The sequence below is a fragment of the Manis pentadactyla genome, chromosome 1 (genome assembly GCF_030020395.1).
Source record: "Manis pentadactyla isolate mManPen7 chromosome 1, mManPen7.hap1, whole genome shotgun sequence".
Lineage (NCBI taxonomy): Eukaryota > Metazoa > Chordata > Mammalia > Pholidota > Manidae > Manis > Manis pentadactyla.
Window position 1 is genome coordinate 236,448,530 of NC_080019.1, and position 517,012 is coordinate 236,965,541.

At 45.7% G+C, this 517,012-nt stretch overlaps 11 protein-coding genes and 3 long non-coding RNA genes across 47 annotated transcripts; 9 read left to right on the forward strand and 5 right to left on the reverse strand.

Annotated features, from left to right (window-relative positions):
* Positions 1 to 1,796: 1,796 nt before the first annotated feature.
* NME6 (NME/NM23 nucleoside diphosphate kinase 6) lies at positions 1,797 to 6,503 on the forward strand. Of its 2 annotated transcripts, none has more exons than XM_036877786.2 (6): positions 1,797 to 1,933; positions 2,937 to 3,033; positions 4,277 to 4,379; positions 4,893 to 4,932; positions 5,310 to 5,470; positions 5,696 to 6,503. In XM_036877786.2, the coding sequence occupies exons 2-6, from the start codon at positions 2,944 to 2,946 to the stop codon at positions 5,896 to 5,898; spliced, it is 597 nt and encodes a 198-aa protein (XP_036733681.1). In that variant the 5' UTR covers positions 1,797 to 1,933; positions 2,937 to 2,943; the 3' UTR covers positions 5,899 to 6,503. The 2 variants fall into 2 exon arrangements, with proteins under 2 accessions (XP_036733681.1, XP_057344045.1); XM_057488062.1 differs by having other exon boundaries at positions 1,911 to 2,015.
* Positions 6,504 to 13,314: 6,811 nt separating this feature from the next.
* CAMP (cathelicidin antimicrobial peptide) lies at positions 13,315 to 15,002 on the reverse strand. Of its 2 annotated transcripts, XM_036878389.2 has the most exons (4): positions 14,671 to 14,975; positions 14,126 to 14,233; positions 13,953 to 14,024; positions 13,315 to 13,517 (listed from the first exon to the last, which is right to left on the reverse strand). In XM_036878389.2, exons 1-4 carry the CDS (start codon positions 14,866 to 14,868, stop codon positions 13,377 to 13,379), a joined length of 519 nt encoding a protein of 172 aa, XP_036734284.2. In that variant the 5' UTR covers positions 14,869 to 14,975; the 3' UTR covers positions 13,315 to 13,376. The 2 variants fall into 2 exon arrangements, with proteins under 2 accessions (XP_036734284.2, XP_036734285.2); XM_036878390.2 differs by lacking the exon at positions 13,953 to 14,024 and having other exon boundaries at positions 14,671 to 15,002.
* Positions 15,003 to 25,310: 10,308 nt separating this feature from the next.
* Positions 25,311 to 26,458, forward strand: LOC130679442 (uncharacterized). Its single transcript, XR_008992381.1, has 3 exons — positions 25,311 to 25,959; positions 26,138 to 26,173; positions 26,304 to 26,458. It is a non-coding gene; the product is annotated as an uncharacterized LOC130679442 (long non-coding RNA).
* Positions 26,459 to 28,257: 1,799 nt separating this feature from the next.
* Positions 28,258 to 51,765, forward strand: CDC25A (cell division cycle 25A). 5 transcript variants are annotated; one of them, XM_036878160.2, is made up of 15 exons: positions 28,258 to 29,640; positions 29,727 to 29,800; positions 30,229 to 30,271; positions 30,714 to 30,750; positions 31,215 to 31,316; positions 33,010 to 33,129; positions 35,490 to 35,561; positions 35,848 to 35,922; positions 38,559 to 38,732; positions 46,421 to 46,519; positions 47,755 to 47,817; positions 47,910 to 48,008; positions 48,589 to 48,719; positions 49,917 to 49,996; positions 50,186 to 51,765. In XM_036878160.2, the coding sequence occupies exons 1-15, from the start codon at positions 29,471 to 29,473 to the stop codon at positions 50,449 to 50,451; spliced, it is 1,605 nt and encodes a 534-aa protein (XP_036734055.2). In that variant the 5' UTR covers positions 28,258 to 29,470; the 3' UTR covers positions 50,452 to 51,765. The 5 variants fall into 5 exon arrangements, with proteins under 5 accessions (XP_036734055.2, XP_036734057.2, XP_036734053.2 ...); XM_036878158.2 differs by having other exon boundaries at positions 28,261 to 29,640; positions 35,442 to 35,561; XM_036878161.2 differs by having other exon boundaries at positions 28,264 to 29,640; positions 35,442 to 35,561; positions 49,917 to 50,028.
* A 13,679-nt stretch (positions 51,766 to 65,444) lies between these two features.
* Positions 65,445 to 67,726, forward strand: LOC130679467 (uncharacterized). Its single transcript, XR_008992412.1, has 3 exons — positions 65,445 to 66,047; positions 66,403 to 66,492; positions 67,595 to 67,726. It is a non-coding gene; the product is annotated as an uncharacterized LOC130679467 (long non-coding RNA).
* Positions 67,050 to 71,081, reverse strand: LOC130679466 (uncharacterized). Of its 2 annotated transcripts, none has more exons than XR_008992411.1 (2): positions 71,006 to 71,081; positions 67,050 to 68,183 (listed from the first exon to the last, which is right to left on the reverse strand). It is a non-coding gene; the product is annotated as an uncharacterized LOC130679466 (long non-coding RNA). The 2 variants fall into 2 exon arrangements; XR_008992410.1 differs by lacking the exon at positions 71,006 to 71,081 and adding an exon at positions 69,782 to 70,028.
* Positions 71,082 to 71,083: 2 nt separating this feature from the next.
* On the forward strand, positions 71,084 to 128,866 carry LOC118908390 (collagen alpha-1(I) chain-like). 3 transcript variants are annotated; one of them, XM_057488178.1, is made up of 3 exons: positions 71,084 to 71,592; positions 128,473 to 128,494; positions 128,599 to 128,866. In XM_057488178.1, exon 1 carries the CDS (start codon positions 71,084 to 71,086, stop codon positions 71,585 to 71,587), a length of 504 nt encoding a protein of 167 aa, XP_057344161.1. In that variant the 3' UTR covers positions 71,588 to 71,592; positions 128,473 to 128,494; positions 128,599 to 128,866. The 3 variants fall into 3 exon arrangements, 2 of the variants coding, with proteins under 2 accessions (XP_057344161.1, XP_057344159.1); XM_057488176.1 differs by having other exon boundaries at positions 128,473 to 128,866; XR_005023175.2 differs by lacking the exon at positions 71,084 to 71,592 and adding an exon at positions 123,136 to 126,627 and having other exon boundaries at positions 128,473 to 128,866.
* MAP4 (microtubule associated protein 4) lies at positions 71,456 to 253,544 on the forward strand. Of its 15 annotated transcripts, none has more exons than XM_057488124.1 (20): positions 71,456 to 71,596; positions 157,224 to 157,458; positions 165,480 to 165,548; positions 199,787 to 199,909; positions 204,768 to 204,881; positions 207,002 to 207,127; positions 207,727 to 208,758; positions 209,434 to 209,556; positions 211,550 to 214,852; positions 238,112 to 238,218; positions 239,005 to 239,220; positions 242,005 to 242,179; positions 242,704 to 242,751; positions 242,851 to 243,131; positions 244,063 to 244,176; positions 245,529 to 245,621; positions 249,222 to 249,303; positions 250,269 to 250,378; positions 251,482 to 251,671; positions 251,784 to 253,544. In XM_057488124.1, exons 2-20 carry the CDS (start codon positions 157,236 to 157,238, stop codon positions 251,789 to 251,791), a joined length of 6,537 nt encoding a protein of 2,178 aa, XP_057344107.1. In that variant the 5' UTR covers positions 71,456 to 71,596; positions 157,224 to 157,235; the 3' UTR covers positions 251,792 to 253,544. The 15 variants fall into 15 exon arrangements, with proteins under 15 accessions (XP_057344107.1, XP_036733585.2, XP_036733580.2 ...); XM_036877690.2 differs by having other exon boundaries at positions 71,468 to 71,596; positions 157,220 to 157,458; XM_036877685.2 differs by lacking the exon at positions 71,456 to 71,596 and adding an exon at positions 71,653 to 71,793 and having other exon boundaries at positions 157,220 to 157,458.
* On the reverse strand, positions 252,405 to 253,755 carry LOC130679589 (uncharacterized). The gene is made up of 3 exons (XM_057488831.1): positions 253,723 to 253,755; positions 253,181 to 253,681; positions 252,405 to 252,627 (listed from the first exon to the last, which is right to left on the reverse strand). Exons 1-3 carry the CDS (start codon positions 253,753 to 253,755, stop codon positions 252,466 to 252,468), a joined length of 696 nt encoding a protein of 231 aa, XP_057344814.1. The 3' UTR covers positions 252,405 to 252,465.
* On the reverse strand, positions 253,719 to 279,089 carry DHX30 (DExH-box helicase 30). Of its 4 annotated transcripts, XM_036877711.2 has the most exons (23): positions 278,960 to 279,089; positions 277,121 to 277,215; positions 276,333 to 276,439; positions 275,381 to 275,435; positions 271,039 to 271,134; positions 265,190 to 265,320; positions 264,462 to 264,572; positions 260,388 to 260,689; positions 259,870 to 259,990; positions 259,205 to 259,354; positions 257,613 to 257,765; positions 256,647 to 257,483; positions 256,337 to 256,412; positions 256,157 to 256,261; positions 255,814 to 255,989; positions 255,424 to 255,630; positions 255,259 to 255,340; positions 254,998 to 255,191; positions 254,761 to 254,920; positions 254,524 to 254,681; positions 254,334 to 254,437; positions 254,117 to 254,256; positions 253,719 to 254,033 (listed from the first exon to the last, which is right to left on the reverse strand). In XM_036877711.2, the coding sequence occupies exons 4-23, from the start codon at positions 275,406 to 275,408 to the stop codon at positions 253,780 to 253,782; spliced, it is 3,585 nt and encodes a 1,194-aa protein (XP_036733606.2). In that variant the 5' UTR covers positions 275,409 to 275,435; positions 276,333 to 276,439; positions 277,121 to 277,215; positions 278,960 to 279,089; the 3' UTR covers positions 253,719 to 253,779. The 4 variants fall into 4 exon arrangements, with proteins under 4 accessions (XP_036733606.2, XP_036733608.2, XP_036733605.2 ...); XM_036877713.2 differs by lacking the exon at positions 276,333 to 276,439; XM_036877710.2 differs by lacking the exons at positions 271,039 to 271,134; positions 275,381 to 275,435; positions 276,333 to 276,439; positions 277,121 to 277,215; positions 278,960 to 279,089 and adding an exon at positions 266,535 to 266,744.
* Positions 279,090 to 279,270: 181 nt separating this feature from the next.
* SMARCC1 (SWI/SNF related, matrix associated, actin dependent regulator of chromatin subfamily c member 1) lies at positions 279,271 to 444,441 on the forward strand. Of its 7 annotated transcripts, none has more exons than XM_036877707.2 (29): positions 279,271 to 279,423; positions 306,952 to 307,071; positions 331,354 to 331,439; positions 338,791 to 338,872; positions 339,339 to 339,431; positions 341,739 to 341,808; positions 348,683 to 348,752; positions 352,955 to 353,030; positions 364,919 to 365,044; positions 368,098 to 368,219; positions 370,573 to 370,697; positions 373,177 to 373,236; positions 376,656 to 376,693; positions 379,184 to 379,305; positions 381,847 to 381,918; positions 383,311 to 383,424; positions 384,012 to 384,165; positions 384,840 to 384,953; positions 386,109 to 386,168; positions 392,822 to 393,080; positions 393,737 to 393,898; positions 417,004 to 417,059; positions 418,421 to 418,535; positions 418,892 to 418,957; positions 419,112 to 419,266; positions 425,448 to 425,582; positions 433,940 to 434,153; positions 440,098 to 440,274; positions 442,221 to 444,441. In XM_036877707.2, exons 3-29 carry the CDS (start codon positions 331,366 to 331,368, stop codon positions 442,310 to 442,312), a joined length of 3,003 nt encoding a protein of 1,000 aa, XP_036733602.2. In that variant the 5' UTR covers positions 279,271 to 279,423; positions 306,952 to 307,071; positions 331,354 to 331,365; the 3' UTR covers positions 442,313 to 444,441. The 7 variants fall into 7 exon arrangements, with proteins under 7 accessions (XP_036733602.2, XP_036733597.2, XP_036733600.2 ...); XM_036877702.2 differs by lacking the exon at positions 279,271 to 279,423 and adding an exon at positions 302,083 to 302,371 and having other exon boundaries at positions 419,115 to 419,266; XM_036877701.2 differs by lacking the exon at positions 279,271 to 279,423 and adding an exon at positions 302,084 to 302,371.
* On the reverse strand, positions 293,823 to 295,953 carry LOC130678904 (nucleosome assembly protein 1-like 1). Its single transcript, XM_057488170.1, has 2 exons — positions 294,621 to 295,953; positions 293,823 to 293,938 (listed from the first exon to the last, which is right to left on the reverse strand). The coding sequence occupies exon 1, from the start codon at positions 295,828 to 295,830 to the stop codon at positions 294,655 to 294,657; it is 1,176 nt and encodes a 391-aa protein (XP_057344153.1). The 5' UTR covers positions 295,831 to 295,953; the 3' UTR covers positions 293,823 to 293,938; positions 294,621 to 294,654.
* Positions 444,442 to 449,047: 4,606 nt separating the features above from the next.
* On the forward strand, positions 449,048 to 461,185 carry CSPG5 (chondroitin sulfate proteoglycan 5). Its single transcript, XM_036878304.2, has 5 exons — positions 449,048 to 449,285; positions 450,319 to 451,072; positions 453,648 to 453,836; positions 455,607 to 455,682; positions 460,680 to 461,185. The coding sequence occupies exons 1-5, from the start codon at positions 449,189 to 449,191 to the stop codon at positions 460,839 to 460,841; spliced, it is 1,278 nt and encodes a 425-aa protein (XP_036734199.2). The 5' UTR covers positions 449,048 to 449,188; the 3' UTR covers positions 460,842 to 461,185.
* A 31,321-nt stretch (positions 461,186 to 492,506) lies between these two features.
* Positions 492,507 to 502,126, forward strand: ELP6 (elongator acetyltransferase complex subunit 6). Of its 2 annotated transcripts, XM_036877977.2 has the most exons (7): positions 492,507 to 492,652; positions 493,625 to 493,703; positions 494,669 to 494,739; positions 495,746 to 495,864; positions 497,156 to 497,357; positions 500,437 to 500,583; positions 501,607 to 502,126. In XM_036877977.2, exons 1-7 carry the CDS (start codon positions 492,599 to 492,601, stop codon positions 501,733 to 501,735), a joined length of 801 nt encoding a protein of 266 aa, XP_036733872.1. In that variant the 5' UTR covers positions 492,507 to 492,598; the 3' UTR covers positions 501,736 to 502,126. The 2 variants fall into 2 exon arrangements, with proteins under 2 accessions (XP_036733872.1, XP_057344188.1); XM_057488205.1 differs by lacking the exon at positions 494,669 to 494,739 and having other exon boundaries at positions 492,607 to 492,652.
* The last annotated feature ends 14,886 nt before the right edge of the window (positions 502,127 to 517,012 follow it).

The window sequence follows — 517,012 nt, forward strand, 5'->3', positions numbered from 1 at the left end:
GAAGACAACTGGCTGCTGCTTTTGTAACTTTGCCTTGAGATGTTTTGTTTCACTTATCAATTTGTCTCGTAAGAAATGAACCCCATCTCCTCAAGGAGGCCTGCGACCCCCAGCATTAGGCAGGGACCACTGAACACTGCACACAGGGGAAGCTGTGCTCTAAGAGCCCACCCTCAATGCAGCCCTGGAGTGCCAGAAACACAGGACCCAAAGGTGAAATGGGGCTAAGAAATAGGAACATGTTAGATGAAAAAGAAATACATCTCTAAGAAGCCCTGGTTGGGGGGCTGCCACGTCTGTAAAATAACACTGCGAGAATGCAGAACCATGTGAAGTACCATCTACAGACCAGACCAGGCAGCTGCCCCTCAGGATACAACCAGCCTGGGCCGCAATTAATCTCCTAACAGACCATCCTCCCAACTGAGCTGACTCACAAGTTGCAGATGCTGAGTAACTGGTACAGAACCACTTGAGTCCCAGAAACACCGAATCAACTTTGTTAGCCTGTTCACCTTGGCTCCAGTAACACCGCGTTTCAGGGTCTTTAGACAGTTTTCTAAGGACAAAATTTTGCCTATCTATTAGGAACTGGGGATTGGCCTGCTTTCTGAATTTTGTGGATGAAGGCCCATGCTGTGCCAGTTACATGTGTCCTGGTAACTGTTTGCTTTAAGTGAGGCTTTTAGGAGACTTGGCACTGAACTGGGCACCACGTTGGAGGGTGGGTGCGTTTTGTGCCTAAGTCGTGTGCTCCCACGGTGCCATTAGCCGTGATCACTACTCTGGCATTCAGTGTCCCCTGCCTGCCGGTCCTGTTGCTATTGGTTCTGAGCCTCGGTTCAGAAAAAGGGTGTATTTACTGGTCTCCCCCTAAATCACATCTGCCCTTATTACACAGGATTGCTGAGGCCGGTCAAAGCTCTGAAACATGGAACTAGAGTCCTCCACAGTGTGTGTGTGTGTGTGTGTGTGTGTGACAGAAAAAAAAGTGAATGACCATGGTCTAAAAATCCGCAAAACCCGACAGTCCAAAGGTGTGTTCCGAAGTTAAAGGCAGGAAACAAAATTGCACCTGGTGCATTTGGACAGTAGGACTAAACCGAATGTCTGGTCAGCGGCCGACGGCAGCCCACAGGACCCGTGAAGGCAGAAGCCGACAGGGGCCTTCGCCGGCCGCCCAGGTGGGCCGCCGGCTCTCCGGAGGTGCCCGCGGGAGCGCTGCCGGCACACAGACCTCCCCGCACACTCCAGGCTGCGGCGCCGGATGCGCATGCGGGTATAAAGCCGTCAACGGTTATGGCTACCCTTTATTTTAACTCGCCTCAAACTCAGAGTTGCCGCCCAAAACAAGGCTTCAGCACCCGCCTTCCAACTGCCACCCCGTCCCCACGGTGCACGCGGCCATAGCCCCTCCGCACTTTACACAGCGCGCTGGGAGCGCCCCACCACCTCCTCGCCCTCCCGTCCCACGCGATCCCTCAACGCCCGCGCACGTCCGCTCCCCACGAGCTGCGCGAGCCCCCAGCTTCTCGCCACCAGCGGCAGGCCACCGAGTTCAGCCGCGCAACCGCCTGCCTCTCCCTGCACGGGCGCAGACCGTGAATGCAGGCCACGCCCCTTCCGGGCCCGTCCCTCCCTCTCCGCGATTCCCCCTTCCGGCGCCTCCTTCTGCTCGCCCCGCTTCCGGCCCCGCCCCCGGCCAGCCGCCTTCCTCGACGAGGACCCCATGGCGGCCTGCCCCGCCGAGCGCCTGAAGGACCCCGCGGGCGCCGCAGCTAGCTACTGCAGTGCCGGGCGGACAGGCCGAAGCGGGGCAGAGCTGAAGGTGTGCCCGCGCCTGGCGCGCCCCCCGGACAGAACCGCCCCGCCGGCTGCTTCCGTTCACGCGGCGCTGCAGCGGGCCGCGGTCGAGCCCGGGTCCTCGGAGCAGGTGCGCGGCGCTGTGAGGGCCGGGGGTGCGGCCTCGCCGCTCTGGCGCCTGAGCACCGGCTGGAGGAGGGCACCCTCCCGAGGTGGGCGGCGGAGGGCTCTGCCTCCAACGGCGCTCAGGCCGCCCTGCGGGTGGGAGGAGAGAGTGCGGCCCTGCCCTGTGTGCGCTGGGGGCCACCTGGTCACCGGCCCGCCCGGGTGACCAGATTCTCTCCGAGTCGGGTCTCAGCCGGACGAGGCCGCAGCGTTTATAAGTAGTCACGCCCCCCGTACCGCCCCCAGCTCTTCGCTGAGCTCTTGGGCCGCTCCGGACACGAGAAACAAACGAGCAGGACCGCACTGTGTCGGGTCATTCGGTCTATAAAAATGGCCTTAACGCCAGGCGCTGTTTCAGCCGCTTCAGAGACCAGAGGGCCGCATGCCCCTGGCGGTACCCGTTTGCCGGCCCTCCGCCGAGGGCCGCCGAGTGGGTCGAAGGGTTTCTCTGGGCAGGGGAGCTCCTGGCCCTCCGAGGTTACGGATGGTTTGTATCCGGCCGACTTCTGGTGTCCCGGCAACTTCCCGGTTCTTCTGCACACTCTTCGGATTCTAGAACTGACGGACAGCGCCGTGGGGTGGAAGGCCTCGGGAGTGGGCGAGCCCTGTTACCTTGTGGCCAGGCCGTTTAGGAATGTCAGTGTAAATCCTCTAAAATGGAAAGCAAGTTGGGAAGGGAAAATAGGCAGACAGTTGGTGTTTAAACTTGAATTTCTCTAACTCCTTTGTCGGGTTGCAGTTGCACAAACCAGAATAGGTCCTCCAAGGGCAACCTGACTGCCCCTCTACCACTCTTCTCCCTCAATCCCATGAGCCCAAAAGGACAACTGCAAATAATGTCCCCAGCCGCACTAGTAACCGCTGTGCTTTGCCAGCATGGGGCCTGAGGACCGGTTGGCTGCAAAGCCGGAGAAGAGGTGGGTGGGGTTTCGCGCTGATGGGCCCTTGACCCGCCTCTCTCACGGCAGGAGTGAGATGGCCGCCCTCGTGCGAAGCACTCAGGCTCTCCAGCTCACGCTGGCCCTGATCAAGCCTGACGCGGTTGCTCACCCACTGATTCTGGAGGTAAGAACAAATCCAAAGCCTCTCCTGTACGCCTTGGGCATTGCTTCCACGTCAGGTGCTCCAGGGCCACTTGGGAAGCATTGCTATTCCTGAATGCACCCATTTTTGCTGGTAAGATAACCGTTTGAACTTTAGGGTTAACAGATTGCTGGCAGCATTCAGCTCCTGCGGTACAGGACTGAGGTTCCCATGTCCTTGCTGGCCCTCAGGCAGGGACTGCTCTCACCTTTTAGAGACCACTCAGGTTCCTCGCCGCACGGCCCATTCCGCCTTCAAACGGCAGCAGTCCATCAAATGCTTCTCTTGACTAAGTCTGACCCCTTTAGCCCCCAGCCAGACAAAACTCTGCTTTTAAAGAGCTCATGTGATTAATTAGGACTGTCTGGAAAATTTCCCTTTTAACTAAAGCAAAGTCAACTGATAGCAACCTTAATAACACACACAAAGTCCCTCTGCCATGAATGAAATAAGATCCTATTGCATCATATTCACTGTCCTGGAGATGGGGGTGCAGGGTCTTGGTGGGGCTGGGTGAGGACAGTTGTAGGGTTCTGCCCGCATCTGTTTGGTAGTGCTGGCTGAGCACCTCCGCTCAGGAAGCCCACTGTGGTGCAGAGGGAGACCAGGGCATCTGGGAGTAGTGGCCTGCGAGCATTGTAACTCCCAGGCTCCAAAGGAAGGGTGGACTTCGGTCAGTGCACAGAACCGAACCAGGGCAGGTGCCCTGCAGGACGGAATTGCTGAGCAGGAATGTGTGCCGTGGGTCTGAGGGCTGCAAGTGGGCTGGGCTAATGGGACCACAGAATGGGAAGTGGAATGGAGGCAGTGCAGCCTCCAGCACTGGACTATGGTGGCGGCGCCTCAGTCCGAGAATAATCATGACACTCAAAGGCCTCTGACCAGAGCATGACACACATCCTAGTGTTCTTGATCCGTCAAGTGTGCTGGCTTGGAGGCAAGACCACTGTGCGGAGACTCTTAACAGTGGTCTGCGAGGCGGGGCCTGGGGTCTCAAGTTCAGGGGCCGTGGAGAGGGAGGCGCAGAGCAGCAGTCGTGGCCTCCATCCAGGCTCACACTCTGGCTGTGGGACAGGCGTCTACTTCACTCCTTTTCCGATGCACCAGCGGGTCGGACCTTGAGGTCCTGGTGCTCCTGGGCCCTCATGTTTTTTGGCCAGCCTGGTCTCCTTTTATTCAAAGGGGCCCTGTGACTGATTATTGTCTTGGGGTGGTGTTTATTCAGGCTGTTCACCAGCAGATTCTGAGCAACAAGTTCCTTATTGTACGAATGAGAGAACTTCTGTGGAGGAGAGAAGATTGCCAGAAGTTTTACCAAGAGCATGAAGGTAGGATAAGTCCTCTGGATGGGAGGCTTCTCTGTCCCAAGAGGTGTGCAAGACAGGTGTCACCCGGACACGTGACGGCAGGCTCTCTCCAGCCTGCCCACTGTAAAACAGTAGCCAGTCTCCTAAAGTCTGGATTTATACACAAACTTCCCCTGACGTTCACTCTTTTCTTAGTGTCTCCTAGGGAAGCTTTATGTCTACCAGAAACTTGGTTTTATGTCTGGTAATATCAGCAGTACAGTCAGCAAAGGTCTGCTCTGTCAGACATTGCCCAGATGCTCAAGGTTCCTATAAATCTCCCAGCAAGCCCTGGGAGGTAGCATAGTTATGATTAGGAAACTGAGTTAGAGAAGCAAATGCCTTACCTGAAGCAGCCCAGTTTGTGAGTGGCAGAGCCTGGGTCCAGGCCCACGTCTGTGACCCTGCAGGGTCCCTACCTTTTTCTCTGAAACAGATTTTATCCAAGTAAGGAAGCAGTGCAGCAGCATTTTGATGAAGGCTCTCTCTTTGCAGGGCGTTTTTTCTATCAGCGGCTGGTGGAGTTCATGGCCAGGTACCTTTCATTTTGGCTCCGGCGTCTGACCACTAGCATGCCTCCCCTGCCCCAACAAGATTTGTTAGTTCCATTTGCCACTTTTAACGTTATAACCAGTGTCTGAACGTCAAGTGTCTGAAGAACCATAGACTTGGGGCTCTGTCTAGGCCAACACTGGCCTGGCGGCCGCCTGTCCTATAGTGTTATCAGAGAGCATTGTTGAGCGCTGCCCCCCTCTACCGATCTGTGGCCTTGCGTGTGCATCAGCAGTAGGCCTCCGTCACCTTCTAGTGGAAGCAGTGCTGGCACTCATTTCCAAAGGCAGGAAGCCCTCGGTATGCACAGGGTGCCCTCCTAGACCAGACAGCCAGATTCCTGATTGCCCTTGTTCACAGTGGGCCAATCCGAGCCTACATCCTCGCCCACATGGACGCCATCCAGCTCTGGCGGACACTGATGGGACCCACCAGAGTGTTCCGAGCTCGCCATGTGGCACCAGATTCGATTCGTGGGAGCCTGGGCCTCACCGACACCCGCAACACAACCCACGGCTCCGGTGAGTCTGCCTCCTGTGTCTGCAGCTGCAGGCAAGGGCAGGGGCTTGGGGCAGAGCGCCAGGACCCCCAGGTCTCTGTCTTCCCCGTTGTGTCCCTGGCCCTTGTGGCCATCCCGGCAGATGCGGCCCCAGGACTGATGGGCAGGTAGGGGAAGGAGCTGTTCCAGTTTCTGGGCCTGCCCGTGACACCCTGTGGGAACCCCTCTCTTTGTTACCTCCCTGCAGACTCTGTGGCCTCAGCCAGGAGGGAAATCGTCGCCTTCTTCCCTGACTTCAGCGAGCGGCGCTGGTATGAGGAAGAGGAGCCCCAGTGGCGCTGTGGCCCTGTGCACTACAGCCCCGGGGCGGGCACCCACCGTGCAGCGGGCCGGGTGGCCCAGGGCCAGCCGGGCGCACACCTGCCAGGCTCTGAGGACTGGAGCCATTGAGGCCTCCCCTATAGGCCCCTGGCATAGGACCAGGAGGCCCGCAGCTTGGGGCACCGCCGGCCCCAGGACCTCACTCCGTAGTGCCGCCTCCTTTGGAATCTAGCTGTCTACCTCCTCTCTGGCACGTTCACGGGTGGTTCAGAGAAGCAATGGTCCACCCTTCCTGGAGCAGCCTGCCTAGCTGATGCCTGGAAGAGCGGTGTCTGCTTCTCCATCAGTGAGTCGGCTGCACCCAGTGCTCCCTATCCATCCTCCCGGGTCCTGAGCCCAGGCCTCCGGTCTGAGTGAAGAGAGAACTGAGTCGAGACCCCCCAGAAGGTCCACACACAGCGGTGCTCGTGCAGGGCCAGCGACAGGCCTGAGTGTGGGCTCCAGCCGTGCTGGGAGCCAGGCCAGGGCTCGCCCAGGGGAAAGGGTGCCTTTCATTTGAACAAAGGTGTGTCTGCCTGGTAAAGGCATATTTTTATGCCTCACTGTTATTCTGATCTGCAGAGGTCCACCAGAGGTGGCCAAGTCTCTCTTGTTGCTGAGGATGACTGGTGCCTATTACCTCGTTACACATTACCTCACGATTTAGTGGCTTAAACAATAACTTACCTCACGTGTCTGGCCGGGTGATTTTGCTGGTCTCACGTGGACTCGCCCAGGGCTGTTTCAGCAGATGCGTCCGGTGCAGTCTTTCATCCTGAGCTGCTTGCTGGCTCTTCCCAGGCTCCGAGAGGGCAGCCTCTGCCCAGGCTTATCAAGCTTCTGCCCCTCATCCCATTGGTCTTAGCAAGTCACACGGCCAGCCCAGTGTCCGTGTAGGAAGGGACTGCTCACGGCGTGGATCCCAGAAGTCAATCCTGAGGCCATCATGACAGCCTACTGCACGGGGACTGGTGGGGTCCCTTGAATTTACATAGAACTTACAGAAATACATCCTTAAGCCAACTAGGGAGGTGAATATAGAATGTGCGTTTATTCAGGCAGCTGGAGATTGTAGTGGGATCCATGGATAAATGAAGAATCATACTTGCTTCTGGACAGGGTCAATTACACTGCAAGCTGATCCGTTCCTTCCAAATTAAGTAAACTCAGTGCAAGACCAGTCAAAACCACAGCAAAGTTTTGTGGACCTACATAATCCTAAAATTCTTCTCTTAAAGAAATTACGTATAGCTAATAAATTTATGAAAATAAAGAATAAAAAGAAAGACTTGTCTTCTAAAATATAGCAACTCACTATTAAGCCACAGCAAATAAAACATGGAGCATTTGCTGAGCAGTAGACAGACGTGGAACAGCACGGCTGATCCAGAGGAAATGCAGACGTTAGTGCCTTTCACCAAGATGTTTTGGAGAGGGAGTCGAGGGGAAGCTCAGCTTGGGACCATGCCGGCCTGCTCTCGCCAGGTCATACAGAAGCTGGGACAAGTGAAGGCCCATTTCCTTGCCCCACTACCCTCTTTGTGCAGGTGTTGACTTGATGCTGCCTACCAGCGCAGTTGGTGTGTAACCCCGGTGAGGAGCGCACAGTAGGCCCCTGCAGTGGGCTGTGTTCCGGGTACCAGCTCTCCCTCTTCAAGAGTTGAACTTCCCCACCGACACGAGGCGCAGCACTGACTTCTCTCACCTGGTGATGTGGGTGGAAATGGCATCTCTCTGCTAACTCCAGGAGCCATAGTGTGATTACTTCTCTGTCTTTGCCCTCTTGTCTAAGTGCTACTTGCCCCACACAGGGTCCACTCCCTAGCCCTTGGTCGTGAACTGAGAGGCAACGAAGTAGAGGCAAAGCCCACCCGGTGCGGGTTACCCGGGGAGAGGGTTAGGCGGCCGCCGTTAGATCGCTGTCCAGACTTCAGGCCATTTGCTGCTTCACGTACCAGCCCACGCTGAACCCAGCTCCTTCCAGAACTGCCGGTAGCAGAGGCCGGTATTGACGGAGGAGGGCCGGTGCTTCGGTGCTGCTCTGCTGGATGCATCACGACTGAGCCGGGACACGAATGCTGCTGCAGGCTCCCTCTTGAGGGATGAGGTCCCGTCACACTTACCGGATCACAGCATCCCCGATGGCAGAGTTGTGCCCAGAGCCAGTCTACAGCGCCACGGCAGCTTTGCTTACCCGCTGCCTCAGGAGACACCTCCAGAGTCAACGACTGGGTGAAAAAGCACAGTGAGCACACGTGCGGGGCTCACGCTGGAGAAGCTGGGCCCTTCAGTGCCAGGGAGAGGGTCGCCGCCAGCCGAGGCAAACTGGGTCGGACTCTTGTAACGCCTCCACACATCTAAGTGGCTGAGAGCAATTAAGGTGTTTCCCCTTGCCCGTGCTACAGGTCGGTGACTGTGACCATGTGTGCAGCCAGATTGCAGAGGAAGAGGGATAGAGGATGGGTAGTGGACTGGTGGGTGGTCAGGCAAATGTGGCACCTCACATCAATGAGGAAACCATGCCTCCTCAGTGTCTGGCGGGAGCAAACTGCCATCTACACAGTACCTGTTGTGATTGCAAACAAGCTGGCTTCTAAAACAGACTCTTTGCCTTGGTAGAAAATGCGTCTCTGCAGAGGGTGGGCAAGGTGTGCACCCCTGCATACCACCCCAGTCACCATCATGTCCTTGACCTTCTCTACAGGCAAGCCGCCCAAGGAAGGCGCCTGGTGGCGAAGGGAAGGGCGCCGAAAAGGTATTCCACAGGAAACCTGCAGAAACATGCAACAGGCTAGAATTACAGAACCTTGGTACAGATGCCAGCTCCTCCAGGAAGCCCTCCCGGGAGCCTGGAGGAGGCTTGGGGCATTTGCAGGGCCATGCGAGCACCACAGCACCATCCACACATGTAAGTTTAAAGTGCCTAGCAGCTACCCTGAAAAGTTCTTAAAAAACGAAGTTAATTTTAACACCATTTAATCCAATGTATGTAAAATAATGCCATTTCAACACATAACCAATATCAAAAAAGTTACCAGTAGTTTATATGCTTTTTTTCCCAACCAGCTCTTCAAAATCAGGTGTGTACATGACACAGCATGTCTCCATGTCTCAATAACCTTGAATTTTCAAAGGTTAAAGGGAAATATCATCTCACCAGAACAACCTGCATCTGAAGGGAAGATATTGTAGACTTCAGGACCTAATTACAAATTAGTTTAAAGGAAGTGAGATCAGGACTTAGGTCCTCAGACGCACTTGCCCCAAGGCACTCCCAGGGGCCTATGGAGGGGAGAACTGGGTGGAGGGTGGGCAGTGAGGGGCGTTGCTGGGGCGTCCTGGCGGCCATGTGCTGGGCGTGTCACTAGGCCTTGCTTCAGGGCCCACTCCTGATTGCAGGAGGCCCCCCACGCCCTGTGGTGGTATGTCACGGCTGTGGTCCTTACGTGGCCTTATTAACTCGTGGATTCCGTTGACATTTATGCTAGAACAGCCCTTTTCCTGGGGCATCCACGTGAGGCTGGTTGGGCTGTGGGTCCTGTGCAGTCCAGACAAAGACTGACTGCGTCACTGAGTCGTCCTGCGGCCAGCCACCAGACCATGTGGCAGTTTGTCATCTCCTGCCCGCGATCCTGTGAAAAATGTAATGAGCTGCTGGCCTTTCCCCAGTGGGAGCATGCCTTCCAGTCAGAAGTCCTCCTTGTACCTGAAACGCATCTCCACATGCCCTCAGCAGGGTCAGCGCCCGGTGTGTGGGTGTCCTTCCGATGAAGCAGTGAGCTCCGGGGGCCATGGCACCTGGGGACCAGGAAAGCCACCAGCACCACCGCCAGCCTGGCATGGATCCGGGCCGAGCCCCACGGGGGCTTCCTGCTGCACATCAGGCCAGGGCAGTGTTTAAGGAGCCAGCCGTATGGCACAGGAAGACGCACTTTCTGAAGAGCAGCGATATTTCTCTGGTTGCCAGAGGGATCCAGTTTTGTGAATCCACCCACATCGTTTCAAGAAACTTTATTTGACAAGCAAGCCTCTGAGTTTTGTTGGGATTTTCAGTCACTCCTGATAATGAGGTAGAGGCATTAAGATGGCAACCACAGCTTGCCAGTCAACAACGTCACAGCACAGGAAACTGCGCCGGGCTTAGCACGGTCGGAAGGCTCCTGCACCACGTGTGGAAGAGATCTGTCATCCGAATACAGATGCAATTACAGGTGCATGTTGTACACCCCAGGACAACTGGTTAAAAACAGTTTAAAGGATGAATAAGTAGCCAAAAGTGAACATGAAGCATAATCCTAAAATCTGCCCAAAGGCAGGCTGCAAAGGAGAGAGGGAAAAATAAAGCACAAACTGAATGACTAAGAAACAGCCACGAGCTGTCAGGTTCCAATCCAGACGTGTCTCTGATCCAGTAACAGGCAGGGGTCCAGTTTGTGTCTGATGTTTGCACATCGGGGCCTGGCTTCTGGGGTTGGGGGTGCCAAGCCCCCCCCAAGCACAGCTTTCATATGCAGATAGCCTGGCCTTGTGCTCCAGAGCCGGCAGCACCAGCTTGGGACCCTGCACCCCAAGCAGACCAGAAATGTCATCCCCCGCCGACCCTGCCTTTATTCCTCCTGGGAAAACCCTTAGACAGCTTTCCTGTGGTCTGTCTCTGTGCCCCAGTGTCGTGAGGCACGGCCCCTCCCCTCAGGAACTGCACGAATAAACGGTCTCTAATGGCGGCAGTCTCCTGATCTGCCACCTTACCATACCGAACAAAATCAAGATCCTGGGTGTGTTTTAAGATGGAAGGTTGAGGGTGACCCAGGACCCTGGAGGACCCCTCCCCACCATGCAGGCTGCTGGTTGATGTCCTCTGCTGGCATGCCAGGCATCCTGGTCCTGCTGGGACTGCCCCACGCTGTGCCCTGAGAGGGACCCAGACTGGCTCTCTGTCTTGAGATTCTGTGATTCGGATTCAGCCCCTTGTGAGCCCCTTCATCTTCCTTATTAGCTAAGTTACACCAATCCCTTAAAGTGGGCTGTTGTTGGGAAACAGGCCTGGAAAGATCAGCTCACCTGCCCAGGGCTGCATAGGCGGAAGAGCAACCACCCTACACCTCTTCTGCCCCTTGAGGCTGACCTGGAGTGCCCTGGCGCCTTCTGGGGAGCTCCCAGCCTAAGTCTTGAGACCTCAGTGGCAGGCATCCAGGGTGGGGTCTCCAAGGGGCCCACCCTCAGTGCCGCCCCTCCTCGTGACCTCCCACTCTCTCCTCCACCCTCTGTGCTTGGCATCTGTGCCCCAACCCTGCCAGCAGCCTTCACATCTGCGTAAACAATGGGAGCCACTCAGGGCCATCTCCGGGAGCCTCGGCCTCTCAGGCACTCCTCACCCTCTGCAGCCCCCAGTGCCCTTGGCTTACAGGACCCTGTGCCCACTGTGGCCCTGCACCAGCATCTGTGGGCCTCTCTAGTTTTGCTCTGCTGGCCTCCACATCAGGCCTGGCACCTGCCACCCACCGGGAGTTGCTGGCTGGGTGCTGCAGAGCTCCTGCGCTGTGGACCGCAATTCTCTAGAAGCAGGGCCTGAGGTTGGGATGTGGAGGCACATGATTTAGGGTGGCAGTCTCAGGAGGGGCAGAAGAGGGAGCCGGCAAGGGTGTGGTCCGCCCTGAGAACGGCTCCAGCCAGAGGCTCCAAAAGCCCTGGAACCGAATGGCATCCCTCCTCTGGTCCTGGCTTGAGGCAAGGCGCTGGGCCTTTGCATCTCTCCAGCCCTGCACCACCCCGTCCCCTGCTAGCCTGCACAGCACTCAGCCAGTGTCACTCCTCATGCCTGCCTGCCCGTTGCAGTGCCTGTGTGGAGGCAGTTTCCTCCCCACGCTGGGCCTCGGTCCCTCCTTTGCATTCCTATATGTGGGCATCACCTACCTGCAGAGCTCACCACCCAGAGCTTTACTGTCAATGGGAACTGACAGGCCTGGGGAGTGTGGCCTGAGCTCCAGGACCATTTCAAGGTCTAAGGTTTGTTCTCATGGATGAGAAGGCCTGGAGGCCAAACAGAAGACCTGCCAGTCTTTGTGTTAGGCACGGACAAGGCTCACAGACTTCCCTGGGGGGCAGCTGCAGTTCCCTGATCAAGGGCTGGGACATAAAAATACAAGCATCCATTGCCTTTCTGTTCATGTGTGTGCATGCTGGCAGCCTGTCCCGGGCGAGGGGCCGCCGGCCAGCCCCACATAGAATATCTAAGGATAAGGCAGGACTGCAGAATAAGGGCGTTGCTGTGGCAGCACGACAGGCCGTCTTGGGAGGAAATAGGAAGTGGAAGTGACCAGCACAAACCCGTATCATCCTGACAAATGACCCTCTTCCCTTCTGGGCAGCAACGTGCCTGCTCATTTGTAGTGTTTGCTGATTTCCATGGTGTAAATACTTCTGCTACGGCCAATTCCAAGCTACGAAGAGTTCTGACAAGCAGCTGAAAATGTCCTGCAATAGCCATTTCTGTAAGGCTGGTGTTCCCTGGTACCAACACAGCACAGCCACCTGGGTCTCCTCTACAGCCCTTCCCCCCTTCTGATGATTCCGCGTGAGAAGCGTCTTAAGTTTCCTGACCTGCCTGCAGTAAGCCTCACCTGCTCACCAGGAAGAAACAACAGGTCGCCAAGGTCGCCAAGTGAAGCTGCCTAGGATCCCGCCTCTGTTTGAGCTGGCCCAGGGCAAGGAACAAGTAGACTGACTCCCTGGAGGCCATCACAGAAGCCCCAGCAGGAGCCTAGAGATTCCAGGCCAGGCGGGGACTGGAGGCGGTGGAGGGGTGTTTGTGGACGGGTTACTGCAACGGGTGCCATGTGGCCTGGCAGGCCTCTGGGACGGAGTGACCTGGTGTGAGGACGAGGTGTCCCCCCCGACTTGCAGGCTGCCCACAACGAGCAGCTGCGGTGCATCCAGGTGACTCCAGCAGGCGTGGCAGATGTGGGCATGACCAGACCACCCAGCACAGCAGCCGTGCGGGCTGAGCGCCCCTGGGCAGGACTCACCACAGAGCAGCCCTCTTGCTTTGAATGGCGGACAGTTGGACCATCTGATCCCTAAACAGGGCCCAGTGCTTGGAGCTGCTGCCCCATGGAGAGGGGTGTGCTGAGTGCCCAGGGGAAGCCCAAGGGGCCTCCCGTCCTCTGAGGGCATCGTCCCAGCGGGCTGCCCTTCAAGCATGTCTGCATGTGTTTGCAGGACGCCTGGCCCTCCGCCTGGGCAGGAGCAGCCCCATGGCACAGAACTCACCTCTGGACCACCGTCCCCACCAGCATTCAGCTGGGGGCAGGGGTGCCCCGGGCACTGGACTGACCCTGAGAGGGGGAGCGCTGCCCTGCTGCCTCACCCCCACCCTCCTGAGGGGAGAGTGCCACCCACTTTGGGTCCGGTGCACACGCAGGCCTGCAGGAGCTTGTGCGTGGGGCCTCCTGGAGTAAAGACAGGTTGTGGTGAATGGGAGGGAGCTAGTGAGACTGAACCGGGGGGAGCTGCTTCCACAAGAGTTTATTTTTTGGAGTCCAGAATCCTGAGCCAGGCCAAAGCAGACCCTAGGCCCCATCTTGTCTGGGCACAAGATTTGAAAAGAAATCCTTGATCTTCTGGCCAATTCTCTCAATTTTCTGGCCAATCTTCTCCCCACCTTTCTGGAGGAGATTACCCAGCTTGCGAAATCTCTTGGTACGCAGGGGCTGTGCAGAAGGAAACATCTCCTTGTAGGGCTGGACTGGGGTCATGCTAGGACCCCCGACTCCCCTCTTCCTGGGCCACCCAGGGGACTTGGGTCCCCAGGCCTCCCTCTGGCTGTGATCCCTGGAGCCTGTGCTTGGACCCCTACAGCGACAAGGAGGGCCTTGAGGCCCAGAGATGGCCGGGGCTCCCAGGCACACAGCCAGCTTGAAGCCAGGCAGGGACTCACTACTGTGCCAGAGTCAGAGTGCCCGGACCTGTTAAAGTGCAGTGCGGGCCCCACCCAGGGTCTGACTGAGCAGGCCGAGGGGGGCCTGAGAACTTGCAGCCTGACGGGTTCCCCGGTGAGCACCGCTGTTGGGCTCATCCTGGAGGCCTGGGTCACAGGGTGAGGGTGGCCCCGGAGCTGGGGCTCTGCCCAGGGTGGGGCCCCTCACCTCATCACAGCTGATGTCGAAGTAGCCCTCGTCGGGGTCTAGGATGATTGTACCCAGGCACTGTTTCACCAGCTGGGAGGGGGACTCGAGGTCAGGCCGCAACCAGCAGCCCATAACCTCCCACCCGCCCGGAGCCCCACCCCGACCTCCTCTTGCCCAGCCCAGCCACTCACCCCGTTCTCCTTAAAGTCACACTGCTCCGGCGGCTGCTGTGATGTGCGGGGACACACAGTCTCCTTCAGCGTGAAGCTCACAGGCTTCACAGCACCCTGGTCCTCATCCTGGTCAGGGGAGGATGTGGGGGTGCTGGTCTCAGGCTCACGTCCCATCCCCACCGAGGCCTGGCCCAGGGCTGGGAGCTGGCGGGGTGGGGGAGCCGCAGGTGGGGACAGATGGTGTGTGCCCTCCCTGCACACGGAGCAGGAGCCCTAAGGAGGGCACCAGGGCCTGGGGGGTTGGGAAGGGCTGAGCAGAGCCCTTTAGTGGGGTTGGGGGAGGACACGGTGCGGAGGAGACTCGAAGCAGGGAATCGCATCGGGAGCCAAGCTCCCCACTCCGTGCCTGGAGCTCCCAGAAGCCCCTGGAGCCGGGATGGTGGGTGGGGGCCCCTTCGCCTTAGTGGGTCTAAGGCAGGAAACTCTTGTGCTGGGACTCCCCCAGAAGAGGAGGTGGGGCCACCCTTGGAGGAAGAAGGGCCTCCCTCCCCACCCCGACTCACGTCCTCGGGCAGTGGATCCAGCTGGAGGAGGCGGTAGAGGTTGGGCTCTGAGGACCGCTGGTTGAAGCCCTCCACAGTGCGCAGCACGGCCTCCCTGTAGCTGAAGGCCTGGGCCGTGGCCGGAGGGACCGCCAGGCCCAGCAGCAGGAACAGCAGGGGCGGCCCCTGCCAGGAGGGGCTGTCCCTCTGGGTGCCCATGGTCCCCGAGTCTGCCTGCCCCGGCCCACGGGACCCGCCTTTATGCCCAACCTGGCCCTGAAGCCGAGGCCCAATGGGCCTCCCTGACCTGCCCCCTGGCCACCTGCCAGGGCGCGCTTGCCTCAGCCCCACTCTTGCCACAGGGCTTGCTGGGCTGCGGTGCCATGTGCACATGCGAGGGCAGGAGGGTTTCCCCATCTCCCTGACAAAGTCCTGGGCCCCACTGGGCCGGGGGCTTGTACCCCAGGCTTGCCCAAGAGGGCCGGGTGCTCGGGAGGGGAGAGAGCCGGCACCCACACCCTCCCCCACGGCCCCCTCCAGAGCCAGGGGGTCCGTTTGATGATGAGTCAGTGACCACCTCTCATCTGGAGCCTCACCAAACGGCAGTGCCCAGGGGCTTTCCAGGCCACACCAGCCTGGCCTCCGCACTTCAGCCAGTTCAGAGGCCCAGACCCAACCGTGGCACAGGGTGAGGGTGGCCCCGGAGCTGGGGCTCTGCCCGGGGAGGGGCCCCTCACCTCAGCACAGCTGTGGCCCAGCCCCCGATGGGGCCTTGCCCCCCGCTCCTCCCAGTGAGCCTGAGGGAGGGCTGTCCGCAGGAGCCGACCCCCTTCTTCTCTCCCGCCCTCCAGGCCTCTGGCCGGTCAGCCCTCACTGGGCCCAGGGGCCACTCTCAAGCCGTGTCTTCATCTGTGTGGGCGCCGGTGCCCTCCCCTCCCAAAACTGCCCCCCGGACCGTGTCCCGGCTTCCCTCTTACCCCCTGGTGGCTCTCCCCCAGACCCCCCTCCTCCTGCGGAGGGCTTGCCTTCCCTGCCCAGGCCCACCGTCTTCCCTGGCCTCGAGGTGTGGAGGGCCCTTGCGCACGTCGGTGAGGGCCTCTGTCGGCGGTGGTCTAATCTCTCCAGATGTTTGGCCTTGATCCAGCTGCTCTGCGTTATCACTGAGTTATTTTGGCAGCTGTGAACCTTTGGGTTGGATGGATGGGCAACACGGGACAGAGTTAGCCAGCTGATGGGCCTTCCCAGGTGGTGTCCTGCCCACCTGAGGGGGTTGCAGGCAAAGCGCCTCCCCCAGTTACCTGCCACCAGTGCCCAGCGCTGTGGCTGGACTGGCCCTCGTGGGTCTCATTGTGACGGCGAGACGCCCTCAGCAACAGCCATCAGGGAACTTTGAAAAAAGTCCTGTTACTTCCAGGACCCAGGAATCGGCATACGTGGGCCCACACCTCGAGGTCATGTGGCTCACCCTTGTGCCTGAGTTACTGGGGTGCAGGGTGTGCGAGGCGCTCGGAGCCAGGCGTGAGCCCAGGGCACAGGGGCCTCCCTCCTAGGCCTCTGCAGCAGGCCCGAGGCACCTGCAAAGCCACAGCTGGAGGGGCTGCAGTCTGAGGCCCAGGGCAGCCGACAGGGCTCCACGAAGGCGCCAGGGGGGAGAGCTCGGGGTACCCCACAGCCACATGACTGTCAGTCCTCTGCCATCATCTCCTTCCCCCCCTTGACTGGGGGGAAGGCCAAAGCGTGGGGCCACAGAAGCTCCTCACCCAGGGTGCAGTCCCGGCCTCTTTAGGGTTATTGTCAAGGACAAATGCAACTCTGAAATTGTCTCCACAATGTTAGTGAAAAGCTTGAGCCACTGGTGTGAACCTCAACTTGTTCTTCTGCCAGGAACTCGATCTGGATCCAGTTTTCTTTTATAAACTAACAAGGTTTGTGTTACTGTGCCTGACTCAAGGCTAAATTTTAGAATAAAAGCTGTAAGGTCTGCATGTCTGGGTATGTTTGTGTGTCTAATTTGTGTGTTGTAGACATGTGATATTTTCCTACCTCCAAATGGTATTGACAACATTAATATGTAAGAGTTCCTTTGATTGCCTTAAAAGATAAGCATTTATGAATTAAGTATTCCTAAAAGTCAGAAATACACTAACCCAAATGTTTTCAAGTGCACATGATCTAGGATAATCTTTGGTAAATAAAAGCTAGTTTGTTTGGTTTAATTAAAATATGTATGTCTTTGGAGTTATCAGCATTAAATGCAGATAAACAACATTTATTTTATCTGGTTTGCTAGTCAAATAAACTGTTACCTCTATTACAAAAATCTGAGCACATGATGTACATTTGATAATAAAAAAAAATCTGTGAGCACAAGAAGTAGCTTGGGGTGATGGCTGACTTTGTCTAGTGTCTAACGAAGCTCTTGTGGGTAGTCTAAACGTAATTGTCAGGAGCAAGTGTGGGTAAAGTTGCAGTATTTCCAGAATCTCTCGCCTGGGCTTAGTTCATCTCCATATCAATAGGTGTTTCCAAGGGGTGGAGAAAACTAGTCCATCTCCTTATCAGTAGGTAATTAAAAGAGTGAGCAAGGGCTTATCTGGACCAGAGAGGATGGGTGGGGTCTCCACTTCTGCAGCTGGGTTGTGACGGGGAGCTCACGTGGATGACTGCTTGTATGGGTTTCACCCACTTTTTTCCCTTTGACTGATTTCAGTTTCAAAGGTATTTTGCCCCAGGAGTTTCCCCCCAGAGTTACAGCAAGTAACTGAGATAGAGGGATGAGTGTTTAGGTAAACTTTTCAGCAATAATTATGTTATGGTGTTTGCTCAAAACTAGTTTCTCAAATCTTTGGTAACTTCCACCCTTACGATCTTGCTAAGTTAAATTAAATGATGGGAATTCATTGAGTGTCTAGATCGTTTCCAAACAAGATAAAACACTGAAACACTAATTGCTGAACCAGTCTGAGTTTACCTACTTTTGACCTCTTCTTGCAGAGGAACTAAAGATATTTGTGCCTGTTAGAAAACATGTCTTGTGCCACACTGAAAAGTTGTGCTATGAAGAAATGTATGTTTCTAGAAATTATGAAATGTATTCATTAATTTGCCAATCTAATGAATGCTGGGGTAACAGTTCACAATTGCTCACTTCTTAGTTTTCACTAGAATTAAGATCTCTTAAGGGTTAATATTCTAATTAAATATCTAATTAAAACTACTAGAAATAATAAGGGAAGCATCTCTGTATTCAGGAAAAGCTGGATGTGTTTTTGAGTTAGAAAGTTAAGAGGTATGGAGATGAATTTTTGTTAAGGGAAATTAAAGTAATTTTGACCTAAAATAAAGCTAGTTATTTCAGATGTGGAAAGGGGAAAAGTAAGGACAAATTGTATAGAAGTCAGAAAAGAGAAAATTTTACTTTCTGTGGTGAAACTGGCTAAAACTGAATTGTTCTTACAAGAGTTTAAAAAAAAAAAAAGCTTTACATGTATAATGGGGGGGGGCACGGGGAGGGCTGTGCAACACAGAGAAGACAAGTAGTGATTCTACAGCATCTTACTATGCTCATGGACAGTGACTGTAATGGGGTATGTGGGGGGGACTTGGTGAAGGGGGGAGCCTAGTAAACATAATGTTCCTCATGTAATTGTAGATTAATGATACCAAAAATAAATAAATAAATAATAAGCTTTAATATCAATAGTATGCTTATGTAATCTTCTTTCATCTGCTAAAAGAACAGTTTTCTTCAAGTACTGGCCTGCTCCTGAAAAGACACTGTGAAAGGTTTTTCTTTACCTTTAAGCAACCTGGCTAGAAAGCAAAGAATTTGCATTTTATCAAAATAATTTTCTGATCCATGTTGTCCTCAGGTCTCTGATAACCTAGCAAGACTGAGTCTTCTCTATTCAGTGCTGCAGGTTTTTCTTACAATGATGTGTCTTCCTGTATTTGCCTATGAACTCTTTGTCACTTTGGTTAAATGGATAACTAAGTATTGTTCACTGTGATCTGTGATCCCATTTAATCAAGTGTCCAAAACTTTTGATATTCTTTGATAAAGATCCCCCCAAAAAACAAATTCTAAATGAAGTTTTTGACCTTGAACTCACTCTGGGACTTTCCAGAAGGTCCCTGGACCATCTCAAAAGGTTTGTTCTCTCTCCTTATAAGAAGAGAGACATTAAACTAGCGAGGCTTATCTGGTATGTTAAATTACATGGGAAGCATTGTCCAATGAGAAGTAATACTACGTCTTTTTTGCTCTGTGTTTGTGTAGGTGTCTGTTTTAGAAACTATTAAATTCCCAACATTCTGATATGTCCTGGGGTAATGTTATCAAATTTCAGTTATTATTGTGAAATGTGTGTCACAGAAGTAACCAAATGACCTTGTCAATTGCACTGTAATGAACTCTCATCTGACCTTTAACCGTGACCATTTTTAAGTCTTTGTCACTTAATGTTTTCCTCTGAAGCTTTTGCAGAAGAGCTTTGTCTCCTGTGAGATTCATGGAAAGGGCTCTGACAAGTACAAGTCTCTGATAACTTTCATATCACACCAGTGAACTGGGTAAGAATTTACAGAATTCTGAGAAAAAACTGGATTCATAAACCTGCTTACAAAAGGTCAAGAGCCACAAGAATTAAGTACACGGGACGGAGTGAACTGAGGAGGAGCATTATAATCCCTATGATTTTTTGTTTGAAACGTTGTTTCTTTAGTGTTTTTTTATTTTCTCCAGATTTAAGGATACCTCTTAAGCTATCATGATTTAGAGTAATTTGGTAGAGTAGATCTTTGTGAACAAGGATCAACCAATTAATTTTTTTCCAATGGATCCTTCCAGAATTAGAAAATTCTCAGTGAGTATTCTTATTGTCACAACAATATATTGATTTGCATATGTTCAATAAGAATCTGTTCTCCTTGTAAAAGGGCACTATTGGAAACACTGGTTATATCACCGAGGCTTTGAGTGGAATGCCATTTTTGAGAGAGAGCTGCAGAGACACAGATACGACCAGAGTTTTAAGGAACTAAGGTTGCCGTTACGGAGCCAGTGAAGCCCCTGGAAGATGGGCCGGATAGCTTGCTTACAGGGCTCCCAGGGGCTTTTCCAGGAGGGTAAGGAAGGTCACTTCCTGACAATCAGAGGACCCTCGGGGTACTTTAGGGACCTCGAGAAGAAAGGAATTAACCCAAATCTATAGGTATTGCAGGCAAAGTCTGAGGGCGAGGTCTTGGTCTTGGCTTCTTAGCCTACAGAGGCTTTTAAAAGTTCAGCCTGAGATTCCTTTTGAAAAGTTCCAGCAAAGCAGACTTAAAAGAGCCCGTATGGTCAATCAGAATTATTGCTGCACTTATGTAAACAGTCAGACCAAGTTTATTGAACCTATAGTTCATTTTTTTAAATGTTTATACTGAAGTATGTACAATAAAATGCACAAATGTTTATGCATAGCTTGACGACTTCTGACATGTGAAGGCAGATTAGTGTTACTAATTGCTATCTCTGATAGAAATGGGGGTGATTGTGGAGAGAAAAGGTGTGTTTCGGTAGAAACCACAATGCACACGCATGAGTAGATTCAGGTTCTGTTACGAGTCTTTGAGGTTTTGTTTTCCACCTGTGAACTGGACTGGATACTGAATTTTCCCAGTTTCCTCCAATATCTGGTTACTTTCCAAACTAAAGTTTCCAATATTCTCCCACCCTTGTGATTTGGAATCACTGAGAACTAAAACTGCCCTTTTCCCAAAGCTATGCGAGCTAAGGTTGGACGACTTGATATGAACTTGAGAGAAATCAACACAAAACAGCCCGTGTTTGGACAGTCTTCATGCCTTTCACTCTGTGGGCCGCTCAGATCGCCAGAGGCGCTCACCCTGCAGTCCAGGAGGACGTGTCAGATTCCTCTCCTGCCCCTCTTCCATCAGAGCATGCTTTCAGCCCAATATCTACAAATCTCAACCAGCTGCCTTCAGAACTCAGAAACTGAGATTGTAACCTCTCCAGTCATTAACCTTTTTTTTGCTGTTGTCTCCATAGAAATGCCCCCTCTTAAGTGCCCGACTGCTGTGCGCTGTGCTGGCGGCAGGAGCCCACCTGCGTCGGCACCTCTTCATCTGAGACACAGCCTTTAGCCTAACTGACTGATTTTCGGGGCTAAGAGGCTGGTTCAGTGGAACCAGATAGGGAACAATCTGCCTATGCAGGACAGGTTTGAGCCCATTTACACAGGATGGCCCCAAATATTGACATTTTCCACAGTATTAACCAAATCCTCAAATAGATTCTCAGGGCCCCTGAGATCACTGATCTGTTTTAACGGCTGGACCCTTCAAGGCTGGTAAAATGGCTACAGACCGGATTTCAGACTCTTACCTCTATAGTTACTATAGGATTTGCTACTATAACCCCATTTGGGTGAGTACTTTCTGGGTTCCAACCCGACTCAACATCTCAGCTACCCGGGCAGCCAGCACCCTCGCCACAGACCCTGATCGTTAGCACCACAGAGGAAGCCCTGACAGCTGGTTTCTTGCTCTTCTTATTTATTTATTTATTTATTAAGGTATGATTCATATACACTCTTATGAAGGTTTCACATGAAAAAACAATGTGGTTACTACATTTACCCATATTATCAAGTCCCCACCCACACCCCAAAGCAGTCAGTGTCCATCAGTGTAGTAAGATGCCATAGATTCACTATGTGCCTTCTCTGTGCTACACTGTTCTCCCCGTGACCCCCCCCACCGTGTGTACTAAACATAATACCCCTCAGTCCCCTTCTCCCTCCCTTCCCACCCGCCCTCCCCCGACTCCCCTTGGTAACCACTAGTCCCTTCTTGGAGTCTCTGAGTCTGCTGCTATCTTGTTCCTTTATCTTGTTCCTTTAGTTTTGCTTCGTTGTCATACTCCACAAATGCCTCTTTTCTTTTTTGTATAATGCAAGCGACTGGTTTAGCCTTGGTTGCTAAGGCAGCCACTCCAAGGATGACTTCCCGTAGACACACCGCTGGCCACTCTAGGGGAAGGGCCAGGCCACCCAGCCCAGAGGCTCCTGTGTCTTAGACATCTCAGTCAGCTGACCTTAACAGGTCTTCCCTAACTGACCATTTGGGCCACTTTTCTTTTCCAGCGCTTTAAATTCCTGCTTCTATGTGTTAAATACACCAATGAAGAGTGAGCCCACAAAACCCCGGGCCCCTGCTCTCAACCCCAACAAAGCCGAACCTCAGACCCACTTTCTTTCACTCTCCACCTTTGTCCACCCGCGACCCTGCTGTGTGGCCCCACACGTGCTGTGTAATTTCCGGGTCTTGTACATAATAAGCCTCTGGGTTTTCAGTTTCCTGATGGCTGTTGCTGAGGGCATCTGGCAATCCCAGTAAGAACCACAGGGGCTGGTCCAGCCACAACAGTGGGTATTGGCAGGCTGGGACCCTCTGTGGCGCTGAGTCCTGCCGAGAGAGTACCGTGTGCTCCTGATGGAGGGGGCTGCCGGTCCCCCTCAAGGGGCCTGAGCTGAGGAGGTGCTCTCGCCAGGCCCAGCGCAGCCCCAGGCATAGCCTGCTTCTCCTCAAGTACCTGATGCCTCGGGTCCCTTGTGCTCTGTGGAAGGCCCACTGCCCACTCCTCAACAACCCATCCTCCTGCTGGTGCACCTGCTGCCCCATGCCTGCTCCACCAGGCCACAGCTTCTCCACCCCACCTCCCTCCAAGGCCGCTCTGAGAGCCAGGGCTGGACCCCACACCTCTGCCCCTGCAGGGCCCTGACCACACCCCGCTGTCCACCCGGGGGGCCATCCCCACCAGCCGCAGGGGGCCTGTGCCGGCAGCTCTCTCCCAATGGACTCTCCTCTGGAGCTGATAGGGCCTGCCTTGGTCCATTAGAGATGTCCTGACGATACTGACCCTCCCAAAGAAAAGGGTTTGGGGTTTCAATCAGGCTGACCACTAGGACTCTCTGTGATGAAAACACTCTGTCTTGGCCGTACAATATGGTTAACCATGAAGCACACATGGCTGGCTGTACAGCACTTGAAATGTGGCTGGTGTGGCTGAGGATCTGATTTCTTAATTAACATTAATTTATCTTTATTGTAGTATAGTTGATATACAATATTATATTGGTTTTAAGTCAACAACAATGATTCAACAGTCTACATTACTAACCCCAACTAGTGTAGTTACTGTCAATATAGAGACGTTCTAGAACTATTAACTATATGCTCCATGCTGCACTCTCATCCCTGTGACTAATTTATACTGTGATTGAGATTTTGTGCCTCTTTATCCCCTTCACCTATTTTACCCGCCTACCTTAACCTTCCCCATGGGAACCTCCAGTCATTTGTGTCCATAATCTGCTGTTTTGTTCATTTTATTTTTAGATTCCACATGTAAGTTGAATCATATGGTATTTGTCTTTCTCTGCCTACAATTATTAATTTAAATTCAAGTATAGCCACATGTGTGTAGGACAGCAGTGGGAAAAAACTACAAGAATTTTCTCCTCCTTTATAGCTCCATATGCCAGGGTATTTATGGCAAATGGATGGCCTTCAACAGCCCCCAAAATGCTGGCCCTGTGCACTCGGCTCAGGGCCAAAAGGAACCTCTCAGGATATGCAGAAGCTGTGGTCCGTCCACAGCCTGAGAGGGACGGGAGCTCCTGCGGGAAGCCTTTCCAGGGGCGCCCATGTGTCTCAGCTCCACCCGAGCATAGCCCCTAACAGGTGCCTCCAAAGAGCATCCTCTGGGACAAGCAGGATGCTCTGCCATTTCCTGGGACGATGCAGTTTGTGCCAAGTACCAAGCCACTCAGGGACAGAGGAGACTGAGGTCCAGGTCACCCCCTGCCTCAGCCCACTGACCCACCCCTCTACTCCCCACCACAGATGACAGCAGGACAACCAGGAGGCATTTTGAAGAGGGTGAGCTCCCACCCTGATCACACTACCCAGTTGTTCCACTCCCAGATGTTCACCACCAAGATATGAACACACCTCACATAACTCGTGGAAGGATGGACAGGGCAACTTCATTCAAACAGTCAAAACCCATTAGACCCCAGTGTCCTCCAGCAGGCCCACCAGAGTGGACATCCTCACAGCAGTAGGAAGGACAGCCTGCCCGTTCGCCCTCACATCACGTGCCCTGCAAAGCCCCCGCCATGGCCTGGTGCTGCTCACGGGGAACCCCCCCACCCAGAGGCGCCTCCACCATAGGAGTGGAGCAGGGCTGCGGCAGGACTGGGCCAGGAGCCTGGCTGCAAAGGGGTGCGGAGACGCTGGGGGAGGGCAGTGCTCTGGCCTTGGCCAGCTGGCGGTCACGCAATCGCACACACTTGTCAGAGCTCACATGGCAGTTAAAACTGTGAATTGCATGGCAGGTAATTTCTGTATCAGTGTAAAAGTTGCAGAGCAGGCTGATGGGATGCATGGGCACTTCTCTCCAGAGCTCCAGCTGAGGGTGGAGGGAAGGTGAGGTGCCCTCAGGGCCCACCAGGGAGGGAGGCCCAGGTGGCGGAGCCCCCACCCAAGGCTGCAAGCAGCCCCTTCCCTTCCCAGGTCTGTTCCCTCCCGTATGAGATGAACGTGGGGGCTGCACTGCAGTAAGTGGGTGCTTCTCACTTCCATGGAAGGTGGTCACGCAAGACTCTCTAAGAGGGTCCTTCATCCAATAGGGATGTAAAACCTCCCTTGCTGCTCTGGGAGACTCACAATGCACATTAGCTTATTAAGGGCTCTGAAGAGTCCTGCAGAAGCCCTGTTTCACTCTCACTAACCCCAATTTCCCAGAATCTGCCCCTTTTCATAGACTATACAAGCACCCCAGGAGGCCTGGGGCCTGCCTTGGAGCCTGGATTTTAGGCTCAAAGGCCTGGAACAGGTCCAGCTCCTCCCCTCCAGGCATTGCTCAGGACCAGGGAGGGACAGGTCCTGGAAACCGCAGCACCCCCACCCCAGCATCTCTGCCTCCTGTGGGCATTTGCCAACACACTGACAGTGGATGGCACAAGAGGCTCTGACTCAACCAGGATGGGAGAGAGCCCCAGGAGCCATTTCACCTCCCAGGGGCCCGGGAATTGAGAAAGACTGGAATGGGGCAGTGTTTCCACTGGTCCGGACCCCAGCACATTCCGTGGGATAACAGCCCCCAGGTACCAGTGTACAGAGTTCAGCTGCTCTCCAGGATCTCTGCTTCCAGAGGGAGGATACCAGGAAACCTCACGAGAAGCTTGGTCCTCTGGGATGAAGCCCTCCCCTCACTCCAGCATCTACTGTGGCTCCCATCTGCCCCCATGGGCTCCATCCCCTGCCCGCTGCCTCTGACCTGACTCCATCCTGTCACATCTATCTGGGGGGAATCTCCTCTTGAAATGTCCACACCAGACACTCACTTGCTGCAGTGCACATGAGTGTAGTGTCACTCAGCATGGGGGTGGGGCAAGCGAGGATCAGCAATCCCTTGCATCTCTCCAGTGTACTTTATTTCAAAGTTCTGGAAACTATAACAGGTCTTGCTTTGCTCTCTGCTAATGCCTCTGTGTGGCGCACTGATTGGGGTCATTCCTCCCTTTTCCTTGAGGGGTAAAACTGACAAAGAGTGGTCAAGAGGGTGACACCTAAGCTGTAAGGGCAGCTGAGACTAACAGCGCAGGTCCGGGCGGCGGCTCTGAGCACGTCCCAGCCTGCAGCGGGCTCTGGGAGCAGAGTCGCGGCATCAGAGCGCGCTGGGCTTTCCACACAGGCAGAGCTCCCAGCCCGGCCCTCTAATTACAGCTGCCTTTCTGCCTACAGCACCCACTTCTTCTGCCAAGAATATTCTCCTGGGAAACGGGTGCCCTCTGGTGGCCCTGCCAGTGCTCTGCCGATGCCCAGTCCTCAGCCTCTGCAGGGGGGAAAAAGGCCTCCAAGGATCACCCCCAGCCCTACCGGAAGCCCGTCCACCCTCCGCAGAGCTTTGGGGAGGCCCTTCCCAGCCCGCTGCCGGCAGGGTGACACGCACACTCCTGGCATTCATTCGCCCACAGACATTTCTCCTTATGACTGTGAGCCAGACTCAGCAGTGCTGGGAGCCTGGGGCCGGCATGTCCAGGGCCCGAGGCTGCTCCAGCCCCCCTGCCCTGTTCCCACCCTTGAGGGCCAATGGGCTCCCGCCATCAAGATCCCTCTGAGCACCTGCAGACGGAGCATCTGAGAGAGCCCAGGCATTTCTGGCAGGCAGCACCTGTGGCGGATTCTGCACAACAAAGGCCTGGGGAACCTGCCAGATGCCCGCTGTGGAGCAGGGAGGTGCGTGTGTGACTGGGGTGGGTTCCACAGCCAAAGTGAGGATAGAGATGAGAGATCAGAGATAGCATTCTTTTTTTACTGTGACGGGCAGGAGTACAGCTGGAGGGGAAAGTGGGGTCAAGGGAAGGTTGTTTCATTATTGATAATAGGCATTCATTAAAATTTGCCATTCATACAGAGAAGTCAACATACCATGAGTGTGAATTTCTACCAGGTAAGCACATCCATATGGCCAGTTCCCCAAGTTCTGCTCACGGTCCCATCCGGTCCTCCCCCCAACAAAGGTAACCAGTACTTTCCCTTCCACCACCGAGGATAAAAGCAGGACTTGGCACCTTCTACAGTTCATGTCAGTGGAATCAAACAGCAGTCTGCTCCTCGTCCAGTTGTCCTGGATCCTGAGACTCACCTGTGAGCAGCCGTTCCCTGTCACTGCTGCAGCAAAGAGCCTCTCCTCAGCCCTTGGTGAGGAGCGTTCAGGCTGCTCACTGCGTAGCTGGGACATCGCTCTGCAGGTGCTTCTTGGGTCATCTGTAGACTGGGCAGAGCTCAGGGCAACTCGGATCCCCAGCAGCTGCCTAGCCTGCCCTCTCCCAGGCCTCCCTCAGGTGCACGTCTGAACCACAGACTGCCCGCTGCCTCCCCACTGTTCCTTCCCCAGCCCCAAGTCCAGGACCCCGGGCTCAGACTGCCTTCACCACTGGTGCTCACATCCAGACTCTTACAGCCCTCGGCACCCCCAGGGAACGTCACCAGCCTCGTGCTGAGCCCCAGATTGCTCTCCTGAGCGTCAGCCCCACACCACACTGGCACAAAACCGAGCTCACCCAATGCCTCCAGGAGAGGTGCCCTCTATGGTACTAATCAGTCAGCCTCGCAGTGCCAACATCCTCACCTGGGATGGTCTTCCACCTCCCCCCTGCCCCCTTTGACCATTATCAAGCCCAGTGGGCATTCCCTCCTCCCTGGCTCCCTCCCTTCTCTTGCCACGACCTTGGACAGCCCATCCTAGCTTAGGCTTCCTCCGCCCCCACTGAGCCACCCTGCAGGAGTTCTCCTGATGTTCTCCAGCGCTCCACACCCTCTGCAGCCCAAAGACGCCCTACCCCCAGCAAGCCCAAAGTCCTTCCAGAGCCACCCCTCCTCCCACTTGGGTCCCTCTCCACCATGCCAGGAGCCCACTCTAGGGACACCCTGGAAGTCCCCCAACAAAGCCGTTCCCATCTGTGGGCCTCCAAGGGCTCGCTGCTCCCTTACAAAGCACACCTTGCTGGCTTGGAATCCCCATTTCCATGGCCCTCACCTTCAAGCTCGGCAGCTTTAATCTCTTTCATTAAATGCCCCTCCCTTCCTCTAGCCTCCCCTCCCACCTCCAGGTGCCCAGCCCTTCACCCAAAGTTGGGTTTATCTTGGTGGTGGCCCTTTATCACCAGGATCATCCTAGGAGATTGCGTTTGGCGTGGCATTGTATTTCGAGCACTGGGTTTGTCCCCATAAACAATGAATAAACACTTGTTGAATGAATGAATGCAAAAACAGAGATATTGAGCCAAGAATTACACAAAACAGGAGTAGGAAGAAATTTTCAGATTTAAGAGGAAAACATTTGCAGTAGTGGACTGGGCGGAGAAGGGCACCCACAGACCATGGGAATGCCCACATACCCTGGGGTTTCTGGAGGTTCAGGAGGGTTGTGGCCGGGGCTGGAGAGCTTGTAGGGAAATGGGAGACTAAGCAAGATCCTGCCTTGCTGTACGGGATCTGTTCTCAGCCAGAGGCTTTGGGCTGAAGCCCATCAGCTATTGCTTAATCTTTAGGTCACAGGCCATCCTAACATTAATTTTCGAGGCACATAGCTGGGATCTTTTAAGTGATATAAAATGTAATGGAAAATAGTGTATTGTATGTAGTGTAAGTAAATGATGTTCTGAAAACTTTGATGTGTCTTCTGGGTCATGGGTCCAAAATGCAGGGGAGCCCCCGCTTTTAAGCAATGGGTGGGAGGAGATCAAGCGTGCATTTAGGAAGATCACTTGGGGGGTCAGGGCTTGGGAGTCCAGCCAGACTGGGGCAGTGTGGGAAGGCAGAAGTGGGGTGGAGGGGCCACTTCCTGCCACGGCACTAGGGAGGGGGGCACTAGGGAGGGGGGCAGGTTCGGGAGAAAGGAGAGGAGGGAAGCCCGCTCAGGTGCATTCAGAGGAGGGGGCGGAACTCAGGCGGGGGTGATGGTTGGAGGCAGGCACGTGGCAGTTCGGAGGGATGAGGGGGGAGGCTGAAGTAGCCCCGGGGTGGGTGACAGGACTTAGCCTCTGCTCGGAAACCCGTCCAACAAAGCTTGTTACCCGCCGAGGTACAGGACAAATAAAAATCACACGTTAGAATAGCATGTGTAACGGCTGATCTTCAATGGCCTCAAAAGTCACACAGCTCAGTGGTTCCCAAACCTGGCTGAGAGGCACTCCAGGCCTTTTGGGGTATCACTTGAATTTGTATTGGGTACCCGGGTCACCTACTCAATAAATAACCAAGTGTAGGTCAAGACTCCCCGGATGACGGAGGCGGAGCTGGAACGCGGGGGCAGCTCCAAGGCTTCGGCTGCAGGCTGGCTGACTGCTCGGCGCGTCCTGGGAAGCTGCGGCCCGACCTTCTTTCTCAGGGTTCGCGCCTCGCGCGGCCTCCCGAGGCTTGCAGAGCGCACCCGTCCTGCTGCCGGCGCAGCCGGCACCGGAGTAACACACAGGTGAGCCAGAGAACGAGCGATTTTTTTCCCAAAAGAGAACAAGTCTAGTAAATTGATGGGGAAGCTTGGGAGTTCCGGTTTGTTTCTAACAAGGAGAATTCATCCCCCACCCAAACATGCGGGGCACGATCCCACGGCGCCCGCAGCTGCCGAGGGTCTGGAGGGCCGCGCGAGCGTGAACTACGTCTCCCGGCATGCTCCGGGCCAGCAGGGCCCCGCCCCCTCTCGAGAGCGGGCGACCTGGCGGAGGCCGGCGAGCCGCTTCCTCTTCCTCTCTCATTGGGACAGCCCTGCTGCCATTCGGGCGCGAGGGGAAGGTGCTGCTTACTGATTGGCGGATGCCGTTTGGCGCCAACTAGGAAAGGGGGGCGGGGCAGCGGCGATCCCCAGTGAGCAGCTAGCTATTACCGCGAAAGGCCTCCTCGGCTGCGACAGCCCGGGAGGGACGTGGGGGTCGGCTGGGTCCCCCGAGACCCCGGGCTGGGCAAGGAGGCGAGAGAAAAGCGGAGAGAGCGTGAGCCCGTTGCCTCGCGGCTCTGGCCGGCCGCCGTGCTTGTTTGTGTTTAATCCTCAGGTCGCCGCTTCGCGGAGTGAGGGGAGCACCCGTGCCTGGCCACCGCCTGCCGGGTCTGGGCTCCGCCCGTCCGCGCCGCCTTCCCGCGGCGGCCGCGTACCGCGGCCGCGGGGTCGTGTTTGTGTTTGACCCCCCGGGGGCGCGAGGCCGAGGCCGGTGCGGGCGGGCGCGGCGGAGGCGGGGAGGCGGGAGCCGCCATGGAGCTGGGCCCCGAGCCCCCGCACCGGCGCCGCCTGCTCTTCGCCCGCAGCCCGCCTCCCGCGCAGCAGCCCGTCGTGAAGGCGCTGTTCGGCGCGCCGGCCTCCGGGGGCCTGTCGCCCGTCACCAGCCTGGCGGTCACCATGGGCCAGCTGCCGGGGCTGGGCAGGTGAGGCGCGGCGGGCCGGGGCGCGGGGCCGGGCCTCCGGGCCGCCGCGGCGCTCAGCCGGGCCCACGCGCGCTGCTCTCTTTCAGCGAGTGCGGGCGGCCGCCGGAGGCGAGGAACGGCAGCCTGCAGAGGACGGGCTCCTGCGAGTCCACCGACTCGGGTAGGCCTGGCGTCGGCCCCCGCGCTCGTCCTGCCCCAGGGGCGTCCCCAGGCCCGAGTCCCACGCGGCCCGGTGGGGTGGGACGCCGACAGCCCAGGCTCCCCCGGGAGGCGGGGGCCGGGCCTCCGTGCTGGGACTCAGAGAGCCCGGGTGACCCGGTCGAGCCCCGGGAGACCCTCCACTGTCCCCAAGGCCCCTGGACGTGTTCGCGAGTCGGGGAGGGGTTGGTGGGCGAGCCACGGAAACGCGAAGACACGTGCGGGCGGGGGGCGCTCCTACCGGCGGCCACGGTCCCGACTGGCCCAGGCCCAAGCCACGCGTCTTGCTTAACTGGCTTAAAGAGAAAGGCGCTGGTACTTTTATTTATGTTGGTTTTAATGACAATGGTGTTTTGTGTATTTTCTCCTGAGATACTTTTCTCCCCACAGGCTTTTGTCTGGATTCTCCTGGGCCCTTGGACAGAAGAGAAAAGTATATATCCATTGCTTTTAAGTGCTGTGCTTAGAATTAGCTTCTTAATCTTGAATGGAATACGTGCCCTGGCCGGGCTGTCCCTCGTGAGACTGCTGGGCTGTACACGGCCATCTGCGGATGAGTTGGTGTCCCCGGGGTCAGAACTTCCCCTTTTGTGGTGGCTGCCATGGTGTCCTCTCAAGTCTCCCCTAACCCTCCACGTCCCAGAGCGGGTGTGTTAAGGGAAGACCTGGGCTGGCTTTTCTCACCTAGAAGCCCAGTCTTGGGGTGCTTGTGAGAACGGGACAGCTTGGGAAGTCTGTTCTTCCGTCTTAACCTAAAACCGGACGAGGTTTGCCTGCCTGTCCCCCCAGACTGTAGGCTAGACTCTGTGCCTCTGCTGACGTGTCTGCCTCTTTTCTGCTTTGTTCTCATTGCTGCCCTTCTGATCCCATTGCAGCCTTGAAAATCCCATGAGGAGAATAAACCCCCTGCCTGTAAGTTCCCTCGTTTGTTTTGCGCTAATGCCCACTATCAGCCGCCCACCCCAGCGACCAGCATGACCTTGGGAGTATACCTTAGTTTACGTGGGCGACACTGCTTTTCCTCAGTGTCCTGGGCAGTCGAAACAGTCTCCTAAAGCCACTTCAGTATCACCTGCCTATCTAGGGTTCTTTCCTCCATCTGTATCAGAATTTTATCAAACCAGGGAGTATTTCTTTTATGCACATGGTGTGATTTTGGGGTTGATGTGGCACCTGAGCCCTGCAGAGGCTGCAGTCCTTGTGAGGGTGGGTGTGGAACCCTGCACTGAGAACTTATGCCCTTTGTCCCCCTGCATTCATAGCTCACCTACTGCCCTGGGTGGGGCTAGGCCTCTGTCACCGTGTTTTTCCTTTGAGAGTGAGTTCTCATTGAGTTCTGGTTCATGTACCCTGATTCCTTTTTTTCACCTTGATAGCGGAAGCTCCTGGGGTGTAGTCCTGCCCTGAAGAGGAGTCATTCTGATTCACTTGACCATGATGTCTTCCAGCTAATCGACCCCGATGAGAACAAGGAAAACGTGAGTGGGTATCCGTGCCCTACCCTACAGTCTGTGGCTTACAGAAAAGTGGCTGGCTGGTTTTGGGAGACTAAGCCTTCACCAGAGTCATGTGAGGTTTTTGGAGTTAGAAACCTGGATTGACCAGGTTTAGCTGTGTGACCAGGACCAGTTACAGTTTTTTAGACTGTCTCTTCATTTGTAAAATAGGAGTAGCAGTTCTATAGGGCTGTCCTGGGTTGTGTAAAGTGACATGTGGAAAGCTGGCTCCTGGAAGCAGGAGCCGCTCAGATGGTAGCTCTTAGGAGTGCCTTAAGTTCATGAATGCTTAGTCTGGGAGGTCTTCCCAGGCCTTCCTGGCCCCTGTGCCGACCCTGGAATGACTTAGGTCAGGAAAAGGCTCCTTGGTGCATTTGGAAGAACGAGGCCAAGTCCCAGGTTGCCTCAGAGCAGTTGAAATGGTTGCTTATAGGGTGAGCTTATGGTTGTCCATCGAAAAGTGTAGGATCACTCTGGCCTGCTGTCCTGTCACCTGGAAGGGCACCTGGCACAGGGGCTGCTCTGAAGCAGCTAATGCGTGAGTCTACCTTGTCCATCTTCCTTCTCACTGTATTTCAATATCCATTAACTTCCCTTTTCCACTCCCTGCTAAAATGCCACAGTTTATAATCCTAAGAGTCTTCAGGTTTAGCATAAAACCTGTTTCCTCTATCCACTCTCCCAAAGATTCCTTCAGCAGCTTGAGAGGTGTTCTGAGGGAGAATGCAAAATAATTCTTGAGTATGGGAAGCAGTCTGGCAGCCTCTGTATACTGCTTTCTACCCTTCAGGCTCCAGCTGTACCCATTGGTGCAGGGTTTTCCCTGAGCTTGGCCCCCTGGGTTGACCTGCTTGGAGCTTTATTCTGGAAGGAGATGTGCAGGCAAAAGTAGTGAACTCTCCTCTGGACTGCCCTGTCTGGTGTTGTGATCTTAGGCACGTTACACACCCTGTAGAGCCTGATGTCCTCATCTGTAAAGTGGAGTGATGGGGCCATAGCTGATGGTTGAATGAGTTACTGCACAGAAAGCACTCAGTATGGTGTTGCCATGTAAACACTGATGTTGCCACCGCTCGGCAAGTCCTTGGGCCAGTGTGTGGGCACATAATGTGCTTTCACACGCTAAGGAAGTGGGATCATACAGAAGTAGCTGGGCAAGTCTGGCTTTCACTCAACATTATGTGAGATTCATCCATGTTTTAAATAAACCAGCAGGTTTTTTTTCCGTTGCTTTTAGTATGGAATACAATAATTTTAAGTGGGGAAAAACTGTCTCTCGTGGGTAGAAAGAAGGTGGAAAAGACAAAGCCTTAGACATAAATGTAGAGTGAAAACTTTTGACTTCACAGGCAATTGTATTGAAACGGCTTTGCTTTATTTTAAAGTTGATTTAGCTGTTATTTCAGTGTTTTGGATACTCTACAGATATTCTTATATTAGTTAGGAAATCAAGTATTTGTGTTGAGAGGGAAAAAAATGCATTAGAAGTTAGTTGTTGACAGTCTTTCAAATTCCTTATTGGATGGATCCAGTGCTGGAATTAGATCAGAGATGGGTAAACCCTTAGCCTGGGGGCAGTGCCTGCTCCCTGGCCTGTCCCTTCAGGGATACAGCTGAGGGCCTAGAGCTGGTGTTTGTGGACAGGGAATGACGCCTTGACTATACTGTCTTGCAGGAAGCCTTTGAGTTTAAGAAGCCTGTAAGACCTGCGTCTCGAGGCTGCCTGCATCCTCATGGACCTGAGGAGGGTAAAGATTTCTTCACACAGAGGCAGAACTCTGCCCCTGCTCGGATGGTATGTGTTCTGGCTTTCATAGGGAGATCCTGACGGGAAGGGAATTAAAGCATCCTCATTGCCTGGATTGAAGACACCACAGTAGCTCTTGGCTGTCTTTGCCTTGGCTTTGTCTTTTGAAACTAGACTATCAGATTTTTGGTGTTTTTGCTGTGTCCGGAGAGCAGACAGGCAGAACTAGGTGAGAGATGGTATGTCTGGAATACTGGACTTAAGCGAGGAGTGTTTGACCTCGTCCATTCTGGGAAAAGAGATCTGTAGGTGTCCCAGGTTGTTCTCCTAAGTGTGTGTGGGGGTCATGTCTTATTTAAACCTGTTCTTTCACAGTGCATCCTGTGTTAAGAAAGAAGTACTTCCCAGAGTGATTTTGTTTGGAGAGAGCGTGTGGCTTTTTCCAAAGGTGGTTTATTAAGAACTATTCTGGATTGCAGTCAACCCACTGCCTATGGGCTACTTGACAGTGTTTAGGGCCATTTGCCCCAGGGTTATTTATTTGCCAAACAGACTCATTACTTCCAAAGTTTCCCACTGCTGATCTGACACTATGGACTAGGAGGCCTAACTTGAGCAGAATGAGCACTTTGGTTTCCAGGTTTTCCTGGGAACCTGCACCTGAGAATACAGCATCCCTTCTGGCTTGTGGTCTGTGGTTCAGCTCCAGGCAGTGTTGCTGCTCTAGCATTTGCTATATGCTATATATCAAAAGCACTTTGATATATGTTTTTATCTTTAATCTTCATTAGCCTGTGAGGTAGCCAGTGTTCACCCATATTACAGACTGGGAAATTATGGTCAGGGTAGTTGGGTGATTTGCCAAAGGACACATAAAAATTGCCCAGGATTTAACAAAATCTCGTTTCTAAATATGCAGCAACCCTTTGAGGGCTGTGTATCCAAATTGAAATACCTTCAGTGTGCCCTGAAGAATGGAGCGCCAGGGTCTCCTGTGGTCATTTGGCCCTCCCTAATTGGAGGTGCCGGGGTCCCAGGGCCACTCTCACCAGTCTGGCTTTTGGTCATGTCAGTGGGTGTTTCTTCTGGTCCCTGGGTGCTGTCTGTCCTTCCTCGTAATGGCTTCTTAGCATAGGAGTCAAGGAGAAAGAATGAGGTGTCCTGTCCAGAGGCCTGTTATTTTTTGTGTCACATCTGCGCTGGGATCCCAGAGCCTAGGTCACAAGTGGGTGTGGTAACCATGGAGTGCCTACCTCTTGGTTCTGCTGGTTAAAAACCCACTGTGTGCATCTGTGGAGTGTTGGCATGGCCCAGAGCTGGTTTTTTACTGGTTTTATACACAGAGTCGTCCAGCGGCAGAGAGGATTCCTAGGTGAGTGATTGACTCAAAATCAGAGCACCGCTTGAGGATCAGTAAATTCAGACCCAGAGGGACTTGGGTCTTGTGAAAGATTGTTTGTAGGACTTGGGATGGAACTGCCTTATTACTGCGGAAGAAGGCATGTCTGAACTTTTCTCCTGGCTTTGAAAAGCATCTAGAAAAGAAACAATTCAGTACCAGCAATGTTTGTTGTATCAGTGTTTTACTAGATGGTAGATTTATGAGTAAGTAGTTTTTCTAAATTTTCCTATATTAAATATAAGTTTTATGATGGCAGTTCCCCCAAAACACCAACATAGGGCCGCCTAATGAGATGTCCAGTTTTTACTCCATGAGGGAGTGTAGTAGGAGAGGAGCTTGGGCTTTGGGGTAAACAGGTGAGCTGTAGGCTCTACGCATCAGTTTCCCTATTTACTAAACAAGAAGGTCGACTACCTGTAGTGCGTTGTGAGGCTTAAGTGGGGGTTCTGCATGTAGAGATTATATAGTGTCTGGCACCCAGTCATTCCTCAGTGGAAACCTGAGCAGCTGTCATGCAAATTCCAAGTCTAGAGAGCCAGGACAGACTTTCTAGAACCAGACCACCCCTTCTCCCTCTGTTAGAACTGGGGTTAGATAAGCCTTCTCTGGGCTGCTCCGTGGCCTCAGAGACTTGTGTCTTCTTGCCCCTCCTGGTTTCAGCAGATTAACCCAGCCCTCTATGGTCTGTTTCCTGATTACAGTCCTCTGACAAAACCTGGCCCTTCCTAAGAGGCTGTAGAAGTGAATTGCTTCGGGGAAGTTTTCTGTGAAGGCAGCTAGGCCTGGCTCGACTGGGACTATGTGTAGACATAATGATTTATAGTCTTGGGATTCATTTTCCTTTGATTAGTAGCTGCTAAAATTTTACTTATAGTATGTTTCCTTGTAAAATCTAGTGAGCTATCCAAGGAAATGAAAGCTGGTCATTTATTAACAAGCTATGAATTCTGCCTTATAGCTTTCATCACATGAGAGAGACAGTGGCAAACCTCTTTTTCTGCCCCAGTCACCTGTGGCTGCCACTCTATCTGACGAAGACGATGGCTTTGTGGACCTTCTTGACGGAGAGAGTCTGAAGGTACTGTGCCCCACCCGGCCTGACTTGGTGGGAGCTTGGTGATGATTCACTGGAACAGCTTCTAGCCTGATAAATCCTGAGGGGCTTCAAAAGGAGACCCTGGTGTGACCCTTCTTGCCCTGAGTTGCTGACAGCCTATTTCTGTGTAAGAAACATGAACCAGGGTCACTGGAGACCTGGCCCGTCCGTGGTGTGAAAAGACCGAGGGCCCCTTGCATCCTCTCTAGGACACATCCAGATACAGTGTGCCTCTGCCAGGCCTGTGACTCAGCTCTCCTCCCTTTAGAATGACGAAGAGACCCCGTCGTGCGTGGCAAGCCTCTGGACTGCTCCCCTCGTCATGAGGAGAAATACGAACATCGTAAGTTGTTCCTTGGAGTCTGGGGGGCTGCCCTGAGCAGAGGCTGGCCGTGCTGCCCTTGGCTCTGGTCGTTTCTTCTGAGCCTCCATCTGTGTGTGGGCCTTTCCCCTGACCCACTGGTGTTCTCTGGTGTAAGCATGCTGTTCTCAGGTTCCCTCCTCGTCAGAGGGAGGGAGTCTGGGTGATGTACATCCATGTGGTTCTCATTTCGTAATCTTTACCCCAGCCATTCTTGGCCAGTTCACGTCCTTTCCATACTACTCTGACCCCCTAACTGCTGGTTGAAGATTGCAGGAAAATATCTCTCTGCCAAGCTGATTTTGAGAGGCTCAGACATTTTTAAACTGTAAGATGTGGTATTGGCTTAGGCTTTAATGGGCAGCTTTATGAGTGAGCAGTGGGGAGCTGGCAAAAGGAATGTGGTCTCAGGTGTAGAAGCCATCAGCTAGGTGCTACCTGCAGTCCGCAGTCCGCCGATGGCCCTGCAGGACACTTCTCAGAGGTGTCAGCTGGAGAACCCCTCCCAGAAGAGAGGACGCTAACCTGCCCTCTGACTGGGGCAGAGAGAGCGAGCTGCAGCACCCTCCCGTTTCCCCTCCACCCCTGAGAATGTGAGAGGCCAGCACACATTCAGGCAGCCAGGAAATGAGAAGACCCAACCAGGATGCATACAGTGGGCTGCCTGGGAAAGTCAGGGCAGAAAGGCTTCATTTGGTGATGAATTAGCCTTGCTCTTAAATGCAGGGGAAAAAAAACGGGATCAGATCATAGAGCTTCAAGGTCCCTGTAGTGTTGCTTGTTGGGCCAGAGAGGGGTCAGGGAGGGAGGTGGGAGGACCCCGTATTGCAGGGGCACCCTCCTTGAAGGGCTGTTGCAGAAGTGGCCCTGACAGGCAGAGGGCACGCCAGGCCCGTGAGCCCAGCCCAGAGCCCACTGTAGGGCCACCAGCTCCTCAAAGTGACTGTTTGCAGTGGGTGTGGTGGTCTTCTGTCCCTGGGTCTCAGGCTCTCACCTTTCTTACTCTCATTTTATCTGCCAAACATGCAGAGCCCAGCTTTACCTCTGTTCGGATTCTGTTTTACTTCTAGGTACATCCCATGTAGAGTTAAGGATTATTCTGGAGCTGTGTCTGTCTGTTCCCTTAATCTGTAAATTAGGCAGGGTTGGGAGGAGGGACCCAAGTTGTTTCTGGCCATAGCATCTAGGTGGCGAAAGCTGCCTTTGTCTGAAGACCACTGCCTCTTCCTTGAGGTCAGTCTCCCTTGTTTATATTCCACATTGCTTAGCACACCTCACAATAGCAGGGCAGTTTTAATTGAGAATACCCTCGCTATCGGTGTATAGACTTAGATTTCCATCTTGGACGCTCAGAGTCAAGCCAGGCTGTGCCTGCAGACTCTTGGGCTCATCTGTCATGTGCACGCCTGTTTTCTCTGTACAGATTAAGTCTCACACCCTCAGGTATACATACAAATTGAGGCCCTTAGGAGTTTTCCCTTGAAGCCCCTGAACTATAAGTATGGGACAAAGGAAGGATAGTCTTTAAGTCCAGTTAAAAATTATAGTAGGTTAATGTGTGTAGCTTTGAGGAACCAGGCTACCCAATACAAATGCCATGACTAAATTTACTAAGTCCTTTTGAAAGACTTAAAATTATATACGATATACAACGCTTGGGAAATGGCTGTCAGTCTCTTAAACTGGATTTAGGAGTCACAGCACACCCTGGGTTCTTCAGGTCACGACTTCCTCCAAGGATGGTCACCAGGGACCCAGTCACTGCAGGCTGTGTTGGAACTATGGTGTCTGCCCTTGAGCTCAGTTTACCTCTGATACCCTTTTGAAAGCAGTGGATCCTCTTCCAAAAAATGCTCCCAGCTCTTCTAGGTTGAAAAGAAACCCTTTGGTCTTGCTTTTCTGAAAATATTCCATTAAAATGAACTTGTGAAAAATTAGGATGAAATCCTTGCTCTCTTGGGGAGCTGCCAAGGGGTTGGCGCACTGCAGTCAGGTTATCAGGGATATTTCAGAAAAGGCAACTCTGAGACGAGTGTTTACTGGGTGCAGAAGGAGGCTGTGCCACGGGGAGCTGTGGACAGACAGACATTTAGAGCTGCAGTTCACTGCCTCTACCACCAGCCAGGCCAGCTGCCCTAGGACTCTGGGAAATTTTGCCTTAAAAAGACCATGCAGGGAGGCCTTGTGAACCAAGGTTTGGAGGCATTTGCTTCTGGGCACCTCTCTTGATACCATTTTAACCCCTTACTGGCTATTTGTTAGTATGTCCCAGCTACCCCACACCTTTTCTGGATTTAGGTGGGTGAGACTAAAGCCTGCTGAGCCGCTCAAGCAGGGTACAAGTAACAGAATGGAAGAGGCAATCAAAAATGTATTCCAGCAGGGAGGTGGCAGTCACTTGACTCCGGACCCTGCGCAGACAGCAGGCTCCTGAGGGTGCAGGTTGTCATGTCCACTGAGGCCGGCTCAGCGCTGCTGCAGCTCAGGGCCTGCGTGTCCTGTGTGCCAGGGCCAGGGAGTGGACAGCTCCTGCTTCCTGATGGGTGTGGATCTTAAACCACTGCCCTTGCCATTTGAGGGAGCAGGTTTTCATGGAAGGATGGTCTCTTCTCTTTAAGGGCAACAGAGACATGCCGAGTGAGTCCCCACTCACGTGCAGCCCCAGTGCCTGGTCAGTGCTGAAAAGACCCAACCGCTCTCCAGAGGAGCCGCCACCTGGAAGTAGGAAGCGGAGGAGGAGCAGGGCTGGGGCCAGTCCCACAGCGGCAGCCAGTCCGGAGGAGCCCCGGGAGGTGCGTTGTGCAAGCTCCTTCTTGCTCAAGGAGAGTGATACTGTGTTTTCCCATTCTAAAATTTCCACTTGGTTCTTTTTCTGTGCTGAGACTTGCTGTTTTGCATTTTGTTTGTTGGAAGTGTGTTTGTAATTGCCTGTTGAAGCACTTTTTACAACAGCTGCTTTAAAATCCTTGTCAGATTTTCTGACATCTGTGTCATGGTGTTGGCCTGTGTTGATATCTTTTCCTATTCAAGGTGAGATTTTCCTGGATCTGGTGTGACAAGGATTTTCCAATTGTATCCTGTGTATTTGGGGTATCATAAGACGCGGGTCCACGTTAATCCAGCAGGCTTATGATTCTGTGGGGCACGTGGAGGGTGTTCTGCCTCCCCAGCACGCCTCCCTTGACACCCACAGTGGGCACCAGTCTCACCATTCTGGGGGGCAGTGGGGCGGAGCGCACACTCCTGGGAGGCTCTGCTGGTACCATCCCAGTGGAGTTGAGGCTCCCCGCTTGTGGATGGGCCTGGTGCAGAGCCCCAGCATTCCCTTGGTGTGTGGCTGGGGAAGGTCACTGTCTGAACACTTCTGTCTCGCTGTCTGCCTGCTTCCCAGTCCTTAGCTGGGGAACAGGCTGTCCTAGGGCTTCCTGGTCTGTGGCTTTGCTGCCCACTATCTCCACTATGGGAAGTTAATGCTAAGCTTATTTTGACTCATCTTTGTTTCCTGACCTGTGTAGAGCTGTAAACTTCCTTCCCCTTAGGTTCTCTCTCAACTTTGATGGTTTTTCATTGTCACTTCTTAGTTCTAGGTATTTTAGGTTATTTTCTTTTAACCCAGACCTGTCATGGCCAAATAAACCTTTATTCTTATTAAAGGTTTTTTTTACCTGTACTCAAAAGTATCCTCTTTGATGTCATTCAGTATGTCTGATCCTGTTAAATCAATGGCTCAAGTTAATGAATCACACTGCTCACAGTTGGATGGTTTTTGTGCTGTTTGGGACTTTTCTTTAATATGAACATTCCAGTAGGTCAGTACACAAATGTAAATTATTTTTAAGTAACTATATGAGCGTCCTTATGGGTATGCTGTTTTTCTGTTGGTTGACATTTATTTATTTTTGTGTCATTAAATATACAATCACATGAGCAACATTGTGGTTATTAGATTCCCCCCATTATCAAGACCCTACCACATGCCCCATTACAGTCACTGTTCATCAGCGTAATAAGATGCTATAGAGTCACTAGTCTTTGTGCTATACTGCCTTCCCCGTGCCTCCCCTATGCTATGTGTGCTATTCGTAATGCCCCTTATTCCCCTTCTCCCTCCCTTCCCACCCACCCTCCCCAGTCCCTTTCCCTTTGGAGCTGTTAGTCCATTCTTGGGTTCTGTGAGTCTGCTGCTGTTTTATTCCTTCAGTTTTTGCTTTGTTCTTATACTCCACAGATGAGTGAAATCATTTGGTACTTGTCTTTCTCCACTGGGCTTATTTCACTGAGCATAATACCCTCTAGCTCCATCCATGTTGTTGCAAATGGTAGGATTTGTTTTCTTCTTATGGCTGAATAATATTCCATTGTGTATATGTACCACATCTTTTTTATCCATTCATCTACTGATGGACACTTAGGTTGCTTCTGTTTTTTGGCTGTTGTACATAGTGCTGCAATCTACATAGGGGTGTGTATGTCTTTTCCAAACTGGGCTCCTGCATTCTTAGGGTAAATTTCCTGGGTCAAATGGTATTTCTATTTTGAATTTTTTGAGGAACCTCCATACTGCTTTCTACGATGGTTGAACTAATCTGCATTCTGTTGGTTGACATTTAGATCATTCCTAGATTTTTTTCTTTTTGTCATTAATCTACAATTATATGAAGAACATTATGTTTACCAGGGTCGCCCCTTCACCAAGTGCCCCCTGCAAACCCCATTACAGTACTGTCCATCAGTGTAGTAAGATGCTGTAGAATCACTACTTGTCTTCTCTGTGTTGCACAGCCCTCCCCATGCCCCCCCCCCACATTATACATGCTAATTGTAAGGCCCCCTTTCTTTTTCCCCACCCTTATCCCTCCCTTCCCTCTCATTCTCCCTAGTCCCTTTCCCTTTGGTAACTGTTAGTCCATTCTTAGGTTCTGTGATTCTGCTGCTGTTTTGTTCCTTCAGTCTTTCTTTGTTCTTATACTCCACATATGAGTGAAATCATTTGGTGTTTGTCTTTCTCTGCCTGGCTTATTTATACCCTCTAGCTCCATCCATGTTGTTGCAAATGGTAGGCTTTGTTTTCTTCTTATGGCTGAATAATATTCCATTGTGTATATGTACCACATCTTCTTTATCCATTCATCTACTGATGGACACTTAGGTTGCTCCATTTCTTGGCTATTGTAAATAGTGGCTTTTGGATGTAGAGTTCTATAGATGTCTATTAGGTCCATCTGTTCTAGTGTGTTGTTCAGTGCCTCTGTGTCCTTATTTATTTTGTGTCACTTTGGAGTGAGTGGCGTGTTGAAGTCTCCTAAAATGAATGCATTACATTCTCTTTCCTCCTTTAGTTCTGTTAGTATTTGTTTCACATATGTTGGTGCTCCTGTGTTGGGTGCATATATATTTATAATGGTTATATCCTCTTGTTGTACTTACCCCTTTATCATTATGTAATGTCCTTCTTTATCTTTTGTTACTTTCTTTGTTTTGAGGTCTATTTTGTCTGATACTACTGCAACACCTGCTTTTTTCTCCCTGTTGTTTGCATGAAATATCTTTTCCCATCCCTTGGCTTTTAGTCTGTGCATGTCTTTGGGTTTGAGGTGAGTCTCTTGTAAACAGCATAGAGATGGGTCTTGCTTTTTTTATCCATTCTATTACTCTGTGCCTTTTGATTAGTACATTCAGTCCATTTACATTTAGGGTGATTATTGAAAGATATGTACTTATTGCCATTGCAGGCTTTAGATTTGTGGTTATCAAAGGTTCAAAGTTATCTTCTTTAGTATCTTACTGTCTAGCTTAACTCGCTTATTGAGCTGTTTTAAACACTGTCTGGTGATTTTTTATTTTTCTCCCTTCTTATTCCTCCTCCTCCATTCTTTATATGTTGGTTGTTTTATTCTGTCCTCTTTTGTGTTTCCTTTAACTGCTTTTGTGGGTAGTTGATTTTATTTTTTGCCTTTAGTTTTAGTATTTGGTTGGTCTGCTTTCTTTGCTGTGATTTTATTTTCTCTGGTGACATCTGTTTAGTCTTAGGAGTGCTCCCATCTAGAGCAGTCCCTCTAAAATACCCTGTAGAGGTGGTTTGTGGGAGGCAAATTCCCTCAACTTCTGCTTGTCTGGGAATTGTTTAATCCCTCCTTCATATTTAAATGATAGTCATGCTGGATATAGTATCCTTTGTTCAAGGCCCTTCTGTTTCATTGCATTGAATATATCATGCCATTCTCTTCTGGCCTGTAAGGTTTCTGTTGAGAAGTCTGATGATAGCCTGATGGGTTTTCCTTTATAGGTGACCTTTTTCCTCTCTCTAGCTGCCTTTAAAACTCTGTCCTTGTCCTTGATCTTTGTCATTTTCGTTATTATGTGTCTTGGTGTTGTCCTCCTTGGGTCCCTTCTGTTGGGGGTTCTGTGCACTTCCGTGGTCTGATCGATTATTTCCTTCCCCGGTTTGGGGAAATTTTCAGCAATTACTTCTGCAAATATACTTTCTATCCCTTTCTCTCTCTCTTCTTCTTCTGGTACCCCTATAACGCGGATATTGTTCCTTTTGGGTTGGTCACACAGTTCTCTTAACATTGTTTCATTCCTGGAGATCCTTTTATCTCTCTCTGCGTCAACTTCTATGCGTTCCTGTTCTCTGGTTTCTATTCCATCAATGACCTCTTGCATCTTATCCATTCTGCTTATAAATCCTTCCAGAGATTGTTTCATTTCTGTAATCTCCCTCCGGACATCATCCCTTAGCTCTTGCATATTTCTCTGCAGCTCCATCAGCATGGTTATGAGCTTTATTTTTAATTGTTTTTCAGGGAGATTGGTTAGGTCTAGCTCCTTCTCAGGGTTTGCCTCTGTGATCTTGGTCTGTATCAAATTCTTCTGCCTTTTCATGGTGATAGAGGTATTTGTGGGGAGCTGGTGCATGTGTTGACTGGGAGAACGTCCCTTCTTGCTGGTTTGTGGCCTTCCTCTCCTGGGAGAACAGCGACCCCTAGTGACTTGTGCTGGGCAGCTGCATGAAGAAGGGGTTTTTAATTCTTGCTCAGCCACTGTGGTGCTCCGCGGTCTCTGTGGCGTGGCCAGCCTCAGGCTGCTTCTCCAATATGGAGGAGCTGTGTCGGAGGGGGAATGGGCGGGGGGCTGTTTATCTCCGTGAGGGGCCTCCAAGCTGCGTTGCCGCCCAGGGGGTTAGGGCACCTGGAGTTCCCCAGGATTCCCAGCTGCTGGGCTAAGTGTCCTGGGATGTTTCCATCCAGCTGTGGGGTCCCTGTCCCTTTAAGACTTTCAAAAAGCACTCGCTTTTCTTTGTCCCAGGGGCGCCAGCTGTGGGGACCCACTCACAGGTCTTACTGTCCTGTTTCCCTAGTATCCAGCACCCCACGCACGCGCTGTGTGTCTGTGCTCTGGTGTGGATGGCTAGGCCTGGGTGTTAGGGAGTCCTGGGCTCCCTCTCCCTCCCCCCTCCGACTCCTCTCCTCCCGCCGGGAGCTGGGGTGAGGGGCGCTCGGGTCCTGCCAGGCTGGGGCTTGTATCATACCCCCTTCATGAGGCGCTGGGCTCTCGCAGGTGTGTATGTAGTCTGGCTGTTGTCCTGTGTCTTCTGGTCTCTCTTTTAGGAAGAGTTGTATTTGTTGTATTTTCAAAAATATATATGGTTTTGGGAGGAGATTTCCACTGCTCTACTTATGCCACCATCTTGGTTCTCTCTCTCATTCCTAGATTTTAAGCACCATAAGCAGCATATTCACTAACCTTGCATGTTCATTTTTGAGGAAATAAGTGGGGCTGTTGGGTCAAATGCTAGCTACCTTTACTGTATTTCCTGGAAGGGAGTCAGCATTGCAATGAACGAGGAAAAATGAAGTGGCAATTTTATGTAGACTTTCCCACAGGTGAATGTCACAGTTCCTAGGGGTCCCCACAGTCTGAATGTGGAGGGGCTGTGCCTCGGGCTCTTTTCTTGGTGCAGGGGAGGCCGAGCCTCTGTCCCCTGCGTTTAGCTGTCTCTGCGGGTGAGCAGCCCTGGTTCCAGGTCTTGAGCCTGTGCTGCTTCACTTTGTTTATTCTAGGAGCGAAAGCCCTCAGAACATTGCTGTGTTTCCAGCTGTGATTATTCCATTTTTATTAGCTTGTTTATATGTTTCATGGATTATATATGTTCATAGATTTACTGATTTTAGAACTATTCTTGCTTCCTGAAGACAAACAAGTTTGTCTTCAGATTTGCTTTTAGTTACTCATGTTTTCCTTCATTACACTATCCTTACATCCAACTTTTGCGGTAAGGTTTGGTATTAAATGTTATGGAATAAACTGAGGACTGCCCATGTTTTCTGTAGCATGAAAAGGTTTGAATAAATACCAGTTGTTTTAAGGTTAGCTAGGTCACAGCCATGCAGACCTAGGCTGGTGCTCTATATTTTGTAATCTGCTTGGTTACCTAATATTTGATGAGCATTTTTTCCCATGATTAAGAGTGGGATTCTAGGTTGAAGGGCAGGAACGTCTGAGACTTTCAATTGTAATTGCCTTTTAACTCTCGTCATACTTAGAATGCACCTTTTTATTTTCTTAGTAATTTTGTGCCCAGCTGTCTCCTAAATGCCTGTTCAGTTTGTTCAAGGCTGGATTTAAATGAGGTGTGCACGCTGCACTTGGTTAGGCCTCTTTCTAGGAGGCTCCTTTTGTTCTCTTAATGTGTTGGAGAACTCAGGTCACTTGTCTGGTAGACGTTCCCCATGGCTTTAATGGGGTCTTCTGACACTGTCTTCTTCCTGTGTTGCCTGTAAACCTACACTCCAGAGAGTCCTGACAGACTTGGGTTCCGTTTCCTTGACAAGAGCATTAGCGGGTGATCTGTTTGGTCTGGAGACGTGCTGTGCTGGGTGGCCGTTGATCGTTTTCTGGATGCATCCCTTCATGTAACCAGGGTTTTGGGAAGGCAACCCTGCAGTCTGTCGTTCTTTCTTCGTTTATCAGCTGGAAGTTCCTGTGAAGAGAAACATCTGCATTGGATTCTCCTGGTTGCCCTTGGAGACTGGGTGAATGCTGGATCTCTTTAACTGCCAGTTTTCCAGATACCCTTAAAGTTGACATTGACCCCTATAAGGTGTTTGTTTTTCAGTAAGAATTATGAACTCACAGATTAAAACATTTGATGTCTCTATGTTTTAATGCTCAAATTAATCCCATTGGACATCTCGCTACCTCTCAGGTTGGCTCCTGAGGTTTTCAGAAACAGACTCACTGAAGTGTTTACCGTGCATGCTGCATGCAAATAGTGTATATCCTGGTGAGTTCTTACAAAGTGAACACAACCCCACGAGTGCCGTGGTCAGGAGAGGGCAGCAGCCCAGAGCCGCGCCTTGGGCCCCCAGTGACGCTGGCTGTGGCCCCTTCCTGTCTGGAGCTCCTGGCTCAGCACCACTTTTGGGGACGTGCCTATGTGTGTACCCTCTCCTTTTTCCTTCTCTGTTGCTTTGTGCCTTTCAGTATGAACAGAGAACAGCTTATCTGCCCTGTTGGTTGATATTTGGGTGTTTTGGGCCACTTGAACACAGCTGCTTTGTAAGCGTCTTGTGTGCATCCCTTTCTCGTGGAGCTGCTGTCCTAGGCTAGCGTGTGTCCAGCTTTAGTAGGTGCTGCTGTGCTCACACTGTAGTAGGAGAGTCTGTTTCTTCCACATCCTCAGTATTTGGTGGTATTCATCCTTTAGTTTTAACCGTTCTGGTGAGTGTGTGGTACGTGTGGCTCTAATTTGCATTTCCCTGGTAAGTTATTTTTCTTGGTCTTAGATTTTCCTGGTTGTTTGTCCAGGTGTTTTGCCCACTTTCCTTTCTTGTTTGCAGATGTGCTACATATGTTCAGGAGTAAATCTTTCACTGGATGAATGTGTATTTTCCTACTCTGTCTTGCCTTTTCTCTTAGAATTTCTTACCTTTTGAGTGTATTTCAACTTAACAATCTTTACAAGCAGAGCCCTTTGTGTGCTTCAGAACTTATGTCCCTGTGGTTAGCCCTCCCAACGGGCCCCCAGGTCTGGCATCCTGTCACCACGTGATAGACGGTACAGGTTTTCTTATGCATTTCTTGTCCCAACCTGGCATCAATCACATCTTCAAAAGCTCTGGTTTCTTTTGGTTGGAAACAGTATTGAGGCCACAGTATTCTCTGGGGGTGCCCACTGCACCCCTAGAGCGTCTTGGTGAATAGAGCTAAGAAACATTTTTTTAACTTGGTCTTAATTTTAATCCCCTTTTAAAAATGAGAGGAAGGGAAGTTTAGTTTCAGAGTATTAGTAAGCGCCAAAATAACAACAGAGTGGTCAGCAACCTGAACTATCTTTCCAGTCCAGTGAAGTAAGAAAGATTTTTTATTTGCTGAATAAGACATTAATGTTCCAGTCTCCTTGTAACGCATTCAGGTGAATATTTGCAAAAGTCCTGCTCAGAACCCTGGCCTCATTTTCTTTTTTGATTTGTTACAGACCCTACATCAGTTTTTATCTCTGGCATCTTCCCCAAAAGGGACCATTGAGAACATTTTGGATAATGACCCAAGAGACCTTATAGGAGACTTCTCCAAGGTAATTGCCAGCCGAGTTGCTCTGGTGTGGCGTGCCGTTTGGGGAGGTCGGTAGGGCACCCCTCAACCTTCCTTCCTCCCTGAGGTGGCTCTTGTCCCTGCGGGGACACAGTGTGAAGCGTTTTAAGATAGGAAATAGGTCCATGATCAGGTGTATCTTGGTCTCTGTGGGACTGTAGTCTTTTCTGGTGCTGATCTGAGGTTTCAAGTTGGCCACCTTGCCTGCAACCCAAAGGCCAGGTTCTCTGGGAACTATGTTTCTGATTATGAAATAGTCATGCAGCAAAGTATAAAGAAGCATAAATAACCTATAGTCTCACTGCTAGTCTGTGTATCAAAAGGTGTCTTAGAAGGTCCAGAGTTGAGGTGGACCTTCTCCATGGCCCCTGAGGAAGAAGGCCCACAGGGGAGTTCAGAGGAAGAAGGCCTGCCTTTGGCCTGGTAGGCATTTGCTGGGGGTGGGGGCCGCCCTGAGCCGTGGTGAAGTAGGAGGGTGGGATTGGCCCATGTCAGCAGCCTGTGGCCATGTGTGATTGGAAGGTTACCAGGTCAGTCTTCATTCGTCAGAGTATCTAACATTCATATGTGTTAGGCAAAGATTCCAAAGCCAGACCCAGTTCCTTCCCTCAAAAACCAAACATCGGTGGGAAGACCTGTCGCGTGGGTGTAATTAAACCCATGCAGCACACGAAGGATTTAGGCAGAGACTCAAATAAGCGGGCCGTCTCTGCAGGGTGGGGACACGTGGGTCTGGGCTAGGGTGGTTCAGTCAAGTGGGTTTTGAAGGAACAGGCCTGAACTAGGAGACACTCCCAGCCTGAAAGAAAGTACAGCCAAGACCTGGGTGTGTCCCTCAGGTGGCGCCTCCCACCTGACACTCTGGCTTGTGTTTGTCACGACCTTGCGCCTGGCCCTGTGGGTGCTGAGCTCTGCCCTGATGAGTGATGGCTGAGGTGCCCACCTCTCCCTCAAGGTCGGGCTGGGGCACCACCACCAGGCACCATGGGCAGAGCCAGAGCCCCACGGCGAGGTGAGCTCATCCCCACTGTGTGTGTGAGGCTCTTCATGGTCTGGCTCTGGGGTGAAGGCTCCTGACCAGCAGGGAACAGCAATTACCTGCGGCCTCTTACTCACATCTGGCTCACCAGGGAGCTGTGCTCAGCTCTTACATCGGTATAATAAACAACACGTTTATAGGCTTTCTGATTGCTGAGGTTTTCTTCTTCTTTTTTTAAGGGTTATCTCTTTCATACAGTTGCTGGGAAACATCAGGATTTAAAATACATCTCACCAGAAATTGTAAGTCATCCTTTTGGAATCTGCCACACATGGGGTATTTGAATCCAGTTCCTGGCAGCCAAAGTTGATTCTCCTGGGCTTTCTCTCCGCAGATGGCGTCTGTTTTGAATGGCAAGTTTGCCCACCTTATTAAAGAGTTTGTCGTCATTGATTGCCGGTACCCATATGAATACGAGGGAGGCCACATCAAGGTATGGGTTTTTGGGGCTTGCTGTTGAGGCCTGTTGTTGTGGGAGACACAGAAGGAACCCTCAACAGGACCTGTGGTTTCCTTGAAGAGACGGTGGTTGTGTAAGGCCTTTGACCCCTGGTGTACCACATCACACCGCATCACCATCAAGGACATTTTGGATGGTGTCCACTGATTCCCAACCAGGCCTGAACACTCAGGGCCCCTGACTAAATCTGGTCTCTGGCAGTGTGTCCCAGTCACTGCCGTTTTAGTGAGGCCTCTGAAATTTACAGCTGGGTCAAGTTGCCTGGTGGAGGGCAGTGTTGGGACACACTTCACACTTTCCCAGGAAGAAGGAACTGGATATGCCCTCTTAGTCTTTTGACCAATAACATAGTGTTGACAGGCGGTAAGGGGGTACTTTAAAGAAAGTGTCAGTGTTTGCCAGTGTCCGACTGTTTTTGAAAGTCCCCAGTCACCAGTACCACTCACCAGGCACACAGAGCCATGCAAGGAGTTGACGGGTCCAGTGAAAGCTCGCTCCCAGAATCGGTCCTGCCTGTGGGGACGAGCAGGTGCTGAGTGTGTGTGCCCCACAGGGTGCAGTGAACTTGCATATGGAGGAGGAGGTCGAGGACTTCTTGCTCAAGAAACCCATTGTGCCCACCGACGGCAAACGCGTCATTGTCGTGTTCCACTGCGAATTTTCTTCTGAGCGGGGCCCACGCATGTGAGTGCTACCCGGGGCGGGCTTGGCTGGGGGCATCTGTGGGGTGTGGCGCCAACATCGGCTCATCATGAGGCTTTACAGAAGTACAGGCTCACGTGTGGCAGGTTTTCCCAGATTCTTACCTGTTCAGCAGCAGGTTGATTTTGTGAACAGCTTCCTTGAGTAATTTTTAATAGACTTGACCTGGCTGTCTGTTATGAAGGCTTTTGCGTGTCCCCAGTCCTGTCTGTGATGCTGGGTGGGGCTGCGCCAAGAAAACAGGGTCAGACAGTTGAGGGAGACGGGGATGGGAGGAGGGCAGCTCCTGCAGGCCACGGTCTTGCGCCGCCCTTGTGTTTTGAGCCATCTCGTGCACGTGTCACATGATTTCGTCAACTGCTGGTCGGTGTTTTGCCGCATTTTCACACAACTACACCAGGATTCAGCTTGTGATGGTCCCCAAGTCCCCTGGCATATGTGTCCTCAGAACGAGTGCCATGCCCTGCATTAGCACAAGACCGATCACATAGAGCCAAGTGGGAACTAAGGGCCCTGTGAGGGGGCGCATTCACTCTGTGCTGTGTCTGATACCATTCTCCATGCAGGAGACAATTGGCAAACCCCTGCCTTTGCAGAGCTTTCACTCCAGAGAGGGCAGGAGGCAGGCAGTGTGTAGCTGTGCCGGAAGGTGCTTCAGGGCCTAGGGCCACACGGCGAGGCCAGACTGCAGAGTGTGGGGCTGGCCTGACGAGTAGGCCTCTGACAGGCCTGGAGCTTCTGTGCCAGGGGATGGGCAGGAGGGAGCCACCAGCCAGGGGTGGGGGGAGGCTCTTGGGGATGCACCCCAGCATCCAGTGCAGAAGTGCTTGAGGCAGAGGCAAGCTCAGCCTGTCAAAAGCTTCAGGACTAAAGGGGTGGCTCAGGTGGAGGAGGCAGGGGGGTGCAGGCCGGGTGGGGACCAAGTAGGCAGGAGATGCTGGGCAGGGGTCATGCCCCAGGGCTGCTTCCCTTGGACCATGGGGCAGAGCTGCTGCCTTCCTGCTGGGGCTACGCTGCTCCCAAGGGGCACCTGGCCAGGCTCCGTGCAGCACAGATGTCCCGAGGGTAGAAGTGAGTTGGGGTGCGTATGGAGCCTGGCCCACAACCTCTGCTCCCAGGGTTGGCACCTTCATGTTTTCTGTTGGAAGAGCTCAGCAGTGTGGCCTTCCTCCCCTGCAGGTGCCGCTATGTGAGGGAGAGAGACCGGCTCGGTAACGAGTACCCCAGGCTGCACTACCCAGAGCTATACGTCCTGAAGGGTGGGTACAAGGAGTTCTTCCTGAAATGCCAGGTGAGGTGGGGTCTGAAGAGCATGGTCGTGCCCTGGGGACAGTGGAGTGGGTCTGGGGGCCCTGGCTACCTCTGTTAGGTCTGCACCATAGCCCCAGCCGGGAGGGAGCTGGCTTGGGTGTGAGCAGGTGACCTGACCCCTCCTTGTCTGCTGCCAGTCTCACTGCGAGCCCCCCAGCTACCGGCCCATGTACCACGAGGACTTCAGGGAGGATCTCAAGAAGTTCCGCACCAAGAGCCGGACCTGGGCTGGCGAGAGGAGCAAGCGGGAGATGTACAGCCGTCTCAAGAAGCTCTGAGGGGTGGTGGCGTCACAGGCAGCGGCCTGAGCCTCCTGCGTCCTCCCCATTGCTTCCCCCATCATGCAGAGGAGCTGGAGCAGAGCTGGGCTGTGCAAGGAGAGGGCCTGGGGCTGGCTGCCTGAGGCCTGCCTCCCACTCCCAGGGCCAGAGCCTCGAGCACCGGCCGCACCTCGTCCATCCCTGGAGACATTCTGCTGCCTTGGGCGGGACTGGCTGCGGGAGCCACAGGCACGCAGCAAGCACCACGGTGTCCCCGTGGGTGGGCCCTGTCCCAGGGCAGGGGAGCAGGGTGCTGCTGGCCAGACACCGGAGACAACTGGAAGGGAGTGGTTTTGGTGGGACAACCCATGTCTAACTTATTCAACTTCATCACTTTTTTTTTTTTTAACTCCTGGAGACTTTATGATTTAACTGCTTCTTTAAGTCACAGTATGGCCATTCTAGCTAGGGTTTTATCTTCCCAGGGACTACCTCCACCTTTAATTTAGAAAAGGAAGGAGGGGGAAAGAGGTGAGCTGGTGTTTGCAGGGCAGAGAACTGGGGGCTGTCGCCTGAAGGTGCTATGGGAGTGGACCCAAGGAGAGGGCTACAGGACCTGAACTAGCCCTCCCACACCTATGTCAAAGGCCATTAATCCATTTTGGGGTGCCTCCTCCCACACCTTCCCTGTGACACGGTTGGAGTGGGAGTCAGAGCCCCCAGAACGGTTGGCAGCTCCTGGCAGTGCAGGTGGGTGTTGGGGGCATGTGCTGCCTCCCTTCTGAGACCTGTCAGCCTTTTCTTCCTGGAAGTAGTTGTTTATGAGTAAAGGAGCATCAAATCGATGTCTGGGCTGCCTGCGTAGACAGGGCTGTACTGTGTTCCTCAGGCAGCAGGGTAAGCTTGAAGGCTGAGCTTCCCCGGTTTATCATGTTTCAGCTTGAGGGGTGGGGAGTGATGGGTCATCATGTTGCCCCTCACCCAGCCCCATGGAAGTGGAGGTCTCAGGAGCACTTTACATCCCAGGAGCCAGGCTGCCTCAATTCTAGAAGGCCTGTACCTTCCCCGCGCATCCCCTCTGGGCTCCTCGCCGTCTCCGCCCCCTTGGGGGTGAGGCCCAGTGTTCCTTGCAAGAGTCAGTCTCTCCTCCCACTGCCTACCTCAACTTCCCACTCAGGTGGGGAGGGATGTGGACACGAGGTGGCTGGTGGCCCTGTTATGGGATTGAATTGCGTTTGGCTATAAAACAACCTTGTTAGGAAGTCTGGGGAGGAGGGGACAGGGAAGGCCTTGTCCCCACATCTAGACACACTTCAGGTGGCAGGTCTCAATCTTGTTTGTAGGGATTCTTTTGGTTAAACACCTGAAAAGGGGGTGGCCTTCAGACTGTACCAGTTAACTAACTTGCAGACTGAAAATAAAAACAATCTTGAACCCATGCTGTCTGCCTAGTTTTGATGGAATTAAGAGAATTGTATTCCCTGTGAGGTTCTGGGACCACCGCTGACAAACCAGGGACTAGAGCAGCTGCAGGAGGCCAGAGGGCTGGCCTGTGGCCTGGCTTGGGGATGGCTGAGATGGCTTCCAGTCAGTAATGATCCAAAACTTGTTATGCAGATTGATTTTCAAGATGAAATAGGGACATCAGAAGTTTGCCTGAACCACGGACACTCACTATAAGGTCTGTTAGTTCACATGGATAAGCAGCAGCCAAAGGCAGGGGTTTCAGCTGTCCTTCAGGAGCCAGAGGATGCCACAGGCGAGGCACCAGACTGGTAAGGCATCGGGCCATGTGGACAACATGGAGGTGGGGCTGGGGGATTTGGCAGGAAAGGGCCATGGGAGGAGCAAGGCCTCTGACCAAGCAGCGGTGTCCAGTGTGGAGGGCGCTCATGTGTCTCTTCTAAATCTCCCACGAATGTGGCAAATGCTGAAATCCAGAGTACTTCACCCATGGTTGCACCTCAGGTCCTGTTCAGACATTGTGCTCCCTCCTGGTTTGCATCCACAGTGGAGGCGTTCATCCTTTTCAAAAAGTTGTAAACTGATGTACGAAGGGCACCCCCATAACGCCCTCTGCAGTGGGTGCCCCATGCTTAGCTCGTAAAGCATAGAGGAGAGAGCAAGTCCTCGGTGCCAAAGGCACTCGGCCGCTGTTCCTCCCAGAGACAGTGAGTCTAGGCACTCCCACCCTGCCTCTGGCCACACAGCAGTTTCAACAGTGCACGGAGTATGCATGTATCTGCCCAGCTTGTGCGATCCTTGCCGTTCCTCTGACGTACCCTGTGTTACGGCTCCTTCCCAGAGGCAAGGTGCTCTGCTCCTAGTGGAAGATTCAAGTTTTGATAAGCCTGGACAAATGTCAGGTTTTATGGTGGAAATTGCCAAATCCTCTGCTTGTAATGTACTCTGAATATATTTAAAACCACATATAAAATGCTAATGTAGATACACTGCTCTTCCTTAGTCTTTGAGAATGAAATATTTAGATGTTTACACTCTTCATCTGTTTCTGGACCAAGGACTAGTTCCCTTGAAACCGTCTTCTGTTGGAGATGACAGCACATTTCCAGTTTGTGTATGAACTGTCCAAAGTCTAAGTACTCTTCCTCACGAGGGTTTCACTTGTCGGGTTCCTGTATGTTTACAACCACCAGAGAACTACTTCCTTTAATCAAGGAGAACCTCACATATAAAGGAGCAACAAACCTGCCCACTACAGCTTCATCTGCTCAGAACCGGGCTCTTATTAAGTTTACGTGGAGCAGGAACCGCCGGGTTATTACCCGCTGGTCTGCCTGGCCCAGTGTTCCCACAACCAACTTGCCGACATGCCTACTTAGGTCGGTCCGTTCCCAAGGATCTGGTGGCTCCTTGTTGCCACCAGGAGGAAACTGGAGTTCTGGCCCACATGCTAGCATGTGACTCCTCACCCGCCGCACGCATGGCAGGACTTCTGGGACGTTCCCCCATCTGAATTTCGGAGCTGGAAGGATGTATGAGAAGGAGCTCCCCACTCATAACGCACACATCAGTTTAGGACTGAAGCCCCTGCCTACCCCAGTGTGGCCACAGCCCTCTGGCCTCCCAGGGTCCCATTGTCCTATCGTCCTCTGGCAACATGGTCCTGTCTGAGGCAAGAAGATGCCAGTGGCGTGTCATGCTGTGAAGCTTCATGTAAATACTCTTGTGTGCATCCACCTGCTGCCCACTTTGGCTTTATTGCTCTGCTGATACATGGAATCATGTGAGGGCTGCCCTTCAGCAGGGACTGTGCTGCGGCTCCCCCAGGCTTGAATTACAGGGCTTTTGAAGTAGATGGTCCTCTGTGGCCATCCCATCCCAACATGGGCTCCGGGTCGAGATGTCCTTGGGTGCCCAACACCCACTTCAAGCTCCTGGTAGAAGAGCTGGTCTCTCTCACTCATGCAGCCAAGGATTGTGTTGGATGCTGAGGGTGAGGGGTGAGGACACAGGCTTCCCTCTGGGAGCTCCCCCACTGGTGGGAGCCGTACTCCAAGGTCAGGAGCACATGGGAGGCACACCCACGTCACAGGGCCTGCAGACCAGTCCCCAGGAGACCGTACTGGGGAGGAAGGGCCGAGAGCACACTGGGGAGCTGCAGCGGGGAGCCAGGAGCCTCCAGGACTTCCCAGAGCCACCAGAGCAGGAGACGTCAACTTGTTGGGGCGCAGGTTCCGATTCCTTGGGGCTGGTGGGCTGCCTGCGAGGCCTCAGGGCACCAGGGCACCCAGCCCTGGCAGGGCGTGCAGTTGGCAGTATGGGAGGCCTCCGCACCTAGAGCAAAGACCCCTGGGGCTGCCACTGGATGAGCTGGTGCCCAGCTGTGTTCTCCATAAGTGTCAGCGGCCCACAAAAAAGGCTGGGGAGCTCTTCCAGAGTGAAGGGGTCTCCAGGCCAAACCAGCCAACAGGATAAAGCACTGAAAAGAACATTTTGGGGACAGTTGACAAAATTGTTGATTAAGCTAAAATACTTAGTGTTGAACTTCCTAAATTTGATGAGTATATAAGGACATCCTTGTTCTCAGGATAAACACGCTAAATAACATCAAAATTAAGGCTAAGGATGGTGATGCAGCCTGTTTCCCAGCGGTTTTGTTAAAACAACAGAGCAGAACGATGTGGGTGTGAGAGAGGAAGGCGCAGACACCCGGATGGCCGGGAGGAAGCAGGGGGAGTGCTGACGATGATTCGGTAAAGGTCCTGGGGACGCTGTCCTGTCCCTGCATGTGTCTGTAAGAAAACACGGGGTTGGCAGGGCTGGCCTGTGTGGGCAGGGCAGCGCTGGGGTGTGCATCAGGGGACCGAATGAGGGATGGCCCAGAGAGGTCAGGCTGGTGGCAGCCCCTGGTCCCAGGCGTCCAGGTGGCAATGGGAAGGACAGGTGTGAAAGCAGGGTCCTGGCTGGCGGGGTAGAGGGCAGTAGGGCTGGGGCATAGACACGGGCTATCACAGGGCTGGCAGGGAGGCCACTGGATTACCTCACGGTGCTGGTGGCCTGGTGCGAGGGCCTCCCAGTCTCTGTGGTCCTGCGCCCAGTGGAGGGGCGCTGCATCACCGGCCCCAAGTCAGCAAAGGCCCCCGCCTCAGTGAGGGTATCACGGCCACCCCTGCCCAACCTGCTGGCTTGCTGGCTGCAGCCTCAGGACCAGGAGGAGCCAGAGGGTGGGGTGGGGACTCTACAGGGCCCTGGCCTCAGGCGCACAGAGCAAGGCCCAGGGGGAGGTGGGGGTGGGGGTTAGCAGTGTGTACTTTTAATACAGGCATCAAATTAGCCACTGTGGAAGAACATCACATCTCTCTTGGGTTTCTTAGCCTGGTTCCCTGTCTGTCTCACACAGGGCCAGGTCTTCTCAGTCTCCTCAGTGTCTGGCACCTTCCCCCTTGGGTGGTCCTGGCCAACTGCTAGACTCTAATCAAGAAAGGTGGCCTCTGTTTCAGCTCTGGCTCCACCCCAACTAGCTACGGGACCCTGAGTGAAGCCCTTAGCTCCTCTGGGTTTGACAGGCCTCTCCTGGGACTGACAGGCGGGGCGGCACCAGGACTCTGCTTCATCCCTGCACACCTGTGCTGTCCCTGCTGACACCTCTGGGGAACCCCGTGCTTCCAGCCCAGAACTTGTTTCTTCCTGCAAAAATGTGTAAGTATTGGAACCTAAAACTCAGTTGGTAGTTTAAGCCACTGAGGAGAGAATGTATCCAGAAGTGTGCTGGGGATTCGAAGGCAGTGGGGGTGGAAAGGCAGACAGAACACAGTGAAAAGGCCTGCCTACTTTGGATTTGAGTTCCAGAAGGAAAGTATAGGAGACCAGAGGTAAGGCCGTTTTTAAAGAAAGAATGCTTGATCAAAAACTTGAATCTGCAAAATCAAGAAACCCCAAGAACCCTAAGCAGAGTTTAAGAAGAAATCTACAGCTGCACACACAATGTGGGCCATGGGGTCTTGGGCTCACCACGTGTGGTGTAACTGGAAATCGCCCCCACCCCACCCCCGGGCAAGAAGAGCAACACTAACAGAGCAAAGCACAGAAGCAGGCGTTCCCACTGAGGGCTGAGTCGCGCGGCGGTGGGGCGGACACGCAGCAGCTTGGGAAACCATCCCAGGGCGAAGGCCAGTCCTGGGAGAACGTAAACATGCAGATCCCCATTTCATCCTGGTGCAAACGGGCAGGCAAGCTCACAGTCCCCACTGGGCTCTGTGCTCCTGGACACTGACTGCAGGACAACAGACAAGCTAACTTGTCCCCACAGCACCCTGAGACTGCCATTCAAAACCCGCCCGAGACCCTGCACGGAGCTCTCCACCGACGCCATCATAGGGCCGTGTCCAGAGGGGACTGGCCAGGCTAGGGAAGGTAGCCTTTGTAAATTGTTCTTTTAAGATATTTATAAAGTGTTGTGTTATATATTATTGCAATCTTCAGTATTTTTCAAGTACAAACAAGCAAAACAATGTGATTTTATTTTAAAACCTAGGCTGGCAGGTCTGGGCACCCAGCAGTTACTGGGCTTATAGCCGACACCTGTGGCTTCAGGGCGCCCAAAGGGAGAGGCTTCACATGGCTGCAGAAGAAAAGCCATTCTCTTCAGCCTACTTTTACTGTTTTTATCCTCCCAAGTTTAAACAAAATTCAAAAGTAATTCATGTTCACTGAAAAAAGAATAACATGGAAATACTCATGAATGTCTCAGCAGCCCACCCTTCTTCCTAATCCCACATCCCTCTGAAGAGAGAGAGCCTACTGATTGGTACTATCTGTATGTATTCCTCTCTCTGTACATATGCACTTTAAGCTATTTTTTTGATAAGGTGATTTCATGAATTTATCCTATATAAATGCTTACATGGGTTATAGTATAAGAATGCTTCACTGAAGCATCATTCATAAATATAAAAGCAAGACACATATATTACATATGCATATATATATATATATATACGCACAGAGAGGGAAAGGTTCTTTTTCCCTAGGTGGGACCAAGGCAGGGTGACGGGTCTGGGAAGCCCTGCCTGCCGAGCACGGCTGCGCCCTCCCTGTGGCTGGGGCTGCTGTGTGTGCCGTTGTCACTCCAATGCTCCCGTGGGAGGAGAGCATCTCCTATTTTTTTATATCCACAAATAATGCTTCAGTGAATGTCGTTGCACATACACAGAGTATTTACAGACAGTGAGCCCCTGTGCATGGAAGGGCCAGACCGGATGGTAGAACTCTTAACCTTTTTACCAGTCTCTTTGCCCTCTGACACGCCCCTGCCAATGTTCCCCCACCCCGGGCAGCCATGCGAGCCCCTGAGATCCAAGCTCTTGGTGCCCTCTCCTTCGTTCAAGCCTCTCCTCCCAGGAACCTGAACTATTTGCGGTTTTCCAGACACTGGCCACGTACTGTTTACACAAAGGGTAATACCACCCGCACAGAATGCATCTTTGAGAAAAAGGATTCCTGGGTCAAGTTTAGGAAACCCTGAGTTAAATGATTTCAACCTAGTTTCTTTATAGGGCTTCTCAGCACCCTTGACCTGCCGTCATACATTCAGGAGAGGTTGGAGCATTTTCGAAACCTATCTGGAAAGGGAGCTGTTTAACATGAGGTGGGCTGGCTTTGGGGTGTTGCTCTTGCTGATGCTCCCAGTGTACGATTTACCCCATTCACGTGTGCGAACACTGGTGGTCACCGAGGGGAATCATTTTTGGTTCTTGGCTAACAGCAGAGGTGGAGTAGGCATTTGCTCTCCAGGTTCCAAGTCCAAACTCTTAACTGACTTGCTCCCCATGCAGGACCCCCTTCTGGCTTGCACACGGCTGGGCCTGTTTGCAGAGAGCAGGCTGGCAGGGGAACTGGAAGGGGCCGTCTCCGGGAGCTTGGGAGCGAGGGGCTGGACGAAGCTTCGTGTTGGACTTCCCAGGCTTAATCCGGGCCACTGCTGCTGTCACCCCCACGGGAGAACGAGGGCCTAACCTCCAGGGCCCTCTCCCCTGCCTGCGCCCCCCTGCCCTCAGGCCCAGGCTCTGGCTGCGGGCAAGGTGGACGACAGGTGAGTCCTCCCGGCATGCTAGAGGGAGAGGGTGCTGGAGGCCAGGAGGAGAGAGGTCCCCGCAGGAGAGGGAGCGCCCTGAGGCCTGACCATTGTCTGCTTCCCTCAGGATGCAGGCCCACCGGCCAAGGGCGGGGCTCCTGAAGCAGGGAGCTGACGTCCAGCCTCTCAATACCTTGTTCACCTGTCTGTCTCCTTTCTCGGTAGAAGAACTTGCATGTAGGACATTTCCTTCCTCCAACACGAAGCAGCACTGGGCCATGGGGCCAGCCGAGGCCTGGCGTCGGCCGACTCACTGAGGATTGGTGCGGGCTTCCCCCGCCTTTGGTTCTGGATTGGGACTTCAGCTTCTGAACCCCGAGCCGGCAGTCCTTCTGGATGACTCAACGGAGCTAGAGTCTCATGAGATTGAATTCCTTACTTGTGCTAGGAAGCCCAGCTTTCCCTCTCTCTCCTGGGCTCCTGATGAGTCCTGAGCGAGTGGTTCAGAATAAGGGCTGAAGTTGGGGCCCCTGACTTAAGCCTGAAGAGCACGATGGCTCATCCCTACACCTGGGTCAGGACACCACCTGCCGCGCGTGTTCCAGGAAGGCGTGTGACTCCTGGGTCCCCCAGACAGGCACATACTCTCTGAGCCCAGTCCTCTCTGAGTTAATGCTGTGACTCAGCTGCAGTCCAGTCTCAGCAATCCTAAACCTGGGAGACTCCCTGTCTCCCAGCTCCCTGCACCTCCCCTGCCTGGCATTTGCACCTGGACCGGAAGCTGCTGAGCTTTCTGTGCTGGGTGCTGGTGCTCTGCGGCCTGTTCAGACTCCGGGCCGGAGCTCAGGGTGCTGTGTACCTGGGAGGGACTCAGTGGATTCTGGGGGAGCTGTGGGGAGGGGCCTCAGGCTCATAATGTGCACGATGTGGATAACAGCAGAAGGTTTGAGGATTAAATGACTGAACACACATAAGGAATTTAGCTCCAGTAAGTTCTCAAGGATCAAGTAAGATCATTATGAGCGCCTGCCTCAGGCTCTGCTCTCGCCCTCCCCACAGTGACAAAGCAGACAACATGGAGACAACAACAGTCATCTCAGGCCGAGTGCTCGTGGCCCCACGAGGCTGAGCCCATGGAGGGGCCGGGACTCCACGCAGTCAGCCAAGGTGGCCCCCAGCGGAGCTGTCAGAGGACGGTTCCGGCCCCAGCTCAGGCAGAGCTGCCTGCCCCCAGCCGACGCCCCACCTCAGAGGAGCCTGCCCTACCCATGGGCCCTCCTCTCCCACCCTCCTGGTCGGGGTACCATGGGTGAACCAGAGGCTGTGGATCACTTCTCAGAGGTGTTGGCCAAAGCTGGGAGTCAGCCAACAGCATTATTTACAAAGGATTCATCCAGCAGGTGAGTGTCTGCCATACGCCAGGCACGTGGGCTACCCCTGGGAAGCTTTGTCTGGGGCCTTCCTATTAGAGGCTCCTCTGAGGCGTTGGGTGCATGGCCTCGGGTGGCACAAAGGTGGCCTGCAGAGGGAACCCAGGTTCATATCTTAAGATCAAAAGAGAGAAGTCTACCTGCTCCCTTCCATGTGAGGGGGTCCTCACCCCTCAGGGCCAGCATGTCTCTGCCGAGGTCCCTTCTGCCCTGCTCCTGTCTTCCTTGGGGCTCTGTGTCATGACTCTGGTGTGATGCCAGGAGGGCACAGGTGGCCCTCCACACAGATGCCCATCCCCCCCAAGCAGCCTGGCATCTGTGTGAAGGTGGCCGAGGCTCTGGGCCATGTGGCCCTGCTCGCCCTTCCTGCCTCCCATCCAGCCTGGGTCCTCAGCGTCCTGCTGCGAGCCCCTGAGCATGCTCTTCCCTTTGGTGCGACACCTTTCCCTCCCTGCTCTGCATAGCAAACTCCTCTAGGCATCCTGGACAGGCAGCAGTGCCTCCGCCTCTGCCCTCAGGGGGCCGGGCAGTGCTTTCCTGTGGGTCTCAGCTGCCGCCTCTCTTAGTCTCGCCCGTTCTGCAGCCCCCAGTTCCTCTATTCTCAGCAGAGTTCACCTGAGAGAGGCTGCAGGGCTGGAGGAGGGAGCTGCGGCTCTTCCGGACAGAGCTGCGGGTACAGGACTGCCCCTGGTGCCAGCTCTACCGAACCTTTGTTGGCATGCTTGATGTGGGACGTGGGGCCTCTTGCCAAAGCCAGCGTCCAGCCAGGAGCCACATCTTGCTTCTTGGCTTGTACCCGCTGTGCCCCTGGGGGTGACTCTGCCCATGTGCCTGGCGGAGCAAGGCCAGGAGTCTGTGCACGGTGTGGCTTGTGGCCAGGAAGCTATCTGAGCTCCTTCGGCCATCAGGAGCTCTGAGCCCCTGTGGGGCATTAAGCTCTACCATAGCCCTGTACTATAATTAGGGCTAAGTGGGTATAGGTGCCCACCCACATTCAGCATCAAGCCAGGACACACATATCTGCTATGCTCTGGCTTCCCAGGACCTGTGAACATGTCCTGTGCTGGGTCCACCTACTCTGAGCCCCATTCCCCCAGAGAGAGCCAGACCTTCACTTTCCCAGCCTCCTTGTAGCTGGCCTCTGCCTATGACCTGCTCCACTGCTGGCAACTAAGAACCGGAGTGGACGGTGGCATAGCCCAGATGAGATACCTCGCCCTGGGCAGGCTCCTAGAACGCAGGGTGCGTCAGAGCAAGTGACTCTCACAGGCACGGAGGAAAAAGCCACCCATTGTATTCAGGCAATTACAATTACCCATCGCAATGTGGAGCCTCCAGAGTTGGCAGCTGGTTGTGGAGACTTGCAGGGAGGCCCTGCCTGACCCGTTTATGCGCTGCTCTGTCCTCCTGCAGTGAGCTGAGCTGTCCCGTCACATAAGCTGGCTCAGTGTCGGAGGGCCTGAGGTTGAGTCTGTTGCACACTGTTGAGCTGATACCTTAGGCAAGTCACTGCATCCTCTGGGCCTCTTCTTACCCTTGCCTTGGAGGGAGGAGGTGAGACCAGCAGCACACGTGGAAGAGCTCTGAAGATGGTCAAGCACCACCTGCACCTTCACTTCATTTTCTTTGAGTGCATTTCATAGACTGCAGTGTCAGCATACGAAAGTTCCTGCTGAATGGGTGAACATACGTGTCAGTGGAGGAGCCTGTGGGTGATAGGGTGGATGGCAGGAAATGCTTTATTACAAATATGGCAAGAACAAGGTCACTGCCGCTCTGGCACACCTCTAATCAGCTACTGAGCTAGGAGCTCATACCTCCTCTCATTTACCCCTGTGAGAACATGACTGTCATTTTACAGATGAGGAAACAGGCCCAGAGGTGTCCGGTCATTCGCCCAAGGTTGCACAGCTGGTGTCAAGCTGGGACTGTCCTCCACACTCCATCCTTGTCCACAGTTGCAAGCCTCCCACCCCTGTGCACAGCATTTCCCAGCTGTCTGGCCTGTGTCACCCACCCGCTCACCACTACATAATAATGCCATTTCCATCTGTTGCTTCAGTGCTCCTGTAACCCCTGGCTCAGGGCCACCACCTGACTCGGCAGGTATGGCAAGTCAAGGATGCTAGTCCCTGATGGCTGCCTCCTAGAAGGCTGTTTCCACGATTGCTGGTGCAGGGAGTGAGGGATTTCCCACACTCTGAACCTGTCTGAGCTGGGGTCTCCATAGCCCCTGTGAGTTTCCGCAGTGGGTCCACCCCACTGATCTTGTGCTGCCACCTTGGCCACCCCTGGAGGAGGGCCGCATGGAAAGCGCCCCTCTGCCAGCACCAAGGAGCAGGCCACTGCCACCACGTGTCCGCACAGGAACACACACCCAAGAACCTCCTCTACATGGTGTGGCCTGAGATTTGAGCCCAGAAGCTGCCTGAATGGAAAATACTTTCCCATATAGCAGCTGGGATGTCCCTGACATACAAGAAGCAAGTCTAGGTGTTTTAGACACTAAGTTGGCCATGCTGGGGAGCTGAACAGCAGCAAAGAATTGGAGTGCTTTCAGCTGGAAAGCCAGTGTTTGGGTCCTCAGTGCACTCCAACCGCTGTGCACATGGAGAGGATGGTACTGTGGGGCAGGATGGGGCCTCATCTGTGGGGACATGCCAGGCCTACTGATGCTCAGAGGGATGAGAAGCCCCAGGACTTTTAAGAGATGTAGGTCTGCCCTGTTTTCGTTCCCCCTGCAGGCTGCTTTGAGGAGTTTAATTTAACAGAAAGACAAATTAACAGCTCTGGATCAAGGCATAGCATCGGGGGTCCCTGTGGGGGAAGGTGCAGGTGGCAGGGCCTGGGAGGGGTCTGAGTTTGAGCTCAGCTGGTTAGTGCCTGGCTGGGAGCTGGGGCCCCCGTGAGCCCGGGCCCACACGGCCACCCCCTCAGCAGGGGCAGGGAGCCTTGGTGAGACGTTTCTCTTTAGAAGCCGCAGCTGGAAACCTGTCCGTGAATGTTCATGGCGGCCAATGCGGGAACTCCAGGCCTCTCCTCCGTGAGGGGCTGACCCGCCCCAGGGGGCACCACTCAGCAGCAAGCGGGGGGACCCTTACACGCTGTAGCACCACAAGCCTCAGAAATGTGATACTGATTGGGAGAGGCAGACACAAAAGACCACATGCTGTACATGTCCGTGAAGATGATGTTTTTAGAAGCAAAACTTAGATATGGGAGGCAGACCAGTGGTTGCCTGGAGCATGGAGTGGACATGGACGCCACAGACAGGCCCAGAGCCTTGTGGAGAGGTGGGAACGTTCCAAAACTGGATCGTGGAGGTGACTGCACAATTCTGTGAATTTACTAAAACTCGTCAAACTGTACACTTAACAAGGGTGAATTTTGTTTATACATCTATACATCCTGGAAGTCTTTCACGTTTGGCAGGTCTGTCCCTCCACCTCCTCCACACAGGGAGACAGGGCTGAGCACGCTTGCCTAACAGTGGTGTCTAAGTGTGGCCTCTGGGCCACCTGCAGCAGCCCCTGGCAGCCTGTAGAGATGCAAGTCTCAGGGTGGCCCAGCCATCAACCCTCCAGGCAGCAAGGACCCAGTCTGATGGCGGGGGAGCAGGAAGGCCATTTAGGTCGGGTGCCCACTGTGCGCAGCCACCTGACATGCCCGAGTTGCATCCTCACAGCAGCTGTGTGATGTCAGTATTATTGGCCCCATAGTGTAGACAAAAAAACAGGTTCAGAGAGGCTGAGAGGCTTGTCAGGTGGTAAGGTCACAGAGCGGGATCAAACACCCAAGTTTCTGATGTAAAACACATGCTTCAGTACGACCGCCCTTGCAGAAGTGACAACGCTCACGGCCTGGAAGAGTCGGGGAGGAGACACGCTGAGCAGAGCCCCTCAGGTCCTGCCCTGGAACCAAGCAAGGGCGTAAAGGAAGGAATGTATATACGGCCCTCAGCGAGGCCCGGTTTCCTCAAGGCTGAGGCAGCGGTCTTTGTTAAGATTATATTGTTTGCTCCTAAGGGTGGAGGGGTGGGGAATTTAGAACTAGCTGCTTGGACAGAAGCCCAGGACATCCTGGCTCGGCTCCCTGGGGATGCAGAGAGCGGAACCCAGGGCTTCTGGCCAGAGCCCGAGAGCCTCTGGGGACCTGGGAGGGGCTGTGCTTTCCAGATGCCAGATGACATAATGTCTGCAGATGCCAGGCCTGCTCAGAGAGCCCTTCCAAGTGGCCATAGGCGCTGCCCTAGTGTGGCCTGCTGCTCCGGGGCTTGGCTTTGTCCTGGAGCTGCTCAGGAAACAGGCTGACCAGCTGGGGCCCCCGCTTAAACCCAGTGCTGCCAGAAGCTTGGCTTAATGCCACATCTTGGGCGCCCACATGGGGTCACTTCCTGTGGTCTCTTGACTCTGGTTGCTACTGTCTGTTTGCCTGCATGACCCTCCCACACAAGGCTTACATCCCGTGCTTTTCCTACCATGATCCTCACTGACTGTTGTACCTGCTCAAACAGGGCTCTTCTAGCCAAACTATTCATATGGGCAGAGAGGAGAAGGGACCTGAAAGGCAGGGCCAACCCCAGAACTCGGAACCACTGGCCATGGAGCTATTTCATGATAGTCATCGCTTACTAACTTCCATGGGTCCTTGACCCTCACCAACCCTGTGAGCTGGAGGGTTTATGGCTGCTTGATTCACAGAAGAGCAACTTAGGGCCTCCAGAGTTTAATGGCTTGCTCCCGATCATCCACCAGTAAGTGACAAGGCAGGTCCGCATGTCCAGATTTGTTGCCCCCAGTTTCTCACCCTGTGCTTCATTCCCCATGATGTGAGCATCACCCACAGTGCCCAGACCCTGGGGAGGGGCCAAAGGACCACATGGAGCACAGCCCCTGAGAATGGATCTCAGAGCAAAGAGTGGGTGTTCTCCCTGCCCATTGCCTGGCCAGGGTCCACTCCGAGGCCTTCCCAGTCTGAATCGGGCAGGTGAGTCTGCAGCTTGAGCAAGTGAGCCCGGGGCTGGAGACACTGTGACCTGCCTTCCAGGGCCGCAGGCAGCCTGGGAACAGCCCTGAGGTCCTGCCCACTGTGCTCCTTCCCTTCAGTATTCTCTCGTTTTTTGCATGTTGTAGATAACAAAACCCACATACTGTCATGGTCGCCTCCTCTCCTGAGACAGAGCTGGAACATGATACTGGAGGTGATGAATGTTGCTTGATTGAACTTAACGAGGGCACACTGGGTGCGGGCACAGCTTGCATGCCATCTAACTGCTCACCGCTCAGAAGCAGCCAGGACCAGAGCCCAGAAGCAGCATCCATCCAGAGAGCATGACTCTTGTGCTTTTCAGGAAGGATGCTGGGCAACCCATGGGTCTCAGGAGTGGGACAGGCAGCTGCAGAACCTGGCTGCTGCATGGTGCTTCGTGGGGTCTCAGCCAGGTTCTGTGTGGCAGGGGCTTCCTGCCTTATGTAAACTGCTAACCATGACTCTGGGCAGTGTTCTCCCCTGGGCACCCTGGACAGCCAACCCAGGCTGCCCTGTCCTTCCCCGCAGGCTGGGTCCCAGACATGAGTGCCTGTTGCCTGGGATTCCCCTCTGATACAGCGCCGATCCCTGGCTGGGCTCTGGGGTGATATGTGCCAGGAGAGATGCCAGGAGATGGCAATTTCCCCACTGCCCAGCTTGAGCAGGGAGGCGCCTGTCCTGTCCTGTGGGGAACTCAGATGTGTGTTCCTGGCTGTGGCCTCAGACTCCCTGAGTTCATCTCCTCTGACTCACCTGACTCTTGCATATTTTTATTTTTTAAAAGTTATATTTATTTATTTTATTGAGTAAATTTTATGTGTAACACTAAGTTTCAGATGGACGTTGTATTACTTTGTTGCATTTATATATTGTAATATAATTGCTTATATTGTGGTATTAATCACATTACATCATTATAGTGCAATATTATTGTCTGTATTCATTATACTGTGCTTTTAGCTTGCTCCTTACGATGGACTTTTCAGGCCCAGAAAAGGTGCCGACCAAAGGCTATACCCCTTCTCTGTCCAGAGAACACAGTCGCCTACTCCTGCTCAAGGAAGAGATGGAGTCAGGGCCCAGGCCTTCAAGGAAGGCAGAAGCTATTGTCACAACCATAGAGGAGACCCGGGAGAGCCCCTTCATCGTCGAGAGCAACCGAGGCACTGATGGCAGCAGAAGGCTCAGGTATCTGGGCTGGAGCTGTGCTCAAGGCTGATCGTAAAACATTGTGAATAAAGATGCCCTGAGCATATCTGTGCTCATCTGTCCTCACACACACGCACCCATTTCTCGTAAGTATATGCCTAGCGAAGAATTGCAAGGTCATGGAGATGTCAGGTGATTAGGAACCTGGTGGTGCTGGCTCATGGTCTTTCCTGTTTTCTCAGCCACCATGGTGTTGCATGTGTCTCCCCGGGAGGCTCAGCCAGTCTTTGGTGTATTATGGCCAAGTCATTTACATCATGTACATTTCTTGAGTGCTAACTACGCACGTGGCACTTCGTATGCCTGTTATGTGAGGAATGAAGCATCCTCCCCAGGAGCCTACAGCAGCTAATAGGAGAGGCTATAAACATGATCATAATACAAGGAAGAAGGTGTTAGCTGGCCAAAATAAGGTTGAGATAAAGCACTGATTTATGATTGCCTCGTGAAAAGCACACAGCATTTTCACGAGGCAGTCAGAAAAAGCTACATGGAGGAGACAGTGTTTGGGTTCAGCTCTGTATGAGAAAGGCAAGTTAAAAAATGTTCATATATATATATATATATATATATAAGGGGTTCAGATATATATATAAGGGGTTCAGATATATATATAAGGGGTGAACCAGGTGAGCTTCATGGATGGAGGACAGGGTATGGGTAAAGCGGGGCTGTGAACACCTGCAGGGTGTGGCCCCTTGGGCCAACCCCTGGGGGCTGCCTGGGTGTGCGCAAAGGGTGCTGGTGAAACTGCTGTGCTGAACTCTGGGCAGCTGAGCTGGAGGGAGCACAGGCCCTTGGAGAGGGACTGTAAGGGACAATAATGTCTTCCTCATCCTGCACTGTGCAACAGATTATCTTAAAACTTGCTGGCTTAATTCCACAGGAAGCACGATCGTCTCTCCATCTCTGCAGGTCTGGAGTTCAAGGGTGGCTTGGCTGGCCACGTGTGACTCGGAGTCTCAGGCATGGCAGTCACGGTAGGCTGGGGCAGGGGACCCTTCGCCGTCTGGCAAGCGGGCGCTGGTGGCGGTGGGAGACCTCACTTCTTCCCCCAGCGGCTCCACCTGGGTGGACTTCGCAGCCGGAACGATCCCAGGGAAGGAGCTGTGGTCTCCTGAGGCACCTTCTGTGCATCAGAAGCAAGTCGCTGAGTCTGGCCTACATTCAAGCACAGGGTGTCTAACCTCCACCTTTGAAAGGGAAACATGCCAGACAATTTTTGGACTTATTTAAAACCACCACAGATAATCAGGGTAGGAAGGTTTGGGCAGAGCTCATGGGCCCTCAGGGCTGGTGGGACTCCAAAATTGGAAGATGGAGGGTGGGTTAGACAGAACTCCTGAATGCATTTAAATTTCCTGAGGTTGATATCTGTATTGTGTTCATAAGAAAAACCATTATTATTAGGAATACACACTGAATATTTAGGGGTGAAAATCCATAATATGTGTGGCTCCAAAAATATTACTTGTGTGTGGGTGTCCAGCATGTAATCAAGCAAATGGGTAAAATGTTTAAAAGAGGTGAATCTTGGTAAAGCGTCCATATTACTTTTATTCTTGCAAAATTTCAGTAAGTTTGAAGTTTATTTCCAGATGTGAAGTTTAGAAAATGTCCCCTTGCTGAGTCCCCTGAATTGAGGTTCATGTGTCCTGTGCCCCCAGGGACTCCAGGGACATGTAAGGCTCTTTCCTGAATATGAGTTAGTTTGTTCCAACCTGCCCGACCCTGGGCTCCAGGCTAAGTGAAGTGTCAAGGAGCAAAGGCAGGCATTTAAAAAAAAAAACTCCTTCGTCTTTGTCTCTGCCCAGGACCTCTTTCCCAGGGGGACACGCGCTAGAGGCTTGTTGCATTGGCCAGAGTTGCTTTCTGGCTTCCGGGTGGCTGGTGGCAAGTGCTGCACAGAAGGTGTGAGGTCCAGGTCCTGTCCCTCTCCTGCCAATCTGCTCCATGACACTGTCCTCCATATCCATAGGGTGAAGGGTTTGGACTACGGGAGTTTGCAAATTGGGAATCCAAGAGCCTCCGTCCCACAGGTGTGCTTGCCTATACAGGATTTTTTTTTTAATGTTCAATTAGTTGCTGACACTCAACAACCAGGATACTGTACATAGAAATTTGGCTCCATCTTCTCTGACCCCACTGGGCCCACATTTCCAGCAACTGGCAGCAACAGGCTAGAGGTGGGGCATGTGCCCTCCTGCTCCTCACCTGCTCTGCTGTGTTATGAAACCAGCTTCCTTGTTCATTTCTGCTTTGCCTATGGACTGGAAGATCCCAAAGGGCCTTCGGCCAGATCACACGTCTGGCCACATCTCATCTCCTCAAGGACTTCATATGTCAATCAGGAGGCTGGATGGCATGAAGATGGAGGTGAGGAAGTAACTGGAAGCCCAGATGAGAACCATCTCAAGCACATGTGTCCACAGAGGGCAGCTTCTGGTTCAAGACCTTGGTGCACCCAGTGGAGCTCCAGATGGGCTGTGAAGAGCTGGGTCAGGCTAGGACGAAACAGGGGGTTGTGCTGGGCTGAGGGTTCAGAGTGGAGGGTGGAAGAACTGGGGGGGATGCCCAGGGCCTGTGGAGGGACCTGCAACTGACGGCATCACTCAGAAGTTTTGGGGGTCACAGCTGAGGGCAGGTATGACTTGTAGCCAGGAAGTGGATTCTGCAGAGAAAAGGGGAAGATAAAAAAACAAAAAAATCAAGGTGTAGTGAAAAGAGCACAGAGCAATCAGCCACCTTCAGTCTGGATCCACCACTTCCTAAGAGTGGGCCTGGGTGTCACGGCACATGCCTGACTTTGTTACCTGCCCTGCCTACCTCAGGGTTACGGAGACCCTGCAGGACCCCAGACAAGGCACTGAGCAACTGTGAGAGCTCTGCCCCGCGTGAGACCAACTTCAGGAGCTATAATTCAGTTTTGAGATGCCTGCTCAAAGTGCACTTTGAGGGCCTGCAACCCACCCATTTAACAAATGGTGGATTTGAGGCCCAGGAGGAGAATGTACATGGCAAGTTTAGGGCAGAGGTGGGCATGGTGCTCTATTAATTTTTTAGTAGAAACCTCTTTGTGCTCCTGCTAGGGGAGAATGCGTGGAACCAAGCCAGGGAGGGAGAATAGGGGCCCCGCTCCAGGGACTTCCTGCTTAGGGAACATGCAGCATGTCCCATCGTGTCTACTCAGAAGGGACAGGCCCTTGTTATGACAGTCCTTAGGTCACAGGAATAAGGAAACATAGTGAACCTTGAGAGTAAGACCCTTTTGTCCCGAGTGAGATGAGGCAAGCCATGGGGATGAGACCCTCTGTTCTGTTCCCTGAGGGACAGGAGGGACCTGCCCTGAGGAGGGTATGACTTGCCCAGGGTCACACCGGGCTCCTGGTGGAACTGGGACTGTAACGGGGTTTCTCAACATGCAGTTCAGGGCTTTTACTCTATTGCCCAGGGGGGATTGCATTTCACTACAAATGACAGGAGACTAAGGTGGCTTACACCAATGGCGGTGTAGTGACTAATGTTGGCTTTAAGAGATAGGGGTTACTTTTCTCACTTTGCAGGGAGCCCAGAGGTGGATGAAGATCAGTGTAGCTGCTGAAGGATGTTAAGGACCTCATCTCCTCCTATGTTCCTACCCCACACCCTCAGCTCATAGCTTTTGTCCTTATTGTCTTAAAATGGCTGCTTCACCTCCAGGCATTGTGTCCACATTTCAGGCAGAGAAAAGAAATGCTGCTGAGCTGGTCTTTTTTAAAAGGCTTTACCTGAAATCTCCACCCAGTGAGGCACAGCCTTCCCAGCTGCAAAGGAGTCTGGGAAGGTGAGTGTTTTAAGTGTCTACTCCTATTCTATTCAAATTCTAATCCAGGTAATTGTATTTCCCTCTCCCCATGGCACTCCAACATAACTATTGTAAATAATAAAAATTGGTATGTAAAAATTGTGTGTTTATCTGACAAGCATTGGTGCCAAGAAATTTCAGCCAGAGAGCATCAAGATATCTCCCTATATTTTCTTCTTAAAGCTGTAAAGTTTTATGTTTCTCTATAGAAGCCTTACAAACCTACTGTCAGGTTTACTCCTAGATACCATATTGATTATATCGTTTTACTGGGGTAAATGAGATTTTTTTCTATTACTTTTTGTAACTGATTCTTGGTATATAGAAATGCTATTCCTTTTTGTATGTTAACTCGGATGAACTCTTATTAATTCTAATAGTTTTATGAAAACTTCCCAAGTGTTCTATGCAGAAAATCGTATTACCTATGATTTAGGATACACAGAGGAAATAGCATGAGGAAGGTCCTAAAAGGATGATCAAGAAACACAGAAGTCAGATAATGCTGCTCCTAGTGAGAAATAAGGCAGATGACAAGGCAGGACAGAGAGACAGCATCATTGCATAAGGTCTTGAATGCCATTTTCAGAATTTGAATGCAGTGGAAAGCCACTGAAGAAGTCTGTGTTAAAACTGGAGGAAAGTCTCTCTGGTGAGCTATTGGCTTCTGCTAGTCTGTGTCCTGGCCAACAATTTGGTCCAATTTTGGATGAATGAGTTTAACTAACGCATGCTTTTCGTGGGTAATAAAGGTCTTGGGTAGCCCTAAAATGTCTTATTGTGAGCTTGGGCAGCCTCAGGAACATCGCCGCTCTCAGGCATGGGACTGGATGTTTATTACTAAGATGGTTCGGGCGCTGAGACGCTGGGGTTTACGCTTTTCATCTGGAGCTGGAGGAAATGTTCTTTCTCTCTGGAGGTGCGGGAGCAGAATAAACCTGTGCTTCCCGGAACAATCTGTCGGGGCAGGTGCACCGCTCAGGGCTGCACTGAGGGGCGGGAGGCGCTGGGCAGAGCAAACGGAGGAGAGGGGCCCCCGGTGGCCGGCCAGGGAGCCGCGTGGCGCGCGGGCATCCCCTGGGAGCAGCTGTGGGGGCTCCGGGAGCCCGGCACCGGCATCCGGGGGCCCAGGGAGCTCCGCGGTCTTCCTGCAGCAGCGGCGGCGGCCGCGCTCGGTGGCCCCCGGGGCAGGGAGCCTGCCTTTCTCACCCGCGGCCCCTGTCCGGGTGGCCCTTCCTGCCGCCCGCCGCACGGAGTTCAGGCCGCAGTCTGGCCGAGGCCACGGGTGGGACCCAGGCCAGCCGTCTCGTCCTCCGCGCGCCCCGGCCTCCTGCCGGCCTGAGCGGCTCACACACGCGAGGAGGGGGCGACACTGAGGGACCGAGGGCTTCCCGCGAGCTCCCCCGGGGATGTGCGTCCCAAGCCCGTTCGGCCGCGGGCGGTGCTGAGGCCCCCGGAGGCAGCTGGCGGCCGCACACTCGTGTTCACCGACCCGGCGGCCGCGCTCAGCCTCCGGGGCCTCGGCACCGCCCGCGGCCAGCGCAGCCCTTTCCGGGGGCGGGTCACCGGCGGGAGGCCGCGCGGGAGCCCGACCGGAATGTCGTCGCCTGGCGGCTGCATTTCACCACAAAAAGGAGACTTGAAATTACCTCAGATATATTTCATTTAACCAAATATATCTCACCCTGTACTAAATTACCACCGTGTCATCAATATGGCAATCACGAATGGGCTACTTTATGTGTGTTGTATCAAGTCTGAGACACCCGGCCCTCCCAGCCTTCCGGCGACGCGGGCCCGCGCCCAGGGCAGGGCTGCCGGCCCGGTCGGGCTCCACCAGGAAGGGCCTCCTCAGCCAGCCGGGCCGAAGCCCGCGCCTCGGCGCAGGGAGGAGGGCGGCCGAAGCCCCCAACGGCCCCCGTGCGCTCAGCGGCCGCGGCGTGGCCGAGGGGGCGGGGCCAACGCCCATTGACCCGCCTCGGCCCTCTGCCCGCCCCCGCAACACGCTTATTGGCCAGAGCGGCGCCCGCGGGGTAGGCGGTGGCGGCGCCCCGCCCCGTCGCCTGCCCTTGAGAGGCGACGAGGAAGCGGCCGCCCCCCTGCGCCCCGCCTGCAGCGCGCTTGCGGGCCGGCTTTCCCGGCTCCTCCTGGCTCCTCCCGGCCTCCCCGGCGCTCTCGTGCTCCCGGCTCCTGTCGGCCCTCTCGTGCTCCCGGCTCCGGCCCCGGCGTAGCGGCGGCGGGTAGGCGCAGCGGCAGGCGGGCCCGGTGGAGCGGCGGTGTTCTCACGGCCCCAGGACCCCGCAGGGCCCGCCCGGGGCGGGAAAGGGCGGCGGCCGGGGGGCGCGGGGCTCCGCCTCGGGATGGCGGGCGGGGCCGAGCCTGGGTGCGGCGGGCGTGCAGAGCTGACGGTCGCTCCGGGGTTGTGCGGTGGGTCGAGGTGGGCCTCAGCGGGCGCAGGGGCCCCGGGCGGGTGTGGGAGGCCCGCGGGTGTGGGGAGGCCGGGCGGGCGCGGGAGTCCCGGGCTGGCGTGGGAGGTCCGGGGCGGGCGCGGGAGTCCCGGGTGGGTGCGGGGAGGCCGGGCGGGCGCGGGAGGCCCGGGCGGGCGGGGGTCGGCGCTGCAGCGGGCCCTCCACGCGAGCCTTCCCAGGCGCGGCGTGGCACCACGGGCTGTGGGTTCTGCGGCGTGTCTCTCGGCCCAGGAAGAGGGCGACAGCGCACCGCAGAGGAGGGGCAGAGGCCGGGCGTGGCGGGGCGCAGCTGCCCGGGCCGAGCGCGGGGACGCAGAGCGGCTATTTTTGTACTCCGCCGGAGTCCGAGCCGAGCTCCCGGATTTGGAGGGAGCAGTTGTCGCGCTCCGGCGGTGGCGGGGTGGCTGTTTGAGAGACAACATCGGAGTTGCTAAGCGAGAGACTGAACGGCTTGACCGGTACTTGGAGCTTTCTAACTTTGCTCTTGCAACTCCAGAGCTGACATCCCTCCTCGGGGGTGTCTCTTAAATCGGTGTGGCCCGATGGTCCTCATTACCTTTTCAAAGGAAGTGTTTTCACCTGTGTTATACTTTTCCTTTCAAACTTGGCTTAACAATTATAAAGCTGTCACCTTTTGATCATCTTCAGGCCTAGTTGTAGACATTTATTTACAGGTGAGCAAACTGAGACTGACAGGAGTAAGGTGAGATCCCACAGATCGTTAAGTGGCAGAGTTGGCATTACGCGCAGGTCTCTCTGGCCACCCACAGTAGTTTTAGGTTCACGCAGGGGTGACTCGGCGCCTGAGAATACATTCGTGCAAAATAAACTCACCAGACTGGTAAAAGAGCCACCTTAACTTACCGAAGGTAGGAAGTGCCACGTGCACAAGTGGAATTAATTGTCCACTGGCCGGGACACCTCCATTGTTGCCGGGCAGCCGTCAGGAATGAGGAGGCAGTGGATCACAGAGGTAGAACTAAGGGCACCGCTTGGTTGCGGGCGATGTTTCAGTCTAGCCGCAGAAGTCTGGTGAGTCTGTCCTCTCTCCCCATTGCACCAGCTGGCATACAGTGTTTCACAGTGCTGGGGGATTTAACAACACCTTTTGCCACTATGTTTTTAAAAAGCATATCTTGGTATATTTGTCATCCTAGCAATTTACCTGTATCAAAATTCCCACTTTGCAAATAGGGTTACATTACATATCGAAAAGTCATTTTTCCATTGTTTGCTGACAGTGAACGGAATGCTGGATCTTCATAAGTCTAGGTGGCTTGTTCTTATTTTTATTTTTTTGAGGTTATGAAGACTTACTAATTACATAATACTGCTTTCATGGGAGAGTAGGGCAGCTTTCTCAAGATTGTTCAAAACAGCTTGAGGTTGTAAAAGATACTGGGTTTTTGGTTATGGGGTGGGGTTGAAGATTGGTCCCCTGTGTGAAGGGGCTTGTGTAGTTTGAACGTCTCACCTACATCAAGTTGGGTGGCGTGTTAGTCAAAGAGGTGGTTCTTCCTGGTCTCGGCGTCTTGTTCTTTTTCCTGAATTTGGTGAGCCATTCTTGGGCTCTGCAAACTTTGCTGTTGAAACTTTGAATTTTTGGCGTTCGTACCTTCTTTCCTTCTCCTCCTTCTCTTCCTCCTTTTAGATTATGCATGGGTAGTTGATGTGTAGATTTGATATTTCCTTAAAAGCAAGAAAATCTGAAAGGAACATTTTGACCCAATGGAAGTCATCTTGGTGGTTCGTTTAATTTGGTCACTTTAATAAGGAGATCAAGTAAATACCACTGATTTCACTTAGTACTAAATGGCACTTACAGAACCAGGTTCCTGTGGACTTACTGCTAGGAGTGAGTGTATGAGCACAATTCTGGTCTAGCAAGGGGATAAAGCTAACTGATAACCCCATCTTCTGAGAGCTCTTTAAGCTGATCTCTCAACACAGACTTTATGGGAACTATTGTGTATGGCATTACAATTTTAAGTTTGAAGGGCAACCCAGTTTACTTACGTGATTCTTTATAGGTTGAAAGTTAATCTTGTCAACATAAGACCCATCTTATTAGTTTGCATGTATTTATATATTTTTTGAAATTTATTTAAAACTTTTCTTCATTTTTTTATGGCTTTACAAGGAAAATTAAGTTTTCTTTTTGAAAATAGTTTTAAAACCTTTTATTTTGAAATAATTGTATATTTACCAAAGAGTTGTAAAGATAGTACAGAATTTCACCTTCATCTAGCTTTCCTTAATAATGTCTTATATAACCACAAATTTATAAAAATGAAGAAATCAGTATTAGTTTAATATTTATTATTAATATGTATTAATATTAATTAACCAAATTACATATTTTCCTCTGATTTCCCTAGTTTTTCCACACCGATTCCCTTTTTCTATTACAGGATTAATTCCAGAATACTACGTTGCATTTAGATGTCATATTCTCTCAATTTCCTCCAGTCAGTCAGTTTCTTGGTCTCTCCTTCCCTTTCTTTCTTTGTCATCTTTGAAGAGTGGTGGTCAGTTATTTGTAGAATGTTCCCGAGTCTGTATTTTCTGATGGTTTCTCATGATCAGCCCGGAAGTTACACATGTCAGGGAAGAGCGCCATGGAGAAGGTATGCCCTTCTTACCATATCATGTCAGGGGATACCTGATAGGAACACGGCCTGTCACTGATAGATTAACTTTGATAATCTAAGGTAATGCTTGCCTGGTTTCATTGAAGTGACTATTTATCCATTTCCTTACATTATTTCTTAGAAGCTAGAAATGAGTCACCGTTTCTGGACCACACTCCAGGGAAAGGAAATTAAGCTCCATCTCCTGAAGAATTTGTGAGCATATGTTAAAACTGCCCACAGTAATTCACATTTTGGGGGAGATTCTATGAGGCTATACAAAGGTCTGATTTTTTCCTTAAAGTTTCATCCACTAATTTTACCATTTATGAGTGAAATTTGCCTGCAGCAGCAATTATTATTGTGTAGTTCTAGTGGTGATTTTCTATTACCCTCATTCCTTCTACTTTTATTTTTGGAATTCTTCTGGTAAGGAAGATTTGTACCTTTCTCCCTATTTACTTATTCATTTATATCAACATGGATTCATGAATATTTGTTTTTTTTCTTTGGGTTGTAATCCAGTGCTATGTTTTGTTGTTCAGAGTCTTTCAACTTTCGTCATTTGGCACCTCTGTTCTTTTGATATTTGCCTTTTTTTTTTTTTTGGTTAAGCAGTTTTTTGCTTTCTGGCACTCCAAGATGCTCGAGCCTCATCTTGTGTTTTCTCTGCCTCAGCCCTAGAATCATCCACTTCTCTAAGAAGCCCTGGTTTCTTTTATTGGAGAAAAATATTTAGAAAGCAAGAAACCAAGATATGGTTTCTAAATGAACTGGGTATGCTCACTGCTACTGGGATATCACTGCTTCTAGGCCCTCTTAGTGGACAGAGCTAGGAAATGTGTGTATGTATGTGTACTTACATAGGTAGTCACACATATCTGTTTATTTTTGTATCCATGAGTATCAAGCGTGAGTGCATACTTACTATTTTTCTGATTCTAATTCAGTCCTACAGAGTTCATCCCAGCATTCCCTTCCTTGCCTATTTGTAACTTCTTTCTCTGACAATGAGAAACTTTACTACTTTTTTGTAATAGATTTACTTATTTGTTCAACCTTAGTATGTGTAGAGTAGGACAATGCACTTTTAATTGTCACATAAATTCTAAAGCATTTTGCAGTTGTTAACTATTAAAATTATATTCCTGTAATACTGGTATTTGAAATGACTGTTTTTCAGTTCAGGTGGAGAAGTGAAGTCATTTGCCCTTGGCCAAACAGGAGGTGAGTGGCTATAGCTGGAATTGACAACCTGTTCTCACTCCCAGAGCTTCTGTCATCCCAAGCAAAGCACAGTCCCTTCATATCAAGTATCTTGACTATCAAGTCAACCTTTGTCTCTTCTTGGTGGGATTGCTCCTTTTAATTAAAGAAGTTCCTGGTTTTGGATTTTTAAAGAAAATTTTTGGCTGAGCAAGTTGGGAACAAGAATAATTCCTTTCTGGACTTCTTCCAGAATACTTGTAGAGTCATAGAATTGGAAGAGATCTCAGCAAAAGTCCAGTGCAGTTTTTTGCACAACGTAAGTGACTCTTCCAGCCCTCTGTGCACAAGATATTCCCCAAGATAGGGACTTCACAGCTGGTGGCTACCAAAAATTTGCAAAGTTGTTATTTCAGAAAGACTTCACTGATAATGATGTCAAAGCTGCCTCCCTGCATTTTTTATTCACTGGTTCTAATTTTGCTGTCTGCAGTTACTCCCGCTAGCTCCATTCTCTACTTTACAGCTATTCTGTGACGGTCCCATTTAAGTTTTTCCTTTTCCAGACTAAACAGTTTCTTCTGTGCAGCCATCTCTTACAAAATATGCTTTCTAACCTTTTCCTGTGTTAGGCATCATTTTGTGGGCATGCTGCAGTTTGTCAGATGTGGTCTGGTCCAGATCCTGTATCAGGTGGTGAAGTGCTTAAGGCAGTTCCAATGAGCCCTTCCCTCGGGGGAGCTTACCAGACTTCAGTGTCCATCAGTGCTGCTTTAAAATAAGTTTTTTTTCCTTTCAGTATCTACTTTGCAGTGTTAGTTTATACTGTCTGGTAGTAAGCTCACCTCTGAGGTTTTTTTCTCTAAAACTGCTATTAACCCAAGTCTTTGTTCTTGGTTGGTTTTTCTGAACCTGTTTTGGGACTTTTTACACTTGTTTTCTTGCTGTAACTCCAATTTCTGTCCGTTGTTTTCAAGGGGACTTTTGAGTCCTGATTCTGTCACCTGTGTCTTTGTTCTTCCTGTGTCTATAACTTTGATACGTTCTTTCTATATTTTTACTTGAATGGATTAAGATGTTCACCTTGAGAGTGCCAAGATCATATCCTAGTAGTGTGTAATTAAAAACAAAATCCATGCTTTATTTTCTCCTTACTTCTGACTTTTATTACTTTAGTATTTCCAACAGATATCTTGGTTCTGATTTTATGCTGTAGTTTGTGTGCAAAATTGAAATGAAAATGTTTTATATCTTACTATTCAGAATGCACAGCCAGTTCTTTCTAATGGTAGCTATTGATTATTGATTGAAGCAAGGTTTTATGATTCTTTTTTATATTACAAAGTACTGGTTCTGACTCACAAATGATTCACATGTAAAATAGTTACAGCTTCTATCTCATTATTTACCCCCCCCACTGCACACACACCTACTGAGACTGGTGTGGAAAAACAAAGTTTTAGAGAGTATATAGAGTCTAAGTGAAGAAAAATTTAGGGGAAATTGAGGATAGATGGTGAGTGGATGTAGAGTTTTAAGACAAATGTTGCCCCGTCTCTCTGAGCTTTTTTTTTTTTTTTAAACTCTGGAATTCTCAATCAGATACACATTTGGGTTAACCGATTTTTTCTTTTAGGAATAGAAATACCCTGGTAGGATTCAAGAGCTTCTTTCATTAATTTTCTTACCAGTAGAACATGTTGTTACTGAAGTAATTTTTATTGGGGAGTAAGTGTTCCTTTGGGTGACAGGTAAGTGACTTCTAAATTTAGGAAGGGGGCAAGGGAAGGCAGACTTACAGACTTATTTCCCTTAGTATCAGCTGAGTGTCACCTTTAGAAAACCTTTTTGACCACTTTCTCTCTTAGTCTGGGTTAAGAACTCTTGGGTGTTTTCATCAATATATGGCTTTGGGCAGTTGTCATTCCATATTACAAAAATATTAAGGTAATTACCATAAAATTTGCCATTTTTACCATATCCAATATGCCATAAAATATGCCATTTTTAAAGAATGCAATCATTTTGGTTTTTAGCATATTCACAGTGCTGTGCAACTGTCACCACTAACTAGTTCTGGAACAGTTTATCATGCCCCAAAGAAACCCCAAACCCATTAGCAATCACTTCCCATCTCCCCTCTACCAGCCCCCGGTGACCACTAATCTGCTGTTTATGGATTTGCCTATTCTGGGCTTATCACAAAAATGGAATCATAAAATATGTGACCTTTTATATTTTTTTTACTTAGTGTAATATTTTCCAGGTTCAGTCATGTTGTAGTATGTGTTAGTACTTCATTCCTTTGTGTGGCCAAATAATAGTCCGTTTTATAGGTGTACCACATTCTGTTTATTCTTTCATCAGTGGGTTGTTCCTGCCTTTTAGCTATTATGAATAATGCTGCTGTGAACATTTGTGTATAAAATTTTTTTTTTTTTTTTTTTTTTTTTTTAGGAGAGCAAGGTACAGGCTTTTAGTTAGAAATAAAGTGAGAGAATAGAGCTCCTGGCTCATGCCAGGAGGGGACAAGAGAGCCCATAGTGGTGCGTTGTCTAGGGGGTTTTATAGGCAGTTGAGGATTTTTGTTGTGTATAAATTTTTGTGTGGATGTGTGTTTTAATTTTTCTTGGGCATATTCCTAGGTGTGGAATTACAGGTCACATGGTAACTCTTGATCTTTTGGGGGAACTGCCGGACTGTTCTCCCAAGTGGCCACACCATTTTACGAGGGTTTGGGTTTTTCTGCATCCTTGATAACACTTGCTATTATATGTCTTTTTAAAAAAAATACAGTGTCTACCATATCCTTTAGTTTGTCTTAACTTTGAGATAGTTACCTTACCCAGATTTAATGTGTCTTAAGATGAAAAGCCTGTCTTCACAATGGTTGTGATTGCTGTGTCCTTGGCTTGATACTGGGGAGGTCTGAGTTTGAATAGCTCAAAGTTGTGGAAAAAATTTCTCAATTATCTTAATGCTTGGGCCTGAAATGACCCCTCCAAGTTCATTTGTCACTGTTGCTAACCGGTCATTTCTCTCTTTCCTTTCTCTCTCTCTCTCTTTTTTTTTTTTTTGTGCCTTTTGACCCCCTCACCTCTCCCACCTGCCGTGCCTCTGCCTCTGCCAACCACCATCTGTTACATGTCTTTTCGTTCCATCCTAGTGGGTATGAAATGATACCTCATTGTGCTTTTGATTTTGATTTGCCTGATGACTAATGTGCTTATTGGTCATTTGTATATCTTTGGAGAGATGTGTGTTTAAGATTCTTAGCCCTTTTTTAAGTAGAGTTGAATTGTAAGAGTTCTTTATGTTTTAGGTACAAATCCCTCATCAAATATGTGATTTGCAAACATTTTCTCCATTCTGTGGGTTTCTTGTCTTTTCACTTTCTTTTATAGTATCCTTTGAAGCAAAACTTCTGATCTTGATCAAGTCCAGTTTATCTGTTTTTTATGTAGTTGCTTGTGCTTTAGGAGTCACAACTAAGAAACTGTTGCCTACTCCAAGATCACAAAGATTTCTACCTGTTTTTTTAAAAGAGTTTTATGATTTTAGCTGTTACATTTAGGTTTTTAATCCATTCTGAGTTAATTTTTTCATGTGGTATAAGGTACGGGTCCAAGTTCTTTTAATTTTAATTTTTAATTTTGTCCATTGAGGCATTTTATTTGCATGTATGTATTACATCCCTAGAAAAAGAATTCCAGGATTTTCCCTTCTGTTTTTGTTTTGCTTCCTTATGGCCCGTGCTGCCAGCTGAGGTTGTCAGTACAGTGAGAATGAACTGATGGGCTGGAGCAGGTTATTCTGCTGTCTTTCTGCGTCTTTGATGTGCATGTCAGATCTGGGGCTGATCACTTCATGCTTGTCTTACCTGCCCGTGAGGTTTACTGTAATGTTCCCAGCTCTGTGATCATCAGCAATTTCAAATTTGCCAGTGTGCTGATGCTCCATCATCAGTGAGAAACCGAATGGTGACTTTGCAGCGTGGCCTAGTAAGAACCTGGCATTGCCTCTCTCTTTGCATTGTTGATGCTCTAGGACATTCATGGGCACCATTATGGCAGCAGGGGAAGGTGGTGGAAAGATCTTATTTGTTGTCATCATTTTTGCTGGCATGTGTATACCCAGTTGTTCTTGCACCATTTGTTGAACATACTTTTCCTTTTCTGTTGATTTGTCTTGGCTCTTAATGTTGAAAGTCTATTGACCTTAGATGTGTGTGTTTATTTCTAGACTCTCAGTTCTGTTGCACTGACCTGCATGTCTGTCCCCTGTCAGTACCACACTGTCTTGATTAGCTTTTTCTTGTAGTATTTTGAAATCAGGAAGTGTGAGTTCTCCAACTTTGTTCTTTTCAAGATTGTTTTAGCTGTTCTGGATCCCGTGCATTTTCTTATGAATTTTAGGATCAGCTTGTCAATTTCTGCAGTAAAAGCAGTTGGAATTTTGGTAGGGACTACATTAAATCTGCAGATCAGTTTAGAGAGTATTGCCATCTTAATGTTAAGCCAGTGAACACAGAACGTCTTACCATTTCTTTGTCTTCTTCAGTTTCTTCAGCAGTGTTTGGTAGTTTTCATTGTACAAGTCTTGCACTTCTTTGGTTAAATTTATTCCTAAGCAGTTTATCCTTTTTGATACTATTGTAAGTAGAATTGTTTTCTCAATTTCATTTTCAGGTTATTTGTTGTGAGTATATAGAAACACAATTTTTGCATATTGGTCTGGTGTTCTGCAACCTTACTGAACTTGTTTATTAGCTCTAACAGTTTTGTGTATGTTGTTGATACCTTCAGATTTCGTGCTGTTTTTTAAATTATATATGCGTTTTCACTGGACTGAGATCCTCTTCAATTCCGACACTGTCTCGTATTCCATTTCTCTTTTCCTGCTGCTAAATGTATATTCAGTGTATTCTGGGATAAAGATGCCATTTTAGAGGAGTTCAGCGTAACATAATGCCACAGAAAGTAGCACAGAAGGGAAGTAGAGTACTATAAGATTATTTATACCTATTTAAAAATGTTTCCTGAGATTCAGGAAAGTGAATTCTTCTCGTTCTTTCTGTTACTCTGTACATCCTGCCTCTCGTTACCCTAGGTTCCTGGAACTCAGAATAATTTGGACCATAAATTTCTGTGTGTTAGCATAGGAATCTTAATTTGCTTTTATATATTATCTAAGGAAATGTGTTCTGTTCTTATTCACAAAATTCTTTCATGAACCTAGGAATACCTGTAATAAATGATTGGCTCTGTTGGTTGTTAATTTTGTTTGCATTTTTTTCTTGAGTAAAGTTAAATTCACTCATATCCTTTTTCCTCTTGCTCGTTAAATCACAGAGTGATGGGGAGACAAAACATTTGCTGTTGTTAGAGGGCAGGATCTGACCTGTCTCTTTTTATTGCTCTGTCTACCTTTCCTAGATGTGAGAAAAAGCTTTTGAAAAGCATCCAGTTCTTCAAAAGGGTAAGAGTAGGGAATTCGCAGTTCCCTTTTAATCAGATAATATTAAAATTATTTATTGAAGAATGGATTCTCAGTGTGAGAGGTTGGCCATTCCAAAGGTGGTAATGAATAATATGTGTAAATTCTGGGGCCTCTGAAAATTTATATTTGTTAGAAAAAATTCAGTGCCTTCAGCAATCAAGGCTGAATTTGGAATTTCTGGAAGTAGCCACAGGCTGCATAGTTATGTGGTGGAGGGTATCAAGAATAGTTCATTGCTTTTTCTTAAGCACTGCTAGAGAAATAGAGTTATGAGATGTATATGTGTCGTATTTAATTAAGCTCTAAGGTATGCTCTGGCAGTGTCCATATGTAACTCTGCCTGTTCATAGGGAAACTTTTTAGGTCTTTCCTTGCAGTTCACATTTCCCAAACTTCCTCCAGTTGTGTCGTCCCCTCATTGTGAGTTTGATGTCATGATAGTCATTTTTGTGTTCCTCCTCTTTTTTAAGAAAATATTACGAAAACTTCAAATGCATCACAGAAGTTGAGATTGGTACAGTGAAATGAGCCCCCAGGTACTGAACCCTTCTCTTTAGTAATTGTCAGCCCATGGCCAAGCTTGATTCATCTGTGTCCCGTCTCTACTCCCCTGCCCTTCTTTACTGGATTATTTTGAAACACATCTAAGATACCACTCATCTGTAAAAATTCTAGGATGTATCTTAAATGTAATATTAACAGATTGTACTTTTAAGTATAATCACAGTCATTAGAGAATCTCAAAATTTGGCAAAAATAGCCAGTTAATATTCAGATTTTCCTTATCATCTCATGGTTTTTTTTCCTACCCAACAACAAAAGCACACTGCATTAATAGTACAACTCCGTTCAGGTTCCCAGACCCATTCTAATGAGTGTGTGTGGGACGGGTCTTCCCACACAAAACAACGAGCAATCCTTGACCACCAGCAGGGTGTCTCAGAACTCAACTCAATTCTGATGCTATCTGCCCAGAGACAGCACCAGATTCCCAGGTTAAGGGCTCCGTCCTACAAGATTGCCCTCTACACCCCACTCCAGATGCTGATTGCAAGCCCCAGGCAGCTGCCTGTGCCTCTGACCTACTTAGTACAGATCGGAGGTTCCCACGACTCCTGCTTAGGTTCGATTAATTTGCCAGAGCGGCTCAGAGAACTCAGGAAAACACACGGACCAGTTTAATAAAGGATGCCATAAAGGATACAAGGTAACAGCCAGATGAAGAAATACACAGGTCAGGGTCCCAAATAAAGGAGCTTCTGTCCTCCCGGAGCCTGGGGCCTGGCTGGGTGGCACGTGGAGGCGTCTGGCTCCCCACGTGTGGACGCGCTCTCCCACAGAGAAGCAGGATCTGAGATAGTGACAAGCTCTTCTTGGGATTTTCTGAGGGCTTCAGTGCATAGTCATGATTGACTAAATCATTGGGCCTTGACCCATTCAGCCTCCAGCTCTGCCCTTTGTTGGGGTCCAAAAGTCTCTCATTAACGTGGCAAATCACCCATTTGAGCTTAAGACTCTGCAGTGTTTTCAGGAACTGGGGATGAATACCAGATTGATATGGGAAATATGTATTAGGTCATCTGAATGACCAGAAGTATATTTCTTATGACTTACTAGATTGCACTCATAAATGTTTTTTTTGCATCTGGTCAGTTTGAATGGGATCCAAACAAAGTCTTCATTTGGTTGATAAGTCTCTTAAGTCTCTCTTAATAGGATCATCTTTCCTTTTTTCCCTGCAATTTGTGTGTTAAAAAAAACCGGTCTTCTCCTATACTAGATTTTGTTGCTTATATTTTAGTGATGGTTTTTAACATGTTTCTTGGTTACTCAGTTATTTCTTGTCAACTTTCAGTTAGATCTAGAGATTTGATGTTTTTGGTAGGGTGTCTCCCTCATTCTTAATTTCTATTCTAAGAAAATCATGAAATGTCCTGGACTTTGTAAGAGAATGTTCATTCATGCCTGCGAGTAATGAAAGGTGCAGCCATTGTGTCGTATTGATACGAGTCTGTTATTAAGCATCTTGGGTCTGAGGGAGGCTGGGCTCTGCCACCTTCAGACTGTGTTGGCCATGTAAAAGGAAGTTTCTGAATCCTCTTCGTAACATGTAGTCCTCGGGGGTGGGGGAAACACGAACCAGGGCGGCCGTCAGAGTGTCCATCTGTACAGCAGCCATCTGCAGGCACCCTGAGGCCTGTGGAAAGTGATCGTAAATGTGAGACTAGAAATTGTTCATGTGTTCTACTTAAAGACCACACGTGTCTTTTTTTAGATAATCTTTTATTGTAGTTGTTCATTGAGGAAAATGGGAAATTTGGAAAATATAGATAAGTGTTAAGGCAGAAATAATCATTTGAAAACTTATCTCCCAGAGGAAACGACTGTAACAATTGGACATACTCCCTCGTCTTTGTCTTGTGTGTGTATGCATTTTTTACTTAGGTGTTCTGTTAATGAATAATTTTTTCTGTTGCTTTTTAAAAGCTTACGATAGCATAACATCCTATGTTATTAAAAGCTCTTTAATCTTTAATGGCTGCATAACTGCCTCATGGACATGTTTGGTTTACTTAGCTTTCCCTTGTTATTGCATACAGACTTAGTTTTCATTTTTGGCTGTTTGTATGCATAAAGTTTTATTTATATTTCAGATTTTATTATGATAGATTCTTTTTTTAATAACATTTATTGAGACACAACTTACATAGCAAAATTCATCCTTTCAGTAGTATTTTTACAAAGTTGTAGCATCATCAACCTATTATTTAATTTTGAATGTTTTGTCACTCTAAAAGGAACTTTGTAAGTCATTTCCCTGGCCTCCTTCTCCCCAGCCCCTGTCAATTGCTACTCTACTTTTCTGCCTCTGTGGATATTTCATACAAATGAAACTAGTCAATAGGTGGCCTCTTGTGTCTGATATCATCCACATAGCATAATGTCTTCAAGGTTAATCTGTTTTGAGCATGTATCTGTACTTCATTCCTTTTTATAGGCACATGATATTCCATTGTATAGATACATACTACATATTGTTCATTCATAAGTTGATGAACATCTGAGTTTCTGTTTTTTAGCTATTAAGAGTAATAATACTGCTATGACCATTCATGTATAAGTTTTTATATGGATATATGTTTTCATATCTCTTGGTTATGTTTTAGGAGTGGAATTGTTGGGTCATATGGTAATTCTGTGTTTAACCTCTTGAGTAACTACCAGGCTAACAGTGTTTCTGAAAGTGGCTGTACCATTGGACATTCCCACCAGTAATGTATGAAGGTTCTAATTTCTCCACAGTATGATAGATTCTTGAATACATATTTAATCACTGGGTCAGAAGATGCATACATTTAAACCTTTTGTTATATTTTGCAAAATTGCTCTGGAAGAGTACACACATTTATGGGTAAAATTGTAATATTTCCAGAATATCTCACCTGGCTTTATTTAGTACATCTGCATTTCAGTAGGCGTACAGTGTGGAAAGAAGTATGGCTTTAGTGCATTTGCATATTCCTCAGGGGTGGAGAGAAGTTCATTTCTGTATCATCATTGGGTAATTACCTGGACAACAGAAGGCTTATCTGTACCTGAGAGGTGAGGGGGAGGGCCGGTTTTGCTTCTGTTGGAGCAGGAAAGAGAGAAGGGCCCAGACTGCAGTTTGTAAGCAATAAACAGATTTTAAACTTTATTTCTCCCCTCGACTGATTTCGGTTTTTAGAGGTATTTTGCCCTGGGATTTCCTCTCCTTGGACTTATATCTGGCACAGTCGGTAGGATTCCTCTAAACCCAAAATCTGTCATAATGGGTGCGACCTTTGGGAGAGCCGCCCCTATAAATGATGGGGAGAAGTGGCACTCTTGCTGATGGATGTGTGTCTACACTTGTGTGGTTGTGGAGGCATCACTGCTGCTGGCTGTGCCGACCCCGGCCTGTCACCCGAGCCTAAGGCTACTGCTTCTGCTGCTGCTGCTTCTGCTGCTGGCTGGAGCCTGGTCACAACTATGGAAAGGAGCAGAGGTCCAGGTCACCTTGATAGAGAAGCAACTGGCTGCTGTGTACCACGCCTTGCTGGCTACTGGGCTCATTGCTGGAACAGCTCCGACCAAGGTAATAACCACCTGTCCCATCAGAGGGTGGGTGCGAGACTGGACCCAAAGGCCACGGAGTGGTGTGGCACAGGCACCTACTGTATATCATGTGACTGGCCATTTGCCTTTGGCATCCCCAGGGAATGATGAAGCAGACGTATTGGCCCAGGTGCACTTGATAGAAGGAAAGACTGCCTCTGATGTGGCCCAATGGCTACACCAGCATCTCTTGCATGCGGGGCAAAAGACAATGGTGGTCCCATCGGTGGGGCTTGCCATTGACCTTTGAAGAAGTCAGCCGAGCCCAAACGAGTGCCCTGCATGTTGTGAAGATCAGCAAAACACCAAGAGGAGCATCTCTTTGCAGCCTACGGCCAGTTACCGGTGATTGAGAGCGATCAAGGCACCCACTCTATTGGACATGCGTTGCAAGGATGGGTGCAGCAATTAGGAATAAAATGGTTGTGGCCTTGGATATTTCAACACATGGATCAGCAATGGCTGGCTCTTCTGGCACCTTGGGGAAAAGGCCTGGAAGCTGGCCACCTGTGTATTCCTGGAATAACAGCAAAGTGGCCCCCCCCAATCACGGTTATTTGCTTCTATGGTCCTTGTGTCCTGAATGCACCCCCTGGCTGCAGCTGCCGCATGATGGCTGGAATGGACAAATGTTGGACTTAATCTGTGTGGGACTTTGAACCTAGCTGAATCCTCTGGCTTGAGAATTATCATGATTGTGTTGCTGTTGTCAAGACAAAAAATGCTTAAAGAGAGGCTTGACTTTGTCTCATGTTTGGTAAAAGTTTTGTGAGCTATCTAGCATGATTGTTAGGAATGAGTAAACAAGTGTAGAAACATATTTTGTGCTTAGTGAGAGACTGTGCTGTAAAGTACATTTACTTAATCTGCATAAGCTGAATCCTCTGGCTTGAGGATTATCAAGATTTTATTACTGTTGCTATTGTATGTTATTAGATTGGTCGGAAGAGGGGGAACAAGTAAATTGTAAGGTGAGATTTCTGGAGGGGTGGCCTGTGGGTAAAACTGTAACATTTCCAGAATATCTCGCCTGGCTTTAGTATATTTGCATACCAGTAGGCATTCAGAGGTGGAAAGAAGTATGGCTTTAGTGCATTCGCATCATTCCTCAGGGGTGGAGAGAAGTTCATCTCCATATCACTGGGTGGTAATTACCTGGACAACAGAGGGCTTATCTGTACCTGAGAGGTGAGGGCAAGGGCCGGTTTTGCTTCTGCTGGAGCAGGAAAGAGAGAAGGGCCTGGACTGCAGTTTGTGAGCAATAAACGGATTTTGAACTTTATTTCTCCCTTTGACTGATTTCAGTTTTGAGAGGTATTTTGCCCTGGGATTTCCTCTCCCCGGACTTATAACGTTCTTACCAATCCCACTTGTCATACCTTGTTAGCAGTAAGAATTACCATTAAAAAACTTCTGATTTAATAGGTTAAAAATGGAAAAATCTGAGTTTCAACCACATTCGGTTCTCTTAGGCAGTGATGTCAATATTGCATAGTCATGTGCCTGAAAGTCAAAGGTGAGATCGGAGCACTGAGAATGAGATTGTCTCATATTGCCAGCTGTCTGGTGCTCAGTCACTGTGCAGCTCAGCAGGATTCTCAGGCTGGGCATAATTTAAGAGTGACTGTCCACAGGCTAGCCAGGCACCTGTTCTTTAGCAAGTTAAAACGGGGCTACCGTTAATGACACAGACAGGAGAAATGTTTGAAGCATATTCTGAACCATTTTACATGGTTATGGTAGGTGGGGCTTGCTGAGATGCCTTAGGCAAACCAGCCAACTTAGTTCATCAGCTGGGGTGCCGTCGTGAGTGGTGTTTTTAGCAACAAGTTGGTGTGAGAGTGTGAGGTAGACTTGGCAGAATTAGTACATTGCAGTTACAGTGGCAGACGGCTGTAGTGTGGCAGTTACAGCTCTGGGCGAGGAGTCCGAAGAGCAGGTTCAGGTCCCAACTCTCACGGAATAGCTGTGAGGTCTGGGGCAAATCAGTGAGTCTGTTCACAAAACCAGAGTGCTCTGAAGTACATTAACTCAGTCTGCACAGGCTGGATCCTCTGGCTTGAGGATTATCAAGATTTTATGGCTGTTACTATTGTATGTTACTAGATTGGTCACTGCGGGGGGTGAGGATTAAGAGATGTGTGCCTGGGACAGGTACCATTATAGTGCTGGTAAGATGCTGCCTAGTGGCCCAAACCAAAGAGTAATTTTGAAGTATATGGAATTTGTGGTGCATTGGTGCATTGCTTCTAAGTTTCATTGGACCATATATGTAATAAATTGGCTGTGAAACATGAAATTCATGGACCCATGGAACCACTTTGAGGTTCAGAATAATTTTCTTTGAGGTCACACACCAGATTCCTGAGCCAGGACTTGAACTTTAATCCCTAGCATTCTTTTTCATGATGTTTCTTCTAGCCATATAGCCCTGTAATCAGTGCTGTAGATGATTTTAAAAAGTAAATTGTAAAACACATGCCCTGGCACACGGTTTTAACAGTAGTGTGGTGATACCAACCCCACAATGCTGTAGAGGTTGTGCGGAGCTTTGAAGGGATCACATGAACTCACATGAGTGCTGTAGGTGATTCAGGGTGCTTTGAATTGACTCATAACCAAGGATTTGGCTCCTTTTTATTAATGTTTAATTGATAGAGCTGGAGAGTTATTTTAAATATTCTTCAAAACAGTTCTTTGCATGCTGCTTTGTTGGTGGGAAAAATACCATGGAAAGATGGCATTTTTCAGGCAGTCAGGAGCATAAAAAGTATAGGTTCTCAGGATTAAAAACATAAGGCCTCTTACAGGGAAATATGAATACTTCGTACCTTAAGTGTTGTGATCATTTTTAAGAGCCACCTTTTCAGAGACATGGCTAATCCAGAGCCTATCCAAAAGAAAACATTCTGGATTGTGATGAAAGTAAAATCAAGTAATTTGAAGCACTATTTAAGGAATTAGAGGTGAGACTTCTCTATGGTATCACTTGGAGAAGAAATAGGTGAGGACAGCCATTTTCAAATATATCAAGATCTGGCAAGTAGAAAAGGAATTAGATTTAGTACTTTGTTGCTTTGGCAGAACTAGATGTTAAAGAGAAAAGTGAGTTGAAACTTCTTTACAGGATGTTTTCTGTGACTATTAGGTTAAAGCAAAGCCTGAGTGGTGGTCTGGAGACACTGAGAAGGTGGTTAGGTTGAAGGACCCTCAAGGTCTTTGTAAGAAAGTGGTTCTTAATTTTAATTCTTAAAAATTTAGGTATATACAATAAAATACAACAAATCTTAGTGTACAGCTCCGTGGATTTTGACATGTGTACAGTCATGTAACATGATAATAACAAACATTCTCACTAATTTTAAATTTTTTCCTGTTCACCTATTTCACCCATCTCCCCCCTCTCCTATGGTAACCACCAGTCTGTGTGTCTGTGAGTCTATTTCTGTTCATTTGTTTTTAAAGGATTCTGCATATAAGTGAAATCGTATGGTAGTTGTCTTTCTCTGACTTATTTCATTTAGCTTAATACTCTAGGTCCATCTATGTTGTCAAAAATGGCAAATATTTTATCATTGAGTAATATTCCATTGTGTATGTGTAGCACATCTTTGTCCATTCATCTATAGATAGGCATTTAGGTTGCTTCCATATTTTGGCTGTTGTAAATAATGCAGTGGTAAACATAGGGGTACGCTTATCTTTTCGAATTAGTGTTTTGTTTTCTTTGGGTAAATTACCGGAAGTGGAATTGTTTGGTCTCATGGTATTTCTTTTTTTAGTTGTTTGAGAAACCTCCATACTGCTCTCCACAGTGGTCATACCAGTTCACATTGCCACCAGCAGGCATGAGGGTTCTCTTGTCTCCACATCTTTGCCAACACTTAATTCTTGTTGATATTAGCTCGTCCTGTTGGTACTAGCCTTTCTGACTGGTGTGTGGCGATATCTCACTGTGGCTTTGATTTGCCTTTCCCTGAAGACTAGTGATGTGGAGCGTCTTTTCATGTGTCTGTATGTCTTCTTTGGAAAAATGTCTATTCGTGTCCTCTGCTCATTTTAAAAACAGAATTATTATCTTTTTGGTGTTGAGTTGTATGAGTTGAAATATTTTGGATATGAGCCCTTGTGGGATGTGTCACAGGCAGCTCTCTTCTCCCATTCAGTAGGCTGCCTTTTCATTCTGTTGATGGTGTCCTTTGCTGTGTGGAAGCCTTTTAGTTTGATGTAGTCCTACTTGTTTATTTTGCTTTTGATTCCCTTGCCTGGGTTGACGTATCCAGAAAAAAAAATATTAATGCTGATGTTCAAGATGCTTACTGCCTAGATTTTCTTCTAGGAGTTTTATGGTTTTATGTCTTATATTTATGTCTTCAATCCATTTCACGTTTATTTTGTGGGTAGTATAAGACAGTGATCCAGCTTCATTCTCTTGCATGTGGCTGTCCAGTTTTCCCAATAACCATTTATTAAAGAGACTGTCTTTTCCCTTTGTATATTCTTGCCTCCTTTTTCATATATTAATTGACCATTAATAGACCATATAGATCTGTTCTCTTTAATTGATCTGCGTATCTGTTCTTGTGCCAGTAAGTGGTCCTTAATTTTATTGGGTATACAGATTCCTTTGAGAATCTAACCAACAGCAAAGAGCCTGTCCCAGGAAGCAGTTTCTGTGTGTTACATTTATTGCTGTCATCCTTGAAAAATACTTTTTCTGGGTATAGGTGGTATGTTTCCATTCATTTTCTTTCATTATTGAATTTATCACTCTGGGTTACATTGTTGCTGCTGAGAAGTTAGCCTGGTATAATTACTGTCTGGTATTCTGGTGTTACTAGTTGTTGATTACCTCAGACTATGCTCACAATTTTCCAGTCCTTGGCTTATCCAGATTATGAGAATTTTGGGTGTCAAAGTACATGAGGGCATAGTTTTTCAGAAATTTTTTAAATTCTTTTGCCACCAAGGCAGGCTTCTATATACTGTTCCCTGGGGTTGTGGGAAGTTTGGGCCTTGGTTCATCTTGAGAGGTATAGTGGGGTGTCTCCTTATTAGATTTAGCCTTGTGAGGGTTCTAATTTCTGTCCCCTTTGCCCTGTGTGGCCCTTGAATTGAAGCTGTAGATTAGATTCTAGATTAAAATTTAGATTCTCAGATTTTAGTGTGCATATAAATCACAGGATCTTATTATAGTGGAGATTCTGGTTCTGAAAGCTTAGGGTGGGGCCCAATATTTTGCATTTCTGATAATCTATGAGGTGATGCCTGGCACATTGGAAGTAGCGGGTTAGAATGTGTAGTAATTTGAGGGGTGAGTGGCAGTAGTGAAGCGGGGTGTTAGTATGTAATGAGTGGTGATTGTTCTGGGGTGCAGAGGTTCTTTCACTGTTGAGAGTTTTGGGTGTACAGGAAAAGTGAGCTGAAAGTACAGAGGGCTCCTGTATACGCACCCTCCCCTGCTCCCGACTCAGCCTCCCCTACTGAATCGGGTGTTAGTGTGGTGCATTCATGGAAGTGGAGGAGCCAGTGTTGACACAGTGTGAACAACTGAAGACCATTGTTTTAGGCTGTTAGGGCTCACTTCCAGTGTTGTGTAATGACATGTCCCCCATCACAGTAGTGTACAGATGAGTTTCCCAGCCCTGAAGGTCTCCTGTGCCCCATCTCCTCATCCCTCCCCTGGAACCCACAGCAACTGCCATCTCTTTACTGTGTCCATAGTTCGTTTTGCTTTTCTAGAATGTCATTTATTTGGAATCATACTATTTGTAGCTTTCTTAAATTGATATATTTCACTTAGCAGTATGCATTTAAGGTTTCTCCACATCTTTTCATGGTTTGATAATTTTTAATTTTATTTTGGTAAGAACACATACATTTAGGTCTACCTGCTTAGCAAATTTTTAAGTGTACCTTAACTTTAGGCATAAAGGTTAACTTTAGGCATAGAGTTGTACAGCCGGTTGCTGATAGCTCATTTCTTTTTATTGCTTAATAATATTCTGTTGTATGGATGTACCACGATTTGTTTTTCTGTTCACCTCTTGAAGAACATCTTGGTTGCTTCCAAGTTTTGACAATTATGAATAAAATTACTGTAAACATTCCCTGTGCAGGTTTCTGCTGAGAGTACGTCTAGTTTTGTAAGAAGCTGCCAAACGGGCCTCAGAGTTGCTGTGCTGTTTAGCATTCCCACAGAGTGGTGAATGAGTGTTCATGTTTCTCCTGCCTTTGTCAGCATTTGGTAGTGTGAGTGTTAAGGTATCATTGATACCTCTTATGAAGGTTTCACAAGAAAAACAATGTGGTTATTACATTCACCCTTATTATTGAGTCCCCCCACCCCACACCCCATTGCAGTCACTGTTCATCAGTGTAGTAAGATGCCACAGAGTCCCCATTTGTCTTCTCTGAGCTACATTGTCTTTCCCATGACCCCACAAACACCATGTGCACAAATCATCATACCCAACAATCCCCTTCTCCCTCCCTCCCCCTCCTGTCCTCCCCCATCCATCCCCTTTGGTAACCGCTAGTCCCTTCTTGGAGTCTGTGAATCTGTTGCTCTTTATTACTTCAGTTTTGCTTCGTTGTTACACTCCACAAATTTCACTGTCTTATTTCACTGAACATAATACCCTCTAGCTCCATCCATGTTGTTGCAAATGCTGGGATTTGTTTCTTTCTTATGGCTGTATAGTATTCCATTGTGTATATGTACCACATCTTTATCCATTCATCTACTGATGAACACTTAGGTTGCTTCCATATCTTAGCTATTATAAATAGTGCTGCAATAAACAGGGGTGCATGTCTTTTTGAATCTGAGAAGTTGTTTTCTTTGGTTAAATTCCTAGGGGTGGAATTCCCAGGTCAAATCCTATTTCTATTTTTAGTTTTTCGAGGAACCTCCATATTGCTTTCCACAATGGTTGAACTGGTTTACATTCCCACCAGCAGTGTAGGAGGAGGTTTCCCCTTTCTCTGTATCCTCGCCAGCATTTGTTGTCCTAGTCTTTTCTTTGTTGGCCATCCTAAGTGGTGTGAGGTGATATCTCATTGTGGTTTTAATTTGCATTTCCCTGATAATTAGTGATGTAGATCATCTTTTCATGTGCCTGTTGGCCTTCTGAATTTCTTCTTTGGAGAAGTGTCTGTTCATATCCTCTGCTCAGTTTTTAATCTCCCATTTTTTAATTGGATTATTTGCTTTTTGTTTGTTGCGGTGCGTGAGCTCTTTATATATTTTGGATGTCAACCCCTTATTGGATATGTCATTTATGAATATATTCTCTCATAATGTAGGTTGCCTTTTTGTTCTACTGATGGTGTCCTTTGCTGTACAGGAGCTTTTTAGTTTGTTATAGCCCACTTGTTCATTTTTGCTTTTGTTTCCCTTGCCTGGGGAGATATGTTCATGAAGAAGTTGCTCATGTTTATGTCCAAGAGATTTTTGCCTATGTTTTTTTCTAAGAGTTTTATGGTTTCATGACTTACATTTCAGGTCTTTGACCCATTTTGAGTTTACTTTTGTGTATAGGATTAGACAGTGATCCAGTTTCATTATCTTACATGTAGCTGTCCAGTTTTGCCAACACCAGCTGTGGTAGAGGCTGTCATTTCCCCATTGTATATCCATGGCTCCTTTATTGTATATTAATTGACCATGTATGCTTGTGTTTATATCTGGGCTCTGTATTCTGTTCCACTGGTCTATGGGTCTGTTCTTGTGCCAGTACCAAATTGTCTTGATTACTGTGGCTTTGTAGGAGAGCTTGAAGTTGGGAAGCGAGATCCCCCTAGCTTTATTCTTCCTTCTCAGGATTGCTTTGGCTATTCGGGGTCTTTTGTTGTTCCATATGAATTTTAGAACTATTTGTTCCAGTTTGTTGAAGAATGCTGTCGGTATTTTGATAGGGATTGCATTGAATCTGTAGATTGCTTTAGGCAGGATGGCCATTTTGACAATATTAATTCTTCCTACCCAAGAGCATGGGATGAATATCAATTTATTAGTGTCCTCTTTAATTTCTCTTAAGAGTGTCTTGTAGTTTTCAGGGTGTAGGTCTTTCACTTCCTTGGTTAGGTTTTTTTCCTAGGTAGTTTATTCTTTTTGATGCAATTGTGAATGGAATTGTTTTCTTGATTTCTCTTTCTGCTAGTTCATTGTTAGTGTATAGGAATGCAACAGATTTCTGTGTATTAATTTTGTATCCTGCAACTTTGCTGAATTCAGATATTAGTTCTAGTAGTTTTGGAGTGGATTCTTTAGGGTTTTTTATGTACAATATCATGTCATCTGCAAACAGGGAGAGTTTGGCTTCTTCCGTGACAGTCTGGATGCCTTTTATTTCTTTGTGTTATCTGATTGCTGTGGCTAGGACCTCCAGTACTATGTTGAATAAAAGTGGGGAGAGTGGGCATCCTTGTTTTGTTCCTGATCTTAGGGGAAAAGCTTTCAGCTTCTCGCTGTTAAGTATGATGTTGGCTTTGGGTTTGTCATATATGGCCTTTATTATGTTGAGGTACTTGCCCTCTATACCCATTTTGTTGAGTTTTTATTCATGAATGGTTGTATTTTGTCGAATGCTTTTTCAGCATCTATGGAGATGATCATGTGGTTTTTGTCTTTCTTTTTGTTGATGTGGTGGTGATGTTGATGGATTTTCGAATGTTGTACCATCCTTGCATCCCTGGAATAAATCTTACTTGATCATGATGGGAGATCTTTTTCATGTGTTTTTGAATTTGGTTTGGTAATACTTTGTTGAGTATTTTTGCATCTATGTTTGTCAGGGATATTGGTCTGTAATTTTCTTTTTTTGTTGTGTCTTTGCCTGGTTTTGATATTAGAGTGATGCTGGCCTCATAGAATGAGTTTGGGAGTATTCCCTCCTACTTTTTGGAAAACTTTAAGGAGGGTGAATATTAGGTCTTCACTAAATGTTTGATAAAATTCAGCAGTGAAGCCATCTGGTCCAGGAGTTCTGTTCTTAGGTAGGTTTTTGATTACCAGTTCAATTTTGGTGCTGGTAATTGGTCTCTTCAGGTTTTGTTTCTTTCTTGGTCAGCCTTGGAAGGTTGTATTTTTCTAGAAAGTTGTCCATTTCTTCTAGGTTATCCAGTTTGTTAGCATATAGATTTTCATAGTATTCTCTAATAATTCTTTGTGTTTCTGTGGTGTCTGTTGTGATTTTTCCTTTCTCATTTCTGATTCTGTTTATGTGAGTAGACTCTCTTTCTTTCTCGATAAGTCTGGATACGGGTTTATCTATTTTGTTTACTTTCTTGAAGAACCATTTCCTGCTTTCATTGATTCTTTCTATTTTATTCTTCTCGATTTTATCTTTATTATGTCCCTCCTTCTACTGACTTTGGGCCTCATTTGTTCTTCTTCTAGTTTCATTAATTGTGAGTTTAGGCTGTTCATGTGGTATTGTTTTTCTTTCCTGAGGTAGGCCTGTACTGCAATATACTTCCCTCTTAGCATGGTCTTTGCTGTGTCTCACAGATTTTGCAGTGTTGAATTATTGTTGTCATTTGTCTCCATATATTGCTTGATCTCTGTTTTTATTTGGTCATTGATCCATTGATTGTTTAGGAGCATGTTATTAAGCCTTCATGTGTTTGTGGGCTTTTTTGTTTTCTCTTTTTTTCTTTTTTGGTATCATTAATGTACAGTTACATGAGCAATGTTATGGTTACTAGACTCTCCCCATCATCAAGTCCCCACCACATACCCCATTATAGTCACTGTCCATCAGTGTAGTAAGATGCTATAGAATCACTACTTGTCTTCTCTGTATATACTGCCTTTCCTGTGTCCCTGCCCCGCTACATTAAGTGTGCTAATTGTAATGCCCCTTTTCCCCCCTTATCCCTCCCTTCCACCCATCCTCCCCACCCCCGTTCCCTTTGATAACTGTTAGTCCATTCTTGGGTTCTGTGAGTCTGCTGCTATTTTGTTCCTTCAGTTTTTTCTTTGTTCTTATACTCCACAGATGAGTGAAATCATTTGATATTTGTCTTTCTCTGCTTGGCTTATTTCACTGAGCATAATACCCTCTAGCTCCATCCATGTTGTTGCAAATGGTAGGATGTGTTTTCTTCTTATGGCTGAATAATATTCCATTGTGTATATGTACCACATCTTCTTTATCCATTCATCTACTGATGGACACTTAGGTTGCTTCCATTTCTTGTCTATGTAAATAGTGCTGGGATAAACTCTGGAAAATGTGTACTTGAGAAGAATGTGTATCCTACTGCTTTTGGGTGTAGAGTTCTGTAGATGTCTATTAAGTCCATCTGTTCTAGTGTGTTGTTCAGTGCCTGTGTCCTTACTTATTTTCTGTCTGGTTGATCTGTCCTTTGGAGTGAGTGGTGTGTTGAAGTCTCCTAGAATGAATGCATTGCATTCTACTTCCTCCTTTAATTCTGTTAGTATTTGTTTCACATGTGTTGGTGTTCCTGTATTGGGTGCATATATATTTATAATGGTTATATCCTCTTGATGGACTGAGCCCTTTATCATTATGTAATATTCTTCTTTATCTCTTGTTACTTTATTTGTTTTGAAGTCTATTTTGTCTGATACAAGTACTGCAACACCTTTTTTCTCCCTATTTGCATGAAATATCTTTTTCCATCCCTTCACTTTTAGTCTGTGTATGTCTTTGGGTTTGAGGAGAGTCTCTTATAAGCAGCATGTCAATGGGTCTTGCATTTTTATCCATTCTATTACTCTGTGTCCTTTGATTGGTGCATTCAGTCCATTTACATTCAGGGTGATTATCGATAGATATGTACTTATTGCCATTGCAGGCTTTGGATTCGTGGTTACCAAAGGTTCAAGGGTAGCTTCTTTACTATCTAACTGTCTAACTTAACTCACTTAGTTCACTATTATAAACACAGTGTGATGATTTCTTTATTTCTCTCCCTTCTTTTTCTTCTTCCTCCACTCTTTATATGTTAGGTTGTTTTATTCTGCACTCTTTTGTGTTTCTCTTGACTGATTTTGTGGATAGCTGATTTTATTTTGCATTTAGTTAGTATTTGGTTGGTCTACTTTCTTTGCTGTGGTTTTATTTTCTCTGGTGACATCTATTTAGCCTTAGGAGCACTTCCATCTAGAGCAGTCCCTTTAAGATACACTGTAGGGATGGTTTGTGGGAGATAAATTCACTCAGCTTTTGCTTATCTGAGAATTGTTTAATCCCTACTTTACATTTAAATGATAATCTTGCTGGATACAGTATTCTTGGTTTGAGGCCCTTCTGTTTCATTGCATTGAATATATCATGCTATTCTCTTCTGGCCTGTAAGGTTTCTGCTGAGAAGTGTGATGATAGCCTGATTTTCCTTCATAGGTGATCTTTTTTCTCTCTTTGGCTGCTTTTAATACTCTGTCCTTGTCTTTGTTCTTTGCCATTTTAATTATTATGTGTCTTGGTGTGGTCCTCCTTGGGTCCCTTGTGTTGGGAGATCTGTGGATTTCCATGGTCTGAGAGACTATTTCCTTCCTCAGATTGGGGAATTTTTCAGCAATCATTTCTTCAAAGACACTTTCTGTCCTTTTTTCTCTCTTTTCTTCTGGTACCCCTATAATGTGAATATTGTTCTGTTTGTATTGGTCACACAGTTCTCTCAATATACTTTCATTCCTAGAGATCCTTTTTTTCCTCTTTGCCTCAGCTTCTTTGTATTCTTCTTCTATAATTTCTATTTCATTTAGTGTCTCTTCTACTACATCTAATCTGCTTTTAAATCCCTCCATTGTATGTTTCATTTCAGATATGGAATTTCTTAATGATCGAATTAACATCCTAAATTCGTCCCTGAATTCTTGAATATTTTTCTGTACCTCCGTGAGTCTGTTTATGATTTTCATTGTGAACTCTCTTTCAGGAAGATTGGTGAGTTCAGTTTCACTTGGTCCTTTTTCTGGTGTTTGTGAGATTTTTGTTTGAACCAGGTTCCTTTGTCATTTCATATTTGTTTGTGGCACCTTCTACTGCCCGGAAGCTGTAGTCTCTGGAGCTGCTCAGCTTCTGGAGTGATGAGGGCATTGCAGGGGAGCGGCACTGGTGCCTGGGGCTCAGAAAGAGCTGTTTCCTGTTGCTTGGCTGCAGTGCCTGTCTCCACTGTCAGAACCAGTGGGCCGAGCACTCAGGTGTAAGCCTCTGTGCTTTGTGTTTGTAGCTGCCATAGGCCGGGCCTCCCCCTGGCTGGCCTGACACCAGGACAGGGACTGCAGTTTGTGAGCTGGTGCCGGTAGGCCAGGAGGAAGGCTCAGCAAGCTGCATATCATAGTGCGGGGCCTTGCAGCTGAGTAGCCAGCCAGGGGGATGGTGCGCTTGGAGCGCCTGTAAGTTCCCAACCTGCTGGGTGGAGTGCCCCATGACAACCTTGTCCACCTATCTCTTCTCCTGAGCAGCAAGTTTCGTGCAGTTCCTGCCCCTTCAGCAGCCCTCTCGCTGCTAGGAAGGCTCTCAGACCGCCTGCCTTTCCTTTGTCCTGGAGCTGCTGGGTGTGGATCCCTGTCCTCCCAAACAGCTGAAATGTCAGTCTCTCCAAGTACTCTGCCTGTCGTAGCTTTCCAACCCCACTAATCTCCAGAGCACCATACAATGTAGATTTGTGCTCCCAAAGCAGATCTGCAGGGCTGGGTGTTCCCCAGTTCTAGGCTTCTCCCTCCCGTCTCCGTTTCTCTTCCTCCTGCCTGGTGAGCTGGGGTGGGGGAGGGGCTTGGGTCCTGCTGGATCAAGACTTTGGTACATTACCCTGTTTGATGAGGTCTGCTCTGTTGTCCAGATATATGCAGTCTGGTGCAGCCTTCTTTCCTGTTGCTCTTTTAGGATTAGTTGTATTAACTATATTTTCATATTATATGTGGTTTTGGGAGGAATTCTCTGTCTCACCTCTCACACTGCCATCTTTAATCCTTTTCATTCTTTTAACAGTGTAGTTTTCAAATATTTGTCTTGTGCAAGATTTTAATTTTAATAAAGTCCAGCCTATGAATTTTTCTTTCATTATCATGCTTTTGGTGTTTTTCCTAAGAAGTCATCTCTAACCCAAGGTCACCTACTTTTTCTCCTTTGTTATCTTTTAGGAGTTTTATAGATTTGCATGTTTAAGCCAGTTGTCCATGTTTCACATGATCCATTATTCTTTTAATCTGCCATAGTTCTGATGGCCTTTACACTTTGTTCTGTAGCAGTTTGTGTCTGTGTATCATTTATGAGCATAAATGAGACTTTGTAGTATGCAAAATAGGTCAGCATAAATGCCATTGTCTTGTGTTAAATAATGGCTGAAAAGAAATCTGTCAGTAATGTATGAGTGGCTGAGTTTGTACTAGTGAGGATGTGATCCAGGCACCTTTTGGTGATGGAGCTATTATTTATTGTCTGCTGCAGACAGACAGTTCCTGAACCTATTTATGTAGGGATTGGGATTGATACGTGATTGGGATTCCAGAGGTCAGAGAGAGATATTCAAGAGTAGTTTGATTCTGAAATAATTAAGATTTAATATGTCCATAGACTTTATGGACCACAAAGGATCAACGTTAAGTATGGTTAGCCATTATTCTAATATTCATATTCTGGGTGGTTTTGTCTTTATGGACTTAGGTCATGTAGTTTTGGCTGGATTTTCAGATCTGGTGTCCTTTCAGGGGAACTTAATTCAGAAAAGACAGTGTTTTATTGGTTTTAAATGAAGTGACTACATAGGCCCCTGCATACATTTTTTTTCCTTTAATTAATAATTTACTAGGGTAAAAAAAGAGACTGTCTTGTTATTGATGACAATTTTGTCACATAAAAGGGACTAAGCTCATAGATGGTGGTGATGTTCACCAATTGTGACCTGTACTCTTAAAGACACTCCAAGACTGATCCATTCAGCCAGACTCAGATAAAATCAATAAAATCAGACCTACTGATGAAAGTTAGGCAGGTTGAATAAGACATCTAGCCTGAAAAGTATTTGGAAGTGGATGTGTGTACATAATATTTATGTGTGCTTCTTGGTTTTTGAGAAATTTCTGCTATATGGTAATTCTCAAATTATTTGTACAGCACTTGAAAGCCCTGCAAGCTTTCCTCCCTTCCTTCCTCCCTCCCTCCCTTCCTTCTATACTTTAAGCCAGCAGTAAATTGACTGAAATGATGAGGTAATGTCTATCTAGTTCATTCTAGACTAAGAATGTAAGTCTCTGTTCTTTCTGTGAAGAAATTCCAGGATACTTAATTTTCTTGACAGCGGCTTTTTTTGCACTTGAGTGTTAAGGTGTTTTTGCTTATTTAAAACCTGTGAACTAGAACTGTTAGGTTTTTAAGCATCTTTGATTATATTATTATATTATTTACTGGTTTTAAATGATTGTATTATTCAGCATAATTGAGTGTCTAATATAGTCTAGCTTTTGGCTTAGGTGCTAAGGATATATGGATAAGTAACTCATGGTCTTGCTTTAAGTCCAGGTATTTAGTATATTTGTCAGCTTTTTAACATAAAATTTAAAAATTCTTCTTTAAAAATTAAATTTTTAACCATCAATTCTAAGACGACAATGCAGAGTGACTCCTTGTACCTTTTACCCAGTGTTCCCCTGTGGTGAGATTCTACAAACGATATTACTACAGGTATGGGCACAGACACAGGCTGCTGTTCTGGAAGCTGGTGGGCAGCTTGGCTGGTGTGCGGTTTGCTGCATCAGATGGCAGTTAGTTGCATGTTCAGTTTTGAAAGAAATGCCCTCTACATTGATATAATATGGAGACGTGTATGGATCTCGTAGGCTCTCGAGGAAGACTTCAGCTACCTTGCCTTACAGGTCTGTAAAACCTATGGCAGCCCTGGTCCCCCAGCCTGGGGTCTCCGAATCCACCCTGAAGGAGTCCCTTAGCCCAGGGAGGGCAGGTGTTGGTGCCCCGCTAATGTACGGGTGCTGGGCCATAGTGTGTTCTGTAGTGTTTGGCTGGAATAGAGTGGTTTTTGTCTAGAAGTTTTGTGTCTTGCTAGGCTGCTGGTAAAAAGAGCAGCAGGCTTTTGTTGGTATTTTTCTAATCTGAACTCTTAGGCATTTCTGAGTTGCCAGCCTTATCATATATGTATATGTGTGTGTGTGTGTGTGTGTGTACATATATATATATGGTAAGAAAAATTTTTTATAAGGTATATAAAAGGTAAAAAGAAGGCCCAGGGAACTCATCACTGTAATATTCTTTGGTTCCTGAGGCCCCTAGCCGTTCTGTCTTCTTTCCAACTGTCAGAGTCTTACATTTGTTTTATATATAATGTTCATGGATTTTAGTTGTACCTAGTGGGAGGAATTGAGAAAAGTAGGTCTCCAGCTTCCTGGAAGCAGAAGAATTTTTATGTAGTTTTAAAAATAATGTTTATTTTTCTGTTTGTGGGAATATATAATGTAGAAAACTAGAAAATACAAATGGTACAAAAGAGAAAAGCACTTGATATATATTCTCCTAGGTGTTATTTCTGTGAACATATATACATATTTTTCTTCCTAAGAACTGTTTATACTATTTAAGAACTTTCCATTTAACTCTATTATAAGCATCATTCCTCACCAGTAAATACTTACATATAATACTGTTTTTTGTGGCATGAGTTAAATTGTGATGTGTGCGTTCAGGAGATGCCGGTATGTGTTCCTCCTCTAGGTTAAGTTCCTGAGAGAGATTTCCTATACAAATCAAGGATGTACTGTTTTATATAAATCTCGGTGTTTAGACATCACTTTTTTACTAAAGGGAGTCTGAAGTAAACCAGATTTAGCCATTCATTTCAGAAATCTTGGGTGTTTGGGTAGGTATTTAGATTTTAAAGTTCCTAAGTACGTACAAATGCTATTTTGATTAAAATTCTTGTTCATATTTTCTGTAATATTGTAAGAGGATTTACTCTACTTCCCAGAAGAAAATTAGAGATAATTATGGCTTTCTTGTTTGTTCTTGGAGGAAATAGGAGATACTGAAAGTGTGTGTTTCCGTGAACCCTAACATTAGTTTTCTGCTGGAATTATGAAACATAAGCCAGAGTGACTTTATTTTTTCCATGGTAGAACCTTTTCTGATTGCTGTGCAGTATACTTTAGATGTTCAGATTTTTTAGGAATTTCAGATTTCATAGATTAGGATTTTTAGAATTAGCTATTCAGATTCATGTATCAGGTCTAATGAAAAATTACTACTCAAATTTCATTTTTTCCCATTTTGTATAATCTTTTTTTTTGTATGATTTAATAGCTGCAATGTAAGTCAAATCAAAACCAGTAATTAAAAAAAACATTTTACAAATGAATAGAGATGTAGAAGTATATAATATTTGGCACTGTTGTAGTTTCTTGAAACATGAAAGTGAGTATGTCAGTTTGTCTAGGATGTTATTCTTTCAACAACGTGGAGTCATTAATTAGACATGAAACTGAAGTATGTTATTGATTATATAATAATCAAAATGTAAATAATAATAATATTTATTTTTCCATTGCAAAAGTGGTAAGTAATGCTATGAAAAAAAAATTTTAATTAAGGAAAAGGGAAAAAATTACCAAGTTACCAGTTTAAATATTTTACAAGTAGCTAACCATTGAGAATTGCTCACAGGTTCTCTTTCCTTGCCGGTTTCTTGCAGCTTGTGGGTTGGGATGTTCATTACTCTCTGGCAGTGGACCCCAGATATCCCAGACCAGCTTCATTGGGATCATCTGGAGGGTCTTTTCGAATAGTCTGTTATTTTCCTCTTTGATTCTGATTCATTAGATTGGAGATGGAGTCCAGAATCTGAATTTTTCCCCCCAATACTTTCATTGAGATAAAAGTCACATACTGTACAGTTCACCCCTTTAAAGTGTACTCTTCAGTGGTTTTTAGTATTTTCACAGTGTTGTGCATCTGTCACCACAGTTCTAGAGCATTTTCATTAGACCCAAAAGAACCCTGTGCTGTTTAGCCATCACCTCCTCAACCTGTTGCCTACCCCAACCCTGTTCTCTAGCCCTAGACAGCCATTAACCTAATTTTTATCTCTGTGGACTTGCCTGTTCTGGACATCTCACACACATGGAACAACACAGTCTGTGGTCTTTTGTGCCTGCCTACTTTCACTTGGCACAGTGTCCCTGAGGTTCCTCCCCATTGCAGCATGTATCTGTACTTCATTGCTTTTTATGGACGCGTAGTACTCCCCCTGTGTGGATGTGCCACGCTTTGTTTATCTATTCATGAACTGGTGGACATCTGGTTGCTTCCACTTCTCTGGCTATTGTGAATAGTGTTGCTGTGAACATTTGAGTACATGATTTGGTGCAAACATTTGTTTTCATTTTTCCTGGATATACTAAGGGGTGGAATTGCTGGGTCATATGATAACTCTGTATAACCTTTTGAGATATTGCCAGGCTGTTTTCCAAAGTGGGCCGCACCATTTTCTAGACCCTTTAACAGTGTAGAGGGTTCTAGTTCCTCCACAGTCTTGCCAGCACTTGTTATCTGTCTTTTGATTAGATCCATTTTAGAAAGTGTAAAGTGGTGAAAATGAATTAAAAAATTTTTTCTCAAATAATTTTATGATCTTTAATACTGCTTTTCAATGAGGGTAGGGGTGGAAATGTTATTTTGTCCCCTAGGAGACGTTCTTCATTATTACAAGTGGGAGGGTCTTTGGCATCTTGTGGGTAGAGGCTAGGGGTGCTGCTAAACTTCTCACAGTGCACAGGATAGCCCCCCACTACAAATAATTAACATGGTTCAGAATTTCAACAGTACAGGGCTTGAGAGACTCTGCTCTGGAAGGGGGTTAGACTAAACAACTGCAAGATCAAATTTTTAGCTCTCACACTAGCAGTAAGATATTATTTTACATGCTCGATTTATAATTTATGTCAAATCTTCTTCACTGAGGACACAGAGAAAAGGGAACCCTAGGGATGGAAGAGGCTCTGTCTGGTTTGGCATAACACAGTGTGTGTTCTCTGAGAGCCATGAGTCCCAGCCCAGAGCCAGATTTGGTACACATTTTTTGAATGAGCAAGATAACGTGGTAATAGTTTGGACTAACATGATTCTTAGTTATTTCACAATGATGAACGTCTACATTGGCAGACCCTACAAAGCTGTACCGGCTGCGTCCATACCAATATCAGGATTACATAAAAGAATTGCACAAGGGTGTAATGAAATTATTTTAATAGAAATCATTTTAAAAGTCTCAGCAGTTCTGTAAATGAAGTTGGAAACTGGCTGTGGTGTGGCTCACTGGCAGAGGATGTGTATGTGTTGAAATCTTGTACTTTGCAGAGGTGATGATATTTAATGAGACTAAACGTGAATCCAGGTTGTGTTTGTTTTCCCTCATCCCTCTGTTGTTTCCTCCAAATTTGTCAGTTTTGTATTGTATTATGTTTGGTGACAAGCAGGACTGAAGAAAAGTAAAAGTCATCACCCCTTTAAATTTATAATACTATTGAGAAAAACAGACATGTAGTTTGTGGGTACTGTAACAACTTTTTTCTTGAGGGAAAATACAGTTATTTATTTAAGTGAGTTTTTCAGTTAAACCCACTTTTAAAAATCTTCACAAATGTGAAGTTTTCTAAATGGAAATTGCTGTTTTTAAAATAAGATAAATTAAGACAAATAGTGGTATATAAATAAAGCACTACAGGAGTATTAAATGAGAACTGAACCTTTGTTCCTAAATGAAAAATAATCTCATTGTTTAATTTTTATTTTTTGTAACATGAGAGAGGCTAAATAACTTCACAAATTTATTAGTTATTTGAATTTCTTTGAAAAGTTTGTGTGCTGTGCTCATTTTTCTGTTGGGTTATTATTTTTCCTGTTTGTGAGAACTCTTAGTGTATTGTAAAAATTACCTACTTGTGTATTATTTGTAATAAAACTACTTTCCCCTTGTTTGCCTTTTGATTTTACTCAACAGTATTTTTTTAAATGATTTTTTTCATTTTACATAGTCAAACTTCAATATTTTTACTTTGAAGTAAAATATTGGCTTCTGGGCTTTGAACTTGAATAAAATATTTCCTCCACAAGGGTAGTATTTTCCTGAGAACCTTCTTGATAGAGTTTGCAGTTGAAGAATTTCGTAAGACTTCAATAAATATCCTCTTTTTATAGATGAGGACGCTGAGGTACTGAAGAGATTGCCAGCCAGTAGATGGGAAGCACCTTGTGCTTTTAATCACTGTGTAATGCTTCTCAGTGGAATTGCAAAGTGAATCTATAAAGCCTTATATTATTTTTTAACTTTTTATTTGGAAATACTGTGGACTCACAGGAAGTCGGAAATAGTGTAGTCTTGTGTGCTTTTCACCAGCTTCCCCCAATAGTAACATCTTAAGTAGCTGTGGTATAGTATCAAAACCAGGAAATGGACGTCGGTAAGTTATTGTCAACCCAATTGCAAAGCTTAGTCAGCTTTCATTACTCCCGTGTGTGCGGGTCCTGCAGCCCCCTGCCCCCCACCTGTCCTTGTCCCCGGGCAGCCACTAATTTGTTCTCTCTCTCTTTAGTTTGTCCCTTTGCAGTGACATAAAATTGGAATCATACAACATGTGACCTTTTGAGATCAGGTTTTTTCATTAATCGTAATGCCCTGTGGCCCATCCAATTTGTTGTATGTCAGTATGTTCCTTTTTATAGCAAAGTAATATTACACAGTAGGGATATTATGTGTTTAGCTTTACACAGTTGAAAGTCATTTGGGTTGGTTCATATTTTGTTATGAATAAAGCTGCAATAAACATTTGTGTGTAGGCTTTTGAACATAAGTTTTCTTTTTTTGAGATAAATATCCATAAGTATATGTAATTTTTTTAAGAAACTGCCAAACTATTTTCTAGATTAGTTCTTCCATTTACATTCCCACCAGCAGTGTGTGAGAGATCCTGTTTCTTGGCGTCTTCACTGGCATGTGGTATTGTCACCTTTTTATTTTGGCCATTTTAATATAAGTATCTTAATTTTTTATAGTTCCTGAAAGTAAGAGCAGACATTTTATTAATAAAAGAATTCATATTCCAAAAATTCATAATTTTGGACATTCAGTAAGTTTCATATTTTCTGTACTTGCATTTAAATTTTTGATGTTTCATGGTATAGCTGTACATTGAGGCTTTTTTTGTATGTTCTTACATTTAATTACATTCAATTGCTTTTAAAAGTAGCTGTTTTCTACCTTCTCTGTTCTATCCTGGATGACATTGAGTGTGGAAGCACAGAGTAACTTGGATTCTTGAGATGGATGAGGCATAAGTTAAACCTGATACTGAGTGAATGCACATGTATTCTTGGATAATTTTTCAACTTTCTCAAGCTTATGACCCATGTGAATGTCATGTTCACAAGAAGGTTACAGAACTGATCTGACATCGGCAGCCCTGCTGTCCACCTTGCCTTCCGTAGCCAGCTTCTGAGGCTGTGTCACGTCCAATGTCATGCTGCCTACCCTATGTGCTTTTTCCTTCTGCGATTGCCAGCTCCCTGTTGTTCAGTATCCCAGTAGGAATGACTTGAGTATTTCTTATGTCAGAGCCAAATCTATTTTATTAAATGCAGTCTGTCTGTACTTGAACTTTGCATGAAAGGAGTTCGAGTTTAGGCAGTGGTAGTGCTATCCCAAGTATAGTTTCCTTCTTTCTCCTGGGGACTTGTGGTCAGTAGGTACAGCAGATATGATGGTAGCCTGTCACGTAGAAGTCCATCCAGTACCCTTGTCAGGCCCCTCGTATATCTGTGGCTCGAGTGCTTTTTGTGTACTGTTTCTGCCTCTGTACTTTATTCTGTGGGAAGAAATGGTCATTTCTCCTAATTTTTTCCTTCTAAACTGTTGTAGTTTAGGAAACCAGATATTAAATGAGTTTAATGTAAGCAGATTTTGAGTTTTTTCTCATGCAGGAATTTAAAAATTTTTATTTTGGTATCATTAATGTACAGTTACATGAGCAACATTATGGTTACTAGACTCCCCCCATTATCGAGTCCCCACCACATACCCCATTACAGTCACTGTCCGTCAGCATAATAAGATGCTATAGAATCACTACTTGTCTTCTCTCTGTTGTACTGTCTTCCCCGTGCCGCCCCCCAACATTATGTGTGCTATTTGTAATGCCCCTTTTTCCCCACCCTTATCCCTCCCTTCCCACCCATCCTCCCCAGTCCCTTTCCCTTTGGTACCTGTTAGTCCATTCTTGGGTTTTGTGAATCTGCTGCTGTTTTGTTCCTTCAGTTTTTTCTTTGTTCTTATACTCCACAGGTGAGTGAAATCATTTGGTACTTGTCTTTCTCCGCCTGGCTTATTTCACTGAGCATAATAGCCTCTAGCTCCATCCACGTTGTTGCAAATGGCAGGATTTGTTTTCTTCTTATGGCTTATGTGTATATGTACCACATCTTCTTTATCCATGCATCTACTGATGGACACTTAGGTTGCTTCCATTCTTGGCTATTGTAAATAGTGCTGTGATAAACATAGGGGTGCATATCATGCAGGGATTTTATGACATACTTTTGGCTGGTGTGAGGCAGGCTTGCCCTGGATGTTTCATGTACTATTTCATTTCAGTCTTAAAATAATCTTTCTACCTAGACTTTTTGCTTGCTTATAAAATTGGGGGTGATAGAGGTCAGAGAAGATAAGCGCCCAAGGTTGCACAGCCAATAAAAAGGTAGATTTAAATCTAGATCTGACCATAAAGTGTATGTTCTTTGCACGAGCCGTGCAGCCTTGCCTGCTAATTCCTTTCAGGCTTTTACTTGGTTCCTAAATTACGTGTTGCCAAGCATACGATGCCACCAGAACCAGGTGTGGTAGGGAGACACAGCGTCCTAAGCAGGTGTATGAGATTGCAATACAGGGAGGTGGCGACTTGGCCCAGAGCCTTGGGCTGCCTTGGGCTGGTGTGTGGACAGCCTCAGTGCCTCACGATCAGGTCTGTGCTTCTGGAGCGGCTCTAGAGCCCATTTTAGTTTCAGAGCTGATACTGTCCACCATTTTTTGTTCTCATCTTTTTCTTTTCTCCTTCCTGTTCTTTTAACTTCTGTACTTTCCTTTCTCTCTTTGTTTTTAGGAGACAGGGAAACCAGGAATGTATTGAAAAATCAGCACTTTTTCAAATACCTAATATTTACATAGTTGATGTTTAGGCTTCACCGGGAGTTTCCTTCTGTTAGCAAGTTCAAGAGAAATCACTGTTCCAAAGAAAGTTTATTTTGAAAAGGGAATTATTGAAAATTGGTACTGAGAAAATAACAAAATAAACTAACATATACAAAATGTATTTCCAAGGACTCAGTGTTACATGTTGTGTATGGTTATTGTGTCTACTGGCCCTTATTGTGTCTACTGGCCCTAAGTTCAGTTTCCTTTTTAAAGATAGGCTTAGTTAATTCCTCCTTCTTGGACCATTATTTATATGTCCTCGGTTTGTGAAATGCATTTGATCTTTTGAAATGGTAGCTGTCTTTGGATTCCTTATAAGTTAAATTGGGCCAGGCTGCCTCACCACATTAATTCTTGCCTTGGTCTTTGACACCCCGCTGTGGGCCACCATTGTGCCCTCCCCACCTCAAGACCAGGACTCTGACTTCACTCTGCTGCACACCATGGCTCGAGGCTGAATTGTCTGGTGAGGGCAAAGGGGTCAGATTCGATTTTTAGGGGGATAATTCTGGTGACCGTGTAGGGAGCTGGGTGAGAGAGTATGTCAGAGAGCTGTATTAGGAGCTGAATGCAGGGCCCAGGTGAGCGAGGGTGTTTGGACCAGGGCCCATGGGGATGGATAAGGAAGACCCCGGGCTCTGCAGTTCATGACAGTGATGTGTTTAATTGTGGAGGTTATCATTTACTGAACCCTTAATATGTGCTAGAGTTAATAAGTACTCTATGAATTTAACTGTTATAACAACTCCATTAACATTTTTATTTTACAAAAATGGATAATTGAAAGAGGAAACTGGCCAACAAAGATGAAAGTGCAGGAAAGAACCAAAATGTATTAACCCTGGAAGTGGAATGCAAACCCAGCACGAACGGAGTTCCGGGGGTCCTGGCTCACCATGGGTGCGTCGGCTCTGCGGCTGGAGGAGCTCCGAAGGGGACTTGCCCTGCGTACATGGGGACCATGATCTGGTGGAAAAGGTGAAGATGTCCCAGTGGAAGTGATGCCGACAAGAAATTTCACAGTAAAAGAACTTCGACGATGCTTTGTGGCATTGAAAGGATGAAGGATAAGATGCTGGAAGCCGGTCTAGTCCCAGAAGGGGGCAGGACAGTTTGCCAGGGCACAGAAAAGAAGCCCATTCCAAATCCTGACTTAGTTACATGACGAGAAGGCTGGCTCTGTTAAACTTCTCTTGATAAGTGTTTTCACAGAAATTATACACTAACTTTCAGTGTTTCTAATATTTAACAGTGTACTAGATAATAATTTTTTAAATAAATAGTTCTCCTGTTTGTTTTTTCATTTTCTTATACAATTATAATGGACAGACTATTTGTTTCTACGAAGGTTTTCCAAGACCACAGGGCATTCATAATTTTTCCCACAGGAACTCCCACATTACCGTCATTTTGCTGGTTTCAGCATTGTTACTTTTCTGGGCCTCACGCTCCTTTGCAGAGCCAAGGCTGCCTGTGCTTAACTGTTGCAAGTCTGACTTTTCTCTTCAGCTTTTAGTGGTGCCCTTACTTTTTCTTGCAGAAGTTTGTATATGCATCTAATGATAAAGCATTTCTTTCAGTAAGCTTTGCTTTTTTTTCAATTGTACTTACAAAAAAGAAAGAACATACCTGTTTTCTGATAAAAACAAGGAAAGAAAATATCCTTGAAACTGGTATTAAGGATAATCTCATAGGAAGGAAAATGTTAGTTTCATGTGTTTGATGCTGTCTCCTTTTTGTAACAGTTTTAGTGAGATATTATTCACATAAAATTCACCCATTTAAAGTGTAGAATTCATTGTTTTTTAGTATATTCACACACGTGTAACCATTACTATGGTCAATTTTAGAACATTTTCATCACTCCCAAAGGAAATCCCGTACTTGTTAGCCACCCCACCTAATTATTTCAACTCCCTCCTCCTGCTCCCCAGCCCTAGACAACCACTAGTCTTTCTCTTACAGATTTGCCTGTTCTGGACATCTCATGTTCATCACATGACAGTCCTTCGTCGTTTGTGGCTGCCTGCTTTCATTTGGCACAGTGTGTCCGAGCTTCCTCTGTCGTGTAGCGTGCCAGCAGTATGCCTTCTCATGGACACATTCTGGTGCATGGCCACACCACATTTCATTTATTTATTCATCTGTTGATGGGCATTTGAGTTGTTTCCACTTTTTAGCTATTATGAATAGTGCTGCTGTGAACATTTGTGTTCAAGTTTTTGTGTGGACATATGCTTTTGTTTTTCTTTGGTTTATACCTAGGAGTGGAATTACTGGGTCATATGGTAACTCTGTTTAACCTAGTGGGGAACTGCCAGGCTGTTTTGCAAAGTGGCCACACTGTTTTACATTCTAACCAGCAGCATTTGAGGGCTCCAGTTTCTCCACATTTTTGGAGACACTTGTTATTATCTGTCCTTTTGATTTTAGTCATTCTGTTGGGTATGAAGTGGTATCTAATTGTTTTGAGTTTCATTTTCCTGATGACTAATGTGCTTATTGGCTACTTGTGTGTTATCTTTGGAGAAATGTCTGCTTAGATCATTTGTCTGTTTTTAAATTAGCTTATTTTATCTTTTTATTTCTGAGTTGTAAGAGTTTGTGTATTCTATATACAAGTGCCTTATCAGATACATGATTTGTAAATATATTCTCCCATTCTGTGTGTTGTCTTTTCACTTTCTTGGTGGTATCCTTTGAGGCAGAAAAGTTTTAAACTTTGATGAAGTCCAGTGTACCTACTTTTTTTTTTTTTTGCTTGTACTTTTGGTGCTATATTTAAGAAATGGTTGCCAAATCAAAGGTCATGAAGAGTTATCTCTGTTTTCTTCTAAGAGTTTCATAGTTTTAGCAGTTACATTTAGGTCTTTGTTCCATTTTGAGTTAATTTTTGAATAAATATATGAGTAGGGGGTACAGCTTCTCTCTTTTCTGTGCAGATAATCCAGTTTTCCCAGCACCATTTGTTGAAAATACTTTTCCCTTATTGAAATATATTGGCACTTTGTTGAAAATGAGTTGACTGTAAAGGTGGCGATTTGTTTTTGAGCTTTTTATTCTGTTCCATTGATCCTTAGTACCAACATTATCTCGATTACGGTAGCTTTTATAGTATGTTTTGAAATCAGGAAGTGTGAGTCTCCAACTGTGCTCTTATTTCAAGGTTGTTTTGGGTTTCCTGGGTCCTTTGGATTTCCATATAGATTTTAGAATTAGCTCATCAGTGTCTGCAAAGAAGCCAGATGGGTTTTGATAGGGATTGCACTGACTCTGTAGGTGAGTTTGGGGGAGCATTGCCAGTTTAACTGTGTTGTTTATTCCCATCCATGACTTTGGGATGTTTTTCCATTTGTTTAGATCTCTAATTTCTTTAACAATGTTTTGTATTTTTCAGGGTATAAATTTTCATCTTCTTATGTTAAGTTTATCTTTAAGTATTCTTTTTGATGCTGTTGTAAGTGGAATTGTTTTCCTAATTTCATTTTTGGATTGTCTATTGCAAGTATTTGGTGGTCTTTTAATATTAACTTTCTTGATTTTAAAACTTTAAGGAATCAAGGGTCTTCTTACTGGCTTGTAATTCCAAGAAGTGGAGGCTCCTACTCTAGGCTGCTCTCACGAGAGCTTTATCTCAGCCTTGGCTTTCAAGCAGTTTGTGGTCAGACTTTGAGCACTTGGTGATCACTTTTAAGCTGTAGGCCACTTGTGCCTAGGAGTTCCAGACTGATGACTGCATATGTGGCTTGTGTAGTCAGTGTGACTGGTTTTCAAAAGCCCTTTCAGTTACAAAGCAAATGACTTGGCAACAAAAATGCCTTTCATTCATATCATTCCTTTGTTTTCTTGGTGGGAAGAGCTGTAGTTACTAGAAACAGTTAAGATTTCAGTGGTTTACAAAGTTGCATTAGAGGAAGTCTATAAAAGTGTTGTTGAGCCAGTCAGCTTTCTGATTAAACATCAATCTGTTAGCAATACAGGAGCCTTTTGCAGATACTTGGGTAAACCTGTAGCCTAAGAGTTGAAGCTATTAATTTTGAGGTTACATCTTAAATTATGTACACATGTTTCTGGTAAGTATAGTTTTGTCATTTATATCAGAACCATTTAAGATATTTGAAATGCAGATTCTTTGACCGCTACCCAGATTTACTAAATCAGATTCTGGGAATAGGACTCTGTAATCTATTTTAAACCATCTTCTCAGGGGATGTCCACATAAAGTGTGAAAACTACTTTTAATTGTGTACCGCCTTCTCTGAAGAGATTATTTTTACCAGAATTGAAAATTTCAAACTGGGGGTCACAGGCAGCCCTTAAAACAAACAAACAAACAACAAGATACCAATACATTTTACATAGTAAGGATTAGTACTGATTCATGAAACTTGTTGCATTTATGGGGGGTATGTGTGTGTGAAGTGTATGTATCTGAGTATGGGTCATTTTGTAAAATGGTTTTTTTTCCCCATGAATTGTGAGCAAAAGCCAAAAACTGAAGGCCTCAGAATTAGAACAATGTGCAATATAATTTACATTTTAAAAAGTACCTACCATGTTCCTAGAACCTGGGATAGGTACTGGTGTGAGCATCCAGTGGCTTCTGAAAATTCTTGCTTTTGAGCTCACAGTTTGTAAAGTAATAGGCACCTAAATAATAATTTGTGAGTTGGTGGTCTCGAAGCACACATCAGAGTGCTTGGCTTTCATAGGGACCCTAGGGACGGAGGTGGTTGAGGGGGTCTTGAAAAGGTGAAGAAGGAAAATGGCATTTTAGTTATTAAGTAAGAGAATGTTTTCAGATTGAAGAGGAAGAATTGATATAAATTATTTGAATTCAGTGTATAGATGTACCTACCCGCTCTTTTTTGTTACCTGCCTTCCCACGAGCTCCCTAGTGCATGGGGATCCCTGCAGCGGTGGGGAGCTGAAGGGAGGGTCTGTAGCTCTTAGAGCAGCTTCTCCTCCTCCCGAAGGACTCTTTCTTTCCTTTTCTCAGAGCTTTGTTTACTGAAGTTCACTTACTTTTCAGATTTTATTTCATGTTTGTGCTTGAATTACTGTCCTCACTTAATGCATTCAGAACCACTAAGAGTCTAGGACAGGGTGGGGAGGTCAGGTTGAGATCTGGGGAGAGCTTTGTGCATTTCAGCGAGGCAAACTCTACCTTTGTCTTCAGAATACTTTTTAGGCTTTAGGCCAACAGTCTAACTTTATTTAGTCTTTGTCTCTCAAGAGGCCTTATAATCATCTTTTTTTTCTTTTTTGTTTAAACTTAGCATAGGACAGCATTCACCTTTAGGCTGTCGATAGCTGGTCCATAATCCTGAAGACACCATGCTAGCTTTTGCCTCTTGCTGTTGTCTGCTGTGGGCTCCTCTGTTCACATCCGGCGCCATCAGGTTGTTCGGTTCTTGCGTGTGTCCTGATGCACACAACTTCAGGAAGATTCAGTCCACACAGTGCTCCTGATCTGTTTTGTGTTCCAACACTGGTCACTGACGTAAGCAGAAGGAACTGCCTGGGCAAAGTCTGGAGGCACACACCCCTGTCAAAGGCACGAGAGTGTGCCTGCTTTGAGCCAGGAGGGAAGGCGTGTCTGTGTGCTTTAGTGCCCAAATACATAGGAAATGGTGACTAAGAATTAAAGAAAATATAGGAGGGAAGTTAATAGGAGATGAATGCTAATGCATAGCAGTTTTAATTCTTCACTAGACATTAAAGAGGTTACATTTGGGGGTCAGGTCAGCAGTAGTCTTGGTGAGGGGCGCTCACTGGTCACCACCCTTCTGCATCCAGCTTACAGCCTCTGACTTTGTACTGACTTTTGGTGATCAGAGTGCCACCTTTTCCTTCCCCCCATCCTGCCATCGGCTCATTCTAAAGTGGGAAGGATGCTGGGTGAGCATGGACTTAGAACACGGGGATATAGTTTGGGGCTGGTTCACCTAAGCTCTAAGGGGGCCGGATGAGTGGAGAATATGTTTAAAGTGACTGGATTGCTATGCCCCTAGATCCCTGGAAGGTAGTACAGCACTGGGATTTTGCTTTCCTAACTGCAGCTTTTCCCCCACATCTGTTTTTATACTAGTCATTTTCCATTTCCCATCTGGAGCAACTCATGTAGATGAAAAGAAGTCCTTACATTTGCCTGGGTGCTTGCCGTTTTCCCATCCCCAGTGCCCTCTACCTCTCAGTGCTGGAGATGCCTTTCTGTCTGTGTCAGGTGCTGGGAGTTATGGTGGGCGAGGCAGGGAGGGTTGGGGGAGAGTGTTTATATTGCCAATGACTTTTCAGGGTGTGTAGTGATTTTTTAGCTTTACCTAGAGCTTGCTATGAAAATGCTGTGAGAGACAATATAGGTTAGTAATTAAGAGTTGGGGTCCACAACTTTACTAGCTGAGTAACCTCAGGCGAGTTACTTTGTCTCTGTGTCTTAGTGTCCTCACTCTAAGTGGGGATAATAATATGCCACATACTAGAATTGATCAACGTATTAGTTGAATTAGTATATGTAAAATGATGAGAATAGGGTTGGGAATATAAGCACTGGAGTCTGTTGAGATGCTGCTGGGATGGAATCCCTATTTTCTTCATGCAAATCAGACCCACGGGAGGTTCAGTATCAGACTTGACTGTTACGTTTGCTTTTTAATGACCACAATAATGATTTTTTTCCTGGCATTAAATGATTTTGAAAGCCTTTCTTTTTGTTTGCTTGTAGCCAGACACTAAAGAAAGGAGAAAAATTTGTAGGATAAGTAATTTTCCTACAAAAAATGGTCAGTATGTGAGTTGTTTTTTCCCTATGATTTCTTCTTATCCTTTTCCTTGCCTGAACAGTAAAAATAGATCTGGTTTCCTGGGTTATCACAGCTTGTAACAAAAAGCTTTTTAATAAAGTTGGCTGTTAGGTCAGTGGGATGAGATCACTCCTTCTTAAGTATGATGTATTTACATTGTCTGAAGTATTTGTTTAAAATGAAGCCTGCTGGGTAGGCCGACCACACAGTAAGTCTGACTTTGTGGTCACGTGAAGGGCAGGAGAGTAGGTCTCCTGTGTGATAGAGTACTCCCAGTATGTTGAAGAAGGGAAAGGGTACTTTGCACAGCACCTAAGCACTGTGGCTGGCCACATGTAGGAAGAGGCCGAATGATAAAGCGGGTCAGGATGCACTTCAGGCTGAAACCTGGATTCAGGCCTTTCTTGAGACGTGATGAGTTAATTGATAACAGAGTAGCCCTTCTACATTTGGATTAGTGCATCTCTAATTTAAAATATTAAAGACATTTTGAAACTAGAGAAAGGCGGATGCCATGGATTTGTACACCTTAAAATGGTTAATTTTATGTTATGTAATTTCACCTCAATAAAAAAAAAAAATTATTAAGGACAGCTCAGAGGAAAACAGATACACTGCTAATGCCTGAACACTATGTAGTGAACTGTGTGGGTCCACTTGCAGGCAGATTTTTTTCAGTAAATAGATTGGAAAACTTCTTGGACATTTGCAACAATTTGAAAGATGAATTCTCTAGCTCCCTTCATTGTAAGAATACAGTGTATTATACGTATAACATACACAATACATGGGCATCGATTGTTCACGTTATCAGTGAGGCTTCTTGTCAGCAGGGTGCTGTTAGTGGTCACGTTTCTGGGGAGGCAGAATTTACAGGCGGATTTCCGACTGCAGGGTAGGAGTGAGGTCTGGGCGCCTGACTTCCTTGTTCAGGGGTGCCCTATACTCACTTTTCTGTTTATACTAAATTAAATGTTACACTTAGAAGCTTTACTTACCCAAGGCTCAACTTTAATTTTGTGGACACTGAACTAGTTGTACAGTGCAAGAATTGATAGCTAAATAGGAGATAAAAATCTGTATATCATGTCATTTAAAAAAGGATAGCTATTTGGTGCTATTTTGGTCAGTAGATATGGCTGGGTTATTGAGCTCTGAGAGAACTAAAGCATTCTCACCTGGTGCAGGAAATGGTAAGAAATAGAATACCCCTTTTCATTCCCTTTCTTCCTTCTTTGAAATATAGGACTGACAGGAAATCCTGGTTCTAGTTGAGTTCCAAGGATGACCTTGAACAAATATCTTTGTTAACCTCCTTGAGTCTTTTCCCACTTATAAAACAAGGAGGTTGGATTCAAGTGCGCTTTTAACAGATTTGTGATTTGGTTGGCAATACTGGACATACATTGCTAAGTTGCTGCGTTCTGTTACTGTGAACACGAATAAATCCTTACTAGAGTTGGTCACTGTTGTCTGCAAGTGAATGAAGTGAAGTTGGTTTTCCAGACCCCCAGTGATGGGACTTGGTTTGAGGCTTCAGTGGAGAGCCAGCTGGTTGCAGCGGCCGAGACTTGGAAGCTACCTGTCCGACAGATGCTCTTCCATACTTACCGAGTCTCTCCTGGGAATTGTGGATTTTGTGTGTGTGGCTTTAGGTCACGGATCAGACGCAAAATGAATACAGGTTGTTACTAGAATGGTCAGGGGGGTTTCATGTACTATCTTTTTCTTTAAATCTGTTTCTGAACATTTTTCCTTGGGAAAATAGGGTATATACTGTGGACAGTTTATATTTTTCGGTATTTCAGAAATTTCTGTCAATAAGGCCCAGGTTCATGATTTTTGCTGAAGTGGCGCTAGCCTTTTGGGCGCTTGATTATAGCCATAGAGCAAACTCTTGGCCACTTCAGAGGTGCATATCATGATCAAGTTCAGAAATAAAGACAATTCATAATTATTACATACTTTTTTACATCCATATGTCTGTCTGAAGCTTTTTACAATTAAAAGAATTTTAGAAAATAGATTTAGGTTTGCACAAAAGTTGTGACAGTTAATACTGAGTTTCCATATGCCCCACACCTAGTTTCCCGTTACTAACATCTTTCATTAGTTGAGTATATTTGTTATAATTAATGAACCAATTTTGATACTTTACTGTTAACTGAACTCCCCTTAGTTTTTACCTAAGACCCCCTCTTTCTGCTGTGGCGCCTTATCCAGGACTCTGCCTGACACTTGAGTTGTCATGCTTAGGCTTCTCTGGGCTGGGGCAGTTTCTTAGACTTGATTTTATTTATTTATTTGTTTGTTTGTTTGTTTATTATTTTTATTAAGGTATTATTGACACACACTCCCATGAAGGTTTCACATAAAAAAACAACATGGTCACCACACTCACCCATATCATCAAATCCCCCCACAGACCCCAATGCAGTTACTGTCCATCAGCGCAGCAAGATGCCACAGATTCAGTATTTCCCTTCTCTGTGCTACACTGTCTTCCCTGCGATCCCCCACACCATGTGTACCAAACATAATACCCCTCAATCCCCATCCCCCTGCCCCCCCACCCGCCCTCGCACCCCCCACCCTCGGTAACCACCAGTTCCCTCTTGGAGTCTCTGAGTCCGCTGCTATTTTGTTCCTTCAGTTTTGCTTTGTTGTTATATTCCACAAATGAGGGAAATCATTTGGCACTTGTCTTTCTCCCCCTGGCTCATTTCACTGAGCCTAATATCCTCCAGCTCCATCCATGTTGTTGCAAATGGTAGGATTTATTTCTTTCTTATGGCTGAATAGTATTCCATTGTATATATGTACCACATCTTCTTTACCCATTCATCTACTGATGGACACTTAGGTTGCTTCCATATCTTGGCTATTGTAAAAAGTGCTGCAATAAACATGGGGGTGCATATGTCTTTTTGAATCTGAGAGGTTGTATTCTTTGGGTAAATTCCAAGGAGTAGGATTCCCGGGTCAAATGGTATTTCTGTTTTTAGTTTTTTGAGGAACCTCTGTATTGCTATCCCCAATGGTTGAACTAGCTTACATTCCACCAGCAATGTAGGAGGGTTCCCCTTTCTCTGGATCCTCGCCAGCAATTGTTCTTAGTCTTTTCGATGCTGGCCATCCTTACTGGTGTGAGGTGATGTCTTATTGTGGTTTTAATTTGCATTTCCTGATGATTAGTGATGTGGAGAATCTTTTCATGTGTCTGTTGGCCATCTGAATTTCTTCTTTGGAGAACTGTCTCTTCATATCCTCTGCCTATTTTTTAATTGGGTTATTTGCTCTTTGAGTGTTGAGGCATATAAGTTCTTTATATATTTTGGATGTTAACCTCCTGTCAGATATTCCATTTACAAATATATGCTTCCATACTGTAGGATGCCTTTTTGTTCTGTTAATGGTGTACTTTTCCGTATAGAAACTTTTTAGTTTGATGTAGTCCCATGAGTTCATTTTTGCTTTTTTTTCCCTTGCTCAAGGAGATGTGTTCAGGAAGAAGTTGCTCATGCTTATATTCAGTAGATTTTTGACTATGTTGTCTTCTAAGAGTTTTATAGTTTCATGACTTACATTCAGGTCTTTGATCCATTTTGAGTTTACTTTTGTGTTTGGGGTTTCTTAGACTTGATTTTTCATGACCTTGACAATTTTCAGGAGTACTGGTCTGATATTTTGTAGAATGTCTTTAACTGGGATTTATCTGGTCTTTTTCTTATGAGTAGACTTAGGGGTTACGGTTTCTGAGAAGGGATTACAGAGGTAAAGGCCATTCTCATCAAAATACCAAGGGAATACAGTCAAGTTGTCCTATCCCTGCAAAGGTTCGTCTGGGTCCCCTGCTTAGGCGGTGTTTGCCCGGCTTCTCGTGTTCCTGCCTCCTGTAGTGCTCCTGGGAAGGGGACACCATGTGCTGCCCACACTTAGGAGTGGGGGCCTGTGTCCCACCTCCTAGAAGGCAGAATATCTACATTAATTCTTTGGGGTTCTTCATTGTAGATTGATTTATTCTCACAGATTTATTTATTCAGTCATTTATTTATGTCAGTATGGATTCATGAATATTTTCTAGGTTGGGTTACAGTCCAATATTATATTTTGTTGCTCACACTGTCCCAGCTTTGCTCATTGGAAGCTCTTTCAGTTGACTCTTGTGTCCCTTTGACATACCTCCATTAATTACCTTTTTTGTTTTTATGGCATTTTCTAAATTTGTAGCATTATAAGGTGCTCCAGGCTCTGCTTGTGTATCTGCTGTCCCAGTCTTAGAATTAGTCCTTTCTCCAAGGAGCCCTGGTTGCTTTTAGACCAAGATGTGAGGGCTGGGTGTGCTTGTTGCTTGCTGGAGTGTCCCCTAAAGATTTTAATTAAACTTAATGTCTTTTTGAGAGGAGTGGAAATACCATGTTTAAGGGGAAAGTTTAGGCTTGTTCTTAATTTAGACTTTTCTTCCCCTCTCTTTTTTGTCTACCCCCTTCTACTGCAGTTTTTTTTTTTTGCAAAATAGTGCTAAATCTTAAAATACCATGTAAAATGCCATTATGCTAGTGGTCTCTGGCTATTAATATGTAGGGCTTTAAACCATTGAGATTACTACCTTAGGAAATATGAGTGTGCATTCTTGCACTTGCCACAGAGCAGATGTTTCAGGACAGCTTTCCACATCATTGACTAAAACTCTTGAAAGAGGAGTTAGTGGATGTTGCTTCCTAGAAAAGTAAAACCTTCTGGATATGTGAATCAAGTTCTGATTATGCTCTAAACGAGCTACCAGTGGTTTTATAGTATGTGTTTTTTCTTCCCTCCTCCCATCTTTCCTATCTGGTGACTGTGATTTTGTTAAACCCAGCCACTAAAATACAGCCAAAATTTTACTACCATTAGGAACTGTTTAGAATTGATGATGATTTAAATAACAGCTCTAGTGCAGGAGCCTCTTAAACTCACTGCAGCATAGTGAATGAGATTGTGCTGCACACGCTGGCTGAGTGGATGTCTCCAGAAGGCAAGGACTGCTCAGCGCTAATCTATCATTGCCGAGTGGGAATGCATGCTAGTTGTCTGATTTGCTTTTTTGAAAGGAGCTATAAATCTGTATTTTTATCCAACATTCTTGATTTTTGAGATGTCACAGCTCTTCCAGAACACTCTGTAGGCCACTGTATTGAGGGTCCTGTTTGACCTAGGATCCCAATTTTCTGATCTCTGAACCAATACCTCACTTGCAGGTTCCCTGAGTACTTTCCCTGGGGAGAGAGCTTTGGGCTGGGTGGGAGGTGAAAGACCTTCTTGGTTCTGATTGTAGCTTTGCCACTAGTTAGGCTGGATGCCTCTGGGCAGGGGAACCTCTGTGGATCTCACTTTACTAGTTGTAAAATATGAGAGTAAACTGGGTAATTTAAGGTTCCCTCTGATTTATTCTTTAATATTTTTATGCATGGATTTCTTCTCCTGATCATTCATGACTCAAGGACATTGGAAGTTCTGACAGTCTGAGTGCTCTACTGTTAGAGGAGATGCTGTGTTCCCCAAATGTAGCTTCTTTTGGGCGGCTGAGGGTTCTTGCCTGTTTTCCTGGACTCCTGGCATACTTACTGTCTTGGGTCAGTGTCGGGCATATGTGCACGTATTAATTGGTGATATGTTTTTATGTTTTGTTTCTTAAGTAAATGCAAATTCCAGTGTGATGAAAACTATATTGATAGTTGGGGCTTGGTGGTAGTTGTGATGAGTGGAAACAGTAAAGCTGACAATGGACAATGTTTTCTTAGTTATGGAGAACGTTTTTATAGCTTGACTTATTTTGTTGATTTTAATTTAAGTTAAGCAGTTGCAGTGGATCAAGTCAGTAGTGTATGGGAGTAATCATGAATTTGGTGTTCATTGCGTAAAATCACCTGCGTAAGATCACAGATAACTTACACTTATAACTTAAACAGCAGAACTGAAATCTGAAAAACTGTGTTCTGGAATTTAATCTGTAGAAATAAGAAGACTTGCTTCCTTCTCTGAATTCAGACTGCTTTCTGTCAAGAAGGTAGTTTTATAGGTAGAGTAAGAATCTTCTAGATAAATATTAAAGATAAGGGAAATAATTTTTTTGCATACTCTTAAGAGTAAGTTAATGCTATTATTTGACATAGATCAACTGCAGCGTTTTTGTAAAAATGATGTTCATTTGGTTCTTGGCGTTGCCTTTGGAATAGTGTCTTGATGCTCGGTGACTTGGTGAGACATAAAGCTCTGTCCTGGGGGCCAGTCTGAATTCCTGTTTTGTATGGATGGCCAGAGTTTTTAGAGAGATCTTTGTGTTTGATGGGGATGTAATAATGAGCATTCATTATTTTGTTTTTTATGAAAATGTCTTTTATAAGTTAACCTCTGTGAGCCTGAGAAGGCAAATTTAATCCTTAATCTTTAAGTAGAAGTCTAAACTGACAAAGTAATAGACAAGGAAGATTTACGTTTTCACAGTAACTGTAGCCATTTTGGCTAAAACATGTCAATTAGTGTTCTGATCCAGTTTATTAATTAACCGAAATTGTGTAGTTTCTGCTTAAACAGCACTTAGCTGTAAGTACACAGGAGAAGAGAATGTGTGAAAGGTTTTTCTCTTCAGATATGTAGACTTTACTCTGTAACTCTATTGACAACAGTTCAGGACCCCCTAAATCAGCTTACTGATTTTTCTTCTAAAAAATATGTGCATGTGAATACCTGAAATAATTGGTACTTCTTTTTTTAACACAATACATGGTAACTGGGAATTAGGTCAAACCAAACAAAATGCAGTTTTTGCAGGTCAAAAACAGTCAAATACGAACAATTGTATATGGTTCCCCGTAATAAGTATTCAGTACATTTTGTTGACCTGAACAGAGTCAAGTCACAGTCCAAATATTAGGCCTACAAAGGACTCAGTGTGTAATTTTCTCATGGTCCAAAGGAAGTGAGGTGACTGCCCAAGACCTTGTATCTAGTTTATGGCGGCTGTAGGGAGAGGCTAGATGGTTTGCCAATGATGGGTTTTTAAATCTGACTTGAGTTATTGTTAAAAGCTTTTTTTTTTTTTCTTCTCTGGAAATAAAGGCATAATAAGAGGCTGTGTATTTGCAGAAACCATTTCCATAGACACACTTAAATAGCGCAGTACTTTTCAATACTCCATGTGAAATAAGGAGGGTAATACAAAAACCACTTATACCAAGGCTTATGTAATTTATTAGTCTGTTTGGTATACAGAATTTTAAATAATTGCAACCATATTTTACTGATACAAGTCAGAATATGACAGCCAGTGTCAATCAGTATGTGGGATGGATGCCTCTGTGATTTTCCACAAGTATTTATTTATTTTCTTATTTTGGTATTGTTAATGTACAATTACTTGAACAACATTATCGTTACTAGACTCCCCCTATTATCAAGTCCCCACCCATACCGCATTACAGTCAGTGTCCATCAGTGTAGTAAGATGCTGTAGAGTCACTGCTTGTCTTCTCTGTATACACTCCCTTTCCTGTGTCCCTCCACAAGTATTCTTGTAGAAATTTAAGATTCCTCATGTTACGTAAGAGATGATATATCTTTTACTGCTTTTTTGTAGTCTTGAAACAAATGTTAGGATAGTAGTTTTCATTCTAAATTCAGCATGGAAATCTTTATTGAGTAAAAGTTTCTGAATGGAAAATTAGGAGAACTGGTTCTTCTACCAACTAGTATAATTTTTAGAAAGTGTCTTTGTTTATCCATTTCTTTATTTGTAAAATGAGGGTGTTGGGTGTGAGGACTCTGGGCTGGTATGAGCTAGGGTAGCTGATGATCTTCTGCTTCAACATGTCTAGCATTTCAATGGCTCATCCCAGGAGAGGCTTACTTCTTGCTTCATATGTTGATTAGAGAATTTCAGCTCCTTCTACCCAGTGTCTTGGAGCCCACTTTGTATTCATTTGGTTGACAGCAAAAAGCACCAGCTCCTTAGGAGGACCTCATGAAGTGCTTTGTGGTGAAGTTCATACTTCAGCCGGCCTTCCATTGACTAGAATCCAGTCAGATGGTCTCCAGGAGGTAGACCTTGTAAATTCCAAGGAGGCAGGGGCCACGGCCTCCCGCAGCCCCAAGGAAGGGCTGGTGAGCATCGAGCGACCTCTCTGCCGCGGTCCCATTGGGTCATGCCTCCTTTGATTCTGTGCTCGTCACCAGAGTTTTTCTCCTGTTGCCTGTTACTTTCTGTACCTTTTATTACTCAGAATTTACTTCCAAATTTCTTGTAAGAAATGTAGTTGGAAGTCTTTGTAATTTTATTTTGTAAACCCTTTGGTGCGTGCTATATTTAGGAGGTGTTTCCTCCCAAGATGGTTATATCATATTATTTTCTTTTGTAATTGTATTCTCTTTTATCTCATTATGCCTTCTTATTTTTGAAGGATTAGAAATGCATCTGTGGCAAAATCTCACTGCTTGTTCAAGAAATATAGTAGAATATTGAACATAGCCAACATCAGAGCCACCAGGTCATTGTTCACCCATGTGCAGTGTGTCAGCCCACAGCAGAGGGAAAGCAAACAAACCTCACACTGTCTTCTAAAGGTCAGCGCATGCCGATTTGCAGACCAATAGAGAGGCACATTCCAGGGAGGAGGCAAAGTTCTCTTTTGCCTTCTGCCCACTTAGGATGAAACTTGCAGAGTCAGCAAAAGCCTTTCAGTTGATTTCGGCTGCTGTTTTGGAGTTATCCCTGTCCTCCCCTTCCCTGGGACTCTTCTTTCTGTGATATATTGTATATACCCTTTTGGTACAAAACATCATTCCTCATGGATCTCATCCTGTGTTAGAAAATCTGATGAGAATGTTCTAAGCCTAATTGCTATATGCATTCTGTTCTTAAAATACATGATCAGCCCAAAATAATGCCACCACTCAGTTTGCATTGTATTTGAGTCAATACTTTCTTGTGTAGTTCTGCTTCAAGTAACTACCCCCGCCCCATTTTTAATTGCCTTTTTTTAAATTGGCAGAAAAATACATGCCATCTGCATTACATCACTTATCTGAGGTTATTCAGCTTTTAAAAATTACACTGTTTGTTAATTTTGAACAGAGTTGCTTCTAGATCTGGTGCCTTGCCATCATCCTGGGATCTTTTTTATTTCTCTTGTAGGTTAGTTGTACTATTACGGATACTGTGGCTTCCATAGGATGCTGTGTTCGTTTTTCATTTTTTGGAGTCTTTGCTGAAAGTATATTTTCAGGAAGGGTATCTGAACTTTTTGAATTCATTGGATGTTTGAAATTCTCATTTTGGTTCTCATTTGATAGATTATTGGGTATAAAAGTCTAGGTTCAAAATAATTAGTGTTATGACTGCATTGCTTTATTGCATTCCCAGTATCCAGTGTTGCTTTTAGAACTCAGAAGCCAGTCTGTTTCTCATAACTTGGAAGGTACTGCTTTGGGAATTTTCTTTTTACTTTTCTCCTTTCCTTCTCCCATCCCTGTCTTCCTTCTCCTTGCATCATCCTTATCTCCCCCAACCCCTTTTTGATATGATATGTTGTATATACATTTTGTATGTAAAATATATATGCAAAATTTTAGAAATAATAAAAAATAAATATCAGTCCACTCCCAGCTTAAAAAAATTGGACTTTCCTAAGCCCATTGTTTGCACCTGCCTTATTGAATGTTTCTACCTGCCCCCACCCAGGACTATCACTGTTCCCAGTTTGGTGCCTTTCCTTGTGTTTGATAGTTAGAGTAGAAGTATATGACTACTTTAGCACAGTTTCTGAAATTCATCTGTGTTGATGTGTCTATCTGTAGTTAATTGATTTTCAATGCTGTATGGATTTCATTATATTAATACAAAATCTAATCTGTTTTCTGTTGATGTGCATTTGGTTATTTCCAGATTCTTACTAATATGAATAATGCTGCTCTGACATTCTTGTACATGGATGTTAGAGTCTATCTAAGGTATATAGTTAGAATTGGAAAGCCTGGGTCTAAAGGTGCGTACAAGTTCTGCCTTATAAATACAGTCTAAAATGATGGTATTAATCTGTAGCAGTGTACAAGAGGTCGATTGCTGCTCAGCCTTCCTGACACTTGGTAACTGTCTTGTCTTTTTCATTTTAGCAGTTCTGGGAGGTATTTATTGGAACTCGGTGTAGTTTTAATTTACCTTTCTTTGATGATTAGTAAAAGTAAGTACTTCTTCATATGTTTATTGGCTATTTTGGATAGTCTCCTATAAGAGGTGGCTATTTTGTTTTTTATTTGTAAGAGATCTTTACATATCCCTTAAATGAGTTCTTTGTTTTTATGTATTGCAGATACCTTCTTCAGTCCCATGGTTTGCTTTTCACTCTCCTAATGGCATATTTAGATGCATGTAAATTCTTACTTTTAATATAGTCCAATTTATCATTTTTCACCCTTTATGGAGAGTGATCCATGTGACCTGTTCAAGAAATCTTTGCTCATTCCGTGATCATAGAGATGTTCTCCATATTATCTTCTAGAAGCTCTGTTGTTTTATTTTTTACACTTAGGCCTGCTGTCTGCCTGGACTGATTCTTGTGTGTCGTGTGAGGTAGCGCTCACAGTACGTTCTCTCATAATTGCATGTCCAGTTGGCCAGTACCGTTCATTGAGGACGTTCTCCCCCTGCTGCTCGGCAGGGTCGCCTTTGTCACACAGCAAGTGTCCTCCATAGTGGTTCTGTTTTGAAACTTGTCTCTCGTATTGGTCTCTTTCTTGGTGATTGTGTCAACTCCACAGTGTCTTCATTACTTTATACATATCAGTTGAAACGTGTGACCTTGACCTGTTTGTAGGTCATTTGCTCTCGGCAATGCCATATGCCCACTGCTGCAGTTAGCCGTGGTTCCCTGTAGCTTGGGGTTGCCTAGGTTTGTTCTCTAAGCTTGTCTTTGCTATTCTTGGCTCTTTGTATTGTCATATAAGATTTGGAATCGGGTTTTCGTTTCAGAATAAAAAGAAAAAAACCTACTGGAATTTTGTTCGGAAGTGTTCAGTCTGTAGGATAGCTTGGAGATAATCTGCATCTTTGAAATACTGAGCCTTCCCAGTGCATAGTATGTAATCATGATATATTCCTGCCATTTTTTTAAGTCTTTAATTTCTCTCATTTTTTAAAGTTTGTTTTCTGTGTAGTGGTCATGAATATATCTCTCATTAAAGTTATTCCTAGGTATTTTTGAAAATAACCATTTAAGTGATATTTAAAAAAAACCTGTTTTTCCAGTGTTTTTGCCAGTATGTGGAAATACAAGTGGGTTTTACAAACTTACCTGGAGTTTACTATCTTGCTAACATCATTTACTAATTCTGATAGTTTATTTTCTGTCTGTTTCTCGCAGATAATGACAGTGTTGTTACTATCTTCCGTGACTCTCATGCGCTCCTTTGCCCCCACTTGCCGAGCAGTGGTGGTCTGCAGTGGCAGTAGTGGAGGATGTGGTTACTTCTCTTTTGTCTCAAGAGGATGACGCTTGTGGGTGGTTTTGGTTTTTTGAGTTTTTTCTTTGTTTTTTGTTTGTCTCTTTTGGTTTTGGTGGATACCCTTTGTCCGTGAAAGGATGCGCCCATCCTAATTCACTGTCTTTTTTCCAGAGGCTGTTTGATTCTGTTGAGAGGGGATTTTTAGTTTCCCTCCTTAATCTGTTGCAGTGGTGCCATGATAGGTTCTCCTAATGTCTGTTTAGCCAGCCTGGTTCAAAATGTATCTTTTTTACATTACTACATTTGGTTTGCTAATATTTATTTTAGGATTTTTTCATTTAAGTCATGGATCAGCAAATTATGGCTCACAGGTGAAATACAGCTTACTGCCAATTTTCTGTATAATCTGTGAGCTAAGAATAATTTCTACATTTTAAAATAATGACAAAATCAAAAGGAGAAAAATATTTCATGACAGGTGAACATATGAAATTCAAATTTCAATGTTCATAAATAAAGTTTTAGTGTCATCCAGACACATTTATTTACATACAGGCAAAGCTTTCACACTGTAATGTCAATGCTGAGACAGGGTGTATGCACATACAGTGTTCCAAGCTCTGTCTTAATCGTTTTGTATATGAACAGATCCAGAAGCAAACAGTACTGTTATCCCCAACCTGCCTGTGGGGAGCCTGAAGCAAAGAGGTTGTTTAAGAAACTTGCCCAAGATTACATGATGCTCAGCGGCAGGTTTGAGCCTTTGGCAGTCTGGTGTGAATCTGGGCCTGTAACCACTACATTATACTTTCATTAGCCTCATCAAGTGAGTTACAGAGAATTCTTTGTCTGTTTTCTTGAGCTTGTGTCAGATCAGAGTTATCTGCACCTCGAATGTTTGTTGGAACTCCTATAAAACCCTTGGCTGTGTGTATGTATTTAGAAGACTTAAAAATATCATTTTAATTTCTTTAATTTGGGACTACTTAGGTTTTTCTATTACAGTATTTTGGATCAGGTTTTGTAATATGTGCTCTGTTAGGCATTAGTCTTTTTCATCTGAGTTTTATATTTGTTGGCAAAGCTGTTTCTGTCTTTGTCCTCTGCTGCTTTTGTAGCATTATTTTCTTTTCCTTCCTAAAATTGTTCATTGTGCCTTTCTTTTTTGGTCAGTCTCACCAGAGGTTTGTTAACTGTATTTAGTCCTTGAAGAGGACTTCTGGTTTGTTGATCTCTTTTGTTTCTTTGTGCTTTATTTTTGTCATGATTTTATTTTCTTCCTTTGGTTCTCTTCAGATTTATTTTTATGTAATCCTTAAGATGGATGCTTAACTAATTTATATGCTCCTTCTTTTCCTCAATGAAGCATGTAAGCTGGAGACTTTCCTTAAGTTCCTTCTTTAAGGATAGTCCACAAGCTTTGGTATATATAATATTTCTGTTATTCAGTTCTAAGTATTTTTTCATTTCTATTGTGGTTTTAACTCATGCGCTATTTGTAATGTTTTAAAATTTCCTAGTAAAATTTAAAAAATTCTCTCACATTTTTATTTCTAACTTAAGTTTCATGAATGCGGTTTATGTCCACATAAAAGATGCTTTATGTCTTAGTATACATTTTAAAAAAGTGAAATATTCCCTGTGTTCTGGAAGAGAAAGCATCTTACCCAGTGTTCTCTGTAGCCCATTAGCTGAAACTTGTATAGTTGTTGAAAGCTTGTACAGACTTGCTGATGTCTGTCTGCGTGGTGGCTCAGTCACTGAGTTGCGTGCTATGATACCCCCTCTGAAGGTGGACTCACTGTTTCTCCTCATTACCTTGGTTTTATGTATTTTAAATAGCTGTGTTGTTAGGTACATGCAAGTTTAATACTTAATATTGAGAAATGTTAGTGACTTAAAAGTTCTTGTCACTTTATTTCTACTAATGACTTTTTGCTTAGAGTCTCTTTTGCTTGATATTTATACACTAGCCTGAGAGAGTACACCCTTTTATGGTACGCTTAGTTGACTCTTCTGTGGTAGCTGCCGCTGGTGCCCTGTCTAGGTGCCCTGCCCAGCCATTGCACTGACCGCCTCCAGCTCCTTGGCTGCAGCAGATGGGAGCCACCTCCCTGGAGATGCTGGGGGAGGCAGGGCCCTCCCCTTCACAGGGCACTCACCCTGAGACTGCGTGGTGAGGGTCACAAAAAGCTGGCTGCTACTCAAGGTGCGCCTGCCTTTGTGCTGTGCTGTGCTGTGCAGCTTTCTCCTGTGGGCCGTCCCTCAGTAAGTCACATGTAAGAATTTCTTTCTCAGGCTCTGCTTCTGGGAAACTGGACCTAAAACACCTACCCTCATTACATCGGAGAACTTGATCTCTCTAGTGTTAAGTTTTACAAATCCTGTTTTATGTTACAGTTCAGTGAACTTTATCTTTAATGTATTAAGTAGATTGTTGCCTAATTCAGTAGCTCCCAATCGTGGGTGCCCTTCAGAATCTACTCTTAAAAACTGAAATCATCCAACTCTGTCCCTGAACAATTCTGATCCAGTGGCTTTTCACTTTTAACTCAGGTGTTTTCTTGTATTTCAGGTAAAATGTTAAAAGTTATGTAGTAACTTGGAAGATTCCTTTGGTTTTTCACTTTGTTCAGTTTTCACTTAACAGTATTATTATTTTTATTTCTAGGCTTTCTTCCCCCTCTTTAAAGGTACTTTCATGTTAAAGGTAAGGCATTTATCCCCACTAAGGTCGTTCTACGAAATGCCTGCTAAGTACTCCTGTAGCATTGATGCTTTCCTCCTTCCTGCTCAGAAGAGCTAAGCGCCTGTGCCTCAGACCAGCAGTGGAAGAGCCAGGGGGCCCGTCCAGCCTGCAGACGGCAGCTCAGCTGTGGAAGGCTGGGGTCATGACAGGGAACAGAGCGCACCCCGAAGGATGGGTGTGCACCTGGCGAGAGCCTGCGGGGTGTCACTTTGTTACACTAGGAGCCGTCCTTTCCATCTAGGAACTCAGGAGTCCAAGGGGGCCTGGGAAGAGGCACGCATTATAAATAAATAATTAATGGACTCACCAGCACAAATCCCTGTCTCTTATTTGTACCTTCCATTTTCCTTGACTTTCGCTCACAGGGCATACTATGGCTCTGCACATCAGAGAGAAACTTCAGTTTGCTTGATGGGAGGTTTTTCTTATGTAAAATGGTTCTCGAACACCAAGAGCTGACCCAGTGTGGATGCTCCTCCCGTCATCAGCTTCCCAGCACTAGAAATTACATGGTGTGTACGTCACTCCTTGACATACATGTGAGCAGATGCTATGGAGACTTACCGTTTCAATAATTATAGAAGTTTAAGTACTTGCTTGATAGCATGATGCTGGTAGTTATCCCTTGAACAGCAGACTGCCTTTGTCACCTTGCGTCACGCTGTGCTCCCCTAAACACAGCTGCTGTTGCCCTGCCGGGTTCTGAGTGTTAGGAAAGAGTATAAAACCTAAGTGTGATTTACTCCCACTGGGATGTTTAAACATTTTAACAGTAAGGTATTAACAAAGGGCCACGTGGTGGAAGCTGCTCGGGCTGAGGGTGGGGGTGGGGGAACTGATAAGGGCCTGGCGATACCTGTTTGAGTTTTTTAAAGCTACCAATAATATTAAGACAAATGTAAAGGAAAGATATAACTGCCTTAGGCGACGTCCGGGAAAGAATGTGAACCCTGTAGTACTCAGCCAATGAGGAGCCAGGGGAGGGACTCGCGCACTAGGAGATAAATTATTGGCGAAAAACTCCCCAGGTGTGCCTGCCCACCAGACACCCGGCAAGACCGTCATTGAAGCCTCGCTCCGCTATTCTCTCTGTCTCCGTGTCCACTTATTGAATTTGGACCAGTGTGTGTGTTTCTCACAATGTGGGGGCTCGTCAGGGATCCTCTTGCCTGTATGAGGTGGGGGCCCAAGCGGAGTGGGAAGACGCGTCCCGCCCGGCTTTGGGCGGCCCGCTGTGTCTGGCGGTCTCACCGTCGCACGGAAGCTGAGGGGAGACCTGAGACTGTTGTGCAGAGACAGCGTGACCGACGCAGGGGAGAAAATGCAGGCACCGTGGCAACCAGGCAACCTCGTGCACGAGCCAAGGTGGGAAAATTGGGCTATAAGTACTGCCTTGGTGGTTGGGCATTTTTCAGAGGTCAAGTGTGTGTGGCTGAGACGTGTAATATAGGGGTGTGTGCAAGAAACTTCCATTATGGGGGGTTGAGTACACAGGGATCTCAGATACAGGGACCTCTTGAAGGATGGGAAGTACAAATTCTAGGCCTAGGGAAGCAGGGAAAGGGAACCACATGAGCTCCCTTGGAATTCCCCCCAGATAGCCTGCTGGGGTGAAGGTTCTGGTACTGGGGGGACCCCTCCTGTACCGGCTTAAGGACAAACAGAAGATCAAATTTTGCTGTTTTGTTTGGATTAAAGTTAGATCAGATGAAAACTGGCTTTGCCAGGTTTGAGTTATTTTTTTGATGGTAATAAAGCCTCCAGTTCACCGGAGGAATCTGTTGGTTACCAAGGGCACTTCCCCTATTTCCCCTCAACACCAGGGAAGGGAAAGCTAGAGAGGAACTACAGGAGACCTCCCAGGACAAGCCTGCTGTTGGGAGAGCGTTGTGTGTTTTCCTCAGTCCCTTTTCCCACCGCAGCTGATGCGGAGAGTTGAGAGGCGGGGACACAGTGGTGAGGCGGAGTGACAGTTTTGTTTGGAGTTACTGGGGAGAGAGAAAGTGAGGCCGCGTCAGGAGGGAGGGGCACCCTGGGAGGTTGGAGAGAGAAAATTTTAAGTTAAAAAGGTGCTGGTGGCCGCAGAGAGAGGAGTGCCCCAGGGGTTGGGGGTTCCCTCTTTAAGGATTCTTTGGGAGTGTGGCCGGCACCTGGAGGTGTAGACTTGTGTTAGGTGGTCTCAGGTATCTTTGATGAGACATTATATTTCTTATCAGTCCTCTGAGTAATTCTACAAAATTAACTTAACACAAGAAATTTACTGCTTTTAGTCCCCTCCCAGGATGGCAGCTTCCTGGTTTGGGAGCTTAATCAGGACTGGCTGCCCTTCTTCCAAGGGGGGCAGAGTTATTGTCTGTTTGCTAATGAGTAAGTTGAGGGTCTTGCTTCTTGACCTCCTGGGTATTAAAATGCAATCTTTGGGGTGGAATCCTTCCTGCCTTTTGCTATGTTTATGGCTGCGCCTGCATGCTGAATTGATTGCCTGGGTTGCAGACTATCTGAGTTTAGAAAGAAAAAAAATAGCATATAGGTAAAGTTAAAAAAAAAGAGAATAGAAGAGGCTGGGCCTGTATGATTAACATAATAAAGACAGGCTATGCTGAGGGACCCTCTCCTTTATCTGAGGAACCCTCTCCTTTATCTGAGGAATATTCAAACATTCCAGGCCAAGTTGCTCCTGTCTTTTTGAGCTTTAATTAATTAACTCTGGGTCTTTTTAGTAGACTTTCCTGGCCTTTTTCTCTTTCCACCCCACTCATATCTCATATCAACAAGCATTCAGAGGTGGAAAGAAGTATGGCTTTAGTGCATTTGCTCAGGGGTGGAGAGATTCATCTCCATATCAATGGGTAATTACCTGGGCAACAGAGGGCATATCTGTACCTGAGAGGTGAGGGGATGGGCCGGTTTTTGGCTGATGCTAGAGCCTGAAAGAGAAACGGCCCCAGACTGCAGCTTGTGAGTAGTAAATAGATTTTAAACTTTATTTCTCCCTTTGATTTCAGTTTTTAGAGGCATTTTGCCCCAGGATTTCCTCTCCCCAGACTTAACAATGTAAGAAGGACTTAGAGTTTCCCCTTGCCTTCTGGGGAGTCCACCAGGAATCCCAAGACGTTTCCATTGAGAGAGGTCCCACTAGGACAAGGGGAAATGTGTTAATGCTCCCCTCATGGGTACTGAGGTGAGAAATTTTAAGCATTGCTAGAAGATCCCCTTGGCCTAGTGGGCCAACTAAATCAATTCCTGGGACCTAATATATATACTTAGGTTGAACTGATGTCCATCGTGAATATCCCATTCCCTGGTGGTGAGGGGGGGGATCAGGAGAGCTGCTGTGTCCATTTGGGAACAAGAACACCAACCAGGCCAGGGTGTCCAGTCAGCGGAACAAAAGTTCCCAAGTGTAGATCCTAGATGGGATAATAATCTAGGAGACAGAATTAAAATGCAAGATCTTCGAGGGCTAATTATAAAGGGAATTAGGGAATTGGCCCCAAGATCTCAAAATGTTTCTAAGGTGTTTGAAGTCCAATGAGAAAAGGAAGAAACCCCAACTGCATTTTCATAGAGACTCAGGGACCAGATGAGAAAATATTCAGAACTTGACCCAGAAGCTCAGGTAGGACAGGATCATTTAAAAGTCAATTTTGTAACCAAAAATTGGCCAGATATATCTAAGAAATTACAGAATTTAGATGGATGGAATGAAAAACATAGAGAAGAATTACTGAGAGAAGCTCAAAAGTGTTAGAAGAGAGGCTAGAAGCTTGTATTTCAAATTGTTAGAGGGAGAGCCAGACCCTCTCCAATGGACCCCAGGGGAACTGCAAATTCTAGAGAAACTGAAAGCAATCCTTAGTCACCACCCCAGTCCTGGCACTCCCATCATTAGAGAAGCCGTTTCACTAGTTTGTTAGTGTTGAACAAGGTTCTCTGTAGGGTTTTGACCCAAGCCTGGGGAGGAAAGAAACAACCAGTGGCCTTTATGTCTAAACTATTGGACCCTGTCTCTTGAGGATGGACTGAATGCGTTCAGGCCATCGCAGCCATGTCCTTACTGGTGGAAGAGGGCAGGAAATTAACTCGGAGGAACCCTCATGGTCAGTACTCCTCACCAGGTTTGGGTCATGCTTACTTAATCAGTGGGCTGGGCGCTGGCTAATAGATTCTCAAATTTTAAAATATGAAGCAAGTTTACTTGAAAAAGATGGAATATGTGCTGGCCATGTCTTCTAACTTACCTTCTCTCAAGCTGAAAGGACTCCTCACCCAGACTCCCCCGCTTGAGTTCTTCACTCACTGCTTCCAGCCTAGAGACCTGGTGTTAGTAAAATCCTGGAAAGAAGATGGACTCCAGCCCAGCTGGGAAGGCCCCTACCAGTGCTCCTGACCGTGGAGACTGCAGTGAGGGCGGCTGGAAAGGGTTGGACTCATTACACCAAAGAAACTGACTGGGGGATCTGGGGACAAAACAGAATTGGCAGGTGTCCCAGGTGGCGAACCAACCCTTAAGGCTGAAACTAAAAAGAACCTAAGAATGTTAACTTTTATCCTTCTAACTCTGTATTTCACAGGCAAGTCGCAGGAAGCCCTAGAATGGGAAGGAACTCCTGGTTGTCCTGTCAAACTGGTAATCAATATTACTAAAACATCAAGCCCCAAACCATTAGGTTTGATGCTTGTCAGGTTCTCTCTTGTGGTGAACTAAATGACCAAAGACAGCTTTCTGGAGATAATAAGTATCTCTGTCCTGAATGGACAAATCTTAATAGAATAAAAAAAGGCAAGTAGGCCCCATGTCCAAGGTGGAGCAGTGTTTGGTGGACTGCCCAGTTTCAAGGGTGGACAGCCCCTCATGCAGTAGAAAAACCTTTAAAAATAAAGCTCCACTTCGCTAAAAGAATTCCTCCTGACAATTGCCAGGATAGACAGTGTAAACCCCTTTTATTAAGTATACATAAACCTCAAGACGGACCCGGTGCAGATGTCATTGGAGTAGATACTATGGGAAAGTTTGGTCTTAATTTAATCAAAGGCAAGACTGCAAGACTTCACCCATAGTGGCCACCCCCAATTATGAGGGAAATATTGAGCCAGAGCTTCTCCAAAATGACCCTAGACTAGTTTACTGTAACAGATAAAAGACCCTAAAACAGACTCTTGAAATGAGACAAGTTATGGAGACACCAATGTCTGGGTACAGTGGGTTAAATTTTCAGTACTCGCTTTGAATAAAAGCGATTGTTATGCATGTGCTGCTGGATGGCCACAGGTGCAGGTGGTCCCATTCCCTCTGTGCTGGGACACAGACCCCACTGAGATGAACTGTATGTTAGCCATGTACCAGGACAAGGACGCTTGGGGAAATGAGACTTGCAAGGGCTTGTCTTTACTCTTTCATGCACTAAAGAAGTCAGAGCCAAGGGCAATCCCCTCTTTTTCCATAGGGAAGATGAATCACCTCTCATGCCTATCTAGGCAAGGGGAAGGTTTCAAAACTCCTGTGGAGAATTACTGACTTGTACCCATGTCCTAAATGTCTCTAAAGAGGGCAACTTCTCGAAATTATGCATCCCCCAAGTGGATGTTTGGTGGTACTAGGGAAAGGGGAACCTGTGCTACTTGTTGCCACCCACCTGGACTAGGACTTGTGCTTTAGTCCAATTGGCCATTCCATTTACCCTGGCATTTCTCTCCACACCCAATGAAAAAAAGTGTTTTCATAGAAGTTGTAGATCATTATAAGGCACCACTTTAGCTAATGAATTAGCTGAAAACTGGCACCAGTGACCCTTTTATAGACTGGTTGGAAAAATGGTTTGGAAAATAGAAAGGTATAGTTGCCTCTGTTTTAACATCCCTCGTTATAGTTGTGAGACTTAACTGCTGTAGATGCTGTATCACCCCTTGTGTGAGAGGCTTGGCTCAAAAGCTTATAAAGGCAGCCATAAACAAGCAGGTACCTATGACCTACACCCAAAATAATCTTACTAAAAAAAAATTTGAACTATGAGGAAGAGAGTGAAAAGCTATTAGAGAAATTTGAGAAAGGACCAAGTGTAAATTAAAATACATTACTGGGAATAAAATCAGGAATTCTTAGATAAAAAGAGGGGGGAACTGTTAGGAAAGAGTTTAAAGCCTAAATGTGATTTACTCCCACTAGGATGTTTAAACATTTTAACAGTAAGGTATTAACAAAGGGCCACGTGGAGGAAGCTGCTCGGGCTGAGGGTGGGGGAGGGGGAATTGATAAGGGCCTGGCGATACCTGTTTGGGTTTTTTAAACCTACCAATAAGATTAAGACGAATGTAAAGGAAAGATATAACTGCCTTAGGCGACGTCCGGAAAAGAATGTGAACCCTGTAGTACTCAGCCAATGAGGAACCAGGGGAGGGACTCATGTACTAGGAGATAAATTATTGGCGCCAAACTCCCCAGGTGTGCCTGCCCACCAGACACCCGGCAAGACCGTCATTAAAGCCTCGCTCCGCTATTCTTTGTCTCCGTGTCCACTTACTGAATTTGGACCAGTGGGTGTGTGTCTCACATGAGGGTGACCAGCACGGAGACCTGGCTTACATGGTCTGTGGTCGCAGACAGCATGATCGTTCTGGCACAAGTCATGTTTGGAAAATAGAAGAAAGGAGGTGTATATTCTTAATTAGTGATGACTCTTCAACCTTGAATCTGTTTATTCTTTTTCCAGTTCTGTAGAGTTTTTGTAGTTTTGGCACCTCAGATGAGTTTTGAATTAGACATGGTTCTTACTAATTTCCACCTTACTATTTTAGAAGTGCCTGATTAGCGCTTTTGCTTTGTTGGTTTTGTCATTGTGGTCCACCTTCCGTGGATGGTAGTTGGCAGAGGAAAGACGTGCGTGTCACGTAGACGTGGCCCTGCTCCCGTGGGACCTGTAGTGTTTGTCCGACTGCACCGCAGCTCCAGCCACTCTGAGCAGCAGATGCAGGTGACATGTTCCCTTGGAACCTGGCGCCAGATTTCGAAAAGGAACCACAGAAAGTCAATTATTGATATGGACCTTGATTTCAAGATTTTGACAGAAACGAGGGAGTGAAGACAGTTTGAAGTATAGAGAGCAGTGTGGGTGATAGTGTCAGTGGTGTGCCGTAAGATGGCAGCTGGTCCCACGTGGCTAAAATACGTGGAGACCCTGCAGGGACAAGGGACAAGGTTGTGGTGTTGCTGGGCAGCTGCGTCTGGGGAGGTCCCGCTGCACACCAGGGGAAGCTCTGGGAGAAACCCCGGCCTGGACGGGGGAGGGTTCTTGACTCTGACAGAGTAGGAATTCTCCAGCTGGTCGGACAAGTGCAGGTAAAGAAGGAATGCATTAAAGTGAGAGTAGAAGGGAATGGCAGCAGCCGTGCAGGCAACAAAGAGGAAGGAAGAGCAGAGGGAGGCTCAAGTCTAGAAAACAGGATGAAATAGCAAAGTAACAAAGATGCTTACCAGTGGAAGAGTGCAGACAAAACGCAGTAAGTTGAGCAGAGAGAAGGCTTTACTGTAAAAGTACACACTTGAAAGGGGAGTGCCAGCCGCCTCAGAGAGGAGGTGCACTTAAGGGCTTAGGATTCTGTCATTTAAGGCTATCCAGAGTGGGGCAAAGGGCGGGGGGTGGGGTGGGAGTTGTTGGACATAGGCCTGACTTGTGGTCTCATGATATCTCTGTACAGTCAGTCCTCTAGGTAATTCTGTAAGAAAAACTTAACACAAGGAATGTATTGATCTTGTTCTTCTCTGAGATGGTGGTTTCCCTCACACTGGAAGCATGTCAGGACTGCTTGCCCCGCCTTAAGATAGGGTGGGTTATTGTCTGATTACCATAAAATATGTTAGGAGTCTTACCTCCTAACTCCCCTGTGTTTAAAATGGAGTGTCAGCCTTAAGATGGGGTCCCTCCTGTTCTCACCGTACTGTGTATATGTCAGCATTCTTCATCACAGGCAGGGAAAGTTAACCATGGCGCTTGTCCCGTGGCCCTGCCCCACCTCAGTGGTAGATCACAGGACTGAGTCTTACTAGGATTGTGCGGCCTTGATATCACACCAAGGGATTTGGAATTTTTTTGTTTAATAGGCATTTGGGGTCCTTTTAAATACCCTGGCATGTTTTCCTGACGTTCAGGACTTTTTCCAACTGCCTTCACACTCTAAGAAGAAAAGGTAGGGCAAAAAAAAAAAAAATCGACTTTGAAGTATAGTGATGCCATTGTGTCAAATAAAAGCAGAAAACTATAGAATTCCAAGGTTGTGTTTTTTTTTTTTTTTTTTTAAGATAATTATTTCTTATTGAAGGGTAGGTGACACACAGTATTACATTACATTAGTTTCAGGTGCACAACACAGTGATTCAACATTTATATACATGACAATTCTAGGTTCCAGCTATCACCCTACCAAGCTGTTACAATATCTTGACTATATTCCTTATGCTATACATTACATCCCGGTTACTTATTTATTTTACCATTGGAAGTCTGTCCTTTTTTTTTTTTTTTTTGTGAGGGCATCTCTCATATTTATTGATCAAATGGTTGTTAACAACAATAAAATTCTGTATAGGGGAGTCAATGCTCAATGCACAATCATTACTCCACCCCAAGCCTAATTTTCGTCAGTCTCCAATCTTCTAAAGCATAACAAACAAGTTCTTACATGGAGAACAAATTCTTACATAGTGAATAAGTTACATGGTGAACAGTACAAGGGCAGTCATCACAGAAACTTTCGGTTTTGCTCATGCATTATGAACTATAAACAGTTCAAATATGAATACTCATTTGATTTTTATACTTGATTTATATGTGGATACCACATTTCTCCCTTTATTATTATTATTTTTAATAATAAAATGCTGAAGTGGTAGGTAGATACAAGAATAAGGTAGAAAACATAGTTTAGTGTTGTACAAGAGCAAATGTAGATGATAAGGTGTGTGCCTGTAGACTATGTGTTAATCCAAGCTAGACAAGGGCAATAAAACATCCACGTATGCAGAAGATTTCTCTCAGAACAGCGGGGGTGAGGTTCTAAGCCTCACCTCTGTTGATCCCCAATTTCTCACCTGATGACCCCCCTGCGACTGTGCCTGTCTTAGGTTGTTCCTCCCTTGAGGAATCTTACCCGTCTCTGGCTAACCAGTCATCTTCCAGGGCCATACAGGGAAATGTAAAGTTGGTAAGTGAGAGAGAAGCCTTATTGTTTGAAATGGTTAGATTTTTACTTCTTTGCATATTTATGCCCTGTAGCTTCTATGCCTAGCATTTGTCTTGAGGTATCTTTACCACTTGGAAGAATTATGATACTCGGTAAATTTGATATGAGGCAAGAATTCTATTTAAGGGTTGTAATTAGGAAGGAAGAAGAAAAGCTACAGAAATGAAGAAAACATGGGAAGATTGATTATTTCTTTGACATATCTTCTTGTAGAGTAACTTCAGCATGTATAGGTTTTAAGCTACTACTTAAATTGTGCACACACATTAACATAATAGGAGTATAGTTACGTAACCAAAGCATACCTGTAATTACCAGCCATCTCCAGTGAAACCAAGAAAACCAGTTAGGCACCTTAGGCATTTGTGAAAACATCTATGATATGGTGGATATTGTCCAACTGAACTTGAACAGTCTAAGAGAAATCAGACAAATTAAAACAACCCATTCCTGGGGAATGTTCACATCCCATATGTTCTTTTAACAGTAAATAGTCTGCAGTTGTAAGATTTTGGAGTGCTACAATTTGCACTTCTCCAAATTCTTGGTTGAGTTCCAACAGTATAGATCCAGTCAAATTTGTTGTTTTACTGTATGCACAGGCCAGCTTAGATATCTCCTTCCTCATTCCCATGGCAAGTCCAGGAGCTGGTGGGATGAGTGCATTTACAGCTGTAGCAGTGCGTGGATCTTTGTTGGGGTTTTTTGCTGATCATCTTCTGGCATGAGTCTTCCAGAGAGTGCTGATGTTGGAAGTTCTTTTTCATATCGTATCTTAGTTCATTTTCGGAGTAGCCCAATTAGGCTTTGGTCCTCTGTATAAACACAAACAGACCCTTTGCCTACACTTTTATATGCCCTTTATACCCTTGTGTAGAACTCATTGGAGGTTACCACACAGGAACTGCCCTTTTTTTTTTTTTTTTTTGTATCACTAATATACACTTACATGATGAATATTATGTTTACTAGGCTCTCCCCTATACCAGGTCCCCCCTGTAAACCCCTTTACAGTCACTGTCCATCAGCATAGCAAAATGTTGTAGAATCACTACTTGCCTTCTCTGTGTTGTACAGCCCTCCCTTTTCTCCTACCCCCCCATGCATGCTAATCTTAGTACCCCCCTACTTCTCCCCACCCCTTATCCCTCCCTACCCACCCATCCTCCCCAGTCCCTTTCCCTTTGGTACCTGTTAGTCCATTCTTGAGTTCTGTGATTCTGCTGCTGTTTTGTTCCTTCAGTTTTTCCTTTGTTCTTATATTCCACAGATAAGTGAAATCATTTGGTATTTCTCTTTCTCCGCTTGGCTTGTTTCACTGAGCATAATACCCTCCAGCTCCATCCATGTTGCTGCAAATGGTTGGATTTGCCCTTTTCTTATGGCTGAGTAGTATTCCATTGTGTATATGTACCACATCTTCTTTATCCATTCATCTACCGATGGACATTTAGGTTGCTTCCAATTCTTGGCTACTGTAAATAGTGCTGCGATAAACATAGGGGTGCACTGATCTTTCTCATACTTGATTGCTGCATTCTTAGGGTAAATTCCTAGGAGTGCAATTCCTGGGTCAAATGGTAGGTCTGTTTTGAGCATTTTGATGTACCTCCATACTGCTTTCCACAATGGTTGAACCAACTTACATTCCCACCAGCAGTGTAGGAGGGTTCCCCTTTCTCCACAGCCTCGCCAACATTTGTTGTTGTTTGTCTTTTGGATGGCAGCCATCCTTACTGGTGTGAGGTGATACCTCATTGTAGTTTTAAGTTGCATTTCTCTGATAATTAGGGGTGTGGAGCATCTTTTCATGTGTCTGTTGGCCATCTGTATTTCTTTTTTGGAGAACTGTCTGTTCAGTTCCTCTGCCCATTTTTTAATTGGGTTATTTGTTTTTTGTTTGTTGAGGCGTGTGAGCTCTTTATATATTCTGGACGTCAAGCCTTTATCGGATGTGTCATTTTCAAATATATTCTCCCATACTGTAGGGTTCCTTTTTGTTCTATTGATGGTGTCCTTTGCTGTACAGAAGCTTTTCAGCTTAATATAGTCCCACTTGTTCATTTTTGCTGTTGTTTTCCTTGGCGGGCGAGATATGTTCAAGAAGAGGTCACTCATGTTTATGTCTAAGAGGTTTTTGCCCATGTTTTCTTCCAAGAGTTTAATGATTTCATGACTTACATTCAGGTCTTTGATCCATTTTGAGTTTACTTTTGTATATGGGGTTAGACAGTGGTCCAGTTTCATTCTCCTACATGTAGCTGTCCAGTTTTGCCAGCACCATCTGTTGAAGAGACTGTCATTTTGCCATTGTATGTCCATGGCTCCTTTATCAAATATTAATTGACCATATATGTCTGGGTTAATGTCTGGATTCTCTAGTCTGTTCCATTGGTCTGTGGCTCTGTTCTTGTGCCAGTACCAAATTGTCTTGATTACTGTGGCTTTATAGTAGAGCTTGAAGTTGGGGAGTGAGATCCCCCCCTACTTTATTCTTCTTTCTCAGGATTGCTTTGGCTATTCGGGGTCTTTGGTGTTTCCATATGAATTTTTGAATTATTTGTTCCAGTTCATTGAAGAATGTTGCTGGTAGTTTCATAGGGATTGCATCAAATCTGTATATTGCTTTGGGCAGGATGGCCATTTTGACAATATTAATTCTTCCTAGCCACGAGCATGGGATGAGTTTCCATCTGTTAGTGTCCCCTTTAATTTCTCTTAAGAGTGACTTGTAGTTTTCAGAGTATAAGTCTTTCACTTCTTTGGTTAGGTTTATTCCTAGGTATTTTATTTTTTTTGATGCAATTGTGAATGGAGTTGTTTTTCTGTTTTCTCTTTCTGTTGGTTCATTGTTAGTGTATAGGAAAGCCACAGATTTCTGTGTATTGATTTTGTATCCTGCAACTTTGCTGTATTCCGATATCAGTTCTAGTAGTTTTGGGGTGGAGTCTTTAGGGTTTTTTATGTACAGTATCATGTCATCTGCAAATAGCAACAGTTTAACTTCTTCTTTACCTATCTGGATTCCTTGTATTTTTTTGTTTTGTCTGATTGCTGTGGCTAGGACCTCCAGTACTATGTTAAATAGCAGTGGGGAGAGTGGGCATCCCTGTCTACTTCCCGATCTCAGAGGAAATGCTTTCAGCTTCTCGCTGTTCAATATAATGTTGGCTGTGGGTTTATCATAGATGGCCTTTATTATGTTGAGGTACTTGCCCTCTATTCCCATTTTGCTGAGAGTTTTTATCATGAGTGGATGTTGAACTTTGTCAAATGCTTTTTCAGCATCTATGGAGATAATCATGTGGTTTTTGTCTTTCTTTTTGTTGATGTGGTGGATGATGTTGATGGACTTTCGAATGTTGTACCATCCTTGCATCCCTGGGATGAATCCCACTTGGTCATGGTGTATGATCCTCTTGATGTATTTTTGAATTCGGTTTGCTAATATTTAGTTGAGTATTTTTGCATCTACGTTCATCAGGGATATTGGTCTGTAGTTTTCTTTTTTGGTGGGGTCTTTGCCTGGTTTTGGTATTAGGGTGATGTTAGCTTCATAGAATGAGTTTGGGAGTATCCCCTCCTCCTCTATTTTTTGGAAAACTTTAAGGAGAATGGGTATTATGTCTTCCCTGTATGTCTGATAAAATTCCGAGGTAAATCCATCTGGCCCGGGGGTTTTGTTCTTTGGTAGTTTTTTGATTACCGCTTCAATTTCGTTGCTGGTAATTGGTCTGTTTAGATTTTCTGTTTCTTTCTGGGTCAGTCCTGGAAGGTTGTATTTTTCTAGGAAGTTGTCCATTTCTCCTAGGTTTCCCAGCTTGTTAGCATATAGGTTTTCCTAGTATTCTCTAATAATTCTTTGTATTTCTGTGGGGTCCGTCGTAATTTTTCCTTTCTCGTTTCTGATACTGTTGATTTGTGTTGACTCTCTCTTCTTCTTAATACGTCTTGCTAGAGGCTTATCTATTTTGTTTATTTTCTCGAAGAACCAGCTCTTGGTTTCATTGATTTTTGCTATTGTTTTATTCTTCTCAATTTTATTTATTTCTTCTCTGATATTTATTATGTCCCTCCTTCTGCTGACCTTAGGCCTCATTTGTTCTTCTTTTTCCAATTTCGGTAATTGTGACATTAGACCATTCATTTGGGATTGTTCTTCCTTTTTTAAATATGCTTGGATTGCTGTATACTTTCCTCTTAAGACTGCTTTTGCTGCGTCCCACAGAAGTTGGGGCTTAGTGTTGTTGTTGTCATTTGTTTCCATATATTGCTGGATCTCCATTTTGATTTGGTCATTGATCCATTGATTATTTAGGAGCGTGTTGTTAAGCTTCCATGTGTTTGTGAGCCTCTTTGCTTTCTTTGTACAGTTTATTTCTAGTTTTATGCCTTTGTGGTCTGAAAAGTTGGTTGGTAGGATTTCAATCTTTTGGAATTTTCTGAGGCTCTTTTTGTGGCCTAGTATATGGTCTATTTTGGAGAATGTTCCATGTGCACTTGAGAAGAATGTATATCCTGTTGCTTTTGGATGTAGAGTTCTGTAGATGTCTATTAGGCCCATCTGCTCTACTGTGTTGTTCAGTGCTTCCGTGTCCTTACTTATTTTCTGCCCGGTGGATCTATCCTTTGGGGTGAGTGGTGTGTTGAAGTCTCCTAGAATGAATGCATTGCAGTCTATATCCCCCTTTAGTTCTGTTAGTATTTGTTTCACATATGCTGGTGCTCCTGTGTTGGGTGCATATATATTTATGATGGTTATATCCTCTTGTTTGACTGAGCCCTTTATCATTATGTAGTGTCCTTCTTTATCTCTTGTTACTTTCTTTGTTTTGAAGTCTATTTTGTCTGATATTAGTACTGCAACCCCTGCTTTCTTCTCACTGTTGTTTGCTTGAAATATGTTTTTCCATCCCTTGACTTTTAGTCTGTACATGTCTTTGGGTTTGAGGTGAGTTTCTTGTAAGCAGCATATAGATGGGTCTTGCTTTTTTATCCATTCTGTTACTCTGTGTCTTTTGATTGGTGCATTCAGCCCATTAATATTTAGGGTGACTATTGAAAGATATGTACTTATTGCCATTGCCGGCTTTAAATTCGTGGTTACCAAAGGTTCAAGGTTAGCCTCTTTAGTATCTTACTGCCTAACTTAGCTCGCTTATTGAGCTGTTATATACACTGTCTGGAGATTCTTTTCTTCTCTCCCTTCTTGTTCCTCCTCCTCGATTCTTCATATGTTGGGTTTTTTGTGCTGTGCTCTTTCTAGGAGTGCTCCCATCTAGAGCAGTCCCTGTAAGATGTTCTGTAGAGGTGGTTTGTGGGAAGCAAATTCCCTCAGCTTTTGTTTGTCTGGGAATTGTTTAATCCCACCGTCATATTTGAATGATAGTCGTGCTGGATACAGTATCCTTGGTTCAAGGCCCTTCCGTTTCATTGCATTAAATATATCATGCCATTCTCTTCTGGCCTGTAGGGTTTCTGTTGAGAAGTCTGATGTTAGCCTGATGGGTTTTCCTTTATAGGTGGCCTTTTTCTGTCTAGCTGCCTTTAAAACTCTTTCCTTGTCCTTGATCTTTGCCATTTTAATTATTATGTGTCTTGGTGTTGTCCTCCTTGGATCCTTTCTGTTGGGGGTTCTGTGTATTTCTGTGGTCTGTTCGATTATTTCCTCCCCCAGTTTGGGGAAGTTTCAGCAATTATTTCTTCCAAGATACTTTCCATCCCTTTTCCTCTCTCTTCTTCTTCTGGAACCCCTATAATACGGATATTGTTCCTTTTTGATTGGTCACACAGTTCTCTTAATATTGTTTCATTCCTGGAGATCCTTTTGTCTCTCTCTATGTCAGCTTCTATGCGTTCCTGTTCTCTGATTTCAATTCCATCAATGGCCTCTTGCATTCTATCCATTCTGCTTATAAACCCTTCCAGAGTTTGTTTCATTTCTGCGATCTCCTTTCTGGCATCTGTGATCTCCCTCCGGACTTCATCATCCCATTTCTCTTGCGTATTTCTCTGCATCTCTGTCAGCATGTTTATGATTCTTATTTTGAATTCTTTGTCAGGAAGACTGGTTAGGTCTGTCTCCTTCTCTGGTGTTGTCTCTGTGATCTTTGTCTGCCTGTAGCTTTGCCTTTTCATGGTGATAGGAATAGTCTGCAGAACTGGGACGAGTGACGGCTGGAAGGACTTCCCTCCTTGTTGGTTTGTGGCCCTCCTCTCCTGGGAGAACAGCGGCCTCTAGTGGCTTGTGCTGCGCAGCTGCGCGCAGACAGGGCTTCTGCTTCCTGCCCGGCTGCTATGGAGTTAATCTCCGCTGTTGCTGTGGGCGTGGCCTGGCTCGGGCAGCTGCTCCAAAATGGTGGAGTCGCGTTGGAGGGGGAGCGGCTGGGAGGCTATTTATCTCCGTAAGGGTCCTCCCTGCTCCCTGCAGCCCAGGGGTTAGGGTGCCCAGAGATCCCGGATTCCCTACCTCTGGATTAAGTGACCCGCCCTGCCCCTTTAAGACTTCCAAAAAGCACCCGCCAAAACAATACAACGACCACCAAAAAAAAAAAAAAAAAATTTTTTTTAAATAAAAAATAAAGTGGCCACTCGTTTTTCTTTATTCTCCGGCGCCAGCCTCAGGCATCTGCTCACTGGTCTTGCTGCCCTGTTTCCCTAGTATTGGGGTCCCTATCCCTTTAAGACTTCCAAAAAGCGCTCACCAAAACAAAACAGCAAAAAAAAAAAAAAAATTGGTCACTTGCTTTTCTTATGTCTTCCGGCACCCGGCCTCCAGTGCCCGCTCACTGTTCTTGCTGCCCTGTTTTCCTAGTATCGAGCGCCCTGCACTCTGGCCCGAATGGCGGGGGCTGGGTGTTCGGCAGCCCTGGGCTCCGTCTCCCTCCCGCTCTGCCTGCTCTTCTCCCGCCGGGAGCTGGGGGGAGGGGCGCTCGGCTCCCGCGGGGCCGGGGCTTGTATCTTACCCCCTTCGCGAGGCGCTGGGTTCTCTCAGGTGCAGATGTGGTCTGGATATTGTCCTGTGTCCTCTGGTCTTTATTCTAGGAAGGGTTGTCTTTGTTATATTTTCATAGATATATGTTGTTTTGGGAGGAGATTTCCGCTGCTCTACTCACGCCGCCATCTTGGCTCCCTCCAAGGTTGTGTCATTTTGTCACGCCCTGCTTGTGTTTCGGGGTTCTCTGGCCCTCAGCCTGACCCTCAGCCCTATCTTCTCTTATAAATGGCCTCTTTTCTCTGGTTCTCTTCTCTGTCATCGTTAAAGTGAGGGAATTAGGTCCTAGATTGTTTGAACCAGTGTTTTTAAAAAAAGCCTTAAGTGGTTAAAATTTTTGGGTAGGTGTAAGCAAACTGAATTTTTTTGTCCTGATTAGGCTGAGGAAGAATAAGAGGGATGAATAATAACATTAAAAAACACTTTCTCATTTCAAAATTTGGGGGCATTAGGTATTACTGAGAATCATATTAAGATTGGCTTCTTTTTAAAAAATTGAGATGAATTGCAGATTGGCTCCTCAGGACAACCGCAGCAGGAATGCAAGTGCTGTGTCATTGCTGTCCCTTGTTCTGGCCCTGTCGCCGGCCTTCACTAGGCATCATGCTGTCTGTGTCACGTGGCTGACAGTGGGAGGTGTCCAGTGTAGAGGATTCTTCTTGGAGAAACAGATTCAAATTTAGGTGGACAGAAAGGTTCCTGTACAGATGTCCAAGATGCTGAACACAAGTTAAGTAAGCAAGGCTTTTCGGCCTTGTGCCTCGAGGGTTTACGTGTGCCCGTGTGCAGTTATTTTTGTATTTAGAGGACAGGGCTGCGTAAGGTAGCGGTGGGAAAAGGGACTCCCGGGAACTATGTGGAAGTAAAATGTATCGGAATGTTGCCGGGTGGTGGCCTCGGCTATTCTCGTAATCAAGAGCTCTCTCCTGTTGCTCATCCTGTGATGAACAGGACAGATGGTGGTCACGAGCAGACCTTGCTGCGCCTGGACAGCTGCCAGGTCCCGATAGCACAGCTGTCGTCCTTGAGGCGTGCCAGGAGGCCCCTGGGGTGGAAAGGCAGTATTCAGGAGGTTTGCAGCCACTGCTCAGGTTAGTCAGGATGTCGCCATTTGCCAGTCTGGTTCTGGTGAAGAGCCGGAGAAATTCAGGTTAGTCTTGAAGATCTTACGCGAATGTGAGCTGTATGAAGTGGTAGCTGATTCCCCTCAAGGGCCTTAATAAAGATTTGGTTTTACTTAGAATGCAATACCTTTTTGATTGAAATATAAATCAAGGTTTTCTGGTTAAGTAAGTTAAAAAACAGAACAGCGTCCGGACAAATAAGGTTCAGCTTGGTAAGTAATAGGCTTCTGAAATAAATTCATTAAATCTGAGGAATCAAGTCCCTATTTAGTGATGAAAGCTTGCTAGGCAAACAAAACAAATACATCATGTTGGATATGAAATCTTCATGATGTAGGCTATACTGCTGAGCATGCCAGACTCTAAGTGGCCTTTGGGACTGGCTGGGACGCTGGGTTTCTTCTAAGCCTGAGGAACGCGTGCTCTGACGCCTGGAGAGCAGCGTGGTGTTGGCTCTTCAGGCCTCTGATTTTCGTCTCATGTAAAACAGCGTAGAAGAAAATGTTAGCCCATGTATCTTTTATGTTATGTTTCTGTGTCTTGTCTGTAATTCACCTCTCTGTCCCTAAAAAGCAGGATAGGATATCAGGCATGGAGAAAATTCAGGTGAGCACTGTGAGCAGCCTCTTGGCTTTAAGAATTGTTGTTAAGTGTTTATTTGTTAAATTGATTATTTGGAACTCAGAATGCATTTCCCTTAGGTAAAGGATGTTTGTAAATGATGATTTTGTTTCTGAACTAGTCCAGGTTAGTGAGAAGGAACTTTCTTCCTTTCTTTTAAAGTTGACATGAGGCAGTATTTAGAAAGATGTCAGATGTACCTTCTGAATCGTGTTACTCCCTTTCTTTTACCTCCTCAGGCCTCTGGGCCCACATACCCTCTCCCTCCTTTGGTACCTTGTCCAGATCTTCCTTCTCACGAGTTTCCTTCCTCCACTAAAGCTCTGAAGCAGCACCTTTGGTGCAGGGTCTGAGAGGCAGGTGGGGGAGGACAGGCACCAGCAGGCCATTTGCAAACTAGATCCCTGATTTCCCTCTCCGCAGACAGAATGAGCAGGGGTCCCAAGTGAGTGACTATAAGTAAGACTGACCTAAGATTTTCAAGAGGAATTCTGGGAGCTTATAAAGTTGCCTACACTTTTGTGTATTTAAATGAGATGGGAATACCATATCATCTGCATAGACATAGAAAATATTTTTAGTTTTGCTGATCAATTCCCGAGTTTGTGATCTAAAGTAAACCGTACAACAGAGAAGGTGTTTGTGACCTCATCGTCTATTCTTATTTTTTATGAGCACATAGCTATTAATAGTAAGCGGGTAGTCAGGAGACCAGAGTCCTGTGCTCCACTGTCATGTTGTGTCCTTTCCTTGTGCCTTAGTTTACCTATTTTCAAACCCCTTTTCACCAGGTAGTTTCACTTCAGGCAGGTAGTCAGAGTGAAAGATCAGACATCCAAAGTGCTGGGCTTGAAAATGGTGTTTTCTTGGTGCCTGGTTAAAAAATATGAGGCTTATTTCTGGCAGAGTGGTGTCAGGTCGCCTTTGATGTTAGCCAGAACCGGGTGGAGTTTCTTAAGCTGCAGTCCAGATTTGCTCAGGCAGGGCACTGTGCACTGGGGAGCTTGTTTTCAGTTTCTGCCTTTGCCAGGAAGCTTTTGCCTTTTTAATAAACCTGAACCCAGTTGAAGAGAGTACCTGATATATAAAATATTAGTCACACATTCAAACTGAAGATCTATATGCAGTTTGTTTACTTATTTCTAATTTAAGTGATGAAACTGGACTATAAGTAGCTTATAGAATAATCGGCCTCAGGGACCCTTTGACATGCACATGCCACTCTAATTTTACACACTAGGGAACTCAGCCCCGGAAGGTGACTCCCTGAAAGCCCCAGTGGAGTCAGGTTAGACCAGAGCTCGGTGAGCCTGGGCACTTCCACGCCGCTTTCTTTTCTTGCCTCCTATTGGCAAACCCATTTAAAGCTGAAACTATATATGAATAGAAGAGGGATAGTGTAAGTAGTCAGTGAGAGATCATCTTTTTACAAGTAGATGCTTTTTATTTACAAGGGGTACATTTTTGCATTGTTCTGAATATCTAGATCTGAGAATAATGCTGTCGTATCCTTTCGTCCATAAAATACATAGCCAAACATTTTAAGATGTAACTAAATATTAAGGGATCTTAAATGATTCTGTAAGTGTGGGATGAAGTTCATTCATGAATTTATTGAAATCAATTCTGGAACACTTGCCGAACCACTTAGGGAATTTATTATACATGCCCACAATGTTTCAGAATAGAATAACTGAAGAATTCAGTGATCTTTTAACTTACTGAAAACTGGGGCTTTCTGGCAAAAGTCAGTACTTTGTCTTCAGCACGCTAGCACTGCCTTTACAGGGCCATTTCCTAGTAGTAGATTGTGTGTGTGTGACACTGCTATTTATATGTAGTGACAGAAGAATGGCTAAATGTTGTGTTGAGGGGCAGGTAGGTGCTGGGGGCTTGGCTGGACGGACTCAGAGCCAAGTGATTTCCTACTCTGTCAGTTCTACCTTCTTAGGCTGAATCTGAGCTGCTGTTCGTACTCCATGAACCACGCGTCTCAGCCCAGGAAGAGGCTTGGGAGGTTGTGAGGGGTAAGGGGAAAGATTATAGTGGATGAAAAGCTGCCCTTTGAGAATCTGTGTTCGGAGGAGTGTGGTTTAAAATATTTGCTTACATTTTCACCTGTGTTCTAAATTAGGAAAAAAGCTTGAGTAGATTGAATGAAATAATGTCGTTATGATAGATTTCTGGAAAAAAAAAATCTGGGCTCTCACTGTCTGTTGTTAAGGGCAGTGCAGATGTCCATTCAAGTGCTCTTTGACTGTGAACCTAATTATCCTTTTTGTTTTTGGTTCATAAAACTTATAAAGGCTTAACTGGAAATTTCTTAACTGCATGCTTAAATCCATGTAATCTGTAGGAAATGCCTAAGAATGTAGATAATCTGAGTTTTTCTTTTGAAAGATTGATTTTACTAAACTGTAGAAACCTACAGAGCATTTCATTTTCACAATTATGCATTTTCCCACCATAGTGGGCTACTTGCTCAAGACAGACACTAATACTAAGGAAAAGATTGTTCTACTGATTACCAAGAGAAGAGGTCGAAGGCTCCTTGTGTATCTGTGGTTTTTTTTCCCGTTTAGTTCTGTCAGTTTTCTTGCATGTACTTGAAAGCTCTGTTGTTACGTGCGTGTACATTTAGATTGTTTTCTCTTCTTGATGAATTGACCCTCTTATTATGTAATATCCCAATGTTCCTGGAAACATTGTTCTGAAGTCTAATTTGTCTTATGTTCATGTAGCCACCCCACCTTCCTTTTGACTGGTATTTTCATGGTCCATCTTTCTCTGTCCTTTTACTTTCAACCCACTTTTTCTTTTATTTTAACCGTTTTCCAGTGTAGAGTTCAGTGGCATTAAGTATATTCATATTGTTGTGCAACCCTCACCACCATCCATCTGCAGAAGCCTTTTCATCTGGCAAACCTAAAACTCTGTGTCCATTAAACAGTGACTTGCATAACCCTTTCCTCCCCAGCCCCTGGCAACTACTGTTCTACTTTTCGTCTCTGATTTTGACTATCCCAATACCTCATATAAGTGGAATTGTAAAGTATTTGACTTCTTGTGACTCTTATTTCACTTAGCACTATGTCCTTAAGACTCAGCCATGTTGTTGCACGTGTCACAATTTCCGTTTTAAGGCCGAATAATATTCCATTGTCTGTATATAGCACATTTTGTTTATCCATTCATTGTCCATGGACATTGGATTGCTTTTACATTTTTGCTATTGTGATTAATGATGTTGTGAACATGGGTGTACAAATATCTCTTTGAGACCCTGCTTTCAATTTTCTTAAATATATACCCAGAAGTAGAGTTGATAGATCACATGATAGTTCTGTTTTTAATATTTTGAGTAACTGCCATATTCTTTTCAATAGTGGCTATACCATTTTCCCTTCCAACTAACAGTACACAGAGTTACATTTTTTTCACATCCTTGTTTTTTTTTAATCTTTTTTTTTGTATCATTAATGTAAAATCACATGGGCAACATTGCAGTTACTGGATTCCCCCCATTTTCAAGACCCCACCACATACCCCATTACAGTCACTGTCCATCAGCGTAGTAAGATACTATAGTATAGTATACTCTGTACTATGTATAGAGTTACTACTTGTCTTCTCTGTGCTATGCTGCCTTCCCCGTGCGCCCACCCCACGCTATGTGTACTAATCGTAATGCCCCTTATTCCCCTTCTCCCTCCCTTCCCACCCATCCTCCCCAGTCCCTTTCCCTTTGGTAACTGTTAGTCCATTCTTGGGTTCTGTGAGTCTGCTGCTGTTTTGTTCCTACAGGTTTTGCTTTGTTCTTATGCTCCACAGATGAGTGAAATCATTTGGTACTTGTCTTTCTCCGCCTGGCTTATTTCACTGAGCATAATATCCTCTAGCTCCATCCCTGTTGTTGCAAATGGTAGGATTTGTTTTCTTCTCATGGCTGAATAGTATTCCATTGTGTATATATACCACATCTTCTTTATCCATTCACCTACTGATGGACACTTAGGTTACTTCCATTTCTTGGCTATTGTAAATAGTGCTGCGATAAACATAGGGGTTCATATGTCTTTTTTCAAACTGGGAAACTGCATTCTTAGGGTAAATTCCTAGGAGTGGAATTCCTGGGTCAAATGGTATTTCTATTTTTAGTTTTTTGAGGAACCTCCATAGTGCTTTCCACAATGGTTGAACTAGTTTACATTCCCATCAGCAGTGTAGGAGGGTTCCCCTTTCTCTGCATTCTTGCCAGCATTTGTTGTTCATAGTCTTTTCTATGCCAGCGATCCTTACTGGTATGAGGTGATATCTCATTGTGGTTTTAATTTGCATTTCCCTGATGATTAGTGATGTGGAGCATCTTTTCATGTGTCTGTTGGCCATCTGAATTTCTTCTTTGGAGAAGTGTCTGTACATATCCTCTGCCCATTTTTTAATAGGGTTATTTGCTTTTTGGGTGTTGAGGCATGTGAGCTCTTTATATATTTTGGATGTTAACCCTTTGTCGGATATGTCATTTACAAATATATTGTCCCATACTATAGGATGCCTTTTTGTTCTGCTGATGGTGTCCTTTGCTGTACAGAAGCTTTTTAGCATGATGTAGTCCCATTTATTAATTTTTGCCTTTGTTTCGCTTGCCTGAAGAGATGTGTTCAGGAAAAAGTTGCTCATGTTTGTATTCAAGAGATTTTTGCCTATATTTTCTTCTAAGAGTTTTATGGTTTCATGACTTAACATCCAGATCTTTGACCCATTTTGAGTTTACTTTTGTGTATGGGTTAGACAATGATTCAGTTTCATTCTCTTTCATGTAGCTGTCCAGTTTTGCCAATACGAGTTGTTGAAGAGGCTGTCATTTCCCCATTGTATATCCATGGCTCCTTTATCATATATTCATTGACCATATATGCTTGGGTTTATATCTGGGCTCTCTAGTCTGTTTCATTGGTCTATGGGTCTTTTCTTGTGCCTGTACAAAATTGTCTTGATTACTGTGACTTTTGTAGTAGAGCTTGAAGTCGGGGAATGCAATCCCCACCCCCCACCCCCGCTTTATTCTTCCTTCTCAGGATTGCTTTGGCTATTTGGGGTCTTTTGTGGTTCCATATGAATTTCAGAACTATTTTCTCTAGTTTGTTGAAGAATGCTGTTGTTATTTTGATAGGGATTGCATTGAATCTATAGATTGCTTTAGGCAGGATGGCCATTTTGACAGTTTTAATTTTTCCTATCCATGAGCATGGGATGTGTTTATTTCTATTTTTATGTTTAATAAAAGTGGGTCTCTTGTAGACTCATACAGGTGGGTCTTGCTTTTTCCTATTGAATCTGAAGATCTCTTTCTTTAAACTGGTATGTTTAGACTATTTATATTTAATAGGATTATTGATATTGTTGGGTTTAAATCTGTCATCTTGCTCTAGTTGCTTTCTGTTTGCTCTATCTGTTCTTTATTTTTCTTTTTCTATCTGTTTTTGGGTTAATTCAATATTTCTTAGGATTCCCCTTTATTCCCATATTAGCTTACAATTTATTTCTTTGTAAAATACTTCAGATTTTAATGAAAGAGTATAAAGAGGGTTTTCTTTCTCTATTTAGATTCACGTGCCCTGGTGATCTTTTAACATTTTTAGCTTAAATGTCTTACTGCTACGACAGTTATCAAATAAAACAACAGTGGCAAATAAACCATGCCTAACACGCACTGCAAAAGACCCAAATGAAGTAGTAAGAGATTTCTTTTTCTAAGTCTGCAATTTCAAAACAAAAAACAAATTATTTTATGGTATTGGTATGGGATCAAATTAAGGAAACTAGCTGCAGGGGCTTGCTAGTGTACCTGACATCAGAATGCTTCACACAGTTGCAGAATTACTTATTTTTTACAGTTTGTATGTAAATTGCACTGTATTTGAGACTAATGAAGCAAAGAAAACAAGTTCCATCTGACTAATGCTAATAGTATACACATTTAACAAACTCATTTGATAAATATTTGAGAATCACAATTTTGATTACAGATTGATAAATCTATATGCTTTAGTAACCATGCTTAGTTTCTAAACAAAATATTAAGTAGAAAATATTGAAAGTGATAAATGAATAATTCAAAATAAGATATTACAGTCACATTATGTAAGTCTGTGTATTGATGGTCATGTGACAGCTACTCTGACAAGAAAGTGTAAAGATTTTAACATCAAAAGTCCATGCTCAGAACCCTGAGATTTAAGTAATCCTTTGTTTTATTTACAGAGAAGCTCTCATTAAATGGTGTACTTTACATCTGTACTGCTTATTAAGTAGTGTTATCAAAATGGGAAATCCAATTACAGCAAAGCCCCTCTGGACCTGCTTTCACCTGCACATGTGACCCAGTAAGTGCGTTGGCGGTCCAGAGCAAAATTTTAATAGTTTACAAATTTTAGAAGAGAATTCAGAGTTCATATAGGAATGATCCCTTCTTTACATGTTCATTAAGAGGTAGTTATTGACTTTAAAAGATGGCTTTACTTAATTGACATTTTTAGACATAAATGAACTTTATCAACTTGGAGTAAAGCAACATGATTCATGGCTTCAGAGTAGAAATTCACCTTTGAAAAAGCAAAGTTATAAATGAGTCATTAGTGATACTTAGCCCTTCTTACTTATTTAAGAGTCAAGTTTTATTAAAATTAGTGGTATAGCATATGTATGATTTTGAAATACTAGTTATTAACGGACACATGTTCATCTTTAGGGTCATCAGCATGGTTGTGAGAATGTAAACATCACATTTGTTTTAAGAAAAGAAATAAAAAATCTTTCTATCACCCTTTTGTGTAGTGGGACCATCTAGAATTTGAAAAGATACCACTTTAAAATCTTGATCAGGAATTATGTTGGCCAGTTCAGATACAAAACCTGACATAAAAAAGCAAGACACATGGAACCAGTCTTAAAATAATTAAAAAAATTTTTTTTAATGTTTTAATTTGGTATCATTAATCTACAATTACATAAAGGACGTTATGTTTACTAGGCTCCCCCCTTCACCAAGTCCCCCCCACATACCCATTCACAGTCACTGTCCATCAACATAGTAAGATGCTGTGACATCACTACTTGTCTTCTCTGTGTTGCACAGCCCTCCCCGTGCACCCCCCCCACTATACATGTTAATCGTAAGGCCCCCTTTCTTTTTTCCCACCCTTATCCCTCCCTTCCCACCCATCCTCCCCAGTCCCTTTCCCTTTGATAACTGTTAGTCCATTCTTGGGTTCTGTGCTTCTGCTGCTGTTTTGTTCCTTCAGTTTTCTTTTGTTCTTATACTCCACATTTGAGTGAAATCATTTGGTACTTGTCCTTCTCCGCCTGGCTTATTTCACTGAGCATAATACCCTCTAGCTCTGTCCCTGTTGTTGAAATGGTAGGATCTGTTTTTTTCTTATAGCTGAGTAATATTCCATTGTGTATATGTACCACATCTTCTTTATCCATTCATCTACTGATGGACATTGAGGTTGCTTCCATATCTTGGCTATTGTAAATAGTGCAGTGATAAACATAGGGGTGCATCTGTCTTTTTCAAACTGGAGTGCTGCATTCTTGGGGTAAATTCCTAGAAGTGGAATTCCTGGGTCAAATGGTATTTCTATTTTGAGCATTTTGAGGAACCTCCATACTGCTTTCCACAATTTGGGTTGAACTAATTTACATTCCCACCAGCAGTGTAGGAGGGTTCCCCTTTCTCCATAACCTCACCAACATTTGTTGTTGTTTGTCTTTTGGATGGCAGCCATCCTTACTGGTGTGAGATGATATCTCATTGTGGTTTTAATTTGCATTTCTCTGATGACAAGCGATGTGGAGCATCTTTTCATGTTTCTGTTGGCCATCTGAGTTTCTTCTTTAGAGAACTGTCTATTCAGCTCCTCTGCCCATTTTTAAATTGTATTATTTGCTTTTTGTTTGTTGAGGTGTGTGAGCTCTTTATATATTTTGGATGTCAACCCTTTATCGGATCTGTCATTTATGAATATATTCTCCCATACTGTAGGGTACCTTTTTGTTCTATTGATGGTATCCTTTGCTGTACAGAAGCTTTTCAGCTTGATATAGTCCCACCTATTCATTTTTGCTTTTGTTTCCCTTGCCCGGGGAGATATGTTCAAGAAGAGGTCACTCATGTTTATGTCTTAAGAGATTTTTGCCTATGTTTTTTTCTAAGAGTTTTATGGTTTCATGACTTACATTCAAGTCTTTGATCCATTTCAAATTTACTTTTGTGTATGGTGTTAGACAGTGATCCAGTTTCATTCTCCTACATGTAGCTGTCCAGTTTTGCCAGCATCATCTGTTGAAGAGACTGTCATTTCCCCATTGTATGTCCATGGCTCCTTTATCGTATATTAGTTGACCATATATGTTTGGGTTAATGTCTGGAGTCTCTATTCTGTTCCACTGGTCTGTGGCTCTGTTCTTGTGCCAGTACCAAATTGTCTTGATTACTGTGGCTTTGTAGTAGACCTTGAAGTTGGGGAGTGAGATCCCCCCCACTTTATTCTTCCTTCTCAGGATTGCTTTAGCTATTCAGGGTCTTTGGTGTTTCCATATGAATTTTTGAACTATTTGTTCCAGTTCATTGAAGAATGCTGTTGGTAGTTTCATAGGGATTGCGTTGAATCTGTATATTGCTTTGGGCAGGATGGCCATTTTGATGATATTATTCTTCCTAGCCAGGAGGAGCATGGGATGAGTTTCCATTTGTTAGTGACGTCTTTAATTTCTCTTAAGAGTGTCTTATAGTTTTCAGGGTATAGGTCTTTAAATTAATTAAAATTTTTGAAAAAAATTTATTTGGAAGTCTATACCAATTCAGTTCATTATCTTTTCAAGTCTTGGTATTTTAGCTTACAGAATATACACAATATGCAGTAGATGTTTTTACCAAGCCTTGTGTGAACCAGCCCCACCTCCAGCAGTCCCTGCATTGGGTGTATGCTGTTTTTCTCTTTCTGAGCACTTGCCTAAAAGAAGTTGGCTTTCCTCCTGAGCTTATCCTCCCTGTACTGTGTTTTGTGTTGTGGAACTGAGTGTACAGTCTTTGCCAGTATGGTTTATCATCTCAGTTCAGCTCTTGTGCTACCACTCTTGTACTTTCTACTTCGCTGAAGCATACAGTAAGGCCTTTAACTGTTGGATTTGGGAATTGGGAATAGGATGGCTTCTGATCTTCAAGGTTTTAGACATACTTGGTTTGTGCGTGTTTTGTAATTGTAGTACCTTCAATGGCTTGGTCCTGTGGGGGAAACTAAAAAGAAACAATGATTGAAAAAGGTCTGTGACTTTCATATTTGAACTGCAGGGTAGTGTAAGTGGGAGGAGCAGAGCGTGTGGGGACAAAGATGGAGATAAATGACTGTAACCCTTGCTGTGTCTTTCTTTTCCTTAGTGAGGTTGTTGGAGACAGTGAGACAATGGAGGACAATTTTAAAGGAGAGTCTGAACATTAGGTAGCTTGAATCATAGTAAATTTTGGCTTTTTAAAACTCGGATTGTGGTTTGTATTAGCTGAGAGTCTTTGGTTGCAAGCAACAGGAATACATTGACTAAATTAGGCAAAAGAATGATTGCGGGTTTGCTCAGTTAGACTTGAAAAAGAAGACAACCAGGGCAACTGAACAGCCACCCCCATGGGTCTTCCCTGCAGGGTGTAGTCCCAAAACAGTCCTTTTCCAGCCACCCACTTCCTATCTTCTGATTGGCCAGACTCTGGTCATGAGCCTTACCCTGTGGTGGTGGGCATTGCTGTGTTGGGGAGATGAGGGAAGAATAAGTTTCTGGGCAGACAGAATCAGTCACCATTAGCACTGTCCATCGGATTGCTGTTTGATTTACCTTCACGTGGTCAGAATATAGCTCACGTGTGACCCTTAAGAGTCTTGGAGTCTCCATTAAATTAGACTCTCTGAGAGCAGAGATAGTACCCTGCACACCTCCTTATTTCCTGCTATGCTATGTATGTTCTGGGAGCTCAGTTCATTGCAGGCCATTTGGCTCTTTTTCCTGCATGATTTGGGTGTTTCCTCAGCTCTTCATGACACATAGGGACCGCCTCATGAAGGGCCCAGCCGCAGCGGCCTGTGTGGTTTGCCTGCATGCTGTCCACGGGCACACGTGAGGAAGCAGTGCTTCCCACAGATTGAGGCCCAGACTCACAGACATGGGTCAAGCAGGTGACTTCATTCGCCTGATAGTAATGTAACTTTTTTTATGGGAATATAGTCTGACCTCTTTTTGTATATTCTTTTAATAATTATTCTTGGAAATGAAGGTACATGGAATAATGGAAAGGATTATTAGGCTTGAAATCAAAAGACCTGATTTGAGACTTACTGTCTGTAAACTTGAATACATTGATTTTCTTTTTGCACTTCATTTTTCTTGTTAATGAGAAGGACAGAATGGGAATTACTCTGTTTGCCTCCTAGAGATGTGAGGGGGAAAAAAGTGGTTACTTTGGTTAAGACTGTGTGTTACTGAACTTTAATTTTCTAATCTGTAAAATGAGGGAATCTCTAAATTTTTAGATTTTAATTCTTTTTTTTTTTTTTTTTTTTTAAAAACAGTGGCCAATGTCTCTGGGAATGTTTTTCCCTTTGCAGTGCTCATGACATGATGCATTTTCCCCCTTCCCCAGGCAGTTGCAGTGCAGCATGGCTGACCTCAGTCTTGCAGATGCATTAACAGACCCGTCTCCAGAAATTGAGGAAGAGATAAAACGGGACTTCATTGCCACACTGGAGGCAGAGGCCTTTGATGATGTTGTGGGAGAAACAGTTGGAAAAACAGACTATATTCCTCTCCTGGATGTTGATGAGAAAACTGGGAATTCAGAGTCAAAGAAGAAACCGTGCTCAGATACTAGCCAGAATGAAGGTAAGTGATTAAGCCAAACCGGACATAATAGGTTCAGAAAGTAGATTGGGAATTACCCTTCAGTTGAATGTGTTTTCATTAACCTACAGATTATTTTTAACCCTGAAGTGTCTTCTGTAATGTGTCAACTGCCATATGAACTGTGATGGCTTTTCTTTTAAAGTAGCTTCTAAAGATAGATGCATGAAATTCTGTGTTTGCATCAGACTTAATTTAAAATGGCATCAGTTTCCACTTGTCTATGGGAGTGATCCCAGGTCCGGATTACAACATGGATTAAATCCTTTAAAAGAGGTTTGCTGCTTTTGAATATTGCTGGATCAAATTTGCTAATACTTGGTTGAGGATTTTTGCATCTGTTCACGTGGAATATTGGTCTGCCGCTTTCTCCTGATGCCTTTGTGTGGTCCTAGAATTAGGGTTGTGCTAGCATCCTAAAATAAGTTGGGAGGTGTTCCCTTCTCTTCTGTTTCTAGAACAGTTTGTGTAGAATTGATGTTTTCTCCTTGAATGTTTGATAGACTTAGTGAAGCCATCTGAGCCTGGAATTTTCCTGGTCAGGTTACTAGGAATTCAGTTCCTAGGAGAGGTATAGAACCATTCAGGTTATCTATTTCTTCTCAAGTGAGCTTTAACAGTTTGTATCTATCAAGGAATTGGACTGTTTTTTGTCAAATTTATGGAGGTAATATTGTAATATTTACTTTATTGTTTTAGTGCTTGTAGAATCCATTGCTATTTTCCTTCTTTCATCCATTTTTGGTAATCTGTGTCCTTTTCTCAGTGATTTTGTATAGACGTTTATCAATTACTGATCTTTTAAAGATACAGCTTTTGGTTTCATAGATATTTTTCTGTTGTTTTTCTGTTTTCAACTTCTGCTTATATCTTTAATATTTCCTTCCTTCTGCTTATTTTGAGTTGATTTGCTCTTTTTCTAGTTTTTTTAAGGTGGCAGCTTAGATAATTTCTTTTAAAAGCATTTAAAAAAATTGAGATAATTGATGAAAAATAGTTTCAGGTGTACAATATACGATTGCACACAAGTATACATTGTGAAATGATCACCACATGCAGTCTAGTTAACATTTGTCACTCACATAGTGACAGACTTTTTCCCTTGTGATGAGAATTTTTAAGATCTATTCACTTAGCAACTTCCAAATATGCAGCATAGTACAGTGTACAATGCAGTATGCAGCTCTGTGTGGCACCCAGCATGGTGCACAGCTTTACCAGCTGTGCTCTCCATGCTGCACTTCACATCCTTTTACTTTGAAAGCATTTCTTTTTTAATATTTAAAGTGGGTTTCCTATAGACAGGATATAGATGGGTGTTGTTTTTTTTTTTGTCCATCTGAGTATCATTGTCTTTTAATTGGTGTTTTTAGATGATTTATATTTAATGTGATTATAGGTATGGTTGGGTTTAAGTCCATTTTATTAGTTGCTTTCTATTTCTTCCATCTGTTTTTTCTTTTTCTGGTTCCTTTTGGATTACTTGATTATTTCTCATGATACTACTTTTAACTCTAATATTGGCTTGTTACGTGTATTTTTTTTAAAAATTGTTTTATATTCTACCTAGAGTTTATAGTGTACATCTTTAATTTCTTCCAGTTGGCCTCAGTAGTATTGTACCACTTCACATAAAGTGTAAAATTCCATGCAAAATAGTAAATGCACTTTGTTCATCTTTCCCATTATTGTCATATACTTAATTTAACATATGTTACTAACTTACAGTGTTACATCTTTGCTTTAGATCATCAGTTATCTTTTAAAACAATAAAAAATATGGAAAAATACCTCTCATATTTACTTAAATTTTTGCCATTTTGAATAGTCTTTGTTTCTTTGTGTAGACCCAGATTTCTGTCTATCACCATACTCCTTCTGCCTGAAAAACTTGCTTTAGCATTTCTTACAGCATAGGACTGCTTAGCAGTGAGTCACCTCAGCCTTATTTTTTTTAAAATTTGAGACATCAACGTTCCCAGTATTTGAAGACACTCGGCCTCAGTGCCGCGCCCGGGCCGCCCACCCCCGCCACCCGCGCAGTTCCTCGGAGGCGCCCTCTTGCTCTGCCCCTTCTTCCCTCTGACTCCCTTCAAGATTTTGTCCTTATTTCTGGTTAGCAGTTTGAGTATGTTGTGTTTAGGTGATATTTTGGCATTTGTCCCACTTAGAGTTCTCTGAGCTTGTTCTGTGCTTTGATGTGGTTCAGTAAGTTTAGAAGTTTTTTGGTTATCTTTTAAAATTTCTCTTTGCCTCATTCTTCCTCTTTTCTGGAATTCCACCTATGTTTTTGTTACAGGTTTCGGTATTGTCCCACAGCTTTAGGATGCTGTTTTTCTCTCCTTCTTCTCCTTTGTGTTTCATTTTGGGCACTTTGATGTGCCTTTGAGTTCTCTGGTCGTGCTCCTCGCTGCCTTGGGTCTGCTGATGAGCCCTTATATCTTCTTTAATATCTTCTCTGTTTCTAATTTCTAGCACTTCTGTTTGGCTCTTTCATACGGTTTCCATTTTTCCGCTGAAATTCCTCATTTGTTCATGCATATTTCTGTCTTTTCCTCTGTAGACCCTAGCATGTTAATCGTAATTACTTTAAATCTCAGCCTGGTGATTTGAATGTCTGGATCACCTCTGAGCAGTTTCCTTTTGTCTCTGGATGGTGTTTGTTTTCTGGCACTTTTTATGTGTCTCTTAATTTTTGAGGGAATGCTGGGCTTCACATGTAAAAAGTTGTGACTGAGATAAAATGTATTTCTGCCTAACGAGGGCGTGCCCCTCACTGACCAGCTAACTAAATGAAAGGGCGGCCGGGGCAGGAGCCGAGCTGAGTTTGGTTTTGTGGCCAGTCCGACCGTCTTCAGACTCCTTTATTCCTGCACTTCGAGGGGGCGGCGCGTGAGCCTGGGGTGCCTTCCCAGGGCCCGTCCACCGCTCAGGGTCTTACCACGCTCTTGCCCCTCCCTTACGAGAGGAGTGCAAGCTGGTGGTGGGCAGGCGTGTCTTTTTTGGTTTTTGGTCCTGGTTTACGTGCGGTCCTGCGTGGTTTGTTCCGTGGTTGGGTCCGTAATACGGTCCCTCTCAGAGTGCCTGCTTGGTCTTCCGATGGTACCCGTGTAGGGTCCCGGGCAGGATGTTTTCTTGCTGTGCCCCGGAGGTCAGAGGGTATTTTCCTCTTACTCTTTGACCAGCTGTAGCCCCTGGGGCTCACCAGGGTTGGTATTCCTCCCCCAAAGCTTCAGGCTTTTGTTTGCATAGGGTAGAAGTCCCCAGGGGCAGGGCTTCTCCACGTCTGCACCCAGGAGGGAGGCTTTCCCTGGCCTCCCTCCTGCCTCCACCCTTTCTTGGAGACAGACGTGTGGGAGGTTGTCACTATGTGAGTGACAAATGTTAACTAGACTGCATGTGGTGATCATTTCACAATGTATACTCATGTTCAATCGTACATTGTACACCTGAAACTATTGTTCATCTGTTATATCTTCCTTTGTGTCTGGGTGTCAGGGACCCTCCGCTTGCATCTACCCTTCACTCACCTGCCTATGTGACACCCAGCACCTCTTCCTCATGTGCTCCGGCACACGAGAGTCAGTGCTCACCCCCCGTATCTCCTAGGGGCTTGTCTGTCTTTGGATTTCACACTGCTCAGTGGTCCTAGGACCTCAGCTCTGTGGTGAGCTGAAGTTCTGATTTTATAGTTGGTCTGGTTGGGTGGGAGTGACATTCCCTCTGGCCTCTCTAGCCTGAGTGCATGGGGAGCTGCTGCCTTTGCATATGCTTTATTTGGAGGTGAGAGGGTGCCCATAGGTCAGCAGAAAAATTACTGAAAGTCTAAAATCAAATTATGTCCGTATAAATATGCACTTCAAGAAAAAAATTGTATTTCTTAATGGAAAATGGGAATGTCTTTTAATCCGTAATGATCAGTCATCGTTTGGCTAACCTAAAAATGAGGAAATCGTAATAGGAAGAAAGGAGACGGTAATTCGTAGCTCAGATACGCCTGCCGTCCCTGTCACCTTACCCCCCAGCCGCGGGGGAGGTCACCTGTTCCCTTTGGTTGTGCCTTGCTGCCCCCACTGGAGCTCACTGTCTGTGGCTGAGGACTGAGCTGGTAGCTGTAGGTTTTCCTGAGCTTCATCCTGGGGGACTTTTGTCTGTGTGCCATTGACTTGACCCAAGAGAGGCAAGTTTTTTTATTTTTTTTATTTTTTTTAATTTTGGTATCATTAATCTACAATTACAGAAAGAACATGTTTACTAGGTTCCCCCCTTCACCAGAGAGGCAAGTTTTTTAGAAACTATTTGGCTTATGAAGAATCATTCAATTTTCCCTAATACTTTTTAATATGGAGTAACCTGTAATGAAAAGTGCATTGATGCAGGAAGGCTGCTATAGAACCTGATGACAGTAGTTGCTGGGTGCTCTGTGACGAACTGGCTGGCCAGGCTGTAGGGCTGGGAGGGAGACTTTTACTCTGTATGCTTTTGGACCAATTGGGTTTTGTACACATGCATTTATTACCCTGTTCAAAAAGATTAATATAAAGTTTATAATTACAATGTAAATTAGTAGTAGTACTGCCTTGTTTGAGGGAAGCTTGGCTACGGGTAGACAGTATGAGGAGAGGTGGCTGGTTGGAGACATTGAAGAAAGGCAAAGAGGTTATTTGGTCTTGTAGAAATCTGGTGCAGCGAATGAGTTGTCTGTGATGGGGACTTCTCTACTGTGAGTCTGATTTTTGTAGATTATCAGACTGATGGTTTTGACCAAAATGATGGGTATTGTGTTTGTGTTTTGCCTGGAGAATATTCTAAATAAGATGTTTTCTCTTCTGCATACGTCTACCTTCACAAGCAATGGAAAGGCCCTAGACTTTGTTATTTTTATATGCATTGGATTTTGTTACTGGGTGAGGTTCAGAAAGTTATCAGTGGTGCTCTTGATGTGATTTTTACCAGGCTCACTTCAGCAGACCACAGAAATTTATCAGCTAGTTTCTGCCTCCAGATACAGAAAGGGCAGCTGAATGGTTCACACATAATAGACCTGCTTGGACAGAGACGACTTTGTTTTTTTTAAATTGTCATGCCCTGACCCCAACTGGCCTCAACTGAAAATGAATAGTTAGAAAATCAGACTGCCTTAGTACTTCACCCAAAGTAGGAAAAGTTACTTTTTTCTTGAGGTGCACTTCCTGCCGGAGGCCTGGAAACGGTCCTGCACAAAGCCCTTTCCTCATTTCTGCCCCAGTGGGCTGGTATTTTGGTTTCACAGGGAAGGTGCGAGGGATGCTGGCTGCTGCTGGTCCCGTCATTGTCTTTAGGCCCTTCTCTGTTGATAAACTTTATTCTTTCCCATTTACCCCCGTCGAGTTTTGCTTCTACAAGTATTTTATCTTAGCATTGCTCTCTTGAAACATCTAAAAAGCCAAATACCTGGACATGAAAGTGGTGTCCCATTACTTCTGAAATGCCTGTCACCTTGGGGAACACTTCTCAAAATACTTTTTCAGGTCTACGTACCACTTGGTTTTTTTGTCCTTCCAAAATGTTATCTTCCTAATGTTCACTATTAGCTCCATATGGCTCCATTTTCTGGGATAGACAGAGGCTTTCTCATATATGAATAACAAAGCAGTAACACTTCTTATGATGCCTCTGTTCACTTGTTGTTTGAATGAGCACGGAGCACGGTGAGTTTGCGAGCAGGTCACTCTAGTTTTGCTGCGCTCTGTGTGTGTTGAGACTGAGAGGATTCTTTCCCTAAGTCCAGGAGGCTTTTGAGGTCAGCACTTGTTTCCTTGGAGGTTCTAACCAAGGACAGTAGTTCTCGAAGTGTGGTCCTTGGACCAGTGGCATCAGTATCACTTGGGAACTTGTTCAGAATGCAGTTCTCAGGCCCACGTGGAATCAGAAACTCTGGGAATGGGGCTGAGCAGCTGTGTTAAGAAGCCTTTGCAGGGGGATGTCTTGGATGTACATCTGAGTGAGAATCACAGACCTAGGAGGAAGGGTCTCAGGGCAGCCGGCAAAGAACGGTGGTCTTGTGCCAGCAACTGGGGCCTTCTGTGGCACTGACTGCATTGGCCACCAGGGGGCGAGACTGGCACAGGCCTGACTGGGTGGGCACCTTTGTGCTGAGACCGGCCGGAGCCCCGTGCTTGCCCAGAGTACACCCCCTGTGGCCCTCCTCACAGCACACGTGCCCTGGGAGTTCCTGCTGCTCCCTTTCTTTGCCAAATTCATTTGCCATCTGTGGGACTCTGAAATCTTTTGTGGGAGAAGAGATTTTTAAAAAAAGTAAATTTGAGTATCTTTGTATCTCAGAACATGTAATTAGCTTACAAAAATTTGTGTTGTTTTCATTTCTGTGTGTTTAGCTGAGATAATTTTCATTTTATGTAGTGGTAGTGCATAAAAAAAATGGGTCAGTGAAGGAGCCAGTATGGCGTCTTTTGAATTAGGACTTAAGCGGAAAAATGGAAACCGTATGAAAGAGCCAAACAGAGGTGCTGGAAACAGAGAAGATCTTAAAGAAGATATAAGGGCTCATCAGCAGACCCAAGGCAGCGAGGAGCACGACCAGAGAACTCGAAGGCACACCAACGTGCCCAAAATGAAACACACGGGAGAAGAAGGAGAGAAAGACAGCGTCCTAAAGCTGTGGGACAATACCTCAAGGAGTTCACAGTTCACTGGGAAAGACGGCCACGAGCCGAAAGAAGGAAGGGAGTAGAGAGTTGTGAGATCGGAGAGGGTGAGCGGAGATCTGATTCCAGGGTGGGAGCAAGAACGAGGATCTTATCTTTGGAGGGGAGGGAGGGTGGGGACCCACACACAGTGTGGGTTAGGGGAGCTTGGGTGAGGATACTGGAGGGGCAGGCCTGGGGGTGGAGGCCTCTTCTGACCGGGAGGTGAGGTCATGTGCCAAGAGACGCAGCTGAGGGGCTGTGGGGCGCAGGCGAGCAGGGCTGGTCGGGGCGGCCACTGCGGAAGTGCAGGAGCGCGAACTGACCAGTGCTGGGTCTGGGAGGAGGTGGGGAGTGATGGTACTAAAAATGATTTTCAGTGTCCTATTGGATGACAACTGCATTATAACCTCTTTCAATTTTGATGAAGCAAAGAATTGGAGACTGTCTAACCTAGAAGAGGATTTGTTAGTCATTTAGGCAATTGCCTTTGTTGAGGGGCTTGTTTCTGTTCTATGGCTGAAGGATGCCTTTGTGGGTGTTTCTGTTTCTCTGAGTCTGTTTGCTGTGTTGAGCATCGTATCCCTGTGATGTTCAGTCTCTGCACGTGATGTCTTTGGTGGTGGTTTTCCTCAGCTCTTGGGTGCTGCTGTCTGGCGAGTGGTTCCGTGATGCGTCTCCTCCAGCAGGCATGCTGTGAGGGTGGCCAGCCCTCTGGTGTCGCTGCCCTGGTGAGCCAGCTGCCTCTCATGCCAGCATGCTCAGTCTCTGCCTGGGTGCTGGCCCAAGGCCGACCGCAGCTTGGAGGCTCGCTGCCCTGGCTGTCTCTGCAGGTGGAGGACCTGTGAGTCCTTCCTGCCGCCTCCTCTGGGCAGCCGTTTCTCCCTCAGTGTGGCCAGCTTGCCTTCGTTTCCTTGGGCCCCCATGTAACCCTCACGCACAGGACCAGTGGTGTGGTGCCTCGGAGCATTGGGTTTGAATCACAGGTACTGAACCTGTGGTACTTACGAAGGGTTCACTGAATGTGAGGTCATCCTTAACAATTTACAGAACAGAGAAGACCTTGGTCTGCTGGGGGACAGGGAGGGCTCTCCTGCAGTGGTGCTGGACCGGGCTGGTGCATAGCAAAAATGAGTGACTTAGTTTTGGCCTCTTTCTGTGTTTCCTTTTACTGGATCTTTAATTTTTGGACAGATTTTTATCTGCTTTAAGCTAATGCTGTCAAGAATCACAACAGTTGTCCTAGTCAGGCAGTGTTGGACCTGTCTGTCATCTTCTCTCTGTCACCATGGTAATTGCTCTTTGTGGCTGTTGCAGGCGTTTCGTCTTCTGACCCACCCGTGCTAGCCAACGGTGACCACGGACCGGGAGGGCGTGACGCTGCAGGTGAGTGGTTCCCATGACCCCCAGATGTGCAGGCGAGGCAGTCATGCAGATGTCCTGGTGAGCCCCTCTGAGGGGGGTGCTAGTGGGCGCATGTGAGTCATTTGTAAGCATACTGTTCTTGGTGTATTTCAACCCAGGGCATCTGCCACATAATATCTCCCAACAGTGGAAAGCGCAGTGCAAATTGCCTTTGATGTCATTTGAATATGTATCTTGGCTGTACCACCAGAGCTGGGTCAGTCTTAGCAATGTGCTCACAGGTGCAGAGACGCTGTCACAGTGTCGCCCTGGAGGCCTGGGGCCGCTGCAGCCTTGGGGCAGGGCTCCTCCCCGAGCACCCACTGCACCGAGCTCGCTTTGCAGGCCACAGTGTTAGGAGACCTGGGGTCACACAGGGAAAGTTCTGCCTTTTCTCTTTTGCCTCAGTCTTTTTTTCCTTAAATGTTACTGTTGGAGTTTGTCTGTGACTTAAAGTTGTAGCCCGTTACTGAGCTTTGGTATTTTGTCAGCTAGCCCTGAGCTCTGGTGCGTTTCTACCTCAAAACCAGCACCAGCCCCTGCTCCCAGCATGTTTGTAGAGAGTGGAATCCTCGGAGCAGTGGCATGGCCCACAGGGGTGTTACTGTGTAAATCTTTTCTTAGGTGGCTGATAGGAGAGTCCTGTTGTGTTTTTATAAATAACTGCACTTAATTTGCAGTTTGATCAGGCTGGCACTGTTGATCCAGATGAATGAGCTTCTTGTGGGCAAGTGCATTGCTCTCTGCAGAGAGCTCTTAACTGGGACGTGACCCTCAGTTTCCCTTCCTGCAGTGCAGGAATCCCGAGGCACGCCGGGTCTGTGTTTCTCTTCTTATATGTGTACCTTGGCCTTGACAGGCCTTTGCATGAGCCCCTATAGGGTTTCTCGGCTTCTAAGGCTTCCAGAAAGCCTTCTGTTAGCAGTAGCACTTCTTCCCGAATTTGGTCTTTATATTCTGTGACCTTCAGGAATGTTGGATATGTCTTTGTACCTCAGATTTATTGATGACTAGGTTCTGTTTGTTGTGAATATTAGTTTTACCCAGTGACATTAACATCTTTATTAGCAACTCATAAATTTGGAACTCTCTACTTTAAAAGGTAGAAACAGCCAGAAGTGCTACCTTATCTTCAGGTTTTGTGAACTGAAATTTTCATATTTCTTTGATAATCTCAGTCAAATGTGTATTGGCTGTTTCTCTGCGTGCTTTAAAAGCAAAGTCATCTATATAATTTGGTATTAAGAAAACGTTTATAGAAACATCCCTGTGATTGATTAGAGGAGAAGCAGCTTGAGCACGAACTTTTAAAAAATGAGGAAACTCAGTGAGCCAGGATGCAGTGTGAGGGGCAGGAGAAGCTTGAGGGGGATTGATTTGGTGAGCAGTTGAGGGTGGCTGCTGTCTCCTGCAGGAAGGAAACAGCTCCAGCAGGGCGCCACATTGATTACGGGAGACCCAGACCTCACGTGGCAGCTGCTCCCCACTGTGGCAGCTCTGGGTGGTACAGGAAAAAAGAAGGGGGCACATGCTGCCTGGCCCTCACCGTTTAAAGACTGAGTTTTCTGGTGGCGATTCAGGAACTGCCCACTGGCATGAGAGCAGGTCTTTCTGCCTTTGGAAACCTCTCCATCTAGAGGCAGAGAATATGGTGTTTCCAAACAACTAAAATACAGTTGTGCCCCTGGGAAGATGTTTACATTCTGACCTTGACCTCTTGACTCTGTTAAAGCAGATGCTTTGCTGAAAAGGTGCCTGTTTCACTGGGGGTGGGAAGGAGCAGGGAGGGGCAAAGCGTGCATGTGTTTGGAGCATGTTGTGACTGCATTCTACTGTGGCCACACTCATGGGAGCGTGTAGGTCAGGCCGTTGGAACATTCCCATTTCTGCTTCCTTCAGAATGTTAGCTATAGTCCTTAAAGCAGACCAGCGCTCTGATCACGTCTAGAGGGTTTGTGGGCGCCTTCCGATGTTGAACTTGCTGAGTACTAATGAATGACCTCTGCTTTTCCACCCTCTCCTACCCCTTCCTGCTTCCTCCTCCCTTCTGTTTTTCTCCTCCTAGAAGCCTAGCGTGTCTCTCAACACTGGGGCTGCTGCAACACCAGACCAGTGATCTTTCCTAAGCACCGTTGCCCTTGTAAAACCTGCAGCATTTTGCAGAGCTTTGCTTTTCCTTCCTGGACACGATATAGAAGAAGCCAAGGGTAGTTCTTCGGGGCCTATTTCTGCTGATGCCTGAGCAAACCACCTGCTTCCCCTTGTGCTCTGCAGGCCTTGATGGAACCTTCTTTCCCTTTGTGAGCACAAACTACAAGATGAATTCTTTTAAATTTTAGTATTTTATAAGGATCATCTAATGTCTTTTGTTTCTTATTCTCTTTTAAAACTCATTTTATTATTTAATTCAGTCTCACATTTTTCTTTTCTTTAAACATTTTTAGTTGGCTTTTTTTCATTTGGTTTTCAGATCTTCAGCGTGAATCAGGGTATTGGAACACCAGATGGGAATGCGCTTTCATAAGGGGTAGTGTCCACCAGCACTGCAATGAGCCCACCTCCCTCCTCTCCCTCTCTCCCTCTCTGAGCTTGCTTTTAGGGAAGGGCAATAAGTCTTTCAGGCTACCTAGGATTCTCTCCACCTTACTAAAATCTGATTAATGATAGCTATTTTAAAGTTTTCTAATTTAGAGTAGCTCTGATTAAACTTTAAAAAAGTATTTCCTCAAATTAAATCATCCTTTATTATTTGCAAGTTGGGCTGAAGTTGTTTCTATTATGAAATTATGATCCATTTGTCTAGGCTTAGAGTCTCCCAAAATTTTGACCATGTTATTGTTCATGGAATTTTATAACCAAAGTTACTTTCTTAACATGATCAAGAGCTTTCAAAACAAGAATTGAGAAGTTAAGGAAAATGAAGTCCGATGTTGTTGGAATTCTTGGATGTTGGTAGAGATAAAATAACTTTTTCTGTGAACATGAGAATGAAAGTAAATTGTAACACGTTGACAACCCACAACCAGCTTCTCAGGTGGTTATCTGGTTGGACCCAGCCTGGTTCAGGGTCAGTGTCTGGCGTCCCTGTGCTCCCTGGAGATGCTGGTAGGGGTGGCGGACCACACATGTAGACTGTGTGTTGGGGCCTTTGCCGCCAACACTGGCATTTGTAGTCATTCTGAGCATTGTGTCAGTGGGACTTTCTTATTCTTGTTCCTCATTTTTCCTCCTACTGATGTTGCAGGTTTTTGTAATCACCAAGCTACTGATTGTTTCAGATTAAATAGTTGGCACCATGTTCTGAGGAAGATTTTGAGATATACATTTTTCAGATCCTCTGATGCAAAACTTTTGAGATGGAAACATTTGAAAAATATTTTGAAAATTTGAACTGAATCCCTGCAGTGATTTCTGGAATTTAGGAAGTGTCCCCTCTTCTGGCCACATGTGGGGGTTTCTCTGCAAAGAATTCCTCCTGTGGGTTCTGGAGGGGAGACTTAGAAGGCACATAGAAGGAAGTGCTTATGCTCCCCTTCGAAGCAGTGGATAAAATATAAAAAGTGACTGCAGGAGGGCTCCCCCTCCAGTAAAATAGCTCTTTCTTTCCCTTTGGTGTGCAGGTATTTAATAGAGGTTTTGGTTTTCTGTTTGTTCTTTTTTTTTTACACCAGGGCACTTTTCAAAACTGGTACTGCTAACTTTAAAAAATCATGTTTGACATTTTTCTATCACGTCTGACCAGTCTGTGCAACTTGTCTGAGTGACAGGTGTTGGAGAAGCCTGGGCGCGACTGTCCCGTCGCAGCGATCAGACGCTTGTGCTCACTCTTCATTACTGGCTTTGATTTATTCCACTTTTATTTCCATTTCACTATGTTTTTGTTTGAAATTTGTTTTTTCCAAATATGTTTTTTTTTGAATGTATGGAATTAAAATTTCCTACTAAAAGCCAGCTAAAATTTGTTTATATTGTCAGCTCACTGTTTCACTTGGATGTTTCATTTTTAAAGGCATAAATTGAACGTTTCTGTAACGGAATGCTGTGTTGCTCTGAGGGTCACACCCAAGTGGCAGTATCTCCTGGTGAGGTAGCCAGTGAAGGTGATTGTGTTGAAATGTGATGTTTCTTACATGTAATCTCTTACTTTCTCCTCTTTTTTTGGCCCAATGTTGAAGATGTAGAACTTCGTTTTAAAATAGTATTTTATAACTTCATGCACCTAAGTTTATATTTTTTGTGATTTTTTACACTTCAACAGTTTGTATGGGGACATTTTAATGTTATCATTGTGCTAAATAAATTATACTAATAAACATCTTATGTTAATACCTTATGGACTGGCTTTTGGCTGGAGTCTTAGTTATTGAAGTATAATGTCACTAAGATATGAGTTGGTAAATAAAGACTCTGCAGGCATGAGTTCTGGTCTAACAAGCTTCTGATCCCACTTCTGATAATTCCATAATTGTATGGGCTTTACTTTTTGCCAGGCACTTTCATTTAGGTTGTTGATTCTCAGAGTGACTCCCTTTTATCCAGAAGCTAAGAGTTAAGAAGCTCAAATGACTGATTTTGTATGGCATCTGGTGAGAAAGACAGGGGCAGGGCAGCAGTGTGCAGTCACTCCAGCAGGCAGTCCACGGTGTGTCAGTTTCTGTTACACACCTTCTAATACTACCGTATTGTTTAGTCCAAGTAAAATTCACTTCCACGTTTTTCCTAAAGTGCCTTCTAAAATAGCAAATAAAACTGTTACATGCAATAACATTTTAATGTTGTAACTTAATTATTTGATAATCCAGTATGCTGTATCTGGAAGGAATTTGATGGAATGCCCAATAACCCTACTTTTCTTTGATTAGTGCTTATATTAGACAATCTGCAAATGCTGCATGTTGGCTGAATTAAGAAATTGAGAAGATTCTATGCCTAAGGTAGTTTTCATGGCATAAAGAACTTTTTAGCTTGGCAGACATTTCTTTTTATTAAGAAAGCTCAATTTAATGCTTTTAGGCTTCCTTTTATTAAGAGAGCTTAGTAATCTATTAGGTTTAAAACATAGGAATTTAAATACTATAAACAATAATTCACAACCCTCACTAACTTTCTTATAAGTATCCTAGGTCAAAGCTTTTGGTGACGGGCACAGTTCTTGGATCCTGTCAGTGCGTTCATTTTGGTGAAAGCAAGATGGAACGTGGCTACAGTTGATTGTTCCCCCTGTTGACCTAGTGTGGCCTGGGATGCTAGGAAGGCCCTGGGCGAAGGTGCAGGGCTGGTGGGGTGGGCACAGCGAGTTTCTTTTCTAGGTCTTGGCTTTGTATTGATGGTGTTGCCATTACTGTGAAGCCTTAACAAGAACTAACCACGAATAGTTTGTAGCGTAAACCTCTGTGCTACCAGATAACTGTTCCTTACTGTCTGGGGCTAGATGCCGTCTATTAAGTGCTCTGCCAGTGACAGTGCTACTGGCGGTCACCACTCTGATTGGAGTGGCAGCTTTGTGTTGTAATGACTGTTGTCAGCGAGAAGTGGTATCAGCCCCTTGGGTTGGAGCAGCAGTGAAGCAGTAAAGCTGCTTTGTTAGAATGTCTTGACGTGGGAGGTGTCCTTCGTGTTTCTTCACTGCCTCTCATATCCTAAGATAGAATGCGAAGGATTTTACATTAAAAAAATTCTAAGGCACCAAACATGTGAGATCTTAACAGAGAAGTTGATCTGTAGTGTTGAAGCTTCTGAGCAGCTGTTTCAAGCAGCCTGTAAGTTGGCATCATAACTCCTGAGTCCAAGTGGAAAGCTGCCCCTGTTTTCCTAGATGTAGACCCAGTGAGACCTTCTTTCCCCACCTCCTCCCGAAATCCTAGAAACAAAGCTTTAGTTGTTTTCTTTCATTTTCCACGTGTGAGTTGCATGTTGGAAACACATCATTTCCAACACCTCATGTTTCTTAAAGTTTTTTTGTTCTTGGTCTTCTGGTAAAAATGTCAAACTTCTCAGAAAAATCCACGTGTACTCATTGACATAAGATGTTACGTTTACTTCCAGAGTGTTTGGGTCTCCCTTGAAACTGTCTCGTGGGCCAAGCTTTAGAACTTCTATCTCAGCAGAGCATGTAATTATACTGTAAGCCATTTGACTTCATTTTCTGTTGGAGCTTGGTTTTGAAAATTAGCTCCAATTCTGAGCTTTGAGTGAGCCCATAATTCTAATATACTTTTTTTAACCACAACTTTATGTGATTTGCTTCTCTTTGTGGAATGAAACTCCACATTATGCCAAAGGTATTTGTAGATACAGAATATTTTGGGTTTTTTAATTTATTTGTAACTCTGTGACTAATGTATGAGTACATTTTCCTTTCTAAGAAAAAATAAAGCATTATAGGTACAGCCACACTCTATCAGAGACCAGAGGATTTTTAATCACAGAACTACCATTTGCATAGAGTTTCATATAACACATTAGTGTTTGTCAGGCTCTTTTACATGTGTGTCAGTATAGCCACTTTCATTTGAAGAAGTGGAAGTTAGGTTAATAATAGAGCTTGAAACTGAGCTGAGCCTGGTAAGAGCCGTGCACTGTGCACTCTTCCACAGTGTGGGGTGTCAGTGGGCCCTCTGCATGCCGGCTGAGCTGAGTGGACGTTGGAAGGAGCGGACCTTGGAAGGCCTGTTTAGAGGCCTGGGAGAACATCCGGACTGAGCCGGTGGCTTTGCATGTCGGTAGCTTGAGACACGGTCACAGGAAACAAGAGTGGGAGCCCTGGAAAGTGAAATTGGGAGGGAAAAGCTGGTGTGGCAAAGTGTGCCAGCTTCATCACGGCTGTGGACAAACGGGGCCTGGTCCTGCTGGGGTCTTCTGCGGAACAGTGTAGACCGCATCTCGGAATTTCCACCTGAGTTATACAGGGTTGTGTAGCGTTCATTTGTCATCTCCATTTTGCTGTATTTCTGGGTTGCACTTGTGCAGTGCTGGACCACAGATGTCGAGATGGCACTGGGCAGAAAACTCCAGTTTGATGGAAATAAAACGCTAGCAAATCACACCTACATACAGCTGTATGCTGCAGCTATAGCTGGACTGAAAGAGGCTTGGGCACAGGAGGTGTCCAGTTAACCAGGGTTTGTCGGTGTTTGCCTGGTTACAGGGAAGGAGGAGATCCTTGAATTCTGTGCAGGGAAATGTGAAGCTACTCTATCTATCATGGAACTAATTCTGAATCCTAGTTGTTAAACTATAAATTTTAGTTTTGGAATTTCCCTCCCTAATGTTTTCTTCTTGAATCAGTTTCAGTTAGTTTCTAACTTCCTAGGAATTTGTCCATTTTCATTTAGGTCGTATAATTTGTTGGCATGCCATTGTTATTAATACCCCTCACAGACCTCTGTTTCTGTGACACTGATTTGGTGTTTCTTCTTTGATTCCTTAATCTTAGTGATCTGAGTCCTCTCTCTTATTCTTGATCAATCTAGCTAAAAATGTGTCAGTTTTGTTGATTTTTTTTCAAAGGACTAATTCTTGGTTTTGTTGAGTTTTCTCTATTTTTCTCTTCTCTGTTTCATCTATTTCCAGTCTAACCTATATTTTTTCCTTCTTTCTGTTGGTTTGGGTTTAATTTGCTATTTTTTTCTTCCTACTTTCTTAAGATGGAAGGTTATGTTACTGATTCATGATTTTTTTTTTCTTTACGTCCACCTCCTTTTCATGTAGGTGTTTATACTATAAATTTCCCTGTAAGCACTGCTTTAGTTGAATCTCTTAAGTTTTGGTGTATTTTCATTCATCTCAAAGTATTTTCTAATATCCTTTGTGGTTTCTTTGAACTTTTGGTAATTTTGGAATGTGTTGTTAATTTCCACATATTTATGGAATTTCCCAAGTTACACTGTGTTGTTTCCTACTTTCATTCCATTGTGGTTGGAGAACATATTTAGTATGATTTCAGTCCTTTTAAATATATTCAGTCTTGTTCTATGGCCTAATGTGTGGTGTGCCTGGAGAATGTTTCATGTGTATTTGAGAAGAATGTGTGTCCTGCTGTTGCTGGGTGGATGGTTCTATAAATGTCTGGTATCTGCTTAGTTTATAGCATTGTTTTCTGTTCCTCGTAGATATTCTGTCTAGTTGTTCCCCAGTTACGCAAGTCTCCAACAGTCCTCACTGAATTGTCTGTTTCTCAGCGTGGTTAGTTTTGCTTCATATATTTTAGGGCTCTCACTCAAATATATTAAGGGAGACATTTGAATAATTAACTTTAATAGGCTTTTTACATTGTTCAAGGATTAATTCCTTTTGAAAAATTCTGGGGTGTGAACAAGATGATGTCACAAGACAAGTGATCTCTACAACTATGAACTTCTAGAAGCTTCCAGAACAGCAGGGAAATGTCAGTCATGGGTAGGAAGGATTAAAGTACTTTTTCAGAAGATGATTTTTTCTTTAAAATCCCGACCACTTTTTTAAAATTTTGGTAGAAATAGAAAAATCTATCCTAAAGTTCGTATGGAATCAGTCTCAAAGGATCCTAAATAGCTAAAAGGATCTTGAAAAAGAATAAAGTTGGAGGTGTCACACTTCTTGATTTCAAAAGTTACTACAATGCTATATTAATCAAAACAGTGTGATCCTGGTATAAGTTAGACAGATAGGCCAAGGAATAAAAGAGGAGCCCAGAAATAAACCCTTCCAAGTATGCTCAACTGATTTTAGACAAGGGTGGGTACCAAGACCATTCAGTGATGAAAAGATAGGCTTTTAAACAAATGGTCTTAGAGAAAGTGGATATCCACATGCAAAGGGATGAAGTTGGATCCTTACTTTATACCGTATGGAAAAAATAACTCAGAATGGGTCAAAGACCCAAAACTATGAAACTCTTAGAAGAAAACATGGGGTGAAAACTTAACATTGAATTTGGATATGGCACCAAAGCACAGATGACAAAAATAAAAATAGGTAAATTGGACTACATGAAAGTTAAAAATTTCTGTGCATCAAAAGACATCATTAGTAGAGCAAGAAGGCAACCCACGGAGTGGGAGAAAATACTCGCAAAAACACGTCTGATGATGGATTAATAACCAGAATATAAAAAGCACTTCTGTCAAGAACATAAAAACAACCCCATTAAAAATGGGCAAGATACCTGAACAGGCATTTCTCTAATGAAGATACTGAAATTGCAGTGAGCGCATGAAAAGATGCCCAAACACCAGTAATCATTAGGAAAATATGAATTAAAACCGCAATGAGATACCACTTAACACCCACGAGGATGGCTATCACCAACAAACAAAAAACCATGCAAATAGAAAATAGTAAGCATTGGTGAGGATATGGAGAAACGGGAACCACATGTTCTGTTGGTGAGACTGTAAAATGCTGCAAATGCTATGGGAAACAGTATGACAGTCCCCCCAAAAAATTAAAAACAGGATTACTGTATGATGCAGCAATCTCACTTTTGGGCATATACTCAAAAAAAACAGAAAGCAGGGGCTTGAACATACTTGTAAACCCTTGATAGCAATGTTATTCACATTCACCAAAAGGTGGAAGCACCCCATATGCTGGATGGATAAAGAAAATTGGACTCTACATACAGTGGATGTTAGCCTTAAAAAGGAAGAAAATTCTGACACATGGTCCAGCATGGATAAACCGTGAAGACATTCCGCCATGTGGCATGAGCCGGCATAGAAGGTCATGTACTGACCCCACTTGTGGCGTACGAGGGCAGAGTTTCAGTTGCACGATGAAAAAATTCTGGAGATGGATGTGGCGATGTTTGTGTAACTGGAATGGACTTGATGCCACTGAACTGTGTACTTAAAATGGTTAAAAAAATGAAGCTAGCTCATTTAAAAAACAAAAACTGATTTTCAGGACAACCCTCGTGTACACTATAGACCTCTTGAGAATTAATGTAACACTTTTTATGTGTGCTGTACTGTGGATTTGTTCTGGTTTGTCCAGCTGCAGAGAAATGTACAAATAAGTAAATACTACTTAAATTCTAAACAGTTAAAGGAACATTTTCTAAGAACAGATGTGATATTTGATATTGGTTAAATACTACAAGAGGTTGTATGTGAACTAAGGAAATTTGAAATTAAAGCTCAAAATCTCCATTTGGGTGTAGAGTTGACGTCTCTAATGTGAGGTGCCCTAAACTGAACCCCTGGTCTCCCCCTCTCCCAGCCAAAAAAAGAACAAACAAAAACCAAAACCTCCTTCTCCATCTCACTAAATGGAAATAGGGTGTCCTTCCACTAGCTCAGGCTAAACATGTGGGTCCCCCCATGTTGTTTCTCTCACATCCTGTGTCTGACTTGTCAGAAGAAACGGTCTGGAACCTGACCTCTTCCCACCACCAGCTCTGCCCTCTCCCTGAGCACGACCGCCACCCTCGCCTGACTCCCGCAATAGCCTCCTTCCTGCCATGTTGGCCCCCTGCAGTGTTCTCAGGAGCACCCCGAGTGGCCCTGTGCCAGATCATGTCGTCTCGCTCAGAGCCCTCCAGTGGTTTCCCATCTCAGAACAAAAGCCGTAGTCCTCTCCAGACGCCACAGGCCTCCCGACCACATCTCCGAGCCTCCCCTCAGAGACACTGCTCCCTCTGTGTTCCTGCTGCCGAGCAAGCGGGGGGCCCTGCCTTGGGCTCTGAGCACTAGCTGTGACTTTTCTCTGGAGTGTTCTTTCCTCAGATACACTTGTATTTCACTTTCCACCTGCTCAGTGAGGCCTTCTCTGTCTTAACCAAAATTGCATCCCTTCCATTTTTCTCTCCTACTTCTCTGCTTTAGTTTTCTCCATGGTACCTGTCACTTTATAATTTGTACAGTCAAATTATTTGTCTTGTTTATTGTCTGACTTTCCCACTAGAAGATAAATATTATGAAGGGACAGGGTTTTGTCCTGGTCACCACTGTGGCCCAGCACCTAGGACAGTGTCTGATGTAGAATAGGTGTCAGTAGTTATTGAATGAATAATCTTGTAAATAAACAAAAGGGACATGGTTCTAAGGCAGGTGTCCATCCCAAACTGGCGTCGATACCTGTGCTAAGGTGGGGGGTGGAGCTGGGGGTACACCAAGGGGTGCAGTGTGTCCCTCCAGTGGCGAGGTATTTCTGCCTCACGCATTTCCTACTCATTGCAGAGCATATCAGGACCTGTCCCCGTAGGTCCTTGCTTATTTCTGTAGCGTGTAAGAGGTGTGGCAGCAGTTTTTGATTTATCCACGGTACAGGTGCGTGGCAAAGCCTGAGTGTGCCATGTGGCCCATTTGCCCTGCTGTTGCTTGCACTTGCCAGACAGTGTTAGTTGTTTTTTTTTTTAATAATTAATTAATTAATTTTAATTTTTTTGAAGAACATTATGTTTACTAGGCTCTCCCCTACCCCAAGACCCCCCAACAAACCCCATTACAGTCACTGTCCACCAGCATGTAGTAAGATGTTGTAGAATCACTACTTGTCTTCTCTGTGTTGCACAGCCCTCCCCTTCCCCCACCCCCCACATTATACATGCTAATCATAATACCCCCTTTCTTCTTCCCCACCCTTATCCCTCCCTACCCTCCTCTTCTCCCCAGTCTCTTTCCCTTTGGTACCTGTTAGTCCATTCTTGGGCTCTGTGATTCTGCTGCTGTTTTGTTCCTTCAGTTTTTCTTTTGTTCTTATACTCCACAGGTGAGTGAAATCATTGGTACTTGTCTTTCTCTGCCTGGCTTATTTCACTGAGCATAATACCCTCTAGCTCCATCCATGTTTTTGCAAATGGTAGGATTTGTTTTCTTCTTATGGCTGAGTAATATTCCATTGTGTATATGTACCACCTCTTCTTTATCCATTCATCTATTGATGGACACTTAGGTTGCTTCCATTTCTTGGCTATTGTAAACAGTGCTGCGATAAACATAGGGGAGCATCCAGACAGTGTTAGGTTTACAGTGATTTTTCATCCCCATTATGTTCTCATGGCTAAAACATTGTCATTGAGGTTGGAAAAAAACTCCTAAAATAATAGAAGCCTTGTGCTATAATCTTTCTTTGCTATTGAAAAAAATCACAAACTTCTGTCTGGACCATAGTGGCTGTTGTGTTTAATTTTGAAAAGAGCAGTGGGCCACCTGATAAACAGAAAGATCATCTGGCTTAAGTTTTTGTATGTTATAAGCAGTTCATGCTCCCTTCCTTTCTGGGCGCCAGCATTTTCCTCCAAGGAGGTCTTCCCTGTTTGTTCAGACCTCAGTGGGAAAAGGCAGTTAGGAGCGAAGCCAGGTAGAATGTCAGTAGTCTCCACCAGGTGTTGCTACATGTTTTTCTGGAAATAAGGCCCCTTGGTGACATGCTTGGATTCGAGAAGGCTGTGGGAAGAGCAGTGCTGGCCGCCCCGCCTGCTGGCTTTGGTCCTCAGGCAGGCTCTGTGCCCCCCTCGAGTGGGCACCCTCCTGTACAAGGAGCAGTGTTGGTCTTGGGGACAGAAGATCCAGTCATTGCCTTGGAACTCGGTGGAGGGGTCAGTAAGTAGCTGAGGAGCCGTGGGCGGTGTCCACGTGGAAGTCCCGCAGCTGCAGTCCAGCAAATGCTCTCATCAGCATGTCACTGCCCCTTCCAAGGGCATCTAAGGGGCTGAATGGCGTATTCCGTCTGCATGTAGCTGGAGCACGTCGGGCGTCCGCTGCGTCTTGGCGGTGCTCTGTTTCTAGGCGGCAGAACTGAAGGCGATGCTGTAGAAGAGCTCCAGGCAAACCGAAGGAAGAGGTTTTGTTTCTTGTGAGAAAATTAATTTAGGACTTTGTCACTGCAGAAACCTGGCACAGCCTGTCCTCCACTAGGTTTTCAACAGTTGAAAATGAGAAGATGGAAGCCGTGTAAATCATAAAGCTAAGTGTTGACTTAGAGGGCTTCTCTGGAGTGCTCCGCTCTCTGGTCTCAGGGGCTTCTTGTCAGATAGATACTCTGTTGTGACTGCCGCTACTCGTGGTGCTGAGCAGCAGAGAGGCGGTGTGTTCTCCAGTGCATGGTAGCCTGTTCACTAAGGGTTAACATGTGCCTTCTGACTTACTTTCTTTGGTTTAAAAGCTCCTGCTCTTTTCCCCTTGTTTTTCTGTTAGGTGGATTTAAGCCATCTCAGTTTTTGATTCTCAGCGTCTGTATCACTCGGGGTTGTATCAAGAAACAGGAACCACACAGTAGTTTGGACTGGGAGTTAATTACTGCAGGGTAAAGAGGACTCCAAAGGATACATGCATTGTCGATAAGGGAGCAGTAAGTGCTCCCTGGACTCAAAAGGAGGACACAGGGAAGAAACATTTGGAAGTGTGCCCTCATCCCCCAAAGTGAGTGTCTTACCTTGGACGTCTGTCACTGACTGGTGAAGATGTCTGCTGGGGGGTGTCAGCCAAGAAAGTGACACCAAAGGTGATGTGGGGTTGCTGGGGTCACCTTGGGGCACTGGTGGAACTTGTCTGGGAAGGTGCCCATGGAAGTGCCTGCTCAAACATGCTGATTGAGCTGCACACAAGCCAGGCACGGGGGCAGGAAGGTGCAGGAGCACATACGAGCAGGAGGAGCCCCTTGTTCCTCTGCCCTCTGCCAAGCCCACGGTCATGCCAGCTGACAGAGCACAAATGTTCGCAGGATCCAGCTCCACTATCACAAGCAAGGTGGTGAGTGGGGGCTTGGAGCTGAGAGGCAGTGAAGTGGTTACTGTCCGTCTGCCCCTTGTGCTGCCGTTGCCCTTGTCTGCCTGCATTTGAGCTTTGGTTATCCACGGAATGACTCCTCTGTTTTGTCAATGAGTTACAGCTATCTGTTGTACGATGAAGACGCGCTCGACCTTTCCCCCAGGTGAGGAAAGGAGATGCTTGTGGCTCCTATTGCTGGCTTAGGGATCACAGTTCACTCAGTGTTGTTACCAAGGGACTGACTATAAAACCAACCTTTCCTGACCTATCATAATGGGAAGACAAAAGAAAAGAGGAAAATAATTAGAATATACAAATAGACACAAACTATAGCAAAGAGAATACACGAAGCCATCATGGTTCCTGTTTCATGATTCACCACGAGGCCGTTATTGACATCTGTGACTTCTTTCTTCCATTGCCCATTGCTTATTTTCTTTGCCCAGCCAGAACCTCAGAGGGCTGGAGTTCCTTGCCTGCGAAATGACCCAAACTGTCCCTTCCTCTGTAGCTTAGTCCCTTCTGGGTGGACCTACTCCCCCCTAGCCTTCGTCATCGGCATGAAAGCCCGAGGAGGCTCCTCACAGAGTCCTTGCTTTCATGGTGGAGCAGCGACCCCGTGTCCCCTTGATCATCAGGCTCACTCATTCCAGCTGCTGGAGTGACCCCCTTTCTGCTTGTTGGTTCTTTGGAGTAAGGAGCCCTGACTGGCCAGGGGGCTCCTTGTTTTCTTATTCAGTTGAAGCATTGTGCAGGTAGACATTCCCTCCCTGGGACCAAGAACTTTGAACTAGCAGATCTCCAAGTTGTCAGGATTGGAAGCAAAAATTCTGTGAATGTATTACTGGGTGTAATAGTGATTCCCCTTGATTCTCACACCTACTTGTTCTGTGGGGGCAACAGCATCCTGTGAGGGTCTCTGATTCAAAGCTTTCAGGGGTTACCCCATTCGTTTAGAATGTTGTCTTCTGACCAAGAAAGTGAGTCCTCAACAAGTGAGTCCATCTGCCGATTTGGCCGGTGGTGCTGGGTGATGGGGTGTGATGATTCCAGGCAATTCCGTGGGCATGAGCCCATTTTTTCACTTTGCTTTGAAATGACTTTCTTAAGAAGCCAGGCTGTGTGGAATGTCCTATTGTGAGTCCGTGGTTGGCATGGCAGAGGCTTACCTACAGAGAAGACATATCTGTGTCCAGAGTAGTATCTATTCCAGTCAGGACCAATCCCTGCCCTCTCTAGCCCTCCTCCCCAGTGATGGAAGACATCGAGGGTAATTAGCTTGCTGCCAGGTGGGTAGCTAGTCTAGTCTCCCCGGGAATGGCACTGTGTGAAGGGCTCGGTGTTGCTCTGTGCTGTTGATGGATGAGGCTCTTGGCAGCAGCTGTAGCCCAGCCGACCTTGTCTAGAGGACATCCATGTCACTGAGCCTGTAGGTAGCCCCCGTCCCTGCCCCCATGGGTCCCTGGAGGCAGATTGATACTGGTGGAGAGGCCGGCCAGTGTCCACAGATGGGCTATTTTCTTGACCCAGTTATAAAGTGCTTCCTCTACAGTGGCTGCCCTTTAGTGGTTATTCACATGGGACATGAACATCTTAGTCCATGCCCATTGTGGAATTTTTCTCCATGCACATTCTCTCCTCAGATCTCCTTGTCACCATTTCTTTACAAGTCCCTAACTAGCCAGCAAAATCCGTAATTATTGTCACAATCAGAGTAACTCTGTGCTCTGAGCATTTCAGTCCAGGAGAGGGGACTGTGCTGTGCTGCTCAAGGTGCAGCTGGCCCTGGCTGGGAGGATTTTCCCTGGGCACTGCCATCAGAGCCACCTTTCGGTGGGCTGTAGTGTGGCGTCTGTCCGAGCATACTGTGCAGGCCCAGCGCACACCCCTGGCTCCCCTCACCCCCCTCTCCCCGTCATGTGGAAGTCTGAGGGAGGGGCGGCAGCACAGCAGGAGTTGGCTGAAGGGGTCTGAGCTACCAGCTCATGTAACACTGTCTGATCTCTGGTCCCTTACACATCATTTCCACTTGCTGATAGGTGGGGGCTCCCAGGCCCAGCTTCGTGACTGGGTGTTTGGACAGCATCCAGCTCCCGGTGAGGAGCACAGGCCACATGGCCACGTGATGTTTGGGCATTTAGTCTCTGCAGTGCCCAGGGTCATGCCTAGTTTTATTTCCAAAAAGGTGAGTAGTTGTCTGTAGAAGAGTGCAGATTTTCCCCCAAATTCTAGAGGTTTGGGCTGCGATTCCCTTACTGTTGCTTGCTGGAGGCCTCATTCAGCATCCCTGTGTGCCATGGACACTTCAGGTGCCGTTGGGCCTGCTGGGTTGTAAGCCCAGTGGTAGAGCAGCTTGAGCTGCAGGCTAGACCTGATATGGAGCCTTTCATGCCCTGGCCTCCCCTTGGCGCTGTCTGCCTGGTAGGTGACTTGGCGGATGGGTTAAAGAGGCTTCAGGTGGGGTATATGTCACCTCCAAAATCTGAAAAGGCCTAGGAAATACTCTACCTCTTTTCTCATTGTTGGTGATGTGAGTCGTGGCAACTTACCATTCACCGTGGAAGGCAAGTCTTGTCGCACTTTGGGCCATTGGCCTCCTTGAGTCTGTGTGTGTCTTCCTAGAGCACCTGTTCATCAGGCCCAGTCAGCATCCTGCCAGTATAGTGTGGACCGTGTGCTCTTGTTCTGAGCCTTGTGATGGGCCGTGCCTCTGGGCTGTCTCATGGTGGAGCTGATGTGGCCCCAAGGAAGACTCTTAAGCATGTTTAAAGCAGATGAAGGCAGAGCGCTCCTGGTAGTCCTCGCAGATTGTCACAGAAAAAAGGCGTCAGGAGCAGCGCCCTAAACCCTGGGGCCATGCGGGTTTGCTGACTCTGAGGCATCAGCTGCCAGACGGACTAGTGTCTTGGTTCAGTCCTTCTCTGGGGTCGTCCAGCTTTTGTGCGGGCCAGCTGGACTTGTCGTCATGGTGAAGAAAGCCTTCAGAGTCTGAGGGAATCGGAAACAGCAAGGGAATAAAATGGATGTTAATTTCTTTCTTGATTGGTGTGTTTTTAAATGTGTTCCAAATAACATTCTATGATGAGAATATGAATATATGCATGAATGATTTGGCCTACTTGGGAAAATGGTTTTCATTTTCAGTTTTACAGCTGGAATGTCAATTTTCCATAGTTCTGGAATAAATGGACAGAGATGAACAGGCATTGAAATACAGCCTGTGGACGTGAACACAGTCAAACATTGACATGTGATTTTTACCACAGTTGAATTTTGGTTATAGCTACTTGTAAATCATTTTTCTGGCTTTAAACCAAAATCTTACTAACATCTACCATAATTTAAATTCCAACCTGTTTAACAGAATGTGAAAATAGAATTGGAGCTTATTATGAGTTAATGACATATTCAGGGAGTATTTTTTTTTTTTACCCTGGCATTTCTTTTTTTTTTTTTTGATACCATTAATATACATTACATGAGCAACATTGTGGTCACTAGATTCCCCCCATTCTCAATCCCCCCCACATACCCCGTTACAGTCACTGTCCATCAGCGTAGTGAGCTGCTATAGGGTCACTGCTTGTCTTCTCTGTGCTGTTCTGCCCTCCCCGTGCCGCCCCCCACGTTACATGTGCTAATCGTAATGCCCCTTATTTCCCTTCTCCCTCCCTCCCCACCTCCCCACCCGCTCACCCTCTCATCCCCCAGGTCCCTTTCCCTTTGGTAACTGCTAGTCCCTTCTTGGGTTCTGTGATTCTGCTGCTGTTTTGTTCCTTCAGTTTTTCTTTGTTCTTATACTCCACAGATGAGTGAAATCATTTGGTACTTGTCTTTCTCCGCCTGGCTTATTTCACTGACCATAATACCCTCTAGCTCCATCCATGTTGTTGCAAATGGTAGGATTTGTTTCTTTCCTGTGGCTTTCAGGGAGTATTTTAAGTCCTATTTAGTCTGAAGAAAGAGCCTAGTTTTTTTTTTTTTAATTATTTTTATTTTTTTGAAGAACATTATGTTTACTAGGCTCTCCCCTACCCCAAGCCCCCCCCACAAACCCCATTACAGTCACTGTCCATCAGCATAGTAAGATGTTGTAGAATCACTACTTGTCTTCTCTGTGTTGCACAGCCCTCCCCTTTCCCCCACCCCCCACATTATACATGCTAATCATAATACCCCCTTTCTTCCTCCACACCCTTATCCCTCCCTACCCTCCCATTCCCCCCAGTCGAAAGAGCCTAGTTTTTACAGCCCACTGATTAGGGTAGCTTTAATAGGTCATGGCTAGGGGTGTGATGGTCGTGCTGAGCATGTCTTCTGTGGACAAGTCACTCCTCTTGCACTCAAGAGTCTTAGTCGGCTCTGACCAGATATAGTCTTTGAAAAAAACTGTACACTGATTATAATATTTTAATATTAAACAAGAACATAATGTGAATAAAATTTAATGGAACAAAGGTGTTGCAAAAAAGTAGAATCTTAATTTGTAGATTGTGTCTTTAAGAAAGATTTACTGGAGTACCACAGTTTTTATCTCCAGATGAATGTTTTTCCCTTGAAATTACAGGCATTTGTTCATTCACCAGTCATCCATTGGGTGTCATTTCGGTGTTGGCACAGTGTGTGGTGTGGGTCACAGAAGGGGACGCCGCAGTCCTGCTCCCGGGCCAGCCACCGGGCACTGTTGGATGGCCCCCTGCGCGTGTTTCCCGGGGGGCTGGCCCCGAGAAGTCGAGCGGTCTGGGGTTGGGCAGTGGGGGCCTGGGAAGGGCTCTGGGTGGCAGAGCAGAGCCCGCACCAGACAGGGCCATTTATTCTTCAGGCTGTTGTTCTTGCAAGGGAGTTTGCCTGCTTCTGCTTTGGAGATGTAAGAAGGAAATGCAGGCTGTAAGTGTGGGCGGGAGAGTGAGCCTGCCTCAGATAAGCTCAGGAGTGACTCCAGCTGCTTGTGAAGGGGCTGCCCAGCTGCCTGGAGTACCTCTCTGCAGGGATGGGTGCCTGAGATGCGGGTACCACTCCAGAATGTGGGAGGGACATGCATCCGCCTCTTTGATTAATAACTGTGTTTTTTTAACCAAAGGGTAAGAAATACAAGCAGAATCATTAGCCTTTTAAAGTCTATTTTAAAAATGACAGGCTAATGTTTAAATAAACTTTTCTAGGTCCTTATACTTCTCATACTAAATGTAAATCACTCTCCAAGAAGTTTATTGTATAGTAAGAATCTATTAACTTCATCCAGTCTGGAGTAATGAATGACCCTGTGATGCTTTTGATGGCAGCTATTCACTTAATGCCGTTTTGTGCCTTGCAATGGGCTACACATTATGAAGAAGCAAAGTGGTAAAAGCACCATCTTTACTTTTGAAAGAAACACATAAATGAATTGAATTGGAGACGCAGGATCAATACATGTTAAATAATAAAATTTTTAATGTTGAACGTAGAGTACCTGAAGGTTCAAAAAAATTTTGAAGACTAGTAAGAAAATTACGTGCTTGAGGACTGAATTGTGTCCTAGGAACAAAGGCTGTTGGAAGAGCCAAGAGGGAGGACCGGGCAGGGAGGCCAGAAGTCGGGCGCGGGCAAAGGCTTCTTCCTGCGCCTGCCCAGAGGGCGACGTTCCTGTGGGGCGGCAGGAGAGGAGCCTGGCTTGGGTTCCCATCCGTGCGCGGGGAGGCCCTGGGTCGGCGCCCGGCGTTTGCCGCCTTCTGTGTCGTTTGTCGTGCTCAAGCCGCGGGCGGATGGGCTTCATCAGTGTCCGGGTAAGAGGTTTGCCTTCTCCAGACAGGAAGTGATCTGCATATTGAAGTCCCGGTGCCTTCCTGCGTCCCTTTATTACTGTAATTCTGGAAGTGAGCGAGCGTCCTTGGCGATCACCGGGGGCAGGAGAGGCCAAAAGGCCGTCCACGGTCCGCGTGCTCGGACTGGGGCAGAGCAGGGCCGGGAACCCAGACCTCTCCGGGGCGCCCGCCCTCTGCCTGCCTGCTGATTCGCTCTATCTTCCTCCTCTTCCCCTGCCTCCTGTTGTTTAAACTCTGCTATAGATTTATTAGAATGTTTAATAATAAATACAGGGGTGGGGGATATTACACTTCAAGGTAGCCAGAGACCAGCCAACGACTGTGGATTCTTAGCTTCAACCTCAGAGCATCAAAAAAATCTTTTTCTAAATTTTACCTATCTTTTTCTGGTTAATTTTGATTTAATGAACCAAAATGGGGGTATACTGTTACATTTGTGTTTTTGTGATTTAAAAAGTGAGGTAGATCCATAAAAACATAATTGCTTATATTTTTATTAATTTTGAGATGTGTTTACCAAGCTTTTACCCCCTTTTCTTCTCCCCTCTGCCATATACCACTTGTGAACCTTCTCAAGGACACTGTGGTTTGTTGGCTTAACAAAGGACCAAGTAATTCCATTTATCCAATAACTGCTGAGTAATTACATGTAAGTTCTGTTTTATGGTATAAATCTTTTGAGAGTTTTTGAGAGATACAAGATGAATGCATAAGTGAAAGGTCACAAAATTTAATATTAAAATTAAAATGCATTTAAAAACTTATGTAGCACCACCTATTATTATTACTCGTTCACTCTAGTTGAGTAGGTGAATGTCAAAGGCACACCCGAAGCTAAGTGGCAGAGCCAGGGTTAAAACAGATCTCCCAGTCTGTAGCTTCGCTTTTTTTTCTTTAATATCATATTTTCTTAGATTTCTTTCCTGTTTTGTGAAGAAACCTTTAGACAGCTCTAGGCAAAATGTATATTTCTTAGCTCGTAGACATTTCCTCAGTTTTTCCACCATTATAAGAACAAGGCACTGCACCTTTATTTATTTGTTGGCTGCCTACAGCTACTTATTTTTGAAAGCACATAAAGCTTTGAGAATCATACTTGGCTCTTAAGTCTTTTTGTCGTTGTCTCTTCTCCCCTTTCATTCTCTCTTCCTCTGCTCCTCTCTCTCCAGTAGTTCATTCCCAATTAAAGGTGAATAATATCTCACTAATATGCATGTACCATATTTTGTTGATCCATTCACCAGTTGATGGACATTGGGCTATTGCAGGTTTTTAGCTATTATGAATAATGTGGCTGTGAATATTCACATGTCAGTCTTTGTATAGATGCGTGTTGTCGTTTTTTCACGGGCAGATGCCTAGGAGTTAAATTCCTAGGTCATGTGGAAAGTCTGTGTTTAACATTTTAAGAAGTTATCATTGTCTATATATGAACTCTTACATTTTTCAACAAGGGTGCCGAGATACATCAAGGAGGGAGGAATACAGTAGCCCCCTCTATTTGTGGGCTTGCTCTCTGTGGTTTCAGTGTCGATCTGAAATATCATCATATGACCTGATGCACCAGCAGAAGGTCACTAACAGCTTCACCCTGCATCCCAGGCCTGCATCACCCACCCCGCTTTATCTCTTCGTGCAGGCATTTTACCCTCACATCATCATAAGGAGAAGCGTGAGGGCAGCACAGTTAGATGTTTGAGAGAGAGACCACATCACATGATTTTATTACAGTATATTGTTCTGTCTTTTTATTAGTTTTTGTTAATCTCTTACTGTGCCTAATTTATAAATTAAACTTTATCATAGGTACATATGTAGAGGAAAAAACATAGTATATACAGGGTTAGGTACTAGTTTTCCACAGTTTTTGGCATCCACTGGGTGTCATGCAACATGGATGGGGGGATTGCTCTGGTCTTTCAACAAATAGTGCTGGGGAAACTGGATTTCTATATGCAGAGGAATGAAAGTGGGATCCCTACCTAACACCATATAAAAATTTAACTAAAAATGGACCATAGGCCTAAATGTAAGAGGTAAAACTATAAAACTCTTAGAAGAAAATATAGGCTTAAAGCTCTGTGGCCTTGTGTTAGTCAATCATTTCTCGGAGATGACACCAAAAGCACAGTGGCAAAAGTGGATGAATTCGAATTCATCAGAATTAACGATGAGGTACTCCAAGTATGTCGTCAAGGATGTGAATCTTGCATCTCACTGATAAAAAAACAGATAGCTCAATTTTAAAATGGATAAATAATTTGAATAGACATTTCTTTAAAACAAAACAAAACCATGCAAGTGATTGATAAGCAGAGAAAATATGCATAACATCTGTAGTCATTAGGGAAATGGAAATCAAAATCACAGCCAGATACCACTACATCTAGAATGGCTAAAATAAAAAAGATAAACAGGTGTTTCTGAAGGTATAGAGAGACTGAAGCCCTCAACATTGCTGGTGGGACTGTAAAATGGTGCAGCTACTTGGGAAAACAGTTTGGCAATTCCTCAAAATGTTAAACTTCAGAGTTGCTGCTCTATGACCCAACAGTTCTGCTACACATAAACACCACAGAACTGAAAACATATGTCTATGCAAAAGCGAACCTGAATGTTCATGGCAGCATTATTTACAATAACCAAAAACAGAAACAACCAAATGTCAGCTGGAGAAGTGGATAAACTAACTATGATACAGCCATGCAGTGGAATATTATTCATCAATATAAAAAGGAATGAAGTTCTGAAAAAAAAACAATAGAAAGAATCAATGAAAGCAAAAACTGGTTCTTTGAGAAAATAAACAAAATGCATAATCCCCTAGCCAGACTTATCAAGAAAAAAAGAGAATCTGTACACATAAACAGAATCAGAAATGGGAAAGGAAAAATCACTACAGACACCACAGAAATACAAAGAATTATGAGAGAATACTATGAAAAATTACATGCTAACAAACGAGATGACCTAAAAGAAATGGACAACTTTCTAGAAAAGTACAACCTTCCAAGGCTGACCCAGGAAGAAACAGAAAATCTGAATAGACCAATTACCAGTAAGGAAATTGAATTGGTAAAAAAAAAACGACCTAACAAAGCACCTGGGCCAGATGGTTTCACTGCTGAATTTTATTAGACATTTAGTGAAGACCTACTACGCATCCTCCTTAAAGTTTTCCAAAAAGTAGAAGAGGAGGGAATACTCCCAAACTCATTCTATGATGCCAGCATCACTCTGATAATCAAAACCAGGCAAAGATACCACAAAAAAAAGGAAATTAGAGACCAATATCCCTGATGTGAACACAGATGCTCAACTGAATTTGAAAATACATCAAAAAGATCATCCATCATGATCAAGTAGGACTTATTCCAGGGATGCAAGGATGGTACAGCATTTGAAAATCCATCAACATCATCTATCACATCAACAAAAAGGACAAAAACCACACGATCATCTCCATAGATACTGAAAAAGAATTCAAAAAAATTCAACATCCATTCATGATAAAAACTCTCAACAAAATGGGTATAGAGGGCAAGTACCTCAACATAATAAAGGCCATATATGACAAACCCACAGCCAAGATTATACCCAACAGCGAGAAGCTGAAAGCTTTTCCTTTAAGATCAGGAACAAGACAGGGATGCCCACTCTCCCCACTTTTAGTCAACATAGTTCTGTAGGTCCTAGCCACGGCAATCAGACAACACAAAGAAATAAAAGGCATCCGGATTGGCAAGGAAGAAGTTAAACTGTTCCTGTTTGCAGATGACATGATATTGTACATAAAAATCCTAAAGAATCCACTCTGAAACTAGTAGATCTAATATCTAAATTCATCAAAGTTGCAGGATACAAAATTAATACACAGAAATCTGTTGCATTACTATACACTAACGATGTACTAGCAGAAAGAGAAATCAGAAAAACAATTCCATTCACAATTGCATCAAAAATAATAAAATACCTAGGAATAAACCTAGTGAAGGAAGTGAAAGACCTATAGCCTGAAAACTACAAGAAACTCATGAGAAAAATTAAAGAAGATACCAATAAATGGAAACACATCCTGTGCTCATGGACAGGAAGAATTAATATTGTCAAAATGGCCATCCTGCCTAAAGCAGTCTACAGATTCAATGCAATCCCTATCAAAATACCAAGAGCATTCTTCAACAAACTAGAGAAAATAATTATAAAATTCATATGGAACCACAAAAGACCCCAAATAGCCATAGCAATCCTGAGAAGGAAGAATAAAGCTGGGGGGGATTACACTCCCTGACCAAGCTCTACTACAAAGCCACAGTAATCAAGACAATTTGGTACAGGCACAAGAACAGACTCATAGAACAATGGAACAGACTAGAGAGCCCAGATATAAACCCAAGCATATGTGGTCAATTAATATACAATAAAGGAGCCATGGATATACAATGGAGAAGTGACAGGCTCTTCAATAACTGCTGTTGGCAAAACTGGACAACTCAATGCAAGAGAATGAAACTGGATCATTGTCTAACCCCATACTCAAAAGTAAACTCAAAATGGATCAAAGACCTGAATGTAAGTCATGAAACCATAAAACTCCTAGAAGAAAACGTAGGCAAGAATCTCTTGAATATAAATATGAGCAACTTTTTACTGAACGCATCTCCTCAGGCAAGGGAAATATAATAAAAAATGAACAAATGGGACTATATCATGCAAAAAAGCTTCTGTACAGGAAAGGACACCATCAGCAGAACAGAAAGGCATCCTACAGTATGGGAGAATATATTTGTAAATGACATGTCCGACAAGGGCTTAACATCCAAAATATATAAAGAACTCACATGCCTCAACACCGAAAGAGCAAATAACCCAAGTAAAAAAAATGGGCAAAGAATATGAACTGACGCTTCTCCAAAGAAGAAATTCAGATGGCCAACAGGCACATGAAAAGATGCTCCACATCGCTAATTATCAGGGAAATGCAAATAAAAACCACAATGAGATATCACCTCACACCAGTTAGGATGGCCAACAAAGAAAAGACTACGAACAACAAATGCTGGCAAGGATGCGGAGAAAGGGGAACCCTCCTACACTGCTGGTGGGAATGTAAACTAGGTCAGTCATTGTGGAAAGCAATATGGAGGTTCCTCAAAAAGCTAGAAATAGAAATACAATTTGATCCCAGAATTGCACTCCTAGGATTTACCCAAAGAAAACAAATTCTCAGATTCAAAAAGACATATGCACCCCTATGTTTATTGCAGCACTATTTACAATAGCCAAGATACCGAAGCAACTGAAGTGTCCATCAATTGATGAATGGATAAAGAAGAGGTGGTACATATACACAATGGAATACTATTCAGCCATAGGAAAGAAACAAATCTTACCATTTGCAACAACATGGATGGAGCTAGAGGATATTATGCTCAGTGAAATAAGCCTGGTGGAGAAAGACAAATACCAAATGATTTCCCTCATTTGTGGAGTATAACAACAAAGCAAAACATGAAGGGAGAATATAGCAGCAGACTCACAGACTCCAAGAAGGGACTAGTGGTTACCAGAGGGGAGGGTTGTGGGAGGGCGAGTGGGGAGGGGGGGGAGAAGGAGATTGTGGGGTATGATGGTTTGTGCACATGATGTTTGTGGGGTCATGGGGAAGACAGTGTAGTTCAGAGAAGACAAATAGGGACTCCGTGACATCTTACTACACTGATTGACAGTGACTGCAATGGGGTATGGGGGGGACTTGATTATAAGGGTGAATGTAATAACCACATTGTTTTTCTTGTGAAACCTTCATAAGAGTATATCAATAATAGCTCAATAAAAAAAAAGGGAAGAAAAGAAAATGAAGTTCCGACACACTGCAACATGGGTGAACCTTGGAAACATTGTACAAAGTGAAAGAAGACAGTCACAAAAGGCCACATGTTGTATGATTCCGTTTATGTGGATTGCCTAGAGTAGGCATAACCCATAGAGACAGAAAGTAGGTTAATGATTGGTAGGCCGGGGAGAGGGAAAGAAGATTGGGTGGGTGGTTTCTTTTTTCAGGAATGAAAATGTTCTAAAGTTAGATAGTGGGGATGGTTGTATAATTCTGTGAGTATACAAAAACCCATGGAGTCTGTGCTTTAAAAGGGTGAATTTGTATCTCACTTAAGCTGTTATTAAAAAAAGGAAAGGAAACCATCAAACTTTTCCAAAATAGCCATACCATTTTATAGTCCCTCTAGGAATGAAAGATGCTTCTAGTTTCTGCACGCCATCACATGCTCCTGGTATTGTTAGTCTTTTTGATCATAGCCATTTTAGTAGTTATGTAGTGACATCTCATAGTGACTTTAGTTTGCATTTCCCTAATGACTAAAGATGATCGCATATTATATATTATTCATTTGCATATTTTCTTTGGTGAAAATGTCTCTTGAAATCTTTTGTCCATTTTAAAATTGAGTTGTCTTAAAATTGTGTTAAAAGATTTATTTTTCCAAGTTTCAATTTTTAATTATTAGATTAACAAGGAATAACATCTTAACATAGTCAGAACAAACAAAATACAAGGGGAATAACATCTTAACATAGTCAGAACAAACAAAATACAAGGAAATGAGAAAAAAACTATATATATTGTTAATTGCAAGTATAAACAAGAGTGAAATAGCTCTTTTCCCCATATTAAATGGCTAAACACAGTTTTTAACAAATACTATATATACCAATATTTAAGTTATATATAGATAGTATATTTATAATAATATTAAAATTAATATTAAATGGGCAGAGCCAAGATGGCGACGTGAGTAGTAGAGCAGCGGAAATCTCCTCCCAAAACCACATATATTTTGGAAAATACAACAAAGACAACTCTTACTAAAAGAGAGACCAGAAGACACAGGACAACAGCCAGACCATATCCGCACCTGAGAGAACCCAGCGCCTCGCGAAGGGGGTGAGATACAAGCCCCGGCCCCGCGGGAGCCGAGCGCCCCTCCCCCCAGCTCCAAGTGGGAGGAGAGGAGTCGGAGCAGGGAGGGAGACGGAGCCCAGGACTGCCGAACACCCAGCCCCCGCCATCCGGGCCAGAGTGCAGACACACAGCGCGTGCGTGGGGTGCTGGATACTAGGGAAACAGGATAGTAAGACCTGTGAGCAGGTCCCCGCAGGCGGCGCCCCGGGGACAAAGAAAAGCGAGCGCTTTTTGAAAGTCTTAAAGGGACAGGGACCCCACAGCTGGGCAGAAGAGTCCCAGGACACGTAGCCAGAAGAGAATGGCATGATAGATTTAATGCAATGAAACAGAAGGGCCTTGAACCAAGAATATTGTATCCAGCATGATTATCATTTAAATATGAAGGAGGGATTGAACAATTCCCAGACAAGCAAAAGTTGAGGGAATTTGCCTCCCACAAACCACCTCTACAGGGTATTTTAGAGGGACTGTTCTAGATGGGAGCACTCCTAAGACTAAACAGATGTCACCAGAGAAAATAAAATCACAGCAAAGAAAGCAGACCAACCAAATACTAACTAAAGGCAAAAAATAAAATCAACTACCCACAAAAAGCAGTTAAAGGAAACACGAAAGAGCACAGAATAAAATAACCAACATATAAAGAATGGAGAAGGAGGACTAAGAAGGGAGAGAAGAAAAGAATCTCCAGACAGTGTATATAACAGCTCAATAAGTGAGCTAAGTTAGGCAGTAAGATACTAAAGAAGCTAACCTTGAACCTTTGGTAACCACGAATCTAAAGCCTACAATGGCAATAAGTACATATCTTTCAGTAGTCACCCTAAATGTAAATGGACTAAATGCACCAATCAAAAGACACAGAGTAACAGAATGGATAAAAAAGCAAGACCCATCTATATGCTGCTTACAAGAAACTCACCTCAAACCCAAAGACATGCACAGACTAAAAGTCAAGGGATGGAAAAAGATATTTCATGCAAACAACAGGGGGAAGAAAGCAGGTGTTGCAGTACTAGTATCAGACAAAATAGACTTCAAAACAAAGAAACGAGAGAAAGAAGGACATTACATAATGATAAAGGGGTAAGTCCAACAAGAGGATATAACCATTATAAATATATATGCACCCAACACAGGGGCACCAACATATCTGAAACAAATACTAACAGAATTAAAGGAGGAAGTAGAATGCAATGCATTCATTTTAGGAGACTTCAACACACCACTCACTCCAAAGGACAGATCCACCAGACAGAAAATAAGTAAGGACACAGAGGCACTGAACAACACACTAGAACAGATGGACCTAACAGACATCTATAGAACTCTACATCCAAAAGCAACAGAATACACATTCTTCTCAAGTGCACATGGAACATTCTCCAGAATAGACCACATACTAGGCCACAAAAATAGCCTCAGTAAATTCAAAAAGATTGAAATTCTACCAACCAACTTTTCAGACCACAAAGGTCTAAAACTAGAAATAAATTGTACAAAGAAAACAAAAAGGCTCACAAACACATGGAGGCTTAACAACATGCTCCTAAATAATCAATGGATCAACGAACAAACTAAAATAGAGATCAAGGAAAATATGGAAACAAATGACAACAACAACACAAAGCCCCAACTTCTGTGGGACGCAGTGAAAGCAGTCTTAAGAGGAAAGTATATAGCAATCCAGGCATATTTAAAGAAGGAAGAACAATAACAAATGAATAGTCTAACATCACAATTATTGAAACTGGAAAAAGAAGAACAAATGAGGCCTAAAGTCAGCAGAAGGAGGGACATAATAAAGAGAAGAAATAAACAAAATTGAGAAGAATAAAACAATAGAAAAAAGTCAATGAAACCAAGAGCTGATTCTTTGAGAAAATAAACAAAATAGATAAGCCTCTAGCTAAACTTATTAAGAGAAAAAGAGAATCAACACACATCAACAGAATCAGAAACGAGAATGGAAAAATTACGACAGACGCCACAGAAATACAAAGAATTATTAAAGACTACTATGAAAACCTGTATGCTAACAAGCTGGAAAACCTAGAAGAAATGGACAACTTCCTAGAAAAATACAACCTTCCAAGACTGACCAAGGAAGAAACACAAAAGTTAAACCAATTTCGAGCAAAGAAATTGAAACGGTAATCAAAAAACTACCCAAGAACAAAACCTCCGGGCCGGATGGATTTACCTCGGAATTTTATCAGACATACAGAGAAGACATAATACCCATTCTCCTTAAAGTTTTCCAAAAAATAGAAGAGGAGGGAATACTCCCAAACACATTCTATGAAGCCAACATCACCCTAATACCAAAACCAGGCAAAGAGCCCACCAAAAAAGAAAATTACTGACCAATATCCCTGATGAATGTAGATGCAAAAATACTCAGTAAAATATTAGCAAACCAAATTCAAAAATATTTCAAAAGGATCACACACCGCAACCAAGTGGGATTCATCCCAGGGATGCAAGGATGGTACAACATTCGAAAATCCATCAACATCATCCACCACATAAACAAAAAGAAGGACAAAAACCATATGATCCTCTCCATGGATGCTGAAAAAGCATTCGACAAAATTCAACATTTGTTCATGATAAAAACTCTCAGCAAAATGGGTATAGAGGGCAAGTACCTCAACATAATAAAGGCCATATATGATAAACCCACAGCCAACATCATACTGAACAGCAAGAAGCTGAAAGCTCTTCCTCTGAGATCAGGAACAAGACAGGGATGCCCACTCTCCCCACTGTTATTCAACATAGTACTGGAGGTCCTAGTTATGGCAATTAGACAAAACAAAGAAATTCAAGGAATCCAGATCAGTAAAGAAGAAGTTAAACTGTCACTATTTGCAGATGACATGATATTGTACATAAAAAACCATAAAGACTCCACTCCAAAACTACTAGAACTTATATCTGAATACAGCAAAGTTGCAGGATACAAAATTAGCACACAGAAGTCTGTGGCTTTTACACTAACAATGAACCAATAGAAAGAGAAATCAGGAAAACAATTCCATTCACAATTGCATCGCAAAGAATAAAATACCTGGGAATAAACCTAACCAAAGAAGTGAAAGACCTATACCCTGAAAACTACAAGACACTCTTAAGAGAAATTAAAGCGGCACTAACAAATGGAAACTCATCCCATGCTCTTGACTAGGGAGAATTAATACCGTCAAAATGGCCATCCTACCCAAAGCAATATACAGATTTGATGCAATCCCTATCAAAATACGAACAACATTCTTCAAGGAACTGGAAGAAATAGTTAAAAAATTCATATGTAAACACCAAAGACCCCGAATAGCCAAACCAATCCTGAGAAAGAAGAATAAAGTGGGGGGGTGGGATCTCACTCCCCAACTTCAGCTCTCCTACAAAGCCACAGTAATCAAGACAATTTGGTACTGGCACAAGAACAGAGCCACAGACCAGTGGAACAGACTAGAGACTCCAGACATTAACCCAAACATATATGGTCAACTAATATTCGATAAAGGAGCCATGGACATACAATGGGGAAATGACAGTCTCTTCAACAGATGGTGCTGGCAAAACTGGACAGCTACATGTACAATAATGAAACTGGATCACGGTCTAACCCTATACACAAAAGTAAACTCAAAATGGATCAAAGACCTGAATGTAAGTCATGAAACTATAAAACTCTTAGAAAAAAACATAGGCAAAAATCTCTTGGACATAAACATGAGTGACTTCTTCATGAACATATCTCCCCGGGCAAGGAAAACAAAAGCAAAAATGAACAAGTGGAACTATATCAAGCTGAAAAGCTTCTGTACAGCAAAGGACACCATCAATAAAACAAAAAGGTACCCTACAGTATGGGTGAATATATTTGTAAATGACAGATCCAATAAAGGCTTGACATCCAAAATGTATAAAGAGCTCATGCACCTCAACAAACAAAAAGCAAATAATCCAACTAAAAATGGGCAGAGGAACTGAACAGTTTTCCAAAGAAGAAATTCAGATGGCCAACAGACACATGAAAAGATGCTCCACATCGCTTGTCATCAGAGAAATGCAAATTAAAACCACAGTGAGATATCACCTCACAGCAGTAAGGATGGCTACCATCCAAAAGACAAACAACAACAAATGTTGGCAAGGTTTTGGAGAAAGGGGAACCCTCCTACACTGCTGGTGGGAATGTAAATTAGTTCAACCATTGTGGAAAGCAGTATGGAGGTTCCTCAAAATGTTCAAAATAGACTTACCATTTGACCCAGGAATTCCACTTCTAGGAATTTACCCTAAGAATGCAGCACTCCAGTTTGAAAAAGACAGATGCACCCCTATGTTTATCACTGCACTATTTACAATAGCCAAGAAATGGAAGCAACCTAAGTGTCCATCAGTAGATGAGTGGATAAAGAAGAAGTGGTACATATACACAATGGAATATTATACAGCCATAAGAAGAAAACAAATCCTACAAATAGCAACAACGTGGATGGAGCTAGAGGGTATTATGCTCAGTGAAATAAGCCAAGCGGAGAAAGACAAATACCAAATGATTTCATTCATCTGTGGAGTATAAGAACAAAAGGAAAACTGAAGGAACAAAACATCAGCAGAATCACAGAACCCAAGAATGGACTAATAGTTACCAAACAGAAAGAGACTGGGGAGAATGGGAGGGCAGGGAGGGATAAGGGCAGGGAAGAAGAAGGGGGGTATTATGATTAGCATGTATAATGTGGGAGGTGGGGGAAAGAGGAGGGCTTTGCAACACAGAGAAGACAAGTAGTGATTCTACAACATTTTGCTATGCTGATGGACAGTATCTGTAATGGGGTTTGTGGGGGGGGACTTGGTGTAGGGGAGAGCCTAGTAAACATGGGTATTGTAATTGTAGATTAATGATAACAAAAAAAAAGGAGGGGATTACTCCCTGATAGGATAAAATTAACTGCAAATCAACAATTAATGCATGCTTTACATATCCTTAATTGTGATCTTTTAAAGGGTGTTGGATGATCAGCTATGGAAGTACATTTTTCTGATAATATTTCTTTCTCTTAAAATAAAAGCAGTTCCTGTGTGGTGGTCTCCAATAGGTTCTTCACAATGGTATAAAGGTCATATCAAAGTGTGGGCAAAGTGTTTGTTTGTGTTTATACAGAGGATCAAAGCCTAATTTGGCTACCCAGAAAACGAATTAAGATATGATATGAAGAAGAACTTCCAACATCAACATCCTCTGGAAGAGTCATTCCAGAAGATGATCATCAAAAAACTTCAACAACGATCCTGGCGCTGATGCAGTTGTAGCTGCATTCATTCGGTCGGTTCCTGGACTTGCCGTTGGAATGAAGAAGGAAATATCCAAGCTGGCCTGTGCATACAGTAAAATAACAAATTTGACTGGATCTATACTGTCGGAACTCAACCAAGAATTAGGAGAAGTGCAAGTTGCAGTGCTCCAAAAATCTTGCGACTACAGACTATCTACTGTTAAAAGAACATATGGGTGAACAGTTCCCAGGAATGTATTGTTTTAATTTGTCTGATTTTTCTCAAACTATTCAAATTCAGTTAGACAATATCCATCATATCATTGATAAGTTTTCACAAATGCCTAGGGTGCCTAACTGGTTTTCTTGGTTTCACTGGAGATGGCCGGTAATTGTAGGTCTGCTTTTGTTATGTATCTGTATTCCTATTCTGTTAATGTGTGTACGCAATTTAATTAATAGTTAAAACCTGTACATGCTTATGTTACTCTACAAGAAGTTATGTCAAAGAAATAATCAATCTTCCCATGCTACTTGTATAGCTTTTCTTCTTCCTTCCTAATTACAGCTCTTTAGTAGAATTCGTGCCTCATATAGAAAATTACTGAGTCTCATAATTCTTCCAGGTGGTAAAGATACCTCAAAACACATGCTGGGCATACAAGCCACAAGGCATAAATCTGCAAAGAAGTAAAAAGCTAACCTTTTCAAAGAATATTGCTTCTCTCTCACCAACTTTACATTTCCCTGTATGGCCCCGGAAGACAGCTGGTTAGCCATAGATGGGTAAGATTCCTCAAGGGAGGAACAACCTAAGACAGGCACAGTTGCAGGGGGACCATCAGATGAGAAATTGGGGATCAACGGAGGTGAGGCTTAGAACCTCACCCCCCCCCCCACCCGTTTTGAGAGAAATCTTCTGCATCCGTGGATGTTTTGTTGCCCTTGTCTAGCTTGGATTAATACTTAGTCTATAGGCACAGACCTGATGATCTACACTTGCCCTCTCTTACAGCACTAAATTATGTTTTCTAACTTTAACTTGCATCTACCTACCACCTCAGCATTTTACTTAAAAAAAAAAAAACAGAGGAGAAATGTGGGATTCACATATAAACCAAGTATAAAAATCAAATGAATAATCATAAAAAAATTAATGTTAAATGTTTTTAATGTGATAAGTGAACTTGTTTCTCGTTAAAATTTGTTTAATGTAGATGGTAATTATAATTGTGTTGTAAGAGATTTTAATCTCTTCTGCATATAGATCTTCTGTTGGATTTATGATTAGCAAATATTTTCTTCTAGTCTGTGACATTTAACAATGGTATCTTTGAAAAGCAGAAATTTAAAATTTTGATGATGTTGAATTTATCGTTTTTTCTTTTGTGTTCTTACACTTTTGGTTACATGCTTCAGAAATCTTTGCCTAACCAAGGTCACAGAGATTTTTCTCCCATGTTTTCTCCTATAGGTTTTTATTTTTTTTTTAAGTTTTAGCTCTTTGCATTTAGGTCTTTAATATAGTTGAAGTTAGTTTTCGCATATGGTGTAAGTGTCCAGTTGCTTCTCTATCATTTGTTGAAAAAAGCACCGCTTTCCCTGTTGAATTATGATAGTATCTTCACTAAAATCCAGTTAACCACAACTGTGTGTCAGTTTGTTTCTGAACTCTATTTTGTTCCATTTATCTAATGTGTGGTTTCTACCACACTGACTTACTTGGTTATTGTACATTTATAGTAACTTTTGAAATCAGGTAATGTAGGCCCTCCAAGTTGCTTTTCTTGAGAATTGTTTTGCCTATTCTGGTCTTTGCATTTACATATAAATTATGGAGTGAGGTTGTTGATATGTTGAAAACATTGTGTTGGGATTTTTATTTTATTTTACTTATTTATTTATTTATTTATTATTTTGGTACCATTAATCTATAATTACATGAGGAACATTATGTTTACTAGACTCCCTCCATCACCAAGTCTCCCCCACATACTCCATTGCAGTCATGTGCTGGGATTTTTTATTGTAATACCTTGAATCTATTGGTCATTTTGAGACCTGCCTATCTTAACAATATTGAGTTTTCCATTCATGAACATGGTATATCTCTCCATTTATTTAGGTGTAGCTTTTTTTTGACTTCTAATGACTCAATGATTGGTTTTCACAAATTTGTCCCACTTTGTACGTGTTCTTTTGTGGATAAAAATTGCTAACCTTTTAATGTGTTTATAACCAGAAATCCTTCTGCAGTATTTTTAACCTTACAACAACCTTATGCTTATTTCCTTCTATCTCAAAATTAAAAAGAAAATGTTTCTTCAAAGGTACTAGCTAGTAGGTATGATTGTGTTATATTGCCCTCGCTGTAATTCTTGTAGAAACTCAACTTTAGTGGAGGAGAAAACTGTGGTATCCTGTGACTTTTGTTTTATGTTTCTATTTGAAGGGTCTCTGACTGGATTCCTTGAGGAGAAAATGGCCTATCAGGGACATCAGAACAGCCAGAACTGGGCAGAAAATACAAATTATTGCTTCGAACCTGAGCAAGTAGTGAATCCTGTGCAGACTGGTAAGTGCAGGCTTGCCTCCTGGCTGCTGAATGTGGGCTGTGACATAAACACAAGAAATCCACTGCCACACGCAGGCGAAACATGTTAGCCCAAGTGAAGCTCGTGAAGCACAACCAAGGTGTAAGTATTTTCCCTGAACGCTTAGCTGACCCTTTCTCCTCTCTGTCCCTTCTGCTGAGGTACACGCCCTTACAGTTCTCTCCCCTTCAAAGCCTGTTTTGAGAAAATTAGCTGAAATTGATATTCATTGAAGGTTAAATGATCAGTAGTATCTTAGAACCTCAATTCTAACGAAAGAAACTGCCACAGTAGCAAGAGCACCGTTTGTTAGGTTCCTGCTGTGGGCCAGGCCCAGGGCTTGGGCTTCACACACTATTACCTGTTTCCTACCTGGCTCTGCCAAGTATGTGTCATCCTCATTTGACAGGAGAGAAAACTTAAGACTCAGACCTGATTTCTATAAAATCCAAACTGATTCATGGAAACAGAAAGTGTATCTGCAGGCCTAGAGTGGAGCTGGTGGGAGGATGGATCGCAGGAGGGCCGCGGGGAAGTGGTGCTGTGCGCGCTGTCGGTGTGAGCCAGGCAGAGGGCTCCGTTTGTTTGTTCCGTTTAGGCTTCTGATTTGTCGTCTAACTTGTAGGGAGCTCCCTGCTGGTTCCACACAAACTTAATATTCTGTACCAGTTACTTGTTATCCTAGATACTTGGTAATTTTTGAAAACAGCTTTATTGAGATGTAATTCACATACCATAAATTCACCCATTTAGAGTGTACATTTCAGTATATTCACATACATGTACAGTCAGTTTTAGAACATTTCATCACCTTTCAGAAAGACCCTGCACTCTTTAGATATCACTCCCTATTCCTGTATCCACCCCACCCCTGACAACACTAATCTCTTCTCTGTCTTTATAAATGTACATATTCTGGATATTTCATATACATGGAGTCATAGAGGTCTTTGTGACTGGCTTTTTATTTTTTGGCTTAGCATGGTGTTTTCAAGTTCATGCATTTTGTGTCATGGATTAGGACTCATTCTTTTATGTGGACACATAATTTCCATTGTGTGGACACACAGTGTACTTATCAGTTGATGGACATTTGGGTTGTTTGCATTTTTTTTTTTTACGCTGTCATGAATAATGCTGTTTTAAACATTCATGTACAAGTGTTTGTGTGGACATAGATTCTCGTTTCTCTTGGGTATATACCTAGATTGGAATTGTTGATCATACTAGTCCCTCATCAGATTTATGACTTACAAATATTTTCTCTCATTTTTGTGGGTTGTCTTCTAATTTTCTTGATCATGTCTTTTGATGCATAAAAGGTTTTAATTTTTATCAAGTCTAGTTTATCTAGTTTATCTTTTGTTGCTCCTGCTTTGGTGTCCTATCTGAGAATTCATTGCCAAATCCGAAGTCATGAAGATTTATCTTTATGGTTTCTTCTAAAAATTTTTAAAATAATTTTAGCCCTTGTATTGAGGTCTTTGAGCCACTGTGAGTTGATTTTTGTGTATGGTGAGAGGTAGGGGTCCAAATTCATCCTTTTGTATGTGGATATCTGTTGTCCCAGATCCATTTTTTGAAAAGACTGTTCTTTCCACATTGAATGGTCTTGTTGAAAAGTTGTTGACCACAGACATGTGGCTTTGCTTCTCAACTCTTAGCTCTCTCGCATTGATCTATTTCTCTGTCCTTATGCCAGGATGACTCTGTCGTGGTTACACTTGTGTTGTGGTGAGTTTTGCAGTCGGGAAGTGCGAGTTTTCCTACTTTGCTCTTGTTCATGATTGTTATGTCTGTTGTAGGTCCTTTGCAATTCCATATGAATTCTAGAATCCGCTTTCAGCTGGGTTTCTGATAGGAATTATGTTGAATCTAGATCGATTAATGGAGTTTTGCCATTTTAACAATATTAAGTCTTTCATCCATAAACATGGAATGTTTTTTCCATTTATTTACGTCTTATTTCTTTCAGCAGTTTATAATTTCCAGAGTATAAATTTTATACTTCCTTTTGTAAAATTTATTCCTAATATTTTACTTCTTTTTGATGCTATGAATGAAATTGTTTCCTTAATTTCATTTTCAGATTGTTCATTGCAGGGATATAGATACATAATTGAGTTTTGTATATTGATCTTGTATTTTCTAACCTTGCTGAACTCATTAGTTCGAGTAGTTTTTTAGTACATTCCTTAGGATTTTCTATACTTAAGATCATGTCATTTATAAATAGTTTTATTTCTTCCTTTCCTATTCAGATGCCTTTTATTTCTTTTTCTTGCCTAGTTGTCCTGGCTAGAACCTTCAGCACTGTTAAGTAGAAGCGGTGAGAGCAGACATCACTGTTTTGTTCCTATCTTAGGGGGAAAGCATTCAGTCTTTTACCATTATCAGATTAAGGACAATCCTTCTATTCCTAATTAATTGAGTGTTTGATTTACCATGAAAGGGTGTTGGAGTTTGTCAAGTGGTTTTTCTGCATCTACTGAGATGATTGTGCTGTCTTACTTTTTGTTCTGTTGATATGTGTATATATTATATTAATTGATTGTTGGATGTTAACCAACCTTGCATTCCTGGAATACATCCCATTTGGTCATGGTGTTTAATTAATTTTGTATGCTAGTACATATATAAACATATTTGTTGAGGATCCATATTCAGAAGAGGTATTGGTCTGCAATTTTCTTTTGTGGTGTCTTTGTCTAGTTTTGACATCAGGGTAATATTGGTCTCATAGACTAAGTTGGGAAGTGTTCTCCCCTCTTCAATCTTTTCGGAAGAATTTATGATGAATTGGTGTTAATTCTTCCTTAAATGTTGAGTAGAATTCATCAGTGAAGTCATTTGGGTAGGACTTTGCCCTGTGAGCAGTTTTAATTACTAATTCAAGTCAGGAGGAACAGGAGCCAGCAAGGGCCACTTTAAAGGAATGGCTGGTTTTGAGGTTGGAGAAAACCCTGAAGAGTATAATGACTTTCAGGAAGTCAAGGGTGGTCGTCAGACTCTCAGACGGCTCCAGTGACACCACCTCCCGGTGTCACCCCCGTGCAGTCCCTCCCTCTCCTGGTGGCGGCCTGTGCAGATGGTCTGCTCGCCCCAGCTGTCTCCTGAGGGTGTAGCCTGGCTGGTGCCATGACAGCAACTTTGTGAGGTGCCCTAACCTGTGGCAGTGGTTGGGGGGGTGTACAGATCTTTGGGGATGTTTCGCAGGCCAAGCTAGCTGGATTTTCTAATGAGTTGGATGTGGTGTCTGAAGGAGAGAAGTCAGGATGATTCCAGGGTTTTGCCAGAAAGATAGGATGCCTTTGGAGAAGGGAGACTATAGGAGAAGCCATCTGGGAAACATATTTTTCTTTATTTCATACATTGAGAGTTGGCGATTTGATTTAAAAGGTAGGAAGTAAGGAGAGGGGTCTAGATGGCTGGAGATAAAAATTTGAGTGTCATTAATTTACAGAGAGAATTTAAAGTAAAAGACCAGATGAGATCACTGGGGGGGCGGGTGTCAGTAGAGAAAAGGTCTCCCTACCACCAGTCTGCTCAGCTCTTCTGTTCTTAGCTTAAATATTAAGATGTTTCTTGGCACGAACTAAAATATAACCCTGTGTTGAGTGTTCCCTGCCCTAACTGTACATGTCTCTGGGTTTTGAGAACACACAGGGTCTGCCATACTGCATTCAGCTAGTGAGAAAGTAATGCATAAATGATAGAACTTTGTAGAAATCATCCATTTTCACAGGGGCTTTAGCAGTCCCCCATCCTAATGTGCCAACCATGCCATAGGTATTCTCATTGGTGGTTTAGGCACCCTGCTGTTCTTTGGTGAAACTGGGAGGCAGAGAAGCAGCAGCCCTACACCGAGCAGGACTGGGGAGAGTGATGTGATGAGCTCTCGTGTGCAGCATCTGCTGGTCTGAGGCAGCAGTGTGGGGCCCCTCCACCTCCCGCAGCTCCGCCGTTTGCCCTCTGCCTGCCCACGCTCCCCAGTGCCATGCTCTTTCCAGGCCTGAGGTCCCTTATGGGGACAGGAGTGCCACTGCCCCAGAGCCCCAAGAGTGAGCGTTCACTCTGGGTCTGGGCTTTATGCAGCTGCGTCTGGCCACAGAGTGCCACAGGGAACTGAGTTCTGAGCCTTCACTGAGGAGCTGGTCAGAAATGCAGGTTCTTAGGGCCCAGCAGTCTGTTTCACAAGCCTTCTGGTAATGCAGCTGTGTGCTAAATTTTGAGGTGGCCTTCTTCTTTGAGAGCAGAATTCGTGCTTGGCACGATAGCTTTGCTCCTCTTTCATGGAAGAAGGTAAGGGTCTACCTGATGTTTTGAGCGTCTTCATTCATGCCAGCTTCTCAGTCTGGAGCTATTCCTCCTCTCAGGGTCTGTCTACGAGCTGTGTACCTAGCCTCCTTCAGACGGCTTTCGAATGCAGTTTTCTTCATGATGTCCACATGAAGTGAAAAAAAATATTTTAAAAAATAATTTAAAATGAATGTCTACAATGTAAGTATCTTTTGAAAACTTAATTTTATCTGTGCTTTCACCTCTTCCTATATTACAGAGGTGAACATTACTTGTGCTTTTAGTTCTGTAGTATTTCCCGGCTGCGTGATTTACATAATTAAATCTTGGAGACTGTGAGGTGATGTAGCACATCACAAGTGAATTAGTGAACATTTATTGATCCTTACCGTGTTCAGTCACATATGATCTCAGCTTCTTTACCATGCTGTTGACGACACATGGGTAGCTAACCAGTACTCAGCATAGGCTGATGAGAAATGCCAACCTTTACAGTTGTATCCACTGAGAATGAGCTTTGAATGCCTTTCTTCATTCCAGATTCCTTTACGAAGCACCGTGATGTGGGCCTGGAAGATTTGCTCTCCCTCCCCAGTGGGGCAGCCACTGCTGCAGCATTTGCAGAGCAGAATGATGCCCTGAAAGACAGCATTGGTATGGCTTTTCCAACTGCATTTCCCTCTTAGCTCCAGACAAGTAGTGTAGCCCTTCCTGAACCACCTTTGCCATTATCCTCTGGGGAATGTCATGTTTAGGGGCTCTGGCTGTGATGAAGCTCTTTTTATAGTCCAGGAGAGAATTCAGTCGGTGTGTTCACCTCCTCTCCTGGGATCTTGAACCCTATATCCTAGTGGCAGATTTGATCTCCGCATTTTGCTAGCTCCTGGCCTTGGGCAAGTCATGTCCTCCTGAACGTAGGTTTCTTCATCTATAAAATGGGGCCAACACTAGTTTCTACCTTAAAGGTGTGGTGATGATTAAATAAAATTATGTGAAAGCACTTTGCATAGTGTGAGGTACATATAAACATTAAACGGATATTGGCTATCAATTAGTCGTATCCTCATTCCTGGTTTTGTATAATTTAACACGAATGTGGCCAGGGCACTGTAGGGCAGACAAGATTCTACCTCCACCCATTTTAGGTTTTCAGCTGAGACTCCAACAGAACAGACAGATTAACAAGAGGAGACAAAACAAACCAAGTTCATCAATGCATGCAGCATACATCACATGGGGTGAAAGTAACACAGAGTGGTAACTTAGAACTTTGGTTTGCATAGCATCTTCAGCGAACAACAGTGTGTTTGTAGGGAAGTGACAGGCCAAAGGAAATCAGTGTCAGGCTTCTTAGAGTGGCATGCTGTGGGGAGATCGGGTGGGAGGGAACTAATGGAGTGAGGTTCCTCTGGTGCTGTCTCTGGGTTAATAAGAGACTGTCTCCAGTAAAAGGAGAATTAATATCCTGCCCTTAGGCAGAAATGGGGAGCTTTTTCTAGGTTTGCTGTGTCTTAATTGCCTTTAGCTCAAAACACTTTTTATACCAAGGAAGCATATGTTGGAGTGACAAATTCTGGTTTCCTTTCATGCCCATCATCCGTAAGTCCCACTTGAAACAGTGCATATCATTTTGTATTTGGAAAGGTCCTGGTTCATGATGCATTTCTTTTATACTTTTCTCTGAACTGAAGGTCTCCTGGGGTTACATGAGTCGGCTTGGATGTGCCCTCCTGGTCTCCTGCGCCTTTGGCTTTGACTCTGACCCCTGTCTTCCAGCTTTCTAGCTGAGGAGTCACTTAGCTGCCCCTCTTTCTTCACACATCCTTCTTCTCTTCCTTCCTCCCCTGCTCTGCCAGGGTAGGCCCCTGTCCCTCACGCCTGGGCTGCCTTGGTACTCTCACGGCCCCCGGCCCCCTTTGTGACTCCATCTCCAGTGTCCCTGCTGTGTGGCCACCTGAGTCCCTGGCCTGTGTTCATCATCTCAGTTTCATGATTAAAACCTTTGGACACTTTTTCTTCTTTCTTGTCAAGGGTTAATTTCCCTGGTATTCAAGGTCTTTTTGAATCTCAGAAACATTCTTGTCCTGTTACGTCTTCAAGTTTCCCTTTGCTCAGTGCTTTCCGTCCTTGATTGATGGCCCTTTCCTTGCTGGCTGCCCGTGTACCCCCTCTGAAGTCTTGGGGGCTTCCTGGCTGCTTTAGACTCCTGAAGCATGTACTCCACGCTGTACAGTTTGCCTTGCCTGATCTGTCTAGCTTGCCTCTCTAGATAAATTGTGATGGTCGTGGTGGCAAGGAGCATGCACTGTTAAATCTCCTTCCAAGTCTGGGAGAGAACAGCGTAAGAGTGATCCTTTTCTATCTTGTTCTTAATAATTTACAAAGCATTTTCACAAAGTTGTCTTCTAGGGTTGGAAAGGGAGTCTTGGTTAATCTCACCTTACAGATCAGGAAGTCAAAAACACACAATTCCTTGATAGACGTTACGTTATAGCGGTTGTGATTTGGAGCTGCAGCCCAGGTTGGCATTTTTGATTCTTAGGGTGCAGGAGGTGCCAGTCAGGGATGATTAATGGCACTGTAGCCTGTTAACTGCCAACCAGAATCTGAAGAATGCCAACAGTTTTTACTTTAAAACTTCCTTGTTTTGTTATTCATTGGTCCTCAGGTCTGTGTGTTTATGGCAATATATAACAATGATTTTAGATACCAAATGCCTTTTTTTCCAATGTTGACTGAGTTTAGAAAATGTGTCTTGTTATGTTTCAATTCAGGTCTGTTTCCCTGTGATGCACTTGCTCCTGTGGCTCCCGGGTGGCCTGGGGAGGCCCCGGACCTCCCCCACTTGGAACCCTGTGTTCGCACAGGGCAGGTTACACAGCCCCTGCAGCCCGCAGCAGGTAAAGTGTCAGACCCTTCTAACCGCTGGTGCTTGCAGCCAGTAGTCAGTATGAATCATCACGCTGACTTCCTAGCTGTGTTGGTACAGCAGTGGAAACATTTTAGGACTAACCCGAATGTTTTTAAATTTTAACTACTGATTGACAGCTGGAGGAATTATGTTGTAGTGGAAATTCACGTGGAATTACTGGGCAGAGAAAACCCCTTTGTCCTTGGTGCAGATTAAGGGCTGGCTGCCCCATGTCCTGTGGGCCCCGCCGTGCAGGTTTAGAGGGCTGGGTCTCCTTGATGTTCTGCAGGTCCTGTTCTGACGCTAATTTTGTGCCTGTGTTTATTTATTTGTTTATTTTAACATGTGTTTTTTCCCCTCTCGTTTGCATTTCCTCCACCACTATCTGTTGTCCTAGTTCCCTGTTCTTCTGAATTTTGGGACTGTCAGTGAGTAGGCACAGTACATTAACTAGATAGCTTCTTAGTGATGTTTAGGGTGTCATGGTTGCAAAAGCCAGATACTCCTGTGTCCTAACCAAGTAAGGTTTGAATAAAGGGCAAGAAGCAGACAGTGATGGGTCCTGACCCTCCTACTTGCTTCCTTTAGAGCCGGCCAAGGCAGTAGAGGCGGCGCCAGCAGAAGCGGTGGCCGTGGCAGTAGGGCTGAAGGCTGTGGATGTGGCACCCGCCTCAGAAACAGAGGCGGCATTAGCTGAAGACACGGGACCATGTGCCGAATCAGATGTTGCTCTTGCCAAGGACATGGAATCATCCATCACATCAGATACGGCCCTAGTCAAGGGCGTGTTACTGCCTACTGAAGCAGAGGGAGCCCCAGCCAAGGATGTGATACTTTTGACAGAAACCGGGAGGACTCCAGCTGAGGGCATGGTACCACCCACAGACAGAGAGCTGGCCCAAGCCGAGGGCACAGTTTCACGCTCAGAAACAGAGGAATCCCTGGCTGAGGATGTTGTGTCATCCACAGAAATAGCGTCAGCCAGGGAGGTGGCCTTGTCCTCAGATACAGAGCTGGCCCTGACCAGGGACATGGCTCCGTCCCCTGGGACAGAGGTGGCCCTGGGCAAGGACTTGGCTCCGCCCCCAGAGACAGAAGTGACACCAGTCAAGGATGTGGCTCCGCCCCCTGGAACAGAAATGACACCAGTCAAGGACATGGCTCCGCCCTCTGGGACAGAGGTGGCCCTGGGCAAGGACATGGCTCCGCCCTCTGGGACAGAGGTGGCCCTGGGCAAGGACATGGCTCTGTCCCCTGGGACAGAGGTGGCCCTGGGCAAGGACATGGCTACGCCCTCTGGGACAGAAGTGGCCCTGGGCAAGGACATGGCTCCGTCCCCTGGGACAGAAGTGACACCGGGCAAGGACATGGCTCCACCCCCAGAAATAGAGATGGCCCTGGGCAAGGATGTGGCTCTGCCTGTTGGAACAGAGGTGGCCCTGGGCAGTGATGATATTCCAGCTAAGGAAGTTGTGCCACCCTCAGAAACAGAGGTGGCACCAGTTCCAGTGAAGGATGTGGAAATTGCTCAGATGCAGGAAGAAATACATGAGGACTCCCAGTTAGACTCTCTCCAGGATGCGGGACAGTCAGTGGCACCTGCATTCATGATCCCACCAGGTATGGGCTTATTCCTGTCGACTAGGGTGTGGTCAGGGATGAATGTCATGCCAGGTGAAGTGCAGACGGTCACACTGGACATTGCCAGTCGGTACACGCGCCTGCTCTCCTGGACAGCTCTTTGCCACCTTCGCCCTCCTGTTACCTCCAGCACCTTTTCCATCTGTATTTCCATATTCTCTGCTGATCTTCCCGATTTCTTTGTAGATAATTGAAGCAATAAAAGAGAACACTCACAAACTTGCACTCCCTGATCTATGCAGCCCCTTGTGTCTGTACGCCAATACTCTGCCTCCCTCCTTGTAGTATAAGTAAACTGTCCCAGCTTCTGGAAGGCTCGCCTCTGTGTTTTGCACCAGACCCCTTCTCCTCTTGTCTGCTTACGCATATTACCCCAGCTGTTCTCTTCTTTCTTGACTCTAACCAGTTTTTCCCCCTTTCCATTGATCATCCCCACCAACATACAAACATTTGTTATTTTTCCCATTTATTAAATATAAAACGAAACCCTCTCAACTCCACCTTCCAGCCACCACTCCATTCTCTGCTGCACTCATAGCAGCGTCCCTCATCTCTCATCCCTCAGAACTATTCCTGTCTCCAATTCCAGAAGGTGGAGAAATAGCTGAAATAGTGCTTCTCTAAAACTTGTGTGGTTTTCACCATTACCTTTAGAACCTGTCATATCCACGGGCCAGAAGTACAGCCTGCCAACAGATGAGGATTCTGCATCACAGAAGTTAGTGGAGAAGAAACCACCTGGTGGTCAGCCGTGGGAGCTGTCTTCTGAGACTGCAGGTAATGAGGAGAACAGTGGGCTCTTTGAAGCACTTCATGGGGTGTGGGAGGGTGGTGCGGGCCGATACCATCCTGGTGCATGGTGGTAATCAGCAGTATTCTTTATGAAGTAAGTTTTCTTTCTTAGAATTTGTCTTGTTTAGGCAGAAAGTAAATTTGTTTTACTTTGTCACCTTTAAAGTTATCACTGCATCAACTTAGGACGCCTAAATTTTAGTCCATTTGAGCTGCTCACTCTTCTGTCCCGTATGGTCTTAGGCCAGTTATTTAACTTTCCTATACCTCCATCTACTAAGCTGTAAGGGGAATGCATTGGCCAAGTGTGCTGTACACCTGTGCTGGTCACAGGAGCTCCGTGGCCCAGCAGCACCTGCGTTCCTGGGAGTGTTAGAAATGCATCGTCTTGGCTCCACCTCAAACCTTCAGAATCATGATACACATTTTAACAGGCTCAGTTAATCGTCATGTACGTTAAGCTTTGAGAGGCACTGCTTCAAGCTGTTTTCCAAATTAAAGTTCAATTAGTCAGTGAACTTTAAGATACCAAGGTTTGGATGGTAAGCCAGAAACGTGCATATGATTATTAGCTTAATGACTCTGCTTACTCTTCGGTGACTGTAGTAAGAATGTGAACTCTAGGGCAGGGGCCATGACTTAGATCACTTAGAATCTCTAGTGCTTTGCACACTTATGGCACCAATTAGGAACTAAATAAATGTTTGAGTTTTTTAAATGCTGTTTTAGTGACTCAACATATCAATAAAGCTTCATTAAGTCCTTATATTGCACAAATTATACTATGTTGAGGCAGACAGAATTTAAGTCGGACCTTTCCCCTTGTGTTGCTGTGTTACAGCCTGGATGGCAAGAAAAGTTCCCAGGCATGAACTCTGAAACCAAGGATTTATTTTATAATAATTGAGTAAAATAGTATTAAAGAATGGCAGCAAATAGCTGCTGGCTAATTGCCATATTAAATGTTATAAATGCTGTGCAGTGCTGAGCCTGGCAATTTTTTGAGAGAAACAATAGTTGACCCGAAGAGTTAAATGAAGGGTAGGATTTGGGGGCTATTGGAGGGGTAAAGCCGAGGACAGAAGGTGCTATTTAAGTATTTGATGTTCTCTGCAGTCATTTCATTGGGTCAGGCCTACCGCTGCTCCCTCCAGCACCCCAGACCCACACTTCATTGGCATGGAGGCAGGAGGCTGGACCAGTTGGCCTCCTGAAACTCAGTGAGGGTCCTTATTCTAACTGTGTATTTCTTTGCTCTACTTAACATTGTGTATATTTCTCTGTGTTTTGGGAAGCATATTCAGGAACAGAATATTGAGATCCAACACATTTGCCTTGCAAAGTAGGAGGCTTTCTCTGGTTCTGGAATGATGAGAATTTTTCTCTGGCCAAAATATGAATTCAGGGTCTTTTTTCTCTCTCTCTTTTTTTTTTTTCTTTCCCCCCAGTTGCGTAAGTCTGGCCTTCTGGTCTGTTTCCCAGAATTGATCTGGTTAATATGACAAGTAATTAGTATAATGTTGGTGACAGGCTCTTAGAGATGTAAATTTGATCCAAAATCCATATATATTTCATTCAATTAATTAATGTCACCAAAAAGATGGGAACTTACCATCTTATTGGAAAATTGTGAATTATGTTCCTAGTAAAAGTAATGACAGTGTAAGTATGAGATTTATAGGCAGTAAGTGCCTATTATAAAAATTAGAAGATCTGTTTGAATTTCTTTTCTCAAGTTGAAAATATTTTATAAATGTGTTAAAAAAAAATCTTTACCAGAGATGATGATCTTTGTTGAATAAATATTTGCTGATCCCAATTAAGGATGAGAAATGTTTTGGGAAAAACTGTTTTCCTAAATGAATTAGTACATCAGTTGGTGAAAATAGACTACTTAAATGAGTCACTGAGTGGACTTTTTAAAGGAGCAATAATAAGGAGTTTTTGTTTGGAATTTGGCCAACTTCCTGTATTGCAGGTCTCTCTCCCCTACGAGCCAGACCAGGGTGCAGACCCAGTGACCGCAGGTCTGCCTGGCCCGGGCCTGTCGGGGTTCCTCCAGAGCTGCCAGGAGGCTCTTCTCCACAGAAGACCCTCGACCCTGGCCTGGGCCCCTGCTCTGTGCCTGCGCCGGCCCGGCCCCCTGGCTTGTCTTCCTGTGGAGGGGCCGGGGGCCAAGGGAGGATGGTTCCTATTGACTTTCTTGAGCCCCAGCAGGATCTGGGCAGGGAGGCCTGGGAGACGGAGAGCATGCCAGCAATGATGAAGAAGAAGAGGAAGAAACCAAAGCAGAAGAGATACTCTCAGCCCCGGGCTGGGCGGCTTTGGGACGAGGACAAGGGCAGTGCAGGCGAGCCCCAAGGCCATCCCCTTGTGGCTGACCCGCGCAGATCCGGTGCTCTCCCTAGCCAGCCTGCCACTGTGGGCACGGAGTGTGCATCTGCACCCAGAGAAAACGTGAGGAAAGGATGTGCAAGTGGCCCCCGAGCAGCAAGGCAGGCGGCTGAAGACTTTGTCTCAGGAAGTCTCAGTGTCCCCCTAGGTCCTTTGGAAGAACCCCCCAAAACTGCAGCAAATCCTCAGCCTAAGCTGAGCATGGAGGCAGAGGTCAAAGGTGACAAGTCAGTCCAGCAGGACCGAGACAAGAAATTGCTCCAGCAGGATGAATGCAGACCACAGCCTGTGCCCCCACTGCAGCCTCCTGTGGGTGAGAGCCAGGCCCTCGGCCCCCTCACTCAGAAAGAACCCCCGGCAGAAGCCTCTGCACACGCAGAAGTCCCTCTGGAAGCCAGATCCAAAATGGACTGCCCTCCTGTCTTGGACCAAGAGGCTTTGGATGGAGTTTCAAAACCCACTGCAGCAAAAGAGCTGCCTGATTTGATGCCCACTTTGCGAGCGAGCAGCCCTGTAGGAAGCAGTGCCAAGCAAGGGAGTGGCGGACAGAAAATGACCGAGTTGCAGAACAGCAAATGCAGAGGGCTTCCTGAAGGAGCTGAAGAGGCTCAAGAGCTAAACATCAGGAAAGCTCTTCCTGAGCACAGACTCATGAGCACCTGTGTGTCTGAGCAGCTACAGGGCAGGGTGTTGGCTCAGGATCCTGGGCCTGTGGGCAGGCCCTTCCAGGGGATGACAGCGGGTGGCAGGAGCAGGAAGGGGAGGGGAAGTCCCAGGCAGGTAGGGGCAAGGTCTGAGCCGCTGTTTTCTCCGGACAGCCAGAGGGACGGCAGAGCTGCTCTTGGGCCCAGTGAGCTGGCCCCTGAACACGAGAGAATAACACTTGGGGACAGGAGCCCGAAGCTGGAGCTGGGGCCGGGCCAGGTCGAGCAGCCAGGGGCGGAGGTGCATCACAGCGAGGAGGCTGCGGGGGCCAGGGCGCTGCAGGAGCTGGCTGCCCAGCCCGGGGTGGCAGGCGCCTTACAGGCACCGGTTCCTCTGGGAGGCAGGTCAGGCGTCACTCGGACCTCCAGTGCTAGAACAGGAAGTGGAGTCTTAGCCACAGACACGGGTGTCAGGGACCAGAGTGCAGGAGGAACATGTCCTTGGGTGGGTCGTGAGGCGGCTTCCTGGGTTTCTGAAAAGCCTAAGAAAAGAAGCAGTGAAGGCAAAAACAAAAAGTTTAAAAACAATTATTCGACACAGCCTGCTAGAATGGAGAGCAAGGGAGAAATCCTCAGCTTATCTTCTGTAGGGAAGGGTGGAGACGCAGGTCGTACCTCCCATCCAGACAGGGAATTAGGGCTCGCTTTCCCCAAAAGTCAAGATCCTTTGTTTTCATATTCACCGGGTGCACCCGTAGTGAAGCTGGGTGGTGGGAAGGGTAGCCTTGTTGAGGGAGATTGTTCAGAGCTTGAGGCTCTTGGCAGGAACAAGGATTCTGCTGCTTTTGAACCAGCTGCCACGGTGATGGGTGTGAGCAGCCAAGATCCAGTCCAGGGGCTGACACTTGTCCCTTCAGTCCCATCTGCAGAGAATAAGGCTGGTGCAGCCACAGGGCACACCAGAGTGGCCGAGCAACCAAATGACAGCAGTGATGGTGGAAAAAGTAAAATGGTTCAAAGTAGCTTTTCTGAAAAGCACATTCTAGGGAATAAGAGAGATGCAACAAAAATACATGTTCCCATGGAAACCATAGGGGACCCCGCAAGTGAAGGAGTCAGATATGTGGATGAAAATAGAAATATTACATTCACCTGCCCCAGAACACCACTGGGGGTGATGAGTGAGGCAGGCCCTTTAGAGGCTGCAGGGTCAGCAGCCTGTGAACTACCCACCCCTGCTCCTCAAGTAGTAAAGGAGGGCGATTCTTTTGCAGACACCTTGGCAGGAAGTAGGCAAGAGGCTGCCCAGGCCCACATTTCCGAACTGTCAGTGATAGATAATTGCAGCAAAGATGGAGGCCCAGGGCGAGACCAGCCCAAGGCTCCCAGTGCTTTTCTGCCCTCTGCACACACAGGAGGGGTTGCTTGTGCTCTTCCAGCATCCATAGAAACGGGGCATGGTCACAGAGATAGGAAATGTGGGCTTGCTGATCCCACAAGAAGTGGAGCTGGGGTAGATGGGGGTCAGGGGACAGGAGAGTCTGAGTCGGAGCCCAGGCGTGCGTTAGGAGAGAACAGCACAGAGCTGGCAGGGGCAGGTGCCCTGCCTTCTGGGGTGCCCGAGGAGGACCGGAGCCTACCTGGTGAGGTCAGAGTCCTAGGGACATGTGCAGAGGGGAGGCATTTTACAACATTTCCTGTAAACCAAAAGAAAGAGTCTGAGGAAGGTTCTGCTCCAGTTAAAATTCCTGACTTGCTGGGCGACACCGCACAAGAGCCCAGTTTCTGTGAGGACCTGCATGCTGAAGACAGAGACCCCAGGGGCCCAGGTAGTTTGAGTAAGGACGTGGGTCTGCCTCTTTTGCCTCCAGAAAGCAGAAAGGATAAATTGGAAGAAATGAGTGTGGCTTCTAAAACTACAGAATGGGAGTACACTTCCTTGGCAGCACCAGAACTCCAGGCCGATTGCTTAGATGGCAAAGCAACAGCTGCTCGGGCCAGGGTGGCAGATGAGTCAGTGGGGACTGCTTCCCAGGGTCCTGGGCACCCAGAACCCAATGATCAGGTCTTGGAGGCACCTCAGGAAATGACAGAACAATCTGACCGGAAGGCTGTGGGAGAAGGGAGGAAGGAAGAACCAGTGAAGGGTTACATGAGGCCCACCAAGGCCCGAGGACTCGCTGCACCCCCGCCGAAGTCTGCGCTTCAGGAACGGGAGAGGTCCAAGCCCCTCCGGCCCAGCGGTATGAGCCTGCCGTGGGGACATGTGTGTGCGTGTGGCTCTGAGTCAGCACCGGAAAGGCAAAGAGCTTGTGCTTTGGTCCAGACTCAAATCGTCCTTGTTAATCATTGGCCTGTTGGCATGGAATGTATAACCGCTAACTGTGTGTTTCTGTCTGGGGCCCGGCTTGGGGAGCCTGGTGGCAGGGCCGCACGCCTCTTTACCTAGCACCTAACTCTCAGTTTGAGGGGAATTGAATTTCCATTGTTTAGCAGAAGGCCTATCACCATCCACTGTTCTTAATTTTTTAAAAAAGTATGCCCCTTATGTGTAAAGTTTAGAGCCAGATTTAAATCACTGTTTTGCATAAGGGTTCACAGGAGGGAAGAAGACATTGCATGTTCCGTTGTGTGGGTATTTTTTTTGTCAGGATATGTATGTAGCTTGTGCTGGTGGGACTAAATCCCCAAATTGCTTTTGGATTAAATGAAAATGGTCTGCCCCTTAAGAAGAAAAGGTAGCCTCCGGCCCACACTGTTGGGCACGGACTTGGGTTCTGGTGGAAAATGGCATCTCAGTGATGCAGTTGTCTCTCTCACCAGTTTTCTCACGGCCTTTGGCCCACAGCTGTATGTGGGGTGCTGTTTCGGGCATAGTCTGTGTCCATGAAATAGTCAACATCCACTGGCAAGTGTACAGAACTTACTTGTGGGATTCCTCATAATTTGACCCTTTTTGGTCCTGACCAGTTTAGTAGTTGGAATGTGGTTCAGAAAGACAATTCCTTTAGGATTTAGACATTTTAGCCTTTTTTGCACCCCCACTGAAAAGTACACATCTAATCCTGGCTTCCTTGCGCCTAACCTCCAAAAGATGTTTCCTGGGCTTTGAGGTTTCCACAGCCTACAAACGATGCTCTTTCTTCATCACTGTTTCCCAGCTTGCATGATGCAGCTACTAACTCCAGAAATAAAAAACACTGGTTGGCTTTGGTAGCTGGCTAGGAAGCAGCTTCATCATGGGGGTCGTTCTGCATGATGTGGGCCTGTTCTGGGCAAAGCCTGTGCTATGCATGGATTTGTGCCGGGTAAGGAGTATGTGCTCTATGAGTAGATAATAGTAACGGGTATTACTTGCCTGAGAAAGTCTCATCTTTTCTGTTTTTATCTTCCTTCCATTAGCTACCAGTTGCCAAGGCAGAAAATGAAGTCGTTTGTGGAGGGCCCCCCTGTAGCTCGGGATCGATCTTTATGTGGGGGGACGTGCAGAGCTGAGATCTTCAGCGTCCTATCCAGTTGTTGAGCTTTAGTGTCTAGACCAGTTCTTTATTTCTACCGTTTTATGAAGGGTAATGGACATTTTCCAATCTGAGCAAATCTGTTTCTTTTTGCTCAGTATTCCTGTGGAAATGTAGAGAGGATCTGTTCTGATTCTTGAGAAGCAAGGCAGATCCTTGTTCTAGGTCCTCTGGGGCCCTGCCTTGGCCAGGTCAGGCTCAGAGACTGTGTCAGGAGTGGCCTCACAGGGTGACTCAGGAGTGGGGGATGAATTTTGGGCAAAATTAATTGTTTCTTCTCTAAATTCTGTCACACCTTTTCCCTAAGGACAATCTGTACTTTTTTTTAATAGTTAAAAAAAATTTTTTTTACTGACTTCTAAATGGGTTAATACATTCCTGTGGTCCAAAGGTTGTGCAGTAAAATGTAAGCCTGCCTCACTCCATCACCAGTGTTCTGTGTGTCGCAGATCCTTCCAGACGATCTGTGCGTGAAGAACCAATGGCATGTGTCCTGATTTTATATGAATGAGGCATATCATACATACTGATGTGTGCCTTGGTTTGTAAACTAACAGTTTTGTGAGAGGTCTCTCCAGAGCAGTGCAGAGAAAGAGGCCGTCTCCTCATTAACCGCCGTGTGGCATTTTGTTGTATGGATACACCCTCATGTATTTTACCACTTCCTTATTGGTAGACATTTAGGTGTTTTCCAGTTTTTCTCTGTTAGAAACCGGTTGCACAGACTGCCATGGTCTCTACAGGGCATCGTGCTTGTATGCGTGCTCTGCAGTGGGAGGCGGCTGGCACAGGGCCTCTGGTTTGCAGGGTATGTGTCTGTGACCTGGCAGGCGCTGCCCACTGTCCCCATGGGGCCAAGAATGCGCCTCTGTGCTTGCTCCACTGCCTTGATTTTTAAACTGTGGTTGCTGATTGAATGGGTGGAGAATAGTTTCTTGTTATAGATTTATTTTGTGTTTTACTTATATAATGACTTCCTTGCATATTACAAGTTTGCAGCAGCCATCCCTACACTGAGCTTATAGGAATATGTTTTCTTGTGTTAATTTTAATTTTTCCCATTTTGCATCTTTGCTCAGCCTGGAATCTGCTTATTTGTTTTGTGTGCGCATGTGAGCCTTGTGGTCACGTGTCACCCACCTCTTCCTGAGATGCCATCTTTGTCAAGCTCTGTGTTTCTGTGTGTATTTGTTCTGGTTTTTGGTTTTCTTTTCTGATCCCTTGGTCTTTCCACTCAGACTTGAGTAGCACAACAAGGCCTAGCTGTAGATTAGTACTACACTAATAATAAATTTTAACATCAAACTGGTCTACCCCACCCTTCACCCTAGTAACTTTTTCAGAGCTTCATGACTGTTCTCGCTTATTATTATAAAAATGAAAACTGACTCATATAGTTTTGAAAAAAACAAAAATGCAGTGAATCATTTTCTTGGAATCACAGTTAACGTATAGTTGACCCTAGGGAGAGTTGATGTCTGCGGTGTCGAGCTTTTCTATCCAGCAGGATAGCGATATGCCTGCTCAGTAACACCACGTGTCTCAGCGTGTGCGTCTGGTCTCTCATGGACACATTGATGTTTCTTCAGGCAGATCTTGTTTATTTCCTGTAAGGCTTGTCCCACATGTCTAGGAAATGGGAGGACATGCAGACGCAGAGATTCAGGCGGGCCTGGGGCTCTGAGGCAGGGGACTGATGGAGCGGGGACGGTGAGGTTTGTGAGGGAACTAGGCGGGCTGGCCCCGATACGCAGCCGCGGCTGGGCGTCCGGCCCACACACCGGCCAGGCAGCCTCTGGACCTGCATCACTGTGCTTCGCTTTGCTCTTCCCTTCGGTTGTTCATCAACTGCTCTGCCCCACGCATCCAGTCCTTGTTTGGCCCGTGTCACGTGGTGTTACCCAGGGCTCTGAGTGTTCAAACAGTAAAAATTTTGTTAGTGGTGTTCATAAAAGTAATAGCAGTCACCAGTCCAGGAGTGCCTGTTGCGTGCCTCGACTTGAGGTGGACACAGGCTACATTGTTGGGGCCTCTCCCAGGTGGGGCCCTGGGGGACCTCCCTGGCATGGTCCACAGATGGTTAAGTGGCAGGGATGGAATTTGCACCTAGTGCTTCTGACTTGAAGACTTATGCTTCCTCATTGTTATCCCTGAGGAACCAGCCAGAAGTTTTACAAAAAGGTAAAGGTCAGCAATTAGTGATTATGTATTTTATTTCAATATCTAAGCATTAACTAAGCCCTTTTCTAGGTGGAGAGATGGAAGCATGTTGTGAGGGCATAAACTGAGTTGGAGGCTTGTTTGGGGTGAGCCTGTCTGCCCTCCTCTCCAGCAGGGGCTGTGCTGGCGGGTCCCCTGTCCTCCCTGACCCCAGCGTGGAGCCCACACTGCTCGGTACCTGATGGCAGCTTTTGAGTTATGAATGAATTCCCTTTTGCTTTGGAGGCAGGGGCAGTGAATGTACTGCCAAGGTCCTCCCAGCTGGCTGTCTCCTCTGCTGCTTTGTCTGAACTCCACGGGCCTGAAGCAGGAGGCTTCTGTGCACGTGGTGCCTGGTGCTCTCGGCTGGGAAGACCGAAGCCGTTGAGGGAGTCTGAGCTCCACCTGTTGGAAGGGCTTCTGGTGGGGCTGGTTTCTGTGAAGGCGAGGCCGAGGGGCGGGCCGCGGGCACCGCGGAGGCCCAGGACAGCTGGGAGTGATGTGAGTTTGGAGGGTTGTGCTGGCCCTGCAGATGGGCCCTCTCTTTGTGGGCTGAGAGCCTGCTCTCTTTGTTCCCGAGCTTCGTTTCTTTGTCTCTAATGTGCTGAAGCCCATCAACTGTCTTTGACAGCCAGGAACGTCAGTTTGTGGTAGAATTCCCTTAGTGTGAAACTTGCAGTAATTCATGAATGCAAAATCCTAACATTTTCAAGGCATAGTACATACAGAAAACATGCTCAGCAGATGAAAACCGTTTGTGATCTTAAGCTGGCTGTGGTTTTACTGCTGGAGGAGCACACAGTCGGTCCTCTTTTTTCTAACTGCATGGCTGTGCAGCCCTTCGCTTCCCACCGTCTTCCCCAGCCCTCACACTCTCTAGCCTTGGCTCTTCTTACTAGATGCATGTTGATGAGAGTTACTGGGAAGTTCCGTGTGCCACACAACCAAATAATAGTAGCCGTTTACTGAAACACGCTGTGTGCCCAGCACCACCTTAAGCTCTTCTTGATCCTCAGTCAGCCCTGTGTTCCTGTTGGTCCTGTTGAGCCGGAGTGTTGGAATATTCTTGGAATGAGCCCGGCAGACGCCAGCTCCTCTGCGTTAGAAGGAGGCTCTTCCCCTTGGGTCCCTCCCTGGTCACTTTCTCTCCTGGTCCACAGTGGCTTTGGATGATTGGGAGAGCCAGCACTAAACCACTTGGCTTCGCATTTTTGGTCTTGGCAGATGTATTTCCTTATTGACAATACAAAGTGGACATTTTATCTTTGATGTGGAAGCAGGTTATCTCATTTGTGGGCAGGATGAAATTGTTAGTTTAAACTGTTTAACAGCGATGGTAATTTGTATGGATTTTGACAAAAATGTAATTATCATACAAACATTGTCGGTTGCTCTGGCAGTAGTAGACACTGGACATTCAGACTTATTACAGTATTTGCTCATTCATCCAAGGACTCCAGGTGGTGGCACTTCCACATTCCAAGAGCAGATCAGTGAGCCGTTCTGTACCCCTCAAGGGGTTCTGGAGTAGGGAGATAGCAGAGAGGCAGGTCAGGTCACTCTAGCAGAGCTGTGAGCCTTGTGCTGTGGGAATACAGAGCAGGTGACGCGTCCTCCAAGGAGCGTGAGAGGAGGCTTTGCAGGGGGCGACGTTGCGTGTGTCTGCACGTGTGGCTGAGCGTTTGCAGGGCAGAGCAGAGCAGAATATTCTAGGGGGCAGACCACGGGTACAGTGTGTGCAGTACCTGAGCAGCTGCAAACGTTTAGGTGTGCCTGGAGGATAGGGAAGTTTGGAAAGCAGGGAAGTCTGTGGCACATTTGAGCTGAGATCTGGGGAAACAGGTGTGTGCATGGAGGGAAGGTCCCAGAGCTCTGAGCCGTGACCCTGAGCAGTGGGCCCTAGGCTCCATGCAGAGATGACTGAGGCAGGGTCATGTTCCACCTAGTTTGGTTGGGTGATCTCTTTCTTTCCATGGAGGCCACATGGGGGTCAGCACTATGCTTGGAAGAACAAGGGCCTGTTATTTCTGAATTGTGCTGCTTGAGGGACTTTCACCTGTGAGCATTTTCACGCTCTAGGGTGTCCAGTGACAAAAATAACACAACTGAGCGGTGAGTCCGATGTTCTTCATTCAAGGGACAGTAGCCCATAGGCAGGGGAGGGCAGGGGCCCAGCAGGGCCACTCCCCTCAGGGTGTTGGGCAAGAGTGTGTTTCAGGGCACCAGGAGAGGCCAGGGTGTCCTCCGAGGCTAGGAGGCCCCAGTGCTCAGGGTGAGGCAAGGGAGCCACCAAGCTGGGTGAGGGACTGGCTCACTCCAGGCCTGCGTGATGGGCGGCCTGCCCCGGAGTGCGGGCTGGTGGGGGTTGCGTTGTGATGTGGACGTGGACGTGAATCACCTGTCAGGGGTCACACGGGTCAGATTACTGGCTTCGGTTTTTTCATTCTGTTTGTCTCCCAACTTTTGCAAGTTAATCAGGGAAAAACATGATTTTCTTGAGTTAAATATGTTTTGAGAAACATTTCTGGGGTTCAGGAGAATGTGGCTCTGAAATGCTCTTTCATATATGAATGTGTGTATAAATGCAAACATCATTTACTTCCAGGTGAGAAATGAGAGCACAGCCTCAGTCTGAGCTCTCATGAGTGAGGGGTGTCATCAGTCATGAGTGTAGAATTACTAGCTGTCCTTATAATGATAATTTATTAGAGATTATTTCCTGGGCACAATTACAGGGAGCATTTGGTCCCTCTGAAAAGCAGCTTTGTTGCCTTGGTAACTGATGAGAAAGAATGCCGGGGAACCAGCCGTGGGGCTTATCAGAACCAAGGCCATGAACAGGGTGAACACAGCTCAGGTCCCAGGCGGAAGCGTGTCGGCAGACAGTGCACGCAGGGGCCTCATGGGTCCTGACGAGGCCTGATGAGAGCCGTAGGAACCACCGCCTGACTAGGCACCTGGGAATCCAAGTGCCATCCGCAGACTCAGAAGGGACTTAAAGATCTTTAGCCTGATGACGTTCTAAATCAGCACCTCTCTGGATGGGTTTCATGATAGGAGAGGTCAGGTCAGATGATACAGCCCACCTTCCACTGGGCAGACCTTCTGGAGAGCCTCCTTAGTGTGTGTGGGACGCTGTACTGGGCACCCCGCGGCACAGGGACAGGTCATATTCTCACTTGCTAGGAGCTCCCAGGCAAGGCGCACAATCGAAGATTCTGTTGTGGCTCCCCGAACCCAGAGGGCATAAAGAAGTAGTGTGGTGGAATCACCAAGGAGTCCTTGTGGGGCCGGATCTAGGAGACTTCTCAGAAGAGGTGACTTTGAGTGAAGAGGAACGGGGCCTAGAGGCAAGCAGTTCCAGTGGCAGTGGATTCTAGAATTCACGCCTTCTGGTTCTTAACATTTCTTCCCACCTAGGTGGGAAAGCCTTGCCGGACTGCCTTTTGGGTGAATGTGCACCCCTGAGACTGTGTCTGTAATTCTGGACTGGACTAGAGCCCTGGAAGCACCATCTCATTTTACTGATTAATTAACTTGGTGACAGTCTGACTAGGTTTTCCCATTGCCCGCCGTCGAGGCAGCACTCACCTCACCGGAAAAGTACAAACCCGTTGACCCCTGGTCCCTGGGCTCTCCTGGTATTGCAGAAGGTGTAGGGTAACCAAGCTGTGGGCCGCTCTGCACCCGCCGTCAGCCCCGGGAGCTGTGCTGTCTCAGTGAAGCGGGGACCTGCCTGTTCTGAAGCAGTGGGCAGGCAAGCTCACAGTGCTGGTGCCCTGTGAAAAGATAGGCCCCTCAGGGTAGTTTTCTGGAGATACAACACTTGAGCAGAGGGTTGTAAGGAGGAAGCCACGCATACCTTCTGCATTCTTTGTGTAAAATAGAAGGTAAAGCATCCTTTCAGGGAAACAAGACCGTAATCCAGGTGAGAGGTAGACCTGCACAGCCCCTTCTCCTGCTGTGCCCTCCAAACACACACAGACAGGTGCACGCACTGTTCGATAAAGGAGTTCTGAATTGATCAAAAAGTAAATTACAACTGCAAATGAAAGCTTGAAGTACTTTGCTGAGCAAATAAAGAAAAAGAAAAAGAAAAAACACGTAAAAAAGGAGAGGTATCTAGTGACAATGATAAATTTTTGCCTGGGGCTGTGGGAGGCTGGCAGCCGCAGGCCGGGCGCAGGGTGGGTGGCTCCCCGCCAGCTCCCTGCCAGTCCTGGATGAGCCCGTCGCCCCCCCGCGGGCCCCTCAGCTCTTCTGCAACATGAAGTTATGTGTGAGGAGCACCGCATCCTGATTCTGCTGCGTCCTTCAGGACTGTTTTGTGGAACGATCCTTGTCCCAAAAGAGACTTGAGCAATGGGGTTATGATTTTCTCTGAGCATTTCCTCAGATTCTGAGAGCTATCTTTCCTTTCTCTCTTGTCAAGTGGTTGGTAAAGGTGGGTGTTGGGGACATCGTTGTAGCTGGTGGCCTGCCTGCTTGCCCTCTGTATCGGAGGGGGCCCTGCAGGAGTTCCCTGTCCAGGAACTTAACTTAGTCTTTTTCATTTCACATCAAATTGCTGTTGAGAGTGGTAATACCTCCTTCATACAGGGATACACTTTCCTAGGTTTTTTTTTTTAAGCCAGCATTAGTAAATACATGCTGTGTGTATGCTGCCTTGTTAAATGCTTTCCATGCATATTACTTCACACCACCTGAGGCGCCCGCATCTCTTGCCTTACGTCTGGGCGAGGAGCTTCTGCGCTCCTCGGGGAGCACTTGCCTTCGGTCGCGGCTCCCTGTCTGGGCTGGTACCTCTTGGCCACAGCCACCCCCACCGTCCCACTTTCTTCTTCCGGCTCCTCCAGCTCCTGAGGCCTGTGCTCAGTGTGGTAGCCACGTGCTGGCCTCACCACAGTTCCGACCCGAGGTGTGAAATGTGGTCCAGAACCAGAGCCTTGGTGACTGGCCAGCTTCCCGCTCCTGGGCCCCCCTCCTGGCGTTCTGGCCGACTCACAGACAGAATCATGAGGCAGGATGTGGGAGGCCTGAAGGTTGCAGGGATTTGCAATTCTGTGTACTGCCCTCGCTTTTTTTGGTACTGGGTAGGCCAGCTAGAACTAGTCAGTGGACTCTGAGGAGCAAGTGTCCATGCCTAGGCTGTCCCTATTCACCCCTGCAGGATATGCAGCCAAGTCAGACAGCCACGCTCTTTGGGCACACCGCTGCCCCCCCTTCCTCTGTCAGCTGGTGCACTTGGCGTGGGAAGGAGTCACTGACAAACTGGCTGCTGGGCCCAAGTTCAGGTCACACTGTAAGGTGGGCAAAGCAGTGGACCCAGGATCCAGAGGGTTATTACTAAGGCATAAGAGTGTTAGAACTGAAAGTAGGGGCACCTTAAAGACCTCTTTTCATGGATGAAGAAACAAAGGTGGGCGCAGGCAGAATCATGGCTATGTCGTGGCACAGGGAGAGTTTAACACCTGGTCTTCTGACCCACAAACCAGAGGTGAAAGGCGCCAGTAAACTGAGGGCATGTGTGTCAGGGGGGTGATGAGTGTCTGAGTGGAGGGTGGTACCTGAGGCTCCCCTAATCGCAGGGTATTTTCTAAGACTGTGCCGCATTGCAGTGACACCTCCCTGTGCACTTTCATGACGTTGGCCAGGTAGTGCGCGTGCTCTGAGTGTTCAGGTACAACGTACATATAAAAAAGGTAAGAAAGCCAGAACCCAACCACATCTCATCGCCAGGCCTTCTGCAGCCAGACTGTCCTTACTTCCCTGTGACTGCAGTCAGGTCCTTCCCAGCTCCCCTTCATTTCTTACCCATCCTCACTTCCTTCTCCTTGGCGAGAGCTTTGCCCTCGAGGAAGGTGACCCTGCCCCTTGCCGGTGACCTGTATGTGCTGGTACTGATCTGCTCCAGGTCAGTTCATGTTCCGGACAGCGGTCATGTGGGATTCACATTTTCCCAGCACTGTGACTGGGAGCATGGCGGCCCCGTGCTGGGCCCTGCAGCCAACGCAAAAAGCTGTCAGCTTGTTGGCTGCACACTGGTGGGGACTTGAGGGAACTGTGTGGGTGGGGCGGACAGTGGGGGAGCTGAGTGGGCGGCTTGTGGCTAGAGGCTCCACTGAAGGAGACGTCTTTGGGTTGGGCCTTGGTAATCGCTTAAGATAGAAAAATCTTAAGTTGATATTTTTTCTTAAAAACATTATTAAAATAACCAAATCATTGCAGTTGATGACAAATGGCTTTACAAATCCAACCTGACTTTTCTTCATCTTGGAAGAAGGCATGTCGTATGTTCTTGACAGAATACTGCACAGGGTCCTGGTTAGTACATCACAGTGGCTGCCAGGTGAGGCAGAACTGGGCTCAGTCCAGGGGGAGTGCGGCCTGTTCTGCACTGTGGCTTTTTTGAAAATTTTCTTTTATGGATCCCTCAGTCCCAAATGTACAGTCTGTAAGTTCAAAGCCCCACACAGGGAAGGACCATGTGAATTAGATCAGACCAGAGGGCTCTGGTGGGCGGGTGAAACCCTGAGCCACAGATTGCTGGAGCCCCCAAGTCGCAGAGGTCCGAGGACGATGCACTTCCCAGTGTGCACGCTTGCCTGGTAGTGAGGCCATTACTGGGCCGGAAAGAGCAGAGCTGCTGTACCAGGAACTGGGAGAGTGGGGCAGGGCCAAAGGTGTACATGTGTTGCCAGACAACTGTCCTCTGGGGGGCATGCAGGTCCCCAAAGCCTTGGTCACTGAACTCGTTAAATGAACCCCCGCCCCCAACCATGCAGCGCTGCTGCCCAAGCCCTCCCTGGGTTTTAGGGACTCCACCTGAGTCAGTGTTCAAGTGGATTTGATAGGTTGCTGTGACAGCAAGCCTCCTCTTCCTCTGAGCAATGAGTGCCTCAATTGTGAGACTACCTTAAGGCTTTTTTATTAAGTGAAAATTTGAGCAGCAGTCTGGAGTCATCGTTCTCTAGTGTCGTGGCTGTGAATTGGCAAATGAGTCTTAATTATTGTACAGCAATGTTCTGAGTGGGTAAATGTGGATGTGTGGGCCTTGTGTCAGATAGAGAACATATGGGTGCACATGTCTGCACCAGGGAAGCTGGGCTCATGGCATCCTCAGTGCCCAGCCTGGCACCATTCCGCTTCAGAGCACTGGTTCACAGGAAGTGGCACTGTCAGTGTGACAGTATTTGTGCAGAAAGCCGCAGCAGCTCCCTTTCTCCCTTTTTCGGTCTTTCACACTAGCAAGTGCATTTGGCATGCGGCTGCTGGAGGAGAGTGGAGTGCTGGGGGAGAGAGAGGCTTCGTCATGCATGCCGAGGCCATGGTGTGATGTCGCTGCCAGCTGTGTGATCGGAGGCCATGGTAGAGCTCCAGGAGTGAGGGCAGAGCAGTGGAAGAGACGGTGCCGCTCTCAGACGGCAGCCAGCCCCTCACCCTGCTGCTTGTGGCCGTCTCTGGACGGGCAAGCCTGCAGGGTGCTGAGTGGGCTCCCCAGAGGACATCGGCCACACTGGATCTGAGTGGCAGAGGATAGAGGGCAGGCTGAATGAGATTGGTCTGAGTGTCAGCATGGGCGGGCCCCTGGAGAACAGGCCTGTGAAGAGTGCCCGCTTCCTGGAGCAGAGTAAGTTCTGCGTCCTTGGAGGGAAGCCAGACAAAAGGCATGGTGTTGGAGTGCAGGACCAGAAGTGCCGGGCAGCCTTGGGTCCTCTTGAGAGCAGGTGTGTGATTTCAGAGGCCTGCCGTCCCTTAGAAGGGAGCTGGGCACACCAGAAGACGGCTGCTGTCCACCTGCGGCCCCCAGAGGGGCTGGGCAGGAGCACAGCCCCTCTGGCTCAGGGGTCAGTGATGGGGAAGGACAGGCCAGAGACCTAGAGCCAGCCAGGTGTGGGCTTCCACAGGGCTGCCGGGGTCCCTGCCTGCTGTGCTCAGCAGCAGGAAACCAGTGTTTGGGTCCCCAACTCTAGTCCACTGGCTATGGGCCCTCAGGGCTCAAGGGAGGTGGTTCCAGGACAAAAGAGTGGTGTGCACCCTGACTGCTTGGCAGTGATGACCCCGGGTGGCTTGCGTGGGAGTTCTCCCCCCCGGGGGCGTAGGCACTGGCTCACTGCCGCCCTTCCAAGCAGGGTGGCGGAGGCCCCCGGGACATTTGAGTGCCAGCCCTCACATCAGAGACCATGACAAGGAGTCTGAGAGGCTGAGTCCCGCTGAGGAGGGGGCTTTGCTCAGCTGAGCCCCAGGAAGGAAAGGGCAGTGTGCCGGGCCCTGTCTGGGTTCTCTCGGTTCTCGGCTCCCCCAGCCCTGTGCCTGCCAGAGGGGCCGGACAGACGGCTCTGGCGGGGAGGAAGAACCTGTGTGAAGCGGCCCCATGTGATGGTATGTCTCTAAATTTTGCCTCCGTGGGGAACAGCAGACAGCAAGGAACGAACCAGGTGGCAGGCCCTGGGTGGGGGCATTTGCAGATTGCTCTCTGGTCTGTGCCCATGTGCGTTGGAGGCTTGCCAGGAGTGAGGCCGCCAGTGAGTGTTAGTGGCTCTGGCAGGCCCAGCCCAAACGTGTGCTGGCGTGACGACGGTGTGGCTGACAGGGCTGGGGTGCACGGGGCCGAGGGGGGCGCGGGAAGACACCTCAGGACACCCTGCCCGCCCGTCCCCCGCCCTCCCACCCCTCAGCCCCCTGCTCGTTTGAACCAGATGATTGCTGAGCCCTGAATCATCCAGTCACAGGGGACTGAATTCCTTCCTTGAAAATATGTCACTGGATTCAAAACGGGAGGGTCAGCGCCGACCTGCTTGTTAAGCGGCACTGTGGGTGTGAGCTCTGCTCTCCCTTTTGCTTTTGAGAACGTTCTACTTTTGTTCAAGCTGAAAAGAGCCTTGTAAAGCTGGCTGTTTAGTATTCGTTTCCTGTTCTTTATGTTTGACCCACTCCTGCTTCTGGTTTCCTCCATCTGCATGTTGGGAGGACTCGGGAAGAAGGGGAAAGAGAGAGGCGAGCGGTCTGCTGTCGCCTCCTGCCTTCCTCTCGTCCCCGGCCCTGGGGCTCGGCGCTGGTGCTCTAGAAATCTCCTTGCCTCTGAGTCCAGATTGAGCCCAAAGGGCTGTTACTCACAAGTAGTTAATGGGGATTTAAAGCGTGTTTTGTTTGTTCAAAAAAATAGTTGCTTTTCCTAGGAACTGTTTTTCTCTAACATTTATTCCTCTCAGTGCATTTTTATGAAGTTTTTACTCATCTTCTCTTAAAACCAGAAGTGGCCTGTGCTGGGGAAGGGGAAGTGGGGAGGACCCTTGAAGAGTGACAGGCCTTCATGGTGAAGAGGCTGCTAGTCAGACCCCACAAGGGCCTGGGCTGCCTGCTGCCCACCCAGCTGCGGCAGAGTGGCCACTCCCATGGGTGGGCTCGTGCTGTCTTGTTAGTGGCCTCTAGTGCCCAGTTTGGTGCCATATGCCTTCCAGGCAGATTTTTATTTATTTCAGAACAATTTCATCCTAGTTCACTCTAACAGAAGTTTGTGCTGGTAGAAAAAAACCTAAGGTGCCTGGCAAACCTCACTGATGCAGTCACCTAATAAATGTTTAAGTGCTGACTCGGCCGAATGCTCTGCAGACAAAGCCAGGTGGAAGTCCATTTATTCAGCCTGCCTGCTGTGTGCCAGCCACTCTCAGGCACTGGGCATTGTCCTTACCCTCGAGCAACTTGTGTCTAGTTGGGGTTGGAGGGTGAGTTGCGAATCATGGAGTCTTTGGAGGAGGTGGCCTTGGATGCGAGGGAAAGCCTTCACGGTAAAGGCACCCGTAAGGGCTCGAAGCCCAGGCAGCTCACGTTAGGACGAAGATGCGTGTTGACAGGCACTCCTGCAGAGTGTTTAATTTCAAGAGCGGAGACACTCAGAGGAACTCCAGTTTATGAAAGGGTATTTATTGGCAGTGAATCCAGTTGCAGGAAGGGTACCAGGCTGCAGCCATTGTGTGTCTGTCCCTCAGGACCTTGGCTTTGCCCTAAATGTGCTCCATTCTTTCCCACTTCTGGAAACTGCCTTTTCTCTGCCATCTCTTACTTTTATGTTTTCTTTGACTCCTGGTCTGTATGGGACCCAGGGCTTCTGGCTGGGCACTGGGTTCCCCTTTATGCTACCTCATATCTCAGGAGCCCAGGGTGGCTTGACTAGAATTTTCATGTTTTTCTTTTAGAGAAAGAGCAAGTAAACCTATCTTTTTGGCTCAGTGTGGTCCGGTCAGCTGTGTGCCAGGTACCAATCATAGCCATTGGACCTGCTCACTTCCTTCACCTAGGGGTGCCTCTGGAGGGTGTGGCTTGTGCACATGTGCCAAACAAATTTAGAAGGTTGTTTGGAGCCCAAGCTTCAAATGCCTCCCAGATGTTTAAACCTTGCTCCTGTGTTAAAAAAAAAGAAATGTGGTAACTGCCTGTGACAAAGTAGTTCAAAGTCGGTTTTGGGAGGACTTATGTGTTGTCAGTGGACAGGACTAGCTGGAAGACAGGAGGGCCAGAGGCTGACAATCCTGTGGTGACAGCTTATTCATGTTGTAGTGATGGGAGTGTTGGACACGTATTTTGATTACTGTATTTAGATACTTAGAACTGGGCGTGGCAGGTAAGAGAGAGAGGCGAGAGGTGTGTGGGAGGGGGACGAGGTGATGCAAGCCTGGGCTTCTCAGCAGGTGGTCCAGCTGATGGAAAGGCCGACCGGAAGGGAGTGGCCTCGTGGGGCAGTGGTGAGTGTGCTGCAGACATTGTCCTTCGATGGGGGCGTTTGAGTGGTGGTGTCTGGCAACTGGCTGCCCGGTCTGTACCCCTGAAGCAGAGGAGGAGGGTCATGGGGAGAAGCACCATCTGGGAGGGAGACAGCATTTGCTGCTCATGCGTAGGCCAAGCGTTCTCTCCGGGGACGTTACTTGTACAGCTTGAGGTGTTGTGTGCTTACTTCCGGGCAGGACACATCACGAGGTGTTTCCACTGGTTCCCAGGAATCCCAGTGCCCATTGGAAAAGTTCATGGTGTTTGGGGCTCAGGGGCAACAAGTCACATATTTGGTAAGATACCCTTTCAGGTTGCTTTAGGACAAAGGTATTGCCAGTCTTGTGTGGTGGGGTTTTTTCCTTCTTCACATTTTTAAAACTAAAAAAATATTTTGATTAAAAATACATATGATTTCAAATATCAGAATGTACTGGATTCATTCATCAAGTGAACATTGATTCACCCTTTCCTGCTTAGCTCCTGTAATACAGACAGGTGCTCTGGAAGGAACTCAGCAGACAGTCATGAGGGCATCTGAAAGGACAGATGGATGGGCAGCCTGGACGGGGACCCAGGACTTGAGGAAGGACAGTGCAGCGAGCTTCCTGGGTCTTCTTGTTAACCTCCCACGTATCCTGGTCTCGGAAGTGCCTGCAGCCTGGAATTGCCAATGAGCATAGACCAAAAACAGGGAAAGAGAGAAGGAAAGCCTCCTGTCTGGCCAGAACACCAGGAAAGCAGAAGGTTCCCACACACACCTGGCAGCAGCTGTGGGCTCAGTCCTCCTGCAGTACCGTGTCAGCAGAGCTCACAAGGACCTACCTGCTGACCCCTCTGCAGCCACAACCTGGCAGCAGAGCACTGGTGGAGAAGCCCATCCCCTGACCCAACCGGGTGATGCACCAGCCCAGTGTCCTGCAGCCTTCTGCCAGGCTGCGGGAGGGACCTCGGTGCATTTCCTCTCATGCCCTTGGCCGTAGCAGCAGGAGGCCAGCCAGGTAGGTCCTTCCTGCTCCTGGCAGTGCCAGCAGAGGTGAACTGGAAGGCAGCCGGAGAACAGGGCGGGAGAAGCTCAGTGCACTCCATGTGTCTCAGCACCACCTAGGGAAACCACCTGCCCCGGGATGTACTTTCTGCCTTTGCATCTGTACCTGTGGGGGTCGAGTGACAGCTTCGTGGAGCCTGAAGAATGCAACCGGCCAGAATTGCCTTGCAGGGGCTCGGGGAGCAAAACTGTCACTGAAACTACAGCTAGAGCCTGTGTGTTAGATTCAAGCAGTGATTCCCTGCTGAAGCACAAAATTATGATTTTAGACCAGCCGTTATAAAATTACATCAGCAAACAATTAGAAATTCTCTTGAAACAAATGAAAAACTAGAAAAATCTCAGCAAAGAAATTAAAGTTATTTATTTGCAAATAAAAATTATTTGGAAATAAAGTTATAGAGGAAAAATACAATAATCAAAATATGTGTCTGATAGGCTTAGTAGTACAATGGAAATGTCATAGGATAGAATCGGTGAACTTGACAGATCAATAGAATTTACTCAGTTTAAACAGCTGTGAAAAAATAGACTGAAAAAAAAAAACCACCTCAAAGGTTTCTGTGACAATAACAAAAGGTCTCACATTTGTGTTATTGGGATCCCAGGAGATGAAGAATGGGAGGCTGGAGAATTATTTGAAGAAATAATGACTGAAAAAAAACTTCCCAGATTGTTAAAAGATATAAACCTACAGATTCGAGAAACTGAATGAACCCCAAATAGGAAACCCAGAGGAATCTATGCCAAGACATAGCATAACGAAGCATCTGCAGACTGAATCAAAGAAAAGAATTTTAACAACAATCACAGAAAAATGACGTGCTGTCTGCTGCCACCACCACAGATGGCAGTGTGGTGCTCAGCAGAAGTGCTGAGAGAAGATGGGTCAACTGCAAATTCTGGGCCTGGTAGAATTATCCTTCAGGAGTAAAGGGAAAATAGTGCCATTCTTAGAGGAAAGGTTAGATTTTGTTGTTAAGTGGAGATGCCCTTGGAGAATGGCTAACCATCTCTCAGGGAGGATGAGATGTGGTCATAGCAGGCCTGGACTTCAGACATGAAAGAGTAATGGAGTGGGTAAAATAGGAGTGATGTAATGCCTGTCCTCATGAATTTCTAAAATCACATTTAATGAGTTAAGCAAAAATTACACCATCTGGTGTGGTGCTCAGGGTATGAAAAGGAGATACTAAGTAAGACATTATGTTTAAAAAGCATGGAGGCGGAAGATCAAGTGGAAGTAATCCTTCAGTGATTCACTCCGAGTAGGAAAATGTGGCCCCAAAGTGGCTGCTGAGGGAGGTCTGGAAACCAGCATGCTCAAAACATAACAAAACAAGAAGGGAATTCCGAAAACACACAGAGAGGCAAAAGAAATGGGGAAAGTAAAAAGCAAATAGTAAAATGGTGGGCATAAGCCCATGCACATAACTGGTTACTTTAAATGCAAATAATCTAAATACAACAATTAAAAGATGCTGGAAGAGTAGGTTTTTTAAAAAAATGACCCAAGTACATGCTGTCTGCAAGAAATGCATGTGAAGCATAAGGATATATGCAGGTTCAATGTAAAAAGATAGAAAAACATATGTATCATGTTAACATTAACTTTTAAAAAGCAAGTGACTATATTAATATCAAAATGGATTCAGAGAAAAAAAGTAAAGAATCTGTCCACCGAGAAGACAGCATTTCCAAATGTGTATGCACCAACACACCGGGTTTCAAAATGCATGAAACACTGACAGAGTGGAAAGGAGAAACGGGCCAGTGCACAGCTCCAGGTGGGCAGTTCTGCGTCTCTCTGTAAGCAGTTGATAGAACTACTGGACAGAATACTAGCAAAGGCAAAGGAGAATTTACACCACCACAAAACAACAGAATCCAGTTGACATTTACAGAAATTCCACCGAAAAATAGCAGAATGTACATTCTTTGCAAGCATATGGAACATTCACCAACATGGATCCTGGGTCATGAGACAAACTTCAATACATTTAAAAGATCAAAATCACATAGAAGGTAAACATATTCCATTAAGTTTTACCATAATGGAATCAAATTAGAAACCAATTATAGAAAGACCATAGGAAGATCTTCAAACACTTGGAAATTAAACAGTACACCTCCAAATAGTCCATAGGTCAGAGGAAGTTCTAAAAGGAAATTGTAAAAATACAGTGAATTGAAAGAAAGTAGAAATGAACATGTCAAATTTTGTGGAATACAGCTGTTACCATGCTGTTATCATGGCACCAAATCCTTATGTTAGAAAAGGTCTTAAATCAGTAATCTAAGTTGCTACTTCCAGAAACTAGATAAAGAACAAAATAAATCCAAAGTGAGTAGAAATCAGGGAAATTGTAAAAAAACACACAAATCTATTAAACCAAAAGCTGATTCTTACAAAAAACAAAACACAATACAGTGGATAACCCTTAACAGAAGTGTCAAAGAGAAAGACAAAGAAGACACCAGACAACAAATGGGAGTGGGTGTCAGGACAGCCACCAGTGGGATAGGGGGTGCTAGGGGCACGCCTCTCTCCAGGTCGACAACGTAGAAGACATGGGCCAGTCCCTTGAAAACCACAAATTTCCAAAACCCAAACAAGATGAAATGGATAACTTGAATAAGCACTAATGAAACTGACTTTTAAAAAATTAATTAATTAATTTTGTTGTCATTAATCTACAATTACATAAAGAATATTATGTTTACTAGGGTCCCCCCTTCACCAAATCCCCTCCACAAACCCCATTACAGTCACTGTCCATCAGCGTAGTAAGATGCTGTAGAATCACTACTTGTCTTCTCTGTGTTGCACAGCCCGCTCCGTGCCCCCCCCCCCATTATACATGCTAATCGTAATGTCCCCTTTCTTTTTCCCCACCCTTATCCCTCCCTTTCTCCCCAGTCCCTTTCCCTTTGGTAACTGTTAGTCCATTCTTAGGTTCTATGATTCTGCTGCTGTTTTGTTCCTTCAGTCTTTCTTTGTTCCTATAGTCTTTGGGTTTGAGGTGAGTCTCTTGTAAGCAGCATAGAGATGGGTCTTGCTTTTTTATCCATTCTATTATTCTGTGTCTTTTGATTGGTGTTCAGTCCATTTATATTTAGGGTGATTATTGAAAGATATGTACTTATTGCCATTGCAGGCTTTAGATTCATGGTTGCCAAAGGTTCAAGGTTAGCTTTTTAAGTATCTTACTGTCTAACTTAACTCACTTATTGAGCTATTTTAAACACTGTCTGGTCATTCTTTATTTTTCTCCCTTCTTATTCCTCCTCCTCCGTTCTTTATATGTTGCTTGTTTTATTCTGTGCTCTTTTGTGCTTCCTTTAACTGCTTTTGTGGGTAGTTGATTTTATTTTTTGCCTTTAGTTAGTATTTGGTTGGTCTGCTTTCTTTGCTGTGATTTTATTTTCTCTGATGACATCTATTTAGTCTTAGAAGTGCTCCCATCTAGAGCAGTCCCTCTAAAATACCCTGTAGAGGTGGTTTGTGGGAGGCAAATTCCCTCAACTTTTGCTTGTCTGGGAATTGTTTAATCCCTCCTTCATATTTAAATGATAGTCATGCTGGATATAGTATCCTTTGTTCAAGGCCCTTCTGTTTCATTGCATTAAGTATATCATGCCATTGTCTTCTGGCCTGTAGGGTTTCTGTTGAGAAGTCTGATGATAGCCTGATGGGTTTTCCTTTGTAGGTCACCTTTTTCCTCTCTCTAGCTGCCTTTAAAACTCTGTCCTTGTCCTTAATCTTTGCCATTTTAATTACTATGTGTCTTGATGTTGTCCTCCTTGGGTCCCTTCTGTTGGGGGTTCTGTGCACTTCCGTGGTCTGATCGATTATTTCCTCCCCCAGTTTGGGGAAGTTTTCAGCAACTATTTCTTCAAAGACACTTTCTATCCCTTTTTCTCTCTCTTCTTCTTCTGGTACCCCTATAATGTGGATATTGTTCCTTTTGGATTGGTCACACAGTTCTCTTAATATTGTTTCATTCCTGGAGATCCTTTTAGCTCTCTCTGTGTCAGCTTCTATGTGTTCCTGTTCTCTGGTTTCTATTCCATCAATGGCCTCTTGCATCTCATCCATTCTGTTTATAAATCCTTCCAGAGTTTGCTTCATTTCTGTAATATCCTTCCAGACATCATCCCTTATCTCTTGCTTATTTCTCTGCGGCTCCATCAGCATGGTTATGAGCTTTATTTTTAATTCTTTTTCCGGAAGACTGGTTAGGTCTAGCTCCTTCTCAGGGTTTGCGTCTGTGATCTTGGTCTGTATCAATTTCTTCTGCCTTTTCATGGCGATAGATATATTTGTGGGGAGCTGGTGCGTGTGTTGGGTAAGAGAAAGTCCCTTCTTGGTCTGTGGCCTTCCTCTCCTGGGAGAACAGCGGCCTCTAGCGGCTTGTGCTGGGCAGCTGCGTGCACACGGGGCTTCTGATCTTGCCTGGCGGCTATGGAGTTTGTTTAGCTCTGCAGTTGCTGTGGGCGTGGCCGGCCTCAGGCGGCTGCTCCAATATGGCGGGGCCGCGTCGGAGGAGGAAGAGGCGGGAGGCTGTTTATCATGGTGAGGGGCCTCCGAGCTGTGCTGCGGGGGTTCGGGCGCCCAGAGTTCCCCGGGATTCGCAGCTGCTGGGCTAAGTGTCCCGGGGCGCTTCCGTCCAGCTGTGGGGTCCCTGTCCCTTTAAGACTTTCAAAAAGCACTCGCTTTTCTTTGTCCTGGGTGCGCCGGCTGCGGGGACCTGCTCACAGGTCTTGCTGCCCTGTTTCCCCAGCATCCAGCACCCCATGCACTGTGTCTGCACTCTGGCCCGGATGGCTGGGGCTGGGTGTTCGGCAGTCCTGGGCTCCGTCTCCCTCCTGCTCTGCCTGCTCTTCTCCCGCCGGGAGCTGGGGGGAGGGGCGCTCGGCTCCCGCGGGGCCGGGGCTTGTATCTCACCCCCTTCGCGAGGCGCTGGGTTCTCTCAGGTGCGGATGTGGTCTGGCTGTTGTCCTGTGTCTTCTGGTCTCTCTTTTAGTATTAGTTGTATTTGTTGTATTTTCAAAAATATATATGGTTTTGGGAGGAGATTTCCGCTGCTCTACTCACACCGCCATCTTGGTTCTCGGGTCCTGAAACTGACTTTTTAATTTACCAGCTTCTGATGGTTTCAGAGGAGGATTTTACCGTGTATTTAAAGAATAGTTAACACCAATTTTACACATTCCCTTCCAGAAAATATGAAAGGAGTGAACACTTTTTTATGAAGTGTTAATGAAGTCAGTGTCATCCTGACACCGAAACCATGCAAAGATAGTACAGAACAGTGCACCAATGTCTCTTGTGAACTTAGATGCAGACATTCTTAACGAAATATTAACAAATCACACCCAGTAATATCTGAAGATAATTATATACCACAGCCAAGTGAGATTTGTCCCTCAAAATGCAAGGCTGGTAGGCTGGTTCAGTAATCAAACACCAGTCAGTGTTATCCATACCAACAGTCTAAAGGAGAAAAATCATAAACACAGAAAATGCATTCAACAAAATCCAACACCCATTCTTGATAAGACTCATCAAGGAATAGAGGGGAACTTCCTCACCTGGAAAAGGATCACCTACAAACCAAACCCCCACACCCCCCAACATCATAGTTCTCAGTGACAGGCTGAAGGCTTCTGCCTAAGATGGGGACAAGGGTGCCTGCTCTCAGCACTCCTACTTCATATAGTCCTGGAAGTTCTGATTAGCCCCATAAAGCAAGGAAGGGAAACAAAATGCATGTAGATTAGAAAGGAAATAAATCTGGCTGTATTTGTAGATGACACGATTGTTTACATAGGAAATTCCAAGGGCGCTACCAAAGAAGTCCGAGAATGAGGCAGTGAGTTCAGGAAGGCCACAGGATCAGTTGCATTTCCATGTATTAACAGTGAAACTGTATTAAAGTTCTGCCCGTAAACACTTACAGCAGTTCTATTCATAATAGCAAACAACTGGAAACAACCAGAATGCCCTCCATGGTGAGGGGTTGACTGCGCTGTAGAGCGTACCGTGGAGCAGCTCTCAGCAGACCAAGGGAACTGGTGCAGCAGCTTGGATGCATCTCAGGAGTGGAGTATTCAGGAGAGCTGCATACTATACAAGTCCATCTATTTTCTTCAAGTGATACTGTAGAGTTGAGGCTTAGAGATTGGGAAGGGCAGAGGGAGCCCCTAGGATGGGGCGGGGGTGCGTTCTCGTCGTCAGCTCCCTGGACCTGTGTGTGTGCGCACTCCCAGAGGTGGTGGTGTGTGAACCTGGGAGAGCCTCGTACCTGTACCCACTGCCTGGTTTGGTAGTGTGCCCCCAGCTGTGCCAGTGGTGTGAGTGTGTGTGTAAATGTGTGTGAAGGGAACTCTGGCCTTCTTGTTGGACGTTTTCTTGCAGCTTCCAATGGATCTAATTATTTCAAAACAAAAGCTTTTAAGGTAAAGCTTCCTGCCTTCCCTAGTTTTGTGCTCCGTTACCCCTATCCTGAAATTGTTACCATTGCTTTGTTTCATCATGATATCCCTCCGAAGCCTTTTTTGAAATGCATATACAAATGTATTTGCCACAGAAAATTATTTTCCGGTACCTTGTCTAGATAGATGGTTTCATGTTATATACATACTGTTCTGAGCTTTTTTTCACTTAACAGAGATGGTGCTGCATCAGTCATGCTTTTTCAGACTCAGAGGTTACTTTGATGTTTCTACCATCTCACTATAACCACTTTCCTATGAACAGACCATGCATCATTTCTTCCCTTTGCTGTTAGAAACAGCGCTCTGGTGACAGGTGTTACACACTTGCTATTTTGGAGGTGTGTAAGTATCTCTCCAAGACAAATATCTAGGAATTAATGTCTTGATTAAGATTTATGTATTATACTTTTCAGACCCCAGTGAGTGCCCTGCGTATGCGTTGTATTCCTTCGCACACTTACCAGCAGTGTGTATCTGCATATTGTCCCCAACAGATATTTTCAAATTTTAGGGCTTTTGACAATAGGTTAAAAATGGCATCTCAGTGTAGTTTTAGTTTACATATATCTGAAAGATTGGATATCTTTTTGTATTTTCGGAAGTAATTTGTATTTTTCCTGTAAATGGGTTTTCATATCTTTTGGCCAGTTTTCTAGTGGGTTGTTGGGTTTTATAGAAGTTACTGATTTGCAGGAGTAATTTATATAGTAAGGTCTTTGTCTTTGCTGTGAGGTTCAATATTTTTTTGCTCTTTATCTTCTGCTCTTTTTTTGGGGCTTATCTTTTTCTTGGGGCCACATCGAAGTTTAAAATTTCTCTTTAGTCAGACTTACTTTTTGTGGCTGCTAGATTAAAGGTCTTTGCCGCACCCAAGCTGTAAATTTTATGGTATTTTAATGTTTCGGTGTGTAGCCCTGTTGAAATCTAGAGTCACTGTGGACTTTATTTCTGGCTCCAGGACTGATTTCATGGGTCTCCCCAGCCTCGGAAGTCTGGGTCACTGCTAGGACTAGATCAGGTCGACCTCCCGCCCTCCCCGAGTGCTGCACGGGGACAAGGGGGAAGGGGGGTGCGCTGGAAGGTCCTCCCATCTCAGCAGCCTCATGCCCGGTGGTAGGCTCTCGGGGAAGAGGGCTTTGTCCTGTGTGCTCAGGGGATCAGTGGCCCGGTGACGGAACCCTTTTGCTGGTCTCCAGGGAAGGGAGACCAAACCTGAAGGGCCATTTCCTTTCACCGGTCATTTGTGCCAGTTCCACTTAGGTTGCTTCTCCACAGGGACAGGCCGCTGGAATCTCTCAAATCGAAAACCATCCATCGAGGGGAGCTGGGAGTCTTGCCCACGCTTGAGCAGCACGTCCTGTGAATCTTTTTCAGAATGAAGTGCTGGTTATAGCTGTCTGCCTGTGCGGATACTTGCATTTTCAAACTGGGTGTGAAAAACATTTGCTTAGGGTAACTTTTCCCCTCCTTAGGAGTAGCTAAGCCGGAAGATGGGTGGCCGGCTGTGGGCGTGGCCGGAAGTGACGTCACCGCACCGCCCAGCAAGGAGCTCCCGCCGAGCCCAGGGAAGAAGGCAAGGGTAGGTGCCCGGGCGCTGGGCTGGCTTCTGTTACTGTGACTCGTAAAAACAGTATCTGATGCTATTATTGCTTGCATCATGAATGAAATTTCTTTTTTCTGAGCCATTATGAGTCCTTCCTCAAGTTTAGAAATGTTGAGAAAATAGTTTATGTTCCCGTTTTACCATAGTGGCCTAATCATACCGTGAAATCTCAGCTTTCCATCCCATGGTCTTGAACATCTGTGGAAATGGCCTGGGGTCATTTCTGCTGCCTTGAGACAGCAGCAGAGGGAGTCACGGAGCTCCCAGAAACAGGTTCTGGACTCCCTGGGTGGAAAGGGAGCACAGATTTTTAGGGTGTATCATAGCTTTGGACACTTACTGGTGCTCACCACAAAGCAGAGGCGCCCTTCCGGTGTCTGTGAACAGGGCACTGTTGTGGCCCCATGGAAGTCACAGGGAATAACAGCTTAATCACCCGTGGGTGACTTTCTTCGTAGAAGTAACGCAGCCACCGAAAGCAAGCTAGAGTGTTACTAAACTTAAATCTTCAGGTGCCAAACCACGTACCCTCGTGGTACTGTCAGTCAGAAGCCGTTCCCAGGTTTCTTTGTCTCCACCCTGGTTTCTTCCCGCTATTTACATGCTCAGAAGAAAGGAATGCTAATTTTCAGTTGCGTATCTCCTCATTGCTTATAATTTTACTTTGAATTGTGCAGTTTATACATTCTTTTACATTTGTTTTTATTCTTGTCTGTGTGTTTGATGTTGGCCTTTAAAAAAAAACAACAAATCAACTTAAAGCCTTTGGCCACCACTCAGCCTGCAAAGACTTCAACATCGAAAGTCAAAACACAGCCCACTTCTCTCCCTAAGCAGCCAGCTCCCACCACCTCTGGTGGACCGAATAAAAAACCCATGACCCCTGCCTCAGGCTCAGTGCCAGCTGTCCCACCCAAACGCCCCACGGCCACCACCGCCAGGCCCTCCACTTTACCTTCAAGAGACCTGAAGCCCAAGGTGAGTACCTCCTCAGCACTCTGCCAGAGAAGAGCTTCCCCCAGGTGTCCTGTACTCTCTCGTTGCTGCTAGACCTGGAGTCAGGCTGGTGGGCCTGGGAAGGCAAGAGAATGCAGAGGGTGACTTGAAAACCTGTGTGGGGTTCACGGTGCGGCCACGGCATGAAGGCCTTTACACTCGGTACACTTTCCCTGCCCTGCTCGGAAGCACCATGGACTCTCCTTTGGTACCTCTTCACTTGTCACCAATCTGAGCCAGTTCCCCTACTCCAGACACTCATTTTTGGTATAATTCCTGCATTAAATTCCCAGTCAGATTCAGATCATTGTCTTTCTCTTTAATCATCTGTGGAAGTGAATTTTACCTACTGGTTTTGTGATCCCACTTCTAGCTCCCTTCAAAGGTCCCAGCACCTTGGGACGGCTCACTGTTCTTTAGTGCCAGGCAACCCCTCATGGGATCCCTTCTCCGGTGTTCTGGTTTCCAGTTCTTCCACAGAGGCCTAGAAGCTGGGGATCGTCCTCAGGAGGGCAGTGGGTGGAATCTGTGGCTGCATTCCTGAACGTTTTGGGCCTTTAGGTCAGCTAGATGTTGTTCTTTAAATCATGGTGAGAAGTAGTTTTCCCTGTTAAAATGTCTAGAACCTAGGAACTGTAGTCTAGGTTGGAACCCTGGCCAAGAAACTGAGAAATCCAATCTAGGAATGATTACTCTTAAAGCCGCTGATCCTCAATGCCCAGCTGACTGCTTTTCTTGATCGTTAGGATATAATTGATGTGAATGAGGGCAGAGGGAGGTGCCTGGAGCCCAGCACAGCCTGTTCCACCCTCAGCGGCAGATCCTGGGCAGGCAGGGCGGGTGTCCGGTGAAATTTCACTCTGTAACAATAATGAAGTTCTGTACCCATTTCTTTACACATGCTCACTCCCCTAATTCCCTCTGGTTGGCCGCGATGCACACTCGAGTGCCCTCATGGGACAGCTCAGTCAGACGGCCTTCCTACAGTCAGTGCTACGAACTGGTGGAGCTGCCGTTCCGACTTGGGCCCAGCTCTGGTGCTGACGCCCAGGGCCTCTGGGCACTGTGTTCTCAGGACTTTCGCCACACATCCCTTAGACAGCATTCCAAGGTAGAGCCGACATGAAGAGGTGATCTGTGTTGTAGCTATTGCTCCTGTTTGTCTTTTGGATGAGGAACAGATAGGAACGTTTTGAGAGAGTGATAAAAACTGACGTCTAATGGCGTGATATATTTAATGCAATGAAACAGAAGGGCCTTGAACCAAGAATACTATATCCAGCACGATTATCATTTAAATATGAAGGAGGGATTAAATAATTCCCAGACAAGCCAAACTGACGTCTAATGACATTCATTTTTATCCTTATTTGGCAGAAAGATTATAGATGCAAAGAGAGAGAAAAGCTTGCCAGAAAAAATAAGTAGATGTGTGATTCTGGCATAAGAGAAGATATAAATTGAGAAATAGCAGAAGACCTCCAGTTGTGAAGGCAGGCTGACACCCGAGGAGTGTCACATTCTTCAGGGGTTTCCATCTCAAGGGTCTTTTTCTAACTTATTTTATCATTGTTATTCTTACTAGCAAAATAGTAAGACCCCACTGGGTGATTCTGAATCATAGTCATAGTTTTGAGAATTTGAGGGAGACTCAGAGAGCCTTGTCTAGCCCTCAAATTTTAGAGCAAACAGAGATGGGGAGGGACTCCTTCTGCACAAAATCCCAGTGTATTTCCAGACAGAGTTGGTAGCTGACCCAGTTCCTCTGATTGCAACTGCAGGGTTCTGCATGCCATGCTTAGAAGGGCCATTACTGCCTTCGCTGGTCTAGGCTTTATGGAACTGGTACCAACCCTTAATTTCTGAGCATCTCCTGAGCCTGTTTCCCACCCAAGCAGTGCTCTGCTGGTGCCCGTCAGCACACTGCCCTCCTGCGGCCGCTTCTCTTAGCTGGAGATGGGCCCACTGTGTCTGTGGTGTGGCTTACTCTTGTGGTGAAGTGGGGTGCTGGTTCATCAGAGTGGTGTGTCCACCCCCCGTTCCTATAGAAACAGGCTAAATTGATTCCTTCCCTTCCTGGCCCCTGACCGTAGGAGCTGATGGCCAGGCTGCTGCACTTGAAGGGCCACCTGCTTGCAGCAGCTGTGGCTCCCTGTCTCTCCTCCCTCTGCTGGTCTGATGTGCGCCCCCACCTCCCAAATGCCATCTCTGCTCTTTGGCTCCTAACATCACATACATGATTAAGCTGGTTCCAACTTCCTCTAACCAGATGAGGAAATAGAGCCCAGAGAGGCTCAGTGATGTGCCCTGTGGGGTGGTGGCTGGGCCAGGAGCCCGGCTTCTGACCCTGAGCCAGTGCACCCTGTTAGTATTCACTGGGAACATCTGTGCTGCAAGGATGGCTGAATCGGACTGGATGTCATCTTTAATTTTTGTTTTCATGTGTGCTCTAAGTCTTTGGTCAGATACTGAATGCAGTAGATTCAGTGTCAACCTGCAGTCGTTCTGAGGCAGAGATGGTGTTCCCCTCGGGCCATCACCCCTGTCCAGGCTGGGTTGGTGCCGTTTACCTCCCTCCTTCCTGGAGCAGGTCACACAGCACCCTACATGGCCACCTTCTCAGGCCATCTGGAGGGACAAGACCCTAGAGCTTCACCTGCTTTTCTGTCTGGAGCTGCCCCACCCATGGGGACCCCTTTCCCCTGCATGTGCTCGCCGGGAACTGGCCATGGGCCTGCACCCCTCACCCCACTTCTCTGTCCCCAGCCTACTGCGGAGGCAAAGGTCCCCGAGAAGCGGGCCTCGCCCCCCAAGCTGGCCTCTGCCCCAGCCTCCAGGCCTAGCTCCAGGAGTGCCCAGGTGGCTCCCAGAGGCACAGCAGCCGTCACCCAGGGGGCTGGCGGCAGGAGCCCCCCAGCAGCCCTGCCCAGGAGGCCCCCAGGTGAGTCCGGCCCCTTCCTTCCCTGGGAACCAGTGGGGCTGTGGGGCCCTGGCTTTGCCCCAGCTGCGGCTCCAGCTGGCATCGTGGAGGCTTTGCGGATCTGCTGTGTGCCGGCCTTGGATGGGTTCAGCGAGCAGGGGGACCTCCACTCCGTGCGAGTTAGCGGTGGTCTGTTCAGAAAATCTGGAGTGAATTCCTGGGTAGATCGCTCTATATTCCTCGGTGACTACCAGCACTAAGCATGCTGTGGCCCAGGGCGCTCGTGGTAGGAAGTAGGCCATTCCATCCCATCAGCACCGCTTCTGCAGCCACATGTGAGGCAGGTCATGACTGTAGCCATGCCCAGCCTTGAGCCACGGTCCTTACGTGGCTGCCTGATAGCTCCCTGTTCCCACACACGCATGCAGCTCTGGGCCCAGAGGGGTGCCCACTAACTGGCAGTGACGTGTGAAGCTCAGAATGGGATGAGCGGTTCGCTGGGTTGATCTGTTCAGTGTGGGGTTAACGAGTATGTGTCTGTGCAGCTGTCAGGACTGAGGGGAGGCCTGCAGATGTGAAGAAGGTGGCACCAGGTAATGCCCCGCACGTGCAGACCCTGCCCCCTCGGGGCTGTGTGCCACCCTCTTGCTCTTGCCTGGAACGCTCACGGTCTCTCACTCCTCCCTCTGCAGCTGACTCCGGTCGCTCCAAGAGCACCACCACCAGTTCCCCGAAGAGGACTGTCCCTGCGCCTGGGGCAGCGCTCCCTGCTGGGGGTGCTCCAGGTCGCGTCAAGCCTGCATCCACGCCTGTCCGGCCCTCTGGGACGCCTCCAGTGGACAAGAAGCCCATGTCAGCCAAGCCCAACTCTTCTGCCCCCAGGGTGGGCCTCCTGGCTGCCCGGACCTCTGCCTCTGATTTGAAGAGTGTCCGCTGCTTGGAGAACAACAAGCATCAGCCAGGAGGAGGCCGGGTGGGTCCTCAGCGTTCTGTCCCTGCTTCCTCCCCTGCCAACCTCTAATCAGTCCCCAGACATGGCCTCTCACCACAAGGGGTCCCGCAAAGAAGGGCCATCAGGGTATGGCCTCCAGAGCTCTGTGCAGGCGACAGACCCTGGGCGTGTCCCCAGTTCTTTGTGGCCCTGTCCCCTGCACCGAGCTTCAGGTGAGGGAGAGGGCAGAATGCCGCCCCCTGCCCCAAGCCCAGACTTGGGTGGAGTGTCTGGCAGAGGACAAGGTACCCCCGGTTTTTCTAAGCAAAGGACTGCAGTGGAGCGGCTGGCATGGCAGGCCCCAGAGCGCCAATCTCCCTCTTGGATCACCCCGTTCCCCCTGCAGGGCAGGCACTTAAGTTGCTCCAGTGCAGAGCTGCGGAGAGTTGGAGATGTGGGTCCCGCGGGGCAGCCAGTCCTACAATAAGGGCCCAGGGTGCTTCTGTGAGACGAGGTGGTGGCTGTGTTGTGCCCAGAGGCGTCTGGGGTGTGGTGCCCCATCTCGGCTCTTCTTGCACTCTCACAGCACAGAAGTTGCTGCAGAACGTGGTGGGAAGTTGTTACTCAGTTCTAGTGTGCCTGAAGGTGGTGACGTGCCACCACCAGTAGTGGCTCCTTGTGACCACGGCAGCTTGGTGGGCCATGAGAACATTAGCGTGGGAGTGCCTCCCGATTTGAATGTGACAGCCCATCACGCGTGCAAAGGGAATCCCATCTGTGGCCATCCACCTCTCCTGTGAGCTGCATCTGGGCCGCCACCCTGGGAACTGGGCACTTCTACTGAGGAGCAGGGTGACCTGCTTCTGCCTGGTGGCCTGGCGTGGATTCGGGTTCCCTACAGCCACCTTCCTGTCTTGCATTTGGGCCGTTATCTTCTTGGTTTGAGATTTGCCCCCCATTTATCTCCATCCAGGCCAAAGTGGAGAAGAAAACAGAGGGGGCTGCTCCCACTCGAAAGCCCGAACCCAGTACAGCTGCCAAGACCTCGGGCCCAGCTGTGGGTGTGCAGAGACTACCTGCCGGGAAAGTGAGTTCTGCTCCGCTGTACTTCGCCTCTTCCAAGTAAAAGGGGGCAAACTGCTCTCTCCAGGCCGTGCTGATCTCCTCCCTAGCAGGCCTCCTGCCCTGTGCCCCTTCCTCTGTGTGGGATGACTCAGCCATCAGGGCATTTTTTTGTATTATAACCCATCAGCCCTTTGGCGAACATTTATTCAGCTGGTTTCAGTGTATCCTCTACTGGTCTGGATCTGAAGCTCACCATTCCACACGTGCGCACACGCGGTCCCCTGCAGAGCACCTGGGTCTGGCCCGAGCAGATGCAGCCCAGGCCCTCTGGCTTCTGCAGCCCTGGCTGAGTGGAGCTGCAGGCACATCTCCTAACTGCTGCGTGTGGAGGTAGCTGCTTCTGGGCTGGTTTCCCAAGTCGCCACTCAGCTTAAAGGTGGCGTGCGTGCTCCTAGCGGAAACCACTCCGTGCTGGGATGGCAGCGCAAGCTATAGGGCAGAGGGCAGCCCCAGCGCTGGGTTCTTCCCGTGGTCCCCACACCCTGAAACCAGCCCCTCCTGCTCCTGGGTGGCCCCGTGGGGGGCAGGGCGGAGGCCTCAGCCCAGGGAGGGTCCCGGCGGGCGAGGTGAGGAAGACAAGTCCTGGCTTCTGGGTGGCCCGTGGAGGGCCCAGCTCAGACCAGGGCTCAGGAGAGGTCACTCGTCAGCAAAGCTCTGAGGACGGCAAGAAGCAGCGAGGTTCTCGGGGTGTGGTTTCTCAGGGTGATCACTGTGCTCTGGGAGTCCTTCAGTTTGGGGGCCGCGTTGTTGGGGAAAGGCTCTGCAGGGAAGGGAGGGAGCAGCGTCCGTGTTGCCTCCCTGAGGCGGCTCACAGGCAGCTTTTGGCATTTGTTCCTTGTTCCCGCCGAGAGCCTGGGCTTTTGTGTGGCTTCGTCCCTGTGAGCTGCCCGTGACAGTGCCAGCAACTAGGCCTGAGTGGCTGCAGGTGCCGGATGGGAGGGTTGGAGGGCCGAAGGTTTTGCCCTCCAATCATAAAGCACACAGCAGCCGGGGCTCTGCGTGGGACCCTGTGTCCGCCACCCTGCACAGCAGGCCCAGCACCTCTGTCCTCTCAGTGCCAGGCAGAGTCCCCCCTTTCCTCCTTGAATGTCAGGCTGGAAGCTGGCCCCCCAGAGCTTCTGTGGGCAGCCCTGCACCCTGAGCAGTCCTGGCCGCAGTGTTCCAGGCCCCAGACTCAGGAGAGCGGCTGTCCCTGGGAGGCCTGGTGATGAGCCCCTGGGAGGGGCAGGCGGGGCCTCGCGTGTGGGCTCTTGCTCGCATCGGTCTAACCGGCCCTGTCCCTTTGTGTTGTTTTTCTGTTCTCTGACACTCCAGGTCCAGATAGTCTCCAAAAAAGTGAACTACAGCCACATCCAGTCCAAGTGTGGCTCCAAGGACAATATTAAGCACGTGCCTGGAGGCGGCAGTGTGAGTATGAGCGCTGGTCAGCGCTGTCCGGGCCCACCTGCTGGCACGCTGGGGTTCCATGGGGAGGGGGCTCTGCCTGGCCCAGGCCTGCCCCATGAGACCCTGCTGCCCGCACATGGTTAGGTGGAGCCCTCGTCGGCTCCTGCTGGCGTCTGCCCTGTGAGTGGGAGGCCATCGGGAAGGCAGCGTTGCTGCAGGCTGGCAGGGGCATGCCTCTGCCTGTACCCTGCTTCGGCCGGGGTCCTGGCTTTGAGGAAACCCCACCTTTGAGTCCTCGTCTTACGGAGCCTGACGCTCCCAGCCCCTCTCCCTCCCTCACCTCTTCTCCTCTCCCTGCTTCCTCTCCTCTCCCCTCCTGACAGCTTTCTTGTCTCTCTGCTGTTGTGCCAGCACAGGGGACACTGGTGGCTCCAGCTCCGGGAGGGCCTGGTCTAGGGAGAGGGGGGCAGCGGGTCACTGTCCCCTCCCCTGCAAAGAGCATGGCCTGGCTGCATGGGCAGGTGGCCCATAGCCCCAGCTCACGCCTCTCTCTCCGGGGCCCAGCCTGTTCGTTCTCCTGGGCAAGTCCTGCTCCGCTCTGCCCCACTGCCATGGCCGTGACGCTCTGCGCACCGCACCCCCAGCAGCTGAAGCAGGGCGCGTGCCCACAGAGTGCCCTTTCCCCATGCTGTGCTCGCACACGTGTGAACAGTGGTGCCGGCTGTGGCTTCCCATGCTGCCTACACATGACTGCGGCAATGTGCTTTTTAGCATTTCCGTTCTAGGGGGCTTCCTCATACAGCAGAGCATGAGCCGTCCCCAGGGGGGCAGGCAAGCCCCTGCGCAGCCTCCTGGAGGCCAGTGCACGACTGTGCTGTGTCCAGGCCCCACGCCTGCAGCTCTCCCGTGGAGAGACTGGGGTTGCTAACCGGATGAGGCTCGGAGTGGGATCGCAGTTTGCGTTGCCCAGATGCCTGCGTGTGCGCAGAGACCTGCCCTTACGAGAATCCAGAGGGCCCCAGGGAGGGGACAGTGGCTACCTCGGGGGCTGATCCCAACCAGAGTCTCGTGGTGGCCTTCACTGTGCTGGACCCTCGTGAGGGGCTGTGTACCACAGGCCCATGTCCTTGGCCGGGGCAGCCACGGGGTGTGGGGTTGTTCGTGCACCAAGAGGGCCACAGGGTGGCTTCGGCTGTTGTCAGGCTTCCCTGGGGGGCACATTTGGGCCAGCCCTTGAAACATGAGAAATGTCCTGGGCTGGAGCCATGCAGGCCCTTCAGGCAGAGCTCAAGTGGAGGCGAGTGGCCCCAGGCGATAACTAGGATGCAGGCTGTGGGTTCGTGTGCCAGAGATGGAAGGACACAGCTGGGCTTGTCCAGACCTTGAGTCATGGAAAGGTGCATAGAGGGTGGTGCCATGACCCACCCGCTCCCAGTGCCCAACTCACGCCCTGCTTTGTGGCTGGTCTCTGTCTGCACCTGCCTGTCGCTCACCTGCAGGTGCCCCTCCGTCACCGGGAAGCTGGGCTCGGGCTCCCGGGGCCGTGGTGATGGGCTCACTCACTTGGCGGGTCAGAGGTGGTGCCGGTCCTGTGCCGACTCTGAGGCCCCAGGTTTCTCTGCGTTCCCCATCCCCTTGTCTGCGGGGATTCCAGCTGAGTGGCTTGTCCTGGAGCTGCTGCTCACACCCGTGGTTTTGTGACGCTCCTGTCCCTCAATTCCTCTTAAGTTGTCTCAGGTTCACTTTTTCCCCATGTGTTGGCAGCACTCGCAGAGGCAGTGTTGCTTCTCTGGGCACCTTGCTGTGGCGCTGGCAGCTGTGGTGCCGGCCTGGCCAGCGTGGCCACAGTGGTGAGGCCATATCTGCCATTGTTGACCTGGCTGGCTGGCACGGGCCTGCAGAGCGGGTCCTTGGCAGCAATAGGAGAGGCAAGGGGAGGCCTCGGGTCCCTGCGACCTGTGCCCACCCTGGCGGGGCACCTGTGTTGGCTCCTTGCATGGGTCAGGGGCATCAGAGAAGGCGAGCTCACAGCCACAGCAGGATGTGTGGTGGCTGCCTCCCTGTGTCGTTGCGGACTTGCTGGAGCGGGGCCTGTTGGTGAGCCCAGGCACGGTGCATGGTCAGTGCACAGCTGCTCGTGTCCTCTAGGAGGCAGTGTGAGCAGGGGGCTGGGAAGCGCTGCAGGGCCGCTGTGACAGGCTTGCCAGGCGTGGGGCGTGGGGGCCCAGGCACGCTGACCACCTCGGCAAGTTCTTCTGGGCCAGGTCCTGGGTGGGGTGGAGAGACAGTGCCTGCCCTGCTGGGACACGGTGGAGGCTGTAGCTCCTGACACGGAAGCAGGCGAGGCCCTCAAAGGCTCCATTTAGTGGCCTCATGATGAAACTCTACCAACAGGGTGGGCCACTGTGGGGTGGAGCTGATTGTGCTGGGGGGCCAGCCTCTTCCTCCAGGGTCCACTGGGCCGTTCATGGGAACTGCGAATGACCTGTCCAGGAGCTCAGCTGGGACTCCTGTCAGCCAGCATCTTTTTCTGATCTAGAGACATGCCCTCAGTCCTGGTACTGGGATGGTTTTCAAAGCTCCTGAAGAGCAGACATGGTCGAGGTCTCTGGCCATTTCAAAAGCAGGACGAGGTACAGAGGACATGCAAGCTGGTCATCAGCCCAGAGGCCTGTCTGCACTGTGATTCATTTTGGATAAATAATCTTGCGAGGCCTTTCATTCTTGATACTCAGCAAACTCGGACAGAATGTCAGCTTAAATCAAGGCCTATGGATCCTGTGAGGAACAAAATGCAGGCAGGGTGCAGCCCCTGCTGACGCAGAGCTCTGGGCTGCTGGGTGGGGCCTGCAGGCCTGTCGGAAATGGTGCTGGTGGGGCCCTGGGGCCGAGAGGTGACACTGCCAATGGTTCATAACCTTAATCGTAAGCAGAGCAACCAAAGTGAAGCATCTGTCACCTGTAAGTTAGAAGGTTTATTTGTAACGGAATGCCAGTGCTGGAGGTCAGGCTGAGAACGGGCGCAGTGAGCCGCACAGCCCCATTCTGGGCAGCACTTAGGGGTCAGCTACAGCCTGAGCCCCTGACCTGGTCCCTGAAGGTCTGGGCGCCGGCTGGAGGGATCGCCACCACAGAGCTGCCGAGGCTTCCTCCACAGAGATACGCGTTGCTGCTGTGGTCATGACAATGCCAGACTAGGGAAACCTAAATGCTCAGTGTCAGGGACCTGGGTAGGTTTATATAGAATCTCATGGGTTTACCATGCGGCCCTTTGTTTGCATGTCACAACCTGTGGGAAAATGCTGTAACGTGACCTTAGCAGTAAATCCCAGAGGGAGGGAGGTGCACCTATAGATACACCTGTCCATCTGGGGGCAGGTGTCTGCCTCAGCTGCCAGGGGGCTCACACTGGCAGGGGCGGGAGGCGGCGCCAAAACCTTGCTTGCAGGGTCTCCGCAGGCAAGGAGCTGATGGGTAAGATTGGAGGTGGGGGAAACAGGCATTTCAGGTTTGGGTCCAGAGAAGTAGGGGCAGAGCTGCCTGTGGTGGTGGGAGCCTGGGAGTGTGGCCAGTGTGGAGGACTGGCCTCTGAGGCAGCACTTCCCTGTGGCTCCTCCTCAGGTCCACATCCAGAACAAGAAGGTGGACGTCTCCAGGGTCTCCTCCAAGTGCGGCTCCAAGGCCAACATCAGGCACAAGCCAGGTGGGTGTGCCTCCCTGCTGGGGGCAAGTGGGCCACGGGCGCCACTGGGCAGCAGCCTCCTAGTTGCAGGAGGGACACCTGGCAGAGGCTGCCATTTGCATGAGTGTCATCTTGGGACCTGGGGCTGACCTGCAGCTTGGCCTCCCCTGTGAGCACCCAGAGCTACAGAGTGTGAGTGGCTGACCCAGCATGTCTGGAGCAGAGGGTGTTGGGAACAGGAAGCACCGGGCACCAGCGCTGGGCACAGATGGAGAGGCGGCAGGAATGCTACCCGCTGTGAGGGTCCTGGCCACAGATCCAGGGGTCGGCAGCATCACACCTGGCAGTCAGTCCTGAGGGCCACTGTGAGCGAAGGCCACGAAAACGCCCTTTCTTCTTGGCAAAAACGTGTCCCTTTTAAAAGTTTGGCCTGTAACTAACCGTCATTTCTCCCCTTTCACCTGGAAAACCCACACCTGTGAGGCACCTTCTTCCCCAGTGACACTGAGTGACGGGGGAATTGGAGGGCACTGGAGCGTTTGGCCAGAATTTCCAAGGGTGCAAGGTTTGCGATGGGAGTGGAGACAGGCCCTGAAGGGAGGCCGAGGGGCCGCAGAGCTGGGCAGAGGGAGCCAGGCCAGGGTTCAGGTACCCTCTCCCTGCGCACAGCCGGGGTTGCGCCCACCTTGCGCCTCCCTCCCCTGCGCTCAGTGGGGTCAGTGGGACGTGGCTTTGTCCTTTCCCTCAGTGGTTCCAGCAGTTCTTCGCCAGGATCCTGACCCTGAGGGGCGGGCACCCACCCTGCACAGCCGCTTCCCCAGGGCACGTCCATTCTTGCTGATTGACAGGCTGGTTTGCTGAGCTGCCGCCGCCCCATTTGTGGGGCACGTGGCAGCGCCGGGCCAGGCTGGGGTTTCTGTTCCAGCCTGCTGGCTTTGCCTGTGGGTGCCTGCCGGCCCTGGTGACCGACTCCTGTTTGGTTCCAGGTGGAGGAGATGTCAAGATCGAAAGTCAGAAGCTGAACTTCAAGGAGAAGGCCCAGGCGAAGGTGGGGTCTCTGGACGTGGGCCGCCTGTCTGCAGGGGGCGCTGCCAAGGTAGGGAGTGCCTCGCCCCGCCTCGGGCTGTCTATCCACTGGGTCCCGGCCCTGCCTGGCTACCCCGCCCACCTGGTGCCTGGAGGCACAACCCGTCCTAAGTGGGGGCTTCCCTGGCTGGCAAGCCATGTTCAGTGGTGGAGCTCCCCCACCACGGGAGACGGTGCTTCGCAGCCTGTGCTGGACCGGGTCCTGGCAGGGTAGCAGGGGACACATTTTCAACTGACAGTGCCAGCAGGCCTGGCATCCATGGGCTCTGGTGCTTCCTGGCAGTGAGCACGAGGCAGGGTGCCCGCCCTGAGTGTGACTGGGCTCTCCTGCCCGTCCTGAGAGACCCCTCCTGTGCCCAACCTATTCTATTCTGTTGTTGGCGGTGGGGGACCCACGGGGGCAGCACCTGGCAGGCGGCCCAGGATGTGGATGGCCACGCTGCTCAGGGAGAGGGAACGTGGCAGCTACTGTGGGCCACCCCTCCTCAAGGGACTGCCTTGCTGGCCCGTCCCCTCCCTCGGTGCCCCATCTGAGCTCTTCCAGCTCCATGGGTGCTGTGGCGTCCTGGCTGTCAAACTCCCCTCTGTCCCTTGGGAGGTGACTGCGTGCAACTCCTTGCCCAAGGCCACATGGGAGGTGCATACGGAGCAGGGTCCACACCTGACCCTTCCTGGCCCTCGTTCTCCTTTGGGAAGGGTTTTCCAGCACTACTCTGGGGTGTCCCATTGTCCCCTTCTGGGCACTGCAGCTCCAGGTCCTCTGCTGCCCTGCCACACCCTGGGCTCTGTCCCCACATCCCTCTCCTCCCCGGGGCACCTTCCTCCTCCCCATTCCCCAGGCCTGGGAACAAAGGCTGCTACTTCAGGGAAGCTCCCTGGCCAGCCGAGGCCCTCCTGCCTCCCAGACGAGCCTGTGCCCCACCTGGAGGCTGCTCCTTGGGCCACTGCTGCTTTCATCTGCGGTCAGCCTGCAGGGAGTCTGGCTCCGTACCTCAGAGGCTGCACCGCCTGCCTCACCGGGCGGTGGGGAGGTGGGGGCTGGGTTGTGAACTGCCTTCCCCACCCCACTCCCTCCCTGACTGACCTGCACTGTCTTCCCCACTTTCACTGTAGACAGAGGGCAGTGGCAGCGAGGCCCCTGCATGTTCCAGTCCCCCAGCTGGGGTGGAGCCAGCCACCACCGAGGCAGCACCCGAAGCCAGCGTCCCCTCCTCAGCCAGTGGCCTCAGTGGCCACGCCACCCTGGCCAGCGGGGATGACCAAAGGGAGGCCCAGGCCTTGGACAGCCAGATCCAGGAGACAAGTAAGTGGCTGGGCTTGGCCCCAGGGGCCTGGCCACCCCTGCAAATTGAAACCCCTTTCCTTTTGACTAGAATGTGGCCTGAATTTTAACTAAGCAACTTTTTATTTTCCAGGCATCTAATGATGACATTCTGGTCTCGTCTTCCATCCCCCATGTCCCCGTCTGTGTCCCTTGTTACCCTCTCCCTTCCCTCCTCCCGTGTCCCTGCAGATTGAGACCTACAGGCTGATGTTCCAGGCAAATGCCAGGGCCCGCATCGACCACGGGCCGACATTGTCTCCTGCTCCCCTGCCCTGGGGGCCCCAGCTCAGGCCTCCCCACCGCCCGCCCACCACTTTCTCCCTTGCTTGCCCAGGGCAGTAGACCCTTCCCCTCGCTTTGCTCCTGCCACCTGCCCAAGCTCTGTGGAGGCTGGGCAGGGGAGCTGGGGAACCCAATTCCAATCTCCTTTTGCTTGTTTGGGTTTTTTTGGACCAAACCCAAGAGAAACTGACACGCTTCCCTCCTCACGGGGTCCCCAGGACGGAGGGTGGAGGCAGCGTCCGTGTGAGGGCGAGGGCGCTGCCTGCACCTTGGAGCCCCTCCCTGTGACCCTGCAGCGGTGCCCACTTGTGCCCTTGCGACGTTAGGGTCAGGGCGGCCCTGCTGCCTCCCACGCCTGCCCGGCTGCTGTCATGCTTTTTTCTTGTTTTAACCTAAGGACGGTGGAGTTGTGCAGGTTGGAGCCAGGTCTAAGCGAAAGTCCTCAGTAGGTGTTAAGGGGATGGGGGAGGTCCTCAGGCCCTGGCCAGTAGTCAGGCTGGGGCGTTTTGCCCGGTGCGGAGGTGGTGAGGGACTGCGGCTGGTGAGCATGTAGGGCTGGTCAGTGTGGACTGTGGTTCTGGCACTTTGTGCGTGTGCTGCTTCTCTTCTCTAACCAAGAGGCTGGCTTGGCATCTGTGTCTCATTCCCTGGATCTGGTGGGAGATACACGGTCAGGGCTGGAGAATGGACAGGCCAGGAGGTCGATGCCCAGGCCGCAGGCCTGCTTGGCACTCGTGCCCAGGAGCCCAAGATGTCCAGACTGGTGTGGACAATGGGGAATCAGATCTGGAAATTTAAGTGCAAAGGCATGAGATGAGCCATCCACCTCCCTGGAACCTGGCTGGAGGCGTCCCAGCCCTGTGGTCCAGGGATTGCTGCAATGACGGGGTCCAGGAAATTGCATTGACACACAGATTCTTATTGCACTTGTACTTTTTGTATTAAAGTTTGCATGGTTTCTAATAAAGGAGTAAAGCCTAAGTCTGTAGTGAAGTGGCATGTCCTGGGGGGCACACCCTCTGCAGGACAGTCCACCCCCCACCCCCGCTCCCAGGCCCCTCCAAGGAGGTAGGAGTTAGGGGCTCTTGGGCCAAGGTTCAGACTCGACCCCGGTAGAGGGCGGGTGTTGGCCAGGCAGCTCCCCCACGTCTGGACCACTGTTTTCTGGGGGGAGTGACACCATGCCCCCACTCCCCAAGCACCTACCGGATGTTGCAGCATCTCGTGGACAAAGGGCTCCCTGAGCCGGAGCCGCCGCACGCTGACCGCTTCGGCCACACCAGGGCAGCAGGGCGCGCATTTGTTCAGGAGGAGCAAGGGGTGAGGTGGAGCTGGGGGAGAAGGAAGTGGTGCGGCGTGAGGGCGCAGCACGGGGCCCGCGGTCACTGGCCACGAGGTCCGTGAGCCTGCCAGCCGGCTGTGCAGCTCTGGCTGGGGGCGGGTGGGCTTGTTGCAGGTGGACCCAGGCCGGTGCCGCTCTGTGGGGCTGGTGGCCCAATGTGACCTGTGTCGTCTGCTTGAGACTGTTGCAATGACTCCGAGTAAATAAAGCTCACGGTGTCCCACCCAGCCTGGTGGCGTCTGTGTCCTGGCTTGTGTGAGTCCAGCGCGAGCCCCGCCCCTTGCCCCGGGGCCCGAGGCCCTCCCGGTCCCCACCCTGGCAGGGCAATGGCACCCCGCGGCTGCAGGTGGGGGCTGAGCCCTGTGCTCCCGAGCCCCTGGGGTGCCCAGTGGACGGCGAAGCTTACGAGGGATAAATAGAACTTTATTCTAATAAACATCTGCACCCTGTACACGCCCGCGCGTCAGTCGTCGGCCGTCTTGCGCACATCAAAGCTGCCACAGGGCCCGCGCAGCAGCTCCGCCAGCAGGGCCAGCAGCTGCCCGTGTTCCTGCTGCACGGTGGCCGGCAGCGCGGCCAGCTCGCCACGCAGGCTGCGCTCCACCATGCGGCCCAGCGCCCGACGCAGCTCCCGCAGCAGCCGCACCGTGCGCGAGTCCCCCTCCAGCCGCAAGAGGTCGCTGTCGCTCAGTGAGATGGTGGCCCGGCGCCCGTCATCTGGAGGGGGCAGAGCACAGCGCGGAGGGCGCTGGTGAGCACGGCCCGCGGCCACCCTCCCCGGCCCGTGGCCGCCTACGCACCGCGCACGTGCACGTCCCCGTCGGTGAGCAGCAGAACGGCCAGCGGGTGGACCTGCGACGAGTCCCGCACAAAGACACTGCCGTTGGACTTGACGGCCATGAAGTAGGTGAGCCAGCGGCTCCGCAGCCGAGTGGCCTCCCTGGGGGACGCACGCAGGTGAGGCCCTCCACCCCGCCCCTCCCGGCCGCCCCGCCCCGCCCCGCCCCCGCCGCGCACCTGTTGATGGTGGACTTGTGCAGCAGGATGTTGCCAGATTTGGTCCTGTACGTGACGCTGTTGGGCTTGAACTTGCCTTGCCGGGTCACCTTGCCCTGCCTGACCTGCAGGAGGAGGTGGGGGGCTGAGCAAGGGGTGGGCACCAGCAGGCCGGGCGCCTGGGCAGAGTAGCACCCGGGCAGAGCAGCACCTGGATGAGGTTGGGGTAGAGCCCCGCCATCAACACGCCCTTCACCAGCTCCTCCTCGGCGCTGTACTCGTTGCACTGTGCCGATGCCAGGGTGCAGTCCGACGGCCGGCCCACCAGGAAGGCCTCGTAGATGTTCTCTGAGAACTGCTTGACGAGCCCTGCCAGGCGGGAGAGCGGCAAAGGGGTGAGGGGCACCGGGGCCAGGGCCGGGGCGGCAGGCTGGGGTGCGGCACTGACCGTGGATGAAGCGCAGGCTGGGCGCATAGAGCAGGTTCTCCTCCAGGTAGTTCTCGCGGCAGCCACGGTCCTGCCAGCGCAGCACCTCCTCCCAGCCAGCCACTGCCCGCACGAAGGCCAGGTGGTCGCTGCCACTGTCATGGCTCAGCAGCGCCTTCACCTGCAGGGCGGCAGGTGGCAGTCAAGGGCTGGCACGAGGCCGGTGGGCCAGGGCAGGGGCACAGGGCCTGGCCCGACCTTGTCCACCTCGGCGCGGTTCTGCAGGCTGCTGCTGAAGGGGTCCCGGGTCAGGCAGGAGACGACCACCAGCAGCGGGTGCAGGCAGCGGAAGATGGCGGCCAGCACAATGGCCTTGGCCAGCCGGGGGTCGGTGGAGATGTGGGCTAGGCGCTGCCCCAGGGCGGTCAGGTACTCGCGCTGGTCCAGCACCCCTGCAACACCGTGGCTGTCAACGCGCATTTGTGGGTGCCCCGTGCCCAGCCAGCCCCGCCCACTCACCGATCTCCTGGAGCAGGATCACGGCTTCGTCCACGGCCTTGATGTTCGGACTGTCCACAGCCTTGGAAAGGAACTCGACTGCCTGCAGGCAGAATGGCCACCATGTGAGCCAGTGGGCCCCGTCCTGCGGCCCCACCGCCCCGGCCCGGCCCATGCCCGTCACACCGTCTTCTCTGGCATGTGGACTTTGGCCTGCAGCACCAGGTTCTCGAGGGGTGTGCGTAGGATCTCTGGCACCTGGAACGGGGCCATTTTCTCCAGGCGGCTCCGTGGAAACAGATGGTAGGCAAAGCCTGACTGGCAGCGGCCCGCACGGCCCCGCCGCTGGATCACATTGGCCCGGGACACCCACACAGTTTCCAGGCAGGACACCTGGCGGAGAGGACGGGTGAGCTGACCGCATACCCACTGGCCTTCCTTAGCCCTGCTGCCTTCACCTCACGCAATCCCTCAACTGCCCCTGCAGGGACTCTGAGACCCCACGTGGCCGACTGCAGGCTCAGCAGCCGGGGTCACCCAGGGGCTCGGCGTTTCTCCCCGGGGCTGCGGGGCCACCTTGGTCTTGAGGTCGTAGCGCTCCTCCTTGTGCAGGCCGCTGTCCACCACGTGCACGATGTCATTGACAGTGATGGAGGTCTCTGCGATGTTGGTGGCCAGGACAATCTTGCGCACCCCCACAGGGGGCTGCTGGAATATGGCCTTCTGGTCCATCATGGGGATGTTGGAGTGCACTGGCGGCGGGAGGACAGCTTACTGCCCTGCTTCTGCCACAGCCTCCCGCGGGGTGGGCAGGGCAAGGGCTGGGACCTCAGGTCAAAGGCTGCACAGCCTCGTCAGAAACCCTGCTAGGGAGTGTTGGCTAGGGCAGGCGGTGGGGATGCTCCCTGCGCACACTCACCTGGCAGGATGAGGTACTTGCTCTCCAGCGCGCCCAGAGCCTCCTGGAGGCGCTGCTGCACCCCTCTGATCTCCTGCCAGCCGGGCAGGAAGCAGAGGATCCCACCTGTAAAGGGGCCCTGCGGGCATGAGCAGCTGTTTGGCAGGCAGGGTCAGGTGGGCATGGGGCAGGGGGACCCACCTGGCTCGCCATGGGCGTCGACATGTAGAACCAGATCTGCCACGAGGTCCAGATCAAGTGCGCATTCATCCTCGGACTGGTGGGGGTGGGGTGAGGTGAGGCCACAGTCACGGTCCCGGAGACTCAGCGAGATAGGCCCTCATGTCACCCTTGACCCGCACACCCTAGCCATGCATGCCTTCTGGTTCCCGTTTCTAGCAATGACACTGGGTCTTGGGGACAGAAACCCACCCCAGGCCCCCCAAGCCACAGGGACATGGCGGTGGGGGTACTGGAGCAGAAGCAGGAGCCCTGGGCAGGTGCCCCTCACCTCGTGGGGCCGGTGCCGCTGTGGGTACTGGTGCTTGCCCAGCTTGGCCAGCACGTCCTCCAGGTAGTGCTCTTTGACGGGGTACATGAAGCCGGGCACCTTGACGACGGGACAGCCGCCAAAGTAGCGGGCAAAGCGTGCGTTGTCGCCCGTGGCGCTCATGAGCACCAGCCGCAGCCCTGGGTTGAGCCGCTGCAGGCCCTTGAGCAGGATGAGCAGGAAGTCTGTGTTCACGTCCCGCTCGTGTACCTCATCCACAATGATGTGGCTCACACCCTCCAGGCTGGGGTTGCTCTGAAGCTTCCGCAGCAGGATGCCCACCGTGCAGAAGAGCAGGGCGCCGCCACGGGCAGGGGGCTTGCTTTCCAGCCGCACCTGGAAGCCCACGTTCCGCCGCAGGGAGGGGCCCAGTTCATGGCCAACCCGCTGTGCCACAGACACGGCAGAGATGCGGCGGGGTTGCGTGATGATGACATTGCAGCAGGCACCACGGCCCTCGGTCACATAGCGCTCCAGCAGTAACTGGGGTATGCGTGTGGTTTTCCCACAGCCCGTGTCCCCAGAGATGACCACCACCGGGTGCTGTTCAATGGCGTTGAGGATGGTGTCCCGATGTGGGTCCACAGGCAGCTGGGGGGCCTCCTGCCACACGGGCCCTCGCCTCCGCCACAGCTCGAGCAGGTTCTGGCTCAAACGCACCTCCTCTGCTTCTGACAAGGGCACGTAGGGCTTGCCTGTGATGGGGTCACTCAGGAGTGCCGAGTCCTTGCCCAGGGGCAAGATGTCATCACTCGGCAGCCGGAGCTCTGGGGAGATCCACGAACTGTCCACAGGGTACTGGGGGAAGGAGAAGCCAGCACAGTAGGGACAGAGGAAGGGCCCCCAGCCCTCTCCCCAGGCCGACTTGTGCGCACTTCACCGAGCCAGATGTGCAGCCCGCTGGGATGGGGAGGGGGCGGCACTTACGTGGGTCAGGAAGGTCTCTATCTTTTGGAGGACAGGCTCCGGCACCTGAATGGTGCATGGCCGTCGCTGAGTCTCACCGAGCTCGCGCAGGGAGGCCAGGTTATACATGGCATGGGTAAGCGGCTCATTGTTCCGGTCCACCAGGCCCAGGCTCTGCAGCGGGGAACGTGTGGCTCAGTCTCTGCCCTGGCCTCTCTGGATGGGCCCAGACAGGCTGGGAGGGCCAGGGACAATGTGTTTGGAGCAGCCTCTTTTCTGAGGAGTGTTAGGTTTTTGGTGACATGGTGCAGGAGAGAAAATTAGGAACCAGGAAAACTTATATCTCCACCAAAAGAAAACTAGATAAAACTATTTTAAGAAAATCAAGACCTGATGTGTCTGAACAGAATAGCCTGCCTGCCTAAGAGCAGGGGTGACCCCGAGGGCCCACTCCCTGAGCAGCTGGGCCCCCACAGAAGCCCCCTCTCCACGACTGCCAGCGGGGACCTGAGAACAGGGCCCCTCCTTCACAGCCCCCCCACGCTGCTGGTCCTCCACATCAGTTGCCTCGACAAAGCCCACCCACCCCACTGCACCCTTTCAGGCAGCTGCCCGCCGCCTCCTATCATCTCTGGGCACCTGTCCCGTCTGGGACCCTTCGTGACCATACGTGGAATGTCCTGTAAGTATCTACTTATGCCACCTGACACTCAAGGCCCTGGTGACACTGCACCTCCTGCCCTAGCTGAGTCACCCTGGCCCTTGCACCAGCCCGATCCCTCCAGCCCTGTTTCCCATTCTCCCGCCAAAGCCCAGACCAAACACTCCCTTCTTTAAGAAGTCAGCCCAGGGTGACCGAGACCTGGCCTCCCAGCAGATGTGATCCCTGGCCTACAGGAGGTGCCAGCACAGCCCCCTGGGCCCCCTGCCCACAGACGCTGGCTCCTTTCTGGGACAGGAACCCACCAAGCTGAGAGGCCATGTCTACCAGGCTAGAATCCGGACTTGCCCTGAGCACTCCCAGCCCCCACCTTGGCACTCATGGCCATAGGTACACCAGACCATCCACGGCAAAGCAGAGCCCCTCTCCCCTCGTTCTGCAAGCGAACCACCGTCCCACGTGGTCAGCCTGCAGCTTCTTGGGTGGCCCCCACATGATGTTGCCTCCCACTGCTTGGCCTCTGCGGGCCTTATGAGGGACCTGCCAGCCGAGGCACAGTGCCTCTGCCTTGATGAAGGACGGATGAGGACGGCCTTCATCCGTCATGCCAGATAAGTGTCCTGCCATTTGTTTGGGCCACAAAGCCCAGGTTACCAAGATCTTTCTGTACTCCACCACTGCACCAGCTCTCTGCCAATAGGGATAACAAGTGTGCCTCTGGGTCCACCATGCAGTGAAGGCAGAGCCCCTGGGCACAGGCCCCCACACAGGCAGTGGGCAGCCCCCGAAACAGCAGCCACAGCCCATCCTGGACAGCAGGGACACCAGGTGCTTCTGTGCCCAGGCAAGGCCATGGTGGTGGATCTCATTGCCTGGAGAAGCGGGCCAGTCCGCCTAGGATGGGGGCAGGCCTCGGCATTTCACGCCACACCAGGGACCCTCCTGGACTCACCTTCAGCTTCTTGCAGGCCAAGGCCGCTGCCTTATTCTCAGCCTCTGCCTTGCGGCGCCCTTTGGCAACAAAGGTCATGGGGCAGGGCCAGAGCAGTGTGAGGGTGGACAGCTTGGTCTTGGTGCCCACCGTGTGGAACTGCATGAGGTTCTGCAGGCGGGGAGAGGGGCACTGTGACAAGGCAGGGGACGGGGTGTCTGTGGCATGGAGAAGCGCGCCTCTGCAGGTGACACCATCCACACAGAGCACCATGGCCAGGCAGGAGCAGGCCCCACAGGCAGCGGCCCCACCTGGCCTGCCTCTCCCCCAACAGCCCTGAGTCTCAGCAGGGACCTGCCACTGCCTGCCCTCCCAGCCACTGTCCTGTCAGCGCCTCAAAACACAGGTGCTATCACACCTCAGCAGGACAGCTGCCACCCTGAGTGGATCAGGGTCCCCCACACCCGAGGCCACAGTCCATCCCTCTGCTCCTGTGTTTAAACTCCTTCCCAGCCCTGCTGCACCCTCTTCCCCTCCAAGAATCCAGGGAGGGGAAGGACCTTGCTCTGGCTGGGGTCCTTCCATCCTCGGCCTCCTGCACGCCTGCAGCTTCCCTCCAACCTGGTCCAGGACCAGATATGACCAGGTGGCCTCCCACCCACAGGGACTTCTGGGGCCCTACTCACCTTCGCTGTGGAGGATGACGTCGCTATCTGGATCACCTTAGCCAGAAGGTTCTTGGGAAGTGGAAACTGGGTCAGAGCCCTGAGAGCACTGTCGTCGTCGGTCATTTCAATGGAACCCCCCCTGGGAAGATCAAGGTCAGGCAGAAAAGGTCTCCTGCAGCGCTGACCATCCCCCAGGCTCTGCGTCCAGCAAGCAGAGAGTGGGCTGGGCTTTGCCGCCTGGCCTGTGACCCTCTCCGACACACAGCACAGCTGATGCTCTGCCCCAGAGAAGAGGGCGGGGGCAGGGGGTGGGCAGAGCAGCCTGCAGGCCTCCGAGGGGCCCAGGTGTGAGCCAGAGGGAGGATCTGCGCTGCTGTTTGGGGAAAGATGAGACCCACGGCCACAGCCAGGCTGGCTCCCCCGCGAGCGGGAAGATGTACCCGAACGACAGGGCCCTCCCATCTCAGAGGGCTCTCGGGACAGCACCACCGCACGACAAGGGCAGCCAGCTTCCCTGTGGCCCTGCCACACTGTACCTTGAGTCTCTAAGTGGGGTGTGGGGGTCCTGCTGGGTCAGGGACAGGAAGTCGCTGACATCCATGGTCCCCTCTTCCAGCTCCTCCTCTTCATCCTCCTCCTCGTCCCGGCCCACGGAACGGGACAGGCCCCTGGGGGCCCCTGGCCGAATGCTCTCAGGATTCAGCTGCCGCCAGGAAGTGGGTGGCATGGTGGGTTCTGGGCGCCACCAGCTGTCAGCCGGAGAGCCGAAGCGATCGGCTAGCACGCGGTATTTGGCTGCATCAAACAGTTCGTTGCGGGGACCTAGCAGACCCCAGCCCTGGGGAGGAGAGGTGTGGTGAGGGTCCACAGCACCCTCACACCTCACCTTCCGGGAACTTGCAGTTGTACCCGAAGCCTCTCTCATGGAGGAGACATACTTTTCCTCCTGCCCACCTGCCTTGGCCCTGGCCCAGAACTAGATACAGAGACGGCACCTACAGTGCACAGCTGTGACAGACGAAAGCCAGCCACTAGGGGAGTTCTAACACCTACCGATAAAAACAGGAAAAAATGAACAAATCCACAAGGCAGCAGGGAAGCAGGCACCATCACAAGCTTCAGTGAATACAGCAATTAGGAAAAGCAGACACAGCTACACCTTCTGAGAAGAATCCTATGCTGGGATGTATTCTAGAAATAACCCAAAGCCATCTGCACAGAAGTCTTATTTTACAATGCATAGTTTCTTCCTGGAGAACACCGAGTAAAGCTGACTGTGCGGGCTGAGCCTCTAGCATGTACAGAGCCATACGACAGCACCAGAGCGCCATCAGATGAGACCTGGTCCCCTCAGGCCGCTCAGCACCTGGGCCGCGCAGGAGTGTGGGTGGCCAGAGCAAGTGAGAAGCTGAGGACAAGCATCCCTGACGGCCAGACTGGCCGCGATCTATTGGTCACCAGCAGCTGGGGAACTGGCATCCACACAGTCTAATCAAAGCCCCCCGTGACGCCCAAGGCTTGGAGTTCTGTCTCCTGCCCACCTGCGTGCACCATCGCCAGGCCCTTGGGCCCACGCTCCCAGTGCTCTTGGCTGCTCACATACGCCTGGCTCCATGCCTCTGTGCCCTGTGTCTGCACCCTCTGTCCTGGCACCTGGAGAGGTTCCTCTTCGTCAGTGAGCCTGTTCTGTTCCGGAGGCTGAGGGCAGGGCCTCCCCTCTGGGCTGCGGCTGTTCCACGAGCTCTCGGGCATTCGGCGTGAGGGCAGCGCTTGGTGAGGGGGAGGAAGAGCTGAAGCTCTGTGAGTGGTGCTAGCAGGGAATGCGGCAGCCGCGCCTCCAGGGCAGACACGGGGCTCCCGCAAGGCAGCGGCCGGGCAGCATGACTGGACAACAGGCCAAGGGCTGGGGGAGACATTTCTCCAAAGACGATACACAAACGGTCAGAAAGCACATGGAAAGATGCTACTGGGCGCTCAGTGAGCAAGGGCGAGCAGGTGTTCTCAAATATCACAGCTCTGCAGGGCATCAAATTGAGAATGGATGCCATGTGGGCACAAATCCTCAAAATGTGCTCCCTCCTGATTTAGGTATGTTGCTAGGGAGTAACTGTTCTTGTGTCCACAAATTCATCATCTGCTTAGTTTAACGTCTCACTCAACATCTGCAACATTTTCAACTTCATCAAGTCAAAAAGGATAGTTTAAAGCAGCTGCCCTCCCCAAGTCTCAGGAGAGTCATCTGACCCTGCAGCGTCCCCACATAATCTGTAGCTGTGTGTTTCCCAAGAGGAAGAGGTGCAGAGGACACCAGAAAAATAAACTCGCTTCAGCTGTGACAGGGGGATATTTACCTTCTGAGCCAGTGACACCACTGGGGGTGTGCAGACGCACACTGTCGCTGCTGCACTCTGCCCTTTACACTAATCGCAGGACCTATGACTAAGACTCCATATTATACAGACTGAGAATACACAAGTGTATGGTTATTATATTCTAAAATTTACCTAAAAAAATAAACAATGGTCAGTATCATTTCTCATTAGGGAAAAGCAACTCCATGATACACAACCTCACTGCCATTAGGATGGCTGCCATAAAAAAAAATAAGAAGGTGTAGACAAGGATGTGAAGAAATTGGCACCCTTGTGCTCTGCTGGTGGGACCATGAAATGGTGCAGCTGCTGCGGAAAACAGTGGAGGCTCCCCAAAAAATTAAAAACAGAATTACCATGTGATCCAGCTACCCTGCTTCTGGGAACTGAAAACAGGGCCTTGAAGAGAGGTTTGCACACCCCACATTCACAGCACTGGTCACAATCGCCAGAAGGTGGAAGCAGCCCCAGTGTCCATCGACGGATGATGGACAAGCAGGACGCGGGACACACGTACAATGGGGCCATCCAGCCTTAAAAATGAGGAGATCCTGACGCAGACTCCACATATGAACCGTGAGGACACGACGGTCAGTGAAACCAGCTAGTGACAGACAAATACCGTGTGAGCCCACTGCTGGGAGGTCCCTGGAGCAGATTCACAGAGACGGACAGTGGATGTGGGGCGCAAGGTCTGGAGGAGGGGGATGTGCTGTTCAGTGGATCTGCAGTTTCAGTTTTGCAAGATAAGTTCTGGAGATTGGTCGACAACAGTGTGAATGCACATTTAAAAATGCTTGAGAAGCTAAGTGTCATATTTTTCATGTTTTACAATTCAACACACACACAAAAGCTGTGAGCCCAGATACAGAGGGCAGAGGGAGGAATGTGGCTGTGACCTATTGCATACGCCTGGGTTTAAAGTGCCTCCAAACACCCAGATGGAGAATTTCTCACTTCGGCACTAGAGACATTTGGGGCCTGGTAATTCTTTGTGGGGGGCTGCCCTGTGCCCTGCAGGGTGCTGACAGGCATGCCTGGCCTAATGCCAGCAGTGCTCCCCCAGGTGTTACCGTCCACAATTTAGCCTCCAGACTTTGCCAACGCCCCATGCCCCAACGACAGCCCCTAAGTAAAGGTAATCCACGGGAGATGGAGATTTCTAACACATTAAACATGATGGTTTAACCTCTAAGAGACAAGATTTCCCAGGAGAAGTGGCAGGAAAAGAGATGTTTAAGAGGCTGGGAAAGACTGTGGGGGAACCCAGAGAGGAGGCAGTCTGCAACCCAGGGCCCAAGGAAGAGACATGAGGCAGTGCCAAAGCCACAGAGCATCCACGTGAAGTGAGGGCCAAGAAGGGGCTGCGGGGCCCAGCAAAGCCTTGCTCCAGGCAGTCACCTGATGGCCACTACTCTGTCCACGTCAGGCCCTGTGCAAAGGTGAAGGTCAGCAGGGGCCACGACACTGGAGCATACTCGAACCACACACACAGGGGCCGCTTGCAGTGGCATCAGGCCCAGGGCAGGTGCCAGGGCATTGCAGTGCCTCTAAAGCCTACAGAAGAGACTCAGGAGAGGAAGGACCTGAAAATTATATAAGAGGGAGGGAGAGGGGATGGCGAAGAGAGGGGCAGTGGGGGTCCTGGATGCAGGAAGGCAGGGACAGTGAAGGCCTGGACGCCACGAATAGGAAAAAAGCTGAAGGAATACACATCTCGAGCTCTGTCCTCGTCAGGGCAGAGAAGAAGAGTCAGAAACCCAAGGAAGATTCGAGATCTGCACAGCCGTGAGAGGCATCAATCAAGGACAGAGAGAAGGCTGGTGAGCAACACTGAAGGTCTAGTAAATGCAGCCCACGCCCAACCGGTGGGAAGGAAGAGGAGCCATCATCCTGCTTCCACTGGAAGAGAGGACCACACGGCTACAGGAAAAGCCATAGAAAACAACGGAAAAGAAAAGCATGCCAAAACGGGAGTATGTCTGCTGCTCTGCATAGGGAATGTTGTCATGAAGGGTTGTCTGTGGTTTTCCAAACCACAGAAGCAGGTAACCACAGTGGCCAAAACAAAACAACGAACAATAAAATACCAATGCCCTTGATGGCTAAACCACAAGAAGGCTCAGGACCCGTGAGTGAGTGGACACCCTGCCAGCCTACCCCCAAATGGGCCTGGCACCAGAGAGGCCATCAGAGCAGGGGCAGGGAGGGAGGCCTGCATGTTCTTGCTGGCGTCACCTTAAATAGCTGGCAGGCTGCGGCTGCGGCCTGTCTCTCTGCGTCGATCTTCTTGCTTCCATAGCCTTCCACCTCCACACTCTTGGGCCACTTTATATGGAGGGTGACTTTCTGGGGAAGAGAAGGAAGAATCAGGACCCTTGTCTCTCTGCGCTGCAAAGTTGCTGCAAGTCACATGGAGGGTCAACAGCAAAGCTGTGGGCCTCCCAGCAGCAGAGCTGAGTGCAGGTGGCGCCCCAGGACCATCACTGACCCGTGAGGCTCTACCCCTCCCTCTGCAAAACCGTCTGTCCCGCCTCAAGTTGTTCTGCTTCCTCAAAGTGCCACATTCTAGCCAGAGAGCAAGGTGGGGTCCGTCTTTACCATAAAAAATCACTCAGGAGGGTTTGCCTGCATCCTTCTGTGGGTCTCCAGGACTATGAGACTCTAGGAACAGGAATTCCCACCAACTCCAACCCTCTGCAGTCCCAGGAAGTCCGCTGGGGACCGAAACTGGCACTCAGTGGAAAGGCCTGTCCTCCATGGGGTGTGAACTGCTTCCCACCCACCCTGCCTTCCCATTCTCTAAGCCAGGCTCTTCAAGCCACGCTTTGCTCGGACAGTCTCTGCTGACTATTTTCAATTCAGAAACACACTCCATAGCCTCCCTGAACAGAGAAACCTGAGGGAGGAAAGGACAGCCAGCCTTCTTCCTGACAGAACAAGTCTCCCAGCCACCAGCCAGTTACCTTTTTCTTCGGTCCATTCGTGTGCACATAGACTAGCTTGTCTTTTGCATGTGAGATGCCCAGGGCTCTTCCAATCACACTGTTGAGAAGGTTTTTGGGCTGTGGGAACTCTTTTAATAGGTCCCTAGAAGCTAAGAACATAACAAAAACATTATAGTTATTTTTCTTTTAAAAACTCCATGGGGTGTGTATTGGGGTGGTCGACCCTGGGTGCTGGATACTGAGAATGTTGGCTGTGATGAAATAGCAACGAGCAGCATCTTGGGGAGAGGAATGGCTTCGGGGTTTACAGCGGGCAGCAGGGCCAGACCTACATTGCATAACCATTCCCTGAAGATGAAAGGCCAATGACCAAACACATCACAGAGAGGAACCTGCCAGCATCCTCTTCCCCACCCAAGCTTCTGATCTAATACACCAGTTACAGAAGCCTTGATGTCGGCAAACCACCCTAGTCCGTCTGAAAGAAGGTGCTAAACAAAAAAAGCACGTAAAAATTCACCACACACACAGACTGGATTTCAAGACGGTGCAAGGCTTCTCCTAAAATGGAAGACACACAGAAGGGAGGACTGGCCCAGAGTATGAACAGCAGGCCCCAGCTCTCAGCACCCTGCAGAAGGCCCTTTGGAGCCAGATTATGTGTACGGACATCGATCAGAAGCATCCACAGGAGAGGCACGTGCACGAGCTATATTCCCCCTGCAAATTCGCTGGCGTCCGGTGGAGGTAAGTCACGTCAGACACCACAAGCACCTCATGTTTCTGACTTGTACTTTCTTTCCATCAATTCCAGATCACAAATGGAGGAGACGGCTACCTAAAGGCAGCTTGTGCCAGACACGGGGCTTAGCCAGGCCAAGCAGCAGCGTGCTGGGAGTGGCTGAGCACTGAGAGAAGGGTCCCAGAGGAGGGTGGCCCTTCAAGGGGTGCAGGGTCAGAGGCTGTCGGAGAAGAGGGGAAGCCTTTCCATCCTCCACTCAGGCTCCAGAAAGGAACTCTGTAGGGGGCACATCCATGCACACGTGCACCTGGACGCATCAGTCACAGGCCACGTGGGGAGCTTCTCACAGCACTGCACCCCCCGGTCCCCCCAGGGCCGCTGAGAAGCCGTGACGCCTGGGGGCGCTCTGTTTTGGGAAAGACCCCCTAGGGGTTCCGACGCAACCCGGCTGCGCGGCGGAGTGTCCTCGGGCGGACCCCGGTCCGCAGCCGAGAATCCCGCCGGCAAGAAACAGCTCCCGGGGCCCCCTGCGCCCCGGCAGCGGCCCCTCCCGCACGTGGACCGGCCCCCGCTCCCTCGCGGCCCGCACCGAGCGTTACGCCGCGGGCCCGCCGCCCTCACCGGACACCGCGCTCCCGTCGCGTTCGGGGGCCTCGGCCTCGGCCTCGGCCTCCTTGGCGCGGTCGGGGTGGGCGCACCCAGACGAGAGGCCGCGCGAGCGCCCCGGCCGCCTGGGGGCGCGGGGCCCTGGCAGCCGCAGGAGCGGAGAGACGCCGACGGCCAGCGCCATGAGCCTCCCGGCGGCCGCCATCGCGCTCCCGGCGGTCCCCGCGGCGGCGGGCGGACCCCGCGCCCCGCCCAGCGCGCCCCCTGCCGGCGGGCGGACCCCGCGCCTCCCCCAGCGCGCAGCGGGGCCTGGGCCTTGGCGGGGCGACCCCGACGCTCCCGTGCCCGCCACTGCGGCTTCCCGGTCACGTCAGGGCAACACAGCAAACCTGGTGAGGAACCTGAGGCCCGGGAAGGGCCGACCGGGAGCGGAGCGGCTTCAATCCCCGGAGCTGGGGTCAAAGGTGGAAAGTCCCCGGCTCGGACACCGCGTCCCCACTCTGCGTGGACGGCACGGAGTGGAAAGCTGCCGCTCCTTGTTTGGAAGCCGGATGGTATTGTTTGCAAACTATTACCCCTGGGTTCGGGCCAGGCTCACTCCTCTCATGGCGCAGAGGAGCAGGAACTCGGGTCGGCTGGGAATGGGGCTGAATCTGCACGTGGGGGCACTGACGGGGGCAGCAAGGGCACCACCGTCTCAGCCCTTGGAGGGGCCTTGGTGAGAGGCCAGCAGTGCCCTGACCCCGATGTTCCCTTGGAGCACTTGTCAAAGCGCTGCCGGGAGCCGCCTCCAGACTTCCTCGTCATGAGGTGTGGAGTGGCGCCCGAGTGGCTGCGTCCTTACCGTGTTCCCAGGAGATACCGGGACTGCTGGCCTGGGACCGTGCTCTGGGCGCCGCCGGCCCACGGCGAGAGCATGGGGTCTGAGTGCTCGTCTCGGGGCTGGTTCCAGCTCTACCCCTTGCCAGCTATGAACCCTGGGCAATTTTGTCAACTGGTAAAATTAGGACAGACCTGCCCACTCATTTGGTTCGGCTGTGGTTAGGGTAAACGGGAATGTTTGGAAGGCAGCCCTGTGGGGCACTCCGTCAGAAGTCTGAGACAACAAAGGACAGGCCCCGTAGAGACCCACCCAGAGCACCGGCTCGTGCTCCTCCACTACCTTCTCATTGGTTTTTTACCAGGAAAGGGGCAAAAGGGGGGGAAAAAACCCTGGCAGCAATGGTTTGCTGACCACACAAGGTGACACCCCCATCTGTATCAAATAATCAAATACCCCCACCCCAACCATGCATACTGGGATGTCAAAACAAGAGTGGGATCTGATTCTCCAAGGGCTTTGAATCTGGCCAAGTGGCCCTTTAATTTGCTAAGATGTCCGTCCAGCTTCAGGAATGCTTTTCAAAGACGGTTAGCAGCTTGAATTCCCTCAAAAGAACCCAGAAGCTTACAAGCCTGTTAGTGGCGGCTGCAGCTGAGGCCAGACTCTGAAAACTGTGTCAGAGGTGAAGAGCAGCTCAGACAGACAGACCCAGCCGGGGAGCAGGGCCCGCCTGGTGCCTGGAATGCCCGCCACGTAGCGCTCTGCTTGGACAGCCAGTCAGGTTGAGGCTGGCGCCCTCGGGTCTCCTGGTCTGCTTCCACAGGAAGCACATGAAGGAAGTCTGGCCATGGGATGTCAATTCTTCAAGCTTTATACTACTTCTTCTATTTTAGAGAATATATTTTGAATGGATGTTTGAAATTTTATCTTAAAAGAAAAAATCCGGTGATGTCAACCAACTACTAGTTGGTTCTCAAGGAGCTCCTGGTCCCCTTTTCTAGTCATTTACTTCATCCAAGTTCTAACAGTTGACACCATCTTGAGCAAATATGTCACCTCCACAAACCTCACTGCCTTTTGTAAAGGGAGAGCAACTCTTGGACCAGCTCTTGTAGCTCCCTGGGCTCTGGGACCTTCTCTCCGCTGGTCTAGCCTGCAGACCAAATCTGCCTACTTCCTATTTTCATGAATAACATTTACTGAGACAGAGCCATGCTTGTTCACGCACTATCTATTACTGAGTTCCCTCTGGAATGGCAGAGTTAAGTGCCAGCAAGACAAACCGTATAAACTGCAAAGCCTATTTACTCGCTGACTGTTAAGGACCGTTTGCAGACTCCTCCTAGAAGACCCTGAAGAGGGCATGTTTCTCCAGCCCTACTGCTGTCCTTTCCACCAACATCAAGCCTTCTCCTCCACTCTCCATTCTTTGGGGAGAGAAAGGTGACTCCTATGCCTGTGAAAAAGAAGGGAGGTTCTGAAAAAAATAGAGTTTACTGGGTCAGATCTCTCTCCCCTCCCTTCTGGATCAGTCATGACATCTGGTACTAAGTGTGCTAAACAATGACATCCAGCAGAATGGAGTTAAGGTGCCAAGGATCTGCTGAATACACAGGAAGATGTTCTAGAATCCTAAACTTTGGAGGTCCCAGGAAAAAGCAATAGGAGAAAAGCCAAGTTAGTCCCGGCTGGGCAGACCAGGGAACTCTGGAGGGAAGGTCAGAGGCAGCGTCTGGAGTAACCAGGTGGTGTTAGCCAGCGTTCCGTCTGCTTACTCACCCACGGCCAAGTATGTGACGGGGGTCCAAACATCAAGAAAGGGTCTGCTGGTTGGCCACAGGGAGGGTAAGGGGAGCTGAAGGAACTGGCGACCACTCTGGCCTCCCTGCCTGTCCTCATGCTCTCCCTGCACATATGCAAGGCCACGATCCCCTTGCGGTGACCCCCACACCAAGAGGGCCCACTGCTGTCCAAGGGGACGGGGAGGGGAGGCCAGTCCTGTGGCCCCCAGTGCCCTGCCAGAGGCATGTCTCCCCGCACTGCTTCCTACTGTTCTACGCCTCAGATGGGGCACTGGGGCAGACTCCCTGGGCTGGCCTGGAGGCGGGTTTCCTGATTCATTCGCCCTTTACCTTGGAAGGGGCCTTGGTAAGAGGCTGGGAGTAGAGTGGGGTAGGCTGGGAAGAGAGGTGATTGTTCTCTCCTAACCCAAATCTGACTCTGATGGGCACTGTGACCCTATTCGGGTGGCTGCCATTTCCTGAGCACTGTTTTTCTATTTGAAAACCAGAGACACTGTTTCTGCCATGCACGTCTTCCTTGAGGGCAGAGGCAACAGTGAAGCCTCTAGGGACCAGAAAGCACAGTGGAGAGTGCAGCTTATGTGTGGCCTGTTGCTTCTGTGAAGAAGGGATTCCAGGCCTTAGAAAAAAATGGTGGGGGGTGGGGCGGGGGCAGGCAGAGAGAGAGAGGGGCGGGGAGAGAGGGAGTCGGGGAGACTGGGGAGACTGAGAGACGGCAAGCCAACCCCCAAGGACACCTCCTGTAGGCACAGCGGTGAGGACACTCAGGTTCGGGCCTTTGTTCTCATCAGAGGAAACCACGAGGGACCTGCTGGGCTGGCCTGCGGGGAGCGGCTGCTCTCCCTCTGCTGGGGCTCAGGGCAGCACCGCCTAGTCATGCTGGTCGTCCCCTGTACCCATCTCTGAGCTTGGCTGAAGCACGGCTGACACTCAGCGCCACTCACCTGCTGTGTTGGTAATGTTAGCATTTGGCCTTTTGAGTTACAGGGCATTTTAAGAAAGGAAAAAAGGACAATCAACGCTTGTTTTGGCATTGGTAGGGGCAGCATTTCTTGAGCACCTAAGTGCAAGGGCCAGAGGGGAGGAAGTGCTCGTTTCTGTCCTGCTGTGTCCCAGGGCCGCTGCAGCAGGAAGGCTGCCCGAGCAGCCCACTGCAGGGGCTGAGGGGCCCTGTGCGCCCTGCACCCTCCTGGGCGCTGCACCCTCACAGCAGTCCACCGACGGAGCCTCAGTGGACAGGCTGCCTGCAGACTCCCCGGCCTACAGCAGCCTTCTTCCGCGAGGCCGCCGGGGCCAGCATGTGAGCAGACAGCCAAGAGGAGAGAGCGGCTGTCGGGACAAGGACGAAGCTCCCAGGAGCCCTGGTCTCTGTGGGCCTTGGGAGGATCTGTCTGAGGGAAGGGATGCCACCCAGGGTCCCAGAGGTGACCTGTCACCTGTGGGCGGTGACACTCGCCCATCAAAAGGAGAGTCTTCCTGCCAAATGGACTGAGACACGGTTTTGGTGTCAGTCAAGCGCTCTGGGGGAGTGATTTGCAGGCCTCCCTTAAGCCTCCGATGTGCACTGGCCAAGCAACCTGCGAGTTCTGAGCCCCCCAAGCCAGGGCCTGCCCCGGAGATCAAAGCCCTGATACTCTCCATGCTGGTGCTGCATGCCCAGAACGGAGCCTGGGGCTTATCCTGGTCTATGAGGAGGCCTGGTGGGAGCGCAGCGTCTGAGCCTTGTGCTTGAGGACCAGGAGATGACCTGACTTTTCCAAGTGACCGCTCCCTGGAGGCATCAACATCCGTGCTAACTCCGCTTCTCGCTCGTGTCCAGGCACCTGGGTGCCCAGCGCCGCCCGCCTCCCGGACCCGGGCCAGGCTGGTGCTGGAGGCAAGCCTCCTCCCTTACCTCGAGAGATGGTCCCTCCAGGGGCAGGGCTGACACACATGGGTGGAAGGCGGGGTGGGGGAAGTTTGCACTGGCGCTGCCTGTGCTGGGCCCGATCTGGGGAGAGAGAGAGGGCATCAGGCAAGTCTCACCCCCAGTTACAGGCCTGCACGGACGCACCCAGAGCATCCGCGAGCAGTCCTGGAGAGCAGCTGCTGGGCAGCGCCTGAGTCATGGGTTCTGTGAGACAGCGTCACCAGCACCACCATCAAGGGGGCAGCTGTATAGACAGGACGCAGGAGGGCCCTGCATAGATCCCTTCCTGCGTCTCAAAAGAGCCTACAAACCTCCTGTTCCCCTTGCCGCCCTCCATTGGCGCCCACCCCATGTACTTCCCTCCAATCTTGAGTTGTGAGGATGAAACAGGACAGCAGTTGGAAGCTGGAAAGTGACAGAACCATGTAAAGCCCCGGGGGCTCCCACACACCTGCCTCCCACTTATGGTAACTGCCCTCTGCTCAGGTCCCCTAAGTGGCCCAGACAGCCAGAGCCGTCGGACCACTCCTTCCCTCTTGAGAGCGAGGGGAGCAAGGTCTGGGTGCTAGGGCCTCCCTGAGGGCCGGGGCCGGGGCCACGCACCAGCCTTCTCCCTCTTTCTGAAAGGGAATTATTTCTCACTCCAAACATGTCCCTTCATTTGGAGACTAAACACAGAGACCTACAGAGTACATCTTTAGGACATTCCAAAAATTTAATGTACACCAACTAAAATTAAGGCACTCCCTGGGCCTTTGACGGGAAGATGGAAACAGCTGGGTAAGGAAGGCTTAAGGTCTTTAAGGCCACCCAGATGGGGAAAGCGCTGGAGAACCGCGGGTCTGGGGTGGAGGTGCACGAGCTCCTGTGCCCGTCGTCCTCCCGGTTTCAGTGTGACAGACGGGGAGGAATGGAGGGCGGGAGAGGGTCACACACCCTAATGCTTGAGGAGCGGCCTGCAGGCCGCAGCCAAGTCCGATTCTGGGCTGCCCATCGGTGCACATGCACCTGGTAAATAGGGGAATGACATCAGGGAAAGAAGAACCTTTGGGTCACCCTGACTTTTCTAAGGCAAGGGAACTGTGGTAACAGGAGAACTGTAGTTTTCAGCAGGAAAAGGAAAAGTCTTTCAGCCACATTTAAAAAAAAATTACACTGAGTGTCTGTAGGGAACCGAGGTGGCAGATACAGGGGTGTTCGCTGCACAGTTCCAATGTCTCCGTATTTCTTGAATGTTCGTAATAAAATGCTGGAGGGAGTGAGCATTTGCACGCAGGCCCGCCTCCCTTTGGTTCCCAGCCGCAGGCCCGCGTGCGGCCCATCTGCCCAGGGCTCGGTCCGTCGGCTGCAGCTGTGTCCCGGCACAGGCCCCTCGCTCCCAGGCGCTGGGCCACGGAGGGGGAGCTGTGCTGTGTCTTTTCCCCACAAGCCCTCCTATGACATCACAGGAATGGTTTTGCAAAGAACATGTATAGTGTTACAGCAGAAACGCCTGTAGGGCAAAGAGCCTAGGATCGAGGTTTTTCTGGGAACTAATTCCACTTCTACCTTGAAGCTAAGGGTGGAAATGACCAGCTCAGCCTCTGGGTTCTGCCTGAGGAGGGTCCTCATTCATACCCAGGAAGGCTGATTGAAAAAAAAGAATGAACCGTTTGATGATTACTTGTTGTTTTGCTAAGGAATTTCAGCAACTGGTGGAAAACTGTTACGATCCCACAACATCACTGAGCCTCTTCTGACCATGGAGTTGGAGGAAAATTGCACATTCTTGCCATTTACCCAGTTTTCAGAGTTTTGTGCTGACTGTAAAAGACTCAGTTTGCTCTCTGTAGCCTGACTCTGATGGCACTACAGCTAAGAGACAAGAAAACTGCTAAGATGCTCACAAAGGCAGGAACAGGTCACACACCGGGCACACAAGCATTCTGGCTGGGAGGTGTTGGGAGCTGTTGAATTACACGCTAGGAAGTAAGGCTGTGGGCACACCCAGTGGGCTGCCACCCACGTGTCGCAGGAAACCGTCACGGCCATTAACTTGAGAACCATCAAGTGGCCCATCCCCCTGAGACCTGAGTACCAGAAAGTGTCTTTAAACAGAGCTGTCTCCACCCTGCTGCCTTGTACAGTCCGGCAGCCACGCGGCACACGGCATGCTGAGGCCGGGCTGTCACTCTCCAGCAAAACATCGGCTACAGGGCTGTACCCCAGACAGGTCAGTCTGCTCACATTTATCAAGGGCCTGCCGACCCCAGACGAAGGGCCGGGGACAGACCACAGCTGTGTGCTTCTCCTCCATCACCTCCAATCTTCCCTATGCCCCTGAGGATAGGGATGGGAAGTAGGATCAGGTAAGTTAACACCTGGTGTTAGTCGGGACCAGAAGCCAACCCCAGCCAGTCAAACTCAAGCTTTACACCACATTACATTCCTCAAGATTCATCATGAGAAACACACACACAAAAAAACTCCGTAAGAGATAAAGAACAGTTCTGTACAACAGTGGAAGTGTCACAAGGCCACACATGACTGACTGCCAAGGTCATGCAGCAAAACACGAGCGACAGGAGGACATTCAGCCTGCAGGCAGGGAACCACGAGAGAACAGGCTTCCTGAGGGAAGACATTCAAGGCGGTGACTGACTAATGGTTTTCCCTGAGACCAGAAGGCATAAAATAGTTGTTGGTAAGAATATAACACTTATGTGCAGGAGCAGCTAGGCCCAAAGCCAGACTGAGTCTTACGACGCCCTGAAGCGACTTAATGCCATGGACCGAATCCGCCAGGTATCAGGTCCTGTCCCCAGCTCTCTGTGTGTATTAACTCGTCTAGTCCTTGGAAACTATGCTGACGCAGCTACTTAAATCGTGAGGAGACAGGGGCCCAGAGGTCCAGCCCTGCTCCGGCCTCCCTGGCCAGGAGGAGGCAGGAGAGCGCTGGGAGCCTGGCATGGGGGTCCGGAGCTCTTGCGGGTGAGGCTACGCTGCCTCCCAGGAGGCTGAGTGCTACCCGCGTCCTGACGGGAGGCTCTCCCGCAAGTCGGTCCCCAGCCTGGAAAGCAAAATCACAAGTGGAGAGGCTTTTTGTCCACGAGTCTCTCCCCTGGAATCATCTCCCTTTCGTATCAGAGTCAAACAACACGGGAAGGGGAGGACGGTGGTTTTATCGGGCTCCCCTTCTCCTTACAGGATCGGCACTGCCAGTTCAGAGACCTGCCCACCACGAGAAAACCTATTTCCATTGAACTTCTACAAGTGGGTGGACAAGAAAGCCCACTGACCGGAAGGTAAACACAAAGTAATTAAGTGTACTTAATTTTCAGCTCAAAATGTGCTGTCCTACATTAATGTCAAGTTCGGTGTTTCCCTTCTCAGACACAGTTAATCAATGAAACCAAAATGACAGAGATTATTTTTTTTATGCAGTATGAAAACAAGAGAGTGGCTAAAGGTAAACAAGGAGGCAGGAAGAGGCTGCTCTGAACCCTGGTGCATCCAGTCCTCCTGGTCCCCCTCGGGGGGTTACACTCAGGCCTCTGGGAACATGGGTTGTGGAGGAGACACAACCAGGAGAACCTTGCCGGTCAGCAGCGATGGAAGGCCGGCCGAGTTCTCACTCACTGGCACCATATGCTCAGGCAGGACCCTCATGGTCCTGCGTCAGTACAGGCGGTAGGCCTTTTACTCTCTCCTGTCTTAGAGGGCTCCATCCAAGAACAGAAAGCCCTCCCCACCGGCTGCACCACTTCCTGGGAGCAGACCCCAGAGGCCACCCCCGGCCCTGCCATGGCTCAGTCCCGCCTCTCCCTATACCACCTCTCACCGCAGCTGCCTGGGGCATTGATTTCGAGACTTGCCCCGGCTTCTATAGCCACCAACACAACCACGACTCAGTGCCCTTCCTCGGGTGTTCACGGAGGCCTACCCTGTCCAAAGTGCTGTGCCCGGCACCAGGGGAGAGAAAACCAGCATGGGCCCCGGCCGCAGGGAGCTTCTGGCCACCGAAGCAAGGACTGGTTCAGAACAGAGCGAGCCCGCGGAAGCACAGACGCGACGCTGAGGAGAGTCAGAGCAGGCAGATCGTGCCTGGTTCGTGGGGAAAACAGTGCAAAGCCCTGGTTTAGAGGTAGGCTGTCAGAGTAGTGAGAGGACACTCCAGGAAGGGGCAGCAGGGTACACGAGGACCTGGACGGGTGACACAGGTTATAAGCACAAGGCAATAGGAAGGCTGGGGAAGGACTGTGGAGTCACCCAAAGAAGGGCTTCGTGGGGTATCCACAGCCTCACAGCCGCCCGTCACAGGCAGCCACAGGCACCATTATGTTCTTACCTTTTCTGAATGAGTCCAAGCTGAACATTTCTGGCCAGGAGGGAAAGCTGGACTCCTAAGAAGGTCCGAGAGGCAATGGTTAATATTCCTGGTCCAAGAACCCACAGTGCAGACTTCACTAACATACAGCACGTCCAGAAGACAAGAAAAATGAAGTGCTTCACTAACGAGTCCCAGTAGCTGCCCCAGCCTCAGGGATGAAGAGCCATCCTGACTCTAAAGTAATTCCACATCTTTGCTCTTTTCTAACTGAGAGCTTGTTTTCTCTGTCCTCAGCTCCCTGAATCCTGCTAAACAGAAGGAGATGCATTTCATCATGAGAGACATATATGTCCACTCATCACAATGCAGGTTTCCTGGGACTTCTAGAAAGAAATGAAATTCTACATGGGCCCCTGACTTCTGTGGCTCCAGGAAGAGGGACTGATGTCTGCCCACGGACAAACTGGCTCACTCAGCTTCCGCAAAACCTAGTCAGGCCCGTAGGGACGGGACTTTAACGACATATCAAAGAGAAACTGCAAAGTGAGTCAAAATAAAAAGCTTTTCATGGCGGAGTCTCTATGAAGGAACAAATAATAAGTTAAAGTACAACTGCTGGATAAAAATTTTGGCGCATTTTGCTCATTAGCATACTCAGCTGAGGGATGTAGTTGGAGACTTACAAGAGAAGGTACACACAAATAAGTAACACCTCTGGTTTAATAATTTTGTTTTATAAAACACTCATAAAGTTTAAAAACTCAGACTTACAAAGGGCTTTAATAATGTAGTACTTCTGGGTTGGTGCAATAACCTTACGTGGCCTAAGCTTAAAAACATCTACACAATGTTTTAGCAAATTAGGATAATGTTTCTCATTACTAGGAGCCTAATGGGGCCTAGCCTCCTGCTCCTGACGGCTACTGCCTGTTGTTCTCAAATCATGGGGGGCGGGGGTTGGAGGGCTGACCTGGGGCCGAATCTCTCAGGTCCATAGCAGGTCTGCCCTGATGGCCTCCTCTCCCCGAGGGATGCCGGAAATTTCAGCCGGTAGGATATGGTAGCTCAGAGAGAAAACTTCAATACAAATCAATAATGATACAGTTCACTTTAAGAAGTTACATTCTATAGACTTCTTCTATCCAAATTAAAAGAAAAAGGGTATAATTTGAAATTCTAATTTTCAAGAAAAATTGAATATTATAAAATCTAAAACATCTAAGTGACTATTACTTAAGAAATGATACTTTCTTGCTAAGAAATTGTAAGTTAATTTGCTTGTAAATAGACTCTCGGTTTTGCTTTTAAAGAGTCCCCATCCTCCCGATGCCGACCAAGGCTCGTACAGTGCTCTTTCCCTGTATCAGTCTAGAAAAACACAGTATGATAGTCAAGACAGGGTCTTTCAGAGATGTTCCACAGAGCTCTAGAGCATTTCGTAGAGATCCAAAAGAAAGCTGCATCCCCTGCAATACAGAATTACGTTGGAAACCTTTGTGGTTCAGAGTTCCTCTTAAATAATTTAGACATAAATAAAACACTATTATGTCAAGACTTCTTGAGTCACGAAACACCACTTAACTCCCAGCAGAGTCACTATGGGATGATTCAAGGGCACAGAGATTCCATAATGACTAAATAAAAATGATACCTTTCTCCCAAGAAAGTCACAAATAGATTCAATACGTGCCTTTGCTTTACAGCGTGGCTGTGCATGAGGCCCACCACTGCTCAGGGAGCGCAGCTGAGTCAGCTTACCTTACAAGAGCAGTGACACCCCCAGATCGTGCAGGCTTTTGAGCTGGAGCTGTATTCTCTCCTTGCTACTCCTCATCACGAGACTGGGCCTCCTCCTGGGAAGTACAGTGCTGGGTCACTAAAGTGATGGCCCCCACAGGGAAAGTCGCTCCTGAGCATCGGAATGCATTTACGAACTCTAACAACCAGGACCAATTTTGTTAGTGGCATGAAATACACACACTGGACGCACTGGCCTCACGTCAGAACCTGCTGTAGCACCCCTGAGACCTGCCAAATTGTGAGCTGCCTTAATCAGCACTGGTCAGATACCAGGAGAGATGTCATGATAAGGAGGGGCTTGTAGTCCTGGAAGCATTTTCTCCAAGGCCAGAGCAAAAGCTGCTTCAGGTTTGAGTTCTAATTCCATAATGACTAGAATATGAACCTATTTAAGGAAGATAAGGAACTGCTTCCAGATTGGGAAAATAATAACGGAAAGCTTAACACCATTTTCATAGTTTACAAAGTACTTCCACAGACTTCATCTCCATCTATTCAACCACCCAGTTAGGTAGGAATTATCTTCCCCAGAGAAGGAAACTGAGGCAGATTTTCCCAGAGCAGGTTACACAACTTGCAGAACGGAAACCTGAAGCTAGGTGTTGGGCTCCATGCTTATACTACACGACTTGTTTCCGTACTATACTGCTGTCTGGATGTCCCATGGTTCGTTTTTGGAAGTAACATTTTATAATGACATTTTCAAAGGCTGAAAGGTGTAAGAAGCTTCCAACTGATAAACTTTGAACCATGGCTACATAAGTTAAAACACTTGGAGAACAAATGTCTTTGGGAGGTAAATGGACAGCAAAGGATGCATTTCCTATGTCTGGAACAGCTACACGGATGAGGGGCCCTATCATAAATCCCAAACGTTCCAAAGGAGTCCTCCCTCCTGGGAATTCCTAATTTCCAAGATTTAAGTATAAATTATAAGATATAGTCAAGATCCACAAGGACAGCGGCATCACTGGTTTCAAAGAAACTGCAAGGGAAACCGTCACACAATGTCCCGTTTCGCTCTGGCCAGTTACATTGCAGACCAAAACAGTTTGAGAGTCTGCAACTGGCCATCGGCAGTTCTCCTGCTGCAGTGTATGGCAAGCCCCTGTGGACTGGATTTGCAGAGTGGACCGCATCTGCCTTGCAAAATCAGGTATAAGATGACCAATACTGCAACATGAGGACTGGCCAGACAGCACGCATGCGGACGCCATGCTCCTGGCTTGGGGGTTCTGAGGACCCCTGGGACTCCAGTTCACTGCAAACAAAGGATCCAACATGCTGTAGGTGTTCCCCTGCCAAATGGGGCAAGTTACCACCAGCAAACAAAGAACACCTCAACCCTTGGCGTCCCCCAGTGACAAGATCGGTGCCAAAGCAAGCAAACCCAGCGGGGCCAGAATGCACCAGGCCTCCCCTTGGAGGCACGGTCCCGGCGCTCGGGGGCAGACAAAGGTCCCAGGGCGCCCCGGAGCTTGCCCAGGCCCGGCCACGGGAACCGAGCATCCCCGGCGGCGGCAGCGCGCCAGAAAGAGGTCTCGCCCGCGGCCCGCGGCCGGCCGGGCCCCCGCCCCGCCCCGGCTCCATGGCAACGGCAGACCGAGGCCTGGCTGCCCCAGCTCGGCGCGGCCGGCGTCCCGGCAGGCCCAGGATGCCCGGCCTGCGCCTCTGGCCCGCCCGCCTCTCCGCCCCTTACGCCGGGCCCCGGCCGGACCCGAGCCCCTGCTCGCGCCGACAGCCCCCGGCCGCGGCTCCTCGCAGGCGCGAAAGGGGAGAATAAAAGGCCCAGTTCACCTGTTGTTACAGATGTGAAACAAGCCGCGGTGCACCGCGCATGAGCCGCGGGTCCCTACCGCGGCCGGACTACAACTCCCAGCGGCGGCAGCGCAACGCTTCCGGCGCCCGCGGAGGAAGTGTCCGCCGCGCCCCACCCCACTCCGCCCCTTCTTCGCGTGGGGTGTCGTCCCCGCTTGGGGCGCCCGCGGCCGCTCCCGCTTGCCGTCGCTGGCCAATGGGGAAATACGGCCGGGGCGGGACTTCCTGCGGGCCGCGCAGGGGCGGGACCTCCGGCGAATCTTGGGCGGGGCCGGGGGGCTCGGCGCCGTCCCTCCCGTAGCGCCTCAGCGCTCGCAGGGTGAGGGCCGGAGGCTCACCGCGCGCCTCGGGGATCCCGTGGGAAGTGGCCGCGGCGGGGTCGAGCCGGGCGGGCCCCGGCTCCGCGGGGAGGTGAGCGCGTCTGCCTCCCGAGGGGCCCGAAGGTGAGCCTTACCGCGCCGGGGCCGCGGCGGCACCTGCCGGACCGAGCGCGGGCTGGGCCTGGGGGCCCGCCGCCCCTTCCAGCCTCGGACGTGGGAAGGGCTGGTCCGGGCCCCGGGCTGCGCCCGCTGCCCAGAGGCGCTGAGCCGCGGGGCTCGGAGGACCGAGATTGCCTGAGGATGTGGCTGTGGAGGGATTAGTGCTGTGTCCCGTCATCTCTGTCCGGACGATTAAGCTCGACAGTGTTTGGTATTTTGTTTCTGGACAGAGGGTGGTGGTGGTGGGCGCGGGTCAGGCCGTCTTCAGAATAATTTTCGCTACTCGGAGCAGGGCGGTGCCGCGCTTTGGGGAGGACAGGTGCAGCGGTGTTTGCGCGGGGGGTGTGGCAGCCGCCCAGCGTGTAGGGGGACAGAGACCTGCCCTCTGGGGCTTAGCGCCCGGTGGGCTCGACGGAAACCTCGTGCGAAGCAGAGGGAAAGCGGTAACGCTGGAGGGAGGTGCAGAGTGTGGCAGGGGTGGGAGCAGGAAGGAGCCCTTTGAGCCAGGGCATCGCGGGCGTGGGACGCAAGTCCTAAGAATATGCAGTAGCCCGGAGGAACCGGAGGTGGAATGTGTGTAGGGCTTCAGAGTAGAAAAAAAAAGAAAAAGTGGAGCTGGGAATGCTACGCCGAGGGAGTTTGGCTTTATTTGTAAGCAGTTAATTTTTGTAAGACATCATTTTTACAGTTCTAAGGAGGAGAGTAAAATAAGTATTTTAGGAAGGTTATTCTGGAATAACCTGGAGTACGAGGGTAAAATTGGTTGGAAAAACAGAAGACGGGACACCAGTTAGACGAGGGATTGAGCGTGCTCAGCACTGGAAAAGGCAAGAAGGGAAGGGATGCGAGGGTGGCTGCAGGGCGCCGGGCCGGGCGCCTGGTCACAGGTGTGCGGAGAGGTGATGGAGATCTGTGCCGGGCTGACGGGCGTCAGGAGTGTTCAGTAAAGGACGCAGGAGATGGAGAAGTGGATGGATTCCGCTTCATAAAATTATGTTTGAGGTGTTGTCGTGAATGTTAAAGTGATGGTGTTAAGTGTAGTCCTTGCTGCAAAGGAAGTAATCTGGTACAATGAGAAAAGCCTGCAGGTAGAGTCTTTGTTCTGATTTAAACCTAGAGGAAGCACTGCCAGACAAGAGCAGTGGAGTGAACTAAACACATTTTCCTTGCTGCTCGTTTTCTACTTTGATTTTACTTTCCAAACATCTTTTTTTCCTGAGCCTTGACTATTCTTAATGAATGGTTGTATCTGGTGAGGCTGATGAAATAGACCATTTTTATATTCGGGTGAGTGCCAGTTAGTATCAATCCGTTTTCTCCATGTATTTCACCTTTTGATTCCTGCTCATTTCCTTCTCTGCCTTATTTACCTGTGTCCAAATCCCTAGACTTCGTTCTTTTATATAACATCACTGTCTAGTCTTAACCACTTCTTTAGACAGTGTCCTACTCATTCTTCAATGCCCTTCTTTGAACTTCTACAGCAATTTATTTTTCCCTGTGACAGCACTTAAAGGATTTCTTCAATCTGTCTCCCCCAACTAGATACAATTTCTTGGAGCTCTGTGTCCCCAATGCCATGTAAATGCTCCAAGGGCTGCTTGGATGATGGCTTCCCTTCATCAGATTCTTGTTCTCTGGACTCATGCCACTTAGGTTGTTTTTCTTCAGTTTGTTTGGGTTGAAGTGTTGATGGAACTAACTGTTCTTTAATGTTGAAGTAGAATTTACAACCAAGGCCATCAAGTCACAGAAAATAGGGTGTAAGAAAAACATAATTTTCTGTTAGAGGATCTACAGCCATGAAAAGTGGGATCCAGGACCTCTCACACCTCTCCAAGCTGCTGTCTCAATGTTGCAAGCCCCAACATATTTCTTGTATTCCCGTAGACCTGCCCACACTTCCTTTAAATAGTCTTATTAGTAAACTGTCTTCAGTTTCCTAGTTTGAGCGTGGCTTTTCTTTCTTCCTATGTTTATTGTCCTAAACAGGAAAGTTTGAGGCTTAAATCAAAGTAGACTTTCAAAAAAAGGCTAAATACTCCCTTTCTGTGCTTTTCTGAAGTCAAAGTGGAGCACTTGGCAAAAGATACTGTGGAGTAAGAGGATTCTTGAATCAGAACAAAGTTGAACCAGATGACTTTTAAGGCCATTTCAATTCCTAAATTTCATTACTTTACACAGAATTCCATTTAGAGTGAAATGGTGCTTTTTTTTAGATCTCTCTCTATAAATATGGAAAATTCTTTAAACTTTGGTTTTATTTAAGGGGGTGGAATTAATTTCCATAATATGCAAAGAGTCTACACGTTGATTTTTTTAAGATCCATAATCCAATAGAAAATCAATACTGGGCATGAACAGGCAGCTAGCAAAAAATCGTTGTATATGGCCACTTTAAGGAAACAAGTTAAACTTTGCCTTTTTTTTTTACCATGTCTTTATTGTTGCAAATACACATACCATTAAATTCAACATTTTAACCATTTTAAAGTGTATAATTCAGTGGCATTTGATACATGTACATGTTAGTTCAGCCATTACTGCTATCTAGTTCCAGAACATTTCCATCTCCTGAAAAGGAGACCCCGTATGTACCTGTTAAGCAGCCACTCTCCATCCTCTTCCTCTCGCCTCCCCAGCAGCAGCCCCCAGCAACCACAGGTCAGCTTTCCATTGCTATGGATTTTCCTACTCCAGATATTTCATATAAGTGAAATAATACAATTTACATACAGTTACATCTGGCTTTTTTTTACTTAGCATAATGTTTTTAAGATTTATCCATTTGCAGTATATATCAGTATTTCATTTCTTTTTATGGCTCAATAATATTCTGTTTTATGGGTATACCACATTCTGTATATCTATTCATATGCTGATGGGCATTTGCCTTGTTTCCAACTTTTGGCTTTTGGGAATAACGCTGATGTGAACATTGGTGTGCAAGTTTTGTTTGAACACCTGTTTTCAGTTCTTTTGGGTACATACCTAGGAGTAGAATTGCAATTTTGATTATTTTTTAAAGACAATTAAAACAAAGAAATACATATAGCATTCTTCTCTCAAGTATTCGTAAGGTCTGGGTCTTTACTCTTTCCATCTGGGTCTCTGCTCAGAGACAGCTTCCTAGACCATCTTGTACATTTGTGTATCCTTATTTATTGCCTGTTTCCCCCGAAGAATGAGGCTCTGGAGAGGACAGACTTTATTCTGTCACCACTGTCTCCTGTGAACCTTGCACAATGTCTGGCACTGTTCAGAAGGGGGTACTGAGCAAATGGATGAGTGAACACTTTGCTATGGGAGACTGCCTCCCGTTTAGGGAAACAAGCACCTGTACTCTGCTGGAGAGACTGTAAATTGGTAGTGCTCATTTAGAGGGAGGTTGACAGTACCAGATTTAAGATGTGCTAGGAGTTTAACCATACCCCCGTATGTGTGAAAATTCATTGCTGCACTATTTGTAATATTAAAAAAAAAAAAACAAAGCCCTACATATCCCTTTTTAGGGGACTAAATTAAATAAAATACACCTATCCCAATCTGCTCTAACTGCTCTTACAAAACAAACTGGAGGCCTGAACAATAGATGTTGATGTCCACACAGTTCAGGAGGCTGGAAGTCTCAGATCAGGGTGCCCTCAGGGTTGTCCTGGTGAGGCCTCTCCCTGGCTTGCAGACACAGGCCTTCCTGGTGTGTCCCCAAAGCCTTTCCTCCGTGACTGTGTTGGGGGAGAGGTCTCTGGGGTCTCTTCCTCTTATAAGGACACCAGTCCTATCAGATTAGGGCCCTACTCTTATGACCTCATTTGACCTTAATGGCCTCCCTATCTTAGGAAGGGTTAGGGGCTCAACATATGAATTTGGAGGGGACACAGTTCAGTCCCTAACAGCATCCATTGAATCAAGTAGTATGCAGCAGCTTTAAGAAGTGAATTGTCTAGTGTGTAGATATGGGAAAATATCCAGGAAATGTTGAGTAAAGAAAGCAAGTTCTATACCCAGTAAGCTTATTCCAACTGCATTTTTAAAAAAGATGTGTGTTTACACATATGCTTATAAACCTAGAACACTTCTGAAAGAATATATCAGAACTGTTAACTGTGCAGAGAGGTCAGAGTCTCTTAGTTTAGACTTTATATTCTACATTCTTGGGTTTTGGTTGGCCAAAAGTATATATTCCTTTTATGATAATAAAAAATGAAGCATGTGGAATATCTAGGGCTCCTGACAAATTTGATTATAATAGTAGCTATTAACACACCTTTGCTAGCTAGCCATGCATTTTCAAATACATTAAACCCAGATGTATGTTTCTTTTTTTTTTTCCTAATTTTTTATTAAGGTATGATTGATATACACTCTTATGATGTATATTTCTTTTTAAAGTTTCTCTAGAAATCATAACATTTCTAAATTTAAATTGAATGTGTGAAAGAAATGTAAATGCTAAACAAATGGAAATATAATTCATAGCTTTCAAGTCTATCAAGGGGAATAAAGAAAACAATAGTATGTAAAGGACACAGGTGGCCTATATCAAAGGAGGCAGTCCACCATGGACCCTGAGCATCCCAGTGATTCTTGTTGGTTATACCAGGAATGCAAGACCCCTGATACCCTACCTGGGCTTTTTCTCAGGGGTGTGCTCTGGACAGAGGGCAGACGTGGTTTCCACTTGCTATGAAAACTCAATCTTCCAAGCTCATTGTGCCTCTCTGGTAGGGAGAGGAAGCTGCGCTGTGCCTGCAGACAGCCATGGGCAGCACTTCATATCACACCCAGGAGACACGGTGGCAAATCAGCATGAAGCTCTGGCTACTGTTTTTGCTGTGATAAAAGTCCTTTGGTCTGAACTGTGAGCATCTGAGAAATAGTAAAAGCATGGCTGCCAGGTTAGCTTGTAAGTAGGGTAAAGGTCTGATAGTATAGTGCAGACCTTTAGTACCTGCCCCCTTTAACAGGTACCGACTCAAACCCAGTCTTGCTTCATCTGTGGATCCCCACTGCTCACTGTCCACTACAGAGTTTTTCATCAAATCATACCCTTTTTTTTGTAAACATACTAGGGTGCATCTCTGTAAGATCCTTTTATTCAGCACACTACAAAACTGATACTGGACCTTAAAAAGCCAGCAAATTTTTTTTTCACTTTTTTTTTATTAAGGTATTATTGATATACACTCTATGAAGGTTTCACATGAAAAAGCAATGTGGTTACTACGTTCACCCATATTATCGTGTCCCCCCCATACCCCATTGCAGTTACTGCCCATCAGTATAGTAATATTATTTGCATAATTCTTAATTATAGATGAATTCTTGTGGGTAAATTTGAATCTCATCCCTAAAGACAGGAGCACTTTAAGTTTGGTATCATTTAATCAAAACATAAATGTTTGTTTATATTTGGACTCTTTTCAAAGCCTTGTGTTAATTTTTTTAGCCTCAAACTGCTGAAGTAGAAGAATTTGGGTTATGGAGTATCATGGCTTTTGGTGTGCATTAAATACTATTATAAAATCACTTATTTCTGACAGAAGTGCTCATTAATATCATTGTCCAACATATACAAGTCAGTTATCCTCAATCTTAGGAAATATTGGTAAAACTGGAAAGACAATATATAGCTCCCAGGTCACTTTGTAGCCAACACTGTTAACCATGGACTGCCAAAAGACTGTTAGGCGGGCCTTTTAAAACATGTGAGTGGAGATGACTTAGGGTCAAAATAGCATTGTCCACTCTTTGAGGCCACTCTTGTTGTTCACAGTACATGGTAGAATTAATAAAAAAAAAAGATGAGAAATTACACATCCATATTAAAAAAGAAGACAAACACTATGTTGACCAGAAACAGAGCTGTAATCTTGCTGGGCTATGAATCCAGAAAGAGATAGAGGCGGTCTGGAATTTGTAACTTAAAAAGTAATGTGATTGGTTGGGTGGGGAAAAATGCCCCATGTAATGTGGGTAACTGTGGCCAAGACAGCTGCTTGCAATTAGGAATTTAGGTGGGCCCCCCTAAACTTAGATTGAAAAAAAAATACAACTAACTTAATGGAACAGATACATTGTAATACATGTATTCCTCTTATGATAATAAAAAATGAAGCATGTGGAACATGTAGAGCTCCTGACACATTGAATCTGGACCTCAATCTAGCGACCCTCTTATCTGGTGCCGAGACCTCTTTTGTCTCCCAAATTTCATGATAGAAACAGAGTCTCAGGTTATTAATGTAAGACTTGTTTAGAAGATAGAAGTCTGCTCACAAACCACCAGGGAGGGAGAGAGATACATGTTGGGGAAAATTCCCATTCACAAGAAGCTTATAAGTTAAGCTTCCACAACATACAAGAAAACCTAACCAGAAGATAGACAACTGACAAAATTAGCGTCAGTAGATGAATTCGCTGCAAGTGAGATGAAAATAATGGAGTGACCTGATAATAACTTAAAAATAAGTATGTCTAGAATATGCAAAGATATTTTTTATAAAAGAATACAATTATGAAAAAATGGTCAGAAATGAAAACAGGTAAAAAAAAATATTGACACGACCAATTAGAAATCCTAGAAAATCAAAATGCAGTTATTGACGAAACACTCCATCAATGTCAGGAACTTATAGACAGATCTTAGTGTAAAGAGGGTCAGTGAATTGCAAAGTTATCTTGTATTCTGAGTGAATGGCTCATTACTAAGAGAAAAATAGAAAAAAAGAAACAAGTAAAAAACACAGAGAATATGTCATACATGTAAGTGTATATCGTGAATCACAAAGATCAGAGGGACTGCTGAGAAGTAATACTGCATTTACCAGGACACTTGAACACACTCCAGGATGGGAGAGAGGTGTGTATCCTTAGGACAAACATGCACACCGAGTGCTGTATAAGTAAAAACAATCATGTACACACAGTGTGATGAACCACAGAACACTAAGGATAAAGAAATCTTACAAGCTACCAGAGAAAAAAGGCGCAAAGCCCACAGTGGAAAGCAATTTAACAACATTCTCCTCAGTTTTCTAGCAAGAATAGACAGCAGAACACAGTGGAGGAAACTGCAATTTGCTAAGAAAACTGTCAACTCAGAATTCTATTTCGAGCTAAACTTCTTTTCTAAAATGAGGAAAAGAGAAAGAGATTTTCGGTTATATAATGAGTAAGAGGTGGGCCCCAGCCAGTGGCTGTTACCGAAAGAACTAACTAAAGAATGTACTTTGTAAAGAGGAAGCCCAATTGGAATGGATGGGAATATAAAGAATGACATGCAGTAATAATAGAAAGAATATTGGTAAATTTACTTTATTACTAGCTATTAAAATAGTGTTTTTGTGTGTAAAAATAAAAGATGGAACTGAAATTTTAGGTAATAAAAGAATATAAGGGTATGTGGGACTTGGAATGTTTTGGGCAACAAGGAGCAGAAACCCTAACAGAAAACTGGCTTCAAGTGTACAGAATTGTATTGTCCCACAGAACAGGATGTAGGGCAGGCCTCATAGTTGATTGATTTGGGGGTTCAATAGTGTCATGAAGTATTCTGTTTTCCATCTCCAGAGTAGGCCTTATCCTCAGTTTTCTAGCAAGGTAGCTTCAGTGGTTCTTGTAAAGTCTCAAAAGACTCCTTGCCTGTTTCACTGACCACAACTGGACACCGTTTTGTTACTTCATCCTTCGCAGTGGGAAAAGAATCACCCCTTGGAGCAATCATGCCCACCCCTGCTTAGGAGGAGGAATAAGGTCATTTTCAGGAGGAAGATTAAGACGGTAAACATCTTAAGATTTTGTTAGAAGATTGTTAGAATGTGTAAAAGAAATATAACTGCTAAACAAATGGAAATATAATTCATAGCTTACAAGCCAGTTAGGGGAAAACAAAACAATATTCATTGAACAGAAGGCAGAAGAGGAGAAAAGAGAAGCAAAAAAACCCCAAAACACCACTGTAAACATAAAAAAACATGATACCTCAAACATATCAATGATCACAATGGATGTAACAAGTTTAAACTTGCCTGCTGGTTGCCCCTCACTGCAAGGAAGTCAGTGAGCAGCCAGCCAGGAGGAAGTTGACTCCGCTGGAGGCCTGGAGCGGAAGCTGTAGGGCTGGCACTGCGCCGGCTGTGCTCATTGCTATGCATCTTCCCCCGAGAGGATTTCTGTTGGACTGTCCAACTAGCATGCGTTTCTCAAAGCTGACACGTGATCTTTCATCTAAGGCTCATTCATCCCCCTGACTTTTAGGAGCAATTATATTAGAATTCTGGCTACTCAAAATGGTTGTCAAGGATGTATTTAACTGCCTGGTAGAAGTAGGAATTAGACTCGGAGGGCAGTATTTTTTGTGTGGTTTGCACCTCTTGGTGGGCATTGATTAGATGTTCTGTGAATACAGTCATTCAGTTGGGGTGGGACTGAAGAGTGTGCTCATCCATGTCATAATTCCTTCAGTTTTTCATTTATTCAACAGATAAATTTTTGTACCAGGCAGGATACTAGGTGCTGGAGTATACAACAGTGAAGAAGACAGGAAAGACCCTGTCCTGAAGGAACCTGTATTCCTTGAAAGACAAGAGAATGGCAAACACACACAATACATATATGTATATGTGCATACTATGTTTGTAAGTATGTGTATATGTAAATAGCAAGTTGTGGGATGTGTTGTAAAAGGAACATAAGGGACAGAAAGTACCAGCTGCAGGCAGGGAAGGGGCAGGACACGACCTCCTTCACATGGAGCAGTCAGGGAGAGAGGGTCAGGAGGAACTTCTAGCTGGGTAACAACACCAGCCAAAGACCGTGCAAGCAGGGAGGACATCCGTAGCTCGCCTAAAGCCTGGAGGGATGTGGCGGCAGGGCTGGGTCGTCGAAGCAACACAAGGATGTCAGATCGCTGGTTTGGTTTCTTAGCAATTCCCTGGCTTTCCCTGTGGGGCTTCAGGAAGGCTGCTACAACTCCAGTCTGCTAAGCCCATTCAGGTACATGGAAATCTCCCTGCTGCTCATCTTCATATGGGAGAATTATTTTCCCCAGGAATCCCAACATACTTGCCCACTTCTCACTGACCAGAACTTGGGTATGTGGCCATCCCCTTACTCAGTCCCAAAGGATTACCATGACAACCTTAAAACTGAAGGTTTCTCTCCCGGGACTGGGGACCAGGAAGCACTTTTGGAGCTGTCTGCTCAACAGAACCGGTGTTGGGAGGTGGACGGCTGTGTCTGACAGGGAACCCTCACTTAACTGGTGTCGCTTGGATCGAGACCCGAAGCAGGAGGAATCAGCATCCGATGGGGTGGGGAGAAACTTCTCAGGCAGGGAGAGAAAAGTGTGCAAAGACACAAAGGCACAGAAGCTTCGGGTGTTAAAGAAATGAATCTCTTCCTCTCACACACAGTTAATCAAGTATTAAAGTTATAATGATAGAAGCTTCCATAAAGTTTTATTTTTATTGAAAAAGTAACATATACAGATGTTCAAAATATCTGATTAGCATAAAGGTGTAAGGTGCAAGTTGTTTTTTTCCTGCCAGAGACCTACCCTCCCAACCCAGTTTTCTAATCCTCACTCCACTTACCACAATCAACTATTTCCAAGGCTTTTTGAGATTCATGGATCCCTAATGGGGCCATGAATAAGCTGCTGGAGTCCATGAAACCTGTGAAATTGTATGTGAAATAGTATACACACACACAGGCATTCTGGGGGGGGAAGAAGATTCATAGTTTCCGTCAGAATACCAATCATGTTTCATTTCCGTGAAACTACCAGAACTGCCCTTCTCAAGTCCCCAGTGACCTACCTCTGTGTTGTAAATCCAGTGATCATTTCTCAGTTCTTAATTTGACTGTTCATGATATTATTGTAATTCATACAACTTTCTCTTTCTTGAAATTTTAATATCTTTGCTTCCAGCACACCTTGGTAATCTGATTTTCCTTTTTTATGTCATTTTTTAAAGCAGCTCTTCATCTCTATGACCATGAAATGTTGGAGAGTCCCAGAGACTTAATTTTTCTATCTACATTGACTCATTATAGTCTCATGCCTTTAAATACCTTCTCATCAAGTAATAAGTATCCTTTGATATCCAGCAAGTATCCTTCGATCCCCAAATCTCTTCATTTCCTAGTATGAATGGTGAAATTTCAGATAGTGAGGGGTACTGTGTTATCTAATATCATTTTGGTTCCCGAGTTTCAAAAAATAATATTTCAAATAGAGAATAGTTGGATTTTATGAGAGTCTCTTCAGTCCCTGTGCTTGGGTATCAAGAGCTGGGATGGTGAGGTGTGCAGCTACTCCCACGTTTTTCTCACCAGCCTGGACCTATCTCCAAGCCTAGGTGCATCTACTCATCTAGCCAACCGACACTTGGATGCTTAACAGGCATCTCAAGCTTCCAAGGCCTCTACCGGGCTCCCAGTGGTTTCTCCTCACCAGCAACTTCTCCAATCTTCTCTCTTCTAAGTTCTCAAGCGAGAAATTTTGGTGTCTTCCGTTGCTTGTTCTTTCATATCCCGCAGCCAGTTTGTCAGGTACTCAGTCAGCAACGCCTACAAACAGTTTTCTGAATTTGATCATTTCTCAACCAGTCTTCCCAACCGACTGCTATGTCAGCCCAGCCCTGTCCTAAAAGCACTCCTGCTGTGGCCCCCGAGCCAGCTCTCCCTGGAGCAGGGAAGCCATCCTCCAGCTCACCAGTGGCTGACCTCCGCACACAGGGAACAGCCTAGTCCTCACAACTGCTAGGCCTCCGTGAACTGGGCCCCGCGCCCCCTGCCCCCGCCGTCTGTCACCCTTGCTGTGCCAGCGCAGTGGCTCCCCACTTTGCACCTTGAATGTGTCATGTGCTCTTCTCTCATTGCCTTTGCGCTTTGAACAGTGTGGAATGGTTTCCAGGGAATTGGCTCACTTCCCCACCTTCTCCAAAAGTCTTATGCAAAATTTGTACCTCCAACAGCTCTTACCCTTGTGTTCGCCTTATGTACTCCCCCTTAAACTTATCACAATCGAGCATACTGGCTTGCTCCATAAGGGTAGGGATTTTGATGTCTTGTTTGCTACTTTATTCCTGTCACCTAGAATAGTGCCTGGGACATAGTAAGCCCTCAAAAATGTTTAGATACTTCTCTGTTAATAATTTACAGGAGAGAAAAGTCCGACGTATTATGCAGTTAACCCAAAAGCAGTTAAAAATATAGTTGAGAATGGTAATCAGTGTGTTATTTCCTCAGTCCCTCTTATGTTGAGCAGGGCACTCTTCAAAAGCCATGTAGAATGGCAACCTCCAGATCCTTGCCGGAGTCACCTGCGCCTCTGGGAGGCATGAACTTCGTAGGAGCCCAGCAGGCTATGGCATGCGTGTCGCCGCTGAGCTGCCAAAGACCTAGTTGTTGGCAGGGAAGATGCAGGGTGATCGTTTCCACGTGGATTACAGTTCCTAACCTTTTTTTGTGGAAGATAATGTCATGGTGTAGGGGGAGCATTGTGTATTTTCCTTGGTTCTTATCCCCACCACAACAAAGAATTGAAGGGCAGAGACACAGAAGTGAAGCAGAGTAAAAGTTTTATTTAAAGTTACTTAGAGAAAAAGTGCAGGCAACCTAAGAGAGAGAGGAGCGCCCTGAAAGGTTTAAGCTTTATTTGAAGAGAGTAAGTGCACACCTGGGGGAAGGGGACTGTGAGCGACCTCATAGAAGAGGTGCGCTGAAAGGTTGAGATAAATTTTTAAGGCTACACACTTAGAAAGTGCGGGCGACCTCAGAAAGGAGTGCCATGAAAGGTTTAGGGTCTGGGGTTTTATAGGCTGTTGAGGATTTTCAGGAAAGCGACAAAGGGCCAGGTGTGGACTGGCCAAATTGTCCCAGAATGTTCATCTTTGATAAGACATTAAGTCTCTTTTTTTTTTTTTTAACTTAACACAAGAAATATACTACTTTGATTCCTTTCCAGGATATTAGCTTCCATCTGGAAGCACATCAATCAAGACTGTCTGCCTGGCCTCCAAGGTGGGCTGAGCCACTGTCTGTTTGATTAAAATACAATCTTAGCTTTAAGATAGAATTCTTCCTGAATAAGCTGGGCTTTTTATCAGGTGCTAAACTAAATCTTACAATAGTGTGTTCTAATTGACAGTGAAAACATAGGCTATGCTGAGGTACTTTTCTTTATCTGGGGAGTATTCAAACTTCTAGGCCATGCTGCTCCTGGTCTTGGAGCTTTTTATTTTATTTTATTTTATTTTATTTTTTTTATTTTTTCTCCTTTTCAGTTTTATTTGTTCTTAAATGAGCTAAAGGAAACAGAGGCAGAATCCCATTTTCTTAAGTACTACTTATAAGCCAGTCCCACAAATTAAGGTATTTTTATGTCACAGAAACACCAATACTACTTCAGTGAAGTAGGTAAAAGAATTCTGAGAAATTACATAAATTTTAACTTTCAGAAATCCATGTTATACTAAAAACTAGTCAACTTATGGAACTACTGTCTACTTACAGACTTGACCATAAAACGACAGTCACCAAATTTTTTTCAAAGCAATTACTTTATAGGTGATTTTATGGTATTTTACCATTTCTAGAAGGAAAAAATATTCCTTGGTAACCAGTGCCTGAGCTGGAGGTAACTACAGTCTAACATGCAAAGACAAAACCTGAAGCATCTCAAGAATGTCTGTAGTTAACTCATAGTAACATCTGTATTACTGTGAAACTCCTTTCTTTCTAGTCTTCCAGTAACAAACTCCATGCAGCAGGGCTTGGCTTGGAAGGTTGCTCTGAAAAATACAAACAGGCCATCATAGCCTGAAGCACAGAATGCCTACTCTAAACATCTTTACTCCCTGCTCTTCCAAAAAAGTATATATATTTTTAAAAAACACCCAAAATATCACCAGTACATTTTATAAAATAAAATGCAAATTTTATTAAGGATTTCAAATTACATATTTCAAATTTCTAGAATGGAATAGAACTATTTTAGAACTGGAGACATGGCATAAATGAACACTGATAATTCCTCAAAGCTCCAATTTTATTAAGAAACAATTCCTCTGCAAACCACATCCCCCTTATATAACAAGACGAAATATCTACCCCTTCCACTTTGGCAATAGCTATTTCCTAAAGGAATGGAAAAAAAACAGTAGTGGTTTTACTACTTAAGTTCATTAAAAATGGGATTCTATCTTTAGATTAATATTTTTTTAGTTTAGAAAAAGCTGTGTTCACATGAGCTATGGGCCAAAAAGCAAAAAGCAAAATCGGCACAGAATATCTAACCAAAGCAACCAAAACCATTTTGGAAATAAAGAGGAAAAGTATGAGGTGTTTTCATGGCACTGTTTTCCTATAAACTTTTGCAATTGGTTAAGGATTTCCAGTAGTTTGAATTAAAATCTCAGGAGAGAAATGGATAGTACTACACAAATAACAAAATGTGTTCACATCTAAGACCTTAATACTCAGGTTTCAAAATGGAAGCTCTACGACCTCCAAGAATGGACTCAATGTAACTTTATTAAGAGCAGAAACTCTGGGCCATAGTCCACACTCACTGTCAAAGCTTTTAAGTTCACCACAAAAAAATTAACAGTAATTAGCCTGAGGTATTTTAAATGTGGCTCTGCAGTCTCAAATTCAATGACATTTTTCTCCCCTAAATATGGGTCTTATTTCTACTTTAATACCCTGATCTCTGCAGTATTTACTACAAGATGGTCACAACTAAAATACCTGGAAATAATCCTTAGATCTTTTGAAATAGTTGCTCATCCATCACCCCTATTATAAAACTGGAGCCACACAAAGAACTTCGAGTGTTGCTGATCAGATCCAGAACCTGTATTTTCCAGTTTCGATATCAAACTCTGGTAATGCTGAAAGGCATACTTGTGGTACATACTAACCCAATTTTTGAGCTTTTAATTAGATTGAAACATTTCAGAAAATTTAACTTAATATGCCTTAACACATCTGTGAGGTAGTTAAGTAAACAGTACTACCCATTGTAATACACAGTAAACAGAAGCACAGGTAAATGATATACTTATACTTTAAGCAATAAAAGTGGAAATTAACCATAGAGGCTTGGGACCTTCACTCACTCTAGTTCTAACCAAAGGAGATGAAATTTAACATTGAGTATTTCTTTTCAAAACACATCATTTAAGATTCTGTCATTCTTTTTTAGTTTCTTATTAGTAGCTGCATTACCTCTTCCTAAGTTGGCACCCTTTCTTTCTTCAATATGGTAAACTGGGTATAACAATTCAAGCTAGGCTTTTGCTTCTATCTGCTTTAGTATGAAATTAAGATATTACCTGTGAGAACTAAATATTTATTTGACATTTTTATTTTAGACTGCAAAAACAATAACAGGCAAACAGCAAAAAACTTGAATATGCTTGTCAAATGACGTAAAATTCATTCTTTCCAGGGAAGCAGAAGGTAGACCCTACCACAAAGAAAAGACGCTAAATTAATGAAGGCTAAATTTAAAAGTACAGTTAAAATAGTGAGGCTTAACTTCTGAAAAGACTAGGTTTTATTCACCTCCCTGTGGTAATCAATAACCATACTATGAATTAGGTTTCTTTATAGTTAAACTATATCACCTAAAATAAAAAAATCTTTTTTTAACAATGTAAGTTATCAGATATGGTCTTACTGGAAATTCTTAACCATGTAACTGTCTTAACAAGTTTCTATTTTTTTAATGATGAAGTATCTTAGTATAAGTTACTGCATTTCTATAACAAAGTAATGAAAGGCACACGAGTGCAAGCAAACTTAAACCCATTCAACTATCAGCTAAAATAATACCTTTGGTTCTTCAGGAAAAAGATTAGCAAAACAAAAAGTTTCATTCAACACTTCTGTTCATTTTCACAGCTGTAATCTAACAGTTGCATGATAAAAAATACTCAGAAGAACCAAACTATGTAGCAATGAAATGAGCATGCATGAGAGAATCTGTGCATTCAAGGTTTCTGGCAGAAAAACTATAGTTAAAATGCTAGGTAGAACAAACTGGTCTTTAAAATATCAGTTCCTTTCCTTTAAAAAAAAATGAGTCTACCAAGAAAATACAAAAACATAAGGCTGTAAGTAAATAATAGCTGTGTTTAGGCTATTACAGTGCAGGCTGTCCTCAAGGCCACCCATCCTGCTTCACTGCTGCTTGCACTCTGCGGGGTTGTGATCCTTCTTTGGGTCATAGTCTGGATCATTTTCCTCATCTCCTTCTTCTTCCCCTTCCTCATCCGCTTCTTCACCTTCTTCATCATAATCATCATCGTCGTCTTCAATAGCTTCCCCAGTGAAGTATAACACTGATCTTGGAATTATACGCTCACGTAAAAAGTGACCAATTTCAAAGTCTGCAGCAAGGATAGCTTCAGCATCATCATCCAGATCTCCACTCTCAGGAACTTCAGGAGGGGCAAAAAAATTGAAGAAAGAATCATTGGAAACTGTTTTAGTCACAGTACGAACTGTCCCACGTCCCTTGTGTTTTTGCTTCTTCTTAATGGTTTTCAAAGTGACATTCTTTCCTTTTTTCCAATCTATCTGGCACCCTGTACAACCCATAATTTCTGGTCCATCAAAAGAAAAGGGATCAGCAGCATCTGGTTCTGACCTCATCCTGTATGTCTTTGTCAACACTTCATTTGTGAAATATTCATTGGGTTCAAAGTGAAACTCTAAGACAAAACTCATAGGCTGACCAGCATCTGAGAACTTCACTTTAATATCTTTCAAGTGCTTCAGTATGGGTTCGTCATGTTCCTGAACCATATCACTGAGCAGGTCAACATTCTTAAAAACAGTCAACCAAAATTCAGGAATTCCCTTGGGGTCTTCTTTCTCTTCATCCTTTTTCTCATCTTCAATCTTGGCCTTTTCTTTCAGCTCCTCCGAAATTTCATCCTCCTCATCTGGTTTCCACTCAGATTCTTCTTCTGTAGGTTCATAAATTGCATTAATGATTTCAAATCGCTTGTCAAATAGAGGCTGGTAAAGAACAGCATACTTCCTTTCAAGATCATGGACTTCCTCATAGAATTTGGCTTCTATATGTGCACATTTAACTTGAAGGTTTTTGAGAGCATTCACTCGTCTTTTAACTACCCTAGGCAAGCTTTCAATGTATCCTGTTGGTGTTTCTACCAGACCATCAAGTCTTTCTTGAAGGGCTGCAAGAATCTGAGGATTTTGCATCATCTGAACAGTCAGCTGACGCGCTTTGATTTTTGTTTCTTCACCAGTTTCTTCTTCTTCTACTTCTTCAACATCATCCAAATCTTGGTCAAGTTCAGACTGTTCTTTGTTGTCAATGTCTGCCATGCTGTAAGAACTCCAAATATCGGCGGCTAGCACGGGGAGCCAGGCGGCCGGAGCGGCGGGGCCTGTGACTCAGGGCGGCGGGAGGAAGGAGCTGGAGGCGGTGCCACGAGCAGAGAGCGCTAAAAGAGCGGAGCTTTTTATTTTTAACTGGTTACCTTTTTGAGTCCCTTCTAGTGGGCTTACTGGCCTTACTCTCTTTCCACCCCGCTCTTGTCTATTTTCCTGCCTAACAGTGGCCCGTCACCTCAGAGGACATGGAGTCCCCTACAGGGCTCACTATGATGTGTCGGTGTGGCTTGTTTCTTCCCTTCTTGGGGTCCTTGGATCCAAGGATTGTTGGAAATAAAGTTTGACAATTTTCAGCCGTGTTTCTTCAAATACTACTGCTACATTCTCTTTCTTCTCTCCTGGGGATTCTAATAAATACATGTTAGAACCTGTCTAACCTGTCTTACCCTGTATTCTTCACCTTTTCTCTTAAATTTCTCTACACTTCTTCCTGGATGTTTTTTCCAGTGTTCCAGTTTACCCAGCTGTGTCTAAATTGCTGTTAAACCATTCAAGTTGTCAATTTCAGTTACTCTGTTTTTCAATTTTAGGATTTGTGTTTGCTTTCAAATGTGTTACACTTTTTTGTGTAATAGCTTTTAGTTCTTTTCTGAAATTTTAAATCTTGTCTTTTATCTCTTTAAACTAGTTAGATGCTTAATTTTAGTCTGTGTTTGATCATCACGTTGACTACAGCCTCTGGAGTCTGTTCAGAGACCCCTCAGGTTCTGACACCCCACATAAGGCTGCCCCCTGCATGCAGAGCCTTTCCTCACCTACTTCAGGCTGTGATCGAACATGCCAGGCAGCCGTCCTCGAAAACCCTTCTCACTCCACCTGTGTTTCATGCTCCATGCCAGCCTGTCCCCTGCACCGTGAGTTCCCTCCTCACCACATTTGGGACCTGATGCTCTGTGGCTGGGTCATCCCCACACGGATGTCCTCTGAACTGTTTTCAGACTGACACCCCATAAGGGACAGCCCCTCAACCACCACGTGGATGCCCTTCTCACCAGGCTCAGTGTGTGTTGTCCCACTCTGGGCTACCACAGTCCCCTTACCTATGCAGACAGATGCCTCACCTGACAGTGTTTGGAGCAAATTTTTCGGGGTAGGAAGGGAAGGGGAAGAAGAGAAGTATTTAGTTAAAAGAAAAAAAATAATCTGAAGTGTTTGTCTTTAAAGTGAAGTATTTTGGTTCTAGTAAATTTAATGCAATTACTGACACATTTTCAGCTGAAGCTGCTATTCAATTTTCTGTTTTTCATTTGTCCCTGTAGTCAATTCCATGCTTCTATTGCCTGTTATTTTTCAAACTCTACTACTGTGAATGGCAGGCAATGTCTCTATTCTTCCAGTGGGTCATGAGAAATTAAACATGCATCATTAATTAATCAAATATTAATGTTAATATCTTTACATTCCTGCTTAGAATACTACTTAGAATACACAACTTACACTTTTCTTGCTAAATACTTAAATTTTGTATTTTTAAACCCCAAAAGACATTCATGTTTTATGCAGTTAGTAATGAGAGTTACTATTTACCACTGTCTTTTTTTTTTTTTTTTTTTTTTTTTACTGATACACGGTCTTATAAATGTTTCAAGTATACGACACAGTGGTTCAACAGTTACCCATATTATTAAATCCACACGCCACTAGCACAGCTACTATCTGTCCAGAGGGAGATATTACAGAGTCATTGACTGTATTCATTCTTCATTTCTTCTTACAAGTCAGGAATCATTTACCTCTGTCTTATATGCATCCTTAGACTTTCTGCAGTTTTACAGAAATGAATCTGAGAATTCCTTATTTGTCATGCTTCGGATCGTTCAACTTCTTGAACCTATGAATATCTGTAACCATTTTTTTAAATTTTATTAATAAACCATTTTAATTCTCAGTCATTCAGTTATCACCTCTACTCATTCTCTGAGACTCCAGTTACATGCACTGTATTTTACTTATTTATTTAAATTAAAGTATCATTGATGTACAATCTTATGATGGTTTCACATAAACAACACTGTGATTTCAACATTCACCTATATTATCAAGTCCTCCCCATGACCCCATTGCAGTCACTGTCCATCAGCATAGTAGGATGCTATAGAGTCATTACTTTCTTCTCTGAGCTATACTGCCTTCCTGTGACCTACCTATATTGTGTGTGAATTACAGTGCCCTTTAGTCCCCTTCTCCCTCCCAAACCCTCTCCCGTGGTAACCACTAGTCCATTCTCAGTGTCTGAGTCTACTGCTATTTTGCTCCTTAAGTTTTGGTTTGTATACTCCACAAATGAGTGAGATGACTTTCTCTGCCTGGCTTATTTCACTGAGCATAATACCCTCTAGCTCCATCCATGTTGCTGCAAATTGCAGGATTTCTTTTGTTTTCATGACTGAATAGTATTCCATTGTGTATATGTACCATCTTTTTCCATTCATCACTGATGGATACTTAAGTTGCTTCCATATCTTGGCTATTGTAAATAGTGCAGCGATAAACAAAGGGGTGTATTTGTCTTTTCCAATCAGGGACCTTCGGGTAAATTTCCTAGGAGTGGAATTCCTGGGTCAAATCGTATTTCTATTTTTAGTTTTTTGAGGAACTTACATATTGCTTTCCACAATGGTTGAACTAATTTACGTTCCCACCAACAGTGTAGGAGGGTTCCGTTTTCTCTGCATCATCGCCAGCATTTGTTGTTTCTTGTCTTTTGGATAGTGGTCATTCTGACTGGTGTGAGGTGGTATCTCACTATGGTTTTAATTTGCATTTTCCTCATGATTAGCAATGTGGAGTTTTTCATGTGCCTGTTGGCCATCTGTATTTCTTCCTTGGAGAAATGTCTGTTCAGGTCATCCACCCATTTTTTAATCAGGTTGTTTTTTGGGCATTGAGGTATATGGGTTCTTTATATATTTTTAATGCTAACCCCTTAGCAGATTAATCATTTACGGATATATTCTCCAATACTGTAGGATGCCTTTTTGTTCTGCTGACGGTGTCCTTTGCTGTACAGAAGTTTTTGAGTTTAATGTAGTCCCATTTGTTCATTTTTGCTTTTGTTTCCCTTGCCCGAGGAGATGTGTTCAGGAAAAAGTTGTTCATGTTTATATTCAGGAGATTTTTGCCTATGCTGTCTTCTAAGAGTTTTATGGTTTCATGACTTACATTCAGGTCTTTGGTCCATTTCGAGTTTCCTTTTGCATATGGAGTTAGACAATAATCCAGTTTCATTCTCTTACATGTAGCTGTCCAATTTTGCCAACACCAGCTGTTTAAGAGGCTGTCATTTCCCCATTGTATATCCATGGCTCCTTTATCATATATTAATTGACCATGTATGTGTGGGTTTATATCTGGGCTCTCTATTCTGTTCCACTGGTCTGTGGGTCTGTTCTTATGCCAGTACCAAATGGTCTTGATTACTGTGGCTTTGTAGCAGAGCTTGAAGTTGGGGAGCATAATCCCCCCAGCTTTGTTCTTCCTTCTCAGGGTTGCTTGGCTATTCGGGGTCTTTTGTGGTTTCAGATGAGTTTTAGAACAATTTGTTCTAGTCCATTGAAGAACGTTGTTGGTATTTTGATAGAGATTGCATTTAATCTGTAAATTGCTTTAGACATGCACTGTATTTTAGAACTTCTCACTGCATCTTTTTATTTCCTACTGTGCCTTCCCTTGCCTCCCCCATTTTTTGGCCTTTCTGAACTTCAAGACCTATTTCTTCTGAGTTATGTCCCTTGTTCACTGGTTCTATTGCTTTGTCCAGTCTTCTGCCCATACATCTACTAAACTTAATTTGTTACTATGTTTTCTTTTTGGCTCTTTTTCAAGTATGCTCTCACTTCTAATAGTTTTCCAATTTCTAGATGAAATTCTCAAAATTGTATTTAACTTACTAAAAGTTAGCATGGTACACCTTAACTAGTAAATGTTACATGCCAATTTTATGTCAATAAAATGGCAAGGGGAGAAGAAAAAAATAAGCATAGTTTTACAGTTCATATCTAATGATTTCAATAATTGAAGTCCCAGTTGGTTTGTCAGCACTTTTTTCCTATCTTTTTATTGTGGTAAAATACACATAAAATTTACCATCTTAGCTACTTTAAAGTTTTTCATTTTTTAATTGAAGTGTAATTGGTATATAACATATTAGTTTTAGGAGTATAACATAATGACTTGATATTTGTGTATATTGCAAAATGATCACAAGTCTAGGTAACATCCTCTTGCCTTATATAGTTACAAAAATATTTTTTTTCGTGTGATGAGAACCTTAAAGATCTACTCTCTTAACTTTCAAATATGCAATGCAAGTATTATAAACCATAGTTACCATGCTGAACATAATATATCCATGACTTATTACTGGAAGTTAGTACCTTTTGATTCCCTTCACACATCTTCAAACCCCCAACGTCTGCCTCTAGCAACCACCAAATACAACTGTTCTCTGTATCTGTGAGCTTTCTTTTTTTAGTTTTTACCATTCCAATTACAAGAGGAATTCCTTGTACTGTTTTTGTTTCTAAATGCCTCACTGAAAGTGAGATCATATGGTATTTGTCTTTCTCTTTCTGATTTATGTCAGCCATCCTAACCATCTCAAAGTTTATAGTTCAGTGTATTAAATACATTGATAATGTTGTACAACCACCACCCATCCATCTCCACATTTCTTCATCTTCTAAAACTGAAACTCTGTGTCCGTTAAACACCAACTCATTTCACTTCCCCCCAAGTCCTGACAGTCGCCATCCTACTGGCTGCCTTTATGATTTTGACTACTTTAAGTACCTCATAAAAGGAATCATACACTATTTATCTTTTGTGACTGGCTTATTTTTCTTAGCATAATATCCTCATCATTCATCTATGTTGTAGCATATGTTTCGTTTATGTTGTAGTATATGTCGAAATTACCTTCCTTTTTAAAGCTGAATAATGTTGTATTTTATGTAGCACATCTTGGTCACCCATCCATCCAGCAGTGGACCCTGGGGTTGATTCCACCTTTTGGTTACTGTGAATAATGCTACTAGGAACGTGGGTGTACAAATATTTCTTCAAGACCCTTCACATGTTATTAATAGAAAACATGTACTTGGAGAGGGGGAAGTAGCACTCCAGGTTCTAATTCCTGGGTTCAAAAGCCTGACTCTAATACTTGCTAGCTAGTTATTACTTGACGTTTCTGCAATTTCCTGATCTGCAGTAATGTAGGTATACTTAGCACAGAGCACACAGCTCATTAGTAAGTACTCCATACACACCAGCTGGTATCATTGTGTCTAGTCTGGGCTCTTAGAGGGCATAAACCGCTTCTCACTCGTATTTTATTATTTTCTTCTCGTTCCTGTTCTAGACTGCTTATCAGGTCATCTTTTCTCTTTTCTTCCTCTATCAGGCACCTTTGCAATTGTTGCCTTCCTAATCTATAAATACCATCACGTCATTCTCTCTGTTCAAGCTAGTTTCCCAATGCTTACAGGATGTCAAAAACTCACCGTCACAACTAGTAACATCTCGGCTTCCCCCCCAGGGCTGAAGGAGTTTCACTGCGCGTGCTTTCACACTTTAACTCCTTTGTTCCACTTGTTTCCGTGTGTCTGAAATGTCGTTTGTAATCACAATTTATTCATTCTTGAAAGGTGGTCCCGAAAACCAACCAGGCTTCCTCCCAAGCAGTTAGTCACCTGTTGTTCTGGGGTCGTATAGCATATACCACTATGGCCAACCTTACTTTGTTAATAATTTGAAACCTTCCTGCCTCTGTAGGTCATTCATCCACTCATCAAATATTTGTTGAATACGGCCCTGTTCCCAGCACTGAGGGTTCAGCTATGCGCCAGTCGACACTTGGTTCTCGGGTAATTTATGTGGACGGCCAGAAAGAAAGAAAGGTGCCAGGTCGTGGCGGGCGTTCCGCAGAGAGCGGAGCATGATCCGCGGAGGGTACGGGGGCCTCGGAGAGAGGCACCGCCCAGGGGCGGAGGGGCTGAAGAGCCCCATAGGGACGTTTCCGAGGCCGAGGGCGGGCATTCGCGGGCCCGCAGGGGTGCCCTCAGCCGCCTCAAGCCTCCCCGAGTCGGCCGCAGGTCCGCCGTCTCCGCCACCGCCCACCACCGGAAGGGGCAGGGCTCCTGCCGGAAGTGGCTGCTGGGCGGGGCATCCGCGCCGGAAGGGGGCTGCTGGGCGGGGCCGGCGGCGGCGGCTGCGCGCGCGCTGTGGCGAACGGGGCTGCAGCGAGGACCGAGCGGGCCCTGCGGCGGGCGGGCGGACTGCGACGATGGCCACGGCAGCAGGCGGCGGCGGGCTGGGGGCTACGGCGGGTGCGGGAGGCGCGGCGGCGGCCGCTGCGGGCCTGGCCGTCTACCGGCGGAAGGACGGGGGCCCGGCCACCAAGTTCTGGGAGAGCCCGGAGACGGTGTCCCAGCTGGATTCGGTGCGGGTCTGGCTGGGCAAGCACTACAAGAAGGTGGGTTCGCGGGGCCGGGGACCGGGGGCCGCGAGACGGGGCCGGGGCGGCTGCCGGCCTGGCGGGCTCGGCCGCCCCTCCCCCCGCCATGAGGGACAACAAAGGCCGGCGTCGAGACCGCCACACCCCCCGGGCCCTCCGGAGCCCGGCGCAGCCTCCCGGACCCCTGCAGCCCCGTGGGGCCCGCTCGGCGGATCCCCGTTCACCCCTGCGCGCGGGGGCGGTGGAGCTGGGCGACTCCGGGAGCGGGGCGCGCTCTCCTTTGTTTGCAGCGTAGGTGTGCGGACATGGCCGTCCCCGCCGCCGGAGCCGGGGCTCTGCGAGCAGCTCAGACCGTGGTGGGCGACTAGGCTGCCTCTGGCGGGCCGGCGGCAGCCTGCGCCCGCGTGGAGAGGAGGGGCGTCGGGGCCGCGCGGAGCTGGGTCGCGGACGTTTCCGCGCCTTCCCGGGAACGGCGGTGAGGGGCCGCCCCCCTCCCGTCGCCGTTCCTTTCTTCGTGTCCCTTCTTGAGGTCATCTTCTTATCTAGCGGCGGCTTCTGCTTCGGGAGGTGCCGTGGAATCCGTGGTGTTGAAAGTTGTGCCTTAAACCGCGGTTTGTGACAAATGCCCGCCTCCCCTCCGGTAGATGCTCCGGAGAGCCGCCCCAGGCCTGCGGACCGCGCGGAGTCGGCCTCCCCGGTAGTTGCTCGGCGCGTGTCTGGCGGGCGACTGAGAAGATGAAGGGGCCCCGGAACCTGCCCATCCGGCGGGGTCTGCGGCGCACCCAGTGTGTCAGGCCGCGCGAGCGGTTAGGCGCGGCAGGACTCCTCGGTTCTTTGATGCTGCTCGGCGGCACCTGGGAAATGACCGTTCTCTCAAGTGCTCGGACGTGGGAGAAAACCGTTTGATTTACAGTGTGATTTAGATGCTCTTTTTTTATTCCTCTGGAATTTTGGGTTCCTTTGAGATTGGTTTTTCTCATCCACACATAAACAGAAGAACATTGCTCTCCCTTAAACAGTGATAAATTGTTCACTTTTTTGTATAGGCAATAGAGCTAGAAGTGGCATTAGAGAATCGAATGTATTGCGAAAGCACTATTGTTTTACCTGTGCTCTTCAGCCAATGCTTGGGGTTTTATGTTAAGGGCTCCTTAATGTGGCTTTTTTTCTCTCTCCAGTTTCGGTTTTTATCCCCCAGGTTTACTGAGACATAACTGACATATAACATTGTATTAGTTTGTGTAGCTTTAAGGAAGAAGAATACTCAAGAGGCGTATTCTTTTGGCTGCCAAGGTAGAGAAAGGAAAAGGGGAAATGCTATTATTTATACCTCTCCAAAATCCCGTGTGCAATTGTTTGGGCCCAGTTTTAAGAGGGCATTTAAGAGGGCAGCATTAGACTTGAAAAGTCCTTTAGAGGTTGTTTGAAGGGGTGAGGAAGTGGCTATGAGGCCGGCTGACGATTTGTCCCACAGGTTTGAGGCCGTTGGGCCAATGTTGGCTGCTTGTCCTTCAGGCCTTAAAGACAAAGTCAAAGTTAGCTTTGACTTCTCAGTTTCATAAAGCCAGAGTCTATTTCTTGAACCTGCTCATATTCAAAATTGTGTATCTCTTAGGCCAGACAGCCAGAATCCTGTCAGCCCCTGAGAGTGGTGTTGAAGCAGTGAATGTATTAACCAGAAGGTTCTATGCTGCTTTTGCACCCAGTATAGCTACTTGTACACATGGATGTTTTTTTAACTAAAGTTTTCTGTTGCTCTTAATACTGCATTTCCAGGTTGAAAAGTCTGAGCGACTGTGTGAAATCAATATGACATTGATAGTCTTGTGTTTAATGAGGAATGTATCAGTGCATCCGGTGAACAACTGAGCATCTGACATATCTCCAGTTCAGCCCAGCTCACTTAAACCCTTACAACAGTCCTGATAGATACTATTTTCTTCATTTTACACATGACAGGAACTTGAGGCTCTGTATTTTAGTAACTTCTCTAAGGTTACAGTTAGTGGCAGATTTGCTATGCCTGGCTCCAAAACCTCAGTTTGTTCACTGTGCTTCTTCTCTTCAAGGAACTCACAACGTAGAAGACAAGATCGACATAGATACCTACCTTAAAACCCAGGTGATTTAAAATTACAAGAGGAATTCCTTGTATTGTTTGTTTCTGAATGCCCATAGTAGGTGCTCAGTAAATATTTGAACGGTGAATGAATAGATTAATCTTGGAGCCTGTTCATTTAGGCTTTGTTTATAAATTTGGCTCAGCAACACAGAAGGGAGAGTGAGTACTTTGTGCCTGGGATGAGCTTTATCTGTACCAAAGAGTCCCCAGGAGGTAAGAGGAAACTGAAGCACAGAGAGGTTGACTGTTTCTGCTTGAGGTTGTTTAAATCTAGCAGCAGTGCAGAAGCTTGTTAATGTCCTCCCTAAGCTGCCTTCTTTGTATTATCGTGTGCATGTCTTTGATCTTAACTTAAAGATGAATGAGCTGTATTTCTGTCCACAGTGTCTGAGTGGTTTTCAGGTGATAAACCTTACTGATCTTAAATAGCTTCAGTTCACATACCTTAGGGGTGAAGTTTATCTGTAAATCATTAATTTTTCTTTTACGTTTCTTCCTCAGGTTTGGCTTATTCCTGAAATAAAATCTCAGATTTCAATATGATTTAGTTTTAAGGATGATCACTAAAACAGACTAGATTGCCTAAGGAAGGCATTTCAGTGCTCTTTACATAGAGTCTTTAGCAATTAAAGATATTTATTTAATGGGACATTTGCTGCTGCATGGGATTGTTTAGGGACAAGCTAAACTTTTGATACTTTATGCCTTAGGTAATATAAAGCAGATTTATTGATGAAACTTTCTAAATATACTTTCTAAACTTTATCAAAGTACTTCGAGACCAAAAAATTTTTGTTGTCTTAAGTAAAACATGCTGTTTTTTTTTTATGAAAAGATAAAATTTATGTCTAAAATAGTCTATATAACCATTAAATTTTTTCCTAAATCATGATTCAGTATTTTGAAAGTTGTTAAGAACATTTTATGTTTTAGGTGATATTTTTGGAAGCATTTGAACTGAACTCTCTTATTTCTGTGTGGGATAGTGGAATAAGCATTGAGTTTGGTTGGAAGATGTGAGTTTAGTACTCTTAGATGGAAATTGGTGGTGTCCTTGAGCAGTGAATTTCTGTGTTTAGTATTTCATTTGTAGTTGAAAGTAAGATGTGACTCCCGTAGGACTGTTATTCAAATCAGATGAGATAGTTATTGAAGATGGGATGATATAATTTTTCGTGGTAGTGATACTTTGGTCATATATCCCATGGTCAGCCTGCTTCTTTCTTACTGGTTAGACAGAAGGCTACTATTTTGAAATTTCTCAAAGTTGATTTGAAAACCTGCTCAAAATTGGAGGTTTAAAAAAGAAAGCTTATTGAATGTATTGGCTGCTCAAAGTGATGTTGAACATGTAATACCAATTTAAAGTTTTAGGTTTAATTTAACACACTAATTTATGCTTTACTTATTTATTATCTGTTCTTGTTGCAAAGCTAGCTTGCTGTCTACTACTGGTTTAGAAGACAGTAGCAACATCAACGTGGGTAACTTCACATATATACTTGTTTAAAAAATTTTTTTGTAAAAACATGACAATTTACCATCCTTACATGTGTTTTTTTTTTTTAATGCATGAAAATCATTTTATTATTCTCAAAGTTTCTGTGTGTCAGGAATTTGGAGGGCACAGTGGGGAATCACCATTGTCCCTGCTCAGTGATGTCTTAGGCCTTTACTGGGGAGATTTGATGACTGGGGGTGACCTGACATCTGGGGATCTGAGTCATCTGGAAACATCTTTACTTAACGTTTGTGGTGGTTGTGCTGTCAATCTTGCAACGACAGCTGTAGCTGCTAGCTGTGGCATCTCCATGTGGTCTGTCCCTGGAGCAGGGCTTCCTCTAAGTGTGGTGACCTCAGGGTAGTCGGACTTTGTAGCTCAGGACTCCAAAGGTGAGTGTCCCCAAAAAGTCTGATACTACCTTTTTTTAAAGTTATCCTCAGAAGCCACACAGCATCACTTCCCATGCATTCTAATTGTTACAAGTGAGTCACTAAGGATGATTGTGAGTCAGTAGAAGAGGGCCTAGATTCCATCTCTTAATTAGGGGTATCAAAGAAATTGTGCACCTGCTTTAAAAACAATACATTCTGCTTTCTGGCCACAAATTATTTATATTCATGCTATATACAAAATTCATTCACCAATGGATCTCATCCCATTTTAGCATCAGGCTTAAGTTTGAGGTTCAGGATCTCACCATCAAATTTAAGTCCACGTGCAGATGAGATGACTAGAGTTTGTTTTTTGGGCATGGCTTCTCTTGTTCTGATGATCTGTTAACTAAAGAGACAATTTGTGCCCCCCTGCTGCCCCCAGTATTTGTTTTTTGTAAGGCCCTTTACAGCAGAGAGAATGTCTCAGATATCTGTAAATCTGCCACCTTGCCAGTGCTTTGTACATAATTAGGAATTAAGCTAACATTCTCTAATGCACAATTGTTCCAGTGTTTGAGTCACTGTCTTTATCTTGCAGTATGTTCACGCTGATGCTCCTACCAATAAAACGCTGGCTGGGCTGGTGGTGCAGCTTCTCCAGTTTCAGGAAGATGCCTTTGGGAAGCATGTCACAAACCCGGCCTTCACCAAACTCCCCGTAAGTATAGCGACTTGTCATAACACTGGGACATCTTCAGTTTCTGTGCTCTTGGGTGCAGCCTGCAGCGTTTGCTCTTGCTGCTGCTATGCCATGGAATAAAAAATGAAGGAACCGCAGCAGAATTTTTAGCTACAGGATATTACTTTTTAATTGTAGGAAGCTTCTCTTTCAGGAGTCATTTACTGTTTGCATTAGACATCACAACAGTTATTACATAGACTTACTGTTAACATTTAAAAATGTCCTAGTTTTCGTCAACTCTTTACCGTACCAAGTCACCTTCATTTTTAGGCCTGATTCAGTTCATATGGCTAGAATACTATTCTGTGGAAGTTTTATATTTTGTAGGTAGGATTCTTCTGAGCTTATGTGAGAATATTATTCTTCTGTCCTTGCACTCATATTTTGACTGATATTTTGGGTTGGTATAGAATACTAGGTTGTACATTATTTTCTTTGGACATCTGTAGGTTTTGTTCTGAACACTTAATTTTGTAGAGAAAAATCTGGTATTACCTGTTGATTTCCCTCTTTTTATACTGATCTTTGAAACATTGTCATGGTATCTGAAATCCAGAAACACGTCTAGCTGTGATATGTACCTAGGCCATGGTCTGGGGCCTTGGTTGTTCTCTTTAGCTCAGGGAACATTGAGTCCACTAGTCTCGTTGATCTGTACTCCTTTGTTTGTATTTTCTAACCCCGATTGTGCAAATATTAGATTTCCAGGAACTACCTGTCATATCTTTTCTCATAATTTTTGTCTTTCAATTTTCCGAGTTGGGTGTTTGTAGTTTCCAGTCTGCAAGTTGCTGTCTCCACCGAATTTATCTCTGTAGACCTTTTTTTTAAATCTCAAAAGCTTCTGATTTGGGTGTTACTATTTCATCACTAAACCTTTTGTTGTAGCAACTCGATGATCTTTCAAATATAGTGAGAATAAGAAATAGTATTGTTTTACTGGTCTTGCAATAAATGTGCTTACTTTGCTTATAGTATTTTGGCAATCCAGACATTTATTTTATTTAATCAGATATGTCTATGTGTTTTTTTGAATCATGTTAGGAAGCTTTCTCCACATGTAAGGAGACACAGGAATTCAGCCATGTGTTTTAGTATTTGCATGTGTTCTTTTTTTACATTTAGCTCATCCACTTAGAATTTATCTTGCTACTCAGTGTGTGCTGAGTGGTTATATAGTTATTCCATCCTTATTAAAAAGTGCTGCTTTTCCCCACTGATTTGAGCTCAGCAAATATTAAGCATTTGATTATGTACCAAGTTCTGAAAGTAGACACAGTGTATTGTTCATCCTCAGGGGGCTCACATTCTAGTGAGCTCCAGTGAACATTTGACTTTCCTGGTGATATGGGGAAATTCTTTTTAGGGGGAAAGACTTTTGAAATGAGCCTTGAAAGTTGTGTTTGAGGTCTGGGAAATGCTAGAGGCTGGGATTTTCTGACAGTGGTAGCAACATGTAAAAGCATAAAGGCCTGAGAAAATTTGGCATGTTAAGGCAGTTTTAGTTAGTGCAGCAAGGTTAGGTCTGAGGACAGTCGGCAGAGAGATGGGCTGGCATCAGTTGTGAGAGAGCAACGTTTCCTATGCTAGAAGTAAGGCTTCTGTCTTAACCATGATAGGAAACCACAGCGAGAAAGACAGAAGGCTTAGTCAGTTTTGTGCTGTAGAATATTCCTGCAGGCTTCAGTGGGGAGAATGGATTGGAAGCTCCTGAGATTGGAGGCTTTGAAAGCTAGTTTGCCATGAAGAAGCTGCTCTCTTCAATCGAGGTGAGTTGTGATGATGGCCTGTGGAGGAAGCAGTGGATTTGAAGAGGATAGAAAGGAAAGAGTTTAAGGGGGTAGAACTTTGTGGGTTTTGCTTTTGTTTTGGTTGGTTTTTTTTGGTGGAGGGGGGATTGTGTGGCTGTAATAAAGAATTTACAAGGATGACCAGGCAGTTAGATACCTGTAGCACTAAGAAAAAGCCAGAGTAAAAGTAAGTTTCTGGAGAAAGGTACTCAGTTAAGTTTCACTGTGCTAAGATTGGCTCTCCTATAGGCATCTCAGGTTTAGAAATCCTGTAGGTAATAGGAAATGAGATTTGTGGTCGTACAGAAGAGGTTGGGTTAGAGAAAGACATTTGGGAGTTACTGGGTATTAGTTGAATTCAGAGTTGTAGAGCAAGAGCATTCCTTTTATTTTGACTTATTTTTTGACCAATCTTTTCCAAATACCTACTTTCTAATGTGTAATTTCTATATATGTAAAAGCATTGTAGTAAATAAATTTTTAGATATTGTAGGTACATCGCTCAGTTTTACTAATGGGAGCTACTCAACTGAACAATCAGTATATTTCATTTTTTAAACCATGAGGGTTTTTTGGGTAACTTAGGTAAATTTAAAATAATTCAGAATAAAAGTTTATAGGATTACTACAAAGAGCTTTCATTTTCCCTTCATTCAGAATCCCCAGTTGTTAACATCTTAACCACATCTGTTTGACATTCTCTTTTTTTGTGGTTGTAAGTTTTCTTCTGAATCATTTGAAAGTGTCATGTTCCTTTACCTCTAATACTTGAGTGTTTATTTCCTGTTTTTATATCATGAACCAGATTTGAATGATTAAATCAGGAACTGGTTGAAATTTTCATCATTTGAAATACTGTGATATAATACATATAGGTTGCACTTTATCCACTGTAACATCGTTTAGAATAAATTTATATGTAACCTTTTATAAACTTTTATATAATGTGATTCATATTAGATTGCTATTCCTAATCAGGATTGTATGAATGTCTCAAAAAATAGTATTTACAGGGGTCATTATTTGTGGGATATTTAGCTCCTGTGAATTAAATCATTTTTCCCCCCAGATTTTAAAGAGGAGGGAAGAATATTTTTAGGTAATTAAAAATAATTCCTGACTTAGTGCCGGTAGGACCAAATGTACTTCTCTTCCTTTCAAAATAGAGTTTAGCATTTTCCCAAATGAAAGGGATTCATATCATGTGTAAGGGTATAAAACAAAACTGGGTTAGAGACAAAGAACTGTTTTAGTGAAGTGCATAAGCTATTTACCTTTAAAATTATTTTTTCCTGAGCAAACAATAGCTTGTATGAATTCACTGTTTTGGCTGTCTTTTTTTTTTTTTTTTTTTTAATCAAAGTGGAACTTTACATACTGAGTCATACTGAATATTAAACAGCTGGAATAACAGGGTATGTTCTATCCAAGGCTAAGTAAGACCTTAGAAAGATTTGGGGGACAGGAAGTATTTCATAAGGCCAAAAATATGTTGTGTAGGCAAATAATAAGAATTGAAACAGAAGGAAAAAGTGTTCTTGTCTACACCACAAGTAAAAGCTCTCATTTTTCCATAATCCCTTTGGGGCTTATAAATACAAATATATAATATAAGATAATTGTAATGATAGGCTAGAGTCAGCTTTGTGTTCTGCCTTCTAAAGTAAATTATAAGCATCTGTGTTAAAAACAACAAAGCTCTAAGACCTATATGACTACTAGGTCACATCAGCCTAAAGTAGCTGAAGATGTTAAATATGTTCACGAGATGTTCAACATTTTCAACTTCACACTTAAAAAAATTAATAGTCATTTAATGATTTGCAGCTGTGCCCTTGCTTACACTGCCATTCTCTAACTTTCAGAGTGGGGAGATTATCTTTGGGGACTTGGGACTTAGAAAGAAAAGCATCAGTGTTGGGAATGTGTTAGAAGTTAGCCTGTTGCATTTGGAGCCTAGAACTCTGATTAAGTGGAATAGGAGTCATTTAAGTGAAATGGTGTGGGACATTTACTTTGTGGAGCAATGATTTAGTTTCATTTCTTTACAACCTCTTACTGTAAAATATGCCAAAAATGAGTAAAACAAATGTTGACATAGGTACAGAGAGAACACCCATGTGACCACAGCCCAGAGGCATTAACAGCAGCCCAGAAAATCCCATGTATTCTCCCCTAGTGCACACTTCCCCACCTGTCGTCTTTCCTTCACTTTTCTTTGTATGTAGTACCATGTTTGTATGTATCTGTGAACAAATTAGTGTATCTCTGAACAAAAGCATGCATCTGTAGTTTTATAACAAAATAATGTAGTTTTGCTTATCTTTGAATAGTATATGAATGGAATCAAATGTATTCTTTTGTGTTGTGAGCCCTAGAGGAAGTAATTGCAAACAGGAAAAAAACAGATTGAATCAAAATGGGGTAGTCTCGCTGACTGTTCAGCCACATATCTGTGAGTAAAACAGATTTCTTTAGAAAAAAGGATGTCTCTGAAAAATCTGGACAGTTAGCTTATGTTTATGGCCCTTTGAATTCACCTGCAAGGGCTGTGAGCCCAGGTGATCCAGCATGACTGGTTGAAGCTCAGTGCACTGCACAGTGTGGGCTGTTGGGGCGGAGGCCTGGACTTGTATGTTAGCAGAGGGCATGCTGGGTCAGGTGTTGACCAGGGCTCTGGAAAACTGACCAGTGTGTGGCAGGCCTGTAGTCCCATCCATACCGTATGGATTCGCAAGTGGAAATCTCAGGTCATGAAGTAGATTTATTTGGATGATATTTTACTCATTTACTTTTTATCTTTTTTCTTACCTTTTTTTTTAATTTCCCTTTTTTTTCCCCCATAATGTTTCCCCCTCCAACTTAGCTGAGGTGTGATTGATGTACAACAAAAGGTACATTTTAAAAATATGATGAGTTCAAGGTTTCAGTGAGTTCAGGTGAACATTTCTGTCACCCCCAAAAGTTTCTGAACTCCCATCTACCTTCCACCCCTTTCCATTGGCAGCCATTGACACTACAGATTACAACTTCATGAAATTAATATAAATGGAATCTCATAGTATATATTTTTTTTGCCTCATTTCTTTCACTCAGCTTACATATAATCTGTGTTTCATGTATCAATAGTTTTTTTTTATTGGTTAGTATTCTGTGGTGTGGATAAATCACAGTTTATCTTATAATGTTTAATGGGAATTTGGGTTGTTTCCAGCTGTGTAAGGATTAGCTTACAAGTTTTTTTTGTGGACGTGTTTTCATTTCTCCTGAGTAAATACCTAGTAGTAGAATGTTTGTGTCATAGGATTTGCAACAATTCTTTAAGAAACTATCAAACTGTTTTCTAAAGTGCTTGCATCATTTTGTATACTTCCCAGCAGGGTGTGAGAGTTCCCATTCCTTTGTATTCTTGTCAGCAGTTAGTATGATTAGTCTTTATAATTTTATCCATTTTGATGGGTATGTAGTGGAATCTTACCCTTTTCACTTGCATTTTCATGACTGATGATTATATTTTCTTACGTGGTTACTGATGTTTATACATCTTCTTTAGTGATTTGCCTATTCAGATAATTTTTTTACTTTTCTTCAAGACCACCCCCACATTCAGAGATCTACTAGATCTCATGAAACTCAGTGTGTACTTATGATCACAGCTATGATTTGTTATAGCAGTGTAGTAAGTATACATAGACTGAGCACAGGGAAAAATACACAGGTGTCTTCTGGAGGAATCCACGCTGCAGGCTTCCATACTCTGTTTCCATCACAAGGCGGGGGTCACACAGTGCATTCTTACCCCAGCAGTGAAAATGTGGTAGCACATATGTGTGTTTATGTCTGTGGGAGCCCACTAAGCGACTCACATCTGAGGTTTTTAGTGTGGGCTAGTATCTTTCGCCTAGTATGTACAAAAATTCCAGATTGCCAGAAGGAAAGCAGGTATTCATCATAAACCATGTGTTTTGTACCAATAGTCTAGGCACAGTAAGAACCCTTCTTGCTCCTTAACTGTTTGACTAGGAATGCTCTGAGATACCCAGATGCCAGCCAAGGGCCAATTTGTAAGCAGGCCTTACCAAGGATAGTAACCTCAGATCTCTGTGTTAATTCTTTTCTGCACATGTTTTTTTTATTATTAAAAATTAAAAATAAAATATTCTGGTTACAAGTTCTTTATGATACACATATTGCAAATATTTCCTCCAAGTTTGAGATTTACTTCCTGTTTTCTTATCAGTATCTTCCAAGAGCAAAAATTTTGAATTTTGAAGTCCATTTTATTGATTTTTATGATTTGTGCTTTTTCTGTTCTAAGAAACCTTTGTATACCCCAAAGTAACAGACTACTTCCTATATTTACTTCTGGAAGTTTTAGATTCATGTTTTATATATTTGGGTTAAATTTTATAGTGTAAGGGCTGAGGTTCTCTTTTTCAGTATGGATGTCTAGTACTTTAGAGCCATCATTTTTGAAAAGATGTTCTTTCTCCTTCAAATTCCCTTGGCACATTTGTTGAAAATGAGTTGACCAGATGTATGTGGGTCTATATCTGGACTCAGTTTTCTCCTGTTGATCTAAATGTCCATCTTCTTGCTAATACCAAATTTTTTATTATTAACTTTATGGTAACCTTTTTTTTCTGATCATTATACTTTTTATTTTTCTTGCCTCATTGTATCGGGTAACACCTCTGATTCAATATTGAATAGAAATGGTTATGGCAGGAATTGTACCTGTATTCTTGTTTTTAGTGGGAAAACATTCCGTTTTGTACTGAGTATGATTGTAGCGGTAGGCTTTTCACATATGACCTCATTTCAGATTGTGAAAATTCCCTACTAATTCTACTTTGCCGAGAACTTTATTGTGAATGTTGAATTTTGACGTGTTTTTCTTGAATCTCTTGGGATGAGAATAGCTTTTTCTTCTTTATTCTGGTAATGTGGTTTCATTCATTCATTTTCAGTTAGTCTGGTATTCCAGGATAAACCCTACTTGATCATGATACACTATCTTTTTAATATATTATGGTGTTTATTTGCTGGTATAAAAGTTTTCTTAAGGTTGAGTTATTTCTTTGAATATTTGATAGACTTCACTAGTGAAATCATTTATGTCTGGAGTTCTCTTTCTGGGAAGGTTTTAATAACCAATTCAATTTCTTTAATAGATACAAGGATTAGATTCTGTTTCTTGTGTCAGTTTTGGTAAATGAGATTTTTCAAGAAATTTACCAGTTTCATTTAAATTGAAGTTAACATAAAATTCATAATATTGTCTTATTTTTTTTTTAGAGCAGTTTTAGGTTCATGGCAGAACTGAGTGGAAGAAGGTACAGGATTTCCCATATATCCCCTGCCCTCATGTATGGGGTATATAGCCTCCCTTACTATCAAAGTCCTGCAGTGTTTGTTAAAAACTGATGGATTTACAAAATGATGAACACTGACACATCATTATCATCCAAAGTCCATAGTTTATATTAGGTTTCACTCTTGGTGTGTATTCTGTAAGTTTTGATAAATGGATTATGATATGTATGTACCATTGTACTATCACACAGGATAGTTTCATTGCCCTAAACATCCTGAGTTCTGCCCATTGATCCCTTCTCCCACACTAGCCCCTGACAACCATGGATTGTTTTAGTATCTCAGTAGTTTTGCCTTTCCAGCATGTCATTAATTGGAACATGTGGTATGTGGTCTGTTTGGGTTGGCTGCTTTGACTTAGTAATGTGCATGGACAGTTATTTGTGTCTTTCCCTTGCTTGCTATCTTATTGCTTTTTAGCATTGAATCATATTTTATTCCTTACCGACATTTGGTATTGTCAGTGTTCTGAATTTTGACTATTCTGATAGTTGCATAGTGGAATCTCATTATTTTAATTTGCATTTCCCTATAACATAGGATGTAGAACATCTTTAAATTTCTTTAATTTTAGAAGGAAGTTTGCAGGATAGACTTTTTGATCGATAAGTTATTTTTCTTTTAGCACTTTAAATATGTTGACTCACTGCTTTCTGGCCTCCATGGTTTCTGAATAGAAATTGGCTGTTAATCTTTTTTTTTTTAATTTTTTAAATTAAGATATCACTGATATACAATCTTACGAAGGTTTCACATGAGCAACATTGTGGTTACTACATTCACCCATATTAGGAAGTCCCCCCCACCACATCCCATTGCAGTCACTGTCCATCAGCATAGTAAGATGCTGTACAGTCACTACTTGTCTTCTCTGTGCTATACTTCCTTCTCCGTGCCCCCCCATATTATGTGTTCTAATCATAATGCCCTTTAATCGCCTTCTCCCTCCCTTCCTCCCCACCCACCCCGTCTCCTTCCCTTTGGTAACCGCTAGTCTCTTCTTGAAGTCTGTGAGTCTGCTGCTGTTTTGTTCCTTCAGTTTTGCTTAGTTACACTCCACAAATGAGTGAAACTGTTTGATACTTGTCTTTCTCCACCTGGCTTATTTCACTGAGCATAGTACCCTCTAGCTCCATCCATGTTGTTGCAAATGGTAGGGTTTGTTTTCTTATGGCTGAATAATATTCCATTGTGTATGTGTACCACATCTTCTTTATTCATTCATGTGTTGACGGACACTTACGTTGCTTCCATTTCTTAGCTATTGTAAATAGTGCTGTGATAAACATAGGGGTGCATATGTCTTTTTGAATCTGGGAGAAATTGGCTGTTAATCTTAATGAAAGTTCCCTGTTTGTGATTAGTCCTCTCTTGCTTTTAAGATTTCTCTTTCTGTCTTTGGACAATTTAATCATAATGTGTCTTGGTGTGGATCTCTGAGTTTATCCTGCTCAGAGTTTGTTGAACTTCTTGGATTTATAATTTCATGTCTTAAAACTTGGGAAGTCCTGGCCATACTTTTCTTCATATATTTTTTGTTCCTGTCTCTCTTCTGGGATTCCTGTAGTGTGTTTATTTGTAAATTTGATGATGTCCCATAGGATCCTTAGGCTCTGTTCATTCTTTTTGGTTTCCTCTGGGATTTGTTTCTGTCAGTTTCTTTTCCCCCCACTGTGAATGGGTAATTCTTTCCTATTTCTTCATATGCTATGTAATTTTTTTTGAGTATTCTTATGTGCTAATAACTTAGGTAATCAGATTCTTCCCCCTCCCCAAGGATTGCTACTGTTGCCTGATGATGGCTGAATTTTCCAAACTGCTTTTGCAAAGATGATATTCTTTATTGTGTGTTCTTTATGGCCAGACAGTTATCTGACAAAGATTCCCTCTTTTACTTTTGTTAGAAGGTACTTCCTGGGTTTTTTCCAGCATTTTTAGTGTTTTTCAGCAGGTGGGTTGGTTAAATACTTAGCTGGCATGTTTCTTAAAACTTTTTTTTTTAAAGCACCGTTTTAGGTTTCAGAGACCATAGAATCTGTAAGTCTTTTTAATCTGACTTTTATCAAAAGTCTCAACAGAGTTTTAAAGCAGTTGGTTTTGCATAAAAATAAAGGTAATTCGTGTCTTAAATTGCAGCGGTGTAACATACTGTAGCACCTCCAGTCAGTGTCTGGAACCAGGCATTACGGGAACAGCCTTGGGCTAAATTACACGGCCGTGTCCAGGCCCTTGGTGGCGTGTTGGGAGGGACTTGAACCTGTGCTACCATTTCTGGAAAGGCATCCCTTTCTCTGTTGATCCAGTGCCATAGTTGTGAGAATCACAAGATGTGTGGTATTGTAAGCTCTTGAGAAATTTAAAGTAGCACTTACCAAGATGAAAAATAGGTTTCTCGCTGGTCCTAGCAAAAGTTTTCTTGGTAAAACTAAAAATGTAGATGTAAGGTACATATATTATATAAATATTTATTATACTAGTTTGCCTCATCACCTGTAGCTGTTAAGGCCCTGAAGAGCTCTTTCTCTGTCTCTTCAACTCATGCCAGGAGGTGAATATTCTGTGTAAGTAATGGCTGTAGTGGCCAAACCTGAGGGTTGACAGAACGTTGTCGTGCCCTTTGAGTTGGAGCCAAATGTTATCTGTTGAACATATTGATAAGACTTGCTTTACCTTCTTACTGTGTCTAGTATATACCTACTTACTGATGGACGCACCTTTGCTATGATGTTGGTGACTGTTCAAAGACAGAGTGGAAGGCTGTTAATGAAACAGCCTAGAGAACTGAAGCGTACTTAATTGGTGAAATTGATCTTTTCTTAAAATATTTACAAAAATGTAAAGAACAGTACCAATTTTAAAGCAACTATCAGAACTTAGTGGAGTGATTATTACTTCTCAAAATGAGATACATGTATCTCATCTATTTTCAAAGGACTATCATTAAATTTTTTGGAATTTATTTTCAAACTGTCACCAGAACATTTATCAGTTTTTTATATCTGTCTTTGTTGGAACAGATGTGAATACTTTTGAGGATAAAATTTGTTGACAAAGCCAGTTCTGACAGAGGAGATGGTGCAGTTGAACTGGGTGATAGTATTTTGGGACATTCTAGATGAGTTCCAGTCCATGAACTATTCTGTCTGACACTTAAGCATTTCACACAGTAAGTATGACTGACTGACCTGGTGCCAGGGATTCTGATGAGCTTGTTCAGTCTGGCCTGATGGGAAAAGGGAAGTGGAAGGGTCACCTCAACAGTCAACTTTCTTCATTTGATTCAGTGAACTGTTATGCGCTAAGTTTTAGTGAAAAGGAAGTAAATGAGAAGAGGCTTACAACTGTCAGAAAATGCAGTTGGATTTGATCATTGGTTTCTATAGAGTATCTTAGTGGCTGAAGTGAGGGAGGGACAGGTATAAATGGGGAAGTCTAAGAGGAATCTGATGTTTTCAAGTTTTTTACTTTGCACAGATTTATCCAATAGACTTCTTTTCGAGTTTGCTGCTCTTAAAGAGATTCTGTGGCAAAGAAACAGTACATTCGGTGAATATTTTGATCTCTCCAACTTTTGAGTGTTTTTTTTTGGTATCATTAATCTACAATTACATGAGGAACATTATGTTTACTAGACTCCCCCCTTCACCAAGTCCCCTCCCACATACGCCATTAATCACTGTCCATCAGCGTAGTAAGATGTTGTAAAATCACTACTTGTCTTCTCTGTTGCACAGCCCTCCCCGTGCCCCACCACATTATACATGCTAATCATAAGGCCCCCTTTCTTCTCCCCCACCCTTCTCCCTCCCTTCCCACCCATCCTCCCCAGTCCCCTTTCCCTTTGGTAACTGTTAGTCCTTTCTTGGGTTCTGTGATTCTGCTGCTGTTTTGTTCCTTCAGTTTTTCCTTTGTTCTTATATTCCACATATGAGTGAAATCATTTGGTACTTGTCTTTCTCCACCTGGTTTATTTCACTGAGCATAATACCCTCTAGCTCCATCCATGTTGTTGCAAGTGGTAGGATTTGTTTTCTTCTTATGGCTGAATAATATTCCATTGTGTATATGTACCACATCTTCTTTATCCATTCATCTATTGATGGACATTTAGGTTGCTTCCATTTCTTGGCTATTGTAAATAGTGCTACGATAAACATAGGGGTGCATCTGTCTTTTTCAAATTGGGCTGCTGTATTCTTAGGGTAAATTCCTAGAAGTGGGATTCCTGGGTCAAATGGTATTTCTATTTTGAGCTTTTTGAGGAACCTCCATACTGCTTTCCACAATGGTTGAACTAATTACATTCCCACCAGCAGTGTAGGAGGGTTCCCCTTTCTTCACAACCTCGCCAACATTTGTTGTTGTTTGTCTTTTGAATGGTGGCCATCCTTACTGGTGTGAGGTGATACCTCATTGTGGTTTTAGTTTGCATTTCTCTGATGACTAGCGATGTGGAGCATCTTTTCATGTGTCTGTTGGCCATCTGAATTTCTTCTTTGGAGAACTGTCTGTTCAGCTCCTCTGCCCATTTTTCAGTTGGATTGTTCACTTTTTGTTTGTTGAGGTGCGTGAGCTCTTTATATATTTTGGATGTCAACCCTTTATCGGATCTGTCATTTATGAATATATTCTCCCATACTGTAGGATGCCTTTTTGTTCTGTTGATGGTATCCTTTGCTGTATTCTTTTCAACTTGATTATAGTCCCACTTGTTCATTTTCGCTTTTGTTTCCCTTGCCTGGGGAGATATGTTCATGAAGAAGTCGCTCATGTTTATGTCCAAGAGATTTTTGCCTATGTTTTTTTCTAAGAGTTTTTAAACTTTTGAGTATTTTTATCATCTGTATATTGAGAGTGATATTGTTTTGCCAAGGTGCTGAATTCTAGGACCATCTGGAGTGAGAGTGGGAGAAAGCCAAGATTAGCATGTAGGTCTGGGAAGCAAGAACAAAACTGCTTCTGGGGATGAATCGCCAGTCTTCATCACTATGGGTAATACTGCATTCTTTTGAAGCCCCTTGAGAAGTTCTCAGTGTCCATGGGGCCCAGTTGAGCAGGTTGAGTATAATTGTAGAGGCTGTAGACCCCCTAGAACAAGGGCATTGTCTTACATATACACTGATCACGTAGGAAATTCAGCATCAGTCCGATACCATTATCTGCAGTATAATCTATCTTCACACTTCACCGCTTGTCTCAAAAATGTCCTTTTTAACATCAAAACCGGAATCACACATTTTATTTAGTTATGTCTCTTTAGTCTTAATTTATTTGAAGTAATTCAACCTGTCTTAGCCACTCATGGCTTAACATTTTTGAAACATACAGGCAAATACTAAAATTGTAAAATATTGATAAACTTGTAAAATTTTTCCACTTCATTACTTGCAGTTGTGATCTGTTCATTCTTACTGCTGGTTAAGGAATTGGCAACTTTGTTCTTAATGGGACAGATGGTAAATATTTTAGGCTGGCAGGCCATGTGGACGCTTGTAACTACTTAGCTGCATGGTAGCATAGAATCAGTGAAAGACACTACCTAAGTGAGTAGGTGTGATTGTTCAAACAAAAAATTTATATTTAAAAATGGTCAGCTTGGTCATAAACTCGGCAGTCTTTGCTCTGTGGTATTCCGTGGTGAATATTCCACAATTTACTTATCCATTCTACCATTGATGGGCTTTTGGGGTAATTTCCAGTTCAGGGCTGTTGTAAATAGTGCTGCTGGGAATATTTTTGTGTATGTCTTTTGGTAAATGTAGAAGCTTGTGTTGGTTCTATGGCTGGGTTACCGGGTGTGCAGAACATGCCAGCTTTCCAGAGTGACTCGACAGCCTATGCTCCCACAGGCTGCACACAGGAATTCTGATTCTCTACTTTCTCACTGTTGCTTGGAAGTCTTGTGTCTGTCTTGTTTTAGTTTGTTGGTGAACTTGTGGTAGTGTTGTGTTGCATTGTAATTGCTGATGACTAATGAGTTGAGCACTCTTTCATAACTATTAGCCATCTGGCTAATCTGTTTGGTGAAGTGCCTATTCAGATCTTTTGCCCATTGTTTAAAGATCCAGACATCTGTCTTTGAAAGTTTTTTGGACTTGTTTTGGACATGGGTCATGTTAGAAATACTTAGGGCAGGTGTCTTCTTGGTGGGGTGTCTTTCTACTCTCGGTGATGTCTTTTGAGGAACAGAGGTTCCTGAATGTGACATAGAGTGGCTATCAGTAAACTTTCTGTAAAAGGCCAGATGGTAAACGTACAGTCTTTGCTGCAACTTCTCATCTTTGCTGTTGTTGTGTGAAAGTAGCCACAAGACAGTGAGTGTGAGTTTGTTCCAATACAGTCTGTTTACAAAAACAGAAGCAGGCTGGATTTGCTCTTTGGGCCATGGTTTGCCAATTCCTGACATAGAATGATTTATAAACATTTTTATAAGTAGTGCTTTTTGTGCCCTTTTAAAGAAGTCTTTGCCTAGTCCAGAGTCATGACGGTATTCTGTGTTTTCCTCTAGAAGCTTTATTGTTTTACTTTTCCCATTTATAACTGTACTCCATCTGGAATTGGTCTTTGTGTATTATGTGAGGGAGGGGTCAGGATTCCTTTTTTGTTTAAATTACTGTGTGCATTTCCAGCTTGGTTCATATATGTAATTTTTCATAATCCTTTAGTTCTAAAATATTTTCTAATTTCTAGTTTGATTTCCTCTTTGACCCTTGCATTATTTCAAAAGATGATTGGAATGATTATTTCTTACTATAAATTTCTAGTTTTATGAATTAAAGAACTTGTTTCAATATTCTTTGTAACTTAATGAGATGACTGATGTTGGGAAATCTGTCGGTCTGGTTGTTGGTGTTTGAGGCACCTCTTTCCTCTGGTCGCTTTAAGATCTCTCTTTGCTGCTGTGCGCTTGCTCTGTGGTGTGTCTAGGTGAAGGTTATTTTATATATTTCTATTATATTACACAGAATTGATGTATTCATTGGAACTGAGGGTTTACATCCTTCACAACTTATAAGAAATTTTAACTTTTATTCTTGTCTAGTTGTCTAATAACATGTATAACCTGACAATTGTGCTTTTACTTTCATCGAATGTTATTTATCCTGGGAGTTAGTATATTTTTCAAATCTTTCTCTGTTTTTAGTGTACTTAATCATTTCATATATTCTAATTTTATAAGCCCTGTCATGTTTTTTGTATTACCTGAAAATACTAGGTTTCTAATCTTTTTGTCTTCTCTGTTGACTTAAAAACACTTCACTGGTTTTTGTTTGTCTGTGTGTTTGAATTTTGGCCAATCAGCCCTCCTCCTTCAGTGGTACTTTATTTGACAGTCCTGTCCTGTTGGCCTGGGCTGAAAGGTGATATTTAAGGCACTTCAGAGGACTTGCCAAATTTAGGACCAATTCTTATGTTAGTTTCACATGGGGGACCCAGACTAAGTGGTTAGTGTAAGTTCCAGACTCAGTTGATGGGGAGGTTTGTTTTCATCTGTGTCTGTGGCCGGCATTTTTCCTAGTTCATCCTCCAGTGGTCCACTCTGTCCATATTCTTGGCTTGGTCTGTGGTGGGTGATTGTTGTCGTTCCAGCACCTCTGTTGCATAGCTTTAAGGTCTTACTTCTGTCCTTGCAGAGACAGTAAAACTTTAGTCTTTAGGATATTAGGGTTGCTATTGCTTGCCTATTTAATACCCTCCTTCCCTCCAGCCCAAAATCACCCTAGTCATACTTTCACTACCTAAGATAGCCACTTTGACCTTTTTTTGTTTTTCTGCTTTGATATTTTACCTGGGGATTTGCTTTCTTCCAAGGAATTTCAGCTTCGTGTTTAACGTAATGTCTGCTCTGTTGCACGTCCACCATGTGTTTGTAGTTGTAGGGCTTTGTGGTTGTTCAGTCTTGTCACATTGCTGGAGCCAGCAACACATTTTACTACACAGGTTTGTAAAGTGGGTGAGAAGAGTCGACTTTGTAGAGTTGCACTGTATGGAGTAAACAAGGAGTGCAAAGTGCCTCATGGCAAATTCTCAGTGATTGGCAATGAGCGTGCTTTTTGTCCTCCTCAGAATGAGAGGCCTGCAGACTGCTGATGATTAGAGGTGCTAATGTTGAGACTATAGTGTCTCTGTTGGTAAAGTGAGGACATACTTCTACAAAGCACTGTTTTAACTTCAAAGCAGTTAAAATACACAGAGAAACTTACAGAATATTTGACTATCATCCTACTTTGTGAGGTAAAAGGTTCTGGAGTCATAAGTGGTTTTTCCTGTAACCTATCACGGTGTGAAGAGGATCGTGATTTCCTGTGGACTTGCGTGGTTTCCTGGACATACTCAGTTTCTGCTCCTTTATTCACCTGCTCACATGCACTTTGGACACAATCATGTATTGATGAACAGATCAAAACACGGTGTTAGAACTGTGCACATTGTACCCCCCCCACACATCCTTACCCTTTTTTTTTAAATTAAGGTGTTATTGATATACACTCTTATGAAAGTTTCATATGAAAAAACAATGTGGGTACTACATTCACCCTTATTATCGAGTCCTCCCCACCCTCCATTGCAGTCACTGCCCATCAGTGTAGTAAGATGCCACAGAGTCACTATTTGCCTTCTCTGTGCTACACTGTCTTCTCCGTGACCCCCCCCACACCATATGCACCAATCATGATACCCCACAATGCATTTCTCCCTCTATCCCCAACCACTCTCCCCCACCCTTCCCCTTTGGTAACCGCTGGTCCCTTCTTGGAGTCTGTGAATCTGTTGCTGTTTTATTCCTTCAGTTTTGCTTCATTGTTATACTCCACAAATGAGTGAAATCATTTGGTACTTACTTGTCTTTCTCCGCCTGGCTTATTTCACTGAGCATAATACCCTCTAGCTCCATCCATGTTGTTGCAAATGGTAGGATTTGTTTTTTTCTGATGGCTGAATAGTATTCCATTGTGTATATGTACCACATCTTCTTTATCCATTCATCTACTGATGGACACTTAGGTTGGACCATCTTTTCATGTGCCTGTTGGCCATCTGAATTTCTTCCTTGGAGAATTGTCTGTTCATATCCTCTGCCCATTTTTTTTTTTTGCCTGGTTTTGGTATTAGGGTGATGTTGGCTTCATAGAATGAGTTTGGGAGTATTCCCTCCTCTTCTATTTTTTGGAAAACTTTAAGGAGAACAGGTATTATGTCTTCTCTGTATGTCTGATAAAATTCCGAGGTAAATCCATCTGGCCCGGGGGTTTTGTTCTTGTGTAGTTTTTTTATTACCGCTTCAATTTCGTTGCTGGTAATTGGTCTGTTTAGATACTCAGTTTCTTTCTGGGTCAGTCTTGGAAGGTTGTATTTTTCTAGGAAGTTGTCCATTTCTTCTAGGTTTTCCTGCTTGTTAGCATATAGGTTTTCATAGTATTCTCTAATAATTCTTTGTATTTCCGTGGGGTCCGTCGTGATTTTCTCTTTCTCATTTCTGATTCTGTTGATTCTCTTTTTCTCTTAATAAGTCTGGCTAGAGGCTTATCTATTTTGTTTATTTTCTCAAAGAACCAGCTCTTGGTTTCATTGATTTTTTTCTATTGTTTTATTCTTCTCAATTTTATTTATTTCTTCTCTGATCTTTATTATGTCCCTCCTTCTGCACTTTAGGCCTCATTTGTTCTTCTTTTTCCAGTTTCGATAATTTTGACTTTAGACTTCCTTCTTTAAATATGCCTGGATTGCAGTATACTTTGCTCTTAAGACTGCTTTCGCTGCATACCACAGAAGTTGGGGCTTTGTGTTGTTGTCATTAGTTTCCATATATTGCTTGATCTCTATTTTAATTTGGTCATTGATCCATTGATTATTTAGGGGCATGTTGTTAAGCCTCCATGTGTTTGTGAGTCCTCTGCCCATTTTTTAATCGGGTTATTTGCTTTTTGGCTGTTAAGGCATGTGAGTTCTTTATATATTTTGGATAACCTCTTGTTGGATATGTCATTTACAAATATATTCTCCCATACTGTAGGATGCCTTTTTGTTCTACTGATGGTGTCCTTTGCTGTATAGAAGCTTTTTAGTTTGAGGTAGTCCCATGTGTTCATTTTTGCTTTTGTTTCCCTTGATGGTACCAAATTGTCTTGATTACTGTGGCTTTGTAGAAGAGCTTGAAGTTGAGGAGCGTAATCCCCCCAGCTTTATTCGTCCTTCTCAGGATTGCCTTGGCTATTTGGGGTCTTTCGTGGTTTCTTATGAATTTTAGAGCTAGTTTCTCTGGTTCGTTGAAGAATGCTGTTGGTATTTTGATAGGGATTGCATTGAATCTGTAGATTGCTTTAGGCAGGATGGCCATTTTGACAACTAATTCTTCCTATCCGTGAGCACGGGATGTGTTTCCATTTATTGGTATCTTCTTTAATTTCTCTCATTAGTGTCTTGTAGTTTTCAGAGTATAGGTCTTTCACTTCCTTGGTTAGGTTTATTCCTAGGTGTTTTATTATTTTTGATATAATTGTGAATGAAATTGTTTTCCTGATTTCTCTTTCTGCTAGTTTCATCATTACTGTATAGGAGTGCAACAGATTTCTGTGTATTAATTTTGTATCCTGCAAATTTGTTGAATTCAGATATTCTAGTAGTTTCAGAGTGGATTCTTTAGGGTTTTTTTATGTACAATATCATGTCATCTGCAAAACAGTGATAGTTTAACTTCTTTACCAATCTGGTTGCCTTTTATTTCTTTGTGTTGTCTGATTGCCATGGCTAGGACCGCCAGAACTAGGCTGAATAGAAGTAGGGAGAGTGGGCATCCCTGTCTTATTCCCGATCTTAAAGGAAAAGCTTTCAGCTTCTCGCTGTTCAGTATGATGTTGGCTTTGGGTTTGTCATATATGGCCTTTATTATGTTGAGGTACTTGATGTCTGTACCCATTTTGTTGAGAGTTTTTATCATGAATGGATGTTGAATTTTGTCAAATGCTTTTTCAGCATCTATGGAGATGATCATGTGGTTTTTGTCCTTTTTGTTGATGTGGTGGATGATGTTGATGGATTTTCAAATGGTGTACCATCCTTGCATCCCTGGAATAAATCCTACTTGATCATGATGAATGATCTTTTTCATGTATTTTTGAATTCAGTTTGCTAATATTTTGTTGGATATTTTTGCATCTGTGTTCATCAGGGATATTGGTCTGTAATTTTCTTTTTTTGTGGTGTCTTTGCCTGGTTTTGGTATTAGAGTGATGCTGGCCTCAGAATGAGTTTGGAAGTATTCCCTCTTCTTCTGCTCTTTGGAAAACTAAGGAGGATGGGTATTAGGGCTTCACTAAATGTTTGATAAAATTCAGCGGTGAAGCCATCTGGTCCAGGAGTTTTTGTTCTTAGGTAGGTTTTTGATTACCACTTCAATTTCGTTGCTGGTAATCAGTCTGTTCAGATTTTCTGTTTCTTTCTTGGTCAGCCTTGGAAGGTTGTATTTTTCTAGAAAGTTGTCCATTTCTTCTAGGTTATCCAGTTTGTTAGCATATAATTTTTCATTGCATTCTCTAATAATTCTTTGTATTTCTGTGGTGTCCGTAGGGATTTTTCCTTTCTCATTTCTGATTCGGTTTGGGTGTGTAGACTCCCTTTTTTTCTTGATAAGTCTGGCTAGAGGTTTATCTATTTTGTTTATTTTCTTGAAGAACCAGTTCCTGCTTTCATTGATTCTGTTGTTTCATTCTTCTCGATTTTATTTATTTCTGCTCTAATCTTTATTATATCCTGCCTTCTACTGACTTTGGGCCTCATTTGTTTTTCCTTTTCTAGTTTCGTTAATTGTGAGTTTAGACTGTTCACATGGGATTGTTCTTCTTTCTTGAGGTAGGCCTGTATTGCAATATACTTCCTTCTTAGCACCGCCTTTGCTGCATCCCACAGATTTTGTGGTGTTGAATTATTGTTGTCGTTTGTCTCCATATATTGCATGATCTCTGTTTTTATTTGGTCATTGATCCATTGGTTATTTAGCATGTTGTTAAACCTCCATGTGTTTGTGGGATTTTTCATTTTCTTTGTGTAATTTATTTCTAGTTTCATACCTTCATGGTCTGAGAAGCTGGTTGGTACAATTTCAATCTTTCTGAATTTACTAAGGCTCATTTTGTGGCCTAGTATATGATCTATTCTTGAAAATATTCCATGTGCATTTGAGAAGAACGTGTATCCTGCTGCTTTTGGGTAGACAGTTCTGTAGATGTCCGTTAGGTCCATCTGTTCTAATGTGTTGTTCAGTGTCTCTGTCTCCTTACTTTTTTTCTGTCTGATTGATCTGTCCTTTGGAGTGAGTGGAGTGTTGAAGTCTCCTAGAATGAATGCATTGCATTCTATTTCCTCCTTTAATTCTGTTAGAATTTGTTTCACATATGCAGGTGCTCCTGTGTTGGATGCATCGACATTTATAATGGTTGTATCCTCTTGTTGGACAGACCCATTTATCATTATGTAATGTCCTTCTTTGTCTCTTATGACTTTCTTTGTTTTGAGGTCTATTTTGTCTGATACAAGTACTGCACCACCTGCTTTTTTCTCCCTGTTGTTTGCATGAACTACCTTTTTCCATCCCTTCAGTTTTAGTCTGTCTGTGTCTTTGGGTTTGAAGTGAATCTCTTGTAGGCAGCATATAGATGGGTCTTGTTTTTTTATCCATTCAGTGACTCTGTATCTTTTGATTGGTACATTCAGACCATTTTCATATAGGGTGATTATCAAGAGGTATGTACTTATTGCCATTGCAGGCTTTAGATTCGTGGTTACCAAAGGTTCAAGGGTAACTTCCTTACTACCTAAGAGTCTAACTTAAGTCACTTAGTATGCTATTATAAACACAATCTAAAGGTTTTTTTTTCCGCCCCTTTTCTTCCTCCTCCATTCTTTATATATTAGGTACCGTAATCTTATTTCTCTCCCTGGCTGCTTTTAATAGTCTGTCCTTATCCTTGATCTTTGCCATTTTAATTATTATATGTCTTGGTGTTGTCCTCCTTGGGTCCCTGGTGTTAAGATCTGTGTGCACCTCCATGGCCTGAGAGACTATCTTCTTCCCCAGATTGGGGAAGTTTTCAGCAATTACTTCCTCAAAGACACTTTCTATCCATTTTTCTCTCTCTTCTTCTTCTGGTACCCCTATAGTATGAATATTTTTCCGTTTTGATTGGTCACACAGTTTTCTCAATATTCTTTCATTTCTAGAGATCTGTTTTTCTCTCTGTGCCTCATCTTCTTTGTATTCCTCTTCTCTAATTTCTATTTCATTTATTGTCTCCTCCACCATATGTAATCCGCTTTTAAAACCCTCCATTGTATTCCTCAACTATTGGATCCCCATCCTAAATTCGTTCCTGAGATCTTGAATATTTTTCTGTACCTCCAGGAACATGTTTATGATTTTTATTTTGAAATCTGTTTTAAGAAGATTGATTAGTTCAGTCTCACTTGACTGTTTTCCTGGTGGTGTTGCGATTTTACTTTGAACCAGGTTCCTTTGCGTTTCATATTTGTATGTGGTGCCCTCCAGTGCCCAGAAGCTCTACTCTCTGGAGCTGCTCAGCCTCTGCAGCGATGTCAGGGTTCGCAGGGGAGTGGTGCTGGTGCCTGGGGGGAGGAAAGAGCTGTTACCTGCTTCCTGGCTGCTATGCCTGTCTCCACTTCCATAACCAGTGTGCTGAACACACAGGTGTAAGCCTCTGTGCTTTGCATTTGTAGCTGCCGTAGGCAGGGCTTCCCTCTGGCTGGCCTGACACCAGGGCAGGGTTTGCCAGTTTGCGAGCCAGGTGATGGCTGGCTGGGAGGCTGCGTATCACAGTGGGGGGCCTTGCAACTGCATAGCCAGCCAGGGGGATGGAGCACCTGAAGATCGTGAAAGTTCCCAACCTGCTGGGTAGAGTGCACCTGGACAGTTTTGTCTACCTGTCCTTTCTCCTGAGCAGTAAGCTCTGTGCAATCCATGCCCCATTAGCAGTCCTCTTGCTTTTAGGAAGTCTCTCAGACTGCCCGCCCAGATCAGCAGGATATGGATCCCTGTTTTCCACAAGCAGTTGGAATCTCAGTGTCTCCAGGCATTCTGCCTGTCTTAGATTTCCAACCCCACTAATCACCAGAACACCATGCATTGTAGGTCTATGCTCCCAAAGCAGATCTCCAGGGCTGGGTGTTCAGCAGTCCTAGGCTTCCACCCACTACCCACTCTGTTTCTCTTCCTCCCTCCGGTGAGCTCGGGTTGGGGAAGGGGTTGGGTCCTGCTGGGTCACGGCTTTGGTATATTGCCCTCTTCCATGGGGTCTCTTTTTTCTGCAGGTGTATGCAGTCTGGCGCAGCCTTCTTTCTGTTGTTCTTTCTGGATTAGTTGTATTAATTATATTTTCATATTCTATGTGGTTTTAGGAGGAGGTCTCTGTCTCACCTCTCATGCTGACATCTTTAATCCCATCCTTGCCCTTCTTAGTGGTTGTTAGCATACCATGTTTTTAGTGAAAAAGTAGAATAAATGAAAGGATAAAGAAGTAAGTAAGGATGCTATGGCACAAATTTAAAGCACTTTGAAGGATTGCAGTTAGATTTTCCTTTTCCAGGTTTCATTCAGCTCAGCAGAATTTTAGGTGGCCTATAAATAGGTAGGATGAGACCACTTTTACATACACCCAGAATAAGAGTAGGTTAAATTTCCGGTTTAGTTAGCCAGTGATAGAATGGCTTATCGAAAGCAGTGGGCCACCCAGCTGGGAATAGAAGCCACCCGTTGGAGCTGCCCCTGACCCACACCCTCTCATCAGGGTGTGACATGTCTCAGGTGGGGCAGGATCTAACTAGGTCTGGAAACTCAGATTTTGGTACCTGACACCTTTTAGGTTTTTCTTTACTAATTGAGGGGAATTTACCCTTACCAGTCCATGCCTCTCGTTTAGAGGATGTGTAAGAATATGAGCTCTTGTATTAGAACCATGCTCAGTATCAGTTAGAGCACCCTTTTCAAGGGTAGGTGTTGCTGGGATGAGAGTTGACTGAGGAAATAGAGTCAAGGCCCGGTGTGTGTCCTGAGCCTCCACCCCCCTACTCTGCTCTGCTATTTTCTCTGTCTGGGTGATTCTGATAATGAACTTGTCATGAGCACCAGGATCCCAAATCCATTTCCATGCAGGCTCTAAGCGTCCTTGGTGTTTGGTGAGTGTCCCTCTTTGGGTTTTGTCTGGCATGTATTTAGGGATGTTCTCCTTGCTACACTTAAATACTGTGGCTGATGCCCTTGAGAGGCTCCTGAGACTCCCTCTGTCCTTTTTCAGATCTTATCTCTGGAAAAGTGGAGGTCTCAGTTTTCCACTTCATTTATCTCTTGTCCTTGTAGTGATTAATAGAAGTTATTTTGTCTGTCTGAAAAATATATTTCATAATGATTTAATTTCTCATATTTAATATCTGTCCAGTTATTAACCTTAACCTAATTTATATGTATAGCTATTTTATTGTTCTGGCTGCTTAATACATATTTCTCAGTAGCATGGATCTGAATCTTTAAATGATTTTTGTACAGTTGAACTGTTGAGAAAATATTTATGTGTCACCTACATTGTCAGTATCCTGCTGAATATTGATGTTAAAGAGTTGAATAAGACACTGTTCTGTCCTCAAGGAGTTCGTAGTACAGACAAATCCATAAGCCAGTCATTTCAGTATTATGCTGTGACTAGTTTGCACGTATGCATTGGTGGAATGTGTATGTGACTTGAGAGACCATTTCAGCTCTGTCTCTGGGGGTTCAGGGAGGATGCAGGGGGGCAGGGGAAGGACTAAGTCTCCTCCTTGAGTGGGCGTCTACCTAGCACAGTGTTCTACTTTAAGATGCCAGCACTACAGAATTGTAGTGGCTTGTCGGCTAAATAACAAGCTCTCACTAATAAGGATTGAACCCAGATGCCCAGATGTATTGAGGAATACATGAAACTATATTTGGGATGTACTGGTGTGTTGGAAAAACATTAGGAATCAGAAAACCTTGTAATAAAAAGCGGCTGTAACCAGACTGACTTGGAGGGCTTACTTGTCAGCTTGATTTGGAAGAGCTCATCTTAATGATTCTTAATATTTTTATTTTTAAAAATGTCACTTATTTTTCACTGTAGTAAAATACACATAACACAAAGTTTGCCATTTTAATCACTTTTAAGTATATAGTTAAGTACTTTCAAATTGTTGTGCAACTGTTACTAATATCTGTCAAAATAACTTCATTTTCCTAAACTGAAACACTGTCCTGGTTAAAAAAGTCAGTTTCCCCTCTCCCGGGCCCTTAGCAGCTGTTTGTTTTCTCTCTCCATAATACTTGATACCATGTAGTTCTATTCACTATTTTAAGTTGTAGTAACAGTTTTCAAAGAAAAAAATACATGTTGTATTTCTAACACTTCATCTTAGTAATCTATTTGATGATCAGTTTTTATTAAATTTTTACTTCCATAATGTGTCATTCAGCATTTGGTTCATTTGAGATGTATTATAATCTACAAAGTGCAAATCTTTTCTAAGTTCTTGCACAGATAAGTTTACAGATAAATTGTTACCTGTAAGTTTATAAAGAGTTAAGTATAATTACACTGTGTTTCAGTGGTTGTTAAAATACTATAGCAAGAGTTAGGTTATAATTTCTCTGTAATTTTGAAAGTCAGGAACCTAAATTGGGAAAATCTTACGTATATTAAAATTTATTCTACAGGAAAACCATATCATTGAAAATTGTGTGGTGTTAGAATTTTTATGTTTTAAAAATCAAGTTTTAAATTAACCAGTGGAATTTGTAGCATATCAATATTTTGTTTATTAGTGTTTTCTGGTGTAACTCTTTTCACAGACTGTTTACTTAAAGAGTAGTTGTTAGTTGAATTCAAAAATAGATATTTTCTTGTCCACTTTTAGGAAAATTTCTTTATACCTCAGTTTCTTCCTGAAAGTATGTAAAGAGGTTATTAAGTTAGCAGTTGTTTATATCTTTGCGTTTATAAAACTTAGAACTCAGATGTGAGTAATTTAGTCAGAACTTTTATTTTTCTTATGTGTAATCTGTATTGTTTTTCAGGCAAAATGTTTCATGGATTTCAAAGCTGGAGGCACCTTGTGTCACATTCTTGGGGCTGCTTACAAGTACAAAAATGAACAGGGATGGTAAGTTCCTGTATTTATTTGCATGTTTTGATATGTTTAAATTATTTAATGTTAAATCCTGTTCCTTCTTTGTGTGATGTTAGGGAATTCTGTAAGCACATTATGGTTAACAGTCAAAGTAGGTTGTCTTTTATCTCCACCCCTAATTTACTTTGTGCCTTCAAGAAAGATATCAAACTACTATTGCATTTATTAGACAGGTTATGTCTCACTTGTGGCTGTGTGTAGACAATAGATGGTGTGCCTGTTGTGAAATGTTTGTGTGTATTATGGACTTAAATGTGCTGAAAGGTAGTGGCGGAAATGTTCCAGGGAACCAGGCCCTCAGGACGTAGGCGTCTGGCTCCAGAGCCTGCGTGAACCCCTGCTGCTCCTACACTTTGCCCCTCCCCGTCCCCATCACACTCCTTACTCCTTTCCCACCTGTCTCTGTTGCTGCTTTCTCCCTTATCTTGCTTGAGCTCTGGGGTCTCTGCCCCCTCAGTGTGGGGGTTCAGTTGCCCGACTACTGAATGTTCAGTGATGATGGCTCTGCAGTCAAGGGTGGGGAGAGAGCCTCGTGGGTGTGGGGGTTGACCAGGTGCTGGGGTATGAATGGGAGTTGCTTGGTGGGTTTAGTTGTACCGTCTGTGTGCAGTTTATAATCTTAGCATCTTTCCAGGAGAACAATCATGTAATCTGTGTATTTTAATAGAAGAGTTAAGATAATCCAATCTTTTATGGCTGGGAAATGCAAATAAGTATTCACATCAGTAATCCAGACAAATTTATAAGTAAATGACCAACTGACTTACAGTAAATAGAGATACATACATGTGTGTATATATTGGCTGGAACTTTTAATAGAGGGGTGGGTGTTTGATAATATTGGTTAAATGAGCATGAAAGTTTGCTGTTATCAGAGGTAGCGCTCTGTGTCCAACTCAGGTGTTTTAACTCTCAGCAGGCATTCCCTGATCGAGGTTGGGCAGCATGCCTGAGTGCTCTCAGATAGGGGTCACACCCTGCTGTTCGCTTAGATGCTCAACTAGCTCTTTTCTCTACTAGTTTTTTTTGGTTCATCTTGTATCCCAATTGCTGATAATGAACTCTGAAGGAAAGAGTCTCAAAGTGAAATGACTTATCCTAAGTCACACATTATGGAGCTTACTTTGCATACCAGCACGATGAAATACTATTATCTGAAAGAACTTAAAGTGGTGTAGAAGGATATGTAAAACAAAATGTCCTTCAGTTAAAATGGGGGCCGAAAAAGGAGTAAGGGATAGAGTTAGAGACTTTAAGTGGAGTGAGGAATAAGAATTTTTCCAAGTCTTTTAAGATGTACCACTTAAAAGTCTCCTTCAGATTAAAAAAAATTTTTTATATATTATCACAGGAAGTCCCTAACAGTGGCATTCAAAATTTAGGACTCACTTGTTAAAAATCTGAACATGAAAACATGGGTTTCATGGACAAAAATTGTGATCTATTAAGTTTGGTATGAAAACTGAGACTTTGCATTTTCAAAAAGCACTCCAGGGGGTCCTCAGGCCTCACTTGAGAAACGCTGGCCAGTCAGGTTGTCATTCTGACACAAAAGGTGGGTCAGATCTTTTAACTTGTGAGGAATTAACCTGTTTAGTAGCATATTTTAAAATTGCTTTCTGCTAGCCATCTAGGTTTTTATTAAAAGCAGCATAGCAAGGATTCAAACTAATTTGCTTATACACACAGTCATACACCTAGTGGGATATAATTTTTAGTCTGTTAATGTATAACAGATCCCCCTTCCCCTGTATGTGGCTGGCTGTTTCTGAGTTCTACTTAGCTCTCGGCTGTGGACCACCCATTGGGGTGGCAGAGCCCTCCCTTTTGATGGTAGCCTCCATGCTTTTATGGCTGCCATCATTAAGCAAGCTTCAGTCACTTCCACACAACTGCCTGTGCTGCTGTCTGCTGTTTGCCTTACCCCTAGCTTGGTGCATTTTTGTTTTTCCTTTGGAAGTTTGCTCCTGAAGCCCTTCGCACCACTCTCCCAGGAGTTGAACTCATTCACGGAGATCCATTGTTGAATATTTTTATTCATATTGTTTTTTCTACGTGTAGCTGTGGATGAGAAGAGAACATCCCTAATTATATTCATCAGGGGCAGCTAAATTGGAGTAATACAGCTAACTAAAGCCCCACCGAGTATTGCCTTAGATTGGAAGGCCGCTGTGAGACATGGCCTGGCAGATTGACAGAGGAAAACAAAGGGAAAGACACCTTGGTTAAGTAATGAGCCCTCAGTGGAGAGCTCACACTGCAGTCTAAATGGCCAAAAGTTGTGAGTCAGAAAGAGAGAAGGTATGTTCATTTGTTGTTTCTCATCGTCTATATGACTGTGGTCAGCATGGAGTAATAGTATCTCTTTCAAATGTTTCCCTGTGGAGAACCCTCCTCTCTGGGACCTCCCCGTGCTAGTTTTACTCTGAATTGTCAGATGGGATCACAAGGAATTAAGGTGCTCACGACACAAACACACATAATACAAACAGTTGCCAGATTATCTTCAGCAAAATTGGCTGATTGTTCTACCGCAGTGTGTTGAGAGTGTGCCTTTTCCCTTTTCACGGGGCTGCAGTAGGTTTATTACCTCATCTTATCTCTGCCAATCTGTGGTAGCATCTGATGGGTTTTATAGCTCAGTTCTAATTTTCATTTCTATTCTAGGCAAGTTTGAGCATCTTTCCATATTATAAAAAGCAGTTTATTTAAATACTCTTGGTAATTTCAAAGTAAGTCAGATAACATCTTTCAACTCAAGGTTGTACCACTTTTACCTGATTTCTGCATTTCAGTTTTTCATGATATCCCTATATTTTAAATAATACTTCTGCTTACATAGTATGCTGCTGATTCAGGAAAACTCTAATGTGTCATGTTCCTAAATCACTGTTTGGCAAACCATTTTCTTTTGTTACTACTGTGAGAAACACACTCACTGGTCCAAATTCAGTAAGTGGACACGGAGACAAAGAATAGCGGAGCGAGGCTTTAATGACGCTCTTGCCGGGTGTCTGGTGGGCAGGCGCACCTGGGGAATTTGGCGCCAATAATTTATCTCCTAGTACATGAGTCCCTCCCCTGGTTCCTCATTGGCTGAGTACTACAGGGTTCACATTCTTTTCCGGACGTCGCCTAAGGCAGTTATATCTTTCCTTTACATTCGTCTTAATCTTATTGGTAGGTTTAAAAAACCCAAACAGGTATCGCCAGGCCCTTATCAATTCCCCCTCCCCCACCCTCAGCCCGAGCAGCTTCCTCCACGTGGCCCTTTGTTAATACCTTACTGTTAAAATGTTTAAACATCCTAGTGGGAGTAAATCACATTTAGGTTTTATACTCTTTCCTAACACTATGGAAAATGTAAACTATATATAAAAAAGAGAATCATAGTGCATCTTTAGCTGCATGTATTTCATCTATAAATATTTCACTGCATATTTACTTCTAAAATAAGTATTTTTTAAAGCATAAATAATAGTGCTATTATTACAACTAAGAAAATTGTCAATAACTTTCCAATATTATTAAATGTCCACTTAGAGTTCGAGTTTCTCTGATTACCTTATGAATGGTTTTTACATTTTATTTAAATCAGTATCCAAATAAGATTCATACATTGCATTTGGTGATTTGACTCTTGGGTGTGTTTTTTTTTTTGCCTAATGCTTTTCCTCACAAGCATTAAAAAAAATACTTTTTTTTAAGTTCACACATTTTATTTATAAAACAGACAGAAATGTTTTCAATTAATTTACTTTAAAATTTTCAAAATCAGTTCTGGCCCACGTTGAGTGCATGCATGCTCCTCCCATAGAGTCCAGGGCCTTGGCCCGAGTGAGGACGTGAGCTTGGTTCTTGTTTGCTGCTGACTCAGAAAGCTGTGCTGAGACTTCAGGGCAGCTCAGAGCTGAGCCCACCAGGAAGAAATTTTTAAACTTTAAAATTTACATTTTCCCATTGCAAAAAATTAATAAACTGTGCTTCTTCATTATCAAGGGTTTTCAAGAAAGTGATAAAATTGTAAGGAGTGCCTTAAATTTATTTCCACTTCTGGGATTTATTTTTAAGTTACAGAGCATTTTTGTTTTGTTTTTTATTGCAAAGGAGATAATTTCCAGGATATTGTACATATTATTAACATTTAAAAATAAAACTATCACTTTTTAAATCACTCATCATTCCCCAGTGGGAGCTGAATGGCATGACATTTTGATACCATTTAAAATGATGCAGACAAGCTTCACTTTAAGAGTTTAAACATTTTATCCCATTCTTTTCTTCTTCTCATGGAACTAGTCTTCCCATTTTCCGCCCTATTCCCCTGCTTTTCTTCTAACAATTTTTTTTTATTCAGGTATCATTGATATATAATCTTATGAAGGCTTCACATGAGCAACGTTGTGGTTACTACATTCATGCATATTATCAAGTCCTCACTATCCCCCCGCCCCCGCCTTGCAGTCACTGTCTATCAGCATAGTAATAAGCTGTAGAGTCATTACTTGTCTTGTTGCTGTCCTGCCTTCCCGTGACCTACCTATATTGTGATTGGTTACCTTTGGTAACCACCAGTCTGTGACTCTTAGGTGTCTTTTAAAATTCATAGTTGTTCTCACTTGCTCTTCACCTGCTTTTCCTCACAAGCTAATTTGTTTACAAAAACAGGATGTCTTGTAGAATTGTCTGTGTTCTGGATTTTGCTGATACGTCCTCAGGACATCATTTAACATAGTCTAAATTTCTAGGAGAATGGTAGTGAGACCTAGAGGCTTTTCTGATTCAGGGACAGCTGTTTTTGCAGCAGTACCTGACGGACAGTGTTGCGTTCCTCCATCCAGAGGCCTGTAGCATCTGCTCATCTTTCTGTATGTAATGGACAGACGTTGATGCTCAGTGCCTAGAGCCATCTTGTCATCACACTTTACCAAGTGATAGTAATCTTAGAAGATAGGTATTCCAATGTGTGTATTTAGGTCCTTATTATTTTTTAAACTATTCCTTGTTAAAGACTGTTACTCTGTCATTCTGTCTTCATTTGTTAGCTGGAATACTTTTCTAAAAACAAACTTTGCTCATCAGGTGGGAAGACAGGATAAATTCTTGATTCTTTCTCTATTAACAGATTGATTAGCTTTTACTCTTTGCAGGTAAATCCAGGCAGCCCTATTTTAATTTGTTCAATGACTGCTTTCAAACTATTTCTCAATTTATAATAATTTCCTTCAGCCCCATTACTTGAGTCATTTATTAAGGAAGCAGTTTCTCTATGAATATTGAATAAATTCTTACGTAGACAGTTCTGTAAGTGAGGTGTCTCTAGATATAGCTCTTCTGTTACCAGGAGCTTGTGAAAGAGTGAGCCCCTTCTTTAGAAAGAGGCACTCATGTGCCCCTCACTTTACTGTGCCGGAAGAACCAGTGGAGGGCTGTCTCCTGTGACTGGGCTGTCCTAGCTAGTCAGTCGGTGACTCTTGTTCTGCCAAGGGCTGGGAATTGCTTAGCATTTCCTTCATTATCCTTTCCTCACAAGAGGCTAGGGAAGGAGGTGTAAGTCCGGGTGGAGGAAATCCCAGGGCAAAATACCTCTTAAAACCGAAATCAGTCAAAGGAAGAAATAAAGTTTAAAATCCATTTATTGCTTACAAACTGCAGTCTGGGGCCTTCTCTCTTTCCTGCTCCAGCAGAAGCAAAACCAGCCTTCCCCCTCACTTCTCAGGTACAGATAAGCCCTCCTTGCCCAGGTAATTACCCACTGATATGGAGATGAACTTCTCTCCACCCCTGAGGAATGATGCAAATGCACTAGAGCCATACTTCTTTCCACCTCTGAGTGCCTGTTTATATGCAGATCTACTAAAACCAGGCAAGATATTCTGGAAATATTACAATTTTCCCCACAAGAGGTTAAAAACCCAGAAAGATTGGATTTAATGAAAAGGTTAAATCAAGGTACAGTTACTCTTTGCCATTTTTAAGAATTTAGTTCTATTCTAAGTGATCTATTTAGATAATTGCTGTGTTTTAGTAGAGATTTGGCTTAATTTCTTAATACTTTAGGAGACAGTTCAATTTTGTCATAGCACAGTAATGGAGAAGTCATAATAAACATTATACCTCAGTCATAAAAAATACTAATTTATGTAGTAATTTGCTTTATAAAGCCACTAGGGCTACATAGGAAAGTTTTCAAAACTCTGGTCCTTGACCTCAAGGCATCTAATGAGATGTCTCACCAAGATTCTGTTGTGAGGCTGTAACGGGGAAGACAGGAACAGCTTTATGGAGGAAGCTGTGTGCTGACTGGAAATTTTGCCACGCCCACTGAGCTCGTGGTTGCATCCTGGAAGGGCGGCTGAGTTTAGAAAGAAAGGGTTGGCGGTGTGGGGAGCATCTCCACGATAAAACATGAGAGTAAAGAGCCTGAGCTTTGTTTGGACTCAGACTGGCTGGTACATACCAGTAATGATTTTTAAAAACTGTAACCATAGTTAGCATGTATTGAACATTATGCTAAGCTCTTAACATACATAACTCATGTAACCTTCACAGAAACCTGTAATGGGCCATTGTAGTGATGAAGAAATTGACCTTTGGATTAGTAAATCACTTCAGGTAGGATAAAGATAGGGTCAGGATTAGAACTCTAAGCAGGTTGACTCCACAACCCACAGTCGGAATCAGGAATTGAGACCCCTCCCCCTGGAATTAAAATGGAAGAAAAGCAAGACTAAGTGTTAACTAAAAAATGTGGAGAAAGAAATATTCAAATTTGTAAAGATTTAGCCACATGGAAATGACTAAGATTAGGCAAAGAGAGCACTAGAATGTTAATGCATGGCACTTAGATAAGGAGAAGTTGGGGAAAGATTTCAAATAAAGGTAAACAGATGAACTTTACCTCATTTAGGATGGTAGAGGGTTCAAAGAGAACACAGACGTTGTTGGATTTGAACAAATAACTTTTGAGTGTGTGTCTCATGTGGGTAGGTCGACTTCCTCTGGATGGCATGGTACTCCACTGGCCGTGGGTCTGTAGAGTGAGTTTCTATATGATGCAAGATACCTTAGATTCAAGGAAGACAGAATATTAAGTGGAATAGGTACTTCATTTGACTGGAGTGGTTGTTAATGTCAAAAAATTTAATGTTTTATGAAGGTATTGACACTGCTTTCTTACGCTACTGAGAGAATACACTCATACATTTTGTACAGTGCTTTTTTAATTTCCGAATATTTCCTACTCATTTGAACTGAATCATAAAATCAAGTTTTCACTTTTGTTTAAGCTGGAAGATAAATTAATGATTTTCTTCTCTTTTAGGCGTAGGTTTGATCTACAGAATCCCTCCCGAATGGATCGTAATGTTGAAATGTTCATGAACATTGAAAAAATGTTGGTGCAGGTAACTCAGAAATTAGATTATTAAAATGTTTTCCTTTCATATACTTCCAGTTCTAAGATCGGCTTTTATTAGATTGTCAAAGGAAAATTTTTCTGAAATCTATTGTTTTTATGACTTTTGGGGGCTTACAGCTCTAAAGTATGACTAGAGCTTGTCATTTATAGATAACTGATCTTAAACTTTTTATGAAATAAGAATTGCGGTACCATTCTGAAAAAGAAGGTGACTTTCTTCAGGTGGTGATTTTCTGTCCAGGCGCACCCAGCTGCAGGAGGCTTCTGGGGTGTCATTAAGTGGCCTGCTAATGACTTAGGGTTTTATTGAGATAAGACTTTTGCAGTCTCTACCAAAGTACATCTTCACATTTGAAGCAGTGTGAACCAACTTGTGGCATTAGGGTAACGCATAAATATTGTCACATTATTTCAAAACCAGGAGAATTTCAAAATCTGCTATTTCTTCTCAGAGCAATTGTCTGACCAGACCCAACATCTACCTCATTCCAGACATTGACCTGAAGTTGGCTAACAAATTGAAAGATATCATCAAGCGACATCAGGTATGAGACACGATCCCTGTAGCATATCATGTAGTAGGAGGCTTCTTACAAAGTATCTTTTGATTTCTATATGTATCTTTAAGTTGTCTCTCTTAGGATTCACATAGTACCAAGTTGATTCTCTCCGCTCACTCCAATTCTTAACCTAGAGTAGTATTTCCCCTCTGTTTTCCTGAGATGGAGCTGACAACTCACATTGTGTAGATTAAATTTAAGGTGTGTTATGGGGTGGTTTGATGCAAGTGTGCAGTACTGTGAAATGGGCTATGTAGAGTTCAAGTGTAGCTTTTTAAAAATGACTGGGAATTACTGTTTTTCCTGTAAGCTTGCTTTGTCCTGATTCACATGTACCCATGCTGTCTTCCATCTTCAGCTCCTCCCGCTCATGTCATGTTAGGCTGAGGCCTTGGGTATTTACTGCGTGTAGGTTTGTGGCTATAAAGGGCTAAAATGTAAGCAGACTCATGTGGTGATAACAGGCTGAGGAGACCCAGGTAGAAGATAGTTTTCTGAAACATTATCTGAGGCACAGTTTTACCAATCCTTGGGATTAGTTGAGAAGCCTCATGAAATATCTTTCTTTTTTCTACTGCAAGAGAGATTGCCAGTTGAATTATGTTTTAGCATTTAGTGAAATATACCTTCCAAATTCCTAAAGCAGAGGTTTCTCATACTGCTTACAATTGGAGATTTAGTATAGTCTTTCCCAAAGAGAAAGGTGACACAATTGTACTCTCAGATCAGGCCGTCTGATGTTCAGTTTCTTTTTTCATTAGCATTATGACTTTGAACACATCACTTAACCTTCTTTTGGTTTTTGGATTGTGTGCTGGAGTGGTTGTCCAGTGAAGTTTAATTACACATGGAATGTTAGGGGAGGGGGCAGAAAGGGGAAAAATTAGCGGGCTTGTTACTGCTTTTGAGTTGAAACGACCTTGTTGCCACCAAATCATCCTAGAAAAAGTTCATATGTTTTCTTACAGTTTACACTGAACATTTAGCTGTCATATTTCTTTGAGATACCTGATTTAGTGATGGTTTTCCAGGGTTAATCTCCAGAGGGATAGAAGGGTCTCTCTGGTTTCCTAGAATCTCTGGAAGAGGCCTTAGGAGCTAATAATAGTTTTTGAATACTGATGATTAGGCCTTTGCTCATGCACTTAAAATACACTAGTAACTCCATTTCTTGAGCACTTACAGTGTACCTGTCACTTGTTTTTAGCTTGTTGCATCTATTAATTTAGTCATTACAAAATTCTTGTGTACTAGATATTGTTTCCACTCTTTTCTGCAGAAGATGCTGAAGCACAAAAAGACTTAGATTCTTATCCCATAACACCCAAGTAATAAATGGTAGAGCTGAGGTCCAAATGCAAGCTTGCTACATGGATTCTGGAAGCGAGAGCCCTGAACACTGGGTTCTTTTGACTGTTGTCTCAAGCCCAGTGTGTTGATACCCCTTTTCAGCCTCACCTGTGGTTACTCAGAAGTGCACTCAAACACTTTCTGGGACTGAAAATTCCTTGCCCTATTTGGTAGCCAATTCACTCTTAGCCCTCAATTGTAGAGTTTTGGAATTTTCTTCCATTTGAAAATAACATTGTTATATTTTTCTGATTACAATAATTAGTAAGTACTCCATTGTCAAAGACAAAATTCAGGAAATCCATTAAGGTACTACTTATCACCTGATTTTAATACTTCCCATAATTCTTACAGTCTCTAGAATGAGCACTTTTGTTTCTAAATGGCTCCCACGTCATGTTCTAGGCTGTATGCACTAGTACAGTTTTAGGAAAGCTAGGACTTGACTTTAGCATTTGTATCATTCGCTGAAATACCATCCAATATTCTAACATTGATTTCAAACAAAAGTAGCATACTAATATGCTAGAGCCAAGTCAAATGTATGTATGTATGTAGCCCTAGGTTATGACTCACAATTAACATACCTGTGTTGATTAATTTCAGATAAGAATGATAATTTGTGGTCACTTTGGAGTAACTTTTAGAATTAATGTAGAGGTACTCATATTACTGATAAGGTTACCCAAAGAGAGAGACACAGAGTAATTACTTATAATATTTTTCTGTACAATATAAACTGTGTCTATAGATAATTTACTTTTGTTCTTGTTAATCACTACCCATTTCTTTGACTGTAAATAATAAATTACTCTTAAATATATTAATACTCTTAAACATAATAAGTAAAATAATACCTTTATAATTCTTAAGTAGTGTGCATCTGGCATTGCAGTTTGTCATGTGCTTTATTTGTATGTAATTTGTTCATTTGTGTTCCAGGGGACATTTACTGATGAGAAGTCAAAAGCTTCCCACCACATTTATCCAAATCCTTCCTCCCAAGAGGATGGTAAGTTAGTTTTTGATTGTGAACTGATAAACTTTTACTTCACTAGATTTTAAATATTATCAGAAGTGGTTTAAACAATATAACCAGCTTTTTAAAAAAGAGACTTTCATGTATTAAATAAATTGTACAGATTATTTAAATTTACAGGGTTTTTTTTTTTTTTTTTTTTCTTTCTGAATTGGGCTAAGCAGATTAATTCTGTGATGTCCTACTTTGTAATGATTAGACTTTTATTGTTGCTAATCATTATCTGGATGTTAAGTCTAGGCATACTTTATGTAGTAACTTTGTTAATGTTTAGTATGTCTCTTGTATTCTGAAAATTAAAAGACATTGCAAGATAGCACATCTCTGGGCAGGATAGGCTGTCTAAGCAGTTCCCCTAGCAATATATTAGTTTGGTGAATTTATACTGGTTCAGATTCTGATCTTCAGCTCTGCTATCCTGAAAGCTGATTTTGTCAGTGGCCAGAGTTCATTAGACTTAAGGAAACTGATTTGTCCTAACCATTTTTTCAAAGGTTGGGAAGTTGGAGAACAAAATATTAATGAGGTGGCCAAATTACTTGGATTCAGAAATAGATCTTCCTATAGGGATGAAGTTTTCTGATAAACACAGCACATCCCTGTAGGACATTCTATGTAAGAAGCCAGATCCAAGTTGCTGATCACCCCGTGCTGAGTGTTTTTACCTGACCAGTGCGGTTAGGACCAGAAGTGAATAATGAAAAGATTACCAGACAATCCCCATATACTTGAAAATTAAGAAATACATTGCTAAATAATCCATGATCATAGAAGAAATTACAGTGGAAATAGAAAATCCCAGCACTGAATAATTTTGAAATAAATAATAAAGTACAAGAACTTTAAATTTTGGATGCACCTTAATAGGGAAATCTGTATTTTTAAATGTATTAAGCAAGAAGAAAGACTGAAAAATTGGTGGTATACACATTTCTCTCAAGAAATTAGAAATGTAAAATAGCAAACTAAAGAAAGAAAGAATAAAGATAAGGGCAAAATTGTATAGGAAAAATACAAAGCAACACACTGAATGGTGCCAGAAGTGGTTCTTTGGAAAGACTTATAAGATGTTTACAGTTGTGCTGCAAGTAAACAAGAAAAGAGAAGTAATGTCGGGAATGGCAAGGAGATATCACTACAGATCCTACAGATATTAGAAGCAGTTATAAGAGGATATGTTAGGTTGCATGCTTGCTTGCATGGGCTTTAGTTTCGTGGAAACCATCACCTAATCCCTAGTTACAAATTTTTAAACTATGAGTTTCATAGTTTGTTTTAGCTTTACGTTTAGGTCTTTTAATTAATCCGTTTTGATAAATGAAAGTTTGATTTTAGTTGTTACAGTCACAGTTTTAGCTCTATGATTATTATGCTTTTATAATAAGAGAAACTGCAGCCTGTCTTTAATGTTTCATTGTTAACTGGAGGTTTTGCTGCCTTGATTGTGTCGGGTAATAGGCACTGGTTTTCACTAGATGGAGGTGGCGGATGGCTGTACACGATAGAGTACTGATTCTCATGCTGACTTTATCTAATAAGGTATAAAACTGGTATAAAACTTAGAGGTTGTTAACACGTTGGGGAAAAATTGCCTCTTACAAAAGATTATGATTGTTTTATCTAGCTATTTAGTGATTCCTTATTTATGCTAGTCTTAGTTTTCTCCTTTGTTTAAAACAACCTAGTATACTTCATACTAATGTGTGCTTGATACTGTTAACATTAGAGTAATCTTTAGGAGATAGTCTTTAAACTTAATTTTCAGTATATTGAAGATTACTGTTTAACTGAAGCCCTGTGCTGGGCACCTTTTACGTACTTGTTGCAGGTAAGTGCAGATAATAGGACCAGCCACAAAACATCTTGAAAATGCACTGTACCTTTTATGAGGATTAATTAAATTCAAAATAAATACTTAATGAGCCTTAAATTATTAGTAAGATGCTGAGTAAGGCATGGTAGAAGGGGATGCAAAATAAGAAAAATCATAGTTGCAGTAAATTATGGAATTTGAGGAAAAGCAAATGGCAAAAAGGTTGGCTGTATGTCTCAGGATAGCAGGACATAGGGCCATGTAGGTAAGAGGACACGAGTTCTGGTGTAGAAAGCTTTGGGTTTTTTTTATAGCTGAGGGAGAGGATAGGCAATACTGATTTTGATGAAGAGAAATATGCATCTGAGGCTGTATTAGGAAATTTGCCTGGGAGCTGATTTCTGGGATATATGCTATAAAGTGACTGGTTGGAGAACAAGGCCCATTGGGAAATCTCTGTATTAAATTGTTCAGTGAGGGAAAATCTTACTGTTCGATGTGATAAATCCATTTATCAGGAGAGCAAAGATAAGTTATATGGCATGCCGAGGTAGTGGATTTCTTAAAAGTCAAAAAGAAATAAGGAAAGGAAAACATTTCAAAATTCAGGATGTGGGCAATGGGATTGTTCTTCAAAGAAATCAGAGCGAAGCCTGAGACTGTGTGTTTGTATTTGCCAGTAATTGGTCCAGGGTGGTGCTGAACCACTCGGGATTTTTCAGTTCAAATATTCAACTCCAGAAGTTCCGTTTGGTTCTTTTTTACAGTTTCTGTCTCTTTGCTGACATTCTCCTGTTGTTCTTGCATCATTTTCCTTATTTTATTTAGTTTAACTGTTCTCTTGTGCAATGAGCCTCTTTAAAGTGATAATTTTTATTTCTGTATGTTGATGCTGTTTCCTACAACCTGACTGAATTCATTTATTAGTTCTGTCTTTTGATTCAGTTCTTTAGGGTTTCTATGTATAATATGTCATCTGCAAATAGTGACTGTTTTACTCCTTCCTTTCCAGTTTGGATGCTTTTTATTTTTCCTTCCTAATTGCTCTGGCTAGGCTCTCCAACACTATGTTGACTTAAAGTAGCAGCGTAAGTGGGCACGCTTGTCTTGTTCCTGATCTTAAAGGAAAACGTTTCAGCTTTTCACCATTGAATATGGTGTTAGCTGTGGGCTCATCATGTATAGCTCTTGGCATGTTCTTCTATACTCAGTTTGAGAGGTTTTTTTTATCATAAATAGCTGTTGAGTTTTGTCATATGCATATGATTTTTATTCTTTTGTTTAATGTGTTATATCACATTGATTGATTTGTGGAGGTTGAGCCATCCTTGCATCCCTGGAATAAATCCCACTTGATCGTGATATATGATCCTTTCAGTGTGTTGTCAGATTTGGTTTGCTAACATTTTGTTGAGTTTTGCATCTGTGTTCAGGAATATTGGCCTTTAATTTTCCTTTCTGTGGCATCCTTGTCTGGATTTGGTATCAGGGTATTGCTAGCTGGTTAGAAAGTGTTCCCTCCTCTTCAGTGTTTTGGAAGAGTTTCATTAGACTTGGTACTAATTCTTTGAATATTTGGTAGAATTCATTACTAAAGCCACCTGGTCCTGGATTTTTGTTTAGTGGGAGGTTTTTGATTAGTGATTCAATCTCTTTCTAGTAATTGGTCTGTTCAGATCCTCTGTTTCATCATGATTCAGTCTTGAAAGGTTGTATGAGAATTACGATTTTTTTTCTAGGCTATCCTTTTGGTGTATAATTTGTAGCATGATCTTTATATTGTAGTGGTGTCATTTGTAACATCTCTTTCATTTCTGATTTTATTTTAGCCCTTTTTTGGTGCATCCAGCTAAAGGTTTGTCAGTTTTATCTTTTCCAGAAAGCAGCTCTTGATTTCATTGGACCTTTCTATTGCCTTTTAGTCTTTGTTGCATTTATTTCTGCTCTTATATTTGTTATTTCCTTCCTTCTACTAACTTAGGGCTTTGTTGTTTTCTGGTTTTTGATGTGTAAAATTAAGACTCTTGAGGTAGACATTTAACACTGTAAACTTCCCCCTTGGACTACTTTTGCTGGATCTCCTAAGTTTTGGTATGTTTATTTTCATTTTTGTCTCAAGGTATTTCTGATTTTTTTATTCTTTGACCCATTTGTTCAGTTAATGCAATTATTTTGTATATGTCAGGTAATTCATAGATCTTTTGTTTCTTTAGGGTCAGGTTTTGACATTCATTTTATTCCTTTGGGCCACTTTCCCTCCTTGTTTGTTGTGTCTTGTTATTTTCTGTTGTGTTTTATGCGTTTGAAAACCAGCCATTTCTTCCCATCTTCATGGTCTGGCATTGTTCAGGGAAGACCTTCACCAGGAAGCACAGCTTGAGATTCCAGTCATCCCACAAATGTTTTCTTGGAATGCATCTTTTCTGGGCTTGTGAGTGTGATTTCTCAGAGGTTTGCTGGCTTCTCTTTCCCTAGCTTGTAATCTCTGGCGTGCTTTCTGGCGTGTCTGCTGAACTGCAGTTTTCTGTTGCTGTGACAACCACTGAGCTGTCCTTTGATCTCTGTGGTGCCTGGGTTTCCAAAGTGTGTTTGTTCTCCATCAGCACTCTGAGTCAGTTACGACAGAAGCCTGTCCCTCAGGCAGCCCCCTGGAAAGTTGGAACGCTGCGCACACATTCACGCTTCTCTCTCATTTGGCCCAAGTGAGGAGCTGAAAGCTGAGGTTTTTCTCCTGACCTTGCTGAGCTCTACTGGCTTGGGAGACTTGCTGCTGTGGCTGAGATGAGATGGCTCTTCTGCCCTTGTCAGTACAGCTGTTCTGGACTCAGAGCCTGCCTGGTTCTCATAAAGTCTCTGAGCAGTGTGCTGGCGTCACGTCATGTCTCTGGTGGAACAAAGTCTTGGGCTTCCTGTTCTGCCAATGCTGACATTGCTTCCTTTACCTTAGTCTCTTTTATGGCCAAATAACACTCTAGGTTTGGAAGTACTGCTGTTCATTTAGCCAGTTGAAAGTTGGTGGACATTTATTTATAAATAATGCCATTATGTTCAGCAGTTGTACAAGTTACTGTGTACACATACACTTCCAGTTCTCTTGTGTCTCTAGAACTTGAAGTGCGGTGTCATATTGGCAGCTGTATGTTAAGCCTTTTGAAATACTGCCAGCCTGTTAACCAAAGTGGCTGTCTCATTTTACAACCCCATCAGCATTGTATGATGATATCAATTTCTCTGCATCCTTATTAACACTTTTTACTTGGTGTTTTTTTATATTGGCTGTTCTAGTGGGTGTCAGACAGCATCTGTGGTTTCAGTTTGCATTTCCCTGATTATTAGTGATTCTGAGCATCTTTTCATGTGATTTTTTGGCCATTTATATATGTTTGGGAATGTCTGTCCAGACCCTTTGCCTGTTTTTTTTAGTTGGATTATTTGTCTATTACTGTTGAGTTGTAAGTATTATTCTATATTCTCATTTTGGACTTATTTTTGCTCATAAAATTGTGGGCTTTTTATTGGTAGCTTGTAATTATCTGTGGGAAGATTGTATTCATATCTCTATACCTTGGTTACTTTTGCTACAGCGAAAATTTTCAAAGTCAGTTGTAGAAAAGATGGATATCCTTTTTTTCTTTCCTAGAGCTCCACAAACTTTGAAGGTAGACTTCGTATTCTAAAGGACAGCTCTTCTTAGTCAGAGAGTCAGCATATAGCTGACCCTTGAACAATGTGGGGGCTAGGGGCACTGACCCTCCCCACCCCCTGCCTCCATGCAGTTAAAAATCTGCATGTAACCTTTGACTCCCCAAAACTTAACTGCTGTTGGCTGGAAGCCTTACCAATAACATAAATGGTTGATTAACAAATATTTTGTATATTATATGTATTATATTCTGTATTCGTAAAGTAAGCTAGAGAAAAAATGTTTTTTCAGATTGTCACCAATCTGCAAAAGAATTTCCATTATATTTATTGAAAAAGATTTGCGTGTCAGCAGACCCGTGCAGCTCAAACCTGTGCTGTTCAAGGGTCAGCTGTATTTTGTTCATAGAGTGAGTTCTGAAATGCCAACTGGCTGCCTCCTCTTCCTTTTGCTATTTTGGATCTCAGATTAAGGACCAGGACCTGATTTCTTCCTTTCAAAATAGTAAAGTGAGAGCTGGATGCTTAAAAGGAGCCCAGACATTACCTGTGGGCTCCATGAATTTAGTCAGTGAAGCTAAGGCTGTGTCATGCTGACATTGGCAGTGAAAAGCCAGTTTTACTTAGCTGATTCTGTGTTTTGGGTTTCAAGGCGTTGACTTCATCAGTTCCCTCTTAGTACTTAGAAACAGGTTTTCTAAGCTAAATTTGGACTTACCAGAGCAATGCAATAATAAGTGCTGAAATGTAGGTGAGACCCAGCTGTGATTAAAACCAGTAGGAATCATCTGGTCATATACATTTTCACCTATCTTTGGTAAGGAAACTTGAAATAAAAGTACCTTATGTGATCGTATTGCTCTTGTTGGGAGGCCATTAAGGAATAATAAAAATAGCATTATTGGTAAAGCTTTGATGTAGCATGAAAGAGCATGATAGGGTGCCAGAAAAGCTGAATCTGGGGGAATTACAGTTGGTAAAACTTCAAGGAGATGAAGCATGACTGACTCACGCCTTCAGAGATGTGTAGTAATTGCACACCTCTTCACAGGGAGAGGTTCTGTGTGGGAAATGAGGCAGTGCAGTGATCATGGTCTGGGCGGAAGTGGGGACAAACAAGCAGGAGGAACGAGGGGTGTTGCTGCGGTGGACAGTCGGCTTTGTCAAGAACGTGGGATAATAGGCCTGGAGTACAGGAAGTCTGAATACACAGCTGAAAAACTTGCCTTAATGTGGTAGATAATGTTCACTCGAGAGGAAACTTTTTCTTGAGGGTGGTGACTGGATTGGGGCTTATTAGCAAACCAAAAACTCCAAGTAAAAATTAAGTCAGATAATAGTTGATTCATTTATTTGTCAGCTTGAATAAAGTATATTCTTTTTCCCTTTCAGAAGAATGGCTGAGACCAGTGATGCGGAAGGACAAGCAGGTGTTGGTGCACTGGGGCTTTTACCCGGACAGGTAATGCTGCCACATCCTGAGGGGCGGTGTGAAGACCTGCGTCAGTAGGAGCAGAGTTTTTCATGTGTCGTTCGCTTTCTGAATAGTGACCTAAGTTTGGTTGGTGTCTTGGTCGTTTATAAACTGATATGTTTGCTGCATTTGCTAAACTAGTCCTTCAGTGTAGTATCAAGACTACTAGTTTAGATATGTTTCCTTCAAGAAATGAATTTTTTTCCCTAGTGTTTTATGACAAGTTAGTTTAATATGTTTCTTCAAAAACTACTCCTGCATTCTATTAAGGATGAAATTATGTCTAAAATGAAGTTTTTCTTGGAAGAAATTTATTTCCCTGGTTTTGTTACTTTTACATATCAGATGTAAAATATATAAATGCTTTAGTATTTTAACTCTGAATAAAGAATATTACAAACAAAAGCTAGATATTAGTGCAAATGGTCCTTGAATAATTAATGTTATGCCTGCGTAGGGCGCTTAGGGATTGGGACAACCTTCGATGTGCTTCCTCATCTTAAACCAACAGTGGGGCTGTTAGGTGTTCCTGTCATTATCATCTTGTCCACTGGAGACTGTCTCCATTGTGTTTTTCATGTCAGACCAGTCTGACCTGTTCCCACATCTACTTCAAATCTTCCCATAGTATAGAAAGTAATCCCAGATATCATTTCAATATGTATTTCTAAAAAATAAGGACTCATTTTTTTAAAAAGAAGTAAGCACAATACCATTGTCAATCCTAAATAACAAAATTCCTTAGTATTAAATCTCCATTTGTGTTGTCATATAAGAATACATTTGATTGATTGATTGATATTTCTTGGAAATAGAACCATACCTTGTGGTTTGCTGTTAATATTTCTTGAGTGCCTTTTAATTTATAGGTTCTCCCTGTCTTCCTCACCCACACCCTTTGCAGTGTATTGTTTGATAATCCAGGTTGTCTTCCAGAGTTTACCACAGTGTAGATTTTTTTGTGGCATCACTGTGGTGTATTTGACCATATATTTCTCTGTCTTCTGTATTCCCTTAATGTGGTAGTTGGATCTGGAGTCCATCGTGATCCGTTTCAGTTTAGGGGAGGAACAAGACTTGCATAGGTGTGTGTTCTTCACCAGGAGACATATAATGACTGGTGGTGGGCTGCTTTGAAATTAATCTGCTTGACTAACTTAATTTTACTTGTAAAATGTTTTTTAAAGAAGGAAATATGTCTTCAGATATGTTCAACATTTTAAGAGTATATGTATAGTCTTTATTCGGGTTGTGTTATTTGGAACCAAATCATCAGCTTGCTAATCAGCCTCCTCTGAACCATAACTGACCACTTTAAATGAACTAGCAGGTTTTTTTTTTATAATAACATTTAAATAAATTATTTCTATAAAACATTTCTTGAGGCTTCAAGTACTCTTTGGCACTATTAAACCTTTCAGTATGACAGTAACTGTCATAGGAAGTAAGTTTGCCTTCTGAAACATGTAGATGGAAACTCAAATTTATGATGACAAGCTACATAAATATAGAGTTGAAATAAATTTTATAACATGTTGTAAGAAATGTTAACATGTTTGCTAACCTTTTCTTTATCAAATAAGATGTAGTGACTAGCTCAAGTTTTGTCTTTCCAAGGGCCTTGTTGTTGTTGTTTTTTAAATTAAGGTATCATTGATATACACTCTTATGAAGGTTTCACAAGAAAAACAATGTGGTTATTACATTAACCCTTATTATTGAGTCTCCCCCATACCCCACTGTAGTCACTGTCCATCAGTGTAGCAAGATGCCAGAGAGGCCCCATTTGTCTTCTCTGAGCTACACTGTCTTCCCCCTGACCCCACCATGTGCACCAATCATGATACGCCACAACCCCCTTCTCCCTCCCCAACCACCCCTCCCCCTTGGTAACCACTAGTCCCATCTTGGAGTCTGTGAGTCTGCTGCTATTTTGTTCCTTCAGTTTTGCTTTGTTGTTATACTCCACAAATGAGGGAAGCCATTTGGTATTTGGCTTTTCTCTGCCAGACTTATTTCACTGAGTGTAATACACTCTAGTAGCTCCATCCATGTTGTTGCAAATGGTAGGATTTGTTTCTTTCTTATGGCTGAATAGTATTCCATTGTGTATATGTGCCACATCTTCTTTATCCATTCATCTGCTGTGGACACTTAGCTCGATTCCATATCTTGGCTATTGTAAATAGTGCTGCAGGAAACACCAAGGGCCTTGTTAATTCATTTTCTTTATTAGCTGTACAGTAGTCCTGCCTTACCAGCAAGCAGGGCATGTGTTCTAAGATACTCTGAAACTGTGGATAATACTGAGCCCCATATATGCTGTTTTTCCTATACATACATGCCATAAAGTTTAATTTACACACTAGGCATAGTAAGAGGTTAGCAACAATAGCTAATAATAAAGTAGAACAATCGTAGCAATGTACTGCAATAAAAGTTAATGTGAATGTCATCTCAGAACATCTTACTGTACTTGCCCTTCTTGTGATGATGTGAGGGGATAAAATGCCTGCATGATGAGATGGGGTGAAGTAGATGACCAGGCCTTGTGATGCAGCATGAGGCTGCTGGTGTCCTTCTGACACTGTGTCTGGAGGAGCCTCTCCTTCGGTGCCATGGTTGACCACGGTAACCGAAACTGCAAATGAAGAAGGACGACTGTAGTTGGTTTCCTCACTCCTACCAGTGTAACATTTTCTACCCAAGACTTTTAAGGCATATACATTAATGCAGTTTTTCATATCATTGTAATCTTTACCTGGTATAGTTAATTGACAAACGAACTCTTTTTCTCCAGCTTATGTTGAAGAGTTCCTAAAAAACTTACCAGAATGCTTTTAATAGATTTGTAGAGCTGCGGTTCTTCCAAATGCTTTTGAACTGACTTCTGACTGACAGGTAAAGGAAGCCAGTGCTTGTTACCATACTTGTGTTTTCATTCATGAGATACCACTTGGTTTTATAATAATTTACTGGCCTATGTAGAGAATATAGACCAATATTGGGAGAGAGTTAATTCAGTAGGTAATTTCATGCTTGTTTCACAACTGTGGAGGAGTAGAGGGAGTGGTTTATATCAGTGAGTTGGATCCCACATGTAAGAAGACCTTTGAGCAGAGAGAGTGGGTCATGGGCATCTCTGGGTGGTGAGGAGCATGTGGAAAGGGTGTGAGGTGGCTGTTGCCTGGCTCGTATGAAGAACGCTCTGGAAGCCCGCATGGCTTGGACACGATGTGAGTGAGGGTGAGTCCTCGCTGTAGCATCAGAGTGGCAGTGGGAACCAGACCGTGGGGCCTTGGAAGCCACAGTAAGGATTGCGACTTGCACTCTGAGTTAGGGGGGAATCATTGGAGGGTTGCAAGGAGTCGGGTAATTGAACTGACTTAGTTTTCAAAGGGCCTCTCTGGTGGTTTTTTGAAAAGTGGATTCTTGGGGGGGACTTTGGGCAGAAGTGAGAAGGAGATAGATTCTGGGCACATTTGGAGGTGGGACTGGTAGGAGTTCTTGCTGTTTTGAACATAGAAAGTGACTGAGAGGGATGTAAGGATGTCCCCAAGGATTTTGGCCAAAACACCTGGAAAAGGTGGAGTTGACATTTACTGAGATGGGAATGATCGGATAGAGCATATGGTTGGGGTCAGGATGGCATTGTATGTTGAATTGTGAGTGTGTTAGCTTTGAGAGGCTCGTCGGGTGTGAGATGAGACATGGAGTTGGCAGTTGGATCCATGAGCCCAGAATTGAGAGAAGGTCGTCAGCATTTCCTTGAAGCCATAGAGCTGCATGAGACCAACAACAGCCAGAGACTGGGGCCTCAGCCTTTAACGCTGACAAAGCTTGGGAGGGGAAGGGACGCTGGCAGGGGCCTGGAGAGGCTGGTGACTACAAAGGATGCCAGATGGCAGTGCTGTCTGGGAGTCCAGGCAGGGGGATACTTTAAGAGAGGGTGATTGTCTCATTAAAATTCTGAGGACTGACCGAGGCCTGAACATGGGGGTTAGTAAGTGAAGGTTATCATAGACACTACAGAAGAGGTTGCTTGTCCGAGCGGTAGATACAAACACTGATAAATTGTTATTACTGGATCCTAACGGTAACTCTAAAATGTCTTTACCTTTCGACAAAAGTCTTTGTAATGAATGAATTTGGGCTCTAATTTGTTTTTCCTTTTTTTGTTTCCTTTATAGCTATGATACCTGGGTCCATAGTAATGATGTTGATGCAGAAATTGAAGATCCACCAATTCCGGAAAAGCCATGGAAGGTGAAAGATATTTTACAGAAGCCCTTGCTCTTATGTAGCTTAGTATCTCTCCTCACTTGTTCTCCACAACAGTGTTCTGAGGATCTAGAGAATGGTGGTCTTTCACTCTTGTCATCCTGCTAAGAGATGCCCATGACCATGAAGACCTCATTATCGAGGCCTTAGATTAAATGTGAGAGTGATGTTTGAGAGCCCAAGCCAAGTTAAGCTGTGGTTTGTGACTGTTGAGAGGGGAGCGTGGGAAGTGGGGTCGGCCATCATCCATGGAGTCAGTGGGAGGCTGGAGGCAGGGCCCACCCAGCCTTTGTTACTGCTCAGACTGATCACACTCATTCACACTGGTAAGAGTCCTTGTAGCCACTTTTTATTTCTTAACTTTTAATGGGGAAATAATTTTGAAATTTGCAAGAATAATACAAAACAAAGTGCTACTTTATACTCTTTTTCCAGAGTCTCCTATTGTTGATTAGTTCAGGAAATTAATTGAAACAATATTATTACCTGATACGGGCCCATGTTCCATTTTCACCAATTGTCCCAATGATGTAGTGTCGTACAAAGTTTTTCCTCACCCGAATTACAGTTCAGGGTCATGCTTCGTTTAGCAGCCAGGTCCCTGTCTTCATTAACCAGGAACTTGGAAGCCGCTTAGCTGCTGGGTCTCTCTCATCTGTGTTAGAAGCCCTCAGGTTTTCTTTTTCTTTGTAACACTGTCAGTCTTAAAATGTGCAGGCCAGTTTGTCTGAAAATGTCTCTGGACTGTCGCTTGAGTGATGTTTGCCCATGTGTGCTCAACTGCATGCGTGGGCCGTCCTACCCAGCCGATCCCCGGCCTCGGTGCCCTGCATGGGAAGGCACATGTCAGCTGCCCACGGCTGGTTGACAGTGCACCCTGTGCTGAGGTACTGTCTGGCTTTCCCACGGAAACATTACTGTTCTTCTCATCGAAATTAAAATATATCTTACAGAGAAATAGTTTGAGTATACAAATATTCTTTATTAAGTTTGTATCACAACATTTGCTCATCCATTAATAATCCCTGCCTGATGGGAACGAGTCCTGCCTCTCTGATTCTGTCTGCCTCTGTGTGCTTGCAGTCGGCATTCTGCAGAGGGGACAAGCTTTCCCTTCTCCCCTTTTGCCAGTCTTTGGATCCGTATGCACTCTGGGAACAGTGATGTTATGACTGTTCTTTGTTGTATGAATTGTACAGAATCTGGCCAGTGAGAAATCCTCTGACCTTTGGGCATTATTTGATCCATTTATGTGTACTTCCTACTTTCTGGGACAAAAAGATGTTCAAACTCTAATTTCTGTATCTCAGACCTGGAATTGGCATTTCTTCAGAAGCTTTGAGCATTTCTATTAGTCATGGTAATTACAACGAATTTTAGAAACTGTTTTACATAGGAGAATGAGCACTTAAATTGAATCACAATATTAGATTTTAGACCTGGTTCATCCTGTTTCTAGTTATGTGACCTTCAGAAAGACTTGGCCCTTGAGCTTCAGATACCAAATGAGGATAATAAAAATTAGTCTTCTTAACCTTTTTATTTGGAGGTAATTCCAAACTTGCAGAGAAATTGCAAGAATAAGAATAGTATGTGGCATGCCTGTTTACCCCTTACCAACACCTGCCTGTTAACACTTTACTCCCTTTTTGGTTTATCATTTTTACTCTGTGTTTATATATAAATTTTTTCTGAACCATTTGAAATAAAGACACAAATATCTTGGGCTTTTACTTCCAACATAAGTGTTTTCTAAGAATAAGGAATTGTCATACATTAACACTACAGTTACCAAATTCAGTGTTTTTAACATTGACACAACACTTTAATCTCTTGTCCTTATTCCAATTTTGCCACTTCACTCGGTAGTGTTTTGGGGTTTGTTTGTTTTAATAATGCCTTTATTATGTTGAGGTACGTACCATCTACACCCACATTGTTGAAGGTTTTTATCATGAATTTTTGTCAAAGGCCTTTTCAGCATCTATTGAGATGATCATGTGATTTTTATCCTTTTTGTTAATGTAGTGTATGATATTGATGGATTGGTATACGAATATTGTAATATCCTTGCATCCTTGGAATAAATCCCACTTGGTCATGATGGATGATCTTTTTGATGTATTTTTGGATTCAGTTTGTTAATACTTTGTTAAGGATTTTTGCATCTATGTTCGTCAGGGATATTGGTCTATAATAATTTTCTTTTTTTGTGGTGTCTTTGTCTGGTTTGTTATTAGAGTGATGCTGGCCTCAGAGAATGAGTTTGGAAGTATTCCCTTCTCTCTTACTTTTTGGAATACTTTAAGAAGGATGGGTATTAGGTCTTCTTTATATGTTCGGTAGGATTCGACTGTGAAGCTGTCTGGATATGAAAGTTGGTTTGGGGAGAGTTTATTTGGGGGCAGTTTTTTGATTACCAATTCAGTTTCCTTGCTGGTAGTAATTAGTCTGTTCAGATTTTCCATTTCTTCCTGGGTCAGTCTTGGAAGGTTGTATTTTTCTAGGAAGTTGTCCATTTCTTCTAAGTTCTCCAATTTATTGGCATATACTTTTTCTTAGTATTCTCTGATAATTCTTTGTATTTCTGCAGTATCTGTTTTTATTTTTCCTTCTTCGTTTCAGATTCTGTTTATGTGTGTATACTCTTCTTTTTTTCTTGATAAGTCTGGCCTAGGGGATTATCTGTTTTGTTTGTTTTCTCGAAGAACCAGCTCCTGGTTTCATTGATTTTTTTTTTTTATCCTATTGTTTTATTCTTCCCTATTTTATTTATTTCTAGTCTGATCTTTATTATGTCCCTCCTCCTACTGACTTTGTGTTTCATTTGTTCTTTTTCTAGTTTCTTTAATTGTGATTTTAGACAGTTTATTTAGGATTGTTCTTGTTTCTTGAGGTAAGCCCATATTGCTGTGGACTTTCCTCTTAGAACTGCCTTTGCCATATCCCACAGATTTTGGGATATTGTGTTTTTGTTTTCTTTGTCTCCATGTGTTGCTTGATTTCTGTTTTAATTTGTTCATTGATCCATTGATTACTTAAAAGCATGCTGCTTAGCCTCCATGTGTTTGTAAGTCTTTTTGTTTTCTTTGTGTAATTTATTTCTAGTTTCATACCATTGTGGTCTGAGAAGGCTGCTTGATACAATTTCAGTCTTTCTGAACTTCTTGAGGCTTTTCTTGTAGCCTAGTATGTGATATATTCTGGAGAACGTTCCATGTACACTTGAGGAAAACGAATACACTGCTGCTTTTGAGTGGAGTGTTGTGTAGATGTCTGTTAAGTCCCTCTGATCTAATGTGTTATTAAGTGCCTCTGTTTCCTTACTTATTTTGTCTGGTCAATCTGTTGATCTGAGTGGTGTGTTAACATCTCCTAAAATGAATGTGTTGCCCTCTCTTACATTCTTCTCTTGTGATTGATGATTTTCTTTACTGTGGGAATTGGATTTCTCTCTCTTTTTAAAATTTATTAATTTTGTTGTGTGTGTATTTATTGTAGGCTTTAGTTTGTGGCTACCAAAAGTTCAAGGACAGCTTCTTTACTATGTAATAGTCTATCTTAAATTGCTGATTACTATATATCAAACACAATCTGAAGGTACTTTTTTTTCTTCCTCTTCCTCCTCCACATTTTTTGTATTGGATGTCATAATCTGCACTTTTTGTGTAACCCTTCACTGATTTTCTGTTTAGTTGGTTTTGCTTCTTTTGTTTTGTTTTAATTCTATACGTAATTAGTTGGTCTGCTGCCTTTACTGTGGGTTTATTTCCACTGCTGAAAGCTATTTAGCCTTAGGGTCATTTCCATCTACCGCAGTCTCTTTAACATCTCCTGTAGGGCTGACTTAGTGGTGGCGAATTGCTTGAACTTTTGTTGATCTAGAAATTGTTTAATCCCTTCTTAAAATTTAAATGCTAATCTTTCCATGTAGAGGATTCTTGGTTGGAGGCCTTTCTGCTTCAGTACATTAATTATATCATGCCACTCCCTTCTGGCCTGTAGAGTTTCTGTTGAGAAGTCTGCTGATAGCCTGATGGTATTTTGTTTATAAATAATCTTTTTCCTCTTCTTTGGCTGCTTTCAACACTCTCTGCTTATCCTTGATCTTTGCCATTTTAATTATATGCCTTGGTGTTTTCTTGCTGGGGTTCCTTTTGTTAGGGGATTTCTGCACTTCCTGAGTGCCAGGTTGGGGAAGTTTTCAACAATTACTAAAGAGACTTTCTATCCCTTTGTCTTTCTCTTCTCCTGGTACCCCTGTTATGCAAATATTGTTTTGTTTGGATTGGTCACATAGCTCTCTTATTATTCTCTCATTCGTAGAGGTCCTTTTCTCTCTGTTCCTCAGCTTCATTGTTTTCCTGTTCTCTAATTTCTATTTCATCTACTGTCTCGTGTATATGTTCTAGTCTACTCTTAAATCCCTCCATTGTATGTTTCATTTCAGATACAGAGTGGCTCTCTTACAGGTTCTCTATCTTTGTTGAAGTCCTCCCTGAGATCTTGAATACTTTTTTGTAAATCCATGAGCATGTTTATTACTTTTATTTTGAAGTCTTTATCAAGATTGATGATGTCTGTTTCATTAGCCGTCTTTCTGGGGAAACCACAAGCCCCCCTTGTCTTGTGGTTTCGATTGGATCAAATTCCTCTGCCTGCCCATTTTGTCAGGGGTTCTGTTTCTTCCTTTGTATTAAAACATCTCTGCTGTGCTTTCTGGCCCTTCCCTGTGTGGTCCTTTTGTTCCTCAGGTGGGAGGGGTCTGCTCTGCAGTCTCTGGGTCGTTTTCAGGTCTGCCTAGTGGTTTTTATAACCCTTTTTTCAGTTACAGAATCTTAACAGCATTGCATTGGGGCCATGCCATGCCTGTCTGCCTCTCCTTGGTGATATCTGTCGCCTGTTAAGGTATTCTTTAATGGCTCCACTGTAGAGTTAACTTTCCCCACTGCTTGCAAGTTATAATCAGTCTGTGGGAGGTTTTTTTAGAGTGTGCCCACATCCTGCTTCTCATCAGAATCTTCCTCCATTGCCCAGATTTAGCATCCACTTAGAATTCTTGCCTGAACCAGTCTTGTCTTTGATGACGTGCAGTGATAATTTTGCACTCTAGCCCTCCCTCCACAAGTTCTGCTGTAAGCAAGTGCCCTTTTCCCCTCATATTTACTTATTCATTTATCTGTTGTCAGTATGGATTCATGAAGCTCCAGTTTTTCACTGACCAGTAATTCATTACTTAACTGTTCAGTACTGAAATCGTATTTGGCCAAAAGGCACCCTTTCAAGCTGGCTTGTGCCTTGTGATGTACACTCATCATTTTTGAGCACCTCCTTTAGGAAATAGCTGAATGTTCCAGGCTCTTCTTGTGCCTTCCAGTCCTCATACCTAGGATCAGCCATTTCTCTGAGGAGCTCACCCCCTTTGGGAGGAAAAGGTATTAGAGACCAGGATGTGGATGTAGGTATGTAGGGTCATTGCTGATGAATTGTCTTTGCTTCTAGGTCCTTTCTGTCCAGAGAAATACAAAATGTAGCTGTTAGGTATCTATAAACACAAAACTAACATATATTCATTTACACATAACATTCAATAGACTCAGTATTGACACAGATTTGAAGCGCCCATGTCCACTTATGCTTGGACTTTTTTCAATAAATGGGAAAAAATTTTGGAGATTTGTGACAGTTTAAAAGACATTTTCTTTTCTGTAGCTTACTTTGTTGTATGTACCATATACATTACATATAACATACAAAATGTGTATTAATCGACTGTGTAAATCAGTAAGGATTCTGGTCACCAGTAGGCTATTAGTAGCTAAGTTTTAGGGGAGTCAAAAGCTGTGCGCAACCCTAAAGAATCCACTCCAAAACTACTAGATCTAATATCTGAATTCAGCAAAGTTGCGGAATACAAAATTAATACACAGAAATCTGTTGCATTCCTATACACTAACGATGAACTAGCAGAAAGAGAACTCAGGAAAACAATTCCATTCACAATTGCATCAAAAAGAATAAAACACCTAGGGATAAACTTAACCAAGGAAGTGAAAGACCTATACCCTGAAAAATACAAGACACTCTCAAGAGAAATTAAAGAGGACACTAACAAATGGAAACTCATCCCATGCTCTTGGCGAGGAAGATTTAATATTGTCAAAATGGCCACCCTGCCTAAAGCGATCTACATATTCAATGCAATCCCTATCAAAATACCTACAGCATTCTTTGACAAACTGGGACAAATAGTTCTAAAATTCATATGGAACCACAGAAGAACCCGAATACTCAAAGTAATCCTGAGTAGGAAGAATAAAATGGGTGGAATTACGCTTCCTGACTTCAAGCTCTACTACAAAGCCGCAGTAATCATGACAATTTGGTACTGGCACAAGAACAGACTCATAGAATAATGGAACAGACTAGAGAGCCCAGATATAAACCCAAGCATATACATGGTCAATTAACATACAATAAGGAGCCATAGATATACAATGGGGAAATGACAGCCTCTTCAACATCTGGTGTTAGCAAAACTGGACAGCTACATGTAAGAGAATGAAACTGGATTATTATTTAACCCCATACACAAAAGCAAACTCAAAATGGATCAAAGACCTGAATATAAGTCATGAAACCATAAAACTCTTAGAAAAAAACATAGGCAAAAATCCCTTGGACATAAACATGAGCAACTTAATCATGAAACAAAAGCAAGGGAAACAAAAGCAAAAATGAACAAGTTGGACTATATCAAGCTGAAAAGCTTCTGTACAGCAAAGGACACCATCAGTAGAACAAAAAGACATCCTACAGTATGGGAGAATATATTCATAAATGACAGATCCAATAAGGAGTTGACATCATCCAAATTATATAAAGAGCTCACGCACCTCAACAAACAAATGGCAAATAAGCCACATATAAAATGGGCAGAGGAGCTGAACAGACAGTTCTCCAAAGAAGAAATTCAGATGGCCAACAGGCACATGAAAAGATGCTACACATCGCTAATCATCAGAGAAATGCAAATTAAAACCACAATGAGATACCACCTCACACCAGTTAGGATGGCCAACATCCAAAAGACAAACAACAACAAATGTTGGCAAGGATGTGGAAAAAAAGGGAACCCTCCTACACTGCTGGTGGGAATGTAAATTAGTTCAACCATTGTGGAAGGCAGTATGAAGGTTCCTCAAAAAACTTAAAAATAGAAATACCATTTGACCCAGGAATTCCACTTCTAGGAATTTACCCTAAGAATGCAGCAGCCCAATTTGAAAAAGACAGATGCACCCCTATGTTTATCACAGCACTACTTAAAATAACCAAGAAATGGAAGCACCCTAAGTGTCCATCAATAGATGAATGGATAAAGAAGAGGTGGTACATATACACAATGGAATATTATTCAGCCATAAGAAGAAGAAAAATCCTACCATTTGCAACAACATGGATGGAGCTAGAGGCTATTATGCTCAGTGAAATAAGCCAGGTGGAGAAAGACAAGTACCGAATGATTTCACTCATCTGTGGAGCAAAAAGCAAAGAAAAAACTGAAGGAACGAAACATCAGCAGACTCACAGAACCCAAGAATGGACTAATAATTACCAAAGGGAAAGGGACTGGGGAGGATGGGTGGGAAGGGAGGGATAAGGGGGAAAAGGGAGCATTATGATTAGCACACATAATGTGGGTGTAGGGCACGGGGAAGGCATTGTAACAGAGAAGACAAGTAGTGATTCTATAGCATCTTACTACGCTGATGGACAGTGATTGTAATGGGGTATGGTGGTGGGGACTTAATAATAGGGAGTCTAGTAACCATAATGTTGCTCATGTAATTGTACGTTAATAACATCAAAAAAAGATAGCTATGTGGAAATTTTTGGCTACATGGAGTCTGCTTCCCTAACCCTTGTGTTGTTCAGGGGCCAGCTGTACATATTTCAGAAACAGGAAGGCCATATAGGTGGGTCCAGTTCTAATCCATCCCTGTTTGCCTATTCTGTTCCATGTTTGTGTCTCTTCTCCTAGAGTAAGAACCTGGCTAACAGCATGGCATGTTGACTCAGGCTGTTACTGTATTCAGTTTAGTTTCAGAATTGCATTGCCTGTAGCACAACAACAAATACTAAGAGTGCAAGATGTGTTTGTGGGCATCCCCATCAGCAAGGTTATCTTGAATTTGTGGCATAGTTGGGTTTCTTCCTTTCATTTTGTTTTGTTTTCATGTTTCCTCTATCTTATCTAAGTTGATTCGAGCTTATATTTTGAATATGTAGAATTCTAATGTGCTTCATAAAAAATGTATGCTGCTTCATGTGTCCCCCTACACCTTTATGGTTTATAAATTCAAAAACAATAATTTTTGTCTTGATTTTATAACATTTCTGTTATAAAAGTATTATCTTACTTTACAGATATTCCTAAAATACTCAGTAGTGTTCCTGATGCTAAAAGAAATCTATTTCAGGAAATGTTAAATATGTTTCTAACAAAGAAAGGCCAGAGTTAAGAGTTTTCCACTTTTTATGTAGACTAGAAATTTTTTTTTTTTTTTTTTTACCTATTCCTTTTGTTTTTCTATATAAAGTTGTCTTCTGGGTTACAGAGAGTACTGTAAGAGGGCTGTGATGAGAAATGTCCCTGAGTGACATTTTTGTGACTTGTACATTTCTCCCTATGATTCCTGTGTATAATTTATTGGAATGAGGCAACCAATAGCACTTCTTTTGTCTTACTTTTTTGGAAAAAAGAATGGCTTTAAAAAAAAATACAGCCAAAAATTGCCCCATCAGCAATAAAAGCAATTACAAATAGTTAAGTCAAGTGGTTTTCAAACTTTGTTGATCATGTATCTCCAAGAAAGCAAAATTAAGAACTACTCCTTTGTACATTCAGTGGACATAGAAAATTTTTTGTTAGAAATTTAGATGTTGGTGAATATGGAATCTACCATATTTAAATACTTTTCCTTAATGCATCCCTTGAAATTTAAATACCATTACAATTTATATGCACTATTTACATTGAAAAATAAATGGCCAATGCTTGGTATTTTCTGAGTTTGTAGTATTTGCCAATCTATTGGATATGTAGTGCCCTTTCATTATGGTTTACACTTGTATTTTTCATTGCTTAAGTAGCTTTATCATCTTTTCATGAATTTTTTTACCTTTTTGTCTCTATAAAAGTGCTTGTTTTCATTTTTTTTCCATTGTATTGTCTTTTTTTTTTTTTTTTGGTAGGTGTTCTTTAGATATTCTGCATCCTAACAGTTAGCAGTTGTATTAAAAATGTGTTTTCCTAATAGCTTCCCTCTTTTTATTGTCTGATTGCTTTTACACTATAGCAGCAGAGTTGAATAGTTGGGACAGATATTTATGGTTTGTAAGCCTAAAAATTCTTATCCTCTGACCTCTAAGAAAAAGTTTACCAATTCCCTCTTTATATATATTGCCCTTTATATATATATTTAAAAACAGCAAACATTTTTAAACTACCTTTACTGTAATCTAGGGAGTTATAGCCTAACCATTCTCTCATTGAAAACTTGAAAAAAGTGTGGGCTGTGTCCTCTGATGTCAGAATCACTCAGCCTCCACGAAGGCCTGAGGGTCTCAAGCAGATACGTGTGTGTGCAGTCAGGGCGTGTCCTACATAGTCCCGTCAACCCGAGTAAGTTGTTACTTGGAAAAAAATGTTTATTAAAGGAATAAAGTAACATTGTAAAATAATCTCAAAGGAATTTTAGAAACAGTATCTTGGAGATCATAGCGTCAGAAGTTTAGGACTGGGGTTGATAGCAGGGTTATCATGGTGTTAATTTATTAGCAAGGAAGCCACGCTCTAAGAATTTGGTAGCTTTGCCTAAGCCCATGCTGCCTGTTACGTTATTGTGACACTAAGGTGTTTCATGGGAAAGATAATAGAACATGGTGGTTTAAGAGTTGAGACAGAGCTCAGTGCCTCTAGTTAGGTGAGTATCTGGGCTGCCAGCTGACACCCTGTGCCCCAGTTTGCTGATTTGGAAAGCTGGTGGATTAACACCTGTGCGGCTCAGGAGGATGAACGAGATCATATTATGTGTAAGGTGTTCAGCAGGTATCTGGCACAAATAATTGTTAGCTATATAAACTTCCCTAACATTTTCTTGAGATTTCTGTCAAGGTTATTCTGCTGGTAAGGAAAGTTCAATGTGGATATTCAGCTCTGCTCTTATAATATGTACGGTTTTCAGGATTTTGGGAAACACTATTATGTTTTCAAACGCTGAGACATATTTTCTAAACATCACTGAGTCAACTTACCATTTTCTTTACCATAGTCATAACTTTATGTAGATCTTTCTATTATTAAACTTTTGGTTTCTGCTGTGTTTTGTTCACACCCCCTTCCCATAATGTGCACATTCAAGAGTCTTCAGGGCACATTATTTAAGGTTTGCTCTCTTTGACAGCATGTTCACTTTATGGATGTATATGACTGTTCCAACTCTAGTTTTGGGGAGAGAAGAGGCATGCAGTCAGATGGATGTCATTCAGGCATTATCCTAACCCACCAGTTTAGTAACCCTTCCTTAGAGTGGCAGAGTGCTTTCGTGAGGAAGCCCACATTGCAGTGTGCTGGGTGCATCTTGGGTTTACCTCTGGCGGCTTTGTAGTTGCAGCTGCTGTTCTCCTTGCTCTCAGGATAATATGTTAATAGTTCTTGACTGGGAACATGTTAACTGCGGCCCACACACATATGGGCGCACACACACACCACAGCTTGAGATGTGAACAGCAGTCCCACCCAGGGAAGTGTTGTGTTGTTCCAAATTCCAGTTGTGCTCCCCTTGAGAAATACTGTTGGGTAACTAGGAGGATTATATAGACAAGGTCTGTGGTGTAAATATCTGTATCTACAGCTGTACACGATCCAGAGAACCCTTCATTTGTTGGTTCTTTCTTAGAAACATTAACAAAAAAGCTATCAAAGTGGCCATGGAAGAGACTGGGAAAACCCTGAATCTGATCTAACTTCACCCCTGCCTGCACTGCGGCCGGGTCTCCATGGAGCACTGTGTACTCGACTGGACCAGCTAGTTGGTCTATGTGAATGACTTCTTCCTGTTTCTTAGAACAGTGTGGGATGCATAAACCTAGAGGCAGACACCCTTCGTGCCTACAGCAATGACTGGCTTTGGCCTCTGGCTGTTGCATGTTTTATCATTGATTTTCAGAAGATAAGATGACATAATTAGTGAAATAAGGCAAACAGAAAGACATTCTGTGTGGTATCTGTTGTAAGTGGAATCTTTCTTTAAAAGGTTAAACTAGAAACAGTACAAAAGTGGTTGCCAGGGATGGGGTGGGCGGAGGGGAAATAGGAGAGGTTGCTCATAGGGTACGAACTCGCAGCAATGAGATGAATTACATCTGAGGATCTAATGTAAAACATGGTGACTGTAGACAAATAGCTGCAATTTGCTAAGAGTAGATGTAAATGTTACTACACCCAAAAAGACGAAATGTGAGGCAGTGGGTGTGTGGGGTGAGATGGGGAATCCTTTCAGTGTGACGTCTTGTCAGCTCAGCATGACACATGCCTTAAATATCTTAGAGTACATCATACCAGATTTAACATTTTTGTTTATGAAAACCTCAGTCTGTGCTTTTTTGCCACTCATTAAAACACGTGGGTTAAAAATAAGAAATAAGGTTAAGTTGCCACTCACGTTTTCATTAATAGTCTAATGGTTTAAAATTTTTATGCAGTTGAGGCTTTGAAAATAATAAATCAACTCCTTTCATTTTGAATACTTTAAAAACACTAGTGATGTATAATTTATGTACATATTCACAGTTTAATGTGGTTGTAGGTTCATGTGAAATGGATTTTGGACACTGATGTTTTCAATGAATGGATGAATGAGGAGGATTATGAGGTGGATGAGAACAGGAAGCCCGTGAGTTTTCGTCTGCGAATTTCAACAAAGAACGAAGAGGTATTTGGATTGGCAATATTTTTCTCTGGTTGGTGTTTCTTCATTCTTGGGCTGACTGTTACCAAATCTTTACCATCCCACATAAACAAAGGTGCATCAGCCATCAGGTATATATAAAAAATACTGAATGACCATAACCACCATTTCTGGAGCTGACACCCCAAAAGAGGGGGCATGAAAATCTCAAAGGGTCATAAAGGTCTAAAGCTGCCTGTGCAATGTAGCAGTGGTATAGCTGATACTCTCTAGGTCTGAGTTTCAATTTTGTGAACCAGATGTTATCACAGAGTAGTTTAACATAGCTGTTGGGTTTCCAAGGGAAACTGATTTAAATACTTTTTTATAGCTTTGTTAATGTACGTACAGTAGTTGGTACAAAGAATAGACCTTACGGTCTCAGAGTTATATAGTTCAATCATCTTTGGATGTGGGTGGGCTTGACAATATTCTTTGTTCTCTTAAGAAGCTCTTGCACCTAAATACTCATCCATGATTCGTTCGATTTGTCCACGACCCGCTAGAGGAAGAGCCAAGCCTGAGAAGTTGGCTTAGGTGTGCTTAGGATTGAGTTGATGGCAGTGTTAGGTGGAGACCTGTGACTCTGGAGTCCTTTCAAGTGGGAGCACTTAGAATTTTTGTTTTTTGTTTTATGTTTGAGTTTTTTGAAAAAAACCTTTGAGACAGATACACTTAACTATTAATGTAGAAAAAATAGTTATTTCATACCTGTTTTCAGCCTTGAAACTTTCTTACTAAAACTGTCACACTAGTGTGTATTCTTGATTTTTAAGAAAAATAATTTAACAATGTATCTTTTTCATATTCTTTCATTTTTAGTTTGTCCTAATTTGCTTTGGAATTTTGTTTTTTAGGATCCAATGTAAGTGAAGTCTATGGTATTTGTCTTTCTGTCTGAGTTATGTCACTGAGCATAATACCCTTCAGGTCCATCCATGTTTTCACAGATGGCAAGGTTTCCTTTTTTATAGCGGAATAATATTCCATTGTGTATGTGTACCATATCTTCTTTATCCATTCATCTATCGAAGGGCATTTAGGTTGTTTCCATAGCTGGGCTCTTGTAAATACTGCAGTAAACATGGGGGTGCATGTATCTTTTCAGATTGGTGATTTCTGTTTTCTTCTGGTAAATTCCCAGAAGTGAAATTGTCAGATCATATGGTATTTCTATTTTTAGTTTTTTTGGGAAATCTCCATACTGCTTTCCTTAGTGGCTGCACAAGTTTGCATTCAATGGCAGTGTATGAAAGGTCCCCCGTTTCTCCACATCCTTGCCAATACTTACTACTTCTTGTCTCTTGGGTAGTGGCCATTCTGACTGGTGTGCAGGGATGTCTCACTGTGGCTTTGATTTGCATTTCCCTGAGGATTAGTGATGTGGAGCCTCTTTTCATGTGCTTGTTGACCATCTGTATGTCTATATGTTGAATATACATTTGGAGACATGTATATTCAGGTCCTCTACCCATTTTTAAACAGGATTATTAATTATCTTTTTGGTGTTGAGTTGTGTGAGTTATTATATATTTTGTATATGAGCCCTTCTGGGATGTGTCATGTGAAGCTCTCTTCTCCCATTCAGTAGGCTGTCTTTTCATTTTGTTGATGGTGTCCTTTGCTGTGCAGAAGCTTTTTAGTTGGATGTTGTCCCACTTGTTTATTTTTGCTTTTGTTCCCTTTGCTTGGAGAAACAAATACAGAAATAAGTTACTAATGCTGATGTTCAAGAGTGTACTGCATCTGTTTTCTTTAGGAGTTTTATGGCTTCAGGTCTTACATTTATGTCTGTAGTCCATTTCCAATTTTGTGTGGTATAAGATGGTGACCCAGTTTCATTCTCTTGCACCTGGCTGTCCAGTTTTCCCAACACCAAGCTGTTGAAGAGGCTGCCTTTTCCCAAGTATATATTCATGGCTCCTTTATCATATTTTAACTGACCATGTATGCGTGGATTTATATCTGGGCGCTCTGTTCTGTTCCATTGATCTGCAGGTTTGTTCTTGTCTCAGTACCATACTGTTTTGATCATTGTAGCTTTGTGGTAAAGCTTGAAATCAGGGAGAATGATACCCCCAGCTTGTGCTTTCTCAAGATTGCTTTGCCTCTTTCAGGGTCTTCGCTGGTTCCATACAAGTTTTAGGATTACTTGCTTTAGTTCTATGAAAAGTGTCACTGATATTTTGATGGGCATTGCATTGGATCTGTAGGTTGATTTGGACAGGATGGACACCACTGAAAGGAAACTGGCATTTGGTTGTAAGGGGTGGGTGGCACCAGGAAGGTTAATGTTTATCGAGATTTTAGCCTCTGGTTTATTTTGCGCCTTGGATACAATATTGGGGACCATTCCAGGTGTTTTGTCTTTACTCTGGTCCACTTCATCAAGCTGGTGCTTGTCCTCCCAAGGCTGACTTTGCACGTTGATGTGTATCCTGTACCTGCTGAGCTCCCTGACTGACTCTGGTGGCTTTGTGTGGGTTCCTGGGTGTCACCTGTACATAAGGTCCTGTTATCAGCACATGGGGTACTTTTACTTTCATAGGTTGACTTTCCAATTATAAATTGCAATCTTATTTAGCATCTTTTGTGTCATAAAGTTTTCATGTATTCTTTTTACTGATGAATTAGGAGTGGTTTCTAGTAATTTTTCACAAGGTCATCCAGTCTTTGTATTTCATTAATTTAATAGCATGTGTTTAATGTTTTTGCAGTAGTTGCTGGTAATGCTTTTCAAAGCTACCTGGGCACACAGACTGAGCAGGAACAGCTCCCAGTAGTGCAGGCGTTGGGTCTCTGCCCGTAGCCTGGCCTGAGGACCTGTGCCAGCTGTGCTGTTGCCATTGGTGGTGTGTCACCTGGTAGGCCAGGAAGGGACTCTTCACTGCTCTTGGTTCAGGGTGCTTAAGGGTGTGCCCTCCATTCACCCAGATCTCGTTTGGGACAGAGTGGGTTTTACACTCTGTGGACGGGGTTCGTAGGAACTGCGGAGTCGGCAGAGCTGCAGACATTCATGTCCACTTATTCCTTCCTAGCCAGTCAGAAGTCCAGAAAGGAGGGAGAGAAAAGCGTCTGCTAATGCTCGAAAGAGGAAACATTCACCTTCGCCTCCGCCGCCCACGCCCACCGAGTCCAGGAAGAAGAGTGGGAAGAAAGGGTAAGGACCCCAGCGTGACTTAAAAGGCGTTGGAACCAAGCCTGGTGGACTTTCCCTATTTACATTCACAGTTTTGCAGAAAGGAGGTCTTACTTGACAGGCTTGTCTGTCTTCGCTTCAATAACTTGTCTCATTATGGGACATTATCTGATGGGCATCTTATGTTGTGTTTATACAAAGACACCCTGAATACGGTCTTTTTTCTGTGTCTCAGTATAGATACAGAAGCATGGCTGGTAAGGAGTTTAGGGAATTGCATTTAACGTAGTTTCTCTTTCATTTTCCCACGTCTTCCACTGGTGGTCAGAGTGATTCAGAAGAGGCGACTGCTCGCGCTCTGCAAAGAGCAGCGGCAGGCGCCTTGCTCGGTTCAGCTCATGTGCGCTCAGCGAGTCTTGCTTGAGTGGGGATTCTGGGTCCTTTTTGAACAGGTGGTTGTAGTGGTTGAGACTTGAAAACCTGGCCTAAAGCAAATACTTACTAATTGGTAGATAAACACTCAATAATTTATTATTATATGTTAAGTAGATACTTAATTATTTTGGGGTTGTCTAGCTCAAAATATTTTTGATATGATTCACAAAAGTATAATTTAGTCTTAGAAAATGATGGTGCGAAATTTGTTCTGTTCATGTGTTGAATTTCTGCTTTCTTACTGCACTCTAAAGGTCCACTTAGCATCTTCTGCCTCTAAGCCTTCCTTTACTGATCTTCCTCTCCAGCCACATTTGTATTTTTGTACCCAGAGCATGACTTGAATCCTGTTATTTCTTGAAGGTGGCATTACATGAAGCTTTCTTTCTTTCCCATGCATCAAAGCTTTTAGAGATGTTAACTCTTACCTTTATAAGTAATAGTGAAGCAGTCCCTGTCATAAAAGGTTTTGATATTTTGTCAAGTCACATGTAACCTAACAAAACCTGAACAACAGACTTCTCATAGGTATTATTGAGGGTAACCTTTTTTCTTAAATTTCTGGTCTGACTGTTGATGCTCAGAGCTTTCAGAGCCCCTGGCATCCTGGTGCAGAAAGCTTAGCAGCCTCTCCAGGTGCACCCGGGCCTCTGGTGAACAGGCTGCCCCTCCTACTTCAGGTCTGAGGTGCGCCCGTGGCCACAATGCCCAGATGTGGGGTCCAGGAGGCTCTGGTGGTGGCATTTAGTCCCTGCTCTGAGTGTAAAACCCAGTAATTCAGTTCCCCAAAGTAAATGTGTACACATCCTTGAAGTGCACATGTCTGTCTCCAGTGAGCTGGCCTTTGCTCATTTTAAGTTTCCCCTTAGGGCCCTCTGATCAAAACATACCTCGGTTGTTTTATTAATATTTGTTTTATTTATCTTCCTACATCTTTTCTTCCTCCTTGAGGTATTTTATCTCTCTGCCCACTTTAGGTTTACAGACTTTAAAACATTTTGTCATGTGATTTTTATTAAAATTCTTTTTACCAAATTTTCCTACCTTGTTCTAACCTCTACCAGTGTGTCATCCCTTGGAAGAGAACCCTGAGCACTGTCTCGGCAGTAGAGGGTCGGGCTGGCCACCTGGGTCCCGTCAGCACTGCTCCCATTCCCACTCCCTTGTCCGGGTCTAGGTCACGGCCTGTTGCTTCCCAAAACAAGTTATTTTTCCTTAGGTTTTACTCATCACCCTGACACATTGCCTATTTTAGTGAATTGTTATGGTTCCCAAGGTCCAGTATAACTATCACCTTCAGTTCTGATTCTCGGAGCTGTATTTTCTTGGTACTTGTATTCGTTTCTCTGTATTGGTACACATTATATTTATTACAGCAGTTAGGTAACCGTTTCTATCCTGTATCCCCTGTAATTCCTCAAGGAATCAATTCCATTCTTGTTTGAACTCAAGCGTGTTTGAACATGCTTTCTGGCATATACTTTAAAAATAGATGTTGTTTTGATTGAGTTGATGGTGAAAGAGCAATGCCAGTTTTTTATTTTAAAAAATTAGTATCATCCTAGGTGATTTTACCTTCTAGTCTTGTACATGTCTCTGAGAGAACTTACATGATCATTGATGATCTGAGATAAAATTGCCATATTTCAGTGGCAGGTGTTCTTTTATTAAGTTGCTTTAAGCAACATACCTTTTAGGGTATTGCCTACAGTTCGTATTGTACAATTTATGTGTCCCATTCTAATGCCTAGTTATTTTCCTTTTGCCTAGTTAACATGTAATTTGGGGGACATATCTAATTTTTTCATTTCTGTTTTTCTTTTAATGTTTTTCTGAGCATACATACTAATAACAATGAGGGTAACGGCTCTGAGATCATTTCCTATAATATAAGTAGCTATAGTAGTCTTACTTATATTTATATACTCGTGTGTTTTAGCCAAGCCAATCTTTATGGGAAGCGCAGAAGTCAGAAAGAGGAAGATGAGCAAGAAGATCTTACCAAGGACATGGAGGACCCCACACCTGTACCCAACATAGAGGAAGTGGTGCTTCCAAAAAATGGTTTGTATTCCTGTGCCTAGACTGTAGGAGCACTAAGATGATCATCGTAACGGTGCCATGGTATCGTTCACTTATTGTTCTGTGTCGCCACTCAGCTTTCACATGTGAATAGATTCCCCCGATTAAGGTTAGCATTAATGAAATTCCCTCTTTCCCAATCTTGTTGGTTTTGCTATTTATTGAGAAAATACACCATGACAAAACACTTCTCTAAATTTAGTAATTTTTTGTAGAAATAATTTTCCCAGGAGAAACAATACCCGTAGAAAAAGTGGAACACTTCCATTATGTACAGTTAACCTATTTCAGTCAGTTATGGGAGAAGGATGCTAGAGGCTTGTGCTGGTGATTGAGTATTTGCCTGTTTCCCCCCTTATTCCTGTTACATTTCTGTCTCCTTGCATTTTCTTTGCATACTTTGAAGCTCTGCTGTCGAAGGGCACGACTCAGGGCCGTCGTGTCCCCCTGATGAACTGTCTTTGGGTCTGACTCTCAGCTGTCGCCACTGTGCTTGTGCTGAAGCCTGAGCTCAGATAACAGTAGAGCCCCTTCTTACCACACCCTTCCTTTTATTTCTCTTTCACTTTTCATTATCCCCAAGACATTAGTACAGCAGTGTTATAAATTGCAGGCCTTTTTTCAACTTCTCTCTTTTTCATTCTTTTACACTTTTTCCCTAGTTATGTAAAGCATGTTGCTTGTACACACCATGTTGTTAAAGGTTGATCTCCCCCCTCCCAATATACATTTTATGCTTTTAACTGGAGTCCATAGTGCATTGTGAATATGGTTGGGCTTAGTCCTGTTTCCCCCGCCTCGTTCTGTTCCCACTGCTATTTTCTTTTAGAACTTAGATGGCTTTTTATAGCACAGTTTTAATTGAGATATACTTCACAGAGCAAAACATTTACCTTTTTAAAATGTATTTTAATCACTCCAGTGGTTTTTTGTATATTTACTCTGTTGTGCAATCACCACCACTGTCTTAAATCCAGAGTGTTTCCATCCCCCTGAAAGGAAGTCACATTCTTACCGAGGGTTAGTCCCCATTATCCCCTTTCCCCCATGTCCTGGCAGCCACTCTTCTGCTTGGTGAGGATCTTCCCATTCTGTTTGCTTTCAAGCTGTTTGTTTCTTACTGGTTGCTCTAGGGCTTACAATATATATCCTTAATTTATCAAATCTGTTTTGAATCACTCCTACCTAATTAATATAAAAATGTATGAAATTAACCATAGTAAAATTTGATATATTCCCTGTCCTATCTTTCACATTTTCATATATTTTGCTTCTACATGTATTATAATCCCCACAATATCTTTTGTTCTTTTTTAAGCGGTCAGTTGTATTTTTAATAATTGAAATAATGAGAAATAGGTTCATCTGTAATGTTACACATGCGGCAGTAAAAACCACACGAATGTAATTTAAAGGTCATATAGAAGAGAAAATTCACAGAAGTAACCAAAATACTTATTTTAAATAATAGAGCTGTGATGGTGGTGAGAGTCTTAGTGTATATCTAACTAAGCTGTAAAGCTGTAATACTTAGTATGTTATCATTTAGACAGAGGAGTGGCTGACTCCGTCAGTTCAATAGAAGAGTCAGTTCAAATATAGACACTTATTTGTTTATAAATCTGATTTGTGAATTTGGCAATGCAAATTATTGGGGAAAGATCAGACTGTCTCACAAATACTTCTAGTAAAATACAGTACCCTTCTTTGTATCATACATAAGAATTTAAACTTTAGGTGGATTCAAGTGCTAAATTTAAAAAAAACTCAGTCAACTTCCAAATGCTAATGCACTTTAAACAAATGTTAGCCTTTGAAAAAATATTTGTTTCTCGCCTACAAAGAATTAGAACCTAAAATATGAGTCCATCTTAATGCATGAAGATAAGATAAAAGAATGCTGATTACAGGAAAGTGAAAATTTAAAAACAAACTAAGTTTCCATTGATATAAGGCTAGTTACCTTGTGATCCACCCAGGACACCGTGGATCTGTTAACAGTGAAAGATGTTTACATGGGAAGATCTCACAGGCACTGTGTTACAGACCGGTAGAATGTTTACAGTGTGGATAGCATGTAAGATTGAAAACCCTCAGATACATGTTCATGTCCATATAGATGTATGAAAGGTATCAATTCTCCCTTGGTCTGTCCATTTAATGAATGGCATAAAATGGAATCAACAGCGCTGTGGGGAAGGGGTTAGAAGGTTCTTTGCAGGTTGTGCTGTACATGTTTCTTTGTTTTATGGTGAAAATATACTGGTGCTTGGGTGATTCATCACTAAATATCTGTGATAAAGTGTTGCTGTTTCTTAGCTGGTATGTGGTCTTTACGTGAGGCCACTGAAAGAAACGGGGGTTGCAGAGAGATTTGTGTATTATGTGATTGTCTCTTGTTCTGTTTTCTTCTTAAAAACAAATAGAACTTTTCTCCTATAACAATTTTTTTTTTTTCTAGTGAATCCAAAGAAAGATAGTGAAAATACACCTGTTAAAGGAGGAACTGTAGCAGATCTAGGTAAAAACCAAAAACCTATGCACTTCTGTGGTGTTGTCTGTCTCAAATATATGGCCTCTTTACTGAGACATGTCGCTTCCTGTTGCCGTGCCTTTCAGCACAGCTGACCCCCGTACACCTTGTCCCGTTGTGGTTGGGTCTGCTTACCTCATCAGGGCTGATTTCCTGTGATCTTTTCTTACTGATTTGCCCCTCACAGAGCACAGTGTTTCCCTGCAAACTAGCAACCATGGTGATATTATACCTAAATCAGGTTACCTGATTGTAAAGAAATCGTTGTAATTAAAGCACTTCTTAAAATCTCTCTGAAGTATTAATTTCACATGTGCAAATTGATTTTGCATCTTCAGAACAAAAATCTGTTCACTATTAATACTTTGTAAATCAACCATAAGTTTTCTAAACTGTATAAAATGAGTCACATCATCTTCTCATAGTATTTCCCAGTTACAGGGTACATTTTCACAAGGATAAGTCTTGGATGTGTTAGGGTAGAAAGAGAAGTGTAGTCAAGTGTAGTTCAGGGTTTTAAAAACTGGTAGTTTTAAACATCTTTGTTTCTGAGAGTTACATATGGAGTAATGATCTCAGTTACTTTTTTCACTTACAAAAATCACAAGAGAACCTAGTGTTTTCAGTATATGCCAAATTTTTGATTTGATGGAGTTTCAGACTTGAAGGGGATTTTTTTTTTTTTTTTTTAACCATTCTCTTCTGGCCTGTAGGGTTTCTGTCGAGAGAAGGGGATTTTATATGGAAAATGCGACTTCGTTTTTTCTGTCTTCCAGATACATGCATTCTGTGTTTCGTATAAATCACAGTCATTCTTGATGGCAGATATTAGTGGGTGTTTGAAAGAGTTTTTCTGCTTCATTTCACTAAATGCATCGTGCTTTTCCTGGCTTAACGCCTGTCATTGAACATCAGTGGACAGTTCTATTTTGGGTTATGTTGGAACTAGAAGCAGAAACTTGTCTTGAGGGCAGTTTATATAAACGGGTGGTATTAGGTCAACAGGATAAACGAAAATAAGAGATGCTGTCAAAACATTTCTATCTTAATTTTTTTTAACGTTGTTAGTCGAGTGTGGATTTCCATTCCCATAAGTTTATACTGCCCATGCTACAGCCGGACTTACCCCACTGCATCCAAGGCCAGGAAAGAAAAAGTTAGTACAGGTGCTCTGTTCTCCATTCCCAGGACTGCACAGGCTGAGAGCGCTGGGCTTGGTGCTCTTCTCTGGGCAAGCCTGTTAAACTGAATGGCAGTTTCTGCTTTTTAAGTATGCATCTTGAGAAGGAATCCATCAATCTGTAGTTTTAAGGGAGTGGACAGTTTTTCTTTTAAAAGTGAAGTAACAGTATTTTTGCAATAAGCTTTATCAGAGGAGTCCAGTAGAAGCCAGTTTTAAGAAAAGGGTAGTGGTTCCTACTAGATTTGAAAATTTGTAGTGCTGGGTATGAATTCTTCGTTTTGTGTGTGACTAGCATGTGGCCTAAGTCCAGGAGTGTTGTAGCTGAAGGTGGTACTGACCTGAGGAAGTGCTAGGGTCTGAGGAATTTGTAACTTATCCTGGCCTTTCACCCAGGGACCAGCAAGCTTCCAGTGCATCATTTAAGAATCTGGCTTTCTGCATTAGCTCTAGCCTGAACCATGCCCGGGTAACGGATCCATCAGCTGGAATTCCTGTCCATGGTGTTGTTTTTTTTTAACTGATCCATATTCTGCCTTACATGACACTTGGCTGAATACACCCAGTCCTTTCTCCTTTCTTGAGATCTCTAACTAACGTCAGGATCTAGGAGCTGAGGTGAGAGTGCGTTTGCCTACGTCTGGAAGGAAGAAGATAACTTTATTGGGTATTGCTGTCCAGGAACCAGTAGCAAAGGTGTCTGTCGCTTCAGTATTGTCAGAGGCCTACTTCCGTTGGGTACCAACGTTACCTAGGGGCCCAGACTCTGCCAAGCTAAAATTCACTTGTACAGTTTGGCCAGAGAGAGATCAGTAAGTTGTACCAACACCATATGTGAGTGGTTTTCCTTCGGTTTACCGAGATCCAAAGGACACAGAGTTTGTTTTCGACAGCTCTACCTAGGATTCTCTTGGTCAGTCACTTTTTATGAAAAACGGTGCCTGTGCACAGCTGGGGGACTTGTGTTGCTGGTGCCCAGGCTCACCAGGCCCTGAATCCCATGTCCCTTGTAGCAGGTGTTTGTCTCTTCCTTACAAATCAAGCAAGAGTCCATCTCTGTGTTGCATGGTCCCTACCAGGTATTATTCTACAGATGTCTCCAGTTCACTGTAAACCCTGTTAGCCCAGTCTTACTGATGAGGAAATGGAGGCTAGAGGGGTTCAGTACCCCATCCACACACGCGACTGTCACGTGGCATAGCACGTGCTCCCTGCTCTTGGCCACTGTTCATGCTCACGGCGGCCATTTAGATCTGTGAAGTTGTTGAGTGCATCTCCACCTGAGCCCTTGAAGTGGCCACTCCCTCTTCGTGGCTTGCCTGCTTCATCCTTCTTATGTTTCACTAAGTATCACCTTTCCAGAGAGGCTTCCCTCTTTTGGCCATCCAGTCTCTCTCTAAAATATATTACTTCTGTTTTTAGTCTCTGTAAAGCAATTTTTACATCTAACGTCTATTTCTCTTCCATCTCCTGCCACTCTTAACTGGAATGTAAACTCCAGGAAGATGAACCTTTTCTTGTTCATCATTGTGTCCTTGGCATTTGGACAGTGGCTGGCATACACAGTAGGCACTGTATAAAATTTAGTTGACTGAATATTACGCTTATTACCTATAAAACATTGATCCTCTTCTTATGTCCTCTAAAGTAGGGATTGGCAGGCTTTTTCTGAAAAGGCCAGATAGTAGGTGAGGTGCTGTGGGCCTGGTCTCTGTCACAGGTGGTGAGCTTCACCGTTGCCGTGAGGGTGCAGCCACAGACAGCATGTGCGTGAGGGTCCCCGCTGGCCCCTCTCTCCACTGTGGATGTTGACTATGGATGTATATACCTAAGTATAAGTGGCTTTATTCCTATTCTTTCCCAAGGCCAGCCTGTCCTCAGAAGGAATTAATAACACTCTTACCAGGACTCTCTGCAGGGGTTGACTTTCACCTCTTTCTTCATTTATTTCCTCTGGGATCCAAAATGTCATCACTCTGTTGCCCTGGCCTTCCTGAGGCAGGAGGGTTAAGCATGACTGACACCGTCGCACAGCAGTAATTCATTAGAAATACCAGTTTCTGCTGTGTACAATTCTAATTGACAGAATTATTGGAGGTGGATTTGCTTTAATAATGCTGTTTCTTTCCTATTCCCTGTCCAGTATCAGCTACCGAAACCTTAATGTTTCCAGGTAATCTAAACAGTGTTACCCGTTTTTCATACACATTATGTTTTGCTTTTGCAGATGAGCAGGATGAAGAAACAGTCACAACAGGAGGAAAGGTAACACTTGATTAATCCTGGTGTAGGAAGGGACCCCAAGGGTCCTGTGGCTGGAGCAGTAGGAACACTGAGTTGGAAATGCCTCTAGAAATACTCATTTTTGAGGTTCTTCTGATATTTCATTTCCTTAACACACCCCCAAAGTAATTTTCCTTTATTGACCCAGAATTTTATCAAAAGGAAATTTGTACCTCCCTACGTAATGCCGCTCCTATACCCTGGCCCCTTGTTGCAGGTAGCAGTCAGAGCTGACCATATGGTCAGCACACAGGTGAGCAGGGACAGTGCCTTCCACACCCATTTTTGTTGGGCCTCGCTGCCCGCAGCCTTACAGTCAGTACTTCCTAGTTCATCGGTTCTGCTGTGGACAAATGAGAGTAACTATGCTGTTGGAAGGCCTTGGGTTTGAGGCAGGGTTTTGCTTATCTTTTCAGTGCATGGCCCATTGTTCATTCAGACTGCAGTGTTTGTGTTACCAGTAAGTGTAACTAATCCCTAACCTTGAAATAACTCCCTAATATGCTCAAAATGAATAGTTCTTTTTTGTTGTCAAATTCCCCAAATTGACATTTATCATTGTTTTTTATACGTTCAGGCAGTAGACATATCCATGACAGGATTTCCAGGAAAAGTTATTCCAAGAAACTTCTACATATGTCTCTTCAACTGAATTGTCTTTGTGATGTTTTTCTTTAAAGCAGAATTTATTTTGTCAACGAACTACTTACAAACATTAAGGAATATTACATATGTAAAAAGATATTACCATGCAGAATAAGCAGTACTGTCTGGTGGTAGGAGACCAAAGGAGAAAGCCGAAGAGGTGCCTGTAAGACTTCTTTTTACACCAGGGGCAGGAGGAACCTTGAAACCACAGGGAATTGTGTCACAGAGCTTCAGCCCAACGTGGCTGGGTGTGGCCAGGCTGACTCTCGGCTTCCTCACAGAGAACTCAGCTGCAGATGTCACCCTTCACTAGCTGCAATGCCAGTCCCTCCCTGGTTTCCTGAAGGAACAGTTTCCTAAAGGAAATTGTTTTGTGATTCTGTGGAATTTTTAAAATCTGTGTCTCAAAAATGCATTAATCATGAGCATATTTTTTGCTGCCTTCCTTGATTTGGGAAATAAAACTCCTCAGTTTTGTCATCAGTATTAACATGCCCGTTTTAATGTCATTTAAGTAACAGCCAGAGTTTGCTTAGTACTTTTCACATGTTAAATTTTTCCTGTATTCATTCCATCTTAAGGAAACTACTGTCCTACTTTCTAGGCACTAGGTCCTCACTTCAAATAGTAAATCAAAGGAAATTTAGGTTGAATTAAGTGAAAGGTAGAAATTCAACTGTGGGACCATTATAAAAGAAAGCAATAAAAATTTAACTGGTGTCTTAATAGAAAAGCATTTCATAAGATTAAAACACCACAGATGATAAATTGATAGATTTAACTGTACAAAACTAGAAAACACCTGAATTTAGAGAAAAATATTTTCTGTCGTATTCTTGATAAAAATATTTAATCTGAAATTAATTAAGAAGAATAGAGCAGATAAAGACAGATTGTTGATATTGTACAAGTTGTCTGGTCTGGATTCTTTAAAAATTTTAGTGTCATAAAATACCCCCAAAAAGGAAACCAGGAATTAAAGGAAACTAAAGATTCATGAATATTGTATATAATGTGGAATCCTTGCTCAGGTTCTGGACTGGGGAGAAAAATACATGAAGGACATTTCTGGGTCACTTGGATTCATTTGAATATAAACTGTATATTAAACAGTGTTATTTAAAAGTAATTATAACTACTTTTTAACTGGTAGCATAAGAAATGTGCTTGTGTTTTCACCCAGAGCAGTGATTTTGAAATTATTTATTTTTATTAACCAAAGCAGGTTTTCAGGTGGACTCCTTTGAAAAAATCTAATAAGACTCAGTGCTGATTTTTAGTAGTGGGAGTGATTAAGAATGTAGGCTCTCCTCTGGACTTCGTAGAGTTATACCCTGTTTATAACTGAATCCACATTTTCTCATCCACAAGAAGTTATAATGCCTTCTGTTAATACTGTGAGGAAGAAATGAGATAATGTGCATGTAGCTGTTCACAGACACTTAGGATCAGTCTTTAGGGAGGGGACGCCTTGTCGTAGTGCCCTGGAATTACTTCCTTATAAATAACTTAGTTTTCAACTTTAGGATTAGGTTAAACTTGGACAAGTAAGAAATGAGTTATTGTGGGAAAGTTGGGGGCCTCCTCTAAGTTGTTTCCCTCATCTGTAAAAGGGGGAGAGAAAGTCTGCCATGTCATGTGGGTATCTTGTGATGAAAGCACCTTGCAAACCGTGAAAGACTGTTTTCCCTTAAAAGTGTGTTTTCCTGGTCCTTGCAGTCGGGTCATCCAGCCTCACTTTTGTGAGCCATACCGCAAGTCGGAAAGCTGTCACTTATCTCTGTCATTCTGAGTTTCCCCCAACTTTGGCTCCTTTTTTTATAGGAAGATGAAGATCCCAGCAAAGGGGATCAGAGCCGCTCAGTTGATCCTGGTGAAGATAATGTGACAGAACAGACCAATCACATCATCATTCCCAGCTATGCGTCATGGTTTGATTATAACTGGTGAGTGGGTTGCTCACATCCATGTACACGGTGCCTGGGCCGGGGGTGCTGTGCCCTGAAGCCATACCGCACCATTCTGCCCAAGCCCCTGGCAGACTGAGATGGAGAGTGACTTCATTTTAGCTTTGGAATGTGTTACTTAAAACACTGTAGGACAGACACTACATCATGCTGTAACTTAGGATCGTAAGATTTTGTAAGCCTGAGTGAACCTGGCTCATTTGGGATCAGCTGATGATTTCAGGTAAGCAAATCCACAAGTATTTAGTAATTATAAAATATTGATGTTCATTATTTGATTTTGAAAACATTAAAGAAGTATATTTTTAAAACTCATCTCATTACCCAGTAATGGCTTAATTTTAATAGGAAGCATTTTAACATTAGGTTCCTTTTCCTGTGTAAACACTGGTATGCAAAAAAGTTCAGAGAGCACCTCCTCAGCATCTGCCCCATCACTCACCTCAACCCCAGTGGCGTCACTGGAGCATGGTTGGAAATAACCTGTGTCCTACATGCCTTACATATTGGTAACTTAAGAGGTGTGACTGTTTCATGTTCAGGCTGATTTTTGTTTGTCTGTTTTTTATTTTTAACTGTATGTGCCAGAGCTGACCCCTCCACGTAGACGTTAGCTCCTGTAAGGCACTCCCCCTGAGAGGCTGTGTAATTCCTTCGGTGGTGCTCCCCTTACTCAGAATCTTGTGGTCCTGTTTGCATCTCTTTTCTGCTCTCAACAGACATTACACTATCATTCTTTAAGGGCAGGTGGATTGTAAAATACCTAGAGGTCTCTTGAGGCCAGTGTAGAAGAAGAGGGTGGATGGTGCGGTTGAGCCATACTTCCTATCCAAACCATGAGGTATGGCTCTAATTTTGAGGTTTTCTGTAAGCCTTTGAACCCAACCCTGGATGCTGCTCCTAAAAGTGTGAGTGAGTAGAGGCTGTGACAGGAAAGGGTCCGACACAGTTGGTTCACTGGGTCACATGTTTGCAGGCCCGTTCTCATTACGCTTGTTATTGCATTGTGATTTTTAAATTTGGAAGCATCTCAGTCTTTTCATTATTAATTATAATTACATGTTAATATTCAGAGTGGCTTAAGACACGCTTGAGAAACTGGCATTCTTTCCCTCTAAAATTAGGAAAGGGGAAAGTCCTAATTATCATTTTGTAGGTTTTACAGGTTACAGAAACTTTCACTTGTACCATAACCTTTGCATGTTGCAAAGTGTGCTGTGGGGGTTAGTTACATCCCTGTTTTATAGGTAACTGCTGCTTCAGTTCTAGGGTTCCAAAGTTGCAGATTTGATATGAAGGACTAGTGTTTTCTGAGCCAGAATACCCCACTCCCTCCACTGCTAGACTCATTCTCAGAACCTAAGGAATCAGCTGCCAGTACTTCAAACAGAGATGTTGAAAGTGGTTGGCTTAGCAAACATTCTTGTGTGTTCTTGGTGAATATAGAAATTGGTGGGGGGAGGTTGAGCTCTTCCTAACCTGTAACAATTAAAACAACGCGAGGTATAATCGAACCATATAATTAATTGTTAGTAGCTGTTCTTTTTAAAGTAAAACTTGGTCAGGTCATATACATATTGACATAGCATTAATTCATCTTAGATTTATCTTCCTGGAAACTTTCATGTAATTTGTATTTCTAGTATTAGGCAACAGATCCAGTTGAAACAATTTAAATATACCAAGTAGTGTGAGAGTGAGTGCTTTTTGCTACATTCACAGAGGACCGCTTTGCTCTTTCCCATGTAGCCAGTATGTGCTGCATATCTGAAGCCATTGAGGAACCAGAATGTGTCCTCAGGAAAAAACATTGATTATTATTAGTGTCAGAGCCTTTGTACTCAATATACAGTTTGTTCATTGGATCAGATGTTAGGCCTGATCATTTTATATGCCCTTGACCATTTACATGCTTATCACCCATAACATTTTATAAAATTATTAGTGCCTTTATCTGAATATTAAAAATTAGTTATGTGGTCTTTATAAGGAGTAAATCACTGAAATATTTTTCAAAATTGGATCTACCACAGTGTTTCCGAGGGCTGGACAAAAAGATGCATTGAAGTTTAGGAGCCTGAGAAACTGATGTTTGTATATTCTGTGGTCCTTGGGCAGCCGTTAATTTCGCCCGCGTGCTGCTATGCCACCCACTCTCTCTGATAATTGTTGGCAAGTATCCAGAGAGCTCTTCCCATCTGTGGATCATTGCCTAGTCATGATGATACATTATGACACGGGTGTAATAAAATGTATGGCTTGCAATGTGTTGATAGGATATTTTGAGTTTGGTTGTGGAAATAGAAAAGCAACCATAATAAATATTGGGGATGAGAAGGGAAAACTTTCTTTGACTTCATTATGTGCTGTTGAGACATAGGAATTTGCAAAAGCCAGTTCATTTTTGCAAGTAGTGCTCAATTTCTGGATTTATCTGTTCTACTTTGAAAATTAAGGTCAGCTCAGATTTTAAGATCTTATTTTTCTAAGAGGACTTCCAATCCTCTTTTTCCTTTTCAGTATTCATGTGATTGAACGCCGTGCTCTTCCTGAGTTTTTCAATGGGAGAAACAAGTCCAAGACCCCAGAAATGTGAGTGTGTCACAAAGAAGCCACACGGTGCAGGTGGATGCTTCAGCAGGCTGTAGGGTGGGCGGCACCGGTGTGGCCGGGCACTCTTGGGGCTCCGCTGCCTCATCTTGGGCACTCTTGGGGCACCGCTTCCTCATCTTCACCAGTGCACGAGTCTGCGACCACCTTACCCCAGTCAGAGTGGTGTTGTCCCCACTGCACAGAACCCCTTGCTCCAGAGGCAATTGTTGGTATTTGTTTCTTCCTCAGCAACCTTGACCTTCATGCCTGAGCGCTCTTACAGCTAAAGATTGCATTCATTAACAGATATTTACTTACTGAATGAGTCCCAGTTTCTTCCTTACAGTTCTCACCTGTGTGTACATATGTGTTACAGATTACGTATGTATAATAATCTAGGAGAAATGGAATCTTTACTTTGCTGATGAATGACTAGTAATTAAAAGAATGCCAAATATGATTACATGGCTGCATAAGAGTTGATATTGATTGCATAGAAGATTGTTTCTGGTTTTACATTGGAAATAAAAACTGTCAAAAATTATTTTTGCCTTTGCTGGTCACCCTCAAGTACACCTTCTGGAGATCCTCAACCCCAAAATAAATCCACACCAGTTGTACTATACATAGCTCTCCATGCATTATCATGAACAGTGTGACTCCATTGTGTCTTAGGCATATGTTGACTGCACAAATGGATGTCTCTTGTTTAAATTGTTAGGGAAGAACAATTTTCTGCATAAAACCCATGTCATAATACAGATAACTAAATAAGTATTTTCTGGTGGGAGATTGCCCATGATAGTTTAAGATTTTAACTTTAGACATCAAAGATAATTCTAGCCTTTCCATAACAAAGCTGTAAGGAGTCATTTAAAACCAGAGCCAAGGGTTTGGCCTAAGAAACATTGCTCATTTCCCTGGTAATTTTTCCACCTAGTCAGACAGTGTATTCTCCCACCTGGCTTGTCTGTTGCTAGCAGTTACAAATACTTATATATGGTTCTTGGCAAGTCTTCTGCTTAAAAGCACAGTTGAGCATTTTAGCCCCTTTTAGCTTTTTGAATTCACCTTCCAGGCCTTGTTTATCCAGCCCAGCAGACACAGACCCTTGAGCAGTGCGCCTTTCCTACTCCTGTACAGCTGTCCTCCGGCTGCCAGACTTTGGTTTTACTTTTGTGGCAAGAACTTCTGCTAGGCCTCTAGCTTCTCTACGGTCTTATTTTAAGTATCTTGTAGCAAAAATGCTTGGTACATTGTGGAATCTGTTCAAAAACAGAATCTCGTGGTTTTTTTTCTCCCTTTTTGTATGTTCTTGTCTTACCTCTGAATTTGCTCTCGGGTTCTACTCATTGTGTGTGTCCACCTTAGGAATTTTCTATTGCTTTTTAGATACTTGGCATACCGAAATTTCATGATTGACACATATCGCCTAAACCCCCAGGAGTATTTAACCAGCACTGCTTGTCGCAGGAACCTGACTGGAGATGTGTGTGCTGTGATGAGGTAAGACGTCTCAGCTCTTCTCAGACATTTCACGGCGGGTTGTTACTGATGCGTTACTGTTCAGTGTTTGGTTCAGCTGGATGCTTTCTAGGTTAATAAAACATCTCAGTCTTATGTCTTTGATTTAGGGGTTGATTATTCTTTAATACCTTAGCATTGTCTCCTCATTTTTCAAGTTATAGTTTACATCTTTTATCTTACAGTCAAGTTGTGAAATGACCAGGGATGGAAAACGGGTGGGGTAGGGAATAGATCAGCTCTGTGCCCTGAATCTTCCTGAAGAAACAAACTGCAGTGCGGGTCTCCTGTGGATTCGGTCTGTGTGTTCTTTCCGTGGACTTAAATGAGAGTTCTCATTTCTCTGAGAAGATGAGGCTGTATACCCGGTGTTGGGGTGCTGACCTAGCAACATCATCTTGAGTGTCCCTCATGCAACAAACCATAACTGACAGTTAACTTTATGATGGTTCAGAGTTACAGAGAATATTTACTTCGTTTTGTTTCATTTTTTAATGAAATGTGATAATGACTGTGATAGAGATGAGGTTCCTTCTCTAGCCTTTGACTTACAGAGCTTTGTTCTTCAGGGTTCATGCCTTTTTAGAGCAGTGGGGGCTTGTCAATTACCAAGTGGATCCAGAAAGCCGACCCGTGGCCATGGGGCCACCTCCTACCCCTCATTTCAACGTCTTAGCTGATACCCCCTCTGGGCTTGTGCCTCTGCATCTGCGGTCGCCTCAGGTAGATATGCGTGCCTTTCCTTCAGGTCTGGGTGGTAACAGACTGTCACTTCTAGCAATGACGTTCAGGGAATGGTTTTATCATTTAATGGTGCTGTTTCTCAGTTGATAGGTGGTGTTTGTTTTTATCTGTGAGTCCATAGGAATATTTAGTGTTTTAGATAATGCTCCCCATTAAGTGCAGGACTGTATGCCTTCTATTTTAAGTTACAGATTTTTTTTCATACTCAAGACTGCCTTTCTCTGCCATCAAAGACACTAATAAAAAGGTGGTTTAAATCTGTTAAACGGTTTGAAACTCCTTTCCCTTCCTAGCATTTGCAAAGTGGACATCTGTGTACACATTATTGAAAAGATCATTGTGCCAACTAGATTATATATAGCATTGAGTTGGAATTACATGATATTTTGCTGTAAATTGCCCTCCGTTATGAAGTGGAAGGTTGTATTGAAGAAAATTTGTTGTCTGTTTTCTCTGTAACTTAAAAGAGGCAGAATAATGTTTCTTACAAAATGCAATTTTATTAGAAGTGTAGTGGGGGATGTGTGGGTCTTTTTTCTTTGTATGATCTCCGTAAGTGCCAATATTAAACAGTTGTTTAAAAACTCTTAAACTCTTATTCCCTTGAGTGTGTAGAGGGTAATTCAGCCGTCTCTTGTTTATCTGACTCGTAGGTCCCTGCTGCTCAGCAGATGTTAAATTTTCCTGAGAAGAACAAGGAAAAACCAATTGATATGCAGAACTTTGGCCTTCGTACTGACATTTACTCCAAGAAAACATTAGCAAAGGTAAGAATTTTTTTTTCTAGACACACATGGTCTGCAGTCCAGCATGTCTTCCTTGGCCTTCTTCTAAGAAGCATCATTTTCCACAAGAAACTTAACTTACTTTCTATAGTGTAAGGAGGGGAGCTTTCTAATTAATCTGATGGCATTTTGTAAAACAACTGTTACTTACCTTAGCTTTTATTCTGTATGGTTGGAAGGTAGGTATTTAAAAATAACTGTGAATAATATGTTTAAAAAAACAGAGGGGAAAGTGGGGAATTTCAGTAGCATTGGAGTATATGTTAAAAAGAAACAAATGAATATTGCATAATTGAAAAATATACCTGAATTGGATGGGTTTAACAGCAGGTTGGGCTCAACAGGAGACAGGATTGTGAGTAAACTGAAAATGAAGCACCAGGAGAGAAGGAAATTGGATGAGGGTGGAGGACTCGGGGCCCAGAATAGTGCAGGAGACATGAGGGCAGAGTGACAGGTGGGGGCCGGGCAGGTCGGGCGGTATCTCGGCTGACACCGCATAGCTAACAGTGCTCACAAATGAGAGACTGGACAGACCCAGAATTGGATCCAGAGAAAACCACATCCAGGCACATTATGCTCAAACCTATCTTAAAAACTGATCTTAAAAGCAACCAGGGAGAGAGGGGGTGAGAGTGTGTTAGAGAAGGACATATTAAATTCAGAGAAACAATAAAGCTGATGTCTGATTTCTCAAACAGAAGTGATACAAGCCAGAGGACTGCATCATAACTTCTAAAAAAAAAGTGTTTTTGTTGTAGCTTTGTGGAGATAAAGTTGACTTGTAACGGTGTGTAAGGCTAGGGTGTAAGACACAGTGGTTTGATACATGTGTGTATTACATAATGATTACCACAGTCCTTTACCTCACAGAATTAGAATTCCTGTGTGTGTGTGTTAAAAATGAAAATAACTTATTTTGAAATGTATCAAATTAAGATAAATGGATGGATATAGATGGACAGGTGCAGGTAAATCTTTGAAGAAGTTAGGTTCTTTATGTATTTTATTCCTATTACTCAGGGGCTTATTTTGGTGATTTATAGAAAACAGCCCCCTGTACTTCAAATGGAATTCTGCTTAGCTCCATATTAAACCTCTAGGAATGAGTCATAACTTCTGGTTTTGTTTTTTTAGAGTAAAGGTGCTGGTGCTGGGAGAGAGTGGACTGAGCAGGAGACCCTTCTACTCCTGGAGGTGAGCAGGGTGATGGTGGTGCGCTCACCCACATAGGAGAGAGTGCTGTTTCTGTGACTAGCATTTTAAAAAATAACCTTTAGAAATTATCGTGGAAACTTTTTGATCCATGTAATTGAGTTTTAATATAATTTTTTTGGACCTCTTGTTACTTAAATGTTACACTTCAAAGTGATATGCTGCCTATCAGTTTTGGAGCTTAGGCCTAGATGTGTGTTGTTTTGGCCCAGGTTGGAGGATTTTTTGTTTTTTTTAATCTGTTGCCAGCTTTTCAACAAATAGTGGAATCTTTCCAAAGTCTTCCAGATTTCTAACTTTTCCTCCACAACGGGAATACCTGGCAGTTCTGGGACCTCATTCCCTGTTAGCAATAATTGGCTGGCCTTGAATACCACATTTCTTTGAATCTTCACATTCTGGTTTTTCTTAACTTAGACCACCTTGGTCACCATAGAGCAGTAGTTTCCTTTGTGCTTGTGTGTGTCTGGGTGCTCAGTCTCCTTATTTCAAAGGATTCCAGAGAAGTAGCAGCAATACCTGCCATGGAAAACAGTTCTGTTTATGAAAGCCAAAAGCCTACAGTAAGCCCATGATAAATGCAAGATACCTGTTCCCGGCTTACTGAATGCCTATTTGGATTTCCTCTTGTCTTTGGAGATACTTCGAAATATTTACATGGTAGATCTTAGCAATTATTTCTACTCTGAAGTGTAGGAAATAGAGAATATTGGGTTCCACATCTATTGACCATTTCTGAAGAAGGAACATTTGTCTTTAATTACAGAAAAGAATTGTTGGATTAAAATGAACACTACATGACACTTCTTAGTATTTATGGATAGAATGTGCATGTGGGAGCTGAAGTAGGACCTAAGAAGGCAGTTTATTGTTAAATTTGTTAGGAATGCTTTTACCTGCAAGGAACAGAAAATCTGACTAGCAGTAGATCAAACCAAAGAAATTCTTTTTTTTTTTTTTCCCCAAGTAGTTTCTTCAGATTAACAGTTCCAGGGCTCTTTCAGCTGCTCAGTTATGTCACCAGGTCCGTGGAGCTCTTCTGTTGCTTTCTACCTTCTTTGCCGTCCACATCCTGTTCTGTTCTCTTCTGGTCACAGGAGGGCTACTTAGTTTTAGGCTCCATATTCCCATTCAAAACAGGAAGAAAGTTGGAAAAGGCACCTGGGGATTTTTCTGGGAAGGAAAAGCTTTCCCAGAACCCCTCGCCCCCCCATCGGTGTTTCCCTCCTTGATAAGAAAGGATCTTGTGACCACCTAGGATTAGATGTAGTACTGGGGTCACCTGGGAGAAGTTGACGATTGATGCTGGCAAATTACAGCATCTGCTCTACTTACAATATTCAAACTGCAGCGTTAGAGCAGCCAGTTCACAGGGAGAGAGCCCCCTTTCCTGGAATGCCACATCTGATCCAAACTTGTGTGCCAGGTCTAAATTATGCAATTCAGAAATGAAGCATCAAATAGAAGATGAGACACGGCCAGCAGTTCTCAAATGTTTTGGTCTCTGGATACATGTTCCTAAAATTGAGGACTTCAAAGAGTTTTCATTTGTGAATTTATCAGTATTTTCTGTGTTTAGAAATTAAAACTGAGAAAAATAATTTACTGAAAATGACAATAAGTGCATTCCAAGTTGACATAACATTTTTATGAAGAACAATTTGAAAAACAAGATATTAGTGAAACGTGTGGACATTATACATTTTAGCAAATTCCTGTAAGTTTGGCTTACTAGAATATAGCTGGATTTCCATATTGGCTTTTCTCTCAGATATGTTGTTTTAGTTTAAGTATATTAAGAAAATTGGCATCGCTTGGATATGTAGTTAGAATCGGGAGGAGTGTCTTAATGGCCTTTTCAGATAATTGTGGATATTCTTTAATAAAACTTGACCACTGGTAGTTTCTTACAAGTTAGTTGCAGTGGAATTCATTGGTATCTCTCGTACTTGTAATGTGTGTGATTGTGTAACACCTTGCATTGGTAAGTTAGAAAATCCTGGCTTACTGAATTATGCAGATCTTCTAAACGTTGGTACAGTTCATTACACAATATCTAGAAAATCTCGTTCAATAATATTACTGCCAGTCTCATCTCAGAAAGTCTTTTAAGTAGTAGACAGACCTCTGTGGCAGATAGCTACTTTTCGGAATTCTGGTTTTCATTTAGTCATTGGCAACGGTCACTATCAGTTGTTTTCCTTGAAGTGACACTTTTGAAAGTCCTGGTTTCTTTTTGAGAGAATGTCTGCCAGGCCTGGTGGTGGCGTATGCCGTAGTCCCCACTGCCCTTGGGGGTTGAAGCAAGAGGATTGCTTGAGCCTGGAATTCTGAGCTGGGGTGTGCTGTGCTTTCGGTTCTTGCCTGGGGCCAGTGGTGCCCTGCTGCGGCGCCCTCGGTGCAGTGTCAGCGTGGTGGGCAGAGCCGTGGGGCTTAGTGCTGGGAGCTGCTCTCGGCATCCAGGCCCCGTGACTACCAGACCGCAGCGCACACCAGGCCTGGCAGCGCCTCACCTCTCGGTGGAGCTCTCGTTTGGTTTTGTAAGTTGTTGGAACAGTTGTGGCTACTTAAGCTTTTAGTGGTTTATTGACTTTTTTTTTGTCTTCTTCACACTTCTCCTACTTTTCCATGTTTTCTCTTGCCAGTCTCTCTCTGGATCAAAATTTTAAAGCGTTTCTTCTTTTTTAAGTTTTTACCATTATTTTATTTCCTTCTGCCCACTCAGTATCAGTGATACTCAGCTTTTCTCTGAACCACTTTTTCTTTGTTAGGACTGTTGAGTCTAAGCACACCTGTATCTGCAGAGGCTCGGGATGTGGAAGCTCAGCCCCCACACGGGATCCAGTACTGCTAGCTTGGGCCCTGGAGGAAATGTTGTTGCATAACACCCACTGGAATGAGTCTTGATCCCATTTTTCCTTCCTGCATACTGATACCAAAATTTCTCCTCTCCTGCATTTAAGATGAGTGGATAGTAAATACAGAGAGAGGTCAGAGCGGCTGAGCTGCCATTCACCTGGAGCTTGTCCGGGAAAGCTGCCGCATCCGTACACAGTTGTGTGTTTGTTCTTCTGCAGCTGGAGCCTGGCGCTGGGTGATTTTTCTTTTAAACCTGCAGTTGAATCAACAGGTGTTGTCTGTGTTTACACAGGAGGAAGTATAAATCTTCCCAACAGTGTTGTTTACCACTAACACCTTCTATTTATGTAGTCTATTTATTGGTAATTAATGGCTTAAGAACATGAAGTCAGATGAAAAATTTTTATTGGACTTATAACCAAAACACTGTCAATTTCTTCCTAATAAATAGGTAAATCTGGAAGATTCATTGGGGTATTATGTTCTCCACCCCCCCAGAAAAACCAATTTTATTAGACAGGTATTTCACATAGGCAGCAGCACACATATTTCAATATATTCTTGAGACCATCCACTTTTATTTTAAAAACACTTGGTTTGCTATAGTCTCTTACTAAAGCACGGCTCTTAAATGCAATGGCTTCAGGTTGCTATGTTGGTTATGTTCATTTCTTTGTCTTATACAAATAATGGAGACATTAGTGCAGTTTTGCTAAAAGCCAGATGGAACCTACACTTGGGACAGATGATAGTTTGAAAAAGATATTTGATTGGTAGATGTGGAGGATAATGTAAGGCTCTATATTAGTTTTTTTTTTTCTTGATATTGCATAAGATCAAGATGATAGAGGATTACTTGAGTTAGATTTCATCTGTCAATATGCGAGGAACTCCAGGTTTTTTCCTACAAGCATATCGTTAGTGTAAGAAGCCACAAAGGGCTAACTCAGTCCTTAGCATCCAAAGCTGCACTGATAGAATCAAGGGTGACTGAATGAAGAAAGGTGGCGCCATTCTACTCCACAGTGATTAAGGGGATTTTTTGTAAAGAAGCTTTTGCAATGTCCTTTTTAAGATCACAACTGGCTATAGTAGTCATGCTGGCCATTTGTAAGCGCCCCTGCGCTTGACATTGGCAAACCGTAGTCTCAGCTTTCTGATTCCCCCTTGTAAATGTTAGTATTTCATATGCCTGCTTTTCCTTCTCATGTCTTGTTTTTATTTTCCCTTAGATAATTAGTGGACATAGATTCTTGTATCTGCAAATAAAACCCATGAGGGGTTACTATTACTGTTTGTTTATCCCCAGAAGAGTTTTTCACATGTTTTTTTACTGACTGATTTGTGGAGACAGAATTAGAAGTTGCTGGGTAGCAGCATAAAAAATTTTTCTCGTGGTATGCATGTACCTCTTGTTGTGCAGCCCAAGAAGTATTTTTCCTGGGTAAGTTTGAATTATACTTTATGTACGTATGTCTTTCAGTAAAAAAATACTTTTCTTATGGAAAAAGCCTTTTTTTAGTATTTTTTAATATTTGGAGCCACGAAAAGTTAAATTCCTCTGCTGATTTCATCCATTTCCCTTTCATTAAATCCAGCAAATTCTATTGGGTCTGTGTTTCAGGTATTGTGTCCAGTACTGCACATTGAGGTGGCTGGGCCCCGGGTCTCTGCAGTGGAAGAGCTCATAGTCAGTGCATGCCAGAAACAGAGTAAAACAAAAAATGAGTGTAGTCATCAGCTTCACAGTTGGAGGTGCTCCGGCTGCGCTCAGAGGAGCGGCCGCAACTCGTGGGCTGGTGGCGGGGGCATGACAGCTTCCTGGGGTGGGGTGGCTGCATTGTTTCCAGCGCATGGCAGTCCCAGGACAACAAACCACTGGGAACAGGGCGTGGCATCGGGGTATTCTTAAGAGTGGGGTGGAACAGGTAGCCAGACCCCCATCCTGCTTGCACTTAATTCCAATAGGTAATTTTGAGCAGTGAAATAGGTTCAGGCAGGGGAGAGACTTGTGTGTCTTGTGTGAAACACTTCACTCTGGAAAAAGGAAGAAGGGTGAATTTAAGGATTAAAGGGGCAATTCTTAGAATCCCGGCAAGTGATGGCAAGAAGAGTGAAGGTGTTTTGTACCTGCATGAAATGTCTACTTGGTAAGTGTTCTGCAGGCCAGCCTTGCTCCTCCTTGCCAGCCCAGCTGCCGCCCTGATTTGCTTTGAAGACTTGTCTTCTCCCTGCTCCTCGTGGAATGCTGCCATTGTGCCTGGCCCAGCGTGTCCCTGGGTGCTGACTCTTGATGCACTTTGAGTGTCAAAGGGTCCCTTCACTTTACTCTGGAAAAGCCTTCCTGAACCGTCTTACTTTTTCTAACTGATGGAAAATGAATAAAGGGAAAAGAGCATGTAAATAAGCTCATCTAAAAGCACCATGGTAGAGCATCCCAGGGGCATCGCTACTCAGTCAGAAACTTGAGATGTATGTTTCTGGCCCCAAGGGTCCTAGTGAGGTAGACTGATTTTTCTTTTCTGTCACAATTGGGGTCTTTTTTCTAAGTAACTCCTTTTACAAATAACTGAGGCCCGTGATTGTCTAGAGGAAACCCAAAATTAGCTTTGTTTTTCAAGGGGTTTAATGAGGGGGGACCATTCGCTGGCTTGGTTTGTGGAATCCTCTGACACTCCAGCAACGAGGGAAGCCTGGAGCAGTGCTTGGAGCCCAGGAATAAGAGTCACTGAGGTGTGTGGGCACAGGGTGAGCACCCCTCCTGGTGCACATGAGCAAACCAGTCCCAGCACAGGGGTTGACTTTGGGCCACACGGTTCTTTTGTCTGGGGGGCTCCCATGTGCACTGCAGACCATGTAGCAGTGTCCGTGGCCTCTGCCCGTGCCAGTAGCACGTCCCCAGCTGTGACACTCAGGTGTGTCTCCGGACACTGTCAGGGGTCCCCAACAAGGCAGAATTGCCCTGGTGGAGAATCACACAGCTCTGCAGAGAACCGTGTGATGGCAGCCAATTGAGTAAGCCCCTGAACAGGTGTTTTTTACCCAGTGGCTTTCTTAGCAACACATATTTCTGATTTTCTTCATTCCATTCTGTCCCTTTTCCTGTACTCTTTTTGGGGTAACTTCTCAGCATTTTCTCTGAAAAATAACAAATGTTAAAAGTAGAAATTTTTTATGCTCTATAGATTTTAGTAGCAGTTCCTTAATTTCTAACAAAAGCTTGTAGTTTGAATGGGATTGTGTTGAATGTATAGTTGCCTGTGGAGAGAACTGAAGTCTTAACCACACTGAGACTGCTAATGAAGGAGTGTAGTGCATGTCCTCCTTTATTTATGTCTTTGATTTCTCAGCAGGTTTTCAGCATATTGATCTTACATGTTCTTTTATTATATTTATTAGTATTTCATTTTTGTGCTATTTAAAATTTTTTTCCAATTAAAAAGTTCATTGCTCATATATGCAGAAGTGTAATTGAGGTTTTCTGTCACCTTTCTGTGTGACCTCGCGAAATGTTTAGATTTAGTACCTTCCTGTGGGTTCCTTAGGGTTTTCTCTTTAAACGTTGTATGTGTTCATAAGAGACACTGTTCCTTTATAATCTACATGCCTTTGTTCATTTTTCTTGTCTGATTGAGAGTTTAACATAAGGAAAGCAATCAAATCTACCTATTATGTATAGAATAACCATTTCCATTATTTAAAGAACAGTCCCAGGCTTCTGAGTACATTACATATGACTTGTTACCAATTGAAGTTCCTGCTTTTTCCTGTTGTAGGCTCTGGAGATGTACAAGGATGACTGGAACAAAGTGTCAGAACATGTTGGAAGTCGTACCCAGGATGAGTGCATCCTCCACTTTCTGAGGCTTCCCATCGAGGACCCATACCTTGAGAATTCAGACGCTTCCCTTGGACCCCTGGCTTACCAGCCTGTCCCCTTCAGTCAGTCAGGAAACCCAGTCATGAGCACTGTTGCTTTCCTGGCATCTGTGGTGGACCCTCGGGTGGCATCTGCTGCAGCGAAGGCGGCTTTAGGTATGGGCTTTCCCGAGCCACCCTGTGAGCACAGCAGCAGTCTCACTTCACGGTTATTGCTTCCCTTCTTAGAGTAATGGTATAGCGGCGAACTCAAGTGTTACAAGCTGTTGCATTCATCTCAGTTACATAAATAATGAACAGTCAGGTATTAACCCCTTAAAGGTAACCATGTCATGTAAAAGTATTATAGCATCTTAAAGTAAAGCACTTAAAATATAATAGTTTTTAAATTAAGGGTGTTTATTAAGAATTGGAGGGGCAAAGTGGAGTTTCTTATGGTATATTTAGTGATCCATTTGGAACTTGATATAACAGGGAAACGGAGTCATGTGACATTTCTTGAATTACATTATGATTAGAATGTTCTCACACCACAGAACTCAGGAATTTTTATTGTTACTGGTAGAAATTTAAAGATCTCTTTTATTTATATAACAAGATACTGTGGCGTATAAGCTAAACATAGAGACATTTCACGACTGTACATGATTATCTCATTTGGCCTCATGTTTTGCTGGGATAGAAAAGACAGAGTCCCCAGGAAGGTCTCCACATGCAAGACACTAATGTGTTGGGTTTCCTAGTGGTTTGTGTTGAAGCAAATGTTTATTTGTGCAAAACCAGGCCTCTGTCCCATTCTTACTCTTGCACAGAGGAGTTTTCTCGGGTCCGCGAGGAGGTTCCCTTGGAGTTGGTTGAAGCTCATGTGAAGAAGGTACAGGAAGCAGCAAGAGCCTCTGGCAAAGTGGACCCCACCTTCGGCCTGGAGAGCAGCTGCATCGCGGGCACAGGGCCTGATGAGCCCGAGCAGCCGGGTGAGGGTGCGCGGCCCCAGACGCTGTCTCCGGGGGCAGGGTTCAGGGGGCTGCGCTGTCCCGCCCCCGTGCCAGGCGCTCGGGGCTGCTTCGCTCTTGGGATTGAGCACCAGTGGTGCTGGCCTGTCTTGTAAGATTTTAGAGCATGATTTTTTTCTCTGATCTCTTCCTTCATGGTAGATAGGATTTTTAAATGGTCTCATAACTCAACAGTTCACATGTGTGAAGGGCTCAATGCCTGTTTCTAGTCCAGGTTTTGAGCATGTAATCATACAAATACTGAAAGAACCTTTGTGGGTATTTTAGTTAACATGTTGCTGGATAGGTATGAATTCATTGCTGTTTGTTATTTTTAAATTGAGGTAAAATTCATAAAACATAAAGTCTCTGTTTTAACCACTTAGTGGTATATATAAAAGCCAGTAGCTTCTGGTACATTCATGGTGTTATGCATCCTTCACCAATACCTAATTCCAGAGCATTCATTCCATCACCCCAAAAGAAAATCCTTACCAGTTAGGCATTCATGTCCATGCCTTCCTCTCAGCCCAGGTAACCACTAATCTGCTTGCTCTCTCTCTGGATTTGCCTGTCTGGACATTACCTATAAATGGAATGATACACTGCATGGCTTTTTGTGTGTCTAACTAGTTTCACTTAACATGACGTTTTCAAAGTTATTCATGTACTTGAATCAGTCCTTTCTCTGCTGAATAATATTCTTCATGTGGATACACCATTCCACTCCTCTGTTCATCAGTTCATGGATATTTGTATTGTTTCCACTCTTCCCGTTTTGACTAATGCTGCTATGAAAATTCACATAGAAGATACTTTGTGAACATAGGTTTTTCACCTGTCAAGTACCTAAGGGGTGGAATTGGCTTTTGGGGATGGTATCCACTGTTCTCTGTGGTGTTTGCACCACTTGGTGGCCCCCTGGCAGTGTCCCCATCTCCACAGCCTTACCAGTGCTGCTTCCCCTGTGTCAGTGCTAGCGTGTGTGCAGGGCTGTCTCAGTGTTGTTCTTATTTGCATTCTGTTTGGGGAGCACTGCCCTCTCTTTTGAAGTTTTTAAGTCTTGTATCTTCTTGGTACATGTCTTACATTTTTCTTGGTTGGTTAAATTTCTTCCTGTGTATTTTATTCTTCAGGATGCTATTGTAAGTGATTGTTTTCCTGATCTTAGGAGGAAAACTTCTAGCTTTTCACCATTAAGTATGTTAGCCTATGGATTTTCGTAGATTTCCTTTTATCAAGCTTAAAAAATTCCCTTCTATTGCTAGTTTGTTGAGTTTGTTTGTTTGTTTGTTGGTATCATTAATCTACAATTACATGAGGAACATTATGTTTACTAGACTCCCCCCATCACCAAGTTCCCCCCACATACTGCATTAGAGTTACTGTCCATCAGCATAGTAAGATGCTGTAGAATCACTACTTCTCTGTGTTGTACAGCCCTCCCCGTGCCACCCACCCCCCACATTATACATGCTAATCATAATGCCTTCTTTCTCCCCACCCCCACCCCCTTATCCTTCCCTTCCCTCCCATCCTCCCCAGTCCCTTTCCCTTTGGTAACTGTTAGTCCATTCTTGGGTTCTGTGACTCTGCTGATGTTTTGTTCCTTTAGTTTTTCTTGTTATACCCCATAGATGAGTGAAATCATTTGATACTTGTTTTTCTCTGCCCGGCTTATTTCACTGAGCATAACACCCTCTAGCTCCATCCATGTTGTTGCAGATGGTAGGATCTGTTTTCTTCTTATAGGATCTGGCTGAATAATATTCCATTGTGTATATGTACCACATCTTCTTTATCCATTCATCTGCTGATGGATACTTAGGTTGCTTCCATTTCTTGGCTATTATAAATAGTGCTGTGATAAACATAGGGGTGCATCTGTCTTTTTCAAACTGGGCTGCTGCATTCTTATGGTAAATTCCTAGAAGTGGAATTCCTGGGTCAAATGGTATTTCTATTTTTAGTTTTTTGAGGAACCTCCATACTGCTTTCCACAGTGGTTGAACTAATTTACAATCCCACCAGCAGTGGAGGAGGGTTCCTCTTTCTCCACAACCTTGCCAACATTTGTTGTTGTTTGAATTTGTTTTTTTTTTTTATCATGAAAGGGTGTCGAATTTCTTCAACTGCTTTTTCTGTGTTTGTTGAGATGATCACATGGTATTTTGTACTTTATTCTATAGATACAGTGTATTATATTGATTCTTGCCTATTGAACCACCTTTAAGTTTCTGGGATAAGTCTCACTTGAGTGTGTAAATGAATCCATTTAATAGTCTGTTGGATTAAGTTTGCGACTATTTTGTGGAGGATTTCTGCATCTGTACTCGTAAGAGACTTGTTGGCACTTTTCACTTCTTGTGATGCTTTTGTCTAGTTTGGTGTTGGGGTAATACTGCCCTGCAAGAGCAAGTTAGGAAGTGTTCTCTCTGTCATGGAAGAGTTTGAAAGGTATCGGCTGCCAACTCTGTGTTCGATGGGATTCACTCATGAAGCCATCAAGTCCTGGGTTGTTTTGTCTTTATGTGTTTTGATGACTGATTTGATATGTTTGTTACAAGTCTATTTAGAGTTTCTTTTTCTTTTTGAGTCAGTTTGGTAGTTTGTGTCTTTGCAGGAATTTGTCCATTTTATGTAGATTATCTAATTTCTTGATGACCCAGAAAATGTAACAATAAAAAGTAGAAACAACTCAAATGTCCATCAGCTGACAAATAGATAAACAAAATGTATACAGCAGAATATTATTTGACCATATAATGGGGTGAAGCACTAACATATGCTACATTGTGGGTGAACCTTGAAAACATGGTAGTAGGTGAAAGAAGCCAGTGAAAAGAGACCCATATAGTTTGTGATTTCAGTAGTGTGAAATACCCTGAACAGGCAAAGCTAGAGGCAGAAGGTGGACAGCTGGTTTCCTGGGCTTGGAGGGACCAGGTACAGGGGTGATGGCCAAAGGGCATGGGGTTTCTCTTTGAGGTGATAAACATGTTCTAAAATTCATTGTGGTGAGGGCCGCACGTACCAGGAAATATACTGAAGTCCATGAATGGTGTTCTCAGTGCGCTGACACATGGTGTGCGAACTGTGTCTCAGTAAAATTCTTTTTTAAGGACTTAATGTACTTTTATATTTCTTAAAATTGGTGGTAATGTCCCCATTTTCATTCCTGGTTTTAGTAACATGGCCAACTTTTTTTTGCCCTCTTCCATCTAGATACAGATTTGTCAGTTCTACTTACCTTTCAGAGTACCAACTGCTGATTTCTCTGATTCTCTTTCATTGTTTTTCTCTTCTCTAACTTATCTCCTCTCTAAACTTCATTTCCTTCCCTCTGCATTCTTTAATTAAGTTTCCTTTTCTTTTAATAGTTCCTTAAGTTGGAAGAAGGAGTATTGTTAGACTTCTGTTGCTGATTTCTAATTTCATTCCACTGTATTCAGAGAAGATAATTTGTTTGGTTTCTGTCTTTTAAAATTTATTGAGTCTTGTTTTGTTGCCCAATCTGTTGTGTGTCCTGGTGAATATTCCTTTTATATTCTGCTGTGGTTTTTTGGTGTCTTCTCTGCATGTCTGGTGTGACTAGCTTCCGTGTTGTTCAGGTTCTCTGTCTTTATTCTAGTTGGTTTGCCCTTCACAGGAAGTGATGTCTTGAGGTTGCCATCTATTGTTCAGTTGTCTTTTTCTTCTTTCACTTCTGTCTGGTTTTGCTTCATGTATTTTGAGGCTCTGTTGTTAGTTGCTTACATGTTTATAATTGTTGTATCTTTTTGATGGATTGGCCTTTTATCATTATATAATGTCCTTTTTCTCTTGTAACACTTTTTGTCTAAAAGTGTATTATCTGATACAAGCATACCACTCTAGCTCTGTTGATTATGGGGTTTGAATGGAATATATTTTTCCAGTAATTTATGTTCAGTCTGTTTGTATCTTTGGATCTAAAGTGGGCCTCTTGTAGACAGCGTGTTGTTTGTTGGGTTTTATGATTTTTCCTATGTAGATTTTTCTACCTTTGGTTCTGCCTTGGATAGTGACAGGATTTAAAAGTTACTCATTACCTATCTCTGGCTCTGAATTCTTACATCTATAACAGGAAAAAGATGGTTAGATACCCTGCATAAAATGTTGTGTAGTGTGCCAGTTGCTGATATGGACAAATGATGTTTTTTTTATTAAGGACTTTAATTATTTATTTGTTTGACTGATTTTGAAGTAGAGTAAAACTGTAATAAAGTAGCTCCATAAGCAATAGCTGGCTTCTCAAATGGCAGGTGTTTTGTATAAGAGGCTGATTTTCACACCAAAGTATTGTTTTATATGTAAGTACAGTTGTATATTCCCAATATTTCTTACATTAGTGTCATCACTCATTTTTTACTTCTCATTCATTATGAGTAATTTCTAATGAATAACTCAAGCTGAAGATTGCTATCATAATTATTTCCATCTTTGTCTCGGTTGCATGTATTTTATCCAGCTTGGGCTTCTTCTACTTTTATCTTTTTGTTTATTTTTATAGAATAAAGATAGAACGAAGTAAATTAAACCTGCTTGCCAGTACCCCACAGGCTGTCATTGGAGCCCCTTGGTCTGCTCTGGGTGGTTCGAGTAGGTATCAGTGCAGTCTCTTCAAGCCTAACGCTTTCGGTCTGCACACGGCCTACCTCTCTTCTCTCACTGAAGTATCAGTCAAGCAGTCTTCATTTTGCAGATGCGGAGGCAGATTTTCAGATTAATCAAACCTCTCACTCTGTCCCTTAGAACAAATTTCACCTCACTGTCCTTAATCTTGGTTCCTCATGTGGAGATCCACTCCTTGGAGTTTAAGGGTAACTTAAGAGTATCCACGGTTATCCCAGCTTAAACCTCGCTCATTTTCCTCTCTTAGAGACTGAAAGTGGCAAGCCAGGCCTGTCTCATTGCCCTTTGTTGATTCTGCACAACCAGGCACTCCCACCTCGGGCAGGGAAACCGGGCCTGTTGAATGCTTGGGAAAGGCCTTCATTTCCTCAACCTCTGCTGTGGTTCTCGTTCATTTGTAGGGTCTTTTGATTCCCTGTGATCATGGAATTGAAAAGGGCTGGCAGAGCCTTCTTATTTAACTGAGAGAAGCTTCTGTACTTTGCAAAGTTGGGGACGTTTTTACATGGAAAGCTGCCTACAGTTTTTCAGTGTATGATTCCATAGAGCATTAGTGCTTATTAGGAAGCAAGTTGCAAGTTTAGCCATTTCTAGTTTAGTGGGATTTAAAAGAGGACAAAAACAAAATCTAGGAATGTTAGCCCCTGTGGGGCTAGCTTTGCCTGACTCATAGTGAATATACAGTGTGCTAAACCTGGGTCACATTGCTGCAGGGAGCATTGGAGACCAAAGGGGTAATTCTTGGTCTGGACAGTGAAGTTCATTCATAGTATCTGAAAGGGGCCTGTCAGCTGACCTCTGAAGTGCAATGTGTGCTTAGTAGTTGCAGTGACAGAATTTAGTCCTTTTACCATTTAATAAGGGATAAGGATAATGTGAATATTTCTGAATGAGTTGTGGGCAGAATTCCATAATTAATGTATGCCTACTGTTAGTGTGATTTATATTGGGTTGTAACTAATAAAATAAGAATAATAAACTGATAGAGTAAATACTAAAAAACTGCAAATGATACTGTCTGTGGAATCGGCTCTTCAAGAGTTATAGTGAGAAGTGAGCAGAGTACCTCCTTCCTTTCTGAACTATATTCCTAGTAGGGAGCTCAAAGAAAGGAAGGAGACCATTTACATTTACATTTAAACTTGCACTTCTTATAACAAAACTGTGCCTTCTTACATAGGGCACTGATTTGAAGTAGGGTTCTCAAATTATTAGGGCTTTCCCTATAAAGATAATATTGTACTTGGGTAATAGATTCATTATATTTTTTATTGTGGTACTTAATTTACTATATTATACAGATTAACCTTTATGTATATAAGTGATATACACACATATAACCATGGTAAAATGATAATATAGGAAAAATAAGTGCTTCCTTATGAAATACAAGATTCTTTTTGGATTTCTGTCATTAACTGATAGAACTTTGCATTGTGTAGTTGCTCTGTGGGGAGCATTTGGTGACTTAAAAGTTAAGGTAGATGAACGCTGGGTCTGAAACACCTCTCTGTTCATTTTAGGAGACTTCCCGTGGGATTATTTAGGAAATGCATGTTAGCTTCCTAGTTCATCCCCTTTACCTCAAGTCACTCTCTAGTGTCTACTGATTTCTGTAAGTTCTATTGTTTTTTGGGTTTTTTTGGCCAGAGACCTTTCTAGGAATAGAAAAAACAGTAGTGATATTTGAGGCCTTTTGTATTTAACTGGATTATAGGGGAAGATGGTAGAAATCGGAACAAATGAAAAGAATTTTTAAGTGTTTCTCAGAGGGTGTTGGAAACCACCACTTCTTTCTGAGCACCCAGATCAGGCACATATTATGTAGGGGTTTTCTGATTGGTCATTTGAGTTTCTTTTCCTAACCCTTTGGAGGAAGTGGCATTGTTTTTATAGTAAAAGCAAGGAAACCTAGCTACTTGCAGATTACATGCTTGTGAGAACCGGAACTAAATTTTGAATTAAATCTCTCTAATCCCAGAGCTTAACCTCTTTTTACTACAGCGTAATGCCAGAAGTGAAAGATACAGATATGTCTGTCTTTTGTTCATTGAACAAGGATCACGAAAGGCCTGATAGCCCCTAGGACTGTCCTGCTTTACAGACTGTGGCAGCCATGATAGAGAAACACCCAGGCCCTCCTGAAAACTCTGCTCCCCGTGAGGAAACAAGGGAATGTACCAGACAGAGCCGCCATGGATGATTCTTTTCTTTCAGGGGAAGTGCTTGAGAAAGTTACGCCGACATTCAACGTGTGTGCACTGTGTTTGGGCCTGTGCCATGTAAGCGTTTGTGCATGGGAGGTCAGTTTAAGCTAGACTTATTGTTCTCTTTCCACTCGGGAATTAAAAAGACTGTAAACCAGTTGTGTTAACCGTATCGTTAAATTGTGTTCTGGGTGCTAGGATACTGGTGAACAAGCAGACTGAAATTCCTTCTTCCTGGACTTTATATTTCAGAGGCTGGAGATGAATGAGAATTCCCATGTATGAAACAGGATGTATAAATTTAAGTGTGCAGAAAGAACAGGTTGGCTGGTACGTAGTGTGGTGAAAAACAAAGCAGGGCTCAAGGATAAGAGTGCGGGACCAAGTGTGGGGATGCCTTATCAAGGAAGTGGCACTGGAGCAAGGAGGTGGCACAGCGAGGGGAGGAGTGGTGTAGACTTCTATGGTCGGAGGGCACTTAAGCATCAGAGCTGCCAGTGGACAGGGCCCTGGACAGGAGGGACAGCAAGGGGGATCGTGGACAAGTAGACAGCTTGCACGGCGGCTGGGGTAATGGGAGATGACATGGGGCCTTAGAGGCCATTGTAAAGTTTTAATGTTGACTCCAAGTGAGGTGGAGCCAGCGGGGAGGTGTGAGCAGAAGACTATCAAGGGCTGACCTGTATTTTTAAAGTCTCCTTGTAATTATTAGGTTAAGAATGTACCCCTATCTAGGAGTTGTTAAACAGATTAATATTTCAAATAATGTAAACATTTGTATATCAAAGAATTTTTTTTACTATGTCACTAAAGCTTTTATTTAAAAACATCATTAAGGTTTTTATTAAAGAGCTTTATTAAGTTTTCTTCACTTTACCTGGAGAATAAACGTAATACCTTTTTGATAACGTGTTTACTTATAGCCATACCAAAATGTTGACAGAATAGCACAATGAGACCTCACAAGCCTACCAGGTAGGCTCAGCTTTGCCATATATTTATCCATGTCACAGTCCACAAGTTTGTTTTTTATTATTAAGGTATCATTGATTACCAATCATACGAAGGTTTCACATTAGCAACATTGTAGTTACTACATCCACCCATATTATCGAGTCCCCCACCCTCCACTGCACTCACTGTCCATCAGCGTAGCAAGATGCCACAGAGTCACTAATTGTCTTCTCTGTGCTACACTGTCTTGCCCATGACCCCACACACACCGTGTATGCCAATCATAATGCCCCTCAATCCCCTTCTCCCTCCCTCCCCACCCACCCTCCCCTTTGGTAACTGCTAGTCCCTACTTGGAGTCTGTGAGTCTGCTGCTGTTTTGTTCCTTCAGTTTTTGCTTCATTGTTATACTCGACAAATGAGGGAAATCATTTGGTACTTGTCTTTCTCCACCTGGCTTATTTCCTTGAACATAATACCCTCTGGCTCCATCCATATTGTTGCAAATGGTAAGCTATGATTTCTTCTTATGGCTGAAAAATATTCCACTGTGTATATGTACCACATCTTTATCCATTCCTCTACTGATAGACACCTGGTTGCTTCCATTTCTTGGCTATTGTAAATAGTGCTGTGATAAACATAGGGGTGCATATGTCTTTTTGAATCTGGGATCTTGTTTTCTTTGGGTGAATTCCTAGGAGTGGAATTCCTGGGTCAAATGGTATTTCTATTTTTAGTTTTTTGAGGTACCTCCGTGTTGCTTTCCACAATGGTTGAACTAGTTTACATTCCCACCAGCAATGTAGGAGGGTTCCCCTTTCTCTGCATCCTCGCCAGCATTTGTTGTTCGTAGTCTTTTCTTTGTTGGCCATCCTAAGTAGTGTGGGTGATATCTCATTGTGGTTTTAATTTGCATTTCCTGGATAATTAATGATATGGAGCATCTTTTCATGTGCCTGTTGGCCATCTGAATTTCTTCTTTTTGAAGAAGTGTCTGTTCATGTCCTCCGCCCATTTTTTAATCAGGTTATTTGCTTTTTGGGTACTGAGGCATGTAAGTTCTTTATATATTTTGAATGTTAACCCCTTTTCAAATATGTCATTTCTGAATACTTTCTCCCATACTGTAGGATGCCTTTTGGTTCTACTGGTGGTGTCCTTTGCTGTACAGAAGCTTTTTAGTTTGGTGTACTCCCTTTTGTTCATGTTGCTTTTGTTTCCCTTGCCCAAGGAGATGTATTTAGAAAAAATGCTCATGTTTATATTCAAGAGATCTTTGCCTATGTTTCTTCTAACAGTTTTCATGACTTATATTCAGGACCTTAATCCATTTCAAATTTACTTTTGGGTGTGGAGTTAGACAGTATTCAGATCATTCTTACATGTAGCTGTCCAGTTTTACTACCACCAGTTGTTGAAGAGGCTGTCATTTTCCCATTGTACATCCATGGCTCCCTTATTGTATGTTAATTGACCGTGTACGCTTGGGTTTATATCTGGGCTCTCTAGTCTGTTCATTGATCTATGGGTCTGTTCTTGTGCCAGTACCAAATTGTCTTTCTTGTGTACTGTGGCTTTGTAGTACAGCTTGAAGTCAGGGATCATAATCCCCCAGCTTTATTCTTCCCTCTCAGGATTGCTTTGGCTATTCAGGGTCTTTTATGGCTTCATATGAATTTTAGGACTATTTGTTCTAGTTCACTGAAGAATGCTGTCAGTATTTTGATAGGGATTGCATTGAATCTGTAGATTGCCTTAAGCAGCATGGCCATTTTGACCATATGAATTCTTCCTATCCATGAGCATGGATGTATTTCCACTTATTGGTGTCTTCTTTAATTTCTCTCATGAGTATCTTGTAGTTTTCACAGTATAGGTCTTTCACTTCCTTGTTTAGGTTTATTCCTAGGTATTTTATTCTTTTTGATGCAGTAGTGAATGAAATTGTTTTCCTGATTTCTCTTTCTGCTAGTTCATCATTAGTGTATAGGAATGCAACAGATTTCTGTGTATTAATTTTGTATCCTGCAACTTCGCCCAATTCAGATATTAGATCTAGTAGTTTTTGGAGTGGATTCTTTAGGGTTGTTTATATACAATATCATGTCATCTGCATACAGGGACAGTTCAACTTCTTCTTTGCTAATCTAGATGCCTTTTATTTCTTTGTGTTGTCTGCTTGCCAGGCCAGGACCTCCAGTACTATGTTGAATAGAATTGGGGAGAGTGTTCAACCTTGTCTTATTCCCCATCTTGAAGTTAAAGCTTTCAGCTTCTCACTGTTAAGTATGATGTTGGCTGTGGGTTTGTCATATATGGCCTTTATTATGTTGAGGTACTTGCCCTCTATACCCATTTTGTTAATAGTTTTTATTATGAATTGATGTTGAATTTTGTCAAATCCTTTTTCAGCATCTATGCAGATGATCGGTGGTTTTTGTCCTTTTTGTTGATGTGATGGATGATGTTGATGGATTTTCTAATATTCTACCATCCTTGCATCTGTGGAATAAATCCTGCTTGACCATGATGGATGATCTTTTTGATGTAGTCTTGAATTCAGTTTGCTAATATTTTGTTGAATATTTTTGCATGCGATGTTCATCAGGGATACTGGTCTGTAAATTTCTCTTTTTGTGGTATCTTGGCCTGGTTTTGGTATTAAGAGTGATGCTGGCCTCATAGAATGAGTTTGGAAGTATTCCCTCCTCTTTTACTTTTTGGAAAACTTTAAAGAGGATGGGTATTAGGTCTTCACTAAATGTTTGATAAAATTCAGCGGTGAAGCCATCTGGTCAAGGGATTTTGTTCTTAGGTAGTTCTTTGTTTACCAGTTCAGTTTCTTTGGTGGTAATTGGTCTGTTCATATTTTTTGTTTCTTCCTGGGTCAGCCTTGGAAGGTTGTATTTTTCTAGAAAGTTGTCCGTTTCTTCTAGGTTATCCAGTTTGTTAGCATATAATTTTTCATACCATTCTCTCTCTAATAATTCTTTGTATTCCTGTGGTGTCCATAGTGATTTTTCTGTTCTCATTTCTGATTCTGATTCTGTTTGTGTGTAGACTCTCTTTTTTTCTTGATAAGTCTGGCTAGGGGATTATCTATTTTGTTAATTTTCTCCAAGAACCAGCTCCTGGATTCATTGATTCTATTGTTTTATTCTTCTCAATTTTATTTATTTCTGCTTTGATCTTTATTATGTCCCTCCCTCTACTGACTTTGGTCCTCATTTGTTCTTCTTTTTCTAGTTTCATTATTTGTGAGTTTAGACTGATCATTTGGGATTGTTCTTTTTTCCTGAGGTAGGCCTGTATTGCAATATACTTCCCTCTTAGCATGGCCTTCACTGTGTCCCACAGATTTTTCTGGTGTTGAGTTATTGTTTCCATTTATCTCCATATATTGCTTGATGTCTTTTTTTATTTGGTCATTGAACTGTTGATTATTTAGGAGCATGTTGTTAAATGTTCATGTATTTGTGGGCTTTTTTGTTTTCTTTTGCATAATTTATTTCTAGTTTCATACCTTTGTGGTCTGAGAAGATGGTTGGTACAATTTCAGTCCTCCTGAATGTACTGAGTCTCTTTTTGTGGCCTAGTATATGATCTGTTTTTTAAAAATGTTCCATGTGCTCTTGAGAAGAATGTGTATCCTGCTGCTTTTGGGTTGAGTGTTCTGTGGATGTCTGTTAGGTCCATCTGCTGTAACGTGTTGTTCAGGGTCTCTGTCTCCTTAATTATTTTCTGTCTTGTTGATCTGTCCTTTGGAATGAGTGGTGTGTGTTGAAGTCTCTTGAAATGAATGCATTGCATTCTATTTCCCCCTTTAATTCTGTCAGTATTTGTTTCACATATGTAGGTGCTCCTACGTTGGGTGCATAGATATTTATAATGGTTATATCCTCTGTTGGACTGACCCCTTTATCATTATGTAATGTCCTTCTTTGTCTCTTCTTTCTTTCTTTCTTTGGAAGTCTATTTTTTCTGATACAAGTACGGCAACTCCTGCTTTTTTCTCCCAGTTAGTTGCATGAAATATCTTTTTCCATCCCTTCACCTTTAGTCTGTGTATGTCTTTGGGTTTGAAGTGAGTCTCTTGTAGGCAGCATATAGATGGGTCTTGTTTTTTAATCTATTCACTGACTCTATGTGTTTTGGTTGGTGCATTCAGTCCATTTACATTTAGGGTGATTGTCGATAGATACATACTTACTGCTATTGCAGGTTTTAGATTTGTGGTTACCAAAGGTTCAAGGGTAGATTCTTTACTATCTAACAGTCTGACTTAACTCACTTAGTATGCTATTTCAAACACAATCTAAAGGTTCTATTTTTTTCCTCCGTTCTTTTTCTTCCTCCTCCACTCTTAGTATATTAGGTGTCATATTCTGTACTCTTTGTGTATCCCTTGACTGACTTGGGGGGTGGTTGATTTAATTTTGCATTTGCTTAGTAATTAATTGGTCTACTTCCTTTATTGTGGTTTTATTTTCTCTGGTGATAGCTATTTAGCCTTAGGAACACTTCCATCTAGAGCCATCCCTCCAAAATACACTGTAGAGATGTTTTATGGGAGGTAAATTCCATCAACTTTTGCTTATCTGGAAATTGTTTAATCCCTCCTTCAAATTTAAATGATAATCTTGCCAGGTAGAGTATTCTTGGTTGGAGCCCCTTCTGCTTCACTTCATTAAATATATCAAGCCATTCACTTATGGCCTGTAAGGTTTCTGATGATAGCCTGATGGTTTTTCCTTTGTATGTGATCTTTTTTCTTTGGCTGATTTTAATATTTTGTCCTTATCCTTGATCTCTGTCATTTTAGTTATTATATGTCTTCGTGTTGTCCTCCTTGGGTCCCTGGTGTTGGGAGATCTGTGCACCTCCATGGCCTGAGAAACTATTTTTGTCCCCAGATTGGGGGATTTTTCAGCAATTATTTCCTCAAAGACACCTTCTGTCACTTTTTCTCTCTCTTCTTCTTCTGGTACCCCTATAATGCGAATATTGTTCCATTTGGACTGGTTCACACAGTTCTCTTAATATTCTTTCATTCCTAGAGATCCTTTTTTCTCTCTGTGCCTCAGCTTCTTTGTGTTCCTGATCTCTAATTTCTGTTCCATTTACTCTTTCCTTTACCTTATCTAATCTGCTTTTAAATTCCTCCGTTGTATGTTTCATTTCCAATACTGTATTTTTAAAATTTGTCTCTTTCTTGAAGTCCTACCTGAGTTCTTGAATATTTTGTGTAGCTCTGTGAGCATGTTTATGATTTTTATTTTGAAATCTTTATTAGGAATATTTGTGATTTCAGTTTCACTTAGCCCTCTTTCTGGTGTTTAAGGAATTTTGGGTTGTACCGGGTTCTTTTGCCTTTTCATGTTTTTAATGATTACTATACTTTGTGTAAGCAGTGCCCTCTAGCGTCCCGAAGCTCTACTCTCTGTAGCTGCCCAGCCCCTGGAGCAATGGCAGGGGGTCGCAGGTGAGCAGCGCTGGTGCCTGCCAGGGAGGAAAGAGCTCTTTCCTGCTTCCCAGCCACAGCACTTGCCTCCACTGCCAGGGCCAGTGGGCCGAGTGCACAGGGAGGAGCCTCTGTAGCTGCGGTAGGCGGGGCCTCCCTCTGGCTGCCCTGGCGTGATGATGGGGGCAGCAGGTTTGCAAAACGGTGCTGGCTGGGAGAAAGGAGTGGCAGGCAGGCTGCTTATTGCAGCAGGAGCCTCGGTGCACCTCTCTAACCAGGGGAAGGAGCGGCTGACACTCCTGAAAGTTCCCAATCTGCTGGGCTGAGTGTGCCAGGACAATTTTGCCTACCTGTCCTTTCTTCTGAGAAGCAAGCTCTGTGTAATCCTTGCAGCTTTAGCAGCCCTCTTGCTGTTGGGAAGTCTTTCAAAGTGCCCACCTTCCTTTTTTCTCAGAGAGCTGGTTTTGGGTACCTTTTCTCCACAAGTGGCTGTAATCTCAGTCTCTCCGAATATTCCTCCTATCTTTGCTTTCCAACCCCACTGATCTCCAGAGCACCATGTAACTAGGCTCATGCTCTCAGAGCAGATCTCCAGGGCTGGGTGCTCAGTAGTCTTAGGCTTCTGCCCCTTCCCCACTCCATTTGTCTTTCTCCCACTGGTGAGCTGGGGTGGGGGGATGGCTTGGGTCCGTCTGAATCGCGGCTTTGCTACTTTACCTTTTTCCGTGAGGTCTTCTCTTTTCCCTAGATGTAGACAGTCTGTTGCAGTCTTCTTTCTGATTGCTCTTTCAGGATTAGTTGTATTTGCTATATTTTTGTAGTATATGTGGTTTCTGGAAGAGTTTTCTGTTTCACTTCTCATGCTGTCATCTTTAAGCCTTCCATAAGTGATTTTTATTTTATTATTTTTGGTGAGTTGTTTCAGAGGAAATTGTAGACATCTTGATTCTTTTGCACCCCAGTAAATTCAGCCTGCATCTCCTAAAAGTAAGGCCTTTTTCCTACATAGCTATCACAACACAATCTCAGCCCTTTTCTATGTCATAAGCCTTCCCCCTGAGCACTGGACTATTCATGCACATTAAGGGTTAGTCCAGGGTTTATCACTGTATCTCCCTTTTGTATTTCATGACCTCAAGTATTGGTTTTTATTTTTCTCTTGCTACTGAGTCAATTGTATCTTAGTTCTGGTTTAGAAATATTTGAGAGATTAAGTTAATTGATGCTTTCTCCTTACAAGTGGCTGTGCTCTTATGGAAAGTGAGTCATAGGTAGAGCATTCAGGGAAGATTCTTTTATATCAGTGCATGGCTTGTCCACCCAGCTCCTTTCAGGACTGCGAAGAGTGTGGTTTAAGACATTTGTCACAGCTGTGTGTAGAAAAACCCAGGTAATCATTCCTAGTTCTCTAAAAGGTGAAGAACTAGTCTCTAATTCATCAAGAGACTTCAGGGAGCACCCTGACAGTAATGATATTGTAAAGGCCATTTTCCTGGAACATAAAGCCCAGAAGTGACTTCTACGGTTCTTGTCTCTGACACTCTTCTTACCTTATAAATAGCCTTGTTCTTCTCGTCATGAGCATTTCCATAACACTTTAAATCACGCACTTCTAGAACACCGCATGTGACTATACACTTGGCTGGTGAGCTTGAGATAACAGTGGGCCAAGTGTGGGCATCCACCACCATCATGTGGGGTGGCCTTTTCTCCCCAGCCACCCTTCTGTGTGAAGGGTCTTCACAAGAGGCATTGGAAGGTAGATTCAGATTGCTGAGTAGCTCATAAGTGGACCCTAACCTCTAAGGACTAGCTAATTCTGGCCAAGGTTTAAGTGACTTGCCTAATGACCCTTATTTATTCTATGGTAGGATGTATATTTTTAGGAAGAAATTGGCTTCCATTAGGTAACACAATCGCCTTCCCTTTTTGGGGGACTTTATCAAATCAGTGTTTTGGTTACAATAAAGATCTCCTGCTGTGGACTATATAAGACACAAATAATACCCTCTAATAATTGGGGCTATTTTTTAATGAGTTACTTACATGGAAGAATAATGCCGTGTTGAAGGATTGGGGGTACAGTGAAGCTCGGTATAGCTGTTCAGGCAGATCAGTATATAGGAAGTGCTGGCAGAGTCGCCATGACGGGACGGGCGAGTCCAGGTCGAGGAAGGCTTCACGAAGTAGGGTTGGGCTGGATGTCGTCAGAGAGGTTTAGAGTGTCCTGGAACAGGTGTTTGATTCTGTGGTACAGTGTGAACACAGGTGCAGAAATGATGACAGACGGTCGTTCAGAGGGTGGGGTGTAAGCCTGGTTAGTCTCAATATAGAGTTCAAATGAGGACATGAACAGAGAGCGGCCCACCGAGGTAGGCTGGAGCTAGGTTACAGGAAGTGATGCGAGCTTGGATGGCACATGGCCAGCTTTCTGGAACGCTTGGATCTTAATACAGAGAAGATATGATCAGTTTCCCAGAAGTTATGAGTGAGTTCCTACTGTGGGCCTCATACTGCCCTTCCCTGAGAAGATAAAAATTACCGGACTAGTAGTTTTCAAACTTCTTGTTCACGGACTTATTTTAATTTTTAACTCTTTAAAAGTATCGAGGAACCCACAGTATTTTGTTCTATTGAATCATATCTGCTGATATTTGCTATATGAGGAACTAAAACTGAGAACATCTCCAACGAAGTCATGCACAGCTGCACAGCCCCGTCGCTAGCTTTGTCATGCATCATTAGCCTCTGAAAAGCCACACTTGTGCATGATGAGAGTGACAAGAAAGTAGCACCTCTGAGTTATTAGCACCATCGTTTTGACCTTGGGGACCTCCCCCGGTGACCTGGAGCACACTGTGTGAAATTGCTGTACTGTACTTGAAGATACCATTATTGTTCATATGTAAATACATACATTTAAGATGCTACAGACAGAAACACGGTTATGCTTGGGTCAGTTAAGAAGGACTCTTAAAGAAGGTGACCTTCTAAACTGATGAAAAAGGAGAAAAGAATGGACATGTGGCACATTCTGGAACCATTGCCAGGAAGCCTGGGCAGCAGGCACTGTGTGCAGCTGTGTGGTTGGGTGCGCCAGCTCTGGAGGGCTTTGACCTTGGTGACGTCGAGAAGCCACTAGTGAAAGGAAGTGACACGACCCAGTGTGATTCAAAAAGTAACTGTGGGCAGTTTACAAGATGCCGTGTGGGAGGTGGGGAGAGTGCCCACCAAGTAATCATAGCTCCTCTCCAGGGGCACCCTGACTTCCCTCAGAACATACTGTGTTACAGACAGGTAGTTGGCAAACATTTAGATGTCCCCTCAAAGCTAACTTTCCTGATTCGAACTCTTCCAGAAAGGTTCTCTCCTAATTCTAGTTTTGCTGACCACATTACTACTGAAAAGCACTTCATTGCAGAAGTGGGGAGAAGGGAATGGGGACTGCAGGACAGAGCTGTGGGCTGGTAGATAAAAGGAAACAGGAGCTGAGCTTAGTGCTCTAAGATAGAAGACACAGGTACCTCTCAGACGACTGCTGGCCTGGTGGTGTGCAGAGAAGGGGTGGGGAGCCCAGGGCCGATCAGGGTGTGAGCACTGCACCTTGGGAGATAGAGCACAGGGTAGGCTGGACCTGGCTGGCAGCATGCCATGTCCTGTTCCTAGCCCCTGAAGATACTCTTTTCCTGGATGTCAGCCAGTTTGCTTCTTGCTCTTGGTTAAGGTTCATTCAGAAGTTCCCTAGGTATATAGCTATCCATGGCTGTGTAACAACTCCCCACAGAGTCAGTGGTTTAAAGCAAGATGTATTTATTGTCTCATTTCTGTGAGCCGGGCATTTGTGCACAGCCTGTGGGTCTTCTGCTCAGGAGCTCACAAGGCTGTGGCCAAGGTGGTGGCTGGGCCATGGGTTCATCTGAGCCACTCCACAGTGACTTGCTCTGTTGTCAGAACTCCTTACCTTCCAGCTGCAGAACTCAGGGCCCCAGTTCTTGCTGGCCATCAGCTGGAAGCCACCCTCAGCAACTAGAAACCACCCTGTTCCTGGCCATTTGGCCTCCCAGCATGGCAGCTTGCTTCCTCAGGCTGGCAGGATGGCCTCTAGAGCAAGTTCAGTAACAAGCAGGGCCTCACATGATGGAACGTCTGTGTTGCTTAGAAATGAGCCACGGATGCTGCCGACGCTCAGGGAAGAGGACTCTGTGAGGGCGGGAAGACCATGAGGCAGGGCCTCTGGGGCTGCCCTGGAGTCTCCCTACTGGTGGGCTTTCCCACTGGTTCTGGGCGCATCCTGTATTTGCCTATGTCCCTCCAACCCCAAGATTAAAGTTGAGACCTTGGGAGGAAGGCATCTCCTGAGTGTCTTTATCCGTAAATAGGACTATCACATTAGCATGAATTTTCCATCAGAAACTTCAGCAAACTTACTGTAAAGAGCCAGATGGTAAAAATTTTAGGCTTTTGTGGACCAGATTGTCTCTCTCACAACTACTCAAGTCTGCCTTTGTAAGTGCATAAGCAACTGTACATGGTATTCAGATGTGAGCAGGGCTGTGTTCTGATAAAGTTTTATTTATCGAATCAGGCTACCGTCTGCTGACCCCAGGTCAGTCAGATTGGTCCGTAGTCTCTGACCTTAGTAACTTTTTGAGAGAACGGGACGAGGGCAGGTGGTTTTATAAAACTGGCCCTTTACTGAAAATTCCTTCTCTCGTGGAGAGAAGGAAGTCACAGATGACATACCAGTTGGGGAGGATGGGGCAAGATGAGAGCCCTCTGAGTCATGAGGCTGGGCCAGAGCCAGAGAGAGGCAGGCCCGGGTCCCCCCGACCCGGGTGTCCCTGAGCTCTTACAGTGAGTGGTTCCTAGCATTTCACAAGAGATGATTCATTCGGTCCTCAGCACCGCTCTACGCAGGGCGGACCTCCTGGTTCTCCTTTTGTAGGTAGGCGTGCCAAGGCCCCTGCCAACTATAAGGAGTCAGCCCGTCACTGCTGTCAGCAGACTGTGGGGACAGGACCCCAGCCTACTTGGTTTGGATCCAGCCCTCACCCTCTCTTTCTAGAGCAGGAGCTAGCAAATTTTGGTTCCTGTGCCAAATCCAGGTTGCCACCTGTTTTTATTAGCCCACAATAAGAATGATTTTTTACATTTTTGAATGGTTGGAAAGAATCAAAAGAATGATGTTTCATGACACATACAAATTACATAACATTTATATTTCATCGTCCATCAAGTCCTTTTGGAACGGAGCCACACTCATCCGCAAGCTGCTTTTGTGGTAGGTTTTGTGCTACTATGACAAAGTTAAGTAGTTGCATCTAAAGTCGTCTGGCCTGCACAACTGAAGATAGTTGCTATCTTTACAGAAGATGTTTACGAGCCTCTGTTCTGCAGCACGAGGTCTGGTTGTAGACCGTGGCATTGATGTTTTCCCTCCCTGACTTGGCATTCCCCTCATGGCTCAGTCACCTGGTCAGAGGATTTTTTACATTGTCTTTTTGTCTTTGGTGCATGGCCTGCTGATTTGTGTCATGTCCTTCCTTGTAAGTTGGAAATTTAATCTTACTCATAACGTCTTCATTTAACTTTGCAGAGTGGGTGAGACTACACATTTGTAGGGAGGTTTGTCAGTACTACCAAGGTGACAGAGATGGATATGGGAGAGGCTGCAGCCTTTGAGAGTGTACAGTTCCAGCCAGAATTCAGACCAACGAGATGCTGTTTGTGTTCTTGTTTTCTTTTTCTGAGATGTCTAATAGCAGCTTAAAAAATGATTCATGGAACAGAAACCACTTTACTTGCTCTTCCACATAGTATCTTGACACACACAACTCACAATTAAGCTCTTAGACTGAGTATTTGCCTCCAGGGTTTTCCCCTTACAGAGGGCCCCACAGCACTGTCATTATGTGATACGTTAACAGTAATACTGTGTAACTTCACTCTTCATCTTGGAATCGTAGCCAGTTAAAAGAGTGGATATCAAATTTGGCTTGCTGTAGAATAGAGAAAGTGAGTGTGTGTAATCTTCTGGGATGTGGAACTGTAGATTGTGGGTAGTCACTTAAAAAGCAGGTTGTTGTGTTTTTTTTTTTGTTTTTTGTTTTGACTATATCAAGTTAGTTTAATTTTTAGTGTTCATATAATAGCTACAGCAATTGAAGATACATCATTTTCATTCCAAATTTATCACGTTTACTTCAATTCATAAATTTCTTTCATATAGAACAAGTTTTCCATTTAAGTTAAAATGTGAAAAATCTTCCAATTAGTTGATAATTATTAATAAATGCTATTTAAAGAAGAAAACAAGTGAGAGTGAGCCAGGGAGAAGCTGCATGAACTGTGGAGAAACAGATGCACAATGGATGACTCCGTCTTAAAACAGACTAACCAGTAAGTTGTCAACTTACTCCACGCCTTGGAAATGGTTAAGAAGTGACAAATTAAAAAGCTACAAAATTGAGAAAGTAGATCTTACTGACATGGCTTTTTAAAAAAAGAGTCTCTTAAGCCAAAAATCAGTTAGGGTAGTCACTTAAAAATGTTAGAAGAAATATAACTAAGTGGTTAGCTTTCCTTTGCTTCTCTAAAAAAATGAAAATGGGTCAATTTAAATAGCAAACAGAATTATTCCTCACATTAAGGATTATGGAAATGATAATGACAAACATCTACTGTGTGCCACATACTGCAATAGTAATTTTATTCAGCATTCACAGAGTCCTCGAGGAAATGAGATGTATTATCATGTCTATTTTATTGAAGAGGAAACAGATTTTTCAGGACTAAATAATTTGCCCAACAGCTAATAAATTGAAGAGCCATGGTTTTAACTCAAAGGTAAATTCAGAATTTAAATCAAAGCCGCCTTTCTACTATTTTTTTAGTTGAGAATTTGCAACATTGGAGTGGGAGATTATAAACTCAATTCTTCTGGATGCGTTTGAGATTAGGTCAGAAAACACTTTGGGGGAACGTATTGTGAGCACTTATGCTTAGTAGTCTGAACGTATGTCTTTAAAATTACTAGGCAACCCTTACCTTTCAAACACTACTATGTCAATTCTTCCTATATTTGAGTAGTTTAGGAGAAAGCTAGGTTTAGTCCAAAGGTCTAGATTTTCCCCTTATAGCTAAAGGTCACTTGCTCCCTTACTGTTTTATTTGAAAACGGCCTGTCTCTGAAAGCACAGTCAGTATTTATGAGTTGTTAGAGGCTTTCACCCTTGTCCTCTTCAACATCCAGCACCCTGATGTAAGAAACTGGAGCGAGGGTATTTGCTTGGCTCTAAAAAGTCAAAAGTTTAATGGCTGCTTAGCTACTAACTGTTCAGGAAAACAATCACTAAATTTCAGACCAAAATAATAGTAGTAGGTTTGGTCCCAGTGAAAAATGACAAAGAAATAAAATAATAACAAAAAAAATTTTTTTTTTTACAAGAACAAAACAAAAACTGCGTTTCTCCCACATAATCTTAATTATAGTCTGTAATTAAAATGACTTGTCAAAGGTGATCTGATACAGATTCAGTAACGAGTAACTTGTGAGCTTTTGGGGTTTTTAAGACCCCATCTGTGTTTTTTTTGTTAAGATGTTTTTTTGTTCAGATTTCTTCATTGTTGCATTTTAATGTATCTTAATGCACATCACATCTTCCGTCTGAACCAAGAATTAGAACATTACCAGTAGCTCCCACCTCTGTTCCTTCCTTATCTCACCTTCTCTCCTTCCCACTGCTCATGCCAAGAACTCTACATTGTGAATACTGTTCTGCTGTTTAAGTGGCTTTCATCACTGAGATGTACTTCAACGGTATATGTGAGGTATAACTTTGTTTTAAGCTTTGTTTAGATTACTGAGACTTTTTACTATTGTTTTTCATCTATAGCCATGTTGTTACATTGCCAGGTAGCCGTAGTTCATTTATTTCCACTGTTGTAAAATATTCTGTTGTGTGGTTACAACCCAATTTAATTACCTGTGCTATTACTGGGTGGGCAGTTTGGGTTGTCCCCTGGTCTGTTTCTGTCTCAGACGTGCATGTGCAGTCCCGCCATGCTTCCCAGTACCCTGCACATGCACAGCTTGTACATGCACCCCGGCAGGGTTCACCCTGGACTCAGTTCTGCTGAGCTGTGCTCACAGGCTGTGCTCCTGTCCAGTTGCCATGCTGAGGTGAGGAGTTCGTGTCACTTAGTGCTCTGTTTAATTCAGATGTCACTGATAATTTTTTTTATTGAAATATAGTTGATAGACAATATTATACTGGTTTCAAATGCACAACATGCTGATTTGACACGCCCACCATGACAAGAGCAGTTGCCATCTTTCAACATACAGAGATGGTACAACATTGTTGACTAGTGGATCACATTTGTAGATACATTTCATGGTTTTGTAATTTTCTCTTCACCTGGCTTCATCTGTTTACCCTGACTTCATTTCTAGAAAATGTCTTGATTTTTTTGTTTTTAAATCTCAGGTGATCTTGAATAATATTTTGTTGGTTGGAGGTCTTTGATTCTTTCTCATTTATTTGTGTACTGCATCCATGGCTTTGCTAGACTCAGGATCTGGCAGATCTCATGTGTGGTAATTACTGGGTTCTGAATCTGTTGGCTGATGTTTCTGCCCAGTCTTAGTGGTTTCCTTTCTTGGTGTTTGCTCTTTGTGAGCTCATTACTTGGACATGATTTTAGCTAAAATGGGATTAGTAAAACTGTCCTCAGAGGATTCTGCTGCTTCAGGTAGCCAGGGATTGCCCCTGGCCTGTGATCACATTGGCCACCCTTCTTACTTTTTTACCCCTGGACCTGGCTGGTCCACAGCTCAGCTTCCTGAAGGTGGGAGAGAGTACACGCCCATAGGTCTGGCGGCCCTGCCCTGCAACCTCCACACACTCAGACCCTGACCCCACTTCTTCCCCTCTCGGCTCCCCACTTCTGGTCCATGGGCTTTAGACACTTTTTGGAAGGTGGTGATCTTTAAATGCTCTTCCACCACATGTGAGGTTCATGAGGTTCCCAAAATAGTGTGTCCTTTGGAGCTCCTGGTCAGCTGTAACTCTTGAAGCAAGGATCTCTGTCATCACGAATTAGAGAAAGAGGAATTTTCCTATTTAGTAACTTGTAATACTATTTTGAACATGTTTAAATGTCCTCACTGAGAGTAAATGCTTAGTCTTGTCGTTTGTAAGAGGATAATAGAAAAATTTTAACTGTAGGATACTTGAATGTTTTTATTTAAAACTATAAGAAATACTCGTGTTTGAAATAATTTGTTTCTGTATAAAGTTGTAAAACCAAAAACACTTGTCTGATTGCATTGTTTTGCTTACCGAGTCTTCATGAACTTCTTACCCACAGGGAGTAGTTAAAAAACCCCCAGCTCCACATCAGGGCTGCTCGTAACGCAGCCCCACAGCATCACATCCCCTTTCTGGTCTCTCTTCTCTGTCCTCCCTTTTCTGCTCATCACCAGGGGTGCCCTTGACTCTTTCTGTCCTTTCCTTGAAATGTCCTCTGTACATACACTGCCACTGCCCCACACAGCCATGCCTGCCTAGAATACGCTGTGTAACCACGTGTCCTTCCTGGACTGAGACAGTCCTGCCCCTGTGGCATCCTGTACATGCGCACCCACAGCGGACTTTCCTCCAGCCAGAAGGTGACCTCTTCATGTTGAGTCACTGTCCCCCTTCTGCAGTGTTTCCCCAATGCCTGACTCAAAATGTCCACATCACTGTGCATAGCTCTTACTTTTTTCCATGTGGTATTATTTGTCTTTATTCTTTTGCTTGTAGATGGCTCTGAAGAGGAGAAAATGGAAACTGATACTGATGGGCAGCAGTCTGAAAAGGTGAGGTCTGTCTGTCTGAATCTTCCTATGACAGAAAAGCCACAGAGAGCACACCTTTTGTGATAGAATGGTTTGGGTTTATTTTGACCTTTTGAATCCTCTCCAGGGAGTATAAATGATTGTATTAGCCATTTGGACTCTGCTGGTTTAATACAGGGCATTTTTCACTTCCTCAGCCAGTGAAGGTTTATCCAGTCCTTAACCTCTTCTTTTATAAACTGTTTGGGCATAGTTGGAAACATGAATATAAAAGGTGTGGTTCTTGGGAATATTGAATTGTAGGCTTTTGGTCCTGTTCTTGTGCCAGAAGAGAATTGTAGAATATTAAGGGATTTTCAAGGAGAGAAAATACAGCAGAAAACCTTAGAGAAGACTTAAGTATTGACAGTTGAGGGAGGTTTAAAAGAACAGGTAGAGCTATAAAGACATGGAGGGTAGGGAGTCGAGTCCCAGCTGGCAGTGAAGGGGGACCCAGAAGCTGGTGTGCAGAGGGCATCAGAGCGCCCAGTTTGCTCATGCCAGTCCATCTCATGGGGGCTGTGCACACCAGGTGAGCCACAAGCTTTCAGGCCCTCCATGAGCGAACAGACACATTCAGGAGTTTAAGGTCTTAATTACATGTTTGTTGTAAAATTGCAAATAGACTAAGGAGAGAGGGTGAGGATAATAGTGAAATGAATTAGAATTCTTAACAATGTTCCAGATACTATGCTTTGTACTTTAAATTTATAAATTTATCTAATTCTTTAAAACAGCCTCATCAAGTCAGAGATAGTGTCTTCATTTTATAGACAAGGTTACATAATTTGTCCAAGGTCACAGGGATTTCAGAACCAACAGATGACACCAAACACTGACCTGCTACCATCCCCAGAGTATGATTACTGATTCTCGATGACAGCTAAAAACCAGTAGCAAATGACTATAAAATGGCTTTGTCAACTTTTTACTTTGGTAGTGTTCCATCTTGCTGCTTCGCTGATAATGTACATTTTAATTGCTCTTGGTCCTTTTGGACAACTAATTAATAGTTTACTTACTATTGATCTATCTACCCCATAAATACACCGAATTCCCCTGGCATCCTTTGTACACTAACCCTGGCCTTTAGCAGAGGGTGCAGAGGGCAGGGCCTGCATGTGGTGGAGGCCTGTGATCTTAAGAGCCCTCAGATGATAAGGTGATGAATGGTATTTCTCTGAATTTCATGAATTTCTGTTCCCAGCTTTTCTCTTCAAGGCCCTTGTGGACCTGGTCCACCTCTTGCCAGAAATAGAACCTGTTGGTATTCTAAAATAATGTCACTGTAAAAGGACCTCTTTTTGCTCACTTTCTATCCTCTTCTTTTGTGACCCTTCAAGGCAGAAAACAAAGGCGAAAACGAAACAGATGAAGGTGATAAAGCACAAGATGGAGAAAATGAAAAAAACAGCGAAAAGGAACAGGACAGTGAAGGTAGTGAGGATGCCAAATCAGGTAAGCTGAGGAAACTATTATGCAAAACTGTAAAAAGCTCAGGAAATGTGGGCAGTATAATCGTCCCTCATTTAGTTTGAGTGTGTGTTTTAACGTAATAGTAAATAGGCGTTTGAGTTTCGTCCTGCAGGGAGGTCCCAGTGCTGATGCCGGGACCCGTCCACAGTGCGTGGAGGTCGGCAGGGGAGGCCCCACTGGGGGCCGCGTGCTGGGGTGGCCAGTGGGTCTGTCTCGGCCGCCTGTGGAAATGCTGTGCACGGCTTCTGGTTTCCTCCAGGCCCTAGGGTCTCCCCGGGCACGTCACTGACTGATCTACCTGGCCTCAGGGATTAGGGCCTTTGTGCTTTCCTTTCCAGGGGAACCACACAGGCAGCCCAGAGAAGGGAGAGGACAGCGTGTACTGTTCAGAAGAGCCCTCTCAGGTAGAGGCACTCAGTGCGTGGAGTGGCTGGGCAGAGCCCTGGAGGAGGAGGAGAGGGCCCTGAGATCTCTGACAAGCCCCAGTTTGTCGTGAGACGGAGCCGTCTTGCTGACACTCAGCACTCTGGTAACAAAGCTTTCTTATTTTCCCCCCAGAAGAAAAGGAGATTGAAGAGAACAAGGAGCTCACTGATGCTTGTAAAGAGAGAGAAAGTGACACTGGGAAGAAGAAAGTAGAGCACGAGATCTCTGAAGGAAACGTAGCCACAGCCGCGGCAGCTGCGCTCGCCTCTGCTGCAGCCAAGGCCAAGGTCTGCCCCACAGCCTCTCCAGCGCCCCCTGAAGCCGAGAGGGCCCTAGCGGTCAGAACTCGGGGAGCAGGCTGTGTGAACAGCCGTGCACCGTGGGGGGGGTCCTGTGTGCCTGGAGGGCATTTCTAGGAAGCGGCTTGGACGGGCAGAAGGCTGGGCTGGAGCTGTGGCTGACCGAGGGGGGGGGGGGGGGGGGCTGTAACACGGAGGCGGAAGGCAGGGTTTGCAGCTTCTCTGATGGGGTGCAGGACGTCTTAGACTCTTGTCCCAGTTTCTGCTGGATTGAAATACTTGTGATTTTTAAGACAAAAATCTGCTTCCTTGTCTAAATTCTTCACCTTGCATTTACAGACTGAAAGGAGACAGAGGGAACCTAAAATAGCTCATTTTCTTCTTGAACTTGCCAGCTTTTCTGTGGGTGGTTTTCTCTATTTATACCATAGTATTGGCTTCACAACATATATAAGAGGAAAAGAGAATGTTTTTTGCCTGCTTTGTGTTAATTTAACATTTTAAGCCATTCCAGGCCTGAGTATGTGGAGTCTTTAAAAGCCTTTCTCTCCGTCTCACAGAGCTGTCGCCTTACAGGCTCGTCGCCCCGCTTGTACAGTGGTTACCGGGGCGCACCTGATGGCCTCGACCTAATGGTTACTCATCTGTGCGTAGAGATGTTCCTCCTTGGTCTTTAGTTCCCCTGACCATTCAGCTGCTGCGAACTGTTCCTGCAGGTGTTAATCTGTGGAGCATGACTGTATCAGAGCCTTAGGTGACCCGTTCACAGGACGCTGTCTTGATGTCCACCAAGGGACATGGGTGCAGACAGTTAGGGAGGGTGTGCACTGGCCAGTCACACTTTCCTGGGTGAATGCGCACACTTGCCAGCCTCCAGACACACTCTGAGCCCACATGTAGAGGTACCCTTTCCCACCATCCCAGCCCTGGGAATTCGAGTGCATAGTTGCTAAATAAGTCCTGGCGCAGACGGTAGTGTGCCTGTCACTTCATGTTTGCTTTGCTTCTTCATTGGAGGCATGTTTTTTTAGTCTCTCTGTCTTCTGCCAGGTTGGACTCTGGCATTTCTTTATCTCTAAATTGTCCGAGTTGGTGATGTTCGTGCTGTCCTCAGGGATCCTGAGGCCCAGAGGGTTGTCCTGGGCACCTTTGATCATTTTGTAAATGAGGAGTTGGCGGCCAGGAAGGCTTCTTTCCGAGTCCTTTGTCAGGGCACAGCACCGCCTGCCCGCACTCCACACCTGCAGTCTTGGCCCGTCCTCTCCCATCTGTGGGGCTGTCTGGGCACCAGCCCCTCGGGGTCACAGCTCACCTGACAGTGCTGGCCCTTCTCTGCTCTTTAGGGGCCTCCCATCATCTGTGTCTGTCCCTTCCACCCCATTAGAGCAAGTGGATCTATGTGTCTAGGGCTAGTGAATATGCCACACTGAGCCCTGTGGGCTCACAAACGGCACCTTCATCCAGCAACAGAACACAACCAGGCCGAAAGAGGCTTCCTCCCATTCTCCAGACACCGTGCCTCCCATCCACCTGGTTGCTGGCCTGCTCCCCACACCGTGGGTTACTTTTTCCCATTTTTGACTTCGTATAAATGGAGTCATACAGTGTGCAAAAGAATCTTTACAAATGCAAAATGAGCATTTTACTTAAATAACCTCCCTGTGTCTCTCAGGCTAAAATTTCAAACTCTTCGATAGGGAATTTGGAAGTTTTTCATGAACAGGACCTGTCTCAGCCCTCAAGCAACATTTCTTCCAGTCCATCCCATTCCTTGCCATTGTAGCAGCCAGAACCTCGTCTCCCCTCCCTCCGCTGACGTGTAGGCTGCCTAGGAAGAGAGTAAAATGGCGCACTGCCGTGAAATCTCCCAGATGCTTCGTGCTCTTTTCGTGGCTGTTAAAATGTCCAGCTTTGGGCACAAAAGCTTGACAGCTGTGCCTGACTGCACACAGCAGGGACCCCTTCATCAGGGCACTGCTCTTGCACGTCAGTCACTCCGGCCCCTGGGTGTCACTGTGCAAAGGACATGCTCTGTCCAGGCCACTTAGTGTTCTCTCCACATCAGCACTCACTCCCATCCGTGTAACTGCGATCCAGGGACCTGTAGGTTGGCGCATCTGCTGCACGGCTTTTCCTGGTGCACCAGAGATGCTCAGCGCCCCTTGCAGTGTGGTCTCATCTCCATAGCACACACATTTTGTGCCGTGTGGTAAATTACATGGCAAGGAAGTCACTTAAATCACTATAATTAGTGCAGCTTATCTAGCCAACCCAAGTTTTCTCTGACTTTCTTTTTGTGCTGTGTCTATAAACAACTTTGTTAGTAAGAGTTTTCCCTGATAGGTTTTAATTGCTTGTCACACTCTCACGTGGAGTGGTGATTAGAGGTTCTGGATTGGTGCCAGCACACACTGGGCAGGGATGCTGTCTGGCTGTTCCCCCTCGTTGCTGTTGGACAGACTCGGTCACATGTGCCTTTGCATTTATCTGCTGCGACTTATGCCTCCTGAAGAGGGGTGTGCGTGTGGGAAGGAGCTCCATGGCCGGTGCTCTGGATCCCTCTGTCTGGAGGTGTGGATTCAGGTGAAGTTGGAAGGAAAAGCCCAAAACTGTTGCTGGAATAAACTGGAAACCCCAGGAGCTGGAACACATGGGATTCGGTTCTTACGAGAGAGCAGAGATCGTGTTCTGTACCACCTGCCTGTGCCCGTCGACCCTACAGCTGCCTGTGTGGTGGTTCGGGGTCAGTTCCTGAGCAGCAGCAGTACCCTCTCACCCTTCTCAAGGGCCTCGAACCCTCTCCCTAGCCTGAGATTCTTGAGGTAGGGAAATTCTCACCGTACACTTCGGTCATAGGGCTTTACCAGTATGTATTGATTGAAAGGGATTCACACCACACACTGATTGTCAGTCACCATATCTTTTTACTGGTGATACTGTGGCGAGAAGACAGAAGAGCTGGCTTCTGACCATCTTTTGCCTGTAGTCAGCCCCGTCCACTTGCCTCAGGCGACCAGCCTGGAACCGCTTCTGCTCTTGCCAGCTGGTATCTGTACTTCGTCTGGCGAGGGCCCCCGTTAACTCTGTTCCAGCCAAGGCACTTACCTGCTGCCTTCGTCACTGTCCGGGTTGGTTCTACTACATCCCATGCATTTGTGGCGCGCAGTCAGACTTAGCATTCTGTAGAGCCTGGGAGTGAAAGGGCGGGCTCTGAGCCCTGCTCTGGGAAGGCTCTGCTCATCCGTGTGGCCTAAAGCCACCGTCGTCGTGTTCTGTCTCGTGATTCTGTACCTGTCACCTGGGTGGACGGTGGGAACATTCTGCTCCACCTGGCATTGGCTGGTTAACCCTGCAGTTGCCTGGCTGTGTGGGGCCGCCTGAGGCCTAAGCCAAGTGGCCCTGCCTCCAGAGGGCTGGCTGTGACCCCACTGACCATCACTGATCCCACATGGCCTAGCTAAGAAGTAGTTGTGGGCTTCTTCACGTTAATGCGGTTCCACAGTAGTTGGACTTTTTCCCTGATCGCTTACAACTTTAAGGGGAAAACATCCCTGGCATCAAGAAGGGGAGCTTGGGCTTAGGCCCCCAGCCTGACGCTGCATTCACTCTGTCCAGCTATGCTGTTCTCGGGCTCTGTCCGAATTCAAGGTGAAGAGGGATCACAGACCACACACCTGCACGGAGGCTGACCACCTTGACCCGTCCATCGGTCAGCCCTCTGATCCCAGATGGCATGCATTTCTCCTGCTTGCTTGAAAGATAAACCTGTGGTTGCTTCATTTAGTGTACCAGGCTAAGGCTGGAGGAGACCCACAGCCGTATCTAAGTCAGATGCAGGCAGAGGGCGAAGTTCCTCAGGACACTTGGGGGCCGTGGCACTCCTCCCTTGCATGTCGCTCTTGCCTATTTGAGGACTGTGTGGGCCGACAGCATGGTGACGCGTGGGCATGAATGTGCCTACAGCCAGGGAGCATGGCAGTGGGGCACAGAGCTCATGGTTCTCAGCAGTCAAGCACACGTGTCTGGGCTTCTGATCCTGCGAATTACTGTCTACACCTGTTGGCGCAGCCCTCTGGACTTTTGATTCTGACTCCCAAGCCGTCGTCTTTTTCCATTAAAAAATCAGCTCCATTTTGCTGATGAGTGGCTTTCTTGGCCTGCAGTCAAAGTCCCAGAAGGAAAGGAGAGAGTGAGAGGCAGGAAAAAAGAAAATTGTGACTGATTGAAAACTCTCCAAATTTGATGGAAAACTTTAATGTACAGATCCAAGAACATGCAGGGAAGAATGTTGTAGATGTGCTCTTAAAGACACTTTGCGGTCTCCTGCCTGGTGGAGGTTCTCAGCCACGCCTGGAGCCGACCCCTGAGTGACGCTCTGTGCTCTTCTTGTGGGCTCTGTCCTTGTCCTGGAGCCGTTTCCTTGTTTCAGACCCTCACTGGGAATACTACAGAGAAGAGTTTTATTTCTAAACTTGCTCTTTTTCCTCTAAATTGTCTGGATGGAGGCATCTAACTTGGGTAATAGCTACCCAGAAACTGATAGGTTCCCCCTGTGGTCTCCTCGCTGCTTACAGTAAAACACAGAAAGAGGGTTTGCATTTCCCGTCCCAGAGGCCACCTCGCCTGACCCTCAGCCCTCTCTAGAGGTTTCACATCCCTAGAGGTGACAATGTTTCCAAACTTTGTGCTATCATATAATAAAGATCTACTTCTCCCCAACTTTAGGTAGCATTTCCCTCTCTGTATTTTAAGATGTCACTAACAATTTTATTGGGGTCCTTTCAGCTTGTACCCATGGCATGATCCCAAAGCCAAACTTACATTTTGGGTTTTTGTTAAAACAGAACCTCATTTCCAGATACCAAATTCTTTTTCAAAAGCAAGACTTAGTGGTTTAAAAAAAAACATTTAATTATGGCTCATGATTTTGTGAAATTTGAGCACCAACTAGTTCTCCTTTGTGTGCAGTCAGCTGAGTCATTCAGTGGCATTCACCTTGCAGGCAGGCTCATCTAGCGGGTCTGTGGCAGGTCCTTCAAGTACTTGTCCTTGGTGGGGGCGACGGGTCCCACTCCTGCACGTGTTCGGGGTCTCCCTGAAGTCTGTGGTTGGGGGATCGTACTTCTCGCAGGGCAGCCTGGAGTCCCAGAACAAATGTTCCATGCAGGGAGCTGGCGAGGACAGGTGGCAAGGGCCCTACCAGGTCCAGGGCACTTGGAGACCTCACCTCTCCATGGAAAAAAGGCCAGTGGGTTTTGGCTGGCTTTACCACAGCTCCCTTCTCAGATTTCCCCAGGAAACTGTCTGCTAAAGCAGTGTTCTGCATAGGCATCGTGAGATGAGTAAACCGGCCTTTGGCTTTAGGACAACATTTTCACTCTAGCTCTGCCATTCACCGTTAACCACAGCCTCTCATAACTAAGGTAATTTTTCTGAACCCGTAGATTTTTGTTGGAATCAGAAGTCCTTTCTGATCTGCTTTTTTAACATGATTATTATAAGATTCAATTAAATTAATATGATTTATACATTTAATATAAATAATAAATATTTAAGTATAAAACATTTTGTAAACTGGAAAGTGCCATACTCAGTTTATTCCTTAAACCTGTGTCTGAGTGCCTGTTAGATGTCAGACACTGCGACAGTGCTAGGCATACTTGATGCCTGAGACAGACACAGATGGTCCCAGCCCCTGGGGACCTACAGTCAACTCATTAACCTTGAACCTTACAGACTTCTGAGTTGAGCCTGAGACTCCATTTAGTCATGAAGGAAAAGAGATTGAACGTGTATAAAAGAGTAGAATTGGGATGCTGAGTATGTTCTATTAGGTGAGATCTAATTAGGGATTACGTACTGTTTTTAAATTTCTTGGAATGAAACTTTTTTATTCTCACACAAACACACAGCACATAAATTTTTTCTACTTTTGCATATTCAATTTCCACATATGTTGTGTTTATAGATGGGGTTACTGCCTGAACCAGGTACTTTAGGTTCTAACAGGTAGATCCTCCCCTCCTAGATGGGCTCTTTAGATGGGAGGAATTTCTTTTAATTAATGGGTGAGGGGGGCACCATGCTTATTTACATAACCTTCACTGCAACTTCCCTTACTCTTAAGCAAATGTTTACCTAAATAATTCCAATGATCTTTTGCACTTAGCACCTGGCTGCTGTGGAAGAGAGAAAGATCAAGTCTCTGGTAGCTCTCCTGGTTGAGACTCAGATGAAGAAACTGGAGATCAAACTTCGACATTTTGAGGAGCTGGAGACCATCATGGACAGAGAGAAAGAGGCTGTAAGTGTGGCTCAGGGTAGCTTTTTGATATGGCAGCCAGCTCTGCTGGTCTCTAGCTGTCTTCTGTCCTTTTTTTTGTTTGTTTGCTTTGCCTTTTCAAAAGGATTATCAGCCAGTGATGGTAAATAAAAGGGACTCTGTTCACTGCTGAAACTAATTATCTAAACTTCAGCTTCTTAGACCTCTCAGCTTTCAAGGTACATGATAGAATCAAATTCTCCCTTCTATAAAAGTTGAATCTTTGACGGACAGACTTACCTATTTGTCACCAGTAAAGTAGAATCCATATAGATCCACACCTGATTCAAGGATTTTGAATACCTTTTGTCTTCAAGATAAATATCAGAAGGTAGAGGTTAATCTGTTCAGGAGTTAGGAGCCTCTTATCCGTGATCCCTTTTAACCAGGCCTTCCTCAGATCCGACCTTGGCCTCCTGCTTTTCTTGCCCCCTCTTACGGTGGAAGATGGGGGCTGGGCCGTGCTGAGCTACTAAGCAGCCTTTTCTCTGTGTGGACGAGAAGGTGCTCCAGGCACTGTCCTGTGCTTGCTACATGCCAGCCCACCCCAGTTACCCGGCCCTCTCCTGCCTTAGGATTCACTGGCTGCTCAGCTCCTGGTTCGGCTGTGTGGTGGTCACGCCATACCACATGCAGGCTTCCCTCATGGCCTTGTTCTCTGTGCCCCCTCGGTGCATCCTGCCCTTCTACCCACGAGGCCCCTTTCGCCACTGCCTCCCTCTGCGTCCCTCAGTCCTGCACCCTTGGGTGACATGCCCTCCCCATTGGCTGCCTAACAGCACTTGCTGTATTGCCATTTGCTAATCACCTGTCCACTTCCCATATGAGGGCAGGATTGATGGGGTGTCTTTGTAAGCACACGACTTGGCGCATCATAGGCTCTTGTTTACGGTCTGTTGACTGTGTACACCAGATCATTGTTGGAAGGTGGAAGGGTGGGCAGGAAAGTCTACCTTTGGGGAACTTAGTTTAGTTTAGGGGTGAGACAGTTGTGAAAACAAATGGCAGTGTGTGGTGTTCGCTGCTTTGGAGACAGGGGAGAACACCTGGAAGGTGCGGAGAGGTGAGGCCGTTGGAGAAAACTCCCCAGAGGTGAGCTGCCCTTGAGGAGTGAGTGTGTGTGGGTATCTCACCCTAATAGCTGCTCTTTTGTTGTTTTCTAGTCTTTTAGGGGACTTGGATAATAGGGGCTATAAGAGAATGGATTATTAGCACATGCAGAATTCAGGTGGTGATGGGGTGGGTCCTATACCACATGGTTGGCCAGGAAGGGTGCATGGCCTAGACAGGGTGCTTGTGGAGCAACGTCTGGATTGTCTGGGGCTCTCTTCTCGGCTCTATGTTGCGTTCCCTTCAGAGGGTGAACCTGCAGATCCTGCCCTTTGAAGCTTCTGGTGGAGCCCCCCCACTCTGCATCTGCACCCACTCCCAGGCACCAGGAGCAGGGTGCAGTGGCTCCACCTCTTCTGGCCCTGCAGAACTCCCCTTGTGCTGTGGATTCTTGATAACTTTTTACCTCAAATTATAAAACTCCACCATGTCTTTCTTACTTGAATTTACTTTTTCATGTTAAATTCTAACCAGAGAACAGAACATTTTTACTGGGTAGTTGTGTATAAAACAGCACAACTGAAAGTGTTGGGAAGACATAAAGATTCTCTGCATCACATGAGGCTGCTCTGCTCGAAGCCCTGCCTTTTCCCAGTCAGCCTTTGAGGCAGGAAAATCATTCAGGACAGCCCAGTGCCAACCATGGCATGTCACCATACCCGTATCGGTTACTTACTGCTTTGTAAAATTTATCCTGAATCTGAGTGACTGAAAGCAGAAAACAGTATGTCCCATGGCCCTGGGGGTCAGGAGGCTGAGGGCAGCTTAGCTGGTGTGCTGGGCGCTGGTGCTCAGGAGGCTTGCCTTGGGCTGGACCCTGTGCCGCGAAGCTGGTTCGTGGGCTGTCGGCACAGGGCCTCAGTTCCTTGTCACGTGAGCTTTTCTGCAGGGCTGCTAACAAAATACCTTCTCAGAGTGGCTGAAAAAAAGCAGAAGTGTGAAGTAGCCTTGGGGTCATAGCCCTGCACTGGGTGTCACCCCGGTCCCAGTCGGCTGTGGAGAAAGACGGGGCTTGGCAAGGGGGCATCAGGAAGACGGTTGTTGGACTCTCAACCACTGAACAGTCCCCCGGACTTCAGAGTGCCTCCCATTCCTTTTCTGTAGTTAGACGTGATGTTTTCTTCCACCCTGTATGAGCATCCTGTCCTCCCTTAGGCAAATCCGGGCTCTTTTCCCACCGACGATTTCATCCCAGGATCATTGGGCACGTACCTGAGAGCAGTGGGGCACGTGCCTGGCACAGAACCCGGACACCTAGGAAGTGGGCAGTGAATTTGCCTGTACCTCTCTACACAGGCTGTCAGTCTGCATCTGGAGGTGTAATTCTTGATGTTTACGAGCCTCTCTTGGCTTTGTGAACACATTAGACCAGTCACCATGCTAAGCCACATCATACGGATTTTATTCATTTAATCTTTCAAAAACCGTGTAGTGAAGCCATTAGCAAGAAAATACTGATTGCTTTGCGCCTTCTTGGACAGGAACGCAGCCGTGATGCTGGGTGGGAATGTAAGCCCGTTTCTTCACAACTCTTCTTAAGACGAACCCGCTGAGGCTCAGACAGGGCCCCTCGCCTACCTCAGCTCACAGTTCACGAGGGATAGAGCCACATCTCAGACCTGGGCGTGCTCAGCGCTGTGTTTTTATCTAGCACTTTATCAAGAAAGGAGCCATCCTTATTTTAACCTAGGGACTCTTAAGATAAACAAGGTTTTGTCAGCTCTGTATTGTGACTCTAGAAAGTTGAGGCTGTGCAGACCTGTCCAGTCAGCGAGGAGCAGAGCCCTCTCCTCCCATCTGGCTGCAGCTCCCCATGGGGCGCCTGCCCGCCTCTCCCAGTAGGTCAGGACATGCTCTTTTGGAATTGGATGTTTTGGCTTTGTTTACATAGCAGTAGATTAAAAAATCTTTTCTTAGACCTTAAGATTCAGATATGAAGGCTTTTTTCCTGTAACTGTGATAACTTAAAATCAGGTATTCTCTTCAAGTACTGATTCTACAGCATCTTACTACGCTGATGGACAGTGACTGTAATGGGATATGTGTGGGGGACTTGATGATGGGGGGAGTCTAGTGAACGTAATGTTGCTCATGTAATTGTAGATTAATGATACCAAAAAAAAAAGATCGGGTGTTCTCTTGAGCCATAAGTATTTAGTAATTAAGAATAAGGATGTAAAATTTTAAGTCTTTTACAGAAATGACTACAGCTGTAACTAGAGCTCACAGCAGCTGTTGAGACAGCCCTGCCATGAGTCCTAATTGGAGGGAGGCAGGATGGAATGTGTGGTCTGTCAGGGACACGACCTGATAAAAAGTACTGGCTCCATCCCAGGTGAGCATGCTGAGCTGGCCCTGGGTTCTCTCTGCTCAGAGTCCGCCCAGCTGAGCGGTGTTCAGTGCCCGTCAGGAAGCCCCCCCATCACCCCAGTCCAGAAGGGCAGGTTCCAGATGTGCCTGTTGGGAGCCGCATCAAGAGAGCTGGGCTGCTGAGGCCCTGCCTGAAGCATTCATGTTTCGATTTTTGGATTTTTTAAAAGTACTATGAGGCCAGGGAGCATGGGTTTGTGAGCTGATGGAATTTGTAGCTGGACTAAAAGCCATCTGAACCTCTGAAGTTCAGTCATATATGTATGGAAACTGTGGCCTAAGGAAAAAGAGACTTTGTAAGCAGTTCAAGGCTGGGAGGGACCCAGACCCCGTCCTAAAAGAGGTTAGAGGGGGGTGAGACAGTGACACATGAAGAGGCCGTGCACTGAGCAGCCATGGGTCTGTGGAGGCCACGGTTGGCCGAGATTATCAGGAAAGCTTCCCGGTGGAGGAGGGACCAACCTGAGCTTTGAAAAGGCCCAGATCTGGAAATGTGAAGAGAAGGCCACAGTTGCTGAGCAGACCGAAGAGTCAGCCTGCCCAGAACTGACAGCTTTGGGGTGCAGACGACAGATTAAATAAGTCTGTTCATTCAGCAGCCAGCTGAAGAGCACCTGTATTGCTCTGGGTATGACAGGTGCTGTAGGGTGCATAGGGAACAGAACCCCCGACAAGACTCTATGCCTGGGTGGAGCCTGAATCATCCAGGAGGGACGTTAGGAGCAAACCTGTGCACTGTGTGGATCTGCATGTGCCCTTGTACTGGGAGGGATTTCAGGCTTAGGTAGTCATCCGAGTTGGCTGTGTGGAGAAACACATTGCTAAGCACAGGAGCAGCGCAAAGGCTCTGCGGCCTGAGCAGGACTTTTGGGACCTGAGGAGTGGGTGGGCTGCATCGATGAGGGGAATGGGAGGAAGGTTGAAGTCAGGAGGTCTGAGGGCCTCATCACACTTGTCCCTGTCAGCCATACAGAGGCCTTTCATTTTACTCTGATTAAAATGTGGAACAATGGCAGAGGCCTGGCACACTCCCTTGTGGTTCAGCGGGGTCCAGTCTGTGTGCTGTGCTGTGGAGAACGACTTAGGAAGGCCACACCAGGGGAGACGGCCAGGGTGGTACAGTGATCTGTGTGAGGTGGTAGTGGCCGTGGACGTGAAGAAGTCAGGTTCTGGATAGATTCAGAGGTCTGCTGCTAATAGAGTGTCCTCACACATAGGGTGTGGATTTAGAAAAGTCTGCTGTACATTGACAAGGTAGAAAGAAAGCCAGAGAGTGGATTTCATGCCTCCCTAAGAGAACCACCTCATTTCCCATGTACTGTAGTAATTCATCCCTGCTGCCTGTCGCATAAGTGAGTCTGGTGCTAGACATGCACCATTCTGTGACTGTAGCTTTGTTGAAGATTTGGACAGCTGCGTCCAGTAGCAGCATCAGTCTGAATCAAAGACATGGCCTTGTGAAGCCAGCACATGGCCCCAGGAACAGAGTGGTGGTCCCAGCACCCCCGCCCTGGGGGTTCTGCCCTCAGAAGCACACGTGGGAGCAGCGAATGCAGTTATGTTCTTCTGTCCCGCGGGGGTGAGGAGGAATGGGTGTGTCTGTTTTGGACTTGGTTTTCCTAAGTGGATGTCTGGTTTCTGACCCCAAACGTTTCCTGGGAAGGTGTGATGATTGACTTAAGTTCTGGAGCTCCAGGCCTCAGCTGACACCTCGCCCTGGGCTGAACAGATGGACTTTGTGGCCCCCTCTTTGATCTGCCCCGCTATGCAGATGAGCTGGGAGAGGGCTGTGTGAACTTCCGTGGTCCGTGCAGCTGTCCACGTTGGGCATCTTGGTTAGAAAAGTGCTCTGCTGTGTTCAGGTTCCGCCTGGACTCGGCTGCTTTATACTCACACAGTGCAGGCGTGCGGGGGGGGAGGCAGCGTTTGAATGTGGAAGGCTGTGTCTCTGGAGCAGGGCTACAAGCAGCTTTGTCTGAAACTGGGCTCCCTAGAGCCAAATTGGAGCCATAGAAGAACGTGAACAGATTAATTAACACCTTATTTGTGTGACTAATTTACACTGTTTGGTTTAGCTATTGTAACTTTATCCATAGTCCTAGGAAATGGAAAAAGAGAAGAAAATTAAGGTATCTGTGGCATTTAACTTGGGCAGTTTTTAGTATGTTGTTTTTTTCATTACAAAGATAATGTGTGATGAAAAAGTATTCAATAATAAAGTAATAAATAAGTTAGAAACTCTCTCCTACCCTCAATTTCATTCATAGGAACAAATCACTGTTAATAGTCTGGTCTTCAAGAACATTTTCAGTGTGTGTATGACAGGTTATACATGGACACAAAAGTTTTTAAAATACAAGTGGGATTATGTTATAAACATTGTCACCATGTTTTTTGTAGTTTATCTCTGACATAACTGTACATCAGAAAGAGTACTTGAATGTCCTGATACACACATACATAGTTTCCTAGGACAGAATTCCAGGGGTAGGGTCACTTGGCCATTGGTTGGGTGCATTTAAAATGTGCTCAGTCCTGTCAGACTCTCCTCGGAAGCTCCCAGTCCACATCCCTTCTGATGGCCACAGAGGCGAGTGCAGCCCTGTTGGAGTTAGTGACAGTGAAGGGTCTTTCGCCTGAGAGGGCCAGGATGTGACCATCAGCTCTGCTGCGTGTGCCCAGGGAGAAGTGGCCTTCCTCAGGGGACCTTTCACCCCCACATCAGAGTGGAACCTACACTCGGCTCTTTTAATTATGCTAGTGACTGTTGTAATTATCTCTTGTATTATGAAATGACAAATGAAGCTCAGGACAAAATAGTGTAAGTGAAATTAGTTCACTTGTAGGCAAGGAAAATTGGGAAATTTTTGTTTCCAAAGTTACTTCTTTGATACTGAGCTCAGCTCCCAAAGAAAGGCTGGTTTGGTAAAAGCCAGTGAGACTGGTAAGGCAGAGACTCAAATTTCCTTAGGGAAAGAGTGACGGTGAGCTGCTTTATAAAGCACGTCTTGCCCTGAATTTTGTAGTTCCTACATGACTGCACAGCTCCATGCAAGTGGTCCCAGCCAGTGGTAGTTCAACAAGAGCACAGGTAGGAGGCCCTTTGCTGGCAGCCTCTTAAGTCTGACCTCAGCAAAGCCCTAAAATCCCTGGAGTGAATGGTTAGAGGAAAGCCAAACCTGGGAGCCCCACTCAGAAACTTTGGGTTCCTCTCATCTGTCTGCCTCCTCTGCACATTAGTTCATTGAGGGTTCTTCTGCTGTTTACTTCTATAGCTCTCTGCTCATCAGGCAGATGGGGCAGGCGGGCTCTGCCTCCTTGGTCACCCTCCCTAGAGCTTGCAGAGCCTCTGCCCATCTGTTGGGACCGTGGCAGCATGCACCAAGTCTCCCCTCCCTGGGAAGGCCGCGAGCCGGCCAGCTGACGCCCACGCACCTCCTCCTCCCTACCCCACCCTGGGCCCAGGGCCTGTCTTCCTTCCTGCCTGCCAGCCAGCCACAGACGTGCCCTAGCTGCTGCCTCTGACAACCAGTGGGGACCTCCGCCCGAGCAGCTCTCTGCTAAGAGCCCACATAGCCCGTCTGCTTTTGCTACTGAGAGGATGTAGCAGTATTTACCTTAGAGCTGGTTGCTTCTGGAAGCCAAAACGCTCTATTTCCTTAACCTAGTAAATGTCTTGGAATAGTGCTATTTAACAGAAATAAAGTCTGAGCCGTATGTGTAGTTTAAAATTTTCTAGTAGCCACATTTTAAAAGTAGATGAAATTGCAATAATTTTAATTTAATCCAACATATACAGAATACTACTTCAGCATGTAATCAATATGAAAAATTATTTTCTTTCATAAAAGTCTCCAAATTGCATGTGTAGTTCACAACAGTCTCTGTGTAAATGAGCCACATTTCTAGTGCTCAGGAGCCACATTTCTAGTGCTCAGTGGCCTATTGTGTCTGTGGGCAGCACAGGTCTGGAAAATGCCTCCTAGTTGTTCAGATTTTTCTGTTGACAGTGGCTGAATAAAACATTATTGAAGAGAAACAGATCGATGGGCCCTGCTTTGGGACTTCATGCTCTTGCTTCCAGAAATCTGGATTTATATTTTCCTTCATGTTGAAGTTGATTTTTCAGCCCTGAATTCAGTTGATTTTGATAGCATTTGCGATGGGTTCTATTCTTTGAACTATTGTGAGGCATATGGTTCCTGAATTTCCTGGCACATAAAATAACTTAACTCCTCTCTGTTTTAATTTGGGTCCAGAAAAACTATCTTGAATATCGAAATGCTTATATCCTTCAAACCAAGATTCATGCAGATTTCTATTTTGCCATCTAAAATACAGTGTGAATGTGTCATCCCATGTGATTTTGGGTACTTGAGAGCTAAAATTTACAGTGGCACTGCCACTGTCCACAAAGAAAAGTGTGTATCTTTTCAGCTGAGGCCACATGCACTGACCCACAGCATTTAACCTGCCCGTGGCATCACATTCCAGATAGTGACCCAAGATCACATCCAAGAGGAGAGTGCACAGGGGAGGCCAGGTGACTGTTAAAGGGACAGGAGAGGCTTGTTTAACTGGGAGCCTGAGGCAGTCATGGAAACTGCCACACAGAGAGGAGAACATGTGTCCTGCATGGGCCCAGAGAACAGTAGCCAGATTGCACAAAGGGCCACCAGCCAGGGAAGGCCAGCCCTATGATTAATGCAGAGAAAGCTTTGACCTCAGTGCCTTGGGGAAATGTGCACTCATGGAACAGCGCCGCCCTTGGGTGTTTGGGCAGCCCGGTGGACGTGTCCTGAGCGTGATCCGTGTGTGGCAGCTGCTCATGGTGTCATTTCTTGTCCTCTTTCCTACAGTTAGAGCAGCAGAGACAGCAGTTACTCACAGAACGTCAGAACTTCCACATGGAGCAGCTGAAATACGCTGAGCTGCGGGCCCGACAGCAGATGGAGCAGCAGCACGGGCAGACCCCTCAGCAGGTGCATCAGCACTCGGGGCCGCCCGGTGTGATGCCACCCCCCTACCCTCTGCTGCACCACCAGATGCCGCCGCCTCACCCCCCCCAGCCAGGTAAGGGGATGGCTCTGCTCACAGGTGAGGCTGGGGACCAGCTGCACCATTGGCGGTTTCTGACTAGACCGTTCAGAAGGCGCCTTGTCCAGGAAACCAGAGGCGAGTGGGAGCTGGTTCTGCAGCCACCGGCACACATGCCTGCCGCACTCCCCAGGTCCTCTGGGCAGGATGCCTCCCAGTGGCCCATACATCTCAGAGCACCTGAAAAAGTCATCCTTGGATTGTTTGTTTTTATTTTTATTTTTTACCTTGCAGACGTTTTCAAGGGTAAACCCACAAAAAGAATAGTACAGTGAACTTTGAGGACCCAGTTTCAATAACTGCTATTGCCTAAGTTCTAGAAAAGTTAACGTGCTATAGCATTTCAATTAGAAGCTGAGGATCGTCACCAGGTCAGTTATCTAGCTTTTGGTATTTGGCTGAAATCTGTGGTGTATGAAGGAAGGGGGAAACCTGCCTAGGGAGAGGCAGCAAGGTTGGAAGAGAAGTGAGAAAGAAGGTCAGATAAATTCGTCACTGGGAGCTTAATTTGTCCAGCTCTCAGATTTTTAGAGCTAATATGATTGTATAGATCACATGTAACCTTTTCTCCATAGAACTGGGCAGCAGGTAATGCCAGAGCCCATTAGAATACCAGCTCGGTGTCATGAATCTGCCAGGCTGTCACGTGTATGGGCTGGGCACCAGAGTGGCTCCTGTGAACTGACAGCTGTGCGTTGTTTAGTTTGTGCCTCTGCACTCAGTTCATTCACACTTGTGTATTTCGGACAGAGTACTGTCTACGGGCCGCTCTTTTCCTAGGCTCTGTGTGTTCCTGCTCCTAACTGCCTGGAAACTCCAGCTTTTTATAGTTGTTCCTATCTCTGAAATAGTGTCCAAGGTGACTTGTTCCTACCAAACAAGAGAACAAAGGATTATCCATGTTTATGAAACACAGAGGGTATGGTATGCTTCTGGTATGTGTGGTGGGCATGTGGAAATGAGGTGGCCATGTCCGTCTTTATACTAGCCTTCGCTTTTGCTCATTTTTATGAAATGTACAGCATTGCGTTTCACTTCTCATGTAAGCTGTGCTACAGTGTGATTTCACGAGGTGATTCCCCCAAAGCCTTACTCGTTCTTCCTGGAAGACTGCCACCCAGGTGGCACGAGATGAATGCCCACAATAGCAGCCACCTCTTGTCACACCCTGGGCCATGAGGTCCAGGAAGGAGAGGGCCTTGTTGGTGGCTGCTGCTCTTGGACGTGTCCTGGTGGTGCTGCTGACCGAGCAAGGAGGGCACCTCTCTTCTTGGGGTCTCCTGGGAGGTGAGGTGCCAGGACTCCGGGGCATTGGCACACGTCTAAAGGAAGATCACCTATTGGTGAGCTGAGTCAAAAGCAAATGGTAAAAATCTAGTACATAAGACAGTGTGGACTCTGCCTTCCCTGGGCAGTCTCAAGTTCATGCCTTGTGGATCTGGAATGATCTGCCTTTGTTGGCAGCAGGGGGATTGATTGCCTTTGTGTGTGAAAAGCAGAGGTAAAAGTACATCTTACTATAATAGTGTAAGACTTTTTAGAAGTACCTAAAAAAATCAGAATAGAAATTGATCTGACTCGAGAAGTCAGACATGGCAGACATGACATTTTGATGATATGATTAGAACATTTTGCATCATAGTAAAATACTGGTTGTTACAGGAAATTTCAGCCAAGTCATTAGGTACCTGGCCTTCAAGCCCACGAGTTAGACCCACTTACATGGCCCTGCCCATGGGAAATAGTGTCAGGGAAAGATTACAGTTAATCTCACTTCTCAGTGCACCCTGGGCTCACAGCGCACACTGAAAAGGCAGAAGAAGGGCCCATCAGTCAGTAAAGTCTTTATTATATGAGGGGCCTTGGGTCCTGCTTACGTCCTGTGATAACTTCCTGTCACGCAGCTCCCCGGAGAGGCAGGCTACCCTCACCAAGAGAAGAGCGAGGGCCCAGTCCCCCCGAGACGAGGGCACTGTGGCAGGTGCCCCCGAAGCTGGGTAGCCGCTGAGGGGAGTCTGGGCTACCCACACTTGGCCTGATTGTGTTACTGTTCTGTGCGGCACTCAGCCAGAGGATATGCTGTGGACGTTGCAAACCGAGCAATGAACGTGCTCAAGACTGGAAATTTCACAGGTTTCCTTTCCTCCTGTCAGAATCTTTTCCCACCTGCCACCCATTCCCATCCCAAAAAATAGAAATAAAATCCTTAAATAAGGGGTTTTTCCAGTAGGCTAAACCTAATTTTAGCAAACCTTTCCATTTTTCAATCTTCAGATAACCTGTTTTTAAAAAAAAGATAAGTTTGTATGTAGGTCACACCCCACCGGTTCATGCTTTGATGGCGCCACTTTGAAGCCTTGTCTCCCTTCCTGTCTGTCTGTCTCTCTTCCACTCCTTTCACCCTCTCTAGTAGGAAAGGAATACCTGATTTTTTTTGTTAGGGAAGGCACACACACACCCTTCATTTTGTTTGATAAAGAAGAAACATGTGCCTAGGATTGAAGTATACACCTTGGGGTTTTTTTCTTACGTATATTAAGTGCTTTCACATGAGTGATTTCATCTGCACACAGTGTGGTAGGAGAACTGGATTTGGAGTCAGGAGGTTTGGGTCTGACCCGCTTAACAGTTCTGTGACCATGAAGAAGTCTTACTCTTCTGAGAGTCTGCTTGCTCTGCCTCATTCGCATGCTGGAGGAGCCAGCGCCATAGTAAGGCCCTGGAGCTTATGACCAGTTTCCCTGGGCAGAGAGAAGGCAGGTCAGCAGAGGTGGGCAGCTGTCAGCTTACTTCTCTGCAGCCTCAGGACATGGGCTCAGAGCCCTGAAGGCCCCTCTGCTCACGGTTGGGCTGTGCACAGCGCCACACTGCTTCTGGCCTGAGCACCCGCGCGTTCCCTGAGGAGGCTGCACACAGGCATGCCTGCTGCTCAGCCAGCGGTCGGGCAGCCCACACCTCTCGGCAGGTGGAAGCGTGGACTCCCTGCCCACCATACTGCTGAAGGCGAGAGGGCTGAGGCTGAGCTGCCACGTGTCCTGCCTCGGGCAGCACGCCCCTGCCCAGCTCTGCCCCCCACTTGCAGAGCTCTCCTGGCTCCTCATAAAGGAGGTGTCACCACCTCTGTCAGTTTCAGGGGAGAGACCTGAGAAGGGCCGGCAAAAGGACTTCCCAGCCTGCTCAAGGCCTGTTTGCGCTGGGCTGGTATGCAACCTGTACCCACTGACAGACACAGGCTTTTCCCTCCAGGTAGACTTGTGGAGGTGTGGGCCACCTGCCTTCCCATCACACCCCTGCATGACCAGCAGAGGGTCACCAGCTGGGGGGGGGAGTGTGAAGCAGATCCCTGCTCTTCCTGTGGCCCGGTGGGGGGTGGGGGTGGAACAACAGGGCCTCCAAATGGTCTGGGAGAGGCTCCTTCAGGCCAGCAGTGCCTCCTCGACAGCCTTGCGGAGGATGGTGCCGATTCTTAGAAAAGGAAGGCCTGGGTTGTGCGCCTTGTCTCTGCCCCAGGGTGTTCTGCTCCAGGCTGCCTGTGCGAGGCTTTCCCAGAGCGCAGAGCCTTCCTCCACCTGCCCCTCACTGCCCCCGCCCAGGCCCCACGGGCTCTCTCTCTCTGTGCCCTCTCTAGCTCCCAGGCTCCTCCCGTTACCACCCCTGCATGCCGCCCGCACACATCCTGCTTCTCTGCCAAAGTTCCTTTTCTCTGTGCTGGGCTCTGACTCCTGGTCCCTTAAAGCTTTCCATCACACGCATGGGTCCCGTGCCCTCCGTTCTCCACGACCTTCCGCTGAGTCCCCTGTAGCCTCACTGTTAACGTCCCCCGCCCTGCTGAGTGCATGACTCACGCAGCCTCCGTGCTTGAAGCATGTCAGTCAGATAAAGCTGCACAGCTGGGCTGTGACCCAAGCATGTCTTCCACCTCACGGAGCCTGTTGCTTCTCCATGAAATGCAGCTTCTTCAGGGGTTGGCCAGCATGAAAATGTCACATGGAAGTGACTCGGACACAGGGGCAGCATTCACATTGCGATCTTGCGTGGCTGACTCAGCGAGGCCCTGTGCATAGGGTGGTGTGCCGAGGCCGCCCCTGCTCCTGTGCCTCGCTTGTAGGTGTTCACAAGCTTGTCTTGATCCACTGGAGGGTGGCAGTTTCTTGGGCTCACCCTTTGCATTGCCTTCCCTCAGTGTGCCTGTCACCCATGTGTGTGCGCCACCCTTCGATGCTGAGGGCCCTGTGCTACTGCCTGTAGCCCTCCTTGGACTGGCAGGTCCTCGCACACTGGCTGGCTTTGCCCTAGTGCCAGCTTGGCGCAGGTACCATTTCAGAAGGTAGCTAAGGTGTGTGTGTTGTGGGGAGCTGTCCATCCTGCATCAAGTGATTGCATTACAGATCACAGAGGTTGGCCCGAGGCTGCTGTCCTGTTTGCCTAGGGGCATAATGTTGTGTGTGACGCTTTTAAAAATGTCCCCCCGAAACAGCGGGCCGCTTGTACACCTGACTCATGTACATCCATGGGGTTGTCCTTATTGATACCCTTGTAGTGCAGACTCCTCCCCCTGGGTCCTGGTCTGGGGAACAGACACTGTAAGGAGATGGTGTGAGGCCTGAGACTCTTGAGTCTTTCTGAGGACCTTCTGACAGATTTCCTGGGCATCCATAGCTGCTCTGTGTGTCTTACCAAGAGGCCCTTCTCCCCACATTTCCAGGACTGCACCTCAAGCATTCTTGATTCCAGCTGTCTCAGAACTGTGTCTAGAAACCTATATTCAGTTTCACACCTTGACCTCACATAGTTAAAGTTACTAGATTCTTTAAAAGAAAAAGCTGCATAGATTCTGTTTTCTTAGTCTGTAAAGAATATTAAGTTGCCCTTATGTTGGAGCTTCAGCCTTGGTTTATGCCCTGTTCTCCTTTGAGCTCTTTAAAACCAAGCCAAACAGCCAACCACTGAGCTTAAGAACCGTCCTATCTAGTGCAGGCCTGGCACTTTACAACCTGGGGCCAAATCTGTCTGTCTCCTGTTTTTGTATGGACCATGGGCTAATAATAGTTTTTACAGCTTAAGTGGTTGGGGGAACTCAGAAGATGGAGGTTTATGTCATGTGAAATGTTGTGAAATTCACGTTCCAGCGCCCATAAGCAACATTTACTAGACACAGCCACACTGGTTTGCCTTATCACATAGGACTGTCTGCAGCCACATAGCAGAGTTGAGTGGTGGTGCTGAGGGTTCTAAGCAGTGTGAACCTGTGCACAAGAAGCATTTTACTGTCTTATGTCTTGTTCATGAATTTCAAAATAGGAGGAGAAGGGGCTGGCTGGCTAGTTCTTGGTGGGGCAGGCATCATAGCAAGGGTCACAGCAGAGTCTTTGTGAATAGGACTTGGGGGCTCCAGTCAGGATCCATGCTTAATGGGGATCCGTTCTTAATCTGTTCTTCATTTCTTGGTGGTGGCCATAACCCCCTCAGACATACCTCCCCACAAAGGCTGTGTGGCTTTCAGCCTTGGCTGAGCTGGGGTCCTTCCCCTGTGCGGTGAGTTGCTATTGGAGTCCCCCTCTCTGTTCCATGTGCGCAGCATTTTGTACCCGTGGGAAGATACCTGCCAGCTTGCTGTTTACCCAACTAACCAGAATGGCTGCTTGCTTACAGGGTACCTGTTTTGTCCTCACACTTGAAGACCTGCCTGTCCTGGGGCCTAGGGTGGCCGTTCATTCCACAGACCTGCCCCACCATCCTCCTCCCCCAGAGTTGAAAATTAATTTAAAAATTAGAAGATACAGAGCTTATTACAGATTATTGCCATTGGCACTTCATGCCCTTCAGAGGGCCGGGCTTCTGCCTGGGCTCGGCAGTCTGAGTCTTGAGTTCTCTTCTTCTTGCTGGCACGCTCACCTTAGTACTTTGAATTCCCCCACAGGCCAGATGCCCGGCCCAGGGCCCATGATGTCTGGGCAGCCCTTGCCAGCCCGCATGGTTCCCACTGTTGCAGCCAACATCCACCCCACTGGGAGCATCCCTACACCTCCTGGGATGCCGCCACTGCCAGGAAACATCCTGGGGCCCCGGGGACCCCTCACAGCACCTAATGGCATGTGTAAGTACATGGTGGGGCTGTGTTCTCGGAGGCCCCTGGGAGGGCTGCAGGTGGGGGAGGGAGGCTTGGCACTGTCCGCTCTGGGGTCCCATGGGCAGTGCGGCCTGTACTGGGGCCCAGAAGTTGGGTTTGTGGCCAGGGCTCTTCAGTACTCCTGGCGGGCGGCTACACACAGGCTCTGGTGCCATGGCATTCGTCTGCGGGCCTGCCAGAAGGACTCTGGTCTCCCACTGCCAGCTGAGCCTGTCCGGTCTGAGTCTTGGTAGGCATGCGGAGTTCCTGGTTTTCCCTACAGGAACGTTTTATAGATAGAGGGTTCAAAACTGGTGGGTATAAAGAAAAGAACAGAAATGGGTTTAGGGCAGGACCAACCCTAACAGGTTTAGGTTTCTTGTAGCCACTCTACTGAGGCGAAAGGAGGAGTGTGCAGGGGCTATGCTGACACAGAAAGGCGGTCACAGCAGGCTCAGTGGAGAAGGCACAGCCAGGTCTTCTCTGGCCCCCAGAGTGTGGCTTCAGGGTTCTGGCCTGCCCATTACTCCCAGACCTCCCATGAGAGTGATCCTGAAATGACTCTGGGCTCATTTAGAAGTCCTAGTGTGTGCAAGGGGCTCGCCTCTGTTCACAGTGGAGCTAGGGCTCTCAGGGACGCCTGGCCTCCGCAAGCTTCAGCTGGCAGAACCGAGAAATTCACCAGTGGAGAATAAGTAGAAGAAAATTTAGCAACAGTTCCATGAAACTGAAGTGCACTGTAGTGCCCTGGTGGACTTCCAGGGCCCAGAGGCAGGCTGCACAGACAGGCATGTGTCCTGTCCATCTGGACCTCGGGCTGGGACAGAGTGGGTACACAGGAGAAAGACCATGGTCGAGCTGGTGTATAACATCCCCACAACAGAAGAAAGTGACTGAGTCATGGTCAGAAGTTAGAGAATAGTGCTCTCTCTTCTTTGGCAGGAAAATGCTTGCCTTACCCCCTTACAGGCACCCAGACATGCCAGCTTGCGGTCCCTGGCACAGAGATGGTATCGGGTCTTTACCACTGTCCCAAACCGCTGACCCTGTGGCCTGTGCCTGCAGGGATCCATCCTGAGGGGCCCTTGGGAGCACCTGTCACAGTGGAGGGTTCCAGACGTTCTGCACACCAGCGGGGCTCACATTTCCGGCAGCCTCAGCGTTCCCATGAGAGAGGAGGCTGGGGTCCGGCCGTGGGCTCCAGGGTCCTCCATGGTTTGGTGGACCCCGGGGTGGGGGGTTGTGAGCTGACTAGTAAGCAGGCTGCACTGTGATTAGTCTGTTTCATGTGTTTTCATTTCTGGCAAAATCGAGAGATTTAAAAAAACCTGGATGAAATGATCACTAGGGCTCCTTTGTACGCTATGGCAGCTAATGCCAAAATAGGCAAGAGCCCCAGACACTCATACTAATTGTTCCCTTCAGGACCTGACCTAGTTTTGGCCAAAAATCCGAGGACTGCAGTTCAGGAGCTGTGGGGCCTCCCAGGACTGTCCAGCTTGTCAGCAGCTGCCTCGAGTGAAGCTCTCTGGCCTTGGTGGAGAGAGTTAATCAGCACGAAGTCACTGATAATCTGTTCTGTGCCCAGCTAGGCCAGGCGCTGAAAGAGAAGAAGACTGAGCTTGCCCAGGAAGGAGCTTATCGTTTAACTGAAGAAATAAAATTAGCAGAGAGAACCTCATAACACAATAAAAGCAAAATATAACTTAAGTTCTGAAAAGGTCTGGAGTGATTCTTGGAAGGGGTGGGCCTCGGTCAGGGGCGGGACAGTCCCCACCCCAGCCACCTGGATGGGGAGGCGCGTGAACCACGACCTGGTTCAGGCAGGCCGGCTGGCCTGGCTGCTTCCCGTGTTGCCATGTCTCTCTGAGGGGTGTGTCCCCGAGCCCCTTGGGTTTCCAGCAGTGACAAGTTGCTCTTGGATGTGTTTTCAGATCCCCCGCCGCAGCCGCCGCAGCCTCCACCCCCTGCAGATGGAGTCCCTCCGCCTCCTGCTCCGGGCCCAGCAGCCTCAGCCGCGCCCTAGCCGGGGAGATGCAGGGAACATCCGTGCCCAGCACCGCCAGCTGGAGTGGGGATGGCAAGACGTCCTTGGGTTTCCTCAGGACCTTTCTTCTCATGGCCCCAGCACGCCTCCCGTATTTCCCAGCCCTGTCACCGCCCCCCATACTCCGCGCCTCTGTCAGGTCCTCCGCAAACACTCACAGGGAAGCCTGCAGGCACAGTGTGCCCTGGTCATCCTAAGAATCTGCACTGCATCTCCCCGCCCGCCCACAGGCCCTGTCAGCATTAGCCTGCTGTGCCCTGTTTCTGCTGTCTTGAAGTTTCCCCTTTGTCTTACGCTTCTGGGGATAAATACCATAATCTTTCATTTTTGGGGGGTGGGAGTCATTACTGCTTTAAAGGAGAGCATTCTAAGTTAATAGGAACCAAGAAATGGTGATGGGCAGAGGGACAGCTAGAGGGGACACACCATAGGCCGCCTAAGTGACCTTATTTCTTCTTATCGGAGCTGAGAGTGGTGCTGATGACATTTCATGAGACTTGCCACACACGGGTGCACCGAAATTAACAGAGACGGAGAGAGGTGCCCCGTTGCTCTTAACAACCCTAGGGAGGACTGCAGGCCTCCTTGCTGCCTGGCGGAACGAACCCCGTTAGGACCTGGCAGGGGAGAGCATGGGCCCCCTGGGTCTGGTTTTCTGTGCAGGTGGGTGTTTTGTTTCTCTGAGGTCTTGGATTTGGGGAGGGACTCCTTGGTTCGTTCCCAAGACTAGCCAAGGACGTGTTAGGCGTCTAGGGCAATGGCCACCGATGAATCCAGCCCACTGCTCACTGCTTTGTGTGTATTCTTTTTTCTTCCTCTTTAAAAAATATTTAAAATGAAAGAAAAAAAAAGGGTAGATAGTGTTAAACATTTCTTAGCTCGTTTTGGAACTTGGTTAGAATGGCTGGGGGTGCAGGTCCCCAAACTACCTCTTGCAGTAGCCAGGGTGAGTGGAGTCTGGTGAAGCGGTACCTTGGTTTGAGATGGGACTGGAGAAGTGGGGCTTCCCAGGGGAGAAGGGAAGCTGCCCCCTGCTTCTGAGATCTCATTCCAGCCATCACAGGGTTGTCAGGGAGATGCACAGGCAGAACGCACTCGGCAATCAGAGCGTCACGTGTTAAGGGCTGGGGTGCCCAGACTGGGGCGGGGGGGGGGCATTCCAGAATGCATTCCAGAAGAAGAGCCACAAAAATGCCTTAATTTGAGCCACTTCCTTTGCGCCCCTGCTGATGAGTGGCAGAGAGATCCTGGCTGCTGCCCTTGCCCTGCCTCCCCCCATGGGTGGGGAAAGGTGTCCCTGTGGAGCCTGGCACTTCACACTCACAAGTGACGGTTTCTTTTAGGGTGCAGAGTGGGAAGCCTTTGGGTATCTTTCTATATATTCTATAAAGCTTTATTGGGGGGGTTGTAAAACACCTTAGAACTTTTTTCTTTAATATCAGCAAAAAAAATAAAAACTATAACTAAGATTTGCCTTTCAAACCCTCAGGAGTTACTTGTAACCAAGTGGCCTGGCCACCTCCAGGACCCTGAAACCAAGGAGACCTTGTCCTTTGTGTGTTTGCTCTGTACTCTTGGAGAAGAAATGAGCTGTTCCCATTACAGTTTAGTTCCAATGCATTTGCCTCCTAGAAAGACCTCAGCGCCTTTTGGTAGAGGCCAGGGTTTTCCTATTTCCCATCAGCCTTGGCAAAAAAGAGACTCGTTCCGAACACTTACCTTCCTCCCCGGGGTCTTAGAAGGACATGGAATTCTGGTTCCTACTGTGGTCCCTCATAACCTCAGGTCTTTAAAGTGATCACTTAAAAATTTAAAAGGTCCAGGTAGAAATATTTTTACTATGCTGGTAATGATTCTACAGAATACCTGAATTCTTAACACGTTACGTTTCAGAACAAGTGGCAACGTTTTCTTTTCATGTTTTACATCTGGTTTTGTTTTTGTAATACAGCCACCCAATTTTGTGAGGGGCTAATGTGTGGTTTTTGTACAAACGTGTTTCTCATGTTATTTTGGGAAAATGAGGGAGTGTGGGGAGATGGGAGGAAATTGATGAGGAAGGCCTGGTCTCCCTCTTTTTCAGTGAATAAATGGAACATCTTTCTCTAGTCCCATTTCTGCATTCGTACACCAGTCTGCTCACCTGTTCTGGGAAGGGCCTAAATGTGCAGCTGCACCTGGTCCTGGTCAGCAGTTACTCGGGGCTTCCTGGAGGACTGGCCACCTTCACAACGTGTCTGTGGATCATGCCTTACCTCTGATCTATTTCCAGCACAAAGAAAGGAGTTGTCCAGAGAGGGTGGCTGGCATCCAGGCACCTCACGAGAAGATCGATGTTTGGTGAGCTAGAGAGAGTGTTTCAGGATGCAGTTTAGACAGCCCCAAGCTAAAGGCGGGCCTTGAGGAGAGATGGTTCAGGAAGTACACCTAAGGACAGGCATTGAGCTCCCAGGTGCAAACGCTGTGCAGAGGGCCATTGCCTTGGGGTGCGCAGGACCCGGTGCAGGACAGGAAGTGGGTCTGCTTGCCCAGCGGTGGAGTTGCCCTCACACAAGTGAGCTGGGCTTCTGTGCACTGTGACCTTTCCCTCCAGTGAAGTGCAGGAGCGGCCAGGGCTCCCGGTCCCAAGGATTCCTGTGCCCAGGGGTGAAGAGGAGTTAATCTCTGATCCAAACTCACCAGACTGGTTAATAAATGTGTGGATTCTTCTTGTAGCAAAAGAGGACATGACGACTGACCAGGCTTCCACGGGTCCCTCAGAACCTTCCTGTAGAGCAGCTCCCCCGAATGCATTAAGAACAGCATTTCCCAACTAGAGTGCAGGTCAGGATCATCCCCCAGGACTGTTGGCATACAACCCTCCGAGTTGATCCAGTGGGTCTGGGTTGAGTTCTTAAAGTGTGTTTTTAACAGATTCAGGGCGTCCTGGTGTATCTATCTGGTCAGGGGACCACACCCTTTGAGCACCACTGGTTGAGAAAGTCGTATGGCACAACAGCAGGATGTCTGCGGTTCTGACAGTTCCATTATTCCAGTAAGTACTGGAGGGCCTACTGCGTGCCAAGCATTTGCCCTTGCATGAGATGAAGCCATAATTAGGGATGAGGTAGGCAAGACCTCTGGACTCCAGGCCACTGACATTGTGGGGTGGGGGATGCCAGAACATAAGTAGTCAACAAATAGGATTGTTTCAGAGTGCCACATGGGACGAAAAAGCAGCAGTGTAATCAGGAGTTTTCTGGGGGTTGTCATGTGCAGTATGAAAAGGACGTTCTTCCATGATTTCCATCGTGCTGTTTGTGGTGACCTGAGGTTTCAGGAAACTGAATCATCAGCCTCTCCTGTGGACACATGCCAGTCCTGAGAAAACTTCTCCTCTCCCTCTACCCATGACTTTAATATGAAACCCTCCTCTGTTCCCAGAGCGTGGCTGTCCAGGTGCCCCCGGTGGAGGGCCATCTTCCCCGGACACTGGTGGCCTGGGTCCTGTTAATGCATTCTCCCCATCTGAGGCGAGCATCCTTCAGGATGGGGAGCCCAGGTACCTCGTCAGAGGAAGTTAGCATTGCCCACCTTCAGGCCCAGGACCCTTAGGGTTGGGTCTCTGTAACCCCCGCCTCCCAAGAACTCTGTTCCCCTGTGGCTCATGTTTAGGCCTGCTGCCACTCTTGTTAGGAAGCACCTTTGAGCCCATCCCTGAAACAACTGAGACCAGACTGCCCCACCCAAAGGGTGTGGTGAATCAGCCTTTTAGGTTCCGAAACTGTTTTGAGTCAGCAGCTCTGGGACCACCCCACCCTTTTCTGACCCTCATGGGGCTGTAGCGGGGAGCCTTATCTGGGCCCCTCCTTGCTCCTAGCCGGCCATCCTTCCTCTACTGCCTGCAGAGGCCTTCCAGGCTCGCCCAAACCATGGAGAGGAGCCAAGTGACCCACTGGCAGCTGCCTTAGCACCACCTACCTTTAGGGTGCAGCATTTGCAGGCCTCAGCAGAACAGCCATGCCTGAATACAGAGCAGACACCACCTCTGGACAGCCAAGACGAAATCCTCTTGCTCTGGTTCTGTAGCAGTCTGCCACCTAAGGTGTCCTGGCTACCGAGTCTAGGAGGGGTTAGGAAGCTGTGTGGTGCTTTGGTGGTAAGCCCTGTGCACAGGCTGACGCTGTGACTGGTTTGGCCCGGGGTCTTGCCGATCTCCCATGGCCATCCAAACTGGCATTCCTCGTCCCGGTCTGCCCATTCTTCAGTAGCACTGGAAGCAGAAGGACTCAGGCCATTAACCTAGTTGCTCCACATCTGAGGCCGACTGTTGGCTTCTGCAGTGTGGCTTTGTCCCGGCTGACTTGGCTCTGGGTAATGAAATCCAGGGACCTTTCCAATCTTGTGGCAGATCCACTGCCCACACAAGGTCACAGTCTCCAGATCATGAAGACTTTTTCTAGGGTGAGAGCTCTTGTGGAGCAGACTAGAGCTCCCCATGGTGAGGAGATGGTGGTCGGCACAAGGGACTCAGGACACCCCCTTGGCTCTCCCCTTCTTCCTGATAACATGCAAGAAGGTGCATTTCCCAGCATCCGTCACCAAAAACGGTCACTGCTGACAGACTGCCCTGCAGCCCAGGCTGTCTACTCAGCACTGGCAGGAGAGAGGCTGTGCTACATGCTTTCTGACTGATGGAGGACTGGAGTCCGGACTCAACTGCTGCATAGCCTTCTTTCAAGAGCTCATAGCATTGATTCATTGACTCAAATGCACAGGTGGAAGTGGGGCTTTGTGGGGATGGTGAGGGCTTCAGTTTTGCCAAGTGAGGCCCCACCTCTACATACTGATTCCTCTTCTGAAATTGAGAAGCTAAAATGGAAAGGTTTGAAATCAAGATCCTCTCACCACTTAATTAGCACGGTCTGTGTCACTGCAAATGTGCAGAATTTGTAGGTACTTGTAGTATGGTTGTGAAGCATAAGGCAAACTAGATAGAGCACTAGGAAAACTCGAAACTCACCAAATGTTAGTGGTCACTACTGAGGAAAGCCAGGCCCCCTGCTGCTTCCTGAAGTGTTCCCTAGCCATGAGAGCTGGAGCAGTTCCTGCCCTGGACAGCAGCCCCCTGCTCACCCAGAGGCTATGCCTGGGATGCAGGCTGCAGCCATGGGAACGTGCGTTGTGCTGGAGGCAGGCTGCCAAACCCTGCAGGAACCTTTGAGGCATGCAGAAGCCCTTGCCTCCCCAACATCCTGGGGCCCAATTGCACCGGACATGACTGTGGGGATATGGCTGTGTACTCTGATGGAGGTCAATGTCCTTCTGCCCAGTTCCCATATCTATCTGCCCCTCCTGAGCCTACCACAGCCCTTGTGCCCAGAAAAAGTACTGCATTCACTTTACACTGTGGTCACCACTTTCGTATGTCCGAACCTCAGGTTACTCTCTCCCAGGTCACACAGCTGAGGCCAAATCCTGCCCCTTCATGACACTCCGCTACCTAGGCGAGCTGCTCCCACCCTGTGGAGATGCCACCCGGTCAGGTTGTGCTGTGCTCACGCCTGAAACCGCGGACAAGGTCTGTCAGGGAGAATGGGGTGAACCTGAATGGCCCAGATTAAACCCAGGAGGAGGGAAGTGGTACCAGAGTTTGTCATGCCATATGCTTGCTTTATTTAATTCAAAAATTGAGCTTAAAAGAATGTGGGTATTTGACAAAATATATCAAGGTGAGAAACCAGTTGACATAGGTAATTTAAACGGGTGGGAGAAGGGCCTCATCCAGACCTTTCTTGTGAAAGACCCAGGAGTGGTCGTCCTGCCCTCAACGTCCGAGGCCCACCCGTGCCCCTCCTTCCCCCCGACTGGCGGACGGAGGAGGTAGGCACGTCACCAGCACCGTTCCCTGCCCGCCGCCGCGAGGGGTCAGGGAGACTCAGGCCTGGGAAGGCGCGGGGGCAGACGAGCTCCCTGGGGCCGCTGCCGGCCCTCTGCTCAGAGCAGCTGCCCCTGCGGCTGGTGCAACCGTCCGCAGAGCCGCGCAGCCCGGGAAAGACACAGGCATGTGCAGGAGGCCGCGGCCGGGGCGGACGGTCGCCGTGCCTCGGCGCCGCCCTGCGGCCTTGCAGTTCTGAGGATCGCTGTGGGCACGACGAGACAGGGGCAAGAGGGTCTCGGCGCTCGGGCAGCCGGAGGGGCCCTCGGGGGCCAGCCCTGGCTTTGGCAGGCGGGCCCGCGCTCCTCCCGCTCACCCCGGAGCGGCCTAACGCAGCACCTCAGACGCCAAGAGGCCGCGTCTCCTGGGGCTGCGGCCCCCGGCGTGGCCATGCGGGTCAGTAACAGATCAGGACGTAGACAGGCGCTTCGGTGGTAACGTGGGTGCCGCACCGCGACTCGGCAGCGGACCGGGGACGCGCGCGGGAGGGCGGGGTGCCCCCGGGCGCGAACTAGGGACCCTTGCGCTGCGGGGACCCAGGGCACGTGGGCCGCCGCAGGCGCCGGAAGGGAGGCGTTGCCGCATCGCGGATTAGCTCTGAGCGGATTAGAGCCGCCGCCGCCCCTCCCGCGCTGCACCTGCCGCGGCTTCCCCCGAGGGCGGGTCCGCGCGCCGCGCCCGCACCCCACGCAGCCGGGCCCGCGCGCCCACGGTCTGCGCCCCCGAGGGCGAGTCCGCGCGCCCCTCGCCGGCCGGCCGGCGTCAGCGCGCGGGGCGGGGCGGCGCGGGGCGGAGCGGAGAGCGGGGCGGGGGGCGGCGGGCGCGGGGCGGCGGCATGCGGCTGCCCGCACTGCCGGTGGCGGGCTGACTCGGCCGCAGCGCGGGCCGAGGGTGCAGCCAGCCGTGCGGACCGCGGACGGCGGCCGGGGCGCCGCGCCATGGGCCGAGCGGGGGCCGGGGGCTCAGGCCGCGGGCCGCTGCCGGCGCTGCTGCTTCTGGGGGCCGCGCTGGTGTTCGCCGCGGGAGCTGCGCCGGGTAGGTACTGACCGCCTCGCCGCGGCCGGGGTCCCGCGGGCCTCGGTGCCGGCGGCGTCGGCGGGCTGCGGCCGGGGCCGGGGAGGGGACGCGCCAGAAGGTGCGGGCCTCGGGAGGCCGCTGTGGGGGGCGTCCGGGACCCGGGGCTGCGGAAGCAGGTGCCGGCTGGGGGAGGGGCCTAGGGGCGGGGCCTGGAGTTGTTGGGGGTCTGGGGGCGGGGCCTGGCGGAGGAGAGGTTGGGTGGGCGGGGCCTGGAAGTAATGGGGACCCTGAGGATGGCGGGGGTTCGGGGGATGATGGGTGTCTTCAGGGCGCGAGTTTAGGGCGGGACCTGCAGGTGATGGGAGGTCTGGAGGCGATGGCGGGCCTCAGGGAGTGGGGGCTGGTGGCGGGGCTGGGCCCGGGTGGGCGGGGCCTGGAAGTGGTGGGGATCCTGAAGGTGGTGGGGGAACTGGGGGTGACGGTGGTCCTAAGGGCGCGAGTTCAGGGCGGCTCGTGCCGGTGGTGGGAAGCCTGGAGATGAAGGAGGGCCCCAGGCCAGGGGTCCCCCTGGTGGGCGGGGCCTGGTGGTGGAGGGTGGGTGGGCGGGGCCTGGGGGCGCGGCTTAGCGGTGACGGCAGTGGTCCTAAGGGCGGGAGTTCAGTGCGGACCCGCGGCTGCTGGGGGCCTAGAGGTGAGGGGTTTTGGGGTGATGGGGTCTAGAGGATGAGGGGGTGGTCTGCGTGTGAATTCAGGTTGGACTTGAGGGAGGTGGGGGTGTCTGAGGGGGTCGGGCAGTCTGCGGGTAAAGCGGGATCTGCAGGTGCAGGAGGGCCTGGGGGAGCTGGGGGCGCCTTGAGGAGCTGGGGCCTGGGTGTCAGGAGAGGCCTGGGGGTGCTGCGGGCGCCTGAGGTCGCTAGTTCGGGGCGGGACCCTTGAGACGAAGGCGATCCGATGGGGGCCGGGGGCATCCCTGGGGCGACGGGCGCGAGGCCGGGCTCGGACGGGGGCCGGGCTGCGCCGCCCTGACGCCCGCGCTCCCTCTCGCCCACAGCGCCCGGGGCGGGCGAGCCCGTGAGGAGCGTCGCGGCGCGGGAGCCGCGGGCCAACAGCACGCGGACGGAGGCCGGCCGGGCCGCGGGGGAGGCCGAGGCCTCGAGGGCCGCGCAGAGCGGCGAGCAGCGCGCGGTGGTGCGTCCCGCGGCCCGGCCGGACGCCGACGGCCCGGGCACGGGCGCAGGGGCCGCGGAGGCGGGCAGCGGCGACCCCCAGGCCCTCGCGGCCACGCGCCCGTCGCCCGGTGAAGCCCCTGGGCCGTCCGCCACCTCGGCGCCCCCGGCGCCCCGCCCTGCGCCCGAGGTCCTGGCCCTTGACTACCTTGAAGGACTAGATGGCGGCGGCCTCCCGGGGCCGCCGGAGGCCGCGGAGCCCCTCCCCGACGTGGGGGCCGAGACGCCGTCGTGGAGCCTGCTGGACCTGTACGACGACTTCACCCCCTTCGACGAGTCCGACTTCTACCCCACCACGTCCTTCTACGACGACCTGGAGGAGGAGGGCGGCGACGTGGGCCGGGACGCCGCGGGGGACGGGGGCCCCGACGGGGACGGCGACCCTGGGGAGCCCGCCGGCCGGTGGCGCCCTGTCCCTCCTCGCCCCGCAGAGCCGGCCGCCAGCGAGAACGGCACCGAGTGCCGCAGCGGCTTCGTGCGCCACAACGGCTCCTGCCGCTCGGTGTGCGACCTCTTCCCGAGCTACTGCCACAACGGCGGCCAGTGCTACCTGGTGGAGCACGTCGGGGCCTTCTGCAGGTGCGGCTCGTGGTGGGCAGGGGCACCGGCGCCGGGGGGAGACCTGACGAGGGAGTCGGGGTGCTCGGCCGAGAGGGACGCAGGCGGGGTGCGTGCGGGGTCCCTCCGGGCCTCCTGAAGTTACTTCCCAAGCGGACTCTTGTGACCACATCACTAGCGGGGGCTCCTCGGAAGTGGGACTGTGCACCCCCTCTAAGCGCCAGGCCCTTGACCAAAGCGCCGAACTGAAAAGCAAGCGAGGGGACTTGCCGCGGTCTTTGGAGAGAGGCCTTTGCCATCCGCAGGGGTTTCAGCGGGGGAGCTCTGGCCGTGCTGGCAGGGAGAGCGGGCCAGGAAACCCGCCCCGAAGGACCGTAGCTGCGAGAGTGGCTCTGAGCCCTGTGTGGCAGGGGAGGGCGTGTCCTCTGCAGGGCACGGAAAGCCGGCGAGGACCTTGCCAGGGGAGCAGATCCAGAGAGCAGCTGCGCAGGGAGGGGAGCTCAAGGGGACAGTCTGCTCTGGCGCAACAGGTGTGGCAGGGTTTCTCAGCTCTGGGTACTGACCTGTCCCTTCTACCTTCCTTGTCTTCCTTGGGATACCCAGTCTAGGATGTCTTAAAGACGCAGAGAGTTGAGTGTCTTAAGGACACCGCAGCCACCATCCCAGCCCCATCAGTAGTACACCTGCCCTCGATGTGGTGAGCCTGCTGGGCGGCTCGCCTGCTTATCCTGGGGCATCAACAGTCAGGGGCGATCTGGCTGGTATGCTTGTCTCCATCCTAAAAGGACCAACAAGGGGGAGCCTCGGGTTCCCCTAGAACTTGTTTCCCCGGGTCCCAGGAGCGTGTCTCTCTCTCTTTCTTGTTTCTTTTGTTGGTCTTTTTGGAGAGAGGTGAAGAATTCAAATGTTGTAGGTCTTTCTGTTCTAATAAAATAACGTAGAAAGTAAGCATGGATGCCGTGCCTTCGGCCTTAACATTTGCGTTCCAGTCCCTTCCTCTGAAGCTCCTATAAATGATCACGACATCAGGGTCACCCACATAAGACATGTCCACACAGTTCTCACTGGAGGTGTCCAGGCATTGCCAGAAGGAAGAACTGTGATCAGGAATTTATGGCAACAAGGCCTTGCCAGTTGGTGAAGGGCTACCAAAAATATGGGGACACCCTGTGATTTTGTTCCTCAAACTTTGGTTGGGGAACTACAGGGTTATTTTAGCCTGGGTCTTACGAAATCTCTGTGCAAAATTGCTATCTTTCATCCTGAGACTTCACCTTCACAGTAGGCTCCCCGTCAGGGTATGAAATTCGGAGTGCTTGCCGCCTCCGGAGAGCTAGACAAGGTCCCAGGATCTCCTGGAGCCCTCAGGGCTTCCTTATGGAAGAGCAGGAGCCTGTCCTCACCGAGCTGCGCGGCTGCGCCGACCTCGGGTCCGCCAGTGGGTCCCGCCTCAGAAGGGCTTCGCCTCTCCAGGTCCCCGCGCTCGGCTTCCATCCCAGGCCCCCTCTTGTGCCTCCCGGACGGGCTTCCCCTCCTGCTGTGTGCACCCAGGCGGCCACGGCTCGGAAGCTGATCTCCATTCCACTCACCCGAGGCCACTGGCCCAGCTGCTGACTGCAGCACCACTGCTTTGGTCTCTGCCACCCTGACCCACTGCGGGGTGGGCAGCGCTGTGGCAGACTTCTCTAGAGTCGGTTGGAGGGACCCTCTTTTCCCACCGTCCTCAAACAGATAACCTCCCGTGACTGGCTGTCAGCCCTGCCTCACCGCCCCCTCCCTCCTGGGTGTGCAGCAGCCAGCTCTCTGACCCGTGATTTCCCTGTTCCCGGACCCTTTTCTTTTCTGTCATGCACCCTGAGGTCCACGTCCTCCCTCCTTTGCCTGCCTCTGTATCCTTCCGCATCTTTCCTTTTAGAAGCAGCCTGGTTCCCATGGAAACAGCAATGTCATTGGAAGAGTTGGAGCCTGGGAATGTCCCCAAGGGCAAGAGAAAGTCACTCAACAAAAGGACTAACACCCACCCAGAGGGCTGATTCTCACTCTGCTTTCAGGAAGCTTTAGGGGCAGAACTTGGGGCTACAGAGATATGAGAATGTGCGTCCATCTTTGTCCTTGCCTGTCCTTATTTTCAGTGTCTGCCTAGCCATGTGAATGAGGGGAATGCAGGGTAAGACGGGCTTTCGCGCGCAGGGTGGATACCACTGCTTGGTGTACTTGTTCATCTTTTCTTTCACCCGGTGCCCACGGTGGGGTCCCTGAGAGAATCGTGTGGCTGTCCTCACCGAGCTGTGAGGTGGAGACCAGGGTCCCCTTACCTCCGAGCTCACTCGGTCACAGGGATGACCAGTGCCCCCATTTTTCTGCATCCTGATTGCCTCCTGTAAGCCGTGGACCTCAGAGCTGCCTGGCCCATGTCAGGGCATGGTTAGAAAGACAAGACAGGGCAGGGATCACCTCTGAGGTCTGCACAGACTGGGGGCAGCCAGGCTCCTCGAGCGGTCCTAGGAACACGCTGCTGAGGTACACGCGGGCTCAGCGCCAGGCCACAGCCACGGTGCCTGCCCCTCATGGCAGTCTCGCCCTGTCACTGCCTCAGGTGCAACACCCAGGACTACATCTGGCACAAGGGGATTCGCTGCGAGTCCATCATCACTGACTTCCAGGTGATGTGCGTGGCTGTGGGCTCAGCCGCCCTCGTACTGCTGCTGCTCTTCATGATGACCGTGTTCTTCGCCAAGAAGCTCTATCTGCTCAGGACGGAGAATACCAAGCTGCGCAGGGCCAAGTGAGTGTGTGCAGCAGCCCCATCCCTGGCCTGCAGGGCGCCCTCTGTCTCGTCCAGGGGTGTTCCCTTGGTTTCTGGCACCTGCTCTCCAATCCTAGATGTGTTTTTCAGGCCCCAGAGTCCCCAGGCTTATCCATTCCAAAACAGAATGTGCTGGAACTGCAGCAGAGACTGAGTCCCTGGGGCACACTGCAGCTGTCCAGCCCCACCCTGAACACCCCCACCCTGAACACCCCCACCCCTGAACACCCCCACCCTAGAGGGTGCAGAGAGAAATGGCAGCCAGCCCATAGCAGTGCCCGGCCGCAGTCCCCAAGGGGGGTTCCTGTGCTCAGTCCCCCAACTGCACCTGCTGCCCCGTCTTTGACAGCCAGTTGGCCAGAGCGAGGATTTCGCTCGCAGAGCATGAAGTGACTCTAGCCCCAAAGTCGCTGTCACTCCAGCTCTTCTCAGTGAGGGCTGAGGAGAAAGGGTGTAGGGCTGCAGCTCACTGCCCTTCAGAACCCGGTGACCCTTGGTCTGCACAGAAGTGCAAGGAAATTAAGGAAAGTCTTAACTCTCCTAAGTAGAATTTGGAGGGTGCAAGGGCCTGCCTGGGCTTACCTGCCTCTACTGTGGATTTTAGGAGCCACGTGCGGATGCAGTCTTATTTCAGCTCCTCTCTCAGCAGAGTGATGGCTGTGTGCATGTGAGAATCAACACGCATTTATCCTTTAAGCCTTGGGCACACAAATGTGACCTTACACACTCTGGTCACTAAGTGAAGTAAAGGACCTTCTGAAGTGTCACGGGTCACAAGGGAGATTGGAGATCAGCTTCCTCGGGGCCCAAGAGACAATTTATGCCCAGCTTCCCACCTCCCTCCCTTTCAACCTGTCGCCTATTCATCCCCTCCCCCTGACCCTGAGACTTCCTGTGGACTTGCCCTGGGTCCTGGGAAAAGGACAAAACGCCATCTGTTGCCGCTTTGCTGAGTAAACCCAGCAGATGCCAGCAGCTCTCTGCAGCCTGTAGCAGATGGGTGTGGGGCTGGGAGGGCCTCTCCATTGTGCCTGTGCACTGAGGCGGGCCTTACCCATGCGTGTGATCAGAAGCCAGGACCCCTGGCTGCTCAGCCCACACTGAGGGTGTGTGTGTTGGGGGCAGGGAAGGCGGGGGGACCACCTGGCAGGGCCACTGCAGACGAGGCTGGGAGGCAAGGAGCAAGTGCAGTGGGGGTGGGAGCCCCCTCGGGGAGAGCGCCCACCCAGCGCCCTCCCCGGGGGACTGTGCTCCGCGGCATGCAGCCCGTACCATCACCTTTGCCTGCCTGTGCACACCCCCCTCCCCGAGCCTGTCGCTGCTCCATGCTGTCCGATGCACTGCAGACACCGCTGCCGCTCACCGACTCTGAGAGACGCTTCCTTTCACATACCAACGTGTCGGAAATTGGACTGTCTTACAGCCACTGGCATATTAAAATCACTGTTGGCCAGATGGCAGCCCTGGTGCAGTTGTGATTCTCAGGCCATAGCTTTTGATATTGTTGTCGGTTCTCTAGCTAAAGTCTGCATGGGGTACTTCAAGTATGTAATGAGAACTCTAGATAAGAAAGTATTAGATCATGGTTTAAATGGTAGAAGTGTTTTCTTGGTCATATTTCAAATAATGATGCCTCTTATTACAGTCCGTGCCATTTGATGAACTCTGTATTTGACCCGTGAGACTTTTGTCGGATTTTGCCATGATCGTCTCACTTACATATCACCTTCTGTCTTCCATCCTAACCAGCAAATTCCGGACCCCGTCGGAGCTCCACAACGATAACTTCTCCCTCTCCACCATCGCCGAGGGCTCTCACCCAAACGTAAGGAAGCCGCGGCTCCCTCCGCCTCCGCCCTCTGCCCATGCCCGGCCCCCCGATAGGTCACCTGTCAGGCGCCTGCCTCCTCACCTCCCCTCGCACGCGACAGCCGCTGCCCGCGGAGCCGCTCAGAGCTCTGGAGAGGCGCTCAGGGCAGTCACGGAGGTGAAGGTTGGAATAAGGACTTGGTGCATGATTCTTAGACAAGCAGAGTTACAGGCAGTACAAAAGATCTTTTAATGGGTGACTCGTGCTTTTTAGCTGCATCGAGACTTAGGAGTCGGGTTTTTGTCCTACCTTCTGTATCTAGGGGAAAGCTCTGCTTTCTTTGGTAGGGAATTTCCTGAAGGTCATGGAAGCAAACGGTGGTTGCTCTTTGAGGTGAGTGGGGAAACCTGCAGGATGGCTGGAAAAATAGTGTCCTTGACACTGATTGAGGACCCTAAGAACAGGCAGGCCTGCACACCCTGGTCAGGGCTGACGTGGGCACACAGTGCTGGTGGGACCATACGACAGGTGAATTCTGTTCTTAGGAATATGGGCTCAGAAATACCAGTTGAAACTTAATAAAAGGTCCCAATAGACCATTTTATAAAGACCCTGGGCCAGACAACCAGTAAGATGCTGGGTACTGTCAGAATTTCAGAAATTAAACAGAAAGCAGACAAGCCCCAAATCATGTCACATCCAAAAGCAAGAAATCCGTGCGTGGTGCGGCCTCTGTGCCCGTGGTGGACGTGTCGTTACACAGACCAGGGAGCAAACTGAGCGTCTCCGATGGAGAAAGCAGAGCCAGAGAGGAGACACTGAAGAGGTTCTTTGGGCTCGTGGCCCGCAGGGTATCAGCATTCACGGGGCCACAAGAGTCCAGGCCATCCGGAGGGCCACGTCTGCCTGCACCTGACGCTGTTGTGCCCCCACCAGGTGCTGGAGCTCCCATCCTGGGCACGCAGGTCCAGACCTTTCTCTCCTGTAGATGGAAGAAATGCAGCCCCAGAAGGGGAAAGAGAATATTAGCAAGTGAGCCTGTTCAGCACATGCCAGGAAAGAGCAGCTTGACCTGCCGGAAGAGGAGCAAAGGGATCATGTAAATAAGAAGTGAAAGAGGTTACTTTTGGATAATTTTTAAAAGTCTTTGATACAAAGGGTTGAAAAAAAAGAGATAGTATTTAACTTGTTATGCTCCAAGGTATTAATATGTTCAAAGTGAACATGATAACAAAGGACACAAGATGTCCTATAAGCTTCCAGGGTGATAACCATGTCAGTCAGCCCACAAGAACTCAGGCACACAGGTCTTGCAGCCCCGCTTTGTGGAAAGCGAGCCTTTGTCTGTGAAGGCTATGCTGACGTGAGTTCAGAACGTGGCCGGCCCTGAAAATGGAGCAGAGCAGGGCTGGTGAGCCGTGGAGGACATGCCTGAGGGCCACGGGCCATCCACGTAGGGCGCAGGCACCCTCAGTGGGGGGCGGGACCTGGTTCCAGTGGTCTCCTTCCTCTTGGGCTCCCTTAGCTCTTGCCTCAGGGACCCTGTCCTCTGCCAGCGCTCTGAGCATGTGGGAGTGGCCGTCCTGCCCAGGGGGCAGTGTGCCAGCAGGTTTTCTGCCTCGTCTAACTCCCCGTCTGGCCCAAAAGTCAGACTTGGTCCTAACAGTGAGGCGCAGGTGTGGGTGAGGGTCAGGGGTTATGGTTAGAGTGAGGGTGAGGCTTAGGGTTCAGGTGAAGGTGAGCCTCTGGTCGGGCTTAGAGTGAGGTTTAGTGTTCAGGGTTAGGGTTTGGGTAACGGTTAGAGGAGCAGGAGGATGAAGGTCATGGGTGAGTATTTGGGTTAGGGTTAGGGACAGGATTGGGGTTAGGGTTTGAGTTAGGGCTCAGGATTAGGGTTGAGGTGAGGGTCAAGTTCAGCTGTCAGCTGACAGTGAGCTGTGGGTGAGGGTGCTAGTCAGGGTTGGGGGAGCCAGAAGCAAAATGGGGCCCTCCAGGCAGTCCTGCTTGTTTACCTCTCCCCGGCCCTCTCCCTCCACTCCTCAAATTGCCTTGTTCGTATTGGTGTCTCCTAAAATTTTAGAGCGTGCTGTTTTATCTTAATAGAAGTATTATTTCTCTTACATCAGTAAAGTAGACTGAGTTGGGCATTTTCCTGCCCAGTTCCAGTGCTCCAAAGACCTCAAACAAAAACATGTGCCACTCTGGGTGTGTGGTGGGGGAAGGCCAGGTGCCAGGCTCTGCCCGTTGCTCCTCACCCACACCCTCCCGGGCTCAGGAGCGCCCTGCAGCTGGTGAGCCAGCTGCCCGGCGTGTGAACCTCCTGTAGCGGAGTACGCAGCCCTGAGAGGACCACCGGTAGGAGAGGGAAAGGCCTGGGCTCCTCAGCCCCTCCGGTGGAGGTTTGCGAGTTTTCCTCGACGAAAGGCGAGTTTGCAGGAGACTGGACACTTGCCAGCACACGGCAGTCATTTAATTTCAGTAAAAGTACCTGAAACCCACAGTACACCACCCAAGACAGGGCCGCCCAGTCAGTGGGAGACCGTGGCTCATGCAGCCGTCCTCAGGCTCGACAGGACCCCAAGGGCTTCCAGTTTCTACTGGGCCTCCTCCGTCACGTCCCTTAGTGTTCTGTGCCCCCATTTAAATCTTTCTACTTCCCAGATTGGTTTCTTTGATGTATTTGGTAAAGCCCCCCTCTGACAGGGTGTGTGTTTGGACACCTCGGGGGTGCAGGCCTTGGACCCATACTCCTCCTGGGCTGAAGGGTGCCTTTATGGCTGGGGTGGGATGCCGAGTGGTGGGGCTCCCAGGACTGATGCCAGGTGGAGGTCCAGCTGCCTCATGACAGACTTCCACCAGATCAAAGGCAGATGGGCCTTCTGCCGAGGGACTCAGCCACCCTGGGAGTTATAGGATCAAGTTCTGCGGGAAATAGTAGGTGAGGGTAGTTCCGTCTTGGTTTAGAAACTCTGTTGTCTGTTCTGCCTGTTGAAGGCACTTAGCTTGTCTGATAGCAGTGTTTGGACACTGAGTCCTTGCTTTTATAATATGCTTCTCCCAGCCATTGGTCCAAAGGGCAGTTTTCTCATCTGTCCAAATCCCATGAGCCCTCAGGGGATCAGGTTTTAATTTGGCCCCCCCTCCATAGTATCACAGTTTTGATGCCCAGGCGTATAAGGACTCGGCAGATCCACTTTTCTTCACATTATGAGGCTGTCCCTAGGCCCCTGTGTGCCCCCAGAGAGTGTGACATGTCCGAGGCTGGGACAATCTAGGAAAACATGGAAGTGAGCTCCACCTGTGTAAGGGCAGCCAAGTCTAGGCCACCCTGTCTTGTTCCAGGTTTTGCTGTGATCCAAAGCCCACTTGATGGAGGATCTTTAATGTCCCAACTCTCAGGCTTCCAAACCCAGTGCCTTCCACCAGACAGTTTAAAAGTATACAGAATGGAAGTGCAGTTCCACCTCATCCCCCTGCCTCTCCATGAAGCCCGAGTGTGTGTGTGTGTGTGTGTGTGCGCGCGCGTGCGTGCATATACTTACTATAGCATGGAGTTCTTCCCATCTAAGCATGTATGGATTTACATCATTGAAAAGTTTTTTCTGAATCTCTCAAGCAGTGATAGGAAGTACCAAGTGCCTGTGGGCAGTGTGCCTGCGGCCTTGCCTAAATCTCCTCGACGCTGTAGACTCTCCTCTTGTTCTAGTCTCCTGGAAAGGGACATGTGTCCCCTTGCTGTCTGCCCCTGAGGTCTTGCTGACACTGGTCTTCTGGGAGAGCACAGGGGCAGTGAGAGTGATCTCACACGCGTGGTGCTTCGGGCGCCCCGAGTACTCGGAGGAGGCCACAGCCTTTCCCCACTCCCTTTCCACCAATCCACGCCGTGTCCTGCTGCTGTTAGGGGCCAGACTCAATTAGCAGCCAGCGTGGAGACCAGCTTGCCAGTTTTATGGAGAATGCCGGTCCTCGAGCATGATGATCACCTTGAGTTTTAAAAGTGGTTAAAACAAGAGAGGTCTGAGCTGGCCAGTCAGAGAGACATATCGTCTGCCCTCCCCTCACCCATGAGCCTGCCTGGGTGGCCATACTGCCTCTCGGGTCAGCAGAGCTCCAAGCACTCTCAGTAGTAGTCGGGGCAGCGGGGAAGGAGTGGAGGCTGCTGCACCACGTGGGCTCAGTCCCCTCGGACGGTCCTGGAGGAAAAGCGCGGGCAGAGGGCAGAGGTTGGCGTAAGCCTTCTCTGAATGCCCGACCATGGGATTGGAGGACCGGGTGCTGGTGTGGGTTTCCTGAAAACCTCTAACAGGCAAAATAAACTAAAGCCCAGGAGCTTGTCATAGGACTGCAGGCAGACAGGGCCCAGGGCGCACCCTAAAGGATGGGAGGCGGCAGAGCGACCACCGCGGCCGGGCCCACCCAGGCTCGGACTGAGCAAACACGGCGTGTCAGCATCTCTTGGTAGAGGAACTTCTGACAGGAAGGGGCTCACATCTGTCTGGCCTCTAGTCAGAGGACGTGTATTTGCCATGGGGAGAGGAGCCCTTGCTTTACCAGGAGCAGCTCTGCGCCGGACCATCGACCTCTTTGTGCACCGTTGCAAACATGGGCATAGTCCCTGACCAAGACCCTTTGAGAGCAGAACTCAGCAGGATGGGGGCCGTGGGGAGAGGGGCCAGGCGGCCAAGCAGAGCTCATCTGCCAGGGCGGCTGCGGTGGGGGCAGGCCATGTACTCAACGATGTGTGTCTCTCCTATCACTGTCAGAGAGAAGCCCTCGGGCTGGCTGATGGTACAGGTATTGGTAATCCAGTTGCCCATCAAGTTTTCATCTATGGCCGGTGTTTTTGAGGATGACTTTCCTAAAATGTGACTGCTAGAGAGTCACTTTGGTCTGTCCAAGTCTTAGGGCTCCCTTCCACCTTCCAGTTATGCCTCTTTCGGCCAAGACTGTTACGTGACCCCTCTGCCCACTGTCTCCTGCCCGCCTCTCTCTTACCTTTTCTCCTCTTCCAGGATGATCCTAGTGCTCCCCACAAAGTCCAGGAAACTCTCAAGTCCTGCCTTAAAGAGGAGGAGTCTTATAACATCCAGAACTCCATGTCACCCAAACTCGAGGGTGGCAAAGGTGACCAGGCTGACTTGGAGGTGAACTGTCTTCAGAATAACTTAACCTGAAGCAGAGCAAGAAGAGAGGACATGGGGGTGGGGGGCGGGGAAGGAACGTGGTCTCCCCTTGTACAGAGTCCTTGTAACCATTGTCAGGCTCTTCCTTCTTCTGACGTCATGGCATGCTCTGATGTGTTTTGTACCGGAGGGTAAAACAAAATAAGCAAAGGACCCGAGCAGAACTGCATTCGTTGGATTGCTTCGTCTGTGCATCTGTATACTGCTTCTGCTGCTGTGATTTCTAAACCTATGCTGTTATTCAACTGACCTTTATTTTTTTTGTATTTTGACCCACCTTTTTTTGAAATACCAGTAAACAAAGTTCTTGAAATAAAACTTTTTAAAAAGCTGTTTTGGGAATGTCACTGTGTCCACTCCCTGCTCATTCTTGGTACTGTAAGATGGATTCGTACTTTCACTGAAGATGTGTATTTATACATGTTTGAAATTCCAGAAATGGCCTATGTGTTTGTTGGCTCAGCTTCCATCACAAAGCACCGCAGACTGGGGGGCTCATACAACAGACATTTATGTTCTCAGTCTGGAGGCTGGAAGTCCAGGACCAAGTCACCGGCAGGTGGTTTCTGGGGAGGGCTCGCTTCCTGGTTTGCAGACAGCCGCCTGCTTGTGGGTCCCCATACAGCCTCTCCTCGGTGCACTGGGCAGAGAGAGGTCTCTGGGCTCTGTTCCCATTCTTATAAGGACACCAGTCCTGTTGGATTGGGGCCCCACCCTGATGATTTCATACAACCTCATTTACCTCTTTATAGGCTGTCTCTCTACCGTCACATTGGGTGTTAGGGCTGCAACATGTGACTTTGGGGACATGGTTCACTAAGTTCATAAGTCTGTACCACCTTTATTAAGAATCATCTTTCCTTCTTTCATAAATACTTATTCAGCACTTAGCCAGACACTGTACTTGATGCCTGAAACTCTAGGTGAACAGGATAGACCTAACCTCAAGAAGTTAATGGTAAACTTGAGAAGCAGACTTAAAAACAAATAGTTGAAATACAGTGTGTTGATATCATAATAGAGGCTTCAAGGAAAGAGGTTTAAGTTGGACTTTGAAGCATAGGGGGCATTTTTCAGGGTGATGCAGGACAAGAGGACATTCGAGGCAGAGGGAGGCTTCTCATGGGGAAGCTGAGCCGCATGACGGGAGAGGGGCAGGGGGGGTCTCGGGGGACAAGGGTGGAAAGGGCATCTAGGACCGGGGGTGCCAGTGACCATGAGGCTGTGGCAAGGCCAGGTTTGCCCTCTAGCGAGACGCCTCTGGAGACAGTGGCAGAGGCAAGCAGAATGGGGATCGTCATGGTCCAGGCAGTGGACGAGGATGGAGCCAGGAGTCCAGAGAGCCAGAATCACTTGGATCTGGTGTGTGTGGGGGGGATGTTCCTAGCACTGTGCCTGTGTTAAGTCTGTGATAGTCCAGCAAGTGGAATCCCACGAGTGTGTTTCTGTTACCAAATTTCTGCTAGTTCTGCCTGGTGTGTCTTCTCATGTGCCTACTAATTTTTTATTTTGTGCTGGACATTGTACCTGAAAAGCTGTTTATTGAGCTATGTTGAGGCCTAGGATGATTTCTTCCATTAGACAAGGTTTTTGCTTGCCTCTTTCAGGTGTTCAATGGCACTAATATCCTGAGGCCGCATATTCCAGATTTGAGGTTGGAAATTTCCCAGACCGCTGAAGCCAGGCTGTCAGACATGCAGAGGCTGGTTTGCTTCTAGCCCGTCCTTACTCCTAGGGCACAATCCCCTGGGGTCACAGCCCAAAACAGGCAGTGGGTTGTCAGTGTCCCATGTTGGGGGGCCTTGTAGTCCAGTTCCACCGCCTGCTGCCCCAGCCCTGCAAGACTCTCTGAAACAAAGCTCATCCTCCTAGTCACCTCTGCCAAGTTGGCAAGTGCCTTCCTGGAGAGACGTGGTCCTGAATGCTGGGCTCACCCGTCTGGATTCCTGTCCTCCCTGGATGTCAGCATCATAGTTCTAAAGTACCTTGTTAGCTCTTGGGTGCTTTTCATGTCCAGCTTTTGGTCATCCTCTGTGGAGGGTTGGTCCACTTTGCTGAGTCTCCCATTTACTGACAGCATAAGGTCTTGTTTTCATCTTGGGACTCTTGCTCACATGGCATTTAACTGGTGCCATGAGCTCAGTCTGCTCTTTGCTTTTGGATGGGGCTGTGTATTGGGGCATTGGGTTATGGCCTGTGCATATTATGGTTTCCTAGCCTGAACCATATCCTCTTGGAGGTTTGGCACGGTTCTGCTTAGGACTTACTGTACTCTGAACGAGAGGACAGACCTGTCTGTCATGAAGAGGTCCTTTCACAAGGAGTCCCAGTCAAGAAGGAGTGTGTGTGAAAGCACTCCATACATTCTCAATCCGATCCAGATACAAGGGTTTGCCACTACACGCTGTTGCATTTTGTTTCTCCCACAAGAGTTTTAGTAAAAGGCAGATCAAAGCCTTTGGCTCTATCCCACCTCACAGCACATGCAGGAGGGACTGGAGCTAGATCAGCAGGGAAACAGGTGGGCTGCAGGCCTGTGAGCACAGTCACCACAGTTGCCAAGGGTCTCTGACCCAAAGAGGGGCTGATATGTTGGAATAGGATGTGCTGATGTCTGTCATGCTGGCCCCCTTCCCTGCCAGTGTGTGCTTGAGGGTTGTGCTCTGCTAAGGGCCAGCCACGACCCTCTCTCTGGGGACGTCCAGGTCTGCGTTGGCTCTCTCAGCTGCCCCCGTGGCGACTGCCTCGTGCTTGACACAGCCACTTTCAGAACCTGGGACTTTCAGTGTGCCCTGATCCTTTCTTTGACCACTCAACTCCATTGCGTGTCCTGTGTTGTCCTCTGTAAAAAAAGGACAGACTTAAATGCAGGTGACTTAGGCATCATGGAAGAAAAATCTCTTGTCTGGGAAGACTTTTCAGCACTGATGGGTCATTTCACTTAGAAGTGTGCACACAGTGGTGAACTGTCCATACAAGGCATATCCTTTACACGTGTGCCACACCTGTATTAGCCTCCTGGGGTTACCACAAACTGAATGACTGAGAACAACAGAAATGCATCTGTCACGGTTGTGAAGGTGGAAGTCTGACACCCAGGCGTTGGCAGGGCCGTGCTCGCTCTGAATCTCCAGGAAGAACTTTCCTTGCCTCTTCCCAGCTTCTTGCTGCCATTGTTCTTTGGCATCCTTTGGCTTATAGATACATCATTCCAGTTCCTGCCTCTGCCCTTACATGGCCATCTTCTTTCTGTGTGTGTCTGTGTCTCTGTATCTTCACAAGACCTTCTTATACAAGGACAGTACTCTTTGGATTTAGGGCCCACCCTGATCCTGTATGACCTCATCTTAACTTGATTATAGCTGCAAAGACCCTATGTCCACATACACATAAGGTCACACTCAGGGATTGCGAGTCAGGCCTTCAGCCTAGCTTTCTGGGGCAACACAGTCCAATGCACAGCCACGCCTTACCATCTCCGACACACTTTCAAATCCGTGGTCTCCTCGCACCTTCACTAGAACCTGGAGACATGACCTGAGGGCTGGGACGCATCAGTGACAATGTCAGAAGCCAGACCTTGGACTTTATGTCACTGTCCTTTCCTCTACATGATGTCATACCAAGACACTACATGTACAGTTCCTTGTCCTTCCTCATATAATTCGTGGAAATGAAATGGTCAGCGTGGGCTGAGGAGGTGGCACCAAGCCCCACCCAGCCAGTCAGTGTCTCCACTTAGGACTGATCTCTTTCACCTAAGATTCTTCATCTGCAAAATCCTTGCCTTTCACAGAACTGCCTAGGCATCTGGGATATAACAGAGAACACAATGGACCAGAAAGCCCGCCTAGAGCTTACTTCCCAGCATCACGAAGTCTGTGCCAGGGAAGGGGCATGACAGTGTTTTGAGAAGTGGGAGGAACTGGTCACACCTCCCTGTGGCCCCAAGGGAAGGTGAGTGCCAGCAGGGGACGTGCCTTTGCTGCCGAGAGAGCAAGAAGGTGTGTGCACACCGACACCGCTGAGCGCCGAGGCTGCTCCCTCGGCCCAGGAGCTCAGCACGGTCATGAGAGGCTTTGGGGAGGAGTGAGAGGCTCCAGTAAAGCCACCTGGGAAGTGACATCATCTTCTGAATGTGCAACCATGAGATCCTGTAAAGCCCCTGGGAGCTAAGTCACCCTGAGAGATCGGATGGCCTGACCAGTTCCCCAGCCAACGGGTTCTCAGGCCAGAGGGGTCAGCGGAGCATGTGCCTGACGTCCTGAGGTATATACAGCGAAGCAGAATTGCTAGGCTGGGAATTAGCCTACTTTTATGAGGTAAGGTCAAAGGCATATCAGTAACTGCCACCAACAGTGCATGAGACTTGCTTCTGTTCCACCTTCTTACTAGCACTTGACATCCCCACATTTTCAGTGTTAGCCATTCTTGGAGGCATGTAGTGATGAATAATTGTAATTTTGTTGGTTTGTTTTTTCATTAAGGTATCATTGATATACACTCTTATGAAGGTTTCACATGAAAAACAATGTGGTTACTACAGTCACCCATATTATGGAGTCCCCCCAATGCCCCATTGCAGTCACTGTCCATCAGTGTAGTAAGAGGCCACAGAGTCACTGCTTGTCTTCTCTGTGCTACACTGTCTTCCCCGTGACCCCCACACACCATGTGTGCCAATCATAATACCCCTCAATTCTCTTCTCCCTCCTTCTGCACCCACCCTCCCCCACCCATCCACTTTGGTAACCACTAGTCCCTTGGAGTTTGAGTCTGCTGCTGTTTTATTCCTTCAGTTTTGCTTCATTATTATACTCCACAAATGAGAGAAATCATTTGGTATTTGTCTTTCTTTGCCTGACTTATTTCACTGAGCATAATACCCTCTAGTTCCATCCATATTGTTGCAAATGGTAGGATTTGTTTCTTTCTTATGGCTGAATAACATTCCATTGTATATATGTACCACATCTTCTTTATCCATTCATCTACTGATGGACACTTAGGTTGCCTCCATATCTTCGCTATTGTAAATAGTGCTGCGATAAACATAGGGGTGCATATGTCTCTTTGAATCTGACAAGTTGTTTTCTTTGGGTAAATTCCTAGGAGTGGAATTCCTGGGTCAAATTGTATTTCTATTTTTGGTTTTTTGAGAAACCTCGATACTGCTTTCCACAATGGATGAACTAATTTACATTCCCACCAGCAGTGTAGGAGGGTTCCCCTTTCTCCGCATCCTCGCCAGCATTTATTGTTCGTAGTCTTTTCTTTGTTGGCCATCCTAACTGGTGTGAGGTGATATCTCATTGTGTTTTTATTTTGCATCTCCCTGATAATTAGCAATGTGGAGCATCTTTTCATGTGCCTGTTGGCCATCTGGATTTCTTCTTTGGAGAAGTGCCTGTTCATATCCTCCACCCATTTAATAATCGGGATATTTGCTTTTTGGGTATTGAGGCATGTGAGTTCTTTATATATTTTAGATGTTAACCCCTTGTTGGATGTGTCATTGACAAATATATTCTCCCAAACTGTAGGATGCCTTTTTGTTCTGCTGATGGTGTCCTTTGATGTACAGAAGTTTTTAGCATGAGGCAGTCACATTTTTTCATTTTTGCATTTGTTTCCCTTGCCTGAGGAGATGTGTTCAGGAAAAAGTTGCTCATGTTTGTATTCAGGAGATTGTAGCCTATGTTTTCTTCTAAGAGTTTTGTGGTTTCATGACTTACATCCAGGTCTTTGATCCATTTCAAGTTTACTTTTGTATATGGGGTTAGACAGTAATCCAGTTTCATTCTCTTGCTCTAGATGGAAGTGCTCATAAGGCTAAATAGATGTCATCAGAGAAAATAAAACCACAGCAAAGAAAGTAGACCAACCACATACTAACTAAATGCAAAATAAAGTCAGCTATCCACAAAAATCAGTCAAGGGAAACACAAAAGAGTACAGAATAAAATACCTAACATATAAAGAGTGGAGGAGGAAGAAAAAGAAGGGAGACACATAAAGAATCATGAGACTGTGTTTATAATAGAGTAATAAGTGAGTTAAGTTAGATGGTTAGATAGTAAAGAAGCTGCCCTTGAACCTTTGGTAACCGCAAATCTAAAACCTGCGATGGCAATAAGTACATATCTATTGATAATCACCCTGAATGTAAATGGACTGAATGCACTAATCAAAAGACACAGCAATAGAATGGATAAAAAAGCAAGACCCATCTATATGCTGCCTATAAGAGACTCACCTCAAACCCAAAGACAAACACACACACTAAAAGTGAAGGGATGGAAAAAGATATTTTATGCAAAAATAGGGAGAAAAAAGCAGGTGTTGCAGTACTTGTAACAGACAAAATAGACTTCAAAACAAAGAAAATAACAAGAGACAAAGAAGGACATTACGTAATGATAAAGGGCTCAGTCCAACAAGAGGATATAACCATTATAAATATCTATGCGCCCAACACAGGAGCATCTACATATGTGAAACACATACTAACAGAATTAAAGGAGGAAAGAGAATGCAATGCATTCATTCTAGGAGACTTTAACACACCACTCACTCCAAAGGACAGATCAACCAGACAGAAAGTAAATAAGGGCACAGAAGCACTGAACAACACACTGGGAACAGATGGACTTAATAGACATCTACAGAACTCTACACCAAAAAGCAGCAGGATACACATATTTCTCAAGTGCACATGGAACATTCTCCAGAATAGACCACATACTAGGCCACAAAAAGAGCCTCAGTAAATTCCAAATGATTGAAATTCTACCAATCAACTTCTCAGATCGCAAAGTTATAAAACTAGAAATAAATTGTACAAAGAAAACAAAAAGTCTCACAAACACATGGAGGCTTAACAACATGCTCCTAAATAATCAATGGATCAAGGACCAAATTAAAAATAGAGATCAAGCAATATATGGAGACAAATAACAATAGCACAAAGCCCCAACTTCCATGGGACACAGTGAAGGCAGTTCTAAGAGGAAAGTATATAGCAATCCAGGCCTGTTTAAAGAAGGAAGAACAATCCCAAATGAATAGTCTAAATTCACAATTATTGAAACTGGGAAAAGAAGAACAAATGAATCCCAAAGTCAGCAGAAGGAGGGGCATAATAAAGATCAGAGAAGAAACTAATAAAATTGAGAAGAATAAAACAATAGAAAAAAATCAATGAAACCAAGAGCTGGTTCTTTGTGAAAGTAAGCAAAATAGATAAACCCTTAGTCAGACTTATGAAAAGGAAAAGAAAATCTACACACATAAACAGAATCAGAAATGAGAAAGGAAAAATCATGACGGACCCCACAGAAATACAAAGAATTATTTGAAAATACTATGAAAATCTATATGATAACAATCTGCATAACCTAGAAGAAAGGGACAACTTTCTAGAAAAATACAACCTTCCAAGACTGACCAAGAAAGAAACAGAAAATCTGAACAGACTGATTACCAGCAACGAAATTGAAGTGGTAATCAAAAACCTACCTAAGAACAAAAACTCCTGGACCAGATGGCTTCACCGCTGAATTTTATCAAACATTTAGTGAAGACCTAATACCCATCCTCCTTAGAGTTTTCCAAAGAGTAGAAGAAGAGGGAATACTTCCAAACTCATTCTGAGGCCAGCATCACTCTAATACCAAAACCAGGCAAAGACACCACCAAAAAAGAAAATTACAGACCAATATCCCTGATGAACACAGATGCAAAAATATCCAACAAAATATTAGCAAACTGAATTCAAAAATACATGAAAAAGATCATCCATCATGATCAAGTAGGATTTATTCCAGGGATGCAAGGATGGTACATCATTTGAAAATCCATCAACATCATCCACCACATCAACAAAAAGAAGGACAAAACCCACATGATAATCTCCATAGATGCTGAAAAAGCATTTGACAAAATTCAACATCCATTCATGATAAAAACTCTCAACAAAATGGGCATAGAGGGCAAGTACCTCAACATAATAAAGGCCATATATGGCAAACCCACAGCCAACATCATACTTAACAGTGAAAAGCTGAAAGCTTTCCCCCTAAGATTGGGAACAAGACAGGGATGCCCACTCTCCCCACTTTTATTCAATACAGTTCTGGAGGTCCTAGCCACAGCAATCAGACAACAAAGAAATAAAAGGCATCCAGATTGGTAAGGAAGAAGCCAAACTGTCTCTGTTTGCACATGACATGATATTGTACATAAAAAAACCCTAAAGAATCCACTCCAAAACTACTAGAACTAATATCTGAATTTAGCAGTCTTTTTGGATACCAAATTATTACACAGAAATCTGTTGCATTCCTATACCCTAATGATGAACTACCAGAAAGAGAAATCAGGAAAACAATTCCATTCACAGTTGCATCAAAAAGAGTAAAATACCTAGGTATAAACCTAACCAAGGAAGTGAAAGACCTATACCCTGAAAACTACAAGACACTCATGAGAGAAATTAAAGAGGACTAATAAATGGAAATTCATCCCATGATCTTGGGTAGGAAGAATTAATATTGTCAAAATGGCCATCCTGCCTAAAGCAATCTACAGAATCAATGCAATCCCTATCAAAATACTGACAGCATTCTTCAACCAACTGAAACAAATAGTTCTAAAATTCATATGGAAACACAAAAGACCCCAAATAGCCAAAGTAATCCCAAGAAGGAAGAATAAAGCAGGGGGGATATCACTTCCCAACTTCAAGCTCTACTACAAAGTCACAGTAATCAAGACAATTTTGTACTGGCACAAGAACAGACCCATAGACCAGTGGAACAGACTAGAGTCCAGGTATTAAGCCAAGCATATATGGTCAATTAATATGTAATCAAGGAGCCATGAACATACAATGGGGAAATGACAGCCTCTTCAACTGCTTGTGTTGGCAAAACTGGACAGCTACATGTAAGAGAATAAAACTGGACCATTGTCTAACCCCATACACAAAAATAAACTCAAAACAGATCAAAGACCTGAACGTAAGTCATGAAACCATAGAACTCTTAGGCAAAAACATAGGCAAAAATCTCTTGGACATAAACATGAGCAACTTCTTCAGGAATATATCTCCCCGGGAAAAGGAAACAAAAGTAAAAATGAACAAGTGGTACTATATCAAACTAGAAGCTTCTGTACAGCAAAGGACACCATCAGTAGAACAAAAAGGCATTGTACAGTATGGGAGAATATATTCATAAATGACATATCCAATAATGGGTTGACATCCAAATTATATAAAGAGCTCACACACCTCAACAAACAAAAAGCAAATAAGCTAATTAAAAAATGGGCAGAGTTGCTGAACAGACACTTCTCCAAAGAAGAAATTCAGATGGCCAACAGACACATGAAAAGATGCTACACATCGCTAATCATCTGAGAAATGCAAATTAAAACCACAATGAGATATCACCTCACACCAGTAAGGATGGCCAACAACCAAAGACAAACAACAAATGCTGGCAAGGATGTGGAGAAAGGGGAACCCTCCTGCACTGCTGGTGAGCATGTAAATTAGTTCAACCATTGTGGAAAGCAGTATGGAGGTCTCTCAAAAAACTTAAAATAGAAATACCATTTGACCCAGGAATTCCACTCCTAGGAATTTACCCTAAGAATGCAGCAGCCCAGTTTGAAAAAGACACATGCACCCGTATGTTTATTGCAGCACTATTTACAATAGCCAAGAAATGGAAGCAACCTAAGTGTCCATCAGCAGATGAATGGATAAAGAATATGTGGTACATATACACAATGGAATATTATTCAGCCATAAGAAGAAAACAAATCCTACCATTTGCAACAACACGGATGGAGCTAGAGGGTATTATGCTCAGTGAAATAAGCCAGGTGGAGAAAGACAAGTACCAAATGATTTCACTCATCTGTGGAGTATAAGAACAAAGAAAACACTGAAGGAACAAAACAGCAGCAGACTCACATAACCCAAGAATGGACTAACAGTTACCAAAGGGAAAGGGACTGGGGAGGATGGGTGGGAAGGGAGGGAGAAGGGTGGGGAAAAGGGGCATTATGATTAGCACACAAAATGTGGTGGCGGGGGCATGGGGAAAGCAGTACATACAGAGAAGACTAGTAGTGATTCTCTAGCATCTTACTATGCTGATGGACAGTGACTGTAATGGGGTATGGAGTGGGGACTTGATAATAGGGGAACTGTCGTAACCATAATGTTGCTCATGTAATTGTACATCAATGATACCAAAAAAATAAATCATACTAAGCATGTTCTTTAACTATAATAGAATTAAAGTAGAACTCAATAACAAAGATATATGGAAATCACCATCTCCAAGCATTTGGAAATTAACACATTTTGACCCTTCATTCAAAGACTAAATCACAAGAGAAATAAAATATTCTGAAATGAATGAAAATGGAAACACAACAGTTCAAAATTTGTTGAACACCCCTAAAATAGTGCTTGGAGGGAAATTTTAGGTTTAATTGCTCCTTTAGAAAATATTTTAAATCAATGATGTAAGCTTCCTTATTTTAAATTAGGAAAAATAAACCAAAAGCAAGCACAGTGAAGGAAATAAAGATTTGTACTGAGATCAATGATACAGAAAATCAGAAAACAATGGAGAACATAAATGGAACTAAAGCTGGTACTTTGAAAAGATTAATAAAATGTCTAGCTGCTACCAACTGATGCAGGAAAACAGAGAAGACACAAATTACATAATCAAGGATGAAAAGATGAAAAATGGGGCATGCAGCACTACAAATCCTACAGAAATTAAAATAACAGTGAAGGAATTTTATGAACCACTTGATGCCAATAACTTTGTTAACCTCTATGAAAGTGACAAATTCCTTCAAAGACAAATGGTATTGATGTTCAATCAGAAAGAAAGAGATAACCCTAATAGCCCGATATTTGCTTGGATGTACCACAGTTTCTTAGTCCTTTGTTTACTGAAGGATTTCCTGACTGCTTCCACATTTTGGCAGTTATGAATGAAACTTCTAATAAATATCCTTGCACATGTTTTCATGTGGGCCCAAGTTTTCTATTCCTTTGGGTACAAATCAAGCAGCATGATTGCTGGATCACATGGTTTAGTTTTGTAAGAAACTGCCAAACCATATTCCAAGTGGCTGTACCATTTAGGATTCTCACCAGCAATGAGTGAGCGTTCCTGTTGCTCCACAACCTTTTCAGCATTTGGTGTTGTCAGTGTTCTAGATTTTGGCCATTGTAAGAGGCGTGTAGTGCTATCTCATTGTTTTAATTTTAATTTCTCTGTTAACATATGATACAGGCCATCTGTTTTCATATGCTTATTTGCCATTTCTACATCTTTGATAGACTGTAAGGTCTTTGGCCCATATTTTAATCAGGTTTTTTTTAGTTGAGTTTTACAAGTTCTTTGTACATTTCAGGTGACAGTTCTTTATCAGATGTGTCTTTTACAAATGACTTCACCAAGTCTTTTGCTTGTCTTCTAATTCTCTTGGCGTTGCCTGTTGCAGAGCAGATGTTTTTCATTTTAGTGAAATCCAGCTTATTAATGATCTCTTTCATAGATAATGTCTTCAGTGTTTTATTAACAGAGGTATCACCATAGCCAAGGCCATCTAGGTTTTCACTTCTGTTATTTTCTATGAATTTTTAGTTTTGCTTTTTACACTTCAGTGTATGACCCATTTTGAGTTACTTTTTGTGAAGGGTGTGAAGTCTGTTCTAGGTTCATTCTTCTGCACAGGGACATCCACTTCTCCTAGCACATTTCTTGAAGAGTACCTTCTCTCTCATATTGTCTTTACTTCTTTGTCAGAGATCATTTGACTACAGTTATGTGGGTCTATTTCAGGGTTCTCTATTCTGTTCCATTGACCTACTTATCTGTTCTTTTGCCAATACCAAGCTGTCTTGATTACTGTAGCTTTACAGTACCTCTTGAAGTTGAGTTGTATCAGTCTTCCAAGTTTTCTATTTTTTAGATTTGTTTGGAGGTGCATACAATAAAGTGCACAGATCTTAGCATACAGTTCAATTAATTTTGACATATATATGTACTCATATAACCATTACCCCAATCAAAATATCAAACATTGACACTAATTTTTCCCCCTTTACCTATTTCACCCATCCTCACATCACCCTCCCCTACGGCAAAAACCAGTTTGTTCTCTAAGAAATAGAAAGAGTCTATTTATGTTGTGTTTGTTCATTTGCTTTAATTTTTTAGATTCCACTTATATCAGTTTTTTAATATCTACAAAATAACTTGCTGGGATAAATTAAATCTTACATAAAATTAGGGAAAGCTAACACTTTTTACAATATTGAGTCTTCCTATCCATGAGCATGGACTATCTTTCCATTTATTTCATTGTTTGATTTCATTCATCAGAGTTGTATAGTTTTCCACATATAGATCCTTACATATTTTGTTAGATTTATACCTAATTATTACACTTTTTGGGGGGTGTTAATGTAAATATTTTTAATTTCAAATTTTACTTGTTCATTGTTAGAATATGAGAAATCAATTGAATTTGTATATTAACTTGTATTCTGCAACCTTGATATAATTCCTTGTTAGTTTCAGAAGTTTTATTTTGTTGTTGATCCCTTCAGATTTGCTACATAGATGATTATATCATCTATACAAACAGTTTTATGTTTTCCTTCCCAGTCTGTATACCTTTTAGTTCCTTTTCTTGCCTTATTGAATTAGCAAAGACTTACAGTACTATGATAAAAAGGAGTGGTGGGAGGGAACATCCTTGCCTTTGTTCCCAATCATACTAGGAAAGCTTCAAAGTTATCAACATCAAGATATTAAAATTAGGGTTTTTTAAGATAATCTTTACAATTGAGAAAGTTTCCCTCTGTAGCTTACCAAGAGTTTTTGTTGTTGTTGTTGTTATAATTAATCTAAAATTACATGAAGAACATTATGTTTACTAGAGTCCTCCCTTCACCAAGTCCCCCCCACAAACCCCATTACAGTCACTGTCCATCAGTGTAGTAAGATGCTGTAGAATCACTACTTGTCTTCTCTGTGTTGCACAGCCCGCCCCATTCCTCCCCCCCACATTATACATGCTAATTGTAGTACCCCCTTTCTTCTTCCCTGCCCTTATCCCTCCTCCCTTCCCATCCATCCTCCCCAGTCCCTTTCCCTTTGGTAACTGTTAGTCCATTCTTGGGTTCTGTGATTCTGCTGCTGTTTTGTTCCTTCAGTTTTTTTTTTTGTTCTTATACTCCACATATGAGTGAAATTATTTGGTATTTGTCTTTCTCCGCCTGGCGTATTTCAGTGAGCATAATACCCTCTAGCTCCATCCATGTTGTTGCAAATGGTAGGATCTGTTTTTTTCTTATGGCTGAATAATACTCCATTGTGTATATATGTACCACATCTTCTTTATCCATTCATCTATTGATGGACATTTAGGTTGCTTCCATTTCTTGGCTATTGTAAATAGTGCTGCGATAAACATAGGGGTGCACCTGTTTTTTTCAAACTGGAGTGCTGCATTCTTAGGGTAAATTCCTAGGAGTGGAATTCCTGGGTCAAATGGTAAGTCTATTTTGAGCATTTTGAGGAACCTCCATACGGCTTTCCACAATGGTTGAACTAATTTGCATTCCCACCAGCAGTGTAGGAGGGTTTCCCTTTCTCCACAGCCTCGCCAACATTTGTTGCTGTTTGTCTTTTGGATGGTGGCGATCCTTACTGGTGTGAGGTGATATCTCATTGTGGTTTTAATTTGCATTTCTCTGATGACTAGCGATGTGGAGCATCTTTTCATGTGTCTGTTGGCCATCTGAATTTCTTCTTTGGAGAACTGTCTGTTCAGCTCCTCTGCCCATTTTTAAATTGGATTATTTGCTTTTTGTTTGTTGAGGTGTGTGAGCTCTTTATATATTTTCATGTCAACCCTTTATCGGATCTGTCATTTATGAATATATTCTCCCATACTGTAGGGTACCTTTTTGTTCTATTGATGGTGTCCTTTGCTGTACAGAAGCTTTTCAGCTTGATATAGTCCCACTTGTTCATTTTTGCTTTTGTTTTCCTTGCCCAGGGAGATATGTTCATGAAGAGGTCACTCATGTTTATGTCCAAGAGATTTTTGCCTATGTTTTTTTCTAAGAGTTTTACGGTTTCATGACTTACATTCAGGTCCTTGATCCATGTCGAATTTACTTTTGTGTATGGGGGTAGACAGTCATCCAGTTTTATTCTCTTACATGTGGCTGTCCAGTTTTGCCAGCACCATCTGTTGAAGAGACTGTCATTTCCCCATTGTATGTCCATGGCTCCTTTATCATATATTAATTGACCATAAATGTTTGGGTTAATATCTGGGGTCTCTGTTCTGTTCCACTGGCCTGTGGCTCTGTTCTTGTGCCAGTAGCAAACTGTCTTGATTACTGTGGCTTTGTAATAGAGCTTGAAGTTGGGGAGCGAGATCCCCCCAACTTTATTCTTCCTTCTCAGGATTGCTTTGGCTATTCTGGGTCTTTGGTGTTTCCATATGAATTTTTGAACTATTTGTTCTAGTTCGTTGAAGAATGTTGCTGGTAATTTGATAGGGATTGCATCAAATCTGTATATTGCTTTGGGCAGGATGGCCATTTTGACTATATTAATTCTTCCTAGCCAAGAGCATGGGATGAGTTTCCATTTGTTAGTGTCCTCTTTAATTTCTCTTAAGAGTGTCTTATAGTTTTCAGGGTATAGGTCTTTCACTTCCTTGGTAAGGTTTATTCCTAAGTATTTTATTCTTTTTGATGCAATTGTGAATGGGATTGTTTTCCTGATTTCTCTTTCTATTAGTTCATTGTTAGTGTATAGGAAAGCCACAGATTTCTGTGTGTTGATTTTGTATCCTACAACTTTGCTGTATTCCGATATCAGTTCTAGTAGTTTTGGAGTGGAGTCTTTAGGGTTTTTTATGTACAATATCATGTCATCTGCAAATGGTGACAGTTTGTCTTCTTCTTCACCAATCTAGATTCCTTGTATTTCTTTGTTTTGTTTAATTGCCATGGCTAGGACCTCCAGTACTATGTTAAATAACAGTGGGGAGAGTGGCAACCCTGTCTTGTTCCCGATCTCAGAGGAAAAGCTTTCAGCTTCTCGCTGTTCAGTATGATGTTAGCTGTGGGCTTATCATATATGGCCTTTATTATGTTGAGGTACTTGCCCTCTATACCCATTTTGTTGAGAGTTTTTATCATGAATGGATGTTGAATTTTGTCGAAAGCTTTTTCAGCATCTATGGAGATGATCATGTGGTTTGTGTCTTTCTTTTTGTTGATGTGGTGGATGATGTTGATGGACTTTCGAATGTTGTGCCATCCTTGCATCCCTGGGATGAATGCCACTTGGTCGTGGTGTATGATCCTTTTGATATATTTTTGAAATCGGTTTGCTAATATTTTGTTGAGTATTTTTGCATCTACGTTCATCAGGGATATTGGTCTGTAATTTTCTTTTTTGGTGGGGTCTTTGCCTGGTTTTGGTATTAGGGTGATGTTCGCTTCATAGAATGAGTTTGGGAGTATTCTCTCCTCTTCTATTTTTTGGAAAACTTTAAGGAGAATGGGTATTATGTCTTCCCTGTATGTCTGATAAAATTCCGAGGTTAATCCATCTGGCCCCAGGGTTTTGTTCTTGGGTAGTTTTTTGATTACTGATTCAATTTCTTTGTTCATAATTGGTTTGTTTAAATTTTGTGTTTCTTCCTTGGTCAGCCTTGGAAGGTTGTATTTTTCTAGGAAGTTTTCCATTTCTTCTAGGTTTCCCAGCTTGTTAGCATATAGGTTTTCATAGTAGTCTCTAATTACCAAGAGTTTTTATCATGAATGGGTATTAGATTTTGTCAAATGCTTTTTCTTCGTCTATTGATAAGATAATGTGATTTTTATTTTATTGATTTTCAGATGTTGAACTAGCCTTGCATACATGTGATACATCCCACTTGGTCATGGTGTATAAATATTTTTATACATTGTTGAAATCAATTTGCTAACATTGTGTTGAGGTATGTGCATCATGAGATATATTGCTCTGTAGTTTTCTTGTGATGTCTATGCCTAGTTTTGGTAGAGGGATAATGCTGGCATCATAGAATAAATTAGAAAGTATTCCCTCTGCTTCTATCCTCTGAAAGAGATTATAGAGAATCATTTCTTCCTTAAATGTTTGGTAGGCTTCACCAGTTAACCCATCTGGGAGTGTGGCTTTCTGTTTGGGAAGGTTATTGACTAAATTATTGATTAAGTTTCTTTCATAGAGACAGGCTGATTCAGATAATCTATTCCTTCTTTGTGAGTTTTGGTCCATTGTATCTTTAAAGAAATGGTTCATTTCACTTAGATTATCAGATTTGTAGGCATAGAGTTGCTCCTGGTATTCCTTTATTATACTCTTACATGGTAGCTATAGTGATGTCCTCTCTGTCATTACTGATGTTAGTAATCTGCTTTTTCATTTTTTCTTAGCATGGCTAGATGCTTATTTATGTGATTGATGCTTTTAAAGAACCATCTTTTGGTTTCATTGATTTTTTTCTATTGTTTTCCTGTTTTCTACTCTGATCATCAATTATTTTCTTCTGCTTACTTTAGACTTAATTTGGTCTTCTTCTTTTTCTAGTTTCCTCAGGTAGAAACTTAGATAACTGATTTAAGATCTTTCCTCTCTTCTTATATATGCATTCAATGGTATAAATTTCCCTCTAAGTATTGCTTTTGCTTTTACTGAATCACATAAATTTTGATGTTGTGTTTTCATTTCCATTTAATTCAAAATATTTTAAAATTTCTATTGAGATTTCTTCTTTGACCCATGTGTTATTTATAAGTGTGTTGTTTAATCTCCATGTATTTGGGGATTTTTCTGGTTATCTTTCAGTTATTGATTTCTAGTTTAATTCCATTATAGTCTGAGAGCAGACATTGTGTAATCTCCAGTCTTTTAAATTTGTTATAATGTGTTTTATGACAAAGAATGTGGTCTATCTTGGTGAATGTTTCATGTAAGCTTGAGAAAAATATGTATTCTGCTATTGTTGGATTAACTAGTCTACAGATGTCAGTAATTTACAGGTGATTGATGGTCTTGATGATGTCAGTCATGCCTTACATCGTGCACGCTGGATCTGCCCATTTCTGAGAGGGGAGCGTTAAAGTCTCCAACCACAATAGCAGATTCATCAGTTTCCCTTTGCAGCTCTCAGTTTTTGCCTCACATGGTTTGATGCTGTGTCACTAGGTCCGTACACATTAAGAATCTTTATGTGTTTTGGAGAATTGACCCCTTTATCAATGTGTAGTGTCCTCCTTGATCCATGATGACTTTCCTTATTTTGAAATCTGCTCAATGTGAAATCAATACAGCTACTCTTGCTTTGTTTTGACAATATGGGTTTGAATGGTGTGGGTCCACTTACATGTGGATTCTTTCAATAAATGTATTGGAAAAATTTTTGGAGCTTTGCAACTATTTGAGAAAACATTTTCTCTAGCTTACTTTATTGTAAGAATACAACATACAATACACATAGCATACAAAATATGTGTTAATCAACTGTTTATGTTATCAGTAAGGTTTCCAGTCAATGCTAGTCTATTAGTAATTAAGTTTTGGAGAGTCAAAAGTTATACATGGATTTTCAACTGCATGTGTGGTCAGCACCCCTTATTACCCAGTTGATCAAGGGTCAGTATATTTTTCTCCATGCATTTACTTTTAATCTATATGTGTCATTTTATTTAAAGTGGGTTTCTTACAACATATAATTGGGTCTTGTTTTTTGATCCACTCTGATAATCTCTGTCTATAAGTGGTGCATTTAAACCATTGACATTCAAAGTGATTAATGATATACTTGGATAAATATTTACCACTCCATTACTATTTCCTACTTGTTGATTTTGTTCTTTGTTCATATATTTGTTTTCCACTCTTTTTCTGCATTTTGTGGTTTTAATTTTGAGCATTTTATATGATTCCATTTTTCCCTATTTTCTCAGTTTTTAAAAAAATAACAGCTTCACTGAAATATAATTCACGTGCTATACAGCTCACCCATGTGTAAAATGTATTTTTTAGTATATTCACAGAGTTGTGCAACTATATCACAATCAATTTTGGAACATTTCTATTACCCCAAAAAGAAACCCTGTATCTCTTCCCCTTTTCCACTCCTGCCCCCACCCCAGCTCCTAGCAGCCAGTCATTAATTTTCTGTTTCTCTGGATCTGGCTACTCTGGGTATTTCACATAAATACAGTCCTACTATGCATGTTCTTTTTGTGACTGACTTCTTTCACTTAGCATGTTTTCAAGGTCCACCCATGTTGTAGCTTGTATCAGTACATTCTTCGGTGACCACATGATACTCTGTTGTGTGGATATGCCATGTTTTTTCATCCAAATGTCAGTTGATGGATGTTTGCATACTTTTTGGCTATTATGAATAGTGCTGCTGTGAACATCTATCTCCAAGTTTTTGTGTGGATGTGTGTTTTCTTTCCTCCGAGAATTCCAATTCATTTTTTCTATTATTAATTGGGGTACATACAGTAAAATACGCAAATATAAGTGTGTAGTTTGATGCATTTGGACATGTATGTACACTCATATGACCATCACCCAGATCAAGATATCAAACATTCTACAGACCACAGTGGACTTAAACTAGAAATCAAGAACTGAAAGATAACCCCTTCATGTATTCCACGCTTCTTTTCACCCCCATCCCCTGTGGCAATCACCAGTCTCTTCTCTGTGTCTATAAGTTTATTTCTGTGTTGTTTGTTCATTTGTTTTGGTTTTTAGACTCTACATATAAATGGAATCATAGGGTATTTGTCTTTCTAGGTTTCATTTCACTTAGCATAACACCCTCTAGGTCCATCCATGTTCTTTCAAATGGAAAGATTTGATTCTTTTTTAGGCTAATATCCTACTCTATATTTGTACCATATCTCCTTTATCCATCATCTATCAATGGACACTTAGGTTGCTTCCATATCTTTGTTATCATAAATAATGCAGCAATGAACACATGAGTGCACATATCTTTTTGAATTACGGATTTTGTTTTCTTCAGGTAAATTCCCAAAAGTGGAGTTACTGGGTTCTATGGTATTTCTGGTTTTAGTTTTTTGAGGAAGCTCCCTACTGCTTTCCATAGCGGCTGCACCAACTTACATTCCCACGAGCATTGTAGGAGGGCTCCCTTTTCTCCACATCCTTGCCACCACTTCTTACTTCTTGTCTCTTGGGTAGTGGCCATTCTGACTGGTGTGCAGGGATATCTCACTGTGGCTTTGATTTGCATTTCCCTGAGGATTAGTGATGTGAAGCATCTTTTCATGTGCCTGTTGACCGTGTGTATGTCTTCTTTGGAGAAATGTCTATTCAGGTCCTCTGCCCATTTTTAAACAGGATTATTATTATCTTTTTGGTGTTATGTTTTTATATATTCTGTATATGAGCCCATCTTGGATGTGTCTTATGCAGCTGTCTTCTCCCGGTCAGTAGGCTGCCTTTTCGTTTCGTTGATGGTGTCCTTTGCTGTGCAGAAGCTTTTTAGTTGGTTGTTGTCCCACTTGTTTACTTCTGTGTTTGTTTCCTTTGCCTGGGGAGATTTATCCAGAAAAAATTACTAAGACCAGTGTTCAAGAGTGCACTGCATATGTTTTCTTCTAGGAGTTTTATGGTTTTAGATCTCACTTTTATTTGGGTCTTTAATCCATTTCAAGTTTACTTTTGTGTGATAGAAGATGGTGACACACTTTCATTGTTTAGCATGTGGCTGTGCAGTTTTCCCAGCACCAGTTGTTGAAGAGGCTGTCTTTTTCCAAGTGCATATTCATGGCTCCTTTATTATATTAACTGACCATATATGCATGGGTTTTTATTTGGGCTCTGTATTCTGTTCCATTGGTCTATGGGTCTGTTCTTGTGCCAGTACCAAACTATTTTGATCACTGTACCTTTGTAGTACATCTCGAAATCAGGATCATGACACTCCCAGCTTGGTTCTTTCTCAACACTGCTTTGATGAGAGTTCTAATTTCTTCATCTGCTAAACAACACTTATTATTATCTTTATTATTATTATTATTATTATCATAGCCATTGTAGTAAGTGTGAAGTGGTATCTCATTGTGGGTCCACTAATTTTGATATGTAGTATTTTTGTTATTCAGTTTCTTCCACTGACTCTAATTATTGGAAGTATGTTTCCTTCTTTCCAAGCCTGTAAGAGTTGTCTTATTTTGTAATTGTTATTGACCTCTAGCTAGTATTGTAAAGAACATACTCTCTATAATTTCAATCCTTAAAAATGTGCTGACATTTGCTTTATTGATCACATATGATCATATTTTGTAGACATTCTCTTTGTCAGTTAGATCAAGTTAGTAATCATGTTATTTTTATCTCATGCACCTTAATGGTTTTTGTCTGAGTTTTCTATTGATTGTAAGGGAGATAGGTAAAAAACATCTCATCAAAATTATAGATTTGTCCATTTCTCCTTATATTTATATCAATTTTTGTTTTACAAAATAGAGAATACATACAGATGTAGGACTGTTTTGTCTTCTTTGTGAACTGAATCTTCACAGCCTCCAAGGAGACCTTCTGCATCTGCTGTAATGACAGGCTGCTTCCTCAGAGGCACGGCAGTCGTCTCAGCTTCCCCTTTACCAGTGCTCCCAAAGTATGTGTCCTCTCATTCCTGTACTTTCAGCCTCCCTGACTTTCTCTACTGGGTTACTTGTTTTTTGTCTGACCTCCACAGAACACAGTCTTTAGAGAGCAGAGATTCTGACCACCTTGCACACAGCTGTGGGTCCAGGGCATGGTAAGTAGGCAGCGGTCTGTGTTGAAGAATGGATGATGGTAGACTGGCTCCTTGAGAGCAGGGCAGTCTCTTGTGTGCATCCATGGCCCCCAGCTTGAACAGGCTGTGCCTTCTTCAGGGCACGTTGATCGGGGCCTGTGGAGTTAACTCATCTCTGGCTCCTGGCTGGCACCCTGTCTTTGGGCCCCCAGGAGAGGCCTGTGCAGAGTCCCAGGAGCCTCCCAAGCATGGCCCTTTGTCTGGCATTGCCCCCTTGTTGCCGGGAGCCCTCCTGCTGGCTGCCCCTCACCCCTTCCCTGCAGAGGAGAGGGGCTGGCCTCTGTCCCCCTTGGCTCCACAAGTGCTCATTAGAAGTCCCTGAGGCCCCGCCTGGTGGGCAGCAAGCTGTGCAGTCCATCACCCAGCCTGCCCTGCCTGCCCAAGTGGCTTTGTCGGGAGCCCGGGGCCCCTGACCGGAACTGCGTGCTGCCCTACCAGGGCCTCTCCTGGGAGGCGGCAGAGGCGGCAGGCCCTCCTCGCTCTCTGTGCGCTGGCTGCTGCTCTGCTCTCTCAGGGAGGGCGGCGCGCTTCCTCAGGCAGCCAGGGCCTAAGCTCACTCCTGTTCTGCAGAGGGAGTCGCCAACCCCTCTCCCAAGCCCAGCGCGGTTGCCAGGAGTAACCACCCTCCAGCCAAGTGACATGGCTCCATTCCCCACTCTGCTGGCAGCTGGGAGGAGTTCCCACAAGAAAAAAGGCCTCCGTTTAGCCCCTCTGGCCACCCGGTCCTGCCACGCACTAGGTACAGGCCTCTGGCTCTGCTGCTCATGAAGGTATGTCCACGTGAGAACTGCCCCCCCTGGAAACCCTCCAAACCCACAAAAAGCAGATGAAAGCTTGGCCAGCAGAAGCGGATGGCTGATCTCCTCCCAGGCCGAGCGGGGTTGCTGACTTGCAGGGGCTCCCTGCCCCGTGACTCAGTCTCCTCTCCCGGAAAGTGGAAGGTGCTTCAGGTGCACGATGACAGGAAAGCATCCTTGTCTGCCAGAGGCGCGCAGTGTGCTTCTCATGGGTCGGCCTCAGGGACCCCATGTCAGGGAAGAGCTTGACTCTTGGCTGGTCCTGGTCCTGTCTGTGGCTCAGTCACCCCTGGAAAGCCCCAAAGACTATGAACCCAGCACAAGGGGAGAAGACTCTCACTGCCTCCCACCAGCATCTGTGACCCCACTTTTTCTGCTGCCTCCTTCCCCACCTGCTATTTAAATCAGTCCCTTTTCTGCTGAGACATCCCCCCCTCTCTGAGTCACCTGCTGGTCCTAGCTCTGCTCTCTGAGCACCTGACCTGAAACAGCAAGTCATTTTTCCTTTGATGGTCTTCTCTGGACCAAAAGAATGTGACTCCTGCATCTTCTGTTCTTGGCCTAAGGTCATGGTCCCACGCCCCCCACACCACACCTCTCTGGGGCCCTCATTTCCCCGGCTGCTCTTCTCTGGACATCATGGGTGGACCAAGGAAGAAGGGTCTGTATACTCGAGATGTGAACCCAGAGGGGCCCCCTGCCCCAGGGCCACCAGCTTTCACAGGCTGGCGACGGAGGACAAAAGCAGACCGTGCTGCATGTCACCAGTGGCGACCCAAGCGAGCAGTCAGTGAGCAGATCACTCCTCTGATGCACCTGCCTTCCTGGAAAGGCGAGGATTGTATCTGGAAGCCTTGGATGCAGAGTTCTGCCCCCGAATGTGGTGCAGCTGGGGGTGCAGGCCCCCTTCCCGCTACCCCTGGCTCCACTTCAGCATGAGATACTTCAGGGGCACCTGAGCCCACATGTCCCAGCTTTGCTCACACCCCCTGGCCCCTCAGACCCCATCCCTAAGAAGAGGACTGGGGAAGCAGGCTTGGGGCCATTTGGGCAAAAGAGTCTGGGAGGGGGATGCCAAGGTCTGAGTGGGCATGTCGCTTGGTGCTGAGGGCCCCCCCTGCCCGGGCCCGAGGGTCTCACTGACCTGCCCTCCCTCCACCGCCATCAGGTGTCCTCTGATGAGTCATCATGAGCTGATAGCCACTCCAGCCCTGATGTCATTTCCTGAGGGATGTGACTGCTCTACCTGTTCAGGGGTGCATGTGCTGGACTCTGCATTTGCAGAAACTGAGTTTTATATTCCTAAAATTGTCTCAAGCCCTAGGGTTCTGTCCTCCAGGAACACACAGATGTTAAACACTCGATCTGCCGTGTGTGTTTGACAGGCGCCCAGCCCACCAGCCGTCATGGCCGTCTCAGCCCAGCACCCACTCTGTCCCCGGGCCTCCGTCCCTCTTTGGCTGCCCTGGTCCCATTGTGCAGGGTTAGCAGTGCTGAAAGCCAGCTGACGGTGGGGCAGGATGGGGAATGGGGCTGCAAACCGTACTTTGCCCACTGTGAAGCCCCTGCCTGCTCATGCTGCAGCCACCCGGGTTGGTGGCTGACCTGAGCCCAGGAGCAGGGCGGTAGGCAGCAGGTTGCCCAGCATGGCGCCTCTGGCCTGGACGCTAGAGCTTCAGTTGGCTCAGCATCCAGGCACCGGTGAGCTCCCGTAGCAGCCTCCCCTCCACCTGGCCTGTGACTGTGGTCCTTGCATACCCCTCCAGCTCTGCCCACACGTGTTGTGTCTCAGATGCTCTGCCCTGACCCCAGCGAAGGAGTGCAGTCAACTGCCAGCCCCGTGGGCTCTGCCCCAGCAGCACAGAGCCACCTTCTCTGAGGTCACACCACCCCAAAGATGTCCCACATCCAGTGACTATCCAGGGGGAGGAACCTGGCCACATCAGCCCAATGCCTGACGGCCCCCATGGCCCACTTTCACTGCAGACCTGTGGGTCAGTGGGGCCTCTGCCAGGCCTGCAGACAGGAGTGTCAGTGACTAGCAGCAGGATAGCCTGTGGTGACCAGGATGCACCCTCACTGGATCCCCCCCATCCTCAAGCTCTGTTGACCTGTGACCAGTGAACTGAATCATGGTAGCCATCTGGCCGGCGCGATGCCAGGCTCCTAGTAGCATTATTTCATCTGATTCTCACGGCAATGCTCAGATGTGTGGAGGCGTCACCTTTGCTGTTTTTCAAAAGGAGAACCTGACGTTCAGGAAAGTTTATCACAGGAACTGGGAAGGAAAATCTCAGAGGATGTTCAAGATCTCATACTTCAGCCTTTTTCTACTATTTGTAATGTTTACTAGGTTTATAAAAACTGCATATTATTCTCAAAAAACTTAACTAAGTCACATTATTCTCAAGTACAGGATTACAATAATGTCACACATCCTTATATAATTTTTAATGTACTTTTTTTTTTTACAAAGCATACTGAGAGGGACATACAATATTTAACAGGATACTCCTACAGTTGTCTTTTTTCAGACCAATGTTTCTTATCTCTCAGCTTTACCTATTCATTCAAGTATCTTCACCCAGGCAGAATCTTTATGCCTTTATTAATCCCTTAGGGAAAGATATTTTGAAATTTCTATTTTACGAAATCTGTCCTTTGGGTGTAATGCTTATTTTCTCATTTCTCACTGAAGCAGTTGCCTTCCTCCCTGTGGGCCCAGGTGACGGGAAATCATGTGGGTAGAGTGGGGTGATGAGCATCACTGAACGGATCACAGGTGTGCAGGGCTGTGACGGTTCTGACAGCCGCCAAGGGCAGTGGGCAGGCTTTGGAAGTCTTCCAGCTCAGTCACTTTTGGGTGCTGTGTTAGAACCCTCGTACCATGATGTGGCTGTTTGGGGTTCAGGCTGGGCCGGGCAGAGCTCCCAGCAGGGGGTGAGGGATACTGTGGGAGAAAAGAGGGGCTTTACTTTCACCGATGCCCACAGAGAGGCCTCAATGCTAGCAGCAGTTTTCTTTTTTCTTTTTTATTAAAGTGTCACTGATACATAGTCTTATGAAGGTTGCACATGAGTAACATGTGGTTTCAACATTCACCCATATTATCACGTCCTCACACACACACCCCCATTACAGTCACTGTCAATCAGCATAGTAAGATGCTATAGAGTCACTACTTGTCTTCTTCATGCTGTATTGCCTCTCCTGTGACCATCCCCTACATTATGTGTGCCAATCATAATGCCCCTCAATCCCCTTCTCCCTCCCTCCCCCACCCCTCCCCCTTGGTAACAGCTAGTCCCGTCTTGGAGTCTGTGAGTCTGCTACTGTTTTGTTCCTTCAGTTTTGCTTCTTTGTTATACTCTACAAATGAGGGAAATCTTTTGTTACTTTTCGTTCTCCACATGGCTTATTTCACTGAGCATAATACCCTCCAGCTCTATCCATGTTGTTGCAAATGACAGGATTTCTGTTTTCATGGTTGAATAGCATTCCATTGTGTATGTGTACCACATCTTCTTTATCCGTTCATCTACTGATGGACACTTAGGTTGCTTCCATTTCTTGGCTATTGTAAATAGTGCTGCAATAAACATTGGGGTGCATATGTCTTTTTGAATCAGGGATCTTGTTTTCTTTGGGTAAATTCCTAGGAGTGGAATTTTTGTGTCAAATGGTATTTCTGTTTTTATTTTTTTGAGGAACCTCCATATTGCTTTCCACAACAGTTGAACCAATTGACAGCCCTTACCAGCAGTGTAGAAGGGTTCCCCTTCCTCCACATCCTTGCCAACACTTGTTATTTCTTGTCTTTTGGATAATGGCCATTCTGACTGGTGTGAGATGGTATCTCACTGTGGCTTTGATCTGCATTTCCCTCATGATTAGTGATGTGGAGCATCTTTTCATGTGCTTGTTGGTCATCTGAATTTCTTTTTTGCAGAAGTGTCTGTTCAGGTCCTCTCGAGACCCATTTTTTAATCAGGTTGTTTTTTTGTGTGTGTTGAGGCGTGTGAGTTCTTTATATATTTTGGGCATTAACTCCCTGTCAGATAAGTCATTTATGAATGTATTCTCCCATACTGTATGATGCCTTTTTGTTCTGCTGATGGTGTCCTTTGCTGTACAGAAGTTTCTTAGTTTGATGTAGTCCCACTTGTTCATTTTCCATTTTGTTTCCCTTGCCCAAGATGTGTTCAGGAAAAAGTTGCTCATATTTATATGAAAGAGATTTTTTGCCTATGTTTTCTTCTATGAGTTTTGTGGTTTCCTGACTTACAGTCGGATCTTTGGTCCATTTTGAGTTTACTTTTGTGTATAGAGTTAGACAATAATCCAGTTTCATTCTCTTACATGTAGCTGTCCAGCAGCAGTTATTTTAAATACAGAAATCTAAGCGACTGCGTACCCTGGGATCCACCGTGGTACAGAGGCTTGGCCAAAGAGGGCTGCAGAGGGGCTGGGAAGGGGCATCAGACACTCCTACAGTTGTCTTTTTACAGGCCAGCATTTCTTGGTGTAGACATCAGAAGGTGTAGACAAGACTGCCTGTAGCCAAAGAACTCACGGGGAGTTGCCCCTGAGGTGACCTGACCTCTGGCTGGCAATTCAAGGCTCCCAGGCCAGGGTGGAGGTGAGGTCAGAGTGGGAGAGGAGCAGAGCACGGGCCTTGCTGCTGGGCTTTGCCGTGGCTTCCGTGTTGGGGGCCCCATGCCTGGCTCCCAGCACCTGGGGGCCCCGCTTAATGTGTGGCCTGCCTTGGTCAGGATCAGCTCAGGGACTGGGCAAGGCTGAGCCTGCCCCGTGGGGAAGCACCCGCCTGCTCACCCGCTGTGCGAGGACTCGTGGAATTCCGATTACCCCTGCACCGTGGCACACTCAAGTGGCAGCCTGTGGACGCGCCTGTCTCCCAGCTCCATGCTGCACTGGTGGCAGGTGGGGGTGTGGGGGAAGGTGGGAGACCTGGGCTGAGGGACCCCGTTTGGTGAGATGGTCTGCCCAAACTGTGTCCTGTCGTGACACACCTGCCCTGGGCCCTGGTCAGCGGGCAGAGTCGGAAATGTCTCCGTAAATCTTCATCTTCATAGTTCATGTGAAATTTGCATTTGAATTCATGGCTATGCAATTTTAAAGGACTGACTTTTACATGCTTTCGTGTTAAATTCTTAACTTCTCCCTCAAATAAATATGCAAGTAGAACTGATGCTGTTTGTCTCCTGGCTTCCCAAAGTCCTGTCTCTCTGGGGCACATGTGCCCATTTCAGATGCCCAGGCCTCTGTGTGGCCACTGACAGCTGCTCTCCCCAGATCCTCAGAAAGCCGTCCTGAGACTGCAGCACAATGGTTTCGGGTGTTGAATGTATCAGGATTTTGTTCCTTTTTACTGTTTAGTATGTTCCAGTTATTCATCCTTCGATGGGCATTTGATTTGTTCCTACTTTTTATCTATTACAAAGGAAGCTGTTATGAACGTTCATGTACAAGTCTCATTTTTATACAAAAAATTTTATCATAGAAAGCATAACACATTTTTTAAGTCAAGTATGAACATCTTGTCATATCTGCTTTTATTTCAAGAAAAAATACACATATAGTTAAAGTCCCTGGTATATATGCATCCTCCTCCCACCTCCCCTGAGATATCATCAGATTTTAGTGTTTATTACTCCTGTGTACATGGTGGATAGTTTTACTAGGTAATAGTCATTCATTTCATTCAATTAATATTGAGCACCTGCTACAGGTAAAGGACTGGTCTAGGCCTTGGTGATGCACCAATGAACCTGACATTCAAAAATCCATGCCCTTGGGGAACTGCCATCCTACGAGAGACATTAAGTAGTTAAAATATAAGGTATGTCAGGTAGTGGTAAGTGCAGGGGAGAAAAAGCAAGGACAGAGGGAGTAAAAAGGTGGGGGAGTGGCTTGAGAGTTTAAACAGGATGGCCAGAGAAGGCCCCACTGAGGAGGTGTTCCACTTTCTATGGCTATGTAAGAACCCAAAACAAGTGGCTTGAACACAAGAATCATTTATTACCTCTCATGGTTTCTGTGAGCCAGGAATTTAAGAGCATCTCAGCTGGCTGGTTCTGACTTGGGATGGGGTTGAAGTCAGACTCCTCCAGTCACACGTCTGGTGTCTGGCTTGGGTAAGACCCAAACAGCTGTGGACTGCCTGGCTGGGGCTCCCTGGCAGCTCCAGCCTCATGGTGTCTCCAGCAGAGGGTCTCCAAGGCAGCCAGGGCTCCAAAAGTGTGTGTCTGGGAGAGAGCCAGATAGAAACTAATTGTTTTTTTGACACAGCTTTTGAAATCACATAGCATATCTGTGATCGTCTTGGTCAAAACAATTACAAAACTCTGCCTGGGTTCAAGGGAAGGAAATATACCCCCTCCCCCAGTGGAGTGCTAGCATCATGTATGAACATGTGGAATGAGACATACACTGTGTGACAGATGCAATCTGCCCCAGAAAACAGCATTTGTATGAAGACTTGAAAGACGTGGTCAGCAAACCCACTGCAGACACTTTATGTGCGGGAAGTGCATTCTAGGCAGAGGGGCCCGCCAAGAAGGCCAGCTGGGTAGAGAGGAGTGATGGGAGGCTGGTAGGAGACATGAGGTCTGGAAACGTCAGTAACTTAGAGACAGGAGCACAAAGGCCATGATGGCATGGGCACAGCTGTGTTTTGAGTGGGGCCGCAGCAGGGCCACGTGGCTTTCCAGTGTTGACGTGATCACCAGCATCCAGCAGAGAAGTGGGGCTGAAGGAGGCACCTGGGGCTGGGAGCCGTAGGGCAGCTGCTGCTCCCAGGATGAGACGAGGCAGCATGCATGCTTACCAGAGCTTGAGTTCCAGGGCACAATCATGGAGAGCATGGGATGGAGCTGGAAAGGCCCAACTCGTGGAAAGAAAACAGGCATTTTGAAGGCCTGGAGATATGACAGAGTGAGGGTGTGAGAAGACTGGATAAAGGGAGCAGCGGGAGCCAGGAGAGGCTGGGAGCATCACTGCAGCTGTGGCTGCCCTTTGGGCCCTGGAGCTTGTGCCCCCACTGCAGCCAAAACTCCCAGCTGCTGCTGGAGGGTCCAGGAGCAGAAAAAGTGGCTTTTTCCTTCCTTCCTTCCTTCCGGTCTACTGCCTGTATCTCCTTGTAGAACCTAACTAGAAGCTACCTGGCAAAGCAGCCTGAAAGGCCTAGTTTGAAGGCTTCCAGTCCTCTTCATTCACAGGAGGACACTTCAGCCCAGGAACAGTACCTAAGTACTGTGTAAACTCCTCTTCTCCATTTTGTTCCTCCAGTTCTTCCAACACCCTCAGCCCAACTTCCTGCGTCAAATCCTTCTGCATTTGAATTTTCCATATTTGCACTGGTTTGCTGAACATGCGCATAAACTATGATTAGGGGCAAATCCAGGCATTTGGGGATCTAAGACTATATAGAATTCTCATTTTAAAAATGAATCAAACATTATGAATTTAAAAGTCAGTTTTGTTAGCTTTATAGTAAATTCACCTTAGCCTATGACCCAACAATTCCAGTTCAGATATATGCCCTGGAGAAACTCTTGCACATGAATAAAAAAGAGACACAGTGGTATTCTTTGTCATAGGGAAAAAATAGAAATAACCCATCAGTATTGATAGGAAAATCCAGAAATAAAGGTAGAATCAGTGCTTTATATTAAAACGACACTGTTCTCAAACTGTAACTAAAGATTCAATAAATACCAATCAAATTACAGCAAGGTTAAATGGAACATGTCACTTCCAAAATTGCCCTGTATCCCCAGCTAACAGAGATCCTTACTGTAACACCATATACAAAAAATTGACTCAAAGTGGATCAATGATCTAACTAAAGAAATAAAATTATAAAAGTCTTAGAAGATAACACAGGGTAAATCTTAATGACTATGGATTCAACAATGGATTCTTTGATATGACACTACAGCTCTGGGAGGAAGGGGTTCCCTGCCTGGGGCAAGTTCTCTATGAATTCGTTCGGATCAAATAAATGCAGGAAAGAAGGATACACAGTGGGCGTTACTAAGGCCAGGCAGGAATCCTGGTCAGAAAGTTCCATTTTCCCCACAGACACCAAATGCATGAGCAAACAAAGGGAAAAGTAGAGGAATTGGACTTCAAAACTAAAGACTGTTTTTGCTTCAAAGCATACCAAAAAAGTGAAAAGACAGCCCACTGTTGCAGAAAAACACATAGTCATTTCTTTAAAATGAGCACCTGCTATGTGCAGGCATTCTTTTAGGCACCAAGGGAATACGAGAGAAAAAAATCCCAGCCCTCCTGGCTTCTAGTGCAGATTTGAACAAATCAGGAGACCAAGAAATGAACAATTACCTTAGACTGTAAGGACCTGTCCTGCTATTTATCATTAATATACATAAAGCCTACTTTAACAGGAAACAGTATTTCTCTCAAGGATGTGCTTCTGCTGGGGTCTCATAGTAACCAGTTCCTTTGTGTACATACTGCTTTCTTACTAAGAAACTTTGTTTTCTAAAATCAAAACTTTGCTGCTTAAAATCATATGCCAATTCCCTCCATGCTACAACCACCAAGAATACACCTGTTGTTGAAAAAGCCGGGTTTATTACTCATTGCTGTGAAGGAGAATGCACACCAGAGAACCGTGGGGCTTTTCATTAAAAGAGTTTTGGAACATGATTACAGGCTTTGCGCTTGATAGGTGATTTAGAGGGTTTAAGGAAGCACAACTTTCCCGGGGATTGACTCCTGTCAGAGAGTGAATTTTCTATATTTGCATTAGTTTGTTCAACTTTTGTTTGTTAATGCTAGGCTTGGTATCTTAGGGAATCTAGGCTATAGGGAGGGCCGACCAGAGTGGCTAAGCTGCTGCTGGTGAAGTAGCAGTACTTAGCAGGGAGAGAGGATGTTTGGTAGTTCCTGGCTTAGACAATATTTATGTTCGACTCAGGATGATCATGGAGTGCTTTGTCTGTCTTGATCCATCACAGTCAGACTGATGTCAATGTTTTGTGAAACTGTTTCTGGTCCACAGAAAACCAAGACCTAGCTGTTAGGCCAGCTCCCGGATGCCAGGCGCTGCTTTTCTCTTTCTCACTTACCCGTAAACACGGAACACCCCATTCTTGACTGGAGGATCTAAATTTGACATAGAGAAGCAGCCCTCATTTCCAGGCTAGCTGCAGAGCTCCGGGTAAGTGACTGCATGCCACCTCTCTTTAACCTTGCAGTTCCCAGGAAACACAGATGCACTGCGCAGTCCAGGCCAGACACTGCTCCTTGGCACAGAGCTGTGCTCTCTCGGAGCGCATTGCTGCTTCACCTGAACCGCTTCTCCGACCCCTAATGGTCCGGCGCCCGCGTCCCTCGGCTCGATGACAGACGCCGGGGCTCCACTGCTGTCTTCCTCGATGCGGGACTGGACAGCTCGACTTCCTTCTCAGAGGCTTGTCCCAGGGGTCCGAGGCTGGCTGGGCTACAACAAAACCGGCCATGGTCCCCAGCGACCGTCGCTTGGAGGATATAACGGCAGGGGAGAAGGGAAGGGAAAGGGGTGATGTCTGAGCGAGGACCAAACCGAGCGAGTGCCAACGGCTGAGGGCGGGAGGAGGAGGGGCAGCGGCGCCCCGCCCTCTCCACCCTGCCGTTCGCACCCCGCTCCCCCACCCCCCGGTAACCCTTCTCCTGCTTTGGCTTTTCCACGCAGAAGCCCGCGTTTATGGATGCGCGAGGAGCTCGATGGGTGCGTGCAGAACTGTTGAGCCCCGGTGCTGGGGCGAGAGCGAGGTCCAGGAGGGGAGAGCCGGACCGCGGGGTGGGGGGCGCCCGGGGCCCTCCAGCAGGCTCCGCACCCCAAGCCCTGGGGCCCTCGCCCCGCCTGGACGCGCGTGAAGACCGGCTGACTGCGCAGGCGCCCGGGGGCGGTACTGCGCGTGCTCGGTGCGCTCGGGGGCCTCCGCTCTGCGCAGCCCGCGAGGGGTCGGAATGCTCCTGGAACTCAACGAGCTCCTCGGCACCTCCCCCGACGCGGCGGAGCAGGTACGCTGGCGCGCGTCGGGAAGCGGGTTTCTGGAGCGCGACCCTGTGGTCCGCGGAGTGGCCCCGCGCGCGCCCTGAGCGGGGTTCCCGCGAGGGGAGGCGAGTGCGTGCAGGCCGCTCCTCAGCCGAGGGCCCCCGGCCCGGCGCCGCCACGGCCTCGCCGCCAGGCTCCCGCTGGCAGCGCAGCGCTTACTTCCCAGAGCGTCGGGTCCGCTTCGTGACCTGCCTTCCCGGGAGAGGGCAGGTTCGTCGGCCTCGCGGATCGTAGCTTTCGGGGGCCTGGCGGGCTTCGACCCTGGGAAGCCCACAGCCTCCGCCCGAGGGCGTGGAGGGTCCGCGTGGCCCCGGAGTTGTACGGGGGATCCCCGGGGCCGAGAGGCGGCTGGAGCCGGGCGGCCGTCACCGCAGACACCCTCTTAGAGGCCTTTGCGGGGCGCCGTGCCGAGCGCCTGGCCTGCACGCGTCGGCTCCCACCCGGCCTCCGGGAGGCCTCGTCACCCGGGCCTGTCAACAGCCATTCCTCCCACCCTAGAGGACAGAAAGCTGGATCCAAGGGCTCTTTTGAAGGTTCCATCCAATCTTGGCAAGCTGTGATTTTTGCTGATTTTCCTTGGGTTCTGATAATAAAAGCATCCTTTGTTCAGGATCTAATTCTCCCCCAAGAGTGGTCCCTGAGTTGCCAAGGTGAGGAGAGAGAAAGAGAAGTGGAACCTGAGAGATGCCCATGACTGACTTAACACTCATCACTTTAATTGTTTTTTCCGTAATCTTGACTTCTTATCTTATTGGTTATCTTCGTGTGTGTATATAAATAAAGTGTAATAATAAGTGAAACGTACACACACACACACACACACTCTCTCTCTTCAGGTGTAGAAACATTGGGTGGGCACACTCAGCTAGATTCATACCCTCAGCTGACCTCTTTCCAGGGGGCCTACTTCACCTTTTTGTGTTCCTCTTAACTTTTAGGGGAAACTGACTCTACTCTGTGATGCCAAGACAGATGGCAGTTTCCTTGTGCACCACTTCCTCTCCTTCTACCTCAAAGGTATGGGACTCATTGATGCTATAGAAAAAGAAACCTAAGGCAAGAAAAAAATGCCTGTCTCGGGAAATAGTGGGATTAGTGTTAGCTGTCCAGGCTTTGGCGTTTGGGTAGCCAGGTGGCTGTTCATTAGGTGATAAGTTAATGGGTCATCTTGCTCTTTCTCCATCCCTGTCAGAGAGTGGCACGTGCTCACTGTATCCGAGGCCTGCCCTCCTGATCTCCACCCACTGTGCAGCCGCTGCCTCACCATGCTCCTTAGGTGGCCTCCTGATTTAGCTGCTCCTCTTGTGTATCATGAGGTCTTTGGGCACTGGACCATTGATGCTTTGCCCTGGCACAAGATGCTTTCTACAAAACACAGGGAAGAAAACTGCATGGTCACTGAGCCAGGCCAGGTTAGGGCAGAGGCCTCTCACACTCAGTCGTAGTGACCTTTCACACTCAGTCATAATGATTTACAGCTTTCCAAATTACCTCTTTATTTTGCAACTAAAAAAGTTTGTTACTGTCAGCATAGAAGAGGCAAGAGAATCTGCAACAAATTGTTAGAATTATGTTCAGTAAATAATTTTGAGCAATCAATTTAATAAGTCATTAGCGTTTCTTTGGTTCCTCTTATGTCTTGGATACAAGATCAGTTTAAAAAGATTAGTTGTATTCCTGTATACCAACAACAAACAGAAAAATAAAAATTTTAAAAACCACAATTAATTAGCAATAGAACAAAATAAATAAGATGCCTAGTAATACATCTCACGGAAAAAATACATTTCAGAATTGATGAAATAAGGTACAATTACTAAATATGAAAAAAAGTGCATTTTAGTACGAGATTGGTCATGTCAGACCGCAAGGCTTCTGGGTCTCTGGACCTGCCTTTGTGCTTCTGTTTTCAGAGGTATGAATTATACAAGACTGATTGCAAGTAGAGACATCATTACATACCAGTTTGTTTTTTTTTCCAGCGAATTGTAAAGTCTGCTTTGTGGCACTCATCCAGTCCTTCAGTCACTACAATATCGTGGGGCAGAAGATGGTAAATATATTAGATCCCAGTGAGTGTAGCCTATAGCTGGGTATTCCTATTTGGGTTCTAAAGAACTTAACAAGGGTGGGAATGAGGAAATTGTGGGGTCCTGAGCACCTTATCTGGAAAGCTCAGGCAGCGTTTTTGCTGGAATCAGATCTATTATCAGGTAATCAAACCCATCTCTGCTCACAGTGGACTTTTGGGGTTTTCTCCTCCTCAGTGTGGACTTTTATCTTGGTCCTGTTGGGTTGGAGATCACAGTTGGTCTGCTACCAAGTCAGGTGTGTTGCCATCTCTTCCTAAGTAAAGGGCTTGGGACCCAAAGATAGGGAGAGGTGCTTTTGTCACCTGCCCCTCATCTCATTACAGGCAGGCAGGCGAGAACAAGGTGGCCAGGATGCTAGGAACCTCCTAACCCTGCTTTGGCTGAGACCTGTGACCTGTGAGAAGGTGGACTTCCTGGGTTGTTTTGGAGTGTTTGATAGGCTGGTCTCAGGGAGGGAGGGGACCAGGCCACCCATCAGCAGTGACCTTTGAAATGCCCCACAACACTCCTGAGGTCCCAGGATTGCTGGATAAACAAGAGGGTTTATGAAATTCCAAGTCAGAAGTCTGGTCTTTTTAAAGCACTAGCATTTTCAGACCTCTGTCATTCTTCCCCGTCTTACTGTTATTGTTTACTTACTGTTTTTAAATGTGTTCAGTTTTGTAATTCATGCATTTAAAAAGGAAATGTTATGGTACCATTGTAAATTAAAAATAAATATTGGGTAATCATGAAAAGTACAAGCAAAAGGTTTTTAAAAAGCAACAAATGTAATACACATCTGGAAACAGAATGGGGATTGTGGGTTGGGAACACCCAGGGAAAAGAACTCACAGCCATGTGCAGGAGGGACAGGTGCACATATGCAGAGCTCGGAATGTGTCCTGCACCTCCTGTACGCTAGAGTCAGGCCTCTCTGATTGTCTGCAGGGCACAGTAGCTCACTCTACTCTCTGTCGTGTTTAGGGTGTCAGCCTGACCACGGCACGGGAACGCGGACAGCTTGTGTTCCTCGAGGGTCTCAAGTCCTCCGTGGATGTCTTCTTCCGGCCACGGGAGGAGCCACACCCCTTACAGTTCCTCAGGTCAGTCAGCCTGCAGCCCAGCCCAGAGGTGCACACCTGGTAGGTGCACCCAGATGAGGATTGCTGAGTGACCCCACTCCTTGGTGTGAGAGGGCAGATGCTTCCCTGTTGTTGCAGCGGTATGGGAAAGCCCTGGCTCTTACTGCGGGGCAGAGGCTGTAGGGCTGTCCTGAAAGCCGTGGGAAGCATCATGTGCTGGCAGTATGACTGAGCAGCATGCTTTGCTGGTTTTTCCCACCCTGGCTTCGAGCCCAAGCTGACACCTTTGATCTGTTCTTGGCTGATGCATGGCTCAGCCATGGGCCAGCTACCTGTTTTGTAAATGAGATTGTACCAGGGTAGCCACATTTGTGCTGACATACTATCTCATGCTGGCATATTTACAGGCGGCCCTTTAGGAAACAGTTTGTTGACTGCTGGTGTGGCATTCTGAGGTTGCTTCCCTGCTTGTCCTTCATGAGTATCAACCACACACAGCTCTGTGCAGACCCTCACCTGGCTGCTGGTCTTCATCTGACACAAAGAAGTGTGTACAGGAACTCTCCCTCTGACCCCCCACAGCCTTACACAGTGTGAGCATCAGCATGGACTCAGAAGGCCACAGGCCCTGACGCTGCAGCCTCGTACATGGCCTGTGCCATGCATCTGAGTCTGAATGATGGGCCTGGTTATACCTGCTGAGGTCGAGGATCCTGGTGTTAGTGGAACTCAGCCCTGGAGCGTTGGGACAGGAGCTTGGGTTCTGTGCTGGGTGCTTTGTGAGCCTCCCACCTGTTGATGGGAAATGATAGCTGAGGATGGTCATTCAGAGACAGATAGCTGGGCCAGCTTGTTCAGAAGCAGCTCAGATCTGCTACGTACATAAGCAGGCCTTAGACCACGCCCCTCAACTCCATGGCCCCTGAAGTGCCACTTAGCTTTTCATACCTACTTGTGATCCTCCTGAGAAGGCCTCTCATGCCTTCCCAGTCCAGATTAATCTTCATGTGCCTGAAGCTCTTGGATTGAGAGGCTATATGGAATCCCTTGAGGATCCAGGAATCTGTTTAACTTTGTGTCCCTGGGTTTCTAGTGTAGTGCTTTGTACCTGCGCGGCCTGGAGGGACACTTCAGTGAAAGGACAGTGCAGTCCCGGGCACGTGCATGCCTCTCCTCTCCAACAGATCTCTATCCCTGTGGGGAAGGATTGTGATCTGGTTCTGTGCCTCCTCCTGGCCCTTGTCTGGGTGCTGCTTGGTCCCAGGTGAATGTGTATAGGAAGGGAACTGATGACTTCTGTCCTCTGTCCCAGGGAGGCCGATGCCGGGAGCTTGCAGCCACTCTTTGAGTTCGTGCAGGAGGCCCTGAAGCCCGTGGCTAGTGGGGGAGCTGCGTGGAGGTGGCCGGTGCTGCTGGTGGATGACCTCAGTGTGCTGCTGAGCCTGGGCGTAGGGGCAGTGGCCGTGCTGGACTTCGTGCACTACTGCAGGGCCGTTGTGTGCTGCGCACTGAAGGTACCACTGAGTGCCAGACACGGGCACACCTCACTGGCTGGCTGCAATCTTTCTTCTGTGCTTGGGGTTTTGGCTTCACTCTGGTAGGCCAGAAATCCTGCAGTCTCCCCACCCTGCTCTTCCCTACTTGCCATTGCTAAATAGTCGAGCCCTCAGAAGTAAGGGATGAACAACACAGACCACAGGAGCTGCTGTAGCCGTGCCTGCCCTGCTGGCGTTGGCCACGTCCTGGGGCAGGTCATTGTTCTGGGCCTGTGCTTCTGAGCCCCAGCTGCAGACTGGAGGCTCCCATGGCCTGCCCTTAGCCTCGGTTAATTTACTGGAGCGGATCACAGAACTCAGGGAAACACTTAGGTGTGCCAGTTTAACAAAGGATACCGTAAAGGATACAAGGTAACAGCCAGATGAAGAGACACAAAGGGCAAGGCCCCAAATAGAGGCCCTTCTGTCCTCGTGAGCTGGGGCTTGGCTTGGTGGCACGTGGAGGCCTCGGCTTCCCCAAGTGTGGACGCGCTCTCCCACAAAGCAGGATCCCGGAGAGCAATAAGCTCTTCTCAGGGGCTTTGTGAGGCCTTCACTGCATTGTCATGTTTGGCCAAGTCATTGGTTGTTCAATACAGCCCCTCTGCCCTCTACCCTCCCAGGCTGGGCTGAGAGCTCCTACCTGCTAATTACTCGGTTCCCTTGGCAACCAACCCCACCCTTTGGTAGGGTCTAGATCACTCTATTAAGACACCCACACAACATGTATGGCTCTGAAGTGTTCTCAGGAACTGTGGATGAAGACTGAATATATATTTGTCAGAACTCATTGTATCGCAGCCATGATGGAGATTCTAACAATGGTAGTAGGCCAGCCTGAAACACAGCAGTGGGGGGTGCCTGCCTCGCCAGAACCCAGCTGCAGTAGTGGATGAGGTGCAGCTGTAACGAGCCAGCACAGTCCCCAGCGTGGAGGTGCGGCAGGCTGGGCAGAGCAGCGGGGGAGTCACGCTGGGTGAGCCGGGGTGCGGACACAGGGCCAGGAGCGGGTGGTGTGGAGAGGGTTGGGGGAGGAGGACGTGCAGGAGGCTTGGGGTCGTAGCGTGCGGGTGGGGGACGCCCTGGCCACCGCTGCCTGCTGCAGCTCAGCTGTCTGGCCCACTGCCACCCACTTCTTGTGGAAATGCTTCTTTGGAAAAGGCAGAACTTGGCAAGTTTAGAAAAGAAAAAGGATGAATAGGATAAAGGTTGCTTCAGGAAGGAATGGTTGCAGAGCCCATCAGACTCCCAGACAGCCGTCATTCGTGGACACATTTGTTTGTGCGTTTGCTCCCCTGCATTTCCCTTCTTGTCACTGGTGACCCACTATCCACACTGTTTGGAATTTCTCTTTTCATTTAATAACTCAGTATATTTTGGTGTCTGTTGCCTAAAAACAGAACCACAGACAGGCTTCATTTTTCTAACAGCCGGACACAATTCCTTTGGAAGGGTTTAGTCGAGGCTTAGTCGAGGCGTCGTCCGGTTTCAGCGGGGTTGGCCTTCCCCTCTGGTTCTGGCTGGCTAGCTCTTCCTGGTCCTTCCACCTCGGCTCAGGGCACCCACCTCTGGGCCAGACAGACACCTCTCCGTTGCACCCCCGCACCCATGTCTGCCTCTCTCTTATCCCCACGTGGGGCCTGGCGCAGGTGAGCCCTCAGGAGCTGTGGACTGGGTGAACTGCTGCCTGATGGGACAGTGGTGCTTTTGCTGGCCAGCTGGAGACGCCAGGCAGCCCTGCCTGGGGTGATCTGTCCTGAAGCTGGGTGGAACCTCAGCCCAGATGGGTGGGGAGGGCTTTGATCTGGAATGGAGAAGAATTCTCGAACAGGTCGAATGAGTGCAGGTAAGAAAGGAATTCATTAAAGTGAGTGAGTGACCGAATATCAGTGTTGCATAGTGCCAGGAAAAGTGACCCTTTATTTGTGCAGCTGTACGGGCAGCAGAAAGCGAGAATGGAGAGAGAGAAGGGAAGTCCATTGAACTCCTGCTTGGCATAGGGTACATCTCCTGCCAACTCCTAAAGCCAGGGTCCCTTAGAGTCCAGTGTCCGCTTGAACTGCACAGCACAGGAATTAAATCCCTACCACCCCAGAATTTGGGGGAGCTGCAGAGCACTGGGTGGAGTGAGATTCTATTCTGAGAGCATCCCAAAGCAAGGGTAGGGCGGACTGCTGGAGAGTATGATGGAAACGCTGCAGTTCCTGCCCGTCACCCAGGGGACGGGAGAGTGCAGGCCCCTCCCTACTCAGAGGTTCCCACAGCCACTTCCCTACTTGTTGGAAATAGAACAGAGAAAAAGGTTGCATTAAGGACTAGAAAGCTGAATGAAGTAGTGAAAAGACAAAGACACCGCCGGAGGTGGAGGTCGGCCAGTTCTCATCTTTGCCACAGGAAAGAGTTCAGAGACAAGTGCAGAAGGCTTATGGAGCAAGAGGGTTTATTTGAAGAGACATTACCCACTTGGAGGGAACACGGGCACCCGCAGAGAGGAGGTGTACTTAAGGGGTTAAGGCTTGGGATTTTATTGGTCTTTTGGGTAGGGATCTGCATAGGGCATGTTGTATGCAGGTGATTAATGTCTTTTGAGGTTTTGTCTCAAGGAAGGGTTATTCAGGTGACTGTGTTGATCTCAGCCTTCTTTACCTACATAGGTTCATTCACACTCCAGAGGTCTATCTCTCATCCTGGTTACAAAGTTAGTTCATTAAGAGGCTGGAAGAAGAGGAAGAACAGCATGTAGGTTAAGTTAAAGAATAAGCTGAGCCTTTTTTGCAGTCTGAGTAGATTTTATACTGGCCTGACCCATGCCCTATGTTCCTGCTGTACCTCAGCACTGTTGCTCATGTTGAAGAGGACCCCAGGCCGAGCTGGGGGGACAGGTTGGGTGTGCTGGGGAAACTGTCCACGGGTGGTTGGAGTTAAGGTCCCAGAGCCCAGGCTGGGGTCCCTCCCACAAGGCAGGGAGGCTGGTGTGTGAGGTGTGTGGGCAGCGCTCCCGGGCCTGGGAGTCCCCTCCAGGCAGGAGCAGGCTGCCATCGTCGTGCCTCCGTCGCAGGGGAATGTAGTGGCCCTTGTCCACGACAGTGGAGGTGCTGAGGATGAGGAGGACGCCCTCCTGCTGCATGGCCTCGGTCACCAGAGCGACCTGATCCTGCGGGCTGAGGGCCTGGCCACCGGCTTCTGCAGGGACGTTCATGGGCAGGTACAGGGGCTGGGGCCGGGGGCTTACTGGGCGGCGGGCTGCTGGCCTCTTTGCTGGGTCTGGAACCACATGCTGAGATAGTGTTGGACCTTCCTTCAGGCGAAAGGGAGTCTGGAGGTTCTGTGAACAGGCAGCAGTGTAGGTTCCCACATGGCCCTTTTGTGATCTAAGTGAGCTCCTGGAGAAAGGAGACAGCAGTCTGGAGCAGAACCCAGGGGCCCTGATACCAAATTCCTCTGCACGGCTGCAGCGAGCTTTGCACATCCAGTCAGCCCCAATCCTCACACCCAGGGCTGCCACACTGCCGCCTCTGACCAGAGTATTTGCAGCTCCCCGCCAGAAGCTGGGAGCCCCAGCCAGGGAGCAAGGCCAGGTTCTAATCCCCTGGCCCTCTGCCTTCTGAAAAGCTTCTTTTGGAATCCCCCTGAGCCTCTACCAGAGCTCCCAGGTGAACTTCCTGTTGATCACTCAACTCACTCAAAGTGGGTGGTTTTGACCCAGAGTCGTTCAGTGGAGATCATGGAAATGGAAGCCAAAGAGCAGGGCTCTGCCCCGCCACGTTGGTGGTACTTGTTCATACGGTGGGCAGAGGGGGCTCTGCTGGGCAGCTGCAGCCTCGCTACAGTGTCGGTCCCCGAGCATTCGAGCCCCTGCAGATGCCGTCAGGATAAAGGCCGTGCCTTCCTGTGCCCGGGCCGAATATACAGATGCTCACGTGTTGATTTTCACAATCAGCTGAACCTACAAGAACACATCACGTGTAGAAGGCAGACCCAAGGAGCACATAAAAGTTCACGGTTTTTCTCTCTCCTTCATGTTTTTTGTAATGAGCAGACATCGCTGTGAAAATGAGGGGGGTGCTCGATTTTCACTTAGCTAGTAATGAGCTTGGTTTTAGAAGCCGGGCACACTATGCATGGGATATGTGACTGAGCTCGTGGAGGCCTGAATGAAGGGCTGCAGAGGAGGCAGGTGGGGGTCACTACGGAGCAGCTGCTTTCATTTCTCTCCCTGTCTCTGTAGCTGAGGATCCTGTGGAGGAGACCGTCACAGCCCACAGCGCAGCAGGGTCGGAGCCTCACCTACCAGTACAAGATACAGGACAGGAGCGTGTCCTTTTTTGCCAAAGGGATGTCTCCTGCCATTCTGTGACCTGGCCAGCAACCGCTGCTGCTCCCTTGGGCTGTTTGAGGGTGTGAAAGCTGACACAGGGGAGTGGGTCTTTACGCCTCTGCAGCGGTATTTCAGGCTGCACCAGCAGCTACGGGCGAGGGACCGCTGCTGCGCCAGTGTGTGCGAATACGCCTGAGGGAGCCACGGCCCACCTCTGCCTGGAGGGCTGCTGTGTGTCTCAGCCGGGTGAGAAGGGTCCTCTGATCCTCCATGTAAAGACATTAATCCCAGCAGCCCCATTTTGGTGCCTGTGCCTTTCAGAGCCAGAGTGGCCGTGGATGTGCCATCCAGGAGGCAGTCCCGGCTGGCAGGCCTCCTCGCTGGCACCATGGCTGGCATAAAGTGAGCTCCCACATCACAGCCTCCCATCGAGCATCTCATTTAATCTTAACCTGCGTCCTGCAGAGGTGTCTTCCCATAGGTCCGTTGGAGGAGCAGGCCAGCAGAGCCTCTGAAGCACGCCAAGGGCTAGAGCAGCCTGCAGGTGACCGAGGCCTGACTGTGGTCCACACTTGCTGCCTGACCCTCGTGGAAGGCAGAGGTGTGCTCAGCCTGGTTCCTCCCGGTTCCCAGGTGTGGGCCAACACACCAGTGGGCACCACAGCCGGGGCCAAGGCGCACGTGGCCTTGTGAGGCGTGTTCTTGCTGCCAGGCAGGTTGGGGCATCCCTGCTGTGAAGACCGCAGAGGTGAGCTGGTGCCGTACCCTGAGATATGGACCTGCCACACTCAGCTCTTCAGTGAAGAGCACCTCAGAGTGGGCCTGGGAAGGGTCTTTCGAAATCGATACATTCACAGTTGTGGGTAAAATTGTAATATTTCCAGAATATCTTGCCCGCCTTTAGTACATCTACATATCAATAGGCACTCAGAGGTGGAACGTGAAGTATGGCTTTAGTGCATTTGCATCATTCCTCAGGGGTGGAGAAGAGTTCATCTCCATTTCAGTGGGTAATTAGCTGGGCAGGGAGGGCTTATCTGTACCTGAGAGGAGAGAGTAGGGCCGGTTTTGCCTCTGCCTGGAGCAAGAGAAACTGCCCCAGACTGCAGTTTGTAAGCAATAAACAGAATTTAAACTTCATTTCTCTCTTTGACTGATTTTGGTTTTTAGAGGTATTTTGCCCCAGGATTTCCTCTCCCTGGACTTACAATGGTATGTAAGTTATTGCACAATGGGTTCGACTTTAAAAATAAATAAAATGAAAACACTGTTTGGCAGGGACAAAGGAAATTTCATATTTTTAATTTTTTTTTTACATTTTTTAGTCTTTGTAAAAAGGAACCCTTTAACACTCCTCCCCTCAAATCATACCGTTGTGTCAGTTATCCCACTGAGCTGTTTTTCTTAAAATATTGCAGGCCTGATAAAATACAAAAAATTATAAGTAACTTAAGAGAAAGTACTTACTAGACAATCTAATGATTTTTTTCAATACTTCAATATTTATATGTCAACTATATTACAATAAAAAAGCCAGTATTCATACCAGCTTCATATGAGCTACAGTTCTGAATGGGCAAGGCACTACAAAACATTTCTAACATGATAGGATTGTTGCTCTTATTAGCCTTAAAAATAAGCTGTCTGTAATTTTACCAGCAAAAAATGGGTATATTCAGGAACAACAGAAACTTGCTGTTTGGGACAAGCAGGCCATATGAGCACCACGGGCAAGTCCCAGGAATGGAGGGGTTTTACAGAGCGAGGGCGCGCGTCTAAGCCAAAGCCTGTTGGAGGAAACCGGGAAGCCCCAGCGTCTGGCTGCTCGTTGGCTGGGCTTTTCCTGGGGGGCGGTGGTCCGCGGCTCGACAGGGCGTGGGTGTGGAGCTCCCCCTGCAGGCCTTCTGGTGCCATGTCAGGCTTCCCCGTGTCAATTTTCACCTTGCAAGATCTTACTCTGAAAGCATCACTGATCAACAGGTTTTCCGTGTAGTGGACCTTTCCAAAAGCTTGACAGGCAACAAAATACGGGACTTAAAAATCATTATACAACAAGTAAAGTGACAGTTCCAAATTTCATGATGGTCCTAAATCAGGACCCTAGGCATGAAAGTAGCCAACTAAAAGATACACTGGCATTTATCCCAACTGGGGCAGGAAAGGTCTCCCTATGAAGGAAAACAGTCATATGTGCCTTCTAGAAGTCCCTGCTTAATGTGGTCATGAGAGCAGAATAGTGACTGGCCAGAGCATGTGGAAATAACCAAGTGTGCTTGGAAGACCATGCAGGCATGAACATGAAGCAATAGTGGTGCACTTTGCAAAACTTAAAGACATTTTAAACCTTGTTATCTCAAACAAGATGAAACAAGGACTTTTGCAAATTCTGAACTTTTCCTCTTTCAGAGAAAACTCAGGATTGTGGTGAGGCTGTTTCTAAAAGGCCATAACCAAAAAAAGAGGTCTCCTCCTTTTGCAAGGGTTTGGGAAATGCAGACAAGGCCATTTTCTTTCCAGGGAAGAGCAGTGACAAACAGGAAGGTGTCCAGGCCTGGTCATGGGAAGGCCATGTTGCCTGACGTCCTTTGCCTCCATCCCGGGAAGTCTTCCCTTTCAGGTCACCAGCTGGAGAGCAGGGCAGGCGGGGCTGGGTCTCTCTAGGTGTCAGCGAGCCTGCGTCCATTCCCTGGAGTTTGGTGGCACCGGGCTGGTCAGCAGGTCCTGATGAGGACCTTTCCTGCGAGGCTGAGGAGGCTCTCCGGGACAGACGGAGCCTCCAGGTCAGGCCCCCATGCTTGTCGCCGCCTGGAAGTGCACCGTGACCGCGCCTCTCCACCAGAGCGGGGTGGGTTTGAGAGAGGACCTCAGGCCTTCACACTGGTGTGTGTCCTTCATTGGCTGTGGGTCAGGAGGCGGGGGCCACAAACACTGGATGTCCTGCAACTTTGGAGGGTGAGCGCCTGAGTGTCCCAAGGGGTGAGTGTGAGATTTAGGACCAGTGGTGGTGCCTTTGGCCCAGAGTTCTGGAGGGTCTCCAGATTTGCGTCCTGAGTGTTTGAGGGTGTCAGCGCGTGCAGCTAATAACCCTGAGGACTGAGGATGGTGTGGACGGTGTTGTAAGACTGCACAGACCAGTCAAAGCACCCATCTGGCAAAATGGATTCCCCAGTAACCATGAATCTCAACAGGGCTCTGCAGGGAGGGAAAACCTAGCGATTTTAGACACAGAAGCAGCATAACCCTGTCTGCAGGGGAAGCTTTGGTCCAGTGAGAAAACATACAAGCTGTGACTAAACATTTTCCCATGAGATGGTGACTTGTACGAAATCCATTTGCCAAACCTTAGATGAATGGGCCACTGGGCAGTTGACAGTGCCTGGGGGCTGTGTGCACAGGTGGGACAAGCAAGGTGGGCACATTTTTCAGCATTACTAATGTCTCCACAGTGATACTGGCTCATGAACACTCATTTTGTCAGTAGACCACCAGTTTAATGCACATACAGTGGTAACTAGTTGGAATTTTAGAATTTCTGGTAGGGCCAGTTTGTTAATTTGGTCCAAACCAGAGTTCTCCCTTTATCCGACCTACAATTAGATTTCCAATACTGTTTTTCCTTTTCTGGGACCAAGTGGGCATCTCTAGTCAGCTTTCCCAGATTCTCATGTGGGATAACATTCCTGTGGAACATGATGGGGGTTTAGTGCTTTTGGTGGAAATACTAGTAAGGTGGCTTCCCTTGACCTCCAGGGAGTTGAGGCTAGAATGCCAGGAACCATAGCCAGAGCAAACGTATAGTGTCACTTTTAGACTCAGGGGACTTTTCAGTTTTATCCCTATTGAAGGATAGGGAACCTCATTGTTTCCACAGCATTGCAAAGTCATGAGCCACCCCAGAAGCACACCAACCACCAACACCACAGCCTGCGGTTTGACCCTTGGCTACGGGTACCTCGAGTAAGGGTGTGTGGCTCAGCCTGCTGGGAGATGTGGCCAGAGGTAGGGGTGCAGACTCATGACTTCAAAGGGAGTCTCAGCATGCCCAGCTAACCATTTACCATTTTCATCCTTCAGATAAGAATCAACAGTAAACCATGAAAAATCTGCACTGGTTAGAGGAGTTTCCTGTCAATTACAGGGAGACCTGCCAGCATTCAGCTGCCGTGAGGGATTTCACCTGGAGCCAAACATGGTTCTGTTCCAGGATCAGATGCCCTAAGTATCAAGCCTGAGTCTGAGCAACTGCAGTTTCTTCTTTGGAGACTTATGTTCCTCTAAGACCGAAAGTTTTAACAGGTGGATACTACCTTCCTGGGAAGAGGCTTGAGAAGGGAGCACAGAAGCAGGTCACCTAGCTATCTTAACAAGTTGATCCTGCAGAAAAAGTTACATCATCTAAATCAGCTTAAGGTGTGTGAAAGTAAAAACTGAAATCCTGGGCATTACTGTCCAGCTGTATTTCCATGCTTCCAAATTAAAGCAAAAAGATACTGACTAGCCTATGACTGGAGTACTAGCAGGACACTGCACAGATCAGCTAACAGCAAGAAGTCTGCTTTCCATGGTCAGTGGGTTATGGAGTTAGGGACAGCAGGTGCTGGGGGGTAATGTATGTATTGCTCAGAGGCCCTGGACAAACCTCTGTCCTCAGACATTGGTTCTCACAGGCATAACGGGCACTATAGGGACCAGCACAGGTAGTGAGGCCTGGAGCCTGTAGTCTTCTATTATGTGTTTAATGCCTTGAAGAGCTTCTTTCTTTATCAGGTATTGATTAACTTTGGGGATAGGTTTTGAAGGATCTAATATTCATGGGAGGGGCCCTGTGGGTTCTGCCAATGTCAGCTGAAGATTGTGCCTGTAAGGAGGATGTTAGCTGTTCCAACAGGAATGAATGATCAGTGTCCACAGACTCAGCTGTAGTGTCATCAAAGACAGCAAATAAGACATCCAAAGTTCAAGGCCCTGGATGGTATTTTGATTACTGTCAAATTCTAGATTTAGTTCCCCCTTTTGGGAGAAAGATATTCTGCCTTGATAAACACATATATTTTATAAATAAATCTTGGCCCAATAAATGAATAGGGCAAAGGAACTAAGGAGAAAAGGGTATGTATCTCTCAAAGGGCCTAAGCAAACAGGAATAGGTTCAGCGACAGAAACCTGTTGAGGTTTATTTCAGACCCCCACTATTTTTTAGTATTCTGGGGCTGGGTCTACTGTATAGCAGTGGGGTTGAACAAGGAAAAAGTAGCCCCATTTTCAATAAGGACAAAGATTCATCCCCAGTCTGGAGAGAGGTTTCTCTGAGCTGGTTAAGAGGGACAATTGAGAAGAGCTCCCTTAGTTCCTCAGAGCCCACCACTGGGAGTTAAGGGGGCACTGCAAGGGCTGGCAAGAGGGCTGAGGGCACCTGAGGAGCTTAAACTTGAAACAGTTTGTCTTTTTTTATCCAACGTCTGGGCTCTTTGCAATAACAGCTAAAGCTAGAAGGTTTTTTGACTTAAGGTCTTCCATTTGCCAGAGTTGAAAGTTAAGAACTTTAGCTGTCTTTCTCATCTAGGGTGCACACAAGGTGGTTTTCCAAATTAACTAAATCTGGGGTGGACATAGTCTCCCATCCTATCCTGGTCCTTTTAACTAAATAGAGGAAAGATCCCACTTCAGCCTGTTAATAGAATCAGAGTGAAATGCTACAGGAGATTCAGCATCTAAAAGAAGAACAGAATTTTCTCCAAAAACAATATGAGGTCACTTGTAATAGTCATGAACAAGGTCCCTCAGGCTTTGTGTGCTGGCCTGAATCTTGTTCCAATCAACAGGCTTAGACAAAGCTACTGTGATTGCTTGGTGAGGGCTTCCAGCCAGTGTTCTGCATTTTGCCAAAAGTTAGTCTGTTTCTCCAAATCTCTTTCTGGATGTTCCCATCGAACCAGTTTCATCCAATGCTTGGCTTGGCTGTCAGCAACAAGCATGTGGGTTAATTGATACAAATCTGAGAAACAAGGTTGGTAAGTTGGAATACCTATGTTAAATTCCTCGGCAAACTTATGGGATCCTCAGTCATTTTAGGAAACTCTTGATGGCTCACAGTTCAGCCTTAGTCCAGGGAGAATGTAGAACGAGGTGGGGACAGTGCAGAGGAGACAGCGGAGAAAGGCTGAGAGCTGGGGCCTGAGCAGGAGGTGGCTGCCTAGCATCTGTAAACCAAAGAGATGGGAGAGAAGGAGAGGCCTCAAGCCATTTTGGCTTAATTGTTTGCCTAGCTTTGCAAAAAGGCAAATTTAGAATCCTGAGGATGTTTAGAAGCTGCAAGGTATCAAAAGAAGTATTCTATTCAGACTTTTTTCTTTTTCTTTTTTTTTTACCTGCGACTTTCTAATTTAATTTTGAGGGAAAAAACTTGGGGAGATTAAAAGTTCCCCATAACGGCCGTTGGTGTTCTAAGGTGGTTTTGGTTAAGTTGGTCCATTTAGTCAGAAATGTGCATGAGAAGGGACCATAGTTTTTACACACAAAACTGGCTGGTGGCCCACAGAGGGGGACCTCAAAGCACTTTGATAACTGAGAGCTCATTTCTTAGAGGATTTTTTCTCTAGAGTAAAGAGAAAAATTCCCAAACAGCAGAATTTCATTAGGAATAGTCTGGTTCCAAAAGGAATCAGACTGAAGACTAGCACAGTTCCAACAGGAACAGTCCAATCCCCAAAGGATATGGACTAGAGGCCAGAGCAGAGGCCAGCACAGTTCCATGGGAACAGTTGGCTCCAAGAAGGAATCAGACCAAAGGCCAATCAAGTGCTCTCAGAAAGGAAAAGGCCTTAAAGTAGGTCCTGAATAAAGCCTGGAGAGCTCAAAATATGCAAGGACAGCAGAGCTGGAAATCCAGTAGAAAACTGAACCCGCCCCCCTACCTCTGCCAGCTCCAGGGTCAGCAAGAAGGCAGAGAGCTCAGTGGGCTCTGGGCACTGAAACCTGTTCGTTTACCAGCCTCAGAGCTGTTGGGGTGTGTCTCTGGATCCCACTTCTGACACCAAGAAGGTTAACTTTAAAGCTTTCAGTTATCTAACCAGTAAAATGGTTTTATGCTGGAATAGCAGAAAAATGCAATTTGGGACAAGCAAGTTATGGCAAAACCACAGGTGAGTCAGGAGAACAGAGGAGAGGAGCCTCTTTCATAGAGAAGGGGGAGCAAAAAGCTCTTTGGAGGAAATGGAATCCCACATGTCACAGCTGCTCATTGGCTGAGTTGTAACAGTCTCATTGGCTGGGCTGTTGCCTGGCTGTTGCTAGGGGGAGGAAGAAACTCTTCCCTCCTCCTACTGGATGGGAAAGTGCCCCAAATTGTAGAGTTGCAAGCTGTCCTCTTCCTTCCTGTGGGGTCTGCAATTGACCAAGAGAGGTGGGTGTGAGAGCTCCCTCTGTAGGCCTCCTGATGCCATGTCAATGAGGATTCCCTTTATCAATTTTCACACTATTATGTGTCTTCAGTTAATTTATAAATGTGTTCAGTAAATTTTAATGTTTAATGGCTGTTCAGCATTTTATTGGAATTTGCTCAGGTGTTGTCTGAGCATGCAGGTTCTGGTTTTTGTAAGTATAAGTTAGGCTGTTATGAATTGTATATACTATGCTAATTTGGGGGTGAGGGCAAGTATGTGTTTCCTCAGGTTTCTTCAGCAGATACCTTGCATAGGGCAGGCTGCCATAATGTGGCAACAGGTCCCTTCCTGCAGCAAAGTGGAGCAGTGCTGTAAGCGGGGCAGGGAAGGCCTGTGAAGAGTAAGGGGGTGGTGACATAGAGTTAACTAGGGGTTTCCTAGTTAAAAGGATGAAATGGCCTTCTCAGGTTATCAGGAGGTTTTTCAGAACATGAAGCCAGTTATAGGTTTTCCTCCACCAACACTGGATTTAACTTTTATTTATTAATTTAGTAATGTGCAAAGTTGTGTGAATATGGACCTTTCTTTATTGGCCAGGATATCATTTTCTGTTTTCCTATGTGTACAGAATTTATTCCTCAATCACTTACCAGTTAAAATCTGCTATAAACCTTATTTTATCAATTCTTTGTTATGTTTTGTAATGTAGGATTATATCATCTTTGTTCATGTTTTCTACATTCTGTTTTTTAAAAACACTTGATCTTTAGAAACATTTGTTTTATATTCAGATATTATTTGTAGAATAAAACCCCCGTTTTACATAAAGCATTGTTCAGATAAACACTCCTAAAGGCACCTGCTGCCTTCTAATGGGGTCTGGAAAACAGGAGTGTAGGTAATGTGCCTAGGAAGGTGATGAGGCATGGCCACAGGAAAGAACAATTATTTCCCCCTTGTGTTTTGTTCTATATACAATAGCATTATTCAGTGATAATAGTATACAGCAGTATAACAGTAGTATAACTCCTTTTGGGTTTCTGAAACCAATTCCTGTGTGTGTGTGTGTGTGTGTGTGTGTGTGTGTGAGGGGGTCTTCCCATGGGTGTCCAAGAACTCAATTCTGACATTGTATCCCTGGAGACAGCACCAAGTTCCTCAGCTTTAGGGCTCCATCCTATACTCCAAATGCCAGTCGTAAACTACAGACTGTTACCTGTGCTTCTAACCTACCAGCTACAAATTGGAGGTTCCCACAACCTCCCCCTTAGGTTTGATTAATTTGCCAAGGCAGCTCATAGAACTTAGGAAAGCACTAACCTTCAACAGTTTAATGAAGGATACAAATTAACAGCCAGGTGAAGAGACACATAGGACAAGATCCCGAATACAGGCGCTTCTGTCCTTGTGGACCTTGGGGCCTGGCTTGGTGGCATGTGGAGGCGTTCTGGTTCCCCAGGTGTGGAAGCTCTCTGTCTGGCAGAGAAGCAGGATCCAAGAAAGCAATAAGCTCTTCTCTTGGGTTTTTGTGAGGGCTTCATTGCATAGTCATGATTGACTAAATTATTGTCCATTGGCTGATTCAATCTCCAGCCCCTGCCCTTGGGTCATAACCAAAATATTAACGTGACAAGACACCAATGTCACCTTTAAGACTCTGCACTGTTTTCAGGAACTGTGGATGAAGATCAAATATACCTGGGAAATATATATATTAGGTTATCTGAATGACCAAATGTGTATTTCTTATGACTCATTATATTGCACCCCTCCTTTTTGTTTGTTTTTGTTGTGTTGGTTTTTTGAGATGAAGGGGCAGAGAATCAGGGAAGAATTTATGGAGGTAGTGCTGTTTGAACAAGGCCTTGGAATGCTCTTGTCACCTATGGTATCTTAGGTATCTTAGTTATTCAGGATTCAGAAATGTATTTTTTGTCCTCACTGGAATTAAGTTGTTACTCTTTTTTTTTCCAGGTTAAAATAATTTTAAAAATATGCTTAAAATCATGACTCATTTAGAATTCATTACACTATTGTAATTTGCCTCCATGCTGAAAATTAAAATAGCCCATTGACATTTATGAAAAGTAATATTCTTTTTTCTTTATGTAACTTATTTATTATTATGTGAAATTCTTAAAATTGAAACTCTCTGAAAGTTATCTTCAGTGAGTACCTAAAGGTTAGTGTATCTCTTGTATCAAGAGTCTTTATTCAAAAGATACTGTGTGCATTTATTTGTCCAGATGAATTTCACCAGCACTTTGTTCAGCTCTATAAAGTATTCTCCAGGGAACTTTTTCTCATTTTTATAAATTATAGTTGTATAATTTTATTTTAAAAGCTAATGGAGAAATTAATACTTTCTTATTAAATGTCTTTTGTTACTGGAAAAGGAATTATCTGATTTTTTTGGTTTTTTTATGGTGTCTTTGACATAGGAACCCAATTGACTTTTCAAAGGTTATAACTCATTCTATTGTTTTTCTAAGCTATTATAATTTTATGATTGAGATTCTTGAATTTTTTTAGAATTCTTATTATTTTTTTTCTTTTTAGATATTGTTACCATCTGTAAATAATGATATCAGCCTTGCTTATTCTTCCCTTGGATAACTTTAATCAGCATTTAAAATTTCTTAAGTAAGAGTTGTGTGAAAATATTTGTCTAATTTCTGTTTTTAAGGGAAAAGGAAGTATGTAGTTATTCTTAATTAATATTCATATATATATATATATGAATTATCATCAATTAAAAAAAAAAACAACCCTGGAGAGGGAAAGGAGAAAGAAAGCTTCCTCCTCATCTCCTGCTTCCTTTCGAAGCATTCAGCCGGTATGCGTTGAGCTGCGGTACTCTTTCCTGTGGATGTGGTGAGCATGGTAACACTTCTTTATCTGTGTGTGAACCTTGAGTTACTCTTACAGTCTCATCTTACTGAAATTTGTTTTTAGTATCTGTAATCTATTTTAGGCTTGCTAGGATTGTAAAATTAATATTATTGAGATTTACTTATTATTGTGATGTTATGCTATCTATATTTGTGAGTAAAGGTTACCTTTAAGTTTTTGTTTGTGTAGCCTGGTCAGGCTTGAGCATTACAGCCGTATATGCCTGTAAGCCATGTGGAGGAACTTGCTGCCTTTCATACACTTTGAAATTCTTAGTGTTTTTTTTCTAAGTTAGGACTTGCATTGGTCAAGGTCAGGTAACTTTTTTAAGGGTTAGTTAAAATTTTTTCTTTGATATTGTCTTTATTTGTGGTTACTTTTCTTTGTTGTGTCAGTTTTAGTACTACTTATTTCAAAATGGTTATCCATTCTATTTGTTTTACCAAAAAAAGTATTTGTAAATCATGTATACAATGAGACTTGTATTCATATATAAAGAATTCTTACCACCCAATAAGAAGACAGATAACCCAGTTAACAGGTGGGTAAATGGTTTGAATAGACAGTTCACAAAAGCATACATACTAATGGCCAATAGACACATAAAAAGATGCTCAACATCTTAACAGACCAATTACCAGTAACAAAATGGAATTGATGATCAAAAAACTCCCAAAAAACAAAATTCCAGAACCAGATAGCTTCACAACTGAATTCTATCAAACGTTTAAGAGAGCTAAACCTAAGCTTCTTGAACTATTCCTAAAAGTAGAGGAGGAGGGAATACTTCTAAACTCATTCTATGAGGCCATCATCAATCTAATACAAAAACCAGGCAAAGACACCACAAAAAAAAGAAAATTACAGACCAATATCCCTGATGAACATACATTCAAAAATCCTCAACAAAATATTAGCAAACCAAATACAAAAATAAATCAAAAAGATCATCCATCATGGCCAAGTGGGGTTTCTTCCTGAGATGCAATGATGATTTAATAGTTGTAAATCAATCAACATCATATACCATATCAATAAAAACAAGGGAAAGAACCACATGATCATGTCAATAGACGCTGAAAAAGCATTTGACAAAATTCAACATCCATTCATGATAAAAACTCTCAACAAAATGGGCATAGAGGTCAAGTACCTCAACATAATAAAGGCCATATATGACAGTCCTACAGCCAACATCATACTTAACAGCGAGGAGCCGAAAGCTTTTCCTCTAAGATGGGGAACAAGGCAAGGATGCCCACTCTCCCCACTTCTACTCAAAATAGTACTGGAGGCCCTAGCCACAGCAATCAGATGACACAAAGAGATAAGAGGCATCCAAATTGGTAAGGAAGAAGTTAAACTGTCACTGTTTATAGACAACATGATATTACACATAAAAACCCTAAAGACTTCACCAAACAACTATTAGAACTAAACCAGATTCAGCAAAGTAGCAAGATACAAAATTAATACACAGAAATCTATTGCATTCCTACATAGTAACAACAAACTAGCAGAAAGAGAAATCATGAAAACAACTCCATTTTCAACTGCATCAAAAAGAATAAAATACTTAGAAATAACCCTAACCGAGTAGGTGAAAGACCTGTACTCTGAAAACTGCAAGACACTCATGAGAGAAATTAAAGAAGGCACCAGTAAGTAGAAATCTCTTCCATACTCATGCATAGGAAGAATTAATATGGTCAAAATGGCCATCCTGCCCAAAGCAATTTACAGATTTCAATGCAATCCCTATGAAAATACCAACAGCATTCTTCAACAAGCTAGAACAAATAGTTCTAAAATTCATATGGAACCACAAAAGACCCTGAGTAGCCAAAGAAATCCTGAGAAAGGAGAAAAAAGCTGGGCAGATTACACTCCCCAACTTCAAGCTGTACTACAAAGCCAAAGTAATCAAAACAGTTTGGTACTGGCATGAGAATAGACTCATAGATCAATGGACAGAATAGAGAGCCCAGATATAAACCCTGACATATACAGTCAATTAATATATAATAAAGGAGCTATGGATATACAATGGAGAAAAGACAGCCTCTTCAACAACTGGTGCTGGCAAAACTGGACAGCTACATGAAACTGGATTACTGTCTAATTCCATACACAAAAGTAAACTTGAACTGGATTAAAGACCTACATATAAGACATGAAACCATAAAACTCATAGAAGAAAATAGGCAAAAATATCTTGAATATAAGCATGAGCAATTTTTTTCATGGATGCATTTCCTTAGGCAAAGGAAACAAAAGGAAAAATGAACAAATAGGACTACATCAAACTAAAAAGCTTTTGTACAGCAAAGGACACCATCAGAACAAAAGGAATCCTACAGTATGGGAGGATATATTCATAAATGACTCATCTGATAAGGGGTTAACATCCAAAAAATATTTAAAAAGCTCATATGCCTCAGCACTGGAGAAAACAACCTGATTAAAAATGGATGGAAAACCTGAACCTACATTTCTCCAAAGAAGAAATACAGATGGCCAACAGGCACATGGAAAGATGCTCCATTTTGTCAATCATAAGGGAAGTGCAAATCAAAACCACAATGAGGTATCAGCTCACACCAGTTAGAATGGCTGGCCACTATCCAAAATACAAGAAATAACAAGCATTGGTGAGGATGTGGAGAAAAGGGGACCCTCATACACTGTTGGTGGGAATGTCAATTGGTGCAGCTGTTGTGGAAAGCAGTATGGAGGTTCCTCAAAAAACTGAAAATAGAAATACCATTTGATCCAGTAATTCTACTTCTAGGAATTTACCCAAAGGAAACACCCCGATCCGAAAATATATTTGCACCCCTATGTTTATTCCCTCACTGTTTGCTATAACCAAGGTATAGAAGCAACCTAAGTGTCCATCAGTAAATGAATGGTTAAAGAAGATGTGGTACATATGTGCAATGGAATATTATTCATTCATGAAAAGAAATCCTGCCATTTGCAACAACATGGATGAATCTAGAAAGCATTATGCTCAGTGAAATAAGCCAGATGGAGAAAGACAAATACATGATTTCACTTACATGCGGAATCTAAAAACAAAGCAAAACAATGAACAAAACCACAGTAGACTCATAGACTCTGAGCAGTGACTGGTGGTTACCATGGGGGAGGGGTTGAAGTGGGTTTGAGGGGAAGGTGAGGGGGATAAAGGGGCACAAAAATTCTCAGTCATAATATAAGTTGGTCATAGGTACTGTATTACAGCATGGAGAATATAGCCCATGATTCTGTAACATCTTCCTATGCTGACAGATAGTAACCACAGTAGAGAGGGCGAGGATTTAAGAATATGGGTAACTGCTGAACCACTGTGTTGTACCTCTGAAACCAATATAAGATTGTATATCAACAATACTTCAATAAAAAATAAATTTTAAAAAATGTGTTTGCCAGGATATAGAGAAATTGGAACTATCATACATTGCTGGTGGGAATGTAAAGTGGTGCAGTCACTTTGGAAAACAGTTTGGCAGTTTCTTAAAAATGTGAAACATAGATTTACTATATAACCCAGCCATTCAATTCCTAAGCATTGAACCAAGGGAAATTAAGACAAACGTCAACTGAACACTCATATGTGAATGTTCAGAGCAGTGTTTCTCATAATGGCTAAAAATGTGGAAACCACCCAAATGCCCATCACCTGATGAACAGAGGAAATGTGGGGTAGCCATGCCAGGGGATGCTGTTTGGTAATAAAAAGGAATGAAGTGCTGACACGTGCCTCCGCATGGATGGACCCCATGCTGGACCCAAAAGGCCACACGTTGCCCAGGTCTGTGCGGTTGTGGGGAGAGTGGGGAACGGCTCCCCTGGGCTGCTTTCTTGAATGATGAAATGCTTAAAGTGGACTGTGGGGTGGTGGCACTCCATGTATACTGGAAGGCACTGAGGTGGACCCTTAAACAGCTGAGTTGTATAGTATTTGACTTAGACCAGAGACGTTGGGATTCTGACTCTGCTACTTGTGCAGCTCTGCTGCAGCAACACACACACAGTAGCCAGGTCTCCCAGTGACTGGGAACGACAGTCCTCACTCACAGGATGCGTTAGGCTCTGGGTCGTTGCCACACCTCTGGGACCCGGTGCAGGGAGCAGGCCCCAAGTGGAAGGACCAGAGGCCCAGGTGGCAAGCAGGGCTCCTAAGGCTTCTGCCTGGCCCGCACAGGTCATGTTCCCTGCCGCTCCACCGGCCGAAGCAAGACACATGCCGAGGCCGGCAGAGTCCAGGGAAGTGCCGCAGGCTGCAGGGAGGCACCTGGCCGCTCAGTGGCCGAGGCGGTGTGCACAGCGGCTTGCAGAGAAGGCAGCAACACAAGCAGCTCTACCGACCTTCCTCAGTTACTTAGCCTCTGCAGGCCGCAGTTCCATCATCTGCAAAGTGGGGAGATAATTGTGTCTGTTTCAGTGGGGTGTTAAGTGCAGCATCAAACCGGGAGGTCTGCACATGGTTTGAGCATTAGTTGCTGCTACAGTTGTTTCGACCTGGTGAACTGACCTTACAGTGCCCTCTGATACAGCATCCACTTAGTGGTTTCTGCTCTGGTTTCCTGCTAACTCCCTTCCACCCATAGTACTTGGAAGATCAGTGGCAGAAATTCAAGGGCTTTGGAGTTGGGCAGACAGACACTTGATGCTGCCTCTGTGTGACCTCAGGCAAGTTGTTAAAGCCATGGTTGCTATAGTTTTTGCATCCTGAAAATGGAGTTTATCTTACCTGCCTTTAAAGGCCATCATGAAGATTATATGAGGTAATATAAAGCCCATCTCTGGCAGGGGGCCAACTGTGAATAGTTGGTCATTTTATTGGCTGCTATTAAGACTTCTTTAATAACCCTTATAGTGCCTGTAATGTTTGTTTAAAGGTATGTGCTAAGAAAACTTCTGTAATGCAGGAAATTAATTTTTATCTCTCTGGTCTATGACACATGGTAGGAACTTGATAGATAAAAAAGGCTTTGAATTTATATCAATACAACTTGGAGATTTTAAATGCATTT

Excerpts from the sequence above, each read along its gene's own strand:
- NME6 (XM_036877786.2), top strand. The coding sequence starts at position 2,944 with ATGGCCGCCCTCGTGCGAAGCACTCAGGCTCTCCAGCTCACGCTGGCC. Across the intron at positions 4,933-5,309 it reads CTGGTGGAGTTCATGGCCAG|TGGGCCAATCCGAGCCTACA; the intron begins GTACCTTTCATT and ends CCTTGTTCACAG. Across the intron at positions 5,471-5,695 it reads CAACACAACCCACGGCTCCG|ACTCTGTGGCCTCAGCCAGG; the intron begins GTGAGTCTGCCT and ends ACCTCCCTGCAG.
- CAMP (XM_036878389.2), bottom strand. The coding sequence starts at position 14,868 with ATGGGCACCCAGAGGGACAGCCCCTCCTGGCAGGGGCCGCCCCTGCTG. Across the intron at positions 14,234-14,670 it reads TGGATCCACTGCCCGAGGAC|GATGAGGACCAGGGTGCTGT; the intron begins GTGAGTCGGGGT and ends TCCCCTGACCAG. Across the intron at positions 13,518-13,952 it reads TCGACATCAGCTGTGATGAG|CCCCTGCGTACCAAGAGATT; the intron begins GTGAGGGGCCCC and ends CCTTCTGCACAG.
- CDC25A (XM_036878158.2), top strand. The coding sequence starts at position 29,471 with ATGGAGCTGGGCCCCGAGCCCCCGCACCGGCGCCGCCTGCTCTTCGCC. Across the intron at positions 38,733-46,420 it reads GTCCGGAGGAGCCCCGGGAG|ACCCTACATCAGTTTTTATC; the intron begins GTGCGTTGTGCA and ends GATTTGTTACAG. Across the intron at positions 47,818-47,909 it reads AATACATCTCACCAGAAATT|ATGGCGTCTGTTTTGAATGG; the intron begins GTAAGTCATCCT and ends TTCTCTCCGCAG.
- LOC118908390 (XM_057488176.1), top strand. The coding sequence starts at position 71,084 with ATGGGCTACTTTATGTGTGTTGTATCAAGTCTGAGACACCCGGCCCTC.
- MAP4 (XM_036877685.2), top strand. The coding sequence starts at position 71,717 with ATGGCGGGCGGGGCCGAGCCTGGGTGCGGCGGGCGTGCAGAGCTGACG. Across the intron at positions 214,853-238,111 it reads CAAGCCCCTCCGGCCCAGCG|GAGTAGCTAAGCCGGAAGAT; the intron begins GTATGAGCCTGC and ends TCCCCTCCTTAG. Across the intron at positions 242,180-242,703 it reads CCTGCCCAGGAGGCCCCCAG|CTGTCAGGACTGAGGGGAGG; the intron begins GTGAGTCCGGCC and ends GTGTCTGTGCAG.
- LOC130679589 (XM_057488831.1), bottom strand. The coding sequence starts at position 253,755 with ATGTTTATTAGAATAAAGTTCTATTTATCCCTC. Across the intron at positions 253,682-253,722 it reads TAAAGTTCTATTTATCCCTC|CACAGGGCTCAGCCCCCACC; the intron begins GTAAGCTTCGCC and ends GGGGCTCGGGAG. Across the intron at positions 252,628-253,180 it reads ACGAGATGCTGCAACATCCG|ATCCAGGGAATGAGACACAG; the intron begins GTAGGTGCTTGG and ends ATCTCCCACCAG.
- DHX30 (XM_036877710.2), bottom strand. The coding sequence starts at position 266,724 with ATGGCGGCCGCCGGGAGGCTCATGGCGCTGGCCGTCGGCGTCTCTCCG. Across the intron at positions 265,321-266,534 it reads CGACGGGAGCGCGGTGTCCG|CTTCTAGGGACCTATTAAAA; the intron begins GTGAGGGCGGCG and ends TTATGTTCTTAG. Across the intron at positions 254,034-254,116 it reads CGGGGACGTGCACGTGCGCG|ATGACGGGCGCCGGGCCACC; the intron begins GTGCGTAGGCGG and ends TGCCCCCTCCAG.
- LOC130678904 (XM_057488170.1), bottom strand. The coding sequence starts at position 295,830 with ATGGCAGACATTGACAACAAAGAACAGTCTGAACTTGACCAAGATTTG.
- SMARCC1 (XM_036877701.2), top strand. The coding sequence starts at position 302,183 with ATGGCCACGGCAGCAGGCGGCGGCGGGCTGGGGGCTACGGCGGGTGCG. Across the intron at positions 384,954-386,108 it reads CCAAGAAAACATTAGCAAAG|AGTAAAGGTGCTGGTGCTGG; the intron begins GTAAGAATTTTT and ends TTGTTTTTTTAG. Across the intron at positions 418,958-419,111 it reads GTTCAGAAGAGCCCTCTCAG|AAGAAAAGGAGATTGAAGAG; the intron begins GTAGAGGCACTC and ends TTTTCCCCCCAG.
- CSPG5 (XM_036878304.2), top strand. The coding sequence starts at position 449,189 with ATGGGCCGAGCGGGGGCCGGGGGCTCAGGCCGCGGGCCGCTGCCGGCG. Across the intron at positions 451,073-453,647 it reads CACGTCGGGGCCTTCTGCAG|GTGCAACACCCAGGACTACA; the intron begins GTGCGGCTCGTG and ends TCACTGCCTCAG. Across the intron at positions 453,837-455,606 it reads ACCAAGCTGCGCAGGGCCAA|CAAATTCCGGACCCCGTCGG; the intron begins GTGAGTGTGTGC and ends CATCCTAACCAG.
- ELP6 (XM_036877977.2), top strand. The coding sequence starts at position 492,599 with ATGCTCCTGGAACTCAACGAGCTCCTCGGCACCTCCCCCGACGCGGCG. Across the intron at positions 495,865-497,155 it reads CACCCCTTACAGTTCCTCAG|GGAGGCCGATGCCGGGAGCT; the intron begins GTCAGTCAGCCT and ends CCTCTGTCCCAG. Across the intron at positions 500,584-501,606 it reads GCAGGGACGTTCATGGGCAG|CTGAGGATCCTGTGGAGGAG; the intron begins GTACAGGGGCTG and ends CTGTCTCTGTAG.